We start from the raw sequence: 576,716 nt of genomic DNA, 5'->3' as shown, positions 1-576,716 counted from the left end.
CGCCTTTGCGCTTCGGCTCCATCAAAACGAGGCCGAGACCGTCGAGTTCGAACCCTGTGAAGTATCATGTGCAAGTTCAAGTCCAGAGACGCGGCTAATTCGGTAGCTGTGGAGGACGCGGATTGTGACGAAGTGTTGTTGTACAATGTCTATGCTTGTGCGGAACGCCCAGGGAATTATGAAATCTGCCTTGAGGTAGCCAAGAAGAATGTTACCATGCAAATAGACACGGGTGCGTCTGTTTCCATTGTGCCAGAAACGCTATACAGGAAATTCTGGCCCAGTCTACCTAAAGAGCCTTGCCACATAAAGCTGAGGACATACGGTGGGTCGCCGCTAACAGTCACAGGGAAGTTGACGGTTCCAGTCGAACATAAGGGTCAGTGCAAGCAACTTCCGCTCATTATTGTTAAAACCCACAACAACAGCGACATTGCGTTGCTAGGGCGTGACTGGCTAGACTGGTCAAGTGTGCATGGCGTGTGTTTAGACAAAGTTGCGGCGCTACTTGAGAAGTACGCAAAGGTGTTCGAGCCCACTCTGGGGCTGATCAAAGGTAGTCCAGTCAGGCTGGTTTTGAAGGAGGGGAGCAACCCCGTATTTTGCAAGGCGCGACAGGTGCCATTTTCTTTGAGGGAAACCGTGTCACTTGAATTGCAGTCTCTTGTGAACAGGGGAGTGTTAGTCCCTGTACAGAAAAGCGACTGGGCGACGCCCCTAGTTGTTGTGCCTAAGGCGAACAACAAAGTCAGAGTGTGTGGGGACTTCAAGGTTGCATTGAATCCGTGCCTGCGAACTGACCATTATCCGCTTCCCGTGATGGAAGATTTGTTTGCAAAGTTGTCAGGGTGCAAGTATTTCACAGTGCTTGATTTGTCGACAGCGTATCAACAGCTGGAACTGCATCCGGAGGCACAATCAATGGTGGTTGTCAATACACACCTGGGGCTATTCAAGTACACGCGCTTGCCCTATGGCATCACAAGTGCACCTGCTATTTTCCAGTCTGTCATGGATGATGTGTTAAAAGGGCTTGAGCGGGTAAGCTGCTACTTGGATGATGTGCTTATCGCAGGTTCAACATTTGACGAATGTTTTCATCGAGTGGAAAGGGTGTTGGCACGTTTTCTAGAGAGAGGCATACGATTGCAAAAGGAAAAGTGTAAATTCTTTCAGACGTCTGTCTCTTACCTAGGCCACATTCTGGACGACAAGGGCGTTCGGCCATCAGATGAAAAGGTGAAAGTGATAAAAGAGGCACCAAGTCCAAAGGATGCGGCACAGTTGCGAGCTTACCTGGGCTTGATTAACTTCTACGGGAAGTTTGTACCGAACATGTCAGCTAAGCTTAATCCTCTGTATAATGCTCTAAAAAAAGAAAAAGGATTTCAGTGGTCACAGGAAGCTGAGCAAGCATTTCAAGAAAGTAAGAGCTGGTTGACACAAAGCAATGTGCTGACATACTACGACCAGAAAAAGCCGATAGGACTAGTGTGCGACGCTTCGGCTTACGGCGTTGGAGCCATTCTTTTTCCTAAGATTGGAAGCGACGAAAGGCCAGTTGCCTATGCTTCCAGAACGTTAAGTAAAGCAGAGCAGGGTATGCTCACATCGAAAAAGAAGCCTTGGCTGTTGTTTTTGGGCTGAAAAAGTTCCACAAATATCTGTTCGGGCATCGCTTTGATATTTACTCCGACCATCAGCCATTGGTAGGCTTGCTCGTTCATGGTAAGCCCGTACCAGTGATGACAGCAGCCCGCATGCAACGCTGGGCTTTACCGCTTGCAGCGTACGATTATCGTTGGGTTTACCGCAAAGGTCGAGAGGTTGGAAATGCTGACGGTTTTTCACGGTTACCACTTGCAAATCGCAATGATGTCTCGGATTATGCACATTTCTTTTCAGTTGTTGATGAAGTGCCATTGTCTGCTGTTGAAATTCAGAAGTGCACTCGAACTGACAGAGTATTGTCGAAAGTGCTGTGTTATACGATGAGTGGTTGGCCGCCGCATGTTAAAGATGATGACCTAATGCCTTATTTCATTCGCCGACATGAGCTATCTGTAGATCAGCAGTGTGTTACATGGGGAAATCGAGTGATTATACCTCGTGGGTTGCGCAAACAGGTGTTGCATCTTTTGCACGAAGGACACCCCGGGATGACGCGCATGAAAATGCTCGCCGGTAGCTTTGTGTGGTGGCCTCAGCTCACGGAGGACATTGAGCAGATTGTGAAAAGCTGTGACACGTGTCAGTTAACACAAAATGCTCCGCCACGTATTCCACTGCTAACTTGGGGTTGGCCAACTCGCAGATGGCAAAGAATCCATCTGGACTTTGCTTTTACCGATAACCAGTGGCTCCTAGTCCTAGTGGATGTGCATTCCAAGTGGGCAGAAGTGTTCGTCATGCCATCCACCTCTACCGAGAAGACCATTGAAAAGCTGCGGAGTGTATTTGCGGCCTACGGCCTGCCGGAAGAAGTAGTTACGGACAATGGTCCACAGTTCTGTGCCAAGAATTTCGCAGACTTTCTCCGCGGGAATGGGGTGCGGCATACCAGGACGCCACCGTACCACCCCGCATCAAATGGAAGCGCAGAGCGGTACGTACAGACCATTAAACGGGACCTTTTGAGACAGGTTCTCGACGAGAGAAGAACAGGGATCAAGAAAACCTTGCAACATCGGGTTGACCAATTTCTGTTCACGTACCGAAACACACCAACCGCAACCACGGGGCTGACACCCGCGGAATTGTTTCTGTCATGGAAGCCGCGCACACGCCTGACCTTTCTCCAACCGAACTTGGAAAAACGTATGGACGACAGGTTCTACCAGACGAAAGAGAAGGCTAACGAGAGAGGGCGGTCATGGAGATCATTTGAGGAAGGCGACCATGTGCTCGTGCAAGGACTACGTCCAGGGGAGGAAAAGTGGTTGCGAGGCGTTGTAGAACAGCGGTGCAGTGCATCCACCTACAATGTTAGAATAGGGCAGGAACAGAGGTTTGTGCATGCTGACAACCTACGTCCGTGTTCGTTTCAAAGTGTTGAATCCGGGCCAACTGTGTATCCTTCTGTGCCTAGTTCAGTGCCTGATTCTGTACCGGAAGAGTCGTCTACTAAGATCCCTTCCTTAGATACGTCTGAGCCACAGGATTCCTCAGCACCACATCCTGCCCAAGCATCTACGTTGCCGGGACAGAACGCCAGTTCGCCTGCAAGGTCCACGCTGCCTGCACCACCGCTCCGGGAGCATGCGCCACCTCCGGACACGCCACCTCTTCGGCGCAGTGCTCGTTCTCGGAAGCCTCCTGATCGTTATACCCCATAGAGCTGGTGTAAAACAGTTAGGGGGAAAGGGAATGAAGTATCATGTGATCGCATTGTGCGCGATTGGTATGTAGTGTCACGTGATGCTGTGACGTGTGTGAATGGCAACACCGAGAGGGGGAGCGTGGCACTTGTTAAGAAGCCAGCGAGCAGATCGCTCGTGCGTGTCTCTTAATCTGTACGGCCCAGCATGCCGAATAAACATGTTGCTTAGTCGCTCTGCCTCTGCTTCGCTCGCCGCGGCTACAACACCCTGGAACTCCGTTTCAGTAGTGGAGCGCCCTAAGCACTGAGCCGGCGTGGTAGGTAAGCCCGAAAGTTGACCTGGACCGATATGGACCGAAATCTAGATTCAATCCTAACTGACCGTGCCCGTCACGATGACTACCTCGAAAATTTGCCTAGGTCATTTTCAAAATTTGGCACGGGTAACTCTCACAAAAGTAGTTCACGGCTGAGAGATTTGCGGTATCATGGTGTCGCTTATGGTGTCATCATTTATGCTTCCGCACTTTCGCACGTTAGACATCGGCCTAAGCGGAGTTAAAGCACGGCTAATTTGTTTTATTGCTAGTTGTTTATTAAGAATTGATTATAGTTACCTCCTCGAAGTTGTGCTCCTTGGTAAAAAGCTTGGTAGTATATCTTTTCAGTCCTTTTTTCGATTTCATCAAAAGGCACTTCGGTTTCCAGGGTCTGGACCCAGAGTTGGTGGTGCCCTTCAGCGTAAAAGACGGTTTCCTTTGACGGAGCGTCCCCAACACGTGTCGATGTAAGTAGGCCAGGGGATTTCATTTCCTCCGTGGCACTCTTCAGCACACCAATTAGTGCATCTGAAGTTCTCTACCTTTCGTTGCTGTGCTCAGTGCAAACCATTTCAGGTGAAATTAAAAATTGTCTTGATCCTCATCATCGCGTTACCTCGCTTTATCGGCTTCTTAGCTATGATTAGCTTTCTGAGTTCAAAAGGGACGGAATGCTTGCGGTGATAATCGGTGCCGATTAGCTTCGCCAGCCAAGGCATATCGAAATTCAACACGAATCATCAGCTAGCAGTTAAATGCATTTTGCGTTTCGCCTCCATCGAAGCGCGGCCACTAAGAATTGTGCGACGCAGGTGTTCGCACTCAGGGTGTCGAACCGGTATTTTTTCGGGTTCGGTTCCGGTTCGGGTTCACGCCTTTCGGGTTCAGTTCCGGGTTCGGCTCCAGAGGGCCATTCCGTTCCGGTTCGAACCGGTTCGGACTGTCTCGAACCGGTTCAAACGGGTTCAAACGGGTTCAGGACAAAAAAAATTAGAATGCAGATGGGTTTCAGTGATATGCGTTTTCTTTTTTCTTGCACATCGCTATATAAAATAAAAAAATGCAAAGATTTGTTTACGAGAACATAAAACTGGGCTAGTTGGTAACGGTTGCTTAACCAGCGCAGGAAACAGGACAAAAGGAAGTCTGAAGACGACACAGACGCCGACTAACAACTGGTTATTACATTTTCGGAAAAGTATGTGAAGGCGCAGGACACAGTGAACAATCCAAAAAACAGAAGAACAAATATTAAAACTAAAAAACACTGCACTGGTTCCTTCAGAAGTATATGCTGCGCATGCACATCGTAGTCGAGTCATGACATCTTTTTCAATGAAATTCGAAGACTATATTCCATAGCAGACAGCACTCCCCTATCTCCTTGACCTTATACAGTTGCCACGAAAGCCTGGCTCTTTATCTACGAAATTGATGTATGGTGAAGCAACACGCTCATCTGCATCAGTATAGGCAGAGTAGAAGCTTGGGCGAGTTGGTGATGGTGCTCTTGCCACATAGTGCTAAAAAGACACGGACACAAGAGAGACACAGGACGGGCTCTAGCGCCCGTCCTGTGTGATTTCTTGTGTGTCCGTGTATTTTTAGCGCTATGTGGCAAGTGAATCATCTGCATCCTGCCTGATCGTAAAGGCCTCCACCATCTCCCTAAAAATTCGATCAGAGTGATTAAACAGGAGACTTGTCTTTCTAAGTGGGGAAGCAGACGAGCGTGTTGCTACACCATCTATCAGTTTGGTAGTTAAGGGGTCAGGCTTTCTTGGCATTGTGTGAGGTCCAGGAGATAGGGGAATGCCGTAGATACTCTTCTAATTTCGTTGAAAAAGACGTCACGACTCGACTGTGATGTGCATGCGCAGTATGGTTTTTAAGTTTTAGCCTTTGTTCTGTTTTTTTTTTTTTTTTGGGGGGGGGTTGTTTCCTGTGCCCTGCGCCTTTATATACTTTTTCCAGAATAAAATAACCAGTTGTTAGTCAGCGCTCGTGTCATCTCCTTTCTTCCTTTTGTCGGGTTTACTTTGTTTAATGCGAGATGTTCTCACTTTACCCATTTTATTGATGGTCCGCAGAAAAAAGACGAATTTACGGTAAGAGCCGCAAAATAAAATGAACTCGAAATAAATGAAAATCGGCTGTGTATATACGCTATAATCCACCTTATGAGGTGTAGGACGAAAAGCCGATACATTTTGCGTCTACAAGACCCTCCTGCTTGAGTAGTTTGAGAGACCCCCCAGCGCGAGTAATAGGTCTCGTACGCAGTGTACTTACGGGGCCCCAAAATTGCCGCCGCACGCGCCCGCTACGTTCCCGCGCACTACTGAGAAATGAAACTGTCATGTATTGGCACGTACACATACAGACAGGTACCTTTCCGTCACACCGAAACCGACTTGCCAGTCCCCCCTCCTTTACTACATGGTAAGAAAATGTTCGAGAATTCCTCCACCGCCCATCCCCCACCCAACGAGAGCCTCGTGGGAGCACTGGCTCTCCCTAACATAAAGAACTTACCATATTTTATTTAAATCACCTATTCGACATCGCCTTTGTGACTCACGTTATATATCCTGAGCCCCTACAGCTCAGTATCTTCAAAAACTCAGCTAATCGTGGCTTCTCACTATAGTAAAGTAAGAAATTTGTTCGTGATAGAATGTTTGGGACTCTTCCTGGGGCGATATCAAAGGCAACCTTTGCGTCCACAGAATTTTTTGCGCCCTTGATAGAGTGATACAGAGGGGTGTTAATCTGGCGTGCACCATTTGTCCACCAACTTGTTTCAGGCATTTATTTCCAAAGCTACAAACAACCCCTTTCTGGCAGCTATGCTTATTAGGTGAGTAAGTGCTTGCCTGTCTTTTCTGGACATGCTCGCGATTGCTGATTCATTCTGTTTTCTCACTCTTGGCTTTTACTTACCTGTACGGCCTCTCCACAAGGCAGATGACAAATGTTGCGATCGGTCATTACTTCCTCTACCCATACTTCTACAGCCTTACCTAAACTTTTTTGATAGTAGTGTATTAAAGCAAAGTCAGCGGATGTAGAGTGGAGCCCACTTTAATGGCCACAGATATAACGAACGCTCGCTTATTTCGAGTGGGTGTGGTGCTACCGTGAAAATATGCATAAGGGCAACGGAAATTCGTCGCAGATACAGCGAACAACTCTGGCCACACCACTCGGTTCTAGCGAACGAGGTGGCGTGGTGAACTACCCCGAGGTTGTAGAGGTCGTCCTTCCGCTAAGCACGCATATGAAATAGCGCCTCTCAACCGTCATTACACCTCCCCGGAAAAAACATGTCAACCCAGAAATATAATTAAAAGGCGGCACTGCTGTGCGAAGCGCTAACCAGAAAGTCCGGCGTCCGGTAACACTGTAAATGCTAATGTAAACACGGTAACGATATGCTATAATTCTCTATTGAAATAGTAAGTAACCGCCGGCCAAACTTGCGCCGATGGCCAACGAGGGCAATCATTGCCTACGCGCTCGCCGGCTCGGCAAAGCATCATGAGTAGAAGAAGCGCGGGGCGCGTGAGACAGGGGCATCGTCAAAAGCGAAGCTACCGACCAATCTCGCGGATCAACTAAAAACAGCGATTAGATAATTTTTGAAATCCTTGCTGGCCATTCCAGTCACGTGGTATGCATAGCCTGCCCAGTCGTCTCAGTCTTTGGCGCCGCTGCAATGTGCAGGCATTGTCATATAGCTGACAGTGCAACGGATGCATTCTGCGCCACAAGCGCTGCACTACTTCATCGCTGCATCAGGCCAGTAACGACAGAAGAAGCTCGAAAACACGCGTGACCAGATGATCGCATATTTCTGGCAACGCTTCGTTGATCCATAGCCGACCGGATGTTTCCTCGGATAACTACGTTCCTGCGGACCACAAAATCGCAGAAGCGCCTGCTCTGACGGAGACGTTGAACACCAAGTGCGAGCTCTTCCTACTGCCAGGAATCGCATTTACGTGGCTGACCTGCCACCAGTTGCCATGCACACTTCATCCATGATTAGTTATACCCCGTCCCTAAATTTGATAGCTGGCAGCAAGGTCTTGACGAGGATTAAATGACCGCCCTAGATAGCCTGGAAAGAGCCGCGGCAGGCTCTGCTTTGCACAAGTAGGCACGCATAACGCAGCTTTGTAAGAAATAATTCCCACTTTAAGCGTCCTTAGTATTTTTGGCTGTTTTAAGAAGAATCCACTTGCTACGAACATCAGATATAATGAATGGAACCTGCGGGACCATCAGGTTCGCTATAAGTGGGCTCGACTTAGCTTTAATCGGCCACAAAAACTTTTTTCACCCTTCAGACATGGACCTTACATGTTTGTACGTACTACCTTCGCGCCAAAGGGGCGTTTGTGCCGTAGTCAGTGCATTTCAACCTGTGCGAGCAACGAGAAACAATTTCAGCAATAAAATAATATTTTTGTCATGATGCTGTATTCTTTTAGAACATACTACTTAAGCAGTCTCTTAAATACCCATTGACATCATACATTTCATTGTAACATTTATGTCTGCGATGAAAAACTCTTGAATTCCGTGCGAACTCTTCGTGTTCATAGGACGCAGAACCGCCGCGTTCCACGAGGTCACTGTTCAGACACAGTGCACTTTAACGCAGGAGGAATATGCTGCGCAAGTTCAACCTCCTGACTGGTTCCCCTTTCATGGCGTGTGCACCGTCTGGAATTTTCACGTGCGGGCGGACGCAGGGAGTTATGGTGACGTGAGGCCTTATGACGAGATCGCTGAATTCGACGCGGTCAAGTAAGGCATGAGAAGGGTCAGAGAGGTTCCAAATATTCCATGCAACAACCATAAAAAGAAGCCTGCAAGAAAGCCGTATAGCCTAAAGCATCTGTAAACAGAGTTTTCTGTTGCGCCGCCATTAGTACGAATCCCAAACGGAGTCAGAGGTAAGACTATGCATACTCTTTTAGTTGTTCAAGGGCATTCACTGGTAAAAATGCACCTTCAAAAACTTTCACCCATCTCACCACCCCCCAATACCCATCTGTACCCGATATAGCCGAGGCAGATTGTCGGGAAGGCTCAACGTATTCAATCGCCCAAGCATTCTAAGAAAGAAAAAACACTAACAATCATAAGCCTGTCGCGTCAGACACTAAGAACGGGACATATGACTGCGAAAAGTAGATATAAGTCGCCAGACAGAGAATTCAAGATCGAGCAGTGCGAGAACAGCGGATGGAGCCGCGCGCTGGCGACTGGCAGAATTTTTTTCTTAGAAGCAGAACAATTTCAGCGAATCGGCATAACGAAATCACTTCATTGTAGTTACATTGCATCGCAGTAGCATCTTTTTGGGCGTAATCACTATCGCATGCCAGCGAGCACATGTATTTCCGCATTGCCCTTTTGTGTAATCGGTATTTAATTTTTTCATTTTTACTACATCTCCACCGTTGCCAAGAACCCGCCTTTCGTTGCTTATTTCCGTCGCGGGCAAACAAGAATATGCGGATTCTAAAAAAAAAAAGAAGTTGCACCAATTTATACATCCTTCTTTTGATAATACTAGTAGTAATATCTCACGTTTAACGAGTCGAGTAGACATTGGGGCTATATGACAGACGGGGTAGTGGAGGGCTCCAGATTAACGGAGACCAGCTGGGGATTTTCGACGCGCGACAGAGCACGCTGGTTTTTGTATTTTTGGAATCAGCAGCCGAGCTCCACAGCCATTGAGCCATTTTTTTTCTTTATCGCCCTAGAGACTCATCGTGAGGGGTTTTATTTAGAACTTGCTGTCTAAGACAATGAGCGCCTACAAAACTAAATGTTGCACTACCCACTGCGGTTTCTCAGTGGTTAGGGCGCTCGGTTACTTATTCGATGTACCCTGGTTCGAACTCGTCCCCGGCGGCCATGTTTCGATGGAGGCGAAACGCAAAAGGCACCGTATGCTGCGCGATGTCAGTGCAAGTTAAAGGGCAACTGCGCCAACTTCTGAGAATTTCGCGATACTCAATTATTCAAATCTATACAGGCTGTAGGTAAAGAATACTAAGTTTTTTGCACTACCATTTAAAATAGTGGCGTAATCGACTATTAAATTTTGCACTTCTCCTCAAAGCAACAAAGGAGCGCGGGGAAGTTCAGTGTGATGTCACGGAAGGTATGATTTTAAATTACTGCTGCCGTCAACCACGCCCTGCCGTGCCTCGTTGGACGCTTCCAAACAACGTTCGGCGGGCTTTGACTTCGGTTCCGTTGGTTTTTTTTCCTTCAAAGCAGGCGTTTATGAGTTGAAAATGTACGGATACGTTCGATGACGTCATCATGCGTCCCCCACTTAGCGTTGTGCGCTGCGGAGAAGTTTGAAGGCCGTCGCAATTTTAATTGGTGATTACGTCACCGTTTCAAATGCTAGGCCAAAAGGACTTCGCATACTTTACTTGGAAGTCTCCTTTAAAATGACGCCATAGATATTAGAATACATGGATCACCGTGTGGTATTCGCTTACTGCCACTAAATAATTTAGAAAATAATTTCTCCCATGCTGTGTCGGTTTCATCAACCGAATGATGGCTTTGACGTGAGTTCAACATTAGGTCACGTGAGGCACGGGAAAACTAATTCAAACGCTGATACGTTGTTTTGACTCACTGCAGCACTTATATCAGCCGACTTCAAGACTTATAATTACAACGAACGACATATCAGCAGTTATATTGCCGTTTATAGCACCTCACGCGACCTAATTTCTACTACACGTCACAGCCATCGTTATGTTGGTGAAACTGAAACAGGATCAAGAAGAAATTCAAGCATAAATTATTTATTATGTGTTGGTGAATACCACGCGGTGCTCCATGTACACCAACGTCTAACGCATCGTTTGAAAGAAGAAAACACGCAAGAAAAAGTTTCGTGTTTATAACGAGCCCCTCATACCCTGTCGTGTCTTGCTAAGGGAAACGACACTGTAGCCGAGGTGCAACAAGAACTCGGGTTTATTGTCAGCCGGCCGTCAGACCGCGCGTCCCGCTGGTCGACGACTGCCCGCGAAACCCAACACGCATGTGCTTATATCGAAATACAGACAGGCAAGGGGGCGGTGCCCAAATACCGGCACGTGGCCGTGAGTTGGCCGTTTGCTTATCGTGATACAAACACTACATTCCCCCTTCCCTAGACGATGCATGCTCTCATTACACATGGTTGACATTTATGACAAACGGTTAGTTTTTATACAGAAATAACAAACACAAGTGAACGGTTCAAACTCTAGTTCCAAAAATTGGTTGACACAATCACGGCACTGATGTGTACCGATCCGGCGGACGTCTTTCCCTTGTCGGATACCGATGTCGTGTTGAGGCTTCGTGGCCCCTGTCGCCAGGAGAAGACCCCGAGTCGTGATCGATGTCTTCGGAACCGAGGGCTTCCGTCGATACTCCGCCTCCTGCGGCAAACGCCCCTGGATCTTCCTCAGCTGTGCCCGCTGCTTGTTTCGGCGGCTGCATGGCACTCTGTTCATCAGTGCCCGTCGATGACCCAGATGGTTGCCACGGCTGCCAGGAGTCCTCACCATGGGCGCCACAACCGTGGTCTGCAGACGTTGCCTCCGGGTCTGCCTGCCTTGTGCGTATGTGGTCTTGATGCCTCTTCCACTCCATGACCCCACGTGGTGTTGTCACCTGTAGCACATAAGACACTGGCCCCGAGCGTGACGTCACCGTTGCCTCTAACCATCTTGGACCTACTCTAGAGTTCCTCACAAACACTTTGTCCCCAACGCAAAAACTTCTCTGAAGTTCTCTTCGACTGCCGGTTTGTCGAAATTGCTTTTGCTCGACCACTGAACGAGTACTAGGCTTAAGTAAATCGAGTCGAGTTCTGAGAGGTCGCCCGATCAAAAGCGAAGCCGGAGATTGCTGGGTGGTTGCGTGAGGTGTATTCCGGTACGCTAGAAGGAAACTGGCTAGTCGTTCTTCAATGGGCCGGGCTCTGTTGTCCTTTCGCAGGGCTTCTTTAACTGTTCGTACAAATCTTTCAGCCAAACCGTTACTTGACGGGTGATATGGCGCGGACCGTACATGTTTTATTCCGTTCATCTTGAGGAATAACTGAAATTCTTCGCTGCAAAACTGCGGCCCGTTGTCTGACACGATGACCTCGGGCAATCCAAAACGGCTGAAGAGGTCACGCAGCTTACCGATGGTAGCTTCTGCCGAGGTCGACGGCATCAGGAAAACCTCCGGCCACTTTGAATGAGCGTCTACCGCCACCAAAAAGTTGCGCTGAAGAAACGGGCCAGCAAAATCCAAGTGGAGTCGGGCCCATGGCCTCGTAGGCCAAGCCCACGGATGAAGGGGAGCTTGGGTAGGCAGCGCTCGTTGCTGCTGGCAGGCCGCACACGTTTTCACGGTGTTCTCCAAGTCGGCGTCAATTCCTGGCCACCAGACGTAGCTCCGGGCAACTTCCTTCATCCGCACTACCCCAGGATGCCCCTCGTGCAGCTCGTCCAGGATTGTCTTCTGTAAATAAGGGGGAACCACAATGCGCATTCCCCAAAATAAACATCCTTGGTTAACCGACAACTCCAGTCTTTTTGAAACGAATGGTTTCATCTCATCAGCCACTCGCTCGGGCCATTGACCCGTTACCGCGTGAAGAACCTGCCGTAAGGTATGGTCACGTGATGTTTCCCGCGCAATATCCGAGCTTGTTATCGGGAAAGTCTCCCACCGAAGTGCGTAGCAGGCGGTTACTTCGTCGTCCTCTTCCTTCTCGCCACTCCCGGGCAGCGGTAGACGCGACAGACAGTCTGCCTCTACGTTGCTTTCCCCTGAACGATATACTATATCGTAACGGTAGGCCGACAGCGTAATTGCCCACCTCTGCAAACGAGCCGCGGCAATGCTTGGTATTCCTGTTTTGGGACCGAGTATCGTCTGTAAAGGCTTGTGATCAGTTACCAAGCTGAACTCTCTACCGTAAATATAGTAATGGAACTTCTTAATTCCGAAGACTAAGGCGAGCGCTTCTCGCTCTAACTGGCTGTAGTTCCGTTCACTCGGCGATAATGTGCGTGATGCAAACACGATCGGCCGCCTGGAACCATCTTGTTCCACTTTCGATAAGACTGCACCCAGCCCATAAGATGAGGCATCGCACACTACCTGAAGCTTAGCTTCCGGATCGTAATGTGCCAGCACCGGCGCTTTTATTAGCAGCCTTTTTATCTTTTTGAATGCTATGTCGCACTGTTCACTCCAGACCCACGGCGCATTCTTGCACAGCAGCTGATTCAGTGGGAAGATGACTGTTGATAACTCTGGCAAAAATTTTCCGTAGTATGCCACCATGCCCGTAAACGTTCTCAGCTGTTTTTTATCGGCTGGGACGGGGGCTTCTAATACGGCCTTTACCTTCTCTGGTGATGCTGCAATTCCTTGTTTACTGACCACGTGACCCAGAAACTGCAATTCTGGTTTAAAAAATTCACACTTCTCTGCCTTAATCCGCACTCCTCTTTCGTGCAACCGGTTCAGCAACGCATCCAGGTTCACTAGGTGCTCCTTTTCGTTCCGGCCCGTGACGAGAATATCATCTAGGTAGCATATCACACCTTTCAATCCTTTTAGCATGTTGTCCATTATCTTTTGAAAAATCGCAGGCGCACACGCCACCCCGAAGGCTAAGCGATTTACTGCATACAGTCCTTTGTGCGTGTTGAGGGTGAGGTACTCGCGCGAAACCTTGTCCATTACCACTTGCTGATACGCTCTACTCAGGTCAATCTTCGAGAACACCTGCCCTCCCGCAAGTGTGGCCAAGATTTCTTCGATCTTGGGCAAGGGGTAGTTGTCAATGTTTAAGCAAGGGTTCAAAGAGGCCTTATAATCTCCGCAGATGCGTACGCTGCCATCTTTTTTTACCACAGGTACAATTGGTGAGGCGAAAGCACTGTTCGAAATGGGCTCGATCACGCCCAGACTAACTAGTTTTTCCAGTTCTTTCTCCACCGCTTCTTTCAGTGCGAACGGAATGCTTCTAGCTTTACAAAACTTTGGATGCTGTTCTGGCTTCAGGGAAAGTTGAGCTTGCTCACCTTGAATTTCGCCGAGTTCATCGTTGAACAACTGCGGATGTCGCTTTAAGACTTGTTCCAAGTCCCGGTGGTCTTGCGCACCCACGTGATTAACGCTACTCCAATTGAGCCTGAGCTGATATAACCAGTCTCGTCCTATGAGAGCAGGACCCTCCTGGCAGAGAATGTGCAGAGGTAGCTGGAGAGACTGGTGCTGATGCTTCACGTTTACTGTTACCACTCCTTTTGGGCGCACGCACTCCCCTGTGTACGTACGAAGCAACACCGATGCCGGGCGTAACTTCATCTGTGGGAAGCGTGAGCGAAATAAACTGTACGGCATCACTGACACTGCTGCTCCAGTGTCCAGCTCCATGTCAAGCGGAATTCCCTGAATACACATCGTAAAGCGTATCGGCTCTTGACATGGTTTCTCGAGCGTTGTTTGCAACAGTGGCTCGATGTCTTCCTCGGTCTCGAATACGCCGAAGCTTTGCCTCCGGTAGTTTCCTTGTGCGTCTTGCCCGCTCGCTTTCGAAGGGTGCGAATCAGATTCAAGCTGAGAGCGGCAGACTTTTTGAATATGCCCTACTTGGTGGCATTTAAAGCAAGTCGCTGTTCGGAACCGGCAAGCCCGGTTGCGATGACGCAAGCCACATCGCGTGCATGGTGAACCGTTCCGTCTAAGGGACTCTTCTGCAGAAAACTTCTGAAGGTCTTCCTGGGTTGCACTGCTAGGTCGGCACTCTGTGACGTTCTTGGAAGCCGCCTCCACTTAAGGCTATCTCAACCGCCTTTTTGAAGGTCAGAGATGCATCCTCAACAAAAAGCCTCTTCTGGATGCCAGCGCTAGCAATACCACATACAAATCTGTCTCTCAGAGTTTCTTCTAAGTTAGCTCCAAAGTTGCATGTTTCTGCAGATTGCTTGAGGCCTGCCACGAACTGCGCGATGCTCTCCGTTTGTTGTTGCGTTCTTCGGTGAAACCTTGCTCTTTCCGCAATAACCGATGGCTTGGGTGACAGATGCTCTCGTAATGCTCTCTGCAGTTCTGACAAAGACTGACTAGTAGGAGCGTTCGGGGCAGTCAAACTCTTCAATAACTTGTACGTCTTCGGACCCACGATACTCAGGAAGGCATCTACTTTGTTCTCGTCTGGAATCTTATTCACTCTAAGGAATGCATTAATCCTTTCTTCGTAAGTTTCCCAATCAGACTGAGATTCATCGAAAGATTCCACTTGCCCAATCGTGACCATCCTGGCTGTTTCCGAGTCGCTCTGTCGTGGTCCTTCTTGTACGCTTGGCTGAATATCCGTCTTCACGGTCCCCGTGGGATCGGTCCTCGTTCTGCTTCAGAATACCATCCTCGTCGCCAAAAAGTTGTCGTGTCTTGCTAAGGGAAACGACACTGTAGCCGAGGTGCAACAAGAACTCGGGTTTATTGTCAGCCGGCCGTCAGACCGCGCGTCCCGCTGGTCGACGACTGCCCGCGAAATCCAACACGCATGTGCTTATATCGAGATACAGACAGGCAAGGGGGCGGTGCCCAAATACCGGCACGTGGCCGTGAGTTGGCCGTTTGCTTATCGTGATACAAACACTACATACCCCTTCCCTTGTTTGCTTAATTGCTTAGCGAGGGCCCCGGTTCTGGCAGCCTTGACGCCATAGGAAGCATAAAGAGGGTTCTCACGCAGCTTCCACCCTCTCCGTTCGATGGCGTTCTACGTCACACCTGCGGTATCTCAGGACGTTCTACGTCCGCCGCTTATGAACGTGGGTGGCGCTGATGAACACTCTCAAGGTTGGGTTACTTGTAAACATAAATACCGCCGAAAGCAGAAGATTTGACAGCCGTCGCCGTAGCTCAGAGGTAGAGCACCGGACGCGTAATTCGGAGGTCGTGGGTTCGGATCCCACCGGCGGCAGTGGTTGTTTTTTCTTCTGCTTTTCTAATCAATTAGCTTTAAGCGATAACATGTTCAGTAATATTCTAAATTGATCAACACCACAAAATAAATAAATAGATTAAAAATCCCCTGTGCCCCTTGGTTTCTGTGGCTGTTGGCTTCTTTCATTTCGTGTCTATAGTACTTTACTGAGTTAGAGCAGTCCTATCAGTTTGATTAAAGATTTACGCAAATATTAAAAGGGAGGAGTAATAACTCAAGATTTCACGTTAACCTGACGTAAAAGTGTTTAGAATTGGCTGCAGTACATTACAGAAGCGTCAATTAGGCTTCTTCCCAGGCACCAGACCTCCTGTAAGTTTGCTGTCGCATATACTGGGTACCATTTTCGCACTTCCCAGCGCAGACGGCTACGGGTGGGTAAGTCCATGCGATAGATCATATCATTTTGTCGGAAAACAAGTCGTATGCCGGGATGCAAAAAAAGTGGGGCTGAACCGGGTCCCGAACCGGTTCGGAACGGTTCCTTTGAATCGTTCCGGTTCGGGTTCAGTTCCAAGATGGCGAAAAAAATATGGGTTCGGTTCGGTTCCGGTTCCGGGCGAAAATTCGGGTTCGGTTCCGGTTTCGGGTTCGGGTTCAGTTCCGGTTCGACACCCTGTTCGCACTGCTCTACCAATGCCTACGAGGTACACAAGGAGTACAGATTATGTATTTTCCAAAGTTGGGCGCGGTGCGGGAGAAGAGCGGCGGAGTGCCTGCTCTTCGTAAATAAATGCAAATAAAAACAAAGGAAATGCTATCGGCGAAGCGTTGGCAAGCGGGGAGGACTCTACGTAGACTTTCCTCACTGCTGTTGTGTTTGAAGAGCCATCCCTGGGCAACGGCAAGGCTCACCCTCTACGTGCATATTCGTTGAGTTGACTCCGCCGAGGAATCTGATGCCTTCACACACCTGGCTAGCACCGCGAGCGGCTTTGGTGCCGCGGCGGCCAACGTTCTTAGACAGTTCCAGTTTCGCAGCTGCTGGCGTTCCTATCATGGACGTCGCTGGAACTAATGGCGCTGCAGTCGCGTTTTCTACACATCTCGCGCGTCGTCCGCTACACACTCATAAAGAGGGGCGGCGCTGTGCCCATACCTGGAGATAATTTTTTTTTTCCGGCGTGGGCAAACACGAATATGGCATAACTGGTGTTGATACATGGCGAAACGCTGTCCCGCTTGGAGGGCACAATGGCACAACCACTGGGGTTATGGCGGGCGATATCCGAACGAGGCACTGCACGAGGCGCGTTGCCGTTTTCTACCTCGCTCGAACCTGTCTTAGCAAACGCAAGGAATGCGCAGAGATTAGCTGTATCGCAAAAAAGAAATAAAATCAGCAGTGTTTGTGAACACCTTCCGACTTCGTCAGCTGCTGCTCATCAATATTTTTATTTACTCCTGGACATATAGATGTAAGCCATCTGTTTCCAGAAGGATGTTTCCAAGGTCAGTGACAGAAGCTACACTTTTGAACAGCTGCTTGTGCAGCTTGTTGTAGCCGTTCACGATGCAGCTACCATCTTCTTCCGCAACAACCGCCCTGAGAATAACTAGACGGCTTGCCGCTAGCTTCCTGCAGTAGAAAACTGCACACACCTTCCCAGTTATTTCGTCCTGTATAGATTCATATTACACTCCGTAGATGGTTGTGTCGCAGTCACCAGGTCAACAGTCGTCAGTGCAGTCGACGTAGTACTGGTTTCCGCCGGGCGGGTAAGAGGCAGCAGCTCAGTCAACCTGACTGCCTCCACGCAAGCCTCGCCTGAGGAGGACGTATACTGTCGCTTCAAGGGTCTTCACACTAATCACTCTACATGACAGCACGCATTTTTGGTGACTTTCGCCTGCACTTCGCAATATTTGGCTTTTAGAATCGATCTGGGAGGCTGGGAAGGAGACGAGGCCGACACCGGGCACTCGCGCCTGCAGTTCCCGCGGGAAATTCGGACCTCTTGCCCTTTCACAACGTGCTTGTACTCCTTGATAATATCTTCATGCTCAAAATGACGCTCACATATCTTAGACGTGTGTGAGAGCCGTCTGTCCTTGCGATGCAACACCTGCTCCCACCTTTTAAGTTCGCTTTCATCGCAAGGCGCGGTTTGAAAAAATGATGATCGGTGGCATCGTTTCTATTGCCACTTGTGCAGCCAGGCGCAAAGCTGGACGGCATGCGTACCTCTCGCTTGAAGTCACCAAGTGCACATATTTCACCACAAACACGTTTTCACAACACTAACAGCACCGCCACACGAAAACGCAGCTTGAAAATCTGAGTAGCCTGTCGTAACTGCAGCGAGCGGAACTCCCGCGACAGCAGACGATGTAGAAAAGCTCGACTGCAGCGCCACTAGCTCCCGCGCCCGCCACTTTAGCCATTTCCAGAGAGGAGCTGCGAAACTGAAACTCTCTAAGAACGTTGACCAGAACTGTCTGTGGGGATAAGTTGCTTGCAGCCCGCTAGCGTAATTTCCCATAGGTCCACTATCGCGATAACGCTATACTAAAACTCGGTTACTAAGGGTTTTTGCAATTATATAATGCCTAGAATAGCCCACAGCCATAGTGTTCCGGCGTGGTCTAGTGGCTATGATACCTGGCTTTCACCCAGGAGGCCCGGGTTCGATCCCCGGCGTCGGAGTGTGGTCTCATGGTGTCTTTCAGCGCGCGCTTTTTCTAGACCAATCCAAGAGCACGTTTCGATGGCGCTTCGCCAGCAGCTGTGTCTTCCGCCCTTGCCCTCACTAGTGCTCCGCGAAAACGCCGTTCTTCCATAAGCTCTATGTTTTGTTTTGTTTTCCTGACATCTTCTATCCATTTCCCAGGCTCTTTGCATTCCTGCTTCATCAGCGTTTGAAGCAGTGCCCTTAGCTCAGCTTCGTCTTGTTTTTCCTTATAACGGATAAATGTCGCCCTTTCTATTGCTTTGATTTTTAAAGATTCTTTACTTAGCTCCCACTGTTGCCAAATCTTCAGGTTCTTGCGCGGGTTTATTTTACCTATTTCATCCTTTACTGCTCTGTAGTAGATTTCGTCTTGAAGAAGCGTGTTGTTTAGCTTCCACATTTCCCACGAAAATGCCTTGCTTCGGTTCACACTTCCCAGGCAGCACTCAACTAAACAGTGGTCTGAGAAGGAGACTCCCACAACTTCATAATGGTTGCAAACAGGGGCAAGGTCGACTGATGCGTAAATGCGGTCCAGCCGTGCATGGCTTGAGCCCTGGAAATGAGTGAACTGCACTGTCCGCGCACCCTCAATAAGTTCAGCCACATCCTCAAGGTTTCCGTTCTCGATCATTCGCATCAACACTTCAGTGCTCCTGTCTCGAAACCCCCGGATGCTTGACCTATCGCGCGCATTAAGAACACAATTGAAGTCGCCTAATACAATGAGCCGCCTCTCCGTACAAAGGCGCTCTTGGAGGCTTTGGAAAAAGGCAACCCTTTCCTCAACCACATTCGGCGCGTACACAGTAACAATGCGCCACTCATTGCCGTTCAGACAAAAATCAAGCACAATACACCGGCCATACACACACGAAAAATAAGCCTGCACCTCTAGCCCCGGCATCTTCTTTACAAAAAGCACGCATCCAGCCGATGTTCCCACTGCTTGACTGACGACAGCATAAAATCTAGTCGTGAAATCACATCGATAAAATAGAATGGGGGGTATCTTATCGGCAGACACTGACCACATCAAAGAAGCCTTTAATGAATACTACCAGAGGCTTTTTTCATCGACTCCTGTAGACGCAGTAGCCTTTACGCATCAGTTTCTTGGTGCAATGCCACGGCTTGACGAAGAAAGCAAAAAGAAAATGGAACTAACAATAACTCACAGCGAGGTAGAGCACGCGATAGATCAGTTGAACCTAGGAAAATCACCAGGACCAGATGGATTCAGTGCGGCATTTTATAAAGAATTTAAGCACGAAATTGCCCCAGTGCTGTGTACAATTTTCAATGAAGCCTATAAAATAAACGTATTGCCTCCGTCTTTTGGGATCTCCCATACAGTGCTCATACCTAAAACGGATGATATAGAGAAATTACAATTGGTTACAGCGTATCGACCCCAGCACTCACTAATGTGGACTACAAAATTTTTATGAAGGTATTGGCGCGTAGACTGCAGACAGTGACATCGGATATTGTTGGACCCCACCAGACATGTGGAATCAAAGGGCGCTCAATTTTTTCCAACATTCACAAAGCGCGCAGTGTGCTTGAAAGCTGTGACGACATCAATGGGCGAGTAGCGATGCTTCAGATTGACCTTGAAAAGGCATTTGATTGTGTTTCTGTTGTGTCCCCTTATTGCTTTTGTGTGTGTGCGCCCCCGCATCCTCCTCCTAACGACCACTCGCATCCTCCTCCTAACGACCACTTGCCCTTCGTCGCACGCTGTCGCCAGATGCCCCCCCCCCCCCCCCACGGTGCGCCCCCGCACCCTCCTCCTGTTCTGGGAAGCCACTCCCTCCCGTGGACGCTTCTCCGCTCCCTCCTTTCTTCGGGCGGCCAGTTCGGCTCCTGCCTCGGTCGACGCTGGTCGCACCCTCATCGGCTTTAAATAAACGAAGTCTTAAAGTACCGTGTGCGTCTTTCGCTGCATTCAACACAGCGACCGGACACGACAGTGGCGACGAGAAAGTGGATTCGACCCGCGCTACGCAACGCTATTGACAAGCCATGGCTACGCGAGGGTTTCCCAATCAGATACCAGAATTCAACGGCTCATCGTGGTCATCGTGGGTTGGACGCCTTCAGTTCTACTTTGAAGCTAACAACATCACAGACCCAGCCTTGAAGAGGGCCAACCTGCTGACGCTGTGCGGGGAGCAGACCTACGATACTGTCTGCGCCCTTATTCAGCCAAGCACACCAGCGGCAGTGTCTTACGACGACATCGTAAAAGCGCTGCAAAAGCACTACGACCCAAGGCCATCCGAGGTCTACAGCCGGGCTCGCTTCCAACGACGAGATCAACTGGGAGGAGAAACTGTGAGCGCCTACGTAGCCGCGCTCAAGAAGCTCGCTGCCGACTGCAATTTTGGAACGCTGTCGACAACAGCTACCGGGCAGGAGGGAGACGCAGCTTCTTCTGCTAACACCACCATGCTTCCCTTGGACGTGATGTTACGCGACAGATTTGTGTGCGGACTGAGTGACGAGTCACTGCAGCAGCGCCTGTTCGCTGAGAAGGACCTCACATTCAGCAAAGCTTACGACATCGCCGTTCGAGCGGAGAGCGCCGGTCACCAGCAGAGAGGGATTCGCCGGAACACCGAGCCGGTACACCAGACAAGCAACCAGGTGCGCAAGCCTTCTGTTGTTGTAAAATCGGTCAAAAAGGCACAACGCTGCTGGCGGTGTGACGACCAACACAACCCCCAGGGATGTCGATTCCAGTCAGCCACGTGTAATTTTTGCCACAAGCGAGGGCATATCGAAAGAGCATGCATTACGAAACGGAGACTTGCCAAGATAAAGTCACCTTCCCAGCCTAATCACAGCGTCAACGCCTCAGAGAATACGCCGCTATCTGATCTCCATGGAACAACATCAGCAACACCATCTGTGTTGTACGACCTGAACACCATGAATCTCGGCACGCGACCGAAGATTTTTACAGAAGTAAGCGTACATCACCAGCTGATTAAGTTCGAGGTGGACTCCGGCGCAGCCTGTACTCTGATCAGTGAGGACACGTTCCGAACTTCATGGCCATCTGACGCACCCGCCCTGCAACAAGACGACACGCACCTGCGAACGTGGTCAGGACAGAATCTGCCACTATTGGGCTCTGCCAACGTGCAGGTTAACTACAACGGCCAGACCCATACGCTACCTCTGCTTGTTGTGAAGGGCACAGGATCAAGCCTTCTAGGGAGAAACTGGTTTTCTCCACTAGGCGTGATGATATGCGGCATACACCAGACGCCGAGCCAGAACATGGTTGAGCAACTGCAAGAGAAATACGAAAGAGTATTCTCGGAAGAGATTCCAGGAAACGAAGGGCCCCCGGTCACACTGGAGTTGTTGGACAACGCGCAACCCAAATTTCTGAAGGCCAGGCCGGTGCCGTTTGCTCTCCGAGATTCAGTTGAAAAAGAGTTGGACAAACTGGAGCAGCAAGGTGTCATCGAGCCGACGCAGCATTCAGAATGGGCCACACCACTTGTCGTAGTTCGCAAGAAGAACGGAACCATACGCCTCTGCGGAGACTACCGGAGCACCGTCAATCTTGCGACTAAAGCGTCCTCTTACCCGCTACCGACACCTGAAGAAGTATTCAGTGTACTACGTGGCGCAAGAGTCTTCAGCACATTGGACCTCACCCAGGCGTATCAGCAGCTGAAGGTGAGCGAGTCAACTGCTGAATTATTGGCAATTAACACACTGAAAGGCTTGTACAAAGTCAAGCGACTGCCTTTTGGCGTAGCTGCAGCCCCGGCCATATTTCAAAAATTCATGGAGACAGTGCTTCAGGGCATCCCAGGAGTTTGTGTCTACCTTGACGATGTCATCATCAGTGGCACTTCCACTGAAGAGCATGCAGTGCGCCTAGAGCTCGTTCTCGAAAGGCTAGCAAACGCTAATTTGTGCATAAGCAAATCGAAGTGCTGTTTTGCGGTGCCAGAGGTGCAATTTCTGGGACACCGAATTGATGCGGAAGGCATTCACCCTACCGAGGACAAAGTGCGAGCGATCACAGAAGCACGAGCTCCAACAAACAAGCAGGAGCTACAGGCTTTTCTCGGACTCTTGACGTTCTACGACCGGTTCTTGGAACAAAGAGCTACCGTGGCCAACGACTTATACCAACTCCTTCGGAAAGATGTGACATGGACATGGTCGCCACGCCATCAGCAGTCATTCGATGCCCTGAAAGACCTGATTCGAAGATGTACAGTCCTCCGCCACTACGACGAAAGGAAGCCTCTGCTTTTGGCTTGCGACGCATCACCGTACGGAGTCGGCGCGGTTCTATCGCAAACTGACGAGCAAGGAAGGGAAGCTCCCATCGCCTTCGCCTCACGTACGTTGTCGCAAGCAGAACGCAACTACGCGCAACTTGACAAAGAAGGGCTAGCCATCGTCTACGCGGCGACACATTTTCACCAGTACATTGCCGGCCGGAAGGTGACCTTTATAACCGATCACCGACCGCTATTGGGCATTCTGGGACCACAAAGGCCTATGCCACCAACTTTGTCTCCGCGAATGACACGTTGGTGCATCAAACTCTCAGCGTACGACTACGCTCTGGTCTACCGCAATGGGAGTAAACATCAAAACGCCGATGCGCTAAGCCGTCTGCCACTAGACGCAACTGTTGACGAACCATTTCCACCAGGAGACGTTCTGATGTTCGAAGCACTGCCAGAACCTCCGCTTACAGCAGGCACAGTTGCAGCATCTACGCAGAAGTGCGCAGCTCTCCGGCTAGTTTACACAGCTGTTCAACAAGGCAACGTGCATAAACTCAAAGGGGACAACTTCGACGCTTACCGCAGGCGAGCTACAGAGTTGAGCACCCATCGCGGCTGCATCATATTTGGGTCCCGAGTTGTGATGCCGAGAGAACTACGCGCACAAGCTATGTCTCTCATCCACGCCGGACATCGGGGCATCGTTGCAATGAAAAAGTGTGCCAGAAGCTACATGTGGTGGCCTGGCATTGACAACGACATCGAAACAGTGGTGCGAGAATGCAAGCCTTGCCAGAGCAGCCGGAGCGCCCCGCCGAAAGCTCCTGTCCCAGAATGGGAAAAGCCAGACACACCATGGCACACACTGCACATTGATTTTGCAGGACCAATTGAGGGCTGCACTTTCCTTGTGGTCGTAGATGCCTACACAAAGTGGCTTGAGATAAGGCAAATGGGACAGACGACTTCGGCAGCAGTCATTGACAACCTCCGATCACTATTTGCAACGTTCGGCCTGCCGCGCAAGGTAGTGTCGGACAACGGAACACCGTTTGTGTCTGCGGAGATCCTCAAGTTTTATCGCGACAACGGGATCTCATCAGTTACATCGGCCCCCTACCACCCAGCGACAAACGGACAAGCCGAGCGCTACGTAGCCGAGCTAAAACGCGCCCTTGAAAGAGATCAGACAGGCTCGCTGCAGCGCCGCCTTGCGCGCTTTCTCTTCAAGCAGCACACTACGGTTCAGAGCACAACAGGCGAGACCCCCTCGAAAATGATGTTCGAGCGTGAAATGCGAACCCAGCTCACAGCCATCCTCCCCGAGCCAAAGGCAGAGACGTTCCGGGAAGAAAAAGCAATTCCGCGCTGCGGCACGCTTAATGAGGGGCAGCGCGTCCTCGCCCGACAGTTTCTGAAAAAGCCACGCTGGGAGGAAGCTACAATTGTCAGACGCATAGGCCTGCGCTCTTGGCTCGTCAACATACATGGCACAGTAGCACGCCGACATCTCAACCAGCTGCGTAGATTTACGACGCCGTATGAGAGCTGTCCGCCAGCGGAGAGAACACGTGCACCATCTTCCCACATAGCCTGGCACCTCTTCCCGGAAGAAGAGACTTCGCCCAGGACAGACCTAGGAGACACAGCGAACAACAGCCAGCCTACAAGTGTTTCTCCCCCGAGCGCACAAAGCCAGCGCGCCTCCACGCGTGAGCGCCGACCCCCTGCACGATACCAGGCAACTTTCTAAGGGGGAAGGAAGTGTTGTGTCCCCTTATTGCTTTTGTGTGTGTGCGCCCCCGCATCCTCCTCCTAACGACCACTCGCATCCTCCTCCTAACGACCACTTGCCCTTCGTCGCACGCTGTCGCCAGATGCCCCCCCCCCCCCCCCCCCACGGTGCGCCCCCGCACCCTCCTCCTGTTCTGGGAAGCCACTCCCTCCCGTGGACGCTTCTCCGCTCCCTCCTTTCTTCGGGCGGCCAGTTCGGCTCCTGCCTCGGTCGACGCTGGTCGCACCCTCATCGGCTTTAAATAAACGAAGTCTTAAAGTACCGTGTGCGTCTTTCGCTGCATTCAACACAGCGACCGGACACGACAGTTTCTCATGAAATTTTGTTTACCGTTTTAGACCATGTGAACGTCGGTTCAGTTATCCGTAAGGGTGTAGCCCTGGCGTATCGAAACTGCACGACGAGACTGATTGTTAACAAGAGTTTGGGGGCCCCCATTAGCGTGCAGCGTTCGGTGCATCAGGGCTGCCCCCTCAGCCCTCTCTTGTTTTGTATTTACATCGAAACGCTGTGCATGAAAATCATAGAAAACAATAGTATTAATGGCTTTAGGTTACAAGCAGCTGAAGTTAAGCTGCTTGCCTATGCAGATGACGTTGCAGTATTTACGGTTGATCAGGGGAGCATAAGTGAAGCTGTCGGGTGTGTACGCGCGTTCAGCGAAGTCACAGGTAGCGGGGTTAACTGGTCCAAGTGCCTTGGCCTCTGGCATGGATGGTGGCCATCCCACCCGGACCATTTCGCCAACGTACCGTGGGCGACGACCCCGGGCAAGTATTTGGGCGTTCCGCTCGATGCTTATCGCGATAGCGAGGACTATTGGAAAGAGCAAATTAAAGACGCACGTGACCGAGCTGGGAAATGGAAAGGCACCAGCCTTTCAATTTTCGCCAGAGCTACAGTCTGCAATCTTTTTTTTATTAGCAAACTCTGGTATGTGATGCAGCTAGGTTTTGCATTGCTCGCGTGTGAACGTTCAGAAGCTACACAGGATTTTTGCAGTTTTCATATGGGCGTCCGAATGGGAACGTTGTAGCAGAACGAACCTGTTCCGGAGGGTAAAAGATCGGGGGCTAGGGCTAGGGCACCTCTTTTTAAGGCAGCTGGTGAACCGTTTTTTGTTTTTTCGCGACGTCACAGACCCGTTCTTGCGCACCGTGTGCCAAGTGAAGCTGCGGCGATTGCTGCCGGAGTTTGTGGTATCCACAGAAGAGCTCTCTGGTGGAACTTTTGGTTACTACAAAGAGATTGTAGCAAGCGTTCGGTTTCTTTCGGCACGTTTTTCCACCGATTATTTGTGGAAAAGCACAAGGAAAAAGTTGTACAATGATCTTTGTGATATTGTTTTCCCAGAGCCCATGTACAGGGCCTTGTACAGTGGAGGCCCGGGAGGGGATGTTTTAAAAAGGGTGAAGAAAATGCAGGTGCCACCAGGAGTAAAGACTTTCTTTTTTAAGTTACATATCGGGGACGTTACCAGTTAAAAAGTTTCTAGAGGGAAAGGATTTCTTTTTACCGTGGGGATCGAACTGCTTAATTTGTAAACAGCCTGAAACAATAGACCATGTTTTTTTGCACTGCTGGGAAGGGGTTTATTTTTGGGACGTGTTACAAAGGACCATAAAGAAAGAGCTACCACTTGACGCGCACGGAATTCGCTATTTAAGCACTGATAATGAGGATGGGGTACCTTTTGATCTCATAATGCTCTTGGGCCTCCACTGTATATGGCGCTCCAGAATGGCAGGCTACCATTGTGACAAAGACGCACGACCGGCCCGAATTTATTTTCGGGAAAGCATGGACTGGTTTCTTGCAATCCAAAAAGCAGCTGCGGAGCCTCCCGAGTGGCTCTCAAGACTAGAGCCGTTGTGTATGTTGCGGGAATTTTAAGCTGACGAAGCCAGTCTCGTGCTGGCTGACCACGACAGTGTCGTATGTATATAGCGTTATGTGTATTTTTGTTGTGCAATGTCATGAGCCAAAGACAGGCAATAAAGAAAAAAAAAGTGGTCTCATGGTGTAACGGTTAGCACTCTGGACTCTGAATCCAGCAATCCGAGTTCAAATCTCGGTGAGACCAGCTTATTTTTTTGCCGTTTATATTTACCTATACTATTATGCTGCCAAAGTTTTCGCCTGGGTGTCTATGGCCGAGTCAAGATGCCCCGGAGGCAGCTTCACCATAGGCATCCTGCCGGCAGGCAAGAGGCAAAGATAATAGGAAGCATGAGCACTGTGTTTGCCGAAGCTTACCGTAGCACTGTGTTTGCCGAAGCTTACCGTAGTTATACGGTTTCGTCCCAAACTTTTAAATGGAAATGCGTCCCTGATTGCTGTTGTTATGAAATGCGGTGTGTCCGGCTGGCCTTATCAGATCGGCCAATTCGAAGAAGAAATGTAGCGGCTCGAGGTCGTCATAGACGCGGCGTCGATAAGCACCTACCAGATGAATCACATCTGAGCTGTATCGACGCATTCAATGGCTGCTAAACAAATGGTTAAAAGGTAAAAAAAAAACGCTGCACCGTATACCAAATCATACTAGCGACGATGCCACGCGTAAAGTACTGGAGCCCTTCGAAAGAATTTTGGCCTGCATGCAAGATATATGACGCACAGACTTCGTGCAGGTAATTGGTGATCACCATGAAAGACGGGTTTATTCTCAAGGCGTTGCCGCATCAGCTGCGCATCACAGTAGCTAACGCCCTTGTTGTCGTTCACGGAAGATCGCCGCTCTGCCTACGAAAGATTGCCGTATTTGTTCAGTGTGCCGCAAATTCAGCTGCGGAACAGAAGGCTGCACGAAGACATTCGCTGCAGTCACGCGAGCTCTGGGCGAGAGTTTTAGTATTGGGGGCTTTGCCCAACTGCGTGCATAGCGGAATAGCGGGTCCAGAGTGCCCATACGCCACCCGCTTCAGCCGATTCAGCCGTCCATGCGATTCCGGTGGGCATGTTTAACACCAACTACTGGTGTTATTGCTTTTCGCGATGACTTACCTTGCTTCGACGATAAAGTTTAAGCTGCAATACAGCCTACTTTTTGAGATCCGCTCGCGATTCTTTGCACTCAAGACTAATGGGACCACAGGCTGCACTGCAACCGTCTGCAACTCCCCAGAACCTAACACAAACGTCCGGAACTAAACGGAAATATATTTCAAGCTTTCTCGCGGTGTTTTATATACTTAGATGATGTAGCACAACCTTTTATATTAAGTTTACAAAAGTTTTTGAACATTAGAAATATTCATGCTATAACGATTTGTAGTTGATATTCTTTTTGGTAGATGGCGCCACTGTAATGCGTTTTTTATTCGCTTTACTTTCATTTTTGGCCATTTTGCTGTCGAAAATAAGTGTTGGTGTAATAATTAGATCAAAAGACACTGAAATACTTCATTTTGGCAAGTTAGTGACATTGGCGACTGTTTTAGAAGGACCCTTCGCCTCCATATGAAGCAGATCGCATTTAACCATTGATCTCCACTAGGGGGCTGGAAGGCGCATTGAACGTCCGAAAGTAGGGTCCCTAGAAATACTTGCCATGACAATGCCTACCTGCTGCGCCGTCAACTGAGCGAGGAGACCAGCGAAGTCTTCGGGAAAGACGTTTCAAAAATAAGGGTCCATTGCATCGCAATGGGTGACACTAGCAGACGACAGGACATCGCTACCACACAAAGTATAGAAGCTCGTCTGCTCAGCTCTGTGTCGTCCCGTCGCTGCCGTCGCCAACACGGCTCTTTACTGTGATGCACGTTCCCGCGCTCAAGGCCAAGTTATGCTATCAATGGGGGACAAATTTAAGAAAGAATAGATGGAAACCTTCACCAAGCAGCTGATTTTCGAGTGATCATTTTACCGAATTATGTTTCGACAAAACCGGAGCGAGGGCTAGGCTACTATCTGGTGAGCTGTCGACGGTGTTCGGTTGGTTCGCATTAGCGCCTCCAAAAGGTGTCGTACTGCTTTTTCGATGGAGCGTGTCATGTACTGTTTCGTATTGTAGCAAGTTAAGCATGAATGGGCTTTTATTCGTGGTGCTTGGTGCAGTTGACTTCTAACAGCGCTTCTCCCGCGCACTGCAGGATTCGTCTTTCTTGTCAGTCTTTCCTCTCGCGCTGTTCGTTTTCTTTGGTACACGAAAATTCGGTTTTAAGATAATCCAGCCTCGTCGTCACTTCACTACTTCTCCTTTACGCTCGGAGGGCAAGAACCAGACCAGAACATAGTGTTTAATGCACGTACAGCCGGCAAAATCTTTAGCTGGCGTGCGCGACGGCCGCTTTTTCTGTGCTCCTGCTTTTTGAGATGAAGCCAACTTGCGGAAAGCTCAATATTGAGCACGGGCTTAAAGAGCCTGTGCTTAAACTTGATATTTTCGCAAGTTTGCTCCGTCATAAGCTACAGGAGCACGGAAAACGCGGCCGTCACGCACGCCAGCTAAAGGTTTGGCCGGCTGTAGTCTTTTACCGCGGCAGGGTGAGACCTGCATGCCTGTTTTCTTTGGTTTCTCTTCTGCACACAATGCTCATATTTCTCGCGTTCAGCTTGCTTGTTCCTTTCATATAACAGCAAACATTACACGAGAACAGCGCAAAAAACAGAACGAAAGGGCGAAAATCGTGACTTTCTACAAGGAAATACACAGCAGACACCCGAATTCCGGGACAAGCCGTCCAACTTCCGGTGGCTTCACTCGCGCTCGTCTCGGAAAGCGGGAATGCCGCATCCAGCCACCTAGTGGAGATCAGTGCATTTAACGTTTTCAGAGCGCTATACCAGAACCAATGTTCAAAGAATCCAACGTAGCGCGCAGCACACCAGTAGGCTTATTCGACGAGTCGCCAAAAAGTAGGCAGGCGTAAAGGAGGCCAATCTGCTTAGGCTACTACAAGCCTTTGTAATAAGCAGGATTGTGTTTGCTGTGCTGTATCTAAAACTCACCGTCTCCGACCGTAAGGGGATTAGAGTTAATCATAAGAAAAAGTGTCAAGGTAGCTCTGGGACTTCAGCAATGGGCTCAGACAAAAAAACTGCAGGAATTAGGAGTATCAAATAGCATAGAAGAGCTTATAGAAGCTGCGCTCACTGCGCAGTTTAATCGATTAACGACCACGAAGACGGGTAGGTATGTCCTAAGGCAGCTGGGATACTCTCCCACGCAGACAAAAGACCTTGAGGTGGGAATTCCTGCTGAAGTGAGGCAGAAAATAATAATCCCCCCTATGCCACGGAATATGCATCCCGATTTTCATGAGGCACTTAGGAAAGACAGGGCAGAAATGTTGCATCGCAAATATGCAGGGCGCCAGGACGTCGTGTATACTGATGCGGCGGAGTACCACGGACGAACAGCGAAGGTAGCGGTGGCCGCAAAGGAGGGCGCCCGGTTAGTAAGCAGCTGCACAATCAGAAGAGCTACGGTCACTACGGCAGAAGAGGCGGCCATCGCGCTCGCGCAAAAAGACATAAAGGTGGTCATCAGCGACTCAAAGGAAGCGATACGCAATTTTGATTTAGGCAGAATATCAGCAGTGGCAGCACGCATACTGTCGAACGGAAAAATTGAGAGTCCAATCCTCTTGCTTTGGACGACTGCGCACCAAACCCTTCAAGGCAATGAGGGAGCCCACGAGCTCGCCAGAGGACTGACCTTCCGGCCGATCTCACCGACTCCGTCCGAGGATGGACACATTTCAAAAAACGAGCGGTTATACTCTTTCCGCGATATCACACAGTTCTACATGCTTAGTCGAAGAGAATGGTTTGGTTTCGTGGGGTTTAACGTCCCAAAGCGACTAAGGCTATGAGAGACGCCGTAGTGAAGGGCTCCGGAAATTTCGACCACCTGGGGTTCTTTAACGTGCACTGACATCGCACAGTGCACGGGCCTCCAGAATTTCTCCTCCAAAGAAATTCTAGCCGCCGCGACCGGGATCGAACCCGCGTCTTTTGGGTCAGCAGCCGAGCACCATAGCCACTGAGCCACCGCGGCGGCTTCGAAGAGAATACTCCGCACCGCACATGAAGCTGAGCAAGACGGAGGAAGTAGCATTGCGGCAGTTGCAGGTGGGCACTTTTCCGAATCCAGCCGCGCTGAGTAGGTTCATGCCCGGCTTCAATGACGGGAAATGTAGGGCCTGGGGAGAACGAGCCACCTTAGCCCATATGATGTGGGCGTGCGCCCAATCCACACCTTTAGTGAATTGCAAGGAGTCATGGGAGGTTTTGCTACGCAGCCAGGACCTCCAAGAACAAAAAGAGACCATCAGATATGCCTTCGAAGCCGCCCGGTCCCAAGGGATCTCGGCCGTCTGACAAGGACGGGATGACGAGGCCGCCATCCTGATTATCTGATATAATAAAGTTTTTCTAAGCTAAGCTAAGCTAGATATTCCTTCGAAGCCGCCCGGTTCCAGGGGATCTCGGCCGTCTGACAAGGACGGCATGGCGAGGCCGCCGTCCTGATTATCTGATATAATAAAGTTTGTCTAAGCCTAAGCCTAAGACAATTTCAGTTTCGTAGCTCCCTATGCTCGCCGCTTGCTGGCGTTCCTATTGTGGACATCGCTGGAACTAACGGCTCTGCAGTCGCGCTTTTCTGCACAACTCGCGCGTCGTCCTCTACGCACTCATAAAGAGGGGCGGTGCTGTGCCCATACCTGGCGGTAAATTATTTTATTGGGAAAGCAATACTGCTCACAGTTTGAGCCCTTCAGCATAGCGCGGCGGTGGACACGTTTAACCTTTAGCGTGACCTTAGACGTGACGTCATACTAGCTGCGAAAAGTGAGGGCCCCAACTCGTGCCGTCGGCGGAGAGCGGCGGCAGACACGGCGGGCGGTGAGCCTCTCGCTTCTCCCACTAGAGGCGCTGCGGTAGGAGTGACGTCACACCATCTGTGGAAGAGAAGAGCCCCAACTCGTGCCGTCGGCGGAGAGCGGTGGTAGACACGGCGGGCGGTGAGTCTCTCGCTTCTCCCGCTAGAAGCGCTGCGGTCGGAGTGACGTCATACCAGTTGTATAACCAATAGGAGGGCAATCGCATGGCGACGCCTCCAAGCTGGGAACTTCGTAAACCCAGTCTGGGCCTATCATGTTCATAGAGATAAAGAAAACGATAAGTGCAAGCACTGTGGGGCGAGAGGGACCCTCGACGACATAATCTGGGAATGCGCTAGCTCCCCAGGGGCTAACGAAAACATCAATTGTAGAGAAACCTGGCAAGCCCTGCTGCGGAGCGAGGCCCCTGCTTCACAGCAACAAACCATCGGCCTGGCGGAAGAAGCCGCGAGGAATCCAGACCTCTTCGCCTGCTTCTAATCGCGGAGGTCCCGGCCCGGTCACCAAAGCCTTCGTGCCAGGGACGGGGAGTAGGGGGCTTCCTTATCTGGCGGAAAATAAAGTTATCATCATCATCATAAACAGAGCTCCAGCTCGCCTTACGGCTGTTTTTTCAGCCAGTTGCTGCGACGCGCGTCTTTTCTTTTCTTTTCGTCTTTCTTCTGATCTTTTAACTCTCCTCTATCTGCACGTGCCAGCGGTGGTGGCTCGGCTGGAGCCAGTTGGTAGGCCCGTGCAATTTCCTTTTCATCCTTCTCTCAGTCGCAACAACAACAACACGTCGGAGCGATCACGGCTTCGGCCGCTTAAGGCCGATTCACACGACGGACCGTTCGCCCGCGGCCCGCGCACTACGTGTTCATGCGTCAGCACATTTAGAGGCGCGCTGCCGGCCGTGAGAGGCCGCGGCCGGCAGAGCGCCTCTCAAAGCGCTGACGTGTGAACACGTAGTGCGCGGGCCGCGGGCGAACGGTCCGTCGTGTGAATCGGCCTTTATCATCTGTCGGAGTGATCGCGGCTTCGGCCGCTTATCTGTTTTTTCAGCCAGCGTCCGCTTCAGCGGACGCGGTTGTTGCTGCAACGCGCGTCTTTTCTTTTCTTTCACTCTTTCCTCTTGTCTTTTAACTCCCCTCTATTACAGAGGCTAGAAGGTTTTCCTAGTGTCGTGAACGGCCGCCGTTTCAAGGGGCCCCTGTGAAACCGGTTTGGATGCACAGCGTAGGTGGCGCTGCAGCTGCCAGGCGTGCGGCTTTTGGCGCGCTACGCAAGCCGCGCCGTTCGCCCAGCCAGTTGGCAAGTGCGCGCGGGCGATTTGGGCGTGATTTGTTTGTGCGACTCTCGATGCCTCGTAGTGTTGAGAAAAAGTGACGTCTGTGCAGCACGTGTGATAATGCCGACAAAAAAAGGTCGCACGTGTTTCGTGCCGCTCTGCAAAGGTGGCTACAAGTCGTCGAAAGAAAAAGTATCGTTGTTCCGCGCCCCGTCCGACATTGAAGGTGATGCCACACATCACGCAATCACATGTGCATCCAAACGCATTCGAAAAAATGCTAGTAAACCTTGCATTTCAGCTGTTCAGTCAGGAGGTACTAAAGGGTATTTTCTTTTAGGCAGTGGATGGAGACACGCGCGTGTCACCAGCCAGGTAGGGGGGCTATATCGCTCGTGACACGCAGATACCCACGTGACAACATAATTAAACAAAAGGGCGCATAAAATCGACATAAACTTTTTATAATATTCAGTTACAGCTTAAATACTCACCTATAATAGTACAAGTGTTGGGTTTTGTTTTAAAATTTGGTTGAAATGTTTTTAAAGCGCATGAGTTGAGGCGAGGCGGCGGCCATGGCTTGCGGCGGAGCTCGCACCGATGAACTGCAGGAAATTAATTGAATTCGGTTCGACGGCATTTAGATCGCCCATACGGAGATACTCGATGCCGAGCAAGCGTACGACAGCGTACCCCATGCCGTGCTTTTGACCTTGTTTTTACCTCCCTGTCGGACTCGGACCTGGGGCCTCCGGAGCGTCTGCTGGTCGACATTCTACGTCTCTGTGAGGAAAACACGGTCGTCGCGCACTTCGGGTCCTCGATCGGCCCCATCGCAGTGAAGAAAGGTCTGCGCCAAGGGTGTCTGTCTTCGGCGAGCATCGAGCGAGAGCTGCTTAGATCGCACATCGGTTTCCGCCTCAGCTGGCATGGATGACGACCGCTGACTGCCGGGTAAAACTTTCGCGGACGATCTAGTACTGCCTGTGGAATACCCGCCAAGGATTTGCAATTTCTGCTGAGCGACTGCCAGAATGTGGTTACTCGTTTGAACCGACGGCTCAGCTCCAAGAAGACTGTGGTTGTCTGTTTGGCTGGAAGCAACACGGCGGATTAAGAATTAACCTTGGAAAATAAGACCTTCGCCCAGAGTTTATAGTTCCGATGTCTGGGAGTGGAGATGTTCGCCGAAAATTCGTTACTGCCTTCACAAGGCTACCGACAGGCTGCCCTTACCTTCCGTGGCGCCGATTTCATCAGACAGTGGAGAGCACGCTATGCTGAATCTGTGAGCAAGCAGACAAAACTGCGGAACACTTGGCTCTCTGCTGCCAAGGCCTGTCTAGTCCACCGCGGATGACAAATTCTACAGGCGTTTGGGTCTCCATTTCCCACCCAGCTAGAGAAACTGGATCGCGATCACAGCAGCAACGTAATGTCCGAGCCTCAGTGGAGACCATCGAGAAGCACCTTCCTGGATGGTGGGTGCTGTGTACCGACGATACTAGGAGCACCTCAATAAACACTGGTTGGGGGTGTCATGTGGCAGCAGTCACTGAAATGGCCACCAAGCTTACGATGTGCTGCTGTCATTGCTGTTCCAGTTGTCTATATGTGTGTGTGTGTTCATGCGTGTGCATGCGTTATGTGTAGGGAGTGACTAGTTGTGTGTGCTATGTGCATGTGTTTGTGTACTCTGGCTGGGCACCACACCAGCTGTGCCCATCTGATTCAAAGGACAAGGCCACAGTCATCATCAGGCTGTCTCGACTAACTCAGCTCTCCACTGTTCCACAAGGGGGAAAGAATTATCATGCAGGATCTCAGAAGATTTGGCGTGCATAGCAATTTCATCGAGTGCAATTTCTAACTACATACAGGGCTTCAAAGGCGCACTGTGCTCGATGCCACTCTGATGCTTCAAGCTATTGAAAGCAAAGAAAGTTCCCTGTGCCCGCCCCTCAAAATTGTTTTTTTTTTTTTGTGGTTATGAAGATTCCATGAGGCCTTCAAATACGAAAGACATGAAGTGCTCTGTAGCCAGACTGTTTGTCTGGCTTCCATTGGTTACTGTCACATAAAGAGAAGTGCATGTCTGCGCATGTTTCTGTAAATAAGCTCTCCAGCAGTGTGGCCTGGAATAAAACTCTCTACTTGTGTTTTTCAAACGAACAGATCAGCTTCGATGGCCAGTGCTCTAGAGCACTATGCTATCGGCACAGCTGATCATGCCTCGTGTTAAACTACAACACACTCTTGCACTATGCACTGCATATTGTCATCTTCATCAGCTTCCAGGCATGAATAGGTCGGATCACCTTAGCCTCGATAAGAGCTTAACCTAGTCTAATATCCTTGCCGGACTTGCCGACGACCTAGCAAAACAAAACCATGAGCCAATCAGGCTAAACACATGCTTTCACATGTCTGTTCAGGTGAACTATGCGAAAACCCTATCCTTCTTCGTCTAGAATTAGATCATTATTTCTTGTCTGACAGAGTGAGAACTGCAGTTGGAAATGGTGCATTGTATATCTTGGTTGCACATATGAGGATATATGCACTGGTGTAAAATGTGTAAACTGGGTGCAGATAGCTTTGGGTTCTGTTTTTCGAAATGCTCGAGCAGATTCTTGTAGGATATTAACAGGGTAAAGATATGTACCGCATTTTCCTAGCTTTGTCTTTGCAAGTTTTTTCTTTCTCGAGTCCTTTTTGCAAAATCGTTTTTCCTGCTGCTGTTCTCTCTACTCCTCCAATTTGAACCACTAGGTCAGCGGCCTTACCGCGGCATGTGGCTAGGTCAGTAGGACTTCAGTCAAGGAGAAATTCAGAAATCCTCAATTTCTGTGCATTGCACGTGCACCCTTAAGAACCCCAGCTGGTCAAAGTTAATCTGGTGTCCATCGCTATGGTGTTCCTAATAGCTGACGCGTCGCTGAGGGCTGTGAAGTCACAAAGTTTACAATTTAATTTTTTTTCCAATTTCTAAGGAGCTCAAGTTAGTCTTGTGTCTCTTAACGTATATTTCCCTCCATAGGAGAGTAGGGAGACATTTACACCCATTCACGCTTAATTGTTATATACGGTGGGTGAGTGGTGCCATAGGTAGAGCACAAAACTGCATGGGAACACTTAATTTCCTCATCCTCATTATCCTTTGAAAGGATAGAGCAGACCAAAGAAAATGCCTGAAACATCTGTGTTCTAAGGCACTTTAGCTGAGCCCCAGAGCCAAAAATAGTGTGCTGATGTGACTTATTTTGCAGTTCTTATAGTCACTTCAGTATGCCTGCAGTGCCAAATTTAAGATAAGAGCGTTGCTCGGTTGGCGGAAAGACTCTTGGGAAAGCTGCAGAAAAAGGCTACGCCTTCCCCTAGGGGGCACCAGGAAGAGACACAGAAGAAGGTCGTGTCCATTGCGTATCTGCTCAGTGTGTCTCATCATCTAGAAAAGATCGCGGTGCAGTGTTCCGGCGGTGTTCTCTGCCGATCATAAAGTTGGGAAAGTGAGTGCTGCAGTGAATGAGAAGCTGGAACCGGCCTCTTCCTGAAAGTACGTTCAAAAGTGCTCTCTATCACATGCAGACAAGTTCATTAGTTGCAAAGAAGGGGTGGTGTGTAGGGTTCCTGTGTCATGCAGAAAGATATATTATAGGCAAACGGCTAGGTGCTGAAACGTCAGATTGGAAGAGTGCGAAAATTCCCTTGGCAAGAAAAATACCCTTCTTCTAACCTCTTGCTACACTGCTACGATTGCAAAGAACATGAAGATATCCTTGCCTGCCGGACTCACATAACACGTCGATAGCATGCAAGAGTAGTAACCAGATAGGCAGGGACATTTTTGAAGCATATTGCATCGCTAAGAACTCGGGCACGTGTGTAGCAAAACCGTCTGTTGCTTTGCAGAGAAACAAGACAGCATTCCTTAATAAGTGCCTTTCCTGTGCAGTGTAACCCTTGATGTTTTTCTGTTTTTGTTTCGTTTTAAGTTTCATGCGTTTTCACCTTGTATATTTTCTGATTTTTCCATTAAACCTTCAATTGTTAGACAGTGCACGTGTCATCTTCTCTTTTGCCGGTCCTTTGTCTGTTTTGGGCTGGTCTTCAAGGTGAACTACATCCAACTCGCCCAATACAGCGTGGTGGCAAATTTAAAGCCTGAACAATTTGGCTGCAGAAGCAATGTTTTTGTCGGGCTCAGCCCAAATTTACGGAAACTCGGTGCCTTCAGGAAAACATCAACAACCCACTAGTCTACGGACACGAAGCAAATTTTTATTTTGAAGAAGTGTTGATGTCTATAAAAAGAAAATGTCTGAGTTCACAATACCATTTTGTAATTGCTGTGTAAAAAGTAATCATGTGATGTGACCAAAATAAAATGCTGTTTTTTGAATTTAGTTCCATGCCCCTTCCTAAAACAAAAATCACACCTGGCATGAAAAGCACTCTGCACCCCACTGGCATTAGTTGTTACAGAAATGGGCATGGGCCAAGCAGTGGCAGACTTATGGGTCACTCTTGGAGGAGGTGGTTTGGGGGGAGAATCCCATTTGGACCATGTATTTACGGGCGCTTTTTTGTCTAAAAGATAGGGTTCAGTTTGGTTTGCCTGTGTGAAATTTCTTGCTTGGGAGAGATTTTCCTCCCCATCCCGGCATAAATCCGCCCCTGGAGCCCAGTTTATGTGAACAGAGGCAGTTCTGGCAATATGAAAATTTTGGGCATCAGCAGCACCCTTTAGCCCAGATCACTTCCATTTCATTTATTTCATTTCATTTATTGAAGCCTTAAGGGCCCGTGGGCATTACATAAGGCGGGGGCAAGAACAGTGTGTAACAACATATGATATCAGCTCAACAAAAACAAAAAAGCAATGAAACGAAACAGAGCAAAAAAAACCATTAAAGGAGACAGTAACACAGGATCAGATTATTTGATGAAGCCGAATACATCACGTAAGACACAGGTGATTCGCTAATTCAGTGCAGAAAATTGCTCGATCTGTGCAAGAAGCAATATTATCAGGCAGGGCATTCCATCGGGCTATTGCATCTGGAAAGAAGGAATCATTCATAGCTGATGTGCGGCCTTTCATGGGAGCTATGGGATGAGTGTGGTTTAGGCGAGGGGATATTCTCGATGGCGGCTGCAGCAAAGGATTCCTGTTAATAGGGCGGTAGAAGAAGGAATGAAGGAGGCATAGGCTTCATACGATGCGACGTGATTGGAGACTTGGGAGGGAAAGGGCTCGTTTTAGTGCAGTGACACTACTATCACGCGAGTACTGTGACATGATAAACCGCACAGCTCAGTTTTGAACGGCTTCTAATTCATTTGTAAGGTATGCTTGTGAAGGGTTCCAGATGGATGAGGCGTATTCAAGCTTTGGGCGTACGTATGTCTGATAAGCTAGTTGTCTGATTTCAGGTGGTGCTGATGTTAGGTTACGTCGCAGATAACCAAGAGTGCGTGAGGCCTGGGAGCATATTGAATTTATATGAGTGACCCATGATAAGGATGGTGTCAGGTGAACGCCAAGGTATTTGTAAGAGGAAGTTTGGGCAATGGGAGTTGAATTAATATGGTATGTGCAGATAATAGAGGTTTGTTTACGAGAAAAGGACATGAGTTGGCATTTGTCTAGGTTAAGTGGCATGTGCCATTTTTCACACCATGATGCAATTGTGTCTATATCATTTTGTAGCTTAATGGTGTCTTCAGGGGCATGGATGATGTTATAAACGACGCAGTCATCCGCAAAAAGTCGAAGTTTGGTTATTGTGTTAGATGGGAGATCATTTATGTAGATTAAGAATAACAACGGTGATAACCCTGTGCCCTGAGGGACACCTGATGTGACGTCAGTATGCGATGAGCTGCAACATTTGGCGAATGTAAATTGCACGCGCCCTTTAAGAAAGTGCTCGAGCCAGATAAGTAATGTTTGCGGGATTTCAAGTAAAGCAAGTTTAGCTAGCAGACCTTCTAACAGACCTTCTTCGTGACCTTGTAACATATTGTGTGAACTGTGGCGGAGACCATCCAGCTTATTCTTGTCCATGTTTAGTGTGGAAAAAGGAAGACAATACAATAAGGCTGAAAGTCAGAGAAAACGTTTAATTTTCTTAAGCACGCACAGGCACATGACAGAGTCTTCAAAACGTGCCTCTCGTGATGTGTTCATGTGTATAGAATAGTAAAGTGGCCCAGGGAGTCGGACTTTTACTGTGATCAGTAGTGAAGCGTAGCTGGCAAATATTCTGAACTGAGCCATGAAAACCAGGTAACCTATTTTCCTCAAGAGGAAAGCATGATATCTTGTTTGCACTCACTGATGAGGGAAAAACTCTGAGTGATAATGAGGGTGGTATTTTAATTAAGGACAGCGCAGCGAAGCATGGAAAGTAACGTGGCAGGGCAACGATAAAGGGTTTGAGGAGATCCTAATGAGTTAGGGAGCAAGTAGGAGGTAAGGAAATGCTAGCTGAAATCAAGGAAATGTACACAGTGAGTATGTGGAGGACGGATAACTGATGATCCATTATACTAAAGGAATGGATTCTGTTGCAAGAAAGACATAGCAGAGAGTCAGGTGGGCAGGTGAGATTAGTTTGATTGCAGGGATAAGGTGGCCGCATCTAGAGGAGGAGGACATGGTTAATAGGCGGGATATTGGAGGGGCCTTCATCTCGCAATGGATGGAGTTCACCAAGCAATGTTACATCAGGTGCTTCTAAGGATGAAAGTTATTTGCCTAGAAAAGGCATGCTTCCTTGTGCTAGCTTTACTCGTTAGCAATGGAGGCTCTGGGAAGCAGATGATTTCAAGCATCAGCATTTTAATGGCACAAATATAATAAGTTTCATAACTAGCGAAGTTTGACATTGAAAAGGCAACTGCATAGGTTACAGAAATTTGAAGAGCTTAAAGGGGGTGAATGTACGTATGAAACTTGAAGGTAAAGCATGCAAAGTCCTTTCGGGCGAGTATTTGAAATGATGATTTAAATGCTGTCTGAAATCCTGACGGCGTTGAAGCTTCTCCACAGCGCATAGCACCAAGTTGGGGTGTGCATCATGATGTCATCGAAGGTACCGCTACATTTCCAATGCATCAAGGCTTGTTTTGAAGGAAAAAAAATCTAAGGTCGTCGAAGGCAAATGTCGCCTACCGTTGTTCAGCAGCACGCAACAAGGCACGACAGGGTGTGGTCGACGACAGTGAAAATTTGAAATCTTGCCTTCCGTGACGTCACACCAACTTTCTCTGCACTCCTCCGGTGTTGTGAGGGAAAGGCTAAAACTTAATCTTTGATTATGTCAATATTTTAAATGCTGACTCCAGAACTGTTGGCATGCTTTACCTACAGCTTGTATAGATTTGAATCTTTGAGTAGCTTGGAATTTTCAAAAAGTGGTGCAGTTGCCCTTTAAGACCAGATACATATCAAGCATAATTTTGAGTGTACTCTAAACACAATATTGATACATGTATTCGAAGAAGAGACAGAAGTAGTGCATGCGCTAGAAGAGGAAGAAGTTAGTTGGCTCTCTCGCGCGCGCTCGAACCACTGGGTGACCGCCGCAGGTTTTTCGTCTCTGCGCGGGTGTTCTTTTTGGCGTTGCACGCTACAGTTTGGTGGAGGTGCTGGATACGCTTCCCGACCTGCAAACTCCGTACAGCGTCACTACGGACCTCACACCGGTTCACCAGCGACCCAGCCGCCGTCTCCGCGGAGAGTCGCCTGAATTTGGGCCCCTTCCCCCGCCAACAAGGACGACGCAGCCTCGACCGCCGAGTCCAACTGACATGGCCACTGACACCAGGACCCAGCCGCCGATCCAGCCTCTACCGTCGAGTCCAACTGCCATGGCCGCTGACACCAGGCCCCTGGCGCCGATCCTTTGCCACCCACCGCGAACACCGCCATCTTTTCACGGTGACGTGTTCGAAGACGCTGAGGACTGGCTGGAGACGTTCGAGCGGGTCGCACGCTACAACGGCTGGTGCGACGAGCGCAAGCTGAATAACGTCTACTTTGCCCTGGAAGAGTCTGCTCGGACGTGGTTTGAAAACCACGAGGCTACACTTCCCACCTGGGAGACGTTTTGCCGGAGTCTCCTGGCTACGTTCCCCAACGCTGACCGCCGGGAGAAGGCTGAAGCTGCGCTGCACTCCCGAAATCAGCGCACGAACGAAAGCGTGCGCATGTACACCGAAGACATGGCCCGTCTTTTCAAGCGCGCCGACCCCAACATGACAGAGGAGAAGAAGCTGCGCCATCTCATGCGTGGGGTTAAGCAGGAGCTGTTCGCGGGCCTCGTGCGCAGCCCACCCCGCACGGTGGCGGAATTTCTAACCGAGGCGACCACGATGGAGACGACGCTGCAACAACGGGCCCGCCAGTACAACCGGGACATCAACTGCATGGTGCCCGAAGGCTTTTCGTCGTGTCTCGGCGGCAGTGCAGACACCTTGCGTGAACTAATTCGCTCCGTTGTCCGGGAGGAACTGCATGCAACGGATCCATCTGCCTCAGGTTGCACCTGCGCCGCTGGCAGCGCTGTCCGAAGTTGTCAGGGACGAGGTGCGACAGGCTGCGCAGGCACCTCCTGTCCCCGAAGCGCCATCCCGGTTCGATGACCGACCCACGTACGCATCTGTTGTACGTCGCACGACAGGCTACGGTCCCATTGCCCCAACGCCTGGCGTGAGCAACATCGGCACATGTCACGCAAGCGTGCCTGGCTACGGTGTGACCCCGTCGACCTCCGTGAGTAACATCGCCACGTATTCTGCAACCGCATCTGCTACAGCTGGGCCACGCCCTCGCAAGTCGGATTTGTGGCGTACACCGGACCGCAGGCCTCTCTGCTACCACTGTGGGGAGCCTGGTCACCTCTACCGCGCCTGTCCGTACCGCCAAGTGGGCCTTCGCGGTTTCCATCCCGACGCACCCTGCCCTCAGAACGGCGAACGACCGCATGAGATTGCACAGCATCTCTGGGCACGCCAGAACCCTGCCTACTCTGGAAGGCGCGAGTCCCGTTCCCCTTCGCCTCTCCGTTATCGCTCTTCCAGCCCTGGCCAAGGGAGTGACACTCTCATAGAGCCAATGGGGACGTTTTTTTTCGAAGGCGATGGTGGCGGCACCTGGGAGAGGCGGTAAACGCATCAAAAATCCAATATGGCGGCGCGCGTTTAGGCGGCTGGTTGTGGCCGGCAATTGCTCGCGCTACACTGCACTGTACTCGCGCGTTCCTGGTGCTGGCGGCCACTAGCTCGATCCAAGCTTTGAAAAGATGTGGTGATTAACTGATACCGCGCTGCATTCACGCTTGATTTCCTAAGCACTTACGGAATCTGCTCACTCGCTTTTGTATTTCGATGTGTATGTTGATGTAGCATGGCGTATGGTGGCGAGCGGAGCGACTGCTTAGCAGCTGCGCTCGATCGAGAACGAAAAGCGTAAATGGTTTTGTACAAAGAACAATTTATTAAAAGAACATCAGCAGTGACAATCGATGACCAAAAAGTGATTTTAAGTATGAGTGACATTGCAGTATGAGTAACAGGCATCCTAAAAATCAAAATAAAAAAACGCCATTATATAAACCTAGAAGATATGAGCGCACAGAGAATATATAGGGGATAAAAAAAGGTATCAAGGCACTGTATGCTTAATAAAATGCTACATGACTGAATATACGTTTTTACGCGACTTTGTAAGAGATTTAGGTAAATAGCAGGGAATTAAAACATCTGACCTGTATTGAAACGCATCAGTCTGTGGCTATGAATAAACACACGCAGAGAAAGGCAGAGAAAATTTTCAACCTTTGACTCGTGTAGAAGAAATCACAGTGCGTTGGGCTAGGGACAACATAATATGCTGCAGTGCTAGTTCTTAGTATAAAGACTCCAAGAAAAGCTCACTGTGTGACTCGACATGACGCCAATGACGCTGCTGCAGTGCGAATGTCGCCGACGACGCCGTTTTCGCTTGCGCGGCTGACCGTGCGTCGTCTGCTTGTCGTCTGCTGCCGCGTTACCCGCGTCGTCATCTTCGCAACTAATTTCTTTGATGTCTTATTTTTGATACCTATGGCTGGTTATAATTTAGTTCATAAGCATGTTTTTATTATTGATTATGGTCGAAAAATTTTACTTTTATTAGGCTTAAGTGCAGTCCCGTTTACCGCCGATACCAGGATCGCTGCAATCGTTTCGACCGGGGCGCCACCCTCGGCGCGGACGCGCAACTTGCAACATGCCACAGCCCTGCCCTTGCCGCCAGAGTAGCTCTGCTGGCCGTCGCTCGCCGAGTCCGCGTCGGGAAACTAACACCAGCGGCCTCTGGAGGCAAGGCCGCTGACGTCGGGACGTGTCAAGATCCTCCATCGCGGAACCCTCGAGCCGACGATACCCGGACAGAGATAGGCAGCGACAGTATCAGATACGCTGCATCCGATTTGCGTGTGACAATTGATGGCACTGACATTACCGCGCTGCTCGATACCGGTGCTGATTACTCTGTTATGAGCCGTGCCTTCGCTGGAGAACTTAAGAAGGTTCTGACACCGTGGACGGGGACCCACATTCGCACCGCTGGTGGCCACCTAATTTCCCCTGTGGGCAAGTGCACGGCTAGAGTTGGGATTAGTGGTTTTACGTACGTTGGTGAATTTGTCGTACTCCCCGAGTGTTCCAGAGACTTGATTCTGGGGATCGACTTCCTGCAGTCGAACGGCGCTGTGATTGACTTTCAGGAGGCACGTGTCACGTTCTCGACCAAACAGGCCGTGGCGCGCTTTGACACCCGCGATCCCTGCAGCAACGCTCTGCGCATTGTCGAGAACGACGTCACGGTGCCGCCGCGGTGCAGTGTTCTGGTGCTCGTGCAGAACGACCTCTTTCATGACTACGAGGGCCTAGCGGACAGCCATAGTCCACTGCTGCTTAAGCGGGGACTTGCCGTTGCAAGAGGTCTCGTCCAACTACGTGACGGCCGCACCCACGTCCTCCTGACTAACTTTGCCAACGAATATCAGCACCTGGCCAAAGGCATGGCTATTGCCTTCCTCCACGACGTTGCTGAGGTTCCAGATTTGTGCACCGTGGGAGGACCCTCTCCGGAGTATGCTGGCCCACATCACGTTCTTCAGTCAGTCAGAATAAATCCTGCCTTGCCGTCGGTTCAGAGGGATCTTCTGTCGGCCCTCTTGGCAGAATTTGCGGACTGTTTCGCTACGTGCTCGAAGGTCGGCCGAACTCCACTCGCCAAGCATCGTATCATCACTGACGAGACTACGCGACCCGTCTGCCAGCGCCCATATCGTGTTTCCCCGGTGGAGAGAGAAGCCATTCAGAATCAGGTTGCCGAGATGCTTGCAGACGGTGTCATTCAGCCGTCCACCAGTCCGTGGGCATCGCCTGTGGTTCTTGTCAAAAAGAAGGACAATACTCTGCGTTTCTGCGTGGACTACAGGAAACTTAACAGCGTGACCAAAAAGGACGTTTACCCGCTGCCCAGGATAGATGACGCGCTCGACCGATTGCGGAACGCCAGATACTTCTCGTCATTGGATCTTAAAAGCGGGTACTGGCAAATCGAAGTGGACGAGAGAGACCGGGAGAAGACGGCTTTCGTGACGCCTGACGGCCTCTATGAGTTTAAAGTGCTCCCATTTGGTCTGTGCTCAGCACCGGCCACTTTCCAACGCATGATGGACACTGTCCTCTCCGGCTTGAAATGGCAGTCCTGCCTGGTGTACCTGGACGATGTCGTTATATTTTCGCCCACCTTTGACCAACACTTGGAGCGGTTGCGCATTGTGCTACAAGCGCTCATATCCGCGCAACTCACCATCAAAGCCGAGAAATGCCATTTTGGCTTTGAGGAACTTCGCTTTCTTGGTCACGTTGTCAGCGCACCTTGTGCGCTGACAACGTGCCATTTCGACGAGCATGCTCTGCCATTTCGACGAGCATGCTGCCACGGACATCCACACTGACGCCAGCAATGTTGGCCTTGGTGCAGTACTGATCCAGTGGCAAGACGGTGCAGAACGAGTCATCAGTTATGCTAGTCGGACACTTACGCGCTCCGAGACCAATTATTCTACGACGGAGAAAGAATGTCTTGCAGTGATATGGGCCATCTGCAAGTTCCGACCGTACCTCTACGGACGACCCTTCCGTGTGGTAAGCGACCACCACTCCTTATGCTGGCTGGCGAGCCTCAAAGACCCCTCAGGACGCTTGGCTAGATGGAGCTTACGCTTGCAAGAATACGACTTGACAGTAGTTTACAAGTCTGGCCGCAAGCATCAGGATGCGGATTGTCTGTCGCGCGCGCCTATCCCAATCAATACCGCAGAAACCACCGATGATTTTCCTTTCCTGGGCTCTGTTAGTACCACCCACATGGCACAGCTTCAGAGGGCGGACACGGAGTTGGCGCCGCTCATCGATTACCTCGAAGGCAGTGACGCTCCTATTCCGCGTGTTTTTCTTCGAGGGCTTCACACCTTCACTTTACGGTCTGGTGTTCTCTACAAGCGCAACTTTGCCAACAGCGAAGAAGTGTTCCTACTCGTCGTACCATCACAGCTGCGGTCTGAGATCTTGAGTGCCTGTCATGATGCACCATCCGCCGGCCACCTTGGAGTCAGCCGTACACTCGCGCGGATTAGACAAAAGTATTATTGGCCCAGGTTACTCCCATCGGTGCGGGCCTACGTCAAAACATGCCGTGAATGCCAACGTCGGAAGACTCCTCCATTGAAACCGGCCGGATTTCTTCACCCCGTCGATCCACCGAAGACCCCTTTCCATCAAGTGGGCATGGACCTCCTTGGCCCATTTCCGAAATCTTCGTCTGGAAAGCGTTGGATAGTCGTTGCGACTGACTACCTCACACGGTACGCTGAGACCACGTCTCTTGCCAAAGGCACTGCTGCTGAAGTGGCGCAGTTCTTCGTCCACAACATTGTCTTGCGTCGTGGAGCACCCGCCGTGGTTGTTACTGACCGGCGAACTGCTTTCACGGCCCGCTTAACCCAGTCCGTGATGACTCTGACGCACACGAGCCACCGACGTGCTACGGCGTATCACCCGCAGACAAACGGGTTGGTAGAGCGACTCAACCGCACACTAGCCGACATGCTATCAATGTACGTTGACGTCGAGCATCGAACTTGGGACGCCATTCTGCCGTACGTAACGTTTGCGTACAACACCGCCCTGCAGGAAACAACCTGACTGACCCCCTTTCAGCTTGTCTTCGGTCGCCAGGTGACCACTCCGTTGGATGCTATGTTGCCCGTCGACCCTTACTGCGACTCTGACGCTGACATCGACGTAGATACCTTCGTTCAGCGTGCTGAGGAAGCGCGTCAACTGGCCCGCCTGCGCATCCACCGTCAACAGGAGGCTGCCACCACTAAGTACAACTGTGGACGCCGTTTCGTCAGTTATGCTCCCGGCGACCTTGTGTGGATTTGGATACCTGTTCGTCGCCGCGGGCTCTCTGAAAAGCTGCTGCGCCGATACTTCGGCCCTTACGAAGTAGTGCGCCGCATCAGTGATGTGACTTATGCAGTTGCTCCCGCCCCGACAGCTTGTTCATCGCGCCGGTCGCACCGAACTGAAGTCGTACACGTTGTTCGCATGAAGCCTTACCACGACCGGCTACCTGACTGAACTGCGGTCCACTGCAGCTGTGTTCTACCCTTTCGCTGACTTTTCTCTCCTAGCCGCATCGTGTCGATGCTGCAGAAGAGGGGGGCAGTGATACATGTATTCGAAGAAGAGACAGAAGTAGTGCATGCGCTAGAAGAGGAAGAAGTTAGTTGGCTCTCTCGCGCGCGCTCGAACCACTGGGTGACCGCCGCAGGTTTTTCGTCTCTGCGCGGGTGTTCTTTTTGGCGTTGCACGCTACAATATGAATGCTATGCTTATAAAAGAGTCTAAATGTTTCACATTGTTTGGTAAGCACGTCAGAATGCGTTATAATTTTATATGAAAACTGTACCACAACTCTGTATCGGTCTGATGCTTGCCAGTATCGGCAACATGAGCAGTATTAGTTTATAAGACTACTAAGCCATCTGTATCGGTTGTGTTGCGTTATGGTAGGACAATTATGTCGAGTCAGATTTCGTTACATCACTATGATATGAGGAGGGCATACAGCAAGCACAAGCAGTAAAGAAAAAAAAATTAGGTGCAGAGCACAAAGCAGAAGAGGGGAATAAAATTGTCAAATGCAACCACCTATGGTAAGTGTTCACGAATTTTCATTAACACACATAGGACGTTTCGCTACCAAAAGACATGTGCAAACTGAAATGCATATACCACATAACACTGGGGAAATACAAAGACGCTTACAGAAAATATTCTTAGTGTTCAGAGACTAGGTTTTTGTACTTGAAAACCTGTTGAAATTAGTTTCTTTATTAATCATGGGGCTGCATGATGTATCATTTGTCAGCCAAGTCCTGTAAGGCTGAAGCAAAGGTTCCAATTTACTTGTTTTCAAAATTTATAAAATGGTGCTGAGGTTGGCTTGAGGTGCGACAGTTGTAGAAAGATGTATGGTCACGGTGAAAAATAGATCTTTCATGTTTGACGGCTTTGCTGTGTGTAATGTAAACCAACATTACCTATGCAACACATAACGTCATAACGTATGCAACACGAAATGTCAAGAACAGCCTCGTCACGTTAAATAATATTTACTTTTCTTTCCCTGAAATCAAATACCAACTGATCCTTTAGAAATGACACAGAGTATTTTATGTGCTGCATGGGACCCTTGTTTTCCTGAAGGGAGAGAGAGACTAATGAATACAGGAGAGGTCTGCTTGGTTAGCCCAGCATGCTACTCCAGGTGAGGGTGAAAGAAGAGAAGAAGATGAGAAGAAGAGGGTGAAAAAGAGAGGAAAAGGAAAAAAGTAAAGGGTGAAAAGTGAAATATAGCATAGTCAACACTCATGCACTCACAAACACACATAATTATCAAAGTGTGTCCACCAACCCATCTCCCTAAGAAAAACTAATAATGCTTTTGTCCCTAGCGCAGCCAAAGCCACATCACTCCAGGGTCCAAGAAACTAGCTGCTCCAGGTGCACGGGGGCATCCTGACGGAGTCCTAAAGCACTTAACAGTGCCTTGCAATGGTTAATAAAGGTTTGGCAGCAGCAGATCAAGTGTTGAAGATCTCCGCGCACACCACATGTCGGGTACAGAGGGCTACTTGATGCACCAATTTTATGAAGATGGCATTTAGTGAAGGGCATGTCCATGCGGATTCAGTGCAAGCAATTGCAATCATGTATATTTAAATTGGGTGACATGCGGAAGTCACAGGTTGGGTTGATATGAAGAAGGGGTCTACATTGACACTGCGGATTGCACCAAAAAGAGTGTTGCATATGCCATCATTTAATAAGTCAGAAGACTCATGCAATCACAACAAGAAAAGGGTACGTGTGGGAACAAGGATGTGTCACCATGTGCCGACCTCACTGCACCATCAGCATGATCATTGTCTGCGAGGCCGCAGTGAGCGGGTAACCACTGAAGCACAACACGGTGACATAGTTCACAAGCCTCGGTGTGTAATCTGTTCAATTTATCGATGATGTGCTCCTGAAGGCTTCCTGATGACTTTATCAATTGTTTGGAGAGGCAATGGCACCAATACGGCCCTTAATCGAGCATTGATCTTAAGCCAGAAAGCATCCACTGCATCGAGATGAGAAATATTCGCATTTACTACTATGCACTGGAAAGGATTTAGTGGCGCGGGCTGACCTTAGAAATGGACTTCCTGGGATAAAGCTTCGTGCAAAAGGATAATTTCCCTGGTTTCTGTGCATGCCTAGCAACAATGATGTCTTCTCTATAATTCGTCCTGCAAGCTCGTCTCTCTCCTGTGTGGCGAATTGCTCAAAGTCGCTCATATTCAGCATCTACAGTTGAGCACACTTTTGGTAGAGTTATAACCTTAGTGCTGGACGTTTTAGCATGTGCTACAGCACCAATAAGTTTTCGTGATCTAGGTTCGAGAGCTCGAGTTTTTCAACTGCGTCAGGGAAAACTTCCCAATTCATGTCGTGTGCCTTGCACTGCTGGGAACTTAAAAAGCACCACCAATCTCAATGTACTTAGGTTGGTGATCACTGCCATAAGATTGTATGCCGACACTCCAAATAGTTGAAGACGACAGGTGCGCAGAAATCATAGAAATGTCAAGGGCACTGGATCTTGCATCTTGATAAAAAATTAAAAGTAAAGTGAAATTGCTGCTCTGTGCAATATCAAGTAACTGTCGACCTCTGGCTGTTGATGTGATGCCTTCCCATGCAGGATGGTGTGTGTTGAAGTCTGCCATTATGATGTGCAGTGCAGGGGTACTGCGTACGATATCCTGACGGCGGTCAACGTGAAAGTTTACACGCAGGGCTATGACACGACGATCACTGTGAAGGACAGGTCCATGATCTTTTCAATTTTTGCGCTACTCTCAAGTTGAAATTTTTCTGTTCATTGCATGGAGGTTGTTACTACCTGGGTGGAAGCTTGGCTTGGCCATGGTGAAGTCGAAGCACTAGCCAAGCCCGGAGTCTGAACAGTTGGAACCATGCACGCAGTGCGGGCTTGATTGAACAGAAGCTTTGGAACAGTTTCTGTTCTTCCGTGCTTGCTGCATGCGTCCTGCGCAATGTATTGTCATTTGTGTGTGTATGTGTGCGTGCCAAAGATTCTCACCGAGCGCACTTGGTTTACAACAAACTGCTACTGGTGTACAAATGTGCTTTACATTGTGAGCAATACATGCAACTGCTATCTCAGCAAACCACAAAATATCGAATAGATGGGTATGAAAGCACCAAAAACCCCAACATAAAATCGTATACTATTTATTCATTGCCAACTGCTGACAAATTGAACGTAATGGAATAGCTGCCCCTGTTATTTGAACTGCAGGGTCATTGACTGCATATCCTGTAGATATATGCGTTCATACTTTATGGTTCATGGCAACGTGCAAGGCCTTCCCTGTCTCAACTCTTACCTCTCAGGTGGTGGGTGATAACAGTCTAAGATGTGTAAATGTTCCTAAATAATTTTCATATGAACTATAAAAGACCTCTATCATACCTTGTTTGGTAAAGAATCAAAAATATGTCCTGAGGACAGCTTAAGCTATAACTATGCGATTGTATCTTCTGTTCTTTATATCAATCTCACATGATTTTTTGCCTGCGATTTTTCTGCCATTACCACGTTCCCTTTTGCCACCCGTGCCACCTGAACCATCCAGTTCTGGTGGCACTCGACTGTGTGCTTTGGCTGTGCGATGTTTATAGTTTCTGTATTTTCTTAGAGTTGACCGGCCCATGCAGTTCAGGACTATTGTTTACAACGCGATAGTTTTGGAGTTTGATTTCTTTGCATGTGTTTACGACTCCACGTGCCAGCATTTTTGATAAGATGCTGAGATCACTTTATATATACGCCTCGTGTTCCTTCGCATGATAAAGTTGTTAGCCTGCATTTGTGTGCATTTGCCTCTTTGCCGTCTGTTTCTCGTTTACACAGTTCTTTCTTTGCATCTCATAAAGGGCCCTCTCTGTGGACTCATTGCAGTAGAAGCCTGTAGGCTGTAGACTATTAGCTCTGAAAATAATTTTGTCAAATTGCATATATAGCAGTCAAGGAAGTTACAATATTTTTTTTTTTTTGGAGTAGGAAACTCCTTCATGCATACGAAACAGCAAGAAGTGTATGCAATATGCAAACATGCACTGATTGCAACTTTGCTTTATGTTCTTGGAACTATATGATGCAGCAATGTTAACTTACCTTCACACCCATCACCATGAACACGTATGATTGCATATATGCGGCTTAAGGTACCCTCCACATCTTTCAGGGCTCCGTTAAGTTTGAGGCAGTAGCACAGTACAATACCATACAACTGCCATCAAAATCACAGCAATAGGTCAGGTAAAAACACTATTCTCAGGACTTAAGTGGCATGTCACAGGTATAAATCTGTTTCATTCAAACCTAACATCATAATACCCAGGTTCAAAACATTTCATGAAACTTAATCTCGGTGAGCTTTGCCTAAAAAAACATGATGAGATTACATTATTTACAGTAGCTACAGTTTTTACATTGAGCTGGTTTGATTGGTTCACTGGAGTAAGGAGAGTCTGTACTTGCCTTGTCACTGCGTTCTAACGCAATCAGTGTGCTCAATCTGTCCCGGTGGTAGAATTAGCAAGGTGACAGGTGGGACGAGCTGGATTGTTCACCTTGAGAAGAAATGTGAGTGCATGCTTGTCTTGAAGTTGCTCATAAGCAAATTTCCTAGTGAAAAGATGATTAAGTCTCAAAGGTCCCTCGGCCTCGCAGGAGCATCTACAACATATGCAGGTGATGGCCAGTTAATGGTGCTTCCATTTCGACTTCTAGCTGGACATCAAAACTTTCCAGCTGGAGGTAGCTGGAAGCAAGAAATACATACTCCAGCTGGATATGATTTCCAGTTCCATAATGTAGCTGTAAATAGAATTTTCTAGCTTAAATTTAATGGTATCCAACTTGAAAAGGGCGTGGTTTCCATTTCCATAACGCAGCAAGCAATAGAAACATGTCTGGGGGATCTTGGTGAGCAGTGCGCCACCACGAACCTGACCACCACGCCTGGTCGTGCGTGACATAGCCATCTCCAGGGAGAACACCTTGGCAACTGAACCGATGCTGAGCATTTGGACCATTAATTAAGGCCCTTCAGCGGAGGCAACACACCACTTTGGCTTCAGCTTCCCGCAGACGTGGCACCTCCGGCCTGGCCCGACCGGGGGAAATCGGCAGTCGCCTTTTCCTGTCCTCCCCTTCATCTTTCACCTGTCTTATTGCTGTTGTTGTTATCTTAATACAATGGCACATGCCCACACAGGGGCACAGTTAACTGTCCCATCTCTTGTTCTTGCCTTTTCATTTTGCGTGGGTGGCTATAGGGCTAACCTTGCATGTAGAACTACCCTGGGTTATGCCATATATTTATTGCTGGGGAGTAGCATATATGGCGTGCATGCCAACGCATATGACGTACAGCACGCTGTAGACGCCAGTGCAAGCACTGCCCGTAGGCAGGGCTTGCGTGCAAGTTCCTGTCCCGTCCCTTCAATGGGCTCCGTGGTGGGTACTCATAGCTGGCACCGAGGCCGAAAAAACAATTATTCATGGCTACCATGCATGCATCAAATGATCGCCCTCAAAAAAAAGGGGATGGACCGAAGTAACAGCTCCATTCTTAAAAAAAAAAAAAACAAGTTTTCCCAAGGTACCATGTGGTACGCACATAGCGAAACAGCAGAAAAAAAATGGTGCCGTTCAACACTGCTGAACATGGTTACAGAGCGAAAGCTATGGCCTATCGGGCAACTAACTATATATAAGCGGCTTGGCATCTGTAACGTTGAGTGTGTTCCGAACACTGGTGGTGGTGGTGAAACTTTATTTCCAGCAGATATAGAGGAGTGACTCAAAGTCGCCCCTCGCTTAAACGACGGCCGCTATAGACCTCCTTCACCCCGCGACGTCACGGAGATGCGGTGGCGCTGATGTCAGTAGCGACTTTCGCGTGGTAGGCAAAACAGGTTCCGCCTGGCCGTGCCTACCGCAGCTGCTGCAGCTACCGGCGGCTGCATATCGTGGCTGCGCACTGCAGAAGCAGCATGTACTGACCAGCTGCGTCGCTGTTGGATCCGCGTAGTATCATAAAACGAAAAATTAGATTAGCTTTAATAGGTTTCTCGGAAATAAATGCCGCATTAGGAAATGAGCCGCGGTAGTAAAAGCGCGAAGTCTGGGTGTAGACCGGCGCTGCCAGTCAACGTACTTCATAGCAGGGAAACTACTGCGCTCATTCACCTGAAAAACAGCATGGTACGCTTAAAATTGCGCAAGGAAAAGAAAAAGTATGTATGTAGCTGCGAACATATTTATCACCCTGAGCTGGTGTGCACGGGCGCCGGCAGGGTCACTCTCCGCCGAGGAGTGCGTTATTTTGTTGATAGCACAGCATGTTTTAACGTGTGCAGAAGTTATACGAACGTGTAATGACGCATTTCAGGGCATTTAATATATACTTCAAAACATTTCTTAACATGAACGACATAATTATTTGATTGTAGTAGAAAAGTCTGGTAAGTTGTGACAATCTTGCGCGGTCGCGTTGGCATGCTTCGAACAGCGTACTTTCATTGCATCATGCAGGTGTCATAAGCTTCTTCATGAAGTAGTACATGATCGCGAAGGCTGTTTGGAAAGAAGCAACCGCAGGCGGGCTACCAACAGAGGCACGTAGCGAGATTGACAGGGGATGAGGCAATGAAAAGTGTTTTCTTTATTGATGCTTGAGATATGTAACCAAATTTGGTGCAAATATGAAATTGCTCTGCTAATTTCAGCAAGTTCTTGGATAATTATAATTAACACCCTCGTCAAGTCACCCCGGGACTTGAATAATTAAGTAGAAAGTGCGGAAATTTTTTATGTCAGTACGTTGCCAACGCCCTAATCTCTATGATGGCGGTATTACTTCTTTTTTTAGATTCGCAGTACCTTTCTTAACAAAAATGACTACCATACTACTGCTCCTGTAGCAAAAAAAAAAGTCGAAAGATTTACTGCACTCCTCAATGTCTCTGGAATCGTTCGCGACAAATAGAATCATTCTATTTCCATTCGTTACAAATTTACCAAGGGGTGAGTGATGCCAATCAGAAAATGTGATAGATCACAAAACAAACCACCTTTAAGTTTTTTTCCCTTGTTTATGGCCTCTTCGCTTTCGCTTTGGTCAAAGAAATGCCGCACTGAAATCAACGAAACCTCTGATCCCTCTTCTGCGCAGTGATACTACCATTGTACCGTAATTGTACCGTAAAACCGTAATTTTATGAATTTCTACTCAATATTTTGCTATAATTTTTAGCAACCAAACAGAAGACCCAGGGCTGGAAGAAATATAATTTCAGAATCCAAACTTTTCACCAAATCGACCAGTTTAAGAAGGGTAGAAGTCAGCCTCGTGGTGCCTGATCTGACGGCTAAAAAGAGCGGCTACGCGAGACAGATGAGATCGGGACACGATCGACGCTGTCCCCACTTTTCGCACTGTGCGACACGTGTGTCAACAGACGGTGAGCGCACGTCGGCTCTGCCGAAAAAACGCCAGTGCTTCCCTCAGCAGTGTCCCGAGGTAAAATCATTCTTGCTAGTTCAGTGTCAAAAACTTATCATTTTATTGAATGCCTGGGGTAGAAACCAACTGCAGCGCTTTCTAGCCATAATACAATACACACCGTGGCGAATTACGCCGTACATGGCCAACGCGAGCCCGTGTACTTCGAGGAATACTAAGTTGAAAGCATCAACCATTGTTATGATTCTGAGAAACTCAAACCGCTCCTACAAGCCTTGAAAACCGGCGCTGCACCACCTCAACTCGACGCCACTCCCTGGCCTCTTGCCTACCGCGAGCCCGTTCGCGACTGCAGCGCCACCTCGCTTGTTTGCAAACATGGAGGAGGTCTATACCTTGGGCAGCGGCGGCATCTTCAGCCAGCTGGAGGGGCTTGATCTGTGTCCCCGGGTCGGGGCTGAGCAATAGAGCTTCCCAATGATCAGAGTCGGTAATGAATCGACTCGTGGGTAGGGACTGCGGGCAGTTCCAGATCATATGATTTAGATCGGCTTAGCTATCACAATGTTTGCATTTGTCTGAGTAGAGTCCTTCCGAATAGAAGCTACATAATCGGGGATTTGGACTGTTAGCTTGAAGTTTACGCCAGGCTTTGGCCTGTTGTTTGGAGAGCATTTTATCTTCTGGGGGGAATCTGCGTCTTGTAAGCCTGTAGTGCTGCAGGATTTCTCTAAGAAAACAACCTGTCCTTGCCGGAGTATAGGGTGGGAGGGCTGCACGACCCAGCTCGGCGGGACAGTTCTCGAACTAGGTTTTGAGCCGCCTCACTACCAGCAAGGGAGGCATGAGCAGGCGTCCAGATTAGGCGAATGCACCGTGTGGGCTGATAATTTTGCAGAATCCGTGCTGCTTGTGGGGAGATTTTTCCCAACGTATAGACGTATCGCCAATTTTGAGTCGCTGACAATGGTTTCTGCCGAGGATCCCGCAATGGCTAGAGCAATGGCTGTTTCCTCTCCAACATATGTGTATGCTGAATGCATATAGTGCCCCCAGTTATGATTGTACCCCTTTCCGTGGTGACCACAGCTACCGTCTTGTCAGCCGAAGAATCTGCGGCATCTACATATACCACACAAGTATCATTAAGAAAGCGTTTTTTTAACGATTTGGCTCTCTCTGTACGACGTTCAGCGTGGAAATCTGGGTGCATGTTCTGAGGTATTGGAGGAATGACCAGAAGCTGGCGTATATGTTTGGGATGGACACTGAATAGGCAGCACACCCACCCTGGCAGGTGGCAGTTAATGGTTGATCGCGAGTGCAATTGCTCACCTAATCAACACTGCGGCTTATTGCAGCAGTGCCACGTGTCTGCCACAACGTTGTCAGCACCCACATGCAGCCAACATCTCTTTCTCATCACCCCACGTATACCTATTAGCACGATTCAAGCATCCACTAACCGGAGCCAGTTATGCACACTTCCTTTCCTTAAAATCATCTCAATGTAAAACGTTTTTAACGCCACTGAACACAACGAATGCCGACGGCCTATTGCTTCAGTGCCGCAATTCTGTCACAACGTTGTCAATGCCAACGCATGCAGCGCACAACTGTACTGCCACATATCTTGAAGCACGACTGAGGTGTCCACTGTTCCAATAGGGCAGTTATGCACCTTTCCTTTGCTTTCCAAACTCTGGTTTTATAGCTTAAAGCGTTACTAAGGTGTCCACTGTCCCTGGGTGCCAGTTATGTGCCTTTCCTTTGCTTTCGAAGCTCAGGGTCATTTGAAGGTCAATTTTGCATGGTCCGTGGTTGAAGCCCGAGGTCCCGTAGTGAAGCTTTCGCTTCAAAACAGCTTGAATCATTTCACTTGAGATCCCGGCAATGTAGAATATTCCAAACTCCCATATAGCGACCGAGCTTGGAGACATCCCTGCCTCCATCATGCGCTCACAGATCACTCAATACAGTCAAGGGCATAATTTCGACCTGAACATGGTTTCCTGACGCTCACTGAAAAATAAATGTAGGAGGGTCTTAGAGACCAGAACGTCACCGCGATGTCCATCGTATAAAAAGATCTCAAAAAACAAGAAGGAAACTTTGCCTCCAGCCAACTCCCGATGTGCACTGAACCTCCCCTGGACGTCCTGAAGACGTCTTGAACGTCCGCAGGACGGCAAAAGTAGTTTCAATGACCGCGTGCTCACTGAATTCAAAGACCATACATCCCAATTAAATCCCAAATGGTGCTTCAAGTGTCAAAATATGGCCATGACTCTCTAAGCTGCCCCAGCCCAGTCAAAAAAAACCATTGGAACCAATTGGATTTCCAATGGGTTCCAATTGGTTCCGATTCGACGAGTTCAGTTTCCAATTGGTTCCAATTGGAATGGTGTTCCAATTGGATGGTCCAAATGGACTGTCCAATTGGACCATTTGGGTTTCCAATTGGTTCCAATTGGAATGGTGTTCCAATTGGACTATCCAATTGGACCATTTGGGTTTCCAATTGGTGAGCCCAATTGGTCTTACCCATTGCATCCAATTGGTCCGCCCAACTGCACCCAATTTATCCAATGAATGTTTGCATGTTTGATGAAAAAGGTAGAACAATATGGTACTTACAATAAGAGCTATCAGCAGCTTAGCCTAATAAATTGTACTCATCACCTACATCACCACTGGAGCTGAAATTAAATTAATTAACTGCGTTCAGTGGGCAAGCGTCACTGGCCCCAGCATATGAGAGCCTAAAAAATTGGGTATATAAGTTGGAGCAGAAGTGTATTCTCTGGATGTACCTATATATTGAGCTAATGTATGCTACTAGTGCCTGAATGTGCAGTGTTGCTTGTGTGTGATGCATGTGTGTCTGCTGAGTTTGATTCCCATAAAAGCATGTTAATTTCAATTCCGTAGAAAAATGTTGATGAGTGTTTTCCTGCAGTCCTAATAAATGAGTATTTATTTTTGCACATTACAATGTGTTAAGTTATAGAAATATTTATCCAAGATCCTAGAGCATATTATTCAAACATTTAGCTACCTTTCTCAATGAACGTAACAAATTTTGTGAATATTTTCTAGGTGAAATAACTGCCTGGCCTAATGGGTCCAATTGGCTAGTCCAGTTGGATCCAATTGGTCGGGGGCTAAAAACACAACTGGAACCAATTGGTTCCAATTGGGAAGTCCAATTGGAAGCAATGGGAATGTCCATTTAGTTCCAATTGGAATGTCCAATTGGTTCCAATTGTTTTTTTGACTGGGAGCCGCCAAACCTGAGCCAAATGTGCATCTGATGAACACAAATCCAGTGACTGCACCTCAGCACCAAAGTGCACTACTGTGGTCACCCTGCATACTAGAGATCATGCCATATCCTACGCTCAAGAGAGCTCCGCCTAAGCGAATTAAGGCAAACTTGGCATTGTGACCATCGCGTCCCTAGAGCCTAGAGGCGTTCGTTGGAGGTCCGCAGAGTAGCTGCGGGTGCATGAGTTGCAGGCTTCTCCCGATTGCGGGAAGCCTTCAGAGCTGCCAACCCAGGGGCCTTTGTCAGAGGTGGCCGAGCAGTCTTTGCTGCGTTTGCCGGGGGCGCGATATGGCCCTGCCTCCAGCTCAGTGTGTATTGGACGGTGTGGTTCTCCACTCCGTTGCTCCACATCGGTAGCGAGAGCTACATTACCTGCAGTCAAGTTAAGTCATCTTTATTTCAACATCACAAGGATGCTAGGGGCACAGCCAAAAAGCCTATTAAAGGCTTGACGAGGGGCTGCGCCCCAGTTTCTCTCAGTTTCGCTGTGGGCCTTCGGCGCCACTTGTGCGCATGCGCGAGGAGCCGAATGACGTCACAGCCACGCCTTTCCTCCGCCCGGGAGGCGCCGCCGAGTGACATCCCAGCTGCCGGCGCCGCGCGCCTACGCTGCTCGCCTCCGACCGAGACTGCGCATATGTGCGACACGCAGCTGGCGTGTCGTGCTCTACTGCACATGCGCGGCAAGGGGAGGAGGAGGGTCGCGGTGTATAAATGACGGTGATGCGGCAGTGGAATAAGCAAAACAACTAGACGTAACAAGGGATATACCGTACCTCTCGCTACGTATATCCTGGCATAGGTGAGCTAAGCCACTGCCAATTTTTTCCTGTGAGCAAGAACATTCCTTGTGTTTGTGTGAATCGTCTTCGCGCTTCCTGAAACGTTGTATTTTCCTTAGTCTTAATAGTTATCTCTTTTCTTCCAGCTGGAAATAAATGTGCAAACCAAAATGAATGCGTAAGTGCTAACCCCCTTTGTCCTAACTGCGGTAAGCCCCACGAGGCAACGTTTTTCTGCTGCACTGTTTACCAAAAGAAAAAAATCATCTACAAGTACATTCCAACAATACAGACTATAAGTCAGCAAAAACTGCTTTAATTGAACAAAACCAAATCCAGGGAAGTCACCGCAGGAAAAATTCATCACTGGGGAAGAAAGCTCCTCAACCACCGGACAAAAATAAAGGCAGTCATCTGTGCATTGAGGATCTGGTTGAATTCCCTCCTCTTCCACCGCATCAAAACGTTGAGCCATCTCCTGTAGCGAGTACACATGTGAACACTTCACGGCAGCCGCAGTATGCAACCAACCACCCACGCGAAGCATCTGTTCACCAAAACTTTATTCACCAACTTTGTTCATCTGTTCACCAAAGCATGCTAAAATGTTCAGCACTGAGGTTGTAACTCTACAAAAAGTGTACTTAGCTGCAAATAGCGAATATGAGCAACTTCGAGCAATTCGCCGCAGAGCAGACAGACGAGCATGCCGGATGAATTATAGAGAAGACATCAGAGTTGTTAGGAGTGCACAGAAACATGTTCAGCGCCATTTGGACAAGCTTGCAAGACGGGAATGGCGATCCTTTTGCACAAAGCTTTATCCCAGAAAGCCTCTTTCTAAGGTATGTACCCAAGCAACCACCGATATCCTTCAGACGGCCGACAGAGGTCTATTTCGGATGTTCTGTACGTCCGCTGAACATCCGCAAACAGCCGGTAGACGTCCGTCGGCCGTCCGAAAGGTGGCCAAAGGTATACGGTTCGCCCGCCGACGGACGTCCAGTTGAGTACGTCCATTGGCGGATCTTTCTCGAATATTCGCATATATGGTGCATGCGTGCTTTTTTCACTCCGCGCAATGCAATAAAACCAAAAACAATTTGATGCATAGCACGCATATTTTATTGTGGTTGATGATACATCAGCAGAGCAATGGATTACATTCGGAAAATTTCTTAAATGTGACTCTTCAAATGTGGCAAGCTTGGGACACACATTCGTAATCTTCCCACCCACAGGATTTCTGAAATAAAAAAGAACGCGGCAAACATCAGTCATGTGAAACAAATTGCACAATGCAGTAGACCAAGTAAAAACATTGGAACCAATTAATAGAAGTGTCTAATGCTGCAAGTATAACAGACAATGCACTTTAACAAACACTCAATAAGTATAAGGCAATAACAGCTCTCACTTTTCCACACCATATTTGACAATGTATCTGTTCTTTATTTATTTTCATGGGCCTTAGGGCACTAACCTGCGCAGCACTGTACGCGACTGTGCACAGAAAGCCGCAAAGCTTCCGTTGCGAACCACTGCTACCTCACGTGCTTCCTATGGTCTGCCTTTCGCGCGTTGTGACTCTTTATATAGGCACAGTGAACATAGCGATGCCTTAAAGGGACCCTGAAATGGTTTCTTCAATCATATTTTATTGCAACAACTCTGTAGAGGTGGTCTCTGCGAGTATTCTAGTCTGATTCAGAAAGCTGCGCGTGGAACCAATAATTTACAAACAATTTTTCAAACTTGCCGCTCACAGCCGATTAGGGCGACACCTCACCGCGCGTTTTTACCCGCCCCTACCACTTGACGTAAACTGGGCAGCCTTGGCCATGGACTGGGCGACCCTTCTCATTGGCTCTGCCCATTGACGTCACGCGCAATTTTTGCAACATTTCATTTGAAACTGAGCACTGATGCTCCTTGAAATATTATTTTATTGATTGCTTATTATTTTTTTAAAACATACGTATACAGAGGTAAGAATCCAGCGCATTTCTTGAAATTAATGTGGTACTTCCGGTAAAGAAGGAAATCCGTCTGCTCACAAAAGCATGTGTTTTCGTCAAATCTCGGCGCCCGCCTTTGCGAGTTTCCTAGCTGCGCCGACGAGTCGCTGCTATAGTGTACTAGAATTATATATATCGCTGCTGTCGTCACCCTGTGGGTCTCGGTATGGCGTGTACTAAAAGGCTCGAAGCCCATCTCAGCGGTGGCTGCACGCAGCCGCGCTTCGAGCTCCGGATCCATGCTGTTCGAGCAGCAATCAGGAGACAGATGTGCGAAAACTTGGACGGCGCGCCACCGATCGTCATCAGAAAGACTGCCAGCTATACTCGAGCAGCGACAAAGCATGCCTGCTTATGTTGGGAGCTTTCGGCAACGGCACCGCTCGCGGGCTCTCCGAGCGACGAGCTCTGCTGCTGCCTGGCTGTCGTGGTCGTCGCTAGGCCTATAGCTCGTTTCGCGTCGAAGAGGCAGCGGCCGGCGCTTCGGAAGTCGCCTGAGCTATAATAAAAGGCTTACTCTACACATCGCTTTACAGTCAACAGCATCATCTCACAATAAAGTAATAGTATGGTCACTTTCCGCGACGCCTTCAGCCGCGAAGCGAGCGGGCGCCAGGCGAGCCGGACCCCAACGTCAGGCCAGCGGCAGCTGCAAGGCGGTTGTGGCCAGAAATTTGCTCCTATCACAGTTGTTACCTTTACCAGCAGCTCAGTATTGGTCAGCGATCCTCAAAAATGACACATTTTTCACATTTCTTGGCCTAGGGTTTATTATTAACGTCAAGAACACTCTTTAGCTCATTTTTTATGACGCCGGCAGACCTGATCCAGGCCGGTCGGCCGGCCGGCATGCTCGGCGTACTTGACATATTCGCACAAGGAAATACAAAACAGCCATTCTACCAGAGATGATGCTTTCTAGATTCGAGCAACGACAACACGTCTGTTAAAAAGTGGATCTTTCGGCAACGACACCGACTGCGGCAACGCCGGGCGACGAACTGCGCGCTGGTCCCAGGCTGCCCTAGTCGTCGCTAGGCCTAATGGTTTCGCATCGCTGACGGCGCCTCGGAAGTCGCTTACTCTTCACATCGCTTTACTGCGAACTCGTCCCATAATAGAATATATATTCGATTTCCACGACGCCTTCAGCAACGGAGCTAGCAGGCGGCAGGCGAAGCGCCGCAGCAGCGCCAAAGCGGCTATGGGATAAAATTTGCTAGTATCGCATTCATCACTTGTACGATCAGCTCGGTATTGGCCAACGACCGTCAGAAGTGATGCATTTTTGACATGCATCTATCCCAGGGCTTGCTATAAACGTGACAAACAATACTAGCGCGTTTTTCACTCGCCGGCGGCCGGCGTCAAGGCTGGCAGGCCGGCGTCAAGGCTGGCAGGCCGGCCCGGTGTGGCTCGGCCCCGAGCGCCCTGAAGAGCGCGCTGTACGTCATCACGACGCTGCCGCTCTCCGTGCTCGCTTTGGCTCCCGCTTCCCGTCGTTGCGTCTGCCGCGCGCGGCTCGTCGTTGACATCTAGCAAGTTGCACGCAGGCGATGAGCTGCGATTGGGTGTTGCGACGCCGTTCGCAACAGCGCACCGCAGTGAATCGCACTCTCTTTCGCACATGTGTCTGCGACCACCGGAAGTAAATAAGCAGAGCGCCATTGCCTGACGTATGCATGGGCGGAGCATCGGCCCGTCTTTTCTTTTTTTTTTTCGGACCGAGCCCCGCGTGTATGAGTTGAGGGTGGTATGTGGGGGAGAGGAGGAACATCATTTTTAATCGGCGATATCTTCGGTGTTGATGGAGTTCGCTTAACAATTTTTGCGGTGCGGCGACAAGTGATGGAATACCGATCTCTCGTGGGCTTTTGCTAACCTTGGCAAAGAGCTTTTCAGGGTCCCTTTAAAAATTAACAAGATGCGAAAACACTCCGTCCCGCAACTTTGAAGAGGAGTGGGAATTAGTCGCGCGAGTTGAGGGCTCCCGCAGCTCTGTGATGTAGGCTTCCGAAAGTGTGAGAACAGCACACACTTGGGGAAGCCATCTCCTCGGGCTTACTGCTCCCACTGTACTGTGAACGAATGTTATATGAGCATGCTGCATTGTCCTAGAAGCAAAGTTCCAAGAAGTGTACTGGATACATACCTTCGTAGGTAATCACATGTGCACTAAGCCTTCTTTACACCAAGGTCGACGCAGTGCGGGATTCCGGTGTTCCAGAAGAGCTTCAGGCGCTTCCCGTATCTTTCGAATTGCTTAAGTTACATACAACTTTCGTCCACAGACCGAACAAAGCCACATTTTATAATAACAGAGCTATAAAGATCTGCGCTACAACACTACGCGACATATCCACAACAGCGCTACGGAGCCGTACTGATGGATTGGATTGGTCTGACCGCGAACTGACATCTATGATGATGGTGATAGCAGAATGTACGGGAGTTTTGATGCTTACGAATGGTTTCAATGGCAAGTTTAGCTAGCAAAACAGTGGACATGCCGCGCAACTCCTCTAATTTGGATAAGTTTTATAAATATAAAACTAGTCATTGAGTTCTTGCAAAATTCGGCAACACCTGCTTCTCCTCTTAGATAAATTTAGCTCGTTGGCGGCTCTTGCACTGCAGGTAGGAGTGTAATCGTACCAATTTACAAACGTCTTTGCGTCAAACCCTCCAAGTGATGGAAATAAAACAGTATACATACACGAAAGACTCGAATTATCTGTGAAATAAAAAACGTCCATACTCATGGCCTGGGAATATACTCGACCTTACATCCTTCGGACGTCCACCTCGTCTCTCATGCGGATATACAAAAGTGGACACTGTCCGTACGTCCAGCGGATGTACGAATACGGATATCCGAAATCGGATTGTGTTCGTACGTCCGATGGACGTCCGATTTCGGCAAAGGACGTTCGGATGTAGCTCGTACGTCCGACGGATATCTGTGGTTGCTTGGGTAGCAGCTAGTATGCAGCCAGTCAGCCCGTGCCACTAAATCCTTTTAAGTGCTTAGGTGTAAATGCGAATATTTTTCGTCTCGGCGCAGCGGAGGCTTCTTGTTCTAAGATCATTGCTCGATTAACAGCCGTATTGGTGCCATTGCCTCTCCAAAGCTTTACCCCTTCACCTAACACTGTCCTCCATGACAAACTGTTCTCTACGGAAGAACTCCATGTGGCTCTGGCAGCTACCAATAAAATGTGTAAGCTACACTGACCTTTCTCACTTGAGAAGTAAGGCCAAGGTTCAGCTCACAGTTTATAACACCTCCTGGGAGTCCGGCTGCCTTGAAACATGCTAGAAGCATGCACATGTCATTCCTATTCTCAAGCCTAGAAAACCATCAACTGACTTAAGCGCCTACCGTCGCATTGCACTTTTAAGCTACATCGGAAAGCTGATGGAGAAAATGGTACACTCTCGCTCTACCTGGGACTAGATGAACAGGGGAATTTACCGTCCGACCATGTCTGGTTTCCAAAAAGGATGCAGCAGCAGCATTATTGCCCATACCAGTTGTGTCAAACGCAGCAGAGCAGAGTGGTCTATGACCATTGCTGTGTTTCTTGACATGAAGGAAGCCTTTGATAATGTCACACATGAGTCAATTCATTCAGCCTTACAATAAGTTAGCATTGGTGGACGAATGTATGACTGGCTAGGTGACTATCTGCATGAAAGATGAATTTTCACGTCAGCAAGTTAAGGTGACACAGCTCTGCATCAAATATTGAGCGGAGTACCTCAGAGGGGGATTTTAAGTCACACCCTTTTCAATATCTCACTTGGCTTGGAAAAATGGTTACCACCTACAGTTGAACTCTCCCTCTATGTACATGTATGGTGTTCCGGATGCAACAGGCGCATTGAGGACGTCTGACTACAGAGAGCAAAACGCTGCATTGAATCATTCTTAAGTCAGCATGGTCTCAGCATGTCGCCAGATAAAAGCCCAGCAATTGCATTTTCGAGGCGCGATCTTTCGCGCTACGTGCTGAAAGTTGCTGGTCCCCCAATACAACACGTCACAAGCCATAAATTCCAGAAGGTGACGCTTGACAGGTCGCTATCATGGTCCCCACATGTGCAACAGCTGAAAGTCAAGCTCTGCTCTTGCGCCTCTATCATTTGTATGCTCTCCACTATCAGAAGAGGCTGCTCTACACCTTCATTATTACGACTGTATGGAGCGCACTGTGAAGGCCTTCACTACAGTCTCCCAGCTCTTCAGGGTATTTCTCAAACAAATATTAAAATCCGTGAAGCTATGCAAGCTAAAGCCTTGCGAATCTGCATTGGCCTTCCCAAGAACACCTCCACAGTGGGTACTCTAGCAGAGAGCAGACGCCTATCTGCATCAGTACTGTTAACCCTGGAGCTCCTTCGTGCCGAGGTGCAGTTTGTGGCTCGTGTATTTAACCATCCATTCACAGAGTACTACATAGAGGAAGTTTCTGATTTCTGACCTTCTTCCATAAAAATACCAGCACTCGTCACAACCTCCTCCCCATCTTAGAGGTACATAGCATGGCACATCAGGACAACAGTCCCTGGCATTAAAATAAAAACAAACACCCCTGATCCTGCACTTGAGTACATTGCTCTTGAGAACAATTATGGTTGCTACAGTGTGCACCGCCACATCTACACTGATGGCTCTGACACTTCCATCTCATCACCAATTGGCGCCTGGACTCCGTCATTGTGCACCACAACTACAGCGACTCGACGACTGCTACCGAGCTGGCTGCTCTAAGAGCAGCATTTACTTACATTCTGCAACAACTGCCAACAGCATGGGTTATCTTCAGTGACTCTCGCACTGCACTACAATCGATAAAGTCATCACGAAGCCTTCAGGAGCACATCGTCGTTGACTTGAACTGATTACACACCGAGGCCTGTCAGCTACGTCACCGTGTTGTGCTTCAGTGGTTACCCGCTCACTGCGCCCTCGCAGACAATGATCATGCTGACGGTGCAGTGAGCTCGGCACATGGTGACACATCCTTGTTCCCACACGTACCCTTTTCTTGTTGTGATTGCATGAGTCTTCTGACTTATTAAATGATGGCATATGCAACACTCTTTTTGGTGTAATCCGCAGTGTTAATGTAGACCCCTTCTTCATATCAACCCAACCTGTGACTTCCGCATGTCACCCAATTTAAATATACATGATTGCAATTGCTTGCACTGAATCCGCATGGACATGCCCTTCACTAAATGCCATCTTCATAAAATTGGTGCATCAAGTAGCCCTCTGTACCCGACATGTGGTGTGCGCGGAGATCTTCAACACTTGATCTGCTGCTGCCAAACCTTTATTAACCATTGCAAGGCACTGTTAAGTGCTTTAGGACTCCGTCAGGATGCCCCCGTGCACCTGGAGCAGCTAGTTTCTTGGACCCTGGAGTGATGTGGCTTTGGCTGCGCTAGGGACAAAAGCATTATTAGTTTTTCTTAGGGAGATGGGTTGGTGGACACACTTTGATAATTATGTGTGTTTGTGAGTGCATGAGTGTTGACTATGCTATATTTCACTTTTCACCCTTTACTTTTTTCCTTTTCCTCTCTTTTTCACCCTCTTCTTCTCATCTTCTTCTCTTCTTTCACCCTCACCTGGAGTAGCATGCTGGGCTAACAACCAAGCAGACCTCTCCTGTATTCATTAGTCTCTCTCTCCCTTCAGGAAAACAAGGGTCCCATGCAGCACATAAAATACTCTGTGTCATTTCTAAAAGATCAGTTGGTATTTGATTTCAGGGAAAGAAAAGTAAATATTATTTAACGTGACGAGGCTGTTCTTGACATTTCGTGTTGCATACGTTATGACGTTATGTGTTGCATAGGTAATGTTGGTTTACATTACACACAGCAAAGCCGTCAAACATGAAAGATCTATTTTTCACCGTGACCATACATCTTTCTACAACTGTCGCACCTCAAGCCAACCTCGGCACCATTTTATAAATTTTGAAAACAAGTAAATTGGAACCTTTGCTTCAGCCTTACAGGACTTGGCTGACAAATGATACATCATGCAGCCCCATGATTAATAAAGAAACTAATTTCAACAGGTTTTCAAGTACTAAAACCTAGTCTCTGAACACTAAGAATATTTTCTGTAAGCGTCTTTGTATTTCTCCAGTGTTATGTGGTATATGCATTTCAGTTTGCACGTGTCTTTTGGTAGCGAAACGTCCTATGTGTGTTAATGAAAATTCGTGAACACTTACCATAGGTGGTTGCATTTGACAATTTTATTCCCCTCTTCTGCTTTGTGCTCTGCACCTAATTTTTTTTTCTTTACTGCTTGTGCTTGCTGTATGCCCTCCTCATATCATAGTGATGTAACGAAATCTGACTCGACATAATTGTCCTACCATAACGCAACACAACCGATACAGATGGCTTAGTAGTCTTATAAACTAATACTGCTCATGTTGCCGATACTGGCAAGCATCAGACTGATACAGAGTTGTGGTACAGTTTTCATATAAAATTATAACGCATTCTGACGTGCTTACCAAACAATGTGAAACATTTAGACTCCTTTATAAGCATAGCATTCATATTGTGTTTAGAGTACACTCAAAATTACGCTTGATATGTATCTGGTCTTAAAGGGCAACTGCACCACTTTTTGAAAATTCCAAGCTACTCAAAGATTCAAATCTATACAAGCTGTAGGTAAAGCATGCCAACAGTTCTGGAGTCAGCATTTAAAATATTGACATAATCAAAAATTAAGTTTTAGCCTTTTCCTCACAACACCGGAGGAGTGCAGAGAAGGTTGGTGTGACGTCACGGAAGGCAAGATTTCAAATTTTCACTGTCGTCGACCACACCCTGTCGTGCCTTGTTGCGTGCTGCTGAACAACGGTAGGCGACATTTGCCTTCGACGACCTTAGATTTTTTTTCCTTCAAAACAAGCCTTGATGCATTGGAAATGTAGCGGTACCTTCGATGACATCATGATGCACACCCCAACTTGGTGCTATGCGCTGTGGAGAAGCTTCAACGCCGTCAGGATTTCAGACAGCATTTAAATCATCATTTCAAATACTCGCCCGAAAGGACTTTGCATGCTTTACCTTCAAATTTCATACGTACATTCACCCCCTTTAAGCTCTTCAAATTTCTGTAACCTATGCAGTTGCCTTTTCAATGTCAAACTTCGCTAGTTATGAAACTTATTATATTTGTGCCATTAAAATGCTGATGCTTGAAATCATCTGCTTCCCAGAGCCTCCATTGCTAACGAGTAAAGCTAGCACAAGGAAGCATGCCTTTTCTAGGCAAATAACTTTCATCCTTAGAAGCACCTGATGTAACATTGCTTGGTGAACTCCATCCATTGCGAGATGAAGGCCCCTCCAATATCCCGCCTATTAACCATGTCCTCCTGCTCTAGATGCGGCCACCTTATCCCTGCAATCAAACTAATCTCACCTGCCCACCTGACTCTCTGCTATGTCTTTCTTGCAACAGAATCCATTCCTTTAGTATAATGGATCATCAGTTATCCGTCCTCCACATACTCACTGTGTACATTTCCTTGATTTCAGCTAGCATTTCCTTACCTCCTACTTGCTCCCTAACTCATTAGGATCTCCTCAAACCCTTTATCGTTGCCCTGCCACGTTACTTTCCATGCTTCGCTGCGCTGTCCTTAATTAAAATACCACCCTCATTATCACTCTCAGAGTTTTTCCCTCATCAGTGAGTGCAAACAAGATATCATGCTTTCCTCTTGAGGAAAATAGGTTACCTGGTTTTCATGGCTCAGTTCAGAATATTTGCCAGCTACGCTTCACTACTGATCACAGTAAAAGTCCGACTCCCTGGGCCACTTTACTATTCTATACACATGAACACATCACGAGAGGCACGTTTTGAAGACTCTGTCATGTGCCTGTGCGTGCTTAAGAAAATTAAACGTTTTCTCTGACTTTCAGCCTTATTGTATTGTCTTCCTTTTTCCACACTAAACATGGACAAGAATAAGCTGGATGGTCTCCGCCACAGTTCACACAATATGTTACAACGTGGAAGTGATCTGGGCTAAAGGGTGCTGCTGATGCCCAAAATTTTCAGATTGCCAGAACTGCCTCTGTTCACATAAACTGGGCTCCAGGGGCGGATTTATGCCGGGATGGGGAGGAAAATCTTTCCCAAGCAAGAAATTTCACACAGGCAAACCAAACTGAACCCTATCTTTTAGACAAAAAAGCGCCCGTAAATACATGGTCCAAATGGGATTCTCCCCCCCAACCACCTCCTCCAAGAGTGACCCATAAGTCTGCAACTGCTTGGCCCATGCCCATTTCTGTAACAACTAATGCCAGTGGGGTGCAGAGTGCTTTTCATGCCAGGTGTGATTTTTGTTTTAGGAAGGGGCACGGAACTAAATTCAAAAAACAGCATTTTATTTTGGTCACATCACATGATTACTTTTTACACAGCAATTACAAAATGGTGTTGTGAACTCAGACATTTTCTTTTTATAGACATCAACACTTCTTCAAAATAAAAATTTGCTTCGTGTCCATACACTAGTGGGTTGTTGATGTTTTCCTGAAGGCACCGAGTTTCCGTAAATTTGGGATGAGCCCGACAAAAACATTGCTTCTGCAGCCAAATTGTTCAGGCTTTAAATTTGCCACCACGCTGTATTGGGCGAGTTGGATGTAGTTCACCTTGAAGACCAGCCCAAAACAGACAAAGGACCGGCAAAAGAGAAGATGACACGTGCACTGTCTAACAATTGAAGGTTTAATGGAAAAATCAGAAAATATACAAGGTGAAAACGCATGAAACTTAAAACGAAACAAAAACAGAAAAACATCAAGGGTTACACTGCACAGGAAAGGCACTTATTAAGGAATGCTGTCTTGTTTCTCTGCAAAGCAACAGACGGTTTTGCTACACACGTGCCCGAGTTCTTAGCGATGCAATATGCTTCAAAAATTTCCCTGCCTATCTGGTTACTACTCTTGCATGCTATCGACGTGTTATGTGAGTCCGGCAGGCAAGGATATCTTCATGTTCTTTGCAATCGTAGCAGTGTAGCAAGAGGTTAGAAGAAGGGTATTTTTCTTGCCAAGGGAATTTTCGCACTCTTCCAATCTGACGTTTCAGCACCTAGCCGTTTGCCTATAATATATCTTTCTGCATGACACAGGAACCCTACACACCACCCCTTCTTTGCAACTAATGAACTTGTCTGCATGTGATAGAGAGCACTTTTGAACGTACTTTCAGGAAGAGGCCGGTTCCAGCTTCTCATTCACTGCAGCACTCACTTTCCCAACTTTATGATCGGCAGAGAACACCGCCGGAACACTGCACCGCGATCTTTTCTAGATGATGAGACACACTGAGCAGATACGCAATGGACACGACCTTCTTCTGTGTCTCTTCCTGGTGCCCCCTAGGGGAAGGCGTAGCCTTTTTCTGCAGCTTTCCCAAGAGTCTTTCCGCCAACCGAGCAACGCTCTTATCTTAAATTTGGCACTGCAGGCATACTGAAGTGACTATAAGAACTGCAAAATAAGTCACATCAGCACACTATTTTTGGCTCTGGGGCTCAGCTAAAGTGCCTTAGAACACAGATGTTTCAGGCATTTTCTTTGGTCTGCTCTATCCTTTCAAAGGATAATGAGGATGAGGAAATTAAGTGTTCCCATGCAGTTTTGTGCTCTACCTATGGCACCACTCACCCACCGTATATAACAATTAAGCGTGAATGGGTGTAAATGTCTCCCTACTCTCCTATGGAGGGAAATATACGTTAAGAGACACAAGACTAACTTGAGCTCCTTAGAAATTGGAAAAAAAATTAAATTGTAAACTTTGTGACTTCACAGCCCTCAGCGACGCATCAGCTATTAGGAACACCATAGCGATGGACACCAGATTAACTTTGACCAGCTGGGGTTCTTAAGGGTGCACGTGCAATGCACAGAAATTGAGGATTTCTGAATTTCTCCTTGACTGAAGTCCTACTGACCTAGCCACATGCCGCGGTAAGGCCGCTGACCTAGTGGTTCAAATTGGAGGAGTAGAGAGAACAGCAGCAGGAAAAACGATTTTGCAAAAAGGACTCGAGAAAGAAAAAACTTGCAAAGACAAAGCTAGGAAAATGCGGTACATATCTTTACCCTGTTAATATCCTACAAGAATCTGCTCGAGCATTTCGAAAAACAGAACCCAAAGCTATCTGCACCCAGTTTACACATTTTACACCAGTGCATATATCCTCATATGTGCAACCAAGATATACAATGCACCATTTCCAACTGCAGTTCTCACTCTGTCAGACAAGAAATAATGATCTAATTCTAGACGAAGAAGGATAGGGTTTTCGCATAGTTCACCTGAACAGACATGTGAAAGCATGTGTTTAGCCTGATTGGCTCATGGTTTTGTTTTGCTAGGTCGTCGGCAAATCTGGCAAGGATATTAGACTAGGTTAAGCTCTGATCGAGGCTAAGGTGATCCGACCTATTCATGCCTGGAAGCTGATGAAGATGACAATATGCAGTGCATAGTGCAAGAGTGTGTTGTAGTTTAACACGAGGCGTGATCAGCTGTGCCGATAGCATAGTGCTCTAGAGCACTGGCCATCGAAGCTGATCTGTTCGTTTGAAAAACACAAGTAGAGAGTTTTATTCCAGGCCACACTGCTGGAGAGCTTATTTACAGAAACATGCGCAGACATGCACTTCTCTTTATGTGACAGTAACCAATGGAAGCCAGACAAACAGTCTGGCTACAGAGCACTTCATGTCTTTCGTATTTGAAGGCCTCATGGAATCTTCATAACCACCAAAAAAAACAATTTTGAGGGGCGGGCACAGGGAACTTTCTTTGCTTTCAATAGCTTGAAGCATCAGAGTGGCATCGAGCACAGTGCGCCTTTGAAGCCCTGTATGTAGTTAGAAATTGCACTCGATGAAATTGCTATGCACGCCAAATCTTCTGAGATCCTGCATGATAATTCTTTCCCCCTTGTGGAACAGTGGAGAGCTGAGTTAGTCGAGACAGCCTGATGATGACTGTGGCCTTGTCCTTTGAATCAGATGGGCACAGCTGGTGTGGTGCCCAGCCAGAGTACACAAACACATGCACATAGCACACACAACTAGTCACTCCCTACACATAACGCATGCACACGCATGAACACACACACACATATAGACAACTGGAACAGCAATGACAGCAGCACATCGTAAGCTTGGTGGCCATTTCAGTGACTGCTGCCACATGACACCCCCAACCAGTGTTTATTGAGGTGCTCCTAGTATCGTCGGTACACAGCACCCACCATCCAGGAAGGTGCTTCTCGATGGTCTCCACTGAGGCTCGGACATTACGTTTGCTGCTGTGATCGCGATCCAGTTTCTCTAGCTGGGTGGGAAATGGAGACCCAAACGCCTGTAGAATTTGTCATCCGCGGTGGACTAGACAGGCCTTGGCAGCAGAGAGCCAAGTGTTCCGCAGTTTTGTCTGCTTGCTCATAGATTCAGCATAGCGTGCTCTCCACTGTCTGATGAAATCGGCGCCACGGAAGGTAAGGGCAGCCTGTCGGTAGCCTTGTGAAGGCAGTAACGGATTTTCGGCGAACATCTCCACTCCCAGACATCGGAACTATAAACTCTGGGCGAAGGTCTTATTTTCCAAGGTTAATTCTTAATCCGCCGTGTTGCTTCCAGCCAAACAGACAACCACAGTCTTCTTGGAGCTGAGCCGTCGGTTCAAACGAGTAACCACATTCTGGCAGTCGCTCAGCAGAAATTGCAAATCCTTGGCGGGTATTCCACAGGCAGTACTAGATCGTCCGCGAAAGTTTTACCCGGCAGTCAGCGGTCGTCATCCATGCCAGCTGAGGCGGAAACCGATGTGCGACCTAAGCAGCTCTCGCTCGATGCTCGCCGAAGACAGACACCCTTGGCGCAGACCTTTCTTCACTGCGATGGGGCCGATCGAGGACCCGAAGTGCGCGACGACCGTGTTTTCCTCACAGAGACGTAGAATGTCGACCAGCAGACGCTCCGGAGGCCCCAGGTCCGAGTCCGACAGGGAGGTAAAAACAAGGTCAAAAGCACAGCATGGGGTACGCTGTCGTACGCTTGCTCGGCATCGAGTATCTCCGTATGGGCGATCTAAATGCCGTCGAACCGAATTCAATTAATTTCCTGCAGTTCATCGGTGCGAGCTCCGCCGCAAGCCATGGCCGCCGCCTCGCCTCAACTCATGCGCTTTAAAAACATTTCAACCAAATTTTAAAACAAAACCCAACACTTGTACTATTATAGGTGAGTATTTAAGCTGTAACTGAATATTATAAAAAGTTTATGTCGATTTTATGCGCCCTTTTGTTTAATTATGTTGTCACGTGGGTATCTGCGTGTCACGAGCGATATAGCCCCCCTACCTGGCTGGTGACACGCGCGTGTCTCCATCCACTGCCTTTCTTTTACCGGGACCATTTGCAAAGGGACAACGTCAGAAACATCATTGAAGGTGATGCCACACATAACGCAATCACATGTGCATCCAAACGCATTCGAAAAAATGCTAGTAAACCTTGCATTTCAGCTGTTCAGTCAGGAGGTACTAAAGGGTATTTTCTTTTACCGGGACCATTTGCAAAGGGACAACGTCAGAAACATCGAACCGACAGAACGGATTGTAAAACTAATGGAAAGACTAATTTTTATAATGTCATCTAGAATCCCATCAAAAGGCCTTCGTGCTGATTCAAGAAGTGCACAGTTTTTGAATGAGTTCATTGTTTTTCTCAAGGAATGGGAGGAACATGCTGCACAGTATGGTGGCGGCTTTTTAAGTGCAGGAACTGCCCTTGGGCTGCGTGTAACGCTGCAAAGCACACTGTCGCTTGTAAAATACCTGACCACGTCACTGCAATACAAGTACTTGTTGACTGCAAACCTAAGCCAAGACAGGATGGAGAATGTACTTGGGATTGTGCGCCAGTGCTTCGGTTGCAATGATCATCCAACTGTGGGGCAGTTTTTGATAATTATCAACAACCTTTCTTTCTACAGCCTCGCAAAGCCTCCAAAAGGAGCAAACGTACCTGCAGAAGTCGTGACTGCCCTCTTGCAGCCATCTGATGTTCCCAAAGAAAAAAATTAACGAATAACTGAACTTGTCGATAATTTACTGGATGGCGGAAACTTGGCTTCTGCTGCAGAGCTGCTCGAGGAGCACAGCAGCCTGAGCGATCATCAGGGCTGTGTAGACAAAAAAAAGTGACAGCAGGCTAATTTTTTATGTAGCTGGGTATGTTGTAAGAAAAATCCTTAAAATATTTCCTTGCCCCGAATGTGCAACTTGTTTCAGCACTTCGCCTTTGCAAGCCGAGTCAAACAACAATGCCTCACTAATTACTCGAAATTTTGACTATGGAGGCTTAGTTTATCCATCAAGGCCAATTGAACAGCTCATAGCTAAGCTTGAGGACGCATTTAAGGTGTTTTTCAGCCGCAATGAGCTACACGCAGATAGCATGGTCAGCTCTCTGCATTTTCTTCAGGGACGTATGTGAGCTTCAAGGTGTGGGCTGCGCGGAGCATGGACGTCGAATTACGACAGAAGTGGTCAAGTTTTACGCCTTGACTAGGATGCATTTCCTTGTAAAGTCGGTAAACAAAGAGCGCGGCGCGCAGCGAGAAAAGAAAAAGTTGCTGAAAATGAGGCGCTGTCAGTAGCCTCGCACAGGGCACTTCGCACAAAAAAAGGCATTTGTACGTTGTTGTCATGGAACCTTGTGTATTAAAGACGTTCCACCCTGCAATTTGTGCCGCTTCCTTTTCTCATTTTGGTATCATGCACAAAATGCGTTTTTACGCTTCTTTACGGCGCAGTAGGTGAGGCCCGACGTGACGCTTGCATTTGCTCCTGCCGCGGCACACTGTCGGTGTTACAGCTAGTCCGTGTCGAATCTAAATGAGAAGAGAACCTATGCCAGTGTTTGCACCGTCTTTAACACTTTAACGCCTTGTCAAAGCAGTGATAGCAACCCACACACGATCAACCGACTGAACCAGCGAGCACTACCCATAGGGGCTTCTTGCGCCCGCCCGCACGCCAGCGGGCGGCAGCGCCATCTGCCTTGAGCATAGCAAGTTATTTCAGCTGCGCCGGCCCGGTCGCGACACTAGGAAAACCTTCTAGCCTCTGTACCTCTATCAGCACGTGGCAGCGGTGGTGGCTCGGCTCGAGCCAGTAGGCAGGCCGGTGCAATTTCCTTTTCATCCTTCTCTCAGTGGCAACAACATCAACGTCGACGCAGAGCGGCGGTAGACACGGCGGATGCGGGCTGAAGAAACGGATGAAGTTGCTTTCGCAGTTTCCGGGCTTAACCAAGCTGAGCGTCTGCCAATTTTTTTTTCCAGCGTGAGCAAACAAGAATATGGCATAACTGGTGTTGGTACATGGCGAAACGCTGTTCCGCTTGGTGGGCACAATAGTTTAACCACTTGGATTATGGCGGCCGATATCTGAACGAGGCACTGCACGAGGCCCGTTGCCGTTTTCTTCCTCGCTCGAACCTGTCTTCGCAAACGCAAGCAACGCCCACAGATTAGCTGCATCGAGAAAAAAAATAAAACCAGCAGTGTTTGTGAACACCTTCCGACTTCGTCGGCTGCTGTTCATCAATATTTTTTATTTACTCCTGCACATATATTTATAAGCCATCTGTTTCCGGAAGAATGTTTTCAAGGTCAGTGACAGCAGCTACACTTTTGAACAGCTGCTTTTGCAGCTTGGCAGCTGCAGCCTGCAGAACATAAATCTAGGGTATGCACTGGCGCAGAGCCACGCCGCGGCGCTACGGTGCGACGCTGCAGCGCCGCCGGCCACTGTTTGGAATGCACGTAGCAGACGAACTCCAGCTCCGCAAGGGTATTTTCTGCGCGTGTCGCATCAGATTGCCGCTTGGAATCCGCATGGATACGCTGGTCGCAGGGTGCGGTAGCCGCACGAAACTACGCCGTAATCGAGCGCCACTCTGGACGGGCAGCTACGCAGGTTGGCGCTGCTCGAGCTGTTCGAGAAACAGGCGCAACGACGACGGTTGGTCGCGGTTTGGGGTCCTCTCGTTTCCGAAATCGAAACACAGGTGATGCATGGTCAATTAAAGGAGAGATTCTGTGATGCCGAAGAGCCGCATGTAGTTCAGGCACGTTCACGGGGAAGATATCGATACGCTGCCGGGTCTTGTCCGAGGACTTCGCCTTCGGCCTCAATTAGATTTCATTGGTGTTTTCGCCGGCGGAAACGATTTGTTCGTTCGAAACAGCAATACAGTGTCAACGATCGTTGCACGCCTCGAGATAAGCCACTGTTACTGATGTTCGTCATGGTGTGCCGCGTTTTGTAGTGCGGAAGTGAAGCACTGGGTAGTACGTACGTGGGATCTGTTTTGTGTTTAGGGGCATGCTGCTTTGCTGTTCAAAATCGATGACAGAGGATAAAATTCCTTAAAGCAAAGTACAGATTTTGTCCGCGATTGTACTTGGTTTACTAATTGCTACAGTGTGCAGATAGGGCTAACCTTTCTCCTTCTGGAGCAGTTCATTTTTCACGTATGCTTGTGTTGTTTGGTGACCCACAATGCGGAAGCTTGCTTTCGCAATGCTGTGGAAGTGCAGCTTGTACTTGTCTTTGAAACTGTAGGTCTCGCACTGTATAGAACTTTCAAATAAAGCTGGGAGCTGTCAGTCTGTGCATGTCATTGATGCTGGAAAGTGCTGAAGAGGCAGATGTGGAAAACGTGCTTGCACTTTGCATTCTTCTGCATTCCCAATGTAAAAATGGTCTAGCAAAAACAAAGCATTGTTGTTCACTGCTCATGATCTAATATTTTCTATGCAGGAGATTGTGGCAGAAGTGAAGCAGTACGCAAGCCACATTTTTGTCTCACGCCCCAGGGGATGAACCTGGGGCGTGAGATGGAGGCTGACCGCCTTCACCTGAAAAGGCTTCTGGTGCGGCTCTTCCCAGGATAGGTGCCACAATTCTCAACGTGGAAGTAAGTGTTTTTACATTCCAGAATTGTCCTGTACTACTTATTCATAGCTTGCACTGATGTCAGTGAAAGGAATTCTAGGATATGCTTCCACCATGTTCATGAACCACTAGCTCCTGCAGTATGCATTCCACATCATTTCAGCATGGCGGCACGCTATATTTCGGCAGTCCAAGCTTCCAAGCTGTGGTAGGAAACACCCGACAAACTCATTTTTTCGCTGTGTGAGCGAACGAACGCGCACTGAACAGAGCGACAAAGCTTGCGTGTAGCACGCATTTAACGTGCCAACTTTGACCACAAGAACCGCTACCATCAAGTATGGGGTGCATTCCTCATAACAGGTAAATTCGCCATTTCGACTGTCAAGTATGTAACAATGGTGAAGCAAGGAAAACGCCAGTGGTTAACCGGATGTTTTTTGTTGAAATGGTGACCACCCAAGTAGCTCGAGGAGACAAAGCTTGACTGGGCCCCATAACTTCATGCTTGGTGCCAAGCATGAAGATTTTGCACAATGCCAGCACACAGCGTGACAATACACAGTGAGAAGAGGCAAGCTGAGGCCCATGCAAAAACAGCATGCAAAGGCCAACGTAGCAGGGACGCCGATTAAGCCGTGTGTAGGGTGGCTTGATGCATCGTTCCATATTGAAGCAGGAGGACGATGACCATGAGCGATTGAACAAGTGGAAGGAGACGGAAGATGACAACGAAGTTCTGGCTCTGTTCTTGGTGCCGCTCGGAGCTGTTCCCTTCGCTTGTGTAAATAACTGAAAATATATTCTTTCCCGCAACAATATCCAGGCACCCTAGCCATGCGCTGATCTTTTATGCGAAGCATACTACTTTAGCTACCACTTCAGCCCTTCACCGTGGTTATGCGCCTCCAAATCACGTGATACATGACGTCACACCATGTGACACGATGACGTCACGACAGTAGAGAAACGGGGGCCCACCTCGCGCCGTCGCTGTGGTTGTGCGCCTCCAAATCACGTGATACATGACGTCACACCACGTGACACGATGACATCACGACAGTGGAGAAACGGGGGCCCACCTCGCGCCGTCGCTGTGGTTGTGCGCCTCCAAATCACGTGATACATGACGTCACACCACGTGACACGATGACGTCACGACAGTGGAGAAACGGGGGCCCACCTCGCGCCGTCGCTGTGGTTGTGCGCCTCCAAATCACGTGACACGATGATGCCACACCACGTGACACGATGACGTCACGACAGTGGAGAAACAGGGGCCCACCTCGCGCCGTCGCTGTGATTGTGCGCCTCCAAATTACGCGACACGATGATGCTTCGCATTCTCCAGGCTTAACCAAGTTAAGCCTCAGCCATTTTTTTTTATCCCGCCCACAGCTGACAGCAAAAATACATATTTTTGTGAACTGTATTTTTTTTTTGCAGCAAAAAAGGAACTAACATTTACTGGCAGTGCAACATTAACGCCTCGAGATGAGTTAACCCCGCTCAAAGAACCTAAAATAGAGAAAGTTTTCCTCCGACTTCTAAAGTAGAACTTTGCCTTCCTTGAGCTTGCATTGCTGACAAGCTCTCGCCTATGCACTAAATAGGAATTGTGCAATTACGGTGATTTGTGTACTTTCAATTGACAGTCACAAAGTAGCTGACAATGTGTGCATTTAATGTCTACAAACAGGCTAACGCCTGCGCTCTTCTCTGCTTCCAGTCATTAGGGGCCAATTTTCTTGCACTGTTGAGCCTTTTCCTCGTATTGAACATGCACTGACATGATCAGTTGCAAGTTTTAGCCCTTGTGAAAGGACTGTGCATTCAGAAGAGAAGTCATTTCCACGCACATTGAGCAAAGGAGCTGGTTGCAGCACAAAACGCATCTGTTTATCCGCGTCTTGAAGCATGAGTGGCAGCCGAGTGGCTCGTAAACATGGCCACCGTAGCAGCGATCTCAATGATGTGACGTCATGTCCAAGCTATGTATAGCCTAGGATTGTTCACGTTGTTCTCAAAGCAGTGTTGCAGATCTACCAATGCAGTGTACTGCCAGCAGACAGCAATGAAGCTGGACAGCTCGCACGACTTTTGAAGAGTTGTTCTTGTCATTTTTGTTTTATGTTGCTTGTCCTAGAAATCATCTGATAGCCACTCAGTTCTATAGCCTCAATACCAATCCTTTTTACATACCTCTGCTTCTTCTCGGCAGTATTGCGTACCTAACCTTCAATTCCAGGAGCACCTCTGACACTTTCGCTTCCTTTGTGCACGCAGATATGAGGTGCATTCAGTGGTAAGCTGGAGCTGGATTTTTAATTTCTTTTACAGAAGGTTTAATCAAGGTACTAAAATAATTACATTGCTAGTACTTAACACAGCCCTCTTTTAAGTTTTTTTGCCAGTTCTTGGCAAGTCCCTATATATTGTGAGGAAAAATTATTATTTCAAATCGGTTAGCACCGCTCACACAATCCTGAGTGACCTTTGTTGTTCTGGGACCTCATTACGCTTTACACACTTTGAGGCAGGACAAACACAAGAAAACTCGGGGGTGTGAGGTTGGCCGAATACAAAGGATGTGGGATGCCCAAAAACTGCACTTCCTCAAGAGTTGACATAGTCTGTGAAACAGTTTGTGGCGTAGAATAGTCGCGATGGAGACTGTTGTTGGAAGCCAGTGCCATTTCCAGCGAATAGCAGGCTCAAGCTGACCCTGAGCTGAGTGTAAATAGCCACACTGCCTCCTCTAGGTATGTGTTGTTCTAATATCAGGCCCTTGTGTACCGAGAATAAAGTTAACATCAGTTTGCCTGCAGATCACTCCAAGTGCAACCTTGTTGGTTTTGTGAATGTGCTGCGGCACCACGCTATGCTTTCTTGCTTTCACTTAGATTAGAAGTAAACCCAGCTGTGATTATGCAAACAAATTGATGCATTTTAGGCATGTTATAGCTATTATGCTTGCAAAACCAGCAAACTAAAATTGCCACTCGCCAGAAAAGCCGCAGGACTACTGTAACCAGAGGCATCCATTAAGAAAATAAATGAATTCCGTCATTTGTTTCGTATACATGTCGTGGTATCTCTATACGCAAATGACTTAAGCACATTTAATTACCTCCTCCGTGTTTGTGGAAGTTTTTGTTTGTATAGTCGAGATTTGATAGCGTTGCGGTCACATTTGCATATGTGGACAGAGTGCCTGAAGAAGATATAAAAAAGAAGGATCGATATCATTGCAGTTGGCTGGTGGAAATGGCCTGTGGCAGTGACAGCTGTATTTAGTTTCTTGGCCATTTCCAGCTTATGAAACCTCTATTCAGTCAAAGTTGCTGTTTTGTTATTAGAACACAGTGAGCATTTGATGTTGGCGTACTTCACTTTGACCTTGGTGTTCTTTTCAACTCTGTTCACATTCTTTCGTCTGCAGCTGTATGCATCAGCAGTCTCTATAAGTCATTGTATGGGTGAAAGATTGCGCCCTCTAGTTTTGCATCGACGCAGTTACTATTTGGAATATTTCTTTCAATGCACTTCCTCTTTTCATCTGCATGTGATGAAACTGCAACTGCTTTGTCTCTGACTACTGATGCATGACAGGTGCGTGCGAGTGGCCTGAAAAACCTTGCCACTTTTCTGTATGCCTCTTTCCTTAAAAAATTACATAGCTCGTACAAAATATATGGAACGGTACTGGTGTTGAATGGTAATGGCCTGTACAGCGCACATGATCAAAATTATGCCTATTTTTCTAGCACCTCTTCCTGACAGCTCAGCGAGAGCCAAACCTGGAGACGCTTGCTGTGGACTGGTACCATGTGTGCCGTGCTTGCAGCATACAAGCACTGGCTTTTGTTTTGAGCCGGGGAGTGGCCGCCCTCTTTGGTTCTGAGCATCGTGGTAGAACTGAGGAAACTGCATTCCGGTTTCAAGAACCGTTTTGTGTTTTACGTCGGGCCAAGGGACACCAGCGTGGAGAATGTGCATGATTCAGATTTGGGTTCTAACAGTTCTTTGAACTGTTTCAGTGAAACGTTAACGGTTCATTGAATCCGAACCTGAACCTTGTAAGTGAATCTGACCTCCCTGATGGCATTGTCTGGCATGCAGTAGTCATTGTTGTCTCTGCTTATTCTTTTGAGATGAAGAAGAACTCGCCATCTCATCGTCATTTCAGAAAGTACGAGCTGTAACTTGTCTGTTGTGCAGTGGCTTTTCAGTAGCACTGAAGAATTGTTTCCTGTTGCACTGCTCTTGGCTATGCTCTCCAGTAATCCAGCACCTTCTGGTGGACCTCAGGATTGCACGTACATGCGAGAGTGCAACAGAGAGTACAATGACGAGAAACAGTTCTTAGATAGATCAAGAAACCACTGCACAAGAAGTGAGCAGCATCTCACCTCATTGACCGTTTCCACGGCAGTTTTACAGCAGACGACGGTGCTGTCAGTTTTGTGACATCACTCTGACTGCCTCAATATCGCTGTTCTAGTTGAAATGCATACGTAGGGCCCTACTTCTTTTTTAAGTATGCATAATAATGTCGTGGCTAGTAGCTGCATTGTAAAAGCATGACTTGTTGGTAGACCATATCATGACCCCTTTAAGAGTGTGCAGTTGATGCCTTCTGCATGACTGGTCTCAGTAATAGTGAAGAGTTCTGTCAAGTTTATTGGTCAAGAGTTCTGTCACGTTAATTTATACAGGAAAGAAATATGAAAGCAGTAGATGCAGTGCTGCTAAAGGTACTTGTTCATGGCAGTTGCAAGAGTGCTGACCTTGATTCTGTGTGCTTGTTGCTTCTCAAGTTAAAAAGGATTGCGAATTGGCTATGGGTCCATTCACACCTAACCAGGAGTCTGATATGTCAGCCCATTCTGTTGTTATGAAAGGCAAGGACATGGTCTTAAACTCCTGGCTGTCAGAACTTAGCTTTATCTGGTAGAAACAAAAGTTGGCATCAAGCTTGGAGAGATACTCGGCAACTTGAATGAAGGACGTGAAATTCTCTTTGAATTGACTGGCTTAGTTTGGTCAGGTTTATGTAGAGCCATATGTCTTCTGGTGGCTTTTGCACGGGAGCAATTGGTGCGCACCAGTGTGTATGACTGTCTGCTTTTGGAGTAAGCCCCGAGCTCTGAGGCAGTGGAGTTCCTTATCAATTGCTGGCCCCATGGGAAACAAAACTCTGCATGAGGTCACCTTCTTTTCAGCAAACCCGCATACTTTCCACACATAGTTCCTAGGCAGTCCTGGGAACATTTTTGCAATGTGGTTTTTGTGTGTGATGACCAAAAAGTGAGTGATGACCAGCGCTTTAACTACCAGAACTTCTGTCCCAATAGCAAAGTCCTTGGAGCTTTCACGACATGAACATCCGTTACAACCATTTTTCTTTGCACCTAATAGTTGCATAGGATTTGCTCTACGCGTGTGGAGCAAATTTTCTCTGTTCCCTCTGTTCGCCCCTTGAGTCCTTCGGCTGTCTTGAGGCTTTTCGGTTTCAAAACGAAATACAAGAAAAATAAATAAATAAAGACCATCAAGGTATCTGTGGGATGATGCGGAAAAAGCAAGAAATGCACGTGCGGCGGCAAGCAAAGTTGAAAGCCAATGAATGATTGATGGTAACACAGATGAAATGCTTACAAATCTTGGAAATGACTGGCGAGTTTTGTGCGAAATCATTTGTGATCGTCGCATAAAACTATGTTGTTAGGTAGGGCATTCCAGAGAGTAGTCGCGTCGGGGAAAAATGAACTGTTCTTAGCTGAAGTGTGGCTTCTGATACCTGCTATGGGGAGGCTATGGCTTAGGCGATTGGACGTTCTGAGTGGTGGTTGTAGCAAAGGGTGTCTGGAAGCAGGGTGGTAAAAGGAGCTGTGCAGTAGGCAAAGACGGGAGATGATGCGGCGCGACTTTAGAGTAGGCAGGGAGATAGAGCGTTTAAGTGCATGCAGTGATGCTGATTTCTTCGGAGTATTCAGAAGTGATGAAGCGGGTTGCACGATTTTGGATGGCTTCGAATTCGGCGGTGAGGTAGGCTTGAGATGGATGCCAGACTGATGATGCAAATTCTAGTTTGGGACGAACGAAAGTTTGATAAGCCAGTTTTCTCACTTCCGGAGATGCTGATTTGAGGTTTCGCCGTAAATAGCCTAGAATACGTGAGGCATCAGAGCATATTGTTTGGACGTGATTGACCCAAGATAACGAAGATGAAAGATTAAGCAAACAAGGCAAGGGGAATGAGGGGCTCGTTATAAATATGAGAGAAGCCAACAGCCACAGAAACCAAGGGGATTTTTTAATTAATTTCTTTATTTTGTGGTGTTGATCAATTTATAATATTACTGAATATGTTACCGCTTAAAGCTAATTGATTAGAAAAGCAGAAGAAAAAACAACCACATGCCGCCGGTGGGATCCGATCCCACGACCTCTGAATTACGCGACCGGTGCTCTACCACTGAGCTACGGCGACGGCTGTCAAATCTTCTGCTTTTCGGGGGTATTTATGTTTACAACTAACCTATCCTTGGGAGTGTTCACCAGCGCCACCCACGTTCTTAAGCGGCGGACGTAGCACGTCCTGAGTTACCGCTGATGTGACGTAGAACGCCATCGAACGGCGAGGGTGGAAGCTGTGTGAGAACCCTCTTATGCTTCCTATGGCGTCAAGGCTGCCAGAACCGAGGCCCTCGCTAAGCAATTAAGCAAACAAGGCAAGGGGAATGAGGGAGTCGTTATAAATATGAGAGAAGCCAACAGCCACAGAAACCAAGGGGATTTTTTTATTAATTTAATTTTTAATTAATTTAATTAAAAAGATGTAATCCAAGGTACTTGTAGGATGATGTTTTGGCAATCTGGGTAGCATTGATGGTGTATGAATGCTGAATTACTGTTCGTTTGCGGGAGAACGACAATAGTTGGCATTTGTCCAGGTTCAAAGGCATGAGCCAAGTGTCACACCATGTGGCTATTGTATCAATGTCTTTTTGTAGTAGGTGGCTATCGGTGAGATGATGAATGGGACTGTAGATGACACAGTCGTCCACAAATAGTCTTACTTTAGTAGCTATATTAGCTGGGAGATCATTGATGTAAATGAGGAAGAGTAGCGGGGATAAGCCGGCACCCTGGGGGACACCTGAAGTAACATCAGAAAGGGATGTGTGGTAGCCATTGCTTGATGTGAATTGTCTGCGTCCAAGAAGAAACTGGTTGATCCAGGTTATTATATTATCAGGAATACCTAGAGAGGAAAGTTTTGCAAGCAAGTGTGAGTGTGGAACACGGTCGAATGCCTTGGAGAAAATTAAAAATATGGCATCAATTGGAAAGTTTTCGTCCATAAAGTGAAGGATGTCATGAGTGAATTCAGCCAATTGAGTTTCGCAGGAGTAGTATTTTCGAAAACCGTGTTGATGGGGATAAATAAAGTTTATGGAATCGAGGTGGCTCATTAGGCTGGATGATATAACATGTTCAAGTAATTTGGAAGGGATGCTGGTTAAAGAAATAGGGTGATAGTTGAAAGGATTTTTGCGGTCACCTTTTTTGAAGATCGGTACACTTTCTGCTATATTCCTGTCATCAGGGACGTCTCTGGATTCTAATGATTGGGAAAATATTAGATGCAGTATTTGGCATGATACTACACAGGTATTTTTTAGGAGTTTACTGTTTATCTCGTTGCAATCAACCGATGAAGAAGTCTTGAGTGAACTGATTAGATTAGCTATGCCTGCCGGAGTGACTGTAATTTGGGGCATGGTTACTGTTGAGATGGCTGGAAAAGGATTTGGACTGCCAGCTGCTGGGGAGAACACTGAACAGAAATATTCATTTAGGACTGTCGCGCTCTTATCACTGTCTATTGGTTCACGGTTAACGTCTAGAAGCTCAATTCTATTGCATCGTGTCTTAGAGGAGCGAATGCGCCAGAATTTATTGAGGTTTGTTAAATCGGATGAAAAAACTTCTTGGTGGAGGTCAATTATTCATTATATTCTTTTGCGCACTGATGGTACCGTTCCCATGCTACGGGATGGTTATGCAAGTTAGCTGTTCGATGCAGTCGTTTTTTCTTATTAAAAAGTCTTTTAAGTTGTCTATTCAACCATTCGTTGTTAGAATCTGATTTTGCAATGAAGGACAGAATGTGCATGTTTTTCAGGGTTAGCATAGTGGTATTAAAAAGTTCCCAGTTGGCATTGACCGAGCGAGAATGATAAAAATTCTGGAAAGAGCTGTAGAATTCTGATAGTGCATGGTTGATGGCGTCAAAATTAGCCCTTTTGTATTCGGTTATTACCTTTTGTGTTGGGGATTGTTTTTTAATGGGTAATGAGAGGCAGATGTGAAGTAAGTTATGATCGCTAATGCCTGGTAACGTGGTTATACCTTTTACGTCATCGGGGGAAGTTGTAAGGAGTAGTTAAAGAATGTTGTTTCCTCTTGTTGGGCTTGTAATGACTTGTCTAAGTTAAAGTCAAGTGTTAGGTCGAGGAAATGTTTTGCTTCTGTGGAAGGTGATCTATTAAGCACTTATAGTAGGGCCCAGCTAATGTTCGGGAAGTTAAAATCGCCAAATAAATATATGGGGGAGTTTGCAAAGTTATTTCCGATACTGGTTAAAGAGCAATACAGAGCGTCACAGAATGTTGAATTGCTATCCGGTACCCTATAGCAAATGCCAAGAACAATTTTTCTAGCCTTGTCGTTCAAGCATGCCCACGTGAGTTCAAGAGTGTCGTCGCTATTGATGTCAGATTATTATAGGGTGTTCTTGATAGCTATGAGGACGCCCCACCTTTTTTGTTTTTCCTGTCATGCCGGTATATACTGTTTTTAAGATTAGGGGAAAAAGGGTTGGAATCTCTGATGTCTGCGTTCAGCCAAGTTTCAGTTAACAGCACAGCATCAACATCAGTAATGAAACTTTCAAGATGATCCCGTTTTAGGATTACGCTTTGGATGTTCGTGAACGCGATATTTAGATCAAGGCATGGCAAAGGGCGCCGGATGCTGACAGAAGATAGTACCTGCTTTTTGGGGCGTCATGTTGTGCTTTCAGAAATGCTTGCCGATGAAGGTCCTGCGCTTCTTCGCGTGCTGGTTGCCAAGTTGGTGTTCTCTATCACGCTTTCAGTGGTCGGGTCGTAAACATAGCATTTATTGCCTACGTAAAGCTTGTCAAAAGCCAGTTTAAAGGCACATTTCCGTGGGCGAATGAACTGAAGCAGTTTGGAACGTGCCTGCCGGGTTGGAAATTCAAAATCTTCTCTTATTGAGTAGTTGGTCCCTTTAAGTTTCCGCCCACAGGACAGAATGGTCTCTTTGGTTTTAAACTCCGTGAATTTTACAATTATGGGGCGCATTTTGTGGTTCCAGTTATTTCCAACGCGGTGGGCACGTATAATGTTGTTTGGGTCAAGATGAAGGTCGAGGTGATCGGCACAAAGTGCCACAATTTTGTTTTCCAATTCAGACCATGTTCCGTGCTTGTGTCATCGAGGCCTAAAAAAACAAATTGTTACGGCGCATTCGGTTTTTTGTATCAATGCTTGCTGTGAAATCTATGGAGTTCTTTTTGGTGCAGCTCTCGAGGTTAGGTGTCACTGCCAATCACTTCCCAGAGGTGATTATAGAATCCTTTCCATTACTGACATCGCGATTCATTCAAGTGGCAGGAAAAAATGTTTTATTTCTTAATCTGATTCTCTAGGCAGTAACTGCATCTTTTGCTGCTGAACAATAATGAAGATATAGCTAAAGAGCAGAACTAATTTGAGTGCAGAACAAATATTGGATAGAGCTGTAATTGATATAGTATTCTTTTACTTTCTTTGAATTACGCCTTGAAAGACTTAGTGTAAAGCAAGGTGCACATGTGCCTTGCATTCATAAGGATTCCTTGCCTCATACTCTTCCAGTGTGCTTAATGTGTCGCATATGTCTACTCTGTTGTTTATAAAAATTCCTAAGAACACTTCTGCCAAAGCAAACTATAGGGGCATCACAGAACCAACTTCTACTGGATCCCGTGTCGTGCGTGCAATGCAAGATATTTTAGAGGGACGGAAGGCTGTGCATTATTCATTTCAAAAATGGATTTGTCATTTTGAAACTCAACCATACTGTGATTCATGAGTTTGCTTGCTAAAGAAGTACCTATAGTTAAACCACATCCTCAGTTTTCTCTTTTGATGGGCTAATATCTGAACATGACGTGTAGCAGTCTTTATAGATTTAAGTTTTTTATTCTCTACTGGATGCTTTTTGTTGTTATCCCAGCAAGCTCAGCAAGCATATATCTTGAAGTCTGAAAAACTGAGAGATGCATTGAATGGTAGTTTGTGTGTCATTGATAAAAAGCACAAAATTACCTGAAATTTGTTATAGTTTTATTGATGGCATCCCCTTTATCCACTGCGCTTATACGCCCACAGTGTTGAAAAGGAATGTGAATACCTTAGCGTAGATGGACCGTTCTGCTTGGATGGAAATGGTGCTGTTTGCTAAGGCTTGAATCATATCGCTTAATACAGAGGTGGAGGGCAAAAAACTGGTGCTGCTGTGTTGCAAGCAAACACGGTTGATCCCCACCCACTGACGGAGACGAAGGTCCTCAGACAAACGCTGCAGCAATTGCTGGCTTTGAGGGTCTGCCAGGCATTGTTTAATTTGTTGAGGGCATTGGGCCCGTGTGCTAGGCTGTGGCGGCTGTACGCTGCATCTGCCTTTCTATAAGCAACATTGCTCATCCCTTAACCCCGCACATTTTCCTGGTTAACCTCTCCCCTTTTTCATCTCCCTCTCTTCATCCTCTTAGTGAGTAAGGTGGTCTAAATGCATGTGCATTGTGCCTGCGTAACTTCCATCTTAGATGGGACTAGGCTGTAAAGCACCCTTTGCAGCTCAACAAACAATGTTTCTCCATCCCTCCAAGAAGCAAATAATGTTTTGTGTGTCCTGTTTTCTTGAGTCATTGTTTAGTGCTTTTCTTCAGGATGTGCATTATCCTAAAGGAAACATGACCATTTTAATGCCTTGAACTTTGACAAATTGCAAAGCTCTTCTTTCTTTTTTTGCTATTTCTAGATATTGATTTTCTGCCCAGTTTCTCTCAATGGCATGCTTTTTCTCTTTCAGCTGGTGTACTACAGTTCAGAATGCCCGAAAAAATGCCTTCAGTAATCTTGTTCTGAAATTAGGATACATTACCAGAAGTAGCTTTCTTGACTTAAGTCACTGAAACAAATTGGGTGCATAGGGGATGTTCTCCCCCTCTTCTTACTTTGCCTACTCCATCAAGGCTATAATTCCTCTCCTTAGAAGTAGAAAGAAACGAGGCATTATATTGCAAAAATGGGAGATATGGCTCCGCAGAACAACAGGCCATATGAGAACAACCCCACAGGGTTTAATGTTCAGTCATGCATGGTAGGGCCCTCTGAAGTACCAGAGCTTTGAAGGCACAACGGTGAAAGATCTGATCACCATCCAGAGACTTGATACTGCAGGTGTGCTATAAGTAGCCTGCTGTGCATCTTAACAACAAACATAATTGACACTTTTGACAATGACTGTAGATTGAGTTTCATCATGAGCCAATTTCCAAGGATGACAAGTTTGGTGCAGAAAGGGACCTTTTGTATCTGCCATTTTTGAAGGCTATAACTTTGCATGGAAGTAGTTAATGCGGGTGTCCTTAATTCGAGAATTTGAATAGCCTGAAGCGATGTTATAAAGGCCTGATGTATATTGGAACAGTGATCATTTTTCTTTTATTTTTACTTACGTGATCACCTTCCTGCTGGTCACCGATCTGACAACACATTCAGGGATAAAAGTTCTTCAAAGGATGAGTTCTACATATGCATATTTATTTATTGAAACAAGTGTGAAATCGTAAAGGAACAGGCACAAGGTCATCACAACTAAGGTGAACATGCGAGACAGGTTGGCCGTCCTCTTCAGAGTGCCGGTGGGCCCAACCGTGTACCGCATCAGAGCAAAGTGGAACAGGGGCAAAGGAACGTGCGTGTGGTGCATCATGTTGTCTGCCTTTTCACTTCATTGGGCATCCATAACGGACTCACTGGCATTGCGAAGAGCAGCGCAGCATTTGACTTGCATGTTCACCCTAAATATGGACGAGTTCTTGAAGTGTAATTGATAGTTCATGGTATTCCTGCAAATTTAGTAGTGCCGCATTGCAGTAAAGTCCTAGTTGCTGGGAGTATTACTTAATTTAGCTTGCAAACAGTAAAAAGAGCACTGCAGTGTCCCGAGCTTTCCTCTACTATGCTCCTTGCAAAGCTGGGTCTTTGTCTAGAGTTTCGAGCTCAGCACAAGAGCAAATAAGTGTAGCAATTGGCATGCTGTCAACGACTTATGACAGTGTATGGAGAAGGCATGTGCTCAACAAATTACTGCCACTTGCTCCTCATGAATAGCCTCTTACTTTTCGGTACAATTCATCAGTTGAGGTTGTGTATTGATGAGTGCTGCATCACCTCAACACAAAGTATACAATAGAACCCCTCTATATAACGTGACTCGGACCAGCAAAAATTTTTACTATATGAGGGTCTTGACCACATCAGTTGTTGGTGATGGCATATGGCTCTGAGGATGCTCTGTGGTAATTAATTGGCAACTTACGCCGCCGCGCGCCTCAGTGGTTATGGTGCTTGGCTGCTGACCCAAAAAACGCGGGTTCGATCCCGGCCGCGGCGGCTGGAATTTCTTTGGAGGAGAAATTCTAGAGGCCCGTGTACTGTGCGATGTTAGTGCACGTTAAAAAACCCCAGGTGGTCGAAATTTCCGGAGCCCTTCACTACGGCGTCTCTCATAGCCTTAGTCGCTTTGGGACGTTAAACCCCATAAACCATAAACCAACCACTTACTGAACACTGTTTTGGTTTATAAAATAAACACTAAAAAATACATTCCATCCTTACTTTTTTTAATTTATCACATTTCGTGTTATCTCATTTTAGATTTTGTTTGCGTCTTGAGGAAGGATTACATATGCACAAATACAATGCAGCTACGAACATAACGCGAGATTGATTTCATTTAAAAACAAAAGTTTTGCGTGAAGACGTCATTTTTCACAGCCTCAGCAACGTTTAAGTGGCAATAGTTAAGCGTGCGACACCGTCGAGGCGGTACCGCTCGCAAAATGCCGCCGCGCCTCCGTTTCTTGCAGCCGCTTCCCAGTGCTTCACACTGCCATGCTGCGAATGTTTGCCCTTTTCTTCCCTTTCCAACTATTCACTCCATTTTTACTGTTTTTCCTTTCTCGACGACCCGTGCCTCCTTCTTTCTGCGTTCATAAACAGCTTTACTTTTTTTTTTTCTGCATGCTGCGCACTTCTCCTCACAGCTTATGAGCTTTGCGGTGAAGCTGTCTCAAAGAGCACCGTTTTATCGTCTTTTGTATGCATTTATCTCCGAAAGTCGGCCTCACGCGTACTGCGTTGTCATCATTCCGCGGTAGGTACATCGCCACATCCAAACGCTCTTTACAATGGCCGTGTTTTTGAAAAAAAAAAGTTTTTCTATAACCCCCCCAAAAAATGTAGTCTTTCATGAGAGTTAAATTGGTACTGCGGTTTCAGAAATATACTATACCCGAGTTTGCTATAGCTGGGTACAACAATGTTTATACATATTGCAGCAGTTAAATTTTTGTGAAGTAATACACGTACTAATGCAAAATATTCCCTTATCCTCTCTTTTTCATTGGCAGCGATTTCAACAACCTTGCAACAGAAACTCCACTGCCTCACTCAGCGATTCCTGTGTGAGAAATTCAAATGCACTAAATTTTTATAGCTTAGAACTACTGATGATTTTTTGTTCAATAGGTTCTAGTGTGATTTGCTCAAGACTTGAAATACATGCATTATATTTTTGTTATATGATTATATGATTTGTGTCGTACACCTCCGTACCACTAACCCGGTGTGATTAAGTTTTATGACGTGTGGTTTCCGGGAAGTGTGCATTGTGTGGCATTTATTCAAGATACACTACTTTCACTGCTCTAAATTCAAGCAGTAATATCTTATGAATCTCTATCTATTTTAGTTGGCTAACTCTCGTATCGCTATGTGAACAGAGCTATCTAAATAAGTGTAATAACTGGGAACTGCACCACATTTTGAGCTCTTCAATGAAAAATCGACGTGGGCAGCAGGAACAAAATTTTGTATCTGTATCTTTGCAGTCTTCATCAAACAAGAATGTGAATGGCCCACAGAATTACTCATGAACACCTGTTTGTATCTCTCAGCTTTTGAGAAGAAGCGCTTTGATAACCAGATGCGTATCTTTCAAGATTTGAAAACTGTGAGGGCATTTATGTCATCCTAACAAAGTGAGCACTACTATCTCCCCGATGACTGCACTACGTTGCCAGCAGCTACAGCAAAGGAGCTGCTGCGGCTTGACGAGTACCTGTCGGAAGACAGCAACCTCGAAAAGCAGCTGTTAAGTCACATTGGATGAAAATTGATTGCTTGGGTCTAAGCATTCATATGCACTTTGCTTTCTTTGGGTGCAGTGCTTCTCAAGGTTTGGGGGGACGGACATGCTTTCTCTTGGATTCCAAGAGAAAGCAAACGTATCAGGGGACGGCAGAAAGTTAGGTGGGCGGATGAGATTAAGAAGTTTGCGGGGATTCAGTGGCGGCAACTGACAAAGGACAGGGTTAATTGGAGAGACATGGGAGAGGCCTTTGCCCTGCAGTGGGTGTAGTCAGGCTGATGATGATGATGATGATGATGACATGCAAGGTTGTGTGAGGAATTACCTGCAGCTCCTGCTGACGGAGGAAGCAGCACTAGGGTTCAGTTGGAAAAGTTCACAGGGCCAGAAACTCGCATTTGAACAGCTCCAAAACGTCCTCACCATGATGATTAGTAAGGCACATTGCTTTCTATGATCATGTAAGAGAAGTAATAATGAAGCTGTCGAGTTGATGGCATACGCAGCTCTTCACAAATGGAATGATTGTTACACCCTGCCTGCTCTCCGATACGTGTAAAAATTATGTATATTTGAGGTTGACATTTTTGCTACAACTGCAGTGCTAGATATTTTACCCATGTGACGAATTGTGTGTTGATTGGGAAAGGAAGCACTGTTAATCACCTATGCTTCTGTTCAATGCCATCATTTCAATGGCAGTATTGCCTTCATGAGGGCAGGAGCAGGGCGAGGCGATGCTTGATGTAATTTATATGAGCTCAACTAACCGAGAGTGCAGTAACCTGTGCCTTCTGAGTAGCCAAACACTGGTAGAAGGCGAAAGGAAAGGTTGCGATAGTTGAGATTCTTCCCTTTAATTTTGAGGAGCAGTTAATGGGAAGGTTAATAGTCTTAAAATTAGGCCTTCAGTTTCATGTTTTTGTGAAATGAGAGAACAGCAGTAAAGTACTGCTCTTTTTTGGAGACACACAAGGTGCTGTCCTTATCAAACTGCAGTTGCTGGGCATTTTTTGTAGTGTCCACACTTGGGAGAAGCATGTGCTTCTGGAGCCTCAGCTGCCATCAAGTGCAGTGTTTGCCTAAGCATTGGCCTACCATTGCTGCACTTCCAGATATTTTGTGAACACCTTTTAGATAAAGGTGCTTCGTTTAGGATAATTTTTTTCATACCAAAGGGTATTTTTTTGCTATGGGCAAAAACTGATGAATACCTTCTCACTTTGCTAAGGGTGGAAAAGTGGATGGCCTTAAGTTTTGCCTCCTGTGATCAGTAATGCCTGGCACTGTTTTTCAACCTGTTTTACCTACACCGGTGTATGTCAAAGTAACTGAAATCAAGTTTTCTTTTTTTTTTAATTTTTCACAGACTGTATCAAGAAAACTTGCTAACCAAGCAACCCTGAAGGACATCAGCGGAGTGATAAAAAGGTGGCTTCTGGGAGCTCCAGGCCCCAGCGGAGGCAGGAACAGGCGATGAAATGCTGTGCATGCACTTGAGCTCAGGAAGTAGGCTAATTTGCTTCTGGCGCACAGTGGTACCAGATGCGGTGCAGCCATGTTTATTCTTGCTGATGCCGTTCCATGGACGAAGGCAGTTTGTGCAAGCCTTAAAGAGCTGAAGATGGCTGCCATTTGAGCCTGGTGTCTAACCTGCTTAGTTGCGCTCATGCTCGCAAAGCTCTTCATCGCGTGAGCAGAAGCAATGGCGCTACACGGGCCCCCATCCAGCGCGAATGCGGGGTTTGCGTGAAAAGTACACATGAGAGGGACAGAAAAATCCACCCCAAAAAATGGTATGTACAAGTTTCTACAGGCTGGTCAAGATCAGGCCACTGGTTCCATGCGGGGCCATCGGATAGGCGGTGCAAATTCAAGAGAGCGAACATGGCTGCTTCTGAGCGGGCGATTGCTGCTACAACGTCTGCGTGTAGGCGGTGTGACCAAGTAGGGAACGTCGCCCAGGGCAAACATGGTGGCGCGTTCACTGCATGCAAGCGTGTATCTGGACTGGCTAAGCGATGGGCTCGATGCGGCCTCATAGGCTGAGAAGGTTGACAGCCAGCGACGAGAAGGGCAGCATATTTGTGCTGAAGTGCTTCGTATACGGTGGTAAGGCCGAATGCGACGCAGCTCGCCATGAGGTCTGAAGATTGGTATGAACAGGCTGCGGTACTGGCGACCCAAAAGCAGCGACTTACGTTCCAGGGTGCCACTTATCTTGCGGTAGGTCCATGGCAAAGCAGGAACTCGAAGGTACAGCTGCAGTGTGCCAGTTGCGAGGGCATTCAGGCTGTCCTAGGTCACCAACTGTGTGGTGCACAGTGGTACCAAATGTGGTGCGGCCACGTTTATCCTTGCTGATGCCGTTCCATGGATGAAAGCTGTTTGTGCAAGCCTCAAAGAGCTGAAGATGATGCCTGCAGTTCAGCCGGGCGCCTAACCTGTTCTGTTCTGCTCGCTCTCGCAAAGCTCTTTATCGTGCGAGCAGAAGCAGTGGCGCTACATGCTTATTTTTTCTTACATGGTCAACTTGACGTCTTCTGACCTTTTCGTGAAGACATTTTTCAGACGTTTTGTGAAAGCACAGAAGCACTACTTGTGTGAAACTTGCATTATCTATTCTAGAGTGCATTAATGGTGTGCTGCAATGCATACTGGCAACTGAAGCTGTTCGCCTTGTTAATTTTAAACCATGCTTTTCAAAAGAAGTGGAGATGCCAAAATTTTCCTTCGCTTTTGCTTCTGGAATGATGCGCATGACATTAATAAACATTGATCACTACATGGAGTTTGTCAGCACACAATAGACAATTTTTAATTGCATTTTTTTTCTTCTGTTCTTTCAGTTTCAGTTGCCAGATGATGGTTGCAACGTTACAGATGAATATGTGATCCCGTGAGGAGTACAAAAATTGTAGTATAACCATTGCTTTGCCATTTTTATTATTTTGCAATTTTTGTATGCCTCAGTGTGAGTGGATAATCACTTGTGATGTCTCAACCATGTTTAGACTGCTGAAACTGGAATTGCTTGGAAGAACAGATTCAGTTATAAATTAGGTTGCGCTGAATTTGGTCGAAGTTAAGAAATGGTCACAAAAAAATGCACCCAGTATCTCCATAAAGTAAACATGTAATCTCAGTACTGGATCTGCACTTTTGCCGACAAAAATGCAAAATCTGTGTCATCTTGAGATTTTTTTGCTTTCTGCTTTTTTTAAGCACCTAGTCAATGAATGTTTTATTATGCCAGTTGCTTCTTCCAATCAATAGACTTTTCTCATCATGCTGAATTTGTAGAAATGTAAGTTAGATGCTAATATCTGATATTTGCATGCTACTGGTGTTATCAGTTATGCTCATTTAAAAGAGCATAATCGAGTTTTATGACGGTCTTTGCTTTTACGTTCTTTAGAATGCATGTAGTGCCGTCTTTCCTTCGTCCTGTGGTCATTTGTGTACTGCTCTTGTACTTCTAAGTTTGCCTTGCCAACCAGTCCAGTAGCAAGGTTTATTCCAGAGGGTACATGCCAGCATGGGAAAGGAACATTGAGCCCCAGAATGCAGCCACCGGGATTTTATTAGTCACTGCCATAACCTCGACTTTAGATTTGGATGCTACAGTTTGTATTGCATCAGTGTGTTCTCCCAGGTTTCACTCTTAAAGTGCAGTGCCCAAGTAACAAAGAAACAAGCAAAGATACGACTTACTAGAAATAAGAAGCCGTTATCCAAACTTCACTGCCAACGGATACCGACCGCCTGTGCGCGACAATTCAAAACTGTATACTCGGAATTGACGTACCCTGACTGATTATTCCAGCCGCGGCTTATGAAGAAGTTATTGAGAAATGGCACACTTGTCACTGAGGCCTACTTCTTCTCGCTCCACTTAATAATGCAAGAAGAGCAGAAATGACGATTCTCCCAGTCGTTGTGCGATTATCGGTTGTTAGCGAAGTAGACGAAGCTTTTGCATTGCGCTGGTAAATAGTGCATAACGAGCCGCAAGCAGATGATGAGGGGTCTAAAGCGCTGAGAATTTTTGGTCTAGCTTCTCTATCCACCTCACCTGTCGCAGCAGTGTCAAATATGCTGGCAGCCTATTTTGTTCTTTTTGCCTTCTTCCTTTGCAAGTTGGCAAAGTTTCTACTTTCTTTTCTTCGCTGAGGCAGTTTTTCCCTCTCAGACTTGCGTTTTAAACCATGCACATATGCCATTTCAGGAGTTTAGGATTATCGTGTTTTCGCACGCAGTATTTTGCTGGTAGAAGCCTACTGGTACAACCCTGGCTACACCCTTGCTCTAATTGTGATCTGCCGCTTGGCGTAGGTGTTGAAAAGACTTTTAAATGCCCGACCAGATCTACCGTGGCTGGCCTCTTTATTTTCTTGCAAATCGAGCCTTCGGCTGGGCGCCGTTGTCTGTGCGTCTTCAGCTCGCACATGAAGATCCTTCCAGCTTTGCTTCACAAGCGCTATATATTTATATGACTATATTTTATATAAGACTATATTTGCGAAGTTCTGAGTTATACTCCGAGCACAATGCTCTTTGCCACGATAGCAATAGACAAAGAGGTAGCACCTGTGGCGTTCTGACATCACATTAAAGCGCACCCATCTCCCCACCTTCCCAAATACAGCTGGAACTGTACCAACAGCTTATGGTCTTGACGGTGGACTCGTCTGCGTTCATGATGATGATGATCTGCTTCTTCTTGAGAACGCGCCAACTTCGGTAGACCTAACTCTTCGTATGCTCCCTTATACAGAGGCAACGAGGCGAGGACGTGTTAGAAACCAAGACACAACACTGCACAGTATAGACAGTGTTCACCTTAGTCGACAATATGACCTGGGTCTATCGTACACCCCAGCGTCTGCGTTGCGCAACTAAGGTGGTCATGCGGCACCAGCACTGTTGGCCCAGAAGTACTTCAGGCAACTATAAGAGATCGCGCCTTTATGACAGATCTGGCCAACGCTACCGTGGTCTTGAGACACCCTCCATAAAGACAGCGAAAGAACAGCGGTGAAACTACACTAGCACTGGGAGAGTTCTCGTTGCCGCTCCAGGCATTGCAAAGATTTGTAAGTCGCATAACCCTGTGACACCACCGTGTATCAGGCACCGAACGTCTGAAAATCATATGACATCTGGTATGGGGGGCTTCACGGCCAGGAGCGTACATGGGCTGTGAGGGCCGCTGCTGTACGCGTAGAGGAGTCAGTATTATATCGCACCACCTGGGCCTCAATAACCTACAAAGACATCGTAGACCACATGCACGTTTTTGCATTTCACTTCCATCGAAATATTGCCTACAAGGGAGGGATTTGGTCTTGCGACCTTGGGATCAGTAACCGAACGCCAAAGCCACTGACCCATCGCGGCAGATGAATGTCGGAAACCCATCGTCCCAGAGAAGAAAGAGCTCAGCTTCACTATAAACGTTGTGAGAGTAGCGGAACAACGTGTGCCATTTCGGCTGCAGTGCCGAGGGGCAATTGTCCAGAATATTCCAGTTTTGAGGGTGCAGCAAATTACCCAGAGCCTCGTCAAACTGCATAGGTTTATTCGAGCCCGAGGTGAGTCATTACTTTTGCGAAATGTAAGCCTTCCTCGGCGCTCACTGTCTCAATTATAGTTCACAAAAGGCATAAAAAAAAAGTACGACTATTCTACAGGAGACGGCCTGTCTATGCTCGTGTTTCATTTCAGAGGTCACGCAAAATAAACTCTCTCTTAAAACTGACATTGATTTGCAAACAAGCAGCTGATGGGGCTCAGCGAGCTGTGACAACGTGAGCAGAGAACGAGTGGCCGAATCACATTGGGAGGACCTGGTCGAACGCTGCTCGAAAAATACACGCATTGGGAGACATCACTTTCGAGCGTCACTGACTGCTGTCTAGTTGACTACTGCTGCCAAAATCGGCTTTGGGGAGGTGGTGTACCTAGGCGTTTCCAAACTTCCCCATCAAGACAACGATGGGAACTTTAGGCCTATACATGAATTCTACACATGATTTAGAAGTGTTAGAAAAATATTACCTAATAACTCCGTTGGACGACATAACGTGTATTACCTGTATACGGGCTTTGAATGTCGTATTTAGATATCAGAAGAATTGGAAGAGCTTCACAGGAATATTCTCGGTGCTACATATGAAATATTTCCCAGGATCACCCTGCCTAGAATTACAATGTTGCGTCTCATTACTGAAACCCAAGCTTTCCACACTAGCTATTGCCTTGGTGTGCCCGTACAGCACTCAGTAAAGGCTGTGTGCACTCCATCCACGCAACTTATTTCCTTTTCTCTTTCTATTTTACCCCTGTGTTTTAGTACATTTGCTGATCGCATAGGAGTTATTACGAAGGCATGCTACGAACTTGCTGTCCAGTTTTGGCCACTCTCTCTTTGACCGTTTATGCACTTATGTGCCTAGGCGCATGTGCCAATTTTAATCTTTACGCCACATAAGTCTACAACCCGTACCTTGCACCACAGATAAATTCTGCAGTGCTGTCGCAAAACGTGGCATGCAAGCCATATTAGGCATTTTTAAAAAGCTCATACCCAGGAATACTGGACAAAAGCATTTTCAACTGGAGAGAGTTTATGAAAGCAATTTTTATATGCTTTTTTTCACAGTGTGGGTTGCAATACTTCAAGCTCATCAATGTACAGCCGCGTCAAAAATTTCTCGGCAACACTGCCGGCTTCATAGCAGTATATTCTACCTCTTGAGACGCCTAGCTATGAAGGTGCCAAGATTCTCACATGCGAGAATGATATTTCTCGTTCTCTCATCTTTGGGGCGTCATATGTGCCCCATTACACAACTCAAAAGCAGGCACTGTGGCCTGAGAACTTTTGCCGCACCCTGCACGTCTCCCCATAGAAGCATGGTGATGACTTCACGAAATGCTGCTAACACCTCTTAAAAACTCCCAAGACAGCTGAAATGTTGTCCAACAACTTTATTCAATATAATCTATTTATTGAGGAGTTCACATGTATTCAATTGGCTTTTACTTACCAATTCTCAAAAAAATATACCTACCACGGCATTGGATTATTCGGTGCCGCTCTAAAAACCATCCTGAAGTGCGAAGTATGGCCAACAGTTAAACATGCGCCGTGTTTTCGTAGAAGAGAGAACAGCTGAAGCTTAAGAATAAATGTGCCTTCCCCGCAATGTGGCAGTGCAAATAAGTTTTTTTTTTGCGAACAAATTGTGCTCAACATTGCGGTAAAGAAAAATATTAATAAACACTTTGCACAGCTCAAAATGTGGGTGGTACTATACCGATGGCACTGTGGGTGAGCAGCAAATGAAGCTGTGGTGCTGAGGGCAGTGTAATATAGGCTTCATTTTTTGGGCACGGCAAGCAAATTTTGACTCTGGTCAAATATACATGCTCGTGCTTCACATGCATGGTAGAGGATAAAAGCAAGCTACTTTTCGCTCGTCTTCTACAGGATAGCTGAAATTCTATGCAGTATGCCTCACCACTCGAGCTGTAGGCCTGAGGGTAGCTGTAGATCCGAGGTGCTGGCTCAAGATAGTCACGCCCTGTATTTTTTTTAAGGCCGTTTGAAAAGAATGCTATCCAAAACCAAGCAGTTAATTTTATACGGAGCTGCTGCATTCATCCACTTGTACGGCCTTATGTACTTTCCTTTTGAGTCAGTGTTTTATTCCTCAGAAGTTGCGCTGTCGCAGTTGATATCAGTGGCTTAGTAGCAGCGCAGCAATTTCTCACAATCTACTTCTCTGCAACAGCGTTACTAATTCTAATGAGTGACTCAGCTTTCAACTCTTCAAAGGATGTAAACAGGGACTTCAGATGGAGCGAATGTTACAGCTATAGTTTGTGTAGCACTGATACAGCTTAACAGAAACTAGTTTTCTGAACTACAAACTGTTAGCAGCGCTCGAAAATATTTCCACTTAGTGTAAAAGAATTGCTAAGGGCAATAGTAAGTTTAAATCTATAAAACCTCTTAAATTCCACGGCGGTTGCTTCTTGCTCACTAAGTGCCGCTATGGCGTTGCATAAAAATCACAAAAGACACAGTTGCTTTTGAATTCAAATTTAATCTGTATGGCCACCATTTTAAACACGCATTTATTCATAGCGTATATAAACTTATCGAATCAAAAAGACCAAAGTACCGCCTTCACCCAACACGCTCATCCGGGTGCCGTAATGGTGGTCCAGAGTGGTAAGGACGTTGGCCACGTCACACTGCGTAGAAGAAAGGGAGTCCATGTATCAAGAAGGCAAAATAAAACTGGTTTTTCTGAAATCATGTTCCTTTATTCCAGACTTTTTTACGAATTCCATTATGATAGTGCTGATAAACGCATATGTTTCTGAAAACAAAGAACGTTTGAACTAAATTAACTGACGGGTGGCCAGCATATCTAAGGCTAAACAAACACATCCAAGATGAACTCCGAAATCCATCAAAATAAAACAAGGACGTAAGCAAATCATACTCTAAATAAACTCACAAAATTAAGATAGACAGCTTTTCTTGTCATGTAGAATTCAGAAACAAGCAACCTCTAAAAACCCTACTCGATTCTAGTTTCGATTCTGCGGCATTCAGAAAATGAATTACAAATAAACACTGTTTTGCGTTCACCAACGCTTCATTTCAAGCCGGCTCCAGACATACACTGTAAAATACGCTGTCCTCCAATTAAGCCTGGCAACAAAACTTGGCATATTTGTAGTCGCATGCTTGGTCGAAAGAAATCCGAAATGGAACATACCGTATTTTCCGGTGTATAAGACGCGGCTTTTTTTCAAAACTCTTGCTGGTGCGTCATATACAAGAGTGCGTCTTATATGCGAATTTTTCGGCTATTTTTGTGAGTTCAGAAATTACTCAGGTTCATGTTCAAGTTTTTTCACCGGAAAAATATCGCTACCAATAACGCGGTTGTAACACGGCTATAATACGGGGAGCGCCATGCGCAACTTTTCTAGGTGAACTTTATTATGAAACGGCGGGGATGATGACTTCCGGGATCATAAACACGCGGCCGTTTCTGAGGCCCCAAGCAAAAGTAATGTGAAATGCCAAAAAGATGGCGAAAATCGCGCTTTTCGCGATTGTCAAGACAAGCCGGCATTTTTTTGTAGTCTCCCTTTGCACTTTGTTTGCTCTGTGTATGTAGTACGTGCATTGGCCCAAGAGAATGTTTCAGCTGCATTGCCTCCAGAAAGGGGCAAACATTTTGATAGCGCATCCGAAGATGAAGACTTCGAAGGTTTGAAGTGAAAATAAAATGTTGTAATGGACATAAGGAGAGTTCTCGCGTTTTTTTTTTGTTAAAACGTGGGCGGGTACGGCATGAGTGTTGCCTTATCGATCACTTAGCGTTGCTTAAGAACTCACAGGTACGGTGCATTTCACGATGGTCACACAAGCATGTTTAGTTAAGCCTCACTAGCCTAACTGGGTAAATTGGGGTGCGTCTTATACACGGGTGCGTCTTATATGCCAACTTTTTCAATAACAGCCTGCATATATGGCAGGTGCGTCTTATACAAGGGTGCGTGTTATACACCGGAAAATACGGTACGAATCACATTTCACTCCTTGCCTACGGGACAGCCTCTCGAGCCCAGGCGGCTGTGGCGCGTGCGTGGACTCTGCGATCCACTTTTGCTCGCAGCCAGAGCTGATCGCGAAGGCCACGGCACGTGCATTTAGAAGACTATTCCCACCTGGGTCTTGAAAAGTTCGGGTGCGGCCCTTACACAGATTTATTTTTTTTAAAACATTGCCTTCGGGAAAACGGGGTGCGGCTCATACACGGGTGCAGCCCTTACACGCGTTTACACGGTAGTTGGCATCTACTGAGCGGCCCTCAACCTTCAATGGTAGCCACCCGCCGGGTTTTTTCCCAGTCAACCACCCTCAGGGTGTGCATCCCTCCGCCAGTTTCAGGATGTCCTCCGTACACGGAAGCCACTCTCCGGGTTCTTCCAGTCACATCCAGATTGTGGCCTCTTCCTCCTCTCGCCTACAGGAGCTGAGGGGCGCCACATGCCAGCTGTCACAGGTGGCAGATAGGTGGCAGGTGGCAGATGGTGTACACAACACTACAGCAGAGGACGCTGGGCTCTTTTTCTTCAAGGTGGTGCTTCTAAAGCTAACGCATTAAAAAAAGGTACAAATTCGCCTTCTAATTCTTTTGTGTCAAGAATTATTTTTAGAGCGGCCCTTACATTAGAACAAGAAAATGACCTCGGATAAAAATAACCAGCGAACTGCACAATCTTCTTGAGTGTGCAAGAAGGTTGAATCTCGTATACAATGAAATCTTTCGGGTGCAGCTAAATTACCCGACTATCTGTTGTAGTACAGAACATGCCAGAATAATAGTTATGCCCGGTTTAAATACGGTTATACCCAAAGGTCGAATGATGGCTCTGACATGACTAAACAGACGTTCTCGAGTCTTCTTCCATGGATAACAAGGCAAGCGCGGCTACGCGGCGTTTATATACGCGTCATACATTGTCTTCCCGCCACGTGACCTGACAGTCGCGGCACCCCGACGAAACTCATTTAAGGTGAAGTTTTGAAGGTCAAGCAAAGGGCAGGCCACTGTGGTGAATGTTTGGTACAGATTGTACATGATAGCACTTTAATTTGGCTAAAAATGGTCGATAAAAATGGTCGCCTACATGCCCACCTCAAAGGCAGGTGCTGCTGATAAGTGGCATGGCAGTGGCCTGTAACCCACGCGATACACACCATGTGAGCTTCCCTCAATAGTTCCCACATTGCCTGGTTGAAAAGAGGTTTGCAGTTACAATATTTTTACAAAGAGCCCCTTCGCAAGAAGCCAACACCCCCCTCCCCCTCAAAACACCACCCAGACCACCCACCAGCCCGCTCAGCTGCGATCTCCTTGGCCTCCTCGGGATATGACGCAAACCTGTGGTCTCCAAGCCGCAGCATGGCCAGCCACACCAGGGGGCCTTTCTTGTGCCGGCTCCGGTGCTGCATCGTACTGTGAACGTGCTGAAGACCCTCGCGGCGAGCATACGCCAGAACCAGCTGGCAGTTGGGCGTCAGCAGGTCTGAGTCACCCATAGATAGAACTCTGTCGGCTTGGCTGCAGCGTGTCTGCAGATGCTGGCATGGCACGGGGAAGAATTGTGAGAGGTGGCAGTAATACTGGCACCAAGACGATAGGTGGGAGTAACATTGGCACCAAGACTATGCTCAAGCTGGTGCAGCAGAGCATGTGCCAAGTGCAGTGACCAACCGAAACACGTGGAACGGAGCCAAGCCACATTTTTTCTGCATCCATTCGCAACTGCTGCAAGCAACCAAGGAATAGTGCGAACCACCAGCCCAGGGGCATTTCTGTTTTCATGGTGCCAAGCCAAAAGCCAACACTGCTGGGAATGTGCCAGTTTTGTCGTGCTTGCACCTTCGCTGCAGAGACTGTCACACTGCCAATGTTTCACACCAGCTTGACGCTGCAAAGTGCTTGGTTGTGGCACGTATAGACCACGGACCAATGAAACAAACACAAAAGACAATAGAGTGCCCTCTGAACAGTGCAATAAAGGCCCTGAACAACCTAGTATTGCAAGCAGAAAGCTTAATAGTGGCCACTCCTAGCTGCTGCTTTCAGACGACTATATGCCCCATTTTTGACTCTTGGCGTGCCACTCTCGCATATCACTTCTGCTTCTTGAGGGCTCGGTGCGGGCTGCAATGAAAATATATCTGAGCATACAGTAGAACACCAACGTTAGTTCCTGGGTGCTGCAGCCAGTCCTGCTCTAGCTCCCATGGAAATCAATACTATACAAACTTGGCTGCTACGTCACAACTCTGACAGCATGCCGCATGGTACATCGCAAAGAAAGTGGCAGCCTCTAAAGCAGTGTGGCACGCATGCTGCTCCTGCACCTGTTCCACTCGCACTCACATTTTTTCCATGTGCTGAATTCAGCTACTAAGCTACAAGGCTGCTTTGTTCACGATTCCCTGAAAACCATAACAGTGGGGTTCTGTTTTAAAATGAAATGCTAAATGCCGCAACTCGCGCAGTGCATAGACATCGTCACGAGCAAACATGCTTTGCCATGGTAGTCGGGTGCAACTATTGCTCCTCCCAATTTCATCGACTCTTCAGTTCACTATTTCACCCTATTGGCTGCCTACCTTTCAGATGCAAACATAGCAGCACACAAGCATATCAGCTTTGGCAGAGTTGCAAGCTAAGTACTTAATGGAATGCAGGGTGATGTTCCGACCGCATATTAACCTTCACTCTAACACTCTTAAATGGAAGACAGATTGCTTCCGGATAGTGCCCACCTCCAAATATAGGAGCAACAATGTCGAATGCCAAATGGCAAGCACATCTCGGTGTGCTCACAGTCACATCTCTACAGCCATCAACAGTCCAATTCAGTTAAGAAATTCCACTACTCCTGGCCACCCTGTACATTTACAGCAGGCAAAGTCCGAATCCAGCCAAAATCAGGCGACCTGCTCAAGGCACAAGTCATATCCTACTGCAGTTACAATTGGCACACTGTCAAGCCAACCACTGAAAGTGAGCTAAAAACGGACCCTGGCTTTGCCATAGGCAGCTTGCTAAAGCAACACGGCCGACTTGCAGGCGGATCGATTGACACTCCCTTGGCAACTTTCTCATAGGCCCTGAAGGAGAAGGCATCAGTGGCAACTGGTTCACAGGTGCTGTAGCGGACACGTGAACCGGCCGAGAGGGAGAGAGAGTTAACGAAGGAGAGGCCCTGACGTCACTTTTTGTGAAGCCGCCTCGCAACCAGAAGTTGGCTCGCCTCTACTCCTCCGTTTTGAAACGGAAAGCTTCACTAGGCTCGTCAACATCCGGTCTGGCGTGCGCCGTGATCAATTTTAGCCACAGCTGTGCATGCGCGAAACCGAGCAACGTAACGCAGAGCGCAGGTGGCCGCGACTGCTGCAGCCGTCGTCGCCGCCGCGCACTGACTCCGTCGTCTGAGCGTCGGCGCTTCTACTCCTCGCCACCGTTTTACCCTTCGCCGCTGCCATGCGGTCGCCGCCGCCGTCCCATGAGGAGAAGGTTGTTTCCCAAGGCGTTGCGAGAACGCCTGAGCGGCGGCGGCCATAGAAGAGATGGCCCTCCTCGCCACTGCTTCAGTGAATGGTTAGGACCACACAAGGTGCATATTAGCAGTGTAGTGGACCCCCAGCTTAACAGAAGCCCCCTGCTACACTTGCCTTCTCTTGGAATCCACTCTCAATGGCCAGCAGTTATCTTGCCTTCGCATTGCATGCCCTACATTAGCCCACTTCTTCCTCTTGATTTCGACTAGGATATCATTAACCCGTGTTTGTTCCTTCAACCACTCCGCTCGCATCTGGCCTCTTAACGTTGCACCTATCACTTTTCTTTCCATAGCTCGCTGCATTGTCCATAACTTAAGCTGCATCCTCGTAGTTAGCCTCCACGTTTCTGCCCCACAGGTGAGTACCGATAACCTACAGCTGTTGTATACTTTTCTCTTTAGGGATATTGTTAAACTGCCTTTCATGATCTGGGAGAGCCTGTCATATACGCTCCACCCCATTCTTATTCTTCTAGTTATTTCCATCTCTTGATGCGGATCAGCAGCCACTGCCTGCCCTAGACGTATTATCTTTAGTAGAGGTGTCTTTAGAAGAGTAGACGTATTCCCTTACCACTTCCAGAACTTAGATACCAATTCTGAAGTGTTGTTTCCTTGCTAGACTGTTGAACATTATTTTTCTTTTTGCACGGGCAAGCTGGGATGCACTGAATGCCGCCCGTCTGATCCTCAGTTCTGAACGTGACGAGGGAGTGTATCGTTACGTTCACGCCTAATGGAAAAAGGCAAGTTATCGAAGAATTTTTCTGAGCAATAAAACAGGCTAATCTCAACCTGACTGCTTCCTGATCACGGTGTACATCACTTTCTGTTTACTCATAATAGTTCAAAAATTTAAACGACCTTTTGCTGTACATTGCTGATACTTGTTATTTAAGGCACGTTTCTAGCATAAATAACTGTATATTTTCAACATAGCCGTGCGAAAACAGAATAAATAAGTAACCCCTTAAAAAAAATGTACCGAAGTGGCACACATGCTATGAGGGACACCACAGTAGAGGCTCCAGGTTCATTTAGATCTCTTGGGGTTATTTAACATGCGCTGACATTATACAGAAATGCAAAAGGCACCTGTGTGCAGTGCAATAACATCAAATAACCCTAGATGATTACTCTGGAGTCCTCCACTATGGCACCTCTCATTGCTCAAGTGTCATTTCGGGACTTTAAACTGGAGTGAGTGAGATTTGTTTTTGCCACGCCTCTCTAAATGTTGGAATGGGCGGTTACGCAATTTACTTTTTTTCCTTCAGTGCTTTTATACTTGAAATGATGTGTTATCCACTAATATACACAGATCACCCACTGATATTTGCCTACAACCACTAAATATTTACAACGAAGACCCACAGTTTACAGCGACTGTGCAAAAAATCTCAATTTAAGGATTTTTCACGAAGTTATGTGATAGCAGTCATTTTTATGCCTCTGATGTTATGGATATCAGTAGGAACGGCAGTATTTACTTATATAAATATAATGTGAGGTGGAAGTTCGACAACTGAGAACAATCTCTCACTGATCTCGAACTATTCGCGCCTAGCATAGGACGAGTGTCTTCCGAAGAAACGCAGATTGCACGCTCAGGACAGAAGCAGCGGATACGTAGACGTTATTTACGAAGCAATGTTTCAGATAAGCAACAACAGAGTAAACCGACAACAATATTTTAATGCATGCAGCGTCTTTACACAGCAGCAGCCACCATCACCACCACACCCTCACTACTCGGTGTTTCGAGCTATCCAGTCCTTCATCTGTTTGCCCTTTACTGCTTTCCCTACGCCACTCAACTGTTTTCAGTCTGGCAAGCCGGCTTTAGTAGGATTCTGGACTAAGCTTCTGCGAATATTGGTACTTTTTTTGAAATAATTTCAAAGCAACTGCTCTATTTACTCTCATAATTTGTGGACTTTTTTCTTTAAGGCTTCAAAAAGAGGGTGCACAAATTACACAAAATTCTTTCAAGCACATCCTGAAAGCTCTACAAAGGTCAAAGTGCAATATAACCCTGTATATTGCTAACTATACGCTGACCCCCCCCCGTTTTACCTTTTTCAGCAGCCTGGTTTACACTTGAGTCAGCCTGACTACATGCGAGAGGAAGGCATCAAAGTTGCACAGTTTTATTGCCTTCGGCCGCCACTTGCATCACAATGCTGGTGGTAAATGCAAGTGTGTTGCCCTGTGGTTGCGGCTTTTAGCTGGGTGTACATTGCGGTGCCATCGTGTAAGAAATATCGTATTTACTCAACTAATAGGCGCATTCACAAAATTGGTGCATCCCCAGTTTGATCGCGAAAAATCAATTTTTTTATTTCCGCGCATAATAGACGCACCCCGAACTTGGCACTGTGATCAATACTGTATTTACACGATTGCTAGCAGATGCCTATTATGCGCCTATTATGAGAGTAAATATGGTAATGATTATAAAAAGCGTCAAGAGTGAATTAATGTGCATTAATTGCAAATAAAGGAGATTTATTACGAATTAAAGTAAATTAATATAATTGAAATATGAATGAAGGGTACATTAAGGTGAATGAAGGATGAATTAAAGTGAATTAACTCTAAATAAATTGTGGATTAAGGTGAAACAAAATGAATTAATTGGGAATAAAGTGTGTAATGAGGTAACCAATTAAAATGGTACATTAAGTTGAATTATTGTTAGATTAAATTGAATTATCTGAAATTATTGTGAATTAATTTTGAAACTAAGACGATTTAAGGGTGGTTTGAAGCAAATAACTGCGAGTTAATTCTGAAATAATACACATCAAAATAAATTAATTGTGCATTAAGTGGGTAATTAAGGAACAAATTAAAAACAAGAAAGCAACTTGAAATGAGGCGTCATTGCTTTCGCATTGCTCCAATGTGGGTTACCGCAGGGATCTTGAATTCTTTTTTTAACCTGGTCAGGCTTTGTTTGCTTTTGAAATGCGGCCACTGGAATTGATAAGGTGTCTGCTTTGCCAATTTATCCCAATGTGCAGTCTTGAATTAATGGTCCCCCAGTATGAAAGAAAAATTGCCAACGATAACTTTACTTCCTAAAGCGAAATTTTAGCGCAGCTCCTCAGCTGCTTCAGCTTTTTGATAGAATATGGCAAAGAATTCGAGCAATATATGTATGTACAATTACAGAGAACTCATTATTTTGCACACATATTCCTTCTTCAAGAAACACTCCACTAGCAGTTCTTGATTGTCATGAATAAAGATTTGGGGTTGGAGAAAGAGACGGATATATGCTCGACTTTCTTCGCACCAATGCCTGGTTCTCGAAGACGAGGTCTGTGCAAGCATTTAGCGAGGTTGTCACAGCCGTGAGAGGCGGTACGAGCGAGAGGAACGCGATGTTCTCTCGCATAAGTCGTAAGAAATTCCTGTTTGTCTTTGTGTGCACATATTAAAGTCCCCACCCACCCTGCCACCCAGGTAGGTGGAAGTTAATGGTTCATCGCGAGAGTTCGCTCATTGTTGTCAGCGCTAACACATGCAGCCCACATCTTTCTCTCATCACCCCACGTACCTATAAGCACCATTCAGGCGTCCATTGACCCAGGGAGCCAGTTATGCGCACTTCCTTTCCTTAAAATGATTGGAGTGTAAAACTTTGCCAACGCCAATGAACATAGTGAACGCCGATGGCCTACGGCTTCAGGGCCGTGTTTCTGCACAACGTTGTCAATGCCTGCAGCCCACATCTCTCTCTCATCACCCCTCGTACCTATAAGTGCGATTCAGGCGTCCACTGACCCAGGGAGCCAGTTTAGCGCACTTCCTTTCTTTCCTTTCCTTGAAATGGCACAACGCTGTCAATGCCAACACATGCAGCGCACATATCTGTCACTACCACCACGTAGCTTAAGGCCACTGTTCCAAGAAGGCAGTTATGCGCCTTTCCTTTGCCTTCCAAGCTCCCGCTTCATTGGTTCCGCAGCTTAAAGCACGAATACGGTGTCCTGCGGAACAACGGTAACAGCGACGCCGCGAAACGCACAAACGGGTGCCAAAGAGATGCGGAAAAAAAAAAGATTTCTTTACGGTAGTGGCTTCAAAAAACTCACCCTGGAAGCCGCAGATGACAAAGTCGATGGGTGTGTAGTAGCCGGACGGCTGACTGCTCTGCAACGCTGGGCATTCTCCGGTGTGTGCAGCCTTGGTAGCCATTGGCGTCGAGTGACGTGGCAGCAGCCGTCGCCCACTCCTCGTTCTCCGGGTTCGCTGCCTCCCCGTCGAAAGCCCTGGCGAGGCTCGGAATCCAGTGTCCGCCCAGGAGACCGTGTCACAGACCCCGCGCTGAGGCCGGAGTTGGAATAAGCAGCAGGCGAACCCCTTCTCGACGGCGCCACGCCAAAACGCTGTAGTCAGCAACCCCGCAGGTGCAGTCGAGGTGGCCAGGTGGATTGACAGAATAGCAGTGTGGCTACGGCTCTCTTCAGAAGGAAAGCTGGGCGTCAATGTTCTTGTTTGGTGATGATGATGATGATCATCATCAAACATGAGGATGCAGGCAGAACGCGCGCGCACAAGCGATTCTGTTCGTCTTTTTCTCCTTCCTTTTAAGCATGGCGTAAAAAGAGAGGGAGAAAAGAATTTTAACGAGAGGAAAAGGAGGAGAGGTCGGCCGGTGGTAACAATCATGGAGGGAAAAAATTTAAGGAGGGAGCGTAACGTCACGCGGCCAGTGTTCGCAAGCCCAATGTCTATGAAGCCGTTTTCTCCCTCAGTTTTTCGCTCTCCCAGTCAGTCCTTTATGTTTTGATTTTCGTATGTTTTAGTGCGCGGGTATGCGCGGCTTATTGTGGCGCGAAGCGTCTTCAGACTAGTTTCATGACATTACCTAGAGGGAATGCTGGCGGCTCTGCACTTAGTCAGACAGCACGGACGCTCAAAGCATCATGGGACGTACGGTGAGCTACTTGTTGCGGGACAGTCGTATTTTTTCGGGAACACGGAGTGGCAATACTAAGATTTTTCATTCCGTCAACGATGTTCGTGTGTGCGCAGACGACTTTCCCGTGAACGCAGTATGCAAAAGTGAAAACACAACGACACACGACGCCAATAAAAGGTTTCACTTTTCTGAAATGCCTTTAAAACACTTCTTAAAGTATATAAGCAGCAAAATTTTTTTTTTGAAAACATTTTTTTTTTAAAGTGCGCTTGATAAGCACGAAATATTAGTTTTTGTTGTGTTCTTTACTTGGGCAATAGTAAAGCTAGCCATCTATTATTTTGGGCGAACTTTGCATTTACATGCTTTCTGATCGTTTGTTGCAATTTAAAAACAGAATATTGACATCTGAAGTAGAATTTCACCTTCCTTGAGCTTGCATTGCTGAAACGCTCTCACCTACGCACGAACATAGGAATTGTGCGATTACGGTGATTTGTGTAGCTTCGATCGACAGTCGCAAAGTAGCTGACAATGTGTGTTTTTAATGTCCGCAAACAGGCTAATGCCTGCACTCTTCTCTGCTTCCAGTCCTGAGGGGCCAATTTTCTTGCACTGTCAAACCTTTTCCTCACATTGAACGTGCACTGACATGATCAGTTGCAATTTTTAGCCCTTGTGAAAGGACTGTGCATTCAGAAGAGAAGGCATTTCCACGCACAGACAGCAAAGGAGCTGGTTGCAGCACAAAACACATCTCTTTATCCACGTCTTGAAACGTGCGTGGCAGCCAAGTGGTTCGTAAACAAGGCTGCCGTAGCAGCGATCTCAATGATGTGACGTCCAAGCCATGTATAGCCTAGGATGGTTCATGTTGTTCTCAAAGTAGTGTTTCAGATCTACCAATGCAGTGTACTGCCAGCAGACAGCAATGAAGCTGGACAGCTTGCATGACTTTTGCAGAGTTGTTCTTGTCGTTTTTGTTTTATGTTGCTTGTCCTAGAAATCATCTGATAGCGACTCGATTCTATAGTCTCCATACATGTCATCCTTTTTACATATCTCTGCTTCTTCTAGGCAGTATTGCGTACCTAACCTTCAATTCCAGGAGCACCTCTGACACTTTTGCTTCCTTTGTGCACGCAGATATGAGGTGCATTCAGTGGTAAGCTGGAGCTAGATTTTTAAATTTCTTTTACAGAAGGTTTAATCAGGGTACTAAAATAACTACATTGCTAGTACTGAACAAAGCCGTCTTTTAAGTTTTTTTTGCCAGTTCTTGGCAAGTGCCTATATATTGTGAGGAAAAATTATTATTTCAAATCGGTTAGCATCGTTCATGCATTCCTGAGTGACCTTTGTTGTTGTGGGACCTCATTACACTTTGCACATTTTGAAGAAAGGCAAACACAAGCAAACTCGGTGGTGTGAGGTTGGTCAAATACAAAGGATGTGGTATGCCCCAAAACTGCATTTCCTCAATAGTTGACACAGTGTGTGAAGCAGTTTGTGGCATAGAATAGTCGCAACAGAGACTGTTGTTGGTAGCCAGTGCCATTTCCAGCGAATAGCAGGCTCGAGCTGACCCTGACCCTGAGCTGAGTGTTAATAGTCACACTGCCTCCTCTACGCATGTGTTGTTCTAATATCAGGCCCTTGTGTACCGAGAATAAAGTCAACATCAGTTTGCCTGCAGATCACTCCATGTGCAACTGTGTTGATTTTGTGAGTGTGCTGTGCCACCACTCCATGCTTTCTTGCTTTCACATAGATTAAAAGTAAACCCAGCTGTGATTATGTAAAAAAATATTAGCATTTTAGGCATGTTATAGCTGTTATGCTTGCAAAACCAGCAAACTAAAATTGCCACTCACCAGAAAAGCCGCAGGACTACTGTAACCAGAGGCATTCATTAAGAAAATAAATGAATTCCGGCATTTCTTTCATATACATGTCGTGGTATCTCTCTACGCAAATGACTTCAGCAGATTTAATTACATCCTCCATGTTTGTGGAAATTTTTGCTTGTATGGGCGAGATTTGATAGTGTTGTGGTCACGTTTGGGTATGTGGACACAGTGCCTGAAGAAGATATAAAAAAGAAGGATCGATATCATTGCAGCTGGCTGTTGGAAATGGCCTGTGGCAGTGACAGCTGTATTTAGTTTCTTGGCCATTTCCAGCTTATGACAGCTCTATTCAGTCAAAGTTGCTGTTTTGTTATTAGAACACAGTAATCAGTCGATATAGGCATACTTCACTTTGACCTTGGTGTTCTTTTCAGCTCTGTTCTCATTCTTATGTCTGCAGCTGTATGCATCAGCAGTCTTTATAAGCCATTGTATGGGTGAAAGATTGTGCCCTCTAGTTTTACACCCACGCAGTTACTATTTGAAATATTTCTTTCAATGAACTTCCTCTTTTCATCTGCATGATGAAACTGCACCTGCTTTGTCTCCGGCTACTGATGCATGACAGGTGCATGCCGGTGGCTTGAAAAACCTTGCCATTTTTCTGTATGCCTCTTTCCTTACAAAATTACATAGCTTGTACAAAATATATGTAATGGTACTGGTGTCGAATGGTAATGGCCTGTACACTCAACTGATCAAAATTATGCCTTTTTTTCTAGCACCTCTTCCTGACAGCTCAGCGAGAGCCAAACCTGCAGATGCTTGCTGTGGACTGGTGCCATGTGTGCCATGTTCACTGCATACAAGCACTGGCTTTTCTTTTGGGCCGGGGAGCGGCTGCCCTCTTTGGTTCTGAGCATCGTGGCAGGACTGAGGAAGCTGCAGCCCAGTTTCAAGCACCGTTTTGTGCTTTATGTTGGGCCAAAGGACACCACCGTGGAGAATGTGAAGCATTCAGATTTGGGTTCTAACAGTTCTTTGAACTGTTTCAGTTAACTGTTAACAGTTCATTGAACTGTTTTAACAGTTCACTGAATCCTAACCTGAACCTTGTAAGTGAATTTGGCCTCCATGATGGCATTGTCTGGCATGCAGTAGTCATTGTTGTCCCCTTATTCTTTTGAGATGGAGGAGAACTCACCATCTCATTGTCATTTGAAAAAGTATGAGCTGTAACTAGTCTGTTGTGCAGTGGCTTTTCAGTGGCACTGAAAGAATTCTTTCCTGTTGCACTGCTTTTGGCTATGCTCTCCAGTAATCCAGCACCTTCTGGTGGACCTCAGGATTGCACATACATGCGAGACTGCAACAGAGAGTACAATGACGGGAAACAGTTCTTAGGTAGAACAAGAAGCCACTGCACACGAAGCGAGCAGCATCTCACCTCTCTGACCGTGTGCACGGCAGTTTTACAGCAGATGACGGTGCTGTCAGTTTATGACATCACTGTGGCTGCTTCAATATGGCTGTTCTAGCTGAAATGCGTACGTAGGGCCCTACTTCTTTTTTAAGCATGCATAATAATGTCCTGGCTAGTAGCTGCATTGTAAAAGCATGACTTGTTGGTAGACCATATCATGACCCCTTTAAGAGTGTTCAGTTGATGCCTTCTGCATGACTGGTCTCAGTAATAGTGAAGAGTTCAGTCAAGTTTATTGGTCAAGAGTTCTGTCAAGTTAATTTATACGGGGAAGAAATATGAAACCTGTAAATGCAGTGCTGCTAAAGGCACTTGTTCATGGCAGTTGCAAGGGTGTTGACCTTGATTCTGTGTGGTTGTTGCTTCTCAAGTTAAAAAGGATTGCCAATTGGCTATGGGTCCGTTCACACCTAACCAGCAGTCTTTGATATGTCAGCCCATTCTGTTGGTATGGAAGGCATGAACATGATCTTAAAGTGAACTCGTGACTGTCAGAACTTAGCTTTATCTGGTAGAAACCAAAGTTGGCATCAAGCTTGGAGAGATACTCGGCAACTTGAATGAAGGACGTGAAATTCTCTTTGAATTGACTGGCTTAGTTTGGTCAGGTTTATGCAGAGCCATATGTCTTCTGGTGGCTTTTGCACGGGAGCAATTGGTGCGCACCAGTGTGTATGACTGTCTGCTTTTGGAGTAAGCCCCGAGCTCTGAGGCAGTGGAGTTCCTTATCAATTGCTGGCCCCATGGGGAACAAAACTCTGCATGAGGTCACCTTCTTTTCAGACGGGCCTGTATACTTTCACATATAGTTCCTAGGCAGTCCTGGGAACATTTTTGCATTGTTGTCTTTGTGTGTGATGACCAAAAAGTGAGTGATGACCAGCGCTTTAACTACCAGAACTCCTGTCCCAATAGGGGAGTCCTTGGAGCTTTCCTGACATGAACATCTGTGACAACCCTTTTTCTTTGCACGTAATAGTTGCATAGAATTTGCTCTACGCATGTAGAGCAAACTTCCTCTGTTCCCTCTGTTCACTCCTTGAGTCCTTCGGCTGTCTTGAGGCCTTCCGGTTTCAAAACAATATCCCCCTACGACATCTGTGATGTCGGCACTCAAGTCAGAACTGGCATGCACTTAGTACACATTTACAGTGCCGTTGGCAAGTATGCCTTGTGAAAGTAGCTGAATCGACGACATCGAGAAACTGGTCACTTTTTCGGGGTCTCAACCTCTGCCACATAGGGATTACACCCATGCACATCATACATACATATGCTTCCAAGTCTGTAACTGCACTACTAATGCTGCATTTACATAGTTATGATTCTTTTATTGTACCGCAGCGGTGGCCTAATGGTTCAGCATCCACCTCGCATGCGGGAGGTGCAGGGTTCCATCTCCAGTGCCGCCGGGTACCCACCGGTGATACAATGGGTTCAAGCTTCCCCTGGCCTGGTGCTCAGCTTAATCAAGGTGAAATGCTTGGGGAATGAGTCTTTGATCCCACCTTGAACAAACAAAAAATACCTTGTGCCATGGCGCTCTTTGGCCGTAGATGCCCTTGCACCATAAAAATTCACTATCATCTTTTATTGTGTATGATAAATCAGCATCAAAATGGCATGTTCACTGTGCCCAAAGGCCCTAGATTTTTGTGCTTTAATGAATTTGAAAGGTAGAGATGTGGAAAATATCAATGTGTGTAGTGGTGAAGAAATCATGACTATGGTTTTGTGTTGTGAAGCCATGGTCCTTGTTGACTTTTCCATCACTGCACATCCCCCAGTACCTGGTACCATTCATTTTAGTTTACTGCTAGTTACATGTTTTGTTGCAGTTTTTTTACTCTTCTGCTCTGTGCTGCGGTCTTACCATTTGTAATGATATCCATTCACCACATGTGCAAGGTCCTGGCAGTGTTTTGTACTGATTTTCATGCAATCCTCCTGGTGCCCCTGAGCTATTGACAGCTGTTAGCTGCTGGGGAACCGGGCTACATGGAGTTGAAAAATAAACAGCTCTGATTTTGAGATACTTTGTAGACTCCTCAGTGATTAGCCACTGTAGTGGTATGCTAGCTGTGAGCAACTACAGACAAAGGCTGCTTTGTGTTCCTTAAAGCTGTTGCAAAAGGCATTGCATACTTGTAAAAATGTGAAAAGTTAACATGGGAGCTGCTGCTAAATACATTATCAAAGGCCCATTGGTGAGTGACTTCTGACTGAAACTAGTGCATACTTCCAGAAATGTGTTAAAAGTGACAGCAGTACAATGCTTCTTACTGTGCATTGCTAGTAGTTAACTTTATTTTTACTCGTCTGCGCATTGCACTTCAGCCTGCAGCTGCAAAGCGCAATGAATGGCGAGAAACTGCTGCACTGAGTGACAGGAACTTTATAAAGAGAGGAATTTCGCACTGCTCAGTGCTGTGGGATCCTAATTTTGCAATACATGGCTACGTCATTCAGTAAAACATGTTTATTAAACCTGGTTGGACGGTCATGTGGACAAGACAGGACCTGGTCTAGTAGAGATAATAGCTTAATTTTACCAGTTATACCTTGTGGGAAGCCAGAAATGATGCATGATGCTGAAAATCAATTGATGTTGACATGTAATTTTATCCTATGTACGACATGGAATGCACTTGTTACAACCTTGCATACCCGTTCAGGCGCGGCACGCACATATGAAGAGTTTACACATTTGAACGTTCCGAGAAAAATTCGCGCTTTGTTGTGCACAAATTGAAAAGGTTTGATATCATAATAAAACTGTAAGCATCAGTATGATGCCCTGTGGTGCCATCGGTCAGTTTTATAATAAAATGCGTTTGCACTCTGGCGCCATCTGTTGACTTTATAAGAAACTGCTTTCATAAACAACGTTACCAAATGGACGTCACTCTTTGGAGCGTAAGTGGCTGTTCGCATTCTTTCTCAATTTATTTGAACTAGCTTCTTACCTGAGATGAGTATCGACTGCTCTTACTGCAAGATAAGGTTCCCTGCACGCCTGTGAATGCATTTCTTTTTGCCTCCGGAAAAATAAATATGTTTGGGTTGGAAAAGTGATCGTGCCTTGCTGTTGTTTTTTTTGCAGCAGCAGTCAGTTTCTTTTTTCCTAGTGAAAACGTTAGATTACCTTATCACTACCTCCAGAGCAAGAGTGACAGAAGGAGGATAACGATGCAGTTTACAAGGGCAGCGCCAGCTTCTGCCAAAAATATCTGGCGGATTTGTCTGCATGGAGACTTTCCTGATGTTGAATCGGAATTTGACAGCCACTTTTCTTTCACAGCATAGCATGGCCTCCTGAAATGCTTGTAGCTGTTTGCTTTCTCAGTAAATCATTGTAAGGCGAGTGCGTCGGTGGCCAATGCTCGACACATGCCACAGTCCCAGTGCTGTAGGTGGCTTCGATGGGGCATAAGTTGGCACCCAAGTGGAAACAAAAGTATGTGCATGTGCCCACAAAAGTTTTCGGAACGCCGAAATCACAAAAAGCGTCAATTTTCCCGCTACGTAGAGGCACAGCCTGGCATTAAGAAGTGCGTCGTATTGATCGCGAAGGAAAACACGGAGTTCCTTCGTCAGTTCGTGGATGCATGCTGAAACTGTTCAGAAAATACGTTTTGTTGTAATTTGCGTGTTCCGAAAACTTGTGTCAGCACCTGTACTTTGCTCCCTGTGACATTGATTGCCACTGTGAGCTGGAAGGAGTGTCCTGCGTCGGCGACTTGTGCACTTTTGTCGCCTTATTTTCAGGGAGCAAAGCTTGCGCTCTTCAAAAGCGCAAATATTGCGCTACAAAGTGTTTTTTTTTGCTATTGTTGGTTTTTGTTTTGTGTTCTTAAATACCTGCGCATGAAAATGTGTAAAGTGCTGCCAGAATCCCTGCAACACCTGTTTTAGCATGAGTTGTTTCTTCAAAATTGGGGCTTTTCGATGTACAGATTCAAATGCAAAAAGGGGCCCAAAGAACAGAAACTAGTTCCTCAAAAGTCAAACCTTTGCTGGCAGCTGGCTGACACCAATGCTTGCTACTTGTGCATTTGGAACGAAGCATTAATAACTGAATAATACAGCTGAAAACTGCATTGCTTGATGGCAATTTTAGAAAGGAAAGCCAAAAAAGCCAAAGGAAAACAGTTATCTTTGTCTGCCCCAGCTGTAATGGCCTTGCTCATGATGTTGAAGTCATTGGAAGGAAACAAGCATGAATAATATATGCCTCCACTGTGGACTTGGCAGATCAGTCGTAGTGGAGCACACAGGAACTGTGTCGAAGTGAACACGTCGGATGCCACATGGATGGTTACTTCATTCAATGAAATTTTTTCCTTAGCAGAAAAAGGTTTGAGAGTTCGGCTGGTGGCACTATTAGTGGAAACCAAATGGCAGGGTGAGCAGTGAAAATAGAAACAAAAGTGAGAAAGGTAGGCTGTGGTAGCAACGCCGAGGCTTCCTACATAAAGAAGCTTTGCTGTTATAGTGTTTGGTTTCAGTTCACATTAAACCCACCCTAGGTCAACATTACAGTTGCTCTAGTTTCTTTCCAAGATAATGAGGTCATTGCAATGGCCTCAACCCATGTGGGCATTGGAAATGTCTTCAAGGCCATGCAGATCCACATTGATATAGCTTGTTTTTTAATAGCCCATGTGTCGCTTTGGGACATTAATTTCCAAAATTTACAGTTTCTTTGAGATCTAGGTGGCAGAATATTTGGTATGGTATGCTGCAGTACGGTATATAGGTCCGGCATCCCGAATTGACGCACAGACTCTGACTAGGGTTTGGATTTTTCTGTGTAAAGAAAAAAAATACTAATAAATTTGTACTTAATTCAGTTTTAACCAAATCCGCGCCACAGCTAGCTGGCTATTGAGTAGGAGTTATACTCGGTGAAAGGAGAAAATGAAAATACTGAAAGCAGGGAGCATGGTGAGATGGTTGTACCCTTGTACCTTTGAATTAGGTTGTGCAGTGGCGCTTTTTGCAGCATTGTCCCGCTGCCCCCAAGCAAACTGGTGTGTTCCATCTCGTCATATGTCGTCTGCTAGTGTAGTGCTCTTTGCTGAGTGTCATTGCCTGCTTAGGGCAGATACTTAGTTAAGCAGGTTTTTGAACTGCATATGAGGACACTGGCATAAAACTATGAATACATGTCACCAAAAAGTGTCATGTTCTGGCTGCCGTTACAGTTCAGTGGCAGTTCCATATGGCTGCGATCAGCACACACACCATGTGGTGTCCTGCCCTTTCACTCAGCCCAGTGCAACAGCCCAACAGCAGCATCACAACCCAGTTTTTAGAAGTAAACTTCCAGTTGCGATTTTGTCAGACAGTTGCATCACAGTTACTTTCCTAATAAGGGAACAATTACTCATTTGCATCCACCCAAGCGCAGGCATACGGCTACTGAGGAAAGCTGTACAGCTTCCCCGGAAACTTCGTAGTTAAAGAAAAATTCATCCTGGTCCGGGGTTCTAACCGGGGCCACTGCTTCATCAGAGCAGTCACTCTATAAACCGAGCTAACCAAGACGAGAGCAAATTGATCAATAACTCGTGTTGGTGAAACGTTTAGGGGTCATCACTGGTCAAGTGTTTGACCAACAATGTTCCCATTTCAAGTTATTGATCAATTCGCTCTTGCGCTGCCATGTGCTAACTTCGACATAATGGCTAGCGCACAAGGGAGACGCACACAGAAGGAATCCAGACAGGACAAACGCAAGTGTCCTTCCTGTCTAGTGACTAGCATCACAGGATTCCTTCCGTGTGCGACTCCCTGAGCACTAGCCATTATGTCAAATTATAGCAACCAACTAGCCTAATTAAGAGCCTTGGCTTATGCTAATCTTCTCGGTTAGCTCAATTGGTAGAGCGACAGCTCCGGTGAAGCGATGGTCCTGGGTTCGAACCCCGGACCAGGACGAATTTTTCTTTAACTACGAAGTTTCTGAGAAAGCTATATTGCCTTCCTTTGTAGCTGTATGACTGCGCTTGGGTGGATGGAAATGAGTAACTCCTCCCTTATTACAAATCTGCTCCACCTTGGGGTTTCCCTGCACATTTGACCAACAGTTACTTTTCCTAATGCAGATAGCATCTCTGCAAGGACAAGTTATTAAGATGCAATGAACATCAAAAAGTTTATTAAAAATTAGAACCAGCCTACTAGTTATGATGATTCACCCATTTTCTGATGTCCACCAATACTGATAATACTATGCTACAAAAGCCATATTTTTCCCTCAAAAATCCTGTTTTTGAAAATTTTTGAAAATGTTCTCTGAAACACCCGGTACATGCAGCTAACATAAGTCTGTTGCAAAGAGGCACTTTTCACTACACCCTAGAGTGTGCCCTAGAGGTAGCACAGGCAGCGGGAGGGCTGGGCTTTGGCCACATGTACTTCGCCTGACCAAACTTCACTGAAAGCCTGCTTGATCCCAAAACTGCACACAAGCTAAAAGAACCTGCATTGTGGAAATGTGTGGTTAGATTGAATGCCCTGCAGATATCTGATTCACTTCCACAACACACACACTTGCATTGCAGCTCCATTGAAATTGCCTATGCTAGTGTTCACTTCCTTTTCGTTCCTTGTGAAAGCAAACAGCCAGCATCTCATTCTCCGAGCAATGTGTCGATTTGCCTCCATCGAAATAAAGTTTGTGACAAAGAATTTTCCATCTTGTTCAAACTTGATGAGGTGCCGAGCTCTAGATCACATAACTTCCTCTCTGCACCCACAAAAGCAATAACAACCTCGATACAAGACCAACATAAACCCTCAAGTGCGTGCTCTGCATGTCCCCTTCTTTGGAAACATTCTGTGTTCAAGGTGCTCGCAAACAGTGCTGTGCACGTGAGGATTCGCATGTTGGAGCTCACTCATCAAAACAGAAAATATCTGAAAATTCTTTATTCAACAGCATGTGCACATGCTCAAATGAGCTACAGCAATGTCGTGAGCAGCTTCCGGCAGACGAGCAAGGCCTGCATTGATTTTAAAAAACCAACACGAGCAATAAAGGTGCTCTGAGGGTGGGGGTATGTTTCCTTTGAATGAATAGTTTCAAATGCAGACAACATAGCCACAAATTAGGCCCACGGAAGTAAAATACGCATGGACTATTTGGTTTTGCCATACTCGACCTCGTCAATCTGTGGTGGCCAATGAAATTGCTATCATCTGTTAAGATACCCAAAGTAATTTTCACTACTGTTTTTGGACACTGTGTGAGTAGTAATATGATAAAACCGGTACATATTTATTGTTCAGAGAATATATCACTGAAGTAAGTTCGAGGTAAGCTGACAATGTTTTCTCATCTGCAGCTACAGTGGTGATGTGCCCGACCATCTGTTACAGCTGTGCATAGTCCAAACAGCAGCCCACACATTTTTCAAAGATCACTCTGCATGCATATTACTCAGCCAAAGGCACAGCGGAGCTGAAACACAATTGGCTGAAAGCCACTCCACATGCTTTTTACCATACCAACCATGTTGGCTCTTACCTCCTACTCTCTGCGGTGACATAAAAAAAATGTGGGAGCCGGGGTAAGAGTGTTCGCAGCATGTACACTGGAACTGCAAAAATTCCTGTTTAGTGCACCTTCAAGGCATCGCATGCAAGAATCATAGTCCTAAACTGTCAGCTGGATGTGTCTGTACTGAAATGTTTTTATATTAGTAGCCTCAGCCCAGTGCCATGGTAACAAGAGGCATGGCAGGCTGGCCATCACTGGCATTGCGCACAGCTGCACTCATAGAGCTAGTAACCAATTTTAAATATGGCCATCCTACCCCCGGAGGACGCCGTCTTCAGTTTTCCCGGCGAGGGGACGTGCGTCTGAACTGACCAGATGTTGAGGGCCGACTGGGCGCAGCAAAGCGCCTCGGGGATGGCGATCGCGATTGGCGCTGCTGCGAGGCCGGGGGCAGCACGTGAGCGGCGAGGTACTCGTCGATGTCCTGCGGTCTTTCGCCATAGCGAGGTCGAGGCGCGTCGGGCGGGAATCCTCTCAAACCCATACGCCGGTATGGGCAATGCCGCAGAATATGGCCAGGCTCCCCGCAGTGGTAGCAGAGCGGGCGGCCGTTGGGCGTGCGCCACACGTGCGCTTTGCTGATATGAGGGCGCAGGTTCTGCTGCTGCTCGATGGGGCGCACGTAACGGTGGGATGTTCGAGGTCCGGCAACTGGGCGAAACTCTTGCGGCATGGGAGCAGGTCGGCGCAGGGCATCGCTGTAGGACATGACGTGTGGCTCCGGTAGTGGTGCTGGTGGTGGCTGCACCACGCGCTGGATTTCGTCACGGATGACGTCCCCTGTAGCAGGTATGCTTGCCAACGGAGCATCCATGCGGAGGTGTCGCAGTTCATCGCGGACAATGCTCCGTACAATCTCTCGCAGTGCCTCATCCCCGGGGCCTGGCAAGGGCGCGAAGTATTGAGTGGCCGCTACATTTGCCTGACGGCCGTATTGGGCGCTCCGTTCCAGCAATGAACGCTCCATGGAGGTAGCTTCCTTGGTGAAGGCGGCGACGGTTAGCGGAGGGTCGCGCATGAGGCCAGCAAACAGCTGCTCCTTCACCCCACGCATAAGGTGCCGCACCTTTGTAGCTTCTGGCATGGTAGGGTCGGCCCGATTGAAGAGGCGTGTCATGTCCTCTATAAACATGGCCACGCTCTCGTTGGACTGCTGTGACCTTGTGCGAAGGGCAATTTCAGCGTTCTCCTTCCGTTGGCTCGAGCTGAATGTGGCGAGCAACTCACGGCGAAAAGCTGCCCAGTTGGAGAAGGACGCCTCGTGGTTCTCAAACCACGTTTTCGCCGAGTCGAGCAGTGCGAAATATACATTCAGCAGCTTCCGCTCCTCGTCCCACTGGTTAAATGCGGCCACACGGTCAAAATTGGCCAACCAGTCTTCTACATCCTCAAACCGGTCACTGTGGAAGGATGGTGGCGACCGAGGTGCGAGGAGGACGCACGGCGGGGCACTGCCGGAGGACTGACCTGTCTGGCTGCCAGTGGTGGACGTCATCGCTCTGACAGGCCTTGTTAGTGGCTCGAACTCGGGTTGCAGGCCTCTTAAGCGACAGCTCGTTTTGTGGACGGGTGTGGCGCCCGCGGGTTGGGGAGAAGCATCACGGCTGTCGTCGGGGTCAGCGTACATGGGATAGTACCCCGCACCTCCACCAAATGTCACCGACAAACGCAGCAGAAAAGCGGGAAGCACAGCGTTTCCTAGGACGAAGCCCGCCGAACCGCCGAGCTCATGCAGAACGAAGACGACGCGTGGCCACGCGCCTGGAGGCAAGGTTCGGCCACCAGGTGGCGCCAGCAGAGTGCCAGCAGTGTGGCAATATTTTCAAAACAAACATCTTCAACGTTCTGACATAACTGGACCTTCAGCCATACTGCTGTGGTATGGCACACAGGGTTTCATGCCCCAAAGTTACACACTGGCAACAAGGAACGCCCTAGTGGAGGGCTGAGGATTAATTTAGACTGAATGTACGTGTTCCTTGACGTGCACTGACATCTCGCAGCACATGGGAGTTTTTACACCTTTATCGAACTGTGGCAGGATTTGACTGCACCACCTTGCAGTCAGCAGCCAGAGCTGTTACGGCGGGCCCTTTAAATGTATTTTAGTTAGCATCACTGACCGGTGCTGACCAGCAACCTTCTCAGAGTATGCATAAGGAATCTAGAGATAGGAACAAGAGAAAAAAATCACAAACATGCAGAAGTTCACATTGTAGATCATGGCATGTCTGCAAAACTGACATGAAAGGAAGGAGCATGCTGGATGGGGAAAGAAAAAAAAACACTGCTCCCCAAGCAGTGCACATGCCATCACAAGAGTTCAGGAACACGCACAATTTTAAAAAGTAAATATGTGCTGCTGCACACAGTTTAACCACTCGCAGTACTTCAGGATGGGACACTAGCATAAACATGAGCAAAGAATTCTAGTGCTACAATGCAGGCAGTCGCAGGTTTCCTCAAGAGCAACGGTGCAATATCCAAGCATTGTGATAAAACTGTGGGCAGGCAAAATGTAAGTGGACCAGAAGCGTGATGATGTTCACACTGAAACCTGTAAACAGAGAATATAATACGTGAGAATGCATACCAAAACAAACTCTGCCAAGGATACATGCCTCAGAATGCATATGCCCCATTTGAGGTTTTGGCATGGCAACATTTCAAGATGTAGTTTGCTTCAGGCAACCACAGAAATGCACTAAGAAAGGCAAACCACAGATGTATACAAAAAAAAATTTGCAGGGACAGCCGATTACCACGTGTGTTAGCAATTCAATTGCATTAGAAGCCACTGGTGTCTTTACCACAAGTGACCTCGCTTCCCTCCAGCCAATTGGCGAATCTTATGACTGACACATTTTTTTTCCCCAATCAGGCTTTTTCCCCAATCAGGCTCCTGCATTAAAAAATAAAACATCCGAAACAACGAATAAAGAAATGCCGCATACACTCGACTAAGGTCTGCACTTTTATTTTGCAATTTTGGTAGGGTGTGGCCCTTACACGAAAGCGACACTTGTTGTTCAATCTACCAACCATATTACGGGAAAACTACTTTACTGTACTATACAGCCTGACGCTATATCTGCTGTCCAGTTGCAGGCACCTTTATGCTTCGTCGGTACTGCTGCCACTGGTTCTTGGGCCCGAATCCTTGTTACCCTTGTAAATGAAGCCATTCCTGTTGTATTCAATGCATTTCAAATTCCTGTAATTTTAAAACATAATGTCTGGAGACACCACACACCAAGAATTGAAAATCCACAGGCAGACAACTTAGTTGTCCACTCAGCATCATTTCATGGTCGGCTGTTTCCATTGGCTCTGAGCACAAGCATCTGAATCCTGCTTTAAATGGCACACAGCTGCAGAGCAGTGCACGCTTAAAAATGATAATAATCATAGCAGCAGACAGCTGTCATTACTAGTAGCTCCCTGGGTAGCGTGCCACACAAGAAAGGCTACACATGCGTGAAGTGCAGTTGCTTTTTGCAAATTTTTGTTCCCCCGTAATTAAACGCTCCCAAGCCAGGCATAATGGCCCATACACGAGTGCAGGGCCCTTAGTCAAGTGTATATGGTACATGCATAGAACAAGCAAGGGGCATGTTATAACACTGTCATATTCTTGTGAAACTTAAAGTACAGGAGGCACCTTACCACAAAACTATTTGCACACACACTCATGCACACAAAAAAAGAACAAGGATGCAACAAATGCACGCCTGAAATTTCAATGAGCGTGATGTTCAGTGCACATTGAAATCACTGTAAACAGCCCATGGCAGCAGTAACCCAGTCTAGTACGCTGTTTAAAGGAATGCGAAGGTATGCTTCTACACTTCACCATTTTAATATTTTGTTTACTGACACTTAGCATACTAAACACACTTCTTGCAGGCAAGGCACTATTAGTTTGATTTATTATTTCATTTTGCCAGCTGTAACAAATGTACACACATAATGTTATATTTTTGTCACTATGAATTCATTTCTGTGTTACACCTGCTCACATACTCCAGTTCTTAGAAAAACTAAAGATGACAGCTGCAGCAGAAAAGCACGACATGGAAGAAAAGCTGCTGTATATTCTACTTGGGGGATGCAATGGTCATCGAAACCTTTTTGGCAACCCTATATACAGGGTGTTTCACCTAAGACTTTCTGCAATTTTTAAAAGTAAGCTATTTGAGTTAGATGCGCGCTTTTTCTGGCATAGCATTGTCAGTGGTGTAGTACATCATAATTCAACTAAAACGTGCTAACTAGCAGGCTTGTTAACCAATATTTAATAGTTAACTTTTAAACTACTACCGTTGGGCTCCTTAATTATTGAGAGGCATGTAGCACACCGTAAGTAATGTCCATATCAGTTTTTAGAATTTCGAGAACGCGATTATCCTCGGCGCTGTGGCCCAACAAGTTTTGGCTATTTCGACGAGTTAGGTTCACTGGAGAGGTTGCTTTGCCTGCAAGCTTCTCAAACCGTATGTATTTTGGCGCGATGTAGGCGAAATTTGTTGGGCCACAGCGCCGAGGATAATCGCGTTCTCGAAATTCTAAAAAACGCATATGGACATTACTTACGGTGGTCTGCATGCCTCTAAATAATTAAGGAGCCCAACGGTAATAGTTTAAAATTTAACTATTAAATATTGGTTAGCAAGCCTGCTAGTTAGCACGTCTTAGTTGAATTATGATGTACTACACCACTGACAATGCTATGCCAGAAAAAGCGCGCATCTAATTCAAACAGCTTATTTTTAAAAATGGCAGAAAGTCTTAGGTGAAACACCATGTATATGACCTGGATTGCAGTACAACCTCAATCTGTCTGCCTGTCTGAAAAATGACTAATGTGACAGAAGAAATGAAAAATGCACCCGGCCAGATATTTCTTACTCAGAATGTTTCATTCCTTTTGTGTCAATCGTCAGCTAGCTACTGGACTGCACATTTGCATGCTATAGCTACATAATGAATACTTCATGGCCATTTTCTGTGCATATTGAAGGGCACAGACCAGGAAATAGTTTCTTTTCACCATATTTCAGCACTGAACAGATTCCTGTTCAAAACAGTCAAGGGTACAGTGGATGTAGTAGTTCAAAGGTGTGAAGCATGAGCGTGCGTGCATCCTGTACCTATTTGTACTGTTTCCAGTGTACTGTTTCCATAATTCGTTTCGTTTGTTGCCGCTTATTCCACTTTGCTCAAGCAAACACATGATTAGCAATCAGTAAAACGAGTACAAATTGCTTAACAAGCATGCTACTGTTTGACAGGTGCGTGGGGTCATGGGAATAGTCGGCAATGCAAGATAGCGGTTAGACCAGTTCAAAAATCATGAGAGGTTGAGTGAGAAGTAAGAATGAAAAATGCCACGTGGCTGATGTGGGGCATTGTCATATGCTTTCAAAGCCAGCATGAGAGATTTCACACCATCTTGCAAGCATGGGGAAAAAGGCACAAAGGACAATTAACACAATACGTGCCGCAAAAGAGGACAATAACCTTTCAAGCACAGCTAATTATGCTGAACAGCATAACAGCATTATATTGAAGCAAGCGATACGCACTGCATAAATAATTTCACGTGTTCGCTGATTCCGGTGTCTGGCCATGATCGAGCACTTATTCAAAAATGGCACACAACCCAACTCCTTACAGTGCAAAACCAGATTACTGCCAGTAAAAGTTTTCAAGTTGTTTTTGTGCTCACGAAGCCTCTCATTCAAGCAATGATCAGATTGACCAACATACCACTTGCCACAAGAAAGTGGGATGTCATAAACAATGCGTTCAAGACGCGGCTTTTTTTCAAAACTCTTGCTGGTGCGTCATATACAAGAGTGCGTCTTATATGCGAATTTTTCGGCTATTTTTGTGAGTTCAGAAATTACTCAGGTTCATGTTCAAGTTTTTTCACCGGAAAAATATCGCTACCAATAACGCGGTTGTAACACGGCTATAATACGGGGAGCGCCATGCGCAACTTTTCTAGGTGAACTTTATTATGAAACGGCGGGGATGATGACTTCCGGGATCATAAACACGCGGCCGTTTCTGAGGCCCCAAGCAAAAGTAATGTGAAATGCCAAAAAGATGGCGAAAATCGCGCTTTTCGCCATTGTCAAGACAAGCCGGCATTTTTTTGTAGTCTCCCTTTGCACTTTGCTCTGTGTATGTAGTATGTGCATTGTGCCAAGAGAATGTTTCAGCTGCATTGCCTCCAGAAAGGGGCAAACTTTTTGATAGCGCATCCGAAGATGAAGACTTCGAAGGTTTGAAGTGAAAATAAAATGTTGTAATGGACATAAGGAGAGTTCTCGCGTTTTTTTTTTCTGTTAAAACGTGGGCGGGTACGGCTTGAGTGTTGCCTTATTGATCACTTAGCGTTGCTTAAGAACTCACAGGTACGGTGCATTTCACGATGGTCACACAAGCATGTTTAATTAAGCCTCACTAGCCTAACTGGGTAAATTGGGGTGCGTCTTATACACGGGTGCGTCTTATACACGGGTGCGTCTTATATGCCAACTTTTTCAATAACAGCCTGCATATATGGCAGGTGCGTCTTATACAAGGGTGCGTGTTATACACCGGAAAATACGGTACGAATCACATTTCACTCCTTGCCTACGGGACAGCCTCTCGAGCCCAGGCGGCTGTGGCGCGTGCGTGGACTCCGCGATCCACTTTTGCTCGCAGCCAGAGCTGATCGCGAAGGCCACGGCACGTGCATTTAGAAGACTATTCCCACCTGGGTCTTGAAAAGTTCGGGTGCGGCCCTTACACAGATTTATTTTTTTTAAAACATTGCCTTCGGGAAAACGGGGTGCGGCTCATACACGGGTGCAGCCCTTACACGCGTTTACACGGTAGTTGGCATCTACTGAGCGGCCCTCAACCTTCAATGGTAGCCACCCGCCGGGTTTTTTCCCAGTCAACCACCCTCAGGGTGTGCATCCCTCCGCCAGTTTCAGGATGTCCTCCGTACACGGAAGCCACTCTCCGGGTTCTTCCAGTCACATCCAGATTGTGGCCTCTTCCTCCTCTCGCCTACAGGAGCTGAGGGGCGCCACATGCCAGCTGTCACAGGTGGCAGATAGGTGGCAGGTGGCAGATGGTGTACACAACACTACAGCAGAGGACGCTGGGCTCTTTTTCTTCAAGGTGGTGCTTCTAAAGCTAACGCATTAAAAAAAGGTACAAATTCGCCTTCTAATTCTTTTGTGTCAAGAATTATTTTTAGAGCGGCCCTTACATTAGAACAAGAAAATGACCTCGGATAAAAATAACCAGCGAACTGCACAATCTTCTTGAGTGTGCAAGAAGGTTGAATCTCGTATACAATGAAATCTTTCGGGTGCAGCTAAATTACCCGACTATCTGTTGTAGTACAGAACATGCCAGAATAATAGTTATGCCCGGTTTAAATACGGTTATACCCAAAGGTCGAATGATGGCTCTGACATGACTAAACAGACGTTCTCGAGTCTTCTTCCATGGATAACAAGGCAAGCGCGGCTACGCGGCGTTTATATACGCGTCATACATTGTCTTCCCGCCACGTGACCTGACAGTCGCGGCACCCCGACGAAACTCATTTAAGGTGAAGTTTTGAAGGTCAAGCAAAGGGCAGGCCACTGTGGTGAATGTTTGGTACAGATTGTACATGATAGCACTTTAATTTGGCTAAAAATGGTCGATAAAAATGGTCGCCTACATGCCCACCTCAAAGGCAGGTGCTGCTGATAAGTGGCATGGCAGTGGCCTGTAACCCACGCGATACACACCATGTGAGCTTCTCTCAATAGTTCCCACATTGCCTGGTTGAAAAGAGGTTTGCAGTTACAATATTTTTACAAAGAGCCCCTTCGCAAGAAGCCAACACCCCCCTCCCCCTCAAAACACCACCCAGACCACCCACCTGGTGGGACAGCCCGCTCAGCTGCGATCTCCTTGGCCTCCTCGGGATATGACGCAAACCTGTGGTCTCCAAGCCGCAGCATGGCCAGCCACACCAGGGGGCCTTTCTTGTGCCGGCTCCGGTGCTGCATCGTACTGTGAACGTGCTGAAGACCCTCGCGGCGAGCATACGCCAGAACCAGCTGGCAGTTGGGCGTCAGCAGGTCTGGGTCACCCATAGATAGAACTCTGTCGGCTTGGCTGCAGCGTGTCTGCAGATGCTGGCATGGCACGGGGAAGAATTGTGAGAGGTGGCAGTAATACTGGCACCAAGACGATAGGTGGGAGTAACATTGGCACCAAGACTATGCTCAAGCTGGTGCAGCAGAGCATGTGCCAAGTGCAGTGACCAACCGAAACACGTGGAACGGAGCCAAGCCACATTTTTTCTGCATCCATTCGCAACTGCTGCAAGCAACCAAGGAATAGTGCGAACCACCAGCCCAGGGGCATTTCTGTTTTCATGGTGCCAAGCCAAAAGCCAACACTGCTGGGAATGTGCCAGTTTTGTCGTGCTTGCACCTTCGCTGCAGAGACTGTCACACTGCCAATGTTTCACACCAGCTTGACGCTGCAAAGTGCTTGGTTGTGGCACGTATAGACCACGGACCAATGAAACAAACACAAAAGACAATAGAGTGCCCTCTGAACAGTGCAATAAAGGCCCTGAACAACCTAGTATTGCAAGCAGAAAGCTTAATAGTGGCCACTCCTAGCTGCTGCTTTCAGACGACTATATGCCCCATTTTTGACTCTTGGCGTGCCACTCTCGCATATCACTTCTGCTTCTTGAGGGCTCGGTGCGGGCTGCAATGAAAATATATCTGAGCATACAGTAGAACACCAACGTTAGTTCCTGGGTGCTGCAGCCAGTCCTGCTCTAGCTCCCATGGAAATCAATACTATACAAACTTGGCTGCTACGTCACAACTCTGACAGCATGCCGCATGGTACATCGCAAAGAAAGTGGCAGCCTCTAAAGCAGTGTGGCACGCATGCTGCTCCTGCACCTGTTCCACTCGCACTCACATTTTTTCCATGTGCTGAATTCAGCTACTAAGCTACAAGGCTGCTTTGTTCACGATTCCCTGAAAACCATAACAGTGGGGTTCTGTTTTAAAATGAAATGCTAAATGCCGCAACTCGCGCAGTGCATAGACATCGTCACGAGCAAACATGCTTTGCCATGGTAGTCGGGTGCAACTATTGCTCCTCCCAATTTCATCGACTCTTCAGTTCACTATTTCACCCTATTGGCTGCCTACCTTTTAGATGCAAACATAGCAGCACACAAGCATATCAGCTTTGGCAGAGTTGCAAGCTAAGTACTTAATGGAATGCAGGGTGATGTTCCGACCGCATATTAACCTTCACTCTAACACTCTTAAATGGAAGACAGATTGCTTCCGGATAGTGCCCACCTCCAAATATAGGAGCAACAATGTCGAATGCCAAATGGCAAGCACATCTCGGTGTGCTCACAGTCACATATCTACAGCCATCAACAGTCCAATTCAGTTAAGAAATTCCACTACTCCTGGCCACCCTGTACATTTACAGCAGGCAAAGTCCGAATCCAGCCAAAATCAGGCGACCTGCTCAAGGCACAAGTCATATCCTACTGCAGTTACAATTGGCACACTGTCAAGCCAACCACTGAAAGTGAGCTAAAAACGGACCCTGGCTTTGCCATAGGCAGCTTGCTAAAGCAACACGGCCGACTTGCAGGCGGATCGATTGACACTCCCTTGGCAACTTTCTCATAGGCCCTGAAGGAGAAGGCATCAGTGGCAACTGGTTCACAGGTGCTGTAGCGGACACGTGAACCGGCCGAGAGGGAGAGAGAGTTAACGAAGGAGAGGCCCTGACGTCACTTTTTGTGAAGCCGCCTCGCAACCAGAAGTTGGCTCGCCTCTACTCCTCCGTTTTGAAACGGAAAGCTTCACTAGGCTCGTCAACATCCGGTCTGGCGTGCGCCGTGATCAATTTTAGCCACAGCTGTGCATGCGCGAAACCGAGCAACGTAACGCAGAGCGCAGGTGGCCGCGACTGCTGCAGCCGTCGTCGCCGCCGCGCACTGACTCCGTCGTCTGAGCGTCGGCGCTTCTACTCCTCGCCACCGTTTTACCCTTCGCCGCTGCCATGCGGTCGCCGCCGCCGTCCCATGAGGAGAAGGTTGTTTCCCAAGGCGTTGCGAGAACGCCTGAGCGGCGGTGGCCATAGAAGAGATGGCCCTCCTCGCCACTGCTTCAGTGAATGGCTAGGACCACACAAGGTGCATATTAGCAGTGTAGTGGACCCCCAGCTTAACAGAAGCCCCCTGCTACACTTGACTTCTCTTGGAATCCACTCTCAAGGGCCAGCAGTTATCTTGCCTTCGCATTGCATGCCCTACATTAGCCCACTTCTTCCTCTTGATTTCGACTAGGATATCATTAACCCGTGTTTGTTCCTTCAACCACTCCGCTCGCATCTGGCCTCTTAACGTTGCACCTATCACTTTTCTTTCCATAGCTCGCTGCATTGTCCATAACTTAAGCTGCATCCTCGTAGTTAGCCTCCACGTTTCTGCCCCACAGGTGAGTACCGATAACCTACAGCTGTTGTATACTTTTCTCTTTAGGGATATTGTTAAACTGCCTTTCATGATCTGGGAGAGCCTGTCATATACGCTCCACCCCATTCTTATTCTTCTAGTTATTTCCATCTCTTGATGCGGATCAGCAGCCACTGCCTGCCCTAGACGTATTATCTTTAGTAGAGGTGTCATTAGAAGAGTAGACGTATTCCCTTACCACTTCCAGAACTTAGATACCAATTCTGAAGTGTTGTTTCCTTGCTAGACTGTTGAACATTATTTTTCTTTTTGCACGGGCAAGCTGGGATGCACTGAATGCCGCCCGTCTGATCCTCAGTTCTGAACGTGACGAGGGAGTGTATCGTTACGTTCACGCCTAATGGAAAAAGGCAAGTTATCGAAGAATTTTTCTGAGCAATAAAACAGGCTAATCTCAACCTGACTGCTTCCTGATCACGGTGTACATCACTTTCTGTTTACTCATAATAGTTCAAAAATTTAAACGACCTTTTGCTGTACATTGCTGATACTTGTTATTTAAGGCACGTTTCTAGCATAAATAACTGTATATTTTCAACATAGCCGTGCGAAAACAGAATAAATAAGTAACCCCTTAAAAAAAATGTACCGAAGTGGCACACATGCTATGAGGGACACCACAGTAGAGGCTCCAGGTTCATTTAGATCTCTTGGGGTTATTTAACATGCGCTGACATTATACAGAAATGCAAAAGGCACCTGTGTGCAGTGCAATAACATCAAATAACCCTAGATGATTACTCTGGAGTCCTCCACTATGGCACCTCTCATTGCTCAAGTGTCATTTCGGGACTTTAAACTGGAGTGAGTGAGATTTGTTTTTGCCACGCCTCTCTAAATGTTGGAATGGGCGGTTACGCAATTTACTTTTTTTCCTTCAGTGCTTTTATACTTGAAATGATGTGTTATCCATTAATATACACAGATCACCCACTGATATTTGCCTACAACCACTAAATATTTACAACGAAGACCCACAGTTTACAGCAACTGTGCAAAAAATCTCAATTTAAGGATTTTTCACGAAGTTATGTGATAGCAGTCATTTTTATGCCTCTGATGTTATGGATATCAGTAGGAACGGCAGTATTTACTTATATAAATATAATGTGAGGTGGAAGTTCGACAACTGAGAACAATCTCTCACTGATCTCGAACTATTCGCGCCTAGCATAGGACGAGTGTCTTCCGAAGAAACGCAGATTGCACGCTCAGGACAGAAGCAGCGGATACGTAGACGTTATTTACGAAGCAATGTTTCAGATAAGCAACAACAGAGTAAACCGACAACAATATTTTAATGCATGCAGCGTCTTTACACAGCAGCAGCCACCATCACCACCACGCCCTCACTACTCGGTGTTTCGAGCTATCCAGTCCTTCATCTGTTTGCCCTTTACTGCTTTCCCTACGCCACTCAACTGTTTTCAGTCTGGCAAGCCGGCTTTAGTAGGATTCTGGACTAAGCTTCTGCGAATATTGGTACTTTTTTTTAAATAATTTCAAAGCAACTGCTCTATTTACTCTCATAATTTGTGGACTTTTTTCTTTAAGGCTTCAAAAAGAGGGTGCACAAATTACACAAAATTCTTTCAAGCACATCCTGAAAGCTCTACAAAGGTCAAAGTGCAATATAACCCTGTATATTGCTAACTATACGCTGACCCCCCCCGTTTTACCTTTTTCAGCAGCCTGGTTTACACTTGAGTCAGCCTGACTACATGCGAGAGGAAGGCATCAAAGTTGCACAGTTTTATTGCCTTCGGCCGCCACTTGCATCACAATGCTGGTGGTAAATGCAACTGTGTTGCCCTGTGGTTGCGGCTTTTAGCTGGGTGTACATTGCGGTGCCATCGTGTAAGAAATATCGTATTTACTCAACTAATAGGCGCATTCACAAAATTGGTGCATCCCCAGTTTGATCGCGAAAAATCAATTTTTTTATTTCCGCGCATAATAGACGCACCCCGAACTTGGCACTGTGATCAATACTGTATTTACACGATTGCTAGCAGATGCCTATTATGCGCCTATTATGAGAGTAAATATGGTAATGATTATAAAAAGCGTCAAGAGTGAATTAATGTGCATTAATTGCAAATAAAGGAGATTTATTACGAATTACAGTAAATTAATATAATTGAAATATGAATGAAGGGTACATTAAGGTGAATGAAGGATGAATTAAAGTGAATTAACTCTAAATAAATTGTGGATTAAGGTGAAACAAAATGAATTAATTGGGAATAAAGTGTGTAATGAGGTAACCAATTAAAATGGTACATTAAGTTGAATTATTGTTAGATTAAAGTGAATTATCTGAAATTATTGTGAATTAATTTTGAAACTAAGACGATTTAAGGGTGGTTTGAAGCAAATAACTGCGAGTTAATTCTGAAATAATACACATCAAAATAAATTAATTGTGCATTAAGTGGGTAATTAAGGAACAAATTAAAAACAAGAAAGCAACTTGAAATGAGGCGTCATTGCTTTCGCATTGCTCCAATGTGGGTTACCGCAGGGATCTTGAATTTTTTTTTTAACCTGGTCAGGCTTTGTTTGCTTTTGAAATGCGGCCACTGGAATTGATAAGGTGTCTGCTTTGCCAATTTATCCCAATGTGCAGTCTTGAATTAATGGTCCCCCAGTATGAAAGAAAAATTGCCAACGATAACTTTACTTCCTAAAGCGAAATTTTAGCGCAGCTCATCAGCTGCTTCAGCTTTTTGATAGAATATGGCAAAGAATTCGAGCAATACATGTATGTACAATTACAGAGAACTCATTATTTTGCACACATATTCCTTCTTCAAGAAACACTCCACTAGCAGTTCTTGATTGTCATGAATAAAGATTTGGGGTTGGAGAAAGAGACGGATATATGCTCGACTTTCTTCGCACCAATGCCTGGTTCTCGAAGACGAGGTCTGTGCAAGTATTTAGCGAGGTTGTCACAGCCGTGAGAGGCGGTACGAGCGAGAGGAACGCGATGTTCTCTCGCATAAGTCGTAAGAAATTCCTGTTTGTCTTTATGTGCACATATTAAAGTCCCCACCCACCCTGCCACCCAGGTAGGTGGAAGTTAATGGTTCATCGCGAGAGTTCGCTCATTGTTGTCAGCGCTAACACATGCAGCCCACATCTTTCTCTCATCACCCCACGTACCTATAAGCACCATTCAGGCGTCCATTGACCCAGGGAGCCAGTTATGCGCACTTCCTTTCCTTAAAATGATTGGAGTGTAAAACTTTGCCAACGCCAATGAACATAGTGAACGCCGATGGCCTACGGCTTCAGGGCCGTGTTTCTGGCACAACGTTGTCAATGCCTGCAGCCCACATCTCTCTCTCATCACCCCTCGTACCTATAAGTGCGATTCAGGCGTCCACTGACCCAGGGAGCCAGTTTTGCGCACTTCCTTTCTTTCCTTTCCTTGAAATGGCACAACGCTGTCAATGCCAACACATGCAGCGCACATATCTGTCACTACCACCACGTAGCTTAAGGCCACTGTTCCAAGAAGGCAGTTATGCGCCTTTCCTTTGCTTTCCAAGCTCCCGCTTCATTGGTTCCGCAGCTTAAAGCACGAATAAGGTGTCCTGCTGGGAACAACGGTAACAGCGACGCCGCGAAACGCACAAACGGGTGCCAAAGAGCTGCGGAAAAAAAAAAATTTCTTTACGGTAGTGGCTTCAAAAAACTCACCCTGGAAGCCGCAGATGACAAAGTCGATGGGTGTGTAGTAGCCGGACGGCTGACTGCTCTGCAACGCTGGGCATTCTCCGGTGTGTGCAGCCTTGGTAGCCATTGGCGTCGAGTGACGTGGCAGCAGCCGTCGCCCACTCCTCGTTCTCCGGGTTCGCTGCCTCCCCGTCGAAAGCCCTGGCGAGGCTCGGAATCCAGTGACCGCCCAGGAGACCGTGTCACAGACCCCGCGCTGAGGCCGGAGTTGGAATAAGCAGCAGGCGAACCCCTTCTCGACGGCGCCACGCCAAAACGCTGTAGTCAGCAACCCCGCAGGTGCAGTCGAGGTGGCCAGGTGGATTGACAGAATAGCAGTGTGGCTACGGCTCTCTTCAGAAGGAAAGCTGGGCGTCAATGTTCTTGTTTGGTGATGATGATGATGATCATCATCAAACATGAGGATGCAGGCAGAACGCGCGCGCACAAGCGATTCTGTTCGTCTTTTTCTCCTTCCTTTTAAGCATGGCGTAAAAAGAGAGGGAGAAAAGAATTTTAACGAGAGGAAAAGGAGGAGAGGTCGGCCGGTGGTAACAATCATGGAGGGAAAAAATTAAGGAGGGAGCGTAACGTCACGCGGCCAGTGTTCGCAAGCACCAAACTAAGATTTCGAGTGTGGAATGTCATCACGATATTCACTTAAGTTGGCATTAGTTTCATAATAACCTAGGTCAGGCTGCCCTTGTGACTTTAAAAAATAAAATCATCCTTCACAGTCACTGTTACAAGGTTTCGTGCTTTATACTTTTCTAACCTAATTGATCAACTGTCAAGTTGTGCGTAGTGGCTGCTGAATCGCTGTTCCACCGTATTTTCTTGGCTTGGTTTCTACCATTTGGCTGTAGGTAGTATATATTACTCTCACATTAAAAAAAAAAAAACAATGTACACCTAAGTATGAAGAACTGAACTGAAAAAAAAATATTTTAAATTTCCACAGTGCTACCTGCGACCACTGTGGTTGCAAGACATAACCAAGCCATCACTGTGTTCAGTACAACAACACTGAATGCCAAGAGGAATTGCTTTACTCTGCAAAGCAGTTGTCCATATTGATGTATGCAGGTGTTTATTCGCTGTACTGTGTAAAAGCAGCTGTTGTCCATGTTGACGCACGCAGGTGTTTATTTACAGGCTGCCAGATTCTGCTGACCAAGGACTTGGAAGGCCTAGTGGTGACGCTTCCAATGGCGACTCGCAACTTCTATGTTGATGGTCATGTACCTCAGCCGCATTAAGTATGACCGTGTATAACGCAGCCATTTTACTGTACAGAGCTGATCGTCAATAATTTTTGTAGGTAATTTTTTTGTTGCGGATGCGTTATTTCTACAAATACAAGCTGGCAGCAAACACGATGTCCCTCTTGATGAGCTTGACAGCTGAAATAAAAAACACAGATGCGTTATTTCTACAGATGAATACTGTCGACAGGGTTGCCAGGTCCTAATTTCAAAAAATAGCCACGAAAATGATAAAAGTAGCCAAAAAGTAGCCAATCTACGGCCACGGTCTCAAAAGTAGCCAGAATTGGCGCCAAGACACCACAAACGTCACCAGAGGCAGGAAATTTACAGTTTAACGACAGAGGGCAACCTATGGGGCAACAGTGCTTGTAAATAACTTGGAAAAGGTATTTATGACATGACTTGAAAAGTGACCAGAACAAATCATTTTCTCTTCGGTAGAGCAAATTATGTTCTTTTGACGCAGTCATAGATATTAATGCGTGAGCATTAGAAGGGACATGCCGCGATTTCGTGATGGGTAAACAAATTGAAGCCCTACGGAAGCCCTTGTGAGTCGTACGTGAAGGCGTACGTGGAACTCTAGGAGTGAAGCCCTGCTTGACGTGTAAAACCGAGCTTCGAACCGAAACCGAAGTGAAAACCGAAGTGCCTGCACAACTAATTCGCATCTGGCCTAACCCCGCTAAATTGTTCCCCATTTATCGACAACAAGGCAGGTACAACAGGATAATGGTGTTCATAAATAGCACTGCAAAAGTAGCCAAAAAGTAGCCAAGTAGCCAAGCTCAAATTTTTGTCGCCAAGAGCTCTCAAAGTAGCCAATTTGGCGGAAAGTAGCCAAACCTGGCAACCCTGACTGTCGACCACATACATTCAAGAACGCTTTTGTTGAATACCATGCATACTCGTGTATTCAGAAAAAGAGAATTGCATGAGCTAAAAGAATAGCTTCATGTGGACATAATTTTGCCTGTGTGGTACAATCCACTGAGAACTAATAGACAATAACTGCTGATCTCTGAACTGATCTCGCTACCTGTTTTAATTTATGCGGTTAATTCCCGCCGGTTGTCGGGCATGCGTCCTACCATTTATTTGTTCAATGCATTATGTATTTGAAGGGTTTGTTATGGCTGCTCTAATTCATCATTGAAATGTGTGCTGCAGCATAAAAGGGGGATGCATGATCTGGGCTGCAATCGGAAAATTGTTACCGAAAAATTGGTCGCATGCAGGAGCCACACCCCGCCAAAACCTTGAAAGACAAAGGCCCTTACTTGAGTATATACAGTAATTATTAAAGCAATCGCTGTTTTTCGCAGAATGTGATATGAAGTGGCAGAACAATGCTCAATTCCGCCAGTTCTTTATTGCTTATTTACTCAGTATGCATGCAATGGATCAATGTTACACAGTACTAAAACTTGTAATTGCCAAACACAAAACTTTTTCCACATGGCATAGACAGAAACTGAGTATAAATTGAATGTTAACTAGTCTACCATCTTTTTACATATAGGTGCCCACAAAAGTTTTTGGAAGAAGAAAATTACAACAAAGCTTAACTACTGGGTAGCTTAAGCATACAGTCACGAACTGAAATGGTGTGCATTGCACTTTCTTGCACAATATGCCCAATGCACCACTAAATGCTAGACTGTGCTTCTAATCAGGAAGAAAATTTACATTTCTTGTGATTTTCGTGTTCCAAAAACTTTTGTGGGCACCTGTACATGTCAAATAGATTCTTGATATAAAATGGTGTCTTAGCAAACCACCCTCATCGGTTTGTGAACCTTACTATTTCTATTACTAAACGCACACAAGTATTCTACATTTCAAGACATTTGTGGAACCGCCTTTTCAGCGTTCAAACGACTTTTCACACCTGCCTTCCTGTTTTCTACTCATTGCAATTACAACAAACTAATTTCAGCAGTGTAGCAAGGTTAGCATACAAATTAGCAGTGATTAGCTATAGGAGCCACGTGCCAGCAACTCACCTTCTGTGAATTTGTTTTCCAGTTCCGAGTTCCCTATGCATTTTGCAGCCTGGACTATTTGCCTCAGAAGCTCCTCTAACCTTCTCATGCACCTGATTATGCTTCCTGGAAAAAAAAGAAAAGCACAAACCATCACTATTTTATTTCTTGTTTACATCACAAAAATTTCTGTGCTCGAAGAAGAAAATTCGTACCTTGAGAATAACTACACTTACGTCATTAGCATAAGTATGAATCTGACGTCAATTTCAAAAACACGTCTATGTTTCTTTAGACCTTTGCTAGATGTGCTTTCTGCAAGTCGTCACGTTGGTTACTTGAATATAGTGGGCATGCTGCGGCTAAGCACTAAGCAAGCGGACCAAGAGATATAACAGTTCAAAGAGCATGTGTATTCTGAACTTTCTGCCTAAAAAATGCAAAAGTCTATTTGAACTGGAAATTTCATTTCCATACACTCACTAAGACAGTCATCTGTACTTATCCTTAATCTGTCCTGACAAAACTGGTAAAGGGAGAATGAGAGATTCAAGAGAACTAGAAGATTATCCCACGAAAATCACACAACAAAAACAGAGAATACTGCAGCTTCACTGCACAACTATGGGTTAGACAGCACAGGCAGCACTCACTAAGACAGTCATCTGAACTTATCCTTAATCTGTCCTGACAAAACTGGTAAAGGTAGAAATGAGAGATTCAAGAGACCTAGAAGATTATCCCACGAAAATCACACAACAAAAACAGAGAGAATACTGCAGCTTCACTGCACAACTATGGGCTAGACAGCACAGGCAGCAACTTGCCTTTAGAAACTGAATACAAATATAGTGGTAACACTGCCTGCCAACGGTTCTTGACAACAGGCAAGACTTCTCACCTTTTGGCTTGCCGCCGAGACCCCTTGGAATAACTTCAACATGCTCAAGATAAGCCAAGCCTTTGGAGAGGCCTTCTTTTGAATCAATCCTCAACTCAAAAGAACTTTCGACTGAACTAGACTCAAGTCTCTATACTGTCAGGGGTTTGCCCCCTTCCTACACCACCTGCCAATGCCTGAAGATCATGTGCCTGAAGATCATGTGCCTGAAGGTCACGTGCCTGAAGGTCACGTGCCTGAAGGTCACGTACCTGAAGGTCATGTGCCTGAAGGTAATGTGGCCTGACAGGATGCTCACACATGAGCACCTTATCACCAATGCTGCACGTGCATGCATGCACTGGTAGGGAACACCTTTCGACACAGGTCGAAAGCAGCACGTGCCAGTTACCGCCTCCTAAAACAAAGAGACGTGTTCACTCTGACGGCCACTGCACTTGCCTTCAAAGACGTCGGTCATGCGGCAGACCTGCGCAAAGGAGGCCCCCTTGCTCCAGGCGTAGACGACGTCCATGAGGTGCGGCTTGAACGAACTCACGTAGGTGTCCTCGTCTATGCACAGCTTGGCGTCCTTGGTCACCCGTGCCACCCTCCGTGCTATATCCTGCAACACCCCAAAACCAACGGCATCAGCGCAAGTCCACTCAGTGCTGTGGCGCGCATAGCTAGTAAAGGAATCAACACACAGCAATCCAAAACAACCAAAGTGTGTGCAGTTGTAGTAAAGGAGGCAGCGAATAGCAAGGCAAATTTCTCAAGGTTCATGATGTCAAAGTAATTCATTGTAAACTAAAGGCGTCAAAAAACCACACACACACACACAAGACAAGAGAACAGGACAGAACGAGTGCTCTGTCCCGTTCTCTTGTCGTGTGTGTGTGTGTGGTTTTTTGGCGCCTTTAGTTTACAATGAATTATCAACTAGCCCAGCAAGAAGTTCTCTTAATGATGTCAAAGAAAAGCTTTAAGATGGTGTGGTGAGTCTGGGTAGCGATCACCCGCAGCTTGCTGCTGTACAAAGAAACAAGCCTTTGCAGGTTCACATCTTTGAGGACGCAAGCCTTTGCACATCATTCATAGTCATCGCCGCCAAAACTAGGTGGCTAGCTGCAGGGCAAAGGCCTCTCTCTCACTGACTTCCTACTGTGTCTGTCCTATGCCAGCCATGGCCAGCCAGTAACTGAACTCCATCGTCAGATCACTCCGCTAATTGAGACCATGACCACATTTGTTTCCCCCTCTTCTCAGTATCCGCTCTGTCGCTCTAACAAGTGGCTGGCTATCTGTTCAACGCATCCTGCGCCCAGGACAAGTTCATCACAGTTCTTTGCTTCCCCTGTAACTCAATCTAACCTAGAAGACTTTGTCCGCCTAAACATGAAGGGCACCAACACACACACCTGCATCAGCCGCAGGGGGCCTGACAGTTCCTCTGTGAGATTGGGCATCTCGTTCGACTTCTCCTGGAAGACGAGGCAGCTCAGCAGGGCTGTGGCCTGATGCACGTTGAGCTCGTTGAACGTGTTGTTGAAGATCATCTCAGTAACAAGCAGCTCGTCGGCACTGCAAGGCGAAGGGAAGAAAAGTTGGGGAGCGAGCACCTTGGAGCATAAGCAAAGCAATGAACACCACCCCTAAGACATGATTTGCATACACACACACTTGTAAGTACAATATGGCTTAGAAGAACTTTTTGTTGGACAAGATAGTGGGTCAACCACGGTTTCACGAGATAAAGATTTTAGGTAAAAGCAAAGATACAAGGGCAAGGGAACTATTGGAAGCGTTTCATATAAAAAAGAGAGGTGTATTTTGTGTTAGCGACACGTCAGTGAGCCTCTTCAAATCGGACATGGCGTATCTCTAACGGTTATGAAGATAGTGTTGTGTGGGAACTGGTATCTCTCTGCACGTGTCCTGGTTTTTCCTTATATTTGCTGCGCTGTTAGTGAATAAATTTAGATGAAGTTTAGTGCTAGTCCTGTGTGGTCTGGTCTTGTGTACGTCCTGGTTGCATTACAGTTCTTTTCTTACTACGGTATGGCTGCAGATTATTTTGGAATGAACTTTTTTTTTTTTTTTGGCCAGTGAGGGGTGCGAGTTTTGGGGTCAACTTATACATGGCAATATACCATATACATGGTACGTTAAGTCCTTTGTAGAGTTTTTTTTAGGATGGGTTCACCCCCCTCCCCAGTTTTGAAGCCCTGATTTTAGAAAAAAGCAAGACAGAGACATGAAAATTAAATCTGCACAGGCTGCAGGAAACGCTCAACCCTACCGAACGTGCAAACCCACCTGCTGACTTCACAGGCAACCTTGCCCTTGATCTCCATGACGTCGGCGGCCGTGGAGTAGCCCAGCCGCCGAAGGACTCTCTTGCGGCACTTCAGCTCGTCCATCTGCAGCAGTGCCTTGGCCTTCTTCAGTTCGTTCTTTACATCCCTAATCTCCTGGGCCACCTGTGGGTTCAGCAGTCCAGAATACATATCCACAATGAGCTAAAGAGACAACAAAACCTCTTCATCTTTGTCCCACATTTCAAGCATCGAAAGTCAAAGGTCTATAGTTCAAGACGTAATGAATTCGTAACAGCTCGAATCAGCAACACAAACACAGAGAGCAACTATCAACATGTAGAACACAGAATTTAAATATCAGTTTTAAAAGCATCCATCTGCAAATGGTTGATCACTTTAAACAGTCGCTTTAAGAGGGGATGAGGGGATCGAAGGCAGCTTTTCTATTTTTCGACTTAGAGTGATGAAATTTGGCAGACTCGCTTAAAACAGCATCAAACAATCAGATATAAAGTTTCACAATGACAGCTTCAGTAGGTTCCCTTTTATCATTGTCTTTATGTTGTCCCCAGGTTGCTTGCTTGTGGAAAGCCTAGCATGACAAAAAAACAGGCTACAGGTCTATAAATGCTTTTAATATTTACTAAGAAGTGTGGTGTAAGTCAAGACTCTTAATTTTTTTTTTATTTTTCTGCTCTTTTTTTAAGGGACACAATATGCACATTCTTTTATGTTTAGAGTGTATCATGCTCTAATTACCATGTAATAAAAACATGCAAGACTACATGGTAAATTTGAGACTGTTTCGATGCAGACCACATCTCCGTGATCACAACAAAACAAATGGGGTAAAAATCCATGCACCCATTGCTGTGCTACGCTTTCCACGAACAAGGTATTAAGCTCAAAACAAACTTTCAAGAAAACAAGCCTGAAAGTTCTAACCTAGCACACACTGTCTATGTGTAGATGCCAACAAATATATTCATTTGGAGCGCTTAAAGTTCATTTTTGGGTGAAATATCTCAGTACAACATAGAAGCAGTGTTGGAGATGCCAAAAAGTGTATTTTAAAAAATGACTTTTCTTACGATTTTTGCGATCTGATCCCCACATCCCCCCTAAAGCCTAATTCTCAAATTTATACAACTACAACGCAGTACAATAAACAAGTCCTTCTTAAAGCATGAACGGACTGCTATCAGCCTAGAAGATGCATGCTCAAAAACATCTTCATCACTTCACCTTCATCTTCTTCTCGTATTCTTCATACAGCTTCGGAAGATCCGGTCTTGAATGCAGTGGATGGGAATACATCCGATTCTCAAAGGCCTCGATTTTCTACAAAGGACCCAAGAATGAAACGTCGGGCGAACATGTCAGATAACCTACGGCATGCAATACCGTATTTACATTTCCAAAGGTAAAAACTTGCGCAAACAGTAGAAGAAGAAGGAGACGGTACAACAGGACAGAGCGCAAACTTCCAACTGGTTTATTTAGGAAACTGTACCTACATATATAGACAGGTGAAATCATATCAGAGTGATCAAGCGTAAACACGTGTGCACACAACCAGCGAAGACCCACTACCAAGCAGGGCAAAGCTAATAAAATCTCATCATGTTATCACTGAGGCCAAAAGATGCTAGCTGTAAGAAGGCTGAATGAAGTATGCAGGGTAATACCAGCAACGCAGACAGATACACACACATACACATGCACGACTGCGCGCGCGCAAACAACACATGCACATGCACACACACACACACAAATAGACAAGCACACGTAACCTTGTAACAACACATATCTTTGGCAAAGCCAAGTCAGACCTAAAAACAAAGTAAAACAGGCAGTCACAAACTAAAACCGATAAAACAGCCAAAAGGCTAAACCTGAGTGAATGAAATCAATTTTCTAGGCAAAAGCCGCGTCGCTCATAAAAAACCAACAACAAAAAAATCAACAACAAAAACAAGACGTATAGATTTCTAAGCAAAAGTCGCGTCAGACAAGAAGGTATGTAACAGCAAGTAGCCCAACAAATCACACATGTCCTAAAAAGGCTAGCTCCTTATCAAGGAGTGTTAAAGAGGTGGAACTAATACATTTTTCACCGTTTTTCGTTATTAAAAAGGCCTCAGTGATCTCTCTCTGCATTTTGGTTTTGCTACGTGCGAGAATTATAGTGCCCTCATACACAGGTTTGCATTTATGGCAGACAATATGGTCATACAGGTTGCCAGTTTTGTAACTTTCCACATTCCTCTTGTGTTCAATGATGCGGTCATTCACGCATCTACCCGTCTGTCCAATATATATGCACCCACAAGTGAGAGGCAGGCTGTACACAACATTGGTGGAACATTCGACGAACCTAGTGCCATGCTTCTTTTCACATCGCTGAGGTTTTTTGGCCAGAACGGTACATACGCTTGACAGCTTAGTAGGCGCGGAAAAAAGTACAGTCACATCATTCCTGTTTCCAATCTTCTTCAGGTTATGGGAAATTTTGTGCAGATAAGGGATGACTTGAATCTGCTGTCTTGGCCGAGGCACTGTCGAGGCTTCCTTACTGTCATTCCTTCGTGCTTTATGTAGTATACCTGCTGTTACACTGTGGATTGCGTTGGCGGGATACCCTGCTTTTTCAAGACGATTGATCTGGATGGTGACGCTGCTTTTCAGGTTGTGTGAACAGCTCCTGGCAAGTGCTGCTTGAAGAAGACCAGCTATTATTCCACATTTGACGAGCTTCGAGTGGGCGCTTTCATAGGGAAATAAGCTTTTCTTTTGCCTAGAAAATTGATGTCATTCACTCAGGTTTAGCCTTTTGGCTGTTTTATCGGTTTTAGTTTGTGACTGCCTGTTTTACTTTGTTTTTAGGTCTGACTTGGCTTTGCCAAAGATATGTGTTGTTACAAGGTTACGTGTGCTTGTCTATTTGTGTGTGTGTGTGTGTATGTGCATGTGTTGTTTGCGCGCGCGCAGTCGTGCATGTGTATGTGTGTGTATCTGTCTGCGTTGCTGGTATTACCCTGCATACTTCATTCAGCCTTCTTACAGCTAGCATCTTTTGGCCTCAGTGATAACATGATGAGATTTTATTAGCTTTGCCCTGCTTGGTAGTGGGTCTTCGCTGGTTGTGTGCACACGTGTTTACGCTTGATCACTCTGATATGATTTCACCTGTCTATATATGTAGGTACAGTTTCCTAAATAAACCAGTTGGAAGTTTGCGCTCTGTCCTGTTGTACCGTCTCCTTCTTCTTCTACTGTTTGCGCAAGTTTTTACCTTTGGAAATTATGAACCAACTCGCCCAGAAGAAAGTACTTATCGTATTTACATGCATTACGAATTCACTTGTTTCTCTAAAAAAAAATTCGCGAAACCCTGAACGGTACATTCATTAAGCAAAGTAATGTGCTAGAAAACATATATTTTCCTAACTTAAATAATTGGGTGCATTCATAACAAGAGTAAATTGGTAGTGATTTTTACCCTCTCCTCTCAATGTTGAAGCATTATGATAAATCTTTACAGCCCATTCTGTCTGTCCACCAAATGTTGTGTTCACAGATGTTAAAATGAATTTGCAGTGTTAGATGCTCTCAAACAGGGGTGTGTGAGTATGAAGCTGCTATGCATGGTCAACTAGGAGCTGCAACTTCCAAGAAGAAAAAAAGACTTGTCAGCTGCAGAAAACTTCGGAGACAGGTATTAATCCAAGCAACCAGAATAAAGCCCAACCAAAGTCTGAGCCTAAAGCAACCAAAATTTTCGAACAGCTATAAGGAACTACTCTACAATGCCTCCTCCACATATTCTGTGAGGATTCTTTGGAATTAAACATAGGGTAAGCAAGTTGAGCTTACACTACACTTTCTGCCATGTATGTAGTCAAATGTTCCACAGCTCTTCCGCTCCAAATATTGCCTGAGCTGTCTCACTACTGCCTCAGGACAAGTAAACTTTTCACACTTTCTTTTTGTCAATGACAATAGTAGACAAAGCTTTGATAGGAAAGTATAGCAGGCCATGCCTTTTTGTCCTCTGTGCACAGATACACTCTTGGTATGATCAAATTTACCACGAGGGCGAGAAAACGATGGCACCAAGTTGCCAGTTTTGTGGAATGTGTTGTGACAGCTACCTTGACAACACTGAGTACCAAAAATCACATAAACTTGCGACAAGGGCAACATCACTGCACAGCAGACTTCATGCTCCAACGAATCCACACACATATATTTCGATCCTCATACAAAGAAAGGTCTGTCCATGCCAGAGATGGCAAGCTCTATCAATGGTTCATGATCACTTAGATCCCCTGATTGAGAATCGCTGACAGCATGGACACTTCTCGTGCAATCAACTGAGAAAGCTTCTGCCTAGAAAGGTTCGGTTTTACGGGGTTTAACATCCCTAAGTGACTCATGCTATGAGGGACGCCGCAGTGAAGGGCTCCAGAAATTTCGACCATTTGGGGGTCTTTAACATGCACTGACACTACACAGTACACGGGCATGTAAATCAAATTTCCCCAGAATTCACGCAAATGTTCCCTTTGCTTAAAGTCCAGTACCTTAGAAAGGTATACATCTACATTTGCAGATCCCCACTCTTAACACACTGGCAGCATTGCTCACCTTGACAACTTCCCTCATGTTGACGTCTTTAATGTTCAGGTCTTCAAAGGGGTCGACCAACGGTACTCCCTTAGGAAACCTCTCTTCTACTTCCTGCAACAAATTCAATAAGTGAAACAATCAGTTCAGTGAAGTGCGCCATGAATGCTCTAATCTCTTGCCAAAAGATCGCAAAGAGCTCTTCACTACACCTTACAATAGGCAATTACTCCAAACTAAACACCCTCCTGTATGAGGATGTCTTGTTCACAATATAAAAGAAAGGTCAAAATAAAAGCACCACAGAATCAAACATCTAATCAAAGGCTTCTTCCCCCCCCCCCCCATATTTTAGCATGCCAAATTTCTGCCTCATATTATATACGGATCCAAAGAATTTTCAGCCTAACTTCGCAGTTCCGGTCTCGTTATTGCTGAGCACTATCACCATCAGGTTTCCAGCATGAGGAGGCACGGTCTAAAGGTGACGCCAGTCGGCTGTTTCAATGCTTTCGATTTCGACGCCATTTCATCACGATGACCTTGCCATGACCACTCCTGTTCATACCCTGCCATACTACAACTCAAGGTAAGAACGCAGTTCAGTGAGGAAAAGCACAACTCCCTCCACTACCCCGGTCAAACTTCAATCTGAGAACGTACCCTAACTGACTTGAGAACGGCGGCTCTGTTGTCCGAAGACTTGAGGTCCTGGTTGTAGAAGAGGCGAACCGTGCTCATCTTGCTGATGTTGTCAATGGGCACAGGAATTACCTGGGATATCAGTGAAAGGAGTAAGGAAAAAAATAGTCAGCGTACGCAACTAAAATGTTTGCAAACTACAGAAGTTATTACAAGCATACTTTTAGAATGTAACAAAGCTCTGAAGTGTGTTGACTATGCTAGGCTTCACTTACTAAATCAACGTATCCATAACACAAGCGGAGTTTATGCACAAAACTATGCTTTGTCTCACAGCTTCCACAGTTCAGCACTGCGCTATAGTAATGGAATAGATGAGACAAAGTGTAATGGAAAGAGCGCAGACAAACCTGCATTTCCCCTTTCTCTCCTCGCTTGGGCGGCGTAATCTTGGATGTGAGCTTGGTCTGCGCACTCTCCTTGGAGACATTGAGAAGTACCTCGACGATCACCATGGGCTCCTTCAGGCCAGACTCTCCCTGAGCAAATGCACATGAGAACACCAAAAGATAATTCACTTTTACATCTTCACATATATCATCACTCAGTGTGCCAACAGTGAGCAGCAGCAGACATTTAGCTTTACCAATTTCATCGATCCTGGCTGCAACGGTCGCGTTTCGAAGGAGGTGAAATGCCAGAGGCCCGTGGCTGTGCAATGTCAGTGCACATTAAAGAACCCCAGGTAGACGAAATTATTCGAAGCTCCCCACTACGGCATCCCTCATAGCCTGAGTTGCATTGGGACATTAAACCCCATAAACCAAACCAAATGTAACAAAAAACGAAGTACTAAACAGAAAGGCTATGTCATGCGTAATTGAACAAAATGATAACGCAACCTCCGCGACTCACAAATTCATGCTTATGACTCGAGGAGGTTGTGAGACCGTTTAGGTCGAAAAGCGAAAGTTGCCATGATGGCTGCATGTACACAGCCCGATTTTTGCAGCCTTCCTACCCCAAGTCACACAAACTGCCAAACCAATAAGAGTGCTTTTTGGCGATAACCTGTTTCAATAACACACTGACGCCGACTCCACGCATGGTTACAATCTCCCCTTGAAGCGTTTTAGCTTGGTATTAATTAACCGCAGACGGACGGCATTTTTACATCACTACACTGTGGCACACTGTGTACATTGACCGCTAGGGTTGCAACTAATTGCATGGAACATAATGCAAAAGGCAAGACACGCAGAAAACGTCAGAGAAAGCTTAAATTCAGTCGTTTTACACACATCGCAGTTACGTGCTCGACTACACGGTTTCATATTTGGAATGCTCCTGGATATTCTGCGATGCGTCTGATTTACTGTACACCATCACTGCTCGCATCATCCATCACTCAACAGCAAAAACGAACACAGCAAGCTACTGAAGCCTATGAGATTAGTGGCTACAAGCAATCATAGGGTTTCTCAATGAAGAAAGCTCCTTCTCCCCCTGTTTACCTGGCCTCGCACGCAAGCAGTGTTTGGTTTACCGCATACCGAAGCCGCCCAGGTGCGGTGGAGCATAGTTCAAATTATCAAAGGCGAAACACATTCACGTTAGAATTAACAGGCTATGTTCTAAATACACTCCCATGAGGCATGACCGTCTAAGTCATACAGTTCGAATGATCCAGAAATAAGCCATGCAGCCATACTTACCCAGCAACTGCAGGCAACACACAAACATAAACTCTTGCCTATGTGGCAACACAATGTAGTACAAGCACCTTCCTCTTCTCTTGTACAAACGTTACTTTCATCAATACTCACTGATCTTATTAAGTTGTATGATCAAGCGCTGCAATCTTACACTAATCATGCGTTACTGTGCTCATGCTAATCATAAGCAAGTTGGAAATACTTCACTGAATGGGTGGCTCAACAGGTAGGTCGTTAGACTTGTTGCGACCTATGACCCAAGTTTTTGTTTCTTTTTTTTTTAGTCCGCTGAGTAAGTACAGAGAAAGAGAGAGAGAAAAAAACGAGAACTAACCCGTGCGGCGACCACTTTCTTCTTTGAGTAGCTAATGACGACGCCCCACCCAAAGTCCTCTTCCCCATTGTGAATCTGCAAAGAAATGTAGCAACAAGAATGAACGCAAGAAGCTTGTCAACAGCTACCACGCCAGTGTAACGAAACATTCAGCAATAGCTGGCTACGGTGGTGAATGCACCATTTTCTGCACAACATGGCATGTTTGGCACAATCACTAGTTGCACACAGAGGGATCTACAACACGGTGACCGGTATCACTCCATTTTGCTCCTTCTTTGTCCTCCGTGTTACGCCAACAACGCCACAGAACCAGGAAACGTTCCCTTAACAGCCATCGCTGTAAAAGCATGATTAGTGGAGTTATTTGAATTTGATTTTTCAATGTTGGCTTGAAGTCTGATTTTTCACTCGCCACCCAAAGGTACTACTAGCAGCTAAGGGTACTGAAAACTGTTTACCACCTGAAGCTGCAGGCAGAGGCCATACTTTTCTCTGGGCAGCGCCTCACTGATATGCAACTCGACCTATGCTGATCAAAAGGTGCAAGACTATGCTGCCTTTGAATGTAGCACTAGTCCCATGTCCCACCAATGTTAACACCACTTCAGGCAAACCTTTAGGCAAGTAGTCTTGAGCTGAAACATAGATTGTTGTGATTCAAGGAAAGAGGCTCAATAAGAGATATTCAAAATTCCGCTAAGTGCGCTTTTCCACATAAATATGTCACCAAAGGCAAGATGGCCCACTTCTCTATAAGGAAACTGCATGGGCTACAGGACAGGCACTAATGGTGTGGATAGAATGTAAGAAATGCATTTTGGGAGAATCAAACAAAAAAAATAGCCCTCCTTGCTTTGTTTCAGCTGGAAAAGCATGGTCAGCCATCTTGTCTTGGGCAACATTGTTATGCGAGAAAGCGCACTTGCGGAATTTTGAATGTCCCCTCTTATGATGATAATGACTGATAATACAGCTAACTCTTTTCAATTTGAACAGCTGGTTTATTTGAAATGGCACTTAGGTTCCACCAGCAGTGAATGTGTTAAAATGGCCCCCTCTAACTGGAACAAATTTCCAGTCCCCTTGGAGTTCTAATTACCGAGAGCCGACTCCAAAGGAAAATGGCAGCTTAGCCAAAGAGTGCCATGGCTACCTGTTTTTCCCAAGCATTCCACTTCAGAAGAGATGATCACCAGGCCAAAGCAAAGACTGTATACCCATCGGAAAACCAGTGGGTACCTGGCAGCGCGGGAATTCACACCCCACATTTTGTGCATGGTAGATGCTCAAATCACTAGGCAAGAGACTTTTGCATTCTACCCCCTTGGAGCCCGTGCCCTGCTCTGAGAAACTGTCCCCCGTCAGGTTCAAAATGTGGCCAGCCAGCGAATGACAGAAGTGGAGCGGGGAAGGAGGCGAAGGGATGGGGAGCCACTCACGTGGACCATGCGTCCTGGCTGTAGGTAGGGCACACAGTACTGGGGCTTGGTGAGGAAGGCCTGCAGTTCCCGCGCGAGAGAAGCCAGCTGTTGGCGCACCTTGTAGTACGAGGCCACCTCCAGCTCGTTGGGGATCTGGAAGGACTCCAGCTGGGCCTCCAGCTTTCGCAACTCTGCAATGAAACACATTGCGGTGAGGAGCCTCGGAAATGCTTATACCTTCTTCAAAACCTGTCGGTTTAACTATACGCAAAAGCAGTTAGTTTTTGCAGTGCAAGGGATAAATACACATAGAGTAAAACCTTGTTAATTCAACCCCCTTAATTAACACGCTTGGACTGTCACCAGAGTCCTAAACGCCTGTGCGAGTCTATGGCGTCGAAAGCTCATTCATTCAGATGCCCTGCGCTGGCATCCATTAATTCTAACAGGCTCCTAAAGTAGCACCGTATAGAGATATGACCTGCTCAACAAGTGATCAACCAAATATTTGTCCTCTGGCCTGAATTGCACATTACATTCTTTACCACAGCCCTCTAATGTGTGTGCAACGACAGGCATTGCACGATCACCAGGTCCCCGTCGATAAGTCCAGAGGGGGTCTAGCTGCAAAGTTTGTTTCTGGAGCTTCGTTGCCAGCCCACAGCGATCAGCCAGCTGAGCCCATAGCTACACACTAAAATGATAATTTCTTTGTCCATGATTTTTCTTTAAAGGCATAATGCCGCTCTGGTGCCAATCCACACTTCCCTCACTTTCGTCCGCATGGCGTTTTTGCTTGCTAGCACTCCGCTCTCATCACGCGCCGTTTGCTGTTTGTGAGGTGAATCCTCCTCAGGTGCGACGCCACATGTGAAGGAGTTCCAGCAGTACCGAGTCACACAGTGACAGAAGCTTTGGAGACCTTTTCCAATACGGAGCAGTCCTCCTCATGCCACTTCCGACAGTGTGCACAAATTAAAGCGTTTGATGGAACTGCGAAAAACTGTCGTCGTCGCGGAGTTTTTGTCTTAAAAGAAAACGACCATGCCCAACCTGCCACTCAATAAATTTTACTTTCGTGCGAACGGCTTTTGGCAGTTATGGGGCAGCCATTTGACAATTCGACATATCGGATAATTAGGACATTTTCTCACTTCCTTGAAGTCCGAATTAACGAGGTTTTACTTCAGTTGAAGTATTTGTTAAAGAACCCATTGTAGATGCACGGAAACTGAGTCAGAAAATTACAAAGCTTGGGAAGAAACCATGGATACTATTACAGTTTTTGAAAAGTCCGCTCTGTTATGCATGTCTGCATTGCAGGCGGTGATAGAAATGCATTCAAAGCCTAGGAGGACAAGAAAGGCTGTAAAAATTCGCGTGTCCTGACAGTGACCCCAGTAGCACAGGCTTGAATGCAGCATGCCAACAGCTACTCTAGAACCAGTGCCACATGCAGATTGTCCAGAACAAGCGTTCCCGCAACAAAAACTTCAGATTTTTGTTGTGGGAGCTTGAAATAACTTGAAAACAGTTGTACAATAAGTCTGCCATTACAAAAATTGACCGTCGAGAGCTTTCTCTGGATGTGCCACAATTTGCTAAATGAAATTTTGGAAATCCACTGGTTGCAAGGGTGGCTGATTTCAATAATTTATAGTTGGGCTACTAAAAAGTTTACTAATAGACACTGCATGCTCTAGGCCTCGCATGCAACACTGTCAACAACATTTCATTGCTTTTAACCCTTGCTTAACATTATGTGGAAAACTCTGTGCACCAGACAGAAAGCATTAGAAATGCAATGTTACATGGAATTTTCTTCAGATGACTAACACTACAATACACGTCCGGCTTAAAGGCTGGCTCCTTTTGCCTGCACGGTATTTGCACATGGAGCCTTAAAGGTGCACTGAAGAGGAATCTGAACTTGTCTTTTTGCCGCGGGAACTCGATCTACACGTTTCTAGCATTCTTAGAAACTGCGACTTATTGCCCTGTATGGCGGATTTCCCAAATTAAATCGAATTAACAGCCGGCTCCCGCCCTTTTTTTTTAATTCTGCCTCGTACGATGGGCGGAGTCGACCAACGCATGGAGTGCCTTTCACCCAGTCCCGTGGCGGCTTGCCGCTCTGCCATCGGCGGAGTAATACGTAGTAGTCCGTAGTAGCAAATAGTCCGCGCGTATTTTTATTTCTGCGGGCTTATTTTGCGGCTATATTATCTGCGAATGAAACTATTTATTCATGGAAACCTAAAAAACAAAATAAAGCGAAAGCAAAGCCTCCACGGAGCTGGCTGAAAGGAACTTCACGCGTTGGTCGACTCCGCCCATCGTACGAGGCAGAATTAAAAAAAAAGGGCGGGAGCCGGACGTTAATTCGATTTAATTAGGGAAATCGGCCATACAGGGCAATAAGTTTCAGTTTCTAAGAATGCTATGAACGTGTAGATCGAGTTCCCGCGGCAAAAAGACAAGTTCAGAATCCTCTTCAGTGCACCTTTAACTGAAACCAAGACAGGTCTAGCATGCAATTTCAGCCAAATTGATCAAAACCAGTTGGGTGTCCATCACGGGCATATCTACCCGCATTGTTCAAGGCATTTTGAACTCACTCTCGTAGAGGGTCGGCATCATTGCGTTGTTCTGGAACTGGAAGAATGACCGCTCCAGGATGTACTCCGGGTTGACCTCTTCCACCCGCATCAGGTTCAGCACCATGTTGTACGTCAGGTGGAATGCACTGTTGATTGGATCAGGCAAGCCCTGCCAACCAGACAAGACAAGGCACATCAGCCATCTCGGCAACAAAACAGAATTAGTAACTTCCGTAACTTGTGAACATCCCCTCCGAGAGGCATGGGATAGACTTAACGAAAACAGCATCAACTGCACAAAAGTTACAGGTTGGTCTTAGAAGCAGCACTTCTGAACACCTGTTGCTATTACGGTGCAGCAGGCGTATAGAGAAAAAAATTCAGGGGGGCGCTTTGTTGACCTAAAGTGCGGTGAGGCGAAAGCCTTTAGCGCAGTGTTACCGCTTGTGTCACTGATGTGTGGTTAAGATGTTAATTAAGTACACAATTGGTTGTGAATCTTAAATGCTGGAGACACTGGAGGGCGTTTGGGAGGCGTCCGTCTGATTCAACGCCTTTCTGCAAACACTCTCCAGCGTCCCAGACAAGGAGAACTACATATGCATTGGCAGGAAGTAGCGTAGCCATTAGCACACTCGGCTGCGGAACGGAAGGATGGCGGTTCGAATCCCATCATGCACAAAGATTTTTTTCTGGTCTGACTAGAAAAAGTGTGACACCCCTGCCAACAACCTTCTGCTGACAACCTTCTGTCGACAACGATGAGGCATTAAAGGTGCACTGAAGAGGATTCTGAACTTGTCTTTTTGCCGCGGGAACTCGATCTAGACGTTCCTAGCATTCTTAGAAACTCCAACTTATTGCCCTGTATGGCCGATTTCCCTAATTAAATCGAATTAACGTACGGCTCCCGCCCTTTTTTTGAATTCCGCCTCGTACGATGGGCGGAGTCGACCAACGCGTGAAGTTCCTTTCAGCCAGCTCTGTGGAGGCTTTGCTTTCGCTTTATTTTGTTTTTTAGGTTTCCATGAATAAATAGTTTCATTCGCAGATAATATAGCCGCAAAATAAGCCCGCAGAAATAAAAATACGCGCGGACTATTTGCTACTACGGACTACTACGTATTACTCCGCCGATGGCAGAGCGGCAAGCCGCCACGGGACTGGGTGAAAGGCACTCCACGCGTTGGTCGACTCCGCCCACCGTAGGAGGCAGAATTAAAAAAAAAAGGGCGGGAGCCGGCCGTTAATTCGATTTAATTTGGGAAATCGGCCATACAGGGCAATAAGTCGCAGTTTCTAAGAATGCTAGAAACATGTAGATCGAGTTCCCGCGGCAAAAAGACAAGTTCAGATTCCTCTTCAGTGCACCTTTAAAGGCTTTCCCCTTAATAAGCTAAATTCCAGTTCACACAGTAAGCAGATGCAGGTGCAAGCATGGAGGTTTCCAGAGGGTGACTAAGTGCTACCTGGTGCTATGTAAAGAGACCACAGCTAATGGAATAAAGGGCACTGAAAAACTCCGAACACACTCTCACCTTGACGATGTCCTTGCCAGCGGCTGGACTCATTTTCTCGTCAACCATGAGAACGACGATTCCACGATCGTCCAAACCACGCCGTCCGGCACGGCCACTCATCTGGATGTATTCTCCGGAAGTTATCTGGGCGAGTTAATTAAAAAAAAAGAAAAAAGAAAGGGGGTTCACAGTTCACATCCAGGCAACAAGTGGGCGCCCACTTCGAAGCAAATGGTATATCGTACTCTTCCTCACCCATCGGAAATCCTTGCCGTCAAACTTTCTTGCATTTGTGAAGAGGACAGTGCGGGCAGGCATGTTGAGTCCCATGGCGAATGTCTCTGTGGCAAACAGCGCCTGCACAAGACAAAAAGATGAGAATGCGCTTTGAAACAAGCGGTCGCATTTCACTTACACATGGGTGTACAGTTTCAGGGAAGAAGTCTAAAAAACTATTTATAACAAATAAGAGAATGCATGAAGTTAACACCAGAAAGCCATCACGGCCTCTGCCACATCACAACTCTGCATCACATATAGTAGAATCACTCTGCATTAAAGGTGCTCAGATCAGCAAACATATTATGTACAACAGTGTCTTTATTATCTCAACTATTAGTGATGGCATGGTTCTGAAGATGCAGCTGGTAACTTGTTAACATACTAAAACGTGCAGCATTAGTTTAGGAAAGGGACAAGAAGTAACAGTCGATTTGCGAAGCTAGGTCAAATGCGAATTGGGTGCCCCAGCACTGTGCGGCCATTGTTTTGCATTTTTTATCTTCGTTCTGCATTGCTTATTGCGGTTGCGCTTTGTTATTCATGATACTGCCATGGTAATAAAGTGGTAAATCAAGTGTATTCTGTGTGCTGTGTTTTTTCATGGCATGGACGAAGCGCAATAGATGAGACACAGTGCTTATTGCATCTTTATACACATGCATATCAGCTACGGCACCTGTTCTGCAGAAAACCCGGTGTCGGCGACAGTGATACTGTGAGCGGAAAAGCAGGTGGCAAGCACCTGTTAAACCGGAGGACCAGAGCGACAAACGGCTTTTTCTGTCAATGTAGGCTTGAGTGCTAGCGTAGCAAAAATATGTTTGCTCCTACTCCAGTCAACCCATTATGCATATAAGAATGATTTATTTTGTGTTATCAGATTTTATGTTAATCGTGTTTTCCATTTCCTCATCTAAGTTTTGTGGAAGTACCATATTTGCAGGAAATGTGGCCGTGAATATAACAAAAGGGGTGGAAACGAAAGCTTTGTGTGAATACAGCATCTTCTGCAATCTCAGGCATCTGAAGAGCAATAGTAGTAAAACCTCATTGATGAGTTTATAAAAAAGATTGTGAAAAAAAAATTTACCAGAGAAAATGTATGATCCCAACTAACTAATTTTGAAAAATGTAAATGTCGAATGAGGTACAAAGACATTTACTGACTACTTCACTTCATAAAAGGGTCGATTAACATTCCTTGGCACAAGACCTGAACAGATCCTCTTCAAGTGCCAGCAGTATTTAGTCCACATTTGCGCTCTCTTAAGTGAGAAAAGAACTTTGTAATGCATCCGGTCTGTCGACGGCAATGACAAAAGTAACCAAAATTTATTCCTCGTGAGCTTAGAGATGCTTTGCTCCTGCGCACCTAAGTAATGTGAGGAAGCCACCGAGACGGCTAACTATCGCAGCGTTTCTGCTTTTTAAGCTGCGTTCCCCAGACCTGGCCTGCGCATATATCAGCGCATCCCTGTAGCTCTTCCCACGACTCTAGAAAGGGCCTGCTAGAGTACATTTCAGGGCTCCACTGACAACCACCTGAATGGGCGACATACCTTGACGAGCCCCTCCGCAAAGAGAATCTCAATGGTCTCCTTCAAGATGGGCAGCAGGCCAGAGTGATGCACGGCAATGCCTCTCCTTAAAAGCGGCAGCACTTGTTCAACCTGGAGAAAGAATGTAATGAGCAACAGTATAAAGGGCTTTAACTAGTTTGCTACATTACTATGTGTGCGGCCAGAAAATAGTTACCGTATAAACGCATATAAGGACCGTAATTTTTTTTCCAGATTCGAGGGCCAATTTTTGAGGTGCATCCCATACATGCGACGTGCGATATTTTTTTTTTTTAAGTAGAAACACCAATCAGGGAATGTGCGGTATTTATTCGGCGTTTAGTCGTTACTCGCGGAGTCTTCCAACTCAGAGCTGGTGCTGTGCTCTGGTGCACGCTCATCCCACAAGAAGTCGCGCAGCATGTCCGTTGTCAACACGTAGCCGTTGTTCCGTACTTCCATCACATAACAGAGCAGCTGTTCTTCCAGTTCGGGAAACTTGCATGGCTAGCCTCGGAAAGCGCGCTTTTTGCAGCTTATGTTCCTCAATGCATCCTTTCGGTTGCGCCATCGTCGGACGCACTTCTTGGCCGAATTTCCTGCCCGCTGCACGCTTGCCGTGTTCAAGAGCTAACTCCTAGCCGTGTGGCTTTGCCCATCATGCTAAAACTGCATTGCTCGGCTGCAACACGCAAAAGCCACAACCACCACAACTACGGTAACTACGGTGAACACGCTAACACGCCACAAAAGCAACAAATGGCTCGAACTGGTGATATTGATGACGATGTGGATAACGGGAAATCGCGGTCGAGAAAAAATTTGATGATGATGATGACTGCAACCTCGGGCGCCATCCATGGACAGCACTTGGAAGCTCCTGTGCGCGTGCGTGGTCTCGGCGATCAAGCGCATCGCTGCTTGCAGTAGAAGCAGTAGAAGCAGAGGGGGGGTGGGGGTCAGTTTAGATTTTTCGAATCTAAGCACCCCCTCTCACTTTGGGCATCGCGATCGTGAAAAAAAAGGGGGTGCTTAGAATCGAGTAAATACGGTAATAGAGTACAACGATACTGCGCAGCCAAAACCATTGTCAGACATTATATCTAGAGCCTGCATGATCCAAATGCTTCTCAAGATCCTAGACGTACTACCATGCTAGACACTCCGGAGAAGCTTTCGATGATCTGCGGCATGTCTGTGCGCTGTAAGCGCGACAAATCTGGATATCCACTGGATGTGTGGAAAGTACAGTCGATGCGACAGTTCAACTAGAAAGGTAGCAATTTCTTTGTATCTTGTGGAGTGAAAATAGAGGGAACCTTTTCAGACATGCGCTGTTTGTGGGAACGAAGCGCAAGTTTGAATAACATTCTAGTTAATTAAATTCCACCGTACGAAACCTTGTACTCAACTAAAACCGAAAGGCTGCTGTCACACTGCAGGCAAAATTTACACCTGCAGCTCAATATAGCAAAGCAAGCATCGAGTACTGACTGCAAAGCACAAGAAGTTTTCTTATGTTCAGGATGTCAGCGGGATCAAACCGGAATTGGCATTGCACATGCCCAATGTTGAGCAGTCGCATTCTCACAACATTAGTGGTATCAAAAAACAAAACGAACAAGGGTCAAGGGAGAACCGCAGTTCACAGTTCTGACAGGCGGACTAGTCGTTTAGGTCAAGCCCTACTTATGTACAGGTTACATTACCAGAATATTAACGGGATCAAACTGGCTACCAGACTGAGGCTCCCGCTCCAACCCTTGTTCAGTTTGTTTAATGTTGTCGAGAATCTCTTCTTCCCGACTGCTGTCTAGCGTGGGTCGACATTCACGGCATAAAACCATTTTGGAGTGCATGCCACAAAGACGTAAAGTCCGAGAAGCTTTTGTGATCTTATTGATACCCCAAGCAGCAACTGGCCTACTGCACACTTGATGAACGTTGCTGGTTGACTGAATGGGTAGGTCAGATGAAATACGATAGCATAACACGAAAAAAGCTGGTGTCCATAAAACATGCCCCACTCACCTGAGGCAGCTTCTGGTCCTCCTCGGACAAAGAGTCCATAGCATTTTGGAAAACTTCCTGCACGAGATGCTTCTCATGAGCTGTTAAAAGAGGCAAGGCACAGCACATCGCAATCAGCAGCTTGACACGGAGGTAGTTTTATACTTTTTCTTTTCAGCACTCCATACACCAAAATCTGTCCGAAACAAGCAACAGACATGCACACTGTTCTGCCTTTATTTTACTGCCTCCAAGTTTAATACATTAATAAAAATCACCACTAATATCATCAGACGATCTATGTCCTCTGCAAAACAAAGGCTTCTTCTAATTATCTCCAATTATCCCTCTCCCATGCCTCTACCAAAACAAATGGTCCAAAACAAATGGTCCTCTACCAAAACAAACTTCCTTATCTCCTCTCTCCATTTCAATTTAAGGGGGGACATGGGTCTTAGATAATTTTTTATTTACTCACCAAATGCAATGAAACTGCACAAACTTATTCAGTTTTTTTCTGCTGATTTCAAATATGAATTGTTTTTATTTCTAGGCCAATTAGTTCCTGAGATATTAATAATATCATGCCACTGTCTGCTCGAACAATAGAAAAAAAATGGGCCACCAGAAATTTAATTTTAATATGTGGGTAGTGTGTGAGGAATGCGACACTGGAAGCAGTTTTCAGTTTTTTGTCTATGTGGACAAATGGGCGTAATAGTTAGTTTTCAAGTGAGTTAACCAGACATACAGTGCCAGAAAACATGACACACATGAAACTAGCTATTAAGCCCATTTGTCCACACGGACAAAAAACTGAAAATCGCTTTGGGACGTTAAACCCCATAAAACAAACAAACAAACAAACAAACAAAAAACTGAAAACTGCTTCCAGCGTTGCCTTCTTGACACATTGTAGAATCTACCCACATATTAAAATTAAATTTCTGGTGGCCCATTTTTTTTCTATTGTTTGAGCAGACAATGGCATGATATATATTAATATCTCAGGAACGAAGTGGCCTAGAAATAAACAAATTGCATATTTGAAATCAGCAGAAAAAACTGAACAAGTATGTGCAGTTTCATAGCATTTGGTCAGTAAATAAAAAAAAATTCTCTAAGACCCATGTCCCCCCTTAAGTAGCTCAGGTTATGGTTTCCTTCATTTGGATTCCACCCCGTTGCCCTAACAGACCACCAGTTACACTGTCAGCTGCACTACACCTCCCAGCAAGGTTAATTTTACTTCTGGATTCCTGCTACCATATCGTTAACTAGTGTTTGTATTGAACATTTTTTCTCTCTCTCAAGCTTACTCTTATCCTTTCCGTTTCCAAAGTGCCTTCCTTAACTTTATTTTCAACTTCAATAATGACTGACCGCAATGTTGCAACACTGCAAAAAGAGGTAAAAAAAAAAAGAAACAGATTCAAACAGAAGAAGAATAAAAAGGAAGGGCAAAAACTCACCAGTTGTCAAGTCCAGCTTGGCCACTTGGGTCGCATACGCCTCACACTCCTTCTTGCTGAAGCTGAAGACGATGACAGGAGCATAGTCCCGCTCCATAATCATCTTGACAATCTTGTAGCAGTTGGACTCTCCTGCGGACAGGACAAGATACCGAAAGTTGTGACCGAAATTATAACAAAGCAGCTGTCTACGCTGGACAGTTATGAAAAAAACACACAAAAAAATCTCACAGAGGCCTGAAAAACGTCGGTACACATGCAAAAAGAGACAAAACAAAACAATATGCTGACAATTTAGCTGGGCGGTGAGCTTGTGATGCTGAAGAGGTAATCAAAGGAGGGATGCCGGTGCGGAAAGATGTGCAGTGTGTGGCCTTCTGGAAGAACTCGCTCCCCCACGCTAAATTCACACAAACAACTAGGAGCCGAGGAGGACATTATTGCTAAAACGCTGGCGCCCCACAGAACACAGGCAGGTAGACGATAAAAAAATGCGGCTGTAAAAAAAAAAAAAATAAACGGCAGGGGAAGGGTCTGTTTGTGCCAGCCAAGCAAACAACCCTGATCTTCGCCGCCAAAGCAAAACCAGAAGCTGCATTGCCACGAGGCTTCTCGAAGGCATGACGTGTGCACAGTCGCCCTTGATTCGAGAGGGATTTCATCACACGTGTGAATGTCACTTTAGACAACAGTGCGAATGATCCCCGGAGGTAACTTTCACCAAGGCCAAGTTTAGTGCTTCGTAGTTATATTCTGAGATACTGCATAAGCAGTATACGAGCGAATAGGCGAAAACGCCGGCGTGTGTCTCTGTGTGCCCACCAAGTGAAGCCTCCTGCACCTGCAGCGAGGCGAGTACGAGAACCAGTCCCGCCTCCCAATGAGAAGTGCGAGAGAAAGTCTGCATTGGCAGAAGTAGAGAGGTGGGTGCTGCAGCAACACCCCCAAGCAAGTGGCCAGTGCAGAGGATGGGAAAGTGGTGCCGAAAGCAAGCACATGTCAGTGGATCATGCCAGCGAGCGTGCGTCATCAGCTGATCCAACACGGAGCACCGAGTAAGGTGAAATGTGTACAATGCATTAAATGTTAAGCATGAAAAATTATTAGCAGGCCATGAAATCCAGCCAAAGTAAAGCGAAATTAATTTGTGCAACTTTCAGGTAATGGAATGCAGCAAAAGGGAAAAGTATCAGATAGAAAACCATCATCTTAAAAAAGTATTCTGTGAACGCAGTTCATTTCATCCGAGTGCCAGTCAATTCTATGCATCATTCTTTTACACACTTCCCAGCCTGCAAAGTGCACTCTTAAAGCGGTTTGTCATAATGAAATGCACTCTATTTTCTAGTTGTTCACTGAGTCAGACAGGCTGTTGCAATCAGTCATGCCTTCCGACACTCTTGCAGTCTCTAGGTAAAAATAAATAAAAAAAATTAGTAAGTAGTGCAAATGGAAATGTTATTTCCCGGAAATCCATATTTCCTACCACAACTTCCCGGACATAGTTTACCCAGAAGTGCCTCTACCACATCATTTTAATTGTTTCTCTTTAAGACTGCCTGCGAGTGGAATGAGTGTCAACCCTCAATTCTTCGAACCTATCATTCCTTTTTAACCGAGTAAGGACCCTACAGGAATAATAAACAAATAATTTTAAAATAAGCCAATGAAGAGATGTGGGCACCTTTGAATCCCCCCTTGCGCCCCTTGAGCGCCGAGTCTCCCTTGGCAGCGTCTCCAGCGTTCTGGAGGACAGCCATCGCTTCATTGAACGTTTCCTCCTTGAAGTTGCCCTGCAAGGAGAGATGACAGAGTTAAAAATTGTCAGGAGGGTAAAACCGGCACAAGGGGCAAGTCAACAGAGTTCAAACCACAGAAAAAATTGCGCCTCTCCCGTAACCGAGAGTAGAGTAAGCATGAAATGTTTACGGGCCTAACACAGGCTCCATTGCTCGGCTTAAGCAGCTGTGACGGTGGCGGCATTGAAATCCAGGACGATGCAGAAGCGTACGCGGACACGACGAGACGCAGGCCTGACAAGAATGTATATGCAGCGCGTTCGAATACTCCGCGAGCGTGTATAAATCTGCCTGCCAGAGGGGGAAAGGGCTTGAAGGCCAAGTGGCCGGTCTTTGTGAGTGTGGGACCACAGCGCCATCCTTGGGGAGGGAAAACCGAAAGCCCTTCTCGCCCTCTTTCTCTAAGCGGCCTTCTCTCAAAGCCCCTAACAGATCACGTATGACAACGAAGTGTATTGTGGCATGTATGTGCTTTTTCCACGCGTTATTAGAAATCGGAAATTATAATTCCGTGCATTATCAAATGCACAGCTCGACTGATATCTTGATGAACACTGAGAAGACACTGGCAGCAATTATTTTTTGTGACTCGTTTGGAGAGCAACCGGCGCTTGTATGCCGGTCCCGTAGGAGGGCTTAGAGAGTCTCGTTGAATCTCGTTAAGTCTCGTACGGTGCCCGGATGTTCTCGTTTCAGAGCCCGGATGAGTGGAATTCAGTGCCCGGATGAGTGGATTCCAGTGCCCGGATGATGGCTCTCGGTCTCGGCGTGACGTCACCACAATGCCGACAATGGGAGCTAAAAGCATTTCATGCTTAAAACACTGCAAGGAAAGAAAGAGCAACTTACGGTCTCGTCCACGACCAGGTACAGGCCACTAGCACCAGCCGGAAAGATGTAGTGCTGCAGGGGCACTGGACGATACTCTGTGTACACCACGTTGCACGGCTACATGAGAAATGCAGAAAGAAGAGCAATGTGACAAAACAAGAAGAGTCCACACTCCAGAACTGCACTTTGCAACACACACATCAACATACTGACAACTGAGAAACTAGGCTTTTCCGCACTATCCCCACAAGCTGGATTCTGTACATTAGAGTGCGTTCAACAGTTACATAGCAAGAATTTCAGCCCAGTTGGTGCATCCCAGTATGATAAAGGTTATAGATAGCATAATTATTTCAGCCCAAATGAGAGATTTGACTTACGTTATCGCTCTTGACACATGACAAAACATAGCAAGAAGCTTTAACGTTGACACAACCCTAACATAATAATACAGTCAATGCCCAAGTGGTAAAAAAAACTTCTATAGCACTCTTGCGCTTTGCATCTGTAAAGTGGCTAAATACAATCAAGCCTCATTACAGCAAAGAGGTAAAAGATCGTAAACTATGACATAGCCAAAATTTTTTTGTACGTTCCATCAGTGAATGGAATCACCTTTCAGGTCAGCAAAAGTGCTGTATGAATGAAGATGTGTTTTTTTCATCATTGTAACACCCCTGCCGTAGCGCCTTTGGGCTAAGCGGGGTAAAAATTGAATAAAGAAAGAATAAAGAATAAAATTCCAGCAAAATCGCTCAAGAGATATGGGATTCAGTGAGTGAAGAAAGCCGAACTCTAAGAGACACAAGGACTCCCTTCACTTGTTGCTAATAATGAAAACTGACAACAACACCTAAAGGACACAGCCAAGCAGATTTTGGAAACCTCAGAACCACACACACCCAAGTTCTCACCTGCTTGTGTAAGTGGCAAATCCACTCGGCAAACTGTTTCGCATTGGGGATGGTAGCCGAGAGGAAAATGTAACGCACATTGTCCGGAAGCAGGATGATGGTCTCCTCCCAAACAACGCCTCGCTCTGCACAAGCGGCACATAAGCACACACAGAGTAACTTCTTCAGAGCCTACACATTGTCACCACAGCACTTCTAATCTACATCTTACTCCTGTAACCGTTTGATAATTAATGTCACTTCCATCTTTCATGCCGCCAGATTAAAACACATCCTCATAACGCAGGGGCATTCAAAATTAAGTGGTGTCACACACACGCATAAGCCAGTCAAAACAGTTGGCCGCAAGAAAGGCCATGTGGTTTGTTTTACGTGAATGCACTTATGTGTCTGTGAGTGCAGCACTCAAACTCTGACCGAGATTTCCACTGCTTTCATTATACTAATGGGATAATGTCACCCGACCACGCTAGTTTTGACTTACCCTTGTCTCGCATGTAGTGGATCTCGTCGAAAATGACCCACCCTACTTCACGCATAATCTCTGACCCCCTGTACAGCATACTTCTCAAGATCTGGAAGACAAGAAAAAAGACACTGTGAGAATACTGTTAGCTAAAACAATGCTGACATAAACACACTCACCATCCAAACATTAAAAAGCAAATACAGTAGAAGCCCGCTGTTATGCTGTCCCGGGCAAGTGTGTCAGCCAGACCTGTTCTAGCTCCCATAGAAACCACCACGGTGTTCAGCGGCTTACAGTGCAACGCTTTGCATCGACGCTCCGCAAGCCTGCAGGTGGAGTGAATTTTGCTGGTGCTGTTGGTGCAGTTCCATTGAGAAAACTGGCAAAATAACTGCCGATATGTCGTTTTGTTGTCTTTCAGCACTTGAAGCAGGCTGTTTTAAAGGGGCCCAGAAACACAATCTTAGCTGACTGTTTTGCCTGTTGATTGCATACAGTGAATTATAATGGTGCTATTAGCGTCGGTAACAACGCGTACATTCCGTTTTTTAATATTTTAATGTCCTCCCAAAAACAACTTCATGGCTCTGATGGTGTCGCCACACAGTGGCGGGTTTTTAGCAGCGGATATGACATCACCTGGCGCGAGCTTGATGATCGGAAAAACAGTAAATATACTGCAAATTGTGTGAATAATTAGAGACACATTTTGTCACCTGTCTGCGTTTTATATTAGATCAACAAAAACAACTTGTTTGTCTTAGATAAAAGCCCTGCAAAGCAAGTAAAATAAAAATACACCACCAGGGGCGCTCTGGCATGGAAACAACGCTGCCAGTCTCAGCAAGAACGAGTTACAGAGAGCAGGCAACCATGGAGTACAAACTTCCGCGACGTGCTCTGGCTGGCTGTTTTGATTGGTTGCGCCAGGTGCCGTCATTGGGAGAGCGAAATAGGAGTGGGAAGCCCCGCCAAAATCGAGTTGAGGGCAGCGTTTTGTTTGCTTGTATTTTGAAATTTCTTCACTGAATAACTCCCGTTCCTGTGCGTCGATTCCTGTAATTCTTTTGAAGTCAGCATCTGTGTGACATAAAGAACCCACCTGAAGTATAGCCGGTATTCCCCCAGGCAGTGTTTCGCAGCCCCTTTAAGTGTTGCACTGAATTAAAGTTACTAATCAGTGCTTATGTTAAGTTTATTCCATGCCCCATGTGACAAAAGCCAGCTACAAATCACAGCCATCATTTGCCTGATCAAATGGAAATCAAAACAGCATGAGACAAGAAATTCAATTGTAGTTTATTTGACGGTCACAGTCAAATACCATGTGGTGGTCCATGCATTCTAATGTCTAACACATCATTTGAAAAGAAAAGGTGGAGCTAAAATTAGGTGTCTATAGTCCTTGAACACCGCAGTTGACCATTGCAGCACACCACGGAGAGAATAAAGACACCAATAAATGAACAAAGGAAACAGAACTCACCTCTGTGGTCATTATAAGGCAGCTGGCACTTGGATTGATGGTGACATCACCAGTCATCAAACCGACGTCCTTGAAGTCATCCGAAAACTCGCGGAACTTTTGGTTGCTGAGCGCCTTAATTGGCGTTGTGTAGATGACTCGCTGCTTCTCTTGAAACGCCAGTGATACTGCATACCTGCAAGAGCAAACAGTGACACAGCAAACATTTAAATGCAGAGCGGTGGGGGAGGGGATTGAAATATGTTCATTCCTCTGTTCAGTGCAGCTCTATCTATTCCATGTGGACAGCCCAAACCCCTACTCTTTAAATGGTCGCCGAGGGCAATTCGGTAAAATTTTTGTTCGTAAAAATCGATTCAACTGCTCTTTCTCAGTCTATCAATGTTTCTGCGGCAGCAAAAGATGCATTTACTGCTTAAAAAATTGCATTTTAAAAGTATTTCTACCTTCTGGTTCAAACTCATGACATACACCAAAATGGCCTCAGAGAGCCCAGTCATGAAGTGGATGGCAGTGTAGCCTGGCCTCTGGGATCAGCACCTAAAAAAACTGTCGACACAGCCCAGTTTACTAGTTGAATCGGCCAGTGATGATGACACATGTATTTTGCTTATTCGTATCTTCTAGCCAATAAAAGTTCCGTTTTGACAGAGAGTAATGTCTCAGTTGTTAGAATGTGATAGCAGCAGCCGTCATTGTTGCTTTGGCATACACAGTTGCTGCAACACGTGCCTTTTCACATCGACACCTGCCTCCAAGATGCTTTAGCACTGAAATACACATCACGCCATCCAGTTTAGTCAGCTTAGTACGAGATTACGCTGCCACATTCTTCGTCCTTTTAACATGAGACTGTGCTGTGTCCACTTAACACATGACGACGCTCGCAGCCAGTCAACGTTGCGGTGCTACTTCACATAGAGGGGGGGACTATGTTAATTTATCGGTACAGGCTAACTTCAATTTGTCCCCAGTTTCCGTTTAAACATTTTCAAGTCGGAAGCTCTGAGCACGTGAAAGGTGGGGCACGCACTCAGCCACAACCGTCTTGCCAGCTGATGTGTGGGCCGACACGAGCACACTCTGGTTGTTCTCCAAGCAGAGGATAGCTTCTTTCTGGAATGGGTCGAGAATGAATGGGTACTCCCGAGCTGCAGGCCCATCCGCATTACGCTTCAGGGGCACATATTCCATTCCTTCGGGCAGCGCAACCTGCGAAAGAAACAATGAACATTTATTTGCTCTTCCATAGCATCACAACATTAAAAATGTGATAACAAATGAGAACTCTTTAAAACCATTTAGACACAAAAAACAAAATGAATGTATATTTATGTGCAAGCAAACCCTTAGTGTGCAAGAACCATCCTGATCCTTCATGCAACAGCTTAAATCTCATCAGCTGCTTACCAGAACATACTAGAAGGTTTGTGCGCAATTGTGGAGTTTAACATTCCAAAGCGACTCATGGGCTACTACGGGGACTGAAGTGCGGGGCTATGATTTAATTGGACGACCTGAGTTCTTTAATTAATGCGCACTGATATCGCACAGCACAAGGACGTTTTTGTATTTTGCCTCCATCGAAATATGGCCGCCGTGACCAGGATCATAACCGAGAACCTGGGATCACAGCCTAACGCCAAAACTACTCAGCCATCATGTGGGGTAGTGTGTATTCTAGACTGTATAGAGTGCAGATGACTTACTATAGCCTCAGGAAGCATTAAGGTACGAACAAATTACAAAGCAAAGTAACCAGCAGCACAAAAGGAAAAAAATAATAAAAATAACAGCGGACTAACATGCCATTAGAGACGATGCACTAGTCAGCTACAAGACAAGGTGGAATGTGTCGACACAAGGGAAGACTACAGAACTGAATGTTGTCACACTGGATTCATCAAACTTTTCGAAGCACCCGCTGCTGAGCACGTGATTGAAGATTCGATCCCGTCCACGGCGGCTGCGAGAGTTGGCGCATCAAGGTTTTTGTGCCCCTCAAAGAGCTCTGGGCAGTCGAAATTAATCGGAACCCTTTACTAAGGTGCGCTCATAGCCAGAAGTGTTCTCTTGGGATGGAAAGTATCCATTAACCGATCAAACTACCTTTAGAAATACAGCTGACTATCGTGTGGCGCTCCTATTAGCCGGCATGACAAGACCGCACCACCGCCTGAGGTCGCATTCGGCATTCTCCGCGCTAATTATAGATCAGATTTTTTTACCCTCGCACGCAGGCTGCGGACGCGCGCCTACTCTCGACGCCAGTCGCCATCTGTCGGCGCGCGCGGCCCGAGGGACTGCGAGTCGCGCCGGCGCCGCGCATAGAACGCATATGTTTACGTGTTCGCTTCTGCCGTTTTGTGCTCCATCAGCTAACGTATGAGGGTGTGTGCTGTGCGTCACTACTCACATTTGCCCTCTTCCAGACAGTGCTGCGGTTATCTTGTGCGCAGTTACTCGTTAACGTGACATCCGAGAGTAGTCGACCAGGTAGTGTACGGACTGGAAACCGGCACTTCGAAGCAGATTTCTGCGCTGTCGTGTCGTTTGTTGTCGCCTTTTACGTGCGATATCATCTATGATAATATTATGCATTAGAATGTAGATCTATTGACTTGACTCAGTGGAGTAGTAACTGGATAGGCGAGCTGCAGACTGAAGGTTGTCCCGACGGAGCGCGTGTTTTCGATCACCAGTACGTGTTCAGCATCCTTGCGCTGAGCTTGCTCTTGTTCCCATTCAGAACATTTCATGCACAGGATTGTAAGCACGACCGCTACCGATTTCAGCTGCTTTTTCCGCACGCATGTCAGAGGTATCTGGGGGGTAAAGATTTATCTATAGTATCTTTCTGCTGTTGGTATCTACCTTAGCTTGGTTTGGTTTATTAAGGTTTTACGTTCCAAAGCGACTCAGGCTATGAGGGACGCCGTAGTGAAGGGCTCCGGAAATTTCGACCACCTGGGGTTCTTTAACGTGCACTGACATCGCACAGTACACGGGCCTCTAGAATTTCGCCTCCTTCGAAATTCGGCCGCCGCGGCCGGGATCGAACCCGCGTCTTTTGGGCCAGAGCAGAGAGCCGTAACCACTGAGCCACCGCAGCGGTGCGGTATATACATTATTCATAGGAAAATATGCGCGATTTCATTACATTTTCCACACTTAGCCAAACGCCTACGCAACGCTCTCAAACGCGGCGAGAGCTCCTGAATAACATAACGCGACTTCGGACCTCAGAATTAGTGAAAGCTGGATTAGCTGCTCATATCTATTCAAGCTTTTATAAATTAAGCGAAAGTACGTTTTTATGCACAAGGTTGCATAAACCATGACAAAATTTGTTTTCTGTTGGCGCTGCGACTCAGTTGAGCTCACAGCGGTAATTTGTTGATAAACTGGCGCGGCGACAAGAAAGCCGTTTGTGGAAGGGGGGGGGGGGGCTTTATGGCCGGCAGGAAGGAATAAGAGTGCATGGGAATTGGAACTGCATACTAGCCGCACACCTAATTCTTGATATTGAATAAAAAGTTTCTTTGCGGTGGAGCACCAAGACGGAATTCGATATAAGCACGAGCGCGTTCTAAGCGCCGGCACAATTAACCTGAATGTCAAACTAAATGTCATTAAAACGCGTCAATGTTATCGCTTTGATAACATAAATACTTCCTGCAACACAGCCACGCAGCGGAAGTATGCTCGACAATGTTTTTTTAGCGCCCGAAGCGCGGCTATATGCAGGCGCGGCCGCGGAACTGCCGCAGCCCCGCAGTCCCCAAAGAAACGCCCGCACCGCGGCGCGCCAGTCGGTGCAAAATGGCCGCGCCCAGGAGAGGCTCAAAAATCTGGTCTATAAAAGCAAGCTCACCTCGTGAACGCATCCTTCAACTCCCTCCACGGTATGCACGTGAACGTGCGGAAGGTAGTCAGATGAACTGAAAGCGAAGAGGAATGTCACGCAAATGACGTCAAGTTCGTGCAAACGTTACCCTTAGATCACGTACCAAAAGTTGAACTAGCAACACGAGACATGTGAGGAATGACAGCTGGTAAAGACTTACTCAAAGTCTTCCCAAATGTCCGAGATCTTCTTTTTCTTACTGATGGGTTCCTCTTCGAGATCGCCGTCGAAAGACCTCTTGCCGTCAATAACCGCTTGCACAAAATCGTTGGCGCTGTAAACAGAGTTTGAGACAGGAAAGGTGAAAGCTTTTTCGCGTTACCAGTACCTTTCCGACATGTTCTAAATCAGTCCATTAATTTCAAATACGAAATATCGCAGAACAATACAGCGTGACGAACGGTCACTGGTTCCGGGAGAGGTAGCGGGCGCAAGAAACATCAAAAACCCACTAAACAGCAACATACCCAGCATCTTCGCACGTTGATTCTTCTTGTTTAACATCATCTTTTTTAACGGAACTTGAAGAAAGCAGTTTTGAAGAAGATTTCGGCGCATCGTCAAACACACTAAACAAGTCGTCCATACTGGTAGAAATTGAAGCCAGAGAAACAGTTGAGTGGGTCGACCAGTGCACTCTCTGTGCTTGGGAGAACGAGAGGCGAACAATGGGAGCCCGCCGTCGAGGCTAGTACGACCTTTCGCCGCCACGCGCCGCCACCGGAGTAGGGTCACTGCCGCGCCGTCGCTCATAGAAACGCAGACCGTTCGCAGCTGTTCTGTCGTTGATTTTTTGGCTGGATTCATGTTGTTTCAAGTACAATCAAAACTTTATTTAAAAGGGAGTTCAGAAGCACTTGTCGCTATGGGTAACCGGACCATTTTAGTCGTGTCTTTCGCTGCTACTGCTGTGCAATGCGCTCGCGCGTCGTCTGCTGCGCTGATATGACAGCGCGCGCCTGCTTAAATCCACTGCGTGGAAAATTGTTCTGTCACCTTTAAGTTCGCTTGTCTGTTGGTCGTTATTTGAAAGCAGTGCTTGGCAGCAGCCAATACTGAAAGCTTGGGCTCTGAAAGAGCTCCGTCGCGTGCTGTTGTTTACTCATGCAAGTAGCACGTAAAGCGGTACCTGATCCCGCGTTTCCTTCGTAAAGTTTTTGAGAGTTACCATTGTCGCCACCGAAGCCAGAGTTGGCGCCAGAAAATGTGGAGTTTTGCCAACTGGTTTCATCATTTGATCTGCCGCGCACTTCCTGCAAGACTGCATGGTGTCTCGAGTCGCATCGTTGACGCTCAACTTGAGCGTGTATGGAACGCGCGAAAAATGCACCCTGCTGTCAGTGCCACCAGCTATGTAACGTGAGACGCTGCATCATCTGCCTGCACATAACGCTGCGCAGATATAGAGGTTCACATATTCAATAACAGTGCGTTGTGAGTCAACACTTACTCAAACTCGAAAAAAAAAAGTATTTATTGTGGAGGCTAACTTCTACACGGCAGTAAAACATATACGCCACCTCGATCAGAGCCTCGCGTACTTTCGCGAAAGGGTTTTTTTTTTTTGTGAAATGTTTAACTACGTCATGCTTGTCACTGACATTGAATGCGTAGTTGCAGAGAAGCGGCCTCAGGAAACGAACCGATATAAGGTTCATGAGCTCGTCGATGCGATCGCTCTTGCACTTAAGCAACTTTGAAGCACAAAGGGATGGGACAGCGTGCTCTACTAATGTAGTGATAGGCTTTTTCAAGGTCTGATCGTCCTGCAGGGCGCGGTCAGCAAAAGCTCTTAATGTGTCGAGAAAGAAGAGAAGTTGATCTGACGGGTAGAGCAGTCCATCTCGGTCTTGGCTGCGGGTGAACTGAAGGAGTGGCTGGTTGCTAATTGGCTTCGTACACAAAGTAAGGCAGTTCTCGCAATCCATATGCTCGCCAACAACTCGTGCAATGTAACCGCCCACATAAGCGGTAGCCGAGATCTGAAGCGACGGCAGGTGCTGCGGCAAAATTGTGGTAGTAAGCCTCAGAAGCACCAATCTTGCTCTCGACAGCTTCGGCGCTGCTTGCACAGTCGACGTCAGAGGAGACTTTGGAGCTGAAGTAGAAGTTGGTTGCGCAGAAAAAAGGACGTCAGCGGGTAGTCTTGGCATCGAAGCACATTCTTTGTGGGCAATATTGAATGCTGAATTAGACGCAGCGATCCCGGTATTCAGTAGCTTTTCGAGACGTGACAATGCAGCCCGAACGTCCAACATGTCGTTACACCCGAATGACATTCGCAAACTACCAAACAGGGATTCAATAGGATCGCTGCTGAATTTTCGGGTGGGGACGAAAAAGAACTGTTCAGTCTGCATGCTGACTGAAGAGTTCTTTTTCGTCCCCACCCCAAAATTCAGCAACGATCCTATTGCAGATATTTGACACACGCCACTGTAGAATAAATAGGCAGTGATCAGAATTGCCTGATAGCTAGGTTTCGTCTGTGAGAAATTCACGGGTATGCCCAGATCTTTTTTTTTAGCCATTCTAAATACATAGGGAAAGTGACTTCAAGCCATTCAAGCCGCGGATAAGCACTGTCGTCGAACTGGCGAGCATCCGGAAAATGTTGGTGTATGTGCTGCGTCGTGTTGCTGATGTCGTGAAGCACGAACCACCAATAAACGTTCTTCATGAACGTAATGGTTAGCCCTGCAGCTGAAAATGACACGGCAGATGTGCACCCAGCCTGATCCCTGAAAAAGAAACAAGAATCGTACTGCGTGCGGCCGATCAGCAGTAGCCGAGCTTCTCGTATCCTCGATGAGCGCGGGCATCGAGGCACCCGCCGCGCGCGACGTATTCTACTCACACAGCGCCCCTTGCGGCAGCCGCGAGCGGCGGCGGAGCCAGCGCCCGACGGCATGGAGGAAAAAAAACTAAGGAGGGAGCATGACGTCACGCGGCCAGCGTTCGCAAGCCGAGTGTTTTGAAGTCGTTTTCTCCCTCAGTTTTTCGCTCTCCGAGCCGGTCCTTTATGTTTTGATTTCGGTATGTTTTAGTGCGCGCGTATGCGTGACCCGCGGCGCGGGCGTCTACAGCAAGGAAGTTGATCTACAGTTAGTCTGCCGCGCTGATCGGCGCATGCGCGCGCGCAGCAGGGCTAGTCTTTACCGCACGCTATCACGTGGTGCGATCACGGGGGGACACACTCTCTTTTTTTTGCTATATCTTTACTTGTTAAGACTAGGCTTCAAGGTTGTCGCCGGACGCTCCCTCCTCAGTTTTTTTTCCTCCATGCCCGACGGCCTGAGGAGAGCGTTCGCCATGGCGTTCGCCCAGGCTATAGTGTACTAGAATCTAGTACACTATACCCAGGCACAGAAAGTATAAATATAGTGCCTAGAATATACTAGTATAAAGGAGGCGCTGCCCTGAGGCACTGCATGACGAAAGCAGCAGAGGGCGCTGCGGTCAAAAAAAAAGTTGTAACGTGATATGCGCTTTACAGCTGTCTATAAACGTTGCTTTACAGCTTAGTTACGCGCGTTAACAAGAGGTGAATGGTGCTTGCATATCTGTCGTGAGCGCTTTTATTGCGCGAAAATGCATTCAGTAGAAATTACTTCTTGGCGAACAGCCATTTTGTTCTGTAAGCGCGGGTGCATTACACAGACGTCCGGACAATATTGACCACACAAAAGTTATATTTTGGTGTTTCTTCGGAAAAGTAGCAGCTCACCGCGCCATTCCGAATTAATATTTCACAAGTGTCATCTGCTCGCCAAAATGACTAGGTTTGGATTCGGTTTGTGGGGTTTAACGTCCCAAAGTGACGCTATGAGGAACGCTTTAGTGAAGGGCTCCGGAAATTTCGATCACCTGGGGTTCTTTGACGCGCAGTAAAGTCTCACAGTACACGGGCCTCTAGAATTTCGCGTCCATCGAAATTCGACCACATCGGCCGGGATCGTATAGCCGCGTACTTCGGGTATAGTGAACTAGAAATATCTTCGGGTCAGCAGCCGAGCACCATAACGACTGAGCTACCGCGGCGGAACATGATTAGGTAGGTCGATCGGTTAGATTACATTCGGTTTCTATTCTAAGAAACGGAAAATGGGAGTATGTCGGCAGCACCGTAACTGCGTAATTCAAGTAATTCAAGGTTATCGCCAAAATATATATGCTGGCAGGCTGCGATCAAGGCGCTTTTCCATTGCAACCATGCCATGTCGCCATCCCTGAAAGCCGATGCAGCAGATAAATTAAAATAAACAGATAAATATATCTGTAAGATATTAATGCGACCATCAAATGTGATCAACTTCGGCTCCAGGAGCTGTGTGTCCGAATGCCCAGCATTCACGCCCAGAATCGACACTGAAGAATGGTTTTTGAGGAAAAGAAATAGCGCATTAACTATCACACACACCTCGGTGTACACCAGAACAGCACCGTAAGGAAGGGCTAAAACAGGTAATGAAAGAAGAAAGGAAGAAAGAGGTGCCGTAGCGGAGGTCTCCGGAATAATTTCGACCACTTGGGGATCTTTAATGTGAACCAGTGATGCCAACTCAGGTCAACGTTTTGTCCCTAGATTTAACCTCCAAAAATCCCTAGATTGAATAAAAATCCCTAGCCTATAATTGTTTAATTGTTAATGCGACCATTTGAGCATTAACAAAGTCTCAGCGCAGTTCACTGTTTCGTCCATTGGTTATACATTTTGTCAGACATAAATGAAATAGTGTTAGCCACAAGTGCACCTTCTTTTTGGATTTTTTTTTGTAGATTTACCTTACATAGAGGGCCCACAGATGACGCCAGCTTTTACAGAGACGTGTGGTCACTGGAGAGAAAGATAGCAACGGCGCTCACGCGCAGACGACTCCCGTTTCACTGCACCGGCTTTTGAGCTGCTCCTTCAGCCTGCTTATCTTTACGCGCAAAGAACCTATGCAGCCCTTTGAAATATAAATGCAGTTGATACCAAGCTGAAAGAGCTGGCATTTTCTGCTAAGCCCCGTCAACCCATTAAGGGTTGTTTTAAGGATTGTTTTAAGAGTCACACAGAAAGACGAAAATGTTTGAATTAATGAAAGGCCCCTTCTCGCCTCATAGAGAACATTCAGAAGCGGTGAAATGGCGTATCTGACCGCACAGTTATTTATTAATCATAGTCGCAATCAAAGACCTTCAAATAGTTTTGGAGCTACTAAAGATTGACGTCCCGAGAAACTGACATAACCAAAAATGTAATCTTGTTATAGTTACACAGCAATGATACAGACCGTTCGAGCCGGGCACCTAACCTGTTCTGTTCTGCTTGTGCTCGCAGAGCTCTTTATCGTGCGAGCATAAGCAGTGGCGCTGCATGCTTATTTTTTCTTACATGGTCAATTTGATGTCTTCTGACCTTTTTGTGCAGACTTTTTTCAGACGTTTTGTGAAAGCACAGAAGCAGTATTTGTGTGAAACTTGCATGATCTATTCTAGAGTGCATTAATGGTGTGCTGCAGTGCATAGTGGCAACCGAAGCTGTTCGCCTTGTTAATTTTAAACCATGCTTTTCAAAAGAAGTGGAGATGCCAAAATTCTCCCTTACTTTTGCTTCTGGAATGATGCGCATGACATTAGCAAACATTGATCACCACATGGAGTTTGTCAGCAATAGACAATTTTTATTGAATTTTTTTTTCTTCTGTACTTTCAGTTTCAGTTGCCAGACGATGGTTGCAACGTTACAGGCGGGTATGCGATCACGTGAAGAGTACAAAAACTGCAGCATAACCATTGCTTTGTCATTTTTATTATTTTGCAATTTTTGTATGCCTTGGTGTGAATGAATAATCACTTGTGACATCGATCTCAACCATGTTTAGACTGCTGAAACTGGAACTGCTTGGAAGAACAGATTCAGTTATAAATTAGGTACTGAGCATCAGCAAATTGCACATGGCAATTCATATTTACTAATCTCTTGTGCAACATTCTGATGCAAAAATATCGTATGAAAAATTTGGTGTCTACCTTTTAAACACCTGCTACTCTGAATTTGGTAGAAGTTAAGAAATGATCACAAAAAAATGCACCCAGTTTCTCCCTGAAGTAAACATGTAATCTCAGTACTGCATCGGCACTTTTGCGGATAAAAAGGCAAAATCTATCACATCTTAGGATTTCTTTGCTCTGCTTTTTTTAACCACCTAGTCAATGAATGTTTTATTATGCCAGTTATTTCTTCCAATCAATAGACTTTTCTCATCATGCTGAATTTGTAGAAATGTAAGTTAGGTGCTAATATCTGATATATGTATGCTACTGGTGTTATCAGTTATGCTCATTTAAATGAGCATAATCGATCGAGTTTTGTGACGGTCTTTGCTTTTACGTTCTTTAGAATGCATGTGGTGCCGTCTTTCCTTCGTCCTGTGGTCATTTGTGTACTGCTCTTGTACTTTTAAGTTTGCCTTGCCAACCAGTCCAGCAGCAAGGTTTATTCCAGAGGGTATACGCCAGCATGGGAAAAAAACATTGAGCCCCAGAATGCAGCCACCGGGATTTTATTAGTCACTGCCATAACCTCGACTTTAGATTTGGGTGCTACAGTTTGTACTGCATCAGTATGTTCTTCCAGGTTTCGCTGTTAAAGTGCAGCGCCCAAGAAACAAAGAAAGAAGCAAAGAGACGACTTACTAGAAGTAAGAAGCCGTTATCCAAACTTCACTGCCAACGGCTACCGACCGCCTGTGTGCGACAATTCGGAATTGACGACCCTGACTTTGATTATTCCAGCCGCGGCTTATGTAATGGCACACTTGTCGCTGAGGCCTACTTCTTCTCGCTTCACTTAATAATGTAAGAGAGCAGAAATGAGGATTTTGCCCAGTCGTTGTGCGATTATCGGTTGTTAGCGAAGTAGACGAAGCTTTTGCATTGCACTCGTAAATAGTGCATAACGAGCCGCAAGCAGATGATGAGGGGTCTAAAGCGCTGAGAAATTTTGGTCTAGCTTCTGTATCCGGCCTCACCTGTCACAGCAGCGTCAAATATGCTGGCAGCCTATTTTGTTCTTTTTGCCTTCTTCCTTTGCAAGTTGGCAAAGTTTCTACTTTATTAATTCTTCGCCGAGGCAGTTTTCACCCCTCAGACTTGCGTTTTAAACCATGCACATATGCCATTTCAGGAGTTTAGGATTGTCGTGTTCTCGCACGCAGTATTTTACCGGTAGAAGCCTACTGGTACAACCCCAGCTGGCTATACCCTTGGTCTCATTGTGAACTGCCGCTTGGCGTAGGTGTTGAAAAGACGCTCAAATGCCCGACCAGATCTATCGTGGCTGGCCTCTTTATTTTCTTGCAAATCGAGCCTTCGGCTGGGCGCCGTTGTATACGTGAAGATCCTTCCAGCTTTGCTTAACGAGCGCTATATATTTATATACATGGGCGTCCGGAAGGGGGGGCAAGGGGGGGCGGTTGCCCCCCCTTGGAATTACGGATATTATTTATGCACTAGTAGAAAACAACTACATAGCTGCCGCCTCCCCCATAACCGGCCATCGGGTGCACCCCCCTGGAAAAAGTTCTGCGGACGCCCTTGTTTATATAAGACTATATTTGCGAAGTTCTGAGTTATACTCCGGGCACCATGCTCTCTGCCACGATAGCAATAGACTAAGAGGTGGCACCTGTTACCTGTGGCGTTCTGACGTTACATTAAAGCGCACCCATCTCCCCACCTTCCCAATTACATCTGAAACTGTACCAACAGCTTATGGTCTTGATGATGGACTCGCCTGCGTTCATGATGACGATCTGCTTCTTCTTGAGAATGCGCCAACTTCGGTGGACCTAACTCTTCGTATGCTCCCTTATAGAGAGGCAACGCGGCGAGGACGTGTTAGAAACCAAGACACAACACAGCACAGTATAGACAGTGTTCACCTTAGTCGACAATACAACCTGGGTCTATCGCTTGCCCCAGCGTCTGCGTTGCACAACTAAGGTGTCATGCGGCACCAGCACCGTCGGCCCAGAAGTACTACAGGCAACTATAGGAGATCGCACCTTTATGACAGATCTGGCCGACGCTACCGTGGTCTTGAGACACCCTCCATAAAGACAGTGAAACAAGAGCGGTGAAACTGCACCAGCACTGGGAGAGTTGCTGCTACCGCTCCAGGCACTGGAAAGATTTGTAAGTCGCGTAACCCTGTGACACCGCCGTGTATCAGTCACCGAACGTCTGAAAATCATATATCTGGTACCTGGGGCTTCACGGCCAGGAGCGTATACATGGGCTGTGAGGGCCGCTGTTGTACGAGTAGAGGAGTCAGTATTATATCGCACCACCGGGGGCTCAATAACCTATGCAGACATCGTAGAGCACATGCACGTTTTTGTATTTCACTTCCATCAAAATATTGCCTGCAAGGGAGGGATTTGGACTTGCGACCTTGGGGTAACCGAACGCCAAAGCCACTGAGCCATCGCGGCGGATGAATGTTGCAAACTTATCATCTCAGAGCAGAAAGAGCTCAGCTTCACTACATATGTTGTGACAATAGCGGAACAACGTGTGCCATTTCGGCTGCAGTGCCGAGGGGCGATTGTCCAGAATATTCCAGTTTTGAGGGTGCAGCAAATTACCCAGAGCCTCGTCAAACTGCATAGGTTTATTCGAGCCCCAGGTAGGTCATTGCTTTTGCGAAATGTAAGCCTTCCTCGGCGCTGACTGTCTCAATTATAGTTCACAAAAGGCATAAAAAAAAGCATGGCCATGTTCCAGGAGGGGGCGTCTATGCTCGCGTTTCATTTCAGAGGTCACGCAAAATAAACTCTCTCTTATAACTGACATTGATTCACAAACAAGCAGCTGATGGGGCTCAGCGAGCTGTGACAACGTGGGCAGAGAACGAGTGGCTGAATCACATTGGGAGGACCTGGTCGAACGCTGCTCGAAAGATACGCGCATCGGGAGACATCACTTTTGAGCGTCACTGACTGCTGTCTAGTTGACTACTGCTGCTAAAATCGGCTTTGGGGAGGTGGTGTACCTAGGCGTTTCCAAACTTCCCCATCGAGCCAACAATGGGAACTTTAGGCCTATACACGAATTCTACACACGATTTGGAAGTGTTAGAAAAATACTGCCGAATAACTCCGTTGGACGACATAACGTGTATTACCTGTATACGGGCTTTTTTGAGTGTCATATTTAGATATCAAATGAATAGGAAAAGCTTCACAGGAATATTCTCGGTGCTACATGTGGAATATTTCCTTGGATCACCCTGCCTAGAATTACAATGTTGCGTCTCATTACTGAAACCCAAGCTTTCCACACTAGCTACTGCCTTGGTGTGCTCGTACAGCACTCAGTAAAGGCTGTGTGCGCTCCATCTACGCAACTTATTTCCTTTTTTTTTCTATTTTATCCCTGTGTTTTAATACATTTGCTGATCGCATAGCAGTTATTACGAAGGCATGCTATGAACTTGCTGTCCAGTTTTGGCCACTCTCCCTTTGCCCGTTTATGCTCTTATGTGCCTAGGCGCATGTGCTAATTTTAATCTTTACGCCACTTAAGTATACAACCCGTACCTTGCAACACAGATAAATTCTGCAGTGCTGTCGCAAAACGTGGCATGCAAGCCATATTAGGCATATTTAAAAAGCTCATACCCAGGAATACTGGACAAAAGCATTTTTCAACTGGAGAGAGTTTATGAAAGCAATTTTATATGCTTTTTTTCACAGTGTGGATTGCAATACTTCAAGCTCATCAATGTACAGCCGCGTCAAAAATTTCTCTCCCACACTGCCGGCTTCTTAGCAGTATATTCTACCTCTTGAGACGCCTATGAAGGTGCCAAGATTCTCAGATACGAGAATGATATTTCTCGTTCTCCCATCTTCGGGGTGACATATGTGCCCCATTACACAACTCAAAAGCAGACACTGTGGCCTGAGAACTTTTGCTGCACCCAGCACGTCTCCCCATAGAAGCATGGTGACGACTTCACGAAATGCTACTAACAGCTTTTAAAAACTCCCAAGACAGCTAAAATGTTGTCCAACAACTTTATTCAATATAATCTATTTATTGACAAGTTCACATGTATTCAATTGGCTTTTACTTACCAATTCTAAAAAAATATACCTACCACGGCATTGGATTATTCGGTGCCGCTCTAAAAACCGTCCTGAAGTGCGAAGTATGGCCAACGATTAAACATGCGCCGTGTTTTCGTAGAAGAAAGAGCAGCTGAAGCTTAAGAATAAATGTGCCTTCCCCGCAATGTGGCAGTGCAAAGAAGTTTTTTTTTTGCGAACAAATTGTGCTCAACATTGCGGTAAAGAAAAATATTAATAAACATTTTGCACAGCTCAAAATGTGGGTGGTACTATACCGATGGCACTGTGGGTGAGCAGCAAATGAAGCTGTGGTGCTGAGGGCAGTGTAATATAGGCTTCATTTTTTGGGCACGGCAAGCAAATTTTGACTCTGGTCAAATATACATGCTCGTGCTTCACGTGCATGGTAGAGGATAAAAGCAAGCTACTTTTCGCTCGTCTTCTACAGGATAGCTGAAATTCTATGCAGTATGCCTCACCACTCGAGCTGTAGGCCTGAGGGTAGCTGTAGATCCGAGGTGCTGGCTCAAGATAGTCATGCCCTGTATTTTTTTAAGGCCAGCTGAAAAGAACGCTATCCAAAACCAAGCGGTTAATTTTATGCGGAGCTGCTGCATTCATCCACTTGTACGGTCTTATGTACTTTCCTTTTGAGTCAGCGTTTTATTCCTCAGAAGTTGCGCTCTCGCAGTTGATATCAGTGGCTTAGTAGCAGCGCAGAAATTTTGCAAAATCTACTTCTCTGCAACAGCGTTACTAATTCTAATGAGTGACTCAGCTTTCAACTCTTCAAAGGATGTAAACAGGGACTTCAGATGGAGCGAATGTTACAGCTATAGATTGTGTAGCACTGATACAGCTTAACAGAAACTAGTCTTCTGAACTACAAACTGTTAGCAGCGCTCGAAAATATTTCCACTTGCTGTAAAAGAATTGCTAAGGGCAATAGTAAGTTTAAATCCATAAAAGCTCTTAAATACCACGGCGGCTACTTCTTGCTCACTAAGTGCGCTATGGCGTTGTGTAAAAATCACAAAAGACACAGTTGCTTTTGAATTCAAATTTAATCTGTACCGTCACCATTTTAAACACGCATTTATTCATAGCGTATATAAACATATCGAAACGAAAAGTCCAAAGCACCGCCTTCACCCAACACGCTCATCCGGGTGCCGTAATGGTGGTCCAGAGCGGTAAGGACGTTGGCCACGTCACACTGCATAGAAGAAAGGGAGTCCATGTATCAAGAAGGCAAAATAAAACTGGTTTGTCTGAAATCATGTTTCTTTATTCCAGACTTTTTTACGAATTCCATTATGATAGTGCTGATAAACGCATATGTTTCTGAAAACAAAGAACGTTTGAACTAAATTAACTGATGGGTGGCCAGCATATCTAAGGCTAAACAAACACATCCAAGATGAACTCCGAAATCCATCAATATAAAACAAGGAGGTAAGCAAAGCATACTCTAAATAAACTCACAAAATTAAGATAGACAGCTTTTCTTGTCACATAGAATTCAGAAACAAGCAACATCTAAAAACCCTACTCGATTCTAGTTTCGATTCTGCGGCATTCAGAAAATGAATTACAAATAAACACTGTTTTGCGTTCACCAACGCTTCATTTCAAGCCGGCTCCAGACATACAGTGTAAAATACGCTGTCCTCCAATTAAGCCTGACAACCAAACTTGGCATATTTGGAGTCGCATATTTGGTCGAAAGAAATCCGAAATGGAACATACAAATCACATTTCACTCCTTGCCTACGGGACAGCCTCTCGAGCCCAGGCAGCTGTGGCGCGTGCGTGGACTCCGCGATCCACTTTTGCTCGCAGCCGGAGCTGATCGCGAAGGCCACGGCACGTGCATTTAGAAGACTATTCCCACCTGGGTCTTGGAAAGTTCGGGTGCGGCCCTTACACAGATTTTTTTTTTAAACATTGCCTTCAGGAAAACGGGGTGTGGCTCATACACGGGTGCAGCCCTTACACTCGTTTACATGGTAGTTGGCATCTACTGAGCGGCCCTCAACCTTCAATGGTAGCCACCCGCCGGGTTTTTTCCCAGTCAACCACCCTCAGGGTGTGCATCCCTCCGCCAGTTTCAGGATGTCCTCCGTACACGGAAGCCACTCTCCGGGTTCTTCCAGTCACATCCAGATTATGGCCTCTTCCTCCTCTCGCCTACAGGAGCTGAGGGGCGCCACATGCCAGCTGTCACAGGTGGCAGATAGGTGGCAGGTGGCAGATGGTGTACACAACACTACAGCAGAGGACGCTGGGCTCTTTTTCTTCAAGGTGGTGCTTCTAAAGCTAACGCATTAAAAAAAGGTACAAATTCGCCTTCTAATTCTTTTGTGTCAAGAATTATTGGTAGAGCGGGCCTTACATTAGAACAAGAAAATGACCTCAGATAAAGATAACCAGCGAACTGCACAATCTTCTTGAGTGTGCAAGAAGGTCGAATCTCGTATACAATGAAATCTTTCGGGTGCAGCTAAAATACCTGACTACCTGTTGTAGTACAGAACATGCCAGAATAATAGTTATGCCCGGTTTAAGCACGGTTATACCCAAAGGTCGAATGATGGCTCTGACATGACTAAACAGACGTTCTCGAGTCTTCTTCCATGGATAACGGGCAAGCGCAGCTACGCGGCGTTTATATACGCGTCATACATCGTCGTCCCGTCACGTGACCTGACAGTCACGGCACTCCGATGAAACTCATTTAAGGTGAGGTTTTAAAGGTCAAGCAAAGGGCAGGCCACTGTGGTGAACCTTTGGTACAGATGGTACATGATAGAATTTTAATTTTGCTAAACCTAATGTAGTGTAAAGGCATTTCCATCTCTGTGACCTGACAGTCACGGCACTCCGATGAAACTCATTTAAAGTGAAGTTTTAAAGGTCAAGCAAAGGGCAGGCCACTGTGGTGAACCTTTGGTACAGATGGTACAATATTTTAATTTTGCTAAACCTAATGTAGTGTAAAGGCATTTCCATCTCTGCCAGATCAGAGTTAGGAAATGACCCGAGCCAAATTTGAAGGTCGGTGTCGTGTTGGGCACGGTTAATTATAGTTCCACATCTAACGTTTAACTTAGAGCTGTTGCTAAGTGGTGTATCAAGGTCAATCAAGGTCAATGATTGCAACAACACGGAGATCGAGTTTTGCATCTATTAGAGCTGCCGATCTAAAATGCGGTCCCCAATATGAACAACAATCAGGATAGGCTAGCATTCTTGAATCGAGTCTGCTTATAAAAGGTTCGCAGAACTTCCTGCTTGTCCCTGATTCGGTAATGTCTATGCTTCCTATCTTTTTACAAGTAAATTACACTTCAAACAGTTTTTCTCAGCTGTGGTTGACGTGCACTGCCTTTTGCCAACGGTCGACGCCAACCTGTGCCACATTAGGCTGCATGCGAGCAGGAAGAGTCCAGTTTACAAATGCCCAACGTATAGACTTCACTAAATATGCTCCAGGACAAGCGAGCACAGCAAGCCCTCAGCGGGTCTGAGAACTTCACATGACTTGTCTCGCGGAGACTAATGTAAAAGGATTTGCAGAGCGCACACTTCTGAGAAACTGTGCTATTAAATAGATTTCCCCTCAAGCTGTTTTGCACGTTCAGTTACCTGAACCATCCAATCCCCTCCCCAAAATTTAAAGCCGAAAATGCCAGTGAATCACGTGCAATGGTTGCTGTGCCTGACCCCGTGAGCATCAGTGATTTTAGTTAGTTATTTGGTGTTTAACGTCCCACAGCGATTTAGGCTATGAAGGGCGCTGTAGACGAGGGCAGCGGTTAATTAAGACTACTTGGAGTTCCTTAATGTGCAATGACATCGCACTGGACAAGGGTCCCTTGCATTTTGCCTCCAGCGTTTTTGCTTCGTGATATCAAAGTGAGTGCTGCTACCTCTTAGTCGTGAGCTTTCATAGGATCAGCGATGGACTGGTTGTCGGAGTGGCAAGGCCCCTGTCAACACCGCTTGTTAAGAATGGCGAAGTGGCAGCTTGATAGTGAAACATCGTCGACGGTCAATTTTCTTCACAAAAGGCTGTACTTTGTTAGCTTGCTGAGATTATAAGTTACCAGAGCTGTTTTGATGATTTCATATGTCGCAGGCGTGTTTCTTTTTGTGAATGTATAAGGGCTGTGGTAATAGTGATATGATTCTGGACTGTTTAATTCTTAGCGGTGGATTCATGACAAAAACCGAGGAAAGGTGAACGCTGAAAAAAGCAATGCTGGTAGCATCGCATCACTAAGAATAGTAAGGTGAAAGCCTTCAATGGCTTGCTAGTGAACTTAACTAGTTAAGTTACAATGTAGCTCATGGCACGGATCCGAACTGGCTACCTATGTTAAGTGTGTTAAAACTCGATATTAGATAGCTGCCTCGGTATCAGCACATTTATTTTTAATGCGAAAGCATTTTTTATGCTATGTCAGCGAGGTCTAGTGACCAAAATGTGTCTGCAGTAGTTGCGTCGTTCCCAGAATATACATGATTGATTGAATGGTTGTAAGCGATAGAGGACGATGCGAGGATCATGCACAAAAAATGCGATGTCAATAGGGTGATTAGTTAATTAATTAGAACCGAAAATGTGGAAAAACTGTCGAAATAGTATGGACGTCAATATAATGAGTGGACAGGAAAACAGCCATAGATGGCAAAATAGTGGGAAAATAGGCAAAGGAGTGAAAATAAACTTTTAAATGAATTGAAATGGTTTTATGAGTGATAGTTAATGGAGCAAAAAGTTTGATTGGACGGGATATGGTACGTGGATGGGAGAGCAGCAATGGCACCAAATTTGAAAAACTAAAAGGCATGACTGATAGTGAATGTGATTAAAGGTGATTAATTAAGAAAAATGTAAAACAAAGTGATTGCATTCGATAACTGCAGACAATGAAAATGATTAATCAATTGCAATTAATGACAAATACATAGCTAATTATCGTGCTAATGAAGGTCAATGCAATGCTAATTAAGATCAAAGAGTGGCAAAGAGAAATAATTGCAATTAATGACAAATACATAGCTGATTATCGTGCTAATGAAGGTCAATGCAATGCTAATTAAGATCAAAGAGTGGCAAAGAGAAATAAATAGGGGTAAAAGGCATCAAAGAGAGGCAAAGAGTATCAAACAGAGGCAAGGGCGTCCGCAGAATTTTTTGCAGGGGGGGGGCCCCATTGGTTGTTGGCGCCGGAAGGGGGGGGGGGGCATGTTCGTAGCAAAAGGCACTATTTGCGGAGTAAATTTATTTATTTATATATAAATAAAAAATAAGTGAAATACACACATGAAAGAAAAATTACAAACAGCAAATTAAAGCGTGGCTAGGAGAGATACATTGGAGTTTATTAACGAAGAAACAATTAAAATTAATAAAAATGCAAAAAGATACTGTCACTTCGTGGAGAAGAGTGCTCAGTCTTGCTGCATACGGGTTCTCGACTCACCCGGATTGATGACCAGCACACAGCACAATATGGTCACAAACACGCAACTACAGTCACTCAGTCAGTCTTCCTTGAACAGCAACTGTAGACTCCACGGATTTTTCTGGGCGAATTGCGTGATTACACGGGTGATAAATTCATTTCTGTGCTTCATTACACGCTCTCGGTGCACACTCGTCACACACATTGATTGGAAAAACGGTTGAACGCGCACGTTGAAAACAAAAGATGTCTATACATACAACGAAAACTTATTTACAAGATAAATGCACGCTCGCAGCTTCATACACCTCGCTCCATCTTGCTCGCGCATCCGCACAGTCGAGCAACCGCACGCACACTGCTCGCCTCTCGTAGTTTTCTCGTCCACTGTCTTGGTTGTTCTCAGCTTCGTTGACAAACGGCTAATAAAAACACCGAAGCACGAACACAGAGGCGCGCGCACGTGCAAGGGCTTACTAGCCGCTATATCCCCGAATGCGCACTTTGGGGGTGAAAGGAACGCCGCGCGACTTCCGAGGGGAAGGGACACTCGCCACTCCGGTCGGAAAATTTGTTTTTGTGTTTTTTATGGTGTTCAGAGCCCCAAAACGACTCAGGCTATGAGGGACGGAGTAGTACGAGTTCCGGATAATGTCGACCACCTGGGTGTCTTTACCATGCGCTGACATCGCACAGTACATGGGCGCTATTGTGATTTGAGGCCCAGCCAGAGGTGACAGGCGAGCCAGGCAGGCGCCATCGGGCTGCGTTGACCAAAGGCGCTGGTTTTCGGAGAAGACGCAAGGAACGCTGGTGTGGGGGCGCCTCTGGAGACTGCGTCGCCGTGCACAAAAGCAACTGCTAATCCCCTTTGCCGAAGATTCTGAAAGCGGCGCCTCTACCGAACTGCGCTCTCCCGTGGATCGCAGGAGACAGTGAGCGGCGGCGGCGCCAACTCATCGCCCGCTTGGCCCTGAACAGCCCGACAAAGCGGGGGTGGACACGGCTGATTTGTCCTTCCCTCCGTGTCGCTATCTCTCTAGAGATCAAAGAAACAGACACCCATCTCAAGACGGCTCGAAACACATGCTCGCCGGTGCCGCTCCTTCAGCGGAGCTAACGATGGCGTGGTTTGAAAACGGGCGAACGGCGCGCGCCCGGACGCGGCATTTCGCAGATGTGACCCAAAGCGTGGAAGCGGGGCTGCTTTTACCCTTTTGGCTGAGCGCACCACCGCCCCTGGCGTGCGGCCATCACTCACGGTTCGAGTGAGTGATTTTCCAGGGGGGTGCAGCCGCCCCCCCTTGCCCCCCCCTCCGGACGCCCATGAACAGAGGCAAAGACAGACGAGTGCCATGGAGGCTTTCGTATTCTTCCAATACGGGTTGTCGCAGTGATCTCTGACATTTTTAATGCTAAAGCTATGTTGGCGGCTATGTTGAGGCTATGTCGGCGGGGTCATGTCCGCAAAATGCGTCGACAGCAGCTGTGGCAAACTCAGAAGAGGTATCGTCAAACGAGTGGCTGCAATCGGATGCTGTGCAAATAGAAATTTGAAATGGAATGAATAGTTAAATATTTAGAAGCAAAAATGTTCAAAAAGTGGGTGGGGCCAGAGCAAGAAAAGCGCCATATTTTAAAACGCCGAAAATGTGAGACCACTTGACCGCAAGTGTGGGCAGAGCCACGCGTGCAGCCAAATTTGAAAGTCCGGAATGAATACCGAGATGAAACGAGGGATATTTGCAGTTAATGGAAATCCAATCGATAATTACCGTATTTACTTGCATAATAGGTGCACCCCCAGTTCGGTCGCGAAAAATCAAGTTTTTATTTCTGGGCATATTCGGCGCACCCCGAACTTGGCACTATAATCAATGCTGCATTTACACAATTGCTAGCCAACGCCTATTATGCGAGTAAATACGGTGCATGCAATTTTCACGACAAGGGTGGAAAGAACACTGCAGAGCAGAAACCAAAGTAAGAAATAAATGTCGGTGAAATCACCTTGAAAATGTGTACAGAAAACAGCATTAATCGATGTCATAAACGCGGAGAAACATTTGGGATCACCGCCGCCATCTCAGCCACGACTAGCGAAACGCCCCGGCTGAGCTAGAGAACACGCGCGGCCGCACTGCCACCGCAGACCGACTGCGCAGGCGTGTCGGTCTTCCCCTCACTGTTGGCCCAGGAAACGGACTCCTCACCTTGAATTGCCGGTGCTCACCGCCGTCCCCGCTCCCGACGCACGGCAGCTATCGACGCTGGAATCACGCGAGCAACCGCGCGATGCTGATGGCCGTGCACCGCTGATTTCGTTTCTTTATTTGCTACACCCTATCATTTTTCGCTGCTTCTGAGCATGAACTGTCGTAATGCCACGTTGTACGAAGTTTTAAAAGAGAAAGCGCCGTAGACGTGCCGACGGCGCTGGAGCACGGCACACTGTGTCTATTAGGTCACCCGCTGCGATCGACATTCCTCTCATGTCAGTTTGCGCCTTATTGTCACAAAACTTTCGCGTGGTTCTGCCAAATGTCGAGTAACTCAGCACTAGCTAATATATAGATGGCGTAGCCACTTAGCTGTACCAAGGTCAACTGCCGCAACACTTTCGTTACATGGAGATCTCAAATACACGCACTTCAATGAGGGCGGCATTCGGGAAATGAGAAACTTTGTAATATCAAGGAGTTCGCTATATGAAGGTTCATTACATCCAGGCTTAACTGCAGTGGATGCACTATTAAGCGGGGGCAAAGACTTCTAAACTTCCTGCCCTACTGTTATAGCGGGACAATCTTTGGGGCCAAGCAACCCTGTGTTACCATGTGTCACGTGACGGCGGCTTTCCCGCCAGTCTGTACCCTGCCACCGGCAATAAAGTATGTAACTGCACTGGGCGCAGGCGACGTCTTGGCCCGTGTATTTGGAGCGCCTCAAATTTTTCTTTCAAGCAAACGACATCAACAGTAACGAGAAGAAGCGAGCACACTCTGCAGCGTTTGCGGCCCAGCAACGTATGCCATCGTTCGCTCCCATTGTTCTCCTGATGTGCCGTCGGCGGTGGCCTATGATGAGATTGTCAGGCATCTCTCAAACCACTTCTCGCCGCGACTGTCGGTGACAGTACAGTGTTTCAAGTTTGGTACATGTCAGCAGCAGCCCGGTGAGTCAATTGCCGACTACATAGCACAATTGCTACGTCTCTCGGAACATTGCGATTTCGGTACGACGCTCGACGACATGTTGTGCGACCGGCTGGTGTGCGGGGTGCAAAGCGAGACTCTTCAGCGTCAGTTGCTGGCAGAGCAGGAGCTTACGTTTGCAACAGCTCGGGAGAAAGCCATTGCAATGGAATCTGCGCAGCGACAGACCAAGCAAAATTGCAGTGCCGCATCGTCTGAAGTTTGCAGCATGAGCGGGAAGCGTTTTGACCTATGTGTTGCAAAGGTCTCTGCGCCAGTGACAGCCAAGGATGGTACCCAGAAGTAGGCTGGTTTGCCTGGGGGCACGAGCGGATGTTTCCACTGCAAGGGTGCGCATTCGCCAAGCAGTTGCCCATTCATTAATGTGCAGTGCCACTTCTGCAAGCAACGAGGGCACATAGTAAGAGCATGCAGGAGGAAGGCTGCAGCTCGCGCTTTGGCTGAACCCAAATCTCAGAACAAAAAACGGGCCAAGGAGGCCGCTACAAGAATGCTGCGTCGGACATTTACGACGTGTTCGTGCTGTCTGGTGAAGAGCCAGCCGTGAGAGTGGAAGTGCGTGTCAATGGAACACCCCTAAAGATGGAGGTAGACTCTGGTGAAGTGTGATCAGTCTTCAACGACCGGACTATGCAGAAGCTGCGAATATCGAAGAGGGCGTTGTGCCCAAGTTATCTTCATCTCCGAGCTTACAATAACAAGCAACTACGAGTGTTGGGTGAACTGACCGTGACGGTGGAATTCAAGGGGCGGGAACATCGCCTGCGATTGGGGGTGGTTAAGGGTGCTAGTATCGGACTTCTCGGTCGGGACTGGTTCAAGTCCTTGGGAAAAAGTCTGAGTGGCGTTCACAGTGTGTGCGAGCAGAGTCGAACTGGCAGTAGGGGAACAATGGCCTTGCTCAAGAAGTATTCTTCAGTTTTTGAACCTGGACTTTGGACAAGTAAAGGGCCTCCTGTACGCATAGAAGTGAACCCGGCAGCTCCACCACGATTTCTGAAGCCACAAGAAGTACCGTTTGCATTGAGACCGAAGGTTGATAAAGCACTGGACAAGTTGGTGAGCCAAGGCATTTTCCAGCCTGTAGAGCACTCGAAGTGGGCAACACCTGTCGTTCCAGTTGTCAAAAAAGATGGATCGATAAGGATCTGCGGGGACTACAAGAGCACAGTCAATCGTGTAGTGCAGTGGGAAATGTATCCCCTGTCAACACTAGAGCAGCTGTTTCGCAGGCTGGCAGGTTGCTCGAAGTTTTCAAGACTAGACCTTGGACAGGTGTATCAACAGAAGATTGTTGATGAAGAAGCAGCCGACTTGTTGACGGTTACAACACATAGGGGACTGTTCCGCGTAACCCATCTTCAATTTGGCGTGGCAGTGGAAGTGGCTATTTTTCAGAGGTACATGCAAGAACTGCTGCATGGAATTGGTGGTGTTCTTGTGTTCTTGGATGACGTCTTGATTGGTGGAAAGGATAAGGTGTAGCACAATGCTCGTTTGCAAGAAGTGCTCAAAAGAATCCATCAAGACGGTCTGCGACTAAAATTTGACAAATGTCAATTTTGTGTTGAGGAAGTGTGTTACTTGGGATTCCGCGTGAACTCTGCAGGTGTGCAGCTGACAGAATACGAGGTGCGTGCTATTCATGAGGCCCCGGAGCCGACATGCAAAAAGGAACTTCAAGCCTTTTTTGGGAGCTCTGAACTTTTACAAGTTTCTTAAAGGAGCAGCTCATGCCTTGGAGCCACTGTACCGGCTGTTGGACAAGGGTCGCCAGTGGCGTTAGACGGAAGCCGAGGCAGAGGCATTTCGTCAAGCGAAAGATCTGCTGCAGTCATCGCATGTTCTAGTGCACTACGATGTCAACAAGCCCTTAGTGCTGGCCAGTGACGCGTCCCCGTATGGACTCGGTGCTGTGTTGAGTCATGTGCGTGAAGATGGCAGTGAGACCGGTTGCATATGCATCGAGAACTATGAGCGTGGCAGAATGGAATTATGCCTAGACAGACCGAGAAGCGCTTGCCATCGACTTTGGCATAAAGAAGTACCATCAGTTTCTGTATGGGACGCATTTCAAAATTGTGACAGATCACTAACCTCTCCTAGGACTGTTGCACCATGGCAAGCCCATTCCCTAGGTGCTATCACCACGGATGCTGCGTTGGACTCTCATGTTATCAGCATATGACTATGAAATTGAGTATCGACCAGCAGAGAAGCTTTCCAATGATGACGCATTCAGTCGTTTACCACTGAAGGCCAGTAGAGCAGAGGAAGAGGAGCAGCGTCTTGGGGACGTAGGAATGCTGTAAATGGCGGCAAAAGTAACATGGAACTCTAGGAAGGTAGCAAGATTTACGTCAAGGGATAAGCTGTTGGCTAGAGTCTGCAATTGGGTGCAGCATGGGTGGCCAGAGGGCAAGCTGCCAGAAGAGTTTGGAGCGTTTGTGAGCCGCAAGCATGAACTGTCGGTGTACCAAGGTTGATTGCTGTGGGGCAGTCGTGTGGTCATTCTGGAGCCAGCTCGACCATATGTCATGGACATTCTTCACACAGCTCATCCAGAAATTGTCAAGATGAAGGGGTTTGCCAGAGGGGCCGTGTGGTGGCCAGGAATCAACAGATGTTGAGCAGAAAGTGAGGGACTGTGCACGTTCTCTGGAATCAAGGTCTGCGCCAGCAGCTGCAAAGATTCACCCTTGGGAATTCACAAAGCGTCCTTGGACCAGACTACACATCGATTTTGCTGAGCCCTTCCAAGGCAACGTCTTCCTCATTGTGGTAGACTCTCACTCAAAGTGGTTGGAAGTGTGCCGGATGAATTCCATGTCGGCAGCTGCAGTTTGTGCGAAGCTTCATTTTCTTTTTGCTACCAAGGCATTCCAGAAACTGTTGTTTCGAATAATGGAACTGCCTTTTGTTCGGAGGAGTTCAGAGACTTCATGTGCCGAAATCAAATCAGAAATGTGACTGTTGCCCCATATCACCCTCCTTCTAATGATCAAGCAGAACGGATGGTGTGCGAAACCAAGGAAGTACTCAAGCGCACGGTTGGAGGCGATATCGACACGTCTGGCTGGCTAGGTTCTTAATGACCCATTGAATCTAACACCCATTCACGCGCGCACTGATATGTTCAAATTTAGTTTTTTTCCTCGTGTTATCGAGCGATGGAATTCTTTACCCGGTGATATACGCTCCCTGGAACCAAACCTATTTTTCAATGTTGTTGCAAATCTGTGATTAGTCTGTTGCATTTCTGTTCGGTATTTTAATGGTGTTCACTTCTGAATATGTTGTCCCTCTCTGCCTTTTTTTTCTTCCCCCACTCCTGCAATAGCCCCATCGGGGCTGCAGTATATGTAAATAAATAAATAAATAAATAAATAAATAAATAAATAAATAAATAAATATCCTGGCTCATGCTACAACAGGCAAGAGCCCAGCCGAATCGCTAATGAGTAGGAAACTTTCAACTGCGTTACAGCGTCTGCATCCTGACCTGCAGTCCGGTGTGCAGCAGAAACAAGAGCAGGTGGTGCAGCGCCATAGCCAGGCAGTGGGACTGTTTGACGTGGGGGATCGAGTGTTTGTGCGCAACTATCTCTATGGGCCCAAGTGGTTGCCGGGCATTGTGGATGCTGTCACTGGGCCAGTGTCGTACTTGGTCGTCACCAAGGATGGGCGTCGATGGAGACTTGTTGATCAACTCAGAAGTCGTTCTGCCAGCTACCCATTGGACAGTTCCTCTTCTGGGATATGCGAAGAGGAGGAACAATTGCTTGCTTCCCCAGCAGGGTGTTCTGATCTAGGCATTCCTTCAAGCCCAGAGGACCCTGGAAGACGGGACCAAGGAGAAATACGGGAGGAGGCTGCAGCGCCCAGTACCGAATCTGCTTCCTGTGGTGAGGACCGTGAAGTGAGTGCATCCCTTATAGTCCAGCGACCACAGCATCAATGCAGCCACCCTGCGTATCTGAAGGTCTTTGGGACGTAGGGGGGAGGAGTGTTTTAGCGGGGCAATCTTTGGGGCCAAGCAACCCTGTGTTAGAACTGACATTCGAGCGAGTTGGAGTTGAGATGGTAACACAGGGTTGGAAAATTTCAGCGCACACAGGACAGGGATAAGGAAGAGAACACCACAAGCGCTTGTGGTGTTCTCTTCCTTGTCCCTCTCCTGTGTGCGCTGAAATTTTCCAACCCTGTGTTACCATGTGTCATGTGACGGCAGCTTTCCTGCCAGTCTGTACCCTGCTACCGGCAATAAAGGATGTAACACCTACTTTATGAACAAATAAATAGCAGTAACATGCAACAAACAATCAACTTCTGCTGAAACCTACTCACTGAATCATCGAGTTACAATGCCACTAACTTGCAATTATCTCTTTATTCATGTAACAGCAAACCTTTCTCAGTCAACACAAAAAAAATCACAGCTATGCCATGAACACGAAAACACAAGCTTCATGAGCTGAGATTGACAACTTGAAAAATAGCTTGCCAAACACTTTGTCCATTCACAAGAAGAGTTTGCTTCCCATCTGGTCACCTCACCAAACACATCTGACAATTATGCTCAGGACGAACTGATGGGCTAGTTGGTTACCCATCTCAAACTTTCCTAGTGCAGGAGAACAAAACGAAGACTGACAGAAAGGACACACACCACAAAGCATCGTCTTTGTGGTGTGTGTCCTTTCTGTCAGTCTTCGTTTCGTTCTCGTGCGCTTGGAAATTTTGACATCTAACAAATTCTCCACAATGTATACATAGCCGTGCTGCAGATCCCTTCACCCATGCCTCTAGCAGCCATTCCAACATGACAAGCGTCAGAGGCATTGCTAGCACTTCCACCGTTGAATGATGACCACGTTGGTTTTTGTATTTCATGGACTGACTCAGCCAGCACAGAAAAAAAATTCTGCCACTGTTTCAACCAGACATAACTTCTTAGCGAAAGAACGAGACACCAAGAGAAGAACACAGGACAGCGCTCTCTTGGTGTTCTCTTGGTGTCTCGTTCTTTCGCTGGTGAAGTTATGTCTGATGCACACCAACTAGCCCACATGGGTACCTTGTTTCAACCATACTGCCCTTAATCACCGAAGCTTCACAGGTCATTTTAGTCATGACGAGGCATTTAACACGTCTGGCTTAGGAAATGCCCAAAGCTAATAGAACAGTCTTTCTGACAATACCAAGCCCAAAACGATTTTCATTTCAAGTTGCTGACTACCAACATTGGGATGGCATCAGGCACAGGAAGCGCAAGTGCTTTTAGAAGCTACATTAACATTTATGAACCTAAAACACACTCTACCACAGTTAGTTCACTGAGCAAATACCCCTTCGAATTTAGTTATGCCCGAGCTAAATTGACAATGATTACTTTGCATTTCACTTACAATCTGCTCAGTGAAACTCATTTATTGTCCCACGGCATTTAATGTTGGATGCCTTCCCTGTGGGACGAAGGTAGAAATCATGACCCTAAGCACTGGTGCATATGTTTCTCACATGGCATCTGACCTTCACACCACACTCAGATCTCTTTTTCACGGCATTAAGCTGGAGTCTGACAAAGGGCGGAACTGACAACAGTACATGCCCCACAGACTGGCACACACCACCGAAAACGCACCTATCACTTTGGACACGCCCAGATTTGGCGACGTGCTCAAACCATCCCGCAGGCAGCTGCTCCCCAAACGTCTGTTCGTACAGGGGTCCGACGCCTTCTTTGAGATTCCTTGTGGGCTTGCCAATCACCAGCTGCAGGAGAGAGAGTGGCATTAAATCTCTGGATTACACGCAAAAGCTTGCACACAGGAAAGGGTTAATTAGAGGGATAAGGAAGAGAGTCCTATGTCCTGATGTGGAGAGATTGCTGTATGCACTCTCGTAATTTGGCAACCCTCAAATTTTTTAGCCGGGATAATAAAAAAAAGCTTACCCACAGATTTTAACCTGCCGGCCATGCCAGACTACCTGCATGCACGCGGGTGTGAGCAAGGCAGGCTTGGGAAAACCTGCGCAGCCGCCTCGCTACGTGCAGCTGCGAAACCTGAGAGTGGTGAGGGGACAAACTGAATGCCGTCTACCCGGCTCGCTAGCACTGGCGGTCGCTTTTCTCCGATGAACCATTGTGCGCGTGCCGGAATCCGAAACTACCGTACAGTCACTCGGTTTCCTCCCATTCAGCCAGCCATTTGTCTCCGATTAATGGCTTTGCGATTGTATTGTCGCATGTTTAATGCCTTGAGCTGCACATAGGGCGGGGTGGGAGGGGGTATGAGTCATATCTGGAGTCAACTTTTTTTGCCAGGACGCAATATACAATATGAACTGTACGTTATGACCTTTGTAGCATTTATTAGGACGTGATCACAAAATTTTTGGATAACCTGCAAAACTAACTTGCATAACTTGCTTTGAAGCCTTATTAAAGAATAAAATAAGTGCGCAAATTATGCGAGTAAATATGGTAGTTTGGCTGAAGATGACAGGGCTTTTAAATGTGCACTGAAGAGCGCAGCACATGGCCTATTCCATTTCAGGAACTACTACAACTCCACCAAGCCATCCACCAAGTCATCCACCAAGCCACCACATCAGGTTCAGAACACATCTCACGATGTGTATCAGATGGACTGGGCCCCAATCAATCAGACACCTCCCACAAAAGAAAGCCTTCACTGTATGGCAATAGAGGGGCAAGGAGGCTTTTGGCAAGTTTCAATAGGAAACAACTTGTACACAAGCCAGTGCTGAAATCCGTTACATAATTGCAAGCGCTACTCTTAGCTTTGTGGACCACCACTTACACATGCTATAGTTCCCCAGGGCAGCCACCTCCTCAGCATACGAGGCTGGTGTGACGGGGTAGACTTGTGCAGCAGCTGTGCAGGACATGGAAACAAATGACTACACGGCACCATCCAATCGCACAGCACCAGTGATGAAAGTGGCAAGCATTACCACCTCAAATATAAACACCTGCCAGCAGCACCTGACAAAGCCTCGCCATACATACTAAACACTTGCACAAGCAACTGGCAGGGCAAGCATCAATCGCAAGTGAAGTGGGTGCCTGGCGACTGCAGATTTCCAACGAGTTGGGTTCAATTCTGTGCATATGAACAAGGAATGTATCGATGAGCTTCCACTGTACATTCACTCAAAAAACACAGGAATAGACAAGAGCAGAAGCCTTGCTACGATATGGTGGCGGGATAACTGTTCAAGGGGTTGGGTGGCGCTCACATGCTAGAGGCACCTGACTGCCGCAAAGCGAACCGCTCGTGCAGTTTGCCCCCTTTTAGGGTGCCGGTTTTTAAAGGGTTTCTTCCGCACAGTGACGATGGCTTGAATTCCATGACGCCAAGTCCCACATCTACAGGAGTCTCAATCTGCACCTTGTTTACGCAATGCTACCTGGCTGGAAGGAAAAGAGGGAGCACATACCACATGCTGCTGCATAGCCTTCTCCTCTTATGGCGCCCGTTGGCATCTTTGCGAAGTAGGAGCACCATAGATTGAAATGACCCAAGAAACATGCCACTAGATAAAAATGGTCGCCTACATGCCCACGTCATAAGCAGGTGCTGCTGGTAAGTGGCATGGCAGTGGCCTGTAACCCACGTGTTACACACCATGCGAGCTTCCCTCAATAGTACCCACATTACCTGGTTGAAAAGAGGTTTACAGTTACAACATTTTTACAAAGAGCCCCTCCGCAAGAAGCCAACACCCCCCTCCCCCTCAAAACATTACCCAGACCACCCACCTTGTGGGTGCAGCCGAAGCTTCGTCACAGCCCGCGTAGCTGCGATCTCCTTGACCTCCTCGGGATATGACGCAAACCTGTGGTCTCCAAGCCGCAGCACGGCCAGCCACACCAGGGCGCCCTTCTTGTGCCGGCTTCGGTGCTGCATCGTACTGTGAACGTGCTGAAGACCCTCGCGGCGAGCATACGCAAGAACCAGCTCGCAGTTGGGCGTCAACGGGTCTGGCTCACCCACAGAACTCTGTCGGCTTGGCTGCAGCGTGTCTGCAGATGCTGGCATGGCACGGGGAAAAATCGTGAGAGGTGGCAGTAACACTGGCACCAAGAAGATAGGTGGGAGTAACATTGGCACCAAGACTATGCTCAAGCTGGTGCAGCAGAGCATGTGCCAAGTGCAGTGAGCAACCGAATTACGTGGAATGGAGCCAAGACACATTTTTTCTGCATCCATAAGCAACTACTGCAAGGAACCAAGGAATAGTGCGAACCACCAACCCAAGGGCATTTCTGTTGTCATGGGTCCAAGCCAAAAGCCAACACTGCTGGGCCTTGACATAATGTGCCAGTTTTGTCGTGCTTGCACCTTCGCTGCAGAGACTGACACACTGCCAATGTTTCACACCAGCTTGACGCTGCAAAGTGCTTGGTTGTGGCACGTATAGACCACGGACTAATGAAACAAGCACAAAAGACAATAGAGTGCCCTCTGAACAGTGCAATGAAGGCCCTGAACAACCTAGTATTGGAAGCAGAAAGCTTAACAGAGGCCACTCCTAGCTGCTGCTTTCAGACGACTATATGCCCCATTTTTGACTCTTGGCGTGCCACTCTCGCATATCACTTCTGCTTCTTGAGGGCTGCAATGAAAATATATCCGAGCACACAGTAGAACTCCAACGTTAGTTCCTGGGTGCTGCAGCCAGTCCTGCTCTAGCTCCCATGGAAATCAATACTATACAAACTTGGCTGCTACGTCACAACTCTGACAACAATGCCGCATGGTACATCGTAAAGAAAGTGGCAGCCTCTAAAGCAGTGTGGCACGCATGCTGCTCCTGCACCTGTTCCACTCGTACTCACATGTTTTCCATGTGCTGAATTCAGCTACTAAGCTGCAAGGCTGCTTTGTACTTTGTATCTGAGTACTTAGTGGAATGCAGGGTGATGTTTCGACAGCGTATTAACCTTCACTCTAACACTCTTAAATGGACGACAGATTGCTTCCGGATAGTGCCCACCTCCAAATATAGCAGCAACAATGTCGAATGCCAAATGGCAAGCACATCTCAGTGTGCTCACAGTCACATATCTACAGCCATCAACAGTCCAATTCAGTTAAGAAATTCCACTACTCCTGGCCACCCTGTACATTTACAGCAGGCAAAGTCCGAATCAAGCCAAAATCAGGCGACCTGCTCAAGGCACAAGTCATATCCTACTGCAGTTATAATTGGCACACTGTCAAGCCAACCACTGAAAGTGAGTTAAAAAGAGACCCTGGCTTTGCCATAACCAGCGTGCTAAAGCAACATGGCCGACTTGCAGGCGGATCGATTGACACTCACTTAGCAACTTTCTCACAGGCCCTGAAGGAGAAGGCATCAGTGTTGACTAGTTAACAGGTGCTGTAGCGGACACGTGAACCAACCGAGAGGGAGAGAGAGTCAACTAAGGAGAGGCCCTGACGTCACTTTTTGTGAAGCCGCCTCGCAACCAGAAGTTGGCTCGTCTCTCCTCCTCCGTTTTGAAGCGAAAAGCTTCACTAGGCTCCTCAACACCGGGTCTGGCATGCACCTGATCAATTTTAGCCACAGCTGCGCATGCACGAAACTGAGCGACGTCACGCGAAGCGCAGGTGGCCGTGGCTGGCGCAGCCGTCGCCGCCGCCCCGCACTGACTCCGTCATCTGAGCGTCGCCGCTTCTCGTCCTCGCCACCGTTTTACCCTTCGCTGCTGCCACATGGTCGCCGCCGCCCCAAGAGAAGAAGGTTGTTTCGTAAGGCGTTGCGAGAATGCGTGAGCGGCGGCGGCCATAGGAGAGGTGGCCCTCATCGCCACCGTTTCAGTGAATGGTTAGGACCACAAAAGGTGCATATTAGTAGTGTAGGGGACCTCCAGCTTAACAGAAGCCCCCTGCTACACTTGCCTTCTCTTGGAATCCACTCTAAAGGGCCAGCAGTTATCTTGCCTTCACACTGCATGGCCTACCCTAGCCCACTTCTTCTTGATTTTGACTAGGATGTCATTAACCCGTGTTTGTTCCTTCAACCACTCCGCCCGCATCTGGCCTCTTAACGTTGCACCTATCACTTTTCTTTCCATAGCTCGCTGCGTTGTTCTTAACTTAAGCTGAACCCTTTTTGTTAGCCTCCACGTTTCTGCCCCACAGGTGAGTACCAATAAGCTACAGCTGCTGTATACTTTTCCCTTGAGGAATATTGGTAAACGGCCTTTCATGATCTGAGACAGCCTGCCATATACGCTCCACCCCATTCTTATTCTTCTAGTTATTTCCATCTCAGGATGCGGATCAGCCACCACTGCCTGCCCTAGACGTACTATCTTTAGTAGACGTGACTTTAGAAGAGTAGACGTATTCCCTTACCACTTCCAGAACTTAGATACCAATTGTGAAGTGTTGTTCCCTTGCTAGACTGTTGAACATTATTTTGCTTTCTGCACGGGCAAGCTGGGATGCACTGAATGCCGCCTGCCTATTCCTCAGTTCTGAACGTGACGACGGGGTGTTTCGTTATGTTCACGCCTAATGAAAAAAGGCAGGTTATCGAAGAATTTTTTTGAGCAATAAAGCAGGCTAATCTCAACCTGACTGCTTCCTGATCGCAGTGTACATCACTTTCTGTTTAATGGTTCAAAAATTTAAACGACCTTTTGCTGTACATTGCTGATACTTGTTATTTAAGGCACGTTTGTAGCATAAATAACTGCATATTTTCAACATAACCGTGGCTAAAACAGAATAAATAAGTAACCACTTAAAATAAATGTCCCGATGTGGCACACATGCTATGAGGGACACCACAGTAGAGGCTCCAGGTTCATTTACATCTCTTGGGGGGTTCTTTAACATGCGCTGACATTATACAGAAATGCAAAAGGCACCTGTGTGCAGTGCAATAACATCAAATAAGCCTAGGTGATTACTCCGGAGTCCTCCACTATGGCACCTCTCATTGCTGAAGTGTCATTTCGGGACGTTAAACTGGCGAGAGTGAGATTTCTTTTTGCCACGCCTCTCAAAATGTTGGAATAGGCGGTTACACAATTTACTTTTTTTCCTTCAGTGCTTTTCTACTTGAAATGATGTGTTATCTACTAATATACACATATCACCTACTGATATTTGCCTACAACCACTAAATAATTTACAACGAAGACCCATCGTTTACAGCGACTGCGCAAAAAATCTCAATTTAAGGATTTTTCACGAAGTTATGTGATAGCAGTCATTTTTATGCCTCTGATGTTATGGATATCAGTAGGAACGGCAGTATTTACTTATATAAATATAATGTGAGGTGGAAGTTCGACAACTGAGAACAATCTCTCACTGATCTCGAACTATTCGCGCCTAGCATAGGACGAGTGTCTTCCGAAGAAACGCAGATTGCACGCTCAGGACAGAAGCAGCGGATACGTAGACGTTATTTACGAAGCAATGTTTCAGATAAGCAACAACAGAGTAAACCGACAACAATATTTTAATGCATGCAGCGTCTTTACACAGCAGCAGCCACCATCACCACCACGCCCTCACTACTCGGTGTTTCGAGCTATCCAGTCCTTCATCTGTTTGCTCTTTACTGCTTTCCCTACGCCACTCAACTCTTTTCAGTCTGGCAAGCCGGCTTTAGTAGGATTCTGGACTAAGCTTCTGCGAATATTGGTACTTTTTTTGAAATAATTTCAAAGCAACTGCTCTATTTACTCTCATAATTTGTGGACTTTTTTCTTTAAGGCTTCAAAAAGAGGGTGCACAAATTACACAAAATTCTTTCAAGCACATCCTGAAAGCTCTACAAAGGTCAAAGTGCAATATAACCCTGTACATTGCTAACTATACGCTGACCCCCCCCCGTTTTACCTTTTTCAGCAGCCTGGTTTACACTTGAGTCAGCCTGACTGCATGCGAGAGGAAGGTATCAAAGTTGCACAGTTTTATTGCCTTCGGCCGCCACTTGCATCACAATGCTGGTGGTAAATGCAACTGTGTTGCCCTGTGGTTGCGGCTTTTAGCTGGGTGTACATTGCGGTGCCATCGTGTAAGAAATATCGTATTTACTCAACTAATAGGTGCATTCACAAAATTGGTGCATCCCCAGTTTGATCGCGAAAAATCAATTTTTTTATTTCCGCGCATAATAGACGCACCCCGAACTTGGCACTGTGATCAATACTGTATTTACACGATTGCTAGCAGATGCCTATTATGCGCCTATTATGAGAGTAAATATGGTAATGATTATAAAAAGCGTCAAGAGTGAATTAATGTGCATTAATTTCAAATAAAGGAGATTTATTATGAATTAAAGTAAATTAATATGATTGAAATGTGAATGAAGGGTACATTAAGGTGAATGAAGGATGAATTAAAGTGAATTAACTCTAAATCAATTGTGGATTAAGGTGAAGCGAAATGAATTAATTGAGAATAAAGTGAGTAATGAGGTAACCAATTAAAATGGTACATTAAGTTGAATTATTGTTAGATTAAAGTGAATTAACTGAATTTATTGTGAATTAATTTTGAAACTAAGGCGATTTAAGGGTGGTTTGAAGCAAATAACTGCAAGTTAATTCTGAAATAATACACATCAAAATAAATTAATTGTGCATTAAGTGGGTAATTAAGGAACAAATTAAAAACAAGAAAGCAACTTGAAATGAGGCGTCATTGCTTTCGCATTACTCCAATGTGGGTTACCGCAATGATCTCGATTTTTTTTTTTAAACCTCATCAGGTTTTGTTTGCTTTTGAAATGCGGCCACTGGAATTCATAAGGTGTCTGCTTTGCCAACTTATGCCAATGTGCAGTCTTGAATTAATGGTCCCCCAGTAAAGAAAGATTGCCAACGATAAAGTTACTTCCTAATGCGAAATTTGAGCGCAGCTCATCAGCTGTCTCAGCTTTTTGATAGATTGAGGCAAAGAATTCGAGCAAGACATGTTACATGTACAATTACAGAGAACTTATTTTTTGCACATGTTCCTTCTTCAAGAAACACTCCACCAGCAGTTCTTGATTGTCATGAATAAAGATTTGGGGTCGGAGAAAGAGACGGATATATGCTCGACTTTCTGCACCAATGCCTGGTTCTCAAAGACAAGGTCTGTGCAAGTATTTCGCGAGGTTGTCACAGTCGTGAGGCGTTACGAGCGAGAGGAACGCGATGTTCTCTCGCATAAGTCCTAAGAAATTCCTGTTTGTCTTTATGTGCACATAAAGTCCCCACCCACCCTGCCACCCAGGCAGGTGGAAGTTAATGGTTGATCGCGAGAGTTCGCTCATTGTTGTCAGCGCTAACACATGCAGCCCACATCTTTCTCTTATCACCCCACTTACAGTCATGAAATTTATGAGCGTGAACACGGAAGCGCGTGGCAGGTAGCCTCGAACCCTACTAGTGGCGATACGCGGCGGCTGCTTTCCGAAATGCGGTGGAAAGGGTTACACCGCCTTGCCTGCTTTCGGTAAGCGGAAGAACACGCTTCCCTTTCCACTTTGTTTATGAAAGCGGCCGCCGCGTATCGCCACGAGTAGGGTTCGAGGCTATCTGCCACGCGCTCCCGTGTTCACGCTCATAAATTTTATGACTGTACCTATAAGTGCCATTCAGGCGTCCGTTGACCCAGGGAGCCAGTTATGCGCACTGACGGCAATGCCGTCGAATTCATTGCCGAATCGGCAATATGAACGCCGTTGGCCTACGGCTTCAGCGCCATGTTTCTGGCACAACGTTGTCAATGCCTGCAGCCCACATCTCTCTCTCATCACCCCTCGTACCTATAAGTGCGATTCAGGCGTCCACTGACCCAGGGAGCCAGTTTTGCGCACTTCCTTTCTTTCCTTTCCTTGAAATGGCACAACGCTGTCAATGCCAACGCATGCAGCGCACATATCTCACTACCACCACGTAGCTTAAGGCCACTGTTCCAAGAAGGTAGTTATGCGCGCCTTTCCTTTGCTTTCCAAGCTCCCGCTTCATTGGTTCCGCAGCTTAAAGCACGAATTCGGTGTCCACTGCTGGGAACAACGGTAACAGCGACGCCGCGAAACGCACAAACGGGTGCCAAAGAGCTGCGGAAAAAAAAAAAGATTTCTTTACGGTAGTGGCTTCAAAAAACTCACCCATGGAAGCCGCAGATGACAAAGTCGATGGGTGTGTAGTAGCCGGACGGCTGAATGCTCTGCAACGCTGGACATTCTCCGGTGTGTGCAGCCTTGGTAGCCATTGGCGTCGAGTGACGTGGCAGCAGCCGTCGCCCACTCCTCGTTCTCCGGGTTCGCTGCCTCCCCGTCGAAAGCCCTGACGAGGCTCGGAATCCAGTGTCCGCCCAGGAGACCGTGTCACAGACCCCGCGCTGAGGCCGGAGTTGGAATAAGCAGCAGGCGAACCCCTTCTCGACGGCGCCACGCCAAAACGCTGTAGTCAGCAACCCCGCAGGTGCAGTCGAGGTGGCCAGGTGGATTGACAGAATAGCAGTGTGGCTACGGCTCTCTTCAGAAGGAAAGCTGGGCGTCAATGTTCTTGTTTGATCATCATCATCAAACATGAGGATGCAGGCAGAACGCGCGCGCACAAGCGATTCTGTTTGTCTTTTTCTCCTTCCTTTTAAGCATGGCGTAAAAAGAGAGGGAGAGAAGAATTTTAACGAGAGGAAAAGGAGGAGAGGTCGGCCGGTGGTAACAATCATGGAGGGAAAAAATTTAAGGAGGGAGCGTAACGTCACGCGGCCAGTGTTCGCAAGCCCAATGACTATGAAGCCGTTTTCTCCCTCAGTTTTTCGCTCTCCCAGTCAGTCCTTTATGTTTTGATTTTCGTATGTTTTAGTGCGCGAGTATGCGCGGCTTATTGTGGCGCGAAGCGTCTTCAGACTAGTTTCATGACATTACCTAGGGAATGCTGGCGGCTCTGCACTTAGTCAGACAGCACGGACGCTCAAAGCATCATGGGACGGTGAGCTACTTGTTGCGGGACAGTCGTATTTTTTCGGGAACACGGAGTGGCAATACTAAGATGTTTCATTCCGTCAACGATGTTCGTGTGTGCGCAGACGACTTTCCCGTGAACGCAGTGTGCAAAAGTGAAAACACAACGACACACGACGCCAATAAAAGGTTTCACTTTTCTGAAATGCCTTTAAAACACTTCTTAAAGTATATAAGCAGCAAAATTTTTTTTTGAAAACATTTTTTTTTTAAAGTGCGCTTGATAAGCACGAAATATTAGTTTTTGTTGTGTTCTTTACTTGGGCAATAGTAAAGCTAGCCATCTATTATTTTGGGCGAACTTTGCATTTACATGCTTTCTGATCGTTTGTTGCAATTTAAAAACAGAATATTGACATCTGAAGTAGAATTTCACCTTCCTTGAGCTTGCATTGCTGAAAAGCTCTCACCTACGCACGAACATAGGAATTGTGCGATTACGGTGATTTGTGTAGCTTCGATCGACAGTCGCAAAGTAGCTGACAATGTGTGTTTTTAATGTCCGCAAACAGGCTAATGCCTGCACTCTTCTCTGCTTCCAGTCCTGAGGGGCCAATTTTCTTGCACTGTCAAACCTTTTCCTCACATTGAACGTGCACTGACATGATCAGTTGCAATTTTTAGCCCTTGTGAAAGGACTGTGCATTCAGAAGAGAAGGCATTTCCACGCACAGACAGCAAAGGAGCTGGTTGCAGCACAAAACACATCTCTTTATCCACGTCTTGAAGCGTGCGTGGCAGCCAAGTGGTTCGTAAACAAGGCTGCTGTAGCAGCGATCTCAATGATGTGACGTCCAAGCCATGTATAGCCTAGGACGGTTCATGTTGTTCTCAAAGTAGTGTTTCAGATCTACCAATGCAGTGTACTGCCAGCAGACAGCAATGAAGCTGGACAGCTTGCATGACTTTTGCAGAGTTGTTCTTGTCGTTTTTGTTTTATGTTGCTTGTCCTAGAAATCATCTGATAGCGACTCGATTCTATAGTCTCCATACATGTCATCCTTTTTACATATCTCTGCTTCTTCTAGGCAGTATTGCGTACCTAACCTTCAATTCCAGGAGCACCTCTGACACTTTTGCTTCCTTCGTGCACGCAGATATGAGGTGCATTCGGTGGTAAGCTGGAGCTAGATTTTTAAATTTCTTTTACAGAAGGTTTAATCAGGGTACTAAAATAACTACATTGCTAGTACTGAACAAAGCCGTCTTTTAAGTTTTTTTTGCCAGTTCTTGGCAAGTGCCTATATATTGTGAGGAAAAATTATTATTTCAAATCGGTTAGCATCGTTCATGCATTCCTGAGTGACCTTTGTTGTTGTGGGACCTCATTACACTTTGCACATTTTGAAGAAAGGCAAACACAAGCAAACTCGGTGGTGTGAGGTTGGTCAAATACAAAGGATGTGGTATGCCCCAAAACTGCATTTTCTCAATAGTTGACACAGTCTGTGAAACAGTTTGTGGCATAGAATAGTCGCCAGAGACTGTTGTTGGTAGCCAGTGCCATTTCCAGCGAATAGCAGGCTCTAGTTGACCCTGACCCTGAGCTGAGTGTAAATAGTCACACTGCCTCCTCTAGGCATGTGTTGTTCTAATATCAGGCCCTTGTGTACCCAGAATAAAGTCAACATCAGTTTGCCTGCAGGCCACTCCATGTGCAACCTTGTTGGTTTTGTGAATGTGCTGTCCCAGTCAAAAAAAAAAACCATTGGAACCAATTGGATTTCCAATGGGTTCCAATTGGTTCCAATTGGACGAGTTCAGTTTCCAATGGGTTCCAATTGGAATGGTGTTCCAATTGGATGGTCCAAATGGACTATCCAATTGGACCATTTGGGTTTCCAATTGGTTCCAATTGGAATAGTGTTTCAATTGGATGGTCCAAATGGTATTCTTTTGCGCACTGATGGTACCGTTCCCATGCTACGGGATGGTTATGCAAGTTAGCTGTTCGATACAGTCGTTTTTCCCTATTAAGAAGTCTTTTAAGTTGTCTATTCAACCATTCGTTGTTAGAATCTGATTTTACAATGAAGGACGGAATGTGCATGTTTTTCAGGGTTAGCATAGTGGTCTTAAAAAGTTCCCAGTTGCCATTGACCGAGCGAGAATGATAAAAATTCTGGAAAGAGCTGTAGAATTCTGATAGTGCATGGTTGATGGCGTCAAAATTAGCCCTCTTGTAGTCGGTTATTATCTTTTGCTTTGGGGATCGTTTTTTAATGGGTAATGAGAGGCAGATGTGAAGTAAGTTATGATCGCTAATGCCTGGTAACGGGAATATACCTTTTACGTCTTCGGGGGAAGTCGTAAGGAGTAGGTCGAGAATGTTGTTTCCTCTTGTTGGGCTTGTAATGACTTGTCGTAAGTTAAAGTCAAGCGTTCGGTCGAGGAAATGTTTTGCTTCTGTGGAAGGTGATCTATTAAGCACTGAGAGTAGGGGCCAGCTAATGTTCCGGAAGTTAAAATCGCCAAATAAATATATGGGGGAGTTTGAAAAGTTATTTCTGATACTGGTTAAAGAGCAATACAGAGCGTCACAGAATGTTGAATCGCTATCCGGTACCCTGCAGCAAATGCCAAGAACAATTTTTCTAGCCTTGTCGTTCAAGCATGCCCACGTGAGTTCAAGAGTGTCGTCGCTATTGATATCAGATGATTATAGGGTGTTCTTGATAGCTATGAGGACGCCCCAACTTTTTTGTTTTTCCTGTCGTGCCGGTATATAGTGTAGTTAAGATTAGGGAAAAAAATTTCGGAATCTCTGATGTCTGCGTTCAGCCAAGTTTCAGTTAATAGCACCGCATCAGCATCAACATCAGTAATGAAACTTTCCAGATGATCACGTTTTGGGATTACGCTTCGGATGTTCGGGAACGCGATATTTAGATCAAGGCATGGCGAAGGGCACCGGATGCTTACAGAAGATAGTACCTGCTTTTTGGAGCATCATCTTGTGCTTTCAGAAATGCTTGCGGGTGAAGGCCCTGCGCTTTTTCGCGTGCTGGTTGCCATGTTGGTGTTCTCTATCACGCTTTCAGTGGTCGGGTCGTAAATATAGCAATTATTGCCTATGCAAAGCTTGTCAAAAGCCAGTTTAAAGGCACATTTCCGTGGGTGAATGAATTGAAGTAGTTTGGAACGTGCCTGCTGGGTTGGAAATTCAAAATCTTCTCTTGTGGAGTAGTTGGTCCCTTTAAGTTTTCACCCACAGGACAGAATGCTCTCTTTGGTTTTAAACTGCGTGAATTTTGCAATTATGGGGCGCTTTTTGTTGTTGCAGTGATTTCCAATGCGGTGGGCACGTTCAACGTTGTTTTGGTCAAGATGAAGGTCGAGGTGATTGGCACAAAGTGCCACAATTTTGTTTTCCGATTCAGACCATGATTCCATGCTTTTGTCATCGAGGCCTAAAAAAACAAGTTGTTATGGCGCATTCGGTTTTTTGCATCAATGCTTCACAGCAAACTGCTGTAAAGTCTATGCAGTTCTTTTTGGTGCAGCTGTTGAGGTTAGGTCTCACTGCCAATCACTTCCCAGAGGTGGATCCTTTCCATTACCGACATCACAATTTATTCAAGTGGCAGGAAAAAATGTTTTATTTCTTAATCCAATTCTCTAGGCAGTAACTGCATCTTTTGCTGGTGAACAATCATGAAGATATAGCTAAAGAGCGGAACTAATTTGTGTGAAGAACAAAAATTGGATAGAGTTGTAATTGATATAGTATTCTTTCACTTTCTTTGAATTATGCCTTGAAAGACTTAGTGTAAGGCAAGGTGCACATGTGGCTTGCACTCATAAGGATTCCTTGCCTCATACGCTTCCAGTGTGCCTAATGTGTCGCATATGTCCACTCTGTTGTTTTCTAAAAATTCCTGAGACCACTTCTGCCAAAGCAAACTATAGGGGCACCACAGAACCAACTTCTACTGGGTCCCGTGTCATGCGTGCAATGCAAGATATTTTAGAGGGACACTGACAAGGCTGTGCATCATTCGTTTCAAAAATGGATTCGTCATTTTGAAATTTAACCATAGTGTGATTGATGAGTTTCCTTGCTAAAGAAGTACCTATAGTTAAACCACATCCTCAGTTTTCTCTTTTGATGGGCTAATATCTGAACATGTGGTGTAGCAGTCTTTATAGATTTAAGTTTTTTATTCTCTACTAGATGCTTTTTGTTGCTATCCCAGCAAGCTCAGCAAGCATATATCTTGAAGTCTGAAAGACTGAGAGATGCATTGAATGGTAGTTTGTGTGTCATTGATAAAAAGCACAAAATTACCTGAAATTTGTTATAGTTTTATTGATGGCATCCCCTTTATCCACTGCGCTTATACGCCCATAGTGTTGAAAAGGAATGTGAATACCTTAGCGTAGATGGACCGTTCTGCTTGGATGGAAATGGTGCTGTTTGCTAAGGCTTGAATCATATCGCTTAATACAGAGGTGGAGGGCAAAAAAACTGGTGCTGCTGGGTTGCAAGCAAACACGGTTGATCCCCACCCACTGACAGAGACGAAGGTCCTCAGACAGACGCTGCAGCAATTGCTGGCTTTGAGGGTCTGCCCGGCATTGTTTAATTTGTTGAGGGCATCGGGCCCGTGTGCTAGGCTGTGGCGGCTGTACGCTGCATCTGCCTTTCTATAAGCAACATTCCTCATCCCTTAACCCCAGCGCATTTTCCTGGTTAACCTCTCCCCTTTTTCATCTCCCTCTCTTCATCCTCTTAGTGAGTAAGGTGGTCTAATGCATGTGCATTGTACCTGCGCAACTAAGATGGGACTAGGCTGTAAAGCACCCTTTGGAGCTCAACAAACAATATTTCTCCATCCGTCCATGAAGCAAATAATGTCTTGTTTGTCCTGTTTTCTTGAGTCATTGTTTAGTGCTTTTCTTCAGGATGTACAGTATCCTAAAGGAAACATGACCATTTTAATGCCTTGAACTTTGACAAATTGCAAACCTCTTCTTTCTTTTTTTGCTATTTCTAGATATTGATTTTATGCCCAGTTGCTCTCAATGGCATGCTTTTTCTTTTTCTTTCAGCTGGTGTACTACAGCTCAGAATGCTCGAAAAAATGCCTTCAGTAATCTTGTTCCAAAATTGGGATACATTACCAGAAGTAGCTCTCTTGACTTGAGCCATCAGTCACTGAAACCAATTGGGTGCATAGGGGATGTTCCCCCCTCTCCTTCCTTTGCCTACTCGATCAAGGCTACTAATTCCTCTCCATAGCAGTAGAAAGAAACGAGGCATTATATTGCAAATATAGGAGATATGGCTCCGCAGAAGAACTAAGGCCATATGAGGACCACCCCACAGGGTTTAATGTTCAGTCATGCATGGTAGGGCCCTCTGAAGTACCAGAGCTTTGAAGGCACAAGGGTGAAAGATCTGATCACCATCTAGAGACTTGATACTGCAGGTGTGCTATAAGTAGCCTGCTGTGCATCTTAACAACAAACATAATTGACACCTTTGACAAGGACTGTAGATTGAGTTTTATCATGAGCCAATTTCCAAGGATGGCAAGTTTGGTACAGAAAGGTAGCTTTTGTATCTGCCATTTTTGAAGGCTATAACTTTGCGTGGAAGTAGTTAATGCGGGTTTCCTTAATTCGAGAATTTGAGTAGCCTGAAGCGATGTTATAAAGGCCTGATGTATATTGGAACAGTGATCATTTTTCTTTTATTTTTACTTACGTGATCACCTTCCTGCTGGTCACCGATCTGACAACACATTCAGGGATAAAAGTTCTTCAAAGGATGAGTTCTACATATGCATATTTATTTATTGAAACAAGTGTGAAATCGTAAAGGAACAGGCACAAGGTCATCACAACTAAGGTGAACATGCGAGACAGGTTGGCCGTCCTCTTCAGAGTGCCGGTGGGCCCAACCGTGTACCGCATCAGAGCAAAGTGGAACAGGGGCAAAGGAACGTGCGTGTGGTGCATCATGTTGTCTGCCTTTTCACTTCATTGGGCATCCATAACGGACTCACTGGCATTGCGAAGAGCAGCGCAGCATTTGACTTGCATGTTCACCCTAAATATGGACGAGTTCTTGAAGTGTAATTGATAGTTCATGGTATTCCTGCAAATTTAGTAGTGCCGCATTGCAGTAAAGTCCTAGTTGCTGGGAGTATTACTTAATTTAGCTTGCAAACAGTAAAAAGAGCACTGCAGTGTCCCGAGCTTTCCTCTACTATGCTCCTTGCAAAGCTGGGTCTTTGTCTAGAGTTTCGAGCTCAGCACAAGAGCAAATAAGTGTAGCAATTGGCATGCTGTCAACGACTTATGACAGTGTATGGAGAAGGCATGTGCTCAACAAATTACTGCCACTTGCTCCTCATGAATAGCCTCTTACTTTTCGGTACAATTCATCAGTTGAGGTTGTGTATTGATGAGTGCTGCATCACCTCAACACAAAGTATACAATAGAACCCCTCTATATAACGTGACTCGGACCAGCAAAAATTTTTACTATATGAGGGTCTTGACCACATCAGTTGTTGGTGATGGCATATGGCTCTGAGGATGCTCTGTGGTAATTAATTGGCAACTTACGCCGCCGCGCGCCTCAGTGGTTATGGTGCTTGGCTGCTGACCCAAAAAACGCGGGTTCGATCCCGGCCGCGGCGGCTGGAATTTCTTTGGAGGAGAAATTCTAGAGGCCCGTGTACTGTGCGATGTTAGTGCACGTTAAAAAACCCCAGGTGGTCGAAATTTCCGGAGCCCTTCACTACGGCGTCTCTCATAGCCTTAGTCGCTTTGGGACGTTAAACCCCATAAACCATAAACCAACCACTTACTGAACACTGTTTTGGTTTATAAAATAAACACTAAAAAATACATTCCATCCTTACTTTTTTTAATTTATCACATTTCGTGTTATCTCATTTTAGATTTTGTTTGCGTCTTGAGGAAGGATTACATATGCACAAATACAATGCAGCTACGAACATAACGCGAGATTGATTTCATTTAAAAACAAAAGTTTTGCGTGAAGACGTCATTTTTCACAGCCTCAGCAACGTTTAAGTGGCAATAGTTAAGCGTGCGACACCGTCGAGGCGGTACCGCTCGCAAAATGCCGCCGCGCCTCCGTTTCTTGCAGCCGCTTCCCAGTGCTTCACACTGCCATGCTGCGAATGTTTGCCCTTTTCTTCCCTTTCCAACTATTCACTCCATTTTTACTGTTTTTCCTTTCTCGACGACCCGTGCCTCCTTCTTTCTGCGTTCATAAACAGCTTTACTTTTTTTTTTTCTGCATGCTGCGCACTTCTCCTCACAGCTTATGAGCTTTGCGGTGAAGCTGTCTCAAAGAGCACCGTTTTATCGTCTTTTGTATGCATTTATCTCCGAAAGTCGGCCTCACGCGTACTGCGTTGTCATCATTCCGCGGTAGGTACATCGCCACATCCAAACGCTCTTTACAATGGCCGTGTTTTTGAAAAAAAAAAGTTTTTCTATAACCCCCCCAAAAAATGTAGTCTTTCATGAGAGTTAAATTGGTACTGCGGTTTCAGAAATATACTATACCCGAGTTTGCTATAGCTGGGTACAACAATGTTTATACATATTGCAGCAGTTAAATTTTTGTGAAGTAATACACGTACTAATGCAAAATATTCCCTTATCCTCTCTTTTTCATTGGCAGCGATTTCAACAACCTTGCAACAGAAACTCCACTGCCTCACTCAGCGATTCCTGTGTGAGAAATTCAAATGCACTAAATTTTTATAGCTTAGAACTACTGATGATTTTTTGTTCAATAGGTTCTAGTGTGATTTGCTCAAGACTTGAAATACATGCATTATATTTTTGTTATATGATTATATGATTTGTGTCGTACACCTCCGTACCACTAACCCGGTGTGATTAAGTTTTATGACGTGTGGTTTCCGGGAAGTGTGCATTGTGTGGCATTTATTCAAGATACACTACTTTCACTGCTCTAAATTCAAGCAGTAATATCTTATGAATCTCTATCTATTTTAGTTGGCTAACTCTCGTATCGCTATGTGAACAGAGCTATCTAAATAAGTGTAATAACTGGGAACTGCACCACATTTTGAGCTCTTCAATGAAAAATCGACGTGGGCAGCAGGAACAAAATTTTGTATCTGTATCTTTGCAGTCTTCATCAAACAAGAATGTGAATGGCCCACAGAATTACTCATGAACACCTGTTTGTATCTCTCAGCTTTTGAGAAGAAGCGCTTTGATAACCAGATGCGTATCTTTCAAGATTTGAAAACTGTGAGGGCATTTATGTCATCCTAACAAAGTGAGCACTACTATCTCCCCGATGACTGCACTACGTTGCCAGCAGCTACAGCAAAGGAGCTGCTGCGGCTTGACGAGTACCTGTCGGAAGACAGCAACCTCGAAAAGCAGCTGTTAAGTCACATTGGATGAAAATTGATTGCTTGGGTCTAAGCATTCATATGCACTTTGCTTTCTTTGGGTGCAGTGCTTCTCAAGGTTTGGGGGGACGGACATGCTTTCTCTTGGATTCCAAGAGAAAGCAAACGTATCAGGGGACGGCAGAAAGTTAGGTGGGCGGATGAGATTAAGAAGTTTGCGGGGATTCAGTGGCGGCAACTGACAAAGGACAGGGTTAATTGGAGAGACATGGGAGAGGCCTTTGCCCTGCAGTGGGTGTAGTCAGGCTGATGATGATGATGATGATGATGACATGCAAGGTTGTGTGAGGAATTACCTGCAGCTCCTGCTGACGGAGGAAGCAGCACTAGGGTTCAGTTGGAAAAGTTCACAGGGCCAGAAACTCGCATTTGAACAGCTCCAAAACGTCCTCACCATGATGATTAGTAAGGCACATTGCTTTCTATGATCATGTAAGAGAAGTAATAATGAAGCTGTCGAGTTGATGGCATACGCAGCTCTTCACAAATGGAATGATTGTTACACCCTGCCTGCTCTCCGATACGTGTAAAAATTATGTATATTTGAGGTTGACATTTTTGCTACAACTGCAGTGCTAGATATTTTACCCATGTGACGAATTGTGTGTTGATTGGGAAAGGAAGCACTGTTAATCACCTATGCTTCTGTTCAATGCCATCATTTCAATGGCAGTATTGCCTTCATGAGGGCAGGAGCAGGGCGAGGCGATGCTTGATGTAATTTATATGAGCTCAACTAACCGAGAGTGCAGTAACCTGTGCCTTCTGAGTAGCCAAACACTGGTAGAAGGCGAAAGGAAAGGTTGCGATAGTTGAGATTCTTCCCTTTAATTTTGAGGAGCAGTTAATGGGAAGGTTAATAGTCTTAAAATTAGGCCTTCAGTTTCATGTTTTTGTGAAATGAGAGAACAGCAGTAAAGTACTGCTCTTTTTTGGAGACACACAAGGTGCTGTCCTTATCAAACTGCAGTTGCTGGGCATTTTTTGTAGTGTCCACACTTGGGAGAAGCATGTGCTTCTGGAGCCTCAGCTGCCATCAAGTGCAGTGTTTGCCTAAGCATTGGCCTACCATTGCTGCACTTCCAGATATTTTGTGAACACCTTTTAGATAAAGGTGCTTCGTTTAGGATAATTTTTTTCATACCAAAGGGTATTTTTTTGCTATGGGCAAAAACTGATGAATACCTTCTCACTTTGCTAAGGGTGGAAAAGTGGATGGCCTTAAGTTTTGCCTCCTGTGATCAGTAATGCCTGGCACTGTTTTTCAACCTGTTTTACCTACACCGGTGTATGTCAAAGTAACTGAAATCAAGTTTTCTTTTTTTTTTAATTTTTCACAGACTGTATCAAGAAAACTTGCTAACCAAGCAACCCTGAAGGACATCAGCGGAGTGATAAAAAGGTGGCTTCTGGGAGCTCCAGGCCCCAGCGGAGGCAGGAACAGGCGATGAAATGCTGTGCATGCACTTGAGCTCAGGAAGTAGGCTAATTTGCTTCTGGCGCACAGTGGTACCAGATGCGGTGCAGCCATGTTTATTCTTGCTGATGCCGTTCCATGGACGAAGGCAGTTTGTGCAAGCCTTAAAGAGCTGAAGATGGCTGCCATTTGAGCCTGGTGTCTAACCTGCTTAGTTGCGCTCATGCTCGCAAAGCTCTTCATCGCGTGAGCAGAAGCAATGGCGCTACACGGGCCCCCATCCAGCGCGAATGCGGGGTTTGCGTGAAAAGTACACATGAGAGGGACAGAAAAATCCACCCCAAAAAATGGTATGTACAAGTTTCTACAGGCTGGTCAAGATCAGGCCACTGGTTCCATGCGGGGCCATCGGATAGGCGGTGCAAATTCAAGAGAGCGAACATGGCTGCTTCTGAGCGGGCGATTGCTGCTACAACGTCTGCGTGTAGGCGGTGTGACCAAGTAGGGAACGTCGCCCAGGGCAAACATGGTGGCGCGTTCACTGCATGCAAGCGTGTATCTGGACTGGCTAAGCGATGGGCTCGATGCGGCCTCATAGGCTGAGAAGGTTGACAGCCAGCGACGAGAAGGGCAGCATATTTGTGCTGAAGTGCTTCGTATACGGTGGTAAGGCCGAATGCGACGCAGCTCGCCATGAGGTCTGAAGATTGGTATGAACAGGCTGCGGTACTGGCGACCCAAAAGCAGCGACTTACGTTCCAGGGTGCCACTTATCTTGCGGTAGGTCCATGGCAAAGCAGGAACTCGAAGGTACAGCTGCAGTGTGCCAGTTGCGAGGGCATTCAGGCTGTCCTAGGTCACCAACTGTGTGGTGCACAGTGGTACCAAATGTGGTGCGGCCACGTTTATCCTTGCTGATGCCGTTCCATGGATGAAAGCTGTTTGTGCAAGCCTCAAAGAGCTGAAGATGATGCCTGCAGTTCAGCCGGGCGCCTAACCTGTTCTGTTCTGCTCGCTCTCGCAAAGCTCTTTATCGTGCGAGCAGAAGCAGTGGCGCTACATGCTTATTTTTTCTTACATGGTCAACTTGACGTCTTCTGACCTTTTCGTGAAGACATTTTTCAGACGTTTTGTGAAAGCACAGAAGCACTACTTGTGTGAAACTTGCATTATCTATTCTAGAGTGCATTAATGGTGTGCTGCAATGCATACTGGCAACTGAAGCTGTTCGCCTTGTTAATTTTAAACCATGCTTTTCAAAAGAAGTGGAGATGCCAAAATTTTCCTTCGCTTTTGCTTCTGGAATGATGCGCATGACATTAATAAACATTGATCACTACATGGAGTTTGTCAGCACACAATAGACAATTTTTAATTGCATTTTTTTTCTTCTGTTCTTTCAGTTTCAGTTGCCAGATGATGGTTGCAACGTTACAGATGAATATGTGATCCCGTGAGGAGTACAAAAATTGTAGTATAACCATTGCTTTGCCATTTTTATTATTTTGCAATTTTTGTATGCCTCAGTGTGAGTGGATAATCACTTGTGATGTCTCAACCATGTTTAGACTGCTGAAACTGGAATTGCTTGGAAGAACAGATTCAGTTATAAATTAGGTTGCGCTGAATTTGGTCGAAGTTAAGAAATGGTCACAAAAAAATGCACCCAGTATCTCCATAAAGTAAACATGTAATCTCAGTACTGGATCTGCACTTTTGCCGACAAAAATGCAAAATCTGTGTCATCTTGAGATTTTTTTGCTTTCTGCTTTTTTTAAGCACCTAGTCAATGAATGTTTTATTATGCCAGTTGCTTCTTCCAATCAATAGACTTTTCTCATCATGCTGAATTTGTAGAAATGTAAGTTAGATGCTAATATCTGATATTTGCATGCTACTGGTGTTATCAGTTATGCTCATTTAAAAGAGCATAATCGAGTTTTATGACGGTCTTTGCTTTTACGTTCTTTAGAATGCATGTAGTGCCGTCTTTCCTTCGTCCTGTGGTCATTTGTGTACTGCTCTTGTACTTCTAAGTTTGCCTTGCCAACCAGTCCAGTAGCAAGGTTTATTCCAGAGGGTACATGCCAGCATGGGAAAGGAACATTGAGCCCCAGAATGCAGCCACCGGGATTTTATTAGTCACTGCCATAACCTCGACTTTAGATTTGGATGCTACAGTTTGTATTGCATCAGTGTGTTCTCCCAGGTTTCACTCTTAAAGTGCAGTGCCCAAGTAACAAAGAAACAAGCAAAGATACGACTTACTAGAAATAAGAAGCCGTTATCCAAACTTCACTGCCAACGGATACCGACCGCCTGTGCGCGACAATTCAAAACTGTATACTCGGAATTGACGTACCCTGACTGATTATTCCAGCCGCGGCTTATGAAGAAGTTATTGAGAAATGGCACACTTGTCACTGAGGCCTACTTCTTCTCGCTCCACTTAATAATGCAAGAAGAGCAGAAATGACGATTCTCCCAGTCGTTGTGCGATTATCGGTTGTTAGCGAAGTAGACGAAGCTTTTGCATTGCGCTGGTAAATAGTGCATAACGAGCCGCAAGCAGATGATGAGGGGTCTAAAGCGCTGAGAATTTTTGGTCTAGCTTCTCTATCCACCTCACCTGTCGCAGCAGTGTCAAATATGCTGGCAGCCTATTTTGTTCTTTTTGCCTTCTTCCTTTGCAAGTTGGCAAAGTTTCTACTTTCTTTTCTTCGCTGAGGCAGTTTTTCCCTCTCAGACTTGCGTTTTAAACCATGCACATATGCCATTTCAGGAGTTTAGGATTATCGTGTTTTCGCACGCAGTATTTTGCTGGTAGAAGCCTACTGGTACAACCCTGGCTACACCCTTGCTCTAATTGTGATCTGCCGCTTGGCGTAGGTGTTGAAAAGACTTTTAAATGCCCGACCAGATCTACCGTGGCTGGCCTCTTTATTTTCTTGCAAATCGAGCCTTCGGCTGGGCGCCGTTGTCTGTGCGTCTTCAGCTCGCACATGAAGATCCTTCCAGCTTTGCTTCACAAGCGCTATATATTTATATGACTATATTTTATATAAGACTATATTTGCGAAGTTCTGAGTTATACTCCGAGCACAATGCTCTTTGCCACGATAGCAATAGACAAAGAGGTAGCACCTGTGGCGTTCTGACATCACATTAAAGCGCACCCATCTCCCCACCTTCCCAAATACAGCTGGAACTGTACCAACAGCTTATGGTCTTGACGGTGGACTCGTCTGCGTTCATGATGATGATGATCTGCTTCTTCTTGAGAACGCGCCAACTTCGGTAGACCTAACTCTTCGTATGCTCCCTTATACAGAGGCAACGAGGCGAGGACGTGTTAGAAACCAAGACACAACACTGCACAGTATAGACAGTGTTCACCTTAGTCGACAATATGACCTGGGTCTATCGTACACCCCAGCGTCTGCGTTGCGCAACTAAGGTGGTCATGCGGCACCAGCACTGTTGGCCCAGAAGTACTTCAGGCAACTATAAGAGATCGCGCCTTTATGACAGATCTGGCCAACGCTACCGTGGTCTTGAGACACCCTCCATAAAGACAGCGAAAGAACAGCGGTGAAACTACACTAGCACTGGGAGAGTTCTCGTTGCCGCTCCAGGCATTGCAAAGATTTGTAAGTCGCATAACCCTGTGACACCACCGTGTATCAGGCACCGAACGTCTGAAAATCATATGACATCTGGTATGGGGGGCTTCACGGCCAGGAGCGTACATGGGCTGTGAGGGCCGCTGCTGTACGCGTAGAGGAGTCAGTATTATATCGCACCACCTGGGCCTCAATAACCTACAAAGACATCGTAGACCACATGCACGTTTTTGCATTTCACTTCCATCGAAATATTGCCTACAAGGGAGGGATTTGGTCTTGCGACCTTGGGATCAGTAACCGAACGCCAAAGCCACTGACCCATCGCGGCAGATGAATGTCGGAAACCCATCGTCCCAGAGAAGAAAGAGCTCAGCTTCACTATAAACGTTGTGAGAGTAGCGGAACAACGTGTGCCATTTCGGCTGCAGTGCCGAGGGGCAATTGTCCAGAATATTCCAGTTTTGAGGGTGCAGCAAATTACCCAGAGCCTCGTCAAACTGCATAGGTTTATTCGAGCCCGAGGTGAGTCATTACTTTTGCGAAATGTAAGCCTTCCTCGGCGCTCACTGTCTCAATTATAGTTCACAAAAGGCATAAAAAAAAAGTACGACTATTCTACAGGAGACGGCCTGTCTATGCTCGTGTTTCATTTCAGAGGTCACGCAAAATAAACTCTCTCTTAAAACTGACATTGATTTGCAAACAAGCAGCTGATGGGGCTCAGCGAGCTGTGACAACGTGAGCAGAGAACGAGTGGCCGAATCACATTGGGAGGACCTGGTCGAACGCTGCTCGAAAAATACACGCATTGGGAGACATCACTTTCGAGCGTCACTGACTGCTGTCTAGTTGACTACTGCTGCCAAAATCGGCTTTGGGGAGGTGGTGTACCTAGGCGTTTCCAAACTTCCCCATCAAGACAACGATGGGAACTTTAGGCCTATACATGAATTCTACACATGATTTAGAAGTGTTAGAAAAATATTACCTAATAACTCCGTTGGACGACATAACGTGTATTACCTGTATACGGGCTTTGAATGTCGTATTTAGATATCAGAAGAATTGGAAGAGCTTCACAGGAATATTCTCGGTGCTACATATGAAATATTTCCCAGGATCACCCTGCCTAGAATTACAATGTTGCGTCTCATTACTGAAACCCAAGCTTTCCACACTAGCTATTGCCTTGGTGTGCCCGTACAGCACTCAGTAAAGGCTGTGTGCACTCCATCCACGCAACTTATTTCCTTTTCTCTTTCTATTTTACCCCTGTGTTTTAGTACATTTGCTGATCGCATAGGAGTTATTACGAAGGCATGCTACGAACTTGCTGTCCAGTTTTGGCCACTCTCTCTTTGACCGTTTATGCACTTATGTGCCTAGGCGCATGTGCCAATTTTAATCTTTACGCCACATAAGTCTACAACCCGTACCTTGCACCACAGATAAATTCTGCAGTGCTGTCGCAAAACGTGGCATGCAAGCCATATTAGGCATTTTTAAAAAGCTCATACCCAGGAATACTGGACAAAAGCATTTTCAACTGGAGAGAGTTTATGAAAGCAATTTTTATATGCTTTTTTTCACAGTGTGGGTTGCAATACTTCAAGCTCATCAATGTACAGCCGCGTCAAAAATTTCTCGGCAACACTGCCGGCTTCATAGCAGTATATTCTACCTCTTGAGACGCCTAGCTATGAAGGTGCCAAGATTCTCACATGCGAGAATGATATTTCTCGTTCTCTCATCTTTGGGGCGTCATATGTGCCCCATTACACAACTCAAAAGCAGGCACTGTGGCCTGAGAACTTTTGCCGCACCCTGCACGTCTCCCCATAGAAGCATGGTGATGACTTCACGAAATGCTGCTAACACCTCTTAAAAACTCCCAAGACAGCTGAAATGTTGTCCAACAACTTTATTCAATATAATCTATTTATTGAGGAGTTCACATGTATTCAATTGGCTTTTACTTACCAATTCTCAAAAAAATATACCTACCACGGCATTGGATTATTCGGTGCCGCTCTAAAAACCATCCTGAAGTGCGAAGTATGTCCAACAGTTAAACATGCGCCGTGTTTTCGTAGAAGAGAGAACAGCTGAAGCTTAAGAATAAATGTGCCTTCCCCGCAATGTGGCAGTGCAAATAAGTTTTTTTTTTGCGAACAAATTGTGCTCAACATTGCGGTAAAGAAAAATATTAATAAACACTTTGCACAGCTCAAAATGTGGGTGGTACTATACCGATGGCACTGTGGGTGAGCAGCAAATGAAGCTGTGGTGCTGAGGGCAGTGTAATATAGGCTTCATTTTTTGGGCACGGCAAGCAAATTTTGACTCTGGTCAAATATACATGCTCGTGCTTCACATGCATGGTAGAGGATAAAAGCAAGCTACTTTTCGCTCGTCTTCTACAGGATAGCTGAAATTCTATGCAGTATGCCTCACCACTCGAGCTGTAGGCCTGAGGGTAGCTGTAGATCCGAGGTGCTGGCTCAAGATAGTCACGCCCTGTATTTTTTTTAAGGCCGTTTGAAAAGAATGCTATCCAAAACCAAGCAGTTAATTTTATACGGAGCTGCTGCATTCATCCACTTGTACGGCCTTATGTACTTTCCTTTTGAGTCAGTGTTTTATTCCTCAGAAGTTGCGCTGTCGCAGTTGATATCAGTGGCTTAGTAGCAGCGCAGCAATTTCTCACAATCTACTTCTCTGCAACAGCGTTACTAATTCTAATGAGTGACTCAGCTTTCAACTCTTCAAAGGATGTAAACAGGGACTTCAGATGGAGCGAATGTTACAGCTATAGTTTGTGTAGCACTGATACAGCTTAACAGAAACTAGTTTTCTGAACTACAAACTGTTAGCAGCGCTCGAAAATATTTCCACTTAGTGTAAAAGAATTGCTAAGGGCAATAGTAAGTTTAAATCTATAAAACCTCTTAAATTCCACGGCGGTTGCTTCTTGCTCACTAAGTGCCGCTATGGCGTTGCATAAAAATCACAAAAGACACAGTTGCTTTTGAATTCAAATTTAATCTGTATGGCCACCATTTTAAACACGCATTTATTCATAGCGTATATAAACTTATCGAATCAAAAAGACCAAAGTACCGCCTTCACCCAACACGCTCATCCGGGTGCCGTAATGGTGGTCCAGAGTGGTAAGGACGTTGGCCACGTCACACTGCGTAGAAGAAAGGGAGTCCATGTATCAAGAAGGCAAAATAAAACTGGTTTTTCTGAAATCATGTTCCTTTATTCCAGACTTTTTTACGAATTCCATTATGATAGTGCTGATAAACGCATATGTTTCTGAAAACAAAGAACGTTTGAACTAAATTAACTGACGGGTGGCCAGCATATCTAAGGCTAAACAAACACATCCAAGATGAACTCCGAAATCCATCAAAATAAAACAAGGACGTAAGCAAATCATACTCTAAATAAACTCACAAAATTAAGATAGACAGCTTTTCTTGTCATGTAGAATTCAGAAACAAGCAACCTCTAAAAACCCTACTCGATTCTAGGTTCGATTCTGCGGCATTCAGAAAATGAATTACAAATAAACACTGTTTTGCGTTCACCAACGCTTCATTTCAAGCCGGCTCCAGACATACACTGTAAAATACGCTGTCCTCCAATTAAGCCTGGCAACAAAACTTGGCATATTTGTAGTCGCATGCTTGGTCGAAAGAAATCCGAAATGGAACATACCGTATTTTCCGGTGTATAAGACGCGGCTTTTTTTCAAAACTCTTGCTGGTGCGTCATATACAAGAGTGCGTCTTATATGCGAATTTTTCGGCTATTTTTGTGAGTTCAGAAATTACTCAGGTTCATGTTCAAGTTTTTTTCACCGGAAAAATATCGCTACCAATAACGCGGTTGTAACACGGCTATAATACGGGGAGCGCCATGCGCAACTTTTCTAGGTGAACTTTATTATGAAACGGCGGGGATGATGACTTCCGGGATCATAAACACGCGGCCGTTTCTGAGGCCCCAAGCAAAAGTAATGTGAAATGCCAAAAAGATGGCGAAAATCGCGCTTTTCGCCATTGTCAAGACAAGCCGGCATTTTTTTGTAGTCTCCCTTTGCACTTTGTTTGCTCTGTGTATGTAGTACGTGCATTGGCCCAAGAGAATGTTTCAGCTGCATTGCCTCCAGAAAGGGGCAAACTTTTTGATAGCGCATCCGAAGATGAAGACTTCGAAGGTTTGAAGTGAAAATAAAATGTTGTAATGGACATAAGGAGAGTTCTCGCGTTTTTTTTTTGTTAAAACGTGGGCGGGTACGGCATGAGTGTTGCCTTATCGATCACTTAGCGTTGCTTAAGAACTCACAGGTACGGTGCATTTCACGATGGTCACACAAGCATGTTTAGTTAAGCCTCACTAGCCTAACTGGGTAAATTGGGGTGCGTCTTATACACGGGTGCGTCTTATATGCCAACTTTTTCAATAACAGCCTGCATATATGGCAGGTGCGTCTTATACAAGGGTGCGTGTTATACACCGGAAAATACGGTACGAATCACATTTCACTCCTTGCCTACGGGACAGCCTCTCGAGCCCAGGCGGCTGTGGCGCGTGCGTGGACTCCGCGATCCACTTTTGCTCGCAGCCAGAGCTGATCGCGAAGGCCACGGCACGTGCATTTAGAAGACTATTCCCACCTGGGTCTTGAAAAGTTCGGGTGCGGCCCTTACACAGATTTATTTTTTTTAAAACATTGCCTTCGGGAAAACGGGGTGCGGCTCATACACGGGTGCAGCCCTTACACGCGTTTACACGGTAGTTGGCATCTACTGAGCGGCCCTCAACCTTCAATGGTAGCCACCCGCCGGGTTTTTTCCCAGTCAACCACCCTCAGGGTGTGCATCCCTCCGCCAGTTTCAGGATGTCCTCCGTACACGGAAGCCACTCTCCGGGTTCTTCCAGTCACATCCAGATTGTGGCCTCTTCCTCCTCTCGCCTACAGGAGCTGAGGGGCGCCACATGCCAGCTGTCACAGGTGGCAGATAGGTGGCAGGTGGCAGATGGTGTACACAACACTACAGCAGAGGACGCTGGGCTCTTTTTCTTCAAGGTGGTGCTTCTAAAGCTAACGCATTAAAAAAAGGTACAAATTCGCCTTCTAATTCTTTTGTGTCAAGAATTATTTTTAGAGCGGCCCTTACATTAGAACAAGAAAATGACCTCGGATAAAAATAACCAGCGAACTGCACAATCTTCTTGAGTGTGCAAGAAGGTTGAATCTCGTATACAATGAAATCTTTCGGGTGCAGCTAAATTACCCGACTATCTGTTGTAGTACAGAACATGCCAGAATAATAGTTATGCCCGGTTTAAATACGGTTATACCCAAAGGTCGAATGATGGCTCTGACATGACTAAACAGACGTTCTCGAGTCTTCTTCCATGGATAACAAGGCAAGCGCGGCTACGCGGCGTTTATATACGCGTCATACATTGTCTTCCCGCCACGTGACCTGACAGTCGCGGCACCCCGACGAAACTCATTTAAGGTGAAGTTTTGAAGGTCAAGCAAAGGGCAGGCCACTGTGGTGAATGTTTGGTACAGATTGTACATGATAGCACTTTAATTTGGCTAAAAATGGTCGATAAAAATGGTCGCCTACATGCCCACCTCAAAGGCAGGTGCTGCTGATAAGTGGCATGGCAGTGGCCTGTAACCCACGCGATACACACCATGTGAGCTTCCCTCAATAGTTCCCACATTGCCTGGTTGAAAAGAGGTTTGCAGTTACAATATTTTTACAAAGAGCCCCTTCGCAAGAAGCCAACACCCCCCTCCCCCTCAAAACACCACCCAGACCACCCACCTGGTGGGACAGCCCGCTCAGCTGCGATCTCCTTGGCCTCCTCGGGATATGACGCAAACCTGTGGTCTCCAAGCCGCAGCATGGCCAGCCACACCAGGGGGCCTTTCTTGTGCCGGCTCCGGTGCTGCATCGTACTGTGAACGTGCTGAAGACCCTCGCGGCGAGCATACGCCAGAACCAGCTGGCAGTTGGGCGTCAGCAGGTCTGGGTCACCCATAGATAGAACTCTGTCGGCTTGGCTGCAGCGTGTCTGCAGATGCTGGCATGGCACGGGGAAGAATTGTGAGAGGTGGCAGTAATACTGGCACCAAGACGATAGGTGGGAGTAACATTGGCACCAAGACTATGCTCAAGCTGGTGCAGCAGAGCATGTGCCAAGTGCAGTGACCAACCGAAACACGTGGAACGGAACCAAGCCACATTTTTTCTGCATCCATTCGCAACTGCTGCAAGCAACCAAGGAATAGTGCGAACCACCAGCCCAGGGGCAATTCTGTTTTCATGGTGCCAAGCCAAAAGCCAACACTGCTGGGAATGTGCCAGTTTTGTCGTGCTTGCACCTTCGCTGCAGAGACTGTCACACTGCCAATGTTTCACACCAGCTTGACGCTGCAAAGGGCTTGGTTGTGGCACGTATAGACCACGGACCAATGAAACAAACACAAAAGACAATAGAGTGCCCTCTGAACAGTGCAATAAAGGCCCTGAACAACCTAGTATTGCAAGCAGAAAGCTTAATAGAGGCCACTCCTAGCTGCTGCTTTCAGACGACTATATGCCCCATTTTTGACTCTTGGCGTGCCACTCTCGCATATCACTTCTGCTTCTTGAGGGCTCGGTGCGGGCTGCAATGAAAATATATCTGAGCATACAGTAGAACACCAACGTTAGTTCCTGGGTGCTGCAGCCAGTCCTGCTCTAGCTCCCATGGAAATCAATACTATACAAACTTGGCTGCTACGTCACAACTCTGACAGCATGCCGCATGGTACATCGCAAAGAAAGTGGCAGCCTCTAAAGCAGTGTGGCACGCATGCTGCTCCTGCACCTGTTCCACTCGCACTCACATTTTTTCCATGTGCTGAATTCAGCTACTAAGCTACAAGGCTGCTTTGTTCACGATTCCCTGAAAACCATAACAGTGGGGTTCTGTTTTAAAATGAAATGCTAAATGCCGCAACTCGCGCAGTGCATAGACATCGTCACGAGCAAACATGCTTTGCCATGGTAGTCGGGTGCAACTATTGCTCCTCCCAATTTCATCGACTCTTCAGTTCACTATTTCACCCTATTGGCTGCCTACCTTTTAGATGCAAACATAGCAGCACACAAGCATATCAGCTTTGGCAGAGTTGCAAGCTAAGTACTTAATGGAATGCAGGGTGATGTTCCGACCGCATATTAACCTTCACTCTAACACTCTTAAATGGAAGACAGATTGCTTCCGGATAGTGCCCACCTCCAAATATAGGAGCAACAATGTCGAATGCCAAATGGCAAGCACATCTCGGTGTGCTCACAGTCACATATCTACAGCCATCAACAGTCCAATAGGTGGTGTCCAATCTGAACGAGCCGCAAGGCATGCTGGGTACTCCGACTTCCGGGTCTTTCGGCGAGATGCGCGTGTACGGCGCTCTGCTTGAAATGCGGATTTGCCAAGCTTAAAATCGCTACTAATAAGTTAATACGCGCGAATGAAGTCGTAAAAAAGGTCAGCATGCTCTACGTGCATTATTATGCCCACGCTCGACGTTCCGTATTGGAATTAAGGGCGGAAAAGCGTTGTAAGTGCGAACGTTTCGGCATGCGTCGTCTGTTCGTGCTGAAGTTTAGGACGCTTCATTCACTCGCTGAAAAGTCCGCTTCTTGTTGCGGTTATCATATGGCTGCTACATAGTTCTCTAATATATATTAGAGTACATATTTCCTAGAGGTTTCGCGCTTCCAGGCGCTGAATATATGGACTACCAGCAACCGCAGCCTAGCATTACGTACGAGCGCACATTGTAGCAGGGTGGCTACGACGGCAAGGAGCTTGAACCGTGCAAATCCGCGGGGGACTTTCGGTACTTTTTCTATACACGCCGCGGTGGCCTAGCGGTTAGGGCGCTCGGCTACTAAGTCGGAGGACCCGATCCGGGACTCGGCGGCCGCGTTTCCGATGGAGGCGAAGCGCGAAAGGCGCCCGTGCGCTGCGCGATGTCAGCGCACGTTAAAGAACTCCCGGTGGTTCCAATTAATATGGAGGCCTCTACTACGGCGTCCCTGATTGCCCACGTGTCGCTCCTCCTCTCGAAAGTCTGTGAACTTATCAATGTTTTACAACCTTAGCAAGGGGCACAATCTGTTTTATTGTCGGTTCCTGTACTTGTCAGCTTAATTGCTTTCGTTGCATATTTGCTATGCTTTATGGAATAATTACTGCAGAAGCTGGCATTATTAACAACTCTGTCATGTGATTTAATTTTAGTTGAACTGTAATGCAAAAATGCAACTGCATTACAAATGTGTTGAATTTTCAGCACTACTGTAGTCTTTCTGCCTGTACGAATTATGCCCCGACAAGCATGCACCGAGACTTTGTGGCTGAAAACCTCCACTTATGTGCGCCAAGAGCCCAGATGGGAAGTTACATGGCAGCTATTCCAGCAGTGAGAGGCGTCACTTACTGCAGCTTTGGTGGATGCACAAGAACTTTTCTCACAAACAAAATTGACTATGCATAGTTATGCACTGCAACTGCACTGCAATGCATTTCACACCCTGCATGGTGGTGTGGGACATTACAAGCTATTTACATTTAACTTGCACCTCTGAATGTTAAGAATTTCTGTACTCGATTTCCCGATGCTGGTTGCCGCTTTAGGTAGATGAAAAAAATGTACAAAAATAAATGCTTTGTTTTGTGCCATCTCTTGAACATTCACTAGCTTCAAGGATGTAAAATCAATGTCGCTTCCCATGAAAGCAGAGGAGAGCCTGTAGCCATTTTGCTGTCGTGTACTTCGTGCTCTGAGCCTAGTTGAAGGAGAACCACCAGCCTGTGTACAGACAGATGTCTCCAATGATTGGCACCTCAGCTGTTGATGCCTAGCTATGTATAGAAATGTGGAGATGTACAACTTACGCACTGTATGCACAATGTTCAAGGTAAGGTAGGTAAGTAACAACACTAGCAGCTAGGCAAAAGATGAGCTTGCCTTCTGTTTTTCCTAATAAAAACCTAAAGCCGAAACAAGGCATCAAAGCCTGCTACAGAGCTTCACTACAGGCACCACAACACGCACTACAGCACTTGTCTCTTCTCCTTTCTTTGTTTGTGTTTGCATGCTTTGGTGCTGCTCCTTTTCTTAGATTCAAAACGCACCAACTAGCCCCAAAAGAAGTTTTATTGAATGTAAACAAAGTCAGGCACAAAGACAAAACAGTAAGCAGGAGCCAAAAGCAGAACAAGCTCTTGACGTGGGCAGCTTTACTGTTGAACTGCAAGAGGAGCAAGTTTCTCAGCTATTAACGAGAAACTCTTCTTGTCCTGTAGGTATAACATCATATCTCAATTGTCTTGCAAAACCTTTTGCAGCGCATTTTCTACAGCATGTAATAAATGAGTTTAATGCAGGAGATCTTTGTGACAAATAGTAAATTATAATAAACAGTATGGTCGAGCGTAAAAAAAATATCATGCTTCAGCTTTTACAGCACACACAGAAGCTTGATACGAGTTGTTTTCAGAATCTTCTACAAGTCCCTGTTACAAAGTCTTGTGCAATGTTGAACAAAAGGCGTTTGCATCCAGTTTTAGCTTTGGCGTTAACAATGCGGCACAGCTTGCACATTGATAAACCATCCCTAAGACACTAGTGATACCAAAAAGGCTGGAATGACTGAACACAATGCGTTCCTTGGCTTTTTAATAAAAAAACGTAACTTTATAGCATGATTATTACTCTTGATCGTTATGAACCCAACGACCACTAGACCAGCCTCTGCCTTCCTTGTACCATCTTGCACTTCTTGAAATCACCAATGCACCTCTCAATTAGTCAATCATTAAGTGCAATATTACTACATGCAAGCATGCAATGCATCACATATGCAAGCTATAGATGTAGACATTTATTTACTTCATGTGCATGTTCAGCACATAAACAGTGTGCGAATGACACTTTGCTGCACAGTGAGAGTTCAGTATTATAGTATTTGTCTCAGACGTCAATTCTACTAAGTTCTGTACAATGAAAGGTGAAAAACAGCTAGGCTATGTTGGCTGCCATTTATTTTTAATTGTGTTATCCTGAAGTGAAGCTTTTCCCAACTTACTGACTCAGAGTATGAAAAGAAAGGCGGTTAATAATTCTTATCACTTTCTAATGCGATCACCTCGTCTGTCAGCCTCCTTCTCCGCACACAGGAAACGAAGAAACATTACTGCAACATGCGGGTCCACACAAACAGGGAACTTATGTGTAACAGGTTGCTTAATTATAATTTTCGACACTTGCTGCGTGCTCATGTCGACTAGTGTTCTGGTGAAAACGTGTTTCAGTTTGAGCATGAAATTAGCGAAAATGGCCTCATAGAACAATTTATAACTCTTACAAGTGCTCGTAAACATGCCTTAACACTGCGACCAGAGCAGTGCCAGCGAACCAGATGCCGCCGTACGTGGCCGCGGTGTCGCCGTTTCGACAGCTGACGGCAGTAACAACACACGCCTTAAGTATTAGCTATGAATTCGAGCTACTCGCATTCAGCGCAAATGTCTAGGAATAATCGTCCTGTCCTTTAACATCTTAAGTTGTCACGCTGTACTGACGGAGGCCGAACACCATATATTTGTAAACATAGCCCGCGCGGTGCTGCCGCCGTCATGTGAGAACGGTTGTGGCACATAGCCGAAGTCTTCCGAGCGAGAAATTGGTGCTCCTTAAGGAGATAAACAACCTACTTTACCGAATTCTTCAACTTCCACAACGCTCTCAAACTCTGCCGCCAACAAAATGCTCGAAGCACAGCATAGGGTTGACCGTCGGGCAATTTCCTCACTGGCGTCCCAGAACCCTCCTCGCAGCGCCGCCTCTCCTCCTCCGCTCTTTTCTCCCTTCTCCTCTTTTTTTCTTTCACGGCTGTTGCGCTCTTCGGTCTATTCCTCCGGCGAGTCTGCCTCCGCGCACCGCCGCCGCGAATCTGCGCGTCTTCTGAACCGCGGCCTGGTCAGCGCGCCTCTCAATGTCCTGACGCATGAACACGTAGGTGGTGGTGGAAACGTTTATTGCCAATGATGTAAATCGTAGGGGGCGCCTGGTTTGCCGCAAAAGTTCGCATGATTACGAGCATTGGTCTGGGTATCGGGCATGCAGCAGTATTTGGTATTGAGCAGTCCGGGTTTGTAGTTGTCGCCAATGTGCAGCCTGCGCTATGGTGAGGGACGGAGCGGGAGGTGCGTATTCCCTTCTTTTGTCTCGGTAATACGAGAGAATATCACGGAAGGAGACCAGGTAGTGCGCGGGCCGCGGGCGAACGGACAATCGTGTGAATCGCCCTTTAACGCCATTTTAAGTACGTGCGCAGTCGCCTTCTTTGCGCGAGGAACGTGCCGGCCACACAAATGGCTCGAAGGGCAACGCGAAAATCGCGAGCCGGCCGCCCTAGAAGCTCGCCAGGAGCAGAACAGCTGTGAAAGACAATACGAGCAGAATCGCTTTATTAAGGCGAAAGCCTTTAATGCCTCATACTGTCGTGAGCAGGGAATGCACTACCTGGTCTCCTTCCGTGATATTCTCTCGTATTACCGAGACAAAAGAAGGGAAAACGCACCCCCCGCTCCGTCCCTCACCATAGCGCAGGCTGCACATTGGCGACAACTGCAAACCCGGACTGCTCAATACCCAATACTGCTGCATGTCCGATACCCAGACCAATGCTCGTAATCATGTAAACTTTTGCGGCAAACCAGGCGCCCCCTACGATTTACATCATTGGCAATAACCGTTTCCACCACCACGTATACATTGAGAGGCGCGCTGACCAGGTCCAGAAGACGCGCAGATTCGCGGCGGCGGTGCGCGGAGGCAGACTTGCCGGAGGAATAGACCGAAGAGCGCAACAGCCGTGAAAGAAAAAAAGAGGAGAAGGGAGAAAAGAGCGGAGGAGGAGAGGCGGCGCTGCGAGGAGGGTTCTGGGACGCCAGTGAGGAAATTGCCGACCGTGGCAGGCAGTCTGCCAGCGGATCGCAACGGCGCACTGTTCTTGCCGTTCCCTGTACTTGCTGGCACTCGGAACATGTTGCATTCCGTTGCAGTGAAGTTTCTGCAGGTTGTGGCAGCGCACAACATCCTTTTTCCAGCAATGTGAGCGCCAGTATTAAGAAAAGAAAGACCGAAACCGCACGTCTGCAAGCAATTCCTACGCAAACCAAACGACAGAAAAGACCCGGAAGTTCAAATTCACGTGACAAAGCTGCGCCGTGACGCAATGTCCGCCGTCAGTTGGACACCACCTATTCAGTTAAGAAATTCCACTACTCCTGGCCACCCTGTACATTTACAGCAGGCAAAGTCCGAATCCAGCCAAAATCAGGCGACCTGCTCAAGGCACAAGTCATATCCTACTGCAGTTACAATTGGCACACTGTCAAGCCAACCACTGAAAGTGAGCTAAAAACGGACCCTGGCTTTGCCATAGGCAGCTTGCTAAAGCAACACGGCCGACTTGCAGGCGGATCGATTGACACTCCCTTGGCAACTTTCTCATAGGCCCTGAAGGAGAAGGCATCAGTGGCAACTGGTTCACAGGTGCTGTAGCGGACACGTGAACCGGCCGAGAGGGAGAGAGAGTTAACGAAGGAGAGGCCCTGACGTCACTTTTTGTGAAGCCGCCTCGCAACCAGAAGTTGGCTCGCCTCTACTCCTCCGTTTTGAAACGGAAAGCTTCACTAGGCTCGTCAACATCCGGTCTGGCGTGCGCCGTGATCAATTTTAGCCACAGCTGTGCATGCGCGAAACCGAGCAACGTAACGCAGAGCGCAGGTGGCCGCGACTGCTGCAGCCGTCGTCGCCGCCGCGCACTGACTCCGTCGTCTGAGCGTCGGCGCTTCTACTCCTCGCCACCGTTTTACCCTTCGCCGCTGCCATGCGGTCGCCGCCGCCGTCCCATGAGGAGAAGGTTGTTTCCCAAGGCGTTGCGAGAACGCCTGAGCGGCGGCGGCCATAGAAGAGATGGCCCTCCTCGCCACCGCTTCAGTGAATGGTTAGGACCACACAAGGTGCATATTAGCAGTGTAGTGGACCCCCAGCTTAACAGAAGCCCCCTGCTACACTTGCCTTCTCTTGGAATCCACTCTCAAGGGCCAGCAGTTATCTTGCCTTCGCATTGCATGCCCTACATTAGCCCACTTCTTCCTCTTGATTTCGACTAGGATATCATTAACCCGTGTTTGTTCCTTCAACCACTCCGCTCGCATCTGGCCTCTTAACGTTGCACCTATCACTTTTCTTTCCATAGCTCGCTGCATTGTCCATAACTTAAGCTGCATCCTCGTAGTTAGCCTCCACGTTTCTGCCCCACAGGTGAGTACCGATAACCTACAGCTGTTGTATACTTTTCTCTTTAGGGATATTGTTAAACTGCCTTTCATGATCTGGGAGAGCCTGTCATATACGCTCCACCCCATTCTTATTCTTCTAGTTATTTCCATCTCTTGATGCGGATCAGCAGCCACTGCCTGCCCTAGACGTATTATCTTTAGTAGAGGTGTCTTTAGAAGAGTAGACGTATTCCCTTACCACTTCCAGAACTTAGATACCAATTCTGAAGTGTTGTTTCCTTGCTAGACTGTTGAACATTATTTTTCTTTTTGCACGGGCAAGCTGGGATGCACTGAATGCCGCCCGTCTGATCCTCAGTTCTGAACGTGACGAGGGAGTGTTTCGTTACGTTCACGCCTAATGGAAAAAGGCAAGTTATCGAAGAATTTTTCTGAGCAATAAAACAGGCTAATCTCAACCTGACTGCTTCCTGATCACGGTGTACATCACTTTCTGTTTACTCATAATAGTTCAAAAATTTAAACGACCTTTTGCTGTACATTGCTGATACTTGTTATTTAAGGCACGTTTCTAGCATAAATAACTGTATATTTTCAACATAGCCGTGGCGAAAACAGAATAAATAAGTAACCCCTTAAAAAAAATGTACCGAAGTGGCACACATGCTATGAGGGACACCACAGTAGAGGCTCCAGGTTCATTTAGATCTCTTGGGGTTATTTAACATGCGCTGACATTATACAGAAATGCAAAAGGCACCTGTGTGCAGTGCAATAACATCAAATAACCCTAGATGATTACTCTGGAGTCCTCCACTATGGCACCTCTCATTGCTCAAGTGTCATTTCGGGACTTTAAACTGGAGTGAGTGAGATTTGTTTTTGCCACGCCTCTCTAAATGTTGGAATGGGCGGTTACGCAATTTACTTTTTTTCCTTCAGTGCTTTTATACTTGAAATGATGTGTTATCCACTAATATACACAGATCACCCACTGATATTTGCCTACAACCACTAAATATTTACAACGAAGACCCACAGTTTACAGCGACTGTGCAAAAAATCTCAATTTAAGGATTTTTCACGAAGTTATGTGATAGCAGTCATTTTTATGCCTCTGATGTTATGGATATCAGTAGGAACGGCAGTATTTACTTATATAAATATAATGTGAGGTGGAAGTTCGACAACTGAGAACAATCTCTCACTGATCTCGAACTATTCGCGCCTAGCATAGGACGAGTGTCTTCCGAAGAAACGCAGATTGCACGCTCAGGACAGAAGCAGCGGATACGTAGACGTTATTTACGAAGCAATGTTTCAGATAAGCAACAACAGAGTAAACCGACAACAATATTTTAATGCATGCAGCGTCTTTACACAGCAGCAGCCACCATCACCACCACGCCCTCACTACTCGGTGTTTCGAGCTATCCAGTCCTTCATCTGTTTGCCCTTTACTGCTTTCCCTACGCCACTCAACTGTTTTCAGTCTGGCAAGCCGGCTTTAGTAGGATTCTGGACTAAGCTTCTGCGAATATTGGTACTTTTTTTGAAATAATTTCAAAGCAACTGCTCTATTTACTCTCATAATTTGTGGACTTTTTTCTTTAAGGCTTCAAAAAGAGGGTGCACAAATTACACAAAATTCTTTCAAGCACATCCTGAAAGCTCTACAAAGGTCAAAGTGCAATATAACCCTGTATATTGCTAACTATACGCTGACCCCCCCCCCCGTTTTACCTTTTTCAGCAGCCTGGTTTACACTTGAGTCAGCCTGACTACATGCGAGAGGAAGGCATCAAAGTTGCACAGTTTTATTGCCTTCGGCCGCCACTTGCATCACAATGCTGGTGGTAAATGCAACTGTGTTGCCCTGTGGTTGCGGCTTTTAGCTGGGTGTACATTGCGGTGCCATCGTGTAAGAAATATCGTATTTACTCAACTAATAGGCGCATTCACAAAATTGGTGCATCCCCAGTTTGATCGCGAAAAATCAATTTTTTTATTTCCGCGCATAATAGACACACCCCGAACTTGGCACTGTGATCAATACTGTATTTACACGATTGCTAGCAGATGCCTATTATGCGCCTATTATGAGAGTAAATATGGTAATGATTATAAAAAGCGTCAAGAGTGAATTAATGTGCATTAATTGCAAATAAAGGAGATTTATTACGAATTAAAGTAAATTAATATAATTGAAATATGAATGAAGGGTACATTAAAGTGAATGAAGGATGAATTAAAGTGAATTAACTCTAAATAAATTGTGGATTAAGGTGAAACAAAATGAATTAATTGGGAATAAAGTGTGTAATGAGGTAACCAATTAAAATGGTACATTAAGTTGAATTATTGTTAGATTAAAGTGAATTATCTGAAATTATTGTGAATTAATTTTGAAACTAAGACGATTTAAGGGTGGTTTGAAGCAAATAACTGCGAGTTAATTCTGAAATAATACACATCAAAATAAATTAATTGTGCATTAAGTGGGTAATTAAGGAACAAATTAAAAACAAGAAAGCAACTTGAAATGAGGCGTCATTGCTTTCGCATTGCTCCAATGTGGGTTACCGCAGGGATCTTGAATTTTTTTTTTTAACCTGGTCAGGCTTTGTTTGCTTTTGAAATGCGGCCACTGGAATTGATAAGGTGTCTGCTTTGCCAATTTATCCCAATGTGCAGTCTTGAATTAATGGTCCCCCAGTATGAAAGAAAAATTGCCAACGATAACTTTACTTCCTAAAGCGAAATTTTAGCGCAGCTCATCAGCTGCTTCAGCTTTTTGATAGAATATGGCAAAGAATTCGAGCAATACATGTATGTACAATTACAGAGAACTCATTATTTTGCACACATATTCCTTCTTCAAGAAACACTCCACTAGCAGTTCTTGATTGTCATGAATAAAGATTTGGGGTTGGAGAAAGAGACGGATATATGCTCGACTTTCTTCGCACCAATGCCTGGTTCTCGAAGATGAGGTCTGTGCAAGTATTTAGCGAGGTTGTCACAGCCGTGAGAGGCGGTACGAGCGAGAGGAACGCGATGTTCTCTCGCATAAGTCGTAAGAAATTCCTGTTTGTCTTTATGTGCACATATTAAAGTCCCCACCCACCCTGCCACCCAGGTAGGTGGAAGTTAATGGTTCATCGTGAGAGTTCGCTCATTGTTGTCAGCGCTAACACATGCAGCCCACATCTTTCTCTCATCACCCCACGTACCTATAAGCACCATTCAGGCGTCCATTGACCCAGGGAGCCAGTTTTGCGCACTTCCTTTCTTTCCTTTCCTTGAAATGGCACAACGCTGTCAATGCCAACACATGCAGCGCACATATCTGTCACTACCACCACGTAGCTTAAGGCCACTGTTCCAAGAAGGCAGTTATGCGCCTTTCCTTTGCTTTCCAAGCTCCCGCTTCATTGGTTCCGCAGCTTAAAGCACGAATACGGTGTCCTGCTGGGAACAACGGTAACAGCGACGCCGCGAAACGCACAAACGGGTGCCAAAGAGCTGCGGAAAAAAAAAAAAGATTTCTTTACGGTAGTGGCTTCAAAAAACTCACCCTGGAAGCCGCAGATGACAAAGTCGATGGGTGTGTAGTAGCCGGACGGCTGACTGCTCTGCAACGCTGGGCATTCTCCGGTGTGTGCAGCCTTGGTAGCCATTGGCGTCGAGTGACGTGGCAGCAGCCGTCGCCCACTCCTCGTTCTCCGGGTTCGCTGCCTCCCCGTCGAAAGCCCTGGCGAGGCTCGGAATCCAGTGTCCGCCCAGGAGACCGTGTCACAGACCCCGCGCTGAGGCCGGAGTTGGAATAAGCAGCAGGCGAACCCCTTCTCGACGGCGCCACGCCAAAACGCTGTAGTCAGCAACCCCGCAGGTGCAGTCGAGGTGGCCAGGTGGATTGACAGAATAGCAGTGTGGCTACGGCTCTCTTCAGAAGGAAAGCTGGGCGTCAATGTTCTTGTTTGGTGATGATGATCATCATCATCATCAAACATGAGGATGCAGGCAGAACGCGCGCGCACAAGCGATTCTGTTCGTCTTTTTCTCCTTCCTTTTAAGCATGGCGTAAAAAGAGAGGGAGAAAAGAATTTTAACGAGAGGAAAAGGAGGAGAGGTCGGCCGGTAGTAACAATCATGGAGGGAAAAAATTTAAGGAGGGAGCGTAACGTCACGCGGCCAGTGTTCGCAAGCCCAATGTCTATGAAGCCGTTTTCTCCCTCAGTTTTTCGCTCTCCCAGTCAGTCCTTTATGTTTTGATTTTCGTATGTTTTAGTGCGCGGGTATGCGCGGCTTATTGTGGCGCGAAGCGTCTTCAGACTAGTTTCATGACATTACCTAGAGGGAATGCTGGCGGCTCTGCACTTAGTCAGACAGCACGGACGCTCAAAGCATCATGGGACGGTGAGCTACTTGTTGCGGGACAGTCGTATTTTTTCGGGAACACGGAGTGGCAATACTAAGATGTTTCATTCCGTCAACGATGTTCGTGTGTGCGCAGACGACTTTCCCGTGAACGCAGTGTGCAAAAGTGAAAACACAACGACACACGACGCCAATAAAAGGTTTCACTTTTCTGAAATGCCTTTAAAACACTTCTTAAAGTATATAAGCAGCAAAATTTTTTTTTTGAAAACATTTTTTTTTTAAAGTGCGCTTGATAAGCACGAAATATTAGTTTTTGTTGTGTTCTTTACTTGGGCAATAGTAAAGCTAGCCATCTATTATTTTGGGCGAACTTTGCATTTACATGCTTTCTGATCGTTTGTTGCAATTTAAAAACAGAATATTGACATCTGAAGTAGAATTTCACCTTCCTTGAGCTTGCATTGCTGAAAAGCTCTCACCTACGCACGAACATAGGAATTGTGCGATTATGGTGATTTGTGTAGCTTCGATCGACAGTCGCAAAGTAGCTGACAATGTGTGTTTTTAATGTCCGCAAACAGGCTAATGCCTGCACTCTTCTCTGCTTCCAGTCCTGAGGGGCCAATTTTCTTGCACTGTCAAACCTTTTCCTCACATTGAACGTGCACTGACATGATCAGTTGCAATTTTTAGCCCTTGTGAAAGGACTGTGCATTCAGAAGAGAAGGCATTTCCACGCACAGACAGCAAAGGAGCTGGTTGCAGCACAAAACACATCTCTTTATCCACGTCTTGAAACGTGCGTGGCAGCCAAGTGGTTCGTGAACAAGGCTGCCGTAGCAGCGATCTCAATGATGTGACGTCCAAGCCATGTATAGCCTAGGATGGTTCATGTTGTTTTCAAAGTAGTGTTTCAGATCTACCAATGCAGTGTACTGCCAGCAGACAGCAATGAAGCTGGACAGCTTGCATGACTTTTGCAGAGTTGTTCTTGTCGTTTTTGTTTTATGTTGCTTGTCCTAGAAATCATCTGATAGCGACTCGATTCTATAGTCTCCATACATGTCATCCTTTTTACATATCTCTGCTTCTTCTAGGCAGTATTGCGTACCTAACCTTCAATTCCAGGAGCACCTCTGACACTTTTGCTTCCTTTGTGCACGCAGATATGAGGTGCATTCAGTGGTAAGCTGGAGCTAGACTTTTAAATTTCTTTTACAGAAGGTTTAATCAGGGTACTAAAATAACTACATTGCTAGTACTGAACAAAGCCGTCTTTTAAGTTTTTTTTGCCAGTTCTTGGCAAGTGCCTCTATATTGTGAGGAAAAATTATTATTTCAAATCGGTTAGCATCGTTCATGCATTCCTGAGTGACCTTTGTTGTTGTGGGACCTCATTACACTTTGCACATTTTGAAGAAAGGCAAACACAAGCAAACTCGGTGGTGTGAGGTTGGTCAAATACAAAGGATGTGGTATGCCCCAAAACTGCATTTCCTCAATAGTTGACACAGTGTGTGAAGCAGTTTGTGGCATAGAATAGTCGCAACAGAGACTGTTGTTGGTAGCCAGTGCCATTTCCAGCGAATAGCAGGCTCGAGCTGACCCTGACCCTGACCCTGAGCTGAGTGTAAATAGTCACACTGCCTCCTCTACGCATGTGTTGTTCTAATATCAGGCCCTTGTGTACCGAGAATAAAGTCAACATCAGTTTGCCTGCAGATCACTCCATGTGCAACTGTGTTGATTTTGTGAGTGTGCTGTGCCACCACTCCATGCTTTCTTGCTTTCACATAGATTAAAAGTAAACCCAGCTGTGATTATGTAAAAAAATATTAGCATTTTAGGCATGTTATAGCTGTTATGCTTGCAAAACCAGCAAACTAAAATTGCCACTCACCAGAAAAGCCGCAGGACTACTGTAACCAGAGGCATTCATTAAGAAAATAAATGAATTCCGGCATTTCTTTCATATACATGTCGTGGTATCTCTCTACGCAAATGACTTCAGCAGATTTAATTACATCCTCCATGTTTGTGGAAATTTTTGCTTGTGTGGGCGAGATTTGATAGTGTTGTGGTCACGTTTGGGTATGTGGACACAGTGCCTGAAGAAGATATAAAAAAGAAGGATCGATATCATTGCAGCTGGCTGTTGGAAATGGCCTGTGGCAGTGACAGCTGTATTTAGTTTCTTGGCCATTTCCAGCTTATGACAGCTCTATTCAGTCAAAGTTGCTGTTTTGTTATTAGAACACAGTAATCAGTCGATATAGGCATACTTCACTTTGACCTTGGTGTTCTTTTCAGCTCTGTTCTCATTCTTATGTCTGCAGCTGTATGCATCAGCAGTCTTTATAAGCCATTGTATGGGTGAAAGATTGTGCCCTCTAGTTTTACACCCACGCAGTTACTATTTGAAATATTTCTTTCAATGAACTTCCTCTTTTCATCTGCATGATGAAACTGCACCTGCTTTGTCTCCGGCTACTGATGCATGACAGGTGCATGCCGGTGGCTTGAAAAACCTTGCCATTTTTCTGTATGCCTCTTTCCTTACAAAATTACATAGCTTGTACAAAATATATGTAATGGTACTGGTGTTGAATGGTAATGGCCTGTACACCCAACTGATCAAAATTATGCCTTTTTTTCTAGCACCTCTTCCTGACAGCTCAGCGAGAGCCAAACCTGCAGATGCTTGCTGTGGACCGGTGCCATGTGTGCCATGTTCACTGCATACAAGCACTGGCTTTTCTTTTGGGCCGGGGAGCGGCTGCCCTCTTTGGTTCTGAGCATCGTGGCAGGACTGAGGAAGCTGCAGCCCAGTTTCAAGCACCGTTTTGTGCTTTATGTTGGGCCAAAGGACACCACCGTGGAGAATGTGAAGCATTCAGATTTGGGTTCTAACAGTTCTTTGAACTGTTTCAGTTAACTGTTAACAGTTCATTGAACTGTTTTAACAGTTCACTGAATCCTAGCCTGAATCCTAACCTGAACCTTGTAAGTGAATTTGGCCTCCATGATGGCATTGTCTGGCATGCAGTAGTCATTGTTGTCCCCTTATTCTTTTGAGATGGAGGAGAACTCACCATCTCATTGTCATTTGAAAAAGTATGAGCTGTAACTAGTCTGTTGTGCAGTGGCTTTTCAGTGGCACTGAAAGAATTCTTTCCTGTTGCACTGCTTTTGGCTATGCTCTCCAGTAATCCAGCACCTTCTGGTGGACCTCAGGATTGCACATACATGCGAGACTGCAACAGAGAGTACAATGACGGGAAACAGTTCTTAGGTAGAACAAGAAGCCACTGCACACGAAGCGAGCAGCATCTCACCTCTCTGACCGTGTGCACGGCAGTTTTACAGCAGATGACGGTGCTGTCAGTTTATGACATCACTGTGGCTGCTTCAATATGGCTGTTCTAGCTGAAATGCGTACGTAGGGCCCTACTTCTTTTTTAAGCATGCATAATAATGTCCTGGCTAGTAGCTGCATTGTAAAAGCATGACTTGTTGGTAGACCATATCATGACCCCTTTAAGAGTGTTCAGTTGATGCCTTCTGCATGACTGGTCTCAGTAATAGTGAAGAGTTCAGTCAAGTTTATTGGTCAAGAGTTCTGTCAAGTTAATTTATACAGGGAAGAAATATGAAACCTGTAAATGCAGTGCTGCTAAAGGCACTTGTTCATGGCAGTTGCAAGGGTGTTGACCTTGATTCTGTGTGGTTGTTGCTTCTCAAGTTAAAAAGGATTGCCAATTGGCTATGGGTCCGTTCACACCTAACCAGCAGTCTCTGATATGTCAGCCCATTCTGTTGGTATGGAAGGCATGAACATGATCTTAAAGTGAACTCGTGACTGTCAGAACTTAGCTTTATCTGGTAGAAACCAAAGTTGGCATCAAGCTTGGAGAGATACTCGGCAACTTGAATGAAGGACGTGAAATTCTCTTTGAATTGACTGGCTTAGTTTGGTCAGGTTTATGCAGAGCCATATGTCTTCTGGTGGCTTTTGCACGGGAGCAATTGGTGCGCACCAGTGTGTATGACTGTCTGCTTTTGGAGTAAGCCCCGAGCTCTGAGGCAGTGGAGTTCCTTATCAATTGCTGGCCCCATGGGGAACAAAACTCTGCATGAGGTCACCTTCTTTTCAGACGGGCCTGTATACTTTCACATATAGTTCCTAGGCAGTCCTGGGAACATTTTTGCATTGTTGTCTTTGTGTGTGATGACCAAAAAGTGAGTGATGACCAGCGCTTTAACTACCAGAACTCCTGTCCCAATAGGGGAGTCCTTGGAGCTTTCCTGACATGAACATCTGTGACAACCCTTTTTCTTTGCACGTAATAGTTGCATAGAATTTGCTCTACGCATGTAGAGCAAACTTCCTCTGTTCCCTCTGTTCACTCCTTGAGTCCTTCGGCTGTCTTGAGGCCTTCCGGTTTCAAAACAATATCCCCCTACGACATCTGTGATGTCGGCACTCAAGTCAGAACTGGCATGCACTTAGTACACATTTACAGTGCCGTTGGCAAGTATGCCTTGTGAAAGTAGCTGAATCGACGACATCGAGAAACTGGTCACTTTTTCGGGGTCTCAACCTCTGCCACATAGGGATTACACCCATGCACATCTTACATACATATGCTTCCAAGTCTGTAACTGCACTACTAATGCTGCATTTACATAGTTATGATTCTTTTATTGTACCGCAGCGGTGGCCTAATGGTTCAGCATCCACCTCGCATGCGGGAGGTGCAGGGTTCCATCTCCAGTGCCGCCGGGTACCCACCGGTGATACAATGGGTTCAAGCTTCCCCTGGCCTGGTGCTCAGCTTAATCAAGGTGAAATGCTTGGGGAATGAGTCTTTGATCCCACCTTGAACAAACAAAAAATACCTTGTGCCATGGCGCTCTTTGGCCGTAGATGCCCTTGCACCATAAAAATTCACTATCATCTTTTATTGTGCATGATAAATCAGCATCAAAATGGCATGTTCACTGTGCCCAAAGGCCCTAGATTTTTGTGCTTTAATGAATTTGAAAGGTAGAGATGTGGAAAATATCAATGTGTGTAGTGGTGAAGAAATCATGACTATGGTTTTGTGTTGTGAAGCCATGGTCCTTGTTGACTTTTCCATCACTGCACATCCCCCAGTACCTGGTACCATTCATTTTAGTTTACTGCTAGTTACATGTTTTGTTGCAGTTTTTTTACTCTTCTGCTCTGTGCTGCGGTCTTACCATTTGTAATGATATCCATTCACCACATGTGCAAGGTCCTGGCAGTGTTTTGTACTGATTTTCATGCAATCCTCCTGGTGCCCCTGAGCTATTGACAGCTGTCAGCTGCTGGGGAACCGGGCTACATGGAGTTGAAAAATAAACAGCTCTGATTTTGAGATACTTTGTAGACTCCTCAGTGATTAGCCACTGTAGTGGTATGCTAGCTGTGAGCAACTACAGACAAAGGCTGCTTTGTGTTCCTTAAAGCTGTTGCAAAAGGCATTGCATACTTGTAAAAATGTGAAAAGTTAACATGGGAGCTGCTGCTAAATACATTATCAAAGGCCCATTGGTGAGTGACTTCTGACTGAAACTAGTGCATACTTCCAGAAATGTGTTAAAAGTGACAGCAGTACAATGCTTCTTACTGTGCATTGCTAGTAGTTAACTTTATTTTTACTCGTCTGCGCATTGCACTTCAGCCTGCAGCTGCAAAGCGCAATGAATGGCGAGAAACTGCTGCACTGAGTGACAGGAACTTTATAAAGAGAGGAATTTCGCACTGCTCAGTGCTGTGGGATCCTAATTTTGCAATACATGGCTACGTCATTCAGTAAAACATGTTTATTAAACCTGGTTGGACGGTCATGTGGACAAGACAGGACCTGGTCTAGTACAGATAATAGCTTAATTTTACCAGTTATACCTTGTGGGAAGCCAGAAATGATGCATGATGCTGAAAATCAATTGATGTTGACATGTAATTTTATCCTATGTACGACATGGAATGCACTTGTTACAACCTTGCATACCCGTTCAGGCGCGGCACGCACATATGAAGAGTTTACACATTTGAACGTTCCGAGAAAAATTCGCGCTTTGTTGTGCACAAATTGAAAAAGTTTGATATCATAATAAAACTGTAAGCATCAGTATGATGCCCTGTGGTGCCATCGGTCAGTTTTATAATAAAATGCGTTTGCACTCTGGCGCCATCTGTTGACTTTATAAGAAACTGCTTTCATAAACAACGTTACCAAATGGACGTCACTCTTTGGAGCGTAAGTGGCTGTTCGCATTCTTTCTCAATTTATTTGAACTAGCTTCTTACCTGAGATGAGTATCGACTGCTCTTACTGCAAGATAAGGTTCCCTGCACGCCTGTGAATGCATTTCTTTTTGCCTCCGGAAAAATAAATATGTTTGGGTTGGAAAAGTGATCGTGCCTTGCTGTTGTTTTTTTTGCAGCAGCAGTCAGTTTCTTTTTTCCTAGTGAAAACGTTACATTACCTTATCACTACCTCCACAGCAAGAGTGACAGAAGGAGGATAACGATGCAGTTTACAAGGGCAGCGCCAGCTTCTGCCAAAAATATCTGGCGGATTTGTCTGCATGGAGACTTTCCTGATGCTGAATCGGAATTTGACAGCCACTTTTCTTTCACAGCATAGCATGGCCTCCTGAAATGCTTGTAGCTGTTTGCTTTCTCAGTAAATCATTGTAAGGCGAGTGCGTCGGTGGCCAATGCTCGACACATGCCACAGTCCCAGTGCTGTAGGTGGCTTCGATGGGGCATAAGTTGGCACCCAAGTGGAAACAAAAGTATGTGCATGTGCCCACAAAAGTTTTCGGAACGCCGAAATCACAAAAAGCGTCAATTTTCCCGCTACGTAGAGGCACAGCCTGGCATTAAGAAGTGCGTCGTATTGATCGCGAAGGAAAACACGGAGTTCCTTCGTCAGTTCGTGGATGCATGCTGAAACTGTTCAGAAAATACGTTTTGTTGTAATTTGCGTGTTCCGAAAACTTGTGTCGGCACCTGTACTTTGCTCCCTGTGACATTGATTGCCACTGTGAGCTGGAAGGAGTGTCCTGCGTCGGCGACTTGTGCACTTTTGTCGCCTTATTTTCAGGGAGCAAAGCTTGCGCTCTTCAAAAGCGCAAATATTGCGCTACAAAGTGTTTTTTTTTGCTATTGTTGGTTTTTGTTTTGTGTTCTTAAATACCTGCGCATGAAAATGTGTAAAGTGCTGCCAGAATCCCTGCAACACCTGTTTTAGCATGAGTTGTTTCTTCAAAATTGGGGCTTTTCGATGTACAGATTCAAATGCAAAAAGGGGCCCAAAGAACAGAAACTAGTTCCTCAAAAGTCAAACCTTTGCTGGCAGCTGGCTGACACCAATGCTTGCTACTTGTGCATTTGGAACGAAGCATTAATAACTGAATAATACAGCTGAAAACTGCATTGCTTGATGGCAATTTTAGAAAGGAAAGCCAAAAAAGCCAAAGGAAAACAGTTATCTTTGTCTGCCCCAGCTGTAATGGCCTTGCTCATGATGTTGAAGTCATTGGAAGGAAACAAGCATGAATAATATATGCCTCCACTGTGGACTTGGCAGATCAGTCGTAGTGGAGCACACAGGAACTGTGTCGAAGTGAACACGCCGGATGCCACATGGATGGTTACTTCATTCAATGAAATTTTTTCCTTAGCAGAAAAAGGTTTGAGAGTTCGGCTGGTGGCACTATTAGTGGAAACCAAATGGCAGGGTGAGCAGTGAAAATAGAAACAAAAGTGAGAAAGGTAGGCTGTGGTAGCAACGCCGAGGCTTCCTACATAAAGAAGCTTTGCTGTTATAGTGTTTGGTTTCAGTTCACATTAAACCCACCCTAGGTCAACATTACAGTTGCTCTAGTTTCTTTCCAAGATAATGAGGTCATTGCAATGGCCTCAGCCCATGTGGGCATTGGAAATGTCTTCAAGGCCATGCAGATCCACATTGATATAGCTTGTTTTTTAATAGCCCATGTGTCGCTTTGGGACATTAATTTCCAAAATTTACAGTTTCTTTGAGATCTGGGTGGCAGAATATTTGGTATGGTATGCTGCAGTACGGTATATAGGTCCGGCATCCCGAATTGACGCACAGACTCTGACTAGGGTTTGGATTTTTCTGTGTAAAGAAAAAAAATACTAATAAATTTGTACTTAATTCAGTTTTAACCAAATCCGCGCCACAGCTAGCTGGCTATTGAGTAGGAGTTATACTCGGTGAAAGGAGAAAATGAAAATACTGAAAGCAGGGAGCATGGTGAGATGGTTGTACCCTTGTACCTTTGAATTAGGTTGTGCAGTGGCGCTTTTTGCAGCATTGTCCCGCTGCCCCCAAGCAAACTGGTGTGTTCCATCTCGTCATATGTCGTCTGCTAGTGTAGTGCTCTTTGCTGAGTGTCATTGCCTGCTTAGGGCAGATACTTAGTTAAGCAGGTTTTTGAACTGCATATGAGGACACTGGCATAAAACTATGAATACATGTCACCAAAAAGTGTCATGTTCTGGCTGCCGTTACAGTTCAGTGGCAGTTCCATATGGCTGCGATCAGCACACACACCATGTGGTGTCCTGCCCTTTCACTCAGCCCAGTGCAACAGCCCAACAGCAGCATCACAACCCAGTTTTTAGAAGTAAACTTCCAGTTGCGATTTTGTCAGACAGTTGCATCACAGTTACTTTCCTAATAAGGGAGCAATTACTCATTTGCATCCACCCAAGCGCAGGCATACGGCTACTGAGGAAAGCTGTACAGCTTCCCCGGAAACTTCGTAGTTAAAGAAAAATTCATCCTGGTCCGGGGTTCTAACCGGGGCCACTGCTTCATCAGAGCAGTCACTCTATAAACCGAGCTAACCAAGACGAGAGCAAATTGATCAATAACTCGTGTTGGTGAAACGTTTAGGGGTCATCACTGGTCAAGTGTTTGACCAACAATGTTCCCATTTCAAGTTATTGATCAATTCGCTCTTGCGCTGCCATGTGCTAACTTCGACATAATGGCTAGCGCACAAGGGAGACGCACACAGAAGGAATCCAGACAGGACAAACGCAAGTGTCCTTCCTGTCTAGTGACTAGCATCACAGGATTCTTTCCGTGTGCGACTCCCTGAGCACTAGCCATTATGTCAAATTATAGCGACCAACTAGCCTAGTTAAGAGCCTTGGCTTATGCTAATCTTCTCGGTTAGCTCAATTGGTAGAGCGACAGCTCCGGTGAAGCGATGGTCCTGGGTTCGAACCCCGGACCAGGACGAATTTTTCTTTAACTACGAAGTTTCTGAGAAAGCTATATTGCCTTCCTTTGTAGCTGTATGACTGCGCTTGGGTGGATGGAAATGAGTAACTCCTCCCTTATTACAAATCTGCTCCACCTTGGGGTTTCCCTGCACATTTGACCAACAGTTACTTTTCCTAATGCAGATAGCATCTCTGCAAGGACAAGTTATTAAGATGCAATGAACATCAAAAAGTTTATTAAAAATTAGAACCAGCCTACTAGTTATGATGATTCACCCATTTTCTGATGTCCACCAATACTGATAATACTATGCTACAAAAGCCATATTTTTCCCTCAAAAATCCTGTTTTTGAAAATTTTTGAAAATGTTCTCTGAAACACCCGGTACATGCAGCTAACATAAGTCTGTTGCAAAGAGGCACTTTTCACTACACCCTAGAGTGTGCCCTAGAGGTAGCACAGGCAGCGGGAGGGCTGGGCTTTGGCCACATGTACTTCGCCCGACCAAACTTCACTGAAAGCCTGCTTGATCCCAAAACTGCACACAAGCTAAAAGAACCTGCATTGTGGAAATGTATGGTTAGATTGAATGCCCTGCAGATATCTGATTCACTTCCACAACACACACACTTGCATTGCAGCTCCATTGAAATTGCCTATGCTAGTGTTCACTTCCTTTTCGTTCCTTGTGAAAGCAAACAGCCAGCATCTCATTCTCCGAGCAATGTGTCGATTTGCCTCCATCGAAATAAAGTTTGTGACAAAGAATTTTCCATCTTGTTCAAACTTGATGAGGTGCCGAGCTCTAGATCACATAACTTCCTCTCTGCACCCACAAAAGCAATAACAACCTCGATACAAGACCAACATAAACCCTCAAGTGCGTGCTCTGCATGTCCCCTTCTTTGGAAACATTCTGTGTTCAAGGTGCTCGCAAACAGTGCTGTGCACGTGAGGATTCGCATGTTGGAGCTCACTCATCAAAACAGAAAATATCTGAAAATTCTTTATTCAACAGCATGTGCACATGCTCAAATGAGCTACAGCAATGTCGTGAGCAGCTTCCGGCAGACGAGCAAGGCCTGCATTGATTTTAAAAAACCAACACGAGCAATAAAGGTGCTCTGAGGGTGGGGGGTATGTTTCCTTTGAATGAATAGTTTCAAATGCAGACAACATAGCCACAAATTAGGCCCACGGAAGTAAAATACGCATGGACTATTTGGTTTTGCCATACTCGACCTCGTCAATCTGTGGTGGCCAATGAAAATGCTATCATCTGTTAAGATACCCAAAGTAATTTTCACTACTGTTTTTGGACACTGTGTGAGTAGTAATATGATAAAACCGGTACATATTTATTGTTCAGAGAATATATCACTGAAGTAAGTCCGAGGTAAGCTGACAATGTTTTCTCATCTGCAGCTACAGTGGTGATGTGCCCGACCATCTGTTACAGCTGTGCATAGTCCAAACAGCAGCCCACACATTTTTCAAAGATCACTCTGCATGCATATTACTCAGCCAAAGGCACAGCGGAGCTGAAACACAATTGGCTGAAAGCCACTCCACATGCTTTTTACCATACCAACCATGTTGGCTGACTCCTCCTACTCTCTGCGGTGACATAAAAAAAATGTGGGAGCCGGGGTAAGAGTGTTCGCAGCATGTACACTGGAACTGCAAAAATTCTTGTTTAGTGCACCTTCAAGGCATCGCATGCAAGAATCATAGTCCTAAACTGTCAGCTGGATGTGTCTGTACTGAAATGTTTTTATATTAGTAGCCTCAGCCCAGTGCCATGGTAACAAGAGGCATGGCAGGCTGGCCATCACTGGCATTGCGCACAGCTGCACTCATAGAGCTAGTAACCAATTTTAAATATGGCCATCCTACCCCCGGAGGACGCCGTCTTCAGTTTTCCCGGCGAGGGGACGTGCGTCTGAACTGACCAGATGTTGAGGGCCGACTGGGCGCAGCAAAGCGCCTCGGGGATGGCGATCGCGATTGGCGCTGCTGCGAGGCCGGGGGCAGCACGTGAGCGGTGAGGTACTCGTCGATGTCCTGCGGTCTTTCGCCATAGCGAGGTCGAGGCGCGTCGGGCGGGAATCCTCTCAAACCCATACGCCGGTATGGGCAATGCCGCAGAATATGGCCAGGCTACCCGCAGTGGTAGCAGAGCGGGCGGCCGTTGGGCGTGCGCCACACGTGCGCTTTGCTGATATGAGGGCGCAGGTTCTGCTGCTGCTCGATGGGGCGCACGTAACGGTGGGATGTTCGAGGTCCGGCAACTGGGCGAAACTCTTGCGGCATGGGAGCAGGTCGGCGCAGGGCATCGCTGTAGGACATGACGTGTGGCTCCGGTAGTGGTGCTGGTGGTGGCTGCACCACGCGCTGGATTTCGTCACGGATGACGTCCCCTGTAGCAGGTATGCTTGCCAACGGAGCATCCATGCGGAGGTGTCGCAGTTCTTCGCGGACAATGCTCCGTACAATCTCTCGCAGCGCCTCATCCCCGGGGCCTGGCAAGGGCGCGAAGTATTGAGTGGCCGCTACATTTGCCTGACGGCCGTATTGGGCGCTCCGTTCCAGCAATGAACGCTCCATGGAGGTAGCTTCCTTGGTGAAGGCGGCGACGGTTAGCGGAGGGTCGCGCATGAGGCCAGCAAACAGCTGCTCCTTCACCCCACGCATAAGGTGCCGCACCTTTGTAGCTTCTGGCATGGTAGGGTCGGCCCGATTGAAGAGGCGTGTCATGTCCTCTATAAACATGGCCACGCTCTCGTTGGACTGCTGTGACCTGGAGCGAAGGGCAATTTCAGCGTTCTCCTTCCGTTGGCTCGAGCTGAATGTGGCGAGCAACTCACGGCGAAAAGCTGCCCAGTTGGAGAAGGACGCCTCGTGGTTCTCAAACCACGTTTTCGCCGAGTCGAGCAGTGCGAAATATACATTCAGCAGCTTCCGCTCGTCGTCCCACTGGTTAAATGCGGCTACACGGTCAAAATTGGCCAACCAGTCTTCTACATCCTCAAACCGGTCGCTGTGGAAGGATGGTGGCGACCGAGGTGCGAGGAGGACGCACGGCGGGGCACTGCCGGAGGACTGACCTGTCTGGCTGCCAGTGGTGGACGTCATCGCTCTGACAGGCCTTGTTAGTGGCTCGAACTCGGGTTGCAGGCCTCTTAAGCGACAGCTCGTTTTGTGGACGGGTGTGGCGCCCGCGGGTTGGGGAGAAGCATCACGGCTGTCGTCGGGGTCAGCGTACATGGGATAGTACCCCGCACCTCCACCAAATGTCACCGACAAACGCAGCAGAAAAGCGGGAAGCACAGCGTTTCCTAGGACGAAGCCCGCCGAACCGCCGAGCTCATGCAGAACGAAGACGACGCGTGGCCACGCGCCTGGAGGCAAGGTTCGGCCACCAGGTGGCGCCAGCAGAGTGCCAGCAGTGTGGCAATATTTTCAAAACAAACATCTTCAACGTTCTGACATAACTGGACCTTCAGCCATACTGCTGTGGTATGGCACACAGGGTTTCATGCCCCAAAGTTACACACTGGCAACAAGGAACGCCCTAGTGGAGGGCTGAGGATTAATTTAGACTGAATGTACGTGTTCCTTGACGTGCACTGACATCTCGCAGCACATGGGAGTTTTTACACCTTTATCGAACTGTGGCAGGATTTGACTGCACCACCTTGCAGTCAGCAGCCAGAGCCGTTACGGCGGGCCCTTTAAATGTATTTTAGTTAGCATCACTGACCGGTGCTGACCAGCAACCTTCTCAGAGTATGCATAAGGAATCTAGAGATAGGAACAAGAGAAAAAAATCACAAACATGCAGAAGTTCACATTGTAGATCATGGCATGTCTGCAAAACTGACATGAAAGGAAGGAGCATGCTGGATGGGGAAAGAAAAAAAAACACTGCTCCCCAAGCAGTGCACATGCCATCACAAGAGTTCAGGAACACGCACAATTTTAAAAAGTAAATATGTGCTGCTGCACACAGTTTAACCACTCGCAGTACTTCAGGATGGGACACTAGCATAAACATGAGCAAAGAATTCTAGTGCTACAATGCAGGCAGTCGCAGGTTTCCTCAAGAGCAACGGTGCAATATCCAAGCATTGTGATAAAACTGTGGGCAGGCAAAATGTAAGTGGACCAGAAGCGTGATGATGTTCACACTGAAACCTGTAAACAGAGAATATAATACGTGAGAATGCATACAAAAACAAACTCTGCCAAGGATACATGCCTCAGAATGCATATGCCCCATTTGAGGTTTTGGCATGGCAACATTTCAAGATGTGGTTTGCTTCAGGCAACCACAGAAATGCACTAAGAAAGGCAAACCACAGATGTATACAAAAAAAAATTTGCAGGGACAGCCGATTACCACGTGTGTTAGCAATTCAATTGCATTAGAAGCCACTGGTGTCTTTACCACAAGTGACCTCGCTTCCCTCCAGCCAATTGGCGAATCTTATGACTGACACATTTTTTTTCCCCAATCAGGCTTTTTCCCCAATCAGGCTCCTGCATTAAAAAATAAAACATCCGAAACAACGAATAAAGAAATGCCGCATACACTCGACTAAGGTCTGCACTTTTATTTTGCAATTTTGGTAGGGTGTGGCCCTTACACGAAAGCGACACTTGTTGTTCAATCTACCAACCATATTACGGGAAAACTACTTTACTGTACTATACAGCCTGACGCTATATCTGCTGTCCAGTTGCAGGCACCTTTATGCTTCGTCGGTACTGCTGCCACTGGTTCTTGGGCCCGAATCCTTGTTACCCTTGTAAATGAAGCCATTCCTGTTGTATTCAATGCATTTCAAATTCCTGTAATTTTAAAACATAATGTCTGGAGACACCACACACCAAGAATTGAAAATCCACAGGCAGACAACTTAGTTGTCCACTCAGCATCATTTCATGGTCGGCTGTTTCCATTGGCTCTGAGCACAAGCATCTGAATCCTGCTTTAAATGGCACACAGCTGCAGAGCAGTGCACGCTTAAAAATGATAATAATCATAGCAGCAGACAGCTGTCATTACTAGTAGCTCCCTGGGTAGCGTGCCACACAAGAAAGGCTACACATGCGTGAAGTGCAGTTGCTTTTTGCAAATTTTTGTTCCCCCGTAATTAAACGCTCCCAAGCCAGGCATAATGGCCCATACACGAGTGCAGGGCCCTTAGTCAAGTGTATATGGTACATGCATAGAACAAGCAAGGGGCATGTTATAACATTGTCATATTCTTGTGAAACTTAAAGTACAGGAGGCACCTTACCACAAAACTATTTGCACACACACTCATGCACACAAAAAAAGAACAAGGATGCAACAAATGCACGCCTGAAATTTCAATGAGCGTGATGTTCAGTGCACATTGAAATCACTGTAAACAGCCCATGGCAGCAGTAACCCAGTCTAGTACGCTGTTTAAAGGAATGCGAAGGTATGCTTCTACACTTCACCATTTTAATATTTTGTTTACTGACACTTAGCATACTAAACACACTTCTTGCAGGCAAGGCACTATTAGTTTGATTTATTATTTCATTTTGCCAGCTGTAACAAATGTACACACATAATGTTATATTTTTGTCACTATGAATTCATTTCTGTGTTACACCTGCTCACATACTCCAGTTCTTAGAAAAACTAAAGATGACAGCTGCAGCAGAAAAGCACGACATGGAAGAAAAGCTGCTGTATATTCTACTTGGGGGATGCAATGGTCATCGAAACCTTTTTGGCAACCCTATATACAGGGTGTTTCACCTAAGACTTTCTGCAATTTTTAAAAGTAAGCTATTTGAGTTAGATGCGCGCTTTTTCTGGCATAGCATTGTCAGTGGTGCAGTACATCATAATTCAACTAAAACGTGCTAACTAGCAGGCTTGTTAACCAATATTTAATAGTTAACTTTTAAACTATTACCGTTGGGCTCCTTAATTATTGAGAGGCATGTAGCACACCGTAAGTAATGTCCATATCAGTTTTTAGAATTTCGAGAACGCGATTATCCTCGGCGCTGTGGCCCAACAAGTTTTGGCTATTTCGACGAGTTAGGTTCACTGGAGAGGTTGCTTTGCCTGCAAGCTTCTCAAACCGCATGTATTTTGGCGCGATGTAGGCGAAATTTGTTGGGCCACAGCGCCGAGGATAATCGCGTTCTCGAAATTCTAAAAAACGCATATGGGCATTACTTACGGTGGTCTGCATGCCTATAAAAAATTAAGGAGCCCAACGGTAATAGTTTAAAATTTAACTATTAAATATTGGTTAACAAGCCTGCTAGTTAGCACGTCTTAGTTGAATTATGATGTACTACACCACTGACAATGCTATGCCAGAAAAAGCGCGCATCTAATTCAAACAGCTTATTTTTAAAAATGGCAGAAAGTCTTAGGTGAAACACCCTGTATATGACCTGGATTGCAGTACAACCTCAATCTGTCTGCCTGTCTGAAAAATGACTAATGTGACAGAAGAAATGAAAAATGCACCCGGCCAGATATTTCTTACTCAGAATGTTTCATTCCTTTTGTGTCAATCGTCAGCTAGCTACTGGACTGCACATTTGCATGCTATAGCTACATAATGAATACTTTATGGCCTTTTTTCTGTGCATATTGAAGGGCACAGACCAGGAAATAGTTTCTTTTCACCATATTTCAGCACTGAACAGATTCCTGTTCAAAACAGTCAAGGGTACAGTGGATGTAGTAGTTCAAAGGTGTGAAGCATGAGCGTGCGTGCATCCTGTACCTATTTGTACTGTTTCCAGTGTACTGTTTCCATAATTCGTTTCGTTTGTTGCCGCTTATTCCACTTTGCTCAAGCAAACACATGATTAGCAATCAGTAAAACGAGTACAAATTGCTTAACAAGCATGCTACTGTTTGACAGGTGCGTGGGGTCATGGGAATAGTCGGCAATGCAAGATAGCGGTTAGACCAGTTCAAAAATCATGAGAGGTTGAGTGAGAAGTAAGAATGAAAAATGCCACGTGGCTGATGTGGGGCATTGTCATATGCTTTCAAAGCCAGCATGAGAGATTTCACACCATCTTGCAAGCATGGGGAAAAAGGCACAAAGGACAATTAACACAATACGCGCCGCAAAAGAGGACAATAACCTTTCAAGCACAGCTAATTATGCTGAACAGCATAACAGCATTATATTGAAGCAAGCGATACGCACTGCATAAATAATTTCACGTCTTCGCTGATTCCGGTGTCTGGCCATGATCGAGCACTTATTCAAAAATGGCACACAACCCAACTCCTTACAGTGCAAAACCAGATTACTGCCAGTAAAAGTTTTCAAGTTGTTTTTGTGCTCACGAAGCCTCTCATTCAAGCAATGATCAGATTGACCAACATACCACTTGCCACAAGAAAGTGGGATGTCATAAACAATGCGTTCAAGATGCGGCTTTTTTTCAAAACTCTTGCTGGTGCGTCATATACAAGAGTGCGTCTTATATGCGAATTTTTCGGCTATTTTTGTGAGTTCAGAAATTACTCAGGTTCATGTTCAAGTTTTTTTCACCGGAAAAATATCGCTACCAATAACGCGGTTGTAACACGGCTATAATACGGGGAGCGCCATGCGCAACTTTTCTAGGTGAACTTTATTATGAAACGGCGGGGATGATGACTTCCGGGATCATAAACACGCGGCCGTTTCTGAGGCCCCAAGCAAAAGTAATGTGAAATGCCAAAAAGATGGCGAAAATCGCGCTTTTCGCCATTGTCAAGACAAGCCGGCATTTTTTTGTAGTCTCCCTTTGCACTTTGTTTGCTCTGTGTATGTAGTACGTGCATTGGCCCAAGAGAATGTTTCAGCTGCATTGCCTCCAGAAAGGGGCAAACTTTTTGATAGCGCATCCGAAGATGAAGACTTCGAAGGTTTGAAGTGAAAATAAAATGTTGTAATGGACATAAGGAGAGTTCTCGCGTTTTTTTTTTGTTAAAACGTGGGCGGGTACGGCATGAGTGTTGCCTTATCGATCACTTAGCGTTGCTTAAGAACTCACAGGTACGGTGCATTTCACGATGGTCACACAAGCATGTTTAGTTAAGCCTCACTAGCCTAACTGGGTAAATTGGGGTGCGTCTTATACACGGGTGCGTCTTATATGCCAACTTTTTCAATAACAGCCTGCATATATGGCAGGTGCGTCTTATACAAGGGTGCGTGTTATACACCGGAAAATACGGTACGAATCACATTTCACTCCTTGCCTACGGGACAGCCTCTCGAGCCCAGGCGGCTGTGGCGCGTGCGTGGACTCCGCGATCCACTTTTGCTCGCAGCCAGAGCTGATCGCGAAGGCCACGGCACGTGCATTTAGAAGACTATTCCCACCTGGGTCTTGAAAAGTTTGGGTGCGGCCCTTACACAGATTTATTTTTTTTAAAACATTGCCTTCGGGAAAACGGGGTGCGGCTCATACACGGGTGCAGCCCTTACACGCGTTTACACGGTAGTTGGCATCTACTGAGCGGCCCTCAACCTTCAATGGTAGCCACCCGCCGGGTTTTTTCCCAGTCAACCACCCTCAGGGTGTGCATCCCTCCGCCAGTTTCAGGATGTCCTCCGTACACGGAAGCCACTCTCCGGGTTCTTCCAGTCACATCCAGATTGTGGCCTCTTCCTCCTCTCGCCTACAGGAGCTGAGGGGCGCCACATGCCAGCTGTCACAGGTGGCAGATAGGTGGCAGGTGGCAGATGGTGTACACAACACTACAGCAGAGGACGCTGGGCTCTTTTTCTTCAAGGTGGTGCTTCTAAAGCTAACGCATTAAAAAAAGGTACAAATTCGCCTTCTAATTCTTTTGTGTCAAGAATTATTTTTAGAGCGGCCCTTACATTAGAACAAGAAAATGACCTCGGATAAAAATAACCAGCGAACTGCACAATCTTCTTGAGTGTGCAAGAAGGTTGAATCTCGTATACAATGAAATCTTTCGGGTGCAGCTAAATTACCCGACTATCTGTTGTAGTACAGAACATGCCAGAATAATAGTTATGCCCGGTTTAAATACGGTTATACCCAAAGGTCGAATGATGGCTCTGACATGACTAAACAGACGTTCTCGAGTCTTCTTCCATGGATAACAAGGCAAGCGCGGCTACGCGGCGTTTATATACGCGTCATACATTGTCTTCCCGCCACGTGACCTGACAGTCGCGGCACCCCGACGAAACTCATTTAAGGTGAAGTTTTGAAGGTCAAGCAAAGGGCAGGCCACTGTGGTGAATGTTTGGTACAGATTGTACATGATAGCACTTTAATTTGGCTAAAAATGGTCGATAAAAATGGTCGCCTACATGCCCACCTCAAAGGCAGGTGCTGCTGATAAGTGGCATGGCAGTGGCCTGTAACCCACGCGATACACACCATGTGAGCTTCCCTCAATAGTTCCCACATTGCCTGGTTGAAAAGAGGTTTGCAGTTACAATATTTTTACAAAGAGCCCCTTCGCAAGAAGCCAACACCCCCCTCCCCCTCAAAACACCACCCAGACCACCCACCTGGTGGGACAGCCCGCTCAGCTGCGATCTCCTTGGCCTCCTCGGGATATGACGCAAACCTGTGGTCTCCAAGCCGCAGCATGGCCAGCCACACCAGGGGGCCTTTCTTGTGCCGGCTCCGGTGCTGCATCGTACTGTGAACGTGCTGAAGACCCTCGCGGCGAGCATACGCCAGAACCAGCTGGCAGTTGGGCGTCAGCAGGTCTGGGTCACCCATAGATAGAACTCTGTCGGCTTGGCTGCAGCGTGTCTGCAGATGCTGGCATGGCACGGGGAAGAATTGTGAGAGGTGGCAGTAATACTGGCACCAAGACGATAGGTGGGAGTAACATTGGCACCAAGACTATGCTCAAGCTGGTGCAGCAGAGCATGTGCCAAGTGCAGTGACCAACCGAAACACGTGGAACGGAACCAAGCCACATTTTTTCTGCATCCATTCGCAACTGCTGCAAGCAACCAAGGAATAGTGCGAACCACCAGCCCAGGGGCATTTCTGTTTTCATGGTGCCAAGCCAAAAGCCAACACTGCTGGGAATGTGCCAGTTTTGTCGTGCTTGCACCTTCGCTGCAGAGACTGTCACACTGCCAATGTTTCACACCAGCTTGACGCTGCAAATTGCTTGGTTGTGGCACGTATAGACCACGGACCAATGAAACAAACACAAAAGACAATAGAGTGCCCTCTGAACAGTGCAATAAAGGCCCTGAACAACCTAGTATTGCAAGCAGAAAGCTTAATAGAGGCCACTCCTAGCTGCTGCTTTGAGACGACTATATGCCCCATTTTTGACTCTTGGCGTGCCACTCTCGCATATCACTTCTGCTTCTTGAGGGCTCGGTGCGGGCTGCAATGAAAATATATCTGAGCATACAGTAGAACCCCAACGTTAGTTCCTGGGTGCTGCAGCCAGTCCTGCTCTAGCTCCCATGGATATCAATACTATACAAACTTGGCTGCTACGTCACAACTCTGACAGCATGCCGCATGGTACATTGCAAAGAAAGTGGCAGCCTCTAAAGCAGTGTGGCACGCATGCTGCTCCTGCACCTGTTCCACTCGCACTCACATTTTTTCCATGTGCTGAATTCAGCTACTAAGCTACAAGGCTGCTTTGTTCACGATTCCCTGAAAACCATAACAGTGGGGTTCTGTTTTAAAATGAAATGCTAAATGCCGCAACTCGCGCAGTTGCAACCCGCAACAGAAGCCCCCTGCTACACTTGCCTTCTCTTGGAATCCACTCTCAAGGGCCAGCAGTTATCTTGCCTTCGCATTGCATGCCCTACATTAGCCCACTTCTTCCTCTTGATTTCGACTAGGATATCATTAACCCGTGTTTGTTCCTTCAACCACTCCGCTCGCATCTGGCCTCTTAACGTTGCACCTATCACTTTTCTTTCCATAGCTCGCTGCATTGTCCATAACTTAAGCTGCATCCTCGTAGTTAGCCTCCACGTTTCTGCCCCACAGGTGAGTACCGATAACCTACAGCTGTTGTATACTTTTCTCTTTAGGGATATTGTTAAACTGCCTTTCATGATCTGGGAGAGCCTGTCATATACGCTCCACCCCATTCTTATTCTTCTAGTTATTTCCATCTCTTGATGCGGATCAGCAGCCACTGCCTGCCCTAGACGTATTATCTTTAGTAGAGGTGTCTTTAGAAGAGTAGACGTATTCCCTTACCACTTCCAGAACTTAGATACCAATTCTGAAGTGTTGTTTCCTTGCTAGACTGTTGAACATTATTTTTCTTTTTGCACGGGCAAGCTGGGATGCACTGAATGCCGCCCGTCTGATCCTCAGTTCTGAACGTGACGAGGGAGTGTTTCGTTACGTTCACGCCTAATGGAAAAAGGCAAGTTATCGAAGAATTTTTCTGAGCAATAAAACAGGCTAATCTCAACCTGACTGCTTCCTGATCACGGTGTACATCACTTTCTGTTTACTCATAATAGTTCAAAAATTTAAACGACCTTTTGCTGTACATTGCTGATACTTGTTATTTAAGGCACGTTTCTAGCATAAATAACTGTATATTTTCAACATAGCCGTGCGAAAACAGAATAAATAAGTAACCCCTTAAAAAAAATGTACCGAAGTGGCACACATGCTATGAGGGACACCACAGTAGAGGCTCCAGGTTCATTTAGATCTCTTGGGGTTATTTAACATGCGCTGACATTATACAGAAATGCAAAAGGCACCTGTGTGCAGTGCAATAACATCAAAAAAACCCTAGATGATTACTCTGGAGTCCTCCACTATGGCACCTCTCATTGCTCAAGTGTCATTTCGGGACTTTAAACTGGAGTGAGTGAGATTTGTTTTTGCCACGCCTCTCTAAATGTTGGAATGGGCGGTTACGCAATTTACTTTTTTTCCTTCAGTGCTTTTATACTTGAAATGATGTGTTATCCATTAATATACACAGATCACCCACTGATATTTGCCTACAACCACTAAATATTTACAACGAAGACCCACAGTTTACAGCAACTGTGCAAAAAATCTCAATTTAAGGATTTTTCACGAAGTTATGTGATAGCAGTCATTTTTATGCCTCTGATGTTATGGATATCAGTAGGAACGGCAGTATTTACTTATATAAATATAATGTGAGGTGGAAGTTCGACAACTGAGAACAATCTCTCACTGATCTCGAACTATTCGCGCCTAGCATAGGACGAGTGTCTTCCGAAGAAACGCAGATTGCACGCTCAGGACAGAAGCAGCGGATACGTAGACGTTATTTACGAAGCAATGTTTCAGATAAGCAACAACAGAGTAAACCGACAACAATATTTTAATGCATGCAGCGTCTTTACACAGCAGCAGCCACCATCACCACCACGCCCTCACTACTCGGTGTTTCGAGCTATCCAGTCCTTCATCTGTTTGCCCTTTACTGCTTTCCCTACGCCACTCAACTGTTTTCAGTCTGGCAAGCCGGCTTTAGTAGGATTCTGGACTAAGCTTCTGCGAATATTGGTACTTTTTTTGAAATAATTTCAAAGCAACTGCTCTATTTACTCTCATAATTTGTGGACTTTTTTCTTTAAGGCTTCAAAAAGAGGGTGCACAAATTACACAAAATTCTTTCAAGCACATCCTGAAAGCTCTACAAAGGTCAAAGTGCAATATAACCCTGTATATTGCTAACTATACGCTGACCCCCCCCGTTTTACCTTTTTCAGCAGCCTGGTTTACACTTGAGTCAGCCTGACTACATGCGAGAGGAAGGCATCAAAGTTGCACAGTTTTATTGCCTTCGGCCGCCACTTGCATCACAATGCTGGTGGTAAATGCAACTGTGTTGCCCTGTGGTTGCGGCTTTTAGCTGGGTGTACATTGCGGTGCCATCGTGTAAGAAATATCGTATTTACTCAACTAATAGGCGCATTCACAAAATTGGTGGATCCCCAGTTTGATCGCGAAAAATCAATTTTTTTATTTCCGCGCATAATAGACGCACCCCGAACTTGGCACTGTGATCAATACTGTATTTACACGATTGCTAGCAGATGCCTATTATGCGCCTATTATGAGAGTAAATATGGTGATGATTATAAAAAGCGTCAAGAGTGAATTAATGTGCATTAATTGCAAATAAAGGAGATTTATTACGAATTAAAGTAAATTAATATAATTGAAATATGAATGAAGGGTACATTAAGGTGAATGAAGGATGAATTAAAGTGAATTAACTCTAAATCAATTGTGGAGTAAGGTGAAGCGAAATGAATTAATTGAGAATAAAGTGAGTAATGAGGTAACCAATTAAAATGGTACATTAAGTTGAATTATTGTTAGATTAAAGTGAATTAACTGAATTTATTGTGAATTAATTTTGAAACTAAGACGATTTAAGGGTGGTTTGAAGCAAATAACTGCGAGTTAATTCTGAAATAATACACATCAAAATAAATTAATTGTGCATTAAGTGGGTAATTAAGGAACAAATTAAAAACAAGAAAGCAACTTGAAATGAGGCGTCATTGCTTTCGCATTGCTCCAATGTGGGTTACCGCAGGGATCTTGAATTTTTTTTTTAACCTGGTCAGGCTTTGTTTGCTTTTGAAATGCGGCCACTGGAATTGATAAGGTGTCTGCTTTGCCAATTTATCCCAATGTGCACTCTTGAATTAATGGTCCCCCAGTATGAAAGAAAAATTGCCAACGATAACTTTACTTCCTAAAGCGAAATTTTAGCGCAGCTCATCAGCTGCTTCAGCTTTTTGATAGAATATGGCAAAGAATTCGAGCAATACATGTATGTACAATTACAGAGAACTCATTATTTTGCACACATATTCCTTCTTCAAGAAACACTCCACTAGCAGTTCTTGATTGTCATGAATAAAGATTTGGGGTTGGAGAAAGAGACGGATATATGCTCGACTTTCTTCGCACCAATGCCTGGTTCTCGAAGATGAGGTCTGTGCAAGTATTTAGCGAGGTTGTCACAGCCGTGAGAGGCGGTACGAGCGAGAGGAACGCGATGTTCTCTCGCATAAGTCGTAAGAAATTCCTGTTTGTCTTTATGTGCACATATTAAAGTCCCCACCCACCCTGCCACCCAGGTAGGTGGAAGTTAATGGTTCATCGCGAGAGTTCGCTCATTGTTGTCAGCGCTAACACATGCAGCCCACATCTTTCTCTCATCACCCCACGTACCTATAAGCACCATTCAGGCGTCCATTGACCCAGGGAGCCAGTTATGCGCACTTCCTTTCCTTAAAATGATTGGAGTGTAAAACTTTGCCAACGCCAATGAACATAGTGAACGCCGATGGCCTACGGCTTCAGGGCCGTGTTTCTGGCACAACGTTGTCAATGCCTGCAGCCCACATCTCTCTCTCATCACCCCTCGTACCTATAAGTGCGATTCAGGCGTCCACTGACCCAGGGAGCCAGTTTTGCGCACTTCCTTTCTTTCCTTTCCTTGAAATGGCACAACGCTGTCAATGCCAACACATGCAGCGCACATATCTGTCACTACCACCACGTAGCTTAAGGCCACTGTTCCAAGAAGGCAGTTATGCGCCTTTCCTTTGCTTTCCAAGCTCCCGCTTCATTGGTTCCGCAGCTTAAAGCACGAATACAGTGTCCTGCTGGGAACAACGGTAACAGCGACGCCGCGAAACGCACAAACGGGTGCCAAAGAGCTGCGGAAAAAAAAAAAGATTTCTTTACGGTAGTGGCTTCAAAAAACTCACCCTGGAAGCCGCAGATGACAAAGTCGATGGGTGTGTAGTAGCCGGACGGCTGACTGCTCTGCAACGCTGGGCATTCTCCGGTGTGTGCAGCCTTGGTAGCCATTGGCGTCGAGTGACGTGGCAGCAGCCGTCGCCCACTCCTCGTTCTCCGGGTTCGCTGCCTCCCCGTCGAAAGCCCTGGCGAGGCTCGGAATCCAGTGACCGCCCAGGAGACCGTGTCACAGACCCCGCGCTGAGGCCGGAGTTGGAATAAGCAGCAGGCGAACCCCTTCTCGACGGCGCCACGCCAAAACGCTGTAGTCAGCAACCCCGCAGGTGCAGTCGAGGTGGCCAGGTGGATTGACAGAATAGCAGTGTGGCTACGGCTCTCTTCAGAAGGAAAGCTGGGCGTCAATGTTCTTGTTTGGTGATGATGATGATGATCATCATCAAACATGAGGATGCAGGCAGAACGCGCGCGCACAAGCGATTCTGTTCGTCTTTTTCTCCTTCCTTTTAAGCATGGCGTAAAAAGAGAGGGAGAAAAGAATTTTAACGAGAGGAAAAGGAGGAGAGGTCGGCCGGTGGTAACAATCATGGAGGGAAAAAAATTAAGGAGGGAGCGTAACGTCACGCGGCCAGTGTTCGCAAGCACCAAACTAAGATTTCGAGTGTGGAATGTCATCACGATATTCACTTAAGTTGGCATTAGTTTCATAATAACCTAGGTCAGGCTGCCCTTGTGACTTTAAAAAATAAAATCATCCTTCACAGTCACTGTTACAAGGTTTCGTGCTTTATACTTTTCTAACCTAATTGATCAACTGTCAAGTTGTGCGTAGTGGCTGCTGAATCGCTGTTCCACCGTATTTTCTTGGCTTGGTTTCTACCATTTGGCTGTAGGTAGTATATATTACTCTCACATTAAAAAAAAAAAAAACAATGTACACCTAAGTATGAAGAACTGAACTGAAAAAAAAATATTTTAAATTTCCACAGTGCTACCTGCGACCACTGTGGTTGCAAGACATAACCAAGCCATCACTGTGTTCAGTACAACAACACTGAATGCCAAGAGGAATTGCTTTACTCTGCAAAGCAGTTGTCCATATTGATGTATGCAGGTGTTTATTCGCTGTACTGTGTAAAAGCAGCTGTTGTCCATGTTGACGCACGCAGGTGTTTATTTACAGGCTGCCAGATTCTGCTGACCAAGGACTTGGAAGGCCTAGTGGTGACGCTTCCAATGGCGACTCGCAACTTCTATGTTGATGGTCATGTACCTCAGCCGCATTAAGTATGACCGTGTATAACGCAGCCATTTTACTGTACAGAGCTGATCGTCAATAATTTTTGTAGGTAATTTTTTTGTTGCGGATGCGTTATTTCTACAAATACAAGCTGGCAGCAAACACGATGTCCCTCTTGATGAGCTTGACAGCTGAAATAAAAAACACAGATGCGTTATTTCTACAGATGAATACTGTCGACAGGGTTGCCAGGTCCTAATTTCAAAAAATAGCCACGAAAATGATAAAAGTAGCCAAAAAGTAGCCAATCTACGGCCACGGTCTCAAAAGTAGCCAGAATTGGCGCCAAGACACCACAAACGTCACCAGAGGCAGGAAATTTACAGTTTAACGACAGAGGGCAACCTATGGGGCAACAGTGCTTGTAAATAACTTGGAAAAGGTATTTATGACATGACTTGAAAAGTGACCAGAACAAATCATTTTCTCTTCGGTAGAGCAAATTATGTTCTTTTGACGCAGTCATAGATATTAATGCGTGAGCATTAGAAGGGACATGCCGCGATTTCGTGATGGGTAAACAAATTGAAGCCCTACGGAAGCCCTTGTGAGTCGTACGTGAAGGCGTACGTGGAACTCTAGGAGTGAAGCCCTGCTTGACGTGTAAAACCGAGCTTCGAACCGAAACCGAAGTGAAAACCGAAGTGCCTGCACAACTAATTCGCATCTGGCCTAACCCCGCTAAATTGTTCCCCATTTATCGACAACAAGGCAGGTACAACAGGATAATGGTGTTCATAAATAGCACTGCAAAAGTAGCCAAAAAGTAGCCAAGTAGCCAAGCTCAAATTTTTGTCGCCAAGAGCTCTCAAAGTAGCCAATTTGGCGGAAAGTAGCCAAACCTGGCAACCCTGACTGTCGACCACATACATTCAAGAACGCTTTTGTTGAATACCATGCATACTCGTGTATTCAGAAAAAGAGAATTGCATGAGCTAAAAGAATAGCTTCATGTGGACATAATTTTGCCTGTGTGGTACAATCCACTGAGAACTAATAGACAATAACTGCTGATCTCTGAACTGATCTCGCTACCTGTTTTAATTTATGCGGTTAATTCCCGCCGGTTGTCGGGCATGCGTCCTACCATTTATTTGTTCAATGCATTATGTATTTGAAGGGTTTGTTATGGCTGCTCTAATTCATCATTGAAATGTGTGCTGCAGCATAAAAGGGGGATGCATGATCTGGGCTGCAATCGGAAAATTGTTACCGAAAAATTGGTCGCATGCAGGAGCCACACCCCGCCAAAACCTTGAAAGACAAAGGCCCTTACTTGAGTATATACAGTAATTATTAAAGCAATCGCTGTTTTTCGCAGAATGTGATATGAAGTGGCAGAACAATGCTCAATTCCGCCAGTTCTTTATTGCTTATTTACTCAGTATGCATGCAATGGATCAATGTTACACAGTACTAAAACTTGTAATTGCCAAACACAAAACTTTTTCCACATGGCATAGACAGAAACTGAGTATAAATTGAATGTTAACTAGTCTACCATCTTTTTACATATAGGTGCCCACAAAAGTTTTTGGAAGAAGAAAATTACAACAAAGCTTAACTACTGGGTAGCTTAAGCATACAGTCACGAACTGAAATGGTGTGCATTGCACTTTCTTGCACAATATGCCCAATGCACCACTAAATGCTAGACTGTGCTTCTAATCAGGAAGAAAATTTACATTTCTTGTGATTTTCGTGTTCCAAAAACTTTTGTGGGCACCTGTACATGTCAAATAGATTCTTGATATAAAATGGTGTCTTAGCTAACCACCCTCATCGGTTTGTGAACCTTACTATTTCTATTACTAAACGCACACAAGTATTCTACATTTCAAGACATTTGTGGAACCGCCTTTTCAGCGTTCAAACGACTTTTCACACCTGCCTTCCTGTTTTCTACTCATTGCAATTACAACAAACTAATTTCAGCAGTGTAGCAAGGTTAGCATACAAATTAGCAGTGATTAGCTATAGGAGCCACGTGCCAGCAACTCACCTTCTGAGAATTTGTTTTCCAGTTCCGAGTTCCCTATGCATTTTGCAGCCTGGACTATTTGCCTCAGAAGCTCCTCTAACCTTCTCATGCACCTGATTATGCTTCCTGGAAAAAAAAGAAAAGCACAAACCATCACTATTTTATTTCTTGTTTACATCACAAAAATTTCTGTGCTCGAAGAAGAAAATTCGTACCTTGAGAATAACTACACTTACGTCATTAGCATAAGTATGAATCTGACGTCAATTTCAAAAACACGTCTATGTTTCTTTAGACCTTTGCTAGATGTGCTTTCTGCAAGTCGTCACGTTGGTTACTTGAATATAGTGGGCATGCTGCGGCTAAGCACTAAGCAAGCGGACCAAGAGATATAACAGTTCAAAGAGCATGTGTATTCTGAACTTTCTGCCTAAAAAATGCAAAAGTCTATTTGAACTGGAAATTTCATTTCCATACACTCACTAAGACAGTCATCTGTACTTATCCTTAATCTGTCCTGACAAAACTGGTAAAGGGAGAATGAGAGATTCAAGAGAACTAGAAGATTATCCCACGAAAATCACACAACAAAAACAGAGAATACTGCAGCTTCACTGCACAACTATGGGTTAGACAGCACAGGCAGCACTCACTAAGACAGTCATCTGAACTTATCCTTAATCTGTCCTGACAAAACTGGTAAAGGTAGAAATGAGAGATTCAAGAGACCTAGAAGATTATCCCACGAAAATCACACAACAAAAACAGAGAGAATACTGCAGCTTCACTGCACAACTATGGGCTAGACAGCACAGGCAGCAACTTGCCTTTAGAAACTGAATACAAATATAGTGGCAACACTGCCTGCCAACGGTTCTTGACAACAGGCAAGACTTCTCACCTTTTGGCTTGCCGCCGAGACCCCTTGGAATAACTTCAACATGCTCAAGATAAGCCAAGCCTTTGGAGAGGCCTTCTTTTGAATCAATCCTCAACTCAAAAGAACTTTTGACTGAACTAGACTCAAGTCTCTATACTGTCAGGGGTTTGCCCCCTTCCTACACCACCTGCCAATGCCTGAAGATCATGTGCCTCAAGGTCATGTGCCTCAAGGTCACGTGCCTGAAGGTCATGTGCCTGAAGGTAATGTGGCCTGACAGGATGCTCACACATGAGCACCTTATCACCAATGCTGCACGTGCATGCATGCACTGGTAGGGAACACCTTTCGACACAGGTCGAAAGCAGCACGTGCCAGTTACCGCCTCCTAAAACAAAGAGACGTGTTCACTCTGACGGCCACTGCACTTGCCTTCAAAGACGTCGGTCATGCGGCAGACCTGCGCAAAGGAGGCCCCCTTGCTCCAGGCGTAGACGACGTCCATGAGGTGCGGCTTGAACGAACTCACGTAGGTGTCCTCGTCTATGCACAGCTTGGCGTCCTTGGTCACCCGTGCCACCCTCCGTGCTATATCCTGCAACACCCCAAAACCAACGGCATCAGCGCAAGTCCACTCAGTGCTGTGGCGCGCATAGCTAGTAAAGGAATCAACACACAGCAATCCAAAACAACCAAAGTGTGTGCAGTTGTAGTAAAGGAGGCAGCGAATAGCAAGGCAAATTTCTCAAGGTTCATGATGTCAAAGTAATTCATTGTAAACTAAAGGCGTCAAAAAACCACACACACACACAAGACAAGAGAACAGGACAGAACGAGTGCTCTGTCCCGTTCTCTTGTCGTGTGTGTGTGTGTGTGGTTTTTTGGCGCCTTTAGTTTACAATGAATTATCAACTAGCCCAGCAAGAAGTTCTCTTAATGATGTCAAAGAAAAGCTTTAAGATGGTGTGGTGAGTCTGGGTAGCGATCACCCGCAGCTTGCTGCTGTACAAAGAAACAAGCCTTTGCAGGTTCACATCTTTGAGGACGCAAGCCTTTGCACATCATTCATAGTTATCGCCGCCAAAACTAGGTAGCTAGCTGCAGGGCAAAGGCCTCTCTCTCACTGACTTCCTACTGTGTCTGTCCTATGCCAGCCATGGCCAGCCAGTAACTGAACTCCATCGTCAGATCACTCCGCTAATTGAGACCATGACCACATTTGTTTCCCCCTCTTCTCAGTATCCGCTCTGTCGCTCTAACAAGTGGCTGGCTATCTGTTCAACGCATCCTGCACCCAGGACAAGTTCATCACAGTTCTTTGCTTCCCCTGTAACTCAATCTAACCTAGAAGACTTTGTCCGCCTAAACATGAAGGGCACCAACACACACACCTGCATCAGCCGCAGGGGGCCTGACAGTTCCTCTGTGAGATTGGGCATCTCGTTCGACTTCTCCTGGAAGACGAGGCAGCTCAGCAGGGCTGTGGCCTGATGCACGTTGAGCTCGTTGAACGTGTTGTTGAAGATCATCTCAGTAACAAGCAGCTCGTCGGCACTGCAAGGCGAAGGGAAGAAAAGTTGGGGAGCGAGCACCTTGGAGCATAAGCAAAGCAATGAACACCACCCCTAAGACATGATTTGCATACACACACACTTGTAAGTACAATATGGCTTAGAAGAACTTTTTGTTGGACAAGATAGTGGGTCAACCACGGTTTCACGAGATAAAGATTTTAGGTAAAAGCAAAGATACAAGGGCAAGGGAACTATTGGAAGCGTTTCATATAAAAAAGAGAGGTGTATTTTGTGTTAGCGACACGTCAGTGAGCCTCTTCAAATCGGACATGGCGTATCTCTAACGGTTATGTAGATAGTGTTGTGTGGGAACTGGTATCTCTCTGCACGTGTCCTGGTTTTTCCTTATATTTGCTGCGCTGTTAGTGAATAAATTTAGATGAAGTTTAGTGCTAGTCCTGTGTGGTCTGGTCTTGTGTACGTCCTGGTTGCATTACAGTTCTTTTCTTACTACAGTATGGCTGCAGATTATTTTGGAATGAACTTTTTTTTTTTTTTTTGGCCAGTGAGGGGTGCGAGTTTTGGGGTCAACTTATACATGGCAATATACCATATACATGGTACGTTAAGTCCTTTGTAGAGTTTTTTTTAGGATGGGTTCACCCCCCTCCCCAGTTTTGAAGCCCTGATTTTAGAAAAAAGCAAGACAGAGACATGAAAATTAAATCTGCACAGGCTGCAGGAAACGCTCAACCCTACCGAACGTGCAAACCCACCTGCTGACTTCACAGGCAACCTTGCCCTTGATCTCCATGACGTCGGCGGCCGTGGAGTAGCCCAGCCGCCGAAGGACTCTCTTGCGGCACTTCAGCTCGTCCATCTGCAGCAGTGCCTTGGCCTTCTTCAGTTCGTTCTTTACATCCCTAATCTCCTGGGCCACCTGTGGGTTCAGCAGTCCAGAATACATATCCACAATGAGCTAAAGAGACAACAAAACCTCTTCATCTTTGTCCCACATTTCAAGCATCGAAAGTCAAAGGTCTATAGTTCAAGACGTAATGAATTCGTAACAGCTCGAATCAGCAACACAAACACAGAGAACAACTATCAACATGTAGAACACAGAATTTAAATATCAGTTTTAAAAGCATCCATCTGCAAATGGTTTATCACTTTAAACAGTCGCTTTAAGAGGGGATGAGGGGATCGAAGGCAGCTTTTCTATTTTTCGACTTAGAGTGATGAAATTTGGCAGACTCGCTTAAAACAGCATCAAACAATCAGATATAAAGTTTCACAATGACAGCTTCAGTAGGTTCCCTTTTATCATTGTCTTTATGTTGTCCCCAGGTTGCTTGCTTGTGGAAAGCCTAGCATGACAAAAAAACAGGCTACAGGTCTATAAATGCTTTTAATATTTACTAAGAAGTGTGGTGTAAGTCAAGACTCTTAATTTTTTTTTAATTTTTCTGCTCTTTTTTTAAGGGACACAATATGCACATTCTTTTATGTTTAGAGTGTATCATGCTCTAATTACCATGTAATAAAAACATGCAAGACTACATGGTAAATTTGAGACTGTCTCGATGCAGACCACATCTCCGTGATCACAACAAAACAAATGGGGTAAAAATCCATGCACCCATTGCTGTGCTACGCTTTCCACGAACAAGGTATTAAGCTCAAAACAAACTTTCAAGAAAACAAGCCTGAAAGTTCTAACCTAGCACACACTGTCTATGTGTAGATGCCAACAAATATATTCATTTGGAGCGCTTAAAGTTCATTTTTGGGTGAAATATCTCAGTACAACATAGAAGCAGTGTTGGAGATGCCAAAAAGTGTATTTTAAAAAATGACTTTTCTTACGATTTTTGCGATCTGATCCCCACATCCCCCCTAAAGCCTAATTCTCAAATTTATACAACTACAACGCAGTACAATAAACAAGTCCTTCTTAAAGCATGAAAGGACTGCTATCAGCCTAGAAGATGCATACTCAAAAACATCTTCATCACTTCACCTTCATCTTCTTCTCGTATTCTTCATACAGCTTCGGAAGATCCGGTCTTGAATGCAGTGGATGGGAATACATCCGATTCTCAAAGGCCTCGATTTTCTACAAAGGACCCAAGAATGAAACGTCGGGCGAACATGTCAGATAACCTACGGCATGCAATACCGTATTTACATGCATTACGAATTCACTTGTTTCTCTAAAAAAAATTCGCGAAACCCTGAACGGTACATTCATTAAGCAAAGTAATGTGCTAGAAAACATATATTTTCCTAACTTAAATAATTGGGTGCATTCATAACAAGAGTAAATTGGTAGTGATTTTTACCCTCTCCTCTCAATGTTGAAGCATTATGATAAATCTTTACAGCCCATTCTGTCTGTCCACCAAATGTTGTGTTCACAGATGTTAAAATGAATTTGCAGTGTTAGATGCTCTCAAACAGGGGTGTGTGAGTATGAAGCTGCTATGCATGGTCAACTAGGAGCTGCAACTTCCAAGAAGAAAAAAAGACTTGTCAGCTGCAGAAAACTTCGGAGACAGGTATTAATCCAAGCAACCAGAATAAAGCCCAACCAAAGTCTGAGCCTAAAGCAACCAAAATTTTCGAACAGCTATAAGGAACTACTCTACAATGCCTCCTCCACATATTCTGTGAGGATTCTTTGGAATTAAACATAGGGTAAGCAAGTTGAGCTTACACTACACTTTCTGCCATGTATGTAGTCAAATGTTCCACAGCTCTTCCACTCCAAATATTGCCTGAGCTGTCTCACTACTGCCTCAGGACAAGTAAACTTTTCACACTTTCTTTTTGTCAATGACAATAGTAGACAAAGCTTTGATAGGAAAGTATAGCAGGCCATGCCTTTTTGTCCTCTGTGCACAGATACACTCTTGGTATGATCAAATTTACCACGAGGGCGAGAAAACGATGGCACCAAGTTGCCAGTTTTGTGGAATGTGTTGTGACAGCTACCTTGACAACACTGAGTACCAAAAATCACATAAACTTGCGACAAGGGCAACATCACTGCACAGCAGACTTCATGTTCCAACGAATCCACACACATATATTTCGATCCTCATACAAAGAAAGGTCTGTCCATGCCAGAGATGGCAAGCTCTATCAATGGTTCATGATCACTTAGATCCCCTGATTGAGAATCGCTGACAGCATGGACACTTCTCGTGCAATCAACTGAGAAAGCTTCTGCCTAGAAAGGTTCGGTTTTACGGGGTTTAACATCCCTAAGTGACTCATGCTATGAGGGACGCCGCAGTGAAGGGCTCCAGAAATTTCGACCATTTGGGGGTCTTTAACATGCACTGACACTGCACAGTACACGGGCATGTAAATCAAATTTCCCCAGAATTCACGCAAATGTTCCCTTTGCTTAAAGTCCAGTACCTTAGAAAGGTATACATCTACATTTGCAGATCCCCACTCTTAACACACTGGCAGCATTGCTCACCTTGACAACTTCCCTCATGTTGACGTCTTTAATGTTGAGGTCTTCAAAGGGGTCGACCAACGGTACTCCCTTAGGAAACCTCTCTTCTACTTCCTGCAACAAATTCAATAAGTGAAACAATCAGTTCAGTGAAGTGCGCCATGAATGCTCTAATCTCTTGCCATAAGATCGCAAAGAGCTCTTCACTACACCTTACAATAGGCAATTACTCCAAACTAAACACCCTCCTGTATGAGGATGTCTTGTTCACAATATAAAAGAAAGGTCAAAATAAAAGCACCACAGAATCAAACATCTAATCAAAGGCTTCTTCCCCCCCCCCCCCCCCCCCCATATTTTAGCATGCCAAATTTCTGCCTCATATTATATACGGATCCAAAGAATTTTCAGCCTAACTTCGCAGTTCCGGTCTCGTTATTGCTGAGCACTATCGCCATCAGGTTTCCAGCGTGAGGAGGCACGGTCTAAAGGTGACGCCAGTCGGCTGTTTCAATGCTTTCGATTTCGACGCCATTTCATCACGATGACCTTGCCATGACCACTCCTGTTCATACCCTGCCATACTACAACTCAAGGTAAGAACGCAGTTCAGTGAGGAAAAGCACAACTCCCTCCACTACCCCGGTCAAACTTCAATCTGAGAACGTACCCTAACTGACTTGAGAACGGCGGCTCTGTTGTCCGAAGACTTGAGGTCCTGGTTGTAGAAGAGGCGAACCGTGCTCATCTTGCTGATGTTGTCAATGGGCACAGGAATTACCTGGGATATCAGTGAAAGGAGTAAGAAAAAAAATAGTCAGCGTACGCAACTAAAATGTTTGCATAACTACAGAAGTTATTACAAGCATACTTTTAGAATGTAACAAAGCTCTGAAGTGTGTTGACTATGCTAGGCTTCACTTACTAAATCAACGTATCCATAACACAAGCGGAGTTTATGCACAAAACTATGCTTTGTCTCACAGCTTCCACAGTTCAGCACTGCGCTATAGTAATGGAATAGATGAGACAAAGTGTAATGGAAAGAGCGCAGACAAACCTGCATTTCCCCTTTCTCTCCTGGCTTGGGCGGCGTAATCTTGGATGTGAGCTTGGTCTGCGCACTCTCCTTGGAGACATTGAGAAGTACCTCGACGATCACCATGGGCTCCTTCAGGCCAGACTCTCCCTGAGCAAATGCACATGAGAACACCAAAAGATAATTCACTTTTACATCTTCACATATATCATCACTCAGTGTGCCAACAGTGAGCAGCAGCAGACATTTAGCTTTACCAATTTCATCGATCCTGGCTGCAACGGTCGCGTTTCGAAGGAGGTGAAATGCCAGAGGCCCGTGGCTGTGCAATGTCAGTGCACATTAAAGAACCCCAGGTAGACGAAATTATTCGAAGCTCCCCACTACGGCATCCCTCATAGCCTGAGTTGCATTGGGACATTAAACCCCATAAACCAAACCAAATGTAACAAAAAACGAAGTACTAAACAGAAAGGCTATGTCATGCGTAATTGAACAAAATGATAACGCAACCTCCGCGACTCACAAATTCATGCTTATGACTCGAGGAGGTTGTGAGACCGTTTAGGTCGAAAAGCGAAAGTTGCCATGATGGCTGCATGTACACAGCCCGATTTTTGCAGCCTTCCTACCCCAAGTCACAAACTGCCAAACCAATAAGAGTGCTTTTTGGCGATAACCTGTTTCAATAACACACTGACGCCGACTCCACGCATGGTTACAATCTCCCCTTGAAGCGTTTTAGCTTGGTATTAATTAACCGCAGACGGACGGCATTTTTACATCACTACACTGTGGCACACTGTGTACATTGACCGCTAGGGTTGCAACTAATTGCATGGAACATAATGCAAAAGGCAAGACACGCAGAAAACGTCAGAGAAAGCTTAAATTCAGTCGTTTTACACACATCGCAGTTACGTGCTCGACTACACGGTTTCATATTTGGAATGCTCCTGGATATTCTGCGATGCGTCTGATTTACTGTACACCATCACTGCTCGCATCATCCATCACTCAACAGCAAAAGCGAACACAGCAAGCTACTGAAGCCTATGAGATTAGTGGCTACAAGCAATCATAGGGTTTCTCAATGAAGAAAGCTCCTTCTCCCCCTGTTTACCTGGCCTCGCACGCAAGCAGTGTTTGGTTTACCGCATACCGAAGCCGCCCAGGTGCGGTGGAGCATAGTTCAAATTATCAAAGGCGAAACACATTCACGTTAGAATTAACAGGCTATGTTCTAAATACACTCCCATGAGGCATGACCGTCTAAGTCATACAGTTCGAATGATCCAGAAATAAGCCATGCAGCCATACTTACCCAGCAACTGCAGGCAACACACAAACATAAACTCTTGCCTATGTGGCAACACAATGTAGTACAAGCACCTTCCTCTTCTCTTGTACAAACGTTACTTTCATCAATACTTACTGATCTTATTAAGTTGTATGATCAAGCGCTGCAATCTTACACTAATCATGCGTTACTGTGCTCATGCTAATCATAAGCAAGTTGGAAATACTTCACTGAATGGGTGGCTCAACAGGTAGGTCGTTAGACTTGTTGCGACCTATGACCCAAGTTTTTGTTTCTTTTTTTTTTTAGTCCGCTGAGTAAGTACAGAGAAAGAGAGAGAGAAAAAAACGAGAACTAACCCGTGCGGCGACCACTTTCTTCTTTGAGTAGCTAATGACGACGCCCCACCCAAAGTCCTCTTCCCCATTGTGAATCTGCAAAGAAATGTAGCAACAAGAATGAACGCAAGAAGCTTGTCAACAGCTACCACGCCAGTGTAACGAAACATTCAGCAATAGCTGGCTACGGTGGTGAATGCACCATTTTCTGCACAACATGGCATGTTTGGCACAATCACTAGTTGCACACAGAGGGATCTGCAACACGGTGACCGGTATCACTCCATTTTGCTCCTTCTTTGTCCTCCGTGTTACGCCAACAACGCCACAGAACCAGGAAACGTTCCCTTAACAGCCATCGCTGTAAAAGCATGATTAGTGGAGTTATTTGAATTTGATTTTTCAATGTTGGCTTGAAGTCTGATTTTTCACTCGCCACCCAAAGGTACTACTAGCAGCTAAGGGTACTGAAAACTGTTTACCACCTGAAGCTGCAGGCAGAGGCCATACTTTTCTCTGGGCAGCGCCTCACTGATATGCAACTCGACCTATGCTGATCAAAAGGTGCAAGACTATGCTGCCTTTGAATGTAGCACTAGTCCCATGTCCCACCAATGTTAACACCACTTCAGGCAAACCTTTAGGCAAGTAGTCTTGAGCTGAAACATAGATTGTTGTGATTCAAGGAAAGAGGCTCAATAAGAGATATTCAAAATTCCGCTAAGTGCGCTTTTCCACATAAATATGTCACCAAAGGCAAGATGGCCCACTTCTCTATAAGGAAACTGCATGGGCTACAGGACAGGCACTAATGGTGTGGATAGAATGTAAGAAATGCATTTTGGGAGAATCAAACAAAAAAAATAGTCCTCCTTGCTTTGTTTCAGCTGGAAAAGCATGGTCAGCCATCTTGTCTTGGGCAACATTGTTATGCGAGAAAGCGCACTTGCGGAATTTTGAATGTCCCCTCTTATGATGATAATGATTGATAATACAGCTAACTCTTTTCAATTTGAACAGCTGGTTTATTCGAAATGGCACTTAGGTTCCACCAGCAGTGAATGTGTTAAAATGGCCCCCTCTAACTGGAACAAATTTCCAGTCCCCTTGGAGTTCTAATTACCGAGAGCCGACTCCAAAGGAAAATGGCAGCTTAGCCAAAGAGTGCCATGGCTACCTGTTTTTCCCAAGCATTCCACTTCAGAAGAGATGATCACCAGGCCAAAGCAAAGACTGTATACCCATCGGAAAACCAGTGGGTACCTGGCAGCGCGGGAATTCACACCCCACATTTTGTGCATGGTAGATGCTCAAATCACCAGGCAAGAGACTTTTGCATTCTACCCCCTTGGAGCCCGTGCCCTGCTCTGAGAAACTGTCCCCCGTCAGGTTCAAAATGTGGCCAGCCAGCGAATGACAGAAGTGGAGCGGGGAAGGAGGCGAAGGGATGGGGAGCCACTCACGTGGACCATGCGTCCTGGCTGTAGGTAGGGCACACAGTACTGGGGCTTGGTGAGGAAGGCCTGCAGTTCCCGCGCGAGAGAAGCCAGCTGTTGGCGCACCTTGTAGTACGAGGCCACCTCCAGCTCGTTGGGGATCTGGAAGGACTCCAGCTGGGCCTCCAGCTTTCGCAACTCTGCAATGAAACACACTGCGGTGAGGAGCCTCGGAAATGCTTATACCTTCTTCAAAACCTGTCGGTTTAACTATACGCAAAAGCAGTTAGTTTTTGCAGTGCAAGGGATAAATACACATAGAGTAAAACCTTGTTAATTCAACCCCCTTAATTAACACGCTTGGACTGTCACCAGAGTCCTAAACGCCTGTGCGAGTCTATGGCGTCGAAAGCTCATTCATTCAGATGCCCTGCGCTGGCATCCATTAATTCTAACAGGCTCCTAAAGTAGCACCGTATAGAGATATGACCTGCTCAACAAGTGATCAACCAAATATTTGTCCTCTGGCCTGAATTGCACATTACATTCTTTACCACAGCCCTCTAATGTGTGTGCAACGACAGGCATTGCACGATCACCAGGTCCCCGTCGATAAGTCCAGAGGGGGTCTAGCTGCAAAGTTTGTTTCTGGAGCTTCGTTGCCAGCCCACAGCAATCAGCCAGCTGAGCCCATAGCTACACACTAAAATGATAATTTCTTTGTCCATGATTTTTCTTTAAAGGCATAATGCCGCTCTGGTGCCAATCCACACTTCCCTCACTTTCGTCCGCATGGCATTTTTGCTTGCTAGCACTCCGCTCTCATCACGCGCCGTTTGCTGTTTGTGAGGTGAATCCTCCTCAGGTGCGACGCCACATGTGAAGGAGTTCCAGCAGTACCGAGTCACACAGTGACAGAAGCTTTGGAGACCTTTTCCAATACGGAGCAGTCCTCCTCATGCCACTTCCGACAGTGTGCACGAATTAAAGCGTTTGATGGAACTGCGAAAAACTGTCGTCGTCGCGGAGTTTTTGTCTTAAAAGAAAACGACCATGCCCAACCTGCCACTCAATAAATTTTACTTTCGTGCGAACGGCTTTTGGCAGTTATGGGGCAGCCATTTGACAATTCGACATATCGGATAATTAGGACATTTTCTCACTTCCTTGAAGTCCGAATTAACGAGGTTTTACTTCAGTTGAAGTATTTGTTAAAGAACCCATTGTAGATGCACGGAAACTGAGTCAGAAAATTACAAAGCTTGGGAAGAAACCGTGGATACTATTACAGTTTTTGAAAAGTCCGCTCTGTTATGCATGTCTGCATTGCAGGCGGTGATAGAAATGCATTCAAAGCCTAGGAGGACAAGAAAGGCTGTAAAAATTCGCGTGTCCTGACAGTGACCCCAGTAGCACAGGCTTGAATGCAGCATGCCAACAGCTACTCTAGAACCAGTGCCACATGCAGATTGTCCAGAACAAGCGTTCTCGCAACAAAAACTTCAGATTTTTGTTGTGGGAGCTTGAAATAACTTGAAAACAGTTGTACAATAAGTCTGCCATTACAAAAATTGACCGTCGAGAGCTTTCTCTGGATGTGCCACAATTTGCTAAATGAAATTTTGGAAATCCACTGGTTGCAAGGGTGGCTGATTTCAATAATTTATAGTTGGGCTACTAAAAAGTTTACTAATAGACACTGCATGCTCTAGGCCTCGCATGCAACACTGTCAACAACATTTCATTGCTTTTAACCCTTGCTTAACATTATGTGGAAAACTCTGTGCACCAGACAGACAGCATTAGAAATGCAATGTTACATGGAATTTTCTTCAGATGACTAACACTACAATACACGTCCGGCTTAAAGGCTGGCTCCTTTTGCCTGCACGGTATTTGCACATGGAGCCTTAAAGGTGCACTGAAGAGGAATCTGAACTTGTCTTTTTGCCGCGGGAACTCGATCTACACGTTTCTAGCATTCTTAGAAACTGCGACTTATTGCCCTGTATGGCGGATTTCCCAAATTAAATCGAATTAACAGCCGGCTCCCGCCCTTTTTTTTTAATTCTGCCTCGTACGATGGGCGGAGTCGACCAACGCATGGAGTGCCTTTCACCCAGTCCCGTGGCGGCTTGCCGCTCTGCCATCGGCGGAGTAATACGTAGTAGTCCGTAGTAGCAAATAGTCCGCGCGTATTTTTATTTCTGCGGGCTTATTTTGCGGCTATATTATCTGCGAATGAAACTATTTATTCATGGAAACCTAAAAAACAAAATAAAGCGAAAGCAAAGCCTCCACGGAGCTGGCTGAAAGGAACTTCACGCGTTGGTCGACTCCGCCCATCGTACGAGGCAGAATTAAAAAAAAAGGGCGGGAGCCGGACGTTAATTCGATTTAATTAGGGAAATCGGCCATACAGGGCAATAAGTTTCAGTTTCTAAGAATGCTATGAACGTGTAGATCGAGTTCCCGCGGCAAAAAGACAAGTTCAGAATCCTCTTCAGTGCACCTTTAACTGAAACCAAGACAGGTCTAGCATGCAATTTCAGCCAAATTGATCAAAACCAGTTGGGTGTCCATCACGGGCATATCTACCCGCATTGTTCAAGGCATTTTGAACTCACTCTCGTAGAGGGTCGGCATCATTGCGTTGTTCTGGAACTGGAAGAATGACCGCTCCAGGATGTACTCCGGGTTGACCTCTTCCACCCGCATCAGGTTCAGCACCATGTTGTACGTCAGGTGGAATGCACTGTTGATTGGATCAGGCAAGCCCTGCCAACCAGACAAGACAAGGCACATCAGCCATCTCGGCAACAAAACAGAATTAGTGACTTCCGTAACTTGTGAACATCCCCTCCGAGAGGCATGGGATAGACTTAACGAAAACAGCATCAACTGCACAAAAGTTACAGGTTGGTCTTAGAAGCAGCACTTCTGAACACCTGTTGCTATTACGGTGCAGCAGGCGTATAGAGAAAAAAATTCAGGGGGCCGCTTTGTTGACCTAAAGTGCGGTGAGGCGAAAGCCTTTAGCGCAGTGTTACCGCTTGTGTCACTGATGTGTGGTTAAGATGTTAATTAAGTACACAATTGGTTGTGAATCTTAAATGCTGGAGACACTGGAGGGCGTTTGGGAGGCGTCCGTCTGATTCAACGCCTTTCTGCAAACACTCTCCAGCGTCCCAGACAAGGAGAACTACATATGCATTGGCAGGAAGTAGCGTAGCCATTAGCACACTCGGCTGCGGAACGGAAGGATGGCGGTTCGAATCCCATCATGCACAAAGATTTTTTTCTGGTCTGACTAGAAAAAGTGTGACACCCCTGCCAACAACCTTCTGCTGACAACCTTCTGTCGACAACGATGAGGCATTAAAGGCTTTCCCCTTAATAAGCTAAATTCCAGTTCACACAGTAAGCAGATGCAGGTGCAAGCATGGAGGTTTCCAGAGGGTGACTAAGTCTACCTGGTGCTATGTAAAGAGACCACAGCTAATGGAATAAAGGGCACTGAAAAACTCCGAACACACTCTCACCTTGACGATGTCCTTGCCAGCGGCTGGACTCATTTTCTCGTCAACCATGAGAATGACGATTCCACGATCGTCCAAACCACGCCGTCCGGCACGGCCACTCATCTGGATGTATTCTCCGGAAGTTACCTGGGCGAGTTAATTAAAAAAAAAGAAAAAAAGAAAGGGGGTTCACAGTTCACATCCAGGCAACAAGTGGGCGCCCACTTCGAAGCAAATGGTATATCGTACTCTTCCTCACCCATCGGAAATCCTTGCCGTCAAACTTTCTTGCATTTGTGAAGAGGACAGTGCGGGCAGGCATGTTGAGTCCCATGGCGAATGTCTCTGTGGCAAACAGCGCCTGCACAAGACAAAAAGATGAGAATGCGCTTTGAAACAAGCGGTCGCATTTCACTTACACATGGGTGTACAGTTTCAGGGAAGAAGTCTAAAAAACTATTTATAACAAATAAGAGAATGCATGAAGTTAACACCAGAAAGCCATCACGGCCTCTGCCACTTCACAACTCTGCATCACATACAGTAGAATCACTCTGCATTAAAGGTGCTCAGATACGCAAACATATTATGTACAACAGTGTCTTTATTATCTCAACTATTAGTGATGGCATGGTTCTGAAGATGCAGCTGGTAACTTGTTAACATACTAAAACGTGCAGCATTAGTTTAGGAAAGGGACAAAAAGTAACAGTCGATTTGCGAAGCTAGGTCAAATGCGAATTGGGTGCCCCAGCACTGTGCGGCCATTGTTTTGCATTTTTTATCTTCGTTCTGCATTGCTTATTGCGGTTGCGCTTTGTTATTCATGATACTGCCATGGTAATAAAGTGGTAAATCAAGTGTATTCTGTGTGCTGTGTTTTTTCATGGCATGGACGAAGCGCAATAGATGAGACACAGTGCTTATTGCATCTTTATACACATGCATATCAGCTACGGCACCTGTTCTGCAGAAAACCCGGTGTCGGCGACAGTGATACTGTGAGCGGAAAAGCAGGTGGCAAGCACCTGTTAAACCGGAGGACCAGAGCGACAAACGGCTTTTTCTGTCAATGTAGGCTTGAGTGCTAGCGTAGCAAAAATATGTTTGCTCCTACTGCAGTCAACCCATTATGCATATAAGAATGATTTATTTTGTGTTATCAGATTTTATGTTAATCGTGTTTTCCATTTCCTCATCTAAGTTTTGTGGAAGTACCATATTTGCAGGAAATGTGGCCGTGAATATAACAAAAGGGGTGGAAACGAAAGCTTTGTGTGAATACAGCATCTTCTGCAGTCTCAGGCATCTGAAGAGCAATAGTAGTAAAACCTCATTGATGAGTTTATAAAAAAGATTGTGAAAAAAAAATTTACCAGAGAAAATGTATGATCCCAACTAACTAATTTTGAAAAATGTAAATGTCGAATGAGGTACAAAGACATTTACTGACTACTTCACTTCATAAAAGGGTCGATTAACATTCCTTGGCACAAGACCTGAACAGATCCTCTTCAAGTGCCAGCAGTATTTAGTCCACATTTGCGCTCTCTTAAGTGAGAAAAGAACTTTGTAATGCATCCGGTCTGTCGACAGCAATGACAAAAGTAACCAAAATTTATTCCTCGTGAGCTTAGAGATGCTTTGCTCCTGCGCACCTAAGTAATGTGAGGAAGCCACCGAGACGGCTAACTATCGCAGCGTTTCTGCTTTTTAAGCTGCGTTCCCCAGACCTGGCCTGCGCATATATCAGCGCATCCCTGTAGCTCTTCCCACGACTCTAGAAAGGGCCTGCTAGAGTACATTTCAGGGCTCCACTGACAACCACCTGAATGGGCGACATACCTTGACGAGCCCCTCCGCAAAGAGAATCTCAATGGTCTCCTTCAAGATGGGCAGCAGGCCAGAGTGATGCACGGCAATGCCTCTCCTTAAAAGCGGCAGCACTTGTTCAACCTGGAGAAAGAATGTAATGAGCAACAGTATAAAGGGCTTTAACTAGTTTGCTACATTACTATGTGTGCGGCCAGAAAATAGTTACCGTATAAACGCATATATAAGGACCGTAATTTTTTTTCCAGATTCGAGGGCCAATTTTTGAGGTGCATCCCATACATGCGACGTGCGATATTTTTTTTTTTTAAGTAGAAACACCAATCAGGGAATGTGCGGTATTTATTCGGCGTTTAGTCATTACTCGCGGAGTCTTCCAACTCAGAGCTGGTGCTGTGCTCTGGTGCACGCTCATCCCACAAGAAGTCGCGCAGCATGTCCGTTGTCAACGCGTAGCCGTTGTTCCGTACTTCCATCACATAACAGAGCAGCTGTTCTTCCAGTTCGGGAAACTTGCATGGCTAGCCTCGGAAAGCGCGCTTTTTGCAGCTTATGTTCCTCAATGCATCCTTTCGGTTGCGCCATCGTCGGACGCACTTCTTGGCCGAATTTCCTGCCCGCTGCACGCTTGCCGTGTTCAAGAGCTAACTCCTAGCCGTGTGCCTTTGCCCATCATGCTAAAACTGCATTGCTCGGCTGCAACACGCAAAAGCCACAACCACCACAACTACGGTAACTACGGTGAACACGCTAACACGCCACAAAAGCAACAAATGGCTCGAACTGGTGATATTGATGACGATGTGGATAACGGGAAATCGCGGTCGAGAAAAAATGATGATGATGATGACTGCAACCTCGGGCGCCATCCATGGACAGCACTTGGAAGCTCCTGTGCGCGTGCGTGGTCTCGGCGATCAAGCGCATCGCTGCTTGCAGTAGAAGCAGAGGGGGGGTGGGGGTCAGTTTAGATTTTTCGAATCTAAGCACCCCCTCTCACTTTGGGCATCGCGATCGTGAAAAAAAAGGGGGTGCTTAGAATCGAGTAAATACGGTAATAGAGTACAACGATACTGCGCAGCCAAAACCATTGTCAGACATTATATCTAGAGCCTGCATGATCCAAATGCTTCTCAAGATCCTAGACGTACTACCATGCTAGACACTCCGGAGAAGCTTTCGATGATCTGCGGCATGTCTGTGCGCTGTAAGCGCGACAAATCTGGATATCCACTGGATGTGTGGAAAGTACAGTCGATGCGACAGTTCAACTAGAAAGGTAGCAATTTCTTTGTATCTTGTGGAGTGAAAATAGAGGGAACCTTTTCAAACATGCGCTGTTTGTGGGAACGAAGCGCAAGTTTGAATAACATTCTAGTTAATTAAATTCCACCGTACGAAACCTTGTACTCAACTAAAACCGAAAGGCTGCTGTCACACTGCAGGCAAAATTTACACCTGCAGCTCAATATAGCAAAGCAAGCATCGAGTACTGACTGCAAAGCACAAGAAGTTTTCTTATGTTCAGGATGTCAGCGGGATCAAACCGGAATTGGCATTGCACATGCCCAATGTTGAGCAGTCGCATTCTCACAACATTAGTGGTATCAAAAAACAAAACGAACAAGGGTCAAGGGAGAACCGCAGTTCACAGTTCTGACAGGCGGACTAGTCGTTTAGGTCAAGCCCTACTTATGTACAGGTTACATTACCAGAATATTAACGGGATCAAACTGGCTACCAGACTGAGGCTCCCGCTCCAACCCTTGTTCAGTTTGTTTAATGTTGTCGAGAATCTCTTCTTCCCGACTGCTGTCTAGCGTGGGTCGACATTCACGGCATAAAACCATTTTGGAGTGCATGCCACAAAGACGTAAAGTCCGAGAAGCTTTTGTGATCTTATTGATACCCCAAGCAGCAACTGGCCTACTGCACACTTGATGAACGTTGCTGGTTGACTGAATGGGTAGGTCAGATGAAATACGATAGCATAACACGAAAAAAGCTGGTGTCCATAAAACATGCCCCACTCACCTGAGGCAGCTTCTGGTCCTCCTCGGACAAAGAGTCCATAGCATTTTGGAAAACTTCCTGCACGAGATGCTTCTCATGAGCTGTTAAAAGAGGCAAGGCACAGCACATCGCAATCAGCAGCTTGACGCGGAGGTAGTTTTATACTTTTTCTTTTCAGCACTCCATACACCAAAATCTGTCCGAAACAAGCAACAGACATGCACACTGTTCTGCCTTTATTTTACTGCCTCCAAGTTTAATACATTAATAAAAATCACCACTAATATCATCAGACGATCTATGTCCTCTGCAAAACAAAGGCTTCTTCTAATTATCTCCAATTATCCCTCTCCCATGCCTCTACCAAAACAAATGGTCCTCTACCAAAACAAACTTCCTTATCTCCTCTCTCCATTTCAATTTAAGGGGGGACATGGGTCTTAGATAATTTTTTATTTACTCACCAAATGCAATGAAACTGCACAAACTTATTCAGTTTTTTTCTGCTGATTTCAAATATGAATTGTTTTTATTTCTAGGCCAATTAGTTCCTGAGATATTAATAATATCATGCCACTGTCTGCTCGAACAATAGAAAAAAAATGGGCCACCAGAAATTTAATTTTAATATGTGGGTAGTGTGTGAGGAATGCGACACTGGAAGCAGTTTTCAGTTTTTTGTCTATGTGGACAAATGGGCGTAATAGTTAGTTTTCAAGTGAGTTAACCAGACATACAGTGCCAGAAAACATGACACACATGAAACTAGCTATTAAGCCCATTTGTCCACACGGACAAAAAACTGAAAATCGCTTTGGGACGTTAAACCCCATAAAACAAACAAACAAACAAACAAACAAAAAACTGAAAACTGCTTCCAGCGTTGCCTTCTTGACACATTGTAGTATCTACCCACATATTAAAATTAAATTTCTGGTGGCCCATTTTTTTTCTATTGTTTGAGCAGACAATGGCATGATATATATTAATATCTCAGGAACGAAGTGGCCTAGAAATAAACAAATTGCATATTTGAAATCAGCAGAAAAAACTGAACAAGTATGTGCAGTTTCATAGCATTTGGTCTGTAAATAAAAAAAAATTCTCTAAGACCCATGTCCCCCCTTAAGTAGCTCAGGTTATGGTTTCCTTCATTTGGATTCCACCCCGTTGCCCTAACAGACCACCAGTTACACTGTCAGCTGCACTACACCTCCCAGCAAGGTTAATTTTACTTCTGGATTCCTGCTACCATATCGTTAACTAGTGTTTGTATTGAACATTTTTTCTCTCTCTCAAGCTTACTCTTATCCTTTCCGTTTCCAAAGTGCCTTCCTTAACTTTATTTTCAACTTCAATAATGACTGACCGCAATGTTGCAACACTGCAAAAAGAGGTAAAAAAAAAAAGAAACAGATTCAAACAGAAGAAGAATAAAAAGGAAGGGCAAAAACTCACCAGTTGTCAAGTCCAGCTTGGCCACTTGGGTCGCATACGCCTCACACTCCTTCTTGCTGAAGCTGAAGACGATGACAGGAGCATAGTCCCGCTCCATAATCATCTTGACAATCTTGTAGCAGTTGGACTCTCCTGCGGACAGGACAAGATACCGAAAGTTGTGACCGAAATTATAACAAAGCAGCTGTCTACGCTGGACAGTTATGAAAAAAACACACAAAAAAATCTCACAGAGGCCTGAAAAACGTCGGTACACATGCAAAAAGAGACAAAACAAAACAATATGCTGACAATTTAGCTGGGCGGTGAGCTTGTGATGCTGAAGAGGTAATCAAAGGAGGGATGCCGGTGCGGAAAGATGTGCAGTGTGTGGCCTTCTGGAAGAACTCGCTCCCCCACGCTAAATTCACACAAACAACTAGGAGCCGAGGAGGACATTATTGCTAAAACGCTGGCGCCCCACAGAACACAGGCAGGTAGACGATAAAAAAATGCGGCTGTAAAAAAAAAAAAAATAAACGGCAGGGGAAGGGTCTGTTTGTGCCAGCCAAGCAAACAACCCTGATCTTCGCCGCCAAAGCAAAACCAGAAGCTGCATTGCCACGAGGCTTCTCGAAGGCATGACGTGTGCACAGTCGCCCTTGATTCGAGAGGGATTTCATCACACGTGTGAATGTCACTTTAGAAAACAGTGCGAATGATCCCCGGAGGTAACTTTCACCAAGGCCAAGTTTAGTGCTTCGTAGTTATATTCTGAGATACTGCATAAGCAGTATACGAGCGAATAGGCGAAAACGCCGGCGTGTGTCTCTGTGTGCCCACCAAGTGAAGCCTCCTGCACCTGCAGCGAGGCGAGTACGAGAACCAGTCCCGCCTCCCAATGAGAAGTGCGAGAGAAAGTCTGCATTGGCAGAAGTAGAGAGGTGGGTGCTGCAGCAACACCCCCAAGCAAGTGGCCAGTGCAGAGGATGGGAAAGTGGTGCCGAAAGCAAGCACATGTCAGTGGATCATGCCAGCGAGCGTGCGTCATCAGCTGATCCAACACGGAGCACCGAGTAAGGTGAAATGTGTACAATGCATTAAATGTTAAGCATGAAAAATTATTAGCAGGCCATGAAATCCAGCCAAAGTAAAGCGAAATTAATTTGTGCAACTTTCAGGTAATGGAATGCAGCAAAAGGGAAAAGTATCAGATAGAAAACCATCATCTTAAAAAAGTATTCTGTGAACGCAGTTCATTTCATCCGAGTGCCAGTCAATTCTATGCATCATTCTTTTACACACTTCCCAGCCTGCAAAGTGCACTCTTAAAGCGGTTTGTCATAATGAAATGCACTCTATTTTCTAGTTGTTCACTGAGTCAGACAGGCTGTTGCAATCAGTCATGCCTTCCGACACTCTTGCAGTCTCTAGGTAAAAATAAATAAAAAAAATTAGTAAGTAGTGCAAATGGAAATGTTATTTCCCGGAAATCCATATTTCCTACCACAACTTCCCGGACATAGTTTACCCAGAAGTGCCTCTACCACATCATTTTAATTGTTTCTCTTTAAGACTGCCTGCGAGTGGAATGAGTGTCAACCCTCAATTCTTCGAACCTATCATTCCTTTTTAACCGAGTAAGGACCCTACAGGAATAATAAACAAATAATTTTAAAATAAGCCAATGAAGAGATGTGGGCACCTTTGAATCCCCCCTTGCGCCCCTTGAGCGCCGAGTCTCCCTTGGCAGCGTCTCCAGCGTTCTGGAGGACAGCCATCGCTTCATTGAACTTTTCCTCCTTGAAGTTGCCCTGCAAGGAGAGATGACAGAGTTAAAAATTGTCAGGAGGGTAAAACCGGCACAAGGGGCAAGTCAACAGAGTTCAAACCACAGAAAAAATTGCGCCTCTCCCGTAACCGAGAGTAGAGTAAGCATGAAATGTTTACGGGCCTAACAGGCTCCATTGCTCGGCTTAAGCAGCTGTGACGGTGGCGGCATTGAAATCCAGGACGATGCAGAAGCGTACGCGGACACGACGAGACGCAGGCCTGACAAGAATGTATATGCAGCGCGTTCGAATACTCCGCGAGCGTGTATACATCTGCCTGCCAGAGGGGGAAAGGGCTTGAAGGCCAAGTGGCCGGTCTTTGTGAGTGTGGGACCACAGCGCCATCCTTGGGGAGGGAAAACCGAAAGCCCTTCTCGCCCTCTTTCTCTAAGCGGCCTTCTCTCAAAGCCCCTAACAGATCACGTATGACAACGAAGTGTATTGTGGCATGTATGTGCTTTTTCCACGCGTTATTAGAAATCGGAAATTATAATTCCGTGCATTATCAAATGCACAGCTCGACTGATATCTTGATGAACACTGAGAAGACACTGGCAGCAATTATTTTTTGTGACTCGTTTGGAGAGCAACCGGCGCTTGTATGCCGGTCCCGTAGGAGGGCTTAGAGAGTCTCGTTGAATCTCGTTAAGTCTCGTACGGTGCCCGGATGTTCTCGTTTCAGAGCCCGGATGAGTGGAATTCAGTGCCCGGATGAGTGGATTCCAGTGCCCGGATGATGGCTCTCGGTCTCGGCGTGACGTCACCACAATGCCGACAATGGGAGCTAAAAGCATTTCATGCTTAAAACACTGCAAGGAAAGAAAGAGCAACTTACGGTCTCGTCCACGACCAGGTACAGGCCACTGGCACCAGCCGGAAAGATGTAGTGCTGCAGGGGCACTGGACGATACTCTGTGTACACCACGTTGCACGGCTACATGAGAAATGCAGAAAGAAGAGCAATGTGACAAAACAAGAAGAGTCCACACTCCAGAACTGCACTTTGCAACACACACATCAACATACTGACAACTGAGAAACTAGGCTTTTCCGCACTATCCCCACAAGCTGGATTCTGTACATTAGAGTGCGTTCAACAGTTACATAGCAAGAATTTCAGCCCAGTTGGTGCATCCCAGTATGATAAAGGTTATAGATAGCATAATTATTTCAGCCCAAATGAGAGATTTGACTTACGTTATCGCTCTTGACACATGACAAAAACATAGCAAGAAGCTTTAACGTTGACACAACCCTAACATAATAATACAGTCAATGCCCAAATGGTAAAAAAAAACTTCTATAGCACTCTTGCGCTTTGCATCTGTAAAGTGGCTAAATACAATCAAGCCTCATTACAGCAAAGAGGTAAAAGATCGTAAACTATGACATAGCCAAAATTTTTTTGTACGTTCCATCAGTGAATGGAATCACCTTTCAGGTCAGCAAAAGTGCTGTATGAATGAAGATGTGTTTTTTTCATCATTGTAACACCCCTGCCGTAGCGCCTTTGGGCTAAGCGGGGTAAAAATTGAATAAAGAAAGAATAAAGAATAAAATTCCAGCAAAATCGCTCAAGAGATATGGGATTCAGTGAGTGAAGAAAGCCGAACTCTAAGAGACACAAGGACTCCCTTCACTTGTTGCTAATAATGAAAACTGACAACAACACCTAAAGGACACAGCCAAGCAGATTTTGGAAACCTCAGAACCACACACACCCAAGTTCTCACCTGCTTGTGTAAGTGGCAAATCCACTCGGCAAACTGTTTCGCATTGGGGATGGTAGCCGAGAGGAAAATGTAACGCACATTGTCCGGAAGCAGGATGATGGTCTCCTCCCAAACAACGCCTCGCTCTGCACAAGCGGCACATAAGCACACACAGAGTAACTTCTTCAGAGCCTACACATTGTCACCACAGCACTTCTAATCTACATCTTACTCCTGTAACCGTTTGATAATTAATGTCACTTCCATCTTTCATGCCGCCAGATTAAAACACATCCTCATAACGCAGGGGCATTCAAAATTAAGTGGTGTCACACACACGCATAAGCCAGCCAAAACAGTTGGCCGCAAGAAAGGCCATGTGGTTTGTTTTACGTGAATGTACTTATGTGTCTGTGAGTGCAGCACTCAAACTCTGACCGAGATTTCCACTGCTTTCATTATACTAATGGGATAATGTCACCCGACCACGCTAGTTTTGACTTACCCTTGTCTCGCATGTAGTGGATCTCGTCGAAAATGACCCACCCTACTTCACGCATAATCTCTGACCCCCTGTACAGCATACTTCTCAAGATCTGGAAGACAAGAAAAAAGACACTGTGAGAATACTGTTAGCTAAAACAATGCTGACATAAACACACTCACCATCCAAACATTAAAAAGCAAATACAGTAGAAGCCCGCTGTTATGCTGTCCCGGGCAAGTGTGTCAGACAGACCTGTTCTAGCTCCCATAGAAACCACCACGGTGTTCAGCGGCTTACAGTGCAACGCTTTGCATCGACGCTCCGCAAGCCTGCAGGTGGAGTGAATTTTGCTGGTGCTGTTGGTGCAGTTCCATTGAGAAAACTGGCAAAATAACTGCCGATATGTCGTTTTGTTGTCTTTCAGCACTTGAAGCAGGCTGTTTTAAAGGGGCCCAGAAACACAATCTTAGTTGACTGTTTTGCCTGTTGATTGCATACAGTGAATTATAATGGTGCTATTAGCGTCGGTAACAACGCGTACATTCCGTTTTTTAATATTTTAATGTCCTCCCAAAAACAACTTCATGGCTCTGATGGTGTCGCCACACAGTGGCGGGTTTTTAGCAGCGGATATGACATCACCTGGCGCGAGCTTGATGATCGGAAAAACAGTAAATATACTGCAAATTGTGTGAATAATTAGAGACACATTTTGTCACCTGTCTGCGTTTTATATTAGATCAACAAAAACAACTTGTTTGTCTTAGATAAAAGCCCTGCAAAGCAAGTAAAATAAAAATACACCACCAGGGGCGCTCTGGCATGGAAACAACGCTGCCAGTCTCAGCAAGAACGAGTTACAGAGAGCAGGCAACCATGGAGTACAAACTTCCGCGACGTGCTCTGGCTGGCTGTTTTGATTGGTTGCGCCAGGTGCCGTCATTGGGAGAGCGAAATAGGAGTGGGAAGCCCCGCCAAAATCGAGTTGAGGGCAGCGTTTTGTTTGCTTGTATTTTGAAATTTCTTCACTGAATAACTCCCGTTCCTGTGCGTCGATTCCTGTAATTCTTTTGAAGTCAGCATCTGTGTGACATAAAGAACCCACCTGAAGTATAGCCGGTATTCCCCCAGGCAGTGTTTCGCAGCCCCTTTAAGTGTTGCACTGAATTAAAGTTACTAATCAGTGCTTATGTTAAGTTTATTCCATGCCCCATGTGACAAAAGCCAGCTACAAATCACAGCCATCATTTGCCTGATCAAATGGAAATCAAAACAGCATGAGACAAGAAATTCAATTGTAGTTTATTTGACGGTCACAGTCAAATACCATGTGGTGGTCCATGCATTCTAATGTCTAACACATCATTTGAAAAGAAAAGGTGGAGCTAAAATTAGGTGTCTATAGTCCTTGAACACCGCAGTTGACCATTGCAGCACACCACGGAGAGAATAAAGACACCAATAAATGAACAAAGGAAACAGAACTCACCTCTGTGGTCATTATAAGGCAGCTGGCACTTGGATTGATGGTGACATCACCAGTCATCAAACCGACGTCCTTGAAGTCATCCGAAAACTCGCGGAACTTTTGGTTGCTGAGCGCCTTAATTGGCGTTGTGTAGATGACTCGCTGCTTCTCTTGAAACGCCAGTGATACTGCATACCTGCAAGAGCAAACAGTGACACAGCAAACATTTAAATGCAGAGCGGTGGGGGAGGGGATTGAAATATGTTCATTCCTCTGTTCAGTGCAGCTCTATCTATTCCATGTGGACAGCCCAAACCCCTACTCTTTAAATGGTCGCCGAGGGCAATTCGGTAAAATTTTTGTTCGTAAAAATCGATTCAACTGCTCTTTCTCAGTCTATCAATGTTTCTGCGGCAGCAAAAGATGCATTTACTGCTTAAAAAATTGCATTTTAAAAGTATTTCTACCTTCTGGTTCAAACTCATGACATACACCAAAATGGCCTCAGAGAGCCCAGTCATGAAGTGAATGGCAGTGTAGCCTGGCCTCTGGGATCAGCACCTAAAAAAACTGTCGACACAGCCCAGTTTACTAGTTGAATCGGCCAGTGATGATGACACATGTATTTTGCTTATTCGTATCTTCTAGCCAATAAAAGTTCCGTTTTGACAGAGAGTAATGTCTCAGTTGTTAGAATGTGATAGCAGCAGCCGTCATTGTTGCTTTGGCATACACAGTTGCTGCAACACGTGCCTTTTCACATCGACACCTGCCTCCAAGATGCTTTAGCACTGAAACACACATCACGCCATCCAGTTTAGTCAGCTTAGTACGAGATTACGCTGCCACATTCTTCGTCCTTTTAACATGAGACTGTGCTGTGTCCACTTAACACATGACGACGCTCGCAGCCAGTCAACGTTGCGGTGCTACTTCACATAGAGGGGGGGACTATGGTAATTTATCGGTACAGGCTAACTTCAATTTGTCCCCAGTTTCCGTTTAAACATTTTCAAGTCGGAAGCTCTGAGCACGTGAAAGGTGGGGCACGCACTCAGCCACAACCGTCTTGCCGGCTGATGTGTGGGCCGACACGAGCACACTCTGGTTGTTCTCCAAGCAGAGGATAGCTTCTTTCTGGAATGGGTCGAGAATGAATGGGTACTCCCGAGCTGCAGGCCCATCCGCATTACGCTTCAGGGGCACATATTCCATTCCTTCGGGCAGCGCAACCTGCGAAAGAAACAATGAACATTTATTTGCTCTTCCATAGCATCATAACATTAAAAATGTGATAACAAATGAGAACTCTTTAAAACCATTTAGACACAAAAAACAAAATGAATGTATATTTATGTGCAAGCAAACCCTTAGTGTGCAAGAACCATCCTGATCCTTCATGCAACAGCTTAAATCTCATCAGCTGCTTACCAGAACATACTAGAAGGTTTGTGCGCAATTGTGGAGTTTAACATTCCAAAGCGACTCATGGGCTACTACGGGGACTGAAGTGCGGGGCTATGATTTAATTGGACGACCTGAGTTCTTTAATTAATGCGCACTGATATCGCACAGCACAAGGACGTTTTTGTATTTTGCCTCCATCGAAATATGGCCGCCGTGACCAGGATCATAACCGAGAACCTGGGATCACAGCCTAACGCCAAAACTACTCAGCCATCATGTGGGGTAGTGTGTATTCTAGACTGTATAGAGTGCAGATGACTTACTATAGCCTCAGGAAGCATTAAGGTACGAACAAATTACAAAGCAAAGTAACCAGCAGCACAAAAGGAAAAAAATAATAAAAATAACAGCGGACTAACATGCCATTAGAGACGATGCACTAGTCAGCTACAAGACAAGGTGGAATGTGTCGACACAAGGGAAGACTACAGAACTGAATGTTGTCACACTGGATTCATCAAACTTTTCGAAGCACCCGCTGCTGAGCACGTGATTGAAGATTCGATCCCGTCCACGGCGGCTGCGAGAGTTGGCGCATCAAGGTTTTTGTGCCCCTCAAAGAGCTCTGGGCAGTCGAAATTAATCGGAACCCTTTACTAAGGTGCGCTCATAGCCAGAAGTGTTCTCTTGGGACGGAAAGTATCCATTAACCGATCAAACTACCTTTAGAAATACAGCTGACTATCGTGTGGCGCTCCTATTAGCCGGCATGACAAGACCGCACCACCGCCTGAGGTCGCATTCGGCATTCTCCGCGCTAATTATAAAAGCAAGCTCACCTCGTGAACGCATCCTTCAACTCCCTCCACGGTATGCACGTGAACGTGCGGAAGGTAGTCAGATGAACTGAAAGCGAAGAGGAATGTCACGCAAATGACGTCAAGTTCGTGCAAACGTTACCCTTAGATCACGTACCAAAAGTTGAACTAGCAACACGAGACATGTGAGGAATGACAGCTGGTAAAGACTTACTCAAAGTCTTCCCAAATGTCCGAGATCTTCTTTTTCTTACTGATGGGTTCCTCTTCGAGATCGCCGTCGAAAGACCTCTTGCCGTCAATAACCGCTTGCACAAAATCGTTGGCGCTGTAAACAGAGTTTGAGACAGGAAAGGTGAAAGCTTTTTCGCGTTACCAGTACCTTTCCGACATGTTCTAAATCAGTCCATTAATTTCAAATACGAAATATCGCAGAACAATACAGCGTGACGAACGGTCACTGGTTCCGGGAGAGGTAGCGGGCGCAAGAAACATCAAAAACCCACTAAACAGCAACATACCCAGCATCTTCGCACGTTGATTCTTCTTGTTTAACATCATCTTTTTTAACGGAACTTGAAGAAAGCAGTTTTGAAGAAGATTTCGGCGCATCGTCAAACACACTAAACAAGTCGTCCATACTGGTAGAAATTGAAGCCAGAGAAACAGTTGAGTGGGTCGACCAGTGCACTCTCCCTGAGCAGCGCCTGCTTGGGAGAACGAGAGGCGAACAATGGGAGCCCGCCGTCGAGGCTAGTACGACCTTTCGCCGCCACGCGCCGCCACCGGAGTAGGATCACTGCCGCGCCGTCGCTCATAGAAACGCAGACCGTTCGCAGCTGTTCTGTCGTTGATTTTTTGGCTGGATTCATGTTGTTTCAAGTACAATCAAAACTTTATTTAAAAGGGAGTTCAGAAGCACTTGTCGCTATGGGTAACCGGACCATTTTAGTCGTGTCTTTCGCTGCTACTGCTGTGCAATGCGCTCGCGCGTCGTCTGCTGCGCTGATATGACAGCGCGCGCCTGCTTAAATCCACTGCGTGGAAAATTGTTCTGTCACCTTTAAGTTCGCTTGTCTGTTGGTCGTTATTTGAAAGCAGTGCTTGGCAGCAGCCAATACTGAAGGCTTGGGCTCTGAAAGAGCTCCGTCGCGTGCTGTTGTTTACTCATGCAAGTAGCACGTAAAGCGGTACCTGATCCCGCGTTTCCTTCGTAAAGTTTTTGAGAGTTACCATTGTCGCCACCGAAGCCAGAGTTGGCGCCAGAAAATGTGGAGTTTTGCCAACTGGTTTCATCATTTGATCTGCCGCGCACTTCCTGCAAGACTGCATGGTGTCTCGAGTCGCATCGTTGACGCTCAACTTGAGCGTGTATGGAACGCGCGAAAAATGCACCCTGCTGTCAGTGCCACCAGCTATGTAACGTGAGACGCTGCATCATCTGCCTGCACATAACGCTGCGCAGATATAGAGGTTCACATATTCAATAACAGTGCGTTGTGAGTCAACACTTACTCAAACTCGAAAAAAAAAAGTATTTATTGTGGAGGCTAACTTCTACACGGCAGTAAAACATATACGCCACCTCGATCAGAGCCTCGCGTACTTTCGCGAAAGGGTTTTTTTTTTTTTGAAATGTTTAACTACGTCATGCTTGTCACTGACATTGAATGCGTAGTTGCAGAGAAGCGGCCTCAGGAAACGAACCGATATAAGGTTCATGAGCTCGTCGATGCGATCGCTCTTGCACTTAAGCAACTTTGAAGCACAAAGGGATCTGGGACAGCGTGCTCTACTAATGTAGTGATAGGCTTTTTCAAGGTCTGATCGTCCTGCAGGGCGCGGTCAGCAAAAGCTCTTAATGTGTCGAGAAAGAAGAGAAGTTGATCTGACGGGTAGAGCAGTCCATCTCGGTCTTGGCTGCGGGTGAACTGAAGGAGTGGCTGGTTGCTAATTGGCTTCGTACACAAAGTAAGGCAGTTCTCGCAATCCATATGCTCGCCAACAACTCGTGCAATGTAACCGCCCACATAAGCGGTAGCCGAGATCTGAAGCGACGGCAGGTGCTGCGGAAAAATTGTGGTAGTAAGCCTCAGAAGCACCAATCTTGCTCTCGACAGCTTCGGCGCTGCTTGCACAGTCGACGTCAGAGGAGACTTTGGAGCTGAAGTAGAAGTTGGTTGCGCAGAAGAAAGGACGTCAGCGGGTATAGTCTTGGCATCGAAACACATTCTTTGTGGGCAATATTGAATGCTGAATTAGACGCAGCGATCCCGGTATTCAGTAGCTTTTCGAGACGTGACAATGCAGCCCGAACGTCCAACATGTCGTTACACCCGGATGACATTCGCAAACTACCAAACAGGGATTCAATAGGATCGCTGCTGAATTTTCGGGTGGGGACGAAAAAGAACTTTTCAGTCTGCATGCTGACTGAAGAGTTCTTTTTCGTCCCCACCCCAAAATTCAGCAACGATCCTATTGCAGATATTTGACACACGCCACTGTAGAATAAATAGGCAGTGATCAGAATTGCCTGATAGCTAGGTTTCGTCTGTGAGAAATTCACGGGTATGCCCAGATCTTTTTTTTTAGCCATTCTAAATACATAGGGAAAGTGACTTCAAGCCATTCAAGCCGCGGATAAGCACTGTCGTCGAACTGGCGAGCATCCGGAAAATGTTGGTGTATGTGCTGCGTCGTGTTGCTGATGTCGTGAAGCACGAACCACCAATAAACGTTCTTCATGAACGTAATGGTTAGCCCTGCAGCTGAAAATGACACGGCAGATGTGCACCCAGCCTGATCCCTGAAAAAGAAACAAGAATCGTACTGCGTGCGGCCGATCAGCAGTAGCCGAGCTTCTCGTATCCTCGATGAGCGCGGGCATCGAGGCACCCGCCGCGCGCGACGTATTCTTAGGGTGCCTCGATGCGCGCGCGCCCCCTCTAGGGTGGAGTCACCCTTTGGGAGGGCGAGTGCCGCCTCGCCGGCCGTGACAGTCCATCGGCGGCCATTTTCATGCCCTTTCTCGCGGCGGCGCGGCGGCCGTAACACGTGCGTTCGCTTTGTCGCCTTTTCTCTTGGTGCTGACCGGGCGCACATCGAAAAATGCCGGGTTGTTGTGTGCCGCAGTGCACCAACCACTCCAGAAATGGATGGAGAATATTTCAGTTCCCGAGGGACCCCAAGAGAAAGCTGCTTTGGACAGTAAATACCAAGCGCGACAAGTGGCAGCAGACGAACACATCGTGCATTTGCAGCATGAGTAAAACTTTCCTTCGTACGCCATAGGATTCGCATGTGCGTGCCGTTGAGGTACGCAATTTATTTTTATTGAGAGAACGTGTGGAAGGTCTGAACAGGGAAATGTAAATATTATCGCTCTGAAATTAAGTGCCGCTGGGGATTAGCAACTTGGTGCACAGGGATTGTGTGGCGAATTTGGGAGCAAATTAGATTGCTCACAGAACAAGTATCACTGCCCGGAAAGTTCCGCACCTTCTAAGAAAACAAAAATGCCCGCATTCACTCGACGAGATGGACTACAAAAAAGAAAAAAAAAGGGCGTTGTTCGAGTATTTTCCTTTGAATGAGACTTTCTCGCTGAAAAAGTTTGAGGCCTGTTTTTGGTGCGCCTGCTGTTCTGACTCACTGACTGCATTTTAACTTGAAACAATGAATATGAAATCTCTTCACAATGGCGCAAACAATTCTCCTTCACAGTAAAGGAAAAGTGTAGTCCATTTCGATTATGGGGGCACTTAAAGGGGTGGAGACACCAAATTTTGAAGCTATGAAAAGCCTGCTATGGGATTCCTATATATGCAAGGGCAGTCACAGCCAGGTGTTGGACGCAACAAACGTTTAAAAAATATTTTAATTCGGTTCCAAAGATTACCTAAATGCTCACTCTCACGACCTAGACCCATTCGCTAGCGCCATCAACCATGACGTCACAAGGGGTGTAGAAAAATAAAGTTTTAGTGACGTCATACCAAAACACATACCAAAACACGGGCGGCCTGCGCCAGTCTTCGTGCCGAACGCCGGCATCTGAAGAACGCGATAGTATTGTTTGTTCACGTTCATAGCAAACCCTGGGATATATGAATATCAAAAATGCATCGTTTGTGACGATCGTTGGCAAATACCGAGTTCCTGGTAGAAGTGATGACTGCGATGCAAGCAAATTTCATCCCATAGCCGGTTTTGTGCTGCTGCTACCTGGTGCGGTTCGCCTGCCGTCTGCTAGCTCTGTTGCTGAAGACGTCGTGGAAATCGAGCATATCTTTTATGGGACGAATTCACAGTAAATGGGTGCCGAGCGGAGCACGTTTCTGAGTGCTGGCCAGTCCCGAAGCGCCCTCAGCTGCGGAGTCGATATGCGAAAGCAGCTAGGCCTAGCGACGACTAGGGCAGTCTGGGACCAGCGCGCAGGTCGTCGGCCGGCGTTGCCGCAGGCAGTGTCGCTGCCGAAAGATCCACTTTTAGCACAGTCATGCTGTCGTATCTCGAATCTAGAAAGCATCCTTTCTGGTAGCATGGCTGTTTTGTATTTTCTTGTGCGGACGTGAAGTACGCCGAGTCTGCCGGCCGGTAGGTCAGCCTGGATACCGTCTGCCGACGTCATAAAAGCGAGCTAAAGAGTGTTCTTGACGTAAATAATAAACCATGGGACAAGAAATGTGAAAAAAGTGTCATTTTTGAGGATCGCTGACCAATACTGAGCTGCTAGTAGAGGTAACAACTGTGATATGAGCAAATTTCTCACAACCGCGCCTAGCAGCTGCCGCTGGCGCGACGTTGGGGTCCGGCTCGCCTGGCGCCCGCTAGCTCCGCTGCCGAAGGCGTCGAGGAGATTGACCATACTATTATTTTATTGTGAGATGATTCTGTTAACACTACAGCTATTTGTGAAAAGTAGGCCTTTTATTATAGCGCAGGCGACTTCCGAAGCGCCGGCCGCTCGCTAAACAGGCTATAGGCCTAGCGACGACCACGGCAGCCAGGCAGCAGCAGAGCTCGTCGCCCGGAGCGCCCGCGAGCGGTGCCGTTGCCGAAAGCTCCCAACATAAGCAGACATGCTTTGTCGCTGCTCGAGTATAGCTGGCAGTTCTGATAACAAGGCGATCTTGTCTTTTCTTGTGATATTTGTACTCCATCCCAAGCAGCGCTCAGGTACTGCTGCACGGCAGCGAAGTGTGACACCGGTTGTGGGCGCAGCTTGGGTAGAGCGGCGCAGCGATGGTTACTGGCATTTTGCAAAGTGTTTCGCATCCTCACGCGAACCCGCGAAGGCGATATTAGCGTGCGAACAAAAAAAAAAGTCGATGTCCTCACTCGTTGGAATAAGATCTGTCAGAATCCGAGCTGCTGGGACTAGACGTGCAGTTGTTTGTTTTCATATGCGCTGGTCAGCACGTGTGTGGGAAAGCAGACGATGCAGCAGTAGGTGCGTCACAACTTTTGTGGGCCCACGTGACCAAGCGAAGCAGTTGATCTTCCCCCTCTGTGACGTCACTGTACAACTCGGCGTTCCGAAACCGAAACCGAAAATCGTTCACCTAAAAATGCTATAATAAATTATTCACTGTGAATATATGAATCTTTGAGTGTGTATCATGCTTCCTGGAGCCATAAGAAACGTTTGAAACTAAGAACGCGCGAACCACAAATTTGGTGTCTCCACCCCTTTAAGCAATCCTTGTGATGTATAAATGCGAGAGCGTTACTTGTCGCTGAATGTAGGGTTGCGGCGAAATGCTACTGCAATGTTTAGTGCGGCTACGTAATTTTTGCGAGGTTCTGAAAGTTGCTGATTATGAGGTCGCGACAAAGCGAGACGACCATGCTCTGCCGCCTACGGCCACACTTTGCTGTCTCTCGTAATGATGTGGACGCGAGTGATTGAACTTCAGATGGTGAAGACGTCATAGCACCGCAACCTCGCTCTCCGAAAACTGAAGGCCAGCTGATGTTGGCCGCGGGGATTTTCCTTTTAATGCACTCGGTAGCTGCAGGAATATTCCCGTGTCTGCTCGCTCCTTCCTTCACCATGCCGACAGGTTTAAACTTGTGCATTGTCACCCCCGCGGTGACAATACACTCGTCATAACCCCCCCCCCCCTGGGTTAATTGCAGGGAGGGAGCCCTGCCGCGCATTCCTGGCACGCATTCCTGCCACGGCGACGGCGGGCTTTTCGCACAACGAGCCAAGGAATGCGAGAGCTGCACTCGCATTAAAACGTTTAGCGACAGCCGTAACAGTCTGCCGACTGCAGCTCACATCGGTGATGCCACCTTCCTGAATTCATTGCTCGATATGAGATGCGCGGAAAGCCGCTTATAGTACACATGGCATAATTGTGCCCCTGAGCTTGTTACAAATAAAATTAGTTGTACTCTCCTAAAAATTTTATAACAGCTGAGAAAAACTGAATTTGGTCGATTAGTCATCCATGCGAAAATAAAGCTTCACTTTTTCAGTGCATTCTGCATAGGCTTTTCTTGGTACCTACTATCACTTATTGGAGCGTTCTTAATTATTTGAACAATTGAGTGATTGAATGCAATCTACCTGCTTACGATATTGCTGTTATTATTTATTTTAATCCTGCAGTTAGGTTCCTAGTGCGCTCTATGAACTCTTTCCAATCCAGCACCCGAGTCGTCGTGTGCGAGGAGAAACGACCGTCCAAATCTTAAAATATTTGGACAGTTGTCCCTTACAAGCCTATTCTGTTGCCACTTCATTAGAAAAGGCGCGAAACGCAGTTGTGTTTTCTTTTGGTAGCGAAGACAAGCGCGCTTTTGCAGCAGGAAGTGCACAAAGCCTGTTGGAGCACGCCCCGCGCCTTTGAAGTGGGCATGGCAATGGCGGCCGCCGTAGCAGACGACGCAGTTGTCTTCACCCTCAACGGATGGCGCGTGCATCGAGGCACCCTACGTAGGTAGCGGCTAACAACCGCCCGCAATAACCTCGAGTAACCCCCAGAGAGCACAGTGTTGCTTGGATTTTTGCACTTCAGCCGAGCTGAATCCCTAGACTTCCCTAGTTCGGATCGTCCCCATGTGTCGGTGGCGCGGGGGCCGGGGCGGCCGCGGCAGAACGGTGGACCATGGGTGGACGGCGGCTGCATTTCGCATTCACGGTGCTCACGTGCTCCGCTTATCTGTGCGACCACGAGCGTCATGGAACAGCTTCACCACATACAGGTACGCATAATTGTCCGCTCTGTCCAATGCGGTATGCTTCTAATACTGCTAAGAATTTTCATTTGAAAGGAAAGCATCCTAACGTGTGTGGACCCTTTGTGAAAAATGCTGCAACGCCGTTTTCGTGTGACGTTTGTGGAAATGCAACTTTTACTAATCGGTCCCATTTGATGCAGGACTACCAGTGCCTGCACGGTTTTGTGCCGACGTACAGCACGCACCAGTTCAGCACGACTGAAGGTGAGCGCTACACGACGCATGTCAGCGCAGTCTGTGTCCCCTCTCGTTCTCCCTCCGCCCTGAAGCGCTGTTGGGAAATTATAAATACCAGCTCGCCCAGTCTGCAGTTCAGCATAATTAGCTGTGCATGAAAGATTTTTGTCCTCTTTTGCGGCGCGTATTGTGTTAATTGCATCCAGTCCTTTGTGCCTTTTTCCCCATGCTTGCAGGATGTTGTGAAATCCCGCATGCTGGCTTTGAACGCATATGACAATGCCCCACTTCAGCCGCGTGGCATGTTTGCATTCTTACTTCTCACTCAACCTCTCATTATCTTGAATTGCCGACTATACCTGTGACCCCACGCACCTGTCAAACAGTAGCGTGCATGTTAAGCACTTAGTACTCGTTTACTGATTGCTAGTTATGTGTTTACTAGAGCAAAGTGGAATAAGCGGTAACAAACGAAACGAATTATGGAAACAGTACACTGCATTGTGTGTGACAAATAGGTACAGGATGCATGCACGCTTGTGCTTCCCACCTTTGAACTGCTCATCTACTGTCCCCTTGACTGTTTTGAACAGGAATCTGTTCAGTGCTTAAATGTGATAAAAAGAAACTATTTCCTGGTCTGCGCCCTTCAATGCACAAAAAAAAAAAAGCCATGAAGTATTCATTATGTAGCTATAGCATGCACATGTGCAGTCCAGTAGCTAGCTGACAATTGACACATAAGGAATGAACATTCTGAGTAAGAAATATCTTGCCGGGTGCATTTTTCATTTCTTCTGTCACATTAGTCATTTTTCAGACAGGCAGACAGATTGAGGTTGTAGTGCGATCCAGGTCATATATAGGGTTGACGAAAAGGTTTCGATGACCATCGCATCCCCCAAGTAGAATATACAGCAGCTTTTCTTCCGTGTCGTGCGTTTCTGCTGCAGCTGTCATCCTTAGTTTTCTAACTGAAGTATGTGAGCAGGTGTAACACAGAAATGAATGTGACAAAAATATAACATTGTGTGTACATTTGTTACAGCTGGCAAAATGAAATAATAAATCAGACTAATAGTGCCTTGCCTGCAAGAAGTGTGTTTGGTATGCTAAGTGTCAGTAAACAAAATATTAAAAACGGTGAAATGGTGAAGTGTAGAAGCATACCTTGGCATTCCTTTAAACGGCGTAGTAGATTGGGTTACTGCTGCTATGGGCTGCTTAGAGATTTCAGTGCCCACTGAACATCACGCTCATTGAAATTTCAGGCGTGCATTTGTTGCATCCTTGTTCTTTTTTTGTGTGCATGCGTGTGTGCAAATATTTTTGTGGTAAGGTGCCTCCTGTGCTTTAAGTTTCAGAAGAATATGACTGAATGTTATAACATACCACTTGCTTGTTCTATGCATGTACCATATACACTTGACTAAGGGCCCTGCACTCGTCTATGGGCCACTATGCCCGGCTTGGGAGCCACTAATTACGGGGGGGGATTTGCAAAAAGCAACTGCACTTCACGCATGTGTAGCCTTCCTTGTGTGGCACGCTACCCAAGGAGCTACCAGTAATGACAGCTGTCTGCTGCTATCATTGTTGTCATCTTCAAGCATGCATGTGCTCAGAGCCAATGGAAACGGCCGACCATGAAATGATGCCGACTGGACAGCTAAGTTGTCTGCTTGTAGATTTTAAATTCTTAGTGTGTGGCGTCTCCAGACATTGTTTTAAAATTACAGGAATTTGAAATGCAATGAATACAACAGAAATGACTTCATCTACTATGGTAGCAAGGATTTGGGCCCAAGCATCCGTGACAGCAGTATCGACGAAGCATAAAGGTGCCTGCGACTGGACAGCAGATATAGCATCAGGCTGTATAGACCTTTTTCAGTTTTAGCCTCGCTCCCAATGCGCCGAACACCGCCATATTGCTTTCCTCCTCTCTCACTGGTTCGGAAAGGTGGTGTCCGTGCGTTCTCTGCGGTTCTCCGTGTTTACTGTATGCGGTTGCTTAGCTGTAGTAGCTCGATTTGGGTGTATGTGCGATTAAAGCTGAAACTAGGTCTTCGGGAAACCACTGCACAGTCGTCTGCTGTTCGAACAACTACAGGAAGCGAAGGCAGCTTGAATCGGAGCAGTGTGAAGAACACAGAGAGCCTCAGCGGCAGTGCAGTTGCGGGCTGTTTCAGCTACACATACCTTACACGCGAGCACCTACTGCTGATGTCGCTACGGTATGTGTCGTCTATGACCCTTGCAAAATCAAAACATAAGCAATAATTTGGGTAAACGATGCAGCAGCAATTGCGGGTTATGTGAAACATTTCTGTTATAACTGCCGACACTGGTGACTGATTATTAACGGCACTGTAAACATAGCTACCTGACAGTACTTGAAAGCCATGATGCATTGCACAAATGCCACAGCTGTTTGCTTGCAGTAAATATCCGATAAACCAGCAGGACTTAAAAAACTGAAGGCCGCAGCTTTGACGTGTCTACCTTGCATCGTGACACATCATCGACCAAATACTATTTTCAACTGATGCCATAATGCAAAGTGCCGATTGTTTAAAAAAAAAATGTGCCTTTTAGGGACATGTAATCAGCAGGCACGCAGTGCCCACCCGAACACACGCACGCGCTTTCTCGCTCTATCGGCATTAATCAGCAGCCGCACCCGAGACGGACCAAGCAGATGTGCCCCTCAGAAACTGTCACAGCAGGTGCACCAGCTTCGAGTGTATAAATTACATCACGTTTGAAGGCCAGATGCCTCTCTACTACATCTTTTTCCGAGTTTAGCGAAATATCACACGGCGCGAAGCTCCAAATCCAATTTCCTCTGTTCCTCCAACACTTTGCTTCGACGCGCGACGCCGTCGGATGCACTGGCACTCCGAAGAGCGCTGCCACACACTCGCATGTTCACGCTAAGAGTGGACCACCCTACAGCTGCACACTTCACCAGTTATTTTACCGTTAGTACGAAGTAATCAAGAAATGTATGCAAAGCCAAAAGCTGCAACAGAACTCTGCGCTTATGCACTCCAGCGGTGCCTTCTCCATGTAGCACTGCAGAAAGTACTGTTTTTTAGGACAGTGCGGAGGGAAAATGTAGTGAAAGACGCGGTCGAACGCAGTTGCAACCTGTTCGTGTCACCGGCGCAATGCAGAGCAGACCGCTTGAGTGCTTGACAGCAACACTGCTGTTAGCTCGGAACGGAGCGGTTTTTCTTTTATAATTATAACTACTACATAGAAGCGCTCAGCAAGTTTCATGCTCACATTAATAAATGTCTCGATTATTGATACCAGAAAGCCGTTAAATGAATTGCGCACACTTGCGTAGAAGTGCGCCTCTAATGTCTATTTTCAGCACAACTTGCAGGGAAACATCCGCGTCGCCGCTCGCCGAAGCATGGGCCATTTTGTTCACAGTTGCTCAGTGCATACAGTGCAATACTTTGCAGGTCAAAAATCGTGCAAAAATCAACACTGGGATAAGGCTGAACAGCGCGGCGGCCACCCAAGCCAACATGGCGAAGAAATCGGCCAGACGCAAGACGGCGCTGCTGTCGAAAGATGGCCACGTGCACCTGAAAAAGGTCTATAGTACAGTAAAGTAGTTTTCCCGTAATATGGTTGGGAGATTGAACAATAAGTGTCGCTTTCGTGTAAGGGCTGCACCTTGCCAAAATTGCGAAATAAAAATGCAGACTTTACTATAGTAGAGTTTATGCAGCATTTCTTTATTCGTTGTTTCTGAGGTTTTATTTTTTAATGCAAGAGTATTAAAAGCCTGACTGGGGAAAAAAAAAATGTCAGTCGTAAGATTCGCCACTTGGCTAGAGGGAAGCAAGGTCACTTGTGGTAAAGGCACCAGCGGCATCTAACGCTATTCAATTGCTAACACACGTGGTAATCGGGTGTTCCTGCAATTTTTTTTTTTGTATGCATCTGTGGTTTGCCTTTCTTAGTGCAGTTTGTGTGGTTGCCTGAAGCAAACCACATCTTGAAATGTTGGCATGCCAAAACCTTAAATGGGGCACATGCATTCTGAGGCATGTATCCTTGGCAGAGTTTGTTTCGGTATGCATTCTCACGTATTATATTCTCTGTTTACAGGTTTCAGCGTGAACATCATTGCGTTTCTGGTCCATCTACATTAGAGCACTGCACGGGCCTCAATCTGGGGCCCGAGACCTGAAGCCCGAGCCCGGCCCAGGCCCGCGGCTTCAAGCCCGGGCCTGGCCCAGGCCCGCTAAATTATCGCTCTAGCGAGCCCGACCCGGCTCGGAATCCCGGAGTGAGACCCAGCCCGGGCCCGGCCCAGCCCGTTTCACAGTAACGCTTGAGGTACACCGCTCACTCTGAGCAAGTAGACTGCTACTAGACCGATAAGGAACTGGCCGTCAAAGGTTCTGAAACCACAGTTTGGCTTGCAGAAAGTTGGTTCTTTTTAACCCAGAAGGAAGTGATTAAGAGTAGTGCTCACCAGGCCCTCTTTTGGACAGTGATCTCGTGTAGGTGCGCAAAGATAAACTCGGAAGTTCCGAAAGCGAAATAAAAAGGGCTGCATACGCGCGTAATAGACTTTGCATTCCCCCATGATTTTAATCAGTTATATTTTTCCGCCTGGAAGAATAAACATTAAAGCTACCTAGCAAGCAGTGGGATGACATTTTTTTAGTGAACGCGATCTCACAGGTTGAAATCATAGCCGAACTGGTCGCCTTTCAGCAGAAACGAAAAGTTAAATGACCTGAGTATTTCATGGTGTGTGTTTGGAAGACTATAAGCGTCTTAAACTTTGGGATGACGAATGGTCAATGGCCAATTAAGACCGGTTGATTTTTACTCTTACTGGTGGAGCAGAAGATAACGTGCGAACGACGTGATAACTTACAGGGCAAAACCCTTGCCATCACAACCAGGCTGAAGAAGCGAGGAGAGATAGATGTGCTTATTCGATGAGATTTACAAACTCTCGCGAGCTTTCGTGGCTATTTCATTTACGAGACGTTCCGGTCAGCTCATCAAAAAGAAAACCAAACGCGCTTTAGTTTGTGAATTTTCTCACATGAGAAAAATATAGCTATAAAATTAAGGCTATGTTTTTGGGGCTTAAGGGCCCAAGGGGAGTCAGGCTGTGAGAGATACCGAAGCAAAGGGCTCCGGACCATTTCGACCACCTGGGTTTCCTCAACGAGAAATGATACTACAAAGTACATGGCTGTCATGCTTGCCGCCTAAACAGAAATGCGGCCGCCGAGGATTGAAGCAAACCCTGGTTCCCCGGCTCAGTAATCAAGCGCCTTGACCACTAAGCCACCACGGCGTAGAAATAAGGAAATAAATAAGTCAATGAATAAAGTTTAGTTTTTTTCTCAGCGCGTACTATAACCCATAGCTCATTCGTGTCGCTGCTCCAATGTCGCAGTTGTGTACTTGACTCTGCAATAGTGAATGAATAGTCGGACACCAGCTGTTTCTGTACGGACCCAAGGCCCACTCGCGTCCGCAACTTTAAGCCCGAGCCCGGCCCAGGCCCGCAACTTCAGGCCCGGGCCCGGCCCAGGCCCGGCAAAAGAGATCGTGTCCCGGCCGGGCCGGGCCCGGGCTTTCGGGCCGGCCCGAGCCCGTGCAGTGCACTAATCTACATTTTGCCTGCCCGCAGTTTTATCACAACGCTTGGATATTGCACCGTTGCTCTTGAGGAAACCTGCAAACTGCCTGCATTTTAGCACTAGAATTCTTTGCTCATGTTTATGCTAGTGTTCTAGCGCATATTTACTTTTTAAAATTGTGCATGATCCTGAACTGCCTTGTGATGGCATGTGCACCGCTTGGGGAGCAGCGTTTTTTCTTTCCCCATCCAGCATGCTCCTTCCTTTGATATCAGTTTTGCAGACATGCCATGATCTACAATGTGAACTTCTGCATGTTTTTTAATTTTTTTTCTCTTGTTCCTATCTCTTGATTCCTTATGCATACTCTGAGAAGGTTGCTGGTCAGCACCGGTCAGTGATGCTAACTAAAATACAGTTAGAGGGCCCGCCGTAATGGCTCTGGCTGCTGACTGCAAGGTGGTGCAGTCAAATCCTGGCCACAGTTCGATAAAGGTGTAAAAACTCCTGTGTGTTGTGAGATGTCAGTGCATGTCAAGGAACACGTACATTCAGTAAATTAATCCACAGCCCTCCACTAGGGCGTTCCTTGTTGCCACTGTGCAACTTTCGGGCATGAAACCCTGCGTGCCATACCACAGCAGTATGGCTGAGGGTCCAGTTATGTCGGAACGTTGATGTTTGTTTTGAAAATATTTAAAATTGGTTACTAGCTCTATGAGTGCAGCTGTGCACAATACCAGTGATGGCCAGTGTGCCATGCCTCTTGTTACCATGGCACTGGGCTGAAGCTACTAATATAAAAACATTTCAGCGCAGACACATCCAGCTGACAGTTTAGGACTATGGTTCTTGCATGCGATGCCTTGAAGGTGCACTAAACAGGATTTCTTGTTGTCTCAGTGTACATGCTGCGAACATTCTAACAAATGCCCTGGATCCCACATTTTTTTTTTAAGTCACCATGGAGAGTAGGAGGAGTCAGCCAACATGGTTGGTATGGTAAAAAGCGTGTGGAGTGGCTTTCAGCCAATTGTGTTTCAGCTCCGCTGTGCCGTTGGCTGAGTAATATGCATGCAGAGTAATCTTGGAAAATGTGTGGGCTGCTGTTTGGACTACGTACAGCTGTAACAGACGGCCGGGCACATCACTACTGTAGCTGCAGATGAGGAAACATTGTCAAATTGCTTCGGATTTACTTCAGTGATATATTCTCTGAACAACAAATATGTACCAGTTTTATCAGATTACTACTCACACAATGTCCAAAAACAGTAGTGAAAATTACTTTGGGTATCTTAACAGATGATAGTATTTTCATTGGCCATCGCAGATTGACGAGGTCGAGTCTCTCAAAACCAAATATAGTCCATGCGTATTTTACTTCCGCGGGCTTAATTTGTGGCTATGTTCTCTGCATTTGAAAATATTCATTCAAAGAAAACATAATACCTTTATGCTCGTGTTGGTTTTTTAAAATCAATGTAGGCATTTGCTCGTCTGCTGGAAGCTGCTCGCGACTTTGCTGTAGCTCATTTGAGCATGTGCACATGCTGCTGAATAAAGAATTTTCAGATATTTTGTGTTTTGATGAATGAGCTCCAACATGAGATTCCTCACATGCACAGCACTGTTTGCGAGCACCTTGAACACAGAATGTTTCCAAAGAAGGGGCCATGCAGAGCACACACTAGAGGGTTTGATGTTGGTCTCGTATCGAGGTCGTTATTGCTTTTGTGGGTGCAGAGAGGAAGTTACGTGATATAGAGCTCGGCACCTCATCATGTTTGAACAAGACGACAAATTCTTTGTCACAAACTTTATTTCAATGAAGGCATAGTCGACACATTACTCGGAGAATGAGATGCTGGCTGTTTGCTTTCACAAGGAACGAAAAGGAAGTGAACACTAGCGTAGGCAATTTCAATGGAGCTGCAGTGCAAAAGTGCCCGTGTGTTGTGGAAGTGAATCGGATATCTGCAGGGCGTGCGTCCAATGTAACCACAGTTCCACAATGCAGGTTCTTTTAGCTTGTGTGCAGTTTTGGGATCAAGCAGACTTCCAGTGAAACTTGGTCAGGCGAAGTACATGTGGCCAAAGCCCAGCCCTCCCGCAGCCTGTGCTGCCTCTAGGGCACACTCTAGGGTGTAGTGAAAAGTGCCTCTTTGCAACAAACTTATGTTAGCTGCATGTACCGGGTGTTTCAGTGAACATTTTCAAAATTTTATTTTTGAGGGAAAACTATGGCTTTTGTGGCATAGTATTATCAGTATTGACGGACATCAGAAAATGGGTGAATCATCTTAACTAGTAGAGCTATGTACCTAGTAGCAATTAGCGATTTGTAGTCGGTCGTTAGTAATAGCCATATATTTTTAGAATTTAGAAAACAATTACCCTCGGCACTGTGGCTCGACAAAATTTGGCTTTTTTTCGACTAGTTACGTACACTAGAGGGGTTGCTTTGCCTGCATGCTTTTGAAAGCACATGTATTAGGTTTTTTCGCGATGCAGCCAAATTTTGTCGAGCCACAGCGGCGAGGGTAATCGCATTTTCGAAATTCTTAAAACTTGTGTGGCGATTACAGAGCAGGCTTCAATAACTGCAACTAACTGTCTAACTCTACTAGTAATTATTAAATATTAGTTAATGAGCTTGCTAATTAAGAAATTTAAGAGGTTTTCTGGCGTCCATCAACACTAGCCGCCGTGGTGGCTCAGCGGTTATGGTGCTCGGCTGCTGCCCCGAAAGATGCGGGTTTGATCCCGGCCGCGGCGGTCGAATTTCGATGGAGGCGAAATTCTACAGGCCCGTGTACTGTGCGATGTCAGTGCATGTTAAAGAACCCCAGGTGGTCGAAATTTACGGAGCCCTTCACTACGGCATCGCTCATAGCCTGAGTCGCTTTGGGACGTTAAACTCCATAAACCAAACCAAACCACCAACACTAGTAATACTATGCCAAAAAAGCTATATTTTCACCCCAAAAAGCCTATTTTTGAAAATTCTTGAAAGTGTTCGCTGAAACACCCAGTATATTTGTATGCACACAGCTGGAAAAACCATCAGGTTAAGCAAAATATCACCTTGACAAAATTACTTCGCCTTGCTGTTGCATGCTGAGAAACCACAAAGCCCGAATTCCTGTATATTGCCGAAACTAAAGTTTAGCCTGCTCACAAAGCTGCGTGAGCAAAGAAACTGTCGTGCCTCTGCGCACAACCTTGAGGCTTTGTTTGCCTGCAGAACTTGAAAAGCACACCTTAAGTCCGGCTTGCCCACAAAACTCTGCACAAAGACACAATTCTAGCCCAGCCCAAAATCCAGATAGCTTGCACAACCTTCATGAGCAAGCTGTCCTGTTGAAAGCAAGATTCAGGTTTTTTGACTCGCCTCCTGGTGAGGAATTGTAATAATGCTTGCAACCTGTTCAATCAGCTGGGTGCCTAATCCCTAATGACTGCAGGAAACAAGACGACCTTTTTCGCACTGACACTTGGCAGCATCTCTGCAAACTATTTACAATGTTCATTTGAGCCAGCAGGCCAGTGTGAAGTGTGCAGCACAAAACCAATGTGTTTTACCCTGAGATTACACCTTGGCACACGCATAGAATGACACTGATGATAAAGCAAATTTGGCCTGTATGGACGGGCCAATCCCTGACCGTCGTCCTGCTCCTCCATGAACATCCGAGAGAGTGCGGCCAAGACAGCTGTGACAGGAAATCATCTTTTTAAGTGAACACAAGAAGCAACTACAACACGAGAGTCACAGAAGCTTGCAAGAATGCCAATGACGATGGTGACTTCTTTGTCTGTCCCAAAGTTCTCAAAATGAGTATTTGATTATTCAAGTTAAGTTAGGCATTGACCTAAGCGCACACATTGTGTTGGATGCTAAATGTCCAATGCATCTTATTCCACCTGTCCTTGCAGAGATGCTTTCTGCATTAGGAAAAGTAACTGTTGGTCAAATGTGCAGGGAAACCCCCAAGGTGGGGTAGATTTGTAATAAGGGAGGAGTTACTCATTTGCATCCACCCAAGGGCAGGCATACGGCTACAAAGGAAGGCTACACAGCTTTCTCAGAAACTTCGTAGTTAAAAGAAAAATTCATCCTGGTCCGGGGTTCAAACCCGGGACCACCGCTTCACTGGAGCAGTCACTCTACCAACTGAGCTAACCGAGAAGGTTAGCATATGCCAAGGCTCTTAACTGGGCTAGTTGGTTGCTATAATTCGACATAATGGCTAGCACACACGGAAGGAATCCTGTCACTAACGTCACTAGACAGGACACTAGCGTTTGTCCTGTCTGGATTCCTTCTGTGTGCGTCTCCCTTGTGCACTACCCTTTATGTCGAAGTTAGCATATGGTAGCGCAAGAGCGAATTGATCAATAACTTGAAATGGGAACATTGTTGATCAAACACTTGACCAGCGATGACCCCTAAACATTTCACCAACACGAGTTATTGATCAATTTGCTCTCGTCTTGGTTAGCTCGGTTAATAGAGTAACTGCTCTGATGAAGCAGGGGCCCCGGGTTCGAACCCCGGACCAGGATGAATTTTTCTTTACCTACAAAGTTTCTGAGGAAGCTGTACAGCTTTCCTCTGTAGCCGTATGCCTGCACTTGGGCGGATGCGAATGAGTAATTACTCCCTTTTTAGGAAAGTAACTCCTTTCTAGGAAAGTAACTGTGATTCATACTGAAAAAATTGCACAGAAACAACGAGGACAAAGCAAAGACACGACAAGGACGAGCGCTATCATAGGATAGCGCTCGTCTTTGCTTTGTCCTCGTTTTTTCTGCGCAATTTTTTCAGTATGCATATCAACCAACTTTGCAACTGGAATATTAACTTATAAAAACTGGGTTGTGATGCTGCTGTTGGGCTGTTGCACTGGGCTGAGTGAAAGGGCGAGACACCGCATGGTGTGTGTGCTGATCGCAGCCATATGGAACCGCCACTGAACTGTAACAGCAGCCAGAACATGACACTCTTTGGTGACATTTATTCATAGTTTCATGTCAGTGTCCTCATATGCAGTTCAAAAATCTGCTCAACTAAGTATCTGCCCTAAGCAGGCAATGACACTCGGCAAACAGCGCTACACTAGCAGACGACATATGGCGATATGATGAAACCCACCAGTTTGCTTGGGGGCAGCGGGACAATGCTGCAAAAAGCACCACTGCACTACCTAATTCAAAGGTACAAGGGTACAACCGTCTCACCACGCTCCCCGCTTTCAGTATTTTCATTTTCTCCTTCCACCGAGTATGACTCCTACTCAATAGCCAGCTAGCTGTGGCACGGATTTGGTTAAAACTGAATTTAGTACAAATTTATTAGTATTTTTTTTTCACACAGAAAAATCTAAACCTCAGTCAGAGTCCGTGCGTCAATTCAGGATGCCGAACTCATACACCGTACTGCAGCATACCATACCAAGTATGCTGCCACCTAGAACTCGAAGAAACTGAAAATTTTGGAAATTAATGTCCCAAAGTGACACATCGGCTATTAAAAAACAAACTATATCAATGTGGATCTGCGTGGCCTTAAAGACATTTCCAGTGCCCACATGGGCTGAGGCCATTGCAATGACCTCGTTATCTTGGAAAGAAACTAGAGCAACTGTTATGTTCATCTAGGGTGGGTTTAATGTGAACTGAAACCAAACGCTATAATAGCAATGCTTCTTTACGTAGGAAGCCTCGGCGTAGCTACCACAGCCTACCTTTCTCACTTTTGTTTCTATTTTCACTGCTCAACCTACCATGCGGTTTCCACAAATAGTGCCACCAGCCAAACTCTCAAACCTTTTTCTGCTAAGGAAAAAATTTCACCAAATGAAGTAGCCATACATGTGGCATCCGACGTGTTCGCTTCGACACAGTTACTGTGTGCTGCACTACGACAGATCTGCCAAGTCCCCAGTGGAGACATACACTATTTATGCTTGCTTCCTTCCAATGATTTCAACAGCAAGGCCATCACAGTTGGAGCAGACAACGATAACTGTTTTCCTTTGGCTTTTTTGGCTTTCCTTTCGAAGATTGCTATCAAGCAATGCACTTTGTCAGCTGTATTATTCAGTTATTAATGCTTCGTTCCAAATGCACAAGCAGCAAGCACTGGTGTCTGCCAGCAAAGGTTTGACTTTTGAGGAACTAGTTCCTGTTCTTTGGGCCCCTTTCTGCATTTGAATCTGTACATCGAAAAGCTCCAATTTTGAAGAAACAACTCATGCTTAAACAGGTATGGCAGGGATTCTGGCAGCACTTTACACATTTCCGTGCACAGATATTAAAGAAACAAAACAAAAACCAACAATAGGAAAAAACACTTCGTAGCGCAATCTTTGCGCTTTTCAAAAGCGCAAGCTCTGCTCCCTGAAAGTAATGCGACAAAAGTGCACAAGTCGTCGACGCAGGACCCTCCTTCCAGCTCACAGTGGCAATCAATGTCACAGGGAGCAAAGTACAAGTGCCGATACAAGTTTTCGGGACACGCAAATTACAACAAAATTTATTTTCTGAACAGTTTCAGCATGCATCCACGAACTGACGGATGAACTACGTGTTTTCCTTCGCGAACAACACGATGCACTTCTTAATGCCAGGCTGGGCCTCTACGTAGAGCGAAAATTCAGGCTTTTTTGTGATTTCGGCATTCCGAAAACTTTCGTGGGCACATACACGTACTTTTCTTTCCACTTGGGTGTAACTTATGCCCCATCGAAGTCGCCTACGGCACTGGGACCGTGGCATGTGACGAGCATTGGCCACAGACGCACTCGCCTTACCATGATTTACTGAGAAAGAAAACAGCTACAAGCATGTCAGGAGACCATGCTATGCTGTGAAAGAAAAGTGGTAGTCAAATTCCGATTCAACGTCAGGAGTCTCCATGCAGACAGATCCGCCAGCTATTTTCGGCAGAAGCTGGCGCTGCCCTAGTAAACTGCATCGCTATCCTCCTCCTGTCATTCTTGCTCTGGACGTAGTGAAAAGGTAATCTAACGTTTTCACTGCGAAAAAAGAAACTGTCTGCTGCTGCTGCTGCAAAAAAAAAGGCAACAGCGAGGCGCGATCGCTGTTCCGACCAAAACGTACTTATCTTTCCAGCCGCAAAAAGAAATGCGTTCACAGGCGTGCAGGGCGCCTTATCTTGCATTAACTACAGTCGATACTCGTCTCAGGTAAGAAGCTAGTTCGAATAAATTAAGAAATAATGCAGACAGCCACTTACGCTCCAAAGAGTGAGACGTCCATCTTGGAAACGGTGTTTATAAAAGCGTTTTCTTATAAAGTAAACAGATGGCGCCAGAGTGCAAACGCATTTTGTTACAAAACCGACAGGTGGCGCCACAGGGCATCATACTGATTTTTAGTGATATTATGATATGCCAACGTTTTGAATTTGTTCTCAAAAAAGCGCGAATTTTTCTCGGAACGTTTAAAAGCGTAAACTCCCCATACGTGCTCGCCGCGCCCGAACGGGTATGAAAGGTTGTAAAGTGCATTCCATGTCGTACATAGCATAAAAATACATGTCAACATAAATTTGATTTTCAGCATCATGCATCATTTCTGGCTTCCCACAAGGTATAATTGGCAAAATTAAGCTAGTATCTGGACTACACCAGGTCCTGTCTTGGCCGTATGACCATCCAACCAGGTTTAATAAAAATGTCTTACTGAATGATGCAGCCATGTATTGCAAAATTAGGATCCCGCAGCACTGCAGCAGTGCAAAATTGCATTCTTCATAAAGTTCCTGTTACTCAGTGCAGCCATTCATTGCACTTTACAGCTGCAGGCTGAAGTGCAATGCACAGACGAGTAAAAATAATGGTAACCATTAACAACGAACAGTGCTGTATAAGCAGCATTGTACTGCAGTCACTTTTAACACATTTCTGGAAGTATGCACTAGTTTCAGTCGCAAGTTGCACAGCAATGCGCCTTTGGTAATGTATTTAACAGCGGCGTCTCTCATAGCCTCAGTCGCTTTGGGACGTTAAACCCCATAAACCAAACCGTATTTAACAGCAGCGCCCATGTTAACTTTTCACATTTTTACAAGTAAGTAATGCCTTTCACAACAGCTTTAAGGAACACAAAGCAGCCTTTGTCTGTAGCTGCTCACAGCTAGCACACCACTGCAGTGGCTGATCACTGAGGAGTCTACAAAGTATCTCAAAATCAGAACTGTTTATTTTCCAACTCCATGTAGCCCGGTTCCCCAGCAGCTGACAGCAGTCAGTAGCTCAGGGGCACCAGGAGGATTGCACGAAAATCGGAACAAAACACTGCCAGGACCTTGCACATGTGGTGAATGGATATCATTACAAATGGTAAGACCACAGCACAGAGCAGAGGAGTGAAAAAAACTGCAACAAAGCATGTAACTAGCAGTAAACTAAAATGAAAGGTACCTGGCAATAGTACTGGGAGATGTGTAGTGATGGAAAAGTCAGCAAGGACCACGGCTTCAAAACACAAAACCATAAAACAGATGCTTGGGCAAGTTGGTAACTCATTTTCACCGGAACAGCGCGCACTAAGACACGGACAAGAAGGGAGACACGACACACACGAGCGCTGACAAAACCATAGTCATGATTTCTTCACCACTACACACACTGACATTTTCCACATCTCTACCTTTCAAATTCATTAAAGCACAAAAATCTAGGGCCTTTGGGCACAATGAACATGTCATTTTGATGCTGAATTATCATACACAATAAAAGATGATGATGATAGTGAATTTTTATGGTGCAAGGGCATCTGCGGCCAAAGAGCGCCATGGCGCAAGGTATTTTTCATTTGCTCAAGGTGGGGTCAAAGACCAATTCCCAAGAATTTCACCCTGATTAAGCCGAGCACTGGGCCAGGGGATGCTTGAACCCATTGTATCACCGGTGGGCACCCGGCGGCAATGGGGATGGAACCCCACATCTCCTGCATGCGAGGCGGGTGCTCAGACCACTAGGCTGCCTCTGCGGTACAATAAAAGAATCATCACTATGTAAATGCAGCACAAGCAGTGCAGTTACAGACATGGAAGCAAATGCATGTAAGATGTGCATGGGTGTAATCCCCATGTGGCATAGGTCGAGACCCTGAAAAAGTGACCAGTTTCTCGGTGTCGTTGATTCAGCTACTTTCAAAAGGCATACTTGCCAACGGCACAGGTAAAAGCGTACTAAGTGCATGCCAATTCTGATTCGGGTGCCAACATCACAGACCCAGCAAACCAAAAACCTCTCTGAGACATCTAGCTAGACGTCTCTGAGAGGTTTTTGGTTTGCTGGGAGATGTCGTAGAGGGATTTTGTTTTGAAACCGGAAGGCCTCAAGACAGCTGAAGAACTCAAGGGGAGAACAGAGGGAACAGAGGAAATTTGCTCTACGCATGTAGAGCAAATTTCCTCTGTTCCCTCTGTTTTTGGCATGCCAAGACAACGTGGTGTATTCAGTCCCGTTGACGTGTGGTGGTTCATACATCAGCCAAACTGGCCGGTGTCTAAATGAAAGACTTAAAGAGCATGCAAACAATGTTAAGAACGCGGCCCGCCACATAGGTATTCACTGTCGTGACTGTTTGTGTTACCCAGAATTCAAAAACAGCCAAGTAGTTACCAAACACAAGGATAAGCTTACACGAGAGATTATTGAGGCATCTGAGATCATGAAGCTGGGTGCAAATTGTATCAGCACTCCTTCCGTTGCCATCTCGGTGAAAGAGCACAACTTCCTGGTTTCAAATGATCGATGTACACGCGATACAGCTGCATGCGCAAAGTGACTGGGATTGATACTTTCTGCTGCTCTCTGTTTCTTTGTTTTTTCTAAGGTGCAAAAGAGTATATATATGCTGTTAGCATCCGGAATAAACATTTGTTGTCAGTTCAGCGCTGTGTTTGTCCTCTTCTTCCCTTGGCCTTGTGCCGTAGCGCTGCTTCACTAGATATGTCAGACCAACTCGCCCACCAGTTCATGTTGTTCACTTACAAGGTTCAGGTTAGGATTCAATGAACTGTTAACAGTTCAAAGAGCTGTTCTAACACTTCACTGAAGCAGTTCAAAGAACTGTTAGAACCCAAATCTGAATCCTTCACATCCTCCACGGTGGTGTCCCTTGGCCCAACATAAAATAAAAAACGGTGCTTGAAACCGGGCTGCAGCTTCCTCAGTCCTGCCACGATGCTCAGAACCAAAGAGGGCGGCCACTCCCCGGCTCTAAACAAAAGCCAGTGCTTGTATGCCGCAAACACGGCACACATGGTACCAATCCACAGCAAGCATCTCCAGGTTTGGCTCTCGCTGAGCTGTCAGGAAGAGGTGCTAGAAAAATAGGCATAATTTTGATCAGGCAGGTTGTACAGGCCATTACCATTCAACACCAGTACCTTTACATATATTTTGAACGAGCTATGTAATTTTTTAAGGAAAGAGGCATACAGAAAAATGGCAAGGTTTTTCAGGCCACTGGCACGCACCTGTCATGCATCAGTAGCCAGAGACAAAGCAGGTGCAGTTTCATCACATGCAGATGAAAAGAGGAAGTTCATTGAAAGAAATATTCCAAATAGTAACTGCATGGGAGCAAAACTAGAGGGCACAATCTTTCACCCATACAATGGCTTATAAAGACTGCTGATGTATACAGCTGCAGACATAAGACTGCGAACAGAATTGAAAAGAACACCAAGGTCAAAGTGAAGTATGCCTATATCGACTGATTACTGTGTTCTAATAACAAAACAGCAACTTTGACTGAATAGAGCTTTCATAAGCTGGAAATGGCACTGGCTGCCAACAACAGTCTCCGCCGCGACTATTTTACGCCACAAACTGCTTCACAGACTGCGTCAACTAGTATTGAGAAAGTGCAGTTTTGGGGCATCCCACATCATTTGTATTCGACCAACCTCACACCACCGAGTTTGCTTGTTGTTTGTCCTGCTTTAAGAGAGAGAGAGAGAGGGAAAGGCAGGGATGTTAACCAGAAAGGATTCCGGTTGGCTACCCTGCACAGGGGAAGGGAATGAGGGGAGTTAAAGAGGAAAGAGAGAAGTAAAGGGAAATAATCACAGTCTGTCAATCAAGGCAGTCGCTCTCAAAAAGCGAAAGAGTGCCTTGTAAGCCTTGAGGGCAGCTGACTGTTGTGGCCACGGACCGAGGATCTTGGCCTCTGTGAAAGGGCAGTCCTGCTTTAAAATGTATGAGGTAATGTATGAGGTGGAACGTAATGAGGTCCCACAACAACAAAGTTCACTCAGGAATGCATGAACTGCGCTAACCGATTTGAAATAATAATTTTTCCTCAGAATATATAGGCACTTGCCAAGAACTGGCAAAAAAAAAACTTAAAAGAGGGCTGTGTTGAGTACTAGCAATGTAATTATTTTAGTACCATGATTAAACCTTCTGTACAAGAAATTTAAAATTCCAGCTCCAGCTTACCACTGAATGCACCTCATATCTGCGTGCACAAAGGAAGTGAAAGTCAGAGGTGCTCCTGGAAATGAAGGTTACGTACGCAATACTGCCGAGAAGAAGCAGAGGTATGTAAAAATGATGACATGTATGGAGACTAGAATCGAGTGGCTATCAGATGGTTGAACAACACTGCAAAAGTCATGCAAGCTGTGAGCTTCATTGCTGTCTGCTGGTAGTACACTGCATTGGTAGATCTGCAACACTGCTTTGAGAACAGTGTGAACCATCCTAGGCTATACATAGCTTGGTCATGATGTCACGTCATTGATATCACTGCTATGGCGGCCATGTTTACGAACCACTTGGCTGCCACGCATGCTTCAAGATGTGGATAAACAGATGCGTTTTGTGCTGCAACCAACTCCTTTGCTCTCTGTGCGTGGAAATGTCTTCTCTTCTGAATGCGCAGTCCTTTCACTAGGGCTAAAAATGGCAACTGATCGTGTCAGTGCACGTTCAATACGAGGAAAAGGTTCGACAGTGCAAGAAAATTGGCCCCTCATGACTGGAAGCAGAGAAGAGCGCAGGCGTTAGCCTGTTTGCGGACACTGAATACACACTTTGTCAGCTACTTTGCGACCGTCGATTGAAAGTACACAAATCACTGTAATCGCACAATTCCTATGTTAGTGCATAGGTGAGAGCTCATCAGCAATGCAAGCTCAAGGAACGCGAAGTTCTACTTTAGAGGTCAGTGGAAAACTTTCTTTACTCTTAGGCTATTTGAGCTGGGTTAGCTCATCTCGAGGTGTTAATATTGCACTGCCAGTAAATGCTAGTTTCTTTTTTGCTGCAAAAAATAGACAGTTCACAAAAACATGTATTTCTGCTGTCAGCTGTGGGCGGGATGAAAAAAGATCAGCGCATGGCTAGGGTGCCTCGATATTGTTGCGGGAAAGAATATATTGTTATTTACACAAGCGAAGGGAGCAGCTCCGAGCGGCACCGAGAACACTGCCAGAACTTCGTTGTCGTCTTCGTCTGCTTCCACTAGTTCAATCGCTCATTGTCGTCATCTACCTGCTTTGATATGAAACGATGCATCAAGGCACCCTACGCAAGGCTAAATCAGCGTCCCTGCTACGTTGGCCTTCGCATGCTGTTTTTGCATGGGCCTCAGCTTGCCTCTTCTCACTGTGTATTGTCTCACTGTGTGCTGGCACTATGCGAAATTTTCATGCTTGGCACAAAGCATGAAGCGATGGGGCCCAGTCAAGCTTTGTCTCCTAGAGCTACTTGAGTGGTCACCATTTCAACAAAAAACATCCGGTTAACCACTGGCGCTTTCCTTGCTTCACCATTGTCACATACTCGACAGTTGAAGTTGCAAATTTACCTGTTATGAAGAATGCACCCCATACTTGATGGTAGCGGTTTTTGTGGTCAAAGTTGGCTCGTTAAATGCGCACCACACGCAAGCTCTATTGCTCTGTTCAGTGCGCCTTCGTTCGCTCACACAGCGAGAAAATTTCTGTTCGTCGGGTGTTTCCTACCACAGCTACTGCTGCGCTTGGACTGCCGATATATAGCGTGCTGCCGTGCTGAAATGATGTGGAATGCATACTGCAGGAGCTAGTGGTATAAGCATATCCTAGAATTTCTTTCAGTGACATCAGTGCAAGCTATGAATAAGTAGTACAGGACATTTCTGGAATGTAAAACACGCTTACATCAAAGTTGAGAATTGTGGCACCTAGCCTGGAAAGGCGCCGCACCAGAAGCCTGTTCAGGTGAGGGCGGTCAGCCTCCTTCTCGCCCCAGTTCGTCCCCTCGGGGCACTATCTTGTAGACGAAAATGTGGCTTGCGTACTGCTTCACTTCTGCCACAATCTCCTGCATAGAAAATATTGGATCATGAGCAGTGAACAACAATGCTTTGTTTTTGCAAGACCATTTTTACATCAGGAATGCAGAAGAATGCAAAGTGCAAGCACGTGTTTTCCACATCTGCCTCTTCAGCACTTCCAGCATCGATGACATGCACAGCTCCCAGCTTTATTTGAAAGTTCTATACAGAACGAGACCTACAGTTTCAAAGACAACTACGACACTAAGCTGCACTTTCACAGCATTGCGAAAACAAGCTCCCGCATTGAGGGTCACCAAACAACACAAGCATACATGAAAAATGAACTGCTCCGGAAGGAGAAAGGTTAGCCCCATCTGCACACTGTAGCAACTAGTAAACCAAGTACAATCGCGGACAAAATGTGTACTTTGTTTTAAGCAATTTTATCCTCTGTCGCCGATTTCGAACAGCAAAGCAGCATATGACCTTAAACACAAAACAGATCCCACACACCAGTGCTTCACTTCCAGACTATAAAACGCGGCGCACCATGACGAACATCAGTAAAAGTGGCTTACCGATCGAGGCGTGCAACGATCGTTGACACTGTATCGCTATTTCGAACGAACAAATCGTTCCCGCCCACGTAAACACAAATGAAATCTAATTGAGGCCGAAGGTGAATTCCCCGGACAAGATCTGGCAGCGTCTCCGTTGTGGCTCCACCGAAGCTAAAGGTGACGACGTTCACCGTATTCTGCAGCGGGATTCGGTCTCTCTCGAGAAACTTCACCTGGTTGTCGCCAACGACAACTCCGCGCACGCTGCCCGGCATGTTGATCTTCGCGCTGCGCTGACGACAAAGGCAAAAGTGGAAAAAGGGCAAAAGAAAAATCCTGGTGACAGGTTAGACCCAACTAGGGACATCTGTGTCTTCTTTTAGGTACTTTCAAAACACATGCAGTTCAATGCAACAGGGAAACCTAGGGACAACCTCACATTCCTATTGCCGGCGGATTTTAGTCTCGTGCCCCTACGTATTCTACTCACACAGCGCCTCCTTGCGGCAGCCGCGAGTGCCTAGAATATACTAGTATAAAGGAGGCGCTGCCCTGAGGCACTGCATGACGAAAGCAGCAGAGGGCGCTGCGGTCAAAAAAAAAAAAAGTTGTAACGTGATATGCGCTTTACAGCTGTCTATAAACGTTGCTTTACAGCTTAGTTACGCGCGTTAACAAGAGGTGAATGGTGCTTGCATATCTGTCGTGAGCGCTTTTATTGCGCGAAAATGCATTCAGTAGAAATTACTTCTTGGCGAACAGCCATTTTGTTCTGTAAGCGCGGGTGCATTACACAGACGTCCGGACAATATTGACCACACAAAAGTTATATTTTGGTGTTTCTTCGGAAAAGTAGCAGCTCACCGCGCCATTCCGAATTAATATTTCACAAGTGTCATCTGCTCGCCAAAATGACTAGGTTTGGATTCGGTTTGTGGGGTTTAACGTCCCAAAGTGACGCTATGAGGAACGCTTTAGTGAAGGGCTCCGGAAATTTCGATCACCTGGGGTTCTTTGACGCGCAGTAAAGTCTCACAGTACACGGGCCTCTAGAATTTCGCGTCCATCGAAATTCGACCACATCGGCCGGGATCGTATAGCCGCGTACTACTTCGGGTATAGTGAACTAGAAATATCTTCGGGTCAGCAGCCGAGCACCATAACGACTGAGCTACCGCGGCGGAACATGATTAGGTAGGTCGGTTAGATTACATTCGGTTTCTATTCTAAGAAACGGAAAATGGGAGTATGTCGGCAGCACCGTAACTGCGTAATTCAAGTAATTCAAGGTTATCGCCAAAATATATATGCTGGCAGGCTGCGATCAAGGGCGCTTTTCCATTGCAACCATGCCATGTCGCCATCCCTGAAAGCCGATGCAGCAGATAAATTAAAATAAACAGATATATATATCTGTAAGATATTAATGCGACCATCAAATGTGATCGACTTCGGCTCCAGGAGCTGTGTGTCCGAATGCCCAGCATTCACGCCCAGAATCGACACTGAAGAATGGTTTTTGAGGAAAAGAAATAGCGCATTAACTATCACACACACCTCGGTGTACACCAGAACAGCACCGTAAGGAAGGGCTAAAACAGGTAATGAAAGAAGAAAGGAAGAAAGAGATGCCGTAGTGGAGGTCTCCGGAATAATTTCGACCACTTGGGGATCTTTAATGTGAACTGACATCGCACAGCACATGGGCGAATTTTGTGTTTCGACTCCATCGACACTAGAGGAAGCAAAAAATGCGTAATTCATTGTCTTCCCCTTGTGCTAGAATGCTAGAAGGTGCCTCACTTGGTTTACGGAAGTGTCTCCTGCGACCCGGTCGAAATAACGCAAGCGTTATTTCCACCCGTGACGTCGCATCCGGTTTAAAAAAACGACGTCACGTCCGGCCATTTTTTTGTTGTTTGATTTATTTTGAGCCGAGCCAAGCATTGCTTGCAGTATCTGTATGGCCGGTCGGTGTGTGCTGCGCGCGCTCGTGTTGCCCGTGAGCAATTTCTCTGTTCTTTCTGTCTTTTGGTATGCAAGTATTGAGTGACTGCCTGTTATCTGACATTCGGCATTTCGTTGTCAACTTCCTTGCGCCCAAATATTTTGTGTTTGCAGATCACCCAGGACTAGCACTGAGCCCGCTTGCCCGGCAGTGGACACAAAGGCCCTAAAGGTGAGACTCGTCTGTTTTATCCTGAGTTCTGCTCAAAAGCTCAGTGCAGTTCGACAGAAGAGAATATGCGCTGAGTATGTTTTTGTACCTTTTGTCAGCCCGGCCAAACGTAACTTTTGGTCATGTAAAACAGGCATGGTTAGCGTGCGCCCGAAAAAAAGGCGGGACACTTTTGACAACAAAAAGAAAACGAGGGAACATTAACTCTTAATGTGGCTTTCACCTGCAGACCCCAGGTGACCAAAGCCTGCCCGTATAGTGAACAAAGCAACTCGGCTGTTACGGATCTAGCAAATTATAATTTTGAAAGTGGGCTTCCTGCTGTGAAACCGGGAACGTTTGTGCCCCTAGAGACAAGCAGAGGCGAGAAGCCACAGGCAAATGTAGGTAGGACAGGTAGCTGAACGAGGGAGTAGTTCCCATATTTGAAGAACACATGGAAAGACAAGGACGAGGCGTTATTTGTGTTGTTCCTTCTATGTTTGTCTCTTTTTTTTCCCCCACAAGTTAAAGTCGATATTTGTTGTAGTTTCACTTTTTGAGGCAGCCAAAAGATGGAGCACAGGGATGACTCACACAGCATTAGTGTTTTCGTTTCGTTCCTACTGTTTTGTGTACTTGCACCTCTTGACCTGAAATGCGGCATTGTCATGATCTTATGTGGCGCTATGCTGATAAAGGATGTGTGCGGCACACCTATGGGTGTGTGGCGTTCAGGTTCAAGCACCAACATAGGGCTTCCAGTGCAGCAGGAATTATGAGAGGAAAAAAAGCCTCAAGGATGGGGATGGGCAGTGTAGCTCTTCAGTGTGCTTTTTGTGAAATTCTGTGGCAGGAGGTTACATGTCGGCCCACCCCTTATGTAATGCTGCCTTTGGGCCGTTGAGGTACAGATAAACTGATAAATAAACAACAAAAAGTAGTTTCTGTTCAAACAGTATAATTTGCAGCTTTGGTGGAGGTTTTTCTGTGGCCCCTTCAGGGAGCGTTTACCCAGAAATTGTAGTTATTCCTTAATGCCTCTTGGTCCGAAGAACCAAACAATAATCAATTGCCCTCATGCCTCTTGATGAGGGAATCTGAGAGGTCGAAATGATAATTTACCATAGCTGTGAACAGTAATGGCTGGGTGTATCGCCGGAGAGAACCGAGGTCATCCACTGGACTGAGTGGTAAGAATTTCGGGTTGGTTAAAGCACAGATGGCTTAACATCATATCGCCAGATCTTGCACTGTTGGCGTGTGTGATTGTTGCGGTGTGTGTGGCTGGTGAGCTGTCAACTTGGGTGTGACAAAAGTTGTAAGCTCAGCCAGACATGCCTGTGCTGTTTGAGCTCTGGGCAAGAGCTTTGAGCGAGGCCACTGCATTGTGTCCCTGTTGTACATTTGGCTTTTGTGGTGCTCCATCTTCTTCCCTCTCCTACCTTTGCTAGGAATGTCGCCATGGGACTGAGAGAAAGTGGTGTGATGTAATTAGAGCAGTGGCATGGCCATAAGATCCATCCGCACAGTACCACTTATGGGTTGTTTGCTGGTTTGGCACCGCGGTCATGATTGAGGCGAGTTGTGAGTGGGTCACTGTGGAAAATGACATTAGAGCAGCAGCAAACATGGCACCAATGGTGGAGAGCAAACTTTGATGTCTGTGTTGCCATTGTTGTCAAAGTTATCTGTGAGGCCATCAAGGGCAGCACCTGTTCTGAATACATCGCATAGCAGTAGATCAGAACTTCACTTTTGCACTTGGGTCATGGGCCTCACTGCAGGAGGTGTATCAGTCAGTTCAGGTTTCACGTTGAGACGCATCAAATTCAGCAACCTTACTACTCATAAGTACAGTGAAACCTCATTAAGGCGTACCTCGTAGCACTGCAGAAAAACTATGTGCAAAGCGGCAATAAGCCCAAACTGAAAGCGGCCTGAATATATCCACTTATACCCCTGTCACACTAGCAAATTTAATGTCATTCGAATCGAATGACATTAGCACCTAATGTCATTAATCTACTTCTACACGGGAACATGTAATGCCATTAGGTTCGAATGACATTCGCCATCGAATGATTTAGGGGAACTCATTCGCATTCGGTCTCGAATCGAATGTGTACTCTGGACACCACATACGCAGCAGGAACAAGCGACGCGAAAAAATAATGTGCACACTGCGAAACTTCGAAAGTGCATTTATTTAGTTCTGATGATAAAGATTTAACGTTGGTGTGAATCTGTTCACACTAGAGGCTGTCGTGGATAGCTATTACTCTCGGTCTCAGCACAGCCAACAGCAGCGGCCGAGCGTGAAGCAGCGTCTTTCCCGCGACCGTCGGTCATTTTGGGTTGCGTGATTCTTGTTGGTAGACGTGCCATGTTCGTTAAGCTCGAAGGTACTTAAAGACGTAACTGAGCAGTTCACCTTTTGGAAGTCATTTGCAAGCTCCACGCGCCGCCATGTCAGCCATTTTGTTCGTTTACATTTATCGGATTGTGGCTGACTTTGTACTTGGCTTGGCTTTCGTTGGCTAAAATGGTGCAGAATGGCCGGAAATAATATTTTAAGCTTATAATACGGCACATAAATGTTCTCACCCGCTTTTGAAACACTGCACAACAATTTCAAACATCTTTTATGCGCGCTGATGTCGTTCAGTTGGACTATTTTTTTTTTTCACTGATCGTCGATGCCATCATTTTCGAATGACATTATTTTTTTCCGTGTAGCACTGGAAGAGACCAAATGACATTCAATGCATCGAATGCCATTAGGTTCGAATGACATTAAATTTGATAGTGTGACAGGGGTATTACCTGGTAAAAAATGATTCCTGATCAATTTTTTAAAATGGGCACACGAAACCTTTTAACTGCATAGCTACCGTTCAGCCTCGAATGTGGCTTGAGCAGGGTATGTAATCCGAAGGCAAAATAACCGCTGGTCCTTAAGGGTCTTTAAAGAAGGCAAGCATAGCAGGGGGCGGCAGAAAGGTACGTGGGCAGATAAGATAAAGCAGTTTGCCGGGATACGGCGGCCACAGCTGGCGAAGGACAGGGTTAATTGGAGAGACATGGGAGAGGCCTTTGCCCTGCAGTGGGTGTAGTCAGGCTGATGATGATGATGACACCGCCATCCTGCTGCAGAACATCTGCAAAGAGCCTTTCACAGGCAGCGCGGCTGTCAATGCTGAGAGCTTCGCCCTGATGTGAGACACGCTGCAGCTTATTTCATTTAGGAAGCACGCTATCCATGAAAACGTTGGTAATATGAGAACGCAGTGAGATGGGGCTGTACCACAGCTGCACAGTGGCGCAGATCAGCCAGCAACGCAGCAGTGGTAGGTGCGGCGCATGGAGGAAAACTGAAATCTGCTGCAGAAAGGCCAAGTCATGTGACAGCGATAAGCAGTAGCTATAGCAGTGGCACATCTGCATGGCTAGGGTCGTGGCTGCTCGTACACCAGCACCTGCAAACAGGTTAGTGACGAGCCTCGGGTGTGGTGGGGACAGGCTGGCACCCCCCTTTCCTTGCGATGGGAGGGAAGAGTTCTCTTTCCAGATGCGTCAAGCAGCTGCAAGTAGGCTAGGCATGTCAGCAACATGTCTTATTATGTCAGTGTGGCGTATGCATTAAAGCACTCATGAACTTTCCTTTTAAATCATATGCATTTTAAAAAAAACTGTGCAGCCAGTAGTTTTTTAAACTTTGGCACATCCGTATCTTTACCTTCTCTCAGTATTGGTCACCTGCTACAAAACTGGAAATCTGCTCCTAATAGAATTTTGGCTTGCTACAAAGACTGCTCCAAAATGCTCGTGGCCATTCCCTCCTCTCCACATGCTGTGTGATGTGTAATATTCATTTTTCCCATGGGCATTGTCACATATGGCAAGCTGGGTGGTGTATCATTGTTTGCGTAAGAACTTACGGGCACTGAGAAATTCCCTAGGCAGACGCTTGGCCACCCACTGATTTCAAGGTGATTGCACTCTGCTTTTCAATGAATGCTAAATCCTGACGCGATGGTGTCTGCAAATTTTTTTGCCACCTTCCCCTTTTTTTTTTGTCTCCTTATTTTATTATTTTTATGCGAAGCATACTAAAATAGCCCAACCCAGCTCCTCGAGCGCGGCGGTGTCGTTACCATTGACCTTTTGTGACCTCCCATGTCATACCACGTGATGCGTGACGTCACAGCAGATGAGAAACGGCCCAGCTCGAGCCGTCGCGACCAAGGAGGACCACGTGATGCGTGACGTAACGACATAGGAGAAACGGGGCCCCAGCTCGCGCCGTCGCGCGAGGCGTCGCGACCAATGTGTTTCCTGCTTCTGCCGCTAGGTGCGCTGTAGTGAACACGTGATGCTGGAGCGGCGGTATACAAGGGGGTGCGCCTGCCTCTGCTAGGCGTACACGGGATAGAGATGCCTCCTGGACACAGGGCTGCTGAGAAGCAAAAGTTGCGGCGTGCTACAGAGACTGATGAAGAGCGTGAACAACGTCTAGCCAAGCGGCGTGCTCGATATGCAACTCGGCGACAATATGCTTTGCGTCTGACTAGGCTTAACCTAAGCTAAGCCTCAGCCATTTTTTTCTTGGATGTTGCGAGTGCTGTTTATTATGCAAGAAGCTTGAATTAGCAGCTTCGAAAAATTTGATTGCTGGTCTGCACACGATTGTCTCTATGTCCAGGTTTTGCACTATTTCCTAATCCCTGGCATTTATTGGCACTTTCACTTCATTAAAACTTTTGTGTGTGTGTGTGCTGGCACAAATTTTGGAAAGGTCCTTTTCTAGCGCTTGCAAGTTCTTTCCATGTTTTCGTTTTTCATGGGGCGGGAGCTTCATGGCACATCCAGTCCATCAACCTTGGCGTTTTCAGATACTTTGTCCCATTGCACTTGTGTAGTGTGGAGGAGCCGCCGCTGCTCTTAAGGTATTTCTAACCATGTGCTTCTTTTCCTCCATTGTTTCAGCTTGTTCCAAGGAGTCCCCAAGAGCTCTACGAGATCACATCACTTATCGCGTAAGTGATGTGGATTTCCAAATCCACTTTGTGGAATTTCTACCACTGCCTTTTGTAACTGTGGCCATTTCTGATTGGAGTGCATTTTGCTTTAGCTGCAATTGAAGGCTTTCAATTTTTTGTAGTTGCCAATCAAGAGCTTTTAGTATTTCAGTAAAACTGTCTGCTGGGCGGGTTGGCTGATTATACTAGTATGTTGTAGACTGAAGAAGTTACTGTACTCATCGCTCTCAAAAACACTTCTGTTTGCACATGTGCAGTTGGTTGCTAAATGTATTATGTGACTAGAATTTGTTTACATTCTGAGTGTAGGTGCTAAGAAATTGTGTAATCTGGGAATGTATTGACTGGAAGAGATGGAGTATAACTCCATGGAACATTTTTACTTGCAATTTTGAGCGTATGCACCAGGACTCTATCAGCGAGGTTGAACTGCGGCTCAGTGGTTATGGTGCTCGGCTGTGCTGACCCGAAAGACGCGGGTTCGATATACTTGGAAAATATACTTGGAAAAAGCATGCCACCACCACCTCTGCTGGTTGTAATGGTGTGATTCATTGGCAGTACCGTTAACAGGATGTTGCTTTAAAATGTTGCTGTTTCGCTTTTGTGAAACTTGTGTGATGTTCCATTCACAGAGAGCTGATGCCAGTGCTGTCCCAAGATGGCATCTTTGTGGTGGACTCACTCCTTGTAAAGCCCAACGCCCACCAGACTGATGCAGTGCTGTGGAAGTGGAGGGATGATAGAGGGCTATGGCACCCATACTCTTCCATTGACTGCAAGATCATTGAGGTTGGTGCCTGCATGTCCACTTGTGGCTGCTATTTTACAACTGCAACCATTTCATACTATGTCCTGGTTCACAAATGAGCAAGCGCTGGGCTGCGTACGCTCATCACCTTTTCACTGTTTATGCCTTGCACTGCCTGTAGTGTGATATTGAAAGTTGAACTACAGCGTAATCCGCTTACGATACCAGATATAACTATATAGTGCTTTAAGATGCTTTGTCTCCTTGCTTTTTTTTTTCATAGCCTTCTCCGCAGTGCTCAGGTGCATTTGGGCAAAGTATCGAAAAATGATGACTAGCTTGGCTGGCATTTCCTCTTAGTCTCTGAATGGATCATGCCATCAGAATTTGACGAAATTATGGACATGTACACTGGGGAATTGTTTTAGAAATTTATCCAGGATTTATATTGTGAAGAAAAATAGCGTAAGATGCATAATTTTTGCGTTTGTTATACGGCAGATTACACGAACCAAGAACAAAATAGCAAGGTTCTACTGTATTTCTCTGAAGGGCTGTGATGGCTTTGCAGGGTGTGTAGCAACCTTGAATCATCAGGGGAATTTTATTTACCTGGAGAAATGAGGGAATTGTGAGGGATACGATCAAGAAAGTGGCCAAGTTAGAAAAAAGGACTGACTGAAATTAACGCAGTGGTCTGCCGCAAGTTTCGACGGTACTGCGAGTGCCTAGCACTCTCCACATTGGCGTGGCATATTTTTGCTTCGAACATGTATAAGGCATGGCAGCCTGTCTGTTTTAGGTGTCTTTTTCTTGTCATTCATGATGTGAGCATTGTATATACTGGTTCATTCTGTACAGGTTCCTGGACTCGACAGTAAATTTGCCACCCTAGCGTGGCATCAAAATCAATCGAGAAATCTTGCTCTCGGGCCTCGTCAATCTTGTAGGCCATTGCAGAAGCAAACAAATAGAGGCTAGTTTCTCTGCGGTTTGAGCTGTGATGAGGTCATAGAAAGCTGATATTTTTTATGGAAATCTCTTGGAGCCCCGCCGCGGTGGCTCAGTGGTTACAGCGCTCGGCTGCTGACCCGAAAGACGCGGGTTCGATCCCGGCCGCGGCGGCTGAATTTCGATGAAGGCGAAATTCTAGAGGCCCGTGTACTGTGCGATGTCGTGCACGTTAAAGAACCCCAGGTGGTCGGAATTTCCGGAGCCCTCCACTACGGCGTCCCTCATAGCCTTAGTCGCTTTGGGACGTTAAACCCGAATAAACCAAACCAAACCGAAATCTCTTGGTTAGTTACATGGGGTTTTATGGCGCATAAGCAACTATGGCTATCATGCGCCAAACACAAGGAATTCTCTTGGTGCTTGTCCTGTGGCATTGCTGTTGTCGAAAGGGGTGCCAGAGTGAGCACGGGTGCCTTCATTAGAAAGGCAGGAAAGGGCAGTACTTTTCACTGGTAGAAAAACCAACCTTTGAAAGCCTGAAATAATCTCTGGCAGTACAATGAGCAGTTTATGAATCCCCTGAAAGCATGTGGAGTGTTTCGTTTAGATAGTTTTCCAGCATTTTCTCAAAGTGGTGCTCTTTGTTTCTTCTGTAAAAGCACATATGACCACCACTCTTATGAACCATTAAAAGAGAGCAGAAACTTGTGAGCATAATTTTTAGAAACTTCCAGATCTAAGAGTCCAGATCACTGAGGCACTTCTCGTCTGGTGAGAAGGAAAACAGCTGCCGAAATTGCTGCACAGATTCCGAATTGAAATGTGCCAGCATCTGTGGGCCTGTTATGGCAAGGAATTCCAGTGTGGTGAAACCCATACACAAGAGTTAAGCGGGCCATGTTCCATCAAGAATGATGCATCTGGGACAGCATTCCACGGTTGTAGCTGTCTCTAGGTGTCACGAGGCAGCGTGGAAGACGTAGTCTTGTTAAAGCTCTCACTCGCGTTGTAGCTTAAGCTGCTGTTCATTTGTTTTTTTGTGTAATCTTTTGTTTCTCAGCAGTGTGCCACATCAGGTCATACGCCTTTTCAGTGTGAACTGTGACAAGAGGAGCATCTCCACTTGCCAGCTTACAAATTCAGGCTGTCACGTTTTTCCCTGCTCACAGTTATGCTTCAGGCAAATTGTACCATTCTACATGATTTCCCCTCATTCATTGAGATGCTCAATAAGCATTAGGACGTGATATATTATGAGGAGTAAAATATTGGTGTGGAATACTCGGTTTCATTGCTGCATTTTGAGGAAACATGTTTGTATTGTAATTTTAACTATCTGTATTGATATCTGAACTACTCTAGAATATTCAGTTGTATTTGCTCTGAATTTTATTACTATTGTCTGCTTCAAAACGAAAAATTTGACGTTGCCACGCACTTGGTAGAGAACGTCAAATGCTGGGAAGAATAAAGGAAAGGGTAGCCACCTATAATAAAGAGATGGACTTCGTAAAAGGAGCTTTCTCGAACAGGGGAAGCAAATCTCTTTTCAATGCAGCTTCATTTTTTTCTGTGAATTGATCATGTATACCGTATTTACTCGCATAATAGGCGCACTTTTTTTCCAGAAAATCCGGCTCAAAGTTCGGGGTGCGCCTATTACGCGGGGTAAAATTTCCGGGCCGCACCCCGCTTTCGCGAAGAAAATGTAAAAAAAAAGAAGATCCGTGTAAGGGCCGCACCGAAATTTTCCACGACACACGCGGGAATAGCCTTTGGAATGCACGCGCCGAGGCCTCCGCGATCGGCTCCGGCTGCGCGCAACGGGCGCTTGATCGCAGAGGCCACGCACGTGCACAGGAGCTTCCAGACGCCGCCCACGGAGGGCGCCCAAGGCCAAGCTTATCATCATCATCATCGTTTTCCTCCGCCGCGAGCTTTCGCTATCTATATCGCCATCAGCATCTCCAGCTCGTTTTTTTTTGTTGTTGTTGTTGCTGTCAAGTGCCGGGATTTGCGGTAGCGCGATACTTATCGTGGTTTATGGCTTTGCCGTGGAGCGTTGCTGTTTTAGCTCGACGGGCAAGCACCCTTTGCTCTCTAACACGGCAAGCGTGCGGCAGGTCGGAAAATACGACGTGGCCGAGAAGTGCGGCAGTTGCGACTGCGGCGTCCCTAAATTTTCGTACGCGACTCCAAGCGCCGAGGTTTTCGCGGGCCTAAGTCGGGAATGTTTCCGGCTGGAGATGAAGCTTTCCAAACAGACGTTTAAAGTGAGCATCCCTGAAAACTGTGTGCGGCTGTTCTACGCGATGTCGTTGTACGTGCTGTGGGTCCGCAGCAGCTGCGACGGCAGCAGCACTAGTAGGGACTAGTAGTCAGTTCAGCAAAAACTTTGTTAAAATAAAGATTGGGAAGCGGGGGGTGGCGAGGCGTCTGCTTGCAATCGTGTAAATACAGTATTGATCACAGTGCCAAGTTCGGGGTGCGCCTATTATGCGCGGAAATAAAAAAATCTGATTTTTCGCGCCCCAACTAGGGGTGCGCCTATTATGCGAGTGCGCCTATTACGCGAGTAAATACGGTACTGTCCATTATTATCGCCACTATGTTTCTCGCTTCAACCGTCGGGAATTCAAAATGAGTAGCTTGCTGGACGCCCAGTTTTAATTTTCTTTGTTGAATGTTCCAGCTCGCCTAGATAGCATATTTAACTCAGGAATGCATTTAGCGGCTACATTTTTGTCTTTTTGTCCGCAGATTTTTGTTATTCCATCCACACCGCAAGGAAACTCGACGATGTAACGCACGCGGAAAGATATTTGCGTGGGATTGGATTCATACTTTATGTGCAATGTGGATAGCACCAATGCGCTGCACTGGGAGCATTTTCATCCAATGCAAGCAGATGCTGCTTTCAGTTGGCATCTAGATCACAAGGAAAGCAAATATTTATTTTAAAAATGCATTGTACAAAACAAATTTTATCTTCTTATGAATGCAGTGCGAGATCACCAAAAAAAACTGAATACAAAGCTGAATACAACGGCCAAATCGCGTATTCTAACAGTGATTGTCCCAAGTGAGCTGCTTGGTTTCAAAACTCGACATTGCCCCTCACCCGCTTGTCTTTGCTAAGCATATCGTAGTACCGGCCGGCAATTCGAAAAGCCCTGCTATGCACAGCGTGTGTACGAGAGCAGACAACGCAGCAGTTCCTTTGTCTCTACTTTTGGAGCCCGCGTGACCAGGGTTGCTGCTCTTCCTTGGGAGTGACGTTATGACACACCCCGGCGATCAGAAAGCGAAACCGCTCAGTATAAGTAACACGATAGTAAATTATTTATGGTGCATATATCAATCGTGCAGCATGTATATGTGCCCTGGGGCAATACGCAATGTTTGAAACAAAGACGACAACGAAAAAATTTGGTGTCCCCCTCCCTTCCCCATTATAGGTTTTGGGTTTAGCATATGGAGCCTTTGACCTCCTGTGTGCCGCCAGTGTCGGGAGCCACAAAAGGAAATGCAGCAGTGTTGCTGGCTGGCCAAGCTTAACTGCCAAGACTTGATACCTGATAATTTGATCCTCTTAATTAGTACTGGTCTGACCCAGTGAAACCCTTTTGTTGTTTGTCTTGACTATTTTCATTCTCTCTTGAGCTCTGTGCACACTTTTTGTGTGTCGTTCTTCCAGCACATCTTGAACAATGTTGCCTTTATCTTTTTTTTTAAGATCTTTCAAATGTCCATGCACAAGGCCTCTACAGGAGTGTGTAGGCTGCTGCGATAGTGTGTTGGGAGATGTCCTAATCTTTTTCTCTCTTGCATGCATTCCATTTTTTTGTGTGAATTTGTGGGTTTCTCTTAGTGGTTTATTAGTTGCATTTTACTTTTCTGAGCTTGCCCACTTTTGTTTTCTCTTTTCATGGCATCCAACCCTGCATATGGCTGCCACTAGTGGAGGGACTGCAGCAACCGACCTTGCGGGGCGTGGCGTTCTCTGGTCCCAGGCACCTGTTCATCGTTCCAGGCTACTGGCTCAAGAACGTGCTCACAAGTCTGCACCCTGGCCTACAAGCAGAATGACAATAGACCTATGTCTGCCGGAACTGCTGTGCCAAATAAAGCATTCCTACCAACATGCCTTGTCAGTGATTAATGAAGCGTATGAATAGATTACAAACAAATGGTTGGCCCTATAGACAAACCATGTTACAAAACAGTAGGTTGAGACCATACCCAGCCACCACATTGTTTCCTCTGCAGAGCCGCATATTGCCTTTCTGTTCGTGCCCCTGCAGCAGAAAATGCTGCAGAGTTAGTGAGGAAAATAAATTTCACTGACAAGCTGCTCCGAGACTACTGCTAAAAGGGTACTGAAGTCCCAGTGGAAATGTTAATCAGGTGATGAATGTTTGTGGGCGCTGCACATGTACTTTCAATGCATAGGAGGGGCCAATTTCAACTTTTTTTACAGGTAGGTAGCGCCTTTTCTGATTGCACCATCCCTTGGTGTGGGATGCTTTAGAGTTCCTGTATATGCTACCAAAGGTAGCAGAGTTGCGCGTCTGTTTTCCCTCGCCGCTCCGAACGCCATTCGCCGAGAGGCGGTCACATGATTTTCGTGACGTCGTGTGTTCAACCCTCCGCGGAGAAGCTGACTTCACAGGTGCAGCGCCGAGCGAGCTGTCAGCTCGACGCCTCATGTGTGCCCGCGCCGTCGGCTACATTCATTTGTTTTCCGTGCACACCTGTGGCGTCAGGTTTGGTGTTCTGAAGTGGCAGTGACGGATGCACTCGTCAGCTATGACTGGGTGCAGTGCGCCAAACTGCAGCAATCGCACAGGGAAACGGCAAAGCGTTTTACGCAGTGCCATGTGGAAGGTCGGCGGCCGAAGTGCGTCGGCGCCTCAAGTGGCTCTTGAGAATGAACCTCTCCTGTTTGCGGCTTTGAAAGGCTTACAGTACTGATGAATAAATAAAAATTTCTAACATGTTTCACGATCTACCAGTGCCATCACAACCAACATTTGCCTGTTTCGACAGCGAAATCAGAATTATATTGGTAAAAACATTTTTCATCTGTCGACATTTGTTTACCTTGAAAAAATCACGTTTTTTTTTCTAACTTACACACATTATCAAATAAGGAACAGGCAACGAAAATCTTGTTTGTCTATAGCTTTCACTTAGTGCCCTTTTTATGGATACTAGTGTGAGCCTATACCTGTCCCTCGAAGCAGTATTTGTAGCATATCACTGCATTAAAATTGTACAGAATTTACAGTCTGCATCTGCAACTCTTTGGCCCTTCACTAGGGCAGGCTCTGCTTACTCTACTGCTGCTTCGAGCCTTCTGTAGTGATGGTTCGAAGTGAAATATAAGGGACAATGAATGTTCAAGAAGCAAATTCCATGCAAAGTTTTGCTACATTTCGATGCCAGTCTCACCTGCATAAACATTTAATTTGCCTATGCAGCCGCTGCGGTGGCTTAGTGGTTATAGCTCTCGGCTGCTGACCCGAATGACGCGGGTTCGATCCCGGCCGCGGCTGTCGAATTTCGATGGAGCCGAAATTCTAGAGGCCATGTACTGTTCCCTGTCATAGCCTGAGTCGCTTTAGGCAGTTAAACCCCCCTAAACCATTTGTCTGCCTACGCTATAAAGTATTGTTCTTAGTAAAAATGCCCTTAAAAACCATCTAAAAAGGATTAAGTGAGAGATGTGACGATAGGATAGGCAAAAATGGCATGTAAACAAGTGTCGCAAATCTTGATGCCGCGAATAATTTCAGCTAGAAGACAGCAAATCAGCCTATAACCCCGGCTTTAAAAAAAATCCAGGAGTCGCGAAATGTTTTGATACTGCGAACTAAGCCGAATCTACGAAGAAGGAGTACAAAAATGCAAAGCGGAACATTAAATTAGTTTTTCCGAGCAATAAGGATGAAGCAGGCACGAAAACCTACCACAGTAATCAACAACTATTGCAATTTAATAACTAAGGTGAAACGATACTGCTTTTCGATAAAAAATGAGGAAAGTTAAATAAGATCTACGTGTAAGAGTACTTTCAAGGTCCTTTAAATATCTGAACTATCACTGCATTTAGCAACGGGGTACATTTTGTGAAATGTGTTGGGCAAGCAATTGAGTGTTAATTTTTTCGTTATGTCAGACTCGCCTCGTTCAATGCATTCCCATTGCTTTAGTCTGCTTGCCTACAACAACTTGCACAATTATTTTAATGTGGTTCTAGAGAGATGCGTTTTCGTATTTTCCGCGCATAACTCGTACAGAACACACGGCTGTGCTAGTTGTGAAAAAAAGTAATTCATCGCTATACTCTTTTTGTTCTTAAGACGTGCACGCAGGAAGACAGGATGGGACAGACGCTGTCTCATCTGGAACGGAACTGCTTGTTCTTCTGAAATTACTAGTTCCAGAAAGAAAAAAAAAAAAACTCGCAGGCCGTTTCCAGTCTTTTTTCGTCGTTTGTCATGATTACGATTTGCTGTTAACCTTTGGCGATTTTTTTTTCGTGCTGTATGCACACCCTGGGCAAATCACAGATTAGTTTTCAGCGTTACGTTTAGAAACTTGCCATCAAGTCAATCTATTTAAAGGAGAAAAAAAAAAGCCCAAGCGCCCTACACAGCGAGCTACGCAGCCCCTGTACGTACGAGAAGTGGCTTTCTCGCACAGCTTAGAACATGATGGCGGACCTTCGCGCAACTCTGCTCCCTGCGGGAGCATATACAGGAACTCTAGGATGCTTCTACCTATACTGCCACCTCACTGACAGTGCTAGGAAAGCTCTTGCTGAATATTGTAATCTGGGTGCTTTTAATTGAATGGTCTTTGTAGGTATTTCAAAAGGGCTAGGCAACCGTCCTAGCACTACTGGGGTTCCAACCAACAGCAAACTAGGCAGATTCTGTAGTGCTTGGCTCTCGCTGGCAGTTAGTGAAATTGGTATCTCCCTAAACTGCACTGTGAAAGAGCATAAAGGAAACTCTTCCACGGTAATTCATGACATGGAAAACACGTGGCTACATTTCTCTTGAAGGCACTTTTTGAGCAGGAATTGGGTTTCACCCAGTTTTCATGATGATGCTTTGGGTGCACAAACTGGGTAATGTTGGTATTTACCTGTTAAAAAAGGACCCTAAATGATTAAAATGATATTTGGTAAATTCGATTTACAGTCTTCTCTTACCGTTTCTGACCTATCTTTCCTCAAACAGAACAGTGGCTGATTGAATTCGCATCACTTGTTAATGTCAGATTAAATTTTTTTCTTGCTCTGACCTTTCTTATCTGCTAAGGGCCATTATTGCCCGAGAGGTATGTAGGGTGTGTACTATACACACACATAAATCGCCTCATTCAAATCTGCGCCATTTACAGAAAGGTACTTCGGTCCCGTCAAAATCTCGTATTTCAGTGCGACAAAACTGCCGGTAGTACACGCTTATTCAACGGCCGTACAGCTTACCTGTTCTGACCGATGATGAAGCATGGCAATGCAGCGTGCTGCACGTGGCCATCGTGCTTTCGAGAGCCCCCGGACCGACAGTCTATGAAGGGTCATTACATGCACTATGCGCGCGTTGCTTGGTGTGGGTTGTGGTCTTTGCGGCTGCTTCACTGGAGTTATTTTTTTTTTCTTTTCCCCTGCGCTCCTGTCACGACGTGGGGCCAGTTTATTTTAGAACATGCGAGGCCGATCGAGTGGCATCTATGAGGCGCCGCTAATGCTGCCAGTGCTGATGAGCGGTCGCATATAAGAATGACAAGACCAGTGAATGCATTAAACCCTCTCGTCGGGCTCTCTTTATTCCGAACTGTGTGTCAAGAACTATTTTCGGTCCCCTTACCCTTAATTTCAGATCGGCATGATTTGAACAAATTTTCAATCCCTTAACAGTTTGAAGTATTGAGGCGTCGAGATATGCCCGACCATGCGCTTGGCGTTGCAACGATATATATCCTTCTCATGGCGCGCGCACAATTTGGCTTTAAACGTGATTGTCCTTACTTTCGTCTTCAAAAGTCTTGGCGCAAATCTCAAAAGTTTACTTACAACAAAGATAAATATAAGACTGCTCAAAAAGAGCACGCGGCTACAAAACCACCGTGCCGCTCACACGTTGTGAGGATCTTGGGAGATTGCAGGTCTTATTTTAAACAAACACAAAAGTACAAACAATAAACGAGGCGGCTTTTATCGGAAAGGAAACCAATTTCAATATGAGTGAGAAAAAAGGAAAGGAACAAGAAAGCAAGGCAGCAACGCACGGGAAAAACACACGGGGGAACAGAACAAAATGCTTACGGACAATACAGGGAAAAGAAAGTCAAAGAGGAAAGTCACACTACTTGTCTCTTATTCGAGCAACGAGCGGGGAGGACTGGCTGGGTGTCGGGCAGTCAAGGAGTCTCTTGGCGTTCCAACGTCGATGCAATTGCTACCGCAGCGTCAGCGTTCGTGGGCTCCCGGCACGGTTCCCAGGTCTGGTATCCCGGAAAAAGGTCACGTAGGCGCCAGAGGTGGCCTGTGTGGAGCAGCTGACGGATGGACGGAGAAGAGTAGCGCCTGGGCCTGGTGGTTGAGGCTCTCGACGATGGAAGTCCAGGTCTGGTGGCCCGGACGTCTGCGCCTAAGGCCCAAGCCCGGAACTCGGGGAGCCAGCAGAACTCGTCCACGTCCGTCGCCCACCGCGCTCTTCTCTTCTCTGCCACGTAATCCTCTTCGACCTGCCCCGCGTTCCCCTCCGCACGCGCTCCTCGTGCTTTGTCTTCTTCTCCTCCCGAACGCCGCTGGGTGGCGCTATCTCCTTACAGAAGGCCCCCTCTTCGGAAGTTTTTTCCAAGGGAAAGAACTCAACTTCAGGAGAGCGACACCAGACGCGTTCGACGATCGCAACACAGAACACCGCACCACAGCGCGCACACTACACACCACACACAATACGACGGTCGTTAATGTTCGAAGCGTTCTCAGACCTTCGCACACACAGCACAGAGAGCACATGGAAAGTCAACGTAAAGCGTCCATAGAGGGCGAAGAAACACGGAAGGCATAAAAAGTAGATAGCCGACACTCAGAAACAAACATGAACAAACAAAAACAATTCCAACAACAGGTGTGGGCTACATTCTTCCGTATTCCATTGTTCACATCAAACCACTTCACCGTCGCGAGAACTTTTTTCGGCTAGTACTTCCGTTTTCCTTTGTGAAACCGTTTTCTCCAAACCGACCTCGGTTTCCACCATGATTTTACATGTTCCCGTCCTACGATGTTATTCACTCTGTTCTCCCTTGCCTTCAACACAGTTTGCTGACACATATCATACGATCTGACATAACTCTTAATGTCAGCCTGTACACCGGGCCAGTAAAACTCACTGAGCACCCTAGCTATTGTTTGCCGTATTCCATGATGGCCGGATAATGCACTCTTATGTGCCAACTTAAGAACTTGCGTGCGTAAGCCCTTCGGTACCACCGCTTGCTCAACGACTTGGCCGGGACACACTTGGTACGACCGGAAAAGAACACCGTCATCTGTATCAAAGGAGTGGGCGGTCTGTCCCTTGCCACGAAATATTTGCCCCAACTTCCTGCGACACACCTCTAAGGTCGGGTCTTCTTCCTGTTTGAGGCGAAACTCCGGCCGTGACAAGTGGAGTGTGTTCAGAGTGGGGCTTTTACTACTCTCTGAAACCTTTGCTGTCAACGTAAGGGAAGGAACATCGACCGAACTCGTCATGGCAAGGGAAACTGCCTGATCAGTTAGAACTGGCGGGTCGACCGAGAATGGAGGTTTAGCCCCGGGGACATTGCCTATTATAATGTCGTACAAGGGTGTAGACAAGCAGCGCGCGATGGCCTTACCCGAGAAGTATGGAGAAGAAATCACCACCTCTGCTTCCGGAACTTCTACACGGGTCCCATTGGCCAAGAATAATGTAGCCTTTTTCCCTGTTAGTGCCGCTGGCGGTACAAGAGACTCACGCACAACAATACCGGTGCTGCCCGTATCCCGTAATACCGAACCAGGCTGGCCGAACACCTCACCGTTCCCCACGGGCATAGCAGTTTCCACCGGGTTGGAAGGACAGACCATCTCCCCCAACTGGCCCTCTACGCACGTTACCTCTGCAGGGTTATCGGGATGTGAATATCGAGGTGTCATGCAACAGGAGGACTCCTCACGGTCTCCTGGCCTCTTAGCTTTGCACGACTGGGCATCATGTCCTACCTCGCGGCACCAGGTGCAATACGATTGCTTCGGCTTCGTCCGACAATCCGCCGCCTTGTGCCCAGTCTTCTCGCAAAGAAAACACCGCAGGCGAGATTGTGAACCTGAAACCTCGTCTTTGGCTTTATTCATCGTATGCTCCCCCTGTTCTTTGAAAAACAACAAGTTATTTTGCCGCTGTGCTTCAAGAAAATGATCGGCAGCCTCCGCCAGCTTGGCAACTGTCTTGCCCTCCCGCTCACGTAAGAAAAGGGCTAAACGGGAATGACAGTTGTTCAGGAACTGCTCGCTCACGACCATTTCACGAACCACCTCAAAAGTGCGGCCTTCTCCCCGCATCTCGACCCAACGGTCAAAGAAACTAAACAATCTGGCAGCATATTGTGAGGCCGTTTCTCCATCCTGGGGCTTGCTCTGGCGAAACTTCTCTCGGTACCCTTCCGCGGTGAACCTAAACCTCTGAAGCAAGGCAAGCTTCGCTTTGTCATAATCCACGGAATCCTCAGGCGAGAGCCGACCGAAGACCCTAAGTGCTTCGCCGCCAAGGCACAAGCTTAACGCCGTTGCCCACTTTTCTTTTGGCCAGCCCTGCCCCGTGGCCACATGCTCAAACCTCTTTAAGTAGGCATCGAGGTCATCCCGCGCTTCATTGAACTGTGGTATGAGGCTGTGCGGGTTAATGGAGCTGGTCGATGAGACGCTACGCTCTCCATGGTCACTCGGAGGATTTGCGCCACCCTCCATGAGCCTTATTTGTAGCTGCAAGTTCCGCGCCTCTAACTCCAATTTCTGTTTCTCCGTCTCTAAATTCCGTGCCTCTAATTCCAATTTCTGCTTAGCAGCTTCACGCTCCGTCTCTAAATTCCGTGCCTCTAATTCCAATTTCTGCTTCGCAGCTTCACGCTCCGTCTCTAAATTCCGTGCCTCTAATTCCAATTTCTGCTTCGCAGCTTCACGCTCCGCGGCTCTCTCTTCCCGTGCCTTACGAAGCTCGTCCTCCACCCACGCTCGTAACTCCGCGCCGCACAAGCCCATGCGCTCGCCTAAAGCAACCAAATCTGAAGCGCTCATATTGTTCCTAAATTAACACAACAGGCAAATAAATAAAAACCGACCTCGTCCTGTCGTAGTGGACGCCAAATTTGTGAGGATCTTGGGAGATTGCAGGTCTTATTTTAAACAAACACAAAAGTACAAACAATAAACGAGGCGGCTTTTATCGGAAAGGAAACCAATTTCAATATGAGTGAGAAAAAAGGAAAGGAACAAGAAAGCAAGGCAGCAACGCACGGGAAAAACACACGGGGGAACAGAACAAAATGCTTACGGACAATACAGGGAAAAGAAAGTCAAAGAGGAAAGTCACACTACTTGTCTCTTATTCGAGCAACGAGCGGGGAGGACTGGCTGGGTGTCGGGCAGTCAAGGAGTCTCTTGGCGTTCCAACGTCGATGCAATGCTACCGCAGCGTCAGCGTTCGTGGGCTCCCGGCACGGTTCCCAGGTCTGGTATCCCGGAAAAAGGTCACGTAGGCGCCAGAGGCGGCCTGTGTGGAGCAGCTGACGGATGGACGGAGAAGAGTAGCGCCTGGGCCTGGTGGTTGAGGCTCTCGACGATGGAAGTCCAGGTCTGGTGGCCCGGACGTCTGTGGCTAAGGCCCAAGCCCGGAACTCGGGGAGCCAGCAGAACTCGTCCACGTCCGTCGCCCACCGCGCTCTTCTCTTCTCTGCCACGTAATCCTCTTCGACCTGCCCCGCGTTCCCCTCCGCACGCGCTCCTCGTGCTTTGTCTTCTTCTCCTCCCGAATGCCGCTGGGTAGCGCTCTCTCCTTACACACGTGTCCACTCTTGGCACCCTCAGTTCGAATAGAATTTGACCAAAAGTTTGAGCTAAAAAAGCGAGCACGAACAATGAGAGTTCACCGTGAGTGTGTGTGTTTGAGGAAGGGTCGTGATCAATAGGTTTTGCCACTAAAAGGACTGATCGTGGTGCTTGCGTGCGGAACAGTGAAACGATGATATCGATACGAGATGGAAGTACGCGTTATATGTTGTTCCGCAGCTGGCGCTTCTATAGTCCTCACAATGAAAAGTGGAAGGATTGATTTTTTTTTCTTTCAAAACAAACGTTGAGTAGAACCCCGCTGTTACGTTCGCGGTTGCTGCGTTTTACCAGTGGTACGTTTTCATGAGCCAGTCCAGCTGCCGCAGATCGAAGCCCATGTATACTTAATTGAAACTCGATCGCCTGTATCTGTTACATAATGCAATTGTTGCATAATTTCCGCATCGTATGCCGCGGAAGTCGCCTCGCGGTGATAGTTTACACCGTTCCGGCATTCGTTCAATGCGTATGCAATGTCGGCGCCGGGTAGAAAAAGCAAACTATACACGCTATCGGCGCTTGTCCGCCGCTGTGTAAGACGACTTATGGCGGGAAGCCCCCACGCCAAAGCGAGTACGCTTACAGAATAGGTGATTTTTGGTGGGGCTGTTGGCACAGTTACATCGCCGCTGTGATGCCAGCGCGAACGACCCTAAAGCGCGAAAACGAAACTATTGGTGTCTTCAGCTGAGACGCACTGCCTCCGTGCCGGTGCGCAGGAAGTGACGTCAAATACTACACGAGTGGCACGTCACCTTGCACATCAGCCGAACGTGCGAAACACTCACAGAGTGTCGTTGCTCTTCCTGCCGTCCGTTAACCGAGGCCTCCGAGACCCTCGATGATCTCAGAGGCTATTCCTACGAGCGGCCGACGCCAACTAGAGCAGTCAACAGTTTGCACAATTAGCAACAGCCTCTTCAGAACAGTGCTCAGTGCCGCGCTTGTAACAGGCGTTGATAGAATCGCCGGGAAACGCGGGATTCACGAGCCTGATCGTGAGGTACTGCGATTAATTATGGGGGCGCAGGTTTGTAAGACACCACAGCAAGGCGTTATTCTTGCCGGTTTCGATGCATACGCCTTTAGAGCTTCAGATAGAGTAATTTTCGAAAATATCAGCAGGTGATCCTCAATCCGCTAAGCGCCCCACATTGTTGCTTTATTGATATCCTTTAGCCTGCGCATACGTTGACAAAATGTTCGATGTTATAAAGTGCAGGCATGCCGGGTGAACAGCATATGCCGTTCGCTGCAGGCAGAACTTGCAAGACTAAAAATATTGACAAACCTTTAATTTCCTCATAACGGAAGGCACATTGCTTGCCGGCCGGTGGCTGCGTGGTTGCAGCGCGAATAAATGCATTGCAGCTGCTGTAATATTCAACATTTTTTTAAAAATGTGCCCACTTGTAATGATCCGTCCGTTTTTCCACTTCGTCGATGCTGCGTCAACCAACGAGCATGAACAGCGTCGTCTGCTAGCGTGCGCTGCACGACGGGATTGCACCGCGCTCCACCGTCGGTCTCCACGGTGGCGCGGTGGCACGCACGCGTGTCATGCTCGTCCCACCCGAACGTACGGCACTGCACCAGTGGCATCCAGCCGAAAGTGGGGCACCGCACGAGTGCGTAGAAAACTCCACGAGTGCCGTCAGCTGAAGACACCATATGCCGCGGCAGACGGCACAAGCAGCACTGTACGAGATGCGGTTGCGCGCGTTGGCTCCGATGGTTTTGTTTCTGCCATCCGCGTTATTCTTGTCACCTGCACCTTAAGATACACAATTTCGAGATTCCAATAGGCGATGATTGTATGGGATTAACGCGGCCACCGCGATAACAGCGAAGAGGAGCACGCGTACCGTAGCTTCGCACGCTCTGGGCATGCTCCCTCTTAGCTGCTAAAACCCTTCCACAGACAGCTGCTCAGAAGCGGAATGGACATTTGAGCTACAGTTTGCATAGCATCATGGAAAAATAGCACACTCATCACTTGTGTTGTTTGGTCTTCTTGCTCATGCAGAACAATCCAGAGAAGGACATGGCGCACACGTCATAATAATAAAAAAAAAACTGCAGGCAACGGTGCACAATTTTTTTTCACGCTAAACATTCATCTACGTTTCCTGGCTGTTACTTTTTTTTTTTGCGGTCCTGTGAAAAACTCTGCAGCAATGTGTTTTGTTGCATTTGACGCTCTGGTGCATTTAACAACTATATGTGGACACTTGAGTGCACTCTGAACTCTCACTTTAGGTTGTACACGCATATATGTTGCCCAAAAATTTAACTTCATATTGTCTCTCCCAGATGCACACAAATCACGTACATCACCACCTCGACAACATGACCACAGATGTCATGCATATTCAAGAATGCTGATTCCATGGCTGCAGTTGAGGTTTTCGGCCAGAAGCATGAGTAACGGGGTGAGCTTGCACAGGTTGATCACTTGCAACAGAGAAGTAATCACTAGCGAAATGCGTCGTAGTATATGTGCACCGACATTTGCTGCTGAACTGGTTTTTACTGCAATGTGAAATGTGTAGTAGTCACTGAAGTAGAAAATAACTCAAGCGTGTACTGCAAAAACAAAAAATAAAATCAAATTGATTCAGCAGGTGACTGTGAGAGTTTTCAATTGCAACATATATATGCCAATCCTAATTCATCTTCGAGAAAGTACTCTACAAGCTATAATAAGTTCAAAATTGATGGCCTACGGATTGTTTCACTGAAGATGTGGCAATTTTTTAAATAGATTAAATACAGCTAAGATGTTTATTTAACCCGCAGGCTTGTAAATTAAAATAACATATTTAACTTTTTACCAGTTGCAGTAATGCACCTTATTTATTGAGAGGTTGATTATAGCTGGCCATAATATCCGCATCAGTTTTTAGATTTTTCAAATTGTGATTCTCATCGCGGCTGCAGCGCACTGAGTTTGGGGTGCCCAAATGGGCGAAACTGTACGGGCCAGGAGCACTCGCATCCACGCCTACAAGTCCATACCCAGCTCTTTCCTCGAGCAGTTCCCACTGCGGTAACTAAAGTGTATACACACTTTATTCCCTGCTACTGTTTTTCAAGCTCAGCCAGTGTAAAAGCAGATCCCTTTAAGAGCTGTTCCTTATAAAAGAACTAATCCCAGCTAGGACATATCTTCCACAGAAAGATTACAGCAGAAGCCTTAACACAGCTGAAATACCTGCAGGCTTTTGACAGGTATCAACTGAAAATGTAGACAGTTTACTCTCACAAATCCCAACTGACCCCTGCTGAGATCACACACAACCCTGTGGTTTCCATAGCTGGTGACCACTCGAAATCTGCCATGCTTGTGAAGTTGACCTGCTATTGGTCCAGGACAAACATTTGGCTTTTATTATGTCATTAACTGGAACTATTTGCAATGATGTTTCAGGCACACCTCAGTTTTGATTACACAGTTTCACTTAGTTCCAGCTCGAACAGTGAAGCTGCTTTGCAAGAGGTGTGGCATCATATATTAGCATACAGCTACGATTCTTAATTTGAAACTGTGGCCAACAAATTTCTGGTTGAGACTGGGTGATATTAGTTCATATCAGCTGCAACTATGTCAAATTCTCAGTTTAGGATGTTTCCCTTGCACGTATGTAAATCCAGATGGCAATTGCCCAGTGAAAGCAAATTATATTTCACCTGAACTATAGCTTATCAGTTTCTGCCTTCATGACTGTAGAAAAAAGGTTTAACGCTCCTTCAAGTAAGTGCAATATCAGTACAAGACCCACTTAATTTTCATTGAAAGGTATGATGGCATTTTCATCAAGCAGAGAGAGACAGTGGGGATTAGAACTGCAATGTGAGACATGGGTCATATGGTTACTTGGTCATCACAAAGCTCAACTTTTCTTATTAAATAGAAGTAGAAATAATTTGCTTATTGTTAAGATGTCAGATTGAAAGCTCTTGAATTTAGTTGTTATCAAAGCTGCTGAGCAAGAAAATTGTGTAAAGCACACATTTTACCCCATTAAAGATGAAGCATGGAAGAACATACCATCAGATGAACCTGTGCTCACTGAAAAAATAATGCAGACAGTACAATAAGAGCCAACAGCCCCTGTGAAATAATTTAAAGGCCCAGATTGCAGTATAAATCAATCATAAATCAATATGTTCAGAATAATGTTTGCAAAGTTTCAAATCAGGTCATTTACTGAGCAGAACAAAAAAAATGTACTGCACTCGTTCTGTTCACACATTTTTGAAAAGACCTCTTTGCTGTTTTTCTTCCATTCACACAATATTAAATTAAAGATTACAAACAGCCTGACAATTGTAGATACATAAGGGCAAAATGTGCAATTACTCCTACCGGAATCAAAAGAATCAAAACAACCAAAAGCTACACGAAACAATTATTACAAGCACAACAAATACAGATTATTTTTTTTTTCTTTTTGAAATGTTACAGTCATGCTGATCCTAGTGTATCAATAATGAGAATGTGATTTTGCAAGAAGTGTGCTTAAACATTTTCAGCCTCACCTGTTCTTTCCCAAGATGTCATCTCGGAAAAGCACTTTCATTTAACTTGCACGCACACACACCTTTTTCACTGCCAGAAGACTGCGCGTGGTAATGCAGCAAAACACTGAAGAATAATACAGCAGCTTCAGCTGCCCCTTTAGGCTGTGCACGGATGGTACAGTAAAGAGCTGTTTGTGTGATCCACCAAAGTTGTCAGGTATATATATGCCAGTGTGCTGCCTTCCTGTACCCAGCTAAATTTTGTGGTTCTGCAACTTTCGATGGGAAGTAGATTCTATTGAAAAGTTTCATATCTAAAAATGGTGATGAGTAATTTCTGTTTGTAAAAAATGGTGATGTCTGTTTGTAAGAAAGACTGGAAAGACCTAGAAACAGGAAAATGTGTAGACTTGGTGACAGAAGACGGCTATTCAAAACACATTTCAAACATTCTTCAAGCTATATTGCCCACATGGCAAACATGAAGGAGTTGAAACAAATATTGTAATATCTTAGCTAAGAGTATCATAACTGAGTTCTAATATTGTTTTTTTCTCATGGATACTAGAGCCAAGGATTTCACATTAAAGAGCAACCACAGAATCTTCCGTAATGTGACACAAACATAATAAGATACCACTATAGTATAAGAGAATATGCTAGGATATTTGATTCAGTTCACATATTCTATTGAATTACAGCTGCAGGATAGAGAACCACGATTAAGTAAAATACCACTCTATCTGTTAGTCTTTGAAATATTCCTGAAAGAGATCATTGTTTTTGTGCGTTAACTGAAATTCCATTGCCAGAAAATGATTTAAGCATATATAATTTATGTTTTCCTGCAACTAATGTATTGTTGTCTCAAAGTGTACTTGATCTGTGAGCAAAACTGTGCAGTCCATGCACTGGAAGACCAAGCACCTGAAGTTATCAAGCTCAAGCCATTAGTGATTAAATTTTTTTAAATAGTATGGAAGATAAAATAGAATCCAGCAGTTTACCAGCCTCTATATATTGGTAGTTTACCACCAGGTTCAGTTTGGCTATTTAATTTAATAATGAATGGCTATACAAAAAATTCTCAAGGATAGCGAAAAAGGGAGCTCAAAAGCCTAGCAGGTACAGTTTGCTTGGTAAAATCCTATGTTTTATCACATCAAAGATTTTCTGAACACTGAGAAAAAAAGCGCAGTTAAACAATTTGTCAAATGACGAATACAGCTGCTCAGCTGCAAATTTGTCAAGAATTAATGTAATGCCCCTTCTTGTAATATCGCCTTCCTCATGATTAAAAAAACAAAGAATGTTTAAAAAATTTGTTAAAGAAAATGTTAAAAAAATGTCCTTAACTTGAGCTGAACTCCATTGCCTTCCTATACAGCAGCGAATGTAATCATCAGGTTACTGAGAGAGGCAGTCGAGCACAGCTATGGGACATCCCGCCAGTAAAGAAGGATGAAGTAAAGAAAGCCTTAGGAGCAATGCAAAGAGGGAAAGCAGCTGGTGAGGATCAGGTAACAGCAGATTTGTTGAAGGACGGAGGAGAGATTGTGCTACAAAAACTAGCCACCCTGTATACGCAATGCCTTGTGACCTCGAGAGTACCAGAAGCTTGGAAGAACGCTAACATTGTCTTAATTCATAAGAAAGGAGACGTCAAGGACTTGAAGAATTACAGACCGATCAGCTTACTGTCCGTTGCCTGCAAGGTATTTACTAAGCTAATCGCTAATAGAGTCAGGAAAACCTTAGACTTCAGTCAACCAATGATCAGGCAGGCGTTCGTAAAGGATACTCGAGAATATACCACATTCACACTATCAATCAGGAGATAGAGAAATGCGCAGAATATAACCAACCCCTGTATGTAGCCTTCATTGATTACGAGAAAGCATTTGACTTAGTGGAAACCTCAGCTGTCATGCAGGCATTGCGGAATCAGGGTGTGGAAGAGTGGTATGTGAAAATATTGGAAGATATTTACAACGATGGCACAGCTACTATAGTTCTCCATAAAGTCAGCAATAAAATTCCAATATGGAAAGGTGTCAGGCAGGGAGACACGATCTCACCAATGCTCTTCACTGCCTGCTTACAGGAGGTATTGCGGGGCCTGAAATGGCAAGAGTTGGGGATAAGAGTTAATGGAGAATACCTGAGTAATTCGCGATTCGCTGATGACATCGCCTTGCTAAGCCACTCAGGACAAGAACTGCAAAGCATGATCAATGAGTTAGACAGGCAGAGCAGAACGGTGGGGCTAAAAATTTACATGCAGAAAACCAAAGTAATGTTCAACAGCCTAGCAAGGGAACTGCAGTTCACAATTGGTAGCGAGGTGCTGGAAGTAGTAAGAGAATATGTCTACTTCGGGCAGGTAGTGACTGCAGATCTGGATCATAAGAGGGAAATAACCAGAAGAATAAGAATGGGGTGGAGCGCATATGGCAGGTTCTCTCAGATCATGAATGGTATCGTGGTGGAGCAGCGTAAAGGACGGGACACAAGAAACAAGGAAGGACGTACACAGGCGCTGACTATCAACTGAATTTTTATTGCGAAATACAGAGAATATATAGCAACAGCACCAACTAGCCCAGCAACTTGCTCTTCTAAACTTCATGAATGGTAGTTTACCAATATCCCTCAAGAGAAAAGTATACAACAGCTGTATCTTACCAGTACTCCCCTATGGGGCAGAAACGTGGAGGCTAACAAAGAGGGTGCAGCTTAAGTTAAGGACAACGCAGCGAGCTATGGAAAGAAAAATGATAGGTGTAACGTTAAGAGACCGGAAGGGGGCGGAGTGGGTGAGGGAACAAATGGGGGTTAATGAGATCCTAATTGAAATCAAGAGGAAGAAATGGGCTTGGGCAGGGCACGTAATGTGAAGGCAAGATAACCGCTGGTCCTTAAGGGTAACGGAGTGGATTCCAAGAGAAGGCAAACGTAGCAGGGGACAGCAGAAAGTTAGGTAGGCGGATGAGATTAAGAAGTTTGCGGGGATACAGTGGCCGCAACTGGCAAAAGAACGGGTTAATTGGAGAGACGTGGGAGAGGCCTTTGCCCTGCAGTGGGTGTAGTCAGGCTGATGATGATGATGATGATTGTCTTTCAATTACAGCATTACCCACAGCATCGGACAAGCTGATATGGACCAGATGGCTTTGGTGACCCTGGCACAAGATATCCACGGCGCTTCACGTTGCGTCATAATAAATGTTTCTCTCTCAGACACACATGCGGCTGCTGCAGAATCCATGGATGCGTGTGTTCCTTAATTGGAATGTGGGTGTTTGCGCTGCAGTTACATCTGAAGTGTCATACAAACTTGCCTGAAACCTCGTTTTCCTCAATATATTTTGTTTACTGGTGATTATGTTGGAGTGTCTGTCTATTCTTTAGCTTGGTGGGTGCCATATATCAACTTTCTTCCCTTTGTATAAATTAAATGGATGATTCGTTGCTTCACCCCACGTCTTTAAATAATGCTGCTTATTCACCTACTTCTTTTTTCGTATCGTATATGGGACAGTTGACCACTTGCTTTTGTTCTGCTGTTCAATAAGCTGTAATGAGTATGTGTGTGCAGTTTATGACCAAGTAGAATGAGCCCATGCTTGTCTGAGGTTTGGTTTTATGTTGTTTATCGTACGTCCCAAAGTGACTCAGGCTATGAGGGATGCCGTAGTGGCGGGCTGTGGATAATTTCGACCCCTTGGGGTTCTTTAACGTGCACCGAAATCGCACAGTACAAAAGGCCTCTAGCATTACGCCTTCATTGAAATGAGGCCAACAAGGCCGGGATCAGGCCCACATCTTTCAGGTCAGCACCTGAGCACCAAAACTACTAAGCCACCGTGGCGGCCTGCCCATGCTTTTCATTTAGTGTTTCGGTATATACACTGCATTTGTCATCACCTGTTGGGTCACCTTGTCAAGCCACTGACAGCAGTAGCGTTTTGTGGCTGCTCCCTCTTTGCATGAAAAGAAAATTCAATTTCAATTTGAAGAAGTTATGCATTAAAATATTTTGTTCCATCACCTTACTTATTCACTCTCAAGGCTCAAGGGCATTATTTAGAGAAATGGGTGAACAGAACAAATTATTAACAGAACAAATCAGTTGCAGCTTTCTTGAAGGTGATGTTATTGATGATCGCAGTGACAAAGGCAAAAAAGTGGTTCCAGTCGTTACTGGTGTGTAGATAAAATGAACATATGACATGCGAGAACACAGACTTCAAACATGTGGTCATTACGTGATGAAATATAGGGCTCATTGTAGTGCTTGTGAAAAGCTGAAAATCAGTGCACCAGAGGAAAGAAATAGATGTTGTAAAACAGAAAACAAGACTGTCTGTAGTGTTGAAACTGAATGGTAAAAAGAAAGAAAAATTTATAGTAAAGCAAAAGAAATATCAATATTGTTGTGACAAATTTGTCGTCAAAAAAAGGGCATTTGAAATGCTAAAAACATCTTGCCACCCTAATATCACTCCCAAATTTTATCAAGAATTGCAGAGAATTTTAGAATGTGTGGTAAAACAACTATTTTGATTCAAATTTAATACCCGCCTTTGCTGCTCTGCCAATGCCAAAACTGGTAAAAATTTTTCTCGAAACATGTAATACCTATTTGAAACACTTTTTGTATAACGTGTCTATACCTCTGGATTGTAAAGTTGAGATTTCGGGGCATGGTCAAAGGTGTCTACCACTCATATTAATAAGACAGCAAGAGCTGAATTACGACTATCCAACATTAAAATGATCATTAAACTGCAAGATCAAATAGCCCCAGTTGAAGGACTCATCATGCTTCTGCAAGTTCCAGTGGTTCTCGCTAAGCTGGTGCCAACAATACATGATCCCAGCTCTTTGAACAGCACTTCAACAAACCTTGTTAGCAGAAGCACGAAGTTGGCAGTGCACAAAGTGCCATGAAATTGCGGCCGACCATGCTCACGTCGAGGACCTCATTTCAAAAGCAACTAACATACACAAATATCTACACAGTACCAAGATTTATTACAATGAAAAAAAAAAGGTTTTCCTTGCTGCTAACCAATACGAAGTTGCCGATTTTGAGTCCTTGTGACACTTACGGCCAAGTGAAATGTGCCGTGTGAATTACTTCTGCTTATATGCATTGCTTACAAGGTGAGTTATTATTGAGAAAGTTGGCTTAGAATTGAAGAAAGCATATGAGTTTGAGTGGTTTAAGCACACAAACAAGGAATGAAAACATGGGAAATGAGCTGCAACCAATCAATTTATTTCCTGGCTGAAGCACTGTACACAGGAATAAATGAATCATTATTAGTATGGCTTCAATGCAAAGCAATACTGCAATTAAATAAGAAATTCAAAAGACAAGCCAGTTATGAAAGTTGTTCACGTGCCATCATGTCTATGCTATTATAACTGGTACCCTAATCTCTTAAAAGACGTTCAATCTCATAGGTAAATGAATGCATCTTAAAGGGGGGGGGGGGAGTATACACCATTGCCACGCCATCTAGCATGACCTACTGACGGAATTAAGTATTCCCACAGAACACCAATGCAATACACCAATTGTTTGTAATGTCTTTTCTGTCACCCATGCTTTCTAACACAAAATGTGCGTGGATTCAGGCAAGGCAGCTTGAGAGAAGTGTTACAAAACAATTAAGGATTCTGAACCTGCTGGCCACCTTTTTGACGTTAATTGTGGAATATATTGTGGGCTTAGGGCGCAACTGCAGTTAGCTTCGGTGCATAGGGCACACGTCGTGAAGTTTTCATCTTGCCTTAATAGTAGAATGAAACATTGGTCACTGACCATGTCGAACACGTTGATTGACATTTCAGAACCCTAACAGGTTGCTCGTTCAAAATGAAGGACCGGTCATGACAAAGCAGCTCCTTAACTAATCAGGGCAATGACTTTGCATAAGCCTGGTGAAGGTTTCCCTTTGTTCTGATGACTGTCTTCGGAATCATCTATATTATAAAGGATTCCAGGTGCAGCCACACTTACAAATTTCTTTCAGTGGCAAAGATTTCCAAACTCTCCCAAGCAATTTCACGCCCTGGTTGTGCATGTTCTGCCACAGCAGCTGTTCGATTCTTGCCGACATCACTGCGATGCTCTTTCAGCCGCCTGGGTGTTTCTAGTTGTCTCCCCCGATGTAGACCGAGTTAATCGTTGCAAGGCAAACGATTCCAGGGAACTTCGAAAGAGGCAGTGCATCTTTAACAATTGTAAAATCCCCGCGCAATTTACTAGTTAGCACGTGGGCAATATTCACCAAGTGCGTTTTGAAAACTCCTGCCATTCGTTTGGAATGTACAGGGTCGTCAACTCTTAGTACGAACACGCGCGTGGCCTCACTCTGGAGGGCCACTGCGCACGACACGGCCGCGCATCGAAGCGAAGTGGTAGATGACGTGAAGCACCACGTCCAGGTCCAACTTCTCCTGCGCCACTTGGCTGCGATGAGCGGCCGTGCCGTGGCCCTCCAGAGTGGGGCCACGCACTCGCGTGTTAAGGGTGGACGACCTTGTACATACGGAACCACTGCTCGCTTCAACTGACGAATGCCTCGGGGACTGCAAAACCACCGTGCCTGGATCGTATTTATGACCCTGCCCCACGTTGTAATGAATTCTCATTATTAACTTATTATTAACATATATCCTTAATATCATTATTAACATATATCATTATTATTATCATTATTAACATATATCCTCTGCGCAAATCAGGTTGAATGCCGAAACGAATGAGCGCACATATGCCTACTCGCAAAACTCATAAATTACGCGAAATGAAAGCGTATTCATGTCGAATTATAACAAGATTTTCCGGAGAAAGCTGGAGCGTCTTCGAAGGCACTGCACAAGCGCGAGCACCCAAACAACGCAAACACACAAGAGTCCTTTCACAACGAATCAAGCGATCACAACGCGTCACGCGAAAGTAAAGGTCACATATACACGGTGGGAATGATGCCAAACGCCTGCATGACCATAGGAAACTTTACCACACCGCCTAAAATCGAAGCGCGACCCCGACATCACAAGTCCAGGCGTTGACAGGGGCCGATCAAACAAGCAAACGATGCAAAAACGGCGGCCCAAATCCCGTCCGCCAACAATAAACGAAGCCAAGGCAATCCATGGGTGAAAATAACGCTTTGGGCCGGCTTTTCGTTATTTCCACCGGGTAGCAATAACGCTTTGGCTTGGATTTCCGTTATTCTCACCCGGTCGAATAGTCGCAATAACGCCGGCCCCACGGCTCCTGGTAGGAGTTCAGGCATGGATCCGGCTTGGATGGATGGATGGACGGATGGATGGATGGATGGATGGATGAATGGATGGATGGATGGATGGATGGATGGATGGATGGACGGAACGGATGGACGGATCGACGGATGGATGGACGGATGGATGGATGATAATGGCTTTACCCTTTGTACCGGGCGGTAGTTTTCGCCACCTAGCCTATACTTCCCCCATTGTTAATTTATTTTTATTTTCCCTTTCTTTCCCTTTCGCTCTTACAATGTCTAATCTGTCTATCCTTTTCCCCTCGAAATTCACCCCTCCCTTGATTTCCGCCACCAATCCTCCAACCTCCCCTTCGTCAATGTCACGCTTTTCCCATCCACTCGCCCGTCCTCCCCAGTAAATCCCAGCGCTATCTCTATGGCCGTTGCTGCCCCCTCTGGGAGGGCTGGGCGGAGTTCTGCGCACCTCAGAACCAAGTGTTCTATGGTCTCCGTTTCCGTTTTACAAGCAGAGCACAAAATATCCACTTCTTCAAATTTGGACCTATACGTTTTTGTTCTCAGAGTTCCTGTCCTAGCCTCAAAAAGCAGTGAACTGCCCCGCGAATTATCGAATAATCGCTCTTTTTTGATGTCCTGTTTTCGTGTCCTATATATGCCTAGCGCCGATTTTTCCTGCATTCTTTCTTTCCACATCTTTCTTTCCGTCTCCTTTACCTCCGCTTTCACGTTAGTATTTTGTTGCGTCCCATCCCTCACCCGTAAATACTTCGTTCTTAGCTTTCGGGTTCTATTAGTCCATTTTGTGTTAATACTTTTCATGTACAGATACTTGTACACCTTTTTTGCCCACCTTGTTTCCTCCATTTCAGTGAGTCTCTGATCATATTTCAGTTTGCTGATGGCCTCCCGAACCTCGAACGACGCCCAACCCATATCTCCCTGGACTCCCTCATTCGGAGTGTTCCCATGGGCTCCCAAGGCTAGCCTTCCTACACTTCTTTGTCTGACCTCTAGCCCTGACTGTACTTCTGATTTCATGCACAGGACTGCATTTCCAAATGTGAGGCCCGGTACCATGATTCCCTTCCATACCCCTCTAACCAACGTTTTCTCTAACCACCTCGTACCTATTATAGTTCCATAGTGCTCTATGCTTCATAATGTCTGAATTCCTTTTTCCTTTATCCTTCAAAATCCTCTCATGCTCTTCCAGATATTTTTTCCCTTCACTTAGCCATACACCTAGATACTTACAAGTTCTCACATGGTCTATCATAGTGTCTTGTATTTCTAGTGGGTCTCCCTTCTCATCATTATAGACCATTATCCCTGACGTCTCTCTACTGAACTGGAGTCCTAGCTTGTTGCCCTCTTCACAACAGATTTTAGCTAGTTCCTGCAGCCTGTCTCGGTTGTCTGCCAGTAGAACAATATCATCCGCATACATTAGTCCAGCCAACACTTGGTTTACCTTCTGACCATCCTGCATATAAATCACGTCAACTCCTACCCTACACTCTTCCAACCTCTTTTCCATTTGGCTCACATACATGGTCTGTTCTGAAAGTAGTAGGACTGGTTTTTTCCTGGGTGAACGGGCGGACGAGAGGTGGTCTGCTCATGCAGGATCGTTGAAGGGGGATATTGGGAATGCAGGGGAAAATCGGCAGTCGGCTCTCGGCCGTTGAAGAGAGGAGGTCGCTTGTACTGTGAACCCCTGTCGAAACGTCTCGTCACGCAGAATCGTCGAGCGTTTACTGCATCAGCGATACGCGATCAAATTTTGAGCAAATCTTGCTAAAACGGGCAAAAATACTCACAACATGATTAAGGAGGCCTACGGTGACACTTCCATGGGTAGATCAGGTGTTTTTGAGTGGCACAAGCTTTTCCGAGAAGGTAAGGAAGAGTGGAGGAAGACGACCGCTTCAGACGCCCTTCGACCAGCAAGACCAACGAAAATGTGTAGCGAGGGAAACATTTACATAACAGTGATCGTAGAATGATATCAGAATGATTGCTGATGACTTCAGCATGCAGCTGGCCATGAGGTCTGAACATTTATATGAACAGGCTGCGGTACCGGCGACCCAAAAGCAGCGACTTATGTTCCAGGGTGCCACTTATCTTGCGGTAGGTCCATGGCAAAGCAGGAACTCGAAGGTACAGCTGCAGTGTGCCAGTTGCGAGCGCATTCAGGCTGTCCTAGGTCACCAACTGTGTGGTGCACAGTGGTACCAAATGTGGTGCGGCCACGTTTATCCTTGCTGATGCCATTCCATGGACGAAAGCGGTTTGTGCAAGCCTCAAAGAGCTGAAGATGATGGCTGCCGTTCGAGCCGGGCACCTAACCTGTTCTGTTCTGCTTGTGCTCGCAGAGCTCTTTATCGTGCGAGCATAAGCAGTGGCGCTGCATGCTTATTTTTTCTTACATGGTCAATTTGATGTCTTCTGACCTTTTTGTGCAGACTTTTTTCAGACGTTTTGTGAAAGCACAGAAGCAGTATTTGTGTGAAACTTGCATGATCTATTCTAGAGTGCATTAATGGTGTGCTGCAGTGCATAGTGGCAACCGAAGCTGTTCGCCTTGTTAATTTTAAACCATGCTTTTCAAAAGAAGTGGAGATGCCAAAATTCTCCCTTACTTTTGCTTCTGGAATGATGCGCATGACATTAGCAAACATTGACCACCACGTGGAGTTTGTCAGCAATAGACAATTTTTATTGAATTTTTTTTCTTCTGTACTTTCAGTTTCAGTTGCCAGACGATGGTTGCAACGTTACAGGCGGGTATGCGATCACGTGAGGAGTACAAAAACTGCAGTATAACCATTGCTTTGTCATTTTTATTATTTTGCAATTTTTGTATGCCTTGGTGTGAATGAATAATCACTTGTGACATCGATCTCAACCATGTTTAGACTGCTGAAACTGGAACTGCTTGGAAGAACAGATTCAGTTATAAATTAGGTACTGAGCATCAGCAAATTGCACATGGCAATTCATATTTACTAATCTCTTGTGCAACATTCTGATGCAAAAATATCGTATGAAAAATTTGGTGTCTACCTTTTAAACACCTGCTACTCTGAATTTGGTAGAAGTTAAGAAATGATCACAAAAAAATGCACCCAGTTTCTCCCTGAAGTAAACATGTAATCTCAGTACTGCATCGGCACTTTTGCGGATAAAAAGGCAAAATCTATCACATCTTAGGATTTCTTTGCTCTGCTTTTTTTAACCACCTAGTCAATGAATGTTTTATTATGCCAGTTATTTCTTCCAATCAATAGACTTTTCTCATCATGCTGAATTTGTAGAAATGTAAGTTAGGTGCTAATATCTGATATATGTATGCTACTGGTGTTATCAGTTATGCTCATTTAAATGAGCATAATCGATCGAGTTTTGTGACGGTCTTTGCTTTTACGTTCTTTAGAATGCATGTGGTGCCGTCTTTCCTTCGTCCTGTGGTCATTTGTGTACTGCTCTTGTACTTTTAAGTTTGCCTTGCCAACCAGTCCAGCAGCAAGGTTTATTCCAGAGGGTGTACGCCAGCATGGGAAAAAAACATTGAGCCCCAGAATGCAGCCACCGGGATTTTATTAGTCACTGCCATAACCTCGACTTTAGATTTGGGTGCTACAGTTTGTACTGCATCAGTATGTTCTTCCAGGTTTCGCTGTTAAAGTGCAGCGCCCAAGAAACAAAGAAAGAAGCAAAGAGACGACTTACTAGAAGTAAGAAGCCGTTATCCAAACTTCACTGCCAACGGCTACCGACCGCCTGTGTGCGACAATTCAGAATTGACGACCCTGACTTTGATTATTCCAGCCGCGGCTTATGTAATGGCACACTTGTCGCTGAGGCCTACTTCTTCTCGCTTCACTTAATAATGTAAGAGAGCAGAAATGAGGATTTTGCCCAGTCGTTGTGCGATTATCGGTTGTTAGCGAAGTAGACGAAGCTTTTGCATTGCACTCGTAAATAGTGCATAACGAGCCGCAAGCAGATGATGAGGGGTCTAAAGCGCTGAGAAATTTTGGTCTAGCTTCTGTATCCGGCCTCACCTGTCACAGCAGCGTCAAATATGCTGGCAGCCTATTTTGTTCTTTTTGCCTTCTTCCTTTGCAAGTTGGCAAAGTTTCTACTTTATTTTCTTCGCCGAGGCAGTTTTCACCCCTCAGACTTGCGTTTTAAACCATGCACATATGCCATTTCAGGAGTTTAGGATTGTCGTGTTCTCGCACGCAGTATTTTACCGGTAGAAGCCTACTGGTACAACCCTGGCTATACCCTTGGTCTCATTGTGAACTGCCGCTTGGCGTAGGTGTTGAAAAGACGCTCAAATGCCCGACCAGATCTATCGTGGCTGGCCTCTTTATTTTCTTGCAAATCGAGCCTTCGGCTGGGCGCCGTTGTGTACGTGAAGATCCTTCCAGCTTTGCTTAACGAGCGCTATATATTTATATAAGACTATATTTGCGAAGTTCTGAGTTATACTCCGGGCACCATGCTCTCTGCCACGATAGCAATAGACTAAGAGGTGGCACCTGTTACCTGTGGCGTTCTGACGTTACATTAAAGCGCACCCATCTCCCCACCTTCCCAATTACATCTGAAACTGTACCAACAGCTTATGGTCTTGATGATGGACTCGCCTGCGTTCATGATGACGATCTGCTTCTTCTTGAGAATGCGCCAACTTCGGTGGACCTAACTCTTCGTATGCTCCCTTATAGAGAGGCAACGCGGCGAGGACGTGTTAGAAACCAAGACACAACACAGCACAGTATAGACAGTGTTCACCTTAGTCGACAATACAACCTGGGTCTATCGCTTGCCCCAGCGTCTGCGTTGCACAACTAAGGTGTCATGCGGCACCAGCACCGTCGGCCCAGAAGTACTACAGGCAACTATAGGAGATCGCACCTTTATGACAGATCTGGCCGACGCTACCGTGGTCTTGAGACACCCTCCATAAAGACAGTGAAACAAGAGCGGTGAAACTGCACCAGCACTGGGAGAGTTGCTGCTACCGCTCCAGGCACTGGAAAGATTTGTAAGTCGCGTAACCCTGTGACACCGCCGTGTATCAGTCACCGAACGTCTGAAAATCATATATCTGGTACCTGGGGCTTCACGGCCAGGAGCGTATACATGGGCTGTGAGGGCCGCTGTTGTACGAGTAGAGGAGTCAGTATTATATCGCACCACCGGGGGCTCAATAACCTATGCAGACATCGTAGAGCACATGCACGTTTTTGTATTTCACTTCCATCAAAATATTGCCTGCAAGGGAGGGATTTGGACTTGCGACCTTGGGGTAACCGAACGCCAAAGCCACTGAGCCATCGCGGCGGATGAATGTTGCAAACTTATCATCTCAGAGCAGAAAGAGCTCAGCTTCACTACATATGTTGTGACAATAGCGGAACAACGTGTGCCATTTCGGCTGCAGTGCCGAGGGGCGATTGTCCAGAATATTCCAGTTTTGAGGGTGCAGCAAATTACCCAGAGCCTCGTCAAACTGCATAGGTTTATTCGAGCCCCAGGTAGGTCATTGCTTTTGCGAAATGTAAGCCTTCCTCGGCGCTGACTGTCTCAATTATAGTTCACAAAAGGCATAAAAAAAAGCATGGCCATGTTCCAGGAGGGGGCGTCTATGCTCGCGTTTCATTTCAGAGGTCACGCAAAATAAACTCTCTCTTATAACTGACATTGATTCACAAACAAGCAGCTGATGGGGCTCAGCGAGCTGTGACAACGTGGGCAGAGAACGAGTGGCTGAATCACATTGGGAGGACCTGGTCGAACGCTGCTCGAAAGATACGCGCATCGGGAGACATCACTTTTGAGCGTCACTGACTGCTGTCTAGTTGACTACTGCTGCTAAAATCGGCTTTGGGGAGGTGGTGTACCTAGGCGTTTCCAAACTTCCCCATCGAGCCAACGATGGGAACTTTAGGCCTATACACGAATTCTACACACGATTTGGAAGTGTTAGAAAAATACTGCCGAATAACTCCGTTGGACGACATAACGTGTATTACCTGTATACGGGCTTTTTTGAGTGTCATATTTAGATATCAAATGAATAGGAAAAGCTTCACAGGAATATTCTCGGTGCTACATGTGGAATATTTCCCTGGATCACCCTGCCTAGAATTACAATGTTGCGTCTCATTACTGAAACCCAAGCTTTCCACACTAGCTACTGCCTTGGTGTGCTCGTACAGCACTCAGTAAAGGCTGTGTGCGCTCCATCTACGCAACTTATTTCCTTTTTTTTCTATTTTATCCCTGTGTTTTAATACATTTGCTGATCGCATAGCAGTTATTACGAAGGCATGCTATGAACTTGCTGTCCAGTTTTGGCCACTCTCCCTTTGCCCGTTTATGCTCTTATGTGCCTAGGCGCATGTGCTAATTTTAATCTTTACGCCACTTATGTATACAACCCGTACCTTGCAACACAGATAAATTCTGCAGTGCTGTTGCAAAACGTGGCATGCAAGCCATATTAGGCATTTTTAAAAAGCTCATACCCAGGAATACTGGACAAAAGCATTTTTCAACTGGAGAGAGTTTATGAAAGCAATTTTTATATGCTTTTTTTCACAGTGTGGATTGCAATACTTCAAGCTCATCAATGTACAGCCGCGTCAAAAATTTCTCTCCCACACTGCCGGCTTCTTAGCAGTATATTCTACCTCTTGAGACGCCTATGAAGGTGCCAAGATTCTCAGATACGAGAATGATATTTCTCGTTCTCCCATCTTCGGGGTGACATATGTGCCCCATTACACAACTCAAAAGCAGACACTGTGGCCTGAGAACTTTTGCTGCACCCAGCACGTCTCCCCATAGAAGCATGGTGACGACTTCACGAAATGCTACTAACAGCTTTTAAAAACTCCCAAGACAGCTAAAATGTTGTCCAACAACTTTATTCAATATAATCTATTTATTGACAAGTTCACATGTATTCAATTGGCTTTTACTTACCAATTCTAAAAAAAATATACCTACCACGGCATTGGATTATTCGGTGCCGCTCTAAAAACCGTCCTGAAGTGCGAAGTATGGCCAACGATTAAACATGCGCCGTGTTTTCGTAGAAGAAAGAGCAGCTGAAGCTTAAGAATAAATGTGCCTTCCCCGCAATGTGGCAGTGCAAAGAAGTTTTTTTTTGCGAACAAATTGTGCTCAACATTGCGGTAAAGAAAAATATTAATAAACATTTTGCACAGCTCAAAATGTGGGTGGTACTATACCGATGGCACTGTGGGTGAGCAGCAAATGAAGCTGTGGTACGTGCTGAGGGCAGTGTAATATAGGCTTCATTTTTTGGGCACGGCAAGCAAATTTTGACTCTGGTCAAATATACATGCTCGTGCTTCACGTGCATGGTAGAGGATAAAAGCAAGCTACTTTTCGCTCGTCTTCTACAGGATAGCTGAAATTCTATGCAGTATGCCTCACCACTCGAGCTGTAGGCCTGAGGGTAGCTGTAGATCCGAGGTGCTGGCTCAAGATAGTCATGCCCAGTATTTTTTTAAGGTCAGCTGAAAAGAACGCTATCCAAAACCAAGCGGTTAATTTTATGCGGAGCTGCTGCATTCATCCACTTGTACGGTCTTATGTACTTTCCTTTTGAGTCAGCGTTTTATTCCTCAGAAGTTGCGCTCTCGCAGTTGATATCAGTGGCTTAGTAGCAGCGCAGAAATTTTGCAAAATCTACTTCTCTGCAACAGCGTTACTAATTCTAATGAGTGACTCAGCTTTCAACTCTTCAAAGGATGTAAACAGGGACTTCAGATGGAGCGAATGTTACAGCTATAGACTGTGTAGCACTGATACAGCTTAACAGAAACTAGTCTTCTGAACTACAAACTGTTAGCAGCGCTCGAAAATATTTCCACTTGCTGTAAAAGAATTGCTAAGGGCAATAGTAAGTTTAAATCCATAAAAGCTCTTAAATACCACGGCGGTTACTTCTTGCTCACTAAGTGCGCTATGGCGTTGTGTAAAAATCACAAAAGACACAGTTGCTTTTGAATTCAAATTTAATCTGTACCGTCACCATTTTAAACACGCATTTATTCATAGCGTATATAAACATATCGAAACGAAAAGTCCAAAGCACCGCCTTCACCCAACACGCTCATCCGGGTGCCGTAATGGTGGTCCAGAGCGGTAAGGACGTTGGCCACGTCACACTGCATAGAAGAAAGGGAGTCCATGTATCAAGAAGGCAAAATAAAACTGGTTTGTCTGAAATCATGTTTCTTTATTCCAGACTTTTTTACGAATTCCATTATGATAGTGCTGATAAACGCATATGTTTCTGAAAACAAAGAACGTTTGAACTAAATTAACTGATGGGTGGCCAGCATATCTAAGGCTAAACAAACACATCCAAGATGAACTCCGAAATCCATCAATATAAAACAAGGAGGTAAGCAAAGCATACTCTAAATAAACTCACAAAATTAAGATAGACAGCTTTTCTTGTCACATAGAATTCAGAAACAAGCAACATCTAAAAACCCTACTCGATTCTAGTTTCGATTCTGCGGCATTCAGAAAATGAATTACAAATAAACACTGTTTTGCGTTCACCAACGCTTCATTTCAAGCCGGCTCCAGACATACAGTGTAAAATACGCTGTCCTCCAATTAAGCCTGACAACAAAACTTGGCATATTTGGAGTCGCATACTTGGTCGAAAGAAATCCGAAATGGAACATACAAATCACATTTCACTCCTTGCCTACGGGACAGCCTCTCGAGCCCAGGCAGCATTGGCGCGTGCGTGGACTCCGCGATCCACTTTTGCTCGCAGCCGGAGCTGATCGCGAAGGCCACGGCACGTGCATTTAGAAGACTATTCCCACCTGGGTCTTGGAAAGTTCGGGTGCGGCCCTTACACAGATTTTTTTTTTAAACATTGCCTTCAGGAAAACGGGGTGTGGCTCATACACGGGTGCAGCCCTTACACTCGTTTACATGGTAGTTGGCATCTACTGAGCGGCCCTCAACCTTCAATGGTAGCCACCCGCCGGGTTTTTTCCCAGTCAACCACCCTCAGGGTGTGCATCCCTCCGCCAGTTTCAGGATGTCCTCCGTACACGGAAGCCACTCTCCGGGTTCTTCCAGTCACATCCAGATTATGGCCTCTTCCTCCTCTCGCCTACAGGAGCTGAGGGGCGCCACATGCCAGCTGTCACAGGCGGCAGATAGGTGGCAGGTGGCAGATGGTGTACACAACACTACAGCAGAGGACGCTGGGCTCTTTTTCTTCAAGGTGGTGCTTCTAAAGCTAACGCATTAAAAAAAGGTACAAATTCGCCTTCTAATTCTTTTGTGTCAAGAATTATTGGTAGAGCGGGCCTTACATTAGAACAAGAAAATGACCTCAGATAAAGATAACCAGCGAACTGCACAATCTTCTTGAGTGTGCAAGAAGGTCGAATCTCGTATACAATGAAATCTTTCGGGTGCAGCTAAAATACCTGACTACCTGTTGTAGTACAGAACATGCCAGAATAATAGTTATGCCCGGTTTAAGCACGGTTATACCCAAAGGTCGAATGATGGCTCTGACATGACTAAACAGACGTTCTCGAGTCTTCTTCCATGGATAACGGGCAAGCGCAGCTACGCGGCGTTTATATACGCGTCATACATCGTCGTCCCGTCACGTGACCTGACAGTCACGGCACTCCGATGAAACTCATTTAAGGTGAAGTTTTAAAGGTCAAGCAAAGGGCAGGCCACTGTGGTGAACCTTTGGTACAGATGGTACATGATAGAATTTTAATTTTGCTAAACCTAATGTAGTGTAAAGGCATTTCCATCTCTGTGACCTGACAGTCACGGCACTCCGATGAAACTCATTTAAGGTGAAGTTTTAAAGGTCAAGCAAAGGGCAGGCCACTGTGGTGAACCTTTGGTACAGATGGTACATGATAGCATTTTAATTTTGCTAAACCTAATGTAGTGTAAAGGCATTTCCATCTCTGCCAGATCAGAGTTAGGAAATGACCCGAGCCAAATTTGAAGGTCGGTGTCGTGTTGGGCACGGTTAATTATAGTTCCACATCTAACGTTTAACTTAGAGCTGTTGCTAAGTGGTGTATCAAGGTCAATCAAGGTCAATGATTGCAACAACACGGAGATCGAGTTTTGCATCTATTAGAGCTGCCGATCTAAAATGCGGTCCCCAATATGAACAACAATCAGGATAGGCTAGCATTCTTGAATCGAGTCTGCTTATAAAAGGTTCGCAGAACTTCCTGCTTGTCCCTGATTCGGTAATGTCTATGCTTCCTATCTTTTTACAAGTAAATTACACTTCAAACAGTTTTTCTCAGCTGTGGTTGACGTGCACTGCCTTTTGCCAACGGTCGACGCCAACCTGTGCCACATTAGGCTGCATGCGAGCAGGAAGAGTCCAGTTTACAAATGCCCAACGTATAGACTTCACTAAATATGCTCCAGGACAAGCGAGCACAGCAAGCCCTCAGCGGGTCTGAGAACTTCACATGACTTGTCTCGCGGAGACTAATGTAAAAGGATTTGCAGAGCGCACACTTCTGAGAAACTGTGCTATTAAATAGATTTCCCCTCAAGCTGTTTTGCACGTTCAGTTACCTGAACCATCCAATCCCCTCCCCAAAATTTAAAGCCGAAAATGCCAGTGAATCACGTGCAATGGTTGCTGTGCCTGACCCCGTGAGCATCAGTGATTTTAGTTAGTTATTTGGTGTTTAACGTCCCACAGCGATTTAGGCTATGAAGGGCGCTGTAGACGAGGGCAGCGGTTAATTAAGACTACTTGGAGTTCCTTAATGTGCAATGACATCGCACTGGACAAGGGTCCCTTGCATTTTGCCTCCAGCGTTTTTGCTTCGCGATATCAAAGTGAGTGCTGCTACCTCTTAGTCGTGAGCTTTCATAGGATCAGCGATGGACTGGTTGTCGGAGTGGCAAGGCCCCTGTCAACACCGCTTGTTAGGAATGGCGAAGTGGCAGCTTGATAGTGAAACATCGTCGACGGTCAATTTTCTTCACAAAAGGCTGTACTTTGTTAGCTTGCTGAGATTATAAGTTACCAGAGCTGTTTTGATGATTTCATATGTCGCAGGCGTGTTTCTTTTTGTGAATGTATAAGGGCTGTGGTAATAGTGATATGATTCTGGACTGTTTAATTCTTAGCGGTGGACTCATGACAAAAACCGAGGAAAGGTGAACGCTGAAAAAAGCAATGCTGGGAGCATCGCATCACTAAGAATAGTAAGGTGAAAGCCTTTAATGGCTTGCTAGTGAACTTGCTAGTTAAGTTACAATCTAGCTCATGGCACGGATTCGAACTGGCTACCTATGTTAAGTGTGTTAAAACTCGATATTAGATAGCTGCCTCGGTATCAGCACATTTATTTTTAATGCGAAAGCATTTTTTATGCTATGTCAGCGAGGTCTAGTGACCAAAATGTGTCTGCAGTAGTTGCGTCGTTCCCAGAATATACATGATTGATTGAATGGTTGTAATCGATAGAGGACGATGCGAGGATCATGCACAAAAAATGCGATCTCAATAGGGTGATTAGTTAATTAATTAGAACCGAAAATGTGGAAAAACTCGAAATAGTATGGACGTCAATATAATGAGTGGACAGGAAAACAGCCATAGATGGCAAAATAGTGGGAAAATAGGCAAAGGAGTGAAAATAAACTTTTAAATGAATTGAAATGGTTTTATGAGTGATAGTTAATGGAGCAAAAAGTTTGATTGGACGGGATATGGTACGTGGATGGGAGAGCAGCAATGGCACCAAATTTGAAAAACTAAAAGGCATGACTGATAGTGAATGTGATTAAAGGTGATTAATTAAGAAAAATGTAAAACAAAGTGATTGCATTCGATAACTGCAGACAATGAAAATGATTAATCAATTGCAATTAATGACAAATACATAGCTAATTATCGTGCTAATGAAGGTCAATGCAATGCTAATTAAGATCAAAGAGTGGCAAAGAGAAATAATTGCAATTAATGACAAATACATAGCTAATTATCGTGCTAATGAAGGTCAATGCAATGCTAATTAAGATCAAAGAGTGGCAAAGAGAAATAAATAGGGGTAAAACGCATCAAAGAGAGGCAAAGAGTATCAAACAGAGGCAAAGACAGACGAGTGCCATGGAGGCTTTCGTATTCTTCCAATACGGGTTGTCGCAATGATCTCTGACATTTTTAATGCTAAAGCTATGTTGGCGGCTATGTTGAGGCTATGTCGGCGGGGTCATGTCCGCAAAATGCGTCGACAGCAGTTGTGGCAAACTCAGAAGAGGTATCGTCAAACGAGTGGCTGCAATCGGATGCTGTGCAAATAGAAATTTGAAATGGAATGAATAGTTAAATATTTAGAAGCAAAAATGTTCAAAAAGTGGGTGGGGCCAGAGCAAGAAAAGCGCCATATTTTAAAACGCCGAAAATGTGAGACCACTTGACCGCAAGTGTGGGCAGAGCCACGCGTGCAGCCAAATTTGAAAGTCCGGAATGAATACCGAGATGAAACGAGGGATATTTGCAGTTAATGGAAATCCAATCGATAATTACCGTATTTACTTGCATAATAGGTGCACCCCCAGTTCGGTCGCGAAAAATCAAGTTTTTATTTCTGGGCATATTCGGCGCACCCCGAACTTGGCACTATAATCAATGCTGCATTTACACAATTGCTAGCCAACGCCTATTATGCGAGTAAATACGGTGCATGCAATTTTCACGACAAGGGTGGAAAGAACACTGCAGAGCAGAAACCAAAGTAAGAAATAAATGTCGGTGAAATCACCTTGAAAATGTGTACAGAAAACAGCATTAATCGATGTCATAAACGCGGAGAAACATTTGGGATCACCGCCGCCATCTCAGCCACGACTAGCGAAACGCCCCGGCTGAGCTAGAGAACACGCGCGGCCGCACTGCCACCGCAGACCGACTGCGCAGGCGTGTCGGTCTTCCCCTCACTGTTGGCCCAGGAAACGGACTCCTCACCTTGAATTGCCGGTGCTCACCGCCGTCCCCGCTCCCGACGCACGGCAGCTATCGACGCTGGAATCACGCGAGCAACCGCGCGATGCTGATGGCCGTGCACCGCTGATTTCGTTTCTTTATTTGCTACACCCTATCATTTTTCGCTGCTTCTGAGCATGAACTGTCGTAATGCCACGTTGTACGAAGTTTTAAAAGAGAAAGCGCCGTAGACGTGCCGACGGCGCTGGAGCACGGCACACTGTGTCTATTAGGTCACCCGCTGCGATCGACATTCCTCTCATGTCAGTTTGCGCCTTATTGTCACAAAACTTTCGCGTGGTTCTGCCAAATGTCGAGTAACTCAGCACTAGCTAATATATAGATGGCGTAGCCACTTAGCTGTACCAAGGTCAACTGCTGCAACACTTTCGTTACATGGAGATCTCAAATACACGCACTTCAATGAGGGCGGCATTCGGGAAATGAGAAACTTTGTAATATCAAGGAGTTCGCTATATGAAGGTTCATTACATCCAGGCTTAACTGCAGTGGATGCACTATTAAGCGGGGGCAAAGACTTCTAAACTTCCTGCCCTACTGTTATAGCGGGACAATCTTTGGGGCCAAGCAACCCTGTGTTACCATGTGTCACGTGACGGCGGCTTTCCCGCCAGTCTGTACCCTGCCACCGGCAATAAAGTATGTAACTGCACTGGGCGCAGGCGACGTCTTGGCCCGTGTATTTGGAGCGCCTCAAATTTTTCTTTCAAGCAAACGACATCAACAGTAACGAGAAGAAGCGAGCACACTCTGCAGCGTTTGCGGCCCAGCAACGTATGCCATCGTTCGCTCCCATTGTTCTCCTGATGTGCCGTCGGCGGTGGCCTATGATGAGATTGTCAGGCATCTCTCAAACCACTTCTCGCCACGACTGTCGGTGACAGTACAGTGTTTCATGTTTGGTACATGTCAGCAGCAGCCCGGTGAGTCAATTGCCGACTACATAGCACAATTGCTACGTCTCTCGGAACATTGCGATTTCGGTACGACGCTCGACGACATGTTGTGCGACCGGCTGGTGTGCGGGGTGCAAAGCGAGACTCTTCAGCGTCAGTTGCTGGCAGAGCAGGAGCTTACGTTTGCAACAGCTCAGGAGAAAGCCATTGCAATGGAATCTGCGCAGCGACAGACCAAGCAAATTCGCGGCAGTGCCGCATCGTCTGAAGTTTGCAGCATGAGCGGGAAGCGTTTTGACCTATGTGTTGCAAAGGTCTCTGCGCCAGTGACAGCCAAGGATGGTACCCAGAAGTAGGCTGGTTTGCCTGGGGGCACGAGCGGATGTTTCCACTGCAAGGGTGCGCATTCGCCAAGCAGTTGCCCATTCATTAATGTGCAGTGCCACTTCTGCAAGCAACGAGGGCACATAGTAAGAGCATGCAGGAGGAAGGCTGCAGCTCGCGCTTTGGCTGAACCCAAATCTCAGAACAAAAAACGGGCCAAGGAGGCCGCTACAAGAATGCTGCGTCGGACATTTACGACGTGTTCGTGCTGTCTGGTGAAGAGCCAGCTGTGAGAGTGGAAGTGCGTGTCAATGGAACACCCCTAAAGATGGAGGTAGACTCTGGTGAAGTGTGATCAGTCTTCAACGACCGGACTATGCAGAAGCTGCGAATATCGAAGAGGGCGTTGTGCCCAAGTTATCTTCATCTCCGAGCTTACAATAACAAGCAACTACGAGTGTTGGGTGAACTGACCGTGACGGTGGAATTCAAGGGGCGGGAACATCGCCTGCGATTGGGGGTGGTTAAGGGTGCTAGTATCGGACTTCTCGGTCGGGACTGGTTCAAGTCCTTGGGAAAAAGTCTGAGTGGCGTTCACAGTGTGTGCGAGCAGAGTCGAACTGGCAGTAGGGGAACAATGGCCTTGCTCAAGAAGTATTCTTCAGTTTTTGAACCTGGACTTTGGACAAGTAAAGGGCCTCCTGTACGCATAGAGGTGAACCCGGCAGCTCCACCGCGATTTCTGAAGCCACAAGAAGTACCGTTTGCATTGAGACCGAAGGTTGATAAAGCACTGGACAAGTTGGTGAGCCAAGGCATTTTCAAGCCTGTAGAGCACTCGAAGTGGGCAACACCTGTCGTTCCAGTTGTCAAAAAAGATGGATCGATAAGGATCTGCGGGGACTACAAGAGCACAGTCAATCGTGTAGTGCAGTGGGAAATGTATCCCCTGTCAACACTAGAGCAGCTGTTTCGCAGGCTGGCAGGTTGCTCGAAGTTTTCAAGACTAGACCTTGGACAGGTGTATCAACAGAAGATTGTTGATGAAGAAGCAGCCGACTTGTTGACGGTTACAACACATAGGGGACTGTTCCGCGTAACCCATCTTCAATTTGGCGTGGCAGTGGAAGTGGCTATTTTTCAGAGGTACATGCAAGAACTGCTGCATGGAATTGATGGTGTTCTTGTGTTCTTGGATGACGTCTTGATTGGTGGAAAGGATAAGGTGTAGCACAATGCTCGTTTGCAAGAAGTGCTCAAAAGAATCCATCAAGACGGTCTGCGACTAAAATTTGACAAATGTCAATTTTGTGTTGAGGAAGTGTGTTACTTGGGATTCCGCGTGAACTCTGCAGGTGTGCAGCTGACAGAATACGAGGTGCGTGCTATTCATGAGGCCCCGGAGCCGACATGCAAAAAGGAACTTCAAGCCTTTTTTGGGAGCTCTGAACTTTTACAAGTTTCTTAAAGGAGCAGCTCATGCCTTGGAGCCACTGTACCGGCTGTTGGACAAGGGTCGCCAGTGGCGTTAGACGGAAGCCGAGGCAGAGGCATTTCGTCAAGCGAAAGATCTGCTGCAGTCATCGCATGTTCTAGTGCACTACGATGTCAACAAGCCCTTAGTGCTGGCCAGTGACGCGTCCCCGTATGGACTCGGTGCTGTGTTGAGTCATGTGCGTGAAGATGGCAGTGAGACCGGTTGCATATGCATCGAGAACTATGAGCGTGGCAGAATGGAATTATGCCTAGACAGACCGAGAAGCGCTTGCCATCGACTTTGGCATAAAGAAGTACCATCAGTTTCTGTATGGGACGCATTTCAAAATTGTGACAGATCACTAACCTCTCCTAGGACTGTTGCACCATGGCAAGCCCATTCCCTAGGTGCTATCACCACGGATGCTGCATTGGACTCTCATGTTATCAGCATATGACTATGAAATTGAGTATCGACCAGCAGAGAAGCTTTCCAATGATGACGCATTCAGTCGTTTACCACTGAAGGCCAGTAGAGCAGAGGAAGAGGAGCAGCGTCTTGGGGACGTAGGAATGCTGTAAATGGCGGCAAAAGTAACATGGAACTCTAGGAAGGTAGCAAGATTTACGTCAAGGGATAAGCTGTTGGCTAGAGTCTGCAATTGGGTGCAGCATGGGTGGGCAGAGGGCAAGCTGCCAGAAGAGTTTGGAGCGTTTGTGAGCCGCAAGCATGAACTGTCGGTGTACCAAGGTTGATTGCTGTGGGGCAGTCGTGTGGTCATTCTGGAGCCAGCTCGACCAAATGTCATGGACATTCTTCACACAGCTCATCCAGAAATTGTCAAGATGAAGGGGTTTGCCAGAGGGGCCGTGTGGTGGCCAGGAATCAACAGAGATGTTGAGCAGAAAGTGAGGGACTGTGCACGTTCTCTGGAATCAAGGTCTGCGCCAGCAGCTGCAAAGATTCACCCTTGGGAATTCACAAAGCGTCCTTGGACCAGACTACACATCGATTTTGCTGAGCCCTTCCAAGGCAACGTCTTCCTCATTGTGGTAGACTCTCACTCGTGGTTGGAAGTGTGCCGGATGAATTCCATGTCGGCAGCTGCAGTTTGTGCGAAGCTTCATTTTCTTTTTGCTACCAAGGCATTCCAGAAACTGTTGTTTCGAATAATGGAACTGCCTTTTGTTCGGAGGAGTTCAGAGACTTCATGTGCCGAAATCAAATCAGAAATGTGACTGTTGCCCCATATCACCCTTCTTCTAATGATCAAGCAGAACGGATGGTGTGCGAAACCAAGGAAGTACTCAAGCGCACGGTTGGAGGCGATATCGACACATGTCTGGCTAGGTTCTTAATGACAGCATATCCTGGCTCATGCTACAACAGGCAAGAGCCCAGCCGAATCGCTAATGAGTAGGAAACTTTCAACTGCGTTACAGCGTCTGCATCCTGACCTGCAGTCCGGTGTGCAGCAGAAACAAGAGCAGGTGGTGCAGCGCCATAGCCAGGCAGTGGGACTGTTTGACGTGGGGGATCGAGTGTTTGTGCGCAACTATCTCTATGGGCCCAAGTGGTTGCCGGGCATTGTGGATGCTGTCACTGGGCCAGTGTCGTACTTGGTCGTCACCAAGGATGGGCGTCGATGGAGACTTGTTGATCAACTCAGAAGTCGTTCTGCCAGCTACCCATTGGACAGTTCCTCTTCTGGGATATGCGAAGAGGAGGAACAATTGCTTGCTTCCCCAGCAGGGTGTTCTGATCTAGGCATTCCTTCAAGCCCAGAGGACCCTGGAAGACGGGACCAAGGAGAAATACGGGAGGAGGCTGCAGCGCCCAGTACCGAATCTGCTTCCTGTGGTGAGGACCGTGAAGTGAGTGCATCCCTTATAGTCCAGGGACCACAGCATCAATGCAGCCACCCTGCGTATCTGAAGGTCTTTGGGACGTAGGGGGGAGGAGTGTTTTAGCGGGGCAATCTTTGGGGCCAAGCAACCCTGTGTTAGAACTGACATTCGAGCGAGTTGGAGTTGAGATGGTAACACAGGGTTGGAAAATTTCAGCGCACACAGGACAGGGATAAGGAAGAGAACACCACAAGCGCTTGTGGTGTTCTCTTCCTTGTCCCTCTCCTGTGTGCGCTGAAATTTTCCAACCCTGTGTTACCATGTGTCATGTGACGGCAGCTTTCCTGCCAGTCTGTACCCTGCTACCGGCAATAAAGGATGTAACACCTACTTTATGAACAAATAAATAGCAGTAACATGCAACAAACAATCAACTTCTGCTGAAACCTACTCACTGAATCATCGAGTTACAATGCCACTAACTTGCAATTATCTCTTTATTCATGTAACAGCAAACCTTTCTCAGTCAACACAAAAAAAATCACAGCTATGCCATGAACACGAAAACACAAGCTTCATGAGCTGAGATTGACAACTTGAAAAATAGCTTGCCAAACGCTTTGTCCATTCACAAGAAGAGTTTGCTTCCCATCTGGTCACCTCACCAAACACATCTGACAATTATGCTCAGGACGAACTGATGGGCTAGTTGGTTACCCATCTCAAACTTTCCTAGTGCAGGAGAACAAAACGAAGACTGACAGAAAGGACACACACCACAAAGCATCGTCTTTGTGGTGTGTGTCCTTTCTGTCAGTCTTCGTTTCGTTCTCGTGCGCTTGGAAATTTTGACATCTAATAAATTCTCCACAATGTATACATAGCCGTGCTGCAGATCCCTTCACCCATGCCTCTAGCAGCCATTCCAACATGACAAGCGTCAGAGGCATTGCTAGCACTTCTACCGTTGAATGATGACCACGTTGGTTTTTGTATTTCATGGACTGACTCAGCCAGCACAGAAAAAAAATTCTGCCACTGTTTCAACCAGACATAACTTCTTAGCGAAAGAACGAGACACCAAGAGAAGAACACAGGACAGCGCTCTCTTGGTGTTCTCTTGGTGTCTCGTTCTTTCGCTGGTGAAGTTATGTCTGATGCACACCAACTAGCCCACATGGGTACCTTGTTTCAACCATACTGCCCTTAATCACCGAAGCTTCACAGGTCATTTTAGTCATGACGAGGCATTTAACACGTCTGGCTTAGGAAATGCCCAAAGCTAATAGAACAGTCTTTCTGACAATACCAAGCCCAAAACGATTTTCATTTCAAGCTGCTGACTACCAACATTGGGATGGCATCAGGCACAGGAAGCGCAAGTGCTTTTAGAAGCTACATTAACATTTATGAACCTAAAACACACTCTACCACAGTTAGTTCACTGAGCAAATACCCCTTCGAATTTAGTTATGCCCGAGCTAAATTGACAATGATTACTTCGCATTTCACTTACAATCTGCTCAGTGAGACTCATTTATTGTCCCACGGCATTTAATGTTGGATGCCTTCCCTGTGGGACGAAGGTAGAAATCATGACCCTAAGCACTGGTGCATATGTTTCTCACATGGCATCTGACCTTCACACCACACTCAGATCTCTTTTTCACGGCATTAAGCTGGAGTCTGACAAAGGGCGGAACTGACAACAGTACATGCCCCACAGACTGGCACACACCACCGAAAACGCACCTATCACTTTGGACACGCCCAGATTTGGCGACGTGCTCAAACCATCCCGCAGGCAGCTGCTCCCCAAACGTCTGTTCGTACAGGGGTCCGACGCCTTCTTTGAGATTCCTTGTGGGCTTGCCAATCACCAGCTGCAGGAGAGAGAGTGGCATTAAATCTCTGGATTACACGCAAAAGCTTGCACACAGGAAAGGGTTAATTAGAGGGATAAGGGAGAGAGTCCTATGTCCTGATGTGGAGAGATTGCCGTATGCACTCTCGTAATTTGGCAACCCCCAAATTTTTTAGCCGGGATAATAAAAAAAAGCTTACCCACAGATTTTAACCTGCCGGCCATGCCAGACTACCTGCATGCACGCGGGTGTGAGCAAGGCAGGCTTGGGAAAACCTGCGCAGCCGCCTCGCTACGTGCAGCTGCGAAACCTGAGAGTGGTGAGGGGACAAACTGAATGCCGTCTACCCGGCTCGCTAGCACTGGCGGTCGCTTTTCTCCGATGAACCATTGTGCGCGTGCCGGAATCCGAAACTACCGTACAGTCACTCGGTTTCCTCCCATTCAGCCAGCCATTTGTCTCCGATTAATGGCTTTGCGATTGTATTGTCGCATGTTTAATGCCTTGAGCTGCACATAGGGCGGGGTGGGAGGGGGTATGAGTCATATCTGGAGTCAACTTTTTTTGCCAGGACGCAATATACAATATGAACTGTACGTTATGACCTTTGTAGCATTTATTAGGACGTGATCACAAAATTTTTGGATAACCTGCAAAACTAACTTGCATAACTTGCTTTGAAGCCTTATTAAAGAATAAAATAAGTGCGCAAATTATGCGAGTAAATATGGTAGTTTGGCTGAAGATGACAGGGCTTTTAAATGTGCACTGAAGAGCGCAGCACATGGCCTATTCCATTTCAGGAACTACTACAACTCCACCAAGCCATCCACCAAGTCATCCACCAAGCCACCACATCAGGTTCAGAACACATCTCACGATGTGTATCAGATGGACTGGGCCCCAGTCAATCAGACACCTCCCACAAAAGAAAGCCTTCACTGTATGGCAATAGAGGGGCAAGGAGGCTTTTGGCAAGTTTCAATAGGAAACAACTTGTACACAAGCCAGTGCTGAAATCCGTTACATAATTGCAAGCGCTACTCTTAGCTTTGTGGACCACCACTTACACATGCTATAGTTCCCCAGGGCAGCCACCTCCTCAGCATACGAGGCTGGTGTGACGGGGTAGACTTGTGCAGCAGCTGTGCAGGACATGGAAACAAATGACTACACGGCACCATCCAATCGCACAGCACCAGTGATGAAAGTGGCAAGCATTACCACCTCAAATATAAACACCTGCCAGCAGCACCTGACAAAGCCTCGCCATACATACTAAACACTTGCACAAGCAACTGGCAGGGCAAGCATCAATCGCAAGTGAAGTGGGTGCCTGGCGACTGCAGATTTCCAACGAGTTGGGTTCAATTCTGTGCATATGAACAAGGAATGTATCGATGAGCTTCCACTGTACATTCACTCAAAAAACACAGGAATAGACAAGAGCAGAAGCCTTGCTACGATATGGTGGCGGGATAACTGTTCAAGGGGTTGGGTGGCGCTCACATGCTAGAGGCACCTGACTGCCGCAAAGCGAACCGCTCGTGCAGTTTGCCCCCTTTTAGGGTGCCGGTTTTTAAAGGGTTTCTTCCGCACAGTGATGATGGCTTGAATTCCATGACGCCAAGTCCCACATCTACAGGAGTCTCAATCTGCACCTTGTTTACGCAATGCTACCTGGCTGGAAGGAAAAGAGGGAGCACATACCACATGCTGCTGCATAGCCTTCTCCTCTTATGGCGCCCGTTGGCATCTTTGACAAGTAGGAGCACCATAGATTGAAATGACCCAAGAAACATGCCACTAGATAAAAATGGTCGCCTGCATGCCCACGTCATAAGCAGGTGCTGCTGGTAAGTGGCATGGCAGTGGCCTGTAACCCACGCGTTACACACCATGCGAGCTTCCCTCAATAGTACCCACATTACCTGGTTGAAAAGAGGTTTACAGTTACAATATTTTTACAAAGAGCCCCTCCGCAAGAAGCCAACACCCCCCTCCCCCTCAAAACATTACCCAGACCACCCACCTTGTGGGTGCAGCCGAAGCTCCGTCACAGCCCGCGTAGCTGCGATCTCCTTGACCTCCTCGGGATATGACGCAAACCTGTGGTCTCCAAGCCGCAGCACGGCCAGCCACACCAGGGCGCCCTTCTTGTGCCGGCTTCGGTGCTGCATCGTACTGTGAACGTGCTGAAGACCCTCGCGGCGAGCATACGCAAGAACCAGCTCGCAGTTGGGCGTCAACGGGTCTGGCTCACCCACAGAACTCTGTCGGCTTGGCTGCAGCGTGTCTGCAGATGCTGGCATGGCACGGGGAAAAATCGTGAGAGGTGGCAGTAACACTGGCACCAAGAAGATAGGTGGGAGTAACATTGGCACCAAGACTATGCTCAAGCTGGTGCAGCAGAGCATGTGCCAAGTGCAGTGAGCAACCGAATTACGTGGAATGGAGCCAAGACACATTTTTTCTGCATCCATAAGCAACTACTGCAAGGAACCAAGGAATAGTGCGAACCACCAACCCAAGGGCATTTCTGTTGTCATGGGTCCAAGCCAAAAGCCAACACTGCTGGGCCTTGACATAATGTGCCAGTTTTGTCGTGCTTGCACCTTCGCTGCAGAGACTGACACACTGCCAATGTTTCACACCAGCTTGACGCTGCAAAGTGCTTGGTTGTGGCACGTATAGACCACGGACTAATGAAACAAGCACAAAAGACAATAGAGTGCCCTCTGAACAGTGCAATGAAGGCCCTGAACAACCTAGTATTGGAAGCAGAAAGCTTAACAGAGGCCACTCCTAGCTGCTGCTTTCAGATGACTATATGCCCAATTTTTGACTCTTGGCGTGCCACTCTCGCATATCACTTCTGCTTCTTGAGGGCTGCAATGAAAAGATATCCGAGCATACAGTAGAACTCCAACGTTAGTTCCTGGGTGCTGCAGCCAGTCCTGCTCTAGCTCCCATGGAAATCAATACTATACAAACTTGGCTGCTACGTCACAACTCTGACAACAATGCCGCATGGTACATCGTAAAGAAAGTGGCAGCCTCTAAAGCAGTGTGGCACGCATGCTGCTCCTGCACCTGTTCCACTCGTACTCACATGTTTTCCATGTGCTGAATTCAGCTACTAAGCTGCAAGGCTGCTTTGTACTTTGTATCTGAGTACTTAGTGGAATGCAGGGTGATGTTTCGACAGCGTATTAACCTTCACTCTAACACTCTTAAATGGACGACAGATTGCTTCCGGATAGTGCCCACCTCCAAATATAGCAGCAACAATGTCGAATGCCAAATGGCAAGCACATCTCAGTGTGCTCACAGTCACATATCTACAGCCATCAACAGTCCAATTCAGTTAAGAAATTCCACTACTCCTGGCCACCCTGTACATTTACAGCAGGCAAAGTCCGAATCAAGCCAAAATCAGGCGACCTGCTCAAGGCACAAGTCATATCCTACTGCAGTTATAATTGGCACACTGTCAAGCCAACCACTGAAAGTGAGTTAAAAAGAGACCCTGGCTTTGCCATAACCAGCGTGCTAAAGCAACATGGCCGACTTGCAGGCGGATCGATTGACACTCAGCAACTTTCTCACAGGCCCTGAAGGAGAAGGCATCAGTGTTGACTAGTTAACAGGTGCTGTAGCGGACACGTGAACCAACCGAGAGGGAGAGAGAGTCAACTAAGGAGAGGCCCTGACGTCACTTTTTGTGAAGCCGCCTCGCAACCAGAAGTTGGCTCGTCTCTCCTCCTCCGTTTTGAAGCGAAAAGCTTCACTAGGCTCCTCAACACCGGGTCTGGCGTGCACCTGATCAATTTTAGCCACAGCTGCGCATGCACGAAACTGAGCGACGTCACGCGAAGCGCAGGTGGCCGTGGCTGGCGCAGCCGTCGCCGCCGCCCCGCACTGACTCCGTCATCTGAGCGTCGCCGCTTCTCGTCCTCGCCACCGTTTTACCCTTCGCTGCTGCCACGTGGTCGCCGCCGCCCCAAGAGAAGAAGGTTGTTTCGTAAGGCGTTGCGAGAATGCGTGAGCGGCGGCGGCCATAGGAGAGGTGGCCCTCATCGCCACCGTTTCAGTGAATGGTTAGGACCACAAAAGGTGCATATTAGTAGTGTAGGGGACCTCCAGCTTAACAGAAGCCCCCTGCTACACTTGCCTTCTCTTGGAATCCACTCTAAAGGGCCAGCAGTTATCTTGCCTTCACACTGCATGGCCTACCCTAGCCCACTTCTTCTTGATTTTTACTAGGATGTCATTAACCCGCGTTTGTTCCTTCAACCACTCCGCCCGCATCTGGCCTCTTAACGTTGCACCTATCACTTTTCTTTCCATAGCTCGCTGTGTTGTTCTTAACTTAAGCTGAACCCTTTTTGTTAGCCTCCACGTTTCAGCCCCACAGGTGAGTACCAATAAGCTACAGCTGCTGTATACTTTTCCCTTGAGGAATATTGGTAAACTGCCTTTCATGATCTGAGACAGCCTGCCATATACGCTCCACCCCATTCTTATTCTTCTAGTTATTTCCATCTCAGGATGCGGATCAGCCACCACTGCCTGCCCTAGACGTACTATCTTTAGTAGACGTGACTTTAGAAGAGTAGACGTATTCCCTTACCACTTCCAGAACTTAGATACCAATTGTGAAGTGTTGTTCCCTTGCTAGACTGTTGAACATTATTTTGCTTTCTGCACGGGCAAGCTGGGATGCACTGAATGCCGCCTGCCTATTCCTCAGTTCTGAATGTGACGACGGGGTGTTTCGTTATGTTCACGCCTAATGAAAAAAGGCAGGTTATCGAAGAATTTTTTTGAGCAATAAAGCAGGCTAATCTCAACCTGACTGCTTCCTGATCGCAGTGTACATCACTTTCTGTTTAATGGTTCAAAAATTTAAACGACCTTTTGCTGTATATTGCTGATACTTGTTATTTAAGGCACGTTTGTAGCATAAATAACTGCATATTTTCAACATAGCCGTGGCGAAAACAGAATAAATAAGTAACCACTTAAAATAAATGTCCCGATGTGGCACACATGCTATGAGGGACACCACAGTAGAGGCTCCAGGTTCATTTATATCTCTTGGGGGGTTCTTTAACATGCGCTGACATTATACAGAAATGCAAAAGGCACCTGTGTGCAGTGCAATAACATCAAATAAGCCTAGGTGATTACTCCGGAGTCCTCCACTATGGCACCTCTCATTGCTGAAGTGTCATTTTGGGACGTTAAACTGGCGAGAGTGAGATTTCTTTTTGCCACACCTCTCAAAATGTTGGAATAGGCGGTTACACAATTTACTTTTTTTCCTTCAGTGCTTTTCTACTTGAAATGATGTGTTATCTACTAATATACACATATCACCTACTGATATTTGCCTACAACCACTAAATAATTTACAACGAAGACCCATCGTTTACAGCGACTGCGCAAAAAATCTCAATTTAAGGATTTTTCACGAAGTTATGTGATAGCAGTCATTTTTATGCCTCTGATGTTATGGATATCAGTAGGAACGGCAGTATTTACTTATATAAATATAATGTGAGGTGGAAGTTCGACAACTGAGAACAATCTCTCACTGATCTCGAACTATTCACGCCTAGCATAGGATGAGTGTCTTCCGAAGAAACGCAGATTGCACGCTCAGGACAGAAGCAGCGGATACGTAGACGTTATTTACGAAGCAATGTTTCAGATAAGCAACAACAGAGTAAACCGACAACAATATTTTAATGCATGCAGCGTCTTTACACAGCAGCAGCCACCATCACCACCACGCCCTCACTACTCGGTGTTTCGAGCTATCCAGTCCTTCATCTGTTTGCTCTTTACTGCTTTCCCTACGCCACTCAACTCTTTTCAGTCTGGCAAGCCGGCTTTAGTAGGATTCTGGACTAAGCTTCTGCGAATATTGGTACTTTTTTTTAAATAATTTCAAAGCAACTGCTCTATTTACTCTCATAATTTGTGGACTTTTTTCTTTAAGGCTTCAAAAAGAGGGTGCACAAATTACACAAAATTCTTTCAAGCACATCCTGAAAGCTCTACAAAGGTCAAAGTGCAATATAACCCTGTACATTGCTAACTATACGCTGACCCCCCCCGTTTTACCTTTTTCAGCAGCCTGGTTTACACTTGAGTCAGCCTGACTGCATGCGAGAGGAAGGCATCAAAGTTGCACAGTTTTATTGCCTTCGGCCGCCACTTGCATCACAATGCTGGTGGTAAATGCAACTGTGTTGCCCTGGGGTTGCGGCTTTTAGCTGAGTGTACATTGCGGTGCCATCGTGTAAGAAATATCGTATTTACTCAACTAATAGGCGCATTCACAAAATTGGTGCATCCACAGTTTGATTGCGAAAAATCAATTTTTTTATTTCCGCGCATAATAGACGCACCCCGAACTTGGCACTGTGATCAATACTGTATTTACACGATTGCTAGCAGATGCCTATTATGCGCCTATTATGAGAGTAAATATGGTAATGATTATAAAAAGCAAGAGTGAATTAATGTGCATTAATTTCAAATAAAGGAGATTTATTATGAATTAAAGTAAATTAATATGATTGAAATGTGAATGAAGGGTACATTAAGGTGAATGAAGGATGAATTAAAGTGAATTAACTCTAAATCAATTGTGGATTAAGGTGAAGCGAAATGAATTAATTGAGAATAAAGTGAGTAATGAGGTAACCAATTAAAATGGTACATTAAGTTGAATTATTGTTAGATTAAAGTGAATTAACTGAATTTATTGTGAATTAATTTTGAAACTAAGACGATTTAAGGGTGGTTTGAAGCAAATAACTGCGAGTTAATTCTGAAATAATACACATCAAAATAAATTAATTGTGCATTAAGTGGGTAATTAAGGAACAAATTAAAAACAAGAAAGCAACTTGAAATGAGGCGTCATTGCTTTCGCATTACTCCAATGTGGGTTACCGCAATGATCTCGATTTTTTTTTTTTTAAACCTAGTCAGGTTTTGTTTGCTTTTGAAATGCGGCCACTGGAATTCATAAGGTGTCTGCTTTGCCAACTTATGCCAATGTGCAGTCTTGAATTAATGGTCCCCCAGTAAAGAAAGATTGCCAACGATAAAGTTACTTCCTAATGCGAAATTTGAGCGCAGCTCATCAGCTGTCTCAGCTTTTTGATAGATTGAGGCAAAGAATTCGAGCAAGACATGTTACATGTACAATTACAGAGAACTTATTTTTTGCACATGTTCCTTCTTCAAGAAACACTCCACCAGCAGTTCTTGATTGTCATGAATAAAGATTTGGGGTCGGAGAAAGAGACGGATATATGCTCGACTTTCTGCACCAATGCCTGGTTCTCAAAGACGAGGTCTGTGCAAGTATTTCGCGAGGTTGTCACAGTCGTGAGGCGTTACGAGCGAGAGGAACGCGATGTTCTCTCGCATAAGTCCTAAGAAATTCCTGTTTGTCTTTATGTGCACATAAAGTCCCCACCCACCCTGCCACCCAGGCAGGTGGAAGTTAATGGTTGATCGCGAGAGTTCGCTCATTGTTGTCAGCGCTAACACATGCAGCCCACATCTTTCTCTTATCAGCCCACGTACAGTCATGAAATTTATGAGCGTGAACACGGAAGCGCGTGGCAGGTAGCCTCGAACCCTACTAGTGGCGATACGCGGCGGCTGCTTTCCGAAATGCGGTGGAAAGGGTTACACCGCCTTGCCTGCTTTCGGTAAGCGGAAGAACACGCTTCCCTTTCCACTTTGTTTATGAAAGCGGCCGCCGCGTATCGCCACGAGTAGGGTTCGAGGCTATCTGCCACGCGCTCCCGTGTTCACGCTCATAAATTTTATGACTGTACCTATAAGTGCCATTCAGGCGTCCGTTGACCCAGGGAGCCAGTTATGCGCACTTCCTTTCCTTAAAATGATTGGAGTGTAAAACTTTGCCAACGCCAATGAACACATATGGCCGCCGAACGCCGACGGCAATGCCGTCGAATTCATTGCCGAATCGGCAATGAACGCCGTTGGCCTACGGCTTCAGCGCCGTGTTTCTGGCACAACGTTGTCAATGCCTGCAGCCCACATCTCTCTCTCATCAGCCCTCGTACCTATAAGTGCGATTCAGGCGTCCACTGACCCAGGGAGCCAGTTTTGCGCACTTCCTTTCTTTCCTTTCCTTGAAATGGCACAACGCTGTCAATGCCAACGCATGCAGCGCACATATCTGTCACTACCACCACGTAGCTTAAGGCCACTGTTCCAAGAAGGCAGTTATGCGCCTTTCCTTTGCTTTCCAAGCTCCCGCTTCATTGGTTCCGCAGCTTAAAGCACGAATTCGGTGTCCACTGCTGGGAACAACGGTAACAGCGACGCCGCGAAACGCACAAACGGGTGCCAAAGAGCTGCGGAAAAAAAAAAGATTTCTTTACGGTAGTGGCTTCAAAAAACTCACTCTGGAAGCCGCAGATGACAAAGTCGATGGGTGTGTAGTAGCCGGACGGCTGAATGCTCTGCAACGCTGGGCATTCTCCGGTGTGTGCAGCCTTGGTAGCCATTGGCGTCGAGTGACGTGGCACCAGGCGTCGCCCACTCCTCGTTCTCCGCGGTTCGCTGCCTCCCCGTCGAAAGCCCTGGCGAGGCTCGGAATCCAGTGTCCGCCCAGGAGACCGTGTCACAGAGCCCGCGCTGAGGCCGGAGTTGGAATAAGCAGCAGGCGAACCCCTTCTCGACGGCGCCACGCCAAAACGCTGTAGTCAGCAACCCCACAGGTGCAGTCGAGGTGGCCAGGTGGATTGACAGAATAGCAGTGTGGCTACGGCTCTCTTCAGAAGGAAAGCTGGGCGTCAATGTTCTTGTTTGATCATCATCATCAAACATGAGGATGCAGGCAGAACGCGCGCGCACAAGCGATTCTGTTCGTCTTTTTCTCCTTCCTTTTAAGCATGGCGTAAAAAGAGAGGGAGAAAATAATTTTAACGAGAGGAAAAGGAGGAGAGGTCGGCCGGTGGTAACAATCATGGAGGGAAAAAAATTAAGGAGGGAGCGTAACGTCACGCGGCCAGTGTTCGCAAGCCCAATGTCTATGAAGCCGTTTTCTCCCTCAGTTTTTCGCTCTCCCAGTCAGTCCTTTATGTTTTGATTTTCGTATGTTTTAGTGCGCGGGTATGCGCGGCTTATTGTGGCGCGAAGCGTCTTCAGACTAGTTTCATGACATTACCTAGAGGGAATGCTGGCGGCTCTGCACTTAGTCAGACTACAGAGGCTAGAAGGTTTTCCTAGTGTCGTGAACGGCCGCCGTTTCAAGGGGCCCCTGTGAAACCGGTTTGGATGCACAGCGTAGGTGGCGCTGCAGCTGCCAGGCGTGCGGCTTTTGGCGCGCTATGCAAGCCGCGCCGTTCGCCCAGCCAGTTTGAAAGTGCGCGCGGGCGATTTGACATTGAAGGTGATGCCACACATCACGCAATCACATGAGCATCCAAACGCATTAAAAAAAATGCGAGTAAACCTTGCATTTCAGCTGCTCAGTCAGGAGGTACTAAAGGGTATTTTCTTTTACTGGGACCATTTGCAAAGGGACAACGTCAGAAACATCGAACCGACAGAACGGTTTGTAAAACTAATGGAAAGACTAATTTTTATAATGTCATCTAGAATCCCATCAAAAGGCCTTCGTGCTGATTCAAGAAGTGCACAGTTTTTGAATGAGTTCATTGTTTTTCTCAAGGAATGGGAGGAACATGCTGCACAGTATGGTGGCGGCTTTTTAAGTGCAGGAACTGCCCTTGGGCTGCGTGTAACGCTGCAAAGCACACTGTCGCTTGTAAAATACCTGACCACGTCGCTGCAATACAAGTACTTGTTGACTGCAAACCTAAGCCAAGACAGGATGGAGAATGTATTTGGGATCCCATGTTCCTCCCATTTGGCAGCACCGACGACGCCTGAAGGCACCACTTTGACAGTTGCCTTGTCGACTACGCAGGTTCTTGGCGCAGCACTTCTGAATTTCCACGTCCCTCCACGTGTGGCACACATCTGGACCGACGGGCCAACGCTGCACGGTCATCACCGATAACCCTGATATCTACCTCGTCTGTTGGGTACCACGAGGGACTGTGACGTCACCGCTCGCCTATATAAACTCTGTGCTATCCCTGGACGCGCCATTTGGCAGCACCGACGACGCCTGAAGGCACCACTTTGACAGTTGCCTTGTCGACTACGCAGGTTCTTGGCGCAGCACTTCTGAATTTCCACGTCCCTCCACGTGTGGCACACATCTGGACCGACGGGCCAACGCTGCACGGTCATCACCGATAACCCTGATATCTACCTCGTCTGTTGGGTACCACGAGGGACTGTGACGTCACCGCTCGCCTATATAAACTCTGTGCTATCCCTGGACGCGCCATTTGGCAGCACCGACGACGCCTGAAGGCACCACTTTGACAGTTGCCTTGTCGACTACGCAGGTTAGTTGCAGTCTGTCTGTTGTTGTTTGTTTTTTTTTTAGTAAGGGCGTCGTTGCTGCTGCTGAAGTGTTGTTGCATTGCCGTTACATTGACTTCTTTGAAATTGTTTGTAGATTCTTGTTCGTGGTAGCTCTTCTATCAGGAGGACCTGTCTAGAATGGGAAAGGGCCATAATTCATCTGAAAAGGGCGCCCGGAGCGACAGTCGGGAGGAGAGGGCTGAGATGAGAGAAATGGTCAAAAGTATGGAGTATATTAATAAGGATCTTGAGCAATTCAGAAAAGACTTGGGGGAGGTCCTTGCCGAAAATAAACAGCTTAAGAAGGAAAATGAGTGCCTTCGGAAGAAGTGTGAGGAAAATGAGAAACGCATAAAAGATCTTGAAAAAATGTTTGTTCACAACGACCAGTACTCTCGGAAATGCAACCTTGAGATCAAAGGTGTAATTCAAACAGAGACGGAGGATGTTGTCGAGCTTGTTAGTAAAATTGGCACTGCTGTCGGCGAACCTGTCTCGCCTTTAGATATTGAGGCCTGCCATCGTGTGTCAGCGCGGAATGCTCGACAGAGCGACATTGTTGAGCTGAGCGAAAATCAAGAAACAAAAAAGTTCGCTGCGAGCAATATTGTTGTGCAGTTCAGAAGTCGCCAGAAACGTGACCAAGTTCTAGAAAAATCAAGGAAGAAGCGCATCACTAACGAAAGTCTAGGATTGTTTGACAGCCGTGCTGACGGTACAGATAGCTCTGCAAGCAGCCCTCCAGTGTTCGTCAACGAACACTTGTGTCCAAGCCTAAAAAAGCTGCTGTCATCGGCCATTGCACGTAAAAAAGCATGTGAATGGCGGTTCGTGTGGACACGCAATGGCAAAATATTGGCACGGAAAACTGAGGGTAGCGATGTTGTTCACATTGAGTCTGTGGACGACCTTACTAAGATCTCCTGAGTGGTTTGTTAATGAAGCGGTGCGAATTGCAGCTACCATAAAATGTTCAGTCTTTCTGATGTCTTATATCAGCAGTTTGTTGAACCTAGAAAAGCTAAACTGTGCTCATGTGCAAAAAGCACAGTATCCTTTATTCACCTTAACATCCGTTCTCTGGCAAAAAAACACGATGAATTTGCTCTTTTCATTGATCAGTTTTCTTTCCGATTTAATGTTATCATGCTAACTGAAACTTGGTGCACAACGAGCAACTGTGCACCTTTGTTACCTGGTTATAATAATTTTTTTATCAATCGAACCGACAAGCGTGGTGGCGGCGTTGGCATGTACATTTCTGACAGTTTATCAGGTGAGAAGGTGTCCCAGTTTACCGATATCACCAAACATTATGAAGCACTTTGTTTGCAACAAGAGAGCACTCTTTTCGCTGTCGTATACCGACCTCCTTCAGGCGATGTTAAAAGATTCATGGACTTTGTGGATAACCTACTCGAATATGCATCCTTCGAACGATTGCGGCTAGTTCTTGGTGGAGATTTTAATATTAATGTTACTGCAGGTAATACCTCTTCTACTGAACTGAACAACAAACTTGCAGCCTGTGGGTTTCAAAACGTCATTAAAACACCAACGCGTGTCACATCAACAACTTCATCGGTTTTGGACCTATTGATTACGAACAGCAACACACCAGTAACCGCAGCCGGAACCGTCAATTGCAGCCTGAGTGATCATTGTCCTGTTTTTATGGCTTATTCAGACGTCGCTGTGCGTCGCAAACCTTCTCGTTCAAAGTTCATTTTTCAATCTATAAATGACACCAGTCTCGATGATTTTAGGAACAAAATTATTAGCACTGACTGGTCTGAGGTTTTTGCAGAAAGTACTGCAGATAAAGCATACGACACTTTTATGACTATTTTTTCTGCCCATTACAAGGCATGCTTCAAACTGAAATCTGTTAGGCAGCGTCGATCGATAAGAAAACCCTGGATCGGCATCGAGCAGGTAAAAATGATTGAAGATAAAAATAAGCTTTTCGCTCTGTTCTTAAAAACGCGTAAGCCTTCCATATTTGCAGAGTTCAAGAAACTACGCAATCGAATCACATCAGAACTAAGGAAAGCCAAAGTGCAGTACTTTCAGCAGCTGATTCAGGATGCCTCGACATCTCGTCCTGATCGGATCTGGAAGATTGTGAACGACGCACTCGGCCTGCGTACAGCTGCGCCTAATCAGTTTCAGATGACTGTCGAAGGTCAACTGCTTAGTGAAGGTGCTCTAGCAGAGCATTTCAACACCCACTACATAACTGCCATGACTAACAATGCTGCTCCTTCTGTAACGTCTTGCGTCCTTGACGACAACCTCTTGAACACTGTTTTTATGGTGCCAACTAATACAGCTGAGGTTTACAACATATTTACGTCACTGAAGAACAGTAAAAGCCTTGACATAGATAATATCCAGGTCCGACCGGTCAAATACGTCCTCGACGTCATCTGTCCAGCCCTCGTACACATTTATAACCTTGCTTTGGAGACGGGTTTTTTTCCACTAAACATGAAACGCGCAAAAGTTTCAGTTATATATAAAGGCGGCGACAAAAATGATGCTGCCAACTACCGACCAGTGTCAGTTCTCCCAGTGTTTTCAAAAGGTCTTGAAAAAGTTATTCTGTCTCGTCTCGACCCCTTTTTTACCAAGCATAAACTTCTTTCCGAATGTCAGCATGGGTTCAGAAAAGGGTGCTCTACCGAGTCTGCCCTTTTGATTCAAAAGGAATTGATACTCAAAAACATGGATGCAAATAAACTAACGCTTGGGGTGTTTGTAGATTATAGCAAAGCTTTCGACTGCCTCAACCATACTGTTCTCCTTAATAAACTGTATCACTATGGCATTCGGGGCGTACCCCACTCACTCTTAAAGTCATACCTTGCAACACGCATGCAGTCTGTAGTTATCGATGGCAGTCTGTCGTCCTTTAAAGAAATACCATGCGGCGTCCCTCAAGGCAGCGTTTTGGGACCGTTTTTGTTTAATATCTATGTGAACGATGTGGTTCGTATTGATAAGCATGTCAAGTTTGTTTTGTACGCTGATGATACCAGCTTGTTTTTCACATCAGATAATAGTTTTCACCTACTGCATACCGCTAATGAAACTCTCTCCAAATTGCTTGATTGGTCGAGCAAAAACTGTTTAAGAATAAACCCTAAAAAATCAAAAGCCATTCTGTTTGCTTCAAAAAACAAACCAGTCAGTTTGATTGGCGGGCTCCGCTTGGGCAGCTCTACAATCGATATAGTCAAAGAGCACAAGGTTTTAGGAGTGGTTCTATCGCACCGTATGACTTGGGATGCGCATATACAGCAACTGGTGAAAAAACTCTCTTCCGCTGTTGGCTTAATACGTCGATCTCGAGATATTTTTCCAACTAACATTAAACTTCAAGTTTTTCACTCCGTCTTTCGGTCCCACATTAACTACTGCACATTAATTTGGGCCACGACTACTAAAGAAAACATAACTATACTACATAGGCTCGAAAAGAAAGCTGTTCGTTGCATTGCTAATGTTTCATACTTTCACCACACTCATGACCTCTTTACTCAGTTCAAGTTGGTCAGTATACAACAGATTTACGATTACCGTCTACTATACCTGCTGTACTTCTCAAGTGTATCTTACCAGCAGTTCCTGAAGGAGCTGTGTACTCTTACTTTGCAAACTCGCACATATCGAACCAGAGCGTCTGAGGAATGGTTTGTACCGCGGCCACGCACTAATTATCTTCTGCAAACATTAACGTACAACGTACCATTTCTATTAAACAAGATTAAAACACAATTTTCTGGTTCCATTGGCCTAACGCGCACCGCATTGCGCAGCATGTTTGTTTCTGGGCAATTTTCTAAGACTGTTTTATGATTTTGAGTGGTGATTGTGAAATTGGGCATACAGAGTGAGTGTGTGTGTTTGCCTTCTCATCGGGGTCTCACGTGTAAAACGCTTTATGGTACTAATTTTTATTCGTTTGTTGCGTAGTTTTATTGTAGGGCACATTGTTCTTTTGTGGCGTAGTTAAGTTGATGAATGAAGTCCGTGTATTCCATTACAATATTCACTTGCATTTTAACTATTGTACTCAGTAAGTAGGACAATGTATGTATTCTGTTGCACATTTCATTTGTATTTGAATTATTGAAGTGTATATGAAGTCGCTGCTGCCAAAATGGTTCCCTGACCTAGTCAAGCTGTCCTCACAGCTTTTTGTCACGGAAGCCATCAACATTGTATCAATGTTGAAAATAAATTTTTGATTTGATTTGATTTGATTGTGCGCCAGTGCTTCGGTTGCAATGATCATCGTACTGTGGGGCAGTTTTTGATAATTATCTACAACCTTTCTTTCTACAGCCTCGCAAAGCCTCCAAAAGGAGCAAACGTACCTGCAGAAGTCGTGACTGCCCTCTTGCAACCATCTGATGTTCCCGAAGAAAAAAATGAACGAATAACTGAACTTGTCGATAATTTACTGGATGGCGGAAACTTGGCTTCTGCTGCAGAGCTGCTCGAGGAGCACAGCAGCCTGAGCGATCATCAGGGCTGTGTAGACAAAAAAAGTGACAGCAGGCTAATTTTTTATGTAGCTGGGTATGTTGTAAGAAAAATCCTTAAAAGATTTCCTTGCCCCGAATGTGCAACTTGTTTCAGCACTTCGCCTTTGCAAGCCGAGTCAAACAACAATGCCTCACTTACTCGAAATTTTGACCATGGAGGCTTAGTTTATCCATCAAGGCCAATTGAACAGCTCATAGCTAAGCTTGAGGACGCATTTACGGTGTTTTTCAGCCGCAATGAGCTACACGCAGATAGCATGGTCAGCTTTCTGCATTTTCTTCAGGGACGTGAGCTTCAAGGTGTGGGCTGCGCGGAGCATGGACGTCGAATTACGACAGAAGTGGTCAAGTTTTACGCCTTGACTAGGATGCATTTCCTTGTAAAGTCGGTAAACAAAGAGCGCGGCGCGCAGCGAGAAAAGAAAAAGTTGCTGAAAATGAGGCGCTGTCAGTAGCCTCGCGCACAAAAAAAGGCATTATTACATTGTTGTCATGGAACCTTGTGTTATAAAGACGTTCCACCCTGCAATTTGTGCCGCTTCCTTTTCTCATTTCGGTATCATGTACAAATACGTTTTTACGCTTCTTTACGGCGCAGTAGGTGAGGCCCGACGTGACGCTTGCATTTGCTCCTACCGCGGCACACTGTCGGTGTTACAGCTAGTCCGTGTCGAATCTAAATGAGAAGAGAACCTATGCCAGTGTTTGCACCGTCTTTAACACTTTAACGCCTTGTCAAAGCAGTGATAGCAACCCCCACACGATCAACCGACTGAACCAGCGAGCACTACCCATAGGGGCTTCTTGCGCCCGCCCGCACGCCAGCGGGCGGCAGCGCCATCTGCCTTGAGCATAGCAAGTTATTTCAGCTGCGCCGGCCCGGTCGCGACACTAGGAAAACCTTCTAGCCTCTGTAGTCAGACAGCACGGACGCTCAAAGCATCATGGGACGGTGAGCTACTTGTTGCGGGACAGTCGTATTTTTTCGGGAACACGGAGTGGCAATACTAAGATGTTTCATTCCGTCAACGATGTTCGTGTGTGCGCAGACGACTTTCCCGTGAACGCAGTGTGCAAAAGTGAAAACACAACGACACACGACGCCAATAAAAGGTTTCACTTTTCTGAAATGCCTTTAAAACACTTCTTAAAGTATATAAGCAGCAAATTTTTTTTTTCGAAAACATTTTTTTTAAAGTGCGCTTGATAAGCACGAAATATTAGTTTTTGTTGTGTTATTTACTTGGGCAATAGTAAAGCTAGCCATCTATTATTTTGGGCGAACTTTGCATTTACATGCTTTCTGATCGTTTGTTGCAATTTAAAAACAGAATATTGACATCTGAAGTAGAATTTCACCTTCCTTGAGCTTGCATTGCTGAAAAGCTCTCACCTACGCACGAACATAGGAATTGTGCGATTACGGTGATTTGTGTAGCTTCGATCGACAGTCGCAAAGTAGCTGACAATGTGTGTTTTTAATGTCCGCAAACAGGCTAATGCCTGCACTCTTCTCTGCTTCCAGTCCTGAGGGGCCAATTTTCTTGCACTGTCAAACCTTTTCCTCACATTGAACGTGCACTGACATGATCAGTTGCAATTTTTAGCCCTTGTGAAAGGACTGTGCATTCAGAAGAGAAGGCATTTCCACGCACAGACAGCAAAGGAGCTGGTTGCAGCACAAAACACATCTCTTTATCCACGTCTTGAAACGTGCGTGGCAGCCAAGTGGTTCGTAAACAAGGCTGCCGTAGCAGCGATCTCAATGATGTGACGTCCAAGCCATGTATAGCCTAGGATGGTTCATGTTGCTCTCAAAGTAGTGTTTCAGATCTACCAATGCAGTGTACTGCCAGCAGACAGCAATGAAGCTGGACAGCTTGCATGACTTTTGCAGAGTTGTTCTTGTCGTTTTTGTTTTATGTTGCTTGTCCTAGAAATCATCTGATAGCGACTCGATTCTATAGTCTCCATACATGTCATCCTTTTTACATATCTCTGCTTCTTCTAGGCAGTATTGCGTACCTAACCTTCAATTCCAGGAGCACCTCTGACACTTTTGCTTCCTTTGTGCACGCAGATATGAGGTGCATTCAGTGGTAAGCTGGAGCTAGACTTTTAAATTTCTTTTACAGAAGGTTTAATCAGGGTACTAAAATAACTACATTGCTAGTACTGAACAAAGCCGTCTTTTAAGTTTTTTTTTGCCAGTTCTTGGCAAGTGCCTCTATATTGTGAGGAAAAATTATTATTTCAAATCGGTTAGCATCGTTCATGCATTCCTGAGTGACCTTTGTTGTTGTGGGACCTCATTACACTTTGCACATTTTGAAGAAAGGCAAACACAAGCAAACTCGGTGGTGTGAGGTTGGTCAAATACAAAGGATGTGGTATGCCCCAAAACTGCATTTCCTCAATAGTTGACACAGTGTGTGAAGCAGTTTGTGGCATAGAATAGTCGCAACAGAGACTGTTGTTGGTAGCCAGTGCCATTTCCAGCGAATAGCAGGCTCGAGCTGACCCTGACCCTGACCCTGAGCTGAGTGTAAATAGTCACACTGCCTCCTCTACGCATGTGTTGTTCTAATATCAGGCCCTTGTGTACCGAGAATAAAGTCAACATCAGTTTGCCTGCAGATCACTCCATGTGCAACTGTGTTGATTTTGTGAGTGTGCTGTGCCACCACTCCATGCTTTCTTGCTTTCACATAGATTAAAAGTAAACCCAGCTGTGATTATGTAAAAAAATATTAGCATTTTAGGCATGTTATAGCTGTTATGCTTGCAAAACCAGCAAACTAAAATTGCCACTCACCAGAAAAGCCGCAGGACTACTGTAACCAGAGGCATTCATTAAGAAAATAAATGAATTCCGGCATTTCTTTCATATACATGTCGTGGTATCTCTCTACGCAAATGACTTCAGCAGATTTAATTAATCCTCCATGTTTGTGGAAATTTTTGCTTGTATGGGCGAGATTTGATAGTGTTGTGGTCACGTTTGGGTATGTGGACACAGTGCCTGAAGAAGATATAAAAAAGAAGGATCGATATCATTGCAGCTGGCTGTTGGAAATGGCCTGTGGCAGTGACAGCTGTATTTAGTTTCTTGGCCATTTCCAGCTTATGACAGCTCTATTCAGTCAAAGTTGCTGTTTTGTTATTAGAACACAGTAATCAGTCGATATAGGCATACTTCACTTTGACCTTGGTGTTCTTTTCAGCTCTGTTCTCATTCTTATGTCTGCAGCTGTATGCATCAGCAGTCTTTATAAGCCATTGTATGGGTGAAAGATTGTGCCCTCTAGTTTTACACCCACGCAGTTACTATTTGAAATATTTCTTTCAATGAACTTCCTCTTTTCATCTGCATGATGAAACTGCACCTGCTTTGTCTCCGGCTACTGATGCATGACAGGTGCATGCCGGTGGCTTGAAAAACCTTGCCATTTTTCTGTATGCCTCTTTCCTTACAAAATTACATAGCTTGTACAAAATATATGTAATGGTACTGGTGTTGAATGGTAATGGCCTGTACACCCAACTGATCAAAATTATGCCTTTTTTTCTAGCACCTCTTCCTGACAGCTCAGCGAGAGCCAAACCTGCAGATGCTTGCTGTGGACCGGTGCCATGTGTGCCATGTTCACTGCATACAAGCACTGGCTTTTCTTTTGGGCCGGGGAGCGGCTGCCCTCTTTGGTTCTGAGCATCGTGGCAGGACTGAGGAAGCTGCAGCCCAGTTTCAAGCACCGTTTTGTGCTTTATGTTGGGCCAAAGGACACCACCGTGGAGAATGTGAAGCATTCAGATTTGGGTTCTAACAGTTCTTTGAACTGTTTCAGTTAACTGTTAACAGTTCATTGAACTGTTTTAACAGTTCACTGAATCCTAACCTGAATCCTAACCTGAACCTTGTAAGTGAATTTGGCCTCCATGATGGCATTGTCTGGCATGCAGTAGTCATTGTTGTCCCCTTATTCTTTTGAGATGGAGGAGAACTCACCATCTCATTGTCATTTGAAAAAGTATGAGCTGTAACTAGTCTGTTGTGCAGTGGCTTTTCAGTGGCACTGAAAGAATTCTTTCCTGTTGCACTGCTTTTGGCTATGCTCTCCAGTAATCCAGCACCTTCTGGTGGACCTCAGGATTGCACATACATGCGAGACTGCAACAGAGAGTACAATGACGGGAAACAGTTCTTAGGTAGAACAAGAAGCCACTGCACACGAAGCGAGCAGCATCTCACCTCTCTGACCGTGTGCACGGCAGTTTTACAGCAGATGACGGTGCTGTCAGTTTATGACATCACTGTGGCTGCTTCAATATGGCTGTTCTAGCTGAAATGCGTACGTAGGGCCCTACTTCTTTTTTAAGCATGCATAATAATGTCCTGGCTAGTAGCTGCATTGTAAAAGCATGACTTGTTGGTAGACCATATCATGACCCCTTTAAGAGTGTTCAGTTGATGCCTTCTGCATGACTGGTCTCAGTAATAGTGAAGAGTTCAGTCAAGTTTATTGGTCAAGAGTTCTGTCAAGTTAATTTATACAGGGAAGAAATATGAAACCTGTAAATGCAGTGCTGCTAAAGGCACTTGTTCATGGCAGTTGCAAGGGTGTTGACCTTGATTCTGTGTGGTTGTTGCTTCTCAAGTTAAAAAGGATTGCCAATTGGCTATGGGTTCGTTCACACCTAACCAGCAGTCTCTGATATGTCAGCCCATTCTGTTGGTATGGAAGGCATGAACATGATCTTAAAGTGAACTCGTGACTGTCAGAACTTAGCTTTATCTGGTAGAAACCAAAGTTGGCATCAAGCTTGGAGAGATACTCGGCAACTTGAATGAAGGACGTGAAATTCTCTTTGAATTGACTGGCTTAGTTTGGTCAGGTTATGCAGAGCCATATGTCTTCTGGTGGCTTTTGCACGGGAGCAATTGGTGCGCACCAGTGTGTATGACTGTCTGCTTTTGGAGTAAGCCCCGAGCTCTGAGGCAGTGGAGTTCCTTATCAATTGCTGGCCCCATGGGGAACAAAACTCTGCATGAGGTCACCTTCTTTTCAGACGGGCCTGTATACTTTCACATATAGTTCCTAGGCAGTCCTGGGAACATTTTTGCATTGTTGTCTTTGTGTGTGATGACCAAAAAGTGAGTGATGACCAGCGCTTTAACTACCAGAACTCCTGTCCCAATAGGGGAGTCCTTGGAGCTTTCCTGACATGAACATCTGTGACAACCCTTTTTCTTTGCACGTAATAGTTGCATAGAATTTGCTCTACGCATGTAGAGCAAACTTCCTCTGTTCCCTCTGTTCACTCCTTGAGTCCTTCGGCTGTCTTGAGGCCTTCCGGTTTCAAAACAATATCCCCCTACGACATCTGTGATGTCGGCACTCAAGTCAGAACTGGCATGCACTTAGTACACATTTGCAGTGCCGTTGGCAAGTATGCCTTGTGAAAGTAGCTGAATCGACGACATCGAGAAACTGGTCACTTTTTCGGGGTCTCAACCTCTGCCACATAGGGATTACACCCATGCACATCTTACATACATATGCTTCCAAGTCTGTAACTGCACTACTAATGCTGCATTTACATAGTTATGATTCTTTTATTGTACCGCAGCGGTGGCCTAATGGTTCAGCATCCACCTCGCATGCGGGAGGTGCAGGGTTCCATCTCCAGTGCCGCCGGGTACCCACCGGTGATACAATGGGTTCAAGCTTCCCCTGGCCTGGTGCTCAGCTTAATCAAGGTGAAATGCTTGGGGAATGAGTCTTTGATCCCACCTTGAACAAACAAAAAATACCTTGTGCCATGGCGCTCTTTGGCCGTAGATGCCCTTGCACCATAAAAATTCACTATCATCTTTTATTGTGTATGATAAATCAGCATCAAAATGGCATGTTCACTGTGCCCAAAGGCCCTAGATTTTTGTGCTTTAATGAATTTGAAAGGTAGAGATGTGGAAAATATCAATGTGTGTAGTGGTGAAGAAATCATGACTATGGTTTTGTGTTGTGAAGCCATGGTCCTTGTTGACTTTTCCATCACTGCACATCCCCCAGTACCTGGTACCATTCATTTTAGTTTACTGCTAGTTACATGTTTTGTTGCAGTTTTTTTACTCTTCTGCTCTGTGCTGCGGTCTTACCATTTGTAATGATATCCATTCACCACATGTGCAAGGTCCTGGCAGTGTTTTGTACTGATTTTCATGCAATCCTCCTGGTGCCCCTGAGCTATTGACAGCTGTCAGCTGCTGGGGAACCGGGCTACATAGAGTTGAAAAATAAACAGCTCTGATTTTGAGATACTTTGTAGATTCCTCAGTGATTAGCCACTGTAGTGGTATGCTAGCTGTGAGCAACTACAGACAAAGGCTGCTTTGTGTTCCTTAAAGCTGTTGCAAAAGGCATTGCATACTTGTAAAAATGTGAAAAGTTAACATGGGAGCTGCTGCTAAATACATTATCAAAGGCCCATTGGTGAGTGACTTCTGACTGAAACTAGTGCATACTTCCAGAAATGTGTTAAAAGTGACAGCAGTACAATGCTTCTTACTGTGCATTGCTAGTAGTTAACTTTATTTTTACTCGTCTGCGCATTGCACTTCAGCCTGCAGCTGCAAAGCGCAATGAATGGCGAGAAACTGCTGCACTGAGTGACAGGAAGTTTATAAAGAGAGGAATTTCGCACTGCTCAGTGCTGTGGGATCCTAATTTTGCAATACATGGCTACGTCATTCAGTAAAACATGTTTATTAAACCTGGTTGGACGGTCATGTGGACAAGACAGGACCTGGTCTAGTACAGATAATAGCTTAATTTTACCAGTTATACCTTGTGGGAAGCCAGAAATGATGCATGATGCTGAAAATCAATTGATGTTGACATGTAATTTTATCCTATGTACGACATGGAATGCACTTGTTACAACCTTGCATACCCGTTCAGGCGCGGCACGCACATATGAAGAGTTTACACATTTGAAAGTTCCGAGAAAAATTCGCGCTTTGTTGTGCACAAATTGAAAAAGTTTGATATCATAATAAAACTGTAAGCATCAGTATGATGCCCTGTGGTGCCATCGGTCAGTTTTATAATAAAATGCGTTTGCACTCTGGCGCCATCTGTTGACTTTATAAGAAACTGCTTTCATAAACAACGTTACCAAATGGACGTCTCACTCTTTGGAGCGTAAGTGGCTGTTCGCATTCTTTCTCAATTTATTTGAACTAGCTTCTTACCTGAGATGAGTATCGACTGCTCTTACTGCAAGATAAGGTTCCCTGCACGCCTATGAATGCATTTCTTTTTGCCTCCGGAAAAATAAATATGTTTGGGTTGGAAAAGTGATCGTGCCTTGCTGTTGTTTTTTTTGCAGCAGCAGTCAGTTTCTTTTTTCCTAGTGAAAACGTTAGATTACCTTATCACTACCTCCAGAGCAAGAGTGACAGAAGGAGGATAACGATGCAGTTTATAAGGGCAGCGCCAGCTTCTGCCAAAAATATCTGGCGGATTTGTCTGCATGGAGACTTTCCTGATGCTGAATCGGAATTTGACAGCCACTTTTCTTTCACAGCATAGCATGGCCTCCTGAAATGCTTGTAGCTGTTTGCTTTCTCAGTAAATCATTGTAAGGCGAGTGCGTCGGTGGCCAATGCTCGACACATGCCACAGTCCCAGTGCTGTAGGTGGCTTCGATGGGGCATAAGTTGGCACCCAAGTGGAAACAAAAGTATGTGCATGTGCCCACAAAAGTTTTCGAAACGCCGAAATCACAAAAAGCGTCAATTTTCCCGCTACGTAGAGGCACAGCCTGGCATTAAGAAGTGCGTCGTATTGATCGCGAAGGAAAACACGGAGTTCCTTCGTCAGTTCGTGGATGCATGCTGAAACTGTTCAGAAAATACGTTTTGTTGTAATTTGCGTGTTCCGAAAACTTGTGTCGGCACCTGTACTTTGCTCCCTGTGACATTGATTGCCACTGTGAGCTGGAAGGAGTGTCCTGCGTCGGCGACTTGTGCACTTTTGTCGCCTTATTTTCAGGGAGCAAAGCTTGCGCTCTTCAAAAGCGCAAATATTGCGCTACAAAGTGTTTTTTTTTGCTATTGTTGGTTTTTGTTTTGTGTTCTTAAATACCTGCGCATGAAAATGTGTAAAGTGCTGCCAGAATCCCTGCAACACCTGTTTTAGCATGAGTTGTTTCTTCAAAATTGGGGCTTTTCGATGTACAGATTCAAATGCAAAAAGGGGCCCAAAGAACAGAAACTAGTTCCTCAAAAGTCAAACCTTTGCTGGCAGCTGGCTGACACCAATGCTTGCTACTTGTGCATTTGGAACGAAGCATTAATAACTGAATAATACAGCTGAAAACTGCATTGCTTGATGGCAATTTTAGAAAGGAAAGCCAAAAAAGCCAAAGGAAAACAGTTATCTTTGTCTGCCCCAGCTGTAATGGCCTTGCTCATGATGTTGAAGTCATTGGAAGGAAACAAGCATGAATAATATATGCCTCCACTGTGGACTTGGCAGATCAGTCGTAGTGGAGCACACAGGAACTGTGTCGAAGTGAACACGTCGGATGCCACATGGATGGTTACTTCATTCAATGAAATTTTTTCCTTAGCAGAAAAAGGTTTGAGAGTTCGGCTGGTGGCACTATTAGTGGAAACCAAATGGCAGGGTGAGCAGTGAAAATAGAAACAAAAGTGAGAAAGGTAGGCTGTGGTAGCAACGCCGAGGCTTCCTACATAAAGAAGCTTTGCTGTTATAGTGTTTGGTTTCAGTTCACATTAAACCCACCCTAGGTCAACATTACAGTTGCTCTAGTTTCTTTCCAAGATAATGAGGTCATTGCAATGGCCTCAGCCCATGTGGGCATTGGAAATGTCTTCAAGGCCATGCAGATCCACATTGATATAGCTTGTTTTTTAATAGCCCATGTGTCGCTTTGGGACATTAATTTCCAAAATTTACAGTTTCTTTGAGATCTAGGTGGCAGAATATTTGGTATGGTATGCTGCAGTACGGTATATAGGTCCGGCATCCCGAATTGACGCACAGACTCTGACTAGGGTTTGGATTTTTCTGTGTAAAGAAAAAAAATACTAATAAATTTGTACTTAATTCAGTTTTAACCAAATCCGCGCCACAGCTAGCTGGCTATTGAGTAGGAGTTATACTCGGTGAAAGGAGAAAATGAAAATACTGAAAGCAGGGAGCATGGTGAGATGGTTGTACCCTTGTACCTTTGAATTAGGTTGTGCAGTGGCGCTTTTTGCAGCATTGTCCCGCTGCCCCCAAGCAAACTGGTGTGTTCCATCTCGTCATATGTCGTCTGCTAGTGTAGTGCTCTTTGCTGAGTGTCATTGCCTGCTTAGGGCAGATACTTAGTTAAGCAGGTTTTTGAACTGCATATGAGGACACTGGCATAAAACTATGAATACATGTCACCAAAAAGTGTCATGTTCTGGCTGCCGTTACAGTTCAGTGGCAGTTCCATATGGCTGCGATCAGCACACACACCATGTGGTGTCCTGCCCTTTCACTCAGCCCAGTGCAACAGCCCAACAGCAGCATCACAACCCAGTTTTTAGAAGTAAACTTCCAGTTGCGATTTTGTCAGACAGTTGCATCACAGTTACTTTCCTAATAAGGGAGCAATTACTCATTTGCATCCACCCAAGCGCAGGCATACGGCTACTGAGGAAAGCTGTACAGCTTCCCCGGAAACTTCGTAGTTAAAGAAAAATTCATCCTGGTCCGGGGTTCTAACCGGGGCCACTGCTTCATCAGAGCAGTCACTCTATAAACCGAGCTAACCAAGACGAGAGCAAATTGATCAATAACTCGTGTTGGTGAAACGTTTAGGGGTCATCACTGGTCAAGTGTTTGACCAACAATGTTCCCATTTCAAGTTATTGATCAATTCGCTCTTGCGCTGCCATGTGCTAACTTCGACATAATGGCTAGCGCACAAGGGAGACGCACACAGAAGGAATCCAGACAGGACAAACGCAAGTGTCCTTCCTGTCTAGTGACTAGCATCACAGGATTCCTTCCGTGTGCGACTCCCTGAGCACTAGCCATTATGTCAAATTATAGCAACCAACTAGCCTAATTAAGAGCCTTGGCTTATGCTAATCTTCTCGGTTAGCTCAATTGGTAGAGCGACAGCTCCGGTGAAGCGATGGTCCTGGGTTCGAACCCCGGACCAGGACGAATTTTTCTTTAACTACGAAGTTTCTGAGAAAGCTATATTGCCTTCCTTTGTAGCTGTATGACTGCGCTTGGGTGGATGGAAATGAGTAACTCCTCCCTTATTACAAATCTGCTCCACCTTGGGGTTTCCCTGCACATTTGACCAACAGTTACTTTTCCTAATGCAGATAGCATCTCTGCAAGGACAAGTTATTAAGATGCAATGAACATCAAAAAGTTTATTAAAAATTAGAACCAGCCTACTAGTTATGATGATTCACCCATTTTCTGATGTCCACCAATACTGATAATACTATGCTACAAAAGCCATATTTTTCCCTCAAAAATCCTGTTTTTGAAAATTTTTGAAAATGTTCTCTGAAACACCCGGTACATGCAGCTAACATAAGTCTGTTGCAAAGAGGCACTTTTCACTACACCCTAGAGTGTGCCCTAGAGGTAGCACAGGCAGCGGGAGGGCTGGGCTTTGGCCACATGTACTTCGCCCGACCAAACTTCACTGAAAGCCTGCTTGATCCCAAAACTGCACACAAGCTAAAAGAACCTGCATTGTGGAAATGTGTGGTTAGATTGAATGCCCTGCAGATATCTGATTCACTTCCACAACACACACACTTGCATTGCAGCTCCATTGAAATTGCCTATGCTAGTGTTCACTTCCTTTTCGTTCCTTGTGAAAGCAAACAGCCAGCATCTCATTCTCTGAGCAATGTGTCGATTTGCCTCCATCGAAATAAAGTTTGTGACAAAGAATTTTCCATCTTGTTCAAACGTGATGAGGTGCCGAGCTCTAGATCACATAACTTCCTCTCTGCACCCACAAAAGCAATAACAACCTCGATACAAGACCAACATAAACCCTCAAGTGCGTGCTCTGCATGTCCCCTTCTTTGGAAACATTCTGTGTTCAAGGTGCTCGCAAACAGTGCTGTGCACGTGAGGATTCGCATGTTGGAGCTCACTCATCAAAACAGAAAATATCTGAAAATTCTTTATTCAACAGCATGTGCACATGCTCAAATGAGCTACAGCAATGTCGTGAGCAGCTTCCGGCAGACGAGCAAGGCCTGCATTGATTTTAAAAAACCAACACGAGCAATAAAGGTGCTCTGAGGGTGGGGGTATGTTTCCTTTGAATGAATAGTTTCAAATGCAGACAACATAGCCACAAATTAGGCCCACGGAAGTAAAATACGCATGGACTATTTGGTTTTGCCATACTCGACCTCGTCAATCTGTGGTGGCCAATGAAATTGCTATCATCTGTTAAGATACCCAAAGTAATTTTCACTACTGTTTTTGGACACTGTGTGAGTAGTAATATGATAAAACCGGTACATATTTATTGTTCAGAGAATATATCACTGAAGTAAGTCCGAGGTAAGCTGACAATGTTTTCTCATCTGCAGCTACAGTGGTGATGTGCCCGACCATCTGTTACAGCTGTGCATAGTCCAAACAGCAGCCCACACATTTTTCAAAGATCACTCTGCATGCATATTACTCAGCCAAAGGCACAGCGGAGCTGAAACACAATTGGCTGAAAGCCACTCCACATGCTTTTTACCATACCAACCATGTTGGCTGACTCCTCCTACTCTCTGCGGTGACATAAAAAAAATGTGGGAGCCGGGGTAAGAGTGTTCGCAGCATGTACACTGGAACTGCAAAAATTCCTGTTTAGTGCACCTTCAAGGCATCGCATGCAAGAATCATAGTCCTAAACTGTCAGCTGGATGTGTCTGTACTGAAATGTTTTTATATTAGTAGCCTCAGCCCAGTGCCATGGTAACAAGAGGCATGGCAGGCTGGCCATCACTGGCATTGCGCACAGCTGCACTCATAGAGCTAGTAACCAATTTTAAATATGGCCATCCTACCCCCGGAGGACGCCGTCTTCAGTTTTCCCGGCGAGGGGACGTGCGTCTGAACTGACCAGATGTTGAGGGCCGACTGGGCGCAGCAAAGCGCCTCGGGGATGGCGATCGCGATTGGCGCTGCTGCGAGGCCGGGGGCAGCACGTGAGCGGCGAGGTACTCGTCGATGTCCTGCGGTCTTTCGCCATAGCGAGGTCGAGGCGCGTCGGGCGGGAATCCTCTCAAACCCATACGCCGGTACGGGCAATGCCGCAGAATATGGCCAGGCTCCCCGCAGTGGTAGCAGAGCAGGCGGTCGTTGGGCGTGCGCCACACGTGCGCTTTGCTGATATGAGGGCGCAGGTTCTGCTGCTGCTCGATGGGGCGCACGTAACGGTGGGATGTTCGAGGTCCGGCAACTGGGCGAAACTCTTGCGGCATGGGAGCAGGTCGGCGCAGGGCATCGCTGTAGGACATGACGTGTGGCTCCGGTAGTGGTGCTGGTGGTGGCTGCACCACGCGCTGGATTTCGTCACGGATGACGTCCCCTGTAGCAGGTATGCTTGCCAACGGAGCATCCATGCGGAGGTGTCGCAGTTCTTCGCGGACAATGCTCCGTACACTCTCTCGCAGCGCCTCATCCCCGGGGCCTGGCAAGGGCGCGAAGTATTGAGTGGCCGCTACATTTGCCTGACGGCCGTATTGGGCGCTCCGTTCCAGCAACGAACGCTCCATGGAGGTAGCTTCCTTGGTGAAGGCGGCGACGGTTAGCGGAGGGTCGCGCATGAGGCCAGCAAACAGCTGCTCCTTCACCCCACGCATAAGGTGCCGCACCTTTGTAGCTTCTGGCATGGTAGGGTCAGCCCGATTGAAGAGGCGTGTCATGTCCTCTATAAACATGGCCACGCTCTCGTTGGACTGCTGTGACCTGGAGCGAAGGGCAATTTCAGCGTTCTCCTTCCGCTGGCTCGAGCTGAATGTGGCGAGCAACTCACGGCGAAAAGCTGCCCAGTTGGAGAAGGACGCCTCGTGGTTCTCAAACCACGTTTTCGCCGAGTCGAGCAGTGCGAAATATACATTCAGCAGCTTCCGCTCGTCGTCCCACTGGTTAAATGCGGCCACACGGTCAAAATTGGCCAACCAGTCTTCTACATCCTCAAACCGGTCGCTGTGGAAGGATGGTGGCGACCGAGGTGCGAGGAGGACGCACGGCGGGGCACTGCCGGAGGACTGACCTGTCTGGCTGCCAGTGGTGGACGTCATCGCTCTGACAGGCCTTGTTAGTGGCTCGAACTCGGGTTGCAGGCCTCTTAAGCGACAGCTCGTTTTGTGGACGGGTGTGGCGCCCGCGGGTTGGGGAGAAGCATCACGGCTGTCGTCGGGGTCAGCGTACATGGGATAGTACCCCGCACCTCCACCAAATGTCACCGACAAACGCAGCAGAAAAGCGGGAAGCACAGCGTTTCCTAGGACGAAGCCCGCCGAACCGCCGAGCTCATGCAGAACGAAGACGACGCGTGGCCACGCGCCTGGAGGCAAGGTTCGGCCACCAGGTGGCGCCAGCAGAGTGCCAGCAGTGTGGCAATATTTTCAAAACAAACATCTTCAACGTTCTGACATAACTGGACCTTCAGCCATACTGCTGTGGTATGGCACACAGGGTTTCATGCCCCAAAGTTACACACTGGCAACAAGGAACGCCCTAGTGGAGGGCTGAGGATTAATTTAGACTGAATGTACGTGTTCCTTGACGTGCACTGACATCTCGCAGCACATGGGAGTTTTTACACCTTTATCGAACTGTGGCAGGATTTGACTGCACCACCTTGCAGTCAGCAGCTAGAGCCGTTACGGCGGGCCCTTTAAATGTATTTTAGTTAGCATCACTGACCGGTGCTGACCAGCAACCTTCTCAGAGTATGCATAAGGAATCTAGAGATAGGAACAAGAGAAAAAAATCACAAACATGCAGAAGTTCACATTGTAGATCATGGCATGTCTGCAAAACTGACATGAAAGGAAGGAGCATGCTGGATGGGGAAAGAAAAAAAAACACTGCTCCCCAAGCAGTGCACATGCCATCACAAGAGTTCAGGAACACGCACAATTTTAAAAAGTAAATATGTGCTGCTGCACACAGTTTAACCACTCGCAGTACTTCAGGATGGGACACTAGCATAAACATGAGCAAAGAATTCTAGTGCTACAATGCAGGCAGTCGCAGGTTTCCTCAAGAGCAACGGTGCAATATCCAAGCATTGTGATAAAACTGTGGGCAGGCAAAATGTAAGTGGACCAGAAGCGTGATGATGTTCACACTGAAACCTGTAAACACAGAATATAATACGTGAGAATGCATACCAAAACAAACTCTGCCAAGGATACATGCCTCAGAATGCATATGCCCCATTTGAGGTTTTGGCATGGCAACATTTCAAGATGTGGTTTGCTTCAGGCAACCACAGAAACTGCACTAAGAAAGGCAAACCACAGATGTATACAAAAAAAAATTTGCAGGGACAGCCGATTACCACGTGTGTTAGCAATTCAATTGCATTAGAAGCCACTGGTGTCTTTACCACAAGTGACCTCGCTTCCCTCCAGCCAATTGGCGAATCTTATGACTGACACATTTTTTTTCCCCAATCAGGCTTTTTCCCCAATCAGGCTCCTGCATTAAAAAATAAAACATCCGAAACAACGAATAAAGAAATGCCGCATACACTCGACTAAGGTCTGCACTTTTATTTTGCAATTTTGGTAGGGTGTGGCCCTTACACGAAAGCGACACTTGTTGTTCAATCTACCAACCATATTACGGGAAAACTACTTTACTGTACTATACAGCCTGACGCTATATCTGCTGTCCAGTTGCAGGCACCTTTATGCTTCGTCGGTACTGCTGCCACTGGTTCTTGGGCCCGAATCCTTGTTACCCTTGTAAATGAAGCCATTCCTGTTGTATTCAATGCATTTCAAATTCCTGTAATTTTAAAACATAATGTCTGGAGACACCACACACCAAGAATTGAAAATCCACAGGCAGACAACTTAGTTGTCCACTCAGCATCATTTCATGGTCGGCTGTTTCCATTGGCTCTGAGCACAAGCATCTGAATCCTGCTTTAAATGGCACACAGCTGCAGAGCAGTGCACGCTTAAAAATGATAATAATCATAGCAGCAGACAGCTGTCATTACTAGTAGCTCCCTGGGTAGCGTGCCACACAAGAAAGGCTACACATGCGTGAAGTGCAGTTGCTTTTTGCAAATTTTTGTTCCCCCGTAATTAAACGCTCCCAAGCCAGGCATAATGGCCCATACACGAGTGCAGGGCCCTTAGTCAAGTGTATATGGTACATGCATAGAACAAGCAAGGGGCATGTTATAACATTGTCATATTCTTGTGAAACTTAAAGTACAGGAGGCACCTTACCTCAAAACTATTTGCACACACACTCATGCACACAAAAAAAGAACAAGGATGCAACAAATGCACGCCTGAAATTTCAATGAGCGTGATGTTCAGTGCACATTGAAATCACTGTAAACAGCCCATGGCAGCAGTAACCCAGTCTAGTACGCTGTTTAAAGGAATGCGAAGGTATACTTCTACACTTCACCATTTTAATATTTTGTTTACTGACACTTAGCATACTAAACACACTTCTTGCAGGCAAGGCACTATTAGTTTGATTTATTATTTCATTTTGCCAGCTGTAACAAATGTACACACATAATGTTATATTTTTGTCACTATGAATTCATTTCTGTGTTACACCTGCTCACATACTCCAGTTCTTAGAAAAACTAAAGATGACAGCTGCAGCAGAAAAGCACGACATGGAAGAAAAGCTGCTGTATATTCTACTTGGGGGATGCAATGGTCATCGAAACCTTTTTGGCAACCCTATATATATGACCTGGATTGCAGTACAACCTCAATCTGTCTGCCTGTCTGAAAAATGACTAATGTGACAGAAGAAATGAAAAATGCACCCGGCCAGATATTTCTTACTCAGAATGTTTCATTCCTTTTGTGTCAATCGTCAGCTAGCTACTGGACTGCACATTTGCATGCTATAGCTACATAATGAATACTTCATGGCCTTTTTTCTGTGCATATTGAAGGGCACAGACCAGGAAATAGTTTCTTTTCACCATATTTCAGCACTGAACAGATTCCTGTTCAGAACAGTCAAGGGTACAGTGGATGTAGTAGTTCAAAGGTGTGAAGCATGAGCGTGCGTGCATCCTGTACCTATTTGTACTGTTTCCAGTGTACTGTTTCCATAATTCGTTTCGTTTGTTGCCGCTTATTCCACTTTGCTCAAGCAAACACATGATTAGCAATCAGTAAAACGAGTACAAATTGCTTAACAAGCATGCTACTGTTTGACAGGTGCGTGGGGTCATGGGAATAGTCGGCAATGCAAGACAGCGGTTAGACCAGTTCAAAAATCATGAGAGGTTGAGTGAGAAGTAAGAATGAAAAATGCCACGTGGCTGATGTGGGGCATTGTCATATGCTTTCAAAGCCAGCATGAGAGATTTCACACCATCTTGCAAGCATGGGGAAAAAGGCACAAAGGACAATTAACACAATACGCGCCGCAAAAGAGGACAATAACCTTTCAAGCAAAGCTAATTATGCTGAACAGCATAACAGCATTATATTGAAGCAAGCGATACGCACTGCATAAATAATTTCACGTGTTCGCTGATTCCGGTGTCTGGCCATGATCGAGCACTTATTCAAAAATGGCACACAACCCAACTCCTTACAGTGCAAAACCAGATTACTGCCAGTAAAAGTTTTCAAGTTGTTTTTGTGCTCACGAAGCCTCTCATTCAAGCAATGATCAGATTGACCAACATACCACTTGCCACAAGAAAGTGGGATGTCATAAACAATGCGTTCAGTCCATTTCACGAATTTTTTCCTGTGATTAATGGTGCACTGCAGCTTTTGCCAATGTTTACCGGTGGGCAAAGCTTTTTTGTATAGCGCACCTAGTTTTTCAGGGGCTGAAAAACATTCGCTTTGTCCCAGTTTTCTTAAGATTTTGGGTCTGGCAATGAATGTAGGGAATGACGGCAATTCTGCCTTTTTTTGAAGGCACAGACGGTAGTTGATCTTCCTGGCCCTTCTTCTTCAGTATGCCTTCAGCGACAGAAACACAGATATCAGCTGGGTAGCCTCATTCACTGAACCTTGAGAGTTGTTCGTGACAGCTTTGGCTGATGAGGTGGGGGCATGACTTTTTCAGGAAATTTTTCAAACATAAATTAATAATGCCATGTTTTACGAGTTTAGAATGTGCAGCAGTGTAGCGGAGTGCAGGCTGAAGATAGGTTATTTCAGTAACGACTGAAATAACCTACCTTCCGCCTGCACACCCCTACACTTCTTAACACTCTAAACTTGTAAAATGAGGCATTATTAATTTGTGTTTGAAAAGTGAACTGGAAAAGTCATGCCCCCACCTCACCAGCCAAAACTGTCACGGAAAACTCTCAAGGTTCAGTGAAGCAGGTTACCCAGCTGATATCTGTTTTTGTCATTAAAGGCATACTGAAGAAGAAGCGCCAGGAAGGTCATCTACCGTCTGTGCCTTCAGAGAGAAAGAAAGGCAGAATTGCCATCATTCCCTGCATTCATTGCCAGACCCAAAATCTTAACAAAACTGGGACAAAGCGAATGTTTTTCAGCCCCTGAAAAACTAGGTGCGCTATCCAAAAAAACTTTGCCCGCCGATAAACGCCCCTCAAAAGCTGCAGTGCACCATTAATCACAGGAAAAAATTCGTGAAATGGACTGAACGCATTGTTTATGACATCCCACTTTCTTGTGGCAAGTGGTATGTTGGTCAATCTGATCATTGCTTGAATGAGAGGCTTCGTGAGCACAAAAACAACTTGAAAACTTTTACTGGCAGTAATCTGGTTTTGCATTGTAAGGAGTGTGGTTGTGTGCCATTTTTGGATAAGTGCTTGATCGTGGCCAGACACTGGGATCAGTTAACACGTGAAATTCTCTCTCTCCCGTGTCCCGTTTTGCACTACTTCTCATACCATGGAACACTGTATAATGTGTTCCATTTATGATTCTTATACCTGCTGCTGTAAGTTTGGTTGGTTGGTTGGTTTGGTTTACGGAGTTTAACGTCCCAAAGCGACTAAGGCTATGAGAGAAGCCGTAGTGGAGGGCTCCGGAAATTTCGACCACCTGGGGTTCTTTAACGTGCACTGACATCGCACAGTACACGGGCCTCTAGAATTTCTCCTCCAAAGAAATTCAACCGCCGCGGCCAGGATCGAACCCACGTCTTTCGGGTCAGCAGCCGAGCACCATAACCACTGGGCCACCGCGGCGGCCTATGTGCTGCTATAAGTAGACTGAAAGAATAAAATAATGGAAATTTTGCTTTACTTTTGAAACTTGGATGAAATCAGTCCAAATGCCTTCGCTTTATAACCCACTGTTATTTCTGAAAGGCTTACATATTTGACTTCTCTTTGTTGAGTCATTATAAAGACACTGCTATTTTCCTTCAGTATTCCAGTTATTACTGTCTAAAAAAACTCAAACAATGTAAAGTTTCCAGTGTTCATAATCTGCTGGCATGCATACCTGTGCTCATGCAGGAATTCATTCAGACAGGCCCACATAGGCAGTTTTCAATCTGGCCCGGGAGGGGGAGGCAATTACTGCCTTCTCTCTTTTTCATTCCTTCCTTGAAATTAACTAGAGCCCTTGCTCTTTTGGCAAACTGTAGCAGGTCTAACAAAACCATAAGGTCATGTCAAGCAAACAACAGAATTTGTGAAATAAATTTTTTGCTAACTGCCTGCACCTATACAAGAAAGCATGTAGTGAAGGGAAAACACTGTCAGCTGTGAAGAGTGCTTACCAAAACTTTATAAGTTGAGCAGGCCAGGAGGTTCTCTGAAAACCACTGTTGAACAGCCACCGCCTGAAAAGAAATGTACAGGGTGAATTCATCGACAACACCAGCTGTGCACACTGCAATGGCTTACGAAAAAATTCAAGGAGGCCTGCCTGCCATGGGGTTACTTCCTTACATTGTCAAACAGCCAGCACACATACAGGGCAGTACCACCGAGTAGGTTTCCTCAGTGTCGTAGCTATCAGTGATAGTGAAAAAAACGCTTGACAGGACCAACAAGTCTATGCAGTAATGCGTCCGGATTTTCATGGTTCCCTCAACTTCATTATTTTTTCTCTAAGTTCACAACCAACTGCAGATCTAAGGCAAAACACAACACTTCCATAATCTTTAGCAACAAGGCATATACAAGTGCAAACAGCAAATTAAATAGCTCAGGGTAGCCCTGCTCAAATAAACAGAAATCAGGCAATTATAGGAACAAAACAAGCCATCGAGAATATATCATGCACGCAGTCACTGAATTTCATGAAACCAGTACAATTTCCGCTACATGATTACGTATAAATTGCGGGGATTAATGTCAAGAAGCGATATATGGACAATGAGGGTCACCATAGTCGAGGGCTCCGGATTAATTTGGTCAACTAAGGGTTCTCTAACGTGCGCTTACTTAAGACAGCACACAGGCATTTTTGTATTTTGACTTTAACGACGTGCAGAAGCCGTGGCCGGCGTCAGATAGCTTGCGAATGGCAAACGAACGCAAAGCCACACAGCCACCACGACGGGTTTCATGATCACTTCATGATAATGGGCACTGCCCATTCTATTCTGCCATTATAATCATAACCAATGCCTTCTTGACATGAGTGTCACTGGTAGTCATCAAAATAAGTTGAATATGAACATTTGCAAGGACAGAACAGAGTTGTTTGCAAAAATAAAATTCCTACTGGGATGCAATCGAGCACACTTAAATGTGTAGAAAAAATTTGCACCTTTCCTACCCGTGTTTAAACAAAGCGTGGTCGCCTTGAAGCTATGTCACAAATGATGACACTTGATTTTTCTATGATTCCAGTTTATGGATGACTTTAGAAAGAAAGCAGCTCATACATAGTTTTCATGTGACGTCACACTAGCCGCTTCTGCCGGATGTCCACCATTAGCAGGTACTGTAGCTAGACTGGCTGGGCCAAAGCTTTCTTGGCTCGCTGCCAAGCCCGTTCGTTCGCTGCTGCTTTATTGCAACACGATGGCAAATGCCAACCGGCAAGAGTTTTGCCGCTCGTATTTTGACGAGCTTGTGGGGCCTACGCGGGCTCGGTACGAGTCCAAGGTGGAAATGTACAGAGGCGTGGACCCGGGATATTGGAGTGGAATCAGGGATATTTACTTTTCATCATCAAAGAAAAAGAAGTAGCGTATGGACAGCATTCACCTGAAAGCAGGTAGCGGGTACACACCTGAAGTCCTTCCACAAGTGCTACCGTCTGTGCCACCTCCAACAGAAGAACTGACGGCATTTCATAGCAAACTTGCAGATGCTGGTGCCACATCGACATTCTTCATGTTGCATTCAAAGTACAATACCATGTTTCAGCCGCCATGTAAGAAAGAACCGCTTCTCTTTCGCGATTTGTTGTGCCCAGAAGCACAGTCGGAAGGCCTGCCTGAACTGATTTGCCGTGCTGAGAAAACCGTTGCTGAGCTTTTTATCAGCAAAGATATGGTGAAGAGAATTGAGGAATGTACGTGGGAGCAGTCAAAGTGTGAAAAATGGTACGCATATCGTGCAGGAAGAATCACTGCTTCACTCGTGAAAAGTGTGTGCTCGACAAATGTGAACGAACCATCCATAAGCCTGCTAAAGAAGATATGCTACCCCGAGACACACTTTCTCTACTCCAGCCACAGCGTGGGGATTACAGCACGAGGCCGCTGCAATCACACGCTATGCTGAAGAAATGAGTAAAAACCATACCGACTTCTCCCATCAAAAGACGAGTGTCTATTTAAGTAGAAAATATCCATACATAGCAGCAAGTCCCGACAGTTCTGTTTCTTGCGCATGCTGCGGAATGGGCATCGTGGAAGTAAAGTGTCCTTATTCACACTCTGACAGTACAGTACCAGAAGCTGTGAAAGACTGCAACTTCTGCTTAGAAGACAATGATGGCTGCCTGCGTTTGAAGCGACAGCACTCTTACTTTTTTCAAGTGCAGACTCAGATGGCAGTGTGTGATGTTCCATACTGTGATTTTGTTGTATGGACACCATTGTCAGTGTACATTGAAAGAGTGGAGAGAGACTATACATCCTTTCAGAATCTTGTGCCAACAGCATTAGCTTTTTTTACTGGAGTAATTCTGCCAGAACTCTTCTCACAGCACTTTTCGAAAAGGGTCATAAAGAAGCCAACAAGTGACATCAAGAAGTTTTGTTACTGCCAAGGTCCGGAGACAGGGAAGATGCTTGCATGTGATGGCCCGCAGTGCAAGTATGGGTGGTTCCATTACCTTTGCCTGGGTATAAAGCGGGCCCCAAAGGGAAAGAAATGGTTCTGCCAAGACTGTGCAGCAAGCAAGAGTAATGACTCGCAGTGAGCTCTTTGTCTTGTTCTTACAAGAGGAACAGCACATCACTGCAGGCTCATATGCCAGTCGGCAAGTTTTCTGCTGACAGGCCTACCAGTGAGATGTCGCCCAAACCTCTATCATATGGAAAACAGCCCATCATGTTTTGTTCCCTGCTGCAGCACTGTATGTCTGCTATAGTGTCTTTATTTTCAATAAATACTTCAGCGTAGCATATACTTTGAGCATGACCTCATGTAACACGGCCAAGAAATGGCTGAACGAACCAAGCGAAATTTTAGCTGTTCAAAATGGCTACACATCCACAAAGATCATTGATGAGACTACAAAGCAAGGTATGCAACACTCACAAAACACACATGGCCCATGATAGACAAGAAATGTAAAGATGTGAACATACTGCTGCGCTCATTATGAGCTGCAATGCACCAGAGGTGGAAACAGCTCAGTCTGCAAAGCAAAGCAAACTCAGTGGTGCTGGAAATGAGCATTTAGTGGTTGTAGAAAAGAGTAGCTGAAATATGTGAGCAAGTTGGATGCTTTGTATGAAGGCTCACTTAATTTCTACAAAGGAGAAATCTTAGCTGGTACACTGTGAGTGCATTTGTCATACTGAGCACACAGAAAAACAATAACATTTGTCTGCAGCTTAAGGATTCATGTAGGAACACTTCACAAGAACTGATGTTTTTCACATGCGCATACAAGCACACACAAATGCTGCACGAGATGCTGCGTGACAGTCGAGAAATACAGCACTTTACTTGGGTAAGGCTGGTGACTGGAGCACTTCGATGCAAAGATGAACACTTGTGACTCTCACAAAATACATAAATGCAAGACACAGAACATTTATGCAGGGCTGGCGGTCCACAGCGTCAAGAACCTGCTTGCCGGTTTGCAGGTACTATGGACGGGCAGATGTTTGTGAGTGCACAGCACACCAACACCACTTTGTCTAGTGGAGAGTACCTGTCTCCAGGCTTGCATGCGACATAGTCAATTGGCTGTACAGCCTTCAAGATAGTGTACTTATTCCGTACCAGGCCGATCACCCGTTCCACATGAATTCGAACATTGGCGAGCCGTCTGGTCCTCTCCACTTCCAAAGCAGGCCTTTAGTGAAGGCAGGAATGTGCAGTTTAGCACAGTACAGACCTAAGGTGTCGGCAATATCAAATCCCCTATCTGCGAGGACAACATCGCCTTGTGTCAAGTTATCCAAAATGTTGCATTTTTCAGTTCTGTGTTTATCACTAGTCCTGCCGCCCCAGCCTTCTGAAATAAAGGATATGACTCCTTGTGGGCAAATTCCAATTAAATATTTTGAGGTATTCCTGCCCTTGTAATTGGACCATGTCTCAGTCCTTGCCTCAAGAGAGGATGGCCTTTCGATTTTGATTTCAAAGCAGTCTATTATGACTGCCACCTTTTGACCCAAAGGATTCGAAGAATGCTTGTGGCATTGTCTTTTGAATCTCCTGCCTCAAAGGCCATCTAACTTGCGATTTCAAACGCCAGAAAGCTGCGTGCAGCCATTTATCGAAAATTCTGCTCACGGTTGAATCAGAAACAGAGAAACAGTATGCAAGGTCTTGCACTGGCAAATTCAACTTGAGCTTCATGAGGAACAAAATAAATTCCTCAAACTTCCCTAGGCCATTTTGTGCAGTGTGCTTTACATGACATTCAAAAAGCTCAAAAACAGCAGGCAGCACAGAAAAGCTAGTCAGTCCCGTATAAAACAAAACCTTAGCATCATCACCATGAAATGATGACTGGGTCATCTCTAGCTTGTTTTTTTCTGCCCTTGCTTCGCGCAGCTCTGCAGCAAGTCTCTTGTCATCTTCAACAGTACAGATGTCTTGCACAGTCAGATCGGTCTGTACTGCTACCTCTGTAACATATCAGAAGTAAAACCATTATTAGTTCCGCAGGTTACATGAATTGTAATATCTAGCTCCTCGGAAAGTAGTATTTTGTATCAAACGCACCTGCTCTCGACTCCGGGCGCACGCTGACGCTTTTGTTCGGCGAGTCATCTGCAGGCGCCGCCTCTATGGTAGATTTGTCCTCTGATGACTGACAAGCTGCTGCATTGGCGATAGCTCTCTTGTTCTGCCGCGTCACTGACTGCTCAAAACGGGCGGACATGCCAGCAGGTGGTATTTGCCCGCTCCCGTAACCCAGGTGCTGCGTAGGCGCCCAGTCAGGGTTTGCGTCGTCCATTACATTTGAAGGTCTCCCTGGAAAAATCAAAGCGTGACCGTACGCGCGCCGTTACACACATTGACTCATTTCACTACGAACAGCGTCGTCACAATAAACAAGTAGGCACGACGGCGAGGCCCGTGTCGAAGTTCATTATCAGTTGCCGCTGCCATGGTAAACGTCTCGGAGAGCGACCGTAGATCAACCCATAAAGTTTACTTGTTCTTAGCTGCGATAAAGTGCTGACCGCATACGCGGACGTTGTCCAGGTTTTACAAGTCCTTCCGGTTGATCCGTGCCAGCCAAAGGTTTCAGCGCTTCTCGGAGAGTAGCTTCGTGCACTTGCACTGCCGTTCAATCACCCTCGGTAAACAGTGCAGCCCAGTGCCCAGTTCGGTGTTAGTTTTTTGCGCAGAAGACTTGCTCCTGCTTGCACAGCCGAATATGGCACACATTGGCATGGTGACGCCGTGCGGAAACAGAAATACGGACGGATAGCGCGCGTTTATGCCTAAACAACGCCTTGTAATTCTGCACTCCGTTCCCGCTAGTCCGCTCAGTACCTGAACATGGCAGCGCGTATCCCAGAAGCCCTCACTCGTGACGTCCATGAAAACTATGTATAGAGGATGATGCAAGAGCAACATAGCGGTACCTGCTGAACGAGAACTCAAACGCTTGGAAACGCTGTTTTCGTACATCGAACATTACACTTTGGTATGAAAACATTGGCTGAGACAGCTTTGTGATTTGCAAACCAAAGGAGGGACGCACAGCCGACAGTTGAATGAGGCACATTGGCAACTTAGCCTCAGTAAGGTTGATGCTTTCAACACACAAGAATTGGAAGGTGACTTACTTTTGCTGAAAACGAGGTGCACCTTAAAGCACAGTACTGGTATACTAAAAGACATTGCGGGAAAACTGCAAAGAGCAGCGTGAACAGCCTTCAAGTGCGAGACAAAGAAGGCTGAAAAACTTTGAGCGTCCACAGAACACATTATAACTACATTAGCTTTTTTTTCACGCGTAAAAAAGATGTAGCCCTAAAGTAGCCACATAGCCAAAACGAAATTTCTGACGCCAACTAGGACAAAAAGTAGCCCAATTTGGCTATTAATAGCCCAATCTGGCAACCCTGGCGTCCACTTCGCACGTGTAGCAAGCAACCGCTAGCGACCGCAACGCCAAATGGCCAGATGAAGTAGTACATTCCAAAAATGCAAAAGAAACAAAGCAACAACATAAAAAAAATCAAAAATTGCATCTCATACTTCTATGTGACGCTAAGCATTTACAACTTGCAAAAAGGTTTATTTTTGCTTGAAACAGTAAAATTCACATAGACAGACTGTAGACTGTATCGCCACCAAGCGGAGCGACACCAAGCAGCAAGCTGAGGCGTTCAGGACGCGAAGGCGCGCGCCCCTCTCGAGACCAGCCGTGGCGAAGGGGAGAATGCGCGCGAGCCGCGAGCGGACTGCACCAACATGGCGAAGACAGCATGGAAGAAAGCGGCGATGGCGCGACGGCGACATTCTTTGCTCGTGGCCAGCCGAGGCCGAACGAAAAGGCGTTCGCAACAGGAAACAAATTTCTTGATTCGCGTAACTTTAGTGCAGCTTTACAAGTGATGGGCTAGTTGTACTCAATGTGTACCATGATAAACGTGATTTCGGACTGCATATGACAAAATGCGCTGTCAGAGTTTGAGCAGAAAGCGCGGACTTTGCACCGGTGCGCCTGAGCTTAAAAAAGTGCAAATATCGTGTAGGGCACTGAAATCTAACACTTTATGTGCCACACTTGCATGTTTCATTCATTGTTTGGAATAAAACGTGAAGGTTAAAAGCGCTTGCCATGATCTATATCATGTTTAATCAATGGTGGCAGCTTTCTGCCAATCACCTGAACGTATAGGCCCGTCTTCGTAACATAGCCTTGAGTTAGACGTTTCAGAAACCGCGGACGTCTTAAAGGAGTTTCCAAAAGACATCTTGCCGTCGACGTATAAGAGACGTTTCATTCTAGCGCAAGACATGTGAAGCCATTTCGAGCTGTTTCAGGACGTGTCTAAGACGTTCTGTGTTTTGTGGGGCTAAAAGCCATGACGAACTAGGCGGAACTGTTTCTGGGAGCTTTACGAAAGCAGACACGACATGCGCGAGATAAGAGATATGTCAGAGATAGGAATAGTGCAGAGAGTTCGGTGCCCTCCAGTATATGGTCGATCGTGCACGCTGAACGAGAAGTGTCAGGGAGAGCCGGGGTTTAGGGAAACTTACAATGCTTAGCGCAGGCGGCAGGTTCCCAGACAACACGCGTACATCCTAAGGACGTCCTTGGGAAGTCCGCGGCAGGACTTTACGCACATCCCGCGGATGTCCCGAAAAAATCCTGAAAACATCCGAAGTGAAGCGTCGAAAGAAGTCCTTCGGACGTCTGACGAGTACATTTTTAAGACCTTCGCAGGCCTGCAATACGACGTTACTATTTTTATTTTTTCCTTCGCCAGGACCCAATATAGCCTCGTGTCCTTTTCAAAAGTGTCGCTACTGGTCACGCATGACTGACCAAAATACCAGAAGCGCAAGCAGTGCCTCGTAGCCACAACGGAACCAGCTTCCGCTTCTGGCATTTCGGCCAATTGCATACGGCCGAGAGCAATGCTATAGTAAAAACGACACAAAGTTAGAACACAGGCCTGGATTATGCTGCACAGTGATTTAAAACACAAAGCTTTGGCTAAAATAGTTTTATTCAAATATATGGGGCATGCTGATGATCAGGCCGAATGCTGATTCACAGCTGAATTTTATTTTTTAATAACAGCACACGAAAGAGAACAACTCACATAAAGGAAACACTAACACAGCTTTAACAGCTCCTCTCAGGCATTTCTCATTATTGAGAGCAAGATCATGGATGGTGTGCACATAGACCTTCCTTTGTTTAGCTTTGTTTAGCTTGTCTGGTTAGTATGAGCCAAAATTATCACGTTTTCAAACTTGAAGCAGTAGAATTCCAATACAATAAGTAGCCAAGCCAACCCGAGATGCAGAGTTGCAAAATACAGAGATGCAAAATAACTATATGGCTAAAACAGCAGGTATATACATATAAGTCATGTAAGGTCTAAACAGGCTTCGGGATGATTATCTTGGTCAGAACAAAAAATATTAATTGCACTGCAAAGGGCATGACATTAAAATAAACAGTAGCGGCATAATGTAAGGCATAAATATTATACGACTGTCTTATAAATAATGAATGCAACAAAACACAAATATGCCACTCAGTGCCTCATTGGTCATATGGTGCTCGGCTGCTGACCCAAAAGACGCAGGTTCGATCCCAGCCATGGCAGTCCCATTTCGAAGGAGGCGAAAAGTTAAGAGGCCAGTGTACTGTGCGATGTCAGTGCACGCTAGAGAACCCCAGGTAGTCGAAATAATCTGGAGCCCTCCACTATGGCATCCCTTATAGCCTGGGTCGCTTTGGGATGTAAAACGCCCAAAAAACAAACTAAAAACACAAGCGCAACTATTTTTTTACTGAAACAACAATACAAGCATACGCAGCAAAGGTGAAAAAATCTCGATCACACATAGCATAGCTAAAATGAGGCAAATTATGTGACTGCAATAAGGCATGGGAACTATTGTCTTATTTAGAATAATCAATGTTCTTAAAACACAAATGACCCTTTCTTGCTATAACAGCAATACAACCCAACTACACAGATTAGAGATTAAAATAATAACATAAGCACTATCTGTCAGGATCAAATTTCAGCAAGCGGGCAACTAGAGATAAAAGCAGGTATATAGCTGTACATAAGTAGTAGGTGGCCTTCAAGGCAATTAGCATGGTCAGAAGACAAACATTTCACTCAAGCTGCATGTGGAATGACTAAAATAAGACAGGTTGTCCGACTGCTACAAGGTACAGGAACTATGCTTGTCTCACTCAAAACAATAAAGATTATTAAATCACAAATGAGCCTTTTTTTGCTATAACAGCAATACATGCACACAGATCAGAGGTTAAAATATTGACACAAGCACTACCATTCAGAATCACATTTCAGCAAGCACAGGACTAGAAATAAAAAGCATGTATAAGTGTGCATAAGGAGTAGATGGGCTTTAAGGCAACTAGCACGGCCAGAAGAAAAAAATCTAAAACACGCTGCATATAGTACGATATTAACATTAACAAGTTATAAGACAGCTAAAAGCCACAGAAACTATGGTTGTCTCTTACATAGACAATAAAAGTCATTAAAATCCACATATCCTTTTTTTTTGCAGGAACAGAAATACAAACGCACTATGGGGGTGAAAAATAACTCTAGTAATAGCAGTCAGGAACAAATTTACATAAGCATAGTGGGACTAGAGACCAAAACAGCAAGTATAGCTCGATACAAGCAAATTTCAGATGGGCAACAAAATGCCCAGCTTGGTCAGAGAAAAAAAAATTGATCATGCACAAAGCATCGCATTTCTAGACACTGAAGTATACTACAACTGCTAGGTATCAATAAAGTGACATGTTTTCAAGATATTGCTTGGCTTCTCATTCTAGGCAGTCTTCTTTTCGGTTCTGTTATAGTGTCATCGAAAAGAAGAGTCATGTATACATGCAAAGCAGAAATCCTGCCACCTGGGCCAATGCTGAAATAGGCTGCCTTGATAGGAAGGAAGACAAAAAAGACCCAATACATATAGACACTTCTTTCAGTTCACCTTTTTTTTCAATCACTGACCGCATTTGAAAAAAAAAAAAACTTGCAGCACAATATACAAATTGCAGCACCCTCACATGGTGTTGGCACCAAATGGTACTTGCGGCAAGGGATTAATCCTTGCACAAGTAAATGTACATACTTCCAGGAGTAAAACCAACACAGACAGCCAAGTAAAGAGAGGTGCGTGAGGACTTAGCAGGCTAAGAATACCCAAGTCAACTTAAAGATACATTTCATGATTCTACCTAACTACACAGGCTGATCTGCAGAAGTTTTCACAGTATCTATTGAAATAATCTACTGAATTCTGTGCTCTCTCAAAATCAATCACCTCTCAGCACAGTGTCACACGAAAAATATCAAGTTTCGAATGAAAAATCCTCAACCCAAGATGTTAATATCAACAAAAAAAATGTAGCACACTAGCAACACACTCACCATTCAGTTTTGCCCAGGAGCACAGCTTTGTTCGCCAGTTTTCTTGCGCATTACCCGTTCAGTTGCATGCCGAAACCATGACATGGCTACCTTTTCGATTTCTTTCAGCGTAGTTTGCTGTGCCAGAGTTGAGGTCTGCTGGTCGGTTAGGCAACCTATATACAAATGAGAGTATATATGTTATGCATTTTTTATAAAAAAATATCTCACCTTTAAACATTTTTGTAGCCAAACTTTACTGCATTTCCTTAATTTTGAACCAGCAGGTAAAGGGAATCGGCTTGAGTAACAAAGGATGGCATATTTCAACACATCTTATTACCAATTCCATTGCTGGACCATGCCTTCTGTGCAGGCAGTATGAAAACAATCCCAAATGCACACTATGAAAGCTGTAATTCTAGATTGTTCTAACCTGTGGTAACATTCATGGCACTGCAGCAATGAGCCAATGAACCAGATGACAACAAAAATCCATGTGGCTAGTTGTGAAGTGCGTGAATGTGCAGACTGAAAATAAACAATGAAAATTTGGCATTTTTCTTTTGAAGCAATATCTCTGGTCTTGACGCAATCCTACCAAGGCCTACAAATTCAATTATAAACACTTAATGTAGATATTGATTCTGTGATCTGATTTATATTCGAAGTCTTAAAGGGATACAGACACAGTGTTTTGGGGTGTTCATTTTTCTGCTTTTATGAGATGTAAAAGCCTATTAATCATGGAAATGAGCTTAAATATCTAGTCCACAGCGTGAACAGTTAAACTGTTTTATATGAGTACTTTTGGTCTCTGTCAGGTCAGTGCCAGTGCTGGAGTCCATTATGGCATCATGTGATGGCACGGTTAGGACTTACCCCATGTTTTGCTAGTGACTCTGCCAACCAGTCCATAGATAGATGATCAATGTCAGCATTGGCTAACAGCTGCTCTGTCAATGATTTTTGGCATGTGGAATCAGTGAAATCAGAGAATTTGGAATAGTAAAACCCTTTGTGCCCAGGACACAGATCGGATCCCTTATTTGAGTTTAAAATTTTATATCTGTGCTCCTTTAAGATTTGAAATAGCTTCCTCCAAATAATACTTACTACACATGATTTTGCATATATTCAGCTCACAGAGCCTGTTCTTCCCTTGGTGCCATACCAGCTGTAGCTAGGAGCCAGTTCAGATGTTAGAATACTTCGCAGAATGCGAGATGTCTTTTCTCTTGCAGCGTCTCCATCTTGCACAGTCATGTGATTTCTCTAGATCTAAACAGAATTAGGTTCGAAATCAGACCAAGAAAATAAAATCAGGATTTCTCAAGTTAACAGTGGGGAACTCTATTGCTATAGTCAGTTTTTACCATACTGAAGGCAGCTGGCATGCTGTTGTGAAATATCTCTAGGTGGTACAATTAAACATGCATATGCCCTCCATTATAAGTCCTCCATATGACACAGGGGCAGATTTGGCCCTTTCCAACAAGAAATGCATATGTAAAAACATGCATGACCTCATTTTTTGGATGCAAAACGCCCAAACAACACATATAGTTCAAATGAAATTGCAATAGTTCTCTTCAATACTATATATATCTAGGTTACAAACCAATAAAAGAAAATCTGTGCGCATGCAGCAGTTATAAACAGAATACAAAATTAAAACAGCCCCGCCCCGGTTCAGTGGTTACTGCGCTCGGCTGCTGTCCCGAAAGATGCGGATTCGATCCACGCCGCGGCGGCCGAATTTCGTTGGAGGCGAAATTCTAGAGGCCCGTGTACTGTGCGATGTCAGTGCCCGTTAAAGAACCCCAGGTGGTCGAAATTTCCGAAGCCCTTCATTACGGCGTCCCTCAGAGCATGAGTTGCTTTGGGACGTTCAACCCGAACAAACCAATAAACCAAATGAAAATTAAAACAGGAACTTTCGAATGTTGAAGGCACGGAACATGCGACGAGCTAGGATCTAGTTGCTCTTGCGGCTTTGTAGCAGCAACACACGGATCAGATTAAGAAGGGGCGTATTGCAACACCATTGCCAGCAGCCGACGCTATTAGCTCAATATCACGACGTGCCTCTCGGTGTGCACACCTGTAAGCAGTACTCCTCGGCACCGTAGTCATTATGCTGTCACCAGATCAATATACTGGCCCCCAGTAAGCTTCTGCTCATGTTGAGCCAGCATCAGTCACTTAACTTTAATACCGCCGCTAAAATTACTTCAAAAGCTAGAAATCACGCTACACGGCTCACACACCAGGCAAGGACTACCGACTGCCACTTACTTTCACTTGCCGCATGTGCCATCCGTGTTTCCCGCCGCTGGAACCTTGCTGAATACGTAAAAAAAATACACTCGTTACGCAACCAACATGCAGTAGGAACGTCAATAATTACCTGAAATTTGGTTCCAAAAAACGGAAAACTGGCTAATACACGCCTCAAACCACCAAGCAACCAAGCTAAGCAAATATAACCTGCATTGTTTCAGTAGTGCGATGACGATGGTGGTGCCATTGAGCTAATGAGCAAAGAGCCTTTTTATGCAACATGCACCTAAGACAAAAATAAAACTGTGATCCTAAATAAAATAAAAAATAACTGCAAAGAAGGATGCGTGTTATTAATTTTTATGATCACTGCTCTAAGAGCACGAACAGGTGGCCAGTTGTTTTTGTTGTGGTGTCACTGTCGTCGTCAGTGGCTGTTATGGTCGGAAGGCGGGAATATAATTGGCGTCAAGGTGGTTATGTTGTGAGCTTGGAGGAGAAGATTGTGTAAGCACACCCTCGATAGCTATAACAAAGCGGGAATTAGACTATTTGAGCCAGGTTCAGTCAGAGTAATTAGGTCACCCTTCCCTAATTTCGAAGTTTTAAAGTTTAGGGTTTCTGTATTCAGCTAATGGCCCTTTTGGAACTTCTTATTTTCATCCTGCTTTTAACGGTTTTTTTGGCTCTTTCAAAAAATAAGCACTGCCCAGACAACCACTGATATCCATATGATGTCCACAAATAATCACAATGTCCGATATCATTTGAGGATATCCTTGCAACATCCAGACGACTTTCGGCGGTCAAACGTCAGTAAAAGGATATTGGCAAGATATCGTCATGAAGACATTTTTTTTTCCGCGGCGCCAGATTTTACTTGCAGCTTTATTCAAGATTCTGCTGTATTTTGTTCTAAATTTGACAAAAGTGACAAAATTTGACAAAAAGACAAAATTTAACACATGACAAAAGCGGGCCATACGAGAACATATGTTCCCGTAGGTCTAAGTTTGAATGAACCTCTGCCGGGTTGAGAATTGATAGAAATGTTAAGAGAATAAAATTATTTATAGAAACTCCAAGTCCGGGGCAACTCAAAGTGCAAGAAAGTTTTATCTGCACCCGGACGTCGAACTGTCTCGCGATTATCCTACATCACGGAGATTGCAGATTTAGGCGCCAGCTATGGGCGGAAAGTAAATACTTTTCGCTCGTTATTTCCTTGTTATTTCCGCACCGTTGAAATGTGTTGGTTGTTTTAGCTTTTTCGGAAACAGTCATGTCAGAATTTTTATTACTGCATATATCTTACTCAGTTTGTAGTTTGTACACAGGCAAACTAGCCACCGTAGCGAAGCTCTCCAAAAATACTGTCCCGTAAGTACGCCGCCGTCGTCGCCATCTTTATTTTGCCGCACTCGAAGTTGTTGAGTAGAAAATCACGGTGTAATACACGAAATGGTTAAGCATTTGAGCAAACTTAGCACGGAAATTATTTTTAATTTTTATTCTTTCAGTTATTAAACTCAGAAATTGAATTTAATACGCAATCTAGGGGCATGTGCTGTAAATGCGGCACCACCATGGCTTGTGCAGCGCCTGGCTGGCCTAGCCTGTATGCCTGTAGTTCGTCCATTGCTTTTCGAAATCGGCGGCGGCGCATGTGAGAGGTAAGTGCTTGTTTCCTGATTTTGGTCTTTGTACGCATTTCTTGCCATGCCTAAAATGAAGCACAAATCATAGCAAGTTCGTGCTAGTAGAAGAATAGCTAAAAAATCATTTTCACTGTTTGAAGGTAGCAGGAATGCGACGGAGCAGCGCGAGCCAGCAACGCGAGCCAACAACGCGAGTTCTGTTTGAAAACACGTGTGATCGTGGCGCATCACCCAGTTGCGAATCCGCTTTTGTTGGGCGTTCAGAGAAGCAATCCAGTGCCCCCAGCGCCGATCTAAGCGTTCCATCCAGTTCTGTAGTGATCGACGGCGCGCACGAAACGCAAGGGGCTTGTGTTGTTGTGTTTACGTCTAAGTTAGTGACTGAGCATTGCAACGATTAGAACAGCGAAGAGTGGATACGAAGTATTGAAATGTCTGACATTGCAGCGATTAGAAAAGTAACAATTCTTGCGTATGCAGCGTGTCGTCATTGTGTGTGACTGCATCTGAAGAGCGGCAAATTTTGTATATTCTTCATAGTGTGTGACTTGTGTAATTCCAACAGTCTTCTTTATAAAGTGCTGCTTTTACCTGGTTTATCGTGGGCATGCCAACACTTGTTCAGTCATTGCCTTCGCTGGCTTGGTGAGGTTGATGTCTTTGTTGTTTTGCTTTTGTGTAGTCATATATACTTCTTTCCCTTGCTTCCATACTGCTGTTTGACATGCCTTGGCTCCTGCTTTGCCATGTAGGGATGTTGCTCAGATGGATTCTGTGTAGCGACCAGCTACTTTTTTTTTTGCTTTTAATGCTGCACGAACATGATTCTGTGTAGCGACCAGCTACCTTTTTTCATTTTTTTTTGCTTTTAATGCTTCATGAACATGATTAGAAAACCCTGTGTAGGGACCAGCTACTTTTTTCTATTTTTTTTTTGCTTTCAATGCTGCACGAACATGATTACCAAAGCCCTGTGCAGCGACCAGGTACTTTTTTCCATTTTTTTTCTTTTAATGCTGCACGAACATGATTACCAAAACCCGCCGAGTTTTTCTACGTACCCGGGGTTTTTCACGAAATTCACCCAAGGCAGCTATAACAACCACTGCCTGTCCTTGACTCCTGCAAGTACTTTCCTCATCACTGTTTCATTAAATTAGTGTTTCAGGTCAAAGTCATTTGGCTTGAACAACTTTATTCTCCTCAATGTCTTCATTTTTTTCTCTTTAACGTCTTTCCTATTTGAACTAACATACATAATAAGTGGCCAGCATTAACCAGTGGCCACGTTAACGTTTAACCAACTCATTCATGCACTTTTTGATGCCTTGTTGCCTCCAATGTGTTCTATGTTCTCATCATCCCGGAAGGGTTCTTTTCAGCTGTGCCTTGTTAATATTCGTGGCATTAACTCTGGCCACATGTGTAACTTCTCTAATATCCAACCTTACCATGATTAGCCCGGCAGTGTTGTGCAGTACTTAAGTTTTTTGTTCACTTGTGTGGGCATGAAAACTGCTCAATGGTATACTTTTCATCAGTTTATGCTTTTCTTATTTTCACAGCTCACTGGAAGTGGTGAATGAAGAGAAATGGACCAAGCATTTTTGAAATAAAAATTTCAAAAAAAGATATTAGCTTGTCAGTTCAAGTTTTTTATATGTGCATGAAGCAACTGCCTATATTCGAAGGGGTGTTCAGGGTGCATGCATATTTAATGTTCAGTGGGAATAACTGTCATTCTGGACATCCAGAACACTGAAAGGAGATGTCAGTAAGACATCGCAAGGAAACTTAAAATATGTTCTGAAGATGTTGACAGGATATCCTCTTGTCATCTTATTGGGTCTCCCTAGGACATTCTGTGGATTGCCACTTTGTGTCAAAACACGTGTCCAGAGGATGTCCAGTGGACATCATGTGGGTATTAATGGACATCATATGGATATCTGATATCTTCAGGGCGATATCAAGTGGATGTCCAGAGGATACCACCTGGTTATCTGGGTGGGTTGTGTATTACTTTGTGACATCTTGCGCTTATACATCGCATGGATTATTGCTTACTTGTTCCAAACAGCTGTATCAAGCCCGCTAGCCAAATACGTCGGAAAAGGACAGTGGAGCGTGCCACTCGAGCGCTCATGAGAACTGTACGGCCATCTGCACGATTCAGACCCTCTGAATATAAACACTTCCTTATAACATCCGATCTGCTACTGTATTCGGGATGATCCCACCGCGGCTTTTATACGGACGTCATGTCCGTATAACGTTCGAGCCGCGACTGTTTCCGGGATAATCCCAGTGCGGACTTCATATGGATGTCCCAGGGACGTCCTGTTAGGGATGTGGGATGTGCGTACATTTTTGGGACGTCCTACGGATGTTTGGTGTTGTCTGGGTTGTACCATGTACATGTGGAAGTGGCGGCTGGAATGGCAGCACTACGATACACTGTAGTTTCGAACAACGCTTCCGCAAAGCACACTGGGGAGTTGACACGGATATCGCTAATAAAAGCTGCCTGTGCACCTAAAGATAAACTCCGACGGCCTTTCCGTTTGCAGCTCACGGCGCGCTTTCGACTTTCAGCGCAAGCATCCCCAACCTGCAGTGACAAGATGGAAAGGCTACGGCGCTTTCATTACGAGGCGTCGTTTAAGCGGAAAGTAGTCCTGTTAGCCCCAACAAACACAAAACCTCCTCAGAAACTCCAAAAAAGGATGGAATGTCCCAGTCCCAGTGCAGCATTTATCAAACGTTTCCAGACCATAGAGGCAAGACATAGAAACACAAGAAAAAAGGCAGTGCTCCCACTAAAGGTCTAGAAACGTTCTTTCGAGAGTTTTAAGCAGCAACAAAAAAGAATTAATGCATTTTGGTCCCAGAAAGGTAACTGGGTATAACGTTTTCGGGACCAATGGTTTTCAACAAGAAATAAAAATTGACAGCTCGCTCTCTTTTCTCTCTCCCTCGCGCCACAAAGCTGCGGGGAGCGAAGGTTTTGCTCTTGCACTCGTCGCTTTGAGAGATAAAACAGCAGTTTCATTCGAACAGCCGAAGGAGACGGTAAACCCCGCATCTCTCTCGGCGCATGCGTTTCTCGCACATGGGCCGTCGGCTCCATGCTGCAGGCAGGCGGCGGCGGTCTGCATTTTCATCGCGCCGCCGGCAGCGGCGGTCACCACCTTTCACGTCTTCTAGCGTTTTCCCAGCTTGCGCCCAACTTCAACATTATGTGGTGGTCCCTCCAGGCGTCTCCGACTATATAGGCACTCCTCGCTGTGCCGCTGTCTAGCAGAAGTGCAGTAATGGCCTCCCGTCGCTCGCCCGGCTTCCTCGCTGGACAGACGCCATTTTGCGCGCGCTTATTCGCGCTGCCCGAGACGTTCGAGCACAAGCCCCAGCGCGCGGCAGTTCTTGCTGTCGTCACTGCGCCAACTGGGCTGTCGTGGACTTCGTAGCTACGGATTCACGGAAGTTTTCCCGCGCACCTCGGCGTGCCCACACCATTCCTTTTGGAACTGATGCCGCGGCGGCGCATCGCAAGTCCTTTGCGGAGCTCCACGGCCCTACTGATGCCGCTGTTCGAGGCGGCGTTCGCGGCAGCGGAGTTCGTGGCAATAGGTGACTCCTCGCACGCACCCTGCATTCCTCAGCGCCTCCAACGACTGCAGAACGTTGGTGGTGGCAGCGTGGCCGTCTACTACGGTCTGCAGCGGGAAGGACCTTCGGAGACCCACCACTCTCTTCTGCGAGTGCCCATGGATTAACCTGCTCTACTTCGCCACCGCGCAGCCATCCTGCCGCAGCGGTATAGTTTTTGCAGTGTTCGCGTGGTTATATTGACTCTCTCCCACTGGATTAATCGTGCCTTGATTCTGTTTTACTTGCTTCATATTGCAGATTTCTCACGGCTGGAGAAAAAAGTGGCCATCATTATAGGCATGGCGCCGTAGAGTTATGTACACTGTGTATTAAATGGTGCATACGTTTGCGTCTGCTGTTTGTATTCATTCAGATTTGTGCCGTTGAACGTAGGTTTTGTTCGGCACGGACTTTCAGTTCGGTCTGTATTGTTTTTCTTTGACTGAAATATGAATGCATTTTGATTGTGGTGGTGTATGGTGCGGTCGCCGGCATGGACGACAGGATGCAATTCGTGGTAAGAGCACAGCTAGTAAACTGAAATTACTTCTGTATGGCGCTGCTATTTGCTCTGATATGGGCCAAATCGGGTTACTTTTTTAGTTCATATTTCCTGTGTGTGCGAAATGCTAGGACATTTCACGTAAACGGATAAGTGCAAAACGGCCGAGCCAGCACGCATTCAGACGAGTGGAAAGGTGGATTACACCACCTGTAACGTAAGTATGCACCTGAAATTTGGCACATATGTGCGCTTGAATGCCTGCAGGCTGCATGAAAAAGGAGGAATAATTTTATTGAACCAGAGCCGAGAAATCGAGCATTAACCTTTTGGGGCTTTCCATGGGACGCAGAACTTTTTGGACATTGCTAGTTGTGGGGACGTTTTTTAGATGTGTTCGGGAAAAATGAGCACCTCCTGGGGAGATTCCAGATGTCCCGATGGGTCATTTTTGGGAGATTCTGAGGAGGTTTTGTGTTTTTTGGGAAAAGAGGGGAACCGGGCAGCGTCCCGTGCATTAGGCGTCCTGGAGACATGCGCTCGCGATTGGCGGAAACAAAGAGACCGCATTTTTAAGTGTTAAGCATCACGGAAGGGCTTCAGTGGTCCACAGTTTTAAGCAACGTTTTAAGCAATGTTTTAAGCAACTTTCAGACGCCTGTTGACTGCGTTATTCCGTGTGCGCGGTACAATCGGCGCCAAGTTATTTTTGTGGTTTCCGGGCCTCAAATATTACTACAAGTTACAATCGGGGGTGCGTTGCAAATACGGTAAGATGAATAGAAAAAACACCCATTTTGACAACTTTATATGTGGCACACCACAGCTAGAGTAGCACTCCATGCACTGAACAACAGAATGCAATGGACAACACGAACAGCATTCATGCATGAATAAAAAGCACAGTTCAATGAATATGATACTGGTAGTTCCAAGTCCTGAAAGCCTCCTGCGAACAGTGGTACAAAAATTTGCCTTACAAGGCAAAAACAAAACAAAAAAAACTTCATGGCTCTTAAAAGAATAATGGGGGAAAAACATGAACAAAAGAGGCTCCAAAAGCTTTTCTCGGGACAGCAAGGGCTCGTGCACTACACACCAAATACAGCCGACACGACAACGTGGCGTACGTGGACGCAGCGGAATACCAACAAACCCCGAGAAAATCCCGAGAAAAGCGTTTGCAGTGGTCGCGGTGAACGGGAACGGCGCCCCTTTGGCGGCCGCGTCGATAGAAACCACCTCCTCCGAGACGGCGGAGGAAGCGACAATAGCCTTAGCTATAGCGAACAAGCCTGCTGATATTATATTCAGCGACTCCAAAACAGCCATTCGCAATTTCGCGAGGGGCCGTATCACATCTACCTCACTCCGCATCCTTCAAAACACCCCCATTCCGATTAGAGAAGTTGAATTGATCTGGGTCCCGGCCCACTCGTCTAATCCGGGGAACGAGGCGGCTCACGCGCAATCCCGAGGTTTCGTCGACCGGGCGGTGAGCGCGCCCTCCAACCCGAATTTCACGAGGGACGAGTTAATCTCATTTCATGACATCACCCATCACTTTAGGCTGGAGAGGCGCGCATATCCCCCTCCCCACAAATCGTTAGCAAAAGAGTTACCTGGCGCCGTCTGCAAACACGCTCCCTTCTCAATCCGGCACTGCTTGCCCTCATGTACCCTGGCCAGTACGACCCAAACCGCCATAAATGGGGTGAAAGGGCCACATACGACCACATTCTGTGGAACTGCGCAAATGATCCGCCTCCTGCGGAGTTGATACAGCTCCCTTCTCCCGAGCGGTGGGAGGCCGTGCTGGTCAGCTCGGACCCCAACATTCAAGTGCGGGCAATCGAGCGGGCCAACGAGGTCGCCGCTAGCCATGGGCTAGCGGCCATCTAGTACGTGCCTCCGCAACCTGCTCTCGACGCAATAAATGTTTTACAATCCAATCTCGGGGCGGAGGGAACATTATGCAAAAATGCACCGAGTATGTAAAAACGGTCACTTGGCGAAAACTGGTTGGCTTACCGATAGCACACCGATTACCCAGAGATTTTGGGCGAACACAATGACAACACACACGCAACGAGTTGCACGAGAGTCGCTTTATTTAAGCAGCTCTTTGTAGTAGCTCCTTTCACGTCCAAGGCCGCGCTAGGCTGCATAACCTTCCTGTATATCTTATCGGCCCATTCCATCGAACATATCGCACTAGACCTCCTTGTCAGCAACCTCCATTAGCGGAAGAGCAGCTTCTGCGGCCGTCCTACTTCCAGTGCTGGTGTCGTTGTGGTGACCATTGTCGAAGAACGGAGAAGCCGTGCTAGAAGTGCCAGTCAAGCCGCCTCTGCCATCAGCACCATCTTCGAAAGGGGGCTCCGCAACTTCTGCATTCAGCACGTGAACCTGGTTGCAGAGTGCGGGTACGTCTTGTTCAGGGTTGCCGTTGGTGGCTACTTTGCGCCAAATCGGCTACTTTTCGACCCCGTCTGGCGATGAAAATTTCACGCTGGCTCCTTGGCTACTTTCTGGCTACTTTGAACTTCTATTTTGGCGCATTTACTAGCCATCTTTTTTTTTTGCAATTGCATATACAATAGCAAGCAAAAACAGAAAAGAACAATTATTTCCAAGCTTTGCTGTCCTCGTTGCTGTACTGGTCACCTTGATGCGCGCGCGCGTCCTCGACGCATATATTCCTCCAACGAACTGGAGTCTGAAATACGCCAGCAGCAGAGAATTAGCGGTGCACTTGATCGCGCATCATGTTTGACTTTTTGGCACGCAGCGGCATCGTACAAGTACACTTGCGGCGAATGCCCTTTTCAACACCTGGCGCAAGGAGCACTGAAAATTTTGACCCTTCCAATTTCTAATGCTGATGCAGAGCGCGTGTTCTCTTGCGTGAACTTGACGAAAACAGAGATCCGTAACAAAATGAAGCTGGACTTGCTTATGGCGATTCTGGGAATCAAATTTGGGCTACGACTCCAAGAAAAAACAGCATCATCGTTTAACGTTCCTGCTGAGTTGTTGAATAGAATGTGACAAAAATTGCTCCGGCAAGAACACTATCTACTCTATAGATAAACTACGCGGACTGAACTTTTATTTATTTACAATGTACCTGGTACTTGACGGCCGAGCAAGAGGCCCAAAATTCCGTGTTCTTTATTTACGCTGTGTTTTTGTGTTGATTCAAAATGATATTATTTATTGTTCATTAATAAAAGTGGCTTATAATAATGGTTCTTTTCTACTTGGCTACAAATTTGGCGCCAAGCTCAGGTGGCGTGGCTACTTTTGGCTACTTTTAGCTTCAGTTCTGGCTCTTTTTGAAAAATTCCCAACGGAAACCTGGTCTTGTTCTCGAACCGGCACTGCACCTTGTGGGAATCTGGCTTTCCGCCGTCGCCTTTGCGCGGCTCTGCCGGCCTCCCGCGTTGTTTCTCCTCTTTCCCTTGCTCCCGCCTCAGGCGGTGGAGAGGCGGCTGGGTGACTAATCACTGTCATTTAGCCACAGCTCCGCCCCGGCTCCCCAAGGGCCTTTGCCATTGGCGCCTTTTGGCGGGAAATCGGGACCCGCTTTGGGGCGGCCGCGCTCCGCGCGACCGTCCGAGCGGGGCCCAGAGAGAGAGATCCCTCCGAGACAGCGTAAGGTGCGTACGTTACTGTTTGTCCGTGCCGGCCTTTGCCGTTCGGACCAGTGCTTACTCGAGCTCGCCCGCACGTGTCCTCTGACCTGCAGCGGCTCGAGCCTGTCTAGCGGGGTCCAGCGACCTCCGACAGGCGTACCTTGCGTTGTTTGCCCACTCTCTCTCGCAACCGGCCCAACGGTCGACACGAGAGAGAGATCACAGCACTGCCGCGGGGACATTCTCCTGCAGCGGCGTGCCAGCGGCGCGCATTACTCGAGTCGCTTCGTGCGCGCAGCGGAGCCTTGCTCCTCGCGCGCCCCCGGGACGGGGTGACGATTGAGTGTGTGTGTACTGCTGAAGGACGACGTGAATAAACGTCTCCTTTGTGAACTTGGAGGCTTATTTCTTTGCGGCGAATCGCTCTCCTCCCAGCGGAGGCTGAGTGCACTGCATCGGTGTCCCAGTGTGTGTGTGGTGACGGCTGATCGGGGCCCTTGGCTCGCGCGAAGCTCGAACCCGCGGTGGGTGGTGGCCTGTGTCCACTTAGGAACCCACAACTGGCGCCCAACGTGCTAAGTCATTGGCGCTTACGCCTTTGATGGCACATTAGCCGAGCAGGTCGCCTTGACGATCACGCTTGCGCACCATGTCTAACACCCCCAGCGGGGCATTCGGAAGCTACATGTCGGCTCCCTACGGAGTTGTAGCGTCGTTTTATCCGCTGGCTGCTGTTCCTACGAATAGCTAGACACCGTGGTTGGCCGCGGCCCCCATTGGGGTTTACGGCGACACAACCCAAAATGTCGACCACGCGGCTCCCATTGGAGCTGTATCGGAAGCACCCTGCGGTGCATCCGCTGGTCACATGCCTCAGCTGTGCACGCTTTCCGCCCAGTGCGAAAGCAGTTCGTGTCACGCTGCCGCAACCGGCAGTTTCGAACAGCAGCAGCCGTGCCCCGCGAGCAGTCAATTCTGCTCTGGGAACGGCGAGGCGCTGGCCCGGTTCCCTGTGGAAACCACGCCGCTCATCGAACTAGGAGCCTTGCCTCCCTCGTTCGTGCAGCCCGCCCAAGCCTCCACTGAGGCAGGGGTGCAGTGCGCTCAGTTGGCTGATGCGGCTCCGCGAGCCTGCGGGTCGGCTGGTGCGCTGGGCTCTCCTGATACAGCATTACGACTTTTCCGTGCAGTGTCGAAAGGGGAGCACAAACGTGGTAGCTGACGCGCTATCCCGTGCCCCACTCGCCAGCGGCGCCTTGACGCCTGTAGGCGGAGGGGGCGAAACAGCGGACGAGCCGCCGGGCGGCAAGGAGGGGGAACCCGCAAACGGGTTAACCCATTCCGCTAACCAGGCGAGCAGCGCTTCGCAAAGCGGACGAGAGGCAAAGCTCTTCGTGAGCGCCTCGGAGGTGCCGACGCGAACGGAAATTTTGGCTGCAAACCTGAGTGGGGACGAGACCATGCTCCCCTCTGGGATGACTGGAATCGTTTTCAGCCGTAAGAGCTACTGAAAGCCCAGCAAAATGACCCCTTTTGTCGCGAGGTGAGCGACGGTCTCAGGGAGACGGAGCGCCGTGACGCTACTTGTATTGTAGCGGGCGCAGGGGGTCAGAAGCCAGCGTGTGTCGCGGCGAACCCTGGGGAGTCATATTTGCTGGACCATGACGGGCTCGTGCTGAAGTACATAGCCACCGATGACGAGTCCATCGACCCGTTCAAGGTGGTTATCCCCAAAAGTCTGAGAGGCGCACTTTTGCGATTCTCTCATGACGAACCACTGGCTGGTCATCTGAGTGGCTCCAAAGTTTTTGCAAAACTGAGTCAATCGGTGACGTGGCCCGGCATGAAGCGTGACATTTTCCGCTATTGCCGTTCCTGCCATGTCTGTCAAGCGGTGAAGTCACGGGGCGGCAAGCCGCCTGGAATGATGAAACCGATTGACAGTGTGCGTCCGTGGCAGATGACCACCTGCGATTTGATGGGGCCTTTCCCCAGGAGCAAGCAGGGGTTCATAGACCTGAAGGCCTACGCGTCACGGTCTGACGAGCTTGCGCCGGTACCCATTGGTATCAAAGGCAAGCGCAAATTCACAACTGGTGCTGCGGAACGCAAGCGTACGGAGCACCGGTACAATCTGAGGCGACGGTCACCGGTGTGATTAATGCCGGACGGCGGACTTTTCCGCAACCGAAGGCACGCAGCCTCAGCTAGCTGGCGAGCTTTCTCGTCAGGCCCTACCTAGGCGAAGCACGGTGTGTTATTTTTTTTTTTGCAGCATGCTCAGTTCCAGCCTTGTGTGTTTATCGGTTTATTTATTTGTTTTGTTTTAATCAGTTTTTAGCCTCTTTCGCTTCCTGCTTCTAACATCTGTTTTGTTCTAACGTACCGAGATGTACAGAGGCAAACTTCAGACCGCCCGTGCTTGCGCGTATCTTCTAGAAGGAATAGATTGGATTAGGTGTCGTTTGTACAGCGAGCCTTTTCTCATTTCCGGCCCGACTGTGGGTGGTTGGCTCGTTAACCCAGACAACACCAAACATCCGTAGGAGGTCCCAAAAATGTACGCACGTCCCACATCCCTAACAGGACGTCCCTGGGACATCCGTATGAAGTCCGCATTGGGATTATCCCGGAAACAGTCGCGGCTCGAACGTTATACGGACATGACGTCCGTATAAAAGCCGCGGTGGGATCATGCCGAAAACACTCGCAGATCGGATGTTATAAGGAAGTGTTTATATTCATAGGGTCTGAATCGTGCAGATGGCCTTACACTTCTCATGAGCGCTCGAGTGGCACGCTCCACTGTCCTTTTCCAACGTCTTTGGCTAGCGGGCTTTATACAGCTGTTTGGAACAAGTAAACAATAATCCATGCGATGTATAAGCGCAAGGTGTCACAAAGTAATACATAACCCAGTACTTATTTTTTGAAAGAGCCAAAAAAAAACGTTAAAAGCAGGACGAAAATAAGCAATTCCAAAAGGGCCATTAGCTGAATACAGAAACCCTAAATTTTAAAACTTCGAAATTAGGGCAGGGCGACATATCTGAACCTGGCTCAAATAGTCTAATTCCCGTTTTGTTATTGCTATCGAGGGTGTGCTTACACAATCTTCTCCAAGGTCACAACATAACCACCTTGAAAGGTAAAAAAACGTATCGCAAAGAGACGAGGACACAGAAAGACAGACAACACGGCGCTATAACCACTTTGACGCCAACTGTAATTCCCGCCTTCCGAACATAACAGCCACTGACGACACCACAGCAAAAACAACTGGCCACCTGTTCGTGCTCTTAAAGCAGTAATCATAAAAATTATTAACACACATCTTTTTTTGCAGTTACTTTTTGTTTTATTTAGGATCACAGTTTTATTTTTGTCTTAGGTGCATGTTGCATAGAAAGGCTCTTTGCTCATTAGCTCAATGGCACCACCATCGTCATCGCCAGGGTTGCCAGGTTTGGCTACTTTGCGCCAAATTGGCTACTTTTGAGAGCTCTTGGCGACAAAAATTTGAGTTTGGCTACTTGGCTACTTTTTGGCTACTTTCGAAGTGCTATTTATGAACACCATTATCCTGCTGTACCTGCCTTGTTGTGGATAAACGGGGAACAATTTAGCGGGGTTAGGCCAAATGCGAATTAGTTGTGCAGGCACTTCGGTTTTCACTTCGATTTCGATTCGAGGCTCGATTTTACACGTCAAGCAGGCTTCAGAAAAAGATCGGCGACTTGATCAGACTTAAGCTCCGTCTTAAGGGCATGACGAGATAGCATTAATGGGTTAATGCCCAGATATGTGGAATTGGTCATTCTCTACATTTAATGATCGCTGAGAGTCCTACTACTCCTGGCACCGTGATGCAGTGGTTAAGCAATACGCTACTGCCCTGCGATGGCAGGTGCTGCCATTGGTAGGGCTTGTGCCCAGGTTGCTCTTCCCAAGCAACCAGTCTCAACCAACCAGTAATTTAATTTCCACAAGCCACGGTGGGGAGAGTACTCATAATCTGGTAGGCAGGGCTTCACACCTCAAGTTCCACGTACGCCTTCACGTAGGACTCACAAGGGCTTCACGTAGGGCTTCACTTTGTTTACCCATCACGAAATCGCGACATGTCCCCTCTAACGCTCACGCATTAATAACTATGACTGCGTCAAAAGAACACAAAGTATTTGCTCTGCCGAAGAGAAAATGATTTGTTCTGGTCACTTTGCAAGTCATGTCATAAATACCTCTTATGCTTCCAAGTTATTTACAAGCACTGTTGCCCCATAGGTTGCCCTCTGTCTTGGAGGAAAGAAAGTTCCCTCTGTCTTTAAACTGTAAATTTCCTGCCTCTGGTGACGTTTTTGTGGTGTCTTGGCGCCAATTCTGGCTACTCTTGAGACCGTGGCCATGGATTGGCTACTTTTTTGGCTACTTTTATCATTTTCGTGGCTATTTTTTGAGATTAGGGCCTGGCAACCCTGGTCATCGCACCATCGCACTACCATGGAATGCAAGTTATATTTGCTTAGCTTGGTGGATTGAGGCGTGTATTAGCCCGTTTTCCGTTTTTTGGACCAAAATTTCAGGTAATTATTGACGTTCCTACTGTATGTTGGTTGCGTAACGAGTGTATTTTTTTCCAGCGGCGGGAAACACGGATGGCACATGCGGCAAGTGAAAGTAAGTGGCAGTCGGTAGTCCTTGCCTGGTGTGTGAGCCGTGTTGCGTGATTTCTAGCTTTTGAAGTAATTTTAGCGGCGGTATTAAAGTTCAGTGTCACTGATGCTGGCTCAACATGAGCAGAAGCTTACTGGGGGCCAGTATATTAATCTGGTGACAGCATAATGGCTACGGTGCCGAGGAGTACTGCTTACAGGCGTGCACGCCGTGATATTGAGCTAATAGCGTCGGCTGCTGGCGATGGTGTTGCATACGACCCTTATTAATCTGATCCGTGTGCTGCTGCAAAGCCGCAAGAGCAACTAGATCCTAGCTCGTCGCATGTTCCGTGCCTTCAACATTCGACTGAATGTGCGCCTAAAGTTCCTGTTTTAATTTTGATTTGGTTTATTGGTTTGTTCGGGTTGAACGCCCCAAAGCAACTCAGGCTCTGAGGGACGCCGTAGTGAAGGGCTTCGGAAATTTCTACCACCTGGGGTTCTTTAACGGGCACTGACAACGCACAGTACACGGGCCTCTAGAATTTCACCTCCCACGAAATTCGGCCGCCGCGGCGTGGATCGAACCCTCATCTTTCGGGACAGCAGCCGAGCGCAGTAACCACTGAGCCGGGGCGGGGTTGTTTTAATTTTGTATTCTGTTTATAACTGTTGCATGCGCACAGATTTTCTTTGATTGGTTTGTAACCTAGATATATATAGTATTGAAGAGAACTATTGCAATTTCATTTGAACTATATGTATTGTTTGGGCGTTTTGCATCCAAAAAATGAGGTCATGCATGTTTTAACATATGAATTTTTTGTTGGCAAGGGCCAAATCTGCCCCTGTGTCATATGGAGGACTTATAATGGAGGGCATATGCATGTTTAATTGTACCACCTAGAGATACTTCACAACAGCATGCCAGCTGCCTTCAGTATGGTAAAAACTGACTATAGCAATAGAGTTCCCCACTGTTAACTTGAGAAATCCTGATTTTATTTTCTTGGTCTGATTTCGAACCTAATTCTGTTTTGATCTAGAGAAATCACATGACTGTGCTAGATGGAGACACTGCAAGAGAAAAGACATCTCGCATTCTGCAAAGTATTCTAACATCTGAACTGGCTCCTAGCTACAGCTGGTATGGTACCAAGGGAAGAACAGGCTCTGTGAGCTGAATATATGCAAAATCATGTGTAGTAAGTATTATTTGGAGGAAGCTATTTCAAATCTTAAAGGAGCACAGATATAAAATTTTGAACTCAAATAAGGGATCCGATCTGTGTCCTGGGCACAAAGGGTTTTACTATTCCAAATTCTCTGATTTCACTGATTCCACATGCCAAAAATCGTTGACAGAGGAGCTGTTAGCCAATGCTGACATCAATCATCTATATATGGACTGGTTGGCAGAGTCACTAGCAAAACATGGGGTAAGTCCTAACCATGCCATCACATGATGCCATAATGGACTCCAGCACTGGCATTTACCTGACAGAGACCAAAAGTACTCATATAAAACAGTTTAACTGTTCACACTGTGGACTAGATATTTAAGCTCATTTCCATGATTAATGGGCTTTTACGTCTCATTAAAAGCAGAAAAATGAACACCCCAAAACACTGTGTCTATATCTCTTTAAGACTTTGAATATAAATCAGATCACAGAATCAATATCTACATTAAGTGTTTATAATTTAATTTGTAGGTCTTTGGTAGGATTGCATCAAGACCAGTGATATTGCTTCGAAAAAAAATGCCAAATTTTCTTTGTTTATTTTCACTCTGCACATTCGCGCACTTCACAACTAGCCACATGGATTTTTGTCGTCATCTGGTTCATTGACTCATTGCTGCAGTGCCATGAATGTTACCACAGGTTAGAACAAGCTAGAATTACAGCTTTCATAGTGTGCATTTGGGATTGTTTTCATACTGCCTGCACAAAAGGCATGGTCCAGCAATGGAATTGGTAATAAGATGTGTTGAAATATGCCATCCTTTGTTACTCAAGCCCATGCCCTTTGCCTGCTGGTTCAAAATTAAGGAAATGCAGTAAAGTTTGGGTACAAAACTTTTTAGAGGTGAGATATATTTTTTTTATAAAAAATACATAACATATATACTCTCATTCGTATATAGGTTGCCTAACCGACCAGCAGACCTCAACTCGGGCACAGCAAACTACGCTGAAAGAAATCGAAAAGGCAGCCATGTCATTGTTTCAGCATGCAACTGAACGGGTAATGCGCAAGAACACTGGCGAACAAAGCTGTGCTCCTGAGCAAAACTGAATGGTGAGTGTGGTGCTAGTGTGCTACATTTTTTGTTGATATTAACATCTTGGGTTGAGGATTTTTCATTCGAAACTGTTGATATTTTTCCTGTGACACTGTGCTGAGAGGTGATTGATTTTGAGAGGGCACAGAATTCAGTAGATTATTTCAATAGATACTGTGAAAACTTCTGCATATCAGCCTGTGTAGTTAGGTAGAATCATGAAATGTATCTTTGAGTTAACTTGGGTATTCGTAGCCTGCTAAGTCCTCACGCACCTCTCTTTACTTGGCCGTCTGTTTGTGGTGGTTTTACTCCTGGAAGTATGTACATTTACTTGTGCAAGGATTAATTCCTTGCCGCAAGTACCATTTGGTGCCAACACCATGTGAAGGTGCTGCAATTTGTATATTGTGCTGCAAGTTTTTTTTTTTTCAAATGCAGTCAGTGATTTAAAAAAAGGTGAACTGAAAGAAGTGTCTATATGTATTGGGTCTTTTTTGTCTTCCTTCCAGCAAGGCAGCCTATTTCAGCATTGGCCCAGGTGGCAGGATTTCTGCTTTACATGTATACATGACTCTTCTTTTCGATGACACTATAGCAGAACCGAAAAGAAGACTGCCTAGAATGAGAAGCCAAGCAATATCTTGAAAACGTGTCACTTTATTGATACCTAGCAGTTGTAGTATACTTAAAGTGTCTAGAAATGCGATGCTTTGTGCATGAACAATTTTTTTTTTCTCTGACCAAGCTGGGCATTTTGTTGCCCTTCTGAAATTTGCTTGTATCGAGCTATACTTGCTGTTTTGGTCTCTAGTCCCACTATGCTTGTGTAAATTTGTTCCTGACTGCTACTACTAGAGTTATTTTTCACCCCCATAGTGCGTTTGCATTGCTGTTCCAGCAAAAAAAAGAGCATATGTGGATTTTAATGACTTTTATCGTCTATGTAAGAGACGACCATAGTTCCTGTGGCTTGTAGCGGTCTTATAACTTGTTAATGTTAATATCATACTATATGCAGCGTGTTTTAGATTTTTTTCTTCTGGCCGTGCTAGTTGCCTTAAAGCCCATCTACTCCTTATGCACACTTATACGTGCTTTTTATTTCTAGTCCTGTGCTTGCTGAAATGGGAGTCTGAATGGTAGTGCTTGTGTCAATATTTTAACCTCTGATCTGTGAGCATGTATTGCTTTTATAGCAAAAAAAGGCTCATTTGTGATTTAATAATCTTTATTGTTTTGAGTGAGACAAGCATAGTTCCTGTATCTTGTAGCAGTCAGACAACATGCCTTATTTTAGTCATTCGACATGCAGCTTGACTGAAATGTTTATCTTGCCTTGTTGTTGTTGTTTATGTCGGCTAATTGCCTTGAAGGCCACCTACTACTTATGCACAGCTATATACCTGCTTTTGTCTCTAGTTGCATGCTTGCTGAAATTTGATCCTGACAGATAGTGCTTATGTTAATATTTTAATCTCTAATCTGTGTAGTTGGGTTGTATTACTGTTATAGCAAGAAAGGGTCATTTGTGTTTTAAGAACATTGATTATTCTAAATAAGACAATAGTTCCTATACCTTATTGCAGTCACATAATTTGACTCATTTTAGCTATGCTACGTGCAGTGTGATCGAGATTTTTTCACCTCTGCTGCGTATGCTTGTATTGTTTCAGTAAAAAAAAGTTGCATTTGTGTTTTTAGTTTGGTTTTTTGGCGTTTTACATCCCAAAGCGACCCAGGCTATAAGGGATGCCATAGTGGAGGGCTCCAGATAATTTTGACTACCTGGGGTCCTCTAGCGTGCACTGACATCGCACAGTACACTGGCCTCTCAACTTCTCGCCTCCTTCGAAATGGGACTGCCATGGCTGGGATCGAACCTGCGTCTTTTGGGTCAGCTGCCGAGCACCATATGACCAGTGAGGCACTGAGTGGCATATTTGTGTTTTGTTGCATCCATTATTTATAAGACAGTCATGTAATATTTATGCCTTACAGTATGCCGCTACTGTTTGTTTTAATTTCCTTTGCAGTGCAATTAATATTTTTTGTTCTGACCAAGATAATCATCCCGAAGCCTGTTTAGACCTTACATGACTTATATGTATATACCTGCTGTTTTAGCCGTATAGTTATTTTGCATCTCTATTTTGCAACTGTGCATCTGGGGTTGGCTTGGCTACTTATTGTATTGGAATCCTACTGCTTCAAGTTTGAAAACGTGATAATTTTGGCTAATACTAACCAGACAAGGTAAACAAAATTAATGAAGCCTATTACACACACTGCGAAGGAAGGTCTATGTGCACATCATCCATGACCTTGCTCTCAATAACGAGAAATGCCTGAGAGGAGCTGTTAAAGCTGTGTTAGTGCTTCCCTTATGTGAGTTCTGTTTCATGTGCTGTTATTAAAAATAAAATTCAGCTGTAATCAGCATTTGGCCTGATCATCAGCATGCCCCATATATTTGAATAAAACTATTTTAGCCAAAGCTTTGTGTTTTAAATCACTGTGCAGCATAATCCAGGCCTGTGTTCTAACTTTGTGTCGTTTTTACTATAGCATCGCTCTCGGCCATATGTAATTGGCCGAAATGCCAGAAGCTGAAGTTGGTTCTGTTGCGGCTACGAGGCACTGCTTCTGCTTCTGGTATTTTGGTCAGTCATGCGTGACCAGTAGCGACACTTTTGAAAAGGACATGAGGTTATATTGGGTCCTGGCCAAGGAAAAAATAAAAATAGTGACGTCCTATTGCAGTCCTGTGAAGGTCCCAAAAATGTACTCGTCAGACATCCGAAGGACTTCTTTCGGCGTTTCACTTCGGATGTTTTCAGGATTTTTTCGGGACATTCGCGGGATGTGCGTAAAGTCCTGCCGCGGACTTCCCAAGGACGTCCTTAGGATGTAGGTGTGTTGTCTGGGTAAGGAGCCGTGTGTCGCGTTGCGAGTTTTGTGCGGCCCGTATGGAGGGGAAGTTGGCGGGGCGTTTGGGGCGATGGGGGGGCGGAAAGTGCACCCTTTGACCCTCGCCGCGGCGCCTCTGGACGCTTCTGATGAGGGGATCGTTGTCGCCGACGTCCGCGCACGTGCTTGTGTACATGTGTTTGTGTTTGTGGCTGTGTGTGCGCGTAACCATGAGCCGAGGCGACGCCTGTGAGTTGTGCCGCTGTGCTTCTGCGTGAGCGCGAGGATGAGAAGGACCCCTCGCAGTGGCCAAGGTTACACACCAGGACGCTGCCGAACATCTGCGCCCGTTTAAGCCGGCGTGAAGGGGGTGCACTAACTCTCTTGTGCCCGAACGTGATGTCGTGTCCAAGGGCGCGAGGTCAGTGCTCTGCCGCGGCCCCGTCGTCATCAACGCACCCTACATCAACGGAAAGAAGACCGCCATCAGTCGTCGGCCCTCCCAACCCGTTCAACTTGAAGTCTGCGAGCGGTGAGTCGCCGACAGGCCCACTGGGCCGCGCCACCGAACTTTGAGGCTGGCATCCACCTGTAACATAGTTGTACAGTTGTAGTCACATCTTCTTGTGTACCGTGTATATAATCTGCAAGCTGTTTTGATTTACTGAAGCGTATGCCAGTGTTTGTTTGCCTTGTTTTTCCTTTGTTTTTTTACATTGTTCTGGCTGGAACTGAAGTGTAGCTAGATTTTTTTTGTGTGTGTACTCATTTCTTTATTTTGGAACTGAAGTGTGGCTAGCTTTTTTTTGTGTATTCATTTCTTTAGTTTTGGAACCGATGTGTAGCTTATTTTTTTGTGTATTGATTTCTTTTTTTTGGCCGCGTGCTTTGCCGATGGGTAGGAGGGCATTTAAGGAGAGGGGGATGTGGGAATCTGGCTTTCCGCCGTCGCCTTTGCGCGGCTCTGCCGGCCTCCCGCGTTGTTTCTCCTCTTTCCCTTGCTCCCGCCTCAGGCGGTGGAGAGGCGGCTGGGTGACTAATCACTGTCATTTAGCCACAGCTCCGCCCCGGCTCCCCAAGGGCCTTTGCCATTGGCGCCTTTTGGCGGGAAATCGGGACCCGCTTTGGGGCGGCCGCGCTCCGCGCGACCGTCCGAGCGGGGCCCAGAGAGAGAGATCCCTCCGAGACAGCGAAAGGTGCGTACGTTACTGTTTGTCCCTGCCGGCCTTTGCCGCTCGGACCAGTGCTTACTCGAGCTCGCCCGCACGTGTCCTCTGACCTGCAGCGGCTCGAGCCTGTCCAGCGGGGTCCAGCGACCTCAGACAGGCGTACCTTGCGTTGATTGCCCACTCTCTCTCGCAACCGGCCCAACGGTCGACACGAGAGAGAGATCACAGCACTGCCGCGGGGACATTCTCCTGCAGCGGCGTGCTAGCGGCGCATATTGCTCGAGTCGCTTCGTGCGCGCAGCGGAGCCTTGCTCCTCGCGCGCCCCCGGGACGGGGTGACGATTGAGTGTGTGTGTACTGCTGAAGGACGACGTGAATAAACGTCTCCTTTGTGAACTTGGAGGCCTATTTCTTTGCGGCGAATCGCTCTCCTCCCAGCGGAGGTTGAGTGCACCGCATCGGTGTCCCAGTGTGTGTGTGGTGACGGCTGATCGGGGCCCTTGGCTCGCGCGAAGCTCGAACCCGCGGTGGGTGGTGGCCTGTGTCCACGTAGAAACCCACAACCTTCGGCGGATTTAGCGACTTGCTGCTCGTTAACCGGCTCAGCTGCAGCCGTCGGGAGTTCACAGCCGCGGTCGACCTCCCGCTCACCGGCCTCTTGAACAGGCGCAAAAACCGAGCCTTGTGCCGCTTTCGGCGCGACCAAAAGTTCAGCTCCACTTGTGCCACTGCCATGGCCGCTGCAATCTGCGTGCAAAAGTTGTGCCACCGCGGAAGAGCTCAATCGAGCCAAGACATTACGCATGTATGCTGCTCTACTTGAGCACGACACACGCAACGGATTCTCGCCAAGGTCATCCTGCGAGTCTGTAGTGGCGCTTTCGGTTTCGTCTCCTGAAGGGCTGTAGTTGCTAAGTTTTGTTCATCGTCGCTAGGAGACTCGACTACGCTCTCGTCTGTCTCTTCATCTGATGACAGCGAGCCATTCTGCAGTACAAGGAAGTCCAACCTGCTGGTCACCGTGATCTGATCTACGCCTCGGGCGATGACGTGCCAAAAGAAGGCCTCCAGTGTTTGTGGCTCCACGTACTTGTCCAGGGCTGCGCGCAAAATGTCAGACATGACGGTCCACATCGGCCAACGACAGCAATCTTTATTGCTGCAAGGATCGGCTCCGAGCTCCGCCATAAAATGAACCTTCGGGCAGGCATGGTGTTTGAATAGGCTGCGCAGGAAGACCCGCTCATCGTAGCTCCACGAGGAGAACTGACCTCCGCTGGAACGAAGTTTTTTCCGCTCAGGGGACGACATGTCTCCTTGAACCCTCAGCGATCACCGACAGCCAAAAAACACACCTCCAAGAGAGAAACGTTGCCACGTTGACGGACAAGATGGCGCCGAGCTTGTTTCTGGCTTCACAAAATGTCACGTGACGGCCTCTCCTCTAAATTTTCTGTCCTCCAATTTTGGATTGGATTTGGATTGGATTGTATTCGAAAGCTCCGTTGTGTTCTCGGTATAGTGCACTAGAATACTCTCTAGTGGCACGAGCGGCGAGGCGCAGGCAAGCCATTTTCTAACAGACGTCACGAGGTGGCGCCACCGCAACTTTTCATATCATCATCATCATCATCATAGGCACAGGAATTCGCGGAGTTTTGAAAAGTTCGCCTGTTATCTTGCGTTTTTCATCTCATTTACTAATTAGAATCGTTCATTTATTTCTTCTTGCGGTTTTCCACCTGTTAGTTACAATGACTAGCCTTGTTAAGGATTAAAACGCGTGTCCGAAAACCACGTAACTAAGCAAGGACACACGTTCTTACTGTCGCATCGTCGGCTAAACTCTGACTTGCAGAGTGATTTTCTGGCGCAAAGCGCCACCGCAGAATGCCAAGCGGTCAGCATCACATGCAGAGCAAATTATTTGCGCGACCATTACTGCGGTTTGAAGATCAAAACCCGAAAGCAATGTCATTTACCCATAGCCATTTATTGTTCACACTTTGAGAAGTAAGCCGTCTAAGCTAAATTTTATGCTTCGTTTTGAGCTCATATATGGTTTAGAGAAGTCAATGCGCTTGTAAATATTATCTATTTACCGCTGTGATGTGAGTTTTGGTGTTGTCTTTGATTTAGTAATAATTATAAAATTGATGTCACAGCTATGTACACATGAACACCATATGAAGCTGCAACTGACTTCAGTGCAGAAATGATAAGAAAAAATCTTGTTTGCAAAAATCCACAACTTCCCTGCCATTGACTTGTGCTGCACCTACTCAATTTAAGGTGTTTTGACGCGGTATGTGAGGCAGCGCAAAACGGTACAAGGACAGAGAAAGACGCATACAACACAGGTGCCTGTCGCCTACTGTCGCTGGCTCCATTAATGGGCTTCTTCGATTATCCGCCTCTGGCAGCCCGCGGGTTGCTTGCGGGCTGCCCGAGCGCGCTCGATTTTCTCGGGTTGCTCCGCCCACTTCCGGTGGCTGCCCGGAACGCGTTCGTTTTTCTCTGGCTGGGCAGTTTCCGGCTGCCAGCCGGCGCATGGAGGAAAAAGAACTAGGAGAGAGTACGCTCAGCCTCTGCAAGCCATCCTCCTCTGACGCCGCTGCCGAGGGCCCTTTTGCGCACTGGGCTTCTTCGATTAACCGGGCTCGGGCAGCCCGCTGGCGGCCCGCAAGTTTGTCTCTGACAGGAAAACGCATCATGGTCACGTGGGCTGGCGGCCACCGGAACCAGACGGTTGGCAATCTCGGCGGCAAGCAAGTCGCGGATCACGGAGGGCAGATGCTCTCTCTAGCTTAGCGTTCTGCGTCTCATTCACGCGTACGGTAGAAATAGGCTGCTTGGTATCGAAAACAACGACTTGTAGTTATTGAGGGCTGCGTGCCGCAGACTGCAGAACATGCACCTGATCAAGCTCGCACTCGTATACATCGGCAACGACAACGCGAGCGTGTGCCTTCGGTGCACTGTGTAAGCTTCAAGAAATCCTCAAAAGCATGCGATGAGCAATCGCAATCTAACGTGTTTCAGTCGACACCACATAGAACGGAAAAACTGGCCGTGCGTTGTTTATCAAACGACAAGCCGTACTCTCGTATTATTGCGTGTTTGCTTACTACGCAGTAAGTATATATGACTGCTATGACCGCCGACGATCGACCCAGCTGGTGTACTCTGCTGTGGTCGTTGCGATTTCTACGCTCGTAACCTGCTTCCTGTAAGCTGTAAGCAGAAAAGAATCGGGATACGTTCGTTCAACTGTAGTCTGTCGGCCGCCGGCTTTTGCTGCGGGCAAGGAACGCCTAATCTCGGCAAAATTTGCGCATATCAACTTGTTGAACGTCCACCTAGAACAAGCGGGTGCACTGTATAAATTTAGCTGCGTATCGTTTCTGTAATAATACAGCTTTATAGCAGAGAACTGGCACTGAAATGAAAGGCGCTACAATAAAGCCCTGCGTGTCGGCTCCTCACGTTCCGCGTGTGTTTGCATGACGATCAGCGCTAGAGCTCATTTTTATCTATTTTTTTTTAAAATGGGCCAAACGCGAGGAGGTGCATGCCTGCGGTACTTCTCAGATATTTTGAGCATATGTGGCAGAAGGCCCGAGCATGAAGCTGTTCAACAGTTGGTGACAACAGAATCAGCACTTGGCAGGGTGTCGAACCGGAATTTTTTCGGGTTCGGTTCAGGTTCGGGTTCACGCCTTTCGGGTTCAGTTCCGGGTTCGGCTCCGGAGCGACATTCCGTTCCGGTTCGAACCGCTCCGGATAGCGTCGAACCGGTTCAAACGGGTTCGAACGGGTTCAGACTATAAAAAATTCTGAACGTAGGTTTTTATTCAACCTTGTTTTGCTGTTTACTTTTCTTTGTGAAATCAGCATATAAAACAACACTGCAAAATTTGCTCAATGCGAGATGTTTTACTGTCCGCGGCTAAAGGATTTAAATTTACTCAAGAGCCGGGAAATCAAATGAACTCAGAATTAGTGTACACCGGCTATGTGAACTAGACCCTATCTGATGAGATACATAAAAAAAGCTGATGGATTTTTCATCACGAAACTTTTAAGCTTCAGCAGTTTCGGAGTCCCCGTCAGGCGAGTAATAGGTCTCTCTTGAAGCTCTCAGGACCGCTGCATGCGCCCACTATGAGCGGAAGTTGCCTTGTATTTGCAGGTATATACAGCCAAGACATCATTTTGTCACCCCAAAAGCGGCTTGCCAGTCACCCCCCCACTCTGGCACACCTGCAGCATACATCTAGAGAGTTTACCAAAAATATTTTATTTTCATCACCTGCCTTCCCTTCAACTAAGGCATTGTGGCTTTAAATAAACCTTTTCATCATCATCATCATCACCTGCTCTACATCGCCTTTGTAACTCGCATAATATATCTCGACCACCTATAGCTCAGTTTCTTCAAAAACACAGCTAATCGTGGCTTGTCGCTAGTACAGTGTAAAATTAAGATTTTGGCCTTTGCTGATGTCGTCGCCGTCTCTTGCTGTGATGAAAAGAATATGATAAAAAAGCAGGCTTGCATTGGTTGAGGGCACTTCGTGTCTGTACGGACACAAACATGCGACGTCTTCATTTCATTTCATTTATTTTACCCTCAGGGCTTTCGCATTACAGAGGGGGTGGGACAGTGAAGAAAACAATACATAGATCAAAAACAGGGCTATATATACGAACAATATTGAAAGATCCTAGAGACAGATGACAAAAATGCGACGTTGCGTTGTGACAATGCTGTAATTGGTGCATTGCGAGAGGAGGACCGTAAATTCGTTAAAATAGAATTTTTGTTACTTTTCTGGGACGTTTTCAAAGGCAGCCCATGCGTGGACAGAATTCCATGCTACCTTGATACAGATGGTGAGTGTTTCGTGGAGTTTTTGTCCACTAACCTGTTTCATGATTTTTATTTTCCGAAACCGAAAACCGCCGCTTCCTGGCAGCTGTGCTTATTAGGTGACTAAATGCTCATCTGTCTTTTATGTACATAGTCGTGAGGGAATTTTGTGCTGACACACTCGATTTCCTAAATATTCGCTTTTCTTTACAATACCTGCACGGCTTCTCCAGAATACAGCTGACAAAGCTCCTGATCGGTCATTACTTCCTCTACGTGCAGCCTTACCTAGCCTTTCTTGACGGCCTTATATTAAGGCGAGTTCAGAGGATGTACAGTCTTTGTCAAAAGTTTAGAGCCCAGGGGGTTTGCTTCTAAGCCTTGTAGTGAGACTCCTGTAACATTCGTGGCAGACCTACCCATTGGAGGAGGCAGGACCAGAAATCTTCTTACCTTCAGTAAATTTGGAGCGCGGGAGATGCATTACGAACCAGACAGTGTGCTTCAGAAGCAATCCCCCTGGGCTCCAAACTTTTGACAAACGCTGTACATTCAATAGGCCCCAAGAACCTTTCTTAGACTTCAAATGTCGACCATACGTGTTAGCACATGCCATCGAGCCAAGGAGACGTTTGTGCCATGTTCACAGAATTGCTACATCTGCAAGCAAGGAGGAACAATTGAACAACGAAATTATTTGTGACGCTATGTTCGTTTCAGACATAGCTCACTTCAGCAGCCTCTAAAAAAGGACATTGAGGTCATGCCTTACACTATAAGATTTGTGCCAGTAATGAAGGACACCGGAATTCCGTGTGAACTTTTCCTGTTAATAAGACTGCTTATCGTGTGAATAAGCTGTATGCTTGATAAACACGCACAACTGCCACTTTCGGCCCGGTCACTGTTCAGAGAACAGTTCATTTCAGCTCAGAACGTACATGCTGCGAAAGTTCAACCTCCTGACTGGTAGCTCTTTCTTGACGTGTGCGCATTCAGGAATTTTTATGAGCAGGCAGAGCAAGGGAGTGATAGTTGCATGAGGCCGTATGCCGAGGTCGCGGAATTCGACCCAGTCAAGTAAGGCAAGACGAGGTCAGGGAGGTTCCGATATTCTATGCGGCCACAATAAAAAGAATCTTCAAAGATGGCCGAGTAGCCTAAGGCATCAGTAAACGAAGCTTCTCTGTTGCGGCCGCCGCCACTGGCTTGATTCCCACTTAGCGTTAGAGTATTGTATGTAGTTGGTTTCTTTACTGCGTTAGCAGTTTAGTCTCCTTTCTCAAAAATTAAAAAATTTCCGTGGTGTTTGTGTGCGTGTGTGTGTGTCCATGCGTGCGTGCGCTTAAGCATGTGTATGCACACGCGTGCACAATTTGGTGGGCGCACATCCGGGTACTCACTGGCAAAAAATTGACAGACGGTTGCAGTTGTCGGTAATGCGAAGTTTAAGCGCAACTCATCACACGCTACCTGGCATGTGGCGTATTATGCTGCTAGCCACTCTTGGGGTCTTCCCGTGGCTCTGCTACTTGGACAACCGGCTACGCCGACTACGCCGACTACGACGCGCAACTGGGGAATATGGACGCATAATAGCTGCGGTCTAAAATGCCCCATCTACCTGCAGCCGATCTACCTGAGGTGGAATGCTGTGAATGCTGCACGTGTGCCGTCGCAAAGCGTTTCACAAAAGAACGCGAAAACGCTAGCGAATCCTGCATCTGTGGTGCAAAAACTTGTCTTTGAGTCGTCGCGGTGGTGAGCAGCGAGATTCCAATAAGTTGGAAATTTTCGCTGGGACGCGCCGCTCCCTTGCCCATTCGCTTGCATGTGAACCAACCTTAAGCCTCTCTCCTCAGACACAAACAAGCCGAAGCGAGGGTTCTCGCACAGCTCCCGCCCTCACCGTTCGACCACGTTTTTTTATGTGGCACTCTCGGTAAAAGAAGACGCATTGCGTTCGCTGCTATTGACGAGGGTGGCGCTGGTGAACACTCTCATGGTTCGGTTGCACTGCACGTAAGTACCCCCGAAAGCCAAAAAATATAAGACAATCGCCGCCGCAGCGCGGAGGTAGGCAGACAACTTAAATTTCCTCACTGTGCGCTTCTCTGTATAGCCTCCACAGAAGGCAGACGACTCATGTACTTACAGGGTATTTGTTTCCTCTACTGTTGTATCGGCAACCTTTTCTGGAGTTCCTTAACACCAGTGTTTTAAAACGTGTTAAGCGAATGTACATTTATTTCTTCTGCTGCAGAAACGTTCTTCTCTAAGCTACACACACCGACGCTGCCTGTCAAGGCATTACTTCATGCTGAGGAGATGTTTGTGTCATGGACGGTAAATTGACCCCTGCTCAATGCGACAAAGACCATTGACCATTGTTTTATTCTGCGCAGTGATGCTACGTTCTTCTGGGACATAATTACGGCGAACGTACACTTGAGAAGGGCATTGAAATCGCACGGATTAGTACCCGTTTTTTGCCAGTGGAGAAAAACTGTTTTGCCGTGTGATTGACTGTTTAGTCTCAAGAACCGTATGATTGATCGCCGCCGAATCACCGCGCTCATCGAAATCTTTCTTCCGTGAGCAGTGCGCTTTGGTGAGGGGAGTATATGTTGCCCTGGAAGGGCCGCTTTTCTGGCGCTCCTATCTATATGCATGGGTGTGCCTCTCAGACTTCTGATGTTTAGGGAGGTGGGGACGTGTAGCGGTGTGGTGGGCTCGTTTTACACAGCTTGGTGTTTTGTGGCATGGGCTTACTCCGATTTTCCTTTTCGGCACTATTTCCATGCAATAAATAAAAAAATCGTCGCCGTAGCTCAGTTGGCAGAGCACCGGACGCAAATTTCGGAGGTCAGGGGTTCGGATCCTATTGGCGGCAGGTTTTTTTTTTTCAGTTTAATCAATTATCGTTAAAAATAATTACTCTTTAAGCTCCTATTGATGAACACCACCAATTATTTAAAAAAAAAGTACATCCCTATGCTCCTTGGTTTCGGTTATTGTTGGCTTCCGTCATGTGCTACAGAGATGCAGATATAAGCCGCACGTCAGAGAATTCAAGATGCAGCATGAGGACAGCGTGACGAAGCTGCCCGCTAGCGATTGACATTTTTTTTTATATAAGCAGAAGAATTTCAATGCATCGACATAACAGAAAATCACTTCATCACAGTTACATTTCATTTCGGTAGCCCCTTTCTAGGCGTTTATCACATCTCAGCGAGCGCATGTATCTCCGCATTGCCTCTTTGTGTAATCACTATTTTCTTTTTCTAAGTATCGTACCCCTGCTACATGCCCGTCTTTCATTGCTTATTTCCGTCGCGTGCCACAAAGAATGTTCGGATTCTTTAAAAAGAAAGCGCATATGTATATTTCTTTGTTTTGTAATAATAGTATTATGTGTGTTCTAACGCGTCAAAGCGGCGCGGAGTCTATCAGGAACGCTGTAGTGGAGGACTCCAGATTAGCGCAGACCAGCTGGGATTCCTCAAAGTGCTCTCACATCGCACAGCACACACGCATTTTTGCATTTCGTCGCTATCAAAATGCGACCTCGCCACCGGTATCGAACTCGCGACCTTGACATTAGCAGCCGAGCACCACAGCCACTGAGCCATCGTGAGGGGTCTTATTCATTATCTGCTATCTGAGACAAGGAATGCCTCAGAAAGTAAATGTTGCACAACGTGATTGGGTCATTGCGCCTATGCTTCACATATTTATGGTACTCAACACAAAGAAAAGGAAACCATTCTCACTCAGTGCTTTACGTGTTAAAGCTGTGCTAACAGTTCGAGTAAAGCTGTACGTAAGCATGTGAAAGGGGGATACTATAAAATCCAACATCTCACGTCAATCTGGCCTAAAATACTTTAGAATTACCAAAAGCACATTGCAGAAATGCCAATTAGCTTTCTTCCTAGACACGAGACTTCTTTCAGTTTTTTTGTCGAACTGGATGCAATTTCGACTGGATGCCATTTTCTCACTCCATAGCGCCGACAGCTTTCGCTGGGTAAATCTGCGCGCTGGCATATGCCGTTTGGTCTGAAAAAAAAGAAAGAAAAAAAGTATGCCATGTTGCACAAAATGTGCGGCTGAACCGAGTCCCGAACCGGTTCGGAACGGTTCCTTTCAATCGTTCCGGTTCGGGTTCAGTTCCAAGATGGCGAAAAAAATTTGGGTTCGGTTCGGTTCCAGTTCCGGGCAAAAATTCGGGTTCGGTTCCGGTTTCGGGTTCAGGTTCGGTTCCGGTTCGACACCCTGGCACTTGGTCGGCGCGACAATTCTGTGTGGCCATATGCCCGCAGAGATGTCTCGAGCAATGTGCTCGTTAGGGCTTTTAATAAAGGACATGTTTCAGTCAAGCGTTTTTCAAAGCATATCCACTTTTGCACTGCGCCAAACGCAATGAAGACCATGCGCTCCCGTATCGCGCTCAACCAACACTTCGTAAAACACGGTCAGCACATGCATCTATGCGCGCGTCTGAACGCGTACTCGGAACTGGAATCCGGCCGCTCTCGTGAAAGGCCTCGAACACCATCGCAATATCCGCCGGGCGCACGAAATTAACAGCCGAAATATTTTGTGAATCAGAAGTATGCGATCGTAATATGAAGCGAGCAATTGTGCTTTCGAGGTGGTGAGACGATCGAAATATGATCGCGCATACGCACGCAAAACATATCAATAAACAGCGAGAACTACCGCAAAAGGTGTCATTGCAGGCGACACAGTCGATATGCACCGTGGCCTAGTCGAAACAAGCGCCTGCATCGCGCAAAACATCGCATGAAGAACCGCGGTCCTTCTAGTCCTTATAAAAATGGCCGCGCGAGCTTCCCGCTACCAAACACCTCTCTGTCGTCTGCTAGCTGCCCGAGCGCTGCCAGCACAAAATCGTCCTGGCGAGTCTGGCCGCCGGCTGGCAGCCCGAAACCGCCCAGCCAGAGAAAAACGAACGCGTTCCGGGCAGCCACCGGAAGTGGGCGGAGCAACCCGAGAAAATCGAGCGCGCTTGGGCAGCCCGCAAGCAACCCGCGGGCTGCCAGAGGCGGATAATCGAAGAAGCCCACTGACTCTTGGGAAATAGGCCCTCCTCCACAGTTACTAGACTGCCAACCAGCGGTGCTTTTTAGTGAACGTCCGTGCTCCGATATAGCGCAGAAGCGCAGCGCCTGTGTTGCAGCTTTGGCGGAATGCGTACCGAGCTCGAGGTTGTCTGAAGGCTCCGCGTCTCAACACTTCTGTTGATTACACTCGAGTTTTTGGGAGCACTGTAGAAAACTGGAGGTAAACTTTTCATCAAAGGGTGGGGCCGCGACCTCGTCACTGTTCAACTGTGTTTCATATAGAGAATAAAGAGCAATTCCTCTCGTCGTTATACACACATACGGAGCGTTTATTTCAGCGCATGCTATAAGCGCAGAAGTCGAGAGTAGGCGAAGAAAACGAGCCTCTAAAAAAGGGTGCAGTGGCTTCCAGAGCGCTCACGGCGGACGGTAACGATCGCTCCGGCGCGCTGCGCAAGATTCTATTTCTCGCGCAGGCGGACTTCGGCTCGCCCATGGGCCCGCCGTTCTCCGCTAATCTCGAGGCACAAGTCGCGCCGAATACGCTCGCGCACATACGCGGTTCCGACGTGAAATGCGGCAGTGAAGTATTTCTCTCTCTCGCTGTCGAGAGGAAGTACCGGCGGCTTTACGTCTGCCCCTGCGCGGGGTCTCCCGGCCACTGCGCCCAATCACTTACAAAAAGAACTAAACTGTATGTACTACATAGCCGCGCGCACGTAGCGTCCTGTCTCGGACTAATCGCGCGCTCGGCACACTGCACTAGCGGCCGGGGTGGGGCGCCCGGCCGCGTATACCGTCCGAGGTAGCACCAACGGAGCGTTCGTGTCACGCGTGCACTACCTGGCAAAGAGCAAGCGGGAAGTCAAGTCCGCCTGCGTGATGAACGCACAGAGGCTCACCATTGTTCTGTCACGGATGCGCGCACTGCCGCGCGCCCACAGGAGCGCTTCGAGACCGTCCGGGGTGATACCCAGCGCCCTGTAGGCCGCGAGCATCTCGCGACGCGGCACTGCAGAAGCGGCACAGCGAAGGAGCATGTGCTCCAATGTCTCCACTGCGCCGCAGTCAGCGCACGCGTCGCTCGGGGATGGTGGCCGCTGCGGCGAGCGAGCAGTTTGTGCTCACCACGGAGCCGTCAGTGAACACAAGCAGATGGTCGCGCAGTTGCTCGTGGAACGAGAGAGCGAAACCGAAACCGAAATCCGGCTAAGAGCTACCGCTGCCTTTTCACGTGAGCATGGAGGAAGGAAAGTTTTCCTTCCTCCATGCACGTGAGGGTCTTTTTCCCATGATGCTTTCCACTATATTTTTTTATGACTAGGCTTCAAGATTGTGACGTCATGCTCCCTCCTAGTTTTTTTCTTCCTCCATGAGCCGGCGGCCAGACTCGCCAGGACGATTTTGTGCTGGCAGCGCTCGGGCAGCTAGCAGACGACAGAGAGGTGTACGGTAGCGGGAAGCTCGCGCGGCCATTTTTATAAGGACTAGAAGGACCGCCGTTCTTCATGCGATGTTTTGCGCGATGCAGGCGCTTTTTTCGACTAGGCCACGGTGCATATCGACTGTGTTGCCTGCAATGGCACCTTTTGCGGTAGTTCTCGCCGTTTATTGATATGTTTTGCGTGCGTATGCGCGATCATATTTCGATCGTCTCACCACCTCGCATACTTCTGATTCACAAAATATTTCGGCTGTTAATTTCGTGCGCCCGGCGGATATTGCGATGGTGTTCGAGGCATTTCACGAGAGCAGCCGGATTCCAGTTCCGAGTATGCGTTCAGACGCGCGCATATATGCATGTGCTGAACGTGTTTTACGAAGTGCTGGTTGAGCGCGATACGGGAGCGTATGGTCTTCATTGCGTTTGGCGCAGTGCAAAAGTGGATATGCTTTGAAAAACGCTTGACTGAAACATGTCCTTTATTAAAAGCCCTCACGAGCACATTGCTCGAGACATCTCTGCGGGCATATATGTGGCCACACAGAATTGTCGCGCCGACCAAGTGCTGATTCTGTCGTCGGCAATTGTACAGCTTCATGCTCGGGCCTTCTGCCACATATGCTCAAAATATCTGAGAAGTACCGCAGGCATGCACCTCCTCGCGTTTGGCTCATTTAAAAAAAAGAGATAAAAATGAGCTCTAGCGCTGATCGTCATGCAAACACACGCCGGACGTGCGGCGCCGACACGCAGGGCTTTATTGTAGCGCCTTTCATTCCAGTGCCAGTTCTCTGCTATAAAGCTGTATTTTTGCAGAAACGATACGCAGCTAAATTTATACAGTGCACCCGCTTGTTCTAGGTGGACGTTCAACAAGCTGATTTGCGCTTTTGCTGAGATTATGCGTTCCTTGCCCGCAGCAAAAGCCGGCGGCCGACATACTACAGTTGAACGAACGTATCCCGATTCTTTTCTGCTTACAGCTTACAGGAAGCAGGTTATGAGCGTAGAAATCGCAACGACCACAGCAGAGTCCACCAGGGTCGATCGTCGGCGGTCATACCAGTCATATATACTTACTGCGTAGTAAGCAAACACGCAATAATCCGAGAGTACGGCTTGTCGTTTGATAAACAACGCACAGGAAATTTTTCCGTCCTATGCTTGAAGCTTACACAGTGCACCGAAGGCACACGCTCGCGTTGTCGTTGCCGATGTATACGAGTGCGAGCTTGATCAGCTGCATGGTCTGCAGTCTGCGGCACGCAGCCGGCGAAACGCGACCCTCTATACTCAGCGGCGCCCGATCGCCAGCGTGTTCGGCGGCTTCCGGCGCGGAATGCAGCCGGCTGCATTTCGCGCGGGCCGCGCCGAGAACGCGCCGAAGCCGCCCGCCCAGAATGCACCGCGCGCGCCTCCCACGCCACTCCTCCCCTCTACCCCCTTCGCCACTCGCCTCCTCTCCCAGCCAGTTTTCGAACGAAGAACGTTCTGCGCATGCGCTGCCTCGCGTCGCATATCGGAGCGGCTGGACTGTAGAGCTCCCGAACTGAGCATGGCGTAGCGTCGCCGATCTGACGTATCCGACCACAACCGGCTCTCGCCCGCGCGCCGAAAACGTCGGAGTATAACCGCGCCTTCAATAACTGCAAGTCGTTGTTTTCGATACCAAGCAGCCTATTTCGACCGTGCGCGTGCGTAGCAATGAGACGTAGAACGCGAAGCTAGAGAGAGCATCTGCCCTCTGTGATCCGCGACTTGCTTGCCGCCGTGATTGCCGGCAGGCTGATTCCGGTGGCCGCCAGCCCACGTGACCATGATGCGTTTTCCTGTCAGAGACGAACTTGCGGGCCGCCAGCGGGCTGCCCGAGCGCGGTTAATCGAAGAGGCCCAATGCTCTTCGTGAAGAAATGCAGACGAGTTGTTAGGTAAAATGCAGTTATTTCTGCAGCTATGGTTTGAGCATGCTCAGGGCATCCTCGGTTTGCTGCTTTTGATTAACAAGGTCCAAAACATCAAGCACGCATTCAGAGTGCAGCTCTGAGAATGACACTTCGCGCGAGGTCAGCCACAAATTTAAAAAGCTTGCTTGAAGGGTAAAGTAACCCACCATTGTTCTTTAGGGTTTGGTTTAGTTTTATGGGGTTTAACGTCCCAAAGCGACTAAGGCTATGAGAGACGTCGTAGTGGAGGGCTTCGGAAATTTCGACCACCTGGGACGGACAAGCTCAGCCATGTTAAAATTGTCCGCTGCCTCCTTGATGAGCAAAAGAAGGCACCACAACCCGTTTTTAGAACGAACTTTCGCGCGACGTAACCATGAAACAATGTAAAAGGTTAGCCTGTTGTCGCTTGATGCCACAACAACGGAAGAATGGTCAGGCACAGCTTTTGTGAGCAGGGCGTCGGCTGCGTTCAAGTTTCCGGCATCGAGAAATCTGTCAATCAGTTTCTCCCTCCCAGTGCAAGTGTCTTGCTCACCAGCATCTGCATTCAAGAGTTAGAACAGCGGGCTCGCATTTTCCTCTTGACACAGAGTGCGCAAGGTTGCTGAAGCTGACAGAGTTAACTGTATAGCAATTAATTGCTGAGGTGTAGGATGAGTATTGCATCCCGATGACTGCCTGACGATGCCAAAAAGATGTTCCACGGGGTCTTGGCTCACCCTGCTTGTCGTTAAATACTTGAAACCTGTACGTTCAGTCAAATACTTCAACAGTGACAAGGTACTGCGTAGTGTTACACGCAGTCCAGTTATGTGGACTGACTTAGAAAGCCCCGCTGCCCATTTGTGTAGCGTTCCCACTCTGACAGAAACGACAGAAAAGAATTGAACTTCTCGGCTGATGCAGAGTTGGGACGCAATGCTTCCGCTGGATAAGAAGGGTCCTGCGATTACATGTATGCTGCCTTGTTTTCATGCCGATTTCCTGCCGCCACTAACTGTGTTCGGAGCAATAATGCGCTGTCACATGCTTGAGCTGAGGATCATAAGTGTGCCTCTTTTCCGTCTAATAAACAGTTGGTAGAGTGCGCATGTGTTGTCCTTCTTGTGCCGTTGTCGTTGCGCGACCGTTCATTTCAACAGTGTTACCTTTAATTACCGCATGCATAAGTGCTGAAAAACGCAATAAAAACGCATTTAAGCAAGAACACCTACATCCTTTATTAGTAGCACCAATGTGTACTCTGGCAAGCAGATTGAGTAAAACGACAGCAACTAGTGAGTGAGTGAAAAACATTTATTGCTCCAAAAAATCAGGTTTTAGCGGTGGGCCGATGTCTTCATGTCTTCGGCCTCTTCACAAGGTCGGCGCCCCTATTCCAGGGCACCGCTGAGTCTTGCTGCTTCGCAGGCGTGCTGCACCAGTGCCCTTTGGGCCGTGAGCTCGCTGCTGGTCAGCAGGCCCTCCCATTGCTCCGCACTCGGGTCATTTAGCTTGTGAAATGCTCTGTTACGTTCGCATTCCCATGTGATGTGATATAGCGTGGGGGTTGCTCCGCACCACGGACATGTGTCCCTGTATTGTGTAGGGAACATCTTGTGTAGTATGTATAAGTTGTGGAAAGTCCCTGCTTGCAGTCTCCGCCAGCAGACCGCCTCGTGCTGTGTTAATGATGTTTGGGGTGGTGGGGTATTTGAATCTCCGCCCTCTGTGGTAGTTTAATATTTCTGCATACGTTGGTTCCACCGTCATGGGGTCCTCCAGGGTTTCTGACTGCCCTGCTCGGCTCGTGATCTCGCGAACTAGGCTGTCTACTCTCGAGTTACCCTCTATCCCGGTGTGTGCCGGTATCCAGAAAATCCTGTGCCTTAAGGTCTTATTTGGAAGCTTTGCTTCGAGGAGGATGCTCAGCGCTTCCTTGCTTATTTTGCCCGGTATGTAGTTCCTGCATGCTGCTTTGGAGTCTGTTAGGATTATCAAAGACTTGTTCCTACGGTAACCTTCGGCCGCCGCTAGAGCTACGGCAGCTTCCTCCCCCTCCGTTACTGCACAGTTTCTTAATGTCGCGCTGCTAATTGGTTCCCCCATGTGGTCTACCACTGCTGCCGCGACTCGGAACTTTCTGGTCCTGCGGTCCCATGGATAGAGGGCCGCGTCTGTGTATACTGTGTTTTCCATTGTGGCTAGGTTCCGCTGCACATAGTCTGCCCTGGCCTGCCTTCTAGCGGCATGAAGGTTGGGATCCATGTTTCTCGGCAGAGGGCTGATGTCCAGTGTCTGGCGGACCTCGTCTGGAATGGTAGCTGTTCTATCTACGATCCCTTCTATGTTGTGCCCTAATCTCTTTAGGAGCTTGCTGCCGGTGGCTGTCTGCTGGAGCCTGGCTATTTGCGCACTTAGTGGGCTTCCGTTAGTTCTTCGAATGTGTTGTTTAGGCCCATTTGTAGCAGCTTTTCATTTGATGTGTTTCTTGGCAGGTGGAGTGCCGTCTTGTACGCCATTCTTAGCACCCCGTCTGTTCTTTGTCTTTCTTGGTCATGCGGTGGTATGGCAACGAGTACGTGACTCTGCTGACTGTCAGGCTTCTGACGAGCTTGATCGTGTCGCTTTCTTTAATCCCGCTTCTGTTCTGTGATACCCTCTTTATCATGCGGCTTATTTGTTCTCTTGACTTCTTGAGTAGGCTAATTGTGTAGGTACATCTCCTGCTTCCTTGGATCCACATGCCCAGGATGCGTATTATGTCTCTTTCTGGTATAATTTGGCCTTCTAACTTTACTGTCAGTTCCTCCTTGGTAGGGTTGGAACCTACCCTAAGAAGTTCCGACTTTTCCGTGGAGCAGGCTAGGCCCCTTTCCCTCACGTACTGTTCTACACACGTTGCTGTTTCTTGCAGTCTCTCTTGCTTTTGTCCTAGCGAGCCTCGATTCACCCAGACCGTAATGTCGTCGGCGTACATCGCGTGCTGGATGCCATCGATTTTGCTGAGTCTTCTGGCCAGTCCGATCATCGCAATGTTGAAAAGCACTGGTGAGATTACGGATCCTTGCGGCGTGCCCTTACGTGGGGTGGTAAAGGTGTCGCTTCGCAGGTCTCCCAATCCCATTGTCGCTGTGCGTTCTGACAGGAAGGATCTTACGTAGTCGTGGGTTCTTCTTCCGCAGTTGGCGTTGTTTAGGCCTTCCATGATGGCCTCGTGGCTAACATTGTCGAAGGCCCCTTTGATGTCCAGGGCCATGATAATGTTTTCACCTGTTCTAGGCGCCGTGTCTATGATCTCTTCCCTGATGTGCAGCAGGACGTCTTGCGTCGACAGGTTCGCCCGGAAGCCGAACATGCTGTGCGGGTACTGTTCTTCGTCCTCCGGGTATTGTTGGATTCGCCTGGTGACGATTCTCTCGTACAATTTGCCAAGGCACGACGTGAGGGAAATGGGTCTCAGGTTCTCAATCTGAAGCTTCTTGCCGGGTTTGGGTATCATAACCACGACAGCGTGCTTCCACTCCTTCGGCACCACTCCCTCTGCCCACAGCGTGTTGAGGTACGCCGTGAGCTGGTCGATCGCCTCGTCGCTGAGGTTGCGGATCAAGGCGTTCTTGATCTTGTCTGTGCCGGCTGCTGTATTTCTTGTTGTCGCGCTTATCGCCGCCTGGACTTCCTCTCTTGTGATCGGCCTGTCCATTTCGGGATTGTCTGCTCCTTGGCACTCCCCGTTGTAGCCCTGGGGGTTGTCCTTGCCGTAGCATTTGATGCGGACTGCTTCTAGCAGTTCTTCGTCCGATCCTTCGTACTGGTAGGCCAATTTCTGAATTGCCTTGCCACTTTCTGCTTTTGTCTTGGTTGGGTCCATGAGGGCCTTGAGTATGCGCCACGTCTTGGCCGTGCTGAGCGTGCCGTTCAGTGAGCTGCTGAACTGCTGCCATCCCTGCCTGGCCAGTTGCGTCGCGTACTCCTCTGCCTTCATCGTGATTTCCGCAATCTTCTTTTTGAGTTTTCTGTTTAGCTTTTGTTTTTTCCAGCGTTTGGTGAGCCCGCGTCTTGCTTCCCATAGCCCGAGTAGCCGCCTGTCCACCTCCGGTGCTTGTTCTGTTTTATCTATTTCCTTTGTATAGAGTTCTTGTGTTTGTTTCAGCTGTTGGCTCCACTCCTCTATGGAAGTAATTTCCCCTTTTAGCCGTTCGCTGTGCTTGCGGAAGGCGTCCCAGTTGGTAAGGTGGGCCGTTCCGATCTTCTTCTTTACGTTGTCTGCTTCGATTGCCGTTCTTAGAATGTAGTGGTCACTGCCTAGGTGTTCCAGCAGATTTTCCCACTCGGCCTGCTTTGCTCCCTTAATAAAGGTGAGGTCAGGGCAAGTAACTGGACTCACACTGTTACCTCGCCTAGTTGGTTGGTTTTCATCCGTTAGGAGGTCGCAGTCTATGTTTTCCGCCGCTACGCATATCTGCTGCCCCTTTTTCTCAATTTTTTGGTATCCCCAGCTCGAGCTCCTTGCGTTAAAGTCACCCGCGATTATTAAGGTGTTCGTCTTGGCTAGCTTATTCGCCTCCGAAAAAAGCTTGCTAAAATCGCCATCCCTTTGTCTGGGGGGGGGGGGGGGGGCTGTAAAGGTTAACTATGAAAGTGCTTTTGGCCTTGTGTTTCTTTTTGGGTATAATCTCTGTTATTACATGTTCTATCTGTGTGCCCTCAATCTCCTTGTGTGCTATGGTGACCAGCGTGTTGCTGATGAGGGTGGCGGTGCGTCCGCTTTCCTGGCATGTATAGCCCCTCAGGGTGGGTGTTATGTTAGTCTCCTGTAACATGATTATGTCTGGTAGTGTGTGTCTAGTGTTAATGAACTGCTGGAGGAGTCCCTGCTTGCGCCGGTATCCCCTGCAGTTCCACTGCCATATGTCTAGTTGGTTCTGTCCTGCCATATTACGTCACTACTTTTTCCACTTTGGTTTTCTGCTCCGAATCTTCTTTCATTAAAAAGCCTGTCTCTGGCGTCATTTGTGGTTTTTTGTGTGTTTTGGCTTTCGACGTATGTTCGGAAGTTCTGATCTTGCAGCGCTACTTTCTGCTGCATCTGTGTCATTTGGTTTTGCATCTGCGTTTGCAGTTGCGTCATTTGATTTTGCATCATACTCATAAAGCTCTATAATTTGCTTTCTAAGCTCTGTGGTTGATGTGTATGCTGCTCCAAGGGCGGGCCCGGCGTTCGCGGAGGCGGACTCATTATCCGCGGAAGCGAACCCTGCCTCTGGAGCTGCATCTCCCTTATGAAATCATCTATTCTTTTTTTAAGTTGCCGCGTTTCCTCGCGACAAAGTTCGAGCTCTTTTTTTAGTGCCCCGTTCTCCTCAGCTAGTTTCTTGTCATTATTTGTCTGATTTTGCTGACCCGAGTGCGGAAAGAGTGATTTGGGAGGGCCTGCTCCCCAGCTCACCTTCACTCCACTCTTCTTCTGTTGTTGTTTTTGTTGTCCCGGGCCTCCGCTTTGCTTTACCAGGGGTGGGTAGGACTCGTCTCTGGTCTGGCTCTGCCCCCGGCTCTGGCTCCGCGACTGGCTCCTGGACTGGCTCGCTTCATCCCGGGCCTGGCTCCCGGTCCGCTCCGAGCTGAACCACCTTGGTCCACGTCCTTCCTTTCGGTTCCAGCTCCGGCTTTGTCGCTGTGAGGGCCCTCCTCGTGGGGGTCCTCCTCGCAGCTCTTCGGCCGTCTTGAGCCGGTGCTTGCACTCCCTCGTGCCGGCTGCGTGATCGCCTCCGCAGACCAGGCACTTGGTTGTGCACGAATGTCCTTCCATTGGGTTCTGCGTGCCGCAGAGCCTGCAGGCCTTGCTCTCCGGGTTGGGGCAAACGTCCGATCTATGTCCTTGTTGGCAGCAGATATAGCAAATCTGCCGCGTTGGGCGGTATGGGTAGCACCACATCTCCCCTCCGTAGTATAGTACTTGTCTTGGGGTGGTGGGTCCGTCGAACGTGATGACGGCTGAGCTTGACTTTCCAAGCATTCTGGCGCTGTGGATCTTGACTCCCTGGGTCCACACCCTTAAGTTGGCTTTGAGCTCGGCGGATGATGTCCCCGGTTCTATGCCGTGGATCACGCCTCGCTGAGTGCCTTCGACGGCTGCCACGTAGACGTTGACTTCGTACACTTTGTCACCGAACGCTAGATGGTTAATGCGTCTCACGTTCTGGGCTGCATCTTCATTGTCCGTGCTGACTATGATGATGTTCGAACCGTTTCGTAGTTTTATGATTAAGTCTTCACTTTTGCACTTTGCACTGGTCGCCGCGACTACGGCTCGGGCGACTTGATGAGTTTGCAGCGATCGTACCACGAGGCCCCTCAGCCTCAGGAAGTTTGGTTTGGTTTATTCGGGTTTAACGTCGCAAAGCGTCTGAGACTATGAGGGACGCCGTAGTGAAGGGCTCCAGAAATTTCAACCACCTGGGGTTTTTTAACGTGCACTGACAACGCACAGCACACGGGGCTCTAGAATTTCGCCTTCATCGAAATTCAGCCGCCGCGGCCGGTACCGAAACCGCGTCTTTCGGGTCAGCAGCCGAGCGCCTTAATTAACTACTGAGCCACCGCGACGGGGCTAAACGCCAGCAAGGTTCATTCGCTTGGTGTCATCCACCTTTAAAGAGAGTTCCGAGAGCGGGAGATTTTCGTTCACACGCTTTGCAGTACACAGTTGTCGCGAAATGTGCATATGTATCACTTCCCACGTTTACTCACAAATGATGCAAAATGCCCGAAGAAGTTTAAAACCGAAACTCCGGGAGCGTTTACTCAGTTTACTCCTGAATATGTTCACAATCGTCCGATATTAAAAGAAATGACCACAATCAGTCTGCTAAAGATTACAAAATTTGTTTAAAACACTGAAAATACGTGTAAAAGTGACATATAGTTATTTTCTCTGCAGCAGTTTTCCGAATTCAAGTTCAAACTTCACCCATCCCTGACTTTTCGAGAAAAAACTGTGCTGGCCGCAATAGTGTGTTGTAAGATGGCTTCCAAGATGGCGACTTACATGCGTGGACCGCTTTGCTATCTCAGCTTTACCCCCTGCCCCCAAAATAGTGTCAGCTCAGTGACTTGCCCCCCCAAAAGACTAAGATCCCACCTTTTTTGCGAAGCATATTACTCGCACAACCGAGCTCTTCCTTGCTGCGCCGCGCGCGGCCGCGTAGCTACCACTTGACCTTCATCGGCGCACCACGTGATATGACGTCACAACAGTATGAAAGCTGGGGCCTCGTACGCTCGCTTGCGGACGCGCAGCCTCCGCCGGCGGCCTAACTCCCGCTCCTACCGCTAGGAGATACTGACGTCACGCAAAAGGCGACGCACTCGTTGAGTCAGTTGAGCAGCGAGATGTCGGCCAGGGAGAGGGCGGCTCGCCAGACCGCAAAACTATGCTTCGCATCCTAGGCTTAACCATAAGCTAAGCCAGGCCATTTTTTTTCATAGTATATACATATCCCAGCAAACCACAAACCTCCCATAGATGTTCAGATTAAGTCTGAACGTCTATGTAGCAAAGCAAAATCTCTCAGACGTCTTATCTACCAACCTTTTTTCGTGGAAAAGCTGGAGACGTACCCACGACATTATGTCTGCTTTAACCTAGACTCCTAGTAGATATTACTTGTCACGTCCTGGGTATGTAAGCGAGATATATAATTTAAGAATTCCATATTTTTCAATCGTTCGATATTTCGTGTTGCCTTACTGCATTTAAAGTTGGAAATCGCTGTTGACTACAAATTGGAGGCATGACCAGCGCTGCCTGTGTTTTTGTGTTTTTTCGTGCTCGCTTCACGGCAACATTATCCTACATAGAAAGAAGAAAAATACGGGAAGTAGTAAAGACAAATCTGAATGCACACGCATCAGGTTTCTGACTCAACTGTACGCAGTTGGTTTGAAATGCCAGTCACTTTGGTCAGGATTCGCATTGTTATTTCATTACTATTCTTACATTCAATTTATACCTTGTGCTACAGCCTGCAAGCTATCTCAACCACACTGAAAAGTGAGGGCACACTAAAAACTTTGTTATTTAGCAGCCAGGACTATATAATAACCATTTTTTCTGATTAAGCATGTTTTATTCAACTTATCCAACTATTTAAAGTACAAAAATTGGTTCAGTTCAATTTTTGGGAGTTATTTTTTCTCAAAAATGTCTTAAATCTGCTAAACGCGCTAGCAATGATAACTATTGGAATGTTGAACTGAGGAAAGCTTAGGCATTTGTGTAGCTGAATGTGCGACCTCATATTTCTTGAGGCTTCTTGAGTCCCGCTTTTTATCATCATGTCAACACTGTAATCATGTCCACTGCAGGCCAAAAATTTCTCCAGTTAACCCTGTGCCAGCGGCGGCCCCCTTATCCCAGCAAACTTCCGAACCTCATCTGCCCACCTGCCCTGATCCTCTCTGCTGTGCTTGCATTCTCTCTGAATCCAGCCCGTTACCCTAACGATTATCTTGCCTTCATGCTACATGCGCTGCCCATATGCCTGTTCTATGCCGCGGACAGGCAGCGGCGGGGAAACGCGGTGAATTGTCTACGCCGCCATCGCGTTGTAGTTCGTATCGTATTTTATCAATAATAGCGCAAATTGCGCATGACGATTGCAGCTGTGAAAAAAGTAATATGCTACAATTTAAAAATTATTAACTTATTTTTCGTGCCACAGCAAGCCTGCTACTAAGTACAAAAAAGAGACGATACAAAATATGTGACAGTTTCGCACATCCGCACGAGGCTAGGTTCAGCCATGGCGGCAGTGGTAGAGCGCACGGCGTGTGCGATTTCTCATCGTGTTCCGTGGGAACGTTGTGTTTGAAGAACCTCGACACAGAATTAATTATTCCCTTATTATTGCTGGCGAGATTGTTCAACCGTTTTTCCTTGATGGAGCTGAAGGAAGACAGTTTGCTTGCTTTTACTACTCGGCGAAGTGGACCCGTCAGTACGAATTAGGACTACAAGTCGTTTTCACTGGCTGGAATTGTGACCTTTCCTGGTGCGTACTTAGTCTCAGTTTACTCATTGAAGTGTATTTTATGCTATTTTTGCGTTTGTAATGAAAAAATTCCAACGCATTTATCGGCGCGTTATATTTTTGCACTCACTCGTTTGGCTGTTTTGCCAAACTCGCTGTGTATTGAAACAAAGGCTGGTGATGTATGCAACTGGCCTCTAGTACCGAAATGTGGGCATGCGTTCGGATGGTGTGCCGATGTGCGTGTGCAAGCACACTCCGCTCAACACGACTGCCTTTTAGTGCTGCAAGGGCAACCTGTGACGCTTCATAGACTTGCGTCAGTAAAAGTGGTGTAAATTACTGGGTTTGTTTGTTGTGGTTGCTGTGCTATTCTCTTGTCACCTGTAAAAGTGAACAAGTATGCTTTCTTTTGCAGCAACCCTGACTTATTGGGCTCGGCAGAAGAGTATTGATGCCACCGCAGCTGTAAACCTGACGATTATGATCAACGAGAAGATTCAGTGAAAGCGCCGAGCGCAATAAAATACTGACGCACTCGGAAGTCATCTGCATAGTTTTGTGCTCCCGTGATGGCCATGTACTCGCTTACTCAACTGTATTTGAGCTAGCTGGAGTGCTTGGACGTCCCGACAACTCCATAGGGAAGTCTATGGCTGGGATGCAGTAGGTCTCCGTTCCATCTGGAATTGTAACAGGTGTCAGCTGCATCTCGTATTGCAGCTGGTTCCAGTCGCAACTGGTTTAAGGAACAAATTTCCAGTTGCAACTACTGGAAATATGTCCCTTAAAACAGTTGGACTGGAACCAGTTAGAAATTTTCACCTGGGTATTGATCTATGTATAGTCATATTCTCTTTACATAGACGTCTAGACTACGTAGACTGGGCGTACTTACATGTTCACAAATGTCTGATAAATTTCGAGCGTGATATCTGCAGTACGTACTTACAACGTGAACTGGACCCCAATTTTCATGTTGTAGGTACGTAGATTTTCCGTAAACGGTACTAAAATGGATGTCTAATGGAGGTGTCTAATGTCCAGCGTAAATATCTCGCTGATGTCTATGTGACGTTTTATGTTTTACTGTGTTTGTTGCTTTCACTGATTTTCCAATGATAAAAATGGTTTATGGGGGGTTTAACTTCCCAAAGCGACTCAGGCTATGAGAGACGTCTTAGTGAAAGGCTTCGGAAGTTTCGACCACCTGGGATTCCTTAACGTGCACTGACATCGCACAGTCGACCGCCACGGCCGGGACCGAACCTGCGTCTTTCGGGTCAGCAGCCGAGCGCCACTACTGAGCCACAGCAGCGGGTCGTGACAAAAATGATTCACGATAAGCAAAATTACATTTTTTTTCCTGAAACCGGCGGTTCCAGCCTGCATTTTAGAAAAAGCGCCCTGTTTATTACTTTTTTTAAGTTAACTGCGACGCCGCAAACCCCGGGCTGCGGCCATGTATGAAGATAACAGTGGCCAAAAATGTTGCGCATAGCCTGAGACAAATATGCTTCGGAGAGCGCTAAAATGTAAAGACTTGTACAAGGCGCTCGAGAGGTGCTTTGCGGAGCGAAGAAAGGCGAACATTTAACGCAAGTAGTGGGATTCACTGACAATGCTGGCGCAACCGCTGGCGCGTAGTCAGCAAAAACGACCAATACATTTCCAACGCGTCCTCAGTGCATGTAACTGCACTAATCTGCTCCGGGCACAATGCGTCAGCCATAGAGTTAATGCGTCAGCGTTCTAGACAAACCTGCTCACGTTTTCGTCGCACGACGCTACTCGAGATGTAGATCACTTACCATCGCACCGAGACGGATGTGAGAGGGCAGTCCTTCAGGGCAGCTGTGTCGAGGTAGAATTAAACGTCTCTCCCGCTGGTCACGGGCACGGCAAAGCCATCGTTTCTATGTATTCGCTCACAACGGCGCCAAACTGCCGTTCGTAAACCAGATCGAAGCGCAATTAAGCTCAGCCGTCCTTTACGATATCCACTTCAGTGAACTCGGTTAGGTAGGCGTCTTTTCTTTCTCCGTCGCACATCGAAAAGCAGCAGAGGCAAACGCGTAGTTGCCGCTCAAGACATCCGTTTCAAGAGACCCCAAACAAACCGCCATTCTCTGTTCTGCGAAGAAACCCGAGATATGGCCCGGCTGGCGCTGGCCCCACGCGCCTAGCTGAGCCGCTTACGCACGCACTGCCGCAAGGCTATCTCGCCGTCTCCCGATATTTGGCGCCGTCTGCTGTTGATTGCATCTCCACTGAAACCAAAACATGCTGCTTATCCGGGATGTAAGTGAAACAGATATCAGATAAGCACGCAGTTCCAAAAGGCGCTTTTTGAACCACAGCAGCAATTTGCTCTGTTTCAGTTGCCGTTCGTCGTTTTTTTTTTCTACGCCGTTCGCAATGCCCGGGTAAAGACACCGTTGGAGATGTCGATGAACGGTTGCTAACTTCGCTAGCACTCCGTCATTTCGTAGCTGGCATGACATTGGTGTTTATGATATTTTCTCCGTTTTACCGGAGTTCACGTCCGGCGAGGCACAATTTTAATGCGGACGAACACCGATAAACCAACCATCTCGTGTCATTCGTGATTCGGACGCCGTGTCGGCTAGATGCAGACCATAATATACTGTGCTGCGTGACAGCCCACGTGGCCGAGCCTTGTCTTCGACGTGGTCCCTAGAGGCTAATATCTCGACCTGCGACGTCGCGCGTTGGCTCGTGTGCCTTTTAGCACACCCTGTACAGCGTTACCGTTGCAGGAGAACTGAAGACCCGACTGCGCATGCGCAACTTTTACTTGCGGCGAACGCGGTACATGATTGCGTTGTTTATCGCAATGCTCCGGCTGCGCGACTTGCTTAAGTGCCGGGTGTTACGGAAGTCCGACAATAATTTTTCAAATAGTCTTTTTCTTTTGAGGTAGTGAGGCGCTTTTTTGCGGCATAGTTACACCGGTGTTGGCGGACACCAGAAGGCGAATCATGGTAACAAGTTATTACCTAAATTGTAATAATGAACCTTTTAACTATTGCAGATAGGCACCTGGTCTTGATTAGGACTTGTAGCTCGCAGTTAATAGCTATATTAGTTTTTAGAATCTCAAAAACACGATTACCATCGCATTGCAGATAGGTACGTGGTCGTAATCAGGTACTTGTAGCTCGCAGTTAAGCCACATTAGTTTTTCGAATCTCAAAAACACGCTTACCCTCGCAGCTGTGCCTAAAAAATATGGCCATTTCTCGCGCATTCGAATATCGTGCGCCGGCTGTGCTGCGCACAGTGACGTCCATCAAAACGCGTCACTCCGCGGTGCGCGTGCCATACGACCTCCTCTGTCCCGCCCGCACTGCGCTGCTCGCCGCTCCTCGCTGTTTCAGCCGGGGCGAGCAAGTGACCTGTGAGTGCGATCGCACTGACGGGGCACTTCCTAGTGCATACGCCTGCTGCCTAGGGCACATTTTCAAGCTTACATAGCCAGCTTTTTCATGTATTTACCTGTTTGTGAACAAGGCTCCCGTGTGGGATCCGAAACGTCGTTTAAGTGTTCATTTTTATTTTGGTCGGCGTCCTGCCTTCTTCTTCATCATTTGAGAGTATAAGCTGACACCACAGGGGAGCAAACTTTGCTGTTTATGACGGTATAAGTTCAGTCTTTTACAAAGTAACTTTGCACTTCTAGATGTAGCATAAATTTACCTGCTAAGGGTGCAAACTTGCACTTTTCAAGCTAGGATGTGTTTATGCTGTCCTAAGACAACACTTACCCCTGTTATAAAGGCGTAATGTTGTACCGAGCTGGCTTAAAGTTACTCTCCTTATGACAGTGCAAGTTTAGGCTATTAGAAGCGTAACATTACACTACGTGCAAGAGCAGCCTCCAAGAAACAGCGTAACCTTACCCCCAAAATAGTGTCAGCTCAGTGACTTACCCCCGCCAAAAAGACTAAGATCCCGCCTTTTTTTTCTATAGTGTAGACATATACAGCACGATGCACCCAGTAACATATCGAGGCGTCTACCCCTGGTGCGCCTAAACAATATGTCCCACGCTCTTCAACATCTCGTAGGCGTGCGGGTGTAAACCGCAACAGTTAAAGACGCCTAACACAGCATTTGAGCGCTGTGGAGTGCAGCTGACCGCCGATATCCTAGCGTGACGAGAAGCGCTCGTCCTGCAAATTCGTCGAGCAGCCATGGCTAGTAGAGTCCTGGAATGAGGAAGCCACCCTCTCGAACGAGATCAATAATCTCGTTGCTTCCAATAAATGTTTCTCGTCCTCCTTCTACTCTGCTGCCATTGCGAAAATGGCTTGACGAATGATAGACTCCTCGGGGGGAAGGTTCTTGAGAGTTGTGTATTAAGGGATCCCTGGTCACATGGGCATCCCCGGCAATGAGCTGGCTCACCAGCTTGCCTGCGAAACTATACACCGGGCGCCGGGGATCCCATGGAAGAGCCCACCGACGGAGCAGTTGGTCAGGGCTTACAAACGCACTGTTGACGAATACTACGCGCAGCAAAAATTGGACTTCGCTGATTTACCACCACCACACCCATCCTTATCGATCCGTGAAGCTCGCATTCTTTGCCGAATACAGTTTAATCTCCTGCATACACCAGCCAAACTTTATCTATACCGGTACACTTCCACACCTCAGTGCCCAAACTGTCCACACGCATAGGCAGACATAGATTACTGCCTTACACAGTGCCACGCAGCCTTCCAGTCCCCCGCCTATCCTCACCCCCCCCACTGTGGCCCATCTGGCTCGCCTCCCTGGATCTGAGGCTGCAACGTGCCCTCGTCGCCTTGGCCCAGGACGTACTGAACGCCTAATAGAAAGGATGTTCTAATATAAGTGTCACACCACCACCACCACCAAGCCCGGATTGCCAGCTGCGCAGCACTCTTTGCTTTACGAAGAATTGTAAAAAAATAAAGAAATGCCGCATCACAAAGGCAGGACAGCTGTCGGTAGCGGAATGTTCAATCCCCAAATTATTTTAACGGCGGCAGGTGCATGAAAAGTGCAGCCTGGGTTACATAAGCCCCACCGATGACAGCACCTGCCGTCGCAGAGCAGTGGCGCGTCGCTTAAGCGCTCAGCTACTGCGCCAGGTGTGTATGATGACTATCACCGATCCCGGTACGTGCACACGTACACGATACACCCTGTTCTACCTCCAACCCCCCTCCTCTGAAGGGTTGCCCCTTCGAGGTTAGCATTAACTTGTGCAAACTCACACCAAGTGAAACAATCAACATGATTGATCACGCAAAAATTTTGTTGGACTGCATCGGTGAAAAGGCACTGTGAATTGAAACCCCAAGGCCGAATCTCTTCGAAAATATATTTATATCCACTTGCCGATTTATTTTGCTGCCCCTTCTGGCCACAGAGAGCTATGTACTCGCTGCTGAGAAGAGAACAACCGTCGAATCATTCTGTTGTTGACTGCTACCGAAAAGCGGCAACAGTCGCAGCACATAAGAAAGCACAACGACCTGAGGAGCTACCAGTGAGCGCGGATGCTTCGCGTTCATGCTGATTAATGCCAAAATCGCCGAGATTATTACTTGTCGCAATGAGCAAACAGTGTGCTAACGTGCTTCTATCACTTGGTGACACCTATAGCACAGAAGCACCGCCGTCAGTCAGGCTGCGATATCGTGCGGACCTGACACGCCGGAACTACCATAACATTGGTCGACTACCAACGGTGATTCAAGACCATATAAAAAAAAGAGCATATCAAAGTTAGGTGCTCACAGTCAAAAACGCGATCACTGTCTACAAAAGATGGCGAATTTCGCAACGAGCAAAGAACAGCAATACACTCAGACCATACAGCACGCATCAAAACAGCTCATCCACTTGCTTTCTGGTGCATAAGGATTGCACGGCTGTGACAATTGAGCTGGATTTAGTCACTGAGGTGGAACATACATTTATTCAGCTTTTACCGAACGTACGCACTAGCAGAAGTGCGTATGTGTTGAACATATATAGTCGACCGAAGAACAGGGGTGCGTCTTTCGATGAGATTTTCCAAAAGGCCGCGCAATTGGCAAAAAGTGCACCTCTCATCATTGTGGGGGATTTTAACGCATATAGCTTCTTGTGGGGATATAGTAAGGAGGATATTAAGGGCAGGAGACTCGCTGCGGCCATATCGGACCTAGCACTGACGATTCTTACTGACCCGCAGCATCCCACGAGGATTGGCAACAGTGTCTCGAGAGATACATGTCCAGATCTCTCGTTGGTTAAAGGAGTGAGAAACTATGAATGGCACAACACGCAGGAGACCTTAGGGAGTGACCACTGCATTCTCAAGATCTGCCTCGACTACAATAAGCATCGCACACCGAGAGGGAAAGCACGGCTCACGGACTGGTCGTTGTTCCGACAGGCGGAAGACTCTACGCTCAACGCGCCCATTGAAAAGTACGAGGAGTGGGCTGAGTCGCTGCTGAGAGTCGGGGACCGCTTCACACGTACGCTTCAGACATCAGAAGAAGTCCCGGCTATTGACAACCACCTACTACATCTATGGGAGACCAGAAGAAGTCTCACACGGCGGTGGAAAAGGCAAAAACATAACCGCAAGCTCAAGATCAAGATCGCAAAATTAAGCTTGCAAGCAGAAGAGTATGCACGATCCCTGGCCAAAAACAACTGGTTGGCCAAATGCGACTCCATGAAAGGCACCCTCAGCACCAAGGCGGCGTGGAGTCTTCTTAGATGTTTGATAGAGCCCTCTAAGTCTCGCGGGGATCAGCAACGTAACCTCAAGAGAGCCCTACACGGCTTCGCGGGCACGGACCAGCAGCTAGTTGCAGCCCTCGTGAGCAAGTACCTCTGTACAGTGAAAGACAACGAGCCAGTACGGGATTATGAGGGTATGGACAATCCGGACCTGTACAGAGAGTTCGAAGTCGAGGAAATACAGGCGGCGCTTATGGTCATGAGGCGGGGCACGGCGCCAGGGAACGACAGGGTGACGGTGGGATTGCTTGCCAATCTCAATCAGCAAGCGCTTGAACATCTCACGCAGTACATCAACGAATGCTGGAAAAGTGGACAGTTACCCAAGGCATGGAAGACGGCTGATGTCAGCTTTATTCCCAAGCCTGGAAAGGAGGTGAACATCAATAACCTCAGGCCCATCTCGCTTACGTCGTGCGCCGGGAAACTGATGGAGAAGGCGGTACACATGCGACTTTCTACGTATATAGAAGACCACAATATTATACCTCACACAATGTTTGGGTTTAGGGCACACTTGTCAACCCAGGACGTGTTACTGCAGCTGAAGATGAAGGTTATCGATCCCCCGCGCAAACGAAACAGTAGGGCCATACTAGCATTAGATCTGAAGGGGGCTTTCGACAACGTGAAGCATTCCAAGATTCTGGACAATCTACAGGGTACTCACTGCGGAAAGCGTACCTTTAATTACATCAAGGCTTTCTTGCAAGATAGGCAAGCGCACATTAGGATTGGCGACACGAGGTCCGAGGCGATACCCATGGGCACCAGGGGGACGCCTCAGGGAGCAGTCCTTTCTCCACTGCTCTTCAACGTTGCCCTCATGCATCTGCCGGAACAACTCAATGCCGTAAGGGGAATCCGCCACGCCCTATACGCGGATGACATAACCATATGGACCACGGAGGGAAACATGGGACAGATGGAGGAGGCCCTCCAAGAGGCTGCCAGTACGGTTGAAAAGTATGCTGAAGAATGCGGACTGCGCTGTTCCCCGGACAAGTCGGAGCTCCTCGTCCTGCGAGGGAAGGGGGATACTGCATCGCTGGAAAATCTCGGTCCATGATACACCTATTCCCGAGGTGGAAACAATACGGATTTTGGGGCTGCTCATTAACAACAAGGGTGTGAACGCAGCAGCGATCACCAAGCTCCGAACGGTGTGCGAACAAGTCATCCGTATGATATCTCGGATCACAAGCAAGAAAAACGGCATGCAAGAACAGGATACCCTTAGACTAATACAGGCCTTTGTCATCTGCAGGATAGTGTACGTGGCCCCGTACCTTCGTTTGAGGAAGACCGATCTAAACCACCTGGACGTTATCATTCGAACGGCTTATAAGAAGGCACTCGGCCTACCCATGAAAGCATCTACGGAGCGTCTACTAAAACTAGGGGTACACAACACGGCTGATGAATTGATTAGCGCCCATCTTGCAAGCCAGGTAGTGCGACTGGCCACAACTACGACCGGCCGCAGGGTCTTAGAAGATTTAAACATTAGCTTTCCGCAGCAAGTGGCTGGGAGACAAGATATACCTAAAGAGTGGAAGAGCAAATTCCTTACGCTTCCGCTTCCCAAAAACATGCACCCGGAGCACCATCATGCTAGACGAGTGGCGAGGAGCAAGAAGATGAACGAGTGCTATTCAACAAAAGAAGGAGCCTTCTTCGTGGACGCTGCGGGTCCTGTACAAGGAATATCAACAATCTCAGTGGTGCACCAAATGCAAGTCGTGGACGGGCTTTCAGTTCGTAACGGGGATACACAGGCTATGGAGGAAGTAGCGATAGCCCTAGCCGCAACGCACTCCGAATCTAAATACATAGTTACAGATTCCCAGGCGGCTTATAGAAACTATATGCGTGGCAGAATCACGCCGCTAGCCTGCAAAATTCTTAGTCAATGTAGGACTTCAGCTGAACGGAAGGAATTAATATGGGTACCAGGTCACCAGGGAGTTGAAGGAAACGAGCGCGCACACGCTTCGGCCCGAGCTTTTCTTCCCCGGCATCCTTCTACGTCCTCCCTTCCTGATTCTGGCTCCCCCTCTCCGCTAACGACATATTCAGAAATATTGCAACATTTGCGCCTTGAAAGGCAGACACTTCCGAGGCCCGCTAAGGGTCTCAGTAGATCAGAGGAATGTCACCTTCGCAGGCTACAAACTATGTCTTTCAATAACCCAGCTACGCTTCACGCCATTGAGCCCGAGTCCTTTTCGGCACAGTGCAAATTTTGTGGCCAGAAGGCAAACTTGTACCACATGGTATGGGCTTGTCAGAAAAATGACAGCATTGAGATCATAAATCAGCCAACGCGGGAGGGCTGGGAGGCGGCCCTGTCCAGCTCGGACCTCGAGGAACAACGAGCCCTCGTCGCCAGAGCACGGGCAGCGGCTTTCACCAACGGCGTCCCGGACTAGGGACCCGATCAGCCTTCCCTTCAACTAAGGCTTTAATAAACGTTTTCATCATCATTGGAAACGGCGAGCTGCGAGTGGGCCTCCATCTGCCCAATGTAGCCAGACTTCGCAACGGCCCCTGAAGTTGAGTGGTTGAGTTTGCTCACGAAGTCACGTGATCCCGCTGCGGTACCACCGCTATGGTTCTCACCAAGACCTGGTTCTCACACCCAACGAAATTAGATCCACCGTTCGCCGCCACGCGGTCTTCTATACTGCCATTGTACTACACCTGCTCTAAAATAGGAAAATCACGATGCTCAGCTGGCAAATTAACCATTAAAAGCCTATCCTCACGCGCCCCACCGCGGTGGCTAAGTGGTTACGGCGCTCGGCTGCTGACCCGAAAGACGCGGGTTCGATCCCGGCCGCGGCGGCCGAATTTCGATGGAGGCGAAATTCTAGAGGCCCGTGTACTGTGCGATGTGTCAGTGCAAGTTAAAAGAACCCCAGGTGGTCGAAATTTCCGGAGCCCTTCACTACGGCGTCCCTCATAGCCTTAGTCGCCTTGGGACGTTAAACCCCAATAAACCAAACCAACCAAACCTGTCCTCACGTGACCTCCTCTCTGAGTCGCTAAGAAGCTGAAGTGGACAGGACGCGAGAGTAGCGCGTGCGCCGCAGCCGAAGCCGACGAAGGTAGCACGAACCTCACTCAGTGTGTGCAGCGTACTAGTTTTCGAACGGTTTACTGAAGAAAATCTCGTTCAAGCTCCCTATGAAAGCTTTTCACTGCAAAAATAAAACTTGTTTCTCGAAGGCACCAATTTTGGTTCGGTTGCTTAGTCATAACAATTAAACTACAATTTAGCCTAGATACCTCTGTGCGCAGAAGCCAGCGTCTTCAGTGTGAGGAAGAGCAGCCGCAATACTCGTGATGTACGAGGGACAAAGTTCCCCCGCATATACATCCCGTGATGAATGTCTGTCCCCGTCAAGCAGTAGAGGATCCTCAGGTTCATGAGGCGGTAGACATGTTTCGCTTAAACGTTTTAATTACGCATTAAACCTGAAGCAGCGCCTGAGTGCGCTGCACCGAGACTTGTACCCAGCGAGTCACAGAATTTTTCAAAAACTCCCTTGGCAGCATTTGAATGGCCTCTGCGAAGTCGCCAGACTACAACAGTGACACTGCGGTCCCGAATTGCGGTGCACCTAGTGTAATCCCGGGTGTCCCCTAATCACTGTACACGAAATAAGGCTCACGTGAAACGTCCACTCGGATTTGTCCACCATCAGAAACGCAACTCATCAAATGCCATCTTGCTCCTCTCCCCAAAATCCTTCAGACTTCCAGTAGTGGTCGCCAGGACGTTCACTCCGCGAGAGCGCAGCGCCTGCAGCTGCTGACGTGGCACAGTAGACAGAGGTCTTCAAGACGGTGTCGAAGGCATACTTGCGCATGTGCTGCTCTCTCTGGATGGCAACCTCCTGCGTCGTTGATGGGATCACTGACAGGGTCATCTGGAAAGACTTGTACGAAGGGTCTTCCAGGGCGTTGTCTGTCTGGAGCTGGCACAGTACTTTGTTGGCGAAAGTCGCCTTTGGGCCGAACCCTGTCTTGGTTCGCTTGAAGTTCCAGCTCAAGGCAGTCATCTTGACGGCGTATCCCTTGAAGGACGCGGGCGTGATGTTCTGGGCTTTCTCTGTTTCGCCGCTGCAGCTTCGACACGTCCATGCAGAAAAAGAATGAGCGAAAGCGAGCGTCGCTTGCGTGGACAAGAATGGCGTCGCCCTGGACAATGATGATGCTCTCAAAGATGCTCAAAGCACGAAAGGAACTACCGGAACACCGGAACTCTAGTACACTATACCGGAACATCGATCACGTCAACTTGCAGCGATGACAATAGTGCTTCCAACCAAAAATTTCGAGGGAACGGTCAAAGTTCCATGAACGTTGGGAACGGTGACGTGTGCTCGAAAAGTGATTTTATCAGAAAATGTACTTGGTGCAAACAATGAATTTCTTTTCATGTAGTGAATATGTGATTTTAATAGTGTGGTTCTCGTGTCGGTTATGGAGAAACACGGCTCTGCTGTCTTTGTACCTAAAACCCACTCATCGCCACCTAGTGGCGATCAATGCAAACAATAAATTTCTTTGTACGTAATGAACATGTGATTTTAATAATGTTCTTGTCGTGTCGTTTATGTAGAAATAGGGCTCACCTTTCTTTGTACCTCAAACACACTGAGAAGTGCTATGAGCAAGTACGGTCAGCTGCTCGCCTCATCCTCCTCTGCTCCAACGTTCATGGAACTGTTTAGTTCCATTAACGTTGCTCTGCTCTCCTCCGTTCGCCGCAGTTACAGTGGCCCCTTCAAGGCCACTGTAGCGTAGTCAGAGTAGTTAGCTCACTTTAGCGTAGTCGCATAGTTGTGCTCGCCGAGGCGTGCTGCGACGGTAGCGCCACTGGTGCCGTGCCTGCCGTCGCTTTGTTCGAGCCGCGCGGAGGGGTTTATCAGGCTTGATTTTCTCCTGCAGTCTCTAAACAGCGTTATGAATGCGGTCTTGGGATGGCGCAAAAAAAAAATTAAGATATTACCGACATTTTTAAACAAGGAAAGCGCCTGCAACTGAGAGAGTGTGCTGCTTGTAATCAGATCTTTGAAGCGCTAGGGAAGTATGGCGAAATAGGTAGAGTTTCGAGCCTTCACTCTACAAAAAGGGGGAACGTACACTGTAAGAAATGTGTGTGAAATGACAAGCACTTTTACGGAAATTTTCTGTTGTCATACAGAGAATATCTGTTTTGCGCACTTAACAGAAACACGTTCACGAAAAAGAAAGTAATTTTCTGTTTTTGGAGCCGCAACACGTCCATTTCACCGAACGTTGGTGACGTGAGCACCGCCGTTGCTCAAAAAAGTGATCCGAAAAACCTTTGCTACTTTTCATCAATCACGTTCACTGATCTCCACTAGGTGGCTGGATGCCGCATTCCCGCTTTCCGAGACGAGCGCGAGTGAAGCCACCGGAAGTTGGACCGCTTGTCCCGGAAGTCCGGTCTCTGCTGTGTATTTCAATGCAAAAAGTCGTGTCTTTCGCCCTTTCGTTCTCAGTTTTTTGCGTTGTTTTCGTGTGATGTCTGCTGTTTTATGAAAGGAACAAGCAAGCTGAACGCGAGAAATGTGAGCATTGTGTGCAGAACCCTGTAATTTCTGCGAAAGCGAAGAAAACAGGCATGCAGGTCTCACACTGCTTCGGCAAAGGGGTACGTGCATTAAACACTATGTTCTTGCCTGGTTCTTGTATTCCGAGCGTAAAGGAGAAGTAGTGGAATGACGATGACCTTAAAACCGAATTTTCGTGCAGTAAATAAAAGGCACAGCGCGAGAGGAACGACTGACAAGAAAGGCGAATGGTGCAGTGCGCGTGAGAAGCGCTGTTAGAAGTCAACTGCACCAAGCACCACGAATTAAAGACCATTCAGGCTTAACTTGCAACAACACGAAACAGTACATGACACGCTCCGTCGAAAAAGCAGTACCATACCTTTTGGAGGCGCTAATATGAACCAACCGAACACCGTCGACACCTCACAAGATAGTAGCCTAGCCCTCGCTCCGGTTCGGTCTAAATATAATTCGGTAAAATGGTCGCTGCAAAGTAAGCTGCCTGGGGAATGTTTCAACCTATTCTTTCTTATATTTATCCCCCATTGATAGCATAACTTGGGCTTGAGCGTGGGAACAAGCATCGCAGTAAAGAGCAGAGTTGGCGAAGCTAGGCAAACGAGACGACACCGAGCCGAGTAGACGAGGCTCCATACTTGCTGTGTGTAGCGACGTCCTGTCGTCTGCTAGTGTCGCCCCATTGAAATGCAATGGGCCCTTATTTTTGAAACGTCCTTCCCGAAGACTTCGCTGGTCTCCTCGCTCAGTTGGCGGCGCAAAAGGTGGGCGTTGTCATGGAAAAAGACGAGAACGGCGAAAAGACGAAATGCTAAGTGGGAAAACGAAACTGGAACTGAAAAACCGTGCTGAGGTCCGATTTCATGCACTGCCAAAGGCTGACTTCCGGGACAAGGCCGCTTACTTCCGGTGGCTTCACTTTCGGGCGCCCGATGTAGAGTAGCCCGATGCGGCATCCAGCTCCCCTAGTGGAGATCAGTGATCACGTTACATATTTTAAGCGTCAAAAAGTTTCTACGCGCAATATTAGCGCGCAGAATGAGAAGCAGTACTATTTGCTGTGATCCTGCATTCATCCATTGACGGCATCATGGAGGACGGCATGGACGTGATGAGCGGGGAGCTAGGATAATACCGGCATGCTGTGTCTGTGATTTTCACCGATCAGACCGTTCGCACACAAGGTGAGTGGTGCACATTTTTACCGGCATGAATGATACGCTCTTTGTCGTCTTTTGGGAGTATTGTTGCGGGCTTGTACTGCTGTTGAACGGGGCGGTGAAGATAAATCGCCGGCGGACATTGAGCGTGCCCACCACAGCCGCTTTACCGCCGATGCGTCATGCTGCTTTAGTGTCTCTCACAAAAGGGACACAGCGCGCGGAAGAGAGAGGAACACAAGCGAGAAACACGGAAGAGTGCGATAGTTTGCGGGAAAATGCACAAATTTTGCTTTGTCTGCAGATATGCACGCCTAAAAGAACCGAGTGAGTAAGCGCGGGAAATTTTAGGCCAGGGAAGTACGCGATTGGTTAGCGGAGGAGGACGTCAAAGAGCGCGGGATTTTCAAATTCGTTTCTCGTCTAAGAAGGGATCATAAGTGTACGTTGTGTCTTTTTATTTTTATTGACGTTTATTCATGCCGGTACAAGTAATGCAGTAATTGTGTTCATTTTGTAAGATTTAACTCATCTTATCTTTGTGCCGAAATAGCGTTGCACGGGTCAGCGCAGTCTGAAAAGTTTCTACACAGGCGTTTCAAATGCCGTACTTGCGCTGCCACAGGGAAGTTTTTCAATGGCACCGATGTCATTGGAGCCGACATTCGAGATTTTTGAGCGCCTTCGACACGCGAGCTCAGTCCGTATTCTCCAATGTCAATCGCCATCGCTTCGGCCAGCCCGTGGAAGAGGTCAAGGGAGGAGTAACTTTATGAAAGATGGCCAAATTATACATATTAAAATACAAATTAAAAAGGGGGGGGGGTGGAATCCTAGCTGGAGGCGCGAGCCACCGCCCGATACGAAGGGTTAAGCCACTACCATCCATACATCCGCCCGCCCACAACCGTGCCGCGCGTGTCTGCTTGGGCTCTGTGGCTGTTGAATACGATATCTGCTGCTTGCGTTCTTCTGGTGCTTCTTTAGTAAATAGTTCGTGTACTCGCTAAATGGGCGCTTCGAGATAACAGTACACCATTCAGCATTCACTACACGAGCTCGAACTTTCCGCAGCACTGCGCCGATCACGACGACTGCGCACCTTAGTACCTCGTACTATGCTACTTAAAACATAGTAATTTACAAACAGTTTGCTGGGTTGCTTGAGATAAAACGCAAGCTGCGCTCTACTTATGGTAAATAATTCCCCTGTGACCTAGTAGTGTGACATTTGAGGGGGCTGGCAGGTGCAAGGCAGGTGCACTGCCGGTCTGCCGGATTAACTGCAGTGCTAGGACAGTCTCTTGACACCACTCGATGGAGGGCCTCTTTTGCTCTTGAGAGGCATTTACACTGTGTTCTTGGGCTGCATTTGACTAAAACGGTGCAATGTTTATGTATTGTAGATAATCCAGCACTTGTAAATGCCTATGCTGATTTTTAGGGCCTTTATATGTGGTGGACGCTTATTTGTATACACTCCAAAGCATTTCACCACACATTGTTGGGAAAAATAAGAGCCTGAGCAAGCGCAGAAATGACTTATTTATGCTTATACTCTGATGCATGCTTATTTGTAACTGGTTTAAAGTTGCAGCTTTCACATGGTGCTACTTTAGTAGACAATTCTTATACGCATTTAACTCCCTCTTATGCCAGGGATCTGCCAGTGATGACGACATCGGGGACATGCCATGTTCTCCTGTGGTACCGCACTCAGGCGAGTATTCCTGATTTAAAACTTGTTTGTGCAGGAGGCAGTTTCCTTACTGCGAGGAGCTTCACCATATGCATCGACACCCTGCCAGTGATGCACGCAGCCAACCCATGCCAGGCTTTCAAGCTCATGTTTTTGGTGCACTTTGCTTTCAATGTTGTGTACCCCAAGGAAACAAGCCTCTGCCTGGAGTTCACACAGCAGTAAGTACCTATCTTGATTGTTAATTGAGTTGTGTTAACCTTTCTTGTTTTGGTTTTGCCACTTCTCAAATACGCAGTGATGATAAAAGTTATAGGTATATACCACTTTATCATAAGACCTTTTTATAAAAATGCTAACAAAGTGCAAAAGCAATTTTTAAAAAAGTAAGAAAATGTTTGCTTAACCCAGGCAAGGAATCAGCTATGGAATGAAATTTTGCTGCTGCTGCTGCTGCTTGGTTAATGCAGCTGGTAAAATAGCGCTCTGAAAAAATCTGTGGAAAGGAAAGACAGATCAAACTATTTTTTTGTGGAGTTGATCTTCAACCACTTCTTCACAGATTATGGCTATACTACCTGCACTGCATGGTGCCCAGTCACTAATATGAAAGGGTTGGAAGGGGTATATGGTACTATATTGCTTCTGAGATTATGTAGCAGTGTATGGCTATTTTGGTGGAAGTCATACACGTTGCTTGTTCATAGGGGTCATAGATACTTGCCCAGAGGAGCACAGCACCTGGGGGAGAGGGTTTACTGAAGAGTGCATATGTGCATGCAATGCCAGTAACCCTTTTGTGGCCATGTAACCATCCATTGTTTATAGATAGATTTGAATGTGTCGCCGTGCAGATTTGATGGATTTGACGTCATAGATGGTACTTCGCAGAAATTGTCCGCATTCTTTCGCTATTATTAAGTACGAGGACTTGTGTTCATGTAACTGTGCGATGAACTTTGTGATGGTTTGATCGCATTTACACTGCGGCTGCTGGATCTTCTTTGATCTTGAGCTCTGGCAGCTGATGTGGTTCTGGCGTTATTTGGAGGGTATGCTATATTTCGTATTTTGTTTTTGTATTTTGTGGTGCTTAATCGGTGTTCGGATAGGATAATTGATGACGATTTAAATATTTGTCCAATGTCTGGTGCTTTTCATTGCTGTATTATGTGGAAACACATTTGTCTTGTAATCTAAGCCAGTTTTTAATACTCTGCACTTTAAAATAAAAATTTGAAATATGAACACACTTAGTGGAGACAACGTATGCTCAGAAGAATAAAGGTTATGTTAACCATTTGTGTTAGAGAAATGGAACAGAAAAAGCAAAGATAGCTCATAAGTCGCATTGAAGCTGGTCTTTCTTCAAGAAGAAATCAGCTGCCTCAAATAAGAGCAAATCTATTTTGATTGCAGAGTTTGAAGTTTCAGTATATAGTTTTTTGCTGTGAATAGATCATGTATACTGTCCATTACCATTGGCCACTGTGTTTTCCCGCTTCTTCAGTATTCAGAGGATTTTGACTTAAATAGTCGGGGAAACCATGGAAAAGTCAGGGAACTGGAAGAAAGTAGCTTGCTTGACACCCTGGTTTAGTGGTGGGTCATGCATAATGTTTGTACTTGTCATGTCAGTCAACATAACTGGAATCATGGTGTAAGTGTACAAGCCTTTGCAACCACAGTGCTTCATTTTTGCAGCCAATGTTTTGAGCATACTAAGTCAATGAGGCTTCCTTGTTCACGTTAGCAGTCATTTTGTGAGTTCAGTCAAAAAATAATCTTCTTTAGCTCCAGCATTTTTTGGAATTGCATTCGTCTGCAAAGTCTTTTGTCTATATAACTCACAATGGGGTTATTAAATAGAGCAGTGAAATTTTTGTATGGTTTGCTCTCACTACTGACTGCGAGAGGAGGCTGTGGCTAAATGTACGCCGGATGAACCCGGTGCATATCCTCCCCTTAGTACGTTGGGTAGACCCGGAGCATTTTTTTTCCAAATACATCGGACAAATCTGACAGTGTTTTTCAAAGTCCGGCCATTTGATTCTTGCCTGGCAGTCTGCTTGATTTACTCTCATAGTGCTCCTTTGAATTCTATCAGGATTAGTCATACCTTGGGCTCAAGAATGTTTACTCACTGCCCGGAATGGGCCAATTGGTGTTTGGCGCACATAATCTGAGAGCTCCATGCAATGAACTGCTTGATCGCATGACAAACACCATGTTCTCCGGTTACACCGTTCACCACATGTCGTTTGGTTAGAGTGTGTGAACTGCAAAATTATTCCTGGCTATTTCTATGCAGCATGGTGCACATGTGTGCTTTTCTGTTTTGTGCTGAAGTCCGCTATGTGAACTTGAAGGTTTGTTTACTTGCGACGATCCGCTGTCCCTCAGTCGAAGCTGAGTGCGTGTGCAGGATCAGTGCTCCAAATACACGTGTGGTGTGTGGCATTGGCTGAGAAGGGCCCATTGGCTCATGCTAAGCTCGAACCACTCAATATGTGCAAATTTCTGGCTCTAAGAGACAAGCAGCGAGCTAGGCACTTTCCTTGTATTCCCCTCAGAAATGTCAATGTTGGCCCGGAAGTGGTGTGAACATGCTTCCTGCTTTGTGGTTGCTCCTCCACAGTGTTTTTGTGTATTGTGGTGTAGTATCTCTTCGAGTCACCTAGGTCAATGCTGTAAATAAATTCCCCATACTATTGCTTTTGCATGGCTGTGAGGGATAATATAAATATTTTAAAGATGAATATTATATCTGGTGATAAAACAGAGCTAGCATTATGTTTCCCGTGTAATACGGATAGGTGCATCTAGGAATATGCATGCTGTGCAGAGCATAGGCGCTCGATCTAGCAAGCATTCTGCTGCGCTTCAGTGCTGGTGATAACTTGCTTAAATTATGAGCAGAGGTGACAGATTACAAGACCAGTGTGAAAGCACCAAGCTGCTGGTGCACGCCGCGTAGCTTGCTGCTTATACATGTGAACTGGTGCGAGCGATGGTAGTGCTATATGCACGTGCAACCGGGTGTGAAGACATATATCGGGGATTTTTTGGGAGAGCTGGGCTTGTTTTACTTCACCTGAATGACAGCCAGCGATATAAGAATGGGAAAACTTCCATTTGAAACTCCTCACAAGTCACAATATGTGGCATGCAACTTGCAAATGCTTCGCAGAGAAGAGTGTTGCACGCAGGAGTAGTGCACTGGCTGGCAGCATCCACTATCATGTTGCATGAGATTTAGCCATGGGCCGGCAGCTACATTCTCCATACGCTCTGTGAGAATGAAAGTCTGTGAGGTGTATCTTTAGACACTGCAGCAAAAGAAAAGCGGAAATTATAAAAGCGGAGAGTTTAGCTACACTTGTGTTGGATACATTGTGCTGTGGGAAGGACGAAAGAAGAAAAAGATGGAAAAAATTCGTTTTACACTATATGATATATGCAGATGCCTCCAGAGATGCGGAAAAGAGGGAATTGTGCTAGGTATGCGTCCAATGTCTCATAAACAATGGCCGAGAGCAGATCTCTGAATGCCATGCAACTTTTCATTTCCAGCAGTTTGTAGCTTTCATGCCAGTGTCCTTGCATGGAGTGAAGGACCCCATATTTAACTAAGTAATCAGTGATGACAGTTACCAAACAACGCTTTGCCATTAGCTTCCCTGTCTGTGTGCACAGGCATATACGGTAGCAGAACAGTCCCTCAATATACACAGTGATTCACAAGTACCACCTTAAGATGTGTCCCAGCCTCCGTACTTTCTTAATTTTCTCCTTTCAGTAAGTGTAACCCCTGCAACATTGCAACATTGCCAGGTAATTTTGGCAGTATCACGTTGCCTCAGGGACGACCTTACCGCACCTTATGTGAGCCCTTGCTGAGGCCCATACTTGCAAAGCCTCTCATTATTTCCTTTTGTTTATATTACCTTTTTACATTGCAATTTTTTTTCGGTATTTTTCAGAGGGAAGCCTAATTGTAAAACAAAATTGTGCTTTACAGTAGATTACCGCAAGCTGTGCCCTTAGATGGCTGCAGCCTGAAGGGATACTGCAAACCAATAGCGGCACCCGGAAGTCGCCACCACAATGCCACCGAAGGTCACAGACCACCGACTTTGCAAGCAGATAGTACGGTTTAAAATATAGAAAAGCAAAGAGGCTTGCCATAGAAAGATGAGTTTAGTCACATGAACTGAAAATGCTGACACCTTCAGCTCCTCCTCTAAAAGTGCATGCATAAGCAAAGCATAGATATTATATGTCTGATTACAATTTCTTTAATAAATCAACCAGTCCAAGGAACATAAATAGAATGGGCATCAAAATGACACAAGTAGTATAGTTATTCAAAGAGAAGTGGCAGCAACAAGATCCCAGTAATGAAGGGACCGATAAAGTGCTTATTTGGTAAGAAACAGTCGCATAGAGTGAGCTCCCGACTTACCCAAGAGATCCAGTTGTTGCTGTTGCAGTGCCCCAGAAGCACTTGCACTTGTGTTACGGGGAAAAAAAATCAACAATACTTATTAGATGGCGCAGCATGATGCACTTTTCACCAAGGTATCTTTGCCACCATGGTACACATTCCTTTTCCAGTACTCATGAAATTGCTAGCCAGAAGGGAGGCATCAGAGGCAAAAAAGCACTCACTTCAGTCATTTCATTTTCTGTGAAATGCTTGATCACATTCTTCACCATCACGTGAAATATTTTATTCTAATTTGTTTTGCTGCAGTAGTGATCTACCACATCTGGCACACACCTAAATGCTCTTTTATGACTTTGTCGTATTAACCAAGAATTTCAGGTAATAGCAGAAAGTTTTCGTTGTTTACAGTGAAAAGTTAGAGCAACACTTTCTGTTGGGCAAAGAGCTGCATAGAAGGCGGCAACGTGGATGCTGAACTGCCAACTTTTATATCAGAAGAAACGGGGACAGCTATTTGTACACCTTCCTAGCTGTCAGATACACGACGAAAAAAGCTAGGCAAGGTCCATTTGATATGAAAGCTTGTATCACGGAACACCAAAATAAGACAAAAACATTCGACAAGCAGATTTTTTTTCGGCGGAAAAGACAGGGATGGGGCAGCAAGAATTTGCGCAGCTGTATCTATGAAGCAGCAAAAAACCAAAGGTTACGAAGAATGGCCAACAAGAAACATGCCAAAAACCACGATGAAAACAAGTGAAAAAATAAGACATGCTCGTGAAGGTTACAAGTGATAGAAGAGATAGAGAGCTCAGAGGGCAGCAAGTAACAGGCCAAAAAGCCAAAAAGTTAAAAGTGATAAAAGTTGACAATGAGGGAAAAGACGAAGTGTAAAACAAGGAGCAAGTGGTGAAGGCAAAAAATAAAAAAATACTGCTGAAGGCCCAGGATACGATGTGGGGACGCCTTCGTCCCCTGCGTTCGCTTTCCCGCATTGCACACCCCACTGTTGTTAGCTCCTCCGAAACGCGCTCTTCTGTTTTGGTTACTTTAACTAACAGGGGAGGGCGCTCGCGTCGTAGCGACACCAGCGCCACGGATGGCGTTTTGCTGCGCGCGCGGGGGATAGCTGGCTCTCTTCTCCCTGGGACAGGATAGCGTGTGGACGTTCACGCGCAAAGCTCCGCTCTGTGCCGCGGGCCTCTCGTGGTTGGAACTTACTCCCGCCACCTCGTCCCGTCGGGCCTCGGAGCTTCCCTTTACCCTAGCGTGGGCGGACGTTCGCTCGTAGCCGTGCTGGTGAGTCGGACATCCTAGATTCCTCAGTGTATTTTGTTGCTAGCTGGCGTTATTGTTGTTATAGCAATAAATGCCTTGTTTGTGTCAGCCAGTGTGTCATTCCTTTGTTCCCGTAGAGCACGGCCCGCCGTGGTCGGCGTGCGCTCAGTAGCGTACGCGATCACGGGGTGGGGTAAGCGCGGTTTTGAACTGAGTCAGCCGCGCTTAAACGGGGAGAACGTGTTTATCTCCCCCATTGTAAACCCCCACATCTGGCGCCCAACGTGGGGCCTGCTCTTGGAACATTGGACGACAGTCTGTTCGGTTCGAGGAACGCTCTTTGTCCGGACTTGACAAGTGCTAGGCCTAGAGTGAATTTTGATCGCTAGGACCTGCGGCATGCTTTCTTGAGTGCGAGGTGTATTGCGCTGCAGCATGTTTGAACTTTTCGACATGCTCAGCATGTTTTTTTTGTGAAGTTTTCTTCCTGGAGTTTCTTCAAGAACCACTTGGTCCGCATCGAGGGAGCGCGAGGCCTAGCGCCCGCGGAGTTGCCGAGCCCGAAGCGAGTGAGTACGGAAGCCGCGTGGGTGGTCCGAGTTTTCTGTATATATTTTCTCGCTGTCTCTTTCGACTCTGGGAGTCGCGGCTCTGGGAGCCGGGTGGCCTGGGGCCACGGGTGCCGTAACGAGCTCGCTGGTATTGCAGCTCGGCACCGGGCGTTCCGACACCGTCCGATACGGTGGGCGCCGATCGCTCAAGCTGCTTTGTGCAGTGAGCGGGGAGGACCACCCCACAACGCTGATGTCTCCTCGCGGCTGCGCGCACGAAACCCGTTTCGGGTCTTTCTTTTGTTGGGGGTCGTCGACCTTCACAGTGGCATTGAGGCCTAAGGCTATTCATAGCCGCCTGCACCTTGTCAAAAGTGACACGACCACCGGACCGTGGTATTGAGAGGGGGGCGCACTTTGCTGGCCCACCCGTTTTTTTAACCTCGCATGAACCGAGCATTCTCGTTCAACTCAAGAAAGGGCTTTGTTCACTCGAACTTTGCGTTGCACAGCCGCCCGACACATTTTGCTAGCGAGTTGAGCATTGAGCCACCAGGCCCTTGTGTACACCGTTTCCCCTCCCGTGACCTACGTTAAAGGCATGCGGAGTGTGTTTCGTAAATTTTACAGATCTGGAGCCACTGCGGCTTGCTGTCCTATGCACATCGTCTCGCTGCCGCCTGCTGCGACGGAGCGGCCTGTATCCTGTTCGCCGCATCCATCCGGGGCAGCCGTGGCGAGACCAGACAGCAGCCACGTCTGGCTGCTGTTGCCCTGGCGACTACTGCGGAATCTTGGCCTGCAGTGGTCAACCGGCCCTCCTCTTCGCGGGCCTGCGGGCACTTAGCCCGCGGGCCATGCGAGTCGTCCCAGCGGAGACCTTCACGCCGCCTTCGGAATACCGCGGAAGACTGCGTGCACCCTGTCGGCGTGACCTCCGCTGCACGACCTGCCTCAAGTGCATGAAGACCAGGAGACTCCTCCATAGCATGTAACTTGCAGGCGCGTGGGTCTATTTAAGGTTGGGGGGATGTGGGGACGCCTTCGTCCCCTGCGTTCGCTTTCCCGCATTGCACACCCCACTGTTGTTAGCTCCTCCGAAACGCGCTCTTCTGTTTTGGTTACTTTAACTAACAGGGGAGGGCGCTCGCGTCGTAGCGACACCAGCGCCACGGATGGCGTTTTGCTGCGCGCGCGCGGGGGATAGCTGGCTCTCTTCTCCCTGGGACAGGATAGCGTGTGGACGTTCACGCGCAAAGCTCCGCTCTGTGCCGCGGGCCTCTCGTGGTTGGAACTTACTCCCGCCACCTCGTCCCGTCGGGCCTCGGAGCTTCCCTTTACCCTAGCGTGGGCGGACGTTCGCTCGTAGCCGTGCTGGTGAGTCGGACATCCTAGATTCCTCAGTGTATTTTGTTGCTAGCTGGCGTTATTGTTGTTATAGCAATAAATGCCTTGTTTGTGTCAGCCAGTGTGTCGTTCCTTTGTTCCCGTAGAGCACGGCCCGCCGTGGTCGGCGTGCGCTCAGTAGCGTACGCGATCACGGGGTGGGGTAAGCGCGGTTTTGAACTGAGTCAGCCGCGCTTAAACGGGGAGAACGTGTTTATCTCCCCCATTGTAAACCCCCACAACACATGATGAGACAAGTGTTGTGTAGCTAAAACCAGGCATTGGATGGCAGGTAGGCTAGTTCTTTTTCTGATAATGAGTAATGCTGCCATCTTGGCATTCACTGTCGGAACTGTAAAATTTTGGAAACAGGACGTTTATCCGAATTTCAAAGAATGGAATTAATAGCGAAGAACAAGAACTCACTGGCTTGTGAAATCATAAGGCAAGATACTGGCAATGAAGGACCAGTGCTTAAGGAAACCTTCAGTTTCATTATTTGAAAAAAGTACCAGCCTATTTGTCATTCAATACCAGATTTTATATATGCGACACTTGTCTCACCATGTGCACCCTCGGCCTTCAGTCGTATTTTTTTATTTTTTGCCTTCACCACTTGCTTCTGGTTTTACATTTGGTCTTTGACCTCATTGTCAGTTTTGCGACTTTAATCTTTTTAGCCTTTTGCCCTGTTATTCATTGGCATATGACGTTTTTATCTCGTTTATTGGTTTTGGCTTTCAAGACCATGTCTTGTGCACTTGTTTCCACCCTGGTTTCTTCCATGTTCCTTGTTGGCCATTCTTCACTAACTTTGCTTTTCTGCTGTGTCCTAGTCCTAGAAACAGCTGTGCAGATCCTTACTGGCTTATTCCCTCTGTTTTTTCAGACTAAAAAAACCACTTGTCACATTGTTTCGGGGTATCTCCTGATATGGTTTCATCGTTTTTTGCCAGGTGCGCTGACAGGAAACTGTACAAAAGTTGATCACTCAGTGCTTCAGTCCATGTGGTCCTCCTTCTGTGTAGTCTGTTGTCATTTTTTTTTGCCCTGGTTCCTCACAGATTGCAAAAAGCGAGTCTGAACAGCCATGAAATACCATATATGCTTTTTATCTTGATCAGGTGCTCTAAGACATTCTTGAAGAGTTTCTTCGCTTGTGCCATGATGAGTTCATGCTCCTTGTCAATGCATTTGCTATGCTTCATTCTTAGACTTGCCTCTGTGCAAGCTTGATATGGTGCAAAGTGATTTGTCAAATAATCGAGGCTTCTAAGAATCTCTGCCATGTGCCTACAGTCATTTTATCCAGTTGCCGCTGGTGATTACATGGGATCCCTGTCAAAGAGCTTGCAGCAGAAACAGAATACTCTGTCTTAATATGTTAAATATCCAGCGTCCACTGAAGACTGTTGTTTTTGAGGTGTCTTTGAGAAACCTTGTTTAGGATATATGGTAATGCTCACCTAGGAGAAATTAGGAGAAATTGATTAAAAGGAAAGGATTTCCACTGGAAAATATTAAATAACAGCCATGTTGAACCTTATTTCTTAGATGAAAAATGTCCAAGGAATACATGGTTCTAATGTACCCCACCCCCCTCCTTCAAATCCCCCCCCCCCTTCCAGTTGCACCCATGAATCTGCCCCTGCAATAACCACTAAAATGTCTTGAACGGTTGTAATATTCGGTCACGGACGGGACCGGCCGGATTTACTTTGGTGTTATCGTAGTCAACATGTGTTACGTTGGTGTATATATCCGTGAAGCAGCAGAGAAGTGGTATCCAGATTTTAAGTTGTGCGTTAGTTTCCTAGAACCATGAGTACACTCCACCTGTCCCACTTTTCATGCAATCTCTCTTCTCTGGGTCGCTGTGTTTGACCATACTGGCCTTCCCAGGGCATTTCCGCTTCTTTTGAAACCATTATTTAGCCCATGAAGCTGATGTTTTAGTCTTGCCTGCTCCGCTTTTAATAGTGCCTACAAAAAAGCCAGCATAACAAAGTTTTGATAGCGTTAAATTGGGTGACAGGGGAATTGAAACCTTTTTCCAGTTGGATACGTAGAAAGTGGTACAAGCGTTATATTTATCATCACGGATTCCTTCTGTTCCTAATAACAGTGCCTTGGCTGCAGACTGGTGTGAAGAAGGTCTGGCATACCACTTTTCTGCATACACATGAGCAAAAGTTTAGTGGGGCAAAACAGCTATTGTCGACATGGGCTGAACTTACTCAGGTTAAACAGAAGGCCGTGCAAAGTTAGCCAGGCTAGATGAGGTTAGTTTTAACCTTACTACGATAATTCATCTTGTTCCTGTACTTTAAAAAGGGCTTTTTCCATCGTCTCTGCTTTTTCTTGAAAACTGTCACAATGCACCAGCAATTTTAGCACTTCGGCATTCTTTTTCTTTCATAAATTGTCTTGCTTAGAACTGCGCATAAGGCAAGACGGCTTGTTAGGAGAGTTCATTTGCACAGTCCATGGCTACAATGCAAGAGGCAGGACAGGTGATTGGGTGGAAGCAAACGAATTTCAAAATAAAAACAAACCATACCGACATAATGCCAGACACAGGAAATCAAATCTCTGTTTCTAAGTTGCCAGAACGCTGAGCAAAATTTTTGTCTACATCTATGCACATAGCAACAATAGTAGCACTACAACCATTCTCTACAAAATCATTCAAATTTTCTGTGCCCATTTTCTCGCCATTCAGAATTAAAAACATTTTTTTGTCCAAGACAGGTATTTCTTATGAATGAGTAACTGTGGGCTCGCAGTCCAAAATTCTGTGAGTCTCAAAGATGATGATTAGCAAAAAGCCCAGCCTACATTTAGGCCTAAAATCAAGCAGTGCTGCTCTGCAGCACTGGGTGCCTAAAAGAAGAACTAGCTATAATGAAATTCTCACAGAGCAGAGCATGCAAAAGGGAGAGAAATGGTGCACACATTATTTCCTACCGCCATTAAAGGCAATACAGCTTGACACAGTCAGATGTGTTCCGATTTAGATAATGCACAGGGCGTGCTGAAGGCAGTTTCAAGTTCAAAGATGGAAAGAATCTGCACAACTGAGACGGGACAAGGGCTAAGCAGTGAACTGACAAAGCTCTCTAAGCACAACTGTCCTCCCCTACCCCTTTCCGTTCTGCCGCAGCTGAGCTTACAGGTGGAAAGAATGTCATTTAGATGGTCCTGCCCGCAACAAACGACGCCTGAACCTATGCCGCATCTGTAAGGTGCATGCACCCTTTGCACCCCTCTACAGTAGCGAGTTATGCACTCATTTTGGCATGCTTCAGGCATACATATTTTCTCCCTCATTTTGAAGAGCTCTGGAAATGTCTATTTTGAAGGTCAAGGGACAGAGGGAGGGCGGGTAGAGGATGGGAGGATGTAGCATAACACCCACAGGGCAACTCAGCGTCTCCATTTTGGTGACGTCTTGTGCGATTGCACCGGTCACCCTCCCCTAAGGCTGGCATTGCTCCCATTGTTCGGAGACAGGTTCACTGCTAATGGGAAGTTTGGGTTTTTTCTCTTTTGTATTTTGATTTGCATTCATTTGAGCGTGAACTGTTGGCAGTGCTTCATATTGTGACTATAGCTGGATACAACTGAAGAATGCAGCAGCAAATGCCCCTATGGTGTTGAATGATTCTGACGACTTTATGGTTAATTCCCATGCACTTGCTAATCCATCACACCAGCTGGCAAAGGGAAAGGATAAACCACAAATTAGCCAAAATAACCACAACATCGTAATGGTTGGTTGGTGCTGTCGACTGGAAGACTTCCTTTTTGCGGTATTTGAGCCTACAGTCTTGAATTGTATACTATGCAAGATAACCCATGCATACAGCATTGCATACTGTTGTGGCATATACCTCGCTATGTGTGCCTCAATAAACTGGCTCCTCAGTCAATTACGTGAGGATTGCTGATGAGAGATACAGCATTGTTATTGCTGCATTTGACATGAAGCTTTCTTGATGGGTGCGCTGTAAGCCGCACATATTTCTTCCAAAGTGCATCTGTAGGGGGGAATTTATATGTGGAAGGAGTAAGGAGCCCAGTATGCTGTATAGACACGCTCAGCTGTGTTGACTAGCCTCGAGGACAGCTAAGCGCGATAGTGAAAGTACCTTTTCCTTGAAGCCCAGTTCAAACTGAGCATAAGCCAGGATAATGAAAAAGGCTGTTAGTACTTGCATTATTGAGGCCTGCATGTGAGCCATACTAGCGGCGTGTGGGGAAAATGCTACAGCACTGAAAATGTGCGACTTCCAATGCTCAACCAAAAGTTTTATTCGAAGCTATTGCTTAATTTTGTTTTGATTCTGGCTACAGAGAATATTTTGTGTGCATTCTGCATGTTTCTTTAGCTAGGTTATTGCTTGAGGTTGTGGTCAGAAAAGTTTTTTACTCAGGGCAGCAGGCACTTTGCACTATTCTGGGACAGTGGAAGCTGAGTGCAAATGTAAGAGGGTAACGTCACATTCACGTAACAGCTTGCTCTGCAGCACTAGACATCATTTTAGACTTGCGTATCCCTAGTTGGGCATTAGTAGTACAAACAAGCCTCTGCTCAGTTCTGTTAATTCCAACTTCACTAAAATGTGCATATCCCTCGTCATGCATCTAAATCTCTGTAAAAGACAAAGCACGTAAATATGTGCTGCAAACTTACTTATTACCTGTCAAAAGATTTTTGCCCACGGCTGTACACAGAATAGGCATGCTGGGTGACACAGAATAGGCATGCTGATGATTCGGCCTGCATATACATAGACATTGCTACTCTGGTGTCAGAGAGCACTTTGATGGTTTGGTTTATGGGGTTTTAACGTCCCAAAGCGACTAAGGCTATGAGAGACGCTGTAGTGGAGGGCTCCGGAAATTTCGACCACCTGGGGTTCTTTAACGTGCACTGACATCGCACAGTACACGGGCCTCTAGAATTTCTCCTCCAAAGAAATTCTAGCCGCCGCGGCCGGGATCGAACCCGCGTCTTTTAGAGAGAGCACTTTGAAGGAACATTGAATGGAAACTGAAGTTGGCCTTTGTCGAGAGGCTACTGTTTGATTGCAAGGAGACTGAAATGGTGCTTTTACAAGCTACATAAAATGAAGAAACAAAGTACAGGTGTTGTCATCATTGCCTCATTTTCTAAGTAGACTGCAATCTACTGACACGACAGATTTCTGGGTGCAGATAACAAGGCCCTAAGCAGCCCCGCAACTAACTTCAAAATGAGGTCATCAAGTCCTTTTTGGCGCATACGTCAGAATTTGAATTTAGTGACCGGCAAATTTTTAAATTTAGTTTTCTCAGCAATAAATGCATTTTTTCGCTGCCACACTGACATCAACAAATTGGTTTGATTCGATTTAGTGGGGGTTAACGTCCCAAAGCGACTTGCGCTATGAGGGACGCTGTAGTGAAGGGCTCCGGAAATTTCGACCACCTGGGGTTCTTTAACGTGCACTGAATTTGCACAGCACACGGGCCTCTAGAATTTCGCATTCATCGAAATTCGGCTGCCGTGGCCGGTATCAAACCCACGTCTTTCGGGCCAGCAGCCGAGCACCATAACCACTGAGCCACCGCGGCGTGCAACAAATTGGGAAAGTGCAGACAGAATGAATTTTTCCCAAGAACAACAGGTTGCATGGAGTTGTTTTTGCATCCCTTTAAAAACTTGTGTTGGAGTTCAGTTAGCAGCTTTCACGCAAGTAACAAAACACTATGGTTGTTAAAAACCTTATTAAAGTGAACATTTAGGAAAGGTTTATTTTGGCTTGAAGTCTGGTTTTGTACTGAGTACTAAAGACTACTGGATATATTCACTAGTGCACACAATGAAACTGAAATGTGGGCTACAAAGGAATGAAATTTTGGTGTAGGAGGAGGGGCGCAGTCTTCTTGCAATGTTTATTATTTCTTTGAAGACAGTATAGATATGCTCACTGTCCAAGGAGTAACAATGCTCTGTCCTTGTTTCAGGACCATTGCAGCTGTGAATCCTGTCCGGGGAACGAAGGCAGAGCACTCGAAGAAGAAGCAACACTGCCCCTCTTCAAAAGTTGCTTCCCTCGTCATGCAAGACTGACTTTTAACTGTTCTGAAATTTGACAACTTTTAAATCAATATTTTGTGTACGCTGTGATAAACAAAACAGCCTGTGGCATGCCTTATCATGCAGTAGTCACAAGGGTTGATGTACTATGTATAGAGAATCAATGTTATATGGTTACACTGATAAGTCAAACAGCTTGTGGCATGCTTTATGTCCTGTTGCTTCTATCTCACTTCATTTGGTACTAGTGTCAGGCAAGACACAATTTGCTTAAGATGCCTTATTTATGCTTATACTTGCTGTTACACTTCAGTGGCTGGTTGTATGAATTGTAGCACTACTTTCTATCTTGTCTGTGTTACTTTTTCATTTTAAAGTTATTGTAGTCTCAAGATAAGACATACTAACTGGAGTGAAAAAATGTTTTGCAGTTACACTGTGATAAGGGAAACAGCCCGTGGCATCCCTTATGTCCTGTTGCTTTCATCTTGCTGCTTAATGCAGCACTAGTCATGAGCAAAGCATATTTTTCCAATACTCTCCTTATGCGTATGCTTGCCATTAGTTTAGTGACTGGTTGTGTTCATTGTTCAGGTATTATTACTTTGTGTCGTATTCATTGTATTATATTACTATTTTAGAGTGAATCATTCCATTCTGTATGACAGAAAGGCACAGGTTTCGTTTCTACTTTACTTGCCATTACTGCACATTTTGCATGATTTTACTGTATGCCTGTAGTGCAGGCAGGGCAACGTAAGTTTCTTTTTTTCTTCGGCCACCCTCCTACCGTTTAACTTAATTCAGTGATGCTGAAAGATATTACTGTATAGTAAAATATCAGCCATGATTGCATTGTTTAACACTGCATATTTTCCAATATTCTTGAATACTAACTTGCCTTTGCTTGTGATTGTTTAAAAGCGGTGAAATATTTTATTCTATTGAAATGTGGCAGCAGTCCTAATGTTCTGTATCTGTTTTTTGTCAGTCATTAAAAGATGATGTGAAAGAAATAGAGTGTGTGAAATGACAGAACATGGAGCTTCACAGAAAATTTGTGAGTCATGAAAAAAAAAAAGCTGTTAAATGACAGAAAATATAGTAAGAGAAAATGGAACATCACAGAATTTTTCTGTTAGCAGCAAACCGAAAAAACCTGTGAAATGACAGAAAAAAGTGAAAACAGAAAATTTCTGTCATCCTCACAGACATTTTTTGTGAATTGCAAACAAAAAACGCTGTGAAATGACAGAAAAAGTAAAAACAGAAAACATACAATAACAGAAAATTTCTATCGTCTTAACAAAAATTCTCTGTTAGTCGAAAACAGAAAAGATCTGTAAAATGACAGAAAAAGTAAAAACCGAAAACATAGCAAACAGAAAATTTCTGGCAGGCCAGCTGCCAGAAAATTTGTTTTTTCAATAAATATTTTTTACAGTGTAAGTCTACGTGTGTTTAAGTTAACTGCGACGCCGCAAACCCCGGGCTGCGGCCATGTATGAAGATAACAGTGGCCGAAAATGTTGCGCATAGCCTGAGACAAATATGCTTCGGAGAGCGCTAAAATGTAAAGACTTGTACAAGGCGCTCGAGAGGTGCTTTGCGGAGCGAAGAAAGGCGAACATTTAACGCAAGTAGTGGGATTCACTGACAATGCTGGCGCGTAGTCAGCAAAAACGACCAATACATTTCCAACGCGTCCTCAGTGTAACTGCACTAATCTGCTCCGGGCACAATGCGTCAGCCATAGAGTTAATGCGTCAGCGTTCTAGACAAACCTGCTCACGTTTTCGTCGCACGACGCTACTCGAGATGTAGATCACTTACCATCGCACCGAGACGGATGTGAGAGGGCAGTCCTTCAGGGCAGCTGTGTCGAGGTAGAATTAAACGTCTCTCCCGCTGGTCACGGGCACGGCAAAGCCATCGTTTCTATGTATTCGCTCACAACGGCGCCAAACTGCCGTTCGTAAACCAGATCGAAGCGCAATTAAGCTCAGCCGTCCTTTACGATATCCACTTCAGTGAACTCGGTTAGGTAGGCGTCTTTTCTTTCTCCGTCGCACATCGAAAAGCAGCAGAGGCAAACGCGTAGTTGCCGCTCAAGACATCCGTTTCAAGAGACCCCAAACAAACCGCCATTCTCTGTTCTGCGAAGAAACCCGAGATATGGCCCGGCTGGCGCTGGCCCCACGCGCCTAGCTGAGCCGCTTACGCACGCACTGCCGCAAGGCTATCTCGCCGTCTCCCGATATTTGGCGCCGTCTGCTGTTGATTGCATCTCCACTGAAACCAAAACATGCTGCTTATCCGGGATGTAAGTGAAACAGATATCAGATAAGCACGCAGTTCCAAAAGGCGCTTTTTGAACCACAGCAGCAATTTGTTGTTGTTGTTGTTGTTGTTGTCCTCTAGAAAATGGCGCATACCCACTGCGGGGGATTGGCCAAGACACAGGCGGCAACTGATAGGTGTACAAAATGTTAAACAAGAAAATAATGGTGGGGAAAAATAAAATAATCATGATAATAATAGAAATTAGGAAATAAATGAAAGGATCTCAGATGTGTAATTGAAACAGGGTAAACAAATGCTGTGAGATCGGTGACTGAAATAGAGAACGGGGCTAAATATTTCACGTTTCAGAAAGCTTTCATTCTAGAGAAATATTGATCATGAGAAAGAGCAGAGCTTAAGACGGCAGCCGTTTAGTGTCTGTAAGGAAGTTTTGCATGGCGGAGAGCACATTCCAGTTGCTGTGCCCAAGGGAGGAAGCCCCAAGAGACAGAGCAACCCCAGCTGACAGTCTTAGACCAAGCTGTCGTAACGGAAGCTCCAGCAGGCGGCTCCGTAAAGAGGAGAAACGGCGGCAGGTCAACAAGAAATGATCTATCGTTTCGGGTTCTCCGCAGAACGGGCACAATGGGGAGACCGCCAGACCATATCTATAAAGGTAGAAGTTTAAAAGAGGCACGCGACAACGTAGACGCGTGAAGGAAACCTCAAGCTTGCGTGATCGCCATCCTTTACTGCACCACGGGTAAAGGAGATGCCGGAATTCGGGAGAGGAGGTCAGAGCTGATGCTGCGAATTCTTTCAAGAGCAGATACCTGCGAAACCTGGCCGCGGTAATATATGCGCTGGGTGGAAGCACAGATACGACTGGGCCTTTAAGAGATGCCTTCGCCAGGGTATCAGCAACCTCATTCAAATGGATTCCTCTGTGCCCAGGCACCCAGACCAACCGTAATGAACACACGTGGGGTGGAACCAAGCATTTGAGTAACCGAAGTGCCTGAGATGTTGTAGGCGCGGTTGCTCTGTTTCAGTTGCCGTTCGTCGTTTTTTTTTTCTACGCCGTTCGCAATGCCCGGATAAAGACACCGTTGGAGATGTCGATGAACGGTTGCTAACTTCGCTAGCACTCCGTCATTTCGTAGCTGGCATGACATTGGTGTTTATGATATTTTCTCCGTTTTACCGGAGTTCACGTCCGGCGAGGCACAGTTTTAATGCGGACGAACACCGATAAACCAACCATCTCGTGTCATTCGTGATTCGGACGCCGTGTCGGCTAGATGTAGTGCTGCGTGAGCCCCCACGTGGCCGAGCCTTGTCTTCGAACGTGGTCCCTAGAGGCTAATATCTCGACCTGCGACGTCGCGCGTTGGCTCGTGTCCCTTTTAGCACACCCTGTACAGCGTTACTGTTGCAGGAGAACTGAAGACCCGACTGCGCATGCGCAACCTTTACTTTCGGCGAACGTGGTACATGATTGCGTTGTTTATCGCAATGCTCCGGCTGCGCGACTTGCTTAAGTGCCGGGTGTTACGGAAGTCCGACAATAATTTTTCAAATAGTCTTTTTCTTTTGAGGTAGTGAGGCGCTTTTTGCGGCATAGTTACACCGGTGTTGGCGGACACCAGAAGGCGAATCATGGTAACTGAAGTTATTACCTAAATTGTAATAATGAACCTTTTAACTATTGCAGATAGGCACCTGGTCTTGATTAGGACTTGTAGCTCGCAGTTAATAGCTATATTAGTTTTTAGAATCTCAAAAACACGATTACCATCGCATTGCAGATAGGTACGTGGTCGTAATCAGGTACTTGTAGCTCGCAGTTAAGCCACATTAGTTTTTCGAATCTCAAAAACACGCTTACCCTCGCAGCTGTGCCTAAAAAAATTTGGCCATTTCTCGCGCATTCGAATATCGTGCGCCGGCTGTGCTGCGCACAGTGACGTCCATCAAAACGCGTCACTCCGCGGTGCGCGTGCCATACGACCTCCTCTGTCCCGCCCGCACTGCGCTGCTCGCCGCTCCTCGCTGTTTCAGCCGGGGCGAGCAAGTGCCCTGTGAGTGCGATCGCACTGACGGGGCACTTCCTAGTGCATACGCCTGCTGCCTAGGGCACATTTTCAAGCTTACATAGCCAGCCTTTTCATGTATTTACCTGTTTGTGAACAAGGCTCCCGTGTGGGATCCGAAACGTCGTTTAAGTGTTCATTTTTATTTTGGTCGGCGTCCTGCCTTCTTCTTCATCATTTGAGAGTATAAGCTGACACCACAGGGGTGCAAACTTTGCTGTTTATGACGGTATAAGTTCAGTCTTTTACAAAGTAACTTTGCACTTCTAGATGTAGCATAAATTTACCTGCTAAGGGTGCAAACTTGCACTTTTCAAGCTAGGATGTGTTTATGCTGTCCTAAGACAACACTTGCCCCTGTTATAAAGGCGTAATGTTGTACCGAGCTGGCTTAAAGTTACTCTCCTTATGACAGTGCAAGTTTAGGCTATTAGAAGCGTAACATTACACTACGTGCAAGAGCAGCCTCCAAGAAACAGCGTAACCTTACCCCCAAAATAGTGTCAGCTCAGTGACTTACCCCCGCCAAAGAGACTAAGATCCCGCCTTTTTTTTTCTATAGTGTAGACTACAGCACGATGCACCCAGTAACATATCGAGGCGTCTACCCCTGGTGCGCCTAAACAATATGTCCCACGCTCTTCAACATCTCGTAGGCGTGCGGGTGTAAACTGCAACAGTTAAAGACGCCTAACACAGCATTTGAGCGCTGTGGAGTGCAGCTGACCGCCGATATCCTAGCGTGACGAGAAGCGCTCGTCCTGCAAATTCGTCGAGCAGCCATGGCTAGTAGAGTCCTGGAATGAGGAAGCCACCCTCTCGAACGAGATCAATAATCTCGTTGCTTCCAATAAATGTTTCTCGTCCTCCTCCTACTCTGCTGCCATTGCGAAAATGGCTTGACGAATGATAGACTCCTCGGGGGGGAAGGTTCTTGATAGTTGTGTATTAAGGGATCCCTGGTCACATGGGCATCCCCGGCAATGAGCTGGCTCACCAGCTTGCCTGCGAAACTATACACCGGGCGACGGGGATCCCATGGAAGAGCCCACCGACGGAGCAGGTGGTAAGGGCTTACAAACGCACTGTTGACGAATACTACGCGCAGCAAAAATTGGACTTCGCTGATTTACCACCACCACACCCATCCTTATCGATCCGTGAAGCTCGCATTCTTTGCCGAATACAGTTTAATCTCCTACATACACCAGCCAAACTTTATCTATACCGGTACACTTCCACACCTCAGTGCCCAAACTGTCCACACGCATAGGCAGACATAGATTACTGCCTTACACAGTGCCACGCAGCCTTCCAGTCCCCCGCCTATCCTCCCCCCCCCCCCCCCCACTGTGGCCCATCTGGCTCGCCTCCCTGGATCTGAGGCTGCAACGTGCCCTCGTCGCCTTGGCCCAGGACGTACTGAACGCCTAATAGAAAAGATGTTCTAATATAAGTGTCACACCACCACCACCACCAAGCCCGGTTTGCCAGCTGCGCAGCACTCTTTGCTTTACGAAGAATTGTAAAAAAATAAAGAAATGCCGCATCACAAAGGCAGGACAGCTGTCGGTAGCGGAATGTTCAATCCCCAAATTATTTTAACGGCGGCAGGTGCATGAAAAGTGCAGCCTGGGTTACATAAGCCCCACCGATGACAGCACCTGCCGTCGAAGAGCAGTGGCGCGTCGCTTAAGCGCTCAGCTACTGCGCCAGGTGTGTATGATGACTATCACCGATCCCGGTACGTGCACACGTACACGATACACCCTGTTCTACCTCCAACTTCCCTCCTCTGAAGGGTTGCCCCTTCGAGGTTAGTATTAACTTGTGCAAACTCACACCAAGTGAAACAATCAACATGATTGATCACGCAAAAATTTTGTTGGACTGCATCGGTGAAAAGGCACTGTGAATTGAAACCCCAAGGCCGAATCTCTTCGAAAATATATTTATATCCCCTTGCCGATTTATTTTGCTGCCCCTTCTGGCCACAGAGAGCTATGCACTCGCTGCTGAGAAGAGAACAACCGTCGAATCATTCTGTTGTTGACTGCTACCGAAAAGCGGCAACAGTCGCAGCACATAAGAAAGCACAACGACCTGAGGAGCTACCAGTGAGCGCGGATGCTTCGCGTTCATGCTGATTAATGCCAAAATCGCCGAGATTATTACTTGTCGCAATGAGCAAACAGTGTGCTAACGTGCTTCTATCACTTGGTGACACCTATAGCACAGAAGCACCGCCGTCAGTCAGGCTGCGATATCGTGCGGACCTGACACGCCGGAACTACCATAACATTGGTCGACTACCAACGGTGATTCAAGACCATATAAAAAAAAGAGCATATCAAAGTTAGGTGCTCACAGTCAGAAACGCGATCACTGTCTGCAAAAGATGGCGAATTTCGCAACGAGCAAAGAACAGCAATACATTGCAAAAGGCGAGCTGCGAGTGGGCCTCCATCTGCCCAATGTAGCCAGACTTCGCAACGGCCCCTGAAGTTGAGTGGTTGAGTTTGCTCACGAAGTCACGTGATCCCGCTGCGGTACCACCGCTATGGTTCTCACCAAGACCTGGTTCTCACACCCAACGAAATTAGATCCACCGTTCGCCGCCACGCGGTCTTCTATACTGCCATTGTACTACACCTGCTCTAAAATAGGAAAATCACGATGCTCAGCTGGCAAATTAACCATTAAAAGCCTATCCTCACGCGCCCCACCGCGGTGGCTAAGTGGTTACGGCGCTCGGCTGCTGACCCGAAAGACGCGGGTTCGATCCCGGCCGCGGCGGCCGAATTTCGATGGAGGCGAAATTCTAGAGGCCCGTGTACTGTGCGATGTGTCAGTGCAAGTTAAAGAACCGCAGGTGGTCGAAATTTCCGGAGCCCTTCACTACGGCGTCCCTCATAGCCTTAGTCGCTTTGGGACGTTAAACCCCAATAAACCAAACCAACCAAACCTGTCCTCACGTGACCTCCTCTCTGAGTCGCTAAGAAGCTGAAGTGGACAGGACGCGAGAGTAGCGCGTGCGCCGCAGCCGAAGCCGACGAAGGTAGCACGAACCTCACTCAGTGTGCGCAGCGTACTAGTTTTCGAACGGTTTACTGAAGAAAATCTCGTTCAAGCTCCCTATGAAAGCTTTTCACTGCAAAAATAAAACTTGTTTCTCGAAGGCACCAATTTTGGTTCGGTTGCTTAGTCATAACAATTAAACTACAATTTAGCCTAGATCCCTCTGTGCGCAGAAGCCAGCGTCTTCAGTGTGAGGAAGAGCAGCCGCAATACTCGTGATGTACGAGGGACAAAGTTCCCCCGCATATACATCCCGTGATGAATGTCTGTCCCCGTCAAGCAGTAGAGGATCCTCAGGTTCATGAGGCGGTAGACATGTTTCGCTTAAACGTTTTAATTACGCATTAAACCTGAAGCAGCGCCTGAGTGCGCTGCACCGAGACTTGTACCCAGCGAGTCACAGAATTTTTCAAAAACTCCCTTGGCAGCATTTGAATGGCCTCTGCGAAGTCGCCAGACTACAACAGTGACACTGCGGTCCCGAATTGCGGTGCACCTAGTGTAATCCCGGGTGTCCCCTAATCACTGTACACGAAATAAGGCTCACGTGAAACGTCCACTCGGATTTGTCCACCATCAGAAACGCAACTCATCAAATGCCATCTTGCTCCTCTCCCCAAAATCCTTCAGACTTCCAGTAGTGGTCGCCAGGACGTTCACTCCGCGAGAGCGCAGCGCCTGCAGCTGCTGACGTGGCACAGTAGACAGAGGTCTTCAAGACGGTGTCGAAGGCATACTTGCGCATGTGCTGCTCTCTCTGGATGGCAACCTCCTGCGTCGTTGATGGGATCACTGACAGGGTCATCTGGAAAGACTTGTACGAAGGGTCTTCCAGGGCGTTGTCTGTCTGGAGCTGGCACAGTACTTTGTTGGCGAAAGTCGCCTTTGGGCCGAACCCTGTCTTGGTTCGCTTGAAGTTCCAGCTCAAGGCAGTCATCTTGACGGCGTATCCCTTGAAGGACGCGGGCGTGATGTTCTGGGCTTTCTCTGTTTCGCCGCTGCAGCTTCGACACGTCCATGCAGAAAAAGAATGAGCGAAAGCGAGCGTCGCTTGCGTGGACAAGAATGGCGTCGCCCTGGACAATGATGATGCTCTCAAAGATGCTCAAAGCACGAAAGGAACTACCGGAACACCGGAACTCTAGTACACTATACCGGAACATCGATCACGTCAACTTGCAGCGATGACAATAGTGCTTCCAACCAAAAATTTCGAGGGAACGGTCAAAGTTCCATGAACGTTGGGAACGGTGACGTGTGCTCGAAAAGTGATTTTATCAGAAAATGTACTTGGTGCAAACAATGAATTTCTTTTCATGTAGTGAATATGTGATTTTAATAGTGTGGTTCTCGTGTCGGTTATGGAGAAACACGGCTCTGCTGTCTTTGTACCTAAAACCCACTCATCGCCACCTAGTGGCGATCAATGCAAACAATAAATTTCTTTGTACGTAATGAACATGTGATTTTAATAATGTTCTTGTCGTGTCGTTTATGTAGAAATAGGGCTCACCTTTCTTTGTACCTCAAACACACTGAGAAGTGCTATGAGCAAGTACGGTCAGCTGCTCGCCTCATCCTCCTCTGCTCCAACGTTCATGGAACTGTTTAGTTCCATTAACGTTGCTCTGCTCTCCTCCGTTCGCCGCAGTTACAGTGGCCCCTTCAAGGCCACTGTAGCGTAGTCAGAGTAGTTAGCTCACTTTAGCGTAGTCGCATAGTTGTGCTCGCCGAGGCGTGCTGCGACGGTAGCGCCACTGGTGCCGTGCCTGCCGTCGCTTTGTTCGAGCCGCGCGGAGGGGTTTATCAGGCTTGATTTTCTCCTGCAGTCTCTAAACAGCGTTATGAATGCGGTCTTGGGATGGCGCAAAAAAAAAATTAAGATATTACCGACATTTTTAAACAAGGAAAGCGCCTGCAACTGAGAGAGTGTGCTGCTTGTAATCAGATCTTTGAAGCGCTAGGGAAGTATGGCGAAATAGGTAGAGTTTCGAGCCTTCACTTTACAAAAAGGGGGAACGTACACTGTAAGAAATGTGTGTGAAATGACAAGCATTTTTACGGAAATTTTCTGTTGTCATACAGAGAATATCTGTTTTCCTCCTCCAAAGAAATTCAGCCGCCGCGGCCGGGATCGAGCCCGCGTCTTTTGGGTCAGCAGCCGAGCACCATAACCACTGAGCCACAGCGGCGGCTGGAGGGAAACTGAAATCACGAGGAGGGAAACTCGTGATTTCTCACAGTTGGCTGTTTTCTGGAGTTTGTGACGGACAGTGGCACCAGCAGATGCGCGGCATCGTGCCCCATACTCGTCCCTGACCTCCACACACGCATGCACGAAAAGCCCAAAGCGTGCACGGCAGGCACGAGGCAAACATTCATTCACGCGCGCACAAAAAGTCCAAATCCAGCACCGCAGACGCGAGGGAAACGTGCTCACTCACGCGCACAGCAGAAAATCCAAAGAAAGCACTGCAGACATGAGGAAAGTGAGTAGTAGTAGTAGTGGTATTTATTTTGCATTGAATATGGAAGGAAAACGCGGTTTTACACGAGGCAAACGCGCTCGAACACGACGAAGCAAGGAGCGCTTCGGGAGTCCACTCCCGGGAAACCGGGCGACCTGGATGGATGGATGGATAGGAGCGCCCCCTTTGAAACGGGGTGGTGGCAATTGCCACCATGCTCAGCTTTTCTTTATTTATTATTTTTTTTGTTTACTGTGTTGGCAATTCTCATTAAGATTCTCCATCACCTTTGCCTACGGTTTCCTACAATTCTAACCCTATGCCACATCTCTGCTTTTCAGCCACCAATCCTCCAATCGCTTTTTGCTGACTTCCACTGCAGATTTATTTACATGACCATTGTTATCTTTAAACCCTAGGGCCTCAGAAAGAGTGACTGTGCCTGCATCGACACCCCCGAACAGTGGCGCCCCACCGAAAACAGCGGCCGCGACTGTAAACTCCGCCAGGACATGCTCACCCATTGTCAGCGGCGCGACGTGGCTGGCCGCACCTCGCTTTGCGCTTTGCATCAAGCGGCCGTGATAATATACTGTGCTGCGTGAGAGCCCACGTGGCCGAGCCTTGTCTTCGAACGTGCTCCCTAGAGGCTAATATCTCGACCTGCGACGTCGCGCGTTGGCTCGTGTGCCTTTTAGCACACCCTGTACAGCGTTACCGTTGCAGGAGAACTGAAGACCCGACTGCGCATGCGCAACTTTTACTTGCGGCGAACGCGGTACATGATTGCGTTGTTTATCCCAATGCTCCGGCTGCGCGACTTGCTTACGTGCCGGGTGTTACGGAAGTCCGACAATAATTTTTCAAATAGTCTTTTTCTTTTGAGGTAGTGAGGCGCTCTTTTGCGGCATAGTTACAGCGGTGCTGGCGGACACCAGAAGGCGAATCATGGTAACTGAAGTTATTACCTAAATTGTAATAATGAACCTTTTAACTATTGCAGATAGGCACCTGGTCTTGATTAGGACTTGTAGCTCGCAGTTAATAGCTATATTAGTTTTTAGAATCTCAAAAACACGATTACCATCGCATTGCAGATAGGTACGTGGTCGTAATCAGGTACTTGTAGCTCGCAGTTAAGCCACATTAGTTTTTCGAATCTTAAAAACACGCTTACCCTCGCAGCTGTGCCTAAAAAAATTTGGCCATTTCTCGCGCATTCGAATATCGTGCGCCGGCTGTGCTGCGCACAGTGACGTCCATCAAAACGCGTCACTCCGCGGTGCGCGTGCCATACGACCTCCTCTGTCCCGCCCGCACTGCGCTGCTCGCCGCTCCTCGCTGTTTCAGCCGGGGCGAGCAAGTGCCCTGTGAGTGCGATCGCACTGACGGGGCACTTCCTAGTGCATACGCCTGCTGCCTAGGGCACATTTTCAAGCTTACATAGCCAGCCTTTTCATGTATTTACCTGTTTGTGAACAAGGCTCCCGTGTGGGATCCGAAACGTCGTTTAAGTGTTCATTTTTATTTTGGTCGGCGTCCTGCCTTCTTCTTCATCATTTGAGAGTATAAGCTGACACCACAGGGGTGCAAACTTTGCTGTTTATGACGGTATAAGTTCAGTCTTTTACAAAGTAACTTTGCACTTCTAGATGTAGCATAAATTTACCTGCTAAGGGTGCAAACTTGCACTTTTCAAGCTAGGATGTGTTTATGCTGTCCTAAGACAACACTTGCCCCTGTTATAAAGGCGTAATGTTGTACCGAGCTGGCTTAAAGTTACTCTCCTTATGACAGTGCAAGTTTAGGCTATTAGAAGCGTAACATTACACTACGTGCAAGAGCAGCCTCCAAGAAACAGCGTAACCTTACCCCCAAAATAGTGTCAGCTCAGTGACTTACCCCCGCCAAAGAGACTAAGATCCCGCCTTTTTTTTTCTATAGTGTAGACTACAGCACGATGCACCCAGTAACATATCGAGGCGTCTACCCCTGGTGCGCCTAAACAATATGTCCCACGCTCTTCAACATCTCGTAGGCGTGCGGGTGTAAACTGCAACAGTTAAAGACGCCTAACACAGCATTTGAGCGCTGTGGAGTGCAGCTGACCGCCGATATCCTAGCGTGACGAGAAGCGCTCGTCCTGCAAATTCGTCGAGCAGCCATGGCTAGTAGAGTCCTGGAATGAGGAAGCCACCCTCTCGAACGAGATCAATAATCTCGTTGCTTCCAATAAATGTTTCTCGTCCTCCTCCTACTCTGCTGCCATTGCGAAAATGGCTTGACGAATGATAGACTCCTCGGGGGGGAAGGTTCTTGATAGTTGTGTATTAAGGGATCCCTGGTCACATGGGCATCCCCGGCAATGAGCTGGCTCACCAGCTTGCCTGCGAAACTATACACCGGGCGACGGGGATCCCATGGAAGAGCCCACCGACGGAGCAGGTGGTAAGGGCTTACAAACGCACTGTTGACGAATACTACGCGCAGCAAAAATTGGACTTCGCTGATTTACCACCACCACACCCATCCTTATCGATCCGTGAAGCTCGCATTCTTTGCCGAATACAGTTTAATCTCCTACATACACCAGCCAAACTTTATCTATACCGGTACACTTCCACACCTCAGTGCCCAAACTGTCCACACGCATAGGCAGACATAGATTACTGCCTTACACAGTGCCACGCAGCCTTCCAGTCCCCCGCCTATCCTCCCCCCCCCCCCCCCCCCACTGTGGCCCATCTGGCTCGCCTCCCTGGATCTGAGGCTGCAACGTGCCCTCGTCGCCTTGGCCCAGGACGTACTGAACGCCTAATAGAAAAGATGTTCTAATATAAGTGTCACACCACCACCACCACCAAGCCCGGTTTGCCAGCTGCGCAGCACTCTTTGCTTTACGAAGAATTGTAAAAAAATAAAGAAATGCCGCATCACAAAGGCAGGACAGCTGTCGGTAGCGGAATGTTCAATCCCCAAATTATTTTAACGGCGGCAGGTGCATGAAAAGTGCAGCCTGGGTTACATAAGCCCCACCGATGACAGCACCTGCCGTCGAAGAGCAGTGGCGCGTCGCTTAAGCGCTCAGCTACTGCGCCAGGTGTGTATGATGACTATCACCGATCCCGGTACGTGCACACGTACACGATACACCCTGTTCTACCTCCAACTTCCCTCCTCTGAAGGGTTGCCCCTTCGAGGTTAGTATTAACTTGTGCAAACTCACACCAAGTGAAACAATCAACATGATTGATCACGCAAAAATTTTGTTGGACTGCATCGGTGAAAAGGCACTGTGAATTGAAACCCCAAGGCCGAATCTCTTCGAAAATATATTTATATCCCCTTGCCGATTTATTTTGCTGCCCCTTCTGGCCACAGAGAGCTATGCACTCGCTGCTGAGAAGAGAACAACCGTCGAATCATTCTGTTGTTGACTGCTACCGAAAAGCGGCAACAGTCGCAGCACATAAGAAAGCACAACGACCTGAGGAGCTACCAGTGAGCGCGGATGCTTCGCGTTCATGCTGATTAATGCCAAAATCGCCGAGATTATTACTTGTCGCAATGAGCAAACAGTGTGCTAACGTGCTTCTATCACTTGGTGACACCTATAGCACAGAAGCACCGCCGTCAGTCAGGCTGCGATATCGTGCGGACCTGACACGCCGGAACTACCATAACATTGGTCGACTACCAACGGTGATTCAAGACCATATAAAAAAAGAGCATATCAAAGTTAGGTGCTCACAGTCAGAAACGCGATCACTGTCTGCAAAAGATGGCGAATTTCGCAACGAGCAAAGAACAGCAATACATTGCAAAAGGCGAGCTGCGAGTGGGCCTCCATCTGCCCAATGTAGCCAGACTTCGCAACGGCCCCTGAAGTTGAGTGGTTGAGTTTGCTCACGAAGTCACGTGATCCCGCTGCGGTACCACCGCTATGGTTCTCACCAAGACCTGGTTCTCACACCCAACGAAATTAGATCCACCGTTCGCCGCCACGCGGTCTTCTATACTGCCATTGTACTACACCTGCTCTAAAATAGGAAAATCACGATGCTCAGCTGGCAAATTAACCATTAAAAGCCTATCCTCACGCGCCCCACCGCGGTGGCTAAGTGGTTACGGCGCTCGGCTGCTGACCCGAAAGACGCGGGTTCGATCCCGGCCGCGGCGGCCGAATTTCGATGGAGGCGAAATTCTAGAGGCCCGTGTACTGTGCGATGTGTCAGTGCAAGTTAAAGAACCGCAGGTGGTCGAAATTTCCGGAGCCCTTCACTACGGCGTCCCTCATAGCCTTAGTCGCTTTGGGACGTTAAACCCCAATAAACCAAACCAACCAAACCTGTCCTCACGTGACCTCCTCTCTGAGTCGCTAAGAAGCTGAAGTGGACAGGACGCGAGAGTAGCGCGTGCGCCGCAGCCGAAGCCGACGAAGGTAGCACGAACCTCACTCAGTGTGCGCAGCGTACTAGTTTTCGAACGGTTTACTGAAGAAAATCTCGTTCAAGCTCCCTATGAAAGCTTTTCACTGCAAAAATAAAACTTGTTTCTCGAAGGCACCAATTTTGGTTCGGTTGCTTAGTCATAACAATTAAACTACAATTTAGCCTAGATCCCTCTGTGCGCAGAAGCCAGCGTCTTCAGTGTGAGGAAGAGCAGCCGCAATACTCGTGATGTACGAGGGACAAAGTTCCCCCGCATATACATCCCGTGATGAATGTCTGTCCCCGTCAAGCAGTAGAGGATCCTCAGGTTCATGAGGCGGTAGACATGTTTCGCTTAAACGTTTTAATTACGCATTAAACCTGAAGCAGCGCCTGAGTGCGCTGCACCGAGACTTGTACCCAGCGAGTCACAGAATTTTTCAAAAACTCCCTTGGCAGCATTTGAATGGCCTCTGCGAAGTCGCCAGACTACAACAGTGACACTGCGGTCCCGAATTGCGGTGCACCTAGTGTAATCCCGGGTGTCCCCTAATCACTGTACACGAAATAAGGCTCACGTGAAACGTCCACTCGGATTTGTCCACCATCAGAAACGCAACTCATCAAATGCCATCTTGCTCCTCTCCCCAAAATCCTTCAGACTTCCAGTAGTGGTCGCCAGGACGTTCACTCCGCGAGAGCGCAGCGCCTGCAGCTGCTGACGTGGCACAGTAGACAGAGGTCTTCAAGACGGTGTCGAAGGCATACTTGCGCATGTGCTGCTCTCTCTGGATGGCAACCTCCTGCGTCGTTGATGGGATCACTGACAGGGTCATCTGGAAAGACTTGTACGAAGGGTCTTCCAGGGCGTTGTCTGTCTGGAGCTGGCACAGTACTTTGTTGGCGAAAGTCGCCTTTGGGCCGAACCCTGTCTTGGTTCGCTTGAAGTTCCAGCTCAAGGCAGTCATCTTGACGGCGTATCCCTTGAAGGACGCGGGCGTGATGTTCTGGGCTTTCTCTGTTTCGCCGCTGCAGCTTCGACACGTCCATGCAGAAAAAGAATGAGCGAAAGCGAGCGTCGCTTGCGTGGACAAGAATGGCGTCGCCCTGGACAATGATGATGCTCTCAAAGATGCTCAAAGCACGAAAGGAATTACCGGAACACCGGAACTCTAGTACACTATACCGGAACATCGATCACGTCAACTTGCAGCGATGACAATAGTGCTTCCAACCAAAAATTTCGAGGGAACGGTCAAAGTTCCATGAACGTTGGGAACGGTGACGTGTGCTCGAAAAGTGATTTTATCAGAAAATGTACTTGGTGCAAACAATGAATTTCTTTTCATGTAGTGAATATGTGATTTTAATAGTGTGGTTCTCGTGTCGGTTATGGAGAAACACGGCTCTGCTGTCTTTGTACCTAAAACCCACTCATCGCCACCTAGTGGCGATCAATGCAAACAATAAATTTCTTTGTACGTAATGAACATGTGATTTTAATAATGTTCTTGTCGTGTCGTTTATGTAGAAATAGGGCTCACCTTTCTTTGTACCTCAAACACACTGAGAAGTGCTATGAGCAAGTACGGTCAGCTGCTCGCCTCATCCTCCTCTGCTCCAACGTTCATGGAACTGTTTAGTTCCATTAACGTTGCTCTGCTCTCCTCCGTTCGCCGCAGTTACAGTGGCCCCTTCAAGGCCACTGTAGCGTAGTCAGAGTAGTTAGCTCACTTTAGCGTAGTCGCATAGTTGTGCTCGCCGAGGCGTGCTGCGACGGTAGCGCCACTGGTGCCGTGCCTGCCGTCGCTTTGTTCGAGCCGCGCGGAGGGGTTTATCAGGCTTGATTTTCTCCTGCAGTCTCTAAACAGCGTTATGAATGCGGTCTTGGGATGGCGCAAAAAAAAAATTAAGATATTACCGACATTTTTAAACAAGGAAAGCGCCTGCAACTGAGAGAGTGTGCTGCTTGTAATCAGATCTTTGAAGCGCTAGGGAAGTATGGCGAAATAGGTAGAGTTTCGAGCCTTCACTTTACAAAAAGGGGGAACGTACACTGTAAGAAATGTGTGTGAAATGACAAGCATTTTTACGGAAATTTTCTGTTGTCATACAGAGAATATCTGTTTTCCTCCTCCAAAGAAATTCAGCCGCCGCGGCCGGGATCGAGCCCGCGTCTTTTGGGTCAGCAGCCGAGCACCATAACCACTGAGCCACAGCGGCGGCTGGAGGGAAACTGAAATCACGAGGAGGGAAACTCGTGATTTCTCACAGTTGGCTGTTTTCTGGAGTTTGTGACGGACAGTGGCACCAGCAGATGCGCGGCATCGTGCCCCATACTCGTCCCTGACCTCCACACACGCATGCACGAAAAGCCCAAAGCGTGCACGGCAGGCACGAGGCAAACATTCATTCACGCGCGCACAAAAAGTCCAAATCCAGCACCGCAGACGCGAGGGAAACGTGCTCACTCACGCGCACAGCAGAAAATCCAAAGAAAGCACTGCAGACATGAGGAAAGTGAGTAGTAGTAGTAGTGGTATTTATTTTGCATTGAATATGGAAGGAAAACGCGGTTTTACACGAGGCAAACGCGCTCGAACACGACGAAGCAAGGAGCGCTTCGGGAGTCCACTCCCGGGAAACCGGGCGACCTGGATGGATGGATGGATAGGAGCGCCCCCTTTGAAACGGGGTGGTGGCAATTGCCACCATGCTCAGCTTTTCTTTATTTATTATTTTTTTTGTTTACTGTGTTGGCAATTCTCATTAAGATTCTCCATCACCTTTGCCTACGGTTTCCTACAATTCTAACCCTATGCCACATCTCTGCTTTTCAGCCACCAATCCTCCAATCGCTTTTTGCTGACTTCCACTGCAGATTTATTTACATGACCATTGTTATCTTTAAACCCTAGGGCCTCAGAAAGAGTGACTGTGCCTGCATCGACACCCCCGAACAGTGGCGCCCCACCGAAAACAGCGGCCGCGACTGTAAACTCCGCCAGGACATGCTCACCCATTGTCAGCGGCGCGACGTGGCTGGCCGCACCTCGCTTTGCGCTTTGCATCAAGCGGCCGTGATAATATACTGTGCTGCGTGAGAGCCCACGTGGCCGAGCCTTGTCTTCGAACGTGCTCCCTAGAGGCTAATATCTCGACCTGCGACGTCGCGCGTTGGCTCGTGTGCCTTTTAGCACACCCTGTACAGCGTTACCGTTGCAGGAGAACTGAAGACCCGACTGCGCATGCGCAACTTTTACTTGCGGCGAACGCGGTACATGATTGCGTTGTTTATCCCAATGCTCCGGCTGCGCGACTTGCTTACGTGCCGGGTGTTACGGAAGTCCGACAATAATTTTTCAAATAGTCTTTTTCTTTTGAGGTAGTGAGGCGCTTTTTTGCGGCATAGTTACAGCGGTGTTGGCGGACACCAGAAGGCGAATCATGGTAACTGAAGTTATTACCTAAATTGTAATAATGAACCTTTTAACTATTGCAGATAGGCACCTGGTCTTGATTAGGACTTGTAGCTCGCAGTTAATAGCTATATTAGTTTTTAGAATCTCAAAAACACGATTACCATCGCATTGCAGATAGGTACGTGGTCGTAATCAGGTACTTGTAGCTCGCAGTTAAGCCACATTAGTTTTTCGAATCTTAAAAACACGCTTACCCTCGCAGCTGTGCCTAAAAAAATTTGGCCATTTCTCGCGCATTCGAATATCGTGCGCCGGCTGTGCTGCGCACAGTGACGTCCATCAAAACGCGTCACTCCGCGGTGCGCGTGCCATACGACCTCCTCTGTCCCGCCCGCACTGCGCTGCTCGCCGCTCCTCGCTGTTTCAGCCGGGGCGAGCAGGTGCCCTGTGAGTGCGATCGCACTGACGGGGCACTTCCTAGTGCATACGCCTGCTGCCTAGGGCACATTTTCAAGCTTACATAGCCAGCCTTTTCATGTATTTACCTGTTTGTGAACAAGGCTCCCGTGTGGGATCCGAAACGTCGTTTAAGTGTTCATTTTTATTTTGGTCGGCGTCCTGCCTTCTTCTTCATCATTTGAGAGTATAAGCTGACACCACAGGGGTGCAAACTTTGCTGTTTATGACGGTATAAGTTCAGTCTTTTACAAAGTAACTTTGCACTTCTAGATGTAGCATAAATTTACCTGCTAAGGGTGCAAACTTGCACTTTTCAAGCTAGGATGTGTTTATGCTGTCCTAAGACAACACTTACCCCTGTTATAAAGGCGTAATGTTGTACCGAGCTGGCTTAAAGTTACTCTCCTTATGACAGTGCAAGTTTAGGCTATTAGAAGCGTAACATTACACTACGTGCAAGAGCAGCCTCCAAGAAACAGCGTAACCTTACCCCCAAAATAGTGTCAGCTCAGTGACTTACCCCCGCCAAAAAGACTAAGATCCCGCCTTTTTTTTCTATAGTGTAGACATATACAGCACGATGCACCCAGTAACATATCGAGGCGTCTACCCCTGGTGCGCCTAAACAATATGTCCCACGCTCTTCAACATCTCGTAGGCGTGCGGGTGTAAACCGCAACAGTTAAAGACGCCTAACACAGCATTTGAGCGCTGTGGAGTGCAGCTGACCGCCGATATCCTAGCGTGACGAGAAGCGCTCGTCCTGCAAATTCGTCGAGCAGCCATGGCTAGTAGAGTCCTGGAATGAGGAAGCCACCCTCTCGAACGAGATCAATAATCTCGTTGCTTCCAATAAATGTTTCTCGTCCTCCTTCTACTCTGCTGCCATTGCGAAAATGGCTTGACGAATGATAGACTCCTCGGGGGGAAGGTTCTTGAGAGTTGTGTATTAAGGGATCCCTGGTCACATGGGCATCCCCGGCAATGAGCTGGCTCACCAGCTTGCCTGCGAAACTATACACCGGGCGCCGGGGATCCCATGGAAGAGCCCACCGACGGAGCAGTTGGTCAGGGCTTACAAACGCACTGTTGACGAATACTACGCTCAGCAAAAATCGGACTTCGCTGATTTACCACCACCACACCCATCCTTATCGATCCGTGAAGCTCGCATTCTTTGCCGAATACAGTTTAATCTCCTGCATACACCAGCCAAACTTTATCTATACCGGTACACTTCCACACCTCAGTGCCCAAACTGTCCATCCTGAAAAATGTGTTGCGTTCAAAGGTGTCCAAGGCGGCGTGGACCACCTGGCAGCGCTGCAACACTCTGTGGCGTTCCACTCCTAAAGGTGAAGCCAAAGCGTCCTCCGATTTCTGGCGATAGTTTCTTCGCCAACGTCGGCCAGTTGACGCGCATGGCGTAGTATAACGCGCCAGTGTTTAGACTGTAGCTTCTCTGCGCTACGGAAGCAAAAAAACAAAGCAGCACAGATAAGCGCTCAGTAAACCGGGACTTGCATTATGTATATGAGCTGAGAAGCGAAGCTTACCACTGCTTATTTTTTTTCTCCCTCTCTTTGGCACCGGCTGAACGCCATTAAAGTGCCTTTGTGACTTGAAAGCTTCATGTGCAAGCGGATTGCCGTGGGCAGATAGAGTATTTAACAATAAAAAAACTAGAGAAATTGTCTATGATTATATGCTGCTGCGCCTTGTAAAGGCGGAAACAAGAGGCAAAGTGGGCACTTGAAGAGAAGGCAACACTACTAGCGTTAATGGCAAAAAGTTTTTTTTTTTCGGAAGCCACGTCCGTGGTTTTGTTAGCAGGCTCTTGCTTGCTCTCTTATTCCGATCTTTTAAAGTGTATCCGGAAAATGAAGATTCTATGCGCCCAGAAAACTACCGGTGCAATATTATACACCTTCCAGTCAATCCCGTCCACGTTTGTAAATCACACCTATCGCTCACGGCGCCCGCAATCCGCGCCCATTAGCTTCAAACATCTTCACATGTTACTGAGCACTTCTGACACCAGACTGTCAGGAGCTTTCTCACGCCGAACAAATTGAATGATTTTTATTAAATACACGTAAATAGCCCTACGAAACTCCTTTCGTGAAGTCAAGGCTTGGAACTCATCTTATTTCGCAATATTTCCCACGTGCTTTAAGGATGTGATTACATGCCTCGCCCTGTCAGTTGCTGGCGCTTTCCTTGTTTAAAAATGTCTGTAATATGGATATTTGTTTTTTGCGCCATCCAAAGACCGCCTTCATAGCGCTGTTCAGAGACTGCAGAAGAAAAATGACGCCTGAAAAACACCTCCGCGCGGCTCGAACAAAGCGACTCACGCATTTCCTCCTATAGCGTGCCAGCCGTCGTCTGCTGCGGCAGGCACGGCACCAGTGGCGCTACCGTCGCAGCACGCCTTGGCGAGCACAACTACGCGACTACGCTACAGTGGCCTAGAAGAGGCCACTGTAACTGCGGCGAGCGGAGGTGAGCAGAGGAGGATGAGGCGAGCAGCTGACCGTACTTTCTCATAGCAGTGATCGCTGATCGCCACTAGGTGGCGATCAGTGGTTCGAGGTACAAAGAAAGCTGAGCCCTATTTCTACATAAATGACACGTCAAGAACATTATTAAAATCACATGTTCCCTACGTGAAAAGAAATTTATTGTCTGCTTCAAGCAGCTGCCCCTACTTTCTCATAGCACTGATCGCCACTAGGTGGCGATGAGTGGATTTTAGGTGCAAAGAAGGCAGAGTCGTGTTTCTGCATAAACGACACGAGAACCACACTATTAAAATCAGATATTCACTACATGAAAAGAAATTTATTGTTTGCATCAGGTACATTTCCTGATAAAATCAGTTTTCCAACTATTCCAATACACGTCACCGTTCCCCCGAAATTTTTGGTTGGCAGCACTATTGCCATCACTGCAAGTTGACGTGGATGTTCCGGACGTTCCTTTCGTGCATCGAAAGCATCATCATTGCCCAGGGAAACGCCATTCTTGTCCACGTAAGCGACGCTCGCTTTTGCTCATTCTTCTTCTCCATGGACGTGTGGAAGCTGCAGCGACGAAATCGAGAAAGCGCCAAGCACATCACGCCCGCGTCCATCAAAGAATACGCCGTCAAGATGACTGCCTTGAGCTGGAACTTCAAGCGAACCAAGACAGGGTTCGGCCCAAAGGCGACTTTCGCCAACAAAGTACTGTGCCAGCTCCAGACAGACAACGCCCTGGAAGACCCTTCGTACAAGTCTTTGCAGATGACCCTGTCAGTGACCCCATCAAGGCCGCAGGAGCTTGCCATCCAGGGAGAGCAGCACACGCGCAAGTACGCCCTCGACTCCATTCTGAAGACTTCTGTCGTCTACTGTGCCGCGTCGATGGATCAGCAGCGGCAGGCGCTGCACTCTCGCGGAGTCCACGTCCAGACGACCGCCACTGGGAGCCTGAAGGACTTCGTCGAGGTGCGAAAGATCTCATTTGATGAGTTGCGTTCCGCATCTGTCGTCTATACTGAGCCACGTCGGTGGATCAGCAGCGGCAGGCGCTGCGCTCTCGCGGAGTCCACGTCCTGACGACCGCCACTGGGAGGCTGAAGGACTTCGTCGAGAAGGGAAAGATCTCATTTGATGAGTTGCGTTCCGCATCTGTCGTCTACTGTGCCACGTCGGTGGATCAGCAGCGGCAGGCGCTGCGCTCTCGCGGAGTCCACGTCCTGACGACCACCACTGGGAGGCTGAACGATTTTGTCTTGAAGGGCAAGGTGTCAACTGACAAGCTGCGACGGGCACCACTGGAAGGCTGAAGGATTTTGTCGAGAAGGGAAAGATCTCATTGACAAGTTGCGACGGCCACCACTGGGAGGTTCAGGGATTTAGTCGAATAGGGTTAGATCTCAATTCACGAGTTGCGTTCCTGATGGTGGACGAAACCGAGCTGACTTTTGACGTCAGCCCTTATTCCGTGTGCAGTGCTTAGGGGACACGCGGTATTCCACTGGGTGCACCGCCCTCATGCTGTTGTAGTCTGGCAACTTCCCAGGGGCCATTCAAATGCTGGCAAGGGAGTTTTTGGAGGAATTCTGTGACGCGTTGGGCGCACGTCTCGGAGCAGCGAAATCAGACGCTCGCTTCTTTTGTTTACTGCGCAATTAAAATGTTTTAAGCCACACCTGTCTACCTCTTCTTGAGCCTAAGGATCCTCGTTCGCATAACGTGGATAGACATTCATCACATGCTCTACATGCGGGAACCTTCGTGTCGATCGAGTGCTGCGTCTGCTGCTGCTGCTGCTGCTTCCACACACTGAAGAGGCTGGGTTTTGCGCACAGAGGGGACTAAGCTGAATTGTAGGTTAAGTGTTACGATAAAGTAACCGAACCACAGTTAATTACAAATAGAAACATGTTTTTTTTTTACCTCGGAATACAGCTATACGGAGCTCGCACGAAATTGGCCTTAGTAAAGCGCGCGAAAATTATACGCTGCACCCCCTGAGCGAGGCTTCTGCCTCGTTCATCGTCTTTGGTTTTTGCGACGCACGAGCTACTCACACGCCCGTGTCCACTTCAGCTTCTTTGCGGTTGAAAGAGGAGGTCGCGTGAGTCTAGGTTCTTAATGGTTCCTTTGCCAGCTGAGCGTCGTGAATTTCCTATTTTCGAGCATGTGTAGTACAATGGCACAATAGAAGATCGCGTGCCGGCGGACGGTGGGTCTGATGGCGTTGGATGTGAAAACCATAGCGGTGGTGTCGAAGCGAGATCACATGATTATTCGTAAGCAAACTCGACCACTCAACTTCAGAGGCCGTTGCGAAGTCTGGCTACATTGGGCAGAGGGAGGTCCACTCGCAGCTCGCCGTTTATACAATGTACTGTTGTACTTTGCTTGTTGCGAAATTCGCCGTCTTTTCTAGAGAGTGATCGTGCTTCTGACCGTCAGCACTTTGAAATGCTTTTGAATCACCCTAGGCAATCTACCGAAGTTGTGGGAGTTTCGGCGTGTCAGGCCCGCACGAGATCGTGGCCTGGTAGACGAACGTTTTTTAAGGAGTTTACTGTAAATGGACCAAGGTGCTTCTGTACCAGAGGCGTCTCTAAAGGATGGAAACACGTTAGCATACTGTTTGTTCATTGTCACAAGTAATAATCTCGGCGATTTTGGCATTAATCATCGTGAAAGCCAAGCAGCCGCGCTCGCCGGAGGCGCTTCGGGTCGTCGCGATTTCTTGTGTACCGCGTTTGTTGCCTCTTTTTGGTAGCAGTCAACAACAGAACGCGTTTTCGTGCCAACATTTGTTCTGTTCTCAGTAAGGAATATGTAGCTGTTTCGGCGAGAAGGGGTAGCAAAATGAATCGGGACGTAAATGTGTGCAACGCGAACACACAAAGAGACTCGGCCTTGTGCACGGATATAGCGTTTTGATTCACAGTGCAGTTTCACCGAAGTAGTCCGACAAAATTTGTGTGTGATCAATCGTGCCGGTTGCCTCTCTCGGTCTCGTGAGTTTGCACGTGTTAACGCTAACGCAGAAGGGACAACACTTCACGGGAGAGGTGGCGGAGGTGAAACAGTATGAATCGTGTACGTGGGCGCGTACCGCTACAACGCGAGCGTGATAGGTGGTATTCATCAAAAATCCGCGCGCCGTGTAGCCTTTATTTAAGAGCGTGAGCTCTTGCTACTTACATTTGTCAAGGACGTGTCTGTCTCTGCCCCGCTGCGGTGGCTCAGTGGCTACGGCGCTCAGCTGCTGACCCGAAAGACGCGGGTTCGATCCCGGCCGCGGCGGCCGAATTTCGATGAAGGCGAAATTCCAGAGGCCCGTGTGCTGCGCGATGTCAGTGCACGTTAAAGAACCCCAGGTGGTCGAAATTTCCGGAGAACTTCGCTTCGGCGTCCCTCATAACCTGAGTTGCTTCGGGACGTACATGCCAAATACAGATACAGGTTTTTTTTATTTCTCGATTAGGCAGAAAATCATAAGAATATTTGCATTTTATGGCTTCAGTGGATACATGAAAATTTTCAGGTAAAAATCTATTTACTGAGAGAAAAAGAAAAATAGGAGTTTCGAAGCGTTAATTCCAGAAAAATCATGACACCTCAGATGCACTGGGTCGCCGCGGTGGCTCAGCGCTCGGCTGCTGACCCGAAAGACGCGGGTTCGATCCCGACCGCGGCGGTCGAATTTCGATGGAGGCGAAATTCCAGAGGCCCGTGTACTGTGCGATGTCAGTGCACGTTAAAGAACCCCAGGTGGTCGAAACTTCCGGAGCCCTTCACTACGGCGTCTCTCATAGCCTGAGTCGCTTCGGCACTTTAAACCCCATAAACTAAAATTTGTTACTTGAACCACGACAGGTAGCAGTGTGTTAGTTTCATACAAATGTAAATTGAGCCAGACTTCGGACATCTAAGCCACCAAGCTAAAGACCTTATGGAGAAAGCTGGAAGACATCCGAGGCATGTTTGTGATATATATGGCACACAGAGAATGCCATATAGTCTCTAATTACATCCAGGGGCCTATCTCTAATAGTTAAAAGGTGCTCCCTTGATGACATTGTTTGTTTCTCATGCAAGTGCTGCGTGGGCGAGAGATGCTTGAGACGATGTGAACAATGAACCTGCAAAGATTCTTGAAAAATTATGAAGCACTTGAACGGCAGGAAGGTGACTCAGCTCGAATTAACGCCATATAAAAGAGCCCACTTTGGCTTTTGGATTTATCGTTATTTTTGCCGTGTCAGTGTGCAGTATGACAGCAGTGCATTCCAGGCATTCAAAGACTTCATTGCAGGAATCTACAAGGCACAAGTCACGTCAGAGTTCCTTAGTATAGCGTGCATACTCATTGGTAAATACTACGTAAATTGTACTTTAGAGCTACACTCCAAGTAAGAGTTAAGCTTATGTTTTCAAGAAGGCTTCATGCCACTTTATAAAAACCCATCATATTATTGCCACCCACATTTCGTATCGCATTAGGATATTCCGCTCATTGCCATCGAACGAGTTGTTGTTGGTTCTGTGCAGCTCGGCAAGGATTCATGTGAACAATGTTTTTCTAGGGGTACTCTCTAACTCATTCACTTGAGGTTTCAGTGCGCATGGATGTTCACCAGTGTTGTGTCGATACTGCTGGTGGATACTGGTAGGCATTTTCTACTCTGGGGTTTAATAAGGGCAATAATGTTTCACAAGTATGGTATTGTGTTCCCTCCCTGCTGAAAGCTAGGAGAGGGCAATGATGTGCTCGGTATAGCGGTTTGAAATGAAAACTATAGTGCGTCATTTTTCTGAGGTTAATAACAAAATCTTCCATGCGTAGTGTCTATGTGAGTATGCTCACTCCTGAAAATACAGCAAAATTACTTCTGAGTGCAAGATCAATATAATGTTCCTGTGGTTGCAGCAGGAGAACCCTGCTTCAAAACTGAAAATGCAACGTCCATTAAAACGCGTCACTCCGTGGCGCCCATGCCGCGTGACCCTCGACCCTCCTCGGCTGAAGCAGCGGCGAGCAGCGCAGGAGGCAGGAGGCGGGCAGGAGGCAGTGTGGCACGCGCACCGCAGAGTGACGCGTTTTGATGGACGTCACTGTAGGCAACATATATGTGGCGCGCGATATTCGAATGCGCGAGAAAACGGCAAAATGTTTTGAGCCGCAGCGGCGAGGGTAATTGTCTTTTTGAGATTCTAAAAACTAATATGGCCATTACTAACGGCAAGCTACAAGTCTTTAGTTACAAGCAGGTGCCTATAATGGTGAAAAGGTTAATTATTACAATTTATTTTATAACTTTAGTTATATGATTCGCCTTATTTCTGGTGTCCACCAACCCTGGCATTACTACGCAGCAAAAAGCGTCTCACTCGCGACGTCACAGGCCGAGATGGTAACCCTTGAGGACCGCGTTGGGAGGCAAGGCTCGGTCACGTGCGGACAAAGAATGGGACATGAAAAGGGTCCCACGCAGCACAGTATATTATAGCCTGCATTCAGCCGACATGGCTTCCCATAGACTAGTGATGGAGAAGAGCAGAGCTAAGAAAAAAATGGCTGCGGCTTAGCTTAGCTAACCCTGGTTATGCAAGCGAAAGTCACACTTTCACAACCAGCGCGAAGTCACGCTGCGGCCTACTGCTGCAGTGTCGCGTGTCTGCCACAACGTTGTCAGCGCTAAAGCATGCAGCCCCTATCTCTCTCTCTCTCTCTCACCACCGTCACGTACCTCAAATCACGACTGAGGCGTCCACTGACCCAGGGAGCCAGTTATGCGCCCTTCCTTTCCTCAAAATCATCAGTGTCTAGAACGTTGCCAACGCTAAAGCAAATGTACACAATGAACGCCGAAGGCCTATAGCTTCAGTGCCGCGTTTCTGCCACAACGTTGCCAATGCCAACGCATGCAGCGCACATCTGTATACCGCCACGTACTGCATGCGCTGGCCACTGACCCAGAGGCAAGTTATGGGCCTTTCCTTTGCTTTCGAAGCTCCCTCTCTTGGTTGGTTTCGGCTGCCCATTTAGAGCGTTTACGCTCCCTATCGATTGCTAAATCCCTCGCAAGGTTGGCAATCTCATCTGTGGGATCAGACTGGGCCCAATGTATGCGAGTACCCGCTCGCGAGGTCGTTGGCTCCGGCTGACTTGCTTTGTCCAAAGCGAGACACCATGGATAGGCAGCACTCAGAGGTCCGCGCAGCGGCCGCGGAGACGGTGGAGCGCTCGGCTACAGCTGCTGCAAGTCACGTGGTACTTCACGTGGTTACTTAGGCAGCTGCGTTCCACTTGTTCAAGGTAATTCGTGCAGGCACAGCGAAATCGGCGCGAAGGCTAGTAAGCTTCCGCTTTAAAACAGTTTTTGCGACCATCTAGCGCGACCAAAAAATCACCTTGAACCACTTTCTGCTGGTAAATAAATGTTTTCCAATCCAATCCAATGCCGCCCTTCGGTAAGAGGAAGGGACAGCAATGGCCGCTTTACCGCCACGTGAACGCCCAGTGTCAGACCTGCCTGAAGCACAGGACCGCAGATGGCATGCCTTCAAGAGTGCACGCTCTCTGCCCCGCATGGACCACTCCACCTGGCTAGGTGATGTTTTCGTTGGTTAGGGGGAGAACCTTGAAGTTTCCAGTTGGGACGCAAGGCGGTGACACCCTTTCAATCGTGTAACTCCCGACACGCACGTGCCGCCGTAAAAATAATTTGGCGATGGAATATTCGCTACTGACAGTTGTACTGCCTTTTATCTCATCGTCAGTTTGAAAGCTCTTGCCCATTATGCTACGTCGAAATCTGAAAGGTGGTGCAGGTAATTCCAAGATGCTTTATGTTCTTTGACTGTCAATCAAAGATTTTCAATGATTGGGCCTTGTCCCTTCTGTATATTTCGGATATTCTATAACTGTGGAAAGCCTCCCACAATGTCTGATCAGCCGACTTCGTCGACGAAAAAAAAAACGAAGGGAAAGACTTCAACCAATGGCCAACGATGTAATGTGGCATTTATTTTCTTAATTTTGTACAGTTCGTAAAGCAAAAAGTGGCTCCTTTTTGATGTGCTTGAGACCATATTCTCCGCTGCGCAGCTGGCAATCCGTGATTGGAGTCTATCATTCGCAAGGCCATTTTCACGAAGTTGGCAGAGAAGGGAAAAAATTTGGAGCGGTCGCTTAAGCTCCGCTTTTAGGGTATGACGCGATAGCGTAACGGGTTAATTCCCATACATGCAGAAGGTCATTCTCTACTTTACATTCATAGATCCGTTGGAGTTCATATACCACTTTGATTGTAAAACATTCTATTCGCCGGAAAGAGCTTGGTAAGAGGTCGCGTTAAGTGGTCGAGAGTACGCAGCCCTCGACGACTTTGTCGGCCCACTCCACCGCCAAAACTTGCGTTCTGGGGTTAGAGCTAGCAAGCACGGTCTCCCACCGCTCGAGAGAAGGAGCAGTAACTAGATCACCCGGAGGTGGCTCTATTTTGCAGTCCCACAGGTTGTGATCATAGGTGGCTCGTTGGCCACAGTGTTTACAATTTGGGTTGTAAAGATCTGGATAAATGTGCGCGAGGAGTGATGGGGTGCGTATCGATCTCATCTGTAGATCTTCTGGCGCAATAGTCCAGCGGTTAAGCAACGCGCCACTGACCTGGTATGGCAGGTGCTCCCAACGGTGGGCATTTTGCTGTCCACGTTCCTCTTCCCGAGGAACCAATCATTAATTTAACTGCCACCTGCCAATGTGGGCAGCTTTCTCACTATCCTACGGGCAGGGTGTCATGTGCCGCAAGGCCAGGTGACCTAGGTGCCCCGCCTGCCTCCTAGGTTGCTCTCTGGGGACCACCTGCCAGAACCACGCCCATCATTTTTCGCTCAGAACGCCGACACCGACAACGTCGACACCAGATTTTCTGGTGCACGCGGTATTTAATGTTGTCGCGTCAGAGTACAACAGATACTAAACGCCCGTACACATAGGCAACGAGAGGTTGGGCTCAGCCTCGCGAAGCGAACAAAGTGCCCTGGTGCGGAAAGTCTAGAAGGAGACGAAGAATGCAGGGCGTGGCCTCACGACAAAAATCCCGCAATTATAACGATGTCACTGAAATCATATTTCACTTCAGCACGTCCTTGCAAAAAAAAAAAAAAAACGTCTCGTTTGCATCAAGCGCCATAACCCCTAATCGAATTCCAAGCAGTTCGGGTGCATGCGCATATATCGGCGAATATTTAGGCGCAGCCATTTTGTCAACACTGGAAGATGACGTGAAGATCCTTTTCGAACGGTAGCGCTTGCATCGCCAATTTTCTATGCGTCGCCATTTTTGCTGGAAAGAGCGACGCGCACTTTCGCTCTATATTTTTTTCCTCAGCATCGGACCCGTGGGACCTGTGGTGGCGAAACCTATGGCGGCCCAGGCACCCCAAGAAGCAACTCGGCCAGAAGTGCCCCGCCAAGATAGCTCTGACCTTCAGCAGCGACATGGTTTCTGTCGAGACACGGTGGGACCCGACGTCGATGGTCCTCTACGCCACGCAACGCAAGCTAATGAGGGACAGTGCCCAAGAGGAGCGATCCAACAAGTCGGTGCGGATGGCACTGGTGCGGATTCTGTCGGCGATATACGAGCTGGCCGTGCAGAGAACGCAGGGCTCCCACAAGGGTGCCCTCCATCCCAGTCGCGCTCGACTACGGCGGCGCGTCGCTGGATCTGCGGCGGCAGGCGGTGCACCCCGCGGGGAATCCGCGTACTACCGGCGACCATGAGCAGAGTCAAGGCCCCCCTTCCAAAGGGAAGCACCTGCCGTAAATGCTGAGTTCCTGGTGCTGGATGAGGGCACGCGAATGCAGGAGAAATGGAGTGTCAACGAGGGATGTGGTGCCTGAGGGACACAGAGAAAGGAGCGGTGGGACAATCACACCTGCAATGATGTTTTCGGCCAAATTCCTGGCGGTCATTTAACCGACGGCACAGGACTTTGTCAAAAATTTATTCACGATGTCGGACGGCACCTCGTTAGAGCGCCCGCGAGCTTTTAATTCCTAATGGTTCTAGCTCAACAACACAGTTTCGACCATGCAGTCCTGCTATGTGCCTCAATTTTCATTGCACCCGCTGCGGTGGCTCATGTGGCTGTGGCATCTGCTGGGTTCAAAGTGGCGGGATCGGCCGAGCCGAGCGGATGCATTTCGATGAAGCAGAAATGCAAAAATCACCTCTGTACTGAGAGTGCGACACATGTCAAAGAGCACCATGATTGGTTTGGTTTCAAGTGGTTTAACGCCCCGAAGCGAAAAAAAAATGGACCTATAGCATTTCGGCTTCATCGCAATGCGACCGATGGAGGCGATATGAATCCATGGAGCCCTCCTCTACGGCGTGCCCCATGGTCCAGAATGTTGCTTTTGTGCCTCTCCCTTTAAATAAGTTCCCGATCTGTTTTTATTGCAAAGCGTGCATTTTGGCATATAGCAATATCCTACAGTTATAGGTAAACGCCAGATTTCCAAAGGAAGTCCAGCAAGGTCCGGTGGTGGGGCCCCAACGTCCAATCATCATTCGAAGCACGCAAGATAGTGAGGGAGCTCGGCGCCACGTGCCGGTATATAAGCGCAAGAGTGGCGAGCAGAAAATTTTCTTCTTCTACGAGGAATCTTGTCTTCAGAGAGGGTGGGGGGGGGGGGGGCGGAAGGTTTTGGGTTGTGGCTTGCTCCATCCACCACCTGGCCCGAAAAGGCCCAGTTCAGGGCGCGCCACAGACTGCGGACGGCACCTGAGGAGTCTATGATAATATCAGTCTGTCTTCTAGAGTTCAGAAGGAGCGGACAGAGAGCGCATAATGCTTACCGAATGGCCAATAGCGCCACCTGTGTAGACGGGCAGGCAGGGAAGCAAGTGTATTAGCATGTTACTAATTCTCTGAACACGTCGCTACAAGCGATAGCCGTGGTCACGTGATCTTCGCTCACACTAGCGTCGACGTATGCCACGTATCACCTGTATTCAGTGACTCTTGCTTCAATCACAGATAAGGTGTCATTCGCCACCTCACTCGACTTACTCAGATGGTCAACGGATCGTCAGTGTAGGTCATAGGCTGCTTGTTCGTAGAGATAAAGAGGAAGAGGGGTGGCAGGGATGTTAACCAGACGGATGTTCCGGTTGGCTGCCCTGCACTCGGGAACAGGGATGAGGGGATTGAAATGGGAAAGAGAGAAGGGGCAAGGGGCACAATAACAATTCGCCACTCAAGCTTGTCGCTCTCGGCAGTAAAACAGCACCTTGTAGGCCTTGAAGGCAGGCGACTGCTGTGGCCATGGATCGAGGATCTTACCCTTTGTTAAAAGGTGAGGAACGAGGAGGACCAGAGCACAACGCAGCGTATGTCTTTCGATCGCTAAAGCAGCGCATTCACACAGGAGATGTACGATTGTCTCCTCCAAGCCACAATTTTCATAAGCAGGGCTGTCGGCAATCCCAACACGGAATGTGTATTGCTTTGTAAGAGCGACACCGAGCCATAGACGGCACAGAAATGCTGCTTCACGACGCGGTGTATTATGGGGAAGACGCAGGCGCAGTCCGGGGTCGAATGCCCCGAGGCGGCGGTTGAAAAACCCGCCCGTGTTCCACGCAGAAGTTGTGAGCTCCAGCTCCAACCTGCGAAGCCCACACGCTGAGTCAACTCTTGATACAGGAATACTGGCTTGAAGATTTGTAAGGTACTTTATGCACCAAGCTTCGCGACGTTGGTGAACCAGTTCGTCAAGTGTAGTTATTTGCGCCACGGCGTGAAGGGTGTGAATGGCGATAATTCGTAGGAGGCCCGTAATAACAAGCATTGCTGCCCGATAGATAGATTCCAAGCGATCCCCGTCGGCGATTGTCATGTGATAGAATTGCGCTGGGCATATAAATTTCGTCAGTAACACAGAATATATGAGGAGGCAGACGGGGGTTGATGTGGCACTACCTGTCCTTTGCGAAATCCGTCGGATGAGATGCGGCATTTCGGACGCCTTCTATAATGCTGTGTGAAGCCAGAGGCTGGCGGAGCCGGAATCATACATGTCAAGGAGGACTCGGAGTGAGGTGACAGCGGGAATTCTGTTTCCGCGCAAATAAAGGCCCATAGGGGTGGTGTTAAGCGCACGGCGGCGACGCGCATTCGCGACAGGAAGCAGAGCCGCCTTGAGGCGACAGAGTGAGTCCTACAGAAGAACAGCATTGATCTGTAATTGCCAGAGCGAACTGTTGACTGGCTAGTTGGGTTCAGAGGGACGGCGCGACGGACCAAACTCTATGTCATCCGCATAAGTGATTGCCTGCAGGCCAGCAGAGTCGCTCAAGCGTAGTGCCAAGTGTAGGAGGCCAGTGCTGAGAAGTAAATGAGGCTAGCACTGGCCCTTGTGTTGAATCACGATGCGACCGAAGTGACCGAAGTGATTCCACATAGTCTTCTTGATGCAGATGGCGAATTTGAATGAGATGTGTCGACATTTATCACGTGAGGCAGCTTCGTCTTGTGTCCACTATGCCATAACGCGTTTCAGCGAAGCGATGTGCTGGTTTGCGACAAGAAAACTTGTTTCCCTTTGCATTGGACAATGCGTACATTTCTTGTTTTTTTTTTAGCAGTTCTAGGTGCCATTTTTAATTTTCATCTTCAAGGAGAAATATCTTTTCTCGATTAGTTCTGTCGTTACCTCAGCGATACCGGTGTTGTTTTGTCTTTGTGCGCTGTGCTGATGTGTCTGTAGCCATGTATATATGCGTATCCTGTGTTGTTTGAATAAAACTTGAGTTCTGAGCAGAACAATTTTCTGTTGTCCCCTTTTAACGTTATCGCGTTAAAGGTACAGAATATCCGGCGTCGGCATCATCGTTGTAAGCGAAACATCACGAATATGACTCTGGCAGGTGCGAGGAGCCTAGAGAGCAACTTAGGAGGCAGGTGAGCCACCTATGTCACGTGACATTCCGGCGTAATCCCTACCTGCCCACCGGATGCTTAGCAAACTGCCCACCGCGGCCGGTGGGAGTTAAATTACTGATTGGTCGCTCGGAAATATCCACCTGGGCCGCACAAGGCACACCGCTGGGAGCAGCTGTCATGGTAGGGCTGTGGTGCAAAGCTTAACCGCTGCACCACTGCGCCAGGAGTGGTTTGAGGACTCCGAGGGATCTATGAATGTAAAGTAAAGAAGGACATTTTGCATATATGGGAATAAACACACTACTCTATCGCGTCATACCCATAAGGCCGAGCTTAAGCGTCTTCTACAATTTTTCTTCCTTCGCGCTTTAAACTCCCTATCAGGTTCCCAGGCAAACCGTGTTTGTCGCCGTCGTTCGTAAGATTTTTCTTTAAAAAAAAAAACAAAGTTGTCAGCGGCAAATGAATAGCATTGCGGAGAGAGTGAGAAGAAGCTTATATTGTATAAAAGGAGACCGAAGTGGATTGTGGCTAGGGTCCTCAGTCCAGGACTCCAGTAGCTTCCACCGACGATTTGGCGATGGCGACTAGCGCCTCCTGGTCTTCCAGGGTGCCGCCGGCCGATGTCACCTCCCATTGCTCCAGGCTTTAAGTGGTTTTAGTTTAGCTGTGCATGTCCGTGTAATGTTCTTGAACATAGGAGTATCACCACGTCAGGGACATGTATCTCCGTATCATATGGAGATTGGGTTTTGGGGAAGATATTCTCATCATCCGCGTGTGTTAGTTGCAATATGAATATTCAGATGGGCTAGCCACTAGCCCGAACCGTCATGTTACGTAAAAAGCGTCCATGCAGCTTAGCGTGACCGGGAGGAAGCGTGAGGGGGAGAACTGCCCGAACCAAGCCGCGATCACGGGACCACACCGTGTCTTGCTCTCGGCCATCCCTTGTGACTCGCGCTATTTATCCCAAAACAAACAGAACGAATGTTACAACAACACCCTTGATGAGATCAGAGACGCGGTCTTAGCATTGCAGAACCCAACTCCAACAGGATACCATCGCAAGAGCCATTCTTCAGCGTATCGGTACACCAGGAGATCTACGAGAGCACGGCAAAATACTTCTCTTCCAGCAGACATAAGAGGGGAGATCATGGTGGTTCCGCTCCCCAGTCATATGCATCCAAAAACCCAGAAAGGCAGAAGGGTGGCTATAGGTACAGAACTACTGACGAGCGCAACACTCAGGGCTGAAGGTCCGGCGGAAGTCTACGCTATCGCCATAAGGTATTGCGACCTGGCAGATAAATCAGCCCAAGTGAATTGAAGCTAGCGTGTGCATATTGTTCTACAGGACGAGATCCAAGAACGACGGCGGCCCTGCAGATAGCATCAGGTCTTTCACCCACTATACACCCCTCCCAAAGCCTTACGTGGACCATACGCGGAACTACCCCGCAGACGGAGGCTGGACCACGAATCTGAAGCCTTCATATTTTTATACGTCGAGCATCTGGGCCGTTAAAAAAGAGTGTTCCAGGCTGTACATATCCAAATAATAGTCTACGGTGAATCAGAAACCGCCTTCGTTGGCTAGCATTGCGTTTGGGGATTATTGTGTTATGTACTTCTATGACCAACTCTCAAGTTAAAGTGCTGTTCGCAAGGAAACCTGCACTGTGTCGCTGCACCCGACAGCAGATTCGTTTGCTCCGTGCCCCCTAGAATATTGTAGCCGGCGCATCGATTCAGTACAGCCGTCTTCGGTTGTACTGAAGGGGGAGTGCACCCGCCTTTTCCCCAGCGGGAAAGGGGCGGGTGCACTCCCCTTTGCCCCAAAAGTTCTTCCGACCCTGCCCACATCATGCGTGTTAGTACGCGTTCGATAAATTCCCGTGAGTTCAGGAATAGAGGTCGAGCTGTAACGTTGAAAAATGTTTAGTCCTTAATAAACAATAATCAAAAATGGCAGAGTGCGTTGAAACCAAAATATTCAATGATATCGTCACGGAAACCTTGGCAAAAACAAAAAAAAAAACACGTTGCAGCACCTATGGAAGGTGACTAACAGCGTCGACGTTCGAGTGCTAATGCGCGGTGGCATTATGCATTGCTTGCCCTGACGTCACTTCATTGGCCGTGGGATACTAGTCGGCCATGCTGCCGAACCACCGCCAGACCGCTTCTAGCTTACCGCCGCCTCTGTTAGCTGCTATCGTGTTGGTTCTCGTCCATCCATAGATTTAAAATAGTTTTATGTGCCACTCTTGGCTGCTCCAACCGAAGCGACAGCTCCAAGCGAAAGAAGAAGGCGACTTACACGAAATTCTTCCGCATCCGTAAGATAATCGCACGCGTGGAAGTGCGAGCGCTTCAAGACTCTCAGTACGAATCGGCGTGGCCTGTGGCTGGCTCGCATTAAGCGCGACGATTTCAACCGCGACAACACCCCAATTACTTGTGTGCGGAGCGTACTTTGTGCCAGGTAAGAGGCTTGGGCCGTGAACTAAATGTTTGCGAAAACGTGGGACAAGGAGTGAATGCATTTAATTTCATTGACACCATCCGATTTGTACACAAACCCAGACTGGGCCCCGCGTCGCTGCATCTTGGCTACAGCACTAGGCAAGACGACCACAGCGAGCAGCGACGGCAGAGAAAGCGGCGTGCCGGGGCCCAGCTTTTCATCTTGTAGGCGCTCCACAGAAAGGCTTCTCACCCACCTGCTGGAGAAATCCTTATGTGCATGCCTCCAATTATTTGAAGGCTTTCGTCTCTTCCTACGTGACAAAGCTGGAAGCGTACACTGTATCCCCGTGGGTCACTACAGGGAACACCATAAACGCCCATCGTCATGTCGACTCCGGGCCGCAGCGTGTACGCGTATCCATATCGTCGCTGATCTTCACTTTGTCTGTGTAGCGCACGCGCGCCAATCGCATAAGTTCAGAGTAGTAGCGTGCATTGGATGGCTTATTCCTCTGTGTAGTAGTCATCGTGCCCGAAAGGATAAGAAAATAATTTAAAGCGTCCCAGGAGCGGCCTGGCATCGCAGGGTGGACGGGCTGGGACGGCCGAATGGTTCGGCAGCAAGGCCGCCAGCGCTTGATGCGGGCGGACGTGACGTCACGTGCAAGCTATGTATACTCGAGGCACTTCACGCAGGCTTAAAGCCGGTACCAAACATCAGGAAGGACAACTTCTCGAAGATCTTCCTTTCTCCACCAAGTCCTTCAGCCTCCCAGTGGTGGTCGTCAGGACGTGAACCCTGGAGAAGTAGCGCCTGAAGATGACCAACCGACGTGGTGTGCACCATAGACGAGAGAAGTCTTCAGGATGGTGTTGAGGGCATACTTGTCCGGTCTTGCGCTCTCCGCTTGGACAGCTCTACACGTCGCCGATAGGACCAGCTCCGGAAACACCTTCTCCGACTGGTAGGAACGGTTCCTGGCACTGTCGTTCGGCACCGTGCACATTGTAGGGTGCGTGAATGCTACCTCTGTGCCAGGCGCGGAGGGAGCACAAGCTATTATGTCGCTGTAAGCCAGAGCAGGCTTGACAGCATTCATCTGGACGGGCGTGTGCTTTACGTTCTCAGAAGACCGTGGTTTCGGAGCACCAGACCGCGCGTCAACAAGAATGGTGTCATCCTTCCCAATGGCGGTGCTCGTGGAGCTAGAGTTCCAGAAGAGCGGTCACACCATCTGGTATAGCGATCTATATGGGGCTCCTATGCGAAAATTACGAATGGCACGTCACGTGTGCACTAAGTGTTTGAAATGTGAGCGAGAACTGTGCAGTCTTGTGCGAACAAGTATTAATTTCGTTGGTGTTTCCTTGGAATGGATGAGATTACACTCATTAAATCGGCGCAGCCATGTTGGAAAAAATATCGTGGTGCTGCATTCCTTTCTCATCCACTTCTTCCTCGTCAGGCACTTCTGTTTTCCGCTACTGGGATCACCGCTGGTTCCTACAGCTGTTCAGTATTTATGGTAACCTTTTATAATCCTGCTGGCGCCCTTAAAGGGGCTCTAAAATGGGTTCTAATAACGTTTCGGTATGCCTGGGATGTTAAAGCACGCTGCATCGCGAATATTGGCCAGCAAGAATTTTTTTCGTGCGCCTTGTAGAAGCTGAGTTATCTCTAATCGAAATTCGAATTTCAGCGTGTTCCCGCCTTTCTCTCTCCTTCGTCGCTTTTCGCAGTCTTGAAAACTTATTCCGTGCACGCTGGAAGGTCGGCGTTTCTCCGCAGGCCCCACGTCCGGGGGCGAAAGTTGCCGGGAAGGGCTCGCCAACTTTCGCGCATGGGTGTGGGTTCTCTGCTGCGTGTAGATGTGTATTACTTGGCTCAGGTGTTCATGACAACACAATTCAGTGATTAAGAGAGTTGATGGGCTCTCCTCGGAAGGTGTTTCAGAGCCCCTTTAAAAAGCGCTTTTCAATGACTAACTTAAGGCGGAGATTACCAGAACTATTGCGCGGAAAGCTTAAAACCGAAATCAGAGAGAGGCTTTACGGCAGCTCATATCACTGGAATAGCAGACCCAAATTTATGAACATTAGGGTAGCTACATACACGCATTTTATTCCTTTTTTCACTGCCGCCTCAGGAGCTCAATAAGAAACATGTACCACGTTCTTAAAGATCATGTTCGACTATTCGTTGTATCTTTGCCCACTTGCCGCATCATCGCCCCGGACTAAAGACAAAAACGACACTGAATGTTTGTTTGCGTGTTTTCATGTTTCAAGTGATGGGTATAGATATTATCATGAGATGATCTCCCTATGGTATTCGCCTATGCGGGCCTTTCGGAAATGAATGCCGACGACAACTTCACACAATTTTAGTTCAGAGTAAAAATAGATTCTACAGTTCTTTCTGGGTGCACTTTGACGTTTCTTGGGCAACAAAATGCGTATAGCTGACAAAATAAGACTTAAAAACTTTCGCGCCCCTTGAGTGAAACTCCTGAAGGAGACGACTCGGCAATAACAGGTGGAATCAGTGACGATATAACCTAGCTTCACCGATTTTCGCTGAAAAGGCTGTATTTACGTCGCAATACTTCACTTGCAAAAGCGACTACAAAACGGCGGTACCAAGTTTCATTTTATTTTTTACCTTTTCAACCACTGGAAGTGTACTCTTTTTCTTTCGATCGAATCTACTATTGGGTTGATACTGGTCGACTCCAGTTAACCTTCAGTGTCCCGTTACGGCTATGTAGCTGACAGCCCTACGGTGTGGCAGGGCAAGGAATATTTATAAACAACTCTTAGAGGAAGCGGTACTGTTTGCATAATGCATTTCTCTAATTCCCTACGGCGAAAAAAAAAAAGATATGAATCCGAAATCATCCATGTTTACTGAGGTAAACAAGAATGATGCGATTCGGTTTCGAAAATTACCCTCTCAGAAGAGGTGAAGGGGATGCTCTTTCAATATAGTCTACGTAAAGGTGCTTTTCTTTCATTTTCGTGATTCGAAAAGTGTTTCTTTAAATGCGATGATTTGAGCTCTTGTACCTTTCCGCCATGCCACATGGGCATGCGCTACAACGGCAGTGCGAGCAGAGGAAGAGAAGGAGGAGGCAGCCGCTCTCGCGTGCCACGGGCAGTAGCGCCCCTAGGTCACCCCGCGGGCCGACGGTTGTCCTGGGCTTCGCCGGTCGAGGCCGGTTCCCAAGCCCCTTGCCCCGACGGAGGAAGGCACCTGCGGTGGAGTCGTTTCCCGTGCCTCGCGAAGCTGAGTCCAGCCCCTGGATTGCCTGCGCCTTCGACGGCGGCCGCCGCTATCATCGCACCAGGTGGAGCCCCAAGTTGCCCACGGAGACTGGCCTGAACGGATCATGGAGAGCGACGGATCCAGGCGTACTAGGAAAGCTCCAAAGCGAAAGTTGACCCCCAAGGAAAACGATCCCGACGAGTCCAAGGTGAGAGGGACACAGAAAAAGGAAAACCCCGAGGATCCGGAGCCCAGGAGAACCCGCAAGAAGACAACGGCGGCCGCGGGCGCGGTTGACTTGTCGCCTGCAAAACCTAGCACAAGCCGCCTCAGGGCTCAACTCCTTTCGCCGAAGGAAGCCGTGGTACTCAAGGATGTCGTACCGAAAGCCGCTGCTAGCACATCAGGGAAATCAGCATTGCAGGAGACGTCTGCCATCGCCAAGAATCAGTCTGTGAAAAAGGCGGCTGGTGTGCCAGGAAGCGAGGCCACTGCGCCCTCAACAGATAAAGTGAAGATGAAGATCCTCCGCCGGAGGGGCCGTTCTCCTGGCAAGGCAACGGAGCCGCCATCAGACAGCACCGACGGGGGTGCACGTACGCGCGGTACCCGCCGGCGACCGGGAAGCAAATCTCGCAGTGTCAGAGGTGAGAAGCGGCACCGAAGCAGGCGTCACCATTCTCGAAGCAGCGGTGGCGGACGGCGTCGCGTCCGATCCCGTCGCCGGTCTAGGTCCAGCTCGTCTGGCCGCAGCGCCTCAGGCAATCGAGCGCCCAGGAAGCGCCGCCATTCGCGCTCACTGTCTTCAAAGCGCAGCGCCGGTCGTAAGCGCAGAGGCAGACGTCACAACCGTTCTACGAGCGTGTCGTCGGACAGCGGAGCTGCGAAGAGAAGCCAAAAGGAAATACGACGTTCGGGGTCTCCCGCAGGCGCCCGGGGGAAGCATGGGGCCAGCAAAGACTAGACGATGGTGTCAGTGATTCTAGATGCGACGTGTAAACCAATTTAGACAAGTACAGGTTACTTCCAGAACCGAGGAAGGACCCGTGGATTCCTTGCGTTAAAAAATCGCTGAATTTTTTTGAAATCAGGAACTTGACCAAGGATGCACGCTGCCTGTGAAAAAAAAAACAAAAAAAAACCGTCTGCATCTCAGCGGTGTCGAAACGAAACCAAAATTTGATAGTGATAATCCTGAGATGATATTGACTTGGGTTCATTTGCTGCGGCACTAGATTATTTTCTTCCTATTTGTTTTTGATTGCTGGCTTGGAAATTTTGAGAATTCCATTGTCGAAATAGACGGCAAAACGCCGATTTCACTCGCATTTGTTTGCAGACTGAAATTTTTTCAGTGGAGGATCCAAAGGGGGAGAGAGATCGATTGGGCAATCAGCCTCCGTAAACCTGCTGCCAAGGTGCTCCGTTTCTGCAGACAGGTGTGTGGACGTCTGCACTCCCTGGTAAAGTCCCGTCTAAAGCTCAACTGGGCACAACTCGACAATTATCTCTGGTCACTCGCACTCTGAGGCGTTAAGGACTGTGTAGCCTGTTTTTGTTCACGTGACGCCAGCTTTCGCTGGTTTCCGTGCAGTGTAATGTCATCTTCCCTAACGAATGCCTGTGCGTTCTCCATTTCCCGAAGAGAGTCGCACAATGTAAATGAAATGAAATGCGTCTTGCACTAAGGGATATACTTAGAGGCGCAAAAACAACTACTTGTCCTAGGCGTGTCAGAGGCCATTGAAGTAATGGTGAAGTAATGGTGGAAAACAGGGGAAACTTGACGATGAAGATGCCACACGCATTAATTGTTAGAAAAGAAGAAAAAAGATGCCACTACACAAAAATTAAGCGCAACAGAGCTGATGTTGAGGCTAGTCGGTGCGCATTCATAATGGTGCAGAACAGCGCATACTGAACAAGAGACAAAGGAAGAAATGGAAGACCACATGCACTCTTAGAAAAAAAAAAAACAGAAAGACAATGTAAAAGCTTTTAACGCGATAGAGATTGAAGGTCCCGTTCGGTGGAAAACGTGTTAAGTAGAAAAGCAGTTTCCTGAAAAGACGGAAGGTGGTCAAGCGGTATCGAACCACTGTCGTCTAGGCCAGGCGCTGGGCATGCTACATCCACACTGCTGAGCAATACACGTTCAGCGCGATAACTGAAGTCCTTTATGAACACATCACACTGCACACAAAGCGAATCACAATAAGGAACACCAAGTTAATTTCACTTTTGTTCATTGTGCACTTAGTTGAGTGCATACTTATTTGCGTGCACACTTATTTGCGAGCTCACTTATTAGCGTGCACACTTATTTGCGTGCACTTGATTGCGTGCACTTAATTGCGTGCACATTTATTTAAGTGCACACTTATTTGAATGCACACTCAGTTCAGTGCACACTAAGTTCAGTGCACCACTCATCTCTGTCCCCGCAGGCGACAGGTATCTGTGCCGCGATAACGCGTGTTGCAACGCCGTGGCAGTTGAGAATTCGGCTCCCATCTTAACTCAAAAAAGACGAGTGCGGTACCGAGATCTGATGACATCAGAATTCTGCGCCCCATCCATGCAGGCGCGAAGGTGCTTGGCCTTCCCCGCACGCACTAAAATGTGCCCTTGCAAGGAACCTTTCCCGCAGTTTTAAGCAAAGGTGCCGGGAAGTCCTTTAGTAGGCGGGATATGCTTTCCTGCGGGAGAAACCTTCTTTTGAAGTTTTTTTCTCGTTTTAATCGAGAATGCCACGCGAACGCTCCACGAGGACTGCAGCACTAAGTCTGTGGTTCATGGTCTCTGAGAAATTTAGTTACTCTTAACCAAGGTACATACGGAAAAGTTTGTCTAAGCTAATTTTGTCTATGTAAAACCAATCAAATGCGCTTACATTTGTCATATTCGACAATTCCGCTTAATCAAGTTTGTCCCAGCGAAAGTCTGCTGTAAATTGGTAAAAATATCAACAGAGGGCCTTATTCTTCGAAAAAAAGAAGTGAGAAAATATAAATAAAAAAGGCTCCATCTTGAGAAACAGCGCAAAAGACTGGATAAAAGGAAGACTGACAACACGAACACTTTTGTCTCGTCTTTCCCGTTGTTTCTCACGATGAATTCACACGAAACTAGCCCAACTTTCTGCGCTTGTTCAAAAAAGGTGTGACACAAAAACACCATTTCTTCATTGTTATTTACTGCATGCACGCAAGAGGCACTCAGAGCATTAAATTGCGAAGAAATATGTACACAGTAATGCGGAATACCTCAGAAATTTCAAAGTGAATACTGTCCTGTTAAACAACTTGTGATGAACTATAGCAAATTACCGAGGGCGTGGACAGGCAAACCACAATGTCAAGTTAAAATACGAAATCACTTGACCCTCAGGTAATTCGGATTCTAAAGGAACTGAAAATTTGTCCGAATTAAGCAGAGTTCAGGGCAGCCTTTTGGATGCCCCGATGTTGACAGTACCAAAGGGAATAAACTGGAATAAATTGAAATAAACTGGAAGTTCGAAATAAGTGCATTACAAGATAATGAAGGAAACGAAAGTAATATGAACAGTCGGGCAAATCAGCTACAGTTGACTATAGATGATAAGGCAACTGCAGGTAGTTACTGACTATATCCAGGTACTTCGATCAACCAATTACACATTCTGATCACAAGAGAGCAATTATCAGAAGAATGAGAATGACCTGAAGTGGATTTGGCTCTTACTCTCAAGGTATGCGGTATGCATAGAGAGTTTTCGGCTGTTAATTTTGGGAACCCAGTGGACTTTTTTCGGTGTTTATTTCAGAAGATAGTTCAATTTTTTTTTTCGAATATCATTTTCTACAGGTGAATTCCGTTTTTTTTTTTTTTTTGCGGCGACATATCGTATTCCTGTGCAGACAAAAGTAACTTCTGAGTTTACCCTGGCCTTTTTTGTCAGAGCACGCAGTACGATGACGGCAAGGACAGACGGGAAAACCAGTTGTGGTAAGCCTCTCCCTCCCGCGCCGTCGGCCTCTCCTTGCTTTCCTCTCTCTCCCTTGCCTTACTCCAACTTCCCTCCCAAGAGTGCGGCAAATGCCGCCCCCCCCCCCTCCGACAACTGTACCAACTCAAAGGAAATGAAATTCGGCCGACGCGGCCGGTATCGAACCCGCGTCTTTCAAGCTGCTGACCCGAAAGACGCGGGTTCGATCCCGGACGCGGCGGTCGAATTTCGATGGCGGCAAAATTCTAGAGGCCCGTGTGCTGTGCGATGCCAGTGCACGTTAACGAACCCCAGGAGGCCGAAATTTTCGGAGCCCTTCAATACGGCGTCCCTCATAGCTTGATTCGCTCTGAGATGCTAAAACCCCCACAAAACCATAAAACAAAGGAAATAGGCACACGAGGAAACCACTCCAGCCACACACACCTATTTAATCGCATAAAAGCCCCCTCATCCAAGTGAAAGAGAAAATAAGCGAAAATTCCAGTAATTGAGGTTATTCAGGGAGCTTGCTCGGGGATGCAGGCACACTCTCAAGAGTTGTACTTTTGAAAGCGCAGAAGACTGCAGCTTACGCAAGAGTGTGGAACCTGCATGACCGTCCCTGGCTAGCGAAACCTGAGTCGTGCACGGACGAGGCGGAGCCAGTGACATCGGGTCACATGGTGCTCTGTCCACGGTCGGAATCAGCGATTTCGTCCATCTTTTGGCGTGTGCTTCGCATAGCACATGGGCGCTTTTGCATTTCGTCTCCACCAAAATCCGGCCATCGCAACCAGGATTCGATCCCGCTACCCTGGAATCAGCAGCTGAATGTCAGTCACTATGCTGCCATGGCAGGCCTTTCTCTCAAATTATGAACAGCTGCTTATCGGTATCCACGAAAAGAGAAGTGTATAATTAATGAATACCGCCAGTATTCACATATGGTGTCCAAATTCAGAGGACTACAAAACCACTTGAAATAAGGTTAAGAACAGCACTATGAACCATGACTAGGTTAATGGTAGGTACAGCATTAACAGATAAAGGCACAAAAGCATAGTTTAGAGAACAAAAACGCATTGAGGATATTCTCGCTGAAATTAAGAAGCCAAAACGTACAGGTGCTCACAAGTTTTCGGAACGGCGAAATCACGAAAACCCTTAATTTCCTCGCAGCCTAAAGGCACAGCCAGACATTGTGAGGTACGCTGGGCATGTTAAGCAGAGAAATGCAAGGCGCTCCCTACAGTTTATGGCTGCATAAACTGAAGGGAACAAGCTGCTCGCTTGTCCTTGGTTTTACATAAGTTTGTACGTCCTGCAATGCCGATCTCGAGTCGCAGAATAAAGTCCATTGGTGCGCTGACTGGTGACCAATATAACGGACGGGCTCTCGTATGGCTGCCAATTTGGTTGCCGTATAGATGACGTTTTATGCATCAGCCTGAAACGGTGACAAAAGGCATTTCCTGGCACTATCACCGCTGCAGCTGCAGAGGGGGTCGTCACGGATCCGTCCACAAAAACATTCTGGGAGTCATCATACATAGATGCAATGTATGAAAGCGCAGCTGTTTCAGACCGACTGTTGGGATGTGCGTCTTCGTTATCCCTGGAATGGTTGTACGTATATATGGTTCCGGTAGCGCCCAAAGTGGCACCTCCGCAATCTGGTGTGGCATATAGTTCGAAGGCACCGCATTGCACCACATCCAGAGGGCTTTGGAAAGGGCTGAATCTGGACGCACAGCGCTAGTATTTGTCAGGGGGTGATGACGATGCCTGGTCAGATGTCGCAAATTCACACGAATAGGCTCCTGTTGAAAATAAATTCGTGCTGGGCAGGCGCGGGCCTCGTAAAATGTGCCCCATGTAGAAGTTTTGCGTGGCAAACCCAAGTATACTCTTAAAGCACGAGACTACGCGCTTTCTAGCGCACGCAGACCTGATAGTCTGACCACCAGGAGAACGGGTGCACTGTATCTGAGAAGACCGACTACCAGCGCCTGGTACACGTGAAGTATAAGATCGCTCAGTGGGACCCCAAGATTTCCCTGCCGTGCACCGCACAATACTTGCAAAGCTGTCAAGCTTTTTTCTTGAGCAAAGAAACGTGCTTTGTCCAGGATAGGTCGCAGTCTATCTTAACACCTAATAATTTGTGGTGTGTTATGTACGCAACAATTTGTCCGCCGATTGTGACCGGATACAGCCATTAACTTGCGTATGAAAGCCAAGATTACGCTTTTAGTTGGTGAATGTTCAAGCCCCTCATGGCGCAAGTACGCAGACGTAATGGAAACTGAACGCTGCAACCTTGCTTGCACTTGGGGCCGCGTGACACTTGGGGTGCGTTTCCATACCTCCGAGTAGACGCTATAGCCGGACAGCCGCCATCTTGGGACGCGTTCCATTTCTCAGGAAGCCGTCCAAGGTGACTGCTTCGCCGAAGTCAACACCGGTGCAGGCTAACTTCCTGTCTGAAGATGGCGGAGCTGATGTACTCGGATGAGCGAGTCGTGCTCTTCGCGGGTGTCGGACTGTAAACGGAGTACGGATAGGCACCGTCCTTCAAATGTGGGTCATTCCGTTGAGTTAATTTGTACGCACACCAGTCACTAATTAAGCAGTCTTAGTGGACGTGCGATTCCTAACGGTGTATATTCGTGAATCACGCACTTCTTTGACTTAGCCCGGAACCAGTCGTTCATGAAGAAGAGTCAGTCTGCCTGTTGATGGAGTTGAGATTCTCTAAATCCTCGACAGGCATGTATGAAATCGTGTAAGTGAGAGATTGCACACTTACATTGGTCTCGTTAACTGTTTTCTTGCTCACACTGGGCTGGTTAAGCCCCTTCGTGCTCACACCTGACTGGTTAGCCCACTTCGTACGTACACTGGGCCCATACTCTGTCGGGGTTTTGGAGAGCTTCCTTTTCAGGCGCCTACTCACAATCTCGATGTAGCCACCGCGGAACTCCATGTCATCCGAGTCAGAAAAACTAGATGACCCCGGGAGCTCTGAGGGGAGATCAGCACTGCATCTAGGTTGATATGTGCGGTCTGCACTGCTAACCACAGAAGGCCGCAGAGGCGGCGGGTCATCCGCCATCGCCTGGGACGGCGAGGCCGCCTTGAAGGCCACAGAAGCACAAAATATGTTGCAAAAAAAGAAGCTCGATCAAGAGAAGCTACCGTTCTCAGCGCTCTTCTTCTTCCTCCTCCCTCTGGGATACTGGGATAAGACTGCTAGCTCGATGCAACCTTGGTTCCTGCCTTTCAAATTTTGACTTCCTGTCCGATTCAAGTCTAGTTTCTTTCGTGCAAGCGGCTTGTCGGCTAGGGAATACTAAGACATGAGATTCCATTGAGTCTGGACATTAAGGGTTTTGTGCAAGCGCATAATGCCTAGAATGTCCTCTTGCTCCACCTCGTCGTGTTCCGGCGTGGTCTAGTGGCTAGGATACCTGGCTTTCACCCAGGAGGCCCGGGTTCGATTCCCGGCGTCGGAATGTGTGGTCTCATGGTGTAAGGGTTAGCACTCTGGACTTTGAATCCAGCGATCCGAGTTCGAATCTCGGTGAGACCCTTTATTTTTTAACCTACTATTTTGCTGCCAAAGTTAGCGCTTGGGTGTCCACGGCCGAGTCAAGCTGTGCAGCTTTTACTATGGGCACCCTGCCACCATGTACATTTTGGTGGTGAAATAAGCATTATTATTATTATTATTATTAATTTAGTTTAGTTTAGTTTTTGTGGGGTTTAACGTCCCAAAGCGACTGAGGCTATGAGAGACGCAGTAGTGAAGGGCTCCGGAAATTTCGACCACCTGGGGTTCTTTAACGTGCACTGACATCGCACAGTACACGGGCCTCTAGAATTTCTCCTCCAAAGAAATTCCAGCCGCCGCGGCCGGGATATTATTATTATTATTATTATTATTATTATTATTATTAAGAAAAGGCGGAATTCTAACTGGTTAAACTCCGAAATTATGCTGGCAATCGCAAATCGATATTGGCTTTGGAAACGCTCTAAACGTATTGCTAAAAACAATCATCTTCGTTCTGAATACAGAACCGCCAGGAAGAAGGTTGCGGCACTTATTCGATCCGCACGACGGCTATACTTTCAGCAGCAGTTCCAACGATCCTATAAAAATCCTGCAAAAATGTGGTCTCTGATTAAACAGCTTCGGGGAAATGATGGGAACCAAAACCAAAAAGGAATTTTTCTAGTATCTGTGATAAAATTGGCAGGATAGAAATCGGTCTGTAGTTCTCGATAGCGTTCTTTTGTCCTCCCTTGAACAGCGGCCTTACGATAGCAGTTTTCAAATCTTCAGGTATTACGGCGTTTTCCAGAAACCTGTTAATCAAGAAGAGCAGTATGTCCGAAAGTACGTGAAAATTCCGCTTTACCAGTGCAGCCGATATACCATCTATTCCGGCGGGCTTGTTTCGTCGGAAGCTAAACACCAGCCTGGCAAGATCGTCCTTTGATAGCCTTGGATGATATGCGGAAGCTGATAAAGAATTTTTTAGTGTGCATTTAAAGCCTTGCCGTGCTGCTGCCATTTCGGCCGCTAGCGTGAAATACTTATTGAAATCGTCACCTTTCGACACAGGTTCGTCTACCCAAACGTCCGAACAAGACAGGTTCCCATCATTTCCCCGAAGCTGTTTAATCAGAGACCACATTTTTGCAGGATTTTTATAGGATCGTTGGAACTGCTGCTGAAAGTATAGCCGTCGTGCGGATCGAATAAGTGCCGCAACCTTCTTCCTGGCGGTTCTGTATTCAGAACGAAGATGATTGTTTTTAGCAATACGTTTAGAGCGTTTCCAAAGCCAATATCGATTTGCGATTGCCAGCATAATTTCGGAGTTTAACCAGTTAGAATTCCGCCTTTTCTTAATAATAATAATAATAATAATAATAATAATAATAATAATAATAATATTAATAATAATAATAATAATAATAATAATAATAATAATAATAATAATATCCCGGCCGCGGCGGCTGGAATTTCTTTGGAAGAGAAATTCTAGAGGCCCGTGTACTGTGCGATGTCAGTGCACGTTAAAGAACCCCAGGTGGTCGAAATTTCCGGAGCCCTTCACTACTGCGTCTCTCATAGCCTCAGTCGCTTTGGGACGTTAAACCCCACAAAAACTAAACTAAACTAAATTAATAATAATAATAATAATAATGCTTATTTCACCACCAAAATGTACATGGTGGCAGGGTGCCCATAGTAAAAGCTGCACAGCTTGACTCGGCCGTGGACACCCAAGCGCTAACTTTGGCAGCAAAATAGTAGGTTAAAAAATAAAGGGTCTCACCGAGATTCGAACTCGGATCGCTGGATTCAAAGTCCAGAGTGCTAACCCTTACACCATGAGACCACACATTCCGACGCCGGGAATCGAACCCGGGCCTCCTGGGTGAAAGCCAGGTATCCTAGCCACTAGACCACGCCGGAACACGACGAGGTGGAGCAAGAGGACATTCTAGGCATTATGCGCTTGCATAAAACCCTTAATGTCCAGACTCAATGGAATCTCATGTCTTAGTATTCCCTAGCCGACAAGCCGCTTGCACGAAAGAAACTAGACTTGAATCGGACAGGAAGTCAAAATTTGAAAGGCAGGAACCAAGGTTGCATCGAGCTAGCAGTCTTATCCCAGTATCCCAGAGGGAGGAGGAAGAAGAAGAGCGCTGAGAACGGTAGCTTCTCTTGATCGAGCTTCTTTTTTTGCAACATATTTTGTGCTTCTGTGGCCTTCAAGGCGGCCTCGCCGTCCCAGGCGATGGCGGATGACCCGCCGCCTCTGCGGCCTTCTGTGGTTAGCAGTGCAGACCGCACATATCAACCTAGATGCAGTGCTGATCTCCCCTCAGAGCTCCCGGGGTCATCTAGTTTTTCTGACTCGGATGACATGGAGTTCCGCGGTGGCTACATCGAGATTGTGAGTAGGCGCCTGAAAAGGAAGCTCTCCAAAACCCCGACAGAGTATGGGCCCAGTGTACGTACGAAGTGGGCTAACCAGTCAGGTGTGAGCACGAAGGGGCTTAACCAGCCCAGTGTGAGCAAGAAAACAGTTAACGAGACCAATGTAAGTGTGCAATCTCTCACTTACACGATTTCATACATGCCTGTCGAGGATTTAGAGAATCTCAACTCCATCAACAGGCAGACTGACTCTTCTTCATGAACGACTGGTTCCGGGCTAAGTCAAAGAAGTGCGTGATTCACGAATATACACCGTTAGGAATCGCACGTCCACTAAGACTGCTTAATTAGTGACTGGTGTGCGTACAAATTAACTCAACGGAATGACCCACATTTGAAGGACGGTGCCTATCCGTACTCCGTTTAAAGTCCGACACCCGCGAAGAGCACGACTCGCTCATCCGAGTACATCAGCTCCGCCATCTTTAGACAGGAAGTTAGCCTGCACCGGTGTTGACTTCGGCGAAGCAGTCACCTTGGACGGCTTCCTGAGAAATGGAACGCGTCCCAAGATGGCGGCTGTCCGCCTATAGCGTCTACTCGGAGGTATGGAAACGCACCCCAAGTGTCACGCGGCCCCAAGTGCAAGCAAGGTTGCAGCGTTCAGTTTCCATTACGTCTGCGTACTTGCGCCATGAGGGGCTTGAACATTCACCAACTAAAAGCGTAATCTTGGCTTTCATACGCAAGTTAATGGCTGTATCCGGTCACAATCGGCGGACAAATTGTTGCGTACATAACACACCACAAATTATTAGGTGTTAAGATAGACTGCGACCTATCCTGGACAAAGCACGTTTCTTTGCTCAAGAAAAAAGCTTGACAGCTTTGCAAGTATTGTGCGGTGCACGGCAGGGAAATCTTGGGGTCCCACTGAGCGATCTTATACTTCACGTGTACCAGGCGCTGGTAGTCGGTCTTCTCAGATACAGTGCACCCGTTCTCCTGCGGGTCAGACTATCAGGTCTGCGTGCGCTAGAAAGCGCGTAGTCTCGTGCTTTAAGAGTATACTTGGGTTTGCCACGCAAAACTTCTACATGGGGCACATTTTACGAGGCCCGCGCCTGCCCAGCACGAATTTATTTTCAACAGGAGCCTATTCGTGTGAATTTGCGACATCTGACCAGGCATCGTCATCACTCCCTGACAAATACTAGCGCTGTGCGTCCAGATTCAGCCCTTTCCAAAGCCCTCTGGATGTGGTGCAATGCGGTGCCTTCGAACTATATGCCACACCAGATTGCGGAGGTGCCACTTTGGGCACTACCGGAACCATATATACGTACAACCATTCCAGGGATAACGAAGACGCACATCCCAACAGTCGGTCTGAAACAGCTGCGCTTTCATACATTGCATCTATGTATGATGACTCCCAGAATGTTTTTGTGGACGGATCCGTGACGACCCCCTCTGCAGCTGCAGCGGTGATAGTGCCAGGAAATGCCTTTTGTCACCGTTTCAGGCTGATGCATAAAACGTCATCTATACGGCAACCAAATTGGCAGCCATACGAGAGCCCGTCCGTTATATTGGTCACCAGTCAGCGCACCAATGGACTTTATTCTGCGACTCGAGATCGGCATTGCAGGACGTACAAACTTATGTAAAACCAAGGACAAGCGAGCAGCTTGTTCCCTTCAGTTTATGCAGCCATAAACTGTAGGGAACGCCTTGCATTTCTCTGCTTGACATGCCCAGCGTACCTCACAATGTCTGGCTGTGCCTTTAGGCTGCGAGGAAATTAAGGGTTTTCGTGATTTCGCCGTTCCGAAAACTTGTGAGCACCTGTACGTTTTGGCTTCTTAATTTCAGCGAGAATATCCTCAATGCGTTTTTGTTCTCTAAACTATGCTTTTGTGCCTTTATCTGTTAATGCTGTACCTACCATTAACCTAGTCATGGTTCATAGTGCTGTTCTTAACCTTATTTCAAGTGGTTTTGTAGTCCTCTGAATTTGGACACCATATGTGAATACTGGCGGTATTCATTAATTATACACTTCTCTTTTCGTGGATACCGATAAGCAGCCGTTCATAATTTGAGAGAAAGGCCTGCCATGGCAGCATAGTGACTGACATTCAGCTGCTGATTCCAGGGTAGCGGGATCGAATCCTGGTTGCGATGGCCGGATTTTGGTGGAGACGAAATGCAAAAGCGCCCATGTGCTATGCGAAGCACACGCCAAAAGATGGACGAAATCGCTGATTCCGACCGTGGACAGAGCACCATGTGACCCGATGTCACTGGCTCCGCCTCGTCCGTGCACGACTCAGGTTTCGCTAGCCAGGGACGGTCATGCAGGTTCCACACTCTTGCGTAAGCTGCAGTCTTCTGCGCTTTCAAAAGTACAACTCTTGAGAGTGTGCCTGCATCCCCGAGCAAGCTCCCTGAATAACCTCAATTACTGGAATTTTCGCTTATTTTCTCTTTCACTTGGATGAGGGGGCTTTTATGCGATTAAATAGGTGTGTGTGGCTGGAGTGGTTTCCTCGTGTGCCTATTTCCTTTGTTTTATGGTTTTGTGGGGGTTTTAGCATCTCAGAGCGAATCAAGCTATGAGGGACGCCGTATTGAAGGGCTCCGAAAATTTCGGCCTCCTGGGGTTCGTTAACGTGCACTGGCATCGCACAGCACACGGGCCTCTAGAATTTTGCCGCCATCGAAATTCGACCGCCGCGTCTGGGATCGAACCCGCGTCTTTCGGATCAGCAGCTTGAAAGACGCGGGTTCGATACCGGCCGCGTCGGCCGAATTTCATTTCCTTTGAGTTGGTACAGTTGTGGGAGGGGGGGGGGGGGCGGCATTTGCCGCACTCTTGGGAGGGAAGTTGGAGTAAGGCAAGGGAGAGAGAGGAAAGCAAGGAGAGGCCGACGGCGCGGGAGGGAGAGGCTTACCACAACCGGTTTTCCCGTCTGTCCTTGCCGTCATCGTACTGCGTGCTCTGACAAAAAAGGCCAGGGTAAACTCAGAAGTTACTTTTGTCTGCACAGGAATACGATATGTCGCCGCAAAAAAAAAAAAAAAAAACGGAATTCACCTGTAGAAAATGATATTCGAAAAAAAAAATGAACTATCTTCTGAAATAAACACCGAAAAAAGTCCACTGGGTTCCCAAAAAGTAACAGCCGAAAACTCTCTATGCATACTGCATAACTTGAGAGTAAGAGCCAAATCCACTTCAGGTCATTCTCATTCTTCTGATAATTGCTCTCTTGTGATCAGAATGTGTAATTGGTTGATCGAAGTACCTGGATATAGTCAGTAACTACCTGCAGTTGCCTTATCATCTATAGTCAACTGTAGCTGATTTGCCCGACTGTTCATATTACTTTCGTCATTTCATTCTCTTCTTGTGCAGACAGTTGTTCACCGGCATTTTTGGAATTCAGACTTTTTAATTATTAATACTCCTAAATGGAAATTAAGGAAAACATTTCGTTATTATGTACCACAGAGTGTAACAAGATACGGGAAAGCAAGGCGCTGTGCTTATGTACCTGAAATCTTTAATGAGTTACCGGATGAAATTTTTGCTGTAACTTCTATGCGTGACCTAAAGATGCACCTGAAAGCCCTCTGTTGATCTTTGTATTCTTCGGTTAGAGTGAAGTTGAAATATTGGCTAATTCATTTCTTTTTATTTTGGCGTATACTCTGGGTTTAGAGTTGAATTTCTCAATACTCATGCTGTTAACCTGTGTTTTCCACTATTTTTTTTTGTTTTACGCCAAGTGGTCATGCCAAGATAAGCTGCTGTCAAAAACAACACAGAGATATTTGATCGAGTTTACATATTCTATTGGCTTGCAACAACAGGGGAGGGAATCATGATCATGCAGGAATACCTGTCTATTTATAAGTAGTGTCTTTAAATGATTTCTGAAACATATCATTTTGGTTTTTGTTTATGTTCGCCGAGATTCCATTCTCGGAAAACCATTTCATGATATAATTAATGTTTTCCTGCAACACATTCTCTGCCGTCGCGTAGGTTATATGCTTCGTGAGCAGAACTGTGTCGTTCGCGTACTGAAAAATAAAGCACTTGGATATTATTGAGCTCAGATCATTTGTAAATATATTAAAGAGCAATGGAGATAGAATGGATCCCTGCGGTACACCCGCTTTTACAGGGAGCTTTGCACTGTGCTCCTTTTGGCTGTTAATTCTGACCACTTGTGAACGTCCGCATAAGAAATTCTTTAGAATAGCATAGAAAGGACCTTGAAAGCCCAGAAGGAACAGTTTTTCTAATAAAATAGCGTGATTAACCGTATCAAAGGCTTTCTTAACGTCTAGAAAAAGAGCACAGCTAAATGTGTTTTCATCGAAAGCAGCGTACAACTCATCAGCAAATTCCCCAAGCAATAAAGTAGTACATCTTCCCTTAATGAACCCATATTGACGGTTTGAAATGACATCGAATTTGTCTAAGAAGGAAGCCATACATTCAAAAAGGAATTTTTGCCGCCGCGGTGGATCACTGGCTATGGTGCTCGGCTGCTGACCCAAAATACGCGGGTTCGATCCCGGCCGCGGAGGCTAGAATTTCTTTGGAGGAGAAATTCTAGAGGCCCGTGTACTGTGCGATGTCAGTGCACGTTAAAGAACCCCAGGTGGTCGAAATTTCCGGAGCCCTTCACTACGGCGTCTCTCATAGCCTTAGTCGCTTTGGGACGTTAAACCCCCCAAAACCAAAACCAAAAAGGAATTTTTCTAGTATCTGTGATAAAATTGGCAGGATAGAAATCGGTCTGTAGTTCTCGATAGCGTTCTTTTGTCCTCCCTTGAACAGCGGCCTTACGATAGCAGTTTTCAAATCTTCAGGTATTACGGCGTTTTCCAGAAACCTGTTAATCAAGAAGAGCAGTATGTCCGAAAGTACGTGAAAATTCCGCTTTACCAGTGCAGCCGATATACCATCTATTCCGGCGGGCTTGTTTCGTCGGAAGCTAAACACCAGCCTGGCAAGATCGTCCTTTGATAGCCTTGGATGATATGCGGAAGCTGATAAAGAATTTTTTAGTGTGCATTTAAAGCCTTGCCGTGCTGCTGCCATTTCGGCCGCTAGCGTGAAATACTTATTGAAATCGTCACCTTTCGACACAGGTTCGTCTACCCAAACGTCCGAACAAGACAGGTTCCCATCATTTCCCCGAAGCTGTTTAATCAGAGACCACATTTTTGCAGGATTTTTATAGGATCGTTGGAACTGCTGCTGAAAGTATAGCCGTCGTGCGGATCGAATAAGTGCCGCAACCTTCTTCCTGGCGGTTCTGTATTCAGAACGAAGATGATTGTTTTTAGCAATACGTTTAGAGCGTTTCCAAAGCCAATATCGATTTGCGATTGCCAGCATAATTTCGGAGTTTAACCAGTTAGAATTCCGCCTTTTCTTAATAATAATAATAATAATAATAATAATAATAATAATAATAATAATAATAATAATAATAATAATAATAATAATAATATCCCGGCCGCGGCGGCTGGAATTTCTTTGGAGGAGAAATTCTAGAGGCCCGTGTACTGTGCGATGTCAGTGCACGTTAAAGAACCCCAGGTGGTCGAAATTTCCGGAGCCCTTCACTACTGCGTCTCTCATAGCCTCAGTCGCTTTGGGACGTTAAACCCCACAAAAACTAAACTAAACTAAATTATTAATAATAATAATAATAATGCTTATTTCACCACCAAAATGTACATGGTGGCAGGGTGCCCATAGTAAAAGCTGCACAGCTTGACTCGGCCGTGGACACCCAAGCGCTAACTTTGGCAGCAAAATAGTAGGTTAAAAAATAAAGGGTCTCACCGAGATTCCAACTCGGATCGCTGGATTCAAAGTCCAGAGTGCTAACCCTTACACCATGAGACCACACATTCCGACGCCGGGAATCGAACCCGGGCCTCCTGGGTGAAAGCCAGGTATCCTAGCCACTAGACCACGCCGGAACACGACGAGGTGGAGCAAGAGGACATTCTAGGCATTATGCGCTTGCACAAAACCCTTAATGTCCAGACTCAATGGAATCTCATGTCTTAGTATTCCCTAGCCGACAAGCCGCTTGCACGAAAGAAACTAGACTTGAATCGGACAGGAAGTCAAAATTTGAAAGGCAGGAACCAAGGTTGCATCGAGCTAGCAGTCTTATCCCAGTATCCCAGAGGGAGGAGGAAGAAGAAGAGCGCTGAGAACGGTAGCTTCTCTTGATCGAGCTTCTTTTTTTGCAACATATTTTGTGCTTCTGTGGCCTTCAAGGCGGCCTCGCCGTCCCAGGCGATGGCGGATGACCCGCCGCCTCTGCGGCCTTCTGTGGTTAGCAGTGCAGACCGCACATATCAACCTAGATGCAGTGCTGATCTCCCCTCAGAGCTCCCGGGGTCATCTAGTTTTTCTGACTCGGATGACATGGAGTTCCGCGGTGGCTACATCGAGATTGTGAGTAGGCGCCTGAAAAGGAAGCTCTCCAAAACCCCGACAGAGTATGGGCCCAGTGTACGTACGAAGTGGGCTAACCAGTCAGGTGTGAGCACGAAGGGGCTTAACCAGCCCAGTGTGAGCAAGAAAACAGTTAACGAGACCAATGTAAGTGTGCAATCTCTCACTTACACGATTTCATACATGCCTGTCGAGGATTTAGAGAATCTCAACTCCATCAACAGGCAGACTGACTCTTCTTCATGAACGACTGGCTCCGGGCTAAGTCAAAGAAGTGCGTGATTCACGAATATACACCGTTAGGAATCGCACGTCCACTAAGACTGCTTAATTAGTGACTGGTGTGCGTACAAATTAACTCAACGGAATGACCCACATTTGAAGGACGGTGCCTATCCGTACTCCGTTTACAGTCCGACACCCGCGAAGAGCACGACTCGCTCATCCGAGTACATCAGCTCCGCCATCTTCAGACAGGAAGTTAGCCTGCACCGGTGTTGACTTCGGCGAAGCAGTCACCTTGGACGGCTTCCTGAGAAATGGAACGCGTCCCAAGATGGCGGCTGTCCGGCTATAGCGTCTACTCGGAGGTATGGAAACGCACCCCAAGTGTCACGCGGCCCCAAGTGCAAGCAAGGTTGCAGCGTTCAGTTTCCATTACGTCTGCGTACTTGCGCCATGAGGGGCTTGAACATTCACCAACTAAAAGCGTAATCTTGGCTTTCATACGCAAGTTAATGGCTGTATCCGGTCACAATCGGCGGACAAATTGTTGCGTACATAACACACCACAAATTATTAGGTGTTAAGATAGACTGCGACCTATCCTGGACAAAGCACGTTTCTTTGCTCAAGAAAAAAGCTTGACAGCTTTGCAAGTATTGTGCGGTGCACGGCAGGGAAATCTTGGGGTCCCACTGAGCGATCTTATACTTCACGTGTACCAGGCGCTGGTAGTCGGTCTTCTCAGATACAGTGCACCCGTTCTCCTGGGGGTCAGACTATCAGGTCTGCGTGCGCTAGAAAGCGCGTAGTCTCGTGCTTTAAGAGTATACTTGGGTTTGCCACGCAAAACTTCTACATGGGGCACATTTTACGAGGCCCGCGCCTGCCCAGCACGAATTTATTTTCAACAGGAGCCTATTCGTGTGAATTTGCGACATCTGACCAGGCATCGTCATCACTCCCTGACAAATACTAGCGCTGTGCGTCCAGATTCAGCCCTTTCCAAAGCCCTCTGGATGTGGTGCAATGCGGTGCCTTCGAACTATATGCCACACCAGATTGCGGAGGTGCCACTTTGGGCACTACCGGAACCATATATACGTACAACCATTCCAGGGATAACGAAGACGCACATCCCAACAGTCGGTCTGAAACAGCTGCGCTTTCATACATTGCATCTATGTATGATGACTCCCAGAATGTTTTTGTGGACGGATCCGTGACGACCCCCTCTGCAGCTGCAGCGGTGATAGTGCCAGGAAATGCCTTTTGTCACCGTTTCAGGCTGATGCATAAAACGTCATCTATACGGCAACCAAATTGGCAGCCATACGAGAGCCCGTCCGTTATATTGGTCACCAGTCAGCGCACCAATGGACTTTATTCTGCGACTCGAGATCGGCATTGCAGGACGTACAAACTTATGTAAAACCAAGGACAAGCGAGCAGCTTGTTCCCTTCAGTTTATGCAGCCATAAACTGTAGGGAACGCCTTGCATTTCTCTGCTTGACATGCCCAGCGTACCTCACAATGTCTGGCTGTGCCTTTAGGCTGCGAGGAAATTAAGGGTTTTCGTGATTTCGCCGTTCCGAAAACTTGTGAGCACCTGTACGTTTTGGCTTCTTAATTTCAGCGAGAATATCCTCAATGCGTTTTTGTTCTCTAAACTATGCTTTTGTGCCTTTATCTGTTAATGCTGTACCTACCATTAACCTAGTCATGGTTCATAGTGCTGTTCTTAACCTTATTTCAAGTGGTTTTGTAGTCCTCTGAATTTGGACACCATATGTGAATACTGGCGGTATTCATTAATTATACACTTCTCTTTTCGTGGATACCGATAAGCAGCTGTTCATAATTTGAGAGAAAGGCCTGCCATGGCAGCATAGTGACTGACATTCAGCTGCTGATTCCAGGGTAGCGGGATCGAATCCTGGTTGCGATGGCCGGATTTTGGTGGAGACGAAATGCAAAAGCGCCCATGTGCTATGCGAAGCACACGCCAAAAGATGGACGAAATCGCTGATTCCGACCGTGGACAGAGCACCATGTGACCCGATGTCACTGGCTCCGCCTCGTCCGTGCACGACTCAGGTTTCGCTAGCCAGGGACGGTCATGCAGGTTCCACACTCTTGCGTAAGCTGCAGTCTTCTGCGCTTTCAAAAGTACAACTCTTGAGAGTGTGCCTGCATCCCCGAGCAAGCTCGCTGAATAACCTCAATTACTGGAATTTTCGCTTATTTTCTCTTTCACTTGGATGAGGGGGCTTTTATGCGATTAAATAGGTGTGTGTGGCTGGAGTGGTTTCCTCGTGTGCCTATTTCCTTTGTTTTATGGTTTTGTGGGGGTTTTAGCATCTCAGAGCGAATCAAGCTATGAGGGACGCCGTATTGAAGGGCTCCGAAAATTTCGGCCTCCTGGGGTTCGTTAACGTGCACTGGCATCGCACAGCACACGGGCCTCTAGAATTTTGCCGCCATCGAAATTCGACCGCCGCGTCCGGGATCGAACCCGCGTCTTTCGGGTCAGCAGCTTGAAAGACGCGGGTTCGATACCGGCCGCGTCGGTCGAATTTCATTTCCTTTGAGTTGGTACAGTTGTCGGAGGGCGGGGGGGGGGGGGGGGGGGGCATTTGCCGCACTCTTGGGAGGGAAGTTGGAGTAAGGCAAGGGAGAGAGAGGAAAGCAACGAGAGGCCGACGGCGCGGGAGGGAGAGGCTTACCACAACTGGTTTTCCCGTCTGTCCTTGCCGTCATCGTACTGCGTGCTCTGACAAAAAAGGCCAGGGTAAACTCAGAAGTTACTTTTGTCTGCACAGGAATACGATATGTCGCCGCAAAAAAAAAAAAAAAAAAAAACGGAATTCACCTGTAGAAAATGATATTCGAAAAAAAAAATTGAACTATCTTCTGAAATAAACACCGAAAAAAGTCCACTGGGTTCCCAAAAAGTAACAGCCGAAAACTCTCTATGCATACTGCATAACTTGAGAGTACGAGCCAAATCCACTTCAGGTCATTCTCATTCTTCTGATAATTGCTCTCTTGTGATCAGAATGTGTAATTGGTTGATCGAAGTACCTGGATATAGTCAGTAACTACCTGCAGTTGCCTTATCATCTATTGTCAACTGTAGCTCATTTGCCCGACTGTTCATATTACTTTCGTTTCCTTCATTATCTTGTAATGCACTTATTTCGAACTTCCAGTTTATTTCAATTTATTCCAGTTTATTCCCTTTGGTACTGTCAACATCGGGGCATCCAAAAGGCTGCCCTGAACTCTGCTTAATTCGGACAAATTTTCAGTTCCTTTAGAATCCGAATTACCTGAGGGTCAAGTGATTTCGTATTTTAACTTGACATTGTGGTTTGCCTGTCCACGCCCTCGGTAATTTGCTATAGTTCATCACAAGTTGTTTAACAGGACAGTATTCACTTTGAAATTTCTGAGGTATTCCGCATTACTGTGTACATATTTCTTCGCAATTTAATGCTCTGAGTGCCTCTTGCGTGCATGCAGTAAATAACAATGAAGAAATGGTGTTTTTGTGTCACACCTTTTTTGAACAAGCGCAGAAAGTTGGGCTAGTTTCGTGTGAATTCATCGTGAGAAACAACGGGAAAGACGAGACAAAAGTGTTCGTGTTGTCAGTCTTCCTTTTATCCAGTCTTTTGCGCTGTTTCTCAAGATGGAGCCTTTTTTATTTATATTTTCTCACTTCTTTTTTTCGAAGAATAAGGCCCTCTGTTGATATTTTTACCAATTTACAGCAGACTTTCGCTGGGACAAACTTGATTAAGCGGAATTGTCGAATATGACAAATGTAAGCGCATTTGATTGGTTTTACATAGACAAAATTAGCTTAGACAAACTTTTCCGTATGTACCTTGGTTAAGAGTAACTAAATTTCTCAGAGACCATGAACCACAGACTTAGTGCTGCAGTCCTCGTGGAGCGTTCGCGTGGCATTCTCGATTAAAACGAGAAAAAAACTTCAAAAGAAGGTTTCTCCCGCAGGAAAGCATATCCCGCCTACTAAAGGACTTCCCGGCACCTTTGCTTAAAACTGCGGGAAAGGTTCCTTGCAAGGGCACATTTTAGTGCGTGCGGGGAAGGCCAAGCACCTTCGCGCCTGCATGGATGGGGCGCAGAATTCTGATGTCATCAGATCTCGGTACCGCACTCGTCTTTTTTGAGTTAAGATGGGAGCCGAATTCTCAACTGCCACGGCGTTGCAACACGCGTTATCGCGGCACAGATACCTGTCGCCTGCGGGGACAGAGATGAGTGGTGCACTGAACTTAGTGTGCACTGAACTGAGTGTGCATTCAAATAAGTGTGCACTTAAATAAATGTGCACGCAATTAAGTGCACGCAATCAAGTGCACGCAAATAAGTGTGCACGCTAATAAGTGAGCTCGCAAATAAGTGTGCACGCAAATAAGTATGCACTCAACTAAGTGCACAATGAACAAAAGTGAAATTAACTTGGTGTTCCTTATTGTGATTCGCTTTGTGTGCAGTGTGATGTGTTCATAAAGGACTTCAGTTATCGCGCTGAACGTGTATTGCTCAGCAGTGTGGATGTAGCATGCCCAGCGCCTGGCCTAGACGACAGTGGTTCGATACCGCTTGACCACCTTCCGTCTTTTCAGGAAACTGCTTTTCTACTTAACACGTTTTCCACCGAACGGGACCTTCAATCTCTATCGCGTTAAAAGCTTTTACATTGTCTTTCTGTTTTTTTTTTTCTAAGAGTGCATGTGGTCTTCCATTTCTTCCTTTGTCTCTTGTTCAGTATGCGCTGTTCTGCACCATTATGAATGCGCACCGACTAGCCTCAACATCAGCTCTGTTGCGCTTAATTTTTGTGTAGTGGCATCTTTTTTCTTCTTTTCTAACAATTAATGCGTGTGGCATCTTCATCGTCAAGTTTCCCCTGTTTTCCACCATTACTTCACCATTACTTCAATGGCCTCTGACACGCCTAGGACAAGTAGTTGTTTTTGCGCCTCTAAGTATATCCCTTAGTGCAAGACGCATTTCATTTCATTTACATTGTGCGACTCTCTTCGGGAAATGGAGAACGCACAGGCATTCGTTAGGGAAGATGACATTACACTGCACGGAAACCAGCGAAAGCTGGCGTCACGTGAACAGAAACAGGCTACACAGTCCTTAACGCCTCAGAGTGCGAGTGACCAGAGATAATTGTCGAGTTGTGCCCAGTTGAGCTTTAGACGGGACTTTACCAGGGAGTGCAGACGTCCACACACCTGTCTGCAGAAACGGAGCACCTTGGCAGCAGGTTTACGGAGGCTGATTGCCCAATCGATCTCTCTCCCCCTTTGGATCCTCCACTGAAAAAATTTCAGTCTGCAAACAAATGCGAGTGAAATCGGCGTTTTGCCGTCTATTTCGACAATGGAATTCTCAAAATTTCCAAGCCAGCAATCAAAAACAAATAGGAAGAAAATAATCTAGTGCCGCAGCAAATGAACCCAATTTAATATCATCTCAGGATTATCACTATCAAATTTTGGTTTCGTTTCGACACCGCTGAGATGCAGACGTTTTTTTTTTGTTTTTTTTTTCACAGGCAGCGTGCATCCTTGGTCAAGTTCCTGATTTCAAAAAAATTCAGCGATTTTTTAACACAAGGAATCCACGGGTCCTTCCTCGGTTCTGGAAGTAACCTGTACTTGTCTAAATTGGTTTCCACGTCGCATCTAGAATCACTGACACCATCGTCTAGTCTTTGCTGGCCCCATGCTTCCCCCGGGCGCCTGCGGGAGACCCCGAACGTCGTATTTCCTTTTGGCTTCTCTTCGCAGCTCCGCTGTCCGACGACACGCTCGTAGAACGGTTGTGACGTCTGCCTCTGCGCTTACGACCGGCGCTGCGCTTTGAAGACAGTGAGCGCGAATGGCGGCGCTTCCTGGGCGCTCGATTGCCTGAGGCGCTGCGGCCAGACGAGCTGGACCTAGACCGGCGACGGGATCGGACGCGACGCCGTCCGCCACCGCTGCTTCGAGAATGGTGACGCGTGCTTCGGTGCCGCTTCTCACCTCTGACACTGCGAGATTTGCTTCCCGGTCGCCGGCGGGTACCGCGCGTACGTGCACCCCCGTCGGTGCTGTCTGATGGCGGCTCCGTTGCCTTGCCAGGAGAACGGCCCCTCCGGCGGAGGATCTTCATCTTCACTTTATCTGTTGAGGGCGCAGTGGCCTCGCTTCCTGGCACACCAGCCGCCTTTTTCACAGACTGATTCTTGGCGATGGCAGACGTCTCCTGCAATGCTGATTTCCCTGATGTGCTAGCAGCGGCTTTCGGTACGACATCCTTGAGTGCCACGGCTTCCTTCGGCGAAAGGAGTTGAGCCCTGCGGCGGCTTGTGCTAGGTTTTGCAGGCGACAAGTCAACCGCGCCCGCGGCCGCCGTTGTCTTCTTGCGGGTTCTCCTGGGCTTCGGATCCTCGGGGTTTTCCTTTTTCTGGGTCCCTCTCACCTTGGACTCGTCGGGGTCGTTTTCCTTGGGGGTCAACTTTCGCTTTGGAGCTTTCCTAGTACGCCTGGAACCGTCGCTCTCCATGATCCGTTCAGGCCAGCCTCCGTGGGCAACTTGGGGTTCCACCTGGAGCGATGATAGCGGCGGCCGCCGTCGAAGGCGCAGGCAATCCAGGGGCTGGACTCAGCTTCGCGAGGCACGGGAAGCGACTCCACCGCAGGTGCCTTCCTCCGTCGGGGCAAGGGGCTTGGGAACCGGCCTCGACCGGCGAAGCCCAGGACAACCGTCGGCCCGCGGGGTGACCTAGGTTGTTGTTGTTGTTGTTGTAGCCTACGGGGCGCTACTGCCCGTGGCACGCGAGAGCGGCTGCCTCCTCCTTCTCTTCCTCTGCTCGCACTGCCGTTGTAGCGCATGCCCATGTGGCATGGCGGAAAGGTACAAGAGCTCAAATCATCGCATTTAAAGAAACACTTTTCGAATCACGAAAATGAAAGAAAAGCACCTTTACGTAGACTATATTGAAAGAGCATCCCCTTCACCTCTTCTGAGAGGGTAATTTTCAAAACCGAATCGCATCATTCTTGTTTACCTCAGTAAACATGGATGATTTCGGATTCATATCTTTTTTTTTTCTCGCCGTAGGGAGTTAGAGAAATGCATTGTGCAAACAGTACCGCTTCCTCTAAGAGTTGTTTATAAATATTCCTTGCCCTGCCACACCGTAGGGCTGTCAGCTACATAGCCGTAACGGGACACTGAAGGTTAACTGGAATCGCGACCAGTATCAACCCAATAGTAGATTCGATCGAAAGAAAAAGAGTACACTTCCAGTGGTTGAAAAGGTAAAAAATAAAATGAAACTTGGTACGCCGTTTTGTAGTCGCTTTTGCAAGTGAAGTATTGCGACGTAAATACAGCCTTTTCAGCGAAAATCGGTGAAGCTAGGTTATATGGTCACTGATTCCACCTGTTATTGCCGAGTCGTCTCCTTCAGGAGTTTCACTCAAGGGGCGCGAAAGTTTTTAAGTCTTATTTTGTCAGCTATACGCATTTTGTTGCCCAAGAAACGTCAACGTATACCCAGAAAGAACTGTAGAATCTATTTTTACTCTGAACTAAAATTTTGTGAAGTTGTCGTTGGCATTCATTTCCGAAAGGCCCGCATAGGCGAATACCATAGGGAGATACTCTCATGATTATATCTATACCCATCACTTGAAACATGAAAACACGCAAACAAACATTCAGTGTCGTTTTTGTCTTTAGTCCGGGGCGATGATGCGGCAAGTGGGCAAAGATACAACGAATAGTCGAACATAATCTTTAAGAACGTGGTACATGTTTCTTATTGAGCTCCTGAGGCGGCAGTGTAAAAAGGAATAAAATGCGTGTATGTAGCTACCCTAATGTTCATAAATTTGGGTCTGCTATTCCAGTGATATGAGCTGCCGTAAAGCCTCTCTCTGATTTCGGTTTTAAGCTTTCCGCGCGTTCAAAGCAAAACAAGCGGAGCCCTTAATAAACTGCACTCATGGGCAGATGCAAACTCCTTGCGCATAAATCCGTCAAAAACACAAATTCTGTTATACCTCCCTAAGGGAAAGAAAATATCTAGGCCTCTCAAGATAGCCTTAAACAGCCAACCAATAGAGCTTGTGACTTCTGTAAAAACACTGGGCGTTATCTTTTCTCACAACCTAACTTGGAATGCGCACATAGAACACATTTGTTCGAAAGTTTCCTCAGCTCTAGGTATACTTGGTCGCTTTAGACATATTTTTCCAGTAAGGGTAAAGATGTTGCTCTACAACGCGTTAGTACTAAGTCATATCCAATACTGCAGCTTGGTTTGGGGAACAACAGGGGTAACAAATCTTCATAGATTGCATTTGCTGCAGAAAAAAGCCGTCCGGTCCATAGCAAATGTGCCATTCCTTTTCCCCACAAGAAATATCTTTATAAAGTATGATATCCTTCCAATCTTCGCGTTATACTTTTACAGGCTTCTATTATGCTATAAATACTCTTCACAACAACGTGACAATCCCTTCATTGTACTTGGACAACTGAGAGAAAATAACAGCTGCCGTAACACTAGATACAAAGAAACTTGGTTCACTCCAACACCAAGAACTTACTCTATGAACCAGTCCTTAAGTTACAACCTTCCCCTCTTGCTAAACAAACTAATCCATGACAATTTTGATATTACCAGATATTCAAAACACAATATCCGTGACTACTGCCGAGACAATTTCAATCTGTGAAAGAAGCAGACATGATTTTTTTTTTGTCCAAAGTTTGGGACATCTATCTTGTATATTTTAGTGATGTATAACATTTGCTTTGAGTACATGTGTGTATTGCGACTTTCGTTTTGCATGTGTGTTCGCGCTTCGCGTAAATGTGGATCTGCATCGCATACCCATGACATTACTAATTGATGTAAATGATGTGACCCTCGCCTTCCTTTTGTACTGCCACTGTCTCAAGGAGTCGGGACCTTCAGTCAAGCTGTTACCACAGCTTTTAGTCCCGGCTCCTCCTTTGTAAGAAAGGAAAATAAACTTGAACTTGAACTTGAATAGTTCTGGTAATCTCCGCCTTAAGTTAGTCATTGAACAGCGCTTTTTAAAGGGGCTCTGAAACACCTTCCGAGGAGAGCCCATCAACTCTCTCAATCACTGAATTGTGTTGTCATAAACACCTGAGCCAAGTAATACACATCTACACGCAGCAGAGAACCCACACCCATGCGCGAAAGTTGGCGAGCCCTTCCCGGCAACTTTCGCCCCCGGACGTGGGGCCTGCGGAGAAACGCCGGCCTTCCAGCGTGCACGGAATAAGTTTTCAAGACTGCGAAAAGCGACGAAGGAGAGAGAAAGGCGGGAACACGCTGAAATTCGAATTTTGATTAGAGATAACTCAGCTTCTACAAGGCGCATGAAAAAAATTCTTGCTGGCCAATATTCGCGATGCAGCGTGCTTTAACATCCTAGGCATGCCGAAACGTTATTAGAACCCATTTTAGAGCCCCTTTAAGGGCGCCAGCAGGATTATAAAAGGTTACCATAAATACTGAACAGCTGTAGGAACCAGCGGTGATCCCAGTAGCGGAAAACAGAAGTGCCTGACGAGGAAGAAGTGGATGAGAAAGGAATGCAGCACCACGATATTTTTTCCAACACGGCTGCGCCGATTTAATGAGTGTAATCTCATCCATTCCATGGAAACACAAACGAAATTAATACTTGTTCGCACAAGACTGCACAGTTCTCGCTCACATTTCAAACACTTAGTGCACACGTGACGTGCCATTCGTAATTTTCGCATAGGAGCCCCATATAGATCGCTATACCAGATGGTGTGGCCGCTCTTCTGGAACTCTAGCTCCACGAGCACCGCCATTGGGAAGGATGACACCATTCTTGTTGACGCGTGGTCTGGTGCTCCGAAACCACGGTCTTCTGAGAACGTAAAGCACACGCCCGTCCAGATGAATGCTGTCAAGCCTGCTCTGGCTTACAGCGACATAATAGCTTGTGCTCCCTCCGCGCCTGGCACAGAGGTAGCATTCACGCACCCTACAATGTGCACGGTGCCGAACGACAGTGCCAGGAACCGTTCCTACCAGTCGGAGAAGGTGTTTCCGGAGCTGGTCCTATCGCCGACGTGTAGAGCTGTCCAAGCGGAGAGCGCAAGACCGGACAAGTATGCCCTCAACACCATCCTGAAGACTTCTCTCGTCTACGGTGCACACCACGTCGGTTGGTCATCTTCAGGCGCTACTTCTCCAGAGTTCACGTCCTGACGACCACCACTGGGAGGCTGAAGGACTTGGTGGAGAAAGGAAGATCTTCGAGAAGTTGTCCTTCCTGATGTTTGGCACCGGCTTTAAGCCTGCGTGAAGTGCCTCGAGTATACATAGCTTGCACGTGACGTCACGTCCGCCCGCATCAAGCGCTGGCGGCCTTGCTGCCGAACCATTCGGCCGTCCCAGCCCGTCCACCCTGCGATGCCAGGCCGCTCCTGGGACGCTTTAAATTATTTTCTTATCCTTTCGGGCACGATGACTACTACACAGAGGAATAAGCCATCCAATGCACGCTACTACTCTGAACTTATGCGATTGGCGCGCGTGCGCTACACAGACAAAGTAAAGATCAGCGACGATACGGATACGCGTACACGCTGCGACCGGGAGTCGACATGACGATGGGCGTTTATGGTGTTCCCTGTAGTGACCCACGGGGATACAGTGTACGCTTCCAGCTTTGTCACGTAGGAAGAGACGAAAGCCTTCAAATAATTGGAGGCATGCACATAAGGATTTCTCCAGCAGGTGGGTGAGAAGCTTTTCTGTGGGGCGCCTACAAGATGAAACGCTGGGCCCCGGCACGCCGCTTTCTCTGCCGTCGCTGCTCGCTGTGGTCGTCTTGCCTAGTGCTGTAGCCAAGATGCAGCGACGCGGGGCCCAGTCTGGGTTTGTGTACAAATCGGATGGTGTCAATCAAATTAAATGCATTCACTCCTTGTCCCACGTTTTCGCAAGCATTTAGTTCACGGCACAAGCCTGTTACCTGGCACAAAGCACGCTCCGCACACAAGTAAATGGGGTGTTGTCACGGTTCAAATCGTCGCGCTCAATGCGAGCCAGCCACAGGCCACGCCGATTCGTACTGAGAGTCTTGAAGCCCTCGCACTTCCACGCGCGCGATTATCTTACGGATGCGGAAGAACTTCGTGTAAGTCGCCTTCTTCTTTCGCTTGGAGCTGTCGCTTCGGTTGGAGCAGCCAAGAGTGGCACATAAAACTATTTTAAATCTATGGATGGACGAGAACCAACACGATAGCAGCTAGCAGAGGCGGCGGTAAGCTAGAAGCTAGAAGATGGCCGACTAGTATCCCACGGCCACCGGAAGTGACGTCAGTGCAAGCTATGTATAATGCCACCGCGCATTAGCACTCGAACGTCGACGCTGTTAGTCACCTTCCATAGGTGCTGCAACGTTTTTTTTTTGTTTTTGCCAAGGTTTCCGTGACGATATCATTGAATATTTTGGTTTCAACGCACTCTGCCATTTTTGATTATTGTTTATTAAGGACTAAACATTTTTCAACGTTACAGCTCGACCTCTATTCCTGAACTCACGGGAATTTATCGAACGCGTACTAACACGCATGATGTGGGCAGGGTCGGAAGAACTTCTGGGGCAAAGGGGAGTGCACCCGCCCCTTTCCCGCTGGGGAAAAGGCGGGTGCACTCCCCCTTCAGTACAACCGAAAACGGCTGTACTGAATCGATGCGCCGGCTACAATATTCTAGGGGGCACGGAGCAAACGAATCTGCTGTCGGGTGCAGCGACACAGTGCAAGTTTCCTTGCGAACAGCACTTTAACTTGAGAGTTGGTCATAGAAGTACATAACACAATAATCCCCAAACGCAATGCTAGCCAACGATGGCGGTTTCTGATTCACCGTAGACTATTATTTGGACATGTACAGCCTGGAACACTCTTTTTTAACGGCCCAGATGCTCGACGTATAAAAATATGAAGGCTTGAGATTCGTGGTCCAGCCTCCGTGTGCGGGGTAGTTCCGCGTATGGTCCACGTAAGGCTTTGGGGGGGGGGGGGGTGTATAGTGGGTGAAAGACCTGATGCTATCTGCAGGGCCGCCGTCGTTCTTGGATCTCGTCCTGTAGAACAATATGCACACGCTAGCTTCAATTCACTTGGGCTGATTTATCTGCCAGGTCGCAATACCTTATGGCGATAGCGTAGACTTCCGCCAGACCTTCAGCCCTGAGTGTTGCGCTCGTCAGCAGTTCTGTACCTATAGCCACCCTTCTGCCTTTCTGGGTTTTTGGATGCATATGACTGGGGAGCGGAACCACGATGATCTCCCCTCTTATGTCTGCTGGAAGAGAAGTATTTTGTCGTGCTCTCGTAGATCTCCTGGTGCACCGATACGCTGAAGAATGGCTCTTGCGATGGTATCCTGTTGGAGTTCGGCCTTCTGCAATGCTAAGACCGCGTCTCTGATCTCATCAAGGGTGTTGTTGTAACCTTCGTTCTGTTTGTTTTGGGATAAATAGCGCGAGTCACAAGGGATGGCCGAGAGCAAGACACGGTGTGGTCCCGTGATCGCGCCTTGGTTCGGGAAGTTCTCCCCCTCACGCTTCCTCCCGGTCACGCTAAGCTGCATGGACGCTTTTTACGTAACATGACGGTTCGGGCTAGTGGCTAGCCCATCTGAATATTCATATTGCAACTAACACACGCGGATGATGAGAATATCTTCCCCAAAACCCAATCTCCATATGATACGGAGATACATGTCCCTGACGTGGTGATACTCCTATGTTCAAGAACATTACACGGACATGCACAGCTAAACTAAAACCACTTAAAGCCTGGAGCAATGGGAGGTGACATCGGCCGGCGGCACCCTGGAAGACCAGGAGGCGCTAGTCGCCATCGCCAAATCGTCGGTGGAAGCTACTGGAGTCCTGGACTGAGGACCCTAGCCACAATCCCCTTCGGTCTCCTTTTATACAATATAAGCTTCTTCTCACTCTCTCCGCAATGCTATTAATTTGCCGCTGACAACTTTGTTTTTTTTTAAAGAAAAATCTTACGAACGACGGCGACAAACACGGTTTGCCTGGGAACCTGATAGGGAGTTTAAAGCGCAACCAGACCAAGCACGAAGGAAGAAAAATTGTAGAAGACGCTTAAGCTCGCCTTATGGGTATGACGCGATAGAGTAGTGTGTTTATTCCCATATATGCAAAATGTCCTTCTTTACTTTACATTCATAGATCCCTCGGAGTCCTCAAACCACTCCTGGCGCAGTGGTGCAGCGGTTAAGCGATGCACCACTGCCCTGCGATGGCAGCTGCTCCCAGCGGTGTGCCTTGTGCGGCCCAGGTTGATATTTCCGAGCGACCAATCAGTAATTTAACTCCCACCGGCCGCGGTGGGCAGTTTGCTAAGCATCCGGTGGGCAGGTAGGGATTACGCCGGAATGTCACGTGACATAGGTGGCTCACCTGCCTCCTAAGTTGCTCTCTAGGCTCCTCGCACCTGCCAGAGTCGTATTCGTGATGTTTCGCTTACAACGATGATGCCGACGCCGGATATTCTGTACCTTGAACGCGATAGCGTTAAAAGGGGACAACAGACAATTGTTCTGCTCAGAACTCAAGTTTTATTCAAACAACACAGGATACGCATATATACATGGCTACAGACACATCAGCACAGCGCACAAAGACAAAACAACACCGGTATCTCAGAGGTAACGACAGAACTAATAGAGAAAAGGTATTTCTCCTTGAAGATGAAAATTAAAAATGGCACCTAGAACTGCTAAAAAAAATAAGAATTGTACGCATTGTCCAATGCAAAGGGAAACAAGTTTTCTTGTCGCAAACCAGCACATCGCTTCGCTGAAACGCGTTATGGCATAGTGGACACAAGACGAAGCTGCTTCACGTGATAAATGTCGACACATCTCATTCAAATTCGCCATCTGCATCAAGAAGACTATGTGGGATCACTTCGGTCGCATCGGCGAACGAATTCTTCTCAGGCTCTTTACAAACACCCTGCTGTGCCCGGCGGTTCTCAAGCACTTTAATCCTTCTTTTGACGGCCGCTGCTCATTCTGTGGGGAGGTGGCCGACACCTTCCACATGGTTTGGGCATGCAGAAAAAATCCTTCTCTCCCCCCAATCACCCCTTCCCCTACCCGAGAGGACTGGGAGGCGGCCCTGCTCAGCTGCCAGGAACTATCGGCCCAACAGGCCCTGGTTCGGCGGACTTGTGTAGCGGTCTCGACCAACGGGATCCCGGAATGAGGGACTCCGCCTAGTATTGTAAGGGGTGAGACCCATTAGGGGCCTCTCCCCGAGCACCTCTCTTTAAATAACTAAATAAATGCTCTTCACCACCACCACCACCATCGTGAATCAACACAAGGGCCAGTGCTAGCCTCATTTACTTCTCAGCTCTGGCCTCCTACACTTGGCACTACGCTTGAGCGACTCTGCTGGCCTGCAGGCAATCACTTATGCGGATGACATAGAGTTTGGTCCGTCGCGCCGTCCCTCTGAACCCAACTAGCCAGTCAACAGTTTGCTCTGGCAATTACAGATCAATGCTCTTCTTCTGTAGGACTCACTCTGTCGCCTCAAGGCGGCTCTGCTTCCTGTCGCGAATGCGCGCCGCCGCCGTGCGCTTAACACCACCCCTATGGGCCTTTATTTGCGCGGAAACAGAATTCCCGCTGTCACCTCACTCCGAGTCCTCCTTGACCTGTATGATTCCGGCTCCGCCAGCCTCTGGCTTCACACAGCATTATAGGAGGCGTCCGAAATGCCGCATCTCATCCGACGGATTTCGCAAAGGACAGGTAGTGCCACATCAACCCCCGTCTGCCTCCTCGTATATTCTGTGTTACTGACGAAATTTATATGCCCAGCGCAATTCTATCACATGACAATCGCCGACAGGGATCGCTTGGAATCTATCTATCGGGCAGCAATGCTTGTTATTACGGGCCTCCTACGAATTATCGCCATTCACACCCTTCACGCCGTGGCGCAAATAACTACACTTGACGAACTGGTTCACCAACGTCGCGAAGCTTGGTGCATAAAGTACCTTACAAATCTTCAAGCCAGTATTCCTGTATCAAGAGTTGACTCAGCGTGTGGGCTTCGCAGGTTGGAGCTGGAGCTCACAACTTCTGCGTGGAACACGGGCGGGTTTTTCAACCGCCGCCTCGGGGCATTCGACCCCGGACTGCGCCTGCGTCTTCCCCATAATACACCGCGCCGTGAAGCAACATTTCTGTGCCGTCTATGGCTCGGTGTCGCTCTTACAAAGCAATACACATTCCGTGTTGGGATTGCCGACAGCCCTGCTTATGAAAATTGTGGCTTGGAGGAGACAATCGTACATCTCCTGTGTGAATGCGCTGCTTTAGTGATCGAAAGACATACGCTGCGTTGTGCTCTGGTCCTCCTCGTTCCTCACCTTTTAACAAAGGGTAAGATCCTCGATCCATGGCCACAGCAGTCGCCTGCCTTCAAGGCCTACATGGTACTGTTTTGCTGCCGAGAGCGACAAGCTTGAGTGGCGAATTGTTATTGTGCTCCTTGCCCCTTCTCTCTTTCCCATTTCAATCCCCTCATCCCTGTTCCCGAGTGCAGGGCAGCCAACCGGAACATCCGTCTGGTTAACATCCCTGCCACCCCTCTTCCTCTTTATCTCTACGAACAAGCAGCCTATGACCTACACTGACGATCCGTTGACCATCTGAGTAAGTCTAGTGAGGTGGCGAATGACACCTTATCTGTGATTGAAGCAAGAGTCACTGAATACAGGTGATACGTGGCATACGTCGACGCTAGTGTGAGCGAAGATCACGTGACCACGGCTATCGCTTGTAGTGACGTGTTGAGAGAATTAGTAACATGCTAATACACTTGCTTCCCTGCCTGCCCGTCTACACAGGTGGCGCTATTGGCCATTCGGTAAGCATTATGCGCTCTCTGTCCGCTCCTTCTGAACTCTAGAAGACAGACTGATATTATCATAGACTCCTCAGGTGCCGTCCGCAGTCTGTGGCGCGCCCTGAACTGGGCCTTTTCGGGACAGGTGGTGGATGGAGCAAGCCACAACCCAAAACCTCCCCCCCCCCCTCTCTGAAGACAAGATTCCTCGTAGAAGAAGAAAATTTTCTGCTCGCCACTCTAGCGCTTATATACCGGCACGTGGCGCCGAGCTCCCTCACTATCTTGCGTGCTTCGAATGATGATTGGACGTTGGGGCCCCACCACCGGACCTTGCTGGACTTCCTTTGGAAATCTGGCGTTTACCTATAACTGTAGGATATTGATATATGCCAAAATGCACGCTTTGCAATAAAAACAGATCGGGGACTTATTTAAAGGGAGAGGCACAAAAGCAACATTCTGGACCATGAGGCACGCCGTAGAGGAGGGCTCCATGGATTCATATCGCCTCCATCGGTCGCATTGCGATGAAGCCGAAATGCTATAGGTCCATTTTTTTTCGCTTTGGGGCGTTAAACCCCTTGAAACCAAACCAATCATGGTGCTCTTTGACATGTGTCGCACTCTCAGTACAGAGGTGATTTTTGCATTTCTGCTTCATCGAAATGCATCCGCTCGGCTCGGCCGATCCCGCCACTTTGAACCCAGCAGATGCCACAGCTACATGAGCCACCGCAGCGGGTGCAATGAAAATTGAGGCACATAGCAGGACTGCATGGTCGAAACTGTGTTGTTGAGCTAGAAACATTAGGAATTAAAAGCTCGCGGGCGCTCTAACGAGGTGCCGTCCGACATCGTGAATAAATTTTTGACAAAGTCCTGTGCCGTCGGTTAAATGACCGCCAGGAATTTGGCCGAAAACATCATTGCAGGTGTGATTGTCTCACCGCTCCTTTCTCTGTGTCCCTCAGGCACCACATCCCTCGTTGACACTCCATTTCTCCTGCATTCGCGTGCCCTCATCCAGCACCAGGAACTCAGCATTTACGGCAGGTGCTTCCCTTTGGAAGGGGCGCCTTGACTCTGCTCATGGTCGCCGGTAGTACGCGGATTCCCCGCGGGGTGCACCGCCTGCCGCCGTAGATCCAGCGACGCGCCGCCGTAGTCGAGCGCGACTGGGATGGAGGGCACCCTTGTGGGAGCCCTGCGTTCTCTGCACGGCCAGCTCGTATATCGCCGACAGAATCCGCACCAGTGCCATCCGCACCGACTTGTTGGATCGCTCCTCTTGGGCACTGTCCCTCATTAGCTTGCGTGGCGTGGCGTAGAGGACCATCGACGTCGGATCCCACCGTGTCTCGACAGAAATCATGTCGCTGCTGAAGGTCAGAGCTATCTTGGCGGGGCACTTCTGGCCGAGTTGCTTCTTGGGGTGCCTGGGCCGCCATAGGTTTCGCCACCACAGGTCCCACGGGTCCGATGCTGAGGAAAAAAATATAGAGCGAAAGTGCGCGTCGCTCTTTCCAGCAAAAATGGCGACGCATAAAAAATTGGCGATGCAAGCGCTACCGTTCGAAAAGGATCTTCACGTCATCTTCCAGTGTTGACAAAATGGCTGCGCCTAAATATTCGCCGATATATGCGCATGCACCCGAACTGCTTGGAATTCGATTAGGGGTTATGGCGCTTGATGCAAACGAGACGTTTTTTTTTTTTTGCAAAGGACGTGCTGAAGTGAAATATGATTTCAGTGACATCGTTATAATTGCGTGATTTTTGTCGTGAGGCCACGCCCTGCATTCTTCGTCTCCTTCTAGACTTTCCGCACCAGGGCACTTTGTTCGCTTCGCGAGGCTGAGCCCAACCTCTCGTTGCCTATGTGTACGGGCGTTTAGTATCTGTTGTACTCTGACGCGACAACATTAAATACCGCGTGCACCAGAAAATCTGGTGTCGACGTTGTCGGTGTCGGCGTTCTGAGCGAAAAATGATGGGCGTGGTTCTGGCAGGTGGTCCCCAGAGAGCAACCTAGGAGGCAGGCGGGGCACCTAGGTCACCTGGCCTTGCGGCACATGACACCCTGCCCGTAAGATAGTGAGAAAGCTGCCCACATTGGCAGGTGGCAGTTAAATTAATGATTGGTTCCTCGGGAAGAGCAACGTGGACAGCAAAAGGCCCACCGTTTGGAGCACCTGCCATACCAGGTCAGTGGCGCGTTGCTTAACCGCTGGACTATTGCGCCAGAAGATCTACAGACGAGATCGATACGCACCCCATCACACCTCGCGCACATTTATCCAGATCTTTACAACCCAAATTGTAAACACTGTGGCCAACGAGCCACCTATGATCACATCCTGTGGGACTGCAAAATAGAGCCACCTCCGGGTGATCTAGTTACTGCTCCTTCTCTCGAGCGGTGGGAGACCGTGCTGGCTAGCTCTAACCCCAGAACGCAAGTTTTGGCGGTGGAGTGGGCCGACAAAGTCGTCGAGGGCTGCGTACTATCGACCACTTAACGCGACCTCTTACCAAGCTCTTTCCGGCGAATAAAATGTTTTACAATCAAAGTGGTATATGAACTCCAACGGATCTATGAATGTAAAGTAGAGAATGACCTTCTGCATGTATGGGAATTAACCCGTTACGCTATCGCGTCATACCCTAAAAGCGGAGCTTAAGCGACCGCTCCAAATTTTTTCCCTTCTCTGCCAACTTCGCGAAAATGGCCTTGCGAATGATAGACTCCAATCACGGATTGCCAGCTGCTCAGCGGAGAATATGGTCTCAAGCACATCAAAAAGGAGCCACTTTTTGCTTTACGAGCTGTACAAAATTAAGAAAATAAATGCCACATTACATCGTTGGCCATTGGTTGAAGTCTTTCCCTTCGTGTTTTTTTCGTCGACGAAGTCGGCTGATCAGACATTGTGGGAGGCTTTCCGCAGTTATAGAATATCCGAAATATACAGAAGGGGCAAGAGCCAATCATTGAAAATCTTTGATTGACAGTCAAAGAACATAAAGCATCTTGGAATTACCTGCACCACCTTTCAGATTTCGACGTAGCATAATGGGCAAGAGATTTCAAACTGACGATGAGATAAAAGGCAGTACAACTGTCAGTAGCGAATATTCCATCGCCAAATAATTTTTACCGGCGGCACGTGCGTGTCGGGAGTTACACGATTGAAAGGGTGTCACCGCCTTGCTGGAAACTTCAAGGTTCTCCCCCTAACCAACGAAAACATCACCTAGCCAGGTGGAGTGGTCCATGCGGGGCAGAGAGCGTGCACTCTTGAAGGCATGCCATCTGCGGTCCTGTGCTTCAGGCAGGTCTGACTCTGGGCGTTCACGTGGCGGTAAAGCGGCCATTGCTGTCCCTTCCTCTTACCGAAGGGCGGCATTGGATTGGATTGGAAAACATTTATTTACCGGCAGAAAGTGGTTCAAGGTGAGTTCTTGGTCGCGCTAGATGGCCGCAAAAACTGTTTTAAAGCGGAAGCTTTACTAGCCTTCGCGCCGATTTCGCTGTGCCTGCACGAATTACCTTGAACAAGTGGAACGGAGCTGCCTAAGTAACCACGTGAAGTACCACGTGACATGCAGCAGCTGCTGTAGCCGAGCGCTCCACCGTCTCCGCGGCCGCTGCGCGGACCTCTGAGTGCTGCCTATCCATGGTGTCTCGCTTTGGACAAAGCAAGTCAGCCGGAGCCAACGACCTCGCGAGCGGGTACTCGCAGACATTGGGCCCAGTCTGATCCCACAGATGAGATTGCCAACCGTGCGAGGGATTTAGCAATCGATAGGGAGCGTAAACGCTCTAAACGGGCAGCCGAAATCAATCAAGAGCGGGAGCTTCGAAAGCAAAGGAAAGGCCCATAACTTGCCTCTGGGTCAGTGGCCACCGCAGTACGTGGCGGTATACAGATGTGCGCTGCATGCGTTGGCATTGGCAACGTTGTGGCAGAAACGCGGCACTGAAGCTATAGGCCTTCGGCGTTCATTGTGTCCATTTGCTTTAGCGTTGGCAACGTTCTAGACACTGATGATTTTGAGGAAAGGAAGGGCGCATAACTGGCTCCCTGGGTCAGTGGACGCCTCAGTCGTGATTTGAGGTACGTGACGGTGGTGAGAGAGAGAGAGATAGGGGCTGCATGCTTTAGCGCTGACAACGTTGTGGCAGACACGCGACACTGCAGCAATAGGCCGCAGCGTGACTTCGCGCCGGTTGTGCAAGTGTGACTTTCGCTTGCATAACCAGGGTTAGCTAAGCTAAGCCGCAGCCATTTTTTTCTTAGCTCTGCTCTTCTCCATCACTAGTCTATGGAAAGCCATGTCGGCTGAATGCAGGCTATAATATACTGTGCTGCGTGGGACCCTTTTCATGTCCCATTCTTTGTCCGCAAGTGGCCGAGCCTTGCCTCCCAACGCGGTCCTCAAGGGTTACCATCTCGGTCTGTGACGTTTTTGCTGCGTAGTAATGCCAGTGTTGGCAGACACCAGAAATAAGGCGAATCATATAACTAAAGTTATAAAATAAATTGTAATAATTAACCTTTTCACCATTATAGGCACCTGCTTGTAACTAAAGACTTGTAGCTTGCCGTTAGTAATGGCCATATTAGTTTTTAGAATCTCAAAAAGACAATTACCCTCGCCGCTGTGGCTCAAAAAATTTTGCCGTTTTCTCGCGCATTCGAAGATCGCGCGCCGGATATATGTTGCCTACAGTGACGTCCATCAAAACGCGTCACTCTGCGGTGCGCGTGCCACACTGCCTCCTGCCCGCCTCCTGCCTCCTGCGCTGCTCGCCGCTGCTTCAGCCGAGGAGGGTCGAGGGTCACGCGGCATGGGCGCCACGGAGGGACGCGTTTTAATGGACGTTGAATTTTCAGTTTTGAAGCAGGGTTCTCCTGCTGCAACCACAGGAACATTATATTGATCTTGCACTCAGAAGGAATTTTGCTGTATTTTCAGGAGTGAGCATACTCACATAGACACTACGCATGGAAGATTTTGTTATAAACCTCAGAAGAATGACGCACTATAGTTTTCATTTCAAACCGCTATACCGAGCACATCATGGCCCTCTCCTAGCTTCCAGCAGGGAGGGAACACAATACCATACTTGTGAAACATTATTGCCCTTATTAAACCCCCGAGTAGAAAGCCTACCAGTATCCACCAGCAGTATCGACACAACACTGGTGAACATCCATGCGCAGTGAAACCTCAAGTGAATGAGTTAGAGAGTACCCCTAGAAAAACATTGTGCACATGAATCCTTGCCGAGCTGCACAGAACCAACAACAACTCGTTCGAAAGCAATGAGCGGAATATCCTAATGCGATACGAAATGTGGGTGGCAATAATATGATGGGTTTTAATAAAGTGGCATGAAGCCTTCTTGAAAACATAAGCTTAACTCTTACTTGGAGTGTAGCTCTAAAGTACAATTTACGTAGTATTTACCAATGAGTATGCACGCTATACTAAGGAACTCTGACGTGACTTGTGCCTTGTAGATTCCTGCAATGAAGTCTTTGAATGCCTGGAATGCACTGCTGTCATACTGCACACTGACACGGCAAAAATAATGATAAATCCAAAAGCCAAAGTGGGCTCTTTTATATGGCGTTAAGGCGAGCTGAGTCACCTTCCTGCCGTTCAAGTGCTTCATAATTTTTCAAAAATCTTTGCAGGTTCATTGTTCACATGGTCTCAAGCATCTCTCGCCCACGCAGCACTTGCATGAGCAACGAACAATGTCATCAAGGGAGCACCTTTTAACTATTAGAGATAGGCCCCTGGATGTAATTAGAGACTATATGGCATTCTCTGTGTGCCATATATATCACAAACATGCCTCGGATGTCTTCCAGCTTTCTCCATAAGGTCTTTAGCTTGGTGGCTTAGATGTCCGAAGTCTGGCTCAATTTACATTTGTATGAAACTAACACACTGCTACCTTTCGTGCTTCAAGTAACAAAGTTTAGTTTATGGGGTTTAAAGTCCCGAAGCGACTCAGGCTATGAGAGACGCCGTAGTGTAGGGCTCCGGAAGTTTCGACCACCTGGGGTTCTTTAACGTGCACTGACATCGCACAGTACACGGGCCTCTAGAATTTCGCCTCCATCGAAATTCGACCGCCGCGGCCGGGATCGAACCCGCGTCTTTCGGGTCAGCAGCCGAGCGCTTAGCCACCGCGGCGACCCAGTGCATCTGAGGTGTCATGATTTTTCTGGAATTAACGCTTCGAAACTCCTATTTTTCTTTTTCTCTCAGTAAATAGATTTTTACCTGAAAATTTTCATGTATCCACTGAAGCCATAAAATGCAAATATTCTTATGATTTTCTGCCTAATCGAGAAATAAAAAAACATGTATCTGTATTTGGCATGTACGTCCCGAAGCAACTCAGGTTATGAGGGACGCCGAAGCGAAGGGCTCCGGAAATTTCGACCACCTGGGGTTCTGTAACGTGCACTGACATCGCGCAGCACACGGGCCTCTGGAATTTCGCCTTCATCGAAATTCGGCCGCCGCGGCCGGGATCGAACCCGCGTCTTTCGGGTCAGCAGCTGAGCGCCGTAACCACTGAGCCACCGCAGCGGGGCACAGATAGACACGTCCTTGACAAATGTAAGTAGCAAGAGCTCACGCTCTTAAATAAAGGCTACACGGCGCGCGGATTTTTGATGAATACCACCTATCACGCTCGCGTTGTAACGGTACGCGCCCACGAACACGATTCATACTGTTTCACCTCCGCCTCCTCTCCCGTGAAGGGTTGCCCCTTCTGCGTTAGCGTTAACACGTGCAAACTCACGAGACCGAGAGAGGCAACCGGCACGATTGATCACACACAAATTTTGTCGGACTACTTCGGTGAAACTGCACTGTGAATCAAAACGCCATATCCGTGCACAAGGCCGAGTCTCTTTGTGTGTTCGCGTTGCACATATTTACGTCCCGATTCATTTTGCTACCCCTTCTCGCCGAAACAGCTACATATTCCTTACTGAGAACAGAACAAATGTTGGCATGAAAACGCGTTCTGTTGTTGACTGCTACCAAAAAGAGGCAACAAACGCGGTACACAAGAAATCGCGACGACCCGAAGCGCCTCCGGCGAGCGCGGCTGCTTGGCTTTCACGATGATTAATGCCAAAATCGTCGAGATTATTACTTGTGACAATGAAAAAACAGTATGCTAACGTGTTTCCATCCTTTAGAGACGCCTCTGGTACAGAAGCACCTTGGTCCATTTACAGTAGACTCCTTAAAAAACGTTCGTCTACCAGGCCACCATCTCGTGCGGGCCTGACACGGCGAAACTCCCACAACTTCGGTAGATTGCCTAGGGTGATTCAAGAGCATTTCAAAGTGCTGACAGTCAGAAGCACGATCACTCTCTAGAAAAGACGGCGAATTTCGCAACAAGCAAAGTACAACAGTGCATTGTATAAACGGCGAGCTGTGAGTGGACCTCCCTCTGCCCAATGTAGCCAGACTTCGCAACGGCCTCTGAAGTTGAGTGGTCGAGTTTGCTCACGAATAATCATCGACACCACCGCTATGGTTCTCACATCCAACGCCATCAGACCCACCGTCCGCCGGCACGCGATCTTCTATTGTGCCATTGTACTGCACATGCTCGAAAATAGGAAATTCACGACGCTCAGCTGGCAAAGGAACCATTAAGAACCTAGACTCACGCGACCTCCTCTTTCAACCGCAAAGAAGCTGAAGTGGACACGGGCGTGTGAGTAGCTCGTGCGTCGAAAAAACCGAAGACGATGAATGAGGCAGAAGCCTCGCTCAGGGGGTGCAGCGTATAATTTTCGCGCGCTTTACTAAGGCCAATTTCGTGCGAGCTCCGTATAGCTGTCTTCCGAGGTAAAAAAAAAAACATGTTTCTGTTTGTAATTAACTGTGGTTCGGTTACTTTATCGTAACACTTAACCTACAATTCAGCTTAGTCCCCTCTGTGCGCAAAACCCAGCCTCTTCAGTGTGTGGAAGCAGCAGCAGCAGCAGCAGACGCAGCACTCGATCGACACGAAGGTTCCCGCATGTAGAGCATGTGATGAATGTCTATCCACGTTATGCGAACGAGGATCCTTAGGCTCAAGAAGAGGTAGACAGGTGTGGCTTAAAACATTTTAATTGCGCAGTAAACAAAAGAAGCGAGCGTCTGATTTCGCTGCTCCGAGACGTGCGCTCAACGCGTCACAGAATTCCTCCAAAAACTCCCTTGCCAGCATTTGAATGGCCCCTGGGAAGTTGCCAGACTACAACAGCATGAGGGCGGTGTACCCAGTGGAATCCCGCGAGTCCCCTAAGCACTGCACACGGGATAAGGGCTGACGTCAAAAGTCAGCTCGGTTTCGTCCACCATCAGGAACGCAACTCGTGAATTGAGATCTTACCCTTTTCGACTAAATCCCTGAACCTCCCAGTGGTGGCCGTCGCAACTTGTCAATGAGATCTTGCCCTTCTCGACAAAATCCTTCAGCCTTCCAGTGGTGCCCGTCGCAGCTTGTCAGTTGACATCTTGCCCTTCAAGACAAAATCGTTCAGCCTCCCAGTGGTGGTCGTCAGGACGTGGACTCCGCGAGAGCGCAGCGCCTGCCGCTGCTGATCCACCGACGTGGCACAGTAGACGAGAGATGCGGAACGCAACTCATCAAATGAGATCTTTCCCTTCTCGACGAAGTCCTTCAGCCTGCCAGTGGCGGTCGTCAGGACGTGGACTCCGCGAGAGCGCAGCGCCTGCCGCTGCTGATCCACCGACGTGGCTCAGTAGACGACAGATGCGGAACGCAACTCATCAAATGAGATCTTTCCCTTCTCGACGAAGTCCTTCAGGCTCCCAGTGACGGTCGTCTGGACGTGGACTCCGCGAGAGTGCAGCGCCTGCCGCTGCTGATCCACCGACGTGGCTCAGTAGACGAGAGATGCGGAACGCAACTCATCAAATGAGATCTTTCCCTTCTCGACGAAGTCCTTCAGGCTCCCAGTGACGGTCGTCTGGACGTGGACTCCGCGAGAGTGCAGCGCCTGCCGCTGCTGATCCACCGACGTGGCTCAGTAGACGACAGATGCGGAACGCAACTCATCAAATGAGATCTTTCCCTTCTCGACGAAGTCCTTCAGGCTCCCAGTGACGGTCGTCTGGACGTGGACTCCGCGAGAGTGCAGCGCCTGCCGCTGCTGATCCACCGACGTGGCACAGTAGACGAGAGATGCGGAACGCAACTCATCAAATGAGATCTTTCCCTTCTCGACGAAGTCCTTCAGCCTGCCAGTGGCGGTCGTCAGGACGTGGACTCCGCGAGAGCGCAGCGCCTGCCGCTGCTGATCCACCGACGTGGCTCAGTAGACGACAGATGCGGAACGCAACTCATCAAATGAGATCTTTCCCTTCTCGACGAAGTCCTTCAGGCTCCCAGTGACGGTCGTCTGGACGTGGACTCCGCGAGAGTGCAGCGCCTGCTGCTGCTGACCCATCGACGTGGCACAGTAGACGACAGATGCGGAACGCAACTCATCAAATGAGATCTTTCCCTCCTCGACGAAGTCCTTCAGGCTCCCAGTGGCGGTCGTCTGGACGTGGACTCCGCGAGAGCGCAGCGCCTGCCGCTGCTGATCCATCGACGCGGCACAGTAGACGACAGAAGTCTTCAGAATGGAGTCGAGGGCGTACTTGCGCGTGTGCTGCTCTCCCTGGATGGCAAGCTCCTGCGGCCTTGATGGGGTCACTGACAGGGTCATCTGCAAAGACTTGTACGAAGGGTCTTCCAGGGCGTTGTCTGTCTGGAGCTGGCACAGTACTTTGTTGGCGAAAGTCGCCTTTGGGCCGAACCCTGTCTTGGTTCGCTTGAAGTTCCAGCTCAAGGCAGTCATCTTGACGGCGTATTCCTTGATGGACGCGGGCGTGATGTGCTTGGCGCTTTCTCGATTTCGTCGCTGCAGCTTCCACACGTCCATGGAGAAGAAGAATGAGCAAATGCGAGCGTCGCTTACGTGGACAAGAATGGCGTTTCCCTGGGCAATGATGATGCTTTCGATGCACGAAAGGAACGTCCGGAACATCCACGTCAACTTGCAGTGATGGCAATAGTGCTGCCAACCAAAAATTTCGGGGGAACGGTGACGTGTATTGGAAAAGTTGGAAAACTGATTTTATCAGGAAATGTACCTGATGCAAACAATAAATTTCTTTTCATGTAGTGAATATCTGATTTTAATAGTGTGGTTCTCGTGTCGTTTATGCAGAAACACGACTCTGCCTTCTTTGCACCTAAAATCCACTCATCGCCACCTAGTGGCGATCAGTGCTATGAGAAAGTAGGGGCAGCTGCTTGAAGCAGACAATAAATTTCTTTTCACGTAGGGAACATGTGATTTTAATAATGTTCTTGACGTGTCATTTATGTAGAAATAGGGCTCAGCTTTCTTTGTACCTCGAACCACTGATCGCCACCTAGTGGCGATCAGCGATCACTGCTATGAGAAAGTACGGTCAGCTGCTCGCCTCATCCTCCTCTGCTCACCTCCGCTCGCCGCAGTTACAGTGGCCTCTTCTAGGCCACTGTAGCGTAGTCGCGTAGTTGTGCTCGCCAAGGCGTGCTGCGACGGTAGCGCCACTGGTGCCGTGCCTGCCGCAGCAGACGACGGCTGGCACGCTATAGGAGGAAATGCGTGAGTCGCTTTGTTCGAGCCGCGCGGAGGTGTTTTTCAGGCGTCATTTTTCTTCTGCAGTCTCTGAACAGCGCTATGAAGGCGGTCTTTGGATGGCACAAAAAAAAAATATCTATATTACAGACATTTTTAAACAAGGAAAGCGCCAGCAACTGACAGGGCGAGGCATGTAATTACATCCTTAAAGCACGTGGGAAATATTGCGAAATAAGATGAGTTCCAAGCCTTGACTTCACGAAAGGAGTTTCGTAGGGCTATTTACGTGTATTTAATAAAAATCATTCAATTTGTTCGGCGTGAGAAAGCTCCTGACAGTCTGGTGTCAGAAGTGCTCAGTAACATGTGAAGATGTTTGAAGCTAATGGGCGCGGATTGCGGGCGCCGTGAGCGATAGGTGTGATTTACAAACGTGGACGGGATTGACTGGAAGGTGTATAATATTGCACCGGTAGTTTTCTGGGCGCATAGAATCTTCATTTTCCGGATACACTTTAAAAGATCGGAATAAGAGAGCAAGCAAGAGCCTGCTAACAAAACCACGGACGTGGCTTCCGAAAAAAAAAACTTTTTGCCATTAACGCTAGTAGTGTTGCCTTCTCTTCAAGTGCCCACTTTGCCTCTTGTTTCCGCCTTTACAAGGCGCAGCAGCATATAATCATAGACAATTTCTCTAGTTTTTTTATTGTTAAATACTCTATCTGCCCACGGCAATCCGCTTGCACATGAAGCTTTCAAGTCACAAAGGCACTTTAATGGCGTTCAGCCGGTGCCAAAGAGAGGGAGAAAAAAAATAAGCAGTGGTAAGCTTCGCTTCTCAGCTCATATACATAATGCAAGTCCCGGTTTACTGAGCGCTTATCTGTGCTGCTTTGTTTTTTTGCTTCCGTAGCGCAGAGAAGCTACAGTCTAAACACTGGCGCGTTATACTACGCCATGCGCGTCAACTGGCCGACGTTGGCGAAGAAACTATCGCCAGAAATCGGAGGACGCTTTGGCTTCACCTTTAGGAGTGGAACGCCACAGAGTGTTGCAGCGCTGCCAGGTGGTCCACGCCGCCTTGGAAACACCTTTGAACGCAACACATTTTTGAGGAAAGGAAATAACCGCACCGTAAGGGAAGGGAGGAAAGTGGGAGTGAAAGAAGAAAGAGAGAAAAAGGTGCCGTAATGAAAGAAATGAAAGTTGGATTCGAGGAAAGGAAATAGCGCAGCTGTCTCAAATATCTCAGTGGACACCCGCAGCCCACGATTGTAGGCCGCCGGTTCGAATTCCTGCCACAAACTAGGTTCTAACTTAACCAGTATGTTTATGCTGCACGAAACGCTGAATCGTACGACACCATCCGGCACATTCGGCGGCGGATGGTTGGCAGGATACGATTTTTTTCCGACGCGCGGTGCCGACAACTACAACTACGACGCCGACGGCTTTTCGACCGAACGAGCTGTATATGCTGTCGCATAAAAATGGGACCGTCGAGCCACAGCCGCAGCTGATTTCGTTCGCTCAAACCACGGTAGACAGCAGCACTATCGTGGCACGTGAATGCGCTAGACACGTGGTTTTATTTCGTATTTCGCGGGCTCTCTATGAAGCTGGTAATAAACATACACGTCAGGTTTTTCTTATTGGAAGAGGGGTTTCTCAAGGTGCTCTCCAACTTTGCGTATGCCATTTATTGTCTAGAGTCAATATTTGGTAATTTAGCTAAATAAGCTTAAAGGTCCACTGAAGAGGAATCTGAACTCGTCTTTTAGCCGCGGGAACTCAATCTACACGTTCCGAGCATTCTTAGAAACTGCGATTTATTGCCCTGTGTGGCCGATTTCCCTAATTAAATCGAATTAACGTCCGGCTCCCGCCTTTTTTTTTTAATTCTCCCTCGTACAGTGGGCGGAGTCGACCAACGCGGGGAGTGCCTTTCACCCAGTCCCGTGGCGGCTTGCCGCTCTTCCATCGACGGAGTAATACGTAGTAGTCCGTAGAAGCAAATAGTCCGCGCGTATTTTTATTTCTGCGGGCTTATTTTGCAGTTGTATTATCTGCAAATGAAACTATTTATTCACGGAAACCTAAAAAACAAAATGAAGCGAAAGCAAAGCCTCCACGGAGCTGGCTGAAGGGCACTCCACGCGTTGGTCGACTCCGCCCACCGTACGAGGGAGAATTCAAAAAGAAAGGCGGGAGCCGGACGTTAATTCGATTTAATTAGGGAAATCGGCCACACAGGGCAATAAGTCACAGTTTCTAAGAATGCTAGGAACGTGTAGATCGAGTTCCCGCGGCAAAAAGACGAGTTCAGATTCCTCTTCAGTGCACCTTTAAGTAACTTATCAATTAGTTGCAAAACAAAAATTGCCTGTGGTGCGTGAAGTGGCTGCCAACAATATGCAGCTAGTTTCCTTCGCCTGCCTGTAATAATTTATTTTTTAACCCTTGACTCAAATTGCCTGGGGCACCCGGCATATAGAAGCATACGTACTGACGCACGGTGAAGATGCTACTTTATTTCCGAGTTTCTACAAGTATCCGGTCATATTAAATGTCTGCAGGAGGAATTGTAACATTGTGAAGTTTTCGCGGTTTTAGGTCCGTATATCCTTTCAAAAGCGTCGCGTAGTGGACAGAAGAAACAATGCATACGCAGAAAAAGATGACCTTGGACATGTGGGAACTTTGGGTTCTCTGAAAAACTGGAGAGCATGCCTACTAACTCTTCGCAGCGAATCCGCAGCTAGCCATATTGGTATCCATAGCTGAAAAAAGCGCGAAGGTAACACACGGACGAAGAAAAAAGAAACACAATGACAGGCGCTAACTCCCAACTGATGTTTATTCGAAAAAAGTACGCATATAAGTTGGAACACAAATGGCACATAAACACAAAAAGGCAGTATTCGCCATATTTGACACCACGTGTAGAAACCAAAGCACTAAGGTTATCATTGCAACCCAAATAAACGCTAAAGTTCAAATTGGCTAATTGGCAGTATTTTACATGGTGAAGACCCACGAAGATCGTATTCTCTTCAGGACCACCGTTTCGGAGCGAGACACCTAGCAGCATGTCACCGCCACCTACCTCTAGAAGCATCTGACAACTTTGGCAGTAGAATATCCGTTCCTCATCCCGAGTTCAGAGTCTGTGGTGAGTCTTCTGAGGACAAACAATCCAGGAAAGTGCACCGCGTTTAGTGTGGATATTGAGGACCTATATTACTCAATTCCACATATCTAGCTAATGAAGAGTGTTCAGGGGTGCATCACGGTGGAAAATGACGAGGCTACATTTCTTTATGTGGAATCTCGGTTGGGTCATTTCTTGAAATACTGTCATTTTGTCTTGCGTCAACCGTCTTAGGATGGAATGGAAAATTCCCTGTTCAACGCACCGCGGTTTGCATAGGTTCCTGCGTTGCCCCTATCCTTAGCAACATCTTTCTTGCTAAGAGAGAGCCATACAACATAAGTCAGCTGAACTGGACCTGAAAATCTAGACGACTATCTCGTGTTGTCTTTTCAACCTAACCTACAGCGCAGTGTTATAGATGCCCTAAACGTGTTCAAAGAACGCAGCTTAGGTGTTAATTTTACAGTTGAGATCCCAAAAGAAGGCACGTTTCAGTTTCTAGACCTGTTTTATTGTATTTTCGGCCCGGTCATGTTTCTTGGTCCTACCTGCCTAGGGCCGAAAAATCACTACTTGGTCACTAATCTGGTCAACACAGGGTTATTAAAAATGGAATTGCAACTTCGTGTATTAAAGCTGCCATCTCAAAATCTTGCCCACATTCAAATCATGACAGTGTCAGTTCAGACGGGATCTAGCTAAAAGGAAACGGACGCCCAAAGCATGTGATCATGCAAGCTTGCGGCAGGTGTTATTAAAGTGGGTCAAGGCTGGATCAAGACCAAAACCCCTGGTCTCGGAGCATCGAAGAGACTCCGTGATACCGTACGTGCACTAAATGACGCATGGACGTAAAATTGTAGCTGGGTGCTGCAACGTCCCGGTGGTCTTTTCTGCGCCTCGGAAGTTGGGTGCAATCTGTTCTCAGGTGCACCGGTGGGAGAATGATGGTGGGAATAAAAAGAAGAAATGAGCGCATCATCAAACACACAGCCTCATTCGTTCCTTGTGGCGTCGGGGCTGTCTACAAGTTGCCACTCTCCTGTGGTGCTTTATACATAGGCCAGACCGGGCGTTGTAATAACGAAAGATTAAGAGAGCACAAATGATTACTTGGGAGAGAATCCCTAAAAAATCGGCCGAAGCATTGACGCACGTGTAGTACTAACGACAAAAATAAAACCGAATAGTGCACACCGCTGTTTCGCAGCACAACCATCCTTTTTGTGTACAGTGACCAATTGGTTAGTGAACTCATGGAAGCCCTTTACATGCGCTTGAATAGCGCTAACTGTATCAGTCACACTTTTGCAGGATCAAATCATAGGGAATTTGAATTTTTATCCTCATCACTTGTGTTGCAATGATAATCTTGGTTTATGGGTTTATGGGGGGTTTAACGTCCCAAGACTCAGGCTATGAGGGACGCCGTAATAAAGGGCTCCGGAAATTTCGACCACCTGGGGTTCTTTAAAATGCGCTGACATCGCACAGCGCACGGGCCTCTAGAATTTCACCTCCATCTAAATTCGACCGCCGTGGCCGGGTTCGAACCCGCGTCTTCCGCGTCAGCAGCCGAGCGCCATCACAACCACTGAGCCACCACGGCGGCGCAATGATAATCTTAGTGCTTTGGTTTCTACGCGTGATGTCAAAAGTGGTGATTGCTGCCATTGTGCTTTTGTGTCCTTTGTGTTCCTATTCATCCGCGTACTCTTCTCGAACAAACTTCAGTTGCGAGTTAGCGCCTCTCCTTGTATTTTTTTGCCTTCGTCCGTGTGTTACTTCGCGCTTTTTCAGCTATGCATTTCAACCAACTTGCTCAACTTTCCGCTCTTCTAAGAATTGTACCTCCTGGAGATTGTACCTCCTGGGGGGTAGGTGACATTCCGCGCTTCCGTCACAGCTGAGTCCAGCTTTCTTGGACGTCACTTTTAATTGCGAGGAAACTGTGGAATATTGCAAGAAACTGTTTGGAACATACTGATGGGAATGGTTTCACCTTCCGATGCTTACCAAAATCTTGCTTTTAAAATTTTTGCCGCGCTCGCATCCAGTATTCAAGACTGCCACAGAAAGCCAATGGGGTGGATTTTAGACATCAGATGGGAGAAAACTAGCAGCGTCCCGAAGAGGGATGTGTTATGGTGCAGCTTACGGTATGCGAAATAATTGCTTTTATAAACACCTTCCCGTTGAAAAAATGCGCTCGTTCAGAACTTGTACAGGTATGTCTCAGCCTCACACTCAAGGGCGATGGTAAGTAAATCCCACCAGTGCCTTGGAAACTGAAAGGGTATAAAGCACTGAAATAGATTCTATGCAAGTACCCGCCCTAAAAGCTCGGCAGTGAAAGCCACTGAAAGCTCCAGCATATCGTGTAAGCTCGTCCTCACAGACAGCGCGCCTCGCGATGAGACACGTGCGGCCAGTCGATCAAAGGCACCAATAAAGATTTCCTCTTATTGAGAAAGGGCGAAAAGTAATCGATGAAAAGTCGGCAGCCTCGTTCAGACAGCCAGCAGAGTTTCGATCGGGGGAATAGAAGGGAAGGGTGGCAGCCAAATATGAATATTGGCGTCACGGAGTGGCGCAGTATACGGGACGGCGATCGCGGCGCCTACTGTCCCAGGGCTTATTCCCTCGGGAACCAAGATTCGGAACTGCAGTGTTGCATCGGCGCGGCCTCGGAAAACGAGACAGAGAGAGAGAGAGAGAAAACGCGCGGGTGTAAGTCAGTTACACAGGGCCGCGCAAGCCATGCGCGAAAGCGGCGATTCACTGTCACGGTTCGGCAGTCTTGTTGAGTCGTCGCGGGACGGCCGGGGCCGCCCGGCGCGCCGCGCTGGCATCCTGCGACGACGGCCACGCACCGAACGGCTTGTCCCACCTTGCCTCTTACACGCGGCGGTAGGCCAACGCGGCTCTGAATAAACAAACGGCACTAACTATAGGCCGGACCGCGGGAGCCTGAGGCTGCTTTTTCACCGAGCGCTTCGCACCGCGTTTGTTTGCTAATAGAGAGGCAAGAAAGTGAGAGACAGAAAGGAGGCTATCGCGGAGATAACGGAAAGGACTTCCTTGATGAAATCGCACCGCGGTCACCGTGAGCGTCTCTATAGCCGCAGAGCCAAAGAAAAGGTCACGTATAGGATACGAATGAACGAACCAAGAAGGATGCGGCGCACGCAAGCGCGGCGGGCGCCAGTCAGGCGGCAGACACATTGCGGTTGAGAGCGTGATGAGCTGGCTTGGTTCACGATGGCCCTCAGGCCCATAACTGGGCAACAAAACGTGACCGATAACAGCGTTCGGCCGGAGAGACCCGCGTATTCATTGTACACGCGGAGAAATACTTCGCTTCCGTCTTTTCTCTATTATTCACGTCCGAATAACCAGATAACTCTTTTTTTGTTAAAACAATTGGCGAATGGAATCGACTCAGTGAAATGCAGGTGTGCTGTACTCACGAGGATGTATTTTTTTCAATGCTGTAACCCCCCTGCTGTAACGCCTATGGGCGCTGCGGGGTAACCTCTGAATAAAGAAAAAGAAATAATGATACGGTAGAACTGCAGATAAATGAGCAGTCGCAGTTTTACACGAGCTAACTTCATACAACTTAATTACCTAAGCCCAGACTACGCCCTTGCGTCCTCATTAGTACGAAAATAGGACACGGTACTGCAGTGACCAAATCCCGACTCCATTCCTTCGGAATACATCAATTTTACTCAGAGCTGTTTCAGGAAATTTACCCTCGGGAGATCTTTCAAAATGATACTCCTTGTTGCTATGCGTGCATTGTCACCTAACAAAGGAAAAAAAAATAAATAAATCCCAATATTTATAATTCGACGCCTGCCATTGTCCTCCACTGTTTTTCACATTTTTATAAAATTCTGGTGGCAACAATTTTTCTATAACTTTAGCTTGACGAATGATAGCCTCAGATGCTTATACGCCGCTTAACCCAAAACCCAATCATCACTTTCCATGGTATTCTTGTTACGTTTCGCATGATACTAAGTGGCCTACTATATTTTTTACCACTGGGCGAATCAACTTCTTCAGACAGCAGGTCCACATTCTTAAATAAAACGCTATGGTGCCCGCAAAAACTCTGGTTGGAACCGGTTTTATTGCTCTTATTTGGTATGCGTGAGTGATCACCTCTAGAGTGTTCTAGTACCTTCCATTGGAATATCATATGGAATTATACTAATGCGATCCGCTAATGCACCTTATTCTTCCACTACTTTCCACTAATCCAACTTAATCCATTTTCTGGGGTGGGTCTACCGACAAAATTTTGTGGGTCCTCAGATTTTCAAATTTGATGGTGACCTGTGGTTTGTCCACTGGTGGTCACGTGGTGTTGATGACGTCACAACCCCCTCAATCACATTCATAGATAGTGGGGAGTCCTCATACCACTACTGGACATACATGCACATGCCATTCATAAACAGTCACCGGTGGCGGCTTGTGAGACTTAGGTTGCTCTTTCCGAACTCCCGTAATGCTCATGCGCAGTGCCACGGTGGGCAAGTGTCAAATCCAATAAAGTTGGTTGAATTAATTTCATTGCCACGTGTCGGGAGGGGGGGGGGGGGTCAGGTAGCTCACAACCCGGTGGGCAGTTTGCTCACAATCCGGTGGGCAGGTTGTGATGACGTCACAAGGTCACGTGACCTCTCTTGACCAGTCTGAGAACTTCGAGACAAAGAAGCCGAATTTTTTTTCGTGAGACGACAACCCAAACGCTACTGCATTAAAAGAGGCAAAATAAGCGATGTCAATCTCTTCTTTCTTTGCTGGAGCGCAGCTGGGTGCGTAATAAAAAAATTTGTAGGTGCTCCAGACAGTTCAATGTCCAAACTATAGTGGCGTACTTATTTAATTTTTTTTTTCGGATTAATTTCTTTGCCTCGAACATTGGCATGTGCCGCCCATGATACCGCCAGGCATGTGCCAAGCTGCAATGCGCCTGCTTTATAAAATGGAATGCTGCGTGTTACGTGCTGCAGACGGCCCTGCCCTTTCGATTGCAGCTGGATCTTTGCTTTTCAGGACCACCGGACTGTCACTGCTTGCTAGCTTTCAGCTTTGATATCAAAGATGGTATCAACCGCTAATGTGGGAGTTAGAATGTAAGGGTGAGGGGGGAGGGTTAAGAATTCGCACGAAATATGATCCCCCACCCAGGGTGGCTCACACCACTGGCTGTTCAACTCCTAGGTCTTTTGCCTGTAGTTCGGATATAAGCGCCAGCGCATCTGATTTGGTTTGGTTTGATTTGGTTTATGGGGGTTTAGCGTCCCAACGCGACTCAGGCTATGATGGACGCCGTAGTGAAGGGCTCCGGAAATTTAGACCATCTGGAATTCTTTAACCTGCACTGACATCGCACAGTACACAGGCCTTTAGAATTTCGCCCCCATCGAAATTCGACCGCCGCGGCCGGGATCGAACCCGCGTCTTTCGGGTCAGCAGCCGAGCGCCGAGCCACCGCGGCTGCCCAGTGCATCTGAGGTGTCATGATTTTTCTGGAATTAACGCTTCGAAACTCCTATTTTTCTTTTTTCTCTCGGTAAACAGATTTTTACCTGAAAATTTTCATGTGTCCACTGAAGCCATAAAATTCAAATATTCTTCTGATTTTCTGCCTAGTCGATAAATAAAAAAACATGTTTCTGTCTTTGGCATGTACAAAAGATTTTGTCCTTTCATGCGTGTAAAAGCAGCATTTCTTGATACGTGCGTTTCAGTTTTATGCTGGGAATACCATGCACAGTGTTTCTGCTGGTTTCTTTTTCATTGAGAAAGGCACGCCTCAGTTGCTATCCTTCGCGCAATATTTAATACGTCAGGCCTTTCTCATAAATTTCGTTTGCACAAACGTCTATTTTCGGCATCTACGCCAAAGAGCTTTCCATGCCGCACCCTGACCAACAGCAGCTTTGTGATTCGTGTCGCATATTAGATGACGCCAGCGTTGGCCAGTGTCACACGACTCATCGTCGATGGCTGCAGGCCTCCATGTAGTGTCTTTAGCTGTCGATTTCATCCAGTTGCCGGTAATTCCAGCGGCTAAATCACAACAGATATGAACTTACATGTTTGCCACGCCCTTCGTTCGATTACTCATGCCTCAAAAAACAGAAAAAGAGCTGCATTATCGGTCCGCTACTTCATTCGAGTGCATGCAGTAACCTTCTTGAATAAGTAACGCGTCGTTAGCATGTTTTTAATCGTTGACTAAGAACGCACCTCGCTTCATCGAGTACTTATGAGCTGTTACAGAGGTCTTAACAAGTGTAATGCACTAACTCGCCCAGCAAGCCCAAACCCCGCTTCTAACGTCCTGATCAGGTGCCGGAAGATTTTCGTCACTTTTTACACCGATGAAGGTTTCACTATGGGGAATAATGCTTAGAGCGAAACAAAACTGTGCGAAGACGACGGGACAAAAGAAAGGCACGAATACACACACACAAAGCGCTTACACAGCTATTTCCGTTGATGTACAAGATCTTTTCTATTCAGTACCACATGAAGGGTTGTACACTGCTGTGAGGGATTGCATCCAAGAGCATGGTGAATTAGTTTTTCGCAATATGGCTGGCATCAGTACCGAGCATTTTTTAGAGCTTTTACAGTTTTACCTGAGTTCCACAGCCACTTTTTACGACGGACGATTTTATGTTCAAAAGTCCGGAATTTGCATTGGGTCTTCGGTTGCTCCAGTGCTGTGTGACATTTTTATGGCTTTTTTAGACAGACGCTTAGAAAAAGAGCTTTTAAAGCACCCTGTATCACGTGTGTTTCGTTATGTCGATGACTTTCTAGTGATTCTAGACAATTCTTCTAACTATGACCTTGACAGTGCTGTCACTAACATTCTTAACGCCTTCTCCTCTGAGGGGCAAGGCTTGCTTTTTACTCATGAACTGACAAGGGGCAACCGCATACAGTTTTTAGAGTTAAATCTGCACTTCACTGATGCCCACGTTTGCTGGTCGTATAGCCCAAGGTCGAACAAGAGTCTATTACCCTATAAAAGCGCTCATTCTAAGCTAGTCAAACGTGGCATCATCATGTCTGCCTGCCTCTCTGCCCTGCAGAAATCCTGTACCCACACCATGTCATCCAGTTTTCAATGTCAAGTTGAACGCCTTCTTTCCGCTGGCTATCCCCGTCATTTACTTCTTGGCACCTGCGAAAGCCTGCTTCAAAGGCTAAAATCTTCACATGAAAAAGATAAAGGATGCTCGGAACCCAAGCCACCATTTGTCATGCCGTATTTTCATTGCCTTTCCCATAAAATCAAGAAGGTAGCAGAAAGGTATGGGATACGCGTTG

General features: G+C 46.8%; 10 protein-coding genes, 6 long non-coding RNA genes, 8 other non-coding genes and 1 pseudogene across 37 annotated transcripts; 11 read left to right on the top strand and 14 right to left on the bottom strand.

The window, feature by feature from the left end:
* Positions 1-18,278: 18,278 nt before the first annotated feature.
* On the top strand, positions 18,279-18,350 carry TRNAE-UUC (transfer RNA glutamic acid (anticodon UUC)). Its single transcript has one exon. It is a non-coding gene; the product is annotated as a tRNA-Glu (tRNA).
* A 3,067-nt stretch (positions 18,351-21,417) lies between these two features.
* Positions 21,418-170,179, bottom strand: LOC149352902 (exosome RNA helicase MTR4-like). 4 transcript variants are annotated; one of them, XM_089582092.1, is made up of 27 exons: positions 168,371-170,179; positions 168,064-168,177; positions 167,871-167,937; positions 165,030-165,208; positions 163,997-164,171; positions 162,526-162,616; positions 162,042-162,166; positions 161,146-161,244; positions 160,182-160,290; positions 158,498-158,629; positions 157,047-157,126; positions 155,016-155,126; positions 153,430-153,531; positions 153,193-153,318; positions 151,673-151,823; positions 149,073-149,245; positions 147,631-147,705; positions 145,992-146,120; positions 145,603-145,713; positions 144,961-145,053; positions 141,556-141,651; positions 140,309-140,472; positions 139,411-139,573; positions 138,448-138,614; positions 137,131-137,231; positions 21,563-21,678; positions 21,418-21,456 (listed from the first exon to the last, which is right to left on the bottom strand). In XM_089582092.1, the coding sequence occupies exons 1-27, from the start codon at positions 168,487-168,489 to the stop codon at positions 21,433-21,435; spliced, it is 3,192 nt and encodes a 1,063-aa protein (XP_089438218.1). In that variant the 5' UTR covers positions 168,490-170,179; the 3' UTR covers positions 21,418-21,432. The 4 variants fall into 4 exon arrangements, with proteins under 4 accessions (XP_089438218.1, XP_089438217.1, XP_089438219.1 ...); XM_089582091.1 differs by lacking the exon at positions 21,418-21,456 and having other exon boundaries at positions 21,518-21,678; XM_089582093.1 differs by lacking the exons at positions 21,418-21,456; positions 21,563-21,678 and adding an exon at positions 134,888-135,259 and having other exon boundaries at positions 168,371-170,178.
* On the top strand, positions 26,453-26,524 carry TRNAQ-CUG (transfer RNA glutamine (anticodon CUG)). The gene has a single exon. It is a non-coding gene; the product is annotated as a tRNA-Gln (tRNA).
* On the bottom strand, positions 98,622-134,362 carry LOC149352903 (uncharacterized). Its single transcript, XR_016290879.1, has 3 exons — positions 133,842-134,362; positions 127,479-127,737; positions 98,622-98,792 (listed from the first exon to the last, which is right to left on the bottom strand). It is a non-coding gene; the product is annotated as an uncharacterized LOC149352903 (long non-coding RNA).
* On the bottom strand, positions 101,463-108,600 carry LOC149352904 (uncharacterized). The gene is made up of 3 exons (XR_016290881.1): positions 108,586-108,600; positions 107,810-108,192; positions 101,463-101,706 (listed from the first exon to the last, which is right to left on the bottom strand). It is a non-coding gene; the product is annotated as an uncharacterized LOC149352904 (long non-coding RNA).
* Positions 170,180-179,072: 8,893 nt separating the features above from the next.
* On the bottom strand, positions 179,073-232,585 carry LOC149352900 (uncharacterized). 3 transcript variants are annotated; one of them, XM_089582101.1, is made up of 5 exons: positions 232,203-232,585; positions 194,506-194,778; positions 193,544-193,618; positions 192,361-192,491; positions 179,073-179,243 (listed from the first exon to the last, which is right to left on the bottom strand). In XM_089582101.1, the coding sequence occupies exons 1-4, from the start codon at positions 232,303-232,305 to the stop codon at positions 192,397-192,399; spliced, it is 546 nt and encodes a 181-aa protein (XP_089438227.1). In that variant the 5' UTR covers positions 232,306-232,585; the 3' UTR covers positions 179,073-179,243; positions 192,361-192,396. The 3 variants fall into 3 exon arrangements, with proteins under 3 accessions (XP_089438227.1, XP_089438228.1, XP_089438229.1); XM_089582102.1 differs by lacking the exon at positions 232,203-232,585 and adding an exon at positions 200,877-201,430; XM_089582103.1 differs by lacking the exon at positions 232,203-232,585 and adding an exon at positions 200,877-201,416 and having other exon boundaries at positions 194,506-194,769.
* On the top strand, positions 190,148-342,901 carry LOC149352896 (uncharacterized). Its single transcript, XM_089582104.1, has 2 exons — positions 190,148-190,621; positions 342,525-342,901. The coding sequence occupies exons 1-2, from the start codon at positions 190,174-190,176 to the stop codon at positions 342,572-342,574; spliced, it is 498 nt and encodes a 165-aa protein (XP_089438230.1). The 5' UTR covers positions 190,148-190,173; the 3' UTR covers positions 342,575-342,901.
* LOC149352901 (uncharacterized) lies at positions 203,494-217,198 on the top strand. Its single transcript, XR_016290882.1, has 3 exons — positions 203,494-204,715; positions 209,407-209,460; positions 211,516-217,198. It is a non-coding gene; the product is annotated as an uncharacterized LOC149352901 (long non-coding RNA).
* Positions 226,272-301,512, top strand: LOC149352899 (uncharacterized). Of its 2 annotated transcripts, XM_089582105.1 has the most exons (5): positions 226,272-226,328; positions 293,902-294,088; positions 294,265-294,328; positions 297,778-297,912; positions 298,433-301,512. In XM_089582105.1, exons 1-5 carry the CDS (start codon positions 226,321-226,323, stop codon positions 298,474-298,476), a joined length of 438 nt encoding a protein of 145 aa, XP_089438231.1. In that variant the 5' UTR covers positions 226,272-226,320; the 3' UTR covers positions 298,477-301,512. The 2 variants fall into 2 exon arrangements, with proteins under 2 accessions (XP_089438231.1, XP_089438233.1); XM_089582107.1 differs by lacking the exon at positions 297,778-297,912 and having other exon boundaries at positions 226,306-226,328.
* On the bottom strand, positions 258,142-486,606 carry LOC149352890 (exosome RNA helicase MTR4-like). Of its 4 annotated transcripts, XM_089582097.1 has the most exons (27): positions 486,199-486,606; positions 475,078-475,124; positions 287,085-287,198; positions 286,892-286,958; positions 285,700-285,878; positions 284,667-284,841; positions 283,196-283,286; positions 282,712-282,836; positions 281,814-281,912; positions 280,852-280,960; positions 279,168-279,299; positions 277,731-277,810; positions 275,709-275,819; positions 274,123-274,224; positions 273,885-274,010; positions 272,970-273,120; positions 270,370-270,542; positions 268,928-269,002; positions 267,290-267,418; positions 266,900-267,010; positions 266,251-266,343; positions 264,781-264,876; positions 263,534-263,697; positions 262,635-262,797; positions 261,672-261,838; positions 260,385-260,485; positions 258,142-258,513 (listed from the first exon to the last, which is right to left on the bottom strand). In XM_089582097.1, the coding sequence occupies exons 1-27, from the start codon at positions 486,199-486,201 to the stop codon at positions 258,461-258,463; spliced, it is 3,036 nt and encodes a 1,011-aa protein (XP_089438223.1). In that variant the 5' UTR covers positions 486,202-486,606; the 3' UTR covers positions 258,142-258,460. The 4 variants fall into 4 exon arrangements, with proteins under 4 accessions (XP_089438223.1, XP_089438225.1, XP_089438222.1 ...); XM_089582099.1 differs by lacking the exons at positions 475,078-475,124; positions 486,199-486,606 and adding an exon at positions 457,161-457,568; XM_089582096.1 differs by lacking the exons at positions 475,078-475,124; positions 486,199-486,606 and adding an exon at positions 287,392-287,592.
* Positions 309,713-332,799, bottom strand: LOC149352897 (uncharacterized). Of its 2 annotated transcripts, none has more exons than XR_016290877.1 (3): positions 331,099-332,799; positions 313,130-313,292; positions 309,713-310,301 (listed from the first exon to the last, which is right to left on the bottom strand). It is a non-coding gene; the product is annotated as an uncharacterized LOC149352897 (long non-coding RNA). The 2 variants fall into 2 exon arrangements; XR_016290876.1 differs by lacking the exon at positions 331,099-332,799 and adding an exon at positions 313,827-314,399.
* Positions 315,743-326,875, top strand: LOC149352898 (uncharacterized). The gene is made up of 5 exons (XM_089585124.1): positions 315,743-315,810; positions 315,930-315,987; positions 320,956-321,005; positions 321,644-321,800; positions 326,675-326,875. Exons 4-5 carry the CDS (start codon positions 321,651-321,653, stop codon positions 326,873-326,875), a joined length of 351 nt encoding a protein of 116 aa, XP_089441250.1. The 5' UTR covers positions 315,743-315,810; positions 315,930-315,987; positions 320,956-321,005; positions 321,644-321,650.
* On the bottom strand, positions 354,735-375,168 carry LOC149352895 (uncharacterized). Of its 2 annotated transcripts, XM_089582089.1 has the most exons (5): positions 374,662-375,146; positions 368,230-368,502; positions 367,268-367,342; positions 366,085-366,215; positions 354,735-354,905 (listed from the first exon to the last, which is right to left on the bottom strand). In XM_089582089.1, the coding sequence occupies exons 1-4, from the start codon at positions 374,762-374,764 to the stop codon at positions 366,121-366,123; spliced, it is 546 nt and encodes a 181-aa protein (XP_089438215.1). In that variant the 5' UTR covers positions 374,765-375,146; the 3' UTR covers positions 354,735-354,905; positions 366,085-366,120. The 2 variants fall into 2 exon arrangements, with proteins under 2 accessions (XP_089438215.1, XP_089438216.1); XM_089582090.1 differs by lacking the exon at positions 367,268-367,342 and having other exon boundaries at positions 374,662-375,168.
* LOC149352894 (uncharacterized) lies at positions 392,461-404,717 on the bottom strand. Its single transcript, XM_089582100.1, has 2 exons — positions 404,614-404,717; positions 392,461-395,663 (listed from the first exon to the last, which is right to left on the bottom strand). Exon 2 carries the CDS (start codon positions 394,731-394,733, stop codon positions 393,381-393,383), a length of 1,353 nt encoding a protein of 450 aa, XP_089438226.1. The 5' UTR covers positions 394,734-395,663; positions 404,614-404,717; the 3' UTR covers positions 392,461-393,380.
* On the bottom strand, positions 402,397-407,447 carry LOC149352893 (uncharacterized; annotated as a pseudogene). Its single transcript, XR_016290878.1, has 3 exons — positions 407,345-407,447; positions 404,843-405,094; positions 402,397-404,745 (listed from the first exon to the last, which is right to left on the bottom strand). The product of XR_016290878.1 is annotated as an uncharacterized LOC149352893 (transcript).
* On the top strand, positions 427,776-431,280 carry LOC149352892 (uncharacterized). 2 transcript variants are annotated; one of them, XR_016290875.1, is made up of 3 exons: positions 427,776-427,821; positions 428,766-428,920; positions 429,416-431,280. It is a non-coding gene; the product is annotated as an uncharacterized LOC149352892 (long non-coding RNA). The 2 variants fall into 2 exon arrangements; XR_016290874.1 differs by lacking the exon at positions 427,776-427,821 and adding an exon at positions 428,460-428,502.
* Positions 468,787-485,381, top strand: LOC149352891 (uncharacterized). The gene is made up of 3 exons (XR_016290880.1): positions 468,787-468,937; positions 470,668-470,833; positions 484,293-485,381. It is a non-coding gene; the product is annotated as an uncharacterized LOC149352891 (long non-coding RNA).
* A 36,330-nt stretch (positions 486,607-522,936) lies between the features above and the next one.
* On the top strand, positions 522,937-523,776 carry LOC149352889 (uncharacterized). Its single transcript, XM_089575736.1, has one exon. It carries the CDS (start codon positions 522,937-522,939, stop codon positions 523,774-523,776), a length of 840 nt encoding a protein of 279 aa, XP_089431862.1.
* Positions 523,777-530,228: 6,452 nt separating this feature from the next.
* TRNAE-UUC (transfer RNA glutamic acid (anticodon UUC)) lies at positions 530,229-530,300 on the top strand. The gene has a single exon. It is a non-coding gene; the product is annotated as a tRNA-Glu (tRNA).
* Positions 530,301-530,305: 5 nt separating this feature from the next.
* On the top strand, positions 530,306-530,377 carry TRNAQ-UUG (transfer RNA glutamine (anticodon UUG)). Its single transcript has one exon. It is a non-coding gene; the product is annotated as a tRNA-Gln (tRNA).
* A 1,750-nt stretch (positions 530,378-532,127) lies between these two features.
* TRNAQ-UUG (transfer RNA glutamine (anticodon UUG)) lies at positions 532,128-532,199 on the bottom strand. Its single transcript has one exon. It is a non-coding gene; the product is annotated as a tRNA-Gln (tRNA).
* Positions 532,200-532,204: 5 nt separating this feature from the next.
* Positions 532,205-532,276, bottom strand: TRNAE-UUC (transfer RNA glutamic acid (anticodon UUC)). The gene has a single exon. It is a non-coding gene; the product is annotated as a tRNA-Glu (tRNA).
* A 6,337-nt stretch (positions 532,277-538,613) lies between these two features.
* Positions 538,614-538,685, bottom strand: TRNAQ-UUG (transfer RNA glutamine (anticodon UUG)). Its single transcript has one exon. It is a non-coding gene; the product is annotated as a tRNA-Gln (tRNA).
* A 5-nt stretch (positions 538,686-538,690) lies between these two features.
* Positions 538,691-538,762, bottom strand: TRNAE-UUC (transfer RNA glutamic acid (anticodon UUC)). The gene has a single exon. It is a non-coding gene; the product is annotated as a tRNA-Glu (tRNA).
* A 6,467-nt stretch (positions 538,763-545,229) lies between these two features.
* On the bottom strand, positions 545,230-546,069 carry LOC149352882 (uncharacterized). The gene has a single exon (XM_089575735.1). It carries the CDS (start codon positions 546,067-546,069, stop codon positions 545,230-545,232), a length of 840 nt encoding a protein of 279 aa, XP_089431861.1.
* Positions 546,070-576,716: the final 30,647 nt, after the last annotated feature.

The sequence above is a fragment of the Amblyomma mixtum genome, chromosome 3 (genome assembly GCF_055824585.1).
Source record: "Amblyomma mixtum isolate Tamu chromosome 3, ASM5582458v1, whole genome shotgun sequence".
Taxonomy (NCBI): Eukaryota; Metazoa; Arthropoda; class Arachnida; order Ixodida; family Ixodidae; genus Amblyomma; species Amblyomma mixtum.
Note: the sequence above shows the minus strand (reverse complement) of the source record. Positions and strands in the feature narration are given on the sequence as shown.

What these genes read in the sequence shown, in the direction of transcription:
- LOC149352894 (XM_089582100.1), bottom strand. Translation starts at nt 394,733, where the DNA reads ATGTACGCTGACCCCGACGACAGCCGTGATGCTTCTCCCCAACCCGCG.
- LOC149352899 (XM_089582105.1), top strand. An exon ending in AACAGCTTCACCACATACAG is followed by an intron (nt 294,089 to 294,264) that starts GTACGCATAATT and finishes CATTTGATGCAG; the next exon opens with GACTACCAGTGCCTGCACGG. An exon ending in GCCACGTGCACCTGAAAAAG is followed by an intron (nt 297,913 to 298,432) that starts GTCTATAGTACA and finishes CTCTGTTTACAG; the next exon opens with GTTTCAGCGTGAACATCATT.
- LOC149352902 (XM_089582091.1), bottom strand. Translation starts at nt 168,489, where the DNA reads ATGGACGACTTGTTTAGTGTGTTTGACGATGCGCCGAAATCTTCTTCA. An exon ending in GCCCCCTGCGGCTGATGCAG is followed by an intron (nt 138,615 to 139,410) that starts GTGTGTGTGTTG and finishes GGGGTGTTGCAG; the next exon opens with GATATAGCACGGAGGGTGGC. An exon ending in ACCGACGTCTTTGAAGGCAA is followed by an intron (nt 137,232 to 138,447) that starts GTGCAGTGGCCG and finishes TTTTCCAGGAAG; the next exon opens with CATAATCAGGTGCATGAGAA.
- LOC149352898 (XM_089585124.1), top strand. Translation starts at nt 321,651, where the DNA reads ATGCCAGTGCTGTCCCAAGATGGCATCTTTGTGGTGGACTCACTCCTT. An exon ending in TTGACTGCAAGATCATTGAG is followed by an intron (nt 321,801 to 326,674) that starts GTTGGTGCCTGC and finishes GGCTGCCACTAG; the next exon opens with TGGAGGGACTGCAGCAACCG.
- LOC149352882 (XM_089575735.1), bottom strand. Translation starts at nt 546,069, where the DNA reads ATGGAGAGCGACGGTTCCAGGCGTACTAGGAAAGCTCCAAAGCGAAAG.
- LOC149352900 (XM_089582101.1), bottom strand. Translation starts at nt 232,305, where the DNA reads ATGGCTACCAAGGCTGCACACACCGGAGAATGCCCAGCGTTGCAGAGC. An exon ending in TGTCATCTGCGGCTTCCAGG is followed by an intron (nt 194,779 to 232,202) that starts GTGAGTTTTTTG and finishes GTGCCATGCCAG; the next exon opens with CATCTGCAGACACGCTGCAG. An exon ending in CCTGGGGAACTATAGCATGT is followed by an intron (nt 192,492 to 193,543) that starts GTAAGTGGTGGT and finishes TCTCTCCTGCAG; the next exon opens with CTGGTGATTGGCAAGCCCAC.
- LOC149352896 (XM_089582104.1), top strand. Translation starts at nt 190,174, where the DNA reads ATGAGTAGGAAACTTTCAACTGCGTTACAGCGTCTGCATCCTGACCTG. An exon ending in TACCGAATCTGCTTCCTGTG is followed by an intron (nt 190,622 to 342,524) that starts GTGAGGACCGTG and finishes TTTCAATTACAG; the next exon opens with CATTACCCACAGCATCGGAC.
- LOC149352895 (XM_089582089.1), bottom strand. Translation starts at nt 374,764, where the DNA reads ATGGCTACCAAGGCTGCACACACCGGAGAATGCCCAGCGTTGCAGAGC. An exon ending in TGTCATCTGCGGCTTCCAGA is followed by an intron (nt 368,503 to 374,661) that starts GTGAGTTTTTTG and finishes GTGCCATGCCAG; the next exon opens with CATCTGCAGACACGCTGCAG. An exon ending in CCTGGGGAACTATAGCATGT is followed by an intron (nt 366,216 to 367,267) that starts GTAAGTGGTGGT and finishes TCTCTCCTGCAG; the next exon opens with CTGGTGATTGGCAAGCCCAC.
- LOC149352889 (XM_089575736.1), top strand. Translation starts at nt 522,937, where the DNA reads ATGGAGAGCGACGGATCCAGGCGTACTAGGAAAGCTCCAAAGCGAAAG.
- LOC149352890 (XM_089582096.1), bottom strand. Translation starts at nt 287,510, where the DNA reads ATGGACGACTTGTTTAGTGTGTTTGACGATGCGCCGAAATCTTCTTCA. An exon ending in ACCTGGTCGTGGACGAGACC is followed by an intron (nt 280,961 to 281,813) that starts GTAAGTTGCTCT and finishes CTCTCCTTGCAG; the next exon opens with GGCAACTTCAAGGAGGAAAA. An exon ending in GATGCCGACCCTCTACGAGA is followed by an intron (nt 270,543 to 272,969) that starts GTGAGTTCAAAA and finishes GTTTCATTGCAG; the next exon opens with AGTTGCGAAAGCTGGAGGCC.